The sequence below is a fragment of the Zootoca vivipara genome, chromosome 9 (genome assembly GCF_965207765.1).
Source record: "Zootoca vivipara chromosome 9, rZooViv2.hap1.1, whole genome shotgun sequence".
NCBI lineage: Eukaryota > Metazoa > Chordata > Lepidosauria > Squamata > Lacertidae > Zootoca > Zootoca vivipara.
This window is the reverse complement of record NC_142592.1, coordinates 16,140,976-16,593,076: the sequence shown is the minus strand read 5'-3', so window position 1 is coordinate 16,593,076 and position 452,101 is coordinate 16,140,976. Positions and strand designations below refer to the sequence as shown.

Genomic DNA, 452,101 nt, shown 5'->3' with positions numbered 1-452,101 from the left:
AATTTTTCGATTGACTTGCCTAAGATCCAGAACAAAGCAACACCTTTCGGAATCTACACACACACACACACACACACACACACACACACACGTGTCAATTCCGCCTTTGAAATTTCTCCAATGTCCGAAAAAATCCGGACGTGTGGCATTCTTAGGACCACAGCCCCCTTTCTGACAGATCTGGTGTATGCAAAAAAAGGGGGGGGAAGGGAAGGAGAAAAATGTAAAATAGGGGGAGGGGAGAAATGTGAAACCCAAAGGCCATGAAATGCAAGCTTGGGATGTGTGAGTTCAGCATATACAGTCACACTGGAGCAGAGCACATGCTTTGCATGTAGCATAGAAGCCAACTCCTAGGGGCCAAGGTCCCTTTAGCCCCTCCCCCCCAAATATTTAAGGAGGCTAAAGGTAAAGGGACCCCTGACCATTAGGTCCAGTCGTGACCGACTCTGGGGTTGCGCACTCATCTCGCATTATTGGCCGAGGGAACCAGCGTACAGCTTCCAGGTCATGTGGCCAGCATGACAAAGCCGCTTCTGGCAAAGGCAACAACCTATTTATCTACTTGCACTTTGAGGTGCTTTTGAACTGCTAGGTTGGCAGGAGCTGGGACATGCGCTGTACGTAGCAACGCTGCACATGCGCCCTATGTAGTGACACCACATATGCATCGCGCCGCATGTGCGCAGCCGGCGGTTTCCCCCGCCCCGGGTGTCGGTTAGCCTTTGTTCGCCCCTGGTGACACCTTTGGTAAAGGCTGTTCTCCCATTGGAGCGCTCGCAGGCCAGTGTTTCCCAGTTGTTGGTGTTTATACATTTTTTTAAAGATTTACCTTGAGAGAGTCTTTAAACCTCTTTTGTTGGCCACCAGCACTACGCTTTCCATTTTTACGTTTGGAGTAGAGTAGTTGCTTTGGAAGAAGATAATCAGGCATAACCACACAACATGACCAGTCCAACGAAGTTGGGGGTAGGCAGAACCTACATGATTGGTCAGTTAAGTATTTCTATTGTTTTATTGATCGACATGGGGGAGGGGCACTGCCTCCCCCATTGGCTACGCCCATGGCTCCACTTATCTCCTGGCTTCCACTTATCTCCTGGTATACAGCAAGTCACTGCCACTTACCCCAAAGGAGAGCAGGAGGTGTGGGGAGCTTGAGGCAATGTGGTGCTCCTGCTGTTTTGCACCCACATTGCGCCAAACTCCCCCCCCCTGCGTCTCCCCTCCCCACCAGACACATGCCACCACACAAGCTGCAAATCGTGCAAATTTGGTTATGATAACTTAAGAGATGTTCTAATGCATCCCTAAATATTTGGTAGGTTGCTAGATTAGAGATAAACAAAACAAAATTAAACAAAACCATTGCCGTTCCAAGGCTTAGGCTAATACCTTCAGGAGGAAAATGCCCATGGCGTGGAGAGTGTTTGTTTAATTGGGAAAACTTATAAATGGCTATGCGTAGAATGCAGCCAATAGTGGAGTAGAAAATAATTAAATTAAACTACTTAATGAGACGAAACAATATGAATATGGTACTAAGGGAACTGCGAGCATCCACCGCAGAAGACACAATTAGCCTAATTGGATGGGCAAACAAATATTTCTGGTGTCTAAATTTCAAACAGATTGCCCCTGTAGCTTGCAGCATATGACTTATTCAAGACTGCATAACTCTGCCAACCAAACACTCCAACAGGGTGAGAGAGCAAGACCTGGTTTTATCAGTTCCAAAAATGTCCTGACAGTAATAAATTTCCCCCTGCTGATGAAAAACTAGGATCCGTTTTTAAATGAGCTCTGTCTCTGTAAGATATCAGGATTCATCAAAGTCATTCATGGACCCTGGCTTTCCAACACTTGGAAAAGGCACCTTTTTAATTAGGTATCGAGGGCATATAGACCACATTTAAAAAGAATCGGAGATATATTTGAGGTTAATTTCTGTTCAATGTAAAAAATAAATAAAAATGATTTGTTCCTTTGTTGGGTTTTTTTTAAAATGAAGGGTCACTACAGGACTATAGCTGTACCAGAAAGGTATCTGAACTTAGGGCAGGCCACGGTTATTTGCCTACTATACCATTAAAGTGCATTCGAAACACACAACTCACCCCAAAGAACCCTGGGAGCTGTAGTTCACCACTCACAGAGCAACAATTCCCAGCACCCTTAAACTACAGTTCGCAGGATTCTTTGAGGGGGGGGAATGTGCTTTGAAGGTGTACTGCGTATGCAGCCGCCTATGAAAAGTAGGGGCATATATCCACACTTTTGTCCTGCTGCTTCCCCCCTGTGGAAAACCACTCTTTAGCACTCAGCCAAAAGCAATATGATTTTCTACGGATTGCTGTTTGTTCCGATTTAGAGCTAAAGAGTGGGTTTTGCCTGGGAAAAGAGCAGGGCAAGGAGGGGAAACTGATTGTTGGGCCCATGCTTTCTCTCTATATAAAATTATATATATATATACATCTGAAGGCAGCCCTGTTCAGGGAAGTTTTTAATGTGTGACATTTTAATGTATTTTAAAATTTTGTTGGAAGCTATCCAGAGTGGCTGGGGGATGGGTGGGGTACAAATAATAAATTATTATTATTATATATGTATATATAATTTTTGTTAAAATTTGTTTTACAATTAAAAATACTCAATACTAAGATATTAATGCTTTCCCTTCTTCTCTTTCCATGGTTCATTTTACATATCATAAATCCCTGCATATTTTACAAAAACTATACCATTCAGTAGTGGGACCCAGGTGGCGCTGTGGTTAAACCACTGAGCCTAGGGCTTGGTGATCAGAAGGTTGGCGGTTTGAATCCCTGTGACGGGATGAGCTCCCGTTGCTTGGTCCCAGCTCCTGCCAACCTAGCAGTTCGAAAGCACATCAAAATGCAAGTAGATAAACAGCGGGAAGGCAAACGGCATTTCCATGTGTTGCTCTGGTTTGCCATGCTTTGTCATGCTGGCCACATGACCTGGAAGCTATACGCTGGCTCCCTCGGCCAATAATGCGAGATGAGCGCGCAACCCCAGAGTTGGTCACGACTGGACCTAATGGTCAGGGGTCCCTTTACCTTTACCTTTACCATACCATTCAGTATTCCATTATTGCATCCATCAAAACTGATTTACACTGTTGAATTTATCTAAATGCTGCCAGTTTTTTTTCAGATGTACACAATTATTTCCCATATATTCAATAAACCTTTTCCAATCTTCTCTAAACGTATGTTGTTCTTGTTCTCTTATTCTATATTGTCAAGTCTGCAACTTGTGCATATTCTGTCAACTTGAGCTGCCATTCTCCTTTGGTTGGGACCTCACTCGTTTTCCATTTTGGGGCTAACAAAACAAGGGCTGCGATAGTAGCATACATACCAGTAAATAACCTTTTTGGGCACCTGGGAATTTCAGTCTGAATTGCACAACAGAAAGGACTCTGGTTTTAGGGGCGAAAGTACTTTTAAAGGTCTTTTCCCATTCATTATGGATCATTTCCCAATACTCTCTTACCCTTTTACAAGTCCATGCTTTCTCGGCACAAGACAAGTGAGCCCCAAGAGGCGGTGACACCCTCTGTTTGGGCTTTAATAATGCAGGCAGGCAGGCAGGCAGGCACAGACTGAGATTAGCAGGGCAGCGATCTACCTGTTGGACAGCCCTGCCCTAATGGACCAGCTTCCACTGGATCCAAGCAAGTTGCAAAGTGTTGCCCGCGAGCTCCTAGACTCCCTCCATCTTATAACCTGCTGCACATATAAATTAATGCACATCAATTTGGGGCGCATTTAGGACATGTGCCCCTCGCACCGAGTCTTTTCTGTGCCCAGCCACATCCCAAGCGGCATCATGTACCACTTTGGCCCAAGGAAAACTGCTGCTTGCATTGCTCCGCTGTTCCCTACGGAAGGCATTCCCTTTTCAGATAAGACTATTGTCAAGCAGAAAGAGGGGGCGGCAGAAATCCTACTCACCTTAATGTCGTTGTCTCAGTGCAGCTTTCCGCCCCCTCCAACAACTTATATTACTTCCCCCCCCCCATTGCAACAGTCCAAATCAAAGTAATCTTTTCTCATCAGGTTTTTGTTGCTATGGAAGTGTTCATTATCTTAAAACATCCAAGGCACAGGCAAACGAGGTAGTGATTTGATTTCAGAAAGATAATAGGAGCTTTTTAATGCGCACATTTCCATTGGGTCACTGATGCAGCGCTATAGTCTGTAGAAAATGTCCACCTGCCCTTGTCAAGAACTTAAAATATATATGCACAGGGGGGCAGAAATCTTACTGACAATTAATTATAGTGCAGCCAAATGAGACTTTGGCTGTTCTAAGAATACCGTGACAGTTTCTCAAGCCCTGTTTCTGAAAAAGAGAAGCACATTATTTGATCTCTGCCCCGTGGTGCTCCTGAGCAAAAACAGGAAATTGTTTGAGGGGAACGATTGAAGTCCTTGTGTGTGTGTGCGTTTAGCAACACTGCAAGCCTGTTGGTTATAAGGATAGCTCAGAACAACTGCTTTCCTGTGCAGAGCAGACCCTCCCAGTGCCCCCCTTTTCCAGGGACAGTTCCAGATTTAAAGAAGCCACACCAGTTTCTGATTTGATCCTGGAATATCCCACTTTCCCTTAGGACACCCCTATTTTCATCAGAGAAATGTTGCAGGGTATGAAATAGGAGGTCCCTATTTTCATTGGAGAAAGATTGGAAGGTGCCGTATTTTTCGTTCCATAAGACACACTTTTTTCCTCCTAAAAAATAAGAGGTCTGTGTCTGTGCGTAATAAGTGTCTGTGCGTCTTATGGAGCGAATGTGTGGTCCCTGGAGCTGAATTGCCCAGGGGCTAAAGGCAGATCGTGGGGTTTTTTTAAAAAAAGAAAGAAAGAAAGAGCTTAAAGGCTAACAAGAGGGAATGAGCTTGTTGAAAGGACTCGCTTAGCAGCTGATTGCAAGAGATTGGGGAGGGAGATAAGAGAGCTAGCTCCCTTCCTGGCCCCTCCCAGCCCCTTGCCTAGGCCTCAATTGTTGTCTGCAGAGGGAGACATATGACTGGCTGATTAGATTATCTGTCTGGAAACTGTAAAAATGGGTCCCTTTCCTAGAGAAGCTGCAGAACTGTGAATCGAACCCCATAAAAACAGGATTTTTTCCCTTCGCAAGGAAACTCAGCAACTTTGAGCTGATCCTAAAAAATGGAGCTTTCCCCCTTTGCAAAAAGGATGCACAGCTCTGAGCTGACACCCCCCCCCCCAAAAAAACGGGGCTTTTCTCATTTGCAAAAAAAGCTGCACGGCTTTGAGCTGATCCTTTAGAAAAATTGAGCTTTCCCCCTTTGCAAAAGAAGCTTCCTCAAATATTGAATGGGGGGGGGGGCAAAGGCACCTAGGCCTCTAGGAGTTGGCTGCTATGCCTAGGACAATTCAAGAAAGCAAAAACCTTTTGCTTGGAAAGAGGGGAGAGAACACTGTTGCAACAGAAAAATAAATCTCTGCCTTGCTTTCCACTGGATCCTACCTCCATCCATTCTTCTCTAACCGATCGTGGACTTAGGGGACTCAGAGTCCCATGGGGAGTTGGGCAGCAAAAGCCAAACCCCAATTTTTACATCACACCGCAGTTGTGCAAAACCACTTTATGCTAGTGGTGGTTTTATTTTCAGTTCCTTTTCTGATATTCCATAGCATGCAATGAATAGCACGGCTGCCACATACAGGATTGGCACCTTCAGGTCTTGTACAATTCCAGAACATTGGCATAAGATTTAGGCTGCTTGTCATGGACAACCTTGCACCAATGCACACACAGAAAAACCGAACCATAACTACTTCTTGTGTGTGATAACACACACACACACACACACACACACACACACACACACACACACACACACACACACCATGGACACAACAGCAAGTCTAATTAAAAAATGGGTACCCCTCCAGATCTGCAGCAACTCAGCAGTACTTGATATTTCCACTAGAGGGTGCTAGGTTTTGTTTTTTTATCTTTGTCTTTTTGGGTTTTTTTAAAGCAGTAATACAAATAATAATCATCATTTGCAGAAGCAAGTCCAGAATCTTGGAAGAGGCCCAAGAGATTTCATGTAAGTCACCAAATATTACCGAGCAGGCAAACAGTATTTTGAAGGTCTGATTTATTGCTATGAAATACATGCAGACAAGTGCAGTGTGGTTTTTCATAGTCAATTGTACCAGGAAAAATGAGCAGCAGGACCTGCTGTTCTATATAGAAATGGACTGTCTCTCGAGACTTTGCAAAAAAAGTTAATGGCACTGAAAACTGAGCAAGTGCATTTGGCCTCTGCCGAATTCACATCCCAAATAAACTACTTTGGTGTGAACAGAGGCTGGCAAACACTCAATGGGTATAAGATGCAATCCCCCAAATCTTGGGTGTGTGCAGCAGCTGGATTGTATTACACCAATCTCACACCAACAAAACTGGTTACTCATTCATTTCCAGCCCCTAAGGAACTTCCTTTCAAGCCCCTAAATAGCTTGGCAACAAATTACCTACAGAACCTACTGTATCCTCATGAATCTGCTTGGGGCTGGATTCAGAGACTGTCTGACCCCACTAAGTCACTCCACAGCTAGACAGCAGCTAACAAGGACAGTGTCTCCTTGGAGGTGGTACAAGTGCAATTCTGGGATGCAGGTGGCGCTGTGGTCTAAACCACTAAGCCTCTTGGGCTTGTCGATCGGAAGGTTGGCAGTTCGAATCCCCACAACGGGGTGAGCTCCTGTTGCTGTGTCCCAGCTCCTGCCAACATAGCAGTTCGAAAGCACGCCAGTGCAAGTAGATAAATAGGGACTGCTGCGGCGGAAAGGTAAACGTCATTTCCATGCACTCTGGTTTCCGTCATGGTGTTCCTTTGTGCCAGAAGAGCTTTAGTCACGGTGGCCACATGACCCAGAAAGTTGTCTGTGGACAAACGCCGGCTCCCTCAGCCTGAAAGCTAGATGAGCACTGCAACCCCATAGTCGCCTTTGACTGGACTTAACCATCCAGGGGTCCTTTACCTTTACCTTAAAGGTAAAGGGACCCCTGACCATTAGGCCAGTCGCGGACAACTCTGAGGTTGCGGCGCCCATCTCACGTTATTGGCTGAGGGAGCCGGCGTACAGCTTCCAGGCCATGTGACCAGCATGACAGAGCCGCTTCTGGCAAACCAGAGCAGCGCACGGAAGCGCCGTTTCCCTTCCCGCTGGAGCGGTACCTATTTATCTACTTGCACTTTGAGGTGCTTTTGAACTGCTAGGTTGGCAGGAGCTGGGACCAAGCAACAGGAGCTCACCCCGTCACAGGGATTCGAAACACCGACCTTCTGTTCGGCAAGCCCTAGGCTCTGTGGTTTAACCCACAGCGCCACCCGCATCCCACCTTTACCTTTGTTGTTTAGTCGTGTCGTGACCCCATGGACCATAGCACACCAGGCACTCCTGTCTTGCACTGCTTCCCGCAGTTTGGTCAAACTCATATTTGTAGCTTCGAGAACACTGTCCAACCATCTCGTCCTCTGTCGTTCCCTTCTCCTAGTGCCCTCAATCTTTCCCAACATCAGGGTCTTTTCCAGGGAGTCTTCTCTTCTCATGAGGTGGCCAAAGTATTGGAGCCTCAGCTTCACGATCTGTCCTTCCAGTGAGCACTCAGGGCTGATTTCCTTAAGAATGGATAGGTTTGATCTTCTTGCAGTCCATGGGACTCTCAAGAGTCTCCTCCAGCACCATAATTCAAAAGCATCAATTCTTTGGCGATCAGCCTTCTTGATGGTCCTTTACCTTACTAGTGCAATAATGGATTTCCTACCTCAGAAAGCTCCCCCAGTCTGTCCCTTTGCCCACTGGCCTACCTGGCAGCAAGTCAGTGCATCAGGTACAAAGTCCAGGATCCAGCCACACAATCCAAAGGTCAGGAAAGCTAGTCCAGGATCAATCCAAGTAGCCGAGTCCTGCAGTCAGGATACAGTCCAGAGTCAAACCCAAAGCACAGCCCCATAGAGGCCCACGAGCATCCAAGCGGAGGCCCCTCAACATGGGCAGTTGAGCCAACACAGCACCCCACCTCTGCTTCCCTTTTGCACTTTCCATGCTGATTGCACCATCTGGGCTTGACAAGGCAGGTGACCCTCACCTGTTCCAAGCCTACTCCAGGTGAGGAATCACACCCCTCCTCCCAAAGCTAGCGAGCCCCACCTGGACAGCTAGGGAGCTGGGCTGTGGGCCCTTGCCTGCCTTTGCCTCCTGAAGCACCCTGCCAGCTTCTCCCCATGTTTCAGAGCCTGCAGTGTTCATGGAGATGGGGGGCCCCTGAAATCTCAAGGTCTGGGATGCTCCTTACTTGTCAACCCCAGTCTTAACTAACCAAGCAGGTTTTCAACCAACGTAGTGTTCACTGACTGCATAAAGTGTGCCTTTAAATCATCATCATCATCAGTGCTATTTTTCTAGGAATAAAAGGTTCACCATGAATACCTCCTACATTCTCTTAGAATGGCAATGGCACCCACCTGAGAGGCACCCACCTGGAAAAAAAGCCCTGGCAATAATAATAATAATAATAATAATAATAATAATAATAATAATAATACTTCAAAAAGAAATTATTAGTCATGCAACCACATTTCCTTTCTGTTTCCCACATGGAAAAAAAAATCCAGCATCATATTTTCAGCCAGCCCTGCCAAACTTCACTTGCTTCTTGCACCTGCCTGAGGGGCTGATAATGCCACTTAGAGCTTGGCAAGGTGCCCGTTTCCCCCCGCAAAGTAAGGCACAACCAATATACTTTAGCTTAGGCCGGCACACCATGCTTGCTACTCTGCCAACCGTGCCAAATTGAATAGTGTTTATTCTGCAGACAGAATTCCACCAGGAGTCAGGCTCTGACAGTCAGACTCATTTTTATGTGTGAGCTAATCCAATTTGAATCCAGATTTCTTAGAATGTGCCGCTGGCACGTTATGCAACGCAGCTCCTTTCCTTCATAGGCAGAGGAGAAATTAAGCCATCCCCCCCTTTCTAATCTTAGGAAATCAGCTCCCGTTTGGGCCCCGCACAGTAAGTGCTCTTCATAACTACCTGTGGGCAATATATATGCAGAGCATTATCCAATACATTATTTTATAAAAACACACTCTTCTTTCCCATCACTCCTCTCTTTTCAACGAGCTATCATTCACAATTCAACAAGCATTTCAAGGGGGAAACTTTTACTCTGGTGCCAATTTGTTCTGGCACCAAACTTGCTTGCATTGTATTTGATAAATACTCGGGTCTCCCTCGATCTCTGTCTCGCACACATGATATCCCTATTGCTATTCATAAAGGAGATGCCATTATTATTATTATTATTATTATTATTATTATTATTATTATTATCCGAGGGTTATTCCTTCTGGATAACCTTTCTCCAAGGGGCACATGCCAGTGGTAGCCAAGGCAAAAAAAACTGGTTGGAGCTAACAATATAATGTTTTCCTTTGTACGCTAGGCTGAGTTCTACGCACAGTCCTTTTTATCCTCTATCCAGACAGGGAAAGGACATTATGCAAGTTCAATGGCATATTCCACCCAGACAAAAACACTCAAAGACTGTGAAGTAGGGACTGTAGCCTGCAGAGCGTTCCGAGGGCCAGGTAGGGAGGTTGAGAGGGCCACTCTGGCTAAACGTTTTCTCGGCACTTCATACAAGGTCAAAACAGACATTAGACAGGCAACATCAAGAGGCCCAGCCAGATACATAATGTTGTTACATCTCTTCTCAAATTTGTTTTGGAGGTTTTTTTTTATCATTTTAAGGTGTTTTCTAGCTGTTCTAAAGTGCGGTAAATATTGGCCATTGCATTTTTTTATTCACAGAAGTGATTGTTGCCCTGGGCTCCTTTGGACGCAAGGGTAGACTATGAATTTAATGAATAAACAATTGCATGATGTTTCTTTGTTTGAGTAAATAGCAGTGGCCTGAAGCCCCAAGCCAGAGCAAAGCTGATGTCATGGAGCGGAGGGGTGGGTTTTAATGTTTTTCCCACACCGAATGCTGAATCAAATCCTAGGAAAACAGCACGAGGAGGAAATCTCCCATTGGCTGCCACTTGTGGTTAGTTTCAGAAGGGGAATTTCAGAACGGGCTGGAAAGGGTTAAATTTGTCCCTCCCCCCCCCCCCGTGCCTGCTCTGATGTCATTAATAACCAGCTAATGCAATTTGCATTTTTAAAAATTGTATTTGAATTGTATCTTCCCAACACGATTCTGAATTAGGTTGGGCTGAGAGCATGTGACTGGTCCAAAGTGTCTTGCTTGTTTCTGTATTCATGGAGGGTTATCCCAAAATAAATTGCTAGTCTTAAAAGGGAGGGTAGCTTGGCACAAACCTGGTTAGCAACGAAAGAGGGCACGGTTACGGGCAATAGATATAGGACATAATATAGATTTTAATCTATGGGGAAAACTTTGGAAGAGTGATCTGAAGTTTACAACATGTTATTCCTTGAAGGAGAACTATCTGAAAATGATTTGCAGATGGTATCTAACTCTGAGTAGACTTGCTAAGATGTGTAAGACTGGATCAGATAGGTAAGTGCTGAAGATGCAATGAGACTGAGGTTATGTTTTATCATATGTGGTGGACCTGTAAAAGGGTAAAAGAGTATTGGGAAATAATTCATAATGAACTGAAAAAAATGTTTAAAAGTACTTTTCAAAAAACAACAACAGAGTCCTTTTTGTTGGGGATAATTCAGATGGAAATTCCCAGGGGTCAAAAAAGGTTATTTATGTAGGCCAGCGTTTCTCAACCGCTCTTCCGCGGTACACTAGTGTGCCGCGAGAGGCTGGCTGGTGTGCCGCGACATGCCGCGGCGAGAAGGGCGACTTGCTGCCTTGTCACGTGCCGCCGGCCTTGGGCAGCCCCCCCCCCCAAAAAAGAGAGAAGAGGCCAGGCGCTGCAGGGCGCTCCGAGCGCTCGCTGTTTCGGAGCGCTCCGCTCTGCAGCCGCCGGCCTTGGGCAGCCCCCCCCCCCAAAAAAAAAGAAGAAGAAGAGGCCAGGCGCTGCAGGGCGCTCCGAGTGCTCGCCGCTTCGGAGCGCTCCGCTCTGCAGCCGCCGGCCTTGGGCAGCAAAAAAGAAATGAAAAGAGGCCAGGCGCTGCAGGGCGCTCCGAGCGCTCGCCGTTTCGGAGCGCTCCGCTCTGCAGCCGCCAGTTCCAGGCACCGAGGCGGCAGGCCTTGGGCAGCCCCCCCCAAAAGAAGAGTCCAGGCACTGCAGGGCGCTCCGCGCGCTCCCTGCTGCTACAGCAGCAGCAACAGCAGCCGGTTCCAGGCCCCTCTGGCTGGCTGGGGCGCTTGGTGGTCTCGCTCTACAGGGCATGGAGGTATGTCTTATGGAGGTGGTGTGCCTCGTGATTTTTTTCATGGAACAAGTGTGCCGTGGCCCAAAAAAGGTTGAGAAACACTGATGTAGGCCACTACTGTGACCCATGTTTTGTTAGGCCAAAAATGGAAAACGAGCGAAGTTCCAACTAAAGAAGAATGGCAACTTAAACTGATGGGATATGCGCAGCTTGCGGACCTAACATATAGAATAAGAGAACAAGAAGAACATACGTTTAAAGAAGATTGGAAAAAGTTTATTGAATATATGGGGGGAAATTGTGCACATTTGAAAACGTGGGCAGCATTAAGATAAATTCAACAGTGTAAACAAGTTTTGATGGATGTAATAATGGAATACTGAATGGTTTAGTTTATGTAAAATATGCAAGGATTTTTGTTATGCAAAATAAACCATGGAAAGAGAAGAAGGGAAGTCACTGTTATTTTAAGGTTGTTTAAATGAGTATTCTAAAATGTAAAACAGAAGATGTAATAAAAATTATACAAAAGAAAGGAAAAAGAACGAGGGCATAGCTTTAGGGATTGCCTTGTTATGGCGACCCACTTTCGTCTGCAAGACATGGAAAGGAAATTAGTAGTAGGATTTTAAAGATAAAGAGAGGGTTGAGTCATGCAGTTCTGAACTCCCATCTGTTCTCCTTGACAACAGGTCTCAACACTGGTGCGAAGATTTCGTGAGTGAAATAGCCAGAAACTCAACAGAGCATCCTTCGGCAAGCTAGGCGGAGAATTGAATAAATTGAACCCTAGAGCGTTGTATTATTGGATATTTCATACATATAATTTTTTTCCCCTGATCATGGAAGGGGGGTGGGGGAGAATCAGATCTTCCCAAACTTTTACTTAGACCTCGACATGGACATAGTACAAAGGAAGTGAAAACTTCCTGTTGCAAAGATCCACAATATGTGAGCTTTTATGTGAACCTTAAGCCAGGTCATTATTTGTCAGATCACACCGCATCTCATTTCCAATGTGCATCCCCTTCGCTGGTGGTGGCTAATAGGCTGTGTAACAGATACACTTACGTTAATTAACAGCCATTTTGCACTACTGCTAGTGCTAATAGTTAATGAGCCATAAAAGCAACACTCAACTTCTTCTTCGTTTCAAAGTTTCACTTTAATTTGTTTAAATCGCACTGGCAAACTGATGCTCCCTCGCTCTCTGCATCACGAGCTCAGCAATTAATCGAAGTATCACACTGGGTGTCCCTGTCCAATTGCGCACCAAAGAAATGCTATTTCCCGACATGTTGCATTTAGCATAGACAGATCAGCCACTTCTAAGATGCTGTCGGCTTAGTCCTAACAAATATCCACTAATTACAATCAAGGATTTGTTCTTCTCCTTATTATGGGGAGGAGGCAGAGGTGGCAAACATGATTTCAATACACGTGCAGAATGGGGCTTATGTGGAATCTCATCCATTTAAACAAATTTTAGTTCATTAAAATCGATAAAACATATATATCCCCAGAACAAATACCCAATTAGCCTTTAAAAGGAGGCCTGATGACAGAATAAGGCTGCGTACACACCATATATCCCCCCCCCCTCAAAAATCCTGGAAGCTGTAGTTTACACCTCACAAAGCTACAATTCTTAGCAACCTTTAAAAACTACAGTTCCCAGGATTTGCGAGGGGTGCTTTTTAAAATGCTTTAAATGTATAACAATGTATAACCAGTACTTGGTGGGGACTCATTAACGTGACCCAATTTAATCCAGTTTCTGGCCTAGTTTCAGCACCAAAACAGATTTGGTTACCCTGATTGATTGTCTGTATTGGGAAGGGAGGAAGAGGAGAAGGAGGGCAATCCTATAGGTCCCTCCTTGATTTCTCATCACCTTTTGAAACCATCGACCTTGGAATCCTCCTGGACCGGGAGTTGGATAAATTGGGTCTCTGTGTTTCCACATGTATCTACATGGCCAATTTCAGAGAGTCGTGTGTGTGTGTGTGTGTGTGTGTACACGCTTCCTTGGCCCCATGGCAACTGTGCTGTGGAGTCCCACGAGGGTCGATTCTTTCTCACATGCTCTTTAGCGCTTACGAAGTAACTGGAAGTGATCGTCCAAAGATTTTGGGGGAGGATTCAGCTTCACTTCTTGCCATCTGTATCGAGGGAAGTTGTTCCAGTGGGGTTGATCAGTCTCTGGAGGCTGTAATAGATTGGATGAGGGTCTAGAACAGGGGTCCCCAAACTAAGGCCCGGGGGCCAGATGCGGCCCAATCGCCTTTTCAATCCGGCCCGCGGACGGTCCGGGAATCAGCATGTTTTTACATGAGTAGAATGTGTCCTTTTATTTAAAATGCATCTCTGGGTTATTTGTGGGGCATAGGAATTCAGTCATCCCCCCCAAAAAAATATAGTCCGGCCCCCCACAAGGTCTGAGGGACAGTGGACCAGCCCCCTGCTGAAAAAGTTTGGTGACCCCTGGTCTAGAAACTGAAGCTGAATCCTGACAAGTTGGAAGTTGCTCTTTCTCCAGAAAACAGAGGGTGATTTCTGAATAGTTTTAAAACACACCTATGCTATATGCTGAATATTGTTGCACAGAAAATGGTGAACATCTCCTTTTCAATCAAGTTTCCAAAACAGCCAAGAAAATCTCCATTAAATGCCACATTAAAAATGCAAATTACATTAATGCATAATGTAGGTGCATATGCCTGTTGAGTCATTTTCCTTTCACGCCTTTGCTGTTGGTGCTAAATTTCATTCCAAGCACAGGACTGTTTTGTCTAAACACCATCAAGTGCCAACTTGGTACAGAGATTCAGTAGCGTATTGATTTGATATGACACAAAGTGGGCCTTGCGTTGACCAAGCTACCAAACAAAGAGGAAACTCTTGTCACCCAATTACCTTTATACGAAGATACTCCTCGGCTTTAAAGCTGAATCTCCACTCAGCCACGAAGCTCACTGGGTGAGCTAAGCACTCTCTTCCAAACTCATCTCCATCACTGGGTTGTTGCGAGGATGGAAGTGGCAGAGGACCAAATATGCCACCCAAAACACCTGGATAATAGGTGGGACTGCAGAGCCCTGTAAGGACCAGGACCCTGGACAGCAGGCAGCTTTGGGAACACTTGCCCCAACTAGACATACACCAGCGGTTGGGGCACCTCTGCAAAGCCTGCCTGCCCTGAGGGTGGGGGAATGGCTGAGATGAGAGCATGACGCCAGCCCCCTTGCATTGAAATTATTGTTGCTGGACGCCCTGGGTCATGGTTGGGGGTGATAGGAATTGTATTCCAACATCTGGAGAGCAAAAGGTAAAAAGGTAAAGGACCCCTGAATGTTTAAGTAAAGGTGACTAGGGGGTGCAGTGCTCAGCTCGCTTTCAGCCTGAGGGGGCCAGAGTTTGTCCACAGACAGCTTTCCGGGTCATGTGGCCAGCATGACTAAACAGCTTCTGGCACAACAGAACACCGTGACGGAAACCAGAGCACATGGAAATGCCGCTTACCTTCCTGCCACAGCGGTGCCTATTTATCTACTTGCACTGGCGTGCTTTCAAACTGCTAGGTTGGCAGGAGCTGGGACAGAGCAACAGGAGCTCATCCCGTTGCGCAAATTCAAACCACTGGCCTTCCGATTGGCAAGCCCAAGAGGCTCAGCGGTTTAGACCACAGCGCCACCCGCATCCCTAGACTGACATACACCTGAATTTACAAAGTGAAGTTGAAGGGATGGTGTGATAGCACACCTAGCCAAGGAAGGCAAATAGCCAATCATGGGCATAGCTGGAGGGGCAGGGGGGGCAGCTGCCACCCCTAAGTCAAGTAGATAAGTAAAAAATACTTAACTAAAATTAGAAATAATCTGAATATTTGAAATGGAAATGACAGGTTTTTCTGGGCACTTGAGGATAAAAAGAAAGTAATTTAGAGGAACTGTGATTGAGACATTTCATTCTGAATCTGCCAGACAAAGGACAATGACAGGTGGGTGTCCTGTTCGCCCCAACATAAATCCTGGCTACGCCCATGTGGCCAATAGTTAATTCTTTATTGACAGCTCCTAAGGTGCACCAGATACAGACAAACACATGTTTCTAATGTCTACTTTACATATCTGACACGAACCTTTCTGGGATTCAGGGCTCTCTTAAGCATATGCGGTGCAGGGGTGCAAAGATCCGCCCAGCCCCAGGCACACAGGAGGGCGGAGCCGGCTGGCTGCCTCAGCGTCTCGCTGGCTCGGTGGCCCCCAAACTCGCAGCTCAGAGCTGCCCGCAGCAGAAGAGCCCACCGCAGTGCTCCGAGCGACAGGCAGGCTCTTCCCTGGACTCAACTCTCGGGCCCCGGACCCTTGGCCTAGCGCCCCTGAGAGCCCGGCACCCCACACCCCTATGGATAAGACGGCCCTGCTAGGATTGTGCCCAGTGGAATAGGTGAAGCAACAGTAGGCTATGCCCTTGTCCGCTGGAGTGCATACACACAACCCAAAAACTACTCCTGCACTGAAGTTGTCACTGCGCTTCCCTCTTCAACCCCCTTTCGATTCTAGGAGATGGCATGAGAGGGGGCAGGGGGCATTTGACCAGCCCACCCATCGCTTGAACAGTCTCTTCCTTGGCTTCCAACACATCCCGAGCCCCCCACCTCCATCTCTGACTGCTTGTCCTTGGCACTCCTGCCCTGGCTCCTGCCTCGCGGGTGGCACCAAACCCGATAAATCACTGGCCCCCTCTCCTGAGTCAGCCTCCGATCCCACTGTCTCCATCACACGCTCGCCAGAGCCCTTCCAGTCCCTGATATTTGTTGACCTCTGGGCGGTCGTTTCTTTCCCCTACTAAATACCATTTCCCATAGATCTCCACTTTGTCTCATTGTGTCCTTCGGGCTCCCCCACCTCTGCAAGGAATGAGGACATATTTCCCTTCCCAAGACACTTGGGCTGTTTGTCTCCCTGCGTTGGCTAGCCCTAACAACTGACTACCACTCCCTCCATGGAATGATAGAACATAAAGAATGGCATATCTAATCCCATTATATTTCTAGTCAAGCGGCGGCCTTCCGGGGGTGTTTGCATTGTTCGAGCAAACATTGCTTCTTCCTTGTGCAGAACCTCCTTGAAAGCAATCACTGCCCCACCTTTGTAGCAGATGCTTGCACAATCTGGAGGGCTGAATTGAGAGTGATTGTTTTTAGAGTCCCAATGAAGTCTTAGGAGGTGAAACTTTGGATTCCCACCACCACCTTCCTTGCAATCTCGGTTTTGTCCTTCCTTTGTGAGGCTTGTGTCACTGTCAAGTAGGAGTGAGGTGAGAATTTGAGCAGAGAGTCAATGACTTGCCCAAGGAAGAGACAGAGAAACTATTTGGCTCCTGAGGACCACATTATCCAGTGGTAAAATGATGGGGATTACATTCTAATAATAACCAAGCCAGACGCACACACAATTGATCTCACACAAAACTATCTCCCATGGAAACCGAGACATATACTTAATTCATATTTACTCCACTCAGGTTTCACCTTCCATTTTCTCCATATATATTTTTTATTAAAAAAACAATATTTGTAGTAAGATATTTTTATTTTAAAAAACCATCCATTTTTTAAATCTGTCCTGACTGTGCAAAAGACAAAAACAAAAAAAAACAAGCCAGCAATCACCACATAAGGATGAAAATAAGGTGGCCTCAAAATTCAATATGGAGTTACCAAAATGCATTAAACACTCAGTTGCAGCTCATTTGATGGTTCAAAGTCCGGTATAACTGGTACCCGACTCCTTTAAGAGCAAGTAAAATAACTCTGGGAAGCACTTGTCTAAAATAAGAGTAGGTAAAATGAATTACTTGGGGGTGCTACTGCACCCAAGATAGACAGTATTCTTACATGGTAGCATGTAGAAATATTTAACAGTTTTGCAAGGAGGTTTTTGAAATTATGTACAAATTTCCATCACTACCTTTAAAGGTGGAAATGTGCCCACATTAAAGTAGACATGTATAGACGGCACTCTAAGGTTATTACTTCAAATTTATTTACTCATAGGCATTTAACAGATCATCATAGGGACGCGGGTGGCGCTGTGGTCTAAACCACTGAGCCTCTTGGGCTTGCTGATCAGAAGGTTGGTTGCTCGAATCCCCACAATGGGGTGAGCTCCCGTTGCTCTGTCCCAGCTTCTGCCAACCTAGCAGTTTGAAAGCACGTCAGTGCAAGTAGATAAATAGGTACTGCTATGGCGAGAAGGTAAATGGCATTTCCATGTGCTCTGGTTTCAGTCACGGTGTTCCGTTGCACCAGAACCAGTTTAGTCATGCTGGCCACATGACCCAGAAAGCTGTCTGTGGACAAATGCTGCCTCCCTTGGCCTGAAAGCGAGATGAGCGCCGCAACCCCATAGTCGCCTTTGACTGAACTTAACTGTCCAGGAGTCCTGTACTTTTTACCTTTAATAGCTCATCCAGGATGGGTTACATGGCTTAATTGCATGTAATTTTTAAGGCAAGGGATGTTCTGATCTCATCTTCTACCCTCAAAGGCCTGTATAGAAAAAGGGTGTGTTTTCACCTGAGGATGAGATCTCGAAACCTTGATACCTGCAAGAATTGGTGACAAACAGGGGTCATCTCCAGGGCGTCAGAATTTTGCTGGAGTGATTCAAGAGCATGCTGGAAGTGTATGTTTGTTGCACAATTCAAGGGGATTAAAGGGCTCAGCCACCCTAATGCAGGGGTGGTGAACTGGATTTGACCGACACACGAGATCATTATCTCCCCCACCCATCGTGGGGCAAGTCTGAATGGAGGCCCACCTGCCAATCACCTAATGCCACTGAGGAACATGAAGAGGAAATGTGCCCCAAAGTGTGGGACAAACAAATTATGAACGGGAAGGAGTATGAGCAGCACCACAAGCACATCGGGATGAATAATCACTGTCATATTTCCTCCACATAAGCAAATCAGGAGGAGTGCTCAGCAAAGAGTGGACATCATTTAACTGCTCAATAAACAGGGAGTCTGGAAGAGCGCTTGCTTATTTCAGCTACAGCAGCTTATAAATGAAGGGGGCCATGATTAAACATATGTATTTAGTGTGAGAGATTCCGTATTCATTTAATTTTTGATCCATCTAGAATTCATTTCTCAAACGTCACAATATATGTTGTCAGAAACAGATGGCAACTGATGATTTTTTAAGTAGCTGTGTGCTTTCTGGTGTATCGTTCATAATCACGTAACAAAGGAATACTTTCAGAGATGGCGAGGAGAAGAAGGAAAAACATGACATATAAGGTGAGCAGGTTGTCCCATCTTTTGTGCTTCCAGAGTCCCTGCCCAGGTTGAATACATGCAGAAGTAATAAAAAGCCTGGGTTTCCAGAAATCTCCACCTCAGCATCAGAACAGGGGAAGCTGGAAATGCCCATTCTGCACATGTCTGTGCGCTCAGGCACCTGCGTGGCTATGGTGGCTATTTCCTACCTTCACTGTCAGAGGCCCTAGGCCTCTCTTTCAATACCAGTTGCCAGGAACCAAGAGGCAGGGAAGCGATGCTGCAGTCAGATTCTGTTGTCAGCATCGCCCAGGCATCTGGTTGGCCCACTGTGAGAACAGGATGCAGGATTCGATGGGCTTTTGTTTGGTCCCACAGGCTCTTTTCATGTGCGTAGGTTTGTTTTGTGAGCAAGTGAAAGAGAGCTGTGCGCCGGCAAGTGCGATGTGCGTCCTGTATGTTGGTGAGTTGTGTGCATGTGGTGCTCAGAGTGTTGGCCGATGTCAACGTAGCCAGGGCCGTACAGTGGTGCCTCGCTAGACGAATTTAATTCGTTCCATGGGTCTTTTCTTATAACGAAAAATTCGTCTAGCGAATCCCATAGGAATGCATTGAAAAAAAATTGATTTTTTTTTTTTTTTGCCCATAGGAACGCATTAATTGAATTTCAATGAATTCCTATGGGAAACCGCGATTCGCTAGACAAATTTTTCGTAAAATGAATTCGTCTAGCGAGGCAACCTCCACTAGAAAAAACCTTTCGTTAAGTGGAAATTTCGTTAAGCAGAGCATTCATTAAGCGAGGCACCACTGTATTTAGGTTTGATGAGGCCCCAAGCTACTGAAGGTAATGGGGCCCTTTTTAGGACCAGCTGTCCTTTGTGAACAACAAATTGTCACTGTTTTTTGTGTTAAATATATGCTATATTTCCAGAGAAGACTCCCTGGGAAAGACCCTGATGTTGGGAAAGATTGAGGGCACAAGGAGAAGGGGATGACAGAGGACGAGATGGTTGGACAGTGTTATAGAAGCAACCAACATGAATTTGATGAAACTCCGGGAGGCAGTGGAAGTCAGGAGTGCCTGGCGTGCTCTGGTCCATGGGGTCACGAAGAGTCGGACACGACTAAACGACTAAACAACAAATATGCTATATTGTAATTTATGGACCTAAAAGGTATCTAAAGCCATTTGCACATAACAAACTATGTATTTTATCAAAGTAATTGTTGAAAAGTCCATGCAGAATGCAAAGTCCATGCAGAATGTAGGCACCCTATATATAGAAATGAGCAAACCAGTTAAATTTTAAGGAGCAGTCTAGCAGGCGGGGCCCGTTGCTTACATTACAGGACGGAGCCTACACAACACGAAACACTGTTGCTGTATGTAGGTTTTATTTTATTTGGTTTTTATCTTATATTTTGGAAGTGTACATCCAGGTGTTTTTTTTCCTTTATTTTTTTGGGGGGCCCCAAGAGAGTGGGGGCATAAACTATAGCTTGTTTATGTAAATCCAGCACTTAATGTAGCTCTCGAGAAAGTAGGCCACCCTTACTGTTGGGGTTCATGAGAACTGCTTGTGGGGAAAATGTATCCCAGAGGAAGGATTCTTCCAAAACCTGTCAAGCCTGAAATGGATCTTCCTTCAAGTGCCTGGAATTCTCCCTCTCTCCCTCTCCCTCTCTCTCTCTCTTGTCCCCCTCCTTCCCCCAAATGTAAAAGATTGCAAACCTCCTGCACTTTTGAAGGCTGGGTAGAAAAAGGAATTCCACTCATTGTGTCAGCTACACATGCAGAATTTTTTTTCCTATTAAAGGTGCAAACACTTTGCTCTCTCTTGCATAGGGCCACCCTAACATGCGGCTGCTTAGTTGATCAAGTCAATGGGGGGGGGGGGGAAGCGTTGATTTTTAGGAACAGGAGAGGAAGTTTGCTTCATAGCTTAAGAACTGTGATGTTTGACAACCCTTCCCCAAACATGTAAACATGTATAATTTTCATTTATTTACTTGATTTATGGCCTCCGCCCCTGGCTGCGCCCATGACGTCAGACAACTCATTCTCTCCACCACCCCACATGGGTGTGGACAGGGAGGCAGGCTTTATTGGGGGGGGGGGCAAAACTGCGTTATCTGTGACACAGTTGGTCACAGATGGGGCCAACCAGGATTTATTTTGAGGGGGCAGGCTTTTTGCCGGGGGAGGGGGCAGAACCAAGCTATTGGCAACAAAACTGGTCAGGTGTGTGTAATTTATTGACTTGATTTAGGGGGACAGCTGCACCCCCCCCCGCTATGCCCATGCCACATGTTAAAACCGTGATTTTGCCTTCAAACAAGATATGAACTCCGGCCACTGTGATTATTCTCATTTACTATGCAGCTCCTATTAGCATTATTTTTAAAAAAACAAACAAACAAACAAACAAACCCAAATTATGAAGAGGTAGAAACTTTCCCAAGGGCCACGTGGAGCCCAGATGGCAAGATCTGCCGTAGCATGTAATGAGTTGACAACGGTGGGCTTTTACACAGGGAAGTCTCCAGCAAACCAGGCAGCCGAAAAATAGAGGGATGCGGTGCAGCGAAGTGATGCCGCTTCGCTGCAGGGACAGGTAATTCCGACAGAGGGCGCGCGCGCGCGCACGCGCACACACACACACACACACAGACAATGCAGAGCTCCTAGGGGCGATGCTTAACTGTGGCCTCCTAGAGATCATGGGGCGTGGGTCTCTTCTAGGCGAGTCTTAGCAAAGGGGAAGAAAGCTATCTCTGCAGCACGGCTTGGGGGCTTAAACTGCTGCATGGAGGAGCGAGGCGCATACAGGCTGAGAATGAGTTCTTTGCTTCTTGCTTGCCATCAGCCGGTGTCGTGCCAAGGAAAACTTCTTGTTGTTTAGTCGTTTGGTCGTGTCCGACTCTTCGTGACCCCATGGACCAGAGCACGCCAGGCACTTCTGTCTTCCACTGCCTCCCGCAGTTTGGTCAAACTCACGTTGGTAGCTTCGAGAACACTGTCCAACCATCTCGTCCTCTGTCGTCCCCTTCTCCTAGTGCCCTCAATCTTTCCCAACATCAGGGTCTTTTCCAGGGAGTCTTCTCTTCTCAGGAGGTGGCCAAAGTATTGGAGCCTCAGCTTCAGGATCTGTCCTTCCAGTGAGCACTCAGGGCTGATTTCCTGAAGAATGGATAGGGTTGTTCTTCTTGCAGTCCATGGGACTCTCAAGAGTCTCCTCCAGCACCATAATTCAAAAGCATCAATTCTTCGGCGATCAGCCTTCTTAATGGTCCAGCTCTCACTTCCATACTTACATCACTACTGGGGAAACCATAGCTTTAACTATACAGATCTTTGTCAGCAAAGTGATGTCTCTGCTTTTTAAGATGCTGTCTAGGTTTGTCATTGCTTTTCTCCAAAGAAGCAAGCGTATTTTAATTTCGTGACTGCTGTCACCATCTGCAGTGATCAAGGAGCCCAAGAAAGTAAAATCTCTCACTGCCTCCATTTCTTCCCCTCTAAATAAATAAATAAAACTAATAAATAAAACTATACATGTTGAATTCCTGCCAGCACGTATAACACTGAGGTCCAGCTCCAAGGGCCTTCTGGTGGTTCCCTCACTGCGAGTAGTGAGGTTACAGGGAACCAGGCAGAGGGCCTTCTGGGTAGGGGCGCCCGCCAGTTCAGATGTCAAGGAAATAAACAACTATCTGCCTTTTAGAAGGCATCCCTATTTAGGGAAGTTTTTAATGCTTGATGTTTTATTGTGTTTTTAACATTCTGTTGGGAGCCGCCCAGAATGGTTGGGGAAACCCAAAAGGGTGGGGTATAAGAATAAGAATAAGAATAATATAACAATGCACAGGAGTGCTGCCGGGTTGCAGGTGGCATGGGGAGGGCAATTCTAGACACGCTGTAACTTAGAGAAGGCTAAGTTATATATGTGCACCTGGTAATAGGCAGGAAAACTTCCAGCAAGCCAGTCATGTGTAGCCAGAGCTAAATCTAGGCTCTGAGGAACTAGGTGTCAGCTATCCTCACAAGAGACTCTTTGGGACGCTGTGGTCAAGTCACGGCCTCTCACCTTCAGCTCTTCAGACCCTTGGGTACATTTCAGCTCTACAATCCTATGATATACAAGAGAGAGAGAGAGAGAGAGACAGAGACAGAGACAGAGAGAATGGTGGGGTTTTGTGGCAGGCACAGGGGTTTTGTATAAAATAATAGTCATACCTAGTTGGGAGAGTCTTATGGTCTGGAAACTTATTCATCTTGCATCAGCTTCTTTTGGTTAAAGTCTCAGTCAGAAGGGCCAGGGAAATAAGAGGCGAGGGCCCCATAATAGTTATATGCAGAAGGCAAAATTTCAGCAGGTACATCTTGTTGTCACGTGCACCTGCTAAACTTCCTTCAAGGTGGAAGAGCCTGGTTCTCGTTTGCATGTGCGAACAACTCTAGCCTTTTGGCCCCGATTCAGCGAATCCTAAAAGCTACCGAACCTCTTACAGCCGGAGCTTGTGCATGTTTACTTAGGAGTCATTCGCAGGATGTCACGGTGTAGTCAGGATTGCTTCCTTAAAACCTCCCTCTGTAGCACCTCTCCTTCGAAGTAAGTTCAGTGCAACTTACTCCCAGGTAAGCGGACAGCAATCATGAGCTCAGCTGAATCCCATGGCACACGCCTTCCCAGTTATCACAGAATTGTAGAGTTGGAAGGGACCCTGGGGTCATCTAGTCCAACCCCCTGCAATACAGAAAACTTTTGGCCAAGATTCAGAGTCTCAGGTTCTGCTGACTGAACTATTCTTCAATGGAAACAGTAATAAAACAACAATGAAGTAAAAAGGATGATACAGTATGTAAATTATCCAATGCTAGTCCTTTGAGTCATGTGCCCTGTCAAAGGATGGGAGGAATGAAGAATCCGATCTGTGAAATAATGCCAAACTTCATATTCACACACACACACACACACACACACACACACACACACACTTCTTCCCCACCCCAAGGAATAAATCTCAACTACAAAGTAAATGCAACGCAGAAAACAAGTTGGAGATCGAATCCAAGGCACCGCTAGCTTCCTCGGGAGTAAGCCCGGTGAGAACCAGTAAGAACTTCCTTCCCAGGAAGCATCCACAATTCGGATCTGAGCCTCTGCACCCTTAGAAGCCTCTGCGCAAGGTCTCATCCTTTGCCCTAATCCTTTGACTGGACTGGAGATGTGCGCCAAACCTTCCTTGTGGTCTATGGGCATGGAGCGGGTTGGCCAGAGAGAGAGTGTGTGTCACCAGCTAATTCGAATTAACGCGAAGCAACGGCATGGTCTGCAGTTACAGGAGGTCACCCCCTTCTTTGAAGCCAAGCGGGTCTCGATCCGGTCGGCGTTTGGGGGGGGGAGCCAGAGCCAAGCGCGCGATTGCTGCTTTCGGTTGCTTGGCTGAGAGAACAAAACTATATTTAGTTTAGACGTGTTGCTCTCAAATCATCCTTGTCAGGATCTGCGATCCTGTGCACTTTGGCATACGGGAACAACGGGAGGAGAGGGTCGCATTGTAAGCGCCACTTCCTCACTCTATGTGGCCAAAACGCTTCCTGAGAGCAAAACCAAAGGGCACATTTTTAATAATAAAAAAAACAAAACAAAATAACAGCTCTGCGGAAAAACGCCGCGCTCTCCTCCCCACTCAAGAGCTGCCCGCGAAGAAAACAGGCTTTCCTGTTCTGCCAGTGACAGGGGGAGGAGATGCCGGGCGCCTGGATGGCGATCCGAGCATCCCTCGTCCCCTAGGAAACCAGCCGCGGCGGCTCAGCCAGCCGCGGAGCCGGAGTCGGGCTTCCTTTTCGAGGTCGACTTGAAAAGCAAGCCTCGCGCCTTCGAGGGGCCGAAAGAAAATTGCTCGGGTCTTTGCCTCGGCAAAAGAAAAAAAAAGAAAAAAGGAGCGGATTCTCTAGATGGCAGCATTAAGTAGCCAAAGAACATGGGGTAGTAATATATAATGATGATGATGATGCATGAGTAACGGTGATAATTTTTTAATAATAACAGATGCGTGATTAACGGTGAAGAAGAAGAAGAATCCGACAGTTAATCATGCATCTATTTTATCTTTCCAATTTCTTCAATTTTTTCGAAAAAGAGGAAGATTTAGTTGGTTGAATTTTTAAAAAAATAAATAAATAAAACAACTTTATTGGAACTCCCCCCCCCAAAAAAATAACGAAAGATCTTTCTTTGTTGTTAAATCTAAAATAGTAATCATGCTTCTCTACTAACCATCCCAACGATGACGATGCCGCGTCTTTTGCTGAACAAGAATCGTTCTAGTGGCATCCGCCCAAATCCTAAACACGTTTACATGGAAAATCATATTTTTTTTCATGGCTTCAAAGGAAATTTACCTGGGAATGATGTAAGGAGGCGGTTAGGGACGATCATGGCCTTAACTGTTTTCTTTTTCTGTTCAACTTGGTTAAATTTTACTAATATCATTCTTATTTTTATTTGGCGGGAGGGAGACGGAACTCCAGATAAGATTTCTCTCTTTGCCCAACCCCAGTTTGTTTGTTTTTTGGGCGATGGATGCCCACCAACGCTATAGATATAGATTAGATATATAGATATAGATATCTAAATCTCTTCGGAAAATGCATAAAAGCGGGAGGGGGGAGCTCGTAGGAGGAAAACTGGTATCGCGAGGGCCTCCCCCCACCGCTTGAAACAAACAAGCCAACAAACTTGGCAGCCGCCCCGTCGCCTCCTGGCAGAGCGCCGTGTCAAGACGAAGCGGCGCTAATGACTCTAATGACGTCGGGCGCCATCGAGGGTGATTAGAATCAATAAGAGCTTCGCCTTCGACGGCATGCGAATCACAGCGATTATGATCACTATTACTTTGCACATTGCTCTTTTCCGGGGTGGAAAGGAAGCGTCGTCGTCTTCTTCTTTTTAAGGTCTTTTAAAAACAAAATCTGAGCCCCACGTTGGGCAAAAGATTCCTGCATTGCAGGGGGTTGGACTAGATGACCCCGGGGTCCCTTCCACTCTACAATTCTGTGATTTTCTATGAAAACTTTGTCTGGATACACACACACGCAGGCACTTGCCTATATATAACCCCTCGCGGAAAGAAAGCGGGAGGCTCCGGGGAACACAAAACGTCATGGACGCCCCCTCAACCCAAAGCCTGCATTGGTCACGGGTGCAAGGCCGCCTAGCCCCACCAAGAGCCCGCCGCCAATTGCCCTAGGGCGCTCCCCTCCCCTCTCGCCTTTTCTCTCGCTTCCTTTTGGCCTTTCATTTGCTATCTTGCCACCCGCTTCGCCAGACGAATTTTAGCCATCAGCCTCCCGTCCTATATGCCCTTGTCTATTCCTTCCTCCTGTTCCGGAATACACCAGACGCTACTTAAAAATATATAGCAACAATAATTATAATAAATCCACACCAGCGGACTGGTTCTGACCCTCGCAATGCTCTTTGGATTGTTTCTTGGCTGCCAAAAACCTTCTAAGCTCTCGTCGACCTTCGTGGGAAAAGGAAACCCGGCCTCCTAACTTCCCCGTTGCTGGCTGCATTTAAAGGGGGGGGCGTTCCTGGGAATTATAGTCTAGTCCTTCCTGCGCCCAAAGTCCCAAGACCCCTGATAAACTACAGTTCCCAGCACCCATCGGAGGAAGCCATGCGCTTTAAACGCGCGGCGTGCCGGCCACCCACAGTCCTCGCCACCTTCTTTGGCGACCCCAAGTCATCCGGAGTGGACCCAGAGGGTACGAGAGTGGGGCCATTTGCCAGGCCCAGGTTGAGGCCGAGGGAGAGGGAGGGGTTCTCCCAGGTCAGCCTGACCTGCAGTCGCCAGGAGGTGGGGGAGATCAGGGAAGCCGTCCCCCGACTGCGCGCTATGGCGCACGCTTCCTTCTCGCCTCTCCGTCGACAGGGGCGGAGGAGGGTGGCGCTCTCTGGCTGGCCGCGAATCCTCTCGAGTCGCTGAGCTTTGATCAATCCGAACTAATTACCCCCGAGTCTTAATTAAACTCTTTAGCAGTTGGATCAGCGCTTTGGCAAGCCGACAGGAGGGAGCGCTTGGCAGTTCGACGACACCCGCTTCTGGCAGAGCCTCGCGAGGAAAGGGCGGCGGCTGGGAGACCTCGCAGCTCCGACGGCGAGGCCAAACGACCCCCCTGGCGCCGATCCACGACCCGTTCTCTCCCTCCCCGCCACCTCGAGTCGCCAAGAGCCAATGCACTCTGCTTGAAAGGGGCGCTTCGCCCGTTTATTTGCCACCAGATCCACCAAGTCTTTTTTTTTGGCACGTGCAATAATTATAATAATAATAATTCTTTTAAAAATACAACCGGGAATTTCAGATCCGTACAAAACTGAAGCCAACCCCGTCCCCGTTCACAAGAGATCACGAAGGTCGAGGAGAGGAGGGTTGGCGATGGTTGGGGTCGAGGCACAAGGGAGGGAGAAGGAGGAGTAGGAGGGAGAAGACCGTCGGGGAAAGGGGAAATCGAGAATCCGAGATTCAGCCAGCCGGCAAAGTCAATCGACACACTTTTTTTTCGGGGAGGGGGTTGTTATTCTATATACAGCGACAGAATTCGAGGGGTGAATATCGAGGGTTGTCAGAGCCCAAAATAACACACTGTTGGATGGCGGGGAACAAGAGATCGTCCTTGGGGCGCATCCCTTCAAGGAGGAGACTTCCGTGCCAAAGGAGGGACTGGAGGGGCTTGCTATATTGAAAAGGCGTCTCTCTCTCTCTCATACATACACACAGTTAGACGAGTCACACTCTGAAGTAAGGTGACACACACGACCCTGAAGCTGAGCTCAAGTGGGGTGACACTTCCCGGACCGTCGAGGGGCCGTCCTTGCAGTTCAGAGCCACCGCTGAACTTTAAAGAGACGCTGGTTCCGCTTTCTGCAGCGGGGCGGCAAGGCGACTCTTTGCAAAGGGGAGATCCCCGCTGAAAGGCCGCTGCCAGTTTGGGAAGGACGCAGATATATTCCCAAGAAAGGTCAGTCGCGCTCCCCGGGGCTCCCCCGGCGTCCCGGGCCACCGCAGATGGGTGGGACTGGGCCCTAGCAACAAGGACAGGAGGGACTTCGACGTAAGGAAGCGTCCCTTCAGCTAGACAACCCTTGCCACCAGTTGCTGAACCCGAGCTTAGAACATATATTTGGATAACCTTAGGCATGGAATCGTGCATTTAAATACGGTACCCGGGACTTAACAGCCGCTGAATAAAGCGCCGGGCGCGCCGACGTTTGAAATGGCACACGTCGAAGGTGGCATTTGAAAAAGGCAGCGCGCCCTCCGCTGTTTTGTGTGGGGCAGGGGACTTAGAAGGACTCCTTTGAGCAAGGGACACCCCAGAGTTTCTGAGATGTGGGGGGACGCTTTAAAATCTCTCACACACGAGAGAGACACCAATTGGGCGCTGCAATAAATTCTGGAGCCAATGAAAGTCCTTTAAAAGGAAGGGGCCTTTTCAAAAAAGGACAAGGGATTTTCATAGCAAAAGGGGTCCCTTCCCCGCAGCCCTCTTGGAGGTGAGCACCTGGCAACTCTAGGCAGACTTCCCGGCCGGGTCTCGACCCAGCTTTTTCAATAAATATACACCCGAAGTAACGTTTCATTAGTCCTGGTTTTCTCAAAACCAGCTCCCCAGCTCACGCGGGGAGACGCAAGTCTTTCTTTCCCCCGACTGTCGGGGTCAGAGAGAGAAAAAACAACCCAAAGCAATTTCCTTGTCTCTCATCTTTTTCCAGCAGTCCCAGAGGGTAAGAAAAACCCGACGGCTTTCTCTGGAGGGAGCGCGGGAGAAGCGCGGACCGCCGTCGAAGTGCATGCAGAAGAAGGGCGGAAGGCGGCGGCGCGCCTCACGGGCGGTGAAGCAGCATAGACGGCGGCGGCTGCAGTTCTGGCTCGACGGCGCTTCGCGAAGCAGCCACGCTCGAGCCGCCGCTGCCGTTGGTGTCGTGCAGTTTGCGGACATGCTTCTTGAGGTCAAAGTTCCTGCAGAAGCCTTTGCCGCAGGTGGGGCAGGTGAAGGGCTTGGTGTCGTTGTGGGTGTGCATGTGGAAAGTCAAGTTGTACACCTGGTGGAAGGCTTTGTTGCAGATATTGCACTTAAACTGCTTCTCGCCGCTGTGCGTCAGTTTGTGGTTCTTGTAGTTTCCTATGGGGGGGGGAACAAACAACAGGGCAAGGCGCTCAGTGAGGCACGTGGGGAGAACCTCTCCCGCCCTCAAAGAACACACAGCCCAAGCCCGCGCGCAATCCCCACAACCCCCGCTTCAAACAAACAAACACACACAACTACCTCGGGTTAACATCTTCGGTTGGCATTCCGGAGTCAATTCCGTCGAAAAAAAAATCAAATTCTTTAAAGTTTTTCTACTTAAAAACAACAAACAAACAATCGAACGAAAAACCACACACGCACGCACACAGACACCAAAATCCAAAGAAACTGAAATCTCGGAACGCTCCTGGTTAGCCGATTTGTGTGCCCAGATCCAAAACGCCGCTTATCTGGACAAAATCCCGTGAACTGACTTCCAGACTGACCTTCAGGAACCGGGGTACTCCAAATAATAAAGCGGTTTAAATCCCTTTCCTCTCCTTCTCCCTCATCCAAAAAAATAAAATAAAAAAATCGTTAGCCAGCGAAATCAAACCGCTTTGGGGTGGATTAAATTAGGACTGGAATAATCCACAATGCGGTACTAAACAACATCTACGATTTCTGTTTTTTAATGATTTTCTTCCCAAATAAATCTTTAAGATGGGAATGTTAATTCCATGCACCTCCGCGAAGCGGAACCATCTTAATCCGAAGCGGTGCGTTGTGGATCCGGGTTTTCTTTTTGCAATTTGCATCTACAAACAGAACCGTGCAGAATATTCGGAGTTTACTCTCATAAGACTCCGGTTAACACTTGCAAGCCTGTAGTTCGTTTATTTGGAAATAAGTGCTGTTGAGCTCAACGGGATTTACTCCCAGGTAACAGTGCAAGACATCGCTGATGCCTTGGGTTTCAATATACAAGCCACCTCACAAGGAAGTCCCACTGGGTTCAGGAAATTGCGGCCTTATTTCTATGCAAGCCCACGGAAATCAGTGGCACTTATTTCCGCATAAACCTGCACAAACTGAGTTGTTAATCCCAATTATCCTCACAATAATAATTGCAATCGTTCTCGCGTTCTTAAATCCACACTAATGCTCCGCCCCTCACCCCAATTAAACAGAAGTGGCCATCCGAGAAAAACAACAATTGGAGAAGCTAAATAGATCTCTCTCTATATATATATATCTAAATCTTTTGCTCCTGGTTTTCTATAACAGCGGGGATCCTCCGTTTGTCTTCCCGCAACATAACTATCCGAGCTCACACAAACAATAATGCAGGCGTAACATTTTAGACACGCTTAAAAAATATCCGTTTGATATCTGTTTTAATTTTTTTAACATATTCGTTTTGAACATCGGATATGGGAGGAAAAAAAAGGGTGCGCGCGCTCGAGAAGAAACAACGACGATGCCAACGATCGCAGAGTCGTACCTTTTTGGTGAAACCCTTTCCCGCAAAACTCGCAGACGAAAGGTTTGTAGCCCGCGTGGATCCGCGTATGCGTGTTCAGCGTGGAGCTCCGGTTAAACGCTTTCCCGCACTGGTTGCATTTATGAGGCTTCTCCTGTATTTATTATTATTATTATTATTTTAAGGAGAGAAAAACGCAATAAAAAACCAGTCCGTTTTGCAGCTCCTCTCCAAGCGGGGCACAATCCTGGCTCTCTTCCCCCCCACCCCACCCCCAGGACAGCAAGAACTGGGGAAGGAGGTGCTGTTTTCGCTTGGAAAGAAGATCAGCTTCCTTTGCTACCCGAGAGGACCTCGTCCCCTTAAGTTTAAACTCTGGCGGCGAGCGCCCCTCAAATCAATTGGAGACGCGCGCGGGGTTGCGGGGAGGGAGAATACGGAAGCTGGAACCCGGAGCCTAATCGCGCTTGGTGGAAAGTGAATTTAGTCGGGCTTACTTCCGAGGAAGCGTATTTCAGGATGGTAGCCCTAGTGATATAAACAGCCGACGGAGTGAGAGGCAGCAGTGGGGGAAAGGGAGAGAAGGGAAATGTGGAGAGGTGGCTGTCTAGGGGACATTTCCCAAGCACTATTGTTGGGGAGGGGAGAAAGAAAAAAGGACTAGTATTTATTCCCCTCACTTCTCTCTCTCTCTCTCTCTCTCTCTCTCTCTCTCTCTCTCTCTCTCTCTCTCTCTCTCTCTCTCTCTCTCTCTCTCTCTCTCTCTCTCTCTCACACACACACACACACACACACACACTCGAACAGCTCGCTTCCCAGTTAATGCCTCCAGAAGACAAACATTCGCACGTCGAGGAGGCAGAACAGTTTAACTCAGACAGAGGGGGAGAGGCAGATGCTGGCCAGTTCGACGGACCAGCGGCGGGAAGGGAGGAGGTTTGCAGAGCCACGGCGCGGAGCCGTCGGGTTTGAGCCGCGCGTAGCTGCTGGCTTTGTACGCAGCGGGCGGGAAATCCGTGCGTTTGCGGGGCGCTGAGCAGAGGGAGAGCAAGCGCGCGGTCGGTACCTGGGTGTGGATGATCTTGTGGCGACAGAGTGTGCTGGCCTGGCGGAAGCCTTTGCCGCAGACCTTGCAGACAAAGGGCCGGGCTCCCGTGTGCACCGGCATGTGGCGCGTGAGGTTGTAGTGCGCGTTGAAGACCTTGAAGGGGGAAGGGGAGGGGTCAGAAAGTGAAAGTAGAAGAGACAAGAAGCGCGATTAGAAAGGGTGCGCGAGAAAGCCAGAGCAGCAGCCGCAGCAAACAGCAGCCTCGACGGCCGCCTTGGCGGATCGGATCTGGGAGAGGGGCCGGATTCGGCACTTGCCTTGCCGCAGACCTCGCAGGTGAAGACTTTGGGCTTGGCACTGGGCGAGCCACGGCTGAAGTCCGCTCCGACGTTCTTGAAGGGCAGCTTGTCGGTGGCCAGAAGGTGCGCGGCGGCAGCGGCAGCGGCGGCTGCGGCTGCAGCTGCCGCGCTGTGCAGCTGGGCATGCGCCAGATCCTTGAAGGCCGGCGTCGGGTATTTGTCGGGGCCGGGCGGCAACACGTGCAGCTTGTTCCTCTCCGCCAGGTAGGCCTTGGGCGCCGTCGGAGCGTGCAAGGCGGCGGGAGAGGAGGCGTGCAGCGGCGAGCCTAGGAAGTAGGACGCCACCGGGTGGAGGCTGAGGCCCGACGGCGGGGGCGGCGGTTGCGGCGGCTCCGTCGTGCGGCTGAAATAGCCCAGGGTGCCCAGGGCGTGGAAGGAGGAATGGTTGACCACGCGGGGCCGGACGAGCTTGTAGTGCTGCTGCAGCGGTTGCAGGTCCCCGGACGGCGGCTTGAGGCTCAGCGCGCAGCTCAAAGACGCCGCCGACGAGGAAGAAGATGGGGAGGGCGGCAGCGGCGGGTCCATCGGGGGCTTCCTGGGCTCCGAGCCCGCCTTGGCTAAGGACTCGTAGGCCAGCGGCACGAAAGGGATCATGCAAGGGATGGAAGATGCCAGGCTGAGCGCCGCCTCCGCCTGTTGCTGCTGCGGCTTGACATGCTGTTCGGCGCTTTTGGGGCCCCCTCCTTGCAAGAAGTGGGGCAGCAGCGGCAGGGCTTTTGGCTCCGGGGCCGTCCGGGCCATGATGCGCTCGATGGAGAATGCCAAAGGCTTGGAGGCACTCAACATGTTGGCTCGAGGAGCGGCCAAGCTCTTGGCAGCCGTCGGGGGGTGCTGCTGCTGTGGCGGCTGTCCGCTATTGTTCATGGCTGGCCGCTCGCTTGCCTGGGCGCCTCTCCAGCTGCCTTTGCCCCTCCGCAGCCCGCTCACTGAGCGGAGCCAGCGGAGCCCCGCGCGGCTGCTGCCACCCGCGATGCCTCGTCCTCCGATGCCCACACCAAGCCCACCGCCGCTGCCGCCCTCGCCGTCTCGCTCGCCGCCTGGACCGCCTCCAGAACCGCCGAAAGCTGCCTCTCCATCTCGACGGCCGGCGGCGGCACGAGCCTGCGCATCCCGACGGACTCGTGCCGGACCATCGCCGCCTCTGCGCGCCTTTGGCGGGGGACGGTCGCCCCTGTCTCCTCCTCCTCGCCTCTCTCCGTCGTTTTCTCTCTCAATGGAAAGTGTTGGGTCAATAGCAGCAGCCACGATCCCGCCAATCGTTAACTTCCAAGAGGAGAAGGTAAACTAGATAATTGCTCAATTCGCTTCCAACAGGCATTAGGAGGAGGGGGGGGGAGGAAAGTGGAACCCCCTTCCCTCCCCGCTCCCAAGATCAGGAGGCTACTTTCCATTGGCGCCCGATCCTCCTCCGCCTCCTCCCCCCGCCCAGAGGGAAGGAGATGGCTTTCCCCTCCCCCTCCGCCTCTGGGTCTCCCCCTCCTTCTCCTCTCCCCTCCTATTATTCCCAGTCTCCTTACCTTACACAGACTTCAGAGGCCTCCAGATCAATGGTCTTGTTTGCCTTTTAAATGACATCATCTTTTCCTTTATAATCATAAAAGGAAAGACAATTCGCGGCGTGACCTCTAAATAAGGGAAACTGGGGGGCCACAGCGACGGGGCTTCTCTCGGACAAAGGAGGGGTAGTTGCGCTGCCTGCTTGTCAGTTTCAGCCCAGGCGGACATCCGCGCGCTGCGCACCTGGATGCGCGTCTTGGCTGCTCTGCTTCTGCCCCGGGTCTGCTCCTTCTTTCCTCCCTCCCTTCCCTCCTTTCTCGGTGCCACTTCGGAGGTAGTCCTTTGGACGCCTGGCCTTTTGACAAACGCGCCGCCCTTCCAAGAAACAAAAACGCTTCGCTTTCTTGAGGAAAAGCGCGGGGCTGTTGGCAGCGGTTGCAGCTCCGAGCGGGTGTTAGACGGGGCGTCCAGTGTAGACGGCAACCCGGATTCAAAGGAGGAAGGCGTCGGGGAGACCCAGGTTCCGGAGCGCTGAGGATGATGGCCTCGGCCAAGACCAAACTTTCAATAGCTATTCAAGCAAGGACGACCCCAACACCTGCAAATTGGGGGGTGGGGAGAGACAGGCGGCAAAATGCCCAGCACGAAAACCAGAGGTCAGCTATCTCAGGGAGAACTCGGAGGCTACAGTGCGAGATCACATTGAAATCAACGAGGAAGAGGTGGTTCCCCCACCGCCGTCGATTTTCATGGCTCCAGATTGCTCACCCAGCGAGGGAATTTCTGGACTCATTTTCCCCATCTCACCTCAGACTGGGCTTTCAATCCAACCTGCGTTCAAGAGGCTGCTTAGCAACACAGCCTCGTTGTGCTCTAAATAGCGATGTGTTCCTTCAGAGGAACCTTTCGGAGCTTTTGGTACTTTTCAGAGATCCAGGATCTAACCGGCGTTTAGCTTTAAACCAGTTCATTAACCAAACAGAAACCACGCGGATTCTCTTAGGCTTAAAAGAGAAACAGATCCCGGTTCTCTCGCTTGTGAGTTGCTAAACGTAGCCAGCTCCGGCTGAATGGCGGGAGCGAGCGAGGCTTTGCCGTCGGAAGACACCCTCCACCCTTCAAATCTGACTGGAACGAGCCCAAGGAGCAGGGCTATTACAGGTCCGTTTCGGGGCAAATTGGTTTGTAGCCTCCCCGCTTTCAGATGATCCACTAATTAACGACAAATCTCTCTCGGTCCCCGGGGCCAAGGGCTATGTAAACAGTCCGGGGAAGGCGCGGGCCTGGATTTCCTCCGCGGAGAGGACGCAAACAGGCAGCAGAATGCGGGTTTGGCGTGTGTATTAAATCCAGTGTTTCCTAATAGCTTCACAGCATCCTCAGCACAAAGGAAAGAATTAAGTAAAAATACCCACCGATTGTACCGGACAAAAAACAAACAAACAGTAACATATACTACAAACGCTCCAAAAATGATCGCGACGCATTAAGCTTTTGTAAATCGAGGGACTAGAGAGCCGTGGAATATTTCTTTCCTTTGCACATACCCGTCCCTTGCCCACCACGGATGGCTGGTCCCGAGCCCCACAGGAGAAATGCCGGAAAGCCCTTTGCGGGTGCTTCTATTTTAAGGGCATTTGGGATAAGAATTCTTTGTATTCATTCATTCCTTTTTTTACATGCCTACCCCACCCTTTGTCGTCAAGGAGCTCGGGGGGCGGCGGCGCACATAGTTCGCCCCCTCCTCATTCCATCCCCACAACTAGAATACACGCGACCACCATCGTCAGGCTGGCCTCTTAAATGCATCACAGCACAATCCCCCTCCCTAGCTTTTAATGGGACTTGTGGGCAGCTCCGAGTTAGGATCCGTCGAAAGACCGCGCAGACCTAACAAGACGCTGCAAACCCTTCCCCCCCGACGCTCCAGGAGTCCTGGATTTACTCCCTTCCAGCGGGGAGGTGGGGTTTTCCTCTCTGGGAGCCCTTCCCCACAGCAGATGGGTTGGCGCAAAAGCTCTCTCCCCCAGGGGAAGCTCAGGTTCCCTTCCCCTAGGCCCCCGAGGCAGACGCCAGACGGGCGCAGTTGTGGCGCGAGGGGGCAAACCAGGCTGGTTTCAGCGTACAGGTGAACTGGCTCACCTGGGCGACCAGGAAACATTTTTGTCACTTATCTTCCTCCTATTATATTTATATGTTTATTATTTAATAAAAATATCTTATTTGCCCGACTCCCCATACACTTCTGGGGCACCTCGCCGCGCCCTCCACCAATCCCTCGCCGTCGAATTTTAAAGCGGATGGATTCAGTTCCTCGCCTCCTGCGCTCCACCCCTCGGCTGGGATGGGAACTATTTCAGGCGAAGCTTTCGCTTCCTTAGTGCCTCAGCAGCTGGCTCGCTCCTGGTCTTTCTGAGATCGACTTTTCGCTGACATGTGTTTGGGAGGAGGCGAAACGACACGCCGTGTCGTCGCTGGAGCTAGGAAACCGGGTCCCAAAGCGGCAATTACTGGCTCTGCAAATTAAGACAACGCCGGACTGAGGAGGAGTTTGGGCAATATAGCGCCAGAATCCGGTGTTTGCTTTTACTGTGAAAAGAAAGAGTGTGTGAGAGAAAGAGCCAGTGAGCAAAGAGAACAGACTAGGTTGAAATGGAAAGTGTCAGCCGGAAGGGAAAAGATCTCCCTTTCTAAGCCGAATTCACGCTACAATGCGGCGGTGACTTCGGAATGCTACTCCGAAGCACTTCTGCCCTTGAAACCACACTTTGCTCACGTTCCGCGGGACACCCTCCAACGTTAGGCAATAGCCCTAAATGCATAAACTTGGGAGTAAGTCCCTCTTGGAATCAGATGGGACTATAAGTGCGTAGGATCGCTCTGCGCGAGTGCGCAAAATTCCAGTCACGCATGGTCACCCTAAACTGGTTAATTGAAAAGGAAATCCTCTTGCGTTCCGTAAGAACTTGGCAGTTTAGGATTGCAGCTGGATCGTAGGCAAGTTTGTGTAGAAGTTCAGGCCCATCATGTCCAGCCCGGCTCGCTCTCAACCTAAAGAATCGCAGCTCTCTGCATCGGAGGAAGCGAAATCTGTCATCTTATATATGCCTTTGGTTTTTTCAAGGCACCACAACTATAAGATGTTTCCACCCTAAACTTGTTTCCTCGGAAGAAACGTCTGCCGGAGCCAGTGGATTAGCTGCGCCCAAGATCGCGCGCAAACTTGAGCGCTCGCTCACCAGTCAACCCGTTTGCTCTCTTATCCTCAAGTCGGCTCTTTACTGTATCTCGAAGTACGTGCCCATTGCCCAGAGTCTTGAGGAAGCAAATGAGTCTGATTCATCAGTGAGGATGTGAGGTGCGGACGTTTTAAAGAGCGACCCGGTCACCACCAGCAACATCGATCCTTATACCGGTAGTTTTGCTAGAGAATCTAAGAGAATCCGGAGAGAAAAGTAGCGCCAGATTCTACCAGAAACGGCCCAGAGAAGGATTGCTTGGCAATGTGCCCTCTACCCAAGCCCAAACCAGGAGCGGGTCGCTTCTCCTGGGCAGGCAAATCAGGCAAACTCCCAAATCTTCTTCCAAGGGAAGGAAGAAAGGAGGGAGGAAGACCTGAAGCCTAGGCCAGGGGGTGCTTAGGGACGCAGGAAAACCCTCCCCGTTTCAGGGAGAGAATAACCCAGGCCCCATCTGCACTAGACATTTAAATCACTATCATACCCCCTTAAACAATCAGTTTCCCACGAAAAATCCTGGGAACTGTAGTTCCTTAAGCATGCTGAGAGTTGTCAGGAGGCTCCTATTCCCGGTTCACAGGGTGCTTTAACACCCCTCTTCCCAGAAAATTCTGGCAATTGTAGTTCTGGGAGGGGACTGCCGCACAACTTTCAGCACCCTAAACGAACTACAGTTCCCAGGATTCTTGCGGGGAAGCCATAGCAGTTTAAAGCTGTATGATAATGCTTTAAATGTCTAGTGCAGATGTTAAAGCGAATCTTGTAGGAGACGGATGGGATGATTTCAGATTAAAGGGATCTACTTTTTTTAATTTTAAAAAAGAAAGCTAGAACTGCCCAGATCCACCATGTGGAGTTTGGTGCAAAAGAATTAACAGGGGTTTCCAAACTGTGGCCATCGGCTAGGCTTGCCATACCTCAGGAAAATTCCTGAGATGTCCTGGTTTTCCGGTGTAAAAGTGGCACCAGGGGGAAATTTTGCAGAACTGGCAAAATGTCAGGAAAATCCCGATGGAAAAAGCAGCGTAAGCAGCTCCAAAGGCTTGATATCACTATTATTATTTTGTTTCCAAAAATAAAAGCTCGGCAATGTCGGTGGGTTCCTTTAAAAAGCTCAATAATTTTACTTTTTGAAATATGGCAACCCTACCATTGGAACACGAGACAAGCTTCACCCAGGACATGCCTGTGAATTTAGGGTCGAAGACAGTATTGCATTATTACAGTTTGGAGTCTACAATTAACTGCAATGTATAAAAAACTGAAGAAGCACGGGCAATGCAAAATCGCACAGCATGTAACAGAGCGCAGCTGCTACAATAGGCAGAAAGGTCCGTCAAGACCACCACCACCCCGCCCAATTTTCAAGTGGTCTGTGGGACAGAAAGGTCTGTGAACCCCTGACTTCGAACGAAATAAGCCTGAACGTCGGAATTAGTTCTGAGTTTTAGAACTGAATTGAACTCCCCGCCCTTCCATACACCAAAATGCAGCCTTTGTTACCCGCCCCCTGCGCCTTTCTAAATTACGTGTATTATGTAGCCTGGAGGGGGAGAGAAGAGGAAAGCAGCTTTATCTGCGCTCCACGTACAGACCGAGTCCAGGCAGATTGACTCCGAAATAAGCCCCCGTGAGCACAACGGGTCTCACCCAGAATTAACATTCTCTTGTTGCATGGTTACTCCGAAGTTGTGTCTCGCTTTACGCAGCGGGTGTGAGCGTCGAATTGCTCTCTCTCTCTCTCTCTCTCTCTCTCTCTCTCTCTCTCTCTCTCTCTCTCTCTCTCTCTCTCTCTCTCTCTCTCTCTCTCTCTCTCTCTCTCTCTCTCTCTCTCTCTCTCTCTCTCTCTCTCTCTGCTTTTCTTGCTCACTTACATTTACTTGTGGTCGAAGCCCTCTCCCTCTGGGCTTTTCATTAGCAGCCTCCATGCAAACGCATCGCAACCTCAGGGCAATAGCTGAACCCAGAGGCGATTAGATCGCCAATATCACCAAAGGCACGAGCTTCGCGCCGCTTCCCATCGCGGGCAGCTGGGAATCCGAGGGAACAAGCCCCGTCGAGTCGGAAGGGCCGCTTTCTGCCCAGAGTGTAGGCGAGACCTCGCCTTCCGAGGGGGTAACCTGAACTTGACATCTGCGCATCTGGTGAAGGATCGCATAACCCCTTTTCCCCACTTGGTGGGGACATTCCCCTCCCTCCCCCATTGCTAAAGACAGTGCGGATAGAGGTTAGAGTGCCTGGTAGAGCAGGGTTCAAATCCCTACACGCCAGGAATCTCACTGGGTGACCTTGGGCCAGTGTCTCAGCCCAACCTACCACAAAGGGTTGTTGTGGAGAGCGGGAGAATCCTGTACGCCACCTCGAGGAAAGGTGGGATAGAAATGCAGTCAATAAAAAACTATTAAAATAGAGCAGGCATAGGCAATCTTGGTCCTCCATATGTTTTGGGACTACAACTCCCATCACCCCTAGCTAACTGGACCAGTGGTCAGGGATGATGGGAGTTGTAGTCCCAAAACATCTGGAGGGCCGAGTTTGCCTATGCCTGAAATAGCGGATGTTTCTAGGATTTGTAGATGTGAGGCAAATGGGCAAGGCCCCATTCTCATTTGTTTAGGGAGAAACTTTTAGCTGTTTGTTTGAAGTATTTGCTTTGCCCCCTTCCAGAAATAAAAATAAATTCCGGATGCCCATGCCCTGTTCTAATCTTCCACACAATAACCTTGGGCTATGGCAGCAAGAGGAAACTTTCTGCAAGGTTCCCAGCGTCTCAGAGGAGTGGTGAGACGGCTGGCTGGATATTTATTGCCCCCCCCCCGGAAAGCCAGTTCCGCCAAAGCAAGAAATAAACGCCTTCGCCTTATCTCAAAGTCAAAAGGCAGCGGAAACGCACGTCTAGTCTGCCGCGTCCACGTCAAAGAGGAAACTGGGAAGCCTGAACGCTGCACCTGAACTCCATCTGTCCAGCCCGTCTCAAGGAAAGAATTGCTCCACTGTGGAAGTGCATGGTGAGAAATAAGCCGCATCAAAACCACCAGCAAAAAAACCAAAAACAAACCCAAGAAAAACACCAAAACCCAGCGCTGTGTGCGCTAAAATATGTGTATCTGATTGTGGAAGGCGAGCTGAATTTACGCACTTGCATCTGAGTTCTAGAATAAAGGTAAAAGCAATCCTGCAGTTGTAAATAAGTGTGTGTGAGTGTGTGTATTCCCCCCCCCCTGCAGAATGTGTGAGAGTCCACAGTGAACCGCCGGCCCTGTTACCCCGATCCAGCTGCGGGAGAGAGGTCTGCGCTTTTGACACGGTTTCACCTGCCCGGGGTTGATCCAGGCGCGCCTTCGGAGCGCATCAACGGCTGTCAGGTCCAGGTCGCCAGACTCGCGTTCGCAAAAGGCTCTGAAACCCAGAGAGGATTAAAAGGCAAACTAAACGGAGCCCAAGCGCTTTAGGAAACCCAGCTCCCCACGACCCACCTGCTAACCAAGCCGGACCACAGAGTCTGCAAAAGACATCTTGGGCACTTGCTTCCGCGTAAACGTGAGCAACACGCACACCCACAAATGACGGTCCACGGGACAATAAACTTCAGGACTTTCACCCACTGTATAAAATAAAGTGGGCGTGCTCAGGAAACTGTGGATGGCATTAAATCACAAAGTCACAGACGCTGAAGGGTGGACAACAGAAGTGGACCCTGCCAGCCCTTATCCAAGAGGTGGGTCCTACAAGGCTGGAAGAACCAACACCCATTTTCCTCTCCTCGGGGCCCTGAAAATGTCACTGCCCTTTCAGCGTTTGAAGGAATCGTTTATAATCGTCATTCTCACTCGGATACCTATTTTGACATATGGGCTACTAATTTATGTTTTAAGTCAGAATTGATGGAACATTTCCATTGTTAATGTCAGCTGACACAAAAAATCTGCTCTATTTGTAACATTTTTTTAAAAAAAAACAAATGTTAAGGGGGTCCCCAGTGCTTTTTTCCGGAGAAAAAGGTGGGGGAACTCACCAATAAGTTTGTTTATTACCAGCCCAGTGATAGTTCCACACCACCCGCCCCCTGTCAGTGGCTAAATGTAAGACATTATTAATATTTTGGATTAGAAATGGTCACTACTTTATTGATATGGGTGTATGTTCCAGCACCCCAACACCCCAAATAAAATAATTATTTAATTGAAAAAAGGTAAGGAAACTCAGCACACACACACACCCCGAGTTCCTGCTAAAAAAACACCCCTTCTCCCACCCAATAAATTTTGTTCTGCCTGAGTTTGAACAGCTAACGGTGACTCCTCATAGGATTCAAGGCTGACCAAATTATTTTGGACCCTGGGGCAATAAATCACCCATATTACAATCAGTGGCCTCTGCAGCCAGGAACCTCCTCTCTAATGAGAGTTGCTACCATCTTGCCTTGTAACAAATCACTGCAATTTGGGCATTTGAAAGGGCATCAGAGGCAGGACATTTTCTGGACCAGCGCTGGCTGCTGACTTGAGTCTTGTAGAATGGCCCTAAAAGATCTCAGCCAGTTTTCAACGCAGGAATGCATCACTTATGTAATTTAAAGTTGGCTTTCTTGGTCCCCTTGATGTCCCCTAAACATCCATTACTTGGCAGCGCATTCCATTGAGATCAATAGCACCTCCTCCCAAGTAAATGCGCTGCAGAATCAAGGGATCAGCTAAAACTGTCAGTAACTCCCATGCCAGTCTCAACCCTGCTAATGTCATATTCCCAGGGAATATTCAGGTCAAGTATACTTCTGTCAATATCCCCTGTATCAATAACAACTCTCTCACGGATATTGCTCACTGCCAGCCACTCTCTAGTCTAAAGCCACTCTAGGTGATGGATTCACTGAATAAGTGACCACGCTCTTGTCCCTTTACCAGGTATGCAGGAGAGGGGATTTTCTACACTTGCTGAAATATGATTATGATTTACAAGTCGCCTTATACCCAAAGGTCTTAGGCACCTTACGCAGTAAACAAATATTTCAAACGTAAAACAATGATAACCAAATGATCATATGAAACAACCCCCAAAAAAAACACACTCCTCCCTCCCCACATAAAATTGGTACCCTCTCCTGTTATATATCAGACCTATTATCTCTTCTGCATCTGCTGAAGACATTTATCCTTCACCAAGCCACCCAATTAGCTTGTTGAATCTGTATTGGCTATGAAATTGTTGTCATATATGCATTAGTACCTAAACACGCAGTTGCTTTATATATATATATATATTTGATGTGTTTTGAAATGGCTTCGAGATATTTCATTTAATTCATGAATTGCTTCCTACGAAGTGATAATGAGGCCATCACAAAGCAATCACCATAAAACAGCAAGCAGTTAAAAAACGTTCACTGAGAGAGAGAGAGAGAGAGAGAGAGAGACAGACAGACAGACAGACAGACAGACAGACAGACAGATAGACAGACCATTTAAATGCTTAGGTGTATTAAAGAAGACAGCCTGGTGCAAATACGATGCTAGACTTGGACACAGCAATTAAAGGGGTGGGAGCTTCCCTGCAATCCTTCCCTAATAAACAGGCAAGGATTGGATGTTCTCTGCAGGCATATGTGAGGACTTCCCAGTGAATATGGGGGGGGGGCAAAGCTGGAAAGGCTGAGGTATTGAGGAGGAGTGGAGTTTAAAACCAAGCAGCTCTCACAACTCAGGGTGAAATGCTTAGCACACTTACTAGGTGGTAAAACCATATTTGAACTCAGTGGGGCTTATTTCCAAACACAGGTTCTGGCTGATAGTCAGTCTTCCTTATCAGGCGTCTAGCTTCCTCTTCTTTTGCATCTAGACACCCCAGTTGCAATCCTGGCTGCAATGTAACACTCCCTTGAATGGCCACACATCAGTGAATGGGAAATGCTGAACGGCAGATGCTCCTCTTGACAACCCCAACCCACAGCTCTTCTGAGACTATACTAGAAAAATGAATTTTTGGCCAATGCGGACATGATGACTTCAATTCCAAGCAAACTTTCTCTCTCACACACCCTTCTTGCTTTGCTTGATGAAGAGTTCTAGAAGACACAAAGGCTTGCTCCCTATTATAAGGCATTTTGGTTGGTCATAACAAAGGGTGTTTTTTTAAAAACGTTCAAAAAAAAGTGGCATTTTATTTTATTTAACAAAACTTACGTTCTACCTGAGTGCAAGAAAATCTCTAAGCAGTTTACAAAACAGAGAGAAAAATCTCTAAGTGGTTTATTTTATGAAATATATGTTAAAAATTTAAAAATATAAAAACTTTAAAAATATTGAAAATATAAAAAATGCTGATAAAAATATATACTGAAAATATTCAAAAATGATTAAGATCAACAGTAGCTAAAATAAAATAAAAACCAAACGTAACTTCTACATGTCTGCATAGGCTTGCCTGAACAAAAATGTTTAAGCAGGCACCCAAGAGAGTAGTGAAGGTACTTCCCTCCCTGATGTCAATAGACAGGGAGTTCCAAAGTGTAGGTGCTGCCACACCAAAGGATAAATTTATGACATATGTTGATCAAGTATTATGTGGCCCCTAGAACAGTGCTGGTTCGGCAGATTGTAGCGGTCAAGTAAGCATTTATATGGTAAGGTGATCCTGCAAGAAAACTGGTCCCAAGTCATTTAGGGCTTTATATACTATTAGTAAGTAGATAAATAGGAACCGCTATAGTGGGAAGGTAAACAGCGTTTCCATGTGCTGCTCTGGTTTGCCAGAAGCGGCTTTGTCATGCTGGCCACATGATCTGGAAGCTATACGCCGGCTCCCTCGGCCAATAATGCGAGATGAGCGCGCAACCCCAGAGTCGGCCACGACTGGACCTAATGGTCAGGGGTCCCTTTACCCTTTACCTTTATAGTATTAGTAAACCCTTGAACTTGGCCCAGTAGCAAGTGGACAATCAGTGCACATCTCTGAACAGCGGTGTTACATGCTGGCAAAGTCTTACTGTGTTGCGAAACGATGCAAAACTGAATTACTGTGTCGCCAAAGGATGCATGTATAAAAAGTGTGTCACCAACATGAACATTTTAGAAAACTCTGGTCTAAACGACTGTGGTCAAGCTCTCCTGGTCAATGAATGGCAGTAGCTATTGCACCTCCCACAGTTTGTAACAGGTGCTTCTAGCCACTGAAGCTACCTGGCAGGGCCGTCTTGCCCATAGAGGCAAGTGGCGCGGGGCACCAGGGCACCAAGTTCTGAGGGCGCCAGGGAAGAGGACACAGCGCCTCCCGGCATCAGGTCGCTGCCCTTGCCTGCCTCCGCCATGCCGTGCTAAAGCTCATTCCCACCGCACCTGGAGCCTCCGCCTGCCGTGGCCACTGTGGCCCGGGTTCCAGGGAAGAGACTGGGCATGGCGCCTCCCGGCAGCAGCTTGCCACCCTCGCCCACCTTGCTGAAGCAGCACCGTGCCCAGAGCCTTCGCCTCTTCCCCGCTGCAGGAGCTGCCCTCCAGTCGCTGCCCACCTCCTCCAGCCCTGCAAAGCTTCCAGCAGCGCTGTAAAAAGGTCGGCAACTCTGGGAAATGGGGGAGAGGTGCTGGTGGGATCTTTGCACCACGGCACCGGATATACTTAAGGCAGCCCTGCTACCTGGGCTTCCAGTGACAGAACTGGACCACAGTTTAACCCCCAAGGCACACCTAGTAACACCACCTGCCTCTTCACCTGTGTGCCTCATTTGATGGATTTCGCTCTGAGCAAAGCTTATTTAGTTTGCACGCAGAGCATTGGCAAATGGCCCTCCACATGACTTCATTGTCCCTGCCGCGAAATAAGAGGTTGCCCTTCCTTCCTCCTCCACTGGCACAGAAACCCTTGTATGGTATTATTACTACAGCAAGATGTCAAGAAGAGGTGGCAATAGCAGTCCTAGGGAAAATAATATGCCCTTAAGTTGCAGGGCCAGAAGACAGGAAATGGATCCTTCTATCCTAGTGGTTCTCAGCATCCTTTTTCTGGGCCACGCTTTCCGAGGAAACACTTGCTCGCACCACACCGATTTTTAAATTGACAAGAAATGCATTGGAAAACCAAAAGAAGTGCTTGATTGCTCACACAGAACGCAACTACTTTATAAAATGACCACGGGACTTCCAGAAAGTATCCAATAATGCGGCTTCCTGCCACACTTGCCATCTTCTCCTGCCACACCAGTGTGGCATGCTAAACCCTTTGAGAGCCACTGTTCTATCCCATCCTGCTGCTGCCACATCTCATCATTCCTACTGCTCATGCCTTACTGTTAGGAACGACCAAGCATGAATAAACCAAGCCAGCAATACCGTCAACACATTTTGGACAGCAGTCTTTCAGGGAATAAAATGGACCACAAAATTGTCTGGCCTTATTAATACTTTTTAAGGATGAACAAGAAGGATCTTCTACATCAGGCATCCCCAAACTTCGGCCCTCGAGATGTTTTGGACTACAGTCCCCATCTTCCCTGACCACTGGTCCTGTTAGCTAGGGATCATGGGAGTTGTAGGCCAAAACATCTGGAGGGCCACAGTTTGGGGATGCCTGTTCTACATAAAGAACTGATCACATTCCTATCGGCTGCAGCTCATCTACTGACTGCTCAAAACTGGAAGGGCTTGAATCACTTGCAGTTGCCTGCTTGAAAACAAATTGTTTGGATGCTGATTCTCATGGAAAAGCTGGCAAAACAGGGAAACGCACTGAATGGAAGGCGAACAGAAAATGGGTTTGTAGAAATATGGTAGGCATTTATTTTTTAACATATGTCTCAGAAACCGAATCCAGTGTGCAGTCTCTGGCAACACATGGCAGGGGTATTTGGGGTTGATCTGTGTATCTTGTTCTCTTGGGGAGGGTGGTTGTATTTATTTTCTGGGTACTTCTACTATTCTTAATACTAGAAAAACAAACACCTACCAAGCCAGGATCTGTATTTAGGTTGGGCACCTGCTTTTAGTGCCAGAACGCTTAATGGGCACAGATGAATTAACGGTAAAGAAGAGAGTATCCTTGAGTATGTGCAGAGTTGCCTTTTCCTCACCACTGAATAACCCCAATCAAAGAGCCATCCCCCCATAGCAGTTTCAGTAATTAAAAGCCATTTATCTTTCAGTTAAAATTTTTACTTGCATGCAACTACTAATTATCAATAAAATACAAAGATGGCTAACTGATCAGGGCACCTCTTAGTACCTGGATAACATGAGTGAGAAAAATACCCTTGCTGCTTTAGTCTGGCATGGTTCATGTATCTTTTAGCAACAGGCAGAAATTAAACAGGTTCACCAGCTCAATTCTGCATATCCGTGCCTGGAAATGTTTCCTGTTGCTGCTTTTCTGCCTTTCACTCCAAAGGTAAAGGCAGAAAAGCTCAAAAAGGGAGGAAAAAAGACAGTTACTCTAGAACAGTAGCCTGTGAAAAGGGGCATAATATTGAGGACAATGAAGTAAAATAACCTTGAAACCTAAAGCACATTCATTCAAAAGCAGGTCTCATTGATTTTAGCGGAGCTTGTTTCAGAGTAAACATGCATATGAGCAACCATTTGAAAGCTGTGGTTCCTTGTGGGCAGAAAAAACAAATCTTTGGTTTAATTGAGTCTTGGCTCCCCCAGCCCTCATACCTGTTTCTAAGAGTCGAGTCTTGGAGCATGGGGCCATAATGGGATCGGTGCGGTGTCGTCATTAAGAGGTTTGGTTGGACTAGCGCAGGCATCCCCAAACTGCGGCCCTCCACATGTTTTGGCCTACAACTCCCATGATCCCTAGCTAACAAGACCAGTGGTCGGGGAAGATGGGAATTGTAGTAAAAAACATCTGGAGGGTCGAAGTTTGGAGATGCCTGGGAGACCAGGGTTCAAAGCCCCTCTCAGCTATGCTGGGCGACTTTGGGTCAGTTGTTGTCTCTCGGAGGTCGGGGTGGGGAAAACCATGCACACTACCTCGAGCTTCCTGGAGAAAAGGTAATACTACAGAAAGAAAATGATCAAAGGCAAGGGTCCCTTCTTGAATAAAATATTGGGGGACTCCCCAAGAAAACTAGCACTAATACATCCAGGAACCTCATCAAAATGCTGGAGAGGGTGCACCTCCACAGGAACCTACCTCCACATGTGGTGGGAATGCCCCAAAATCCAATCATTCTGGACAATAACCATACGAGAAATTTGTAAGATAACAAAGCAAGTGCTAGAAATCACCCCAGAACTGGTCCTACTAAACATCTTCCAAGACAACCACGCCCACGCAGAATACAAAGAACTCATAACCCACCTACTGTCAGCAACCAGAAACATCATAACTAGACACTGGAAAGACCTGTCAGGAGTAAACATGAACCAATGGTATCAGGCAGTATGGGAAACAGCCCTATTAGAAAAACTAACCAGTAAGCTGAAAATGACACGGGGACAAACAGAAGAAGACACATTCACCCCAATATGGTTCCCCTTCATCAATTACACAGCCCAACAAGACAATGACAAAAACCCACCGTCAGCATACAAATCAATATGGTTAAACTAACCAAAAGCACCCACCCACCCCACTCACACAAGAAACCAAAGACCACCACAGCCATCCACAAATGAATAACCACACCCTACGCCAACCCCGACCTCTCTCACCAAAGAAGGAACACAAACGAACAACAGAGAACCCGCATAAACAACGCTGACACTGAACCCCTACATATACCAAGGAAAACAGAAACATAGACACCCCACCCCACCCACTCCCCCATCCCGCCCCCTCTTCTTCCTAATGTCTCAACAAGCAAGATTGATGTGTAACAACGGAATAACTATGAGACACTGCATTACCTCTGTAAACCAAGAAAATCCTCAATAAAAATTTAATTAAAAAAAATATTGGGGGGCTCAGCTAAGCCCTGCCACCACAAAATCGATCACAAGATGTGGCACACACACCCCATTTCAATGGCAATGCCCATCAACTTGGGGGGGGGAGCAGAGTTCGCTCCTGTGATTGAAGCATTTTAGCCCCACCCCCAAACAGGCACACACAGACATTTGAGATCAGGCAACTTAGTTTCTCACCGGGCTTGCCTGCTTTTACAAAAGTTCATTTGCCTTGGGGGGGGGGAGCGACACCACGTATATGCGAGGGTGCAGATGTGGTATGGGGAAAGACGAAATCACAAGGGGGTGGGTGGGAAAGCACTGCGATGCTCAGAAATAATGCGTTTATTTTGCCAAGAGATTCACAGCACAAACCCTCAATGATCCTACCGGGTTCTGTTGGTTTCAGTGCCGTCCAAGAGCGCGCAGGACTGCAGCCTCGACAACTTGCGAGGAAGTCAAATGCACAGTGCTTCTGTCTTTAGTCCTGAAAGAGGTCCCACCCAGAAAGCTGGCAGAGGGTCCTGATAGAAAACCCGCTGGTCCCTGAAATCGCCCAGCGGAAAGTTTCCTTTAACGAGCTTCCGCCGGGTCCTGCGCTTTGCGCCTTAGCGCACAGAACGCGCCAGAGGAAGCCTCCATCCCAGGAAAGAATCCCCTGGGTTTCTCGCTCTTAAAACCAGGTGTGATCTTACAGGGAGTTGGCCTAGATGGTCCTTCCGAATCCGAAATGCTCTGACTCTCTGAAATATCGAAGGAGAGAGCTTATTTCTAAGCGGCGGAGCTGGCGGTGACGATCCTGCTGCTCGGACACCTGCGCCTGGGAAGCCCTTTTAGCCAACAATCCTCAGGTGTGAAAAAAGCGCAATGGCTGCGTGGCGGGCGTGGCCTGGCCTGGCCTGGCGACTTTGAAAGAGGCGTCGTACGGGAGGGAATGGCGGTGTAAACGCTTGGCTGGAGTCCTGGGAAAGGGTCCGCCTGCGCGCCCACGGTTATTTGGGTCTCCAGCGCGGAATCCGGGTAAGTATGAATGAAGCGCCAGCATTGGCACGAGGCGCCAAGAAGCGGAGCAGGAGTTTCCTTCCGAGCCGGTGCAGGGCGCCAAACCTGGCCTGGCGGCTCTCTTTTCGTCTGGGCCCAAGGGCTCAGGCCTGGGAGCAGGCCGCCCGCCTTCGTGGCCGGGCGCGCGTTGGTTTCGAGGCAGCTATGCTTGATCCGCGGCTGGTTTCTCAGCGGTGGCCACCTGTCCTGTAGGATACAATACTGTCCCGTATTTCAATGCAAAATGCTGCATCCTGTATTGATACAGTTTTGTCCTAAAGATAGCTAGGTCTTCTCTATCTTTATCTCTCTGCCATGTTAGGCATCCTCTCCAAATGCGTGTGTTTGAAAGGGTGTGTGAAAGGTCATGTATTTAAGCTCTGGGTAGCCAAGTGCAGACAGATCTACAAATTCATGGGTATGTGTGCACAACTGAGCTTTTTTTTAAGGGAATCACCGAAAAAAGCGCTGGCTCCCCATCAAATGCACGCCATTTTAGGAAGACACCCCCCCCCCCAATTGTTGAGCTTTTCTTTTTAGGCAAACCCAAAAGTTGCTGAACTTTTTATTTTTTAGACAACTCCCAAAGTTTTTCAGCTTTTTAAAATGAAACCACCTGAAAAACACAATTTTTGGATTGACCTGCCAAAGATCTAAGACAAAACGCTGCCTTTTGGAAATTCTTCTCGGACGTCAGTTCCGCCCTTGAAATCCCGTCAATGTCTGGGAAAATCTGGACGTATGGCAGCCCTGATATGGGTTGTTTTGAAGTCACTTCAGCACCATATGAAAAAATATCACCACCACCACCCTGTCCCATCCTGTACAGAACAACCCTAGTGCCACAGGTGCTGCTCCTGCCAACAGGTGTTTCTCTGCCAAGAAGCGAGTAGTCAAGTCCCCCACGCCCCCTTCCAACCTCCCCTCATTTGCCTTGGGGAAGGTCCGGCTCGACCTCGGGTGCACAGCTTCCGGGGCAATTTGGGAATCCATATTTTCCTCCCCGCCTGGTCTCACTATGGCCGGAAGTGAACAAGGGAGAAATCCAGGATTTTAGGGTGGCTGTGATAGGGCAGCCACATGTAAACCCCCCACCCAAAGTAGGAGCAAAGGAAAGAGTTTGTGTACGCTTTTTCTAGTTCATATCTTATTTCATGAGGATTTTTTTTTAAAAAAATAGTTTTTGTTTTTTTTAACATTAAAGGGGGAAGTACCCCTCCCTGCAAGTTAGTGAATCAAGAGTTGTTGAACAGAGGTGTGGATTGCCTTGGGAAGCAGTGGGCAGTCCTTTCCTAGGGATACATAATGAGAGGCTGGCTCATCATGGAGACTGTAGTTCAGGCTTCTCCAACCAGGTGCCCTCTAGAGATATTGGATTGCAGATCCCATCAGCCCTGACCAATGGCTTTGCCAGCTGGGGCAGACCTGAACCAAGTTGGAGGGAAGTCTGTTGGATCCTGTCTTGAGTAGCGGGTTGGACTAGATCACGCTATCTGAACCTTGGATCTCCAGATGTTACTGGACTACAGTTCCCATCATCCATCATTGGGCCATGTTGGCTAGGGCTGTTAGGAGTTGTAGTCCACCGACACTGGGGGTGGGGCAAAGTTGGGGAAGGCTGTGATATATGACCTCCAAGGTCCCATTCAACTCATATGGTTGAATGGAGAAAGATTTTAAAATATCATTCTGCGCAAAGGATGAGACTCATGCTTTAACTAGTCCCAACAAACCACTCGAGGCCCTGTTGCAATTTAATAGAAAGTTAGGGGGGATTATCTCTAGAGCTAATAAGGGGACATCGACTTTTGAGGGCAGTTGGGTAAAATATCTGGAGCTAAGGATTACTGCACAATTAGGGGACTCTTTAAGGTTAATTGTCTCTCTTTGTTAAGAGGAACTGGAAAAGGAAATAGAAAGATGGAGTCAGATGAATGGCTCCTGGAGTGGTAGAAGGAAATATGAAATCTGATGCTGAGATTATGGATCCCTTTTCAGAGTCCATCAGTGCAGGGGCGTACCAAGGATCAAAACTGGGGGGGGGGCAAGGCATGGGAGGGGAGGGGCCACAAAGTGGGAACATGGGCGGGGCTACGGGCAGAGTGAGGCCTGGACACCGCCTCCACCTCAAAGGAGGCAGAGGGCAACCAACCCCCTTCCAACCTTAGAAGTTCGTGCGTGCATCCGGATTGCTGGTGGGTGGGAAGGTGCCTGTTGGAATCGCCCCAGTGATTTCATTCCAAGCTTCTCCCCCTTCACTGCAAGGAGAGCTGCCCTCCAAGTCAGCAGATGGGGATGATTATTCAACCAACCTTTCTCTATGGTGGGGAGGGTGTGGAATTCTCCAATCTTCAGTATAAGATGCAAAGAAGATTTCAAGCACTAGCCATTCAGAGGTATGAGTGTGCAATGAAGGGAGAAGAGGGTTCTAAAGATGAAAGAAAGGAAGTTGCCTTGTACTGTCAGGGAAGATCATCCTAAACAGGAGCATAAGGTGGTGCATTTTATTGAGTCAGGCTATTGGTCCAGGATTCCAGGAAGTGGTCTTCCTCAGCCCTGCCTGGAGATGCCAGGGGTCAAACCTGGGGTCTTCTGCACACAATACATGTCATTTACCACTGAGCTACAACCCTTCCCTAAATCATGACATTTAAGAAGAGACAGGCACCTGTCTTGTCACAGGAAGATTTGTTTTGTGTCTAGAGGTATGTAACTTTTTACTGAGGTGTATAAATTTCCATATGGCGAAGAGAAAGTAAGCTTATGTCTGTTCTGGGGCTCTAAGAGCTACAAAACAGCAGCAGCAGCAGCAACAACAGCAACAACAACCGTACCTGATTAAAATATGAAACACCACAACTACCCACATAATGGGACTTGCAGTCCAAAACTTCTGGAGGTCAGGAGGTTGGAAAAGTCTGCATCAGATAAAAACAGAGCAGAACAGAATCTTACAGCTTGCTGATGAGTCTGCAAAGCACGCAGAATATACCTGTTCATATGTATTTCCTCCCAATTGCTTTCTTCCGCACCTGACTCTATTTCAGCGTGAGATGGAGAGGGAAGAAGCTTCCTATTTTCATATCTTCTGAAAACCCCGTGTATTTTAATTCGTTTCCCTTCCTCAGATTTTTTTGCTGCAGCCTTTCAACATAACAGCCAGTAAGTAATGTTATAGTGCATCTCATTTGCCAAGTAAAAATCAAAACCAGCTTCTTTGGGTGGGGGCTGTTGGAGGGACTGGAGCTGTTCTATACATTATGCAGAATGAGTCTATAGAATTCTAGGCTGTACCACTTCAGGCCATAGGGCAGGTGTGAGGAGTGAGGAATATGCCATGAAAAGCTCCCCCTATGTGTAGCTCCATCCCTTGATATTTTAAAATAGGCCTCAAAGACCCATTTCTTATCAGTGGCAGCAGAATGTAAATTGGGCTGCAGAAATGGTGTTGTGATTTCTTTACGCTCCAGATGTTTTGGACTCCCATTAGCCCCAGTATAAGACATCTGGAAGGCACCAGCCTGCAGTGACTGATGTAGATGATGTAGGTACATTTGGTCCCCCATCACTGCCCCCCCCTTAACAAAAACAATATGGCATGTAACAGGCAACACAGGATCCATGATTGAAAGTAAAGCAATGACTGTAAAGAGAAACAGTACCAGACATAATGCAGTAAAAAGTGGACTTTTCAGGCAGACATTCATTGCCACTCCATTGGAAGGCATGTATTGCTGGGGGAGGATAATTTGCATTTGACCTTCTGGGGTTTCCAGCTTTGAGCAATCTCCAGGCATGCTGTAGCCAAGAGCAGGGAAGCCGAATCTTTATCGTGCATTGTGGGTTTGGTTGGGCTTTCAGCAAGTAATAGCGCTGCCAAGGAAACAGGTTATAAGTGCTGGAAAGTGATATTTGATACCAAATAATTTGATATCTTTTTGGAGAGGGAATTATTTCACCAGTTGGACCTACATGCACAGAGTGGATGTAGCGTATGACTGGGATGAACTTTTAAAGCACCAAACGTCTGGAATGAATTGGGGCTGAAATTTAGCAGAGCTCCACCACAGCTCTGAGTCGTGGGCCAGCATGAAAAGGCTTCATTCCAAGTGGCATTCTGGGGAGGAAGATGGTGGTTGCCAGTTAAGTGGAGCTGTAAAGGACCTCCAGGAACCCCCCTTCAATGCACCTAACACCCCAAAACATTTGACGTGGCAGTCCACAGGGACAGATCAAGACCTTCGGTGGCCTTAAGCACCAGAAAGGCTATGGTAACCTCCCATATGTAGTTCAAAATAAAAACAATACTAAACTGTAAAATAAAAATTTACTTTTCAAAGGGACACAAAACTTCACAGAATCACAGACTTGTGGAGTTGGAAGAGACCACGGGAATCTTTCAGCCAACGTGGGAATCAAACCCTGCTGCAGGCTCCAACTTGTTCCCCCGCCCCTCCCGGGGGCTAAGGGTGGCGCCCCCCCCTGCGGCGGGTGCTGGCTGGCTGGGTGGGTCAGGTTGCAGGCGATCACAGGTGCTCTCCACCCCCACCCACCCCCAGCGCCTGTCTCACTCACTCACTCCCCCCCCCCGGACTCAGTGCTAGGAAGAGGAGGGTGTTGAGCAAGGGCGCATCCTCCCTGGCATGCGCACTGGGGGCCGGGGTGGGGGTGGGGGAACAGACCTGGGAATTCCGCTCCCGTCTTCCTCCGCTGCGCGCTCAGGGCACAGGAGCTGTGCTTTGCACACAGGGCTCGGGGTAAAACATGGCCCAGGGTTTGGGGGCTGTGTTTGGCCAGGACCCCAGCGGAGCGTGCAGCTCCTGCGCCCTGAGCGCTCTCTGGTTCCCCGCCGCGCTTGGCCTTGCCGGGGTGTGTGATGGGGAGCTGGAGGGAGTGCGCGGTGCGGTGGGCGGGAACGCCAAACTCGCGCTCCGCCGGGCTGTGCTCCGCCTCTGCCCACCAGCCCCGCCGTCCCTGCTTCTAGGGGGGGGCAGGTGCCCCCTGCCTCGCACTGGGTACGCCCATGCACCAGTACAAATTCCAATGGTTCAACAGAAGGAAGGGGGAACCTGACGCCCCATTTGTGAGTTTTGTCCACGTATTGGCCATGTAACCTGCCCTCGGATTTTTTAGTGAGAAGGGAAAGTGATGTTAAAATGATTATTCTCAGGGGCCGGAGGTTCTTTGGCCGCTGCTTGAAGGAGTGAGTAGAATTCTGAACAGGGATACAGTGTATGGTGTAAGTCAGGGGTCAGCAAACTTTTTCAGCAGGGGGCCGGTCCACTGTCCCTCAGACCTTGTGGGGGGCCGGACTATATTTTGAAAAAAAAAATGAATGAATTCCTATGCCCCACAAATAACCCAGAGATGCATTTTAAATAAAAGGACACATTCTACTCATGTAAAAACATGCTGATTCCCAGATTGTCCGCGGGCCGGATTTAGAAGGCGATTGGGCCGCATTCAGCTCCCAGGCCTTAGTTTGGGGACCCTTGGTGTAAGTTCTGGGAGGGGGGCATTGGGCAAGATGTACCATCTTGTGACCATCGTCATGATGGTATTTTTGGCTACAGCCATCTAGAAGGAAAGAGGAGCTTGAGGGTAAGTTGGTGCTCCTCCTTTCTCCTGATGCTTAGTCACAGGTAATGCATGCTCACAGGCAATGATAACGAGGAGCACCAGCAGTAAGACTGGGAGTGGGGAACCCAGGTATTCATAAAGGGCCTTGACTTGAGTGTGGTCCTTGACAGTTGGCCAGTGATGCCAATACTTGGTGAGCGCCCCAAGGATACACACAGATGAGCAATGTTAAATTAAATTAAAAGGATCTGGGATTCTATCGGGTTTCTGTGGAGAGAGCCATTGTGCTCTTATAGGTGCTGCCTTTTGCGTAACACACAAAGAAGGGTTCTGGAGAATTTGAAGATCACAAATGCAGGGAATGCAAATGTGCTCTAATGGCCGTGAGCGGCACACACCTTGCACTGGGACTGAACTAATTTAAGGACCGATTTAAGCAGCTTGCACTTTTGTAGCTTTAAAAGGGGCTGAATTGCAGGAATGGGAAGCAGGTTATTCGGTTAGCTTTTCCCTGGAGGTTTCTCTTTTTTTTTTATGTACCAAAGGTAAAAATCACCCCCACCACGTACAGTACCTGCAGGCAACAGCTATCCTCCCAGCAAAGCTTTTGGCAAGGTGTATCTTTAACCTGCAGCTCTGTCCCATCGCCAGTGAATACCCACAGACCCGTATTGGGATGGCACATAGTCTAGTGGCAAAACTTTATATGCAGAAGGTCAGTCCCCAGCATCTGGGAGACAACCCTGTCTGAAATCCCAGAGGCCCTGACAGTAAGACTATACAGTGGTACCTTGGTTTAAGAACAGCCCTGTTTACGAACTATTTGGTTTATGAACTCCGCAAAACCAGAAGTAGTATCCCAGTTTGCGAACTTTACCTCGGTCTAAGAACAGAAGCCGAACGGTGGAAGGGCACCGGCTGCGGGAGGCCTCATTAGGGAAAACGTGCCTCGGTCTAAGAACGGACTTCCGGAACGGATTAAGTTCGTAGACCGAGGTACCACTGTACTGAGCTGGACAGGCCAAATTGTCTGACTCGACAGCTTCCTTTGTGTATGTTTTTGAAAAGTTTTTTATTTCTCCTTTTAAAATTGCTTTTATTACAAGATTTTCTTGGGTTACAAAAGTACATACATCATCTCTGTTTTCGGATCATAAAGTCCTTTCTACAGATCAGTTATATCTTATATCTGAAGAAGTGTGCATGTACACGAAAGCTTATACCCAGAAAAAACTTAGTTGGTCTCCAAAGGTGCTACTGGACAATTTTTAATTTTTATTTATTTTGACTGCGTCAGACCAACACGGCTACCTGAATCCGGTGCGAGACATTAATGTTGTAGTCAGTATAAGGTTGGGGGAGAAGCGAGGGGTAGTAAACTTTCATTCTTCTACGTAGTGTTATGTGCAAGGTTTTTGTGTCAGGGTCGCATTCTCTTTCCATTCATTTCTTAGTTTTCATTGGTGGTGGGAGAGATTCGGGCACCCAAGGCATGGTTGGTTAACTTCAGTTGGCTGCAGCAAGTTTTGTTTGCATGTGGGGGGGGGAGGTGTTAATTGTTGGGTCAAATTAGCCATATTGATTTGTGTGCTATTGGTGGGTTCATGTTGTCGTCGTCTTGTTGGGCTGTGTATGCGATAAAGGGGAGCCATACCTGGGTGAAGGCGTCCTCTTCTATTTGTCCCTGTGTCAGTCTTAGCCTATTGCAGGCATCCCCAAACTTCGGCCCTCCAGATGTTTTGGACTACAATTCCCATCATCCCTGACCACTGGTCCTATTAGCTAGGGAACATGGGAGTTGTAGGCCAAAACATCTGGAGGGCCGCAGTTTGGGGATGCCTGGCCTATTGCTTAGCTTTGCTAGTAGGGCTGTTTCCCATACGGTTTGGTACCGGTGTTCCATGTTCGCTCCTGATAGGTTCCTCCAGTGTTTGGTTATGATGCTCCTGGCTGCTAAGAGTAGGTAGCTTATGAGTTCTTTGTAGTGTGAGTGTGATTGTCTTGGAAAATATTCAATAGGACCAGTTCTGGGATGGCTTCTTCTTCATTATTGTTGTTTGCTTTTCTATTACAGTTCTTCATTGGTATATCAACATTAGTACAACAACTGTTGCATTAAAAAAAAGGGGGGGAAAGGATAAGAAAAGGGAGGAAAAGAAAACTTATTTTCATATACTTCCCTTTCCTGGTTTCCTCTCTATTCCCAACCTACCTGCGTTTTCTTGTTCTTCTAAATTTTCCTCTCTCCTTTTCTTTAACTCATGTTACAACTTACGCTGCTGAATTATGTCATCCTGCTAGATTGTCTCATTATACTAATTTTTTCATAGATTCTTTATATAACATTTAATCCATGCATTCCAGCAGTTTATGATGCCTCTCCACTTTTGTGCAGGTAAAATCTGCACAGCTGTGGTTGCTTACATCAATAGTCTCACTTCTTTTTCCAGGACTTCTATTGTTTAATAAGTAAGCTTCTGGGTTTTGGGGAAAGGATCTTTTAAACATTTTTTTTCAGTTTGTTATGAATTAATTCCCAATAGTCTTTAATAACCCTACAAGACCACCACATATGGTAGAATATCCCTACTGTCTCATTACATTTCCAACATTTATCACTTTCTGATTTGAACATCTTTGCCAATTTGTTAGGAGTTAAATACCACCTATGAGTCATTTGTGGGACGCGGATGGTGCTGTGGTCTAAACCACAGAACCTAGGGCTTGCCAATCAGAAGGTCAGTGGTTCAAATCCCTGCGACGGGGTGAGCTCCCGTTGCTCGGTCCCTGCTCCTGCCAACCTAGCAGTTCCAAAGCACATCAAAGTGCAAGTAGATAAATAGGTACTGCTCCAGTGGGAAGGTAAACAGTGTTTCCAGGTGGTGCTCTGGTTTCGCCAGAAGCGGCTTAGTCATGCTGGCCACATGACCCGGAAGCTATACGCCGGCTCCCTAGGCCAGTAAAGCGAGATGAGCGCTGCAACCCCAGAGTCGTCCACGACTGGACCTAATGGTCAGGGGTCCCTTTACCTTTAGGAATCATTTTAAAATAGCTTTAAGTTTACTGCCTGTTACACTTTAAAAGAAAACTATTTTCCCACAGTTGTTCCCATAAGCTTAGGTCAATATTGTGTCCCACACCCCTAGCACAGCTGATCAAGGATGACTTAACAAACTTCCTTCATTTCCCACTTTAATAATTTATGAATTTTTGAAAGCATTTTTACTTTAGACCCTAGTAGCTCCTTTTCAAATTGTGATTGTTCATCTGCAAAACCATGTTTTTGCCTGCCTTAAATAGAGCATTAAGTTGGTAATGTTTAGCCAGTCCGTTACATACTCTTTTATTCTATTTTTTTCCAATTTTGTTTCCTCCCCTACAAGATCCAACAGATCTCTCTATGTACCCCACTGGTTCTCCATATTAATCTTTTCCCTACGTATTGCTCCTGTTGGGGATAAACATAGCAGTGTCTTTCTTTCCAGTAGGTTTTTGTATTTTCCCCTTACTCTAATCAAGTTCTTTCTGATCACATGGGTGGAGAAGCTCTTGTAAATTTTGGCTCTGCCATACCACATACAGGCATGCCATCCATATTTACCATCATGCTTTTCCAGATCTAGCAGTAGGGTGTTCTTCAGTAATCCAGCACAAATGCAATGCCTCAAAGTATAATTGTAGATCTGGTAGTTCTGGGGAGGCTTCTAATACCTGTTTTGTTATTTTGCATATTTCTTGTAGGTCTGACGTCCAGAAGGGTTGGATTCTGGAGCAGTCCTACCACATGTGTGGTATGTGCCTGTAGAGCTGCAACTTCTCCAGCATTTTGGTGAGGTTTCTGGGTGTATCAGCGCCAGCTTCCATGGTGTTAGGTACCATCTACAGGTAAGTTTCAAGGTGTGTTCCTTTCTGTTGTCTGAGATGGATTTGAAGGGAGGTTTAGACCACAGTTTAGTCCATTGGATGCGGTGTATTTGGTTACCTATGCCATATTCCCATTGCTTTTTGATTGAGATTTCTGTGTTGAGCCCCCAAACACTGCCGGACGGAATAATGATGATCACTCACTCTATCCGAACTTTCTTTTTTGGAATTTCTTGGCATCATTTGGGAAGGTTACTTCCCAAAGGGAGACCAAAGATAATGCTAGACCCAGACATATTGTCCTCGCCACCCTGTTTGTGAGGACGGTGCAAGAACACGGAATATTTTATTTGCCCTTTCTCCCACTAAATAGCTCTATTTCAAGTTCTCGAGAGTTCTTGGAGAACGAGGAGTAATTGCCACTTCGAGGAGGAGCCAAGCTCTGCTGAAGTGCAACTTGTTTGCCCTTGTTCAGCGCAGTTTACATGAGCGCTTCAAAATGAAACAAAACAATGAGCTCCTCTCTGGAACTCACTACTTTTCAATCCTTCAAGCCTTTGTGCTCACAGAACAACTGCAAAGTTGTGCGACCTGTCTTTGCAAAGAACCGTCGCGTAAGCCACAGCGAATTGTTTAAGGAATTCATTGAAGTAAAGCACTTCACTGCTAAATTAAGGCCAGGCATTTAAGGTCACTAGGAACATAAGTAACACCCGCCCCCAACTTCTTCGCTCAGTGCTCTTCCAGATTACTTTGGAGCCATTCAAGCTGTCATCAATAGGCAGAGATGTATGCATTTTATGGGAAGGTATACAAAAGCAGAATGCCTTTTTGAAAAGACATATGCAGACTATATGGATTGTATTCTCCAGTTATCTAATGCTTTCAATTTTGTGTTTATAGAGATGCAAGTAATTTTTAAAATTAAAAAAAAAACCTATAAAAACACCTTATCAAATGTTGCAGGGCTCCAGGAAACAATTGCACCTTATTTTTGTAACTGCCCTCTCCTGCCAGCAAAACAAATCACACGCTGGAGGTCAAAGGATTTCAAATATTGCAAACATATTTTAATTTTGGAATTTTGTACAAACGTGGGCTAGATACAGAAGTGGTCATAACAGGAGGGAAAAGGGGGGTTCTTATTGCCTGCAAATTTTCACAGAGACATAGAAATACTGAAGGCAAGTTTCTGGACAATCAACGAGATGAGAAAGTTTTTAATTTGCAAGAGAGAAGATGCAACACTTGTAGTGGTGTGTGTGTGTGTGTGTGTGTGTGTGTGTCTCTCCCCGGCAGTCCTTGGAAATCCTCTTGCCTTTTATACAAAGCAAAATCAAAGGACTAGGGGCCAAGTTTTTCTTTTAAATGCATGTCTCCTAATAATGAAGAAAAAAGCAAGAGACTGACAGCAGAAACAAAACACAACAGCAACAAACTATGGGAAATACATTTTCGGGCTGCAGTTGTTACGCCTGCTCTGAACAGTTTCCAATGATGACTGCCTGTAGTATTGCGTAATGTACAATGTCTGCTCTCCCGTCCGGTTACAGGAAGAGAGACAGCAACGTGACAAACAGAAAGGGATGGAGCCCACACTCCATGCTGGCATTCTCAAAAGTGCAAAGCAAAGCTACATAGAAAAATATGCAACCCCCCACCCCACCCTGGCCAGTGTCTTCGGAACGTCCTCGGCACTAAACACCCCTGCCCTGATACCACCCCCTCTCCCCATTTCTAGCCCACCTTTCCTCCCTGACAAGTGGGATGAATTGTACACCATAGCATCGGGGCATTAAGGCATAACCATAAACGCGAAGTGTGAGGACAAGTTACGGAACAAACACTCATGAGGGGAAGCAGGTGGTCAGCCGTCTTCTTCATCACTGTCCTTCATTGTGATGCCTTGAAGTCCGCTTCCATCAGACACAGAGACCGTGGCTTCCTCTACTGTCAGACGGCTGTGGACGGTGTCGTATGTTTTGCTGTTCAGGGTTCCTTCCAGCACGCCCTGCAGCCTGAAGTCTCGATAGGTCTTCTGTAGCAACAAGAGAATATTTTCAGCAAAGGGTCAGCTCTTCCCCTTTGTACCGTGGTTCCCTAAAAACGTCAGTCTCCTCGAAGGGGGCAGACGGAATGAAGGCCTGACCGTGATAAAGGGTTGGGGAAAGGTATGTGGAATAGAATTGGCGAATTAACGTGGCTTGATAAATGGATGCGTAATCCTCACTTGACAATATTGGAAATGTTAACTAATGCATGAGCAGGAATTAACAAATGGATCGCTGATGGATAAAAGGAAAAAAATGGAACATGAATTAGAACTATGAAAATATAAGCAGCAATAAGGGTTAATTATGGACACATCAAAGAAGGGGGTGGGAAGTCTTTTCGTTGTTGAAAAAGTCATATTAAATTTGCTCAGTGTTTTAACAAATCAACAAATATTTGGAAAATCAAAAGGAATCAATTGGCAAAAAAAGGGAATAGTAGGTAAAAAGCAGACCATTGGACTGTTTTGATCACAACAGTATACCATGGCTGACAGTGAGTCTTCAGAACAGCGTTCACTGAACTGGTGCCCTCCAGATATTCTGGACTACAACTCCCATCAGCCTCTCTGCCAGGCAACATGATTTTTCTGGGAGTTGTAGTCCAGAACATCTGGAGGGCAACAGCTACTCTGGGGCTTGGGATGACATCTGTGCCAGCCCTGTATTTGAGATCCTTTAACTCAGTGTTTCCCAAACTTGGGTCTCCAGCTGTTTTCTGACTACAACTCCCACCGCCCCTAGCTAGCAGGAATGGTGGGAACTGTAGTCCTAAATAGAGATGTCAAGGATTGGAGCTGGAATGTTCTGGATGGAAATCACATGCTCTTAACCCTAAGCTATACTTCCTCCTTCAACACAACACACGAGAACGGGATCCCAAGCCCTAGAGTGTACTGCTGTGGGTAAAAGAGCACTATTTAAACATTTTGTTTATGGTGCTAAAAAGGCTGAAAGTAGTTCTCAGTGTAACATCTCCCAACAGAGAGTTCTTTTCTGGTACCTTTCATAGTGTGTGTAAGTGTAAGAGAGAGAGCTGGATTACACAGAAATGGGGAAGAAAACAGCACTCTTTCAAAAAAAAAAGTAGCATTCTTTCACATGCTTTCCAAAGAAACTATCAAACTCTCATCAAGTAATTGCTGTGTCTTGAATGAGCAACTCTCCAATAGCCTGTGTGGCTTGGGGATGCTTTCTCATGGAGGTTATCAGGCAGAGCAACAGCTCTGGGAGTCGCTTGCCTTGAGTAAGTGCAAATATTTAATTTAATACATGACTCTGCCGTAACGGTATAGCTCAGGTACAGCACAATTGCCCGAGCAATGGTTCCACCTGCAGAATCTGGGCTAATGAAAGACACCAGCCAATTCATCCTGAATGCCGCAATGTGGGCTGTGTTTCATTGTTACATGCAGCAAAACATACAGGCTTACAAAGGTGTTGGGCTGGCAGCCACTGGGAATCAGGACTGTTCTAAAGGCTCTTTTTGCTTTGATCTGCAGAGTTGGGAGAGAACGACCCTGAATGCAAAACGACCGTGCTCTGTTCCATCTTAAATCACAAGAATGTTAAAACAGGCACTTAAAAACAAGATTGTACTTACTATCGCTTTACATTTCCAAAGTGAAACACATCTTGGATGGTTTACATCTCCTTTAGATGCATGACTAGCTGATTATTCTGAACTGAGGACAATATTTTTCACAATCAACTGCATTAAACAACCATCTGAATACCAAAATACGGCTCCAGATTGAGATCCAGTGCTAACAACTGAGCAAGTGTGCCGAATTGTGGCCCGTGCCTGTGGCAGGAATGCCAGAAACACTATCAAGTTCAACCCTCAAAGTGCTTCTGAACTGGAAAATAAGACTTCAGCTCGATGTGCAAACTCTTCAGTTGATCATGCTGAAGGCTTGATCAATTCATCTCTTTTAAACTACTTCTGTAGAATTTTTTTACTCATGCAAAACTAGTGGTCCGTATTAATAAAAAGAGTTATAAAAACATTTGTAGGAGCTGCAAATGCAATTTAACTCCCCTCTGCTATGTGTATGCACTCACACAAATTCCACTCGGTGGTGCTTGGCCACTGAAATCACCTTGGGAGCTGTAGGATCCAATTTGCTGGCAGGGGAAATGTTCCCATCAGTCAATCTCCATTTGCGAAGCCTTCCATTTTTGCACCTGATAAGTAGCTGAACAGATTCAGATAGGCCTCCAAACCACTAAATCACCTCACCAATCACTCATTAAGTGGCCTTTTGGGTTTCTGTTCTGCAGTGTTTTGGCCTCCGGGGACATGTTTATTAGACACTAGCGGCTTGTACAATTTGGCTTATATACACCACTCTAGATTTGCTGGAGTGACTTCCATTGCGAAGCACAGATTCAGCTACTAAACCAATTATTCTTTCTGCCAGTCCCAGATAATTCTAAAAGGCACCTTTTCACTGCAAATAAGATGGGTTGCTTTGCTTTGCTTCAGCCCTTTCAAGCAAGCGCTGTAGCCGGTTTGGTGCAGCTCATGAGTCACTGAGACCAAGACCATAAGAACTAATTCAACATTCCCAATCTCTAGCTGTTTTGGACTAGAACTCCCATTAGCACCAGCCAAGCTAGCTGATGGGAGCTCTAGTCCCAAAACAGCTGAAGGGTAACAGGTTTGGAATGAGTGATGTAATCTCATCTCAGCAACGAACTCTTTGGGATGCCCTCCCATTTTTTAAAGTGGAATATCCACCTTACAGCAGTTGAACTTACGAATGAACTAAAGTGCTTCAAAGCTTTGGTGAAATTTCCATATTGATACACAATATCTGGGATACAGCAATGTCTGAGTGTCTCAGAAGGTACAGGAGGGCAATTAATGAAGAGAGACACCTTCCAAGAAACATGGACCCCATTCTTTAACAATGTTAATGACCAAAATCAAGACCTCTTTATGTCAATTACTCAATATTCTCAGTGGAGGGGTTACATTAAGTAATATGTTTGAATGTTGAAAGTGTAAGTTTATGTCTAGAGACAAGCACTTGGATGTATGTACTGCTAGGTAAGTATTCAATGGTTATTGTATTAGTTTAAAAACCAATAAAACTGCTTTTTTATAAAAAGGCCAGAAGAATTCATTGTTTGCTTCTCTTTTCAATGCAATCAAATTCTAATATATTTACCTTCACTATCTTGATGAGAGTCTTCAGCTGATAGATATGAAGTTGCAGTTCTAATCTATCCGCCAGCCACACACAGATGATTTTCATAGAATTACTGTACCATTGCTGTTAAGAAAAAAGAAGAGGCAGTAAATATATAGATATGTCATGTCGGCCATTATTCATTTAGCAGATCTGGCAGTGAGAGGCAAATTGGACCCTTCAAACGGGCTGCAAATCAGCCCTTGAAGTCAACGATGCCTTAATCCCGGTCAGTAAAACGGCAAGTGTCGTTGCTAGGAAATTGGCAAACTTGACCTGAATTGGTCTTCACACGAATTAGCATTAGCAAAAACTCCTCAGTGCCGTTGAGCTGGGCCATATTCATGTGAAAGAGTGTTTCGCACATCACGATCTGTAGGCAAAAAGGAGTGTTCCGTGCGCACGCTTGCATGAAATAACTGATTGCTAAAACAGTAGGGGGAAGAAGATTATTTACGGAGACGAAGGGAAAAATTGCACAGCTCTGCTAGTTTCACTTAGCAAAAAGGGAAATGAAGTTTAATGGAAGAAGAGGGCATCCGACGATGAAACACAATTCCTGCCGTTTTTGCAGTTCTCACTCTCTTACCAAGGGTGTAATGAAATAGAGGGGGATGGGGAGGCAGACAGACGCTAAAATTGGGATGAGGGAACTGATAATGTGTAACACAAAGGTTGCAGGTTTGATCCCCATATGGGGCAGCTGCATATTCCTGCCTTGCAGGGGGTTGGAAGGGACCCTGTTCAGTTCTATCAGTTCTATGATTCTGAGCCACCATAGCTGCTAGAGTTGTGTCCCGGGCTTTTTAGACTCGTCTACCCATGTACTATCTGAAACCAAAGCGGTGCATTGGTTGCCAGATGCAATTTCCATCCTCCGCCCCCAGCTTTCCTACCGCACTAATCACATCCCTTATTGGGAAGTCTGGGCTTTTGTTTTTTGCAAGAGCTCCAAACCATCTAATTCCACAGCCTGGGATGTGACTGAATCTTGCTCAAAAATAGTGATTGGAGCACCCTGACTCCCATCAGCCACAATGGGTGCTCAGGGATAAAGGGAGCTGTGGTCCAGAAACATCTGGCAGGCCAAAGGTTCCCATCTGTGAGGTCAACACACAGGTAAATACTGAGCTAAGGAAAGGCAAAGGCATTTCGGAGTTGGCCAAGGCACTACCTGTTTGCTTACTAGGTATATCCAATGTTCTTAATCTAAGATGTTAGGAAGGCTTTAGCTAAAATAAGCAGCATTGATATTTAACCAGTCACCAAGGCAAAATAGAAAAACAAACCACCTTGGTAGCTTCTGTCTTTCTCAGTATCAATTACTAAACAGAACCCTGTGGTCAAAGTATGAAAAAACAGAGTGGTGGTTTCATTTTAGGAGCGAAATTGCATTTGGAGAGAATTAGCACTTCAGGGCTTTCTTTAAAAAAGAAAGAAGCAGCTTTAAATCTTTTCCTAACATAATTTCCTCTTCCTTTACAATAGGAGAGGGTATGTATATATTTGTGAATGTGTACACACACACACACAAAAAAAAAAAAGAAAAAAGAAAAAAAAGAAATGGGGAACACAAAGCTTCAGGGAGTGGAGACTATATGAATACGGTTTAGTACACGCAGCCAGAACCAAGCAAGCAGAAATTAGGGATGAACAAAGTGCCCTGGCTAAACATCAACATCATCATCATCAACAACAACAACAACAATAACAATAATGCCGCTCCCATCTTGCAGCTTATTAGGTGCTTGTTAGTCTGAGCAGTGAAATAATGAACAGTTAACTAGATAATCTTCTTCCTTTGGTTTTTCATGCCTGGCAGTTCTTTACTTCATGCCCTTAAGGAAAACCCTCTTGTCTATTCCCTCTCTGGGCAGCGAAGATCAGAAATATCTTCCATTGTGTCTCTTGGGAAGCAGAAGATATTACCCAGCCAAGGAGCTGCTAAACTTCATCCATCCACATCCTCCAAAAGCAGAGGCAGAGGCACTTTCATCCCGCCTAAGCAGGTGCCCCTGGAATTTTGGCACCCCAAGGGGGAGCCTATTTTGCCCCTCTGGTTGGGCAAGCCCTGGCAATAAAGGAAAGATTGAAACAACGGCAAGTACACTCCCGATACCACTGAGCTAATGATAACATTCACAGCCCGCCAGTATGCTTTCTGCTCCAAGCCCAGCAAAATGGGGAGTTGCACCAACGGTGACATGTTTTGATATGGCTTGTACTGGGGAAATTCCTCAGAACTGAGTCCCAAAGCAGCACTTCTAGAACAGCAGTGGGGAACCGGGATGTATTTGGTGGGTTCCAAAGTGGACCTGATCCTAGCCAGGCTTGCAGTAGGCCTTGCACTTAAATTCCGCACTGGTAGCAAGCCCTGCTCCACTTGGGAGCTCATGACTGGCGTTCCTGAGTGGAGACGACCCCAGCAGGACTTGTGATTGGCTTTGCATTTAAATGACGCAAGTCTCCCCTGTACAGAGCTGTGATTCCCAGTACCCTTAACAAATTAAATTTCCTGGGATTCTTTGGCCGAAGTCCATCTGCTCTCGGACTGCTAGCCATGATTTAAAATTCTGAAATATACATTCCGAGGCATCGTAGTGTAACTATTTCAAAATAAGGATATTGTTGAACACAATACCTAGTCACCCTTTGTTGTTTAGCACCTGCAAAGGCTGTGAACAGGCATGCAAATATATGCAAATTAGGAGTTTCCTTTTCACTTGTTATCTATTTCTGACGTACTCTCTTCAGAGCTGAATCCCGGTTCTAGGAAGTAAGCAAACATTAAAAGATGTGTGCCTTGTAGAGTTTGCTTTTACGGGTCTTATTCACTCTCTCTCTCTATATATATAATATTTTAAAAAGATTATTGATTAGAATATTGATTAGAAGTTATTTTTAAATCCGCGGATAACAGGTGGCATTCAAATAAATGCTGTCAGCCACATTGGGATGAGTGTCATTTGCTTAACAGATGGTATCTGAGTGAATTCACTGCGACAATAAATTCGCTCACCTGATCACTCTCTCAACCACCATTTGTTCTTTTGTATCTATTCATTGTTACATGCAATATGATAGACCCAATCTGTTCTCTTATCAAACAGACCTTGGGAAGAATTAGCCTCGGAGGTGTGCAGCACGATCCAGTGCCGCCCATTTCCGTGGGAACACCGGCACCCTCGACGAGAGAAGGAAAAAGCCCACATTGCGGGCCGCCGATTAGTTATGCAAAGGAGACTGGGCATCAAACAATTAAGTCGGGAGCAGAAGTGGTGCCACTTTGCACAAATGAGCAAGCTGCAGCTTGTTGAAGGAAGTGTTGTGATTTGTCATTCCCTGAAAAGGAAATTAATGGGGTTGCGGGAGGCTAATAGAGAAAAGAACCTTGGCCGAAGTCACTCCCCTAAACACACAAATGCCATGTGCCCCGTGCACACACATCAAACAGGGCCCTGTGCTTGCTCTTGCCCCTTCCCGTGAACCTTTAAATGCTAAAATCACTCTTTAGCACTGGACAGGATAAGCTGGTAAACAGCGCTGGGTCCGGAATTTTACATTTAGCATCCCCCTTCTTTGTGTTTAGTTGCAAGTACATAGCAGGGTGGAGTGGGGCAGAAAGCCCTGAGAAATGCTAACCACGAGCATGATTTCTAATATCCTTTTTACAATATCCATTTCTATTTAAGTCCTACTTCTGCTGTCGTCCATATTTTGCCGAGTCCTTACGAACAGAAAACGGGCTTTGTGTAGCGCCAAATGCATTTCTGTTTGGAAGTCAAAAGGACCACAGGATTTTTGAGTAGAATATTTTGCAGGTTGGATTCACCCACCCACCTGCCCTACAGCAAAGGATGCTTGGATGTGCGTAAGGTTTTCGGGAATAAATGCAGGTTAAAGAAATCCCCATGTCATCGCTGCCTGAAAGGGGAAGTGCTGACGTGCTTCTTACAGCACCCAGAACACACACCTAGGAAGTCTTTTTTTAACTTTAGCATAAAGATACACACACAGTCAAACGGAGACTTACTGGCTGAGAGGCAATGTACATCGAACACTGTAATTGCAGAAGCGTCTATATTGCACATTTTGGGTGCAATCTTCCCAGCGAACACTGCCGCTGCACCAGAGGGACTGGTTTTGAAGATGATTGCAAAAGCCTCCCAAATGAAATCGCATCACCACTAAAGTCCCAATCATGCTTGATCTTAACTCAATCTCTCACAAGCTCAAAACAGGGCTTGGAAAGCTGCGGTTGGATCCCAAGCTTTCATTTGCTTACAGGAGGGCTCCTTCTGTTGATGGAACAAAATCTTGGGATCCAACCCAAGGCAAGAAAAAGGTTCACCGTGGCTGCTAACTATGGCGGCCTCAAGTATTGCAGGCAGTATGCCCCTGAATGCCAGTCGCCTCTGATCACGAGGAGGGAAAGCGCTGGCTGTGGTCCTGCTTGCTTCCCGCAGGCAGCACAATTCAGGATGGATGTTGACAAGCTGAAAGGTGTGCTGAGGAGGGCGACTAGGATGATCAAGGGTCTAGAACAGTGATGGGCAACCTTTTGAGCTCGGTGTGTCAAAATTCGCCAAAAAACCGAGCATAACTCGGGTGGTGTGTCACTTCGAGAAAAAACCATAATTTCGTGATATTTATAGTTTAAATAACAAAAATGTATAATTGTAATATATAACTGTATTTAATAAACCAAAAACTAATTAATTAACCAAACCAAACCAAAAAACCCTTATTTATCAGAAAGTGCCCAGAGTTGTTGAGCTTTTGGGGGGGAGCTGCTGACCAAAGTTTTGGAGGTTTTTTGGGGTGGGGTGGGGTGCAAAAGTTGCTTTGCTTTTTTGGGGGGATGCCCCAAAGCTGCTGCGCTTTTTTTGGGGGGGGGAGAACAGAAATAAATGACGAATAATACCTTCGCTGGAACTAACACGCAGCACCGACCTAGTCTTCCAAAGCGCCCAAAACCCCCAGCACAGAACGGGTTAAAAAACGAACGCTGTTACACCCAATCATAGTCTGCCAAAGTGCCAGGAAAAAAGCACAGAAAGGGTTAAAGAACCAATCTCTAGCTACCAGCAGCAACAACAACAACAAAAAAGGATCTGGGTTTTAACAGCAGAGACAAGCTGTAGTGGAGACAAGCTGTAGGAGGAGCGGGAGAACAAATGGGGGGAAAAACAACAACAGCAGCGCGAATGGGCCGATGGGGCGCGTGCCAGCAGTGAGGGCTCTGCTTGTCACGTCTGACACGCGTGTCATAGGTTCGCCATCACTGGTCTAGAAGCCAAGCGTTTGAAGGAGCTGGGGATGTTTAGCTTGGAAAAGAGGAGACTGAAGGAGATATGATAGCCGTCTTTGAATATCTCAATGGCTGCCCCTTGTAACTGGGAGCAAGCTTTATTTTTCTCCTGCTCTGGAGGGTAGGACTCGAACCAATGGCTTTGAGTCTGACAGTACGAGTCTGACAGTACGAGTTGTTCGGCAGTGGAACAGTCTCCCACGGGACTCTCCTTCCTTGGATGTTTCATCTGAGATTCCTGCATTGCAGGGGGTTGGGCTAGATGACTCAAGGGGTCCCTTCCAACTCTACAGTTATTCTACTAGTTTTAGGCTACTGTGAGAACAGGAGTAGGTGGGCCTTTGGTCTGAACCAGCCGGGCTCTTCTCATATTCAATACAAAAATATAGTAAATTAAATGACAACCCACAGGCAATGTTTTTTTTGACAAGGACAGCCAGTGCTCAAATTATATGGCAGTGGGGTCAGAGCAGAAGGGCCCTTCACAAAATTTGTAAGCTCCACCTCTGACTCCAACCAAACTTAGCCAAATCATTCCCTTCCAAAGCCTTCTAAATACAACGGCCAAGAAGGCAAAAGCTAAGGAAGCCAGACTCCCTCTGCATTTTGAGGACAGTACAGTGGTACTGTACTCGGGAGGTAAGGGACCCAGGTGGCGCTGTGGGTTAATCCGCAGAGCCTAGGGCTTGCTGATCAGAAGGTCGGCGGTTCAAATCCCTGCAACGGGGTGAGCTCCCGTTGCTCGGTCCCAGCTCCTGCCCACCTAGCAGTTCGAAAGCACGTCAAAGTGCAAGTAGATAAATAGGGACCGCTCCGGCGGGAAGGTAAACGGCGTTTCCGTGTGCTGCTTTCGCCAGAAGCAGCTTTGTCATGCTGGCCACATGACCCGGAAGCTGTCTGCGGACAAACGCCGGCTCCCTCGGCCTATAGAGCGACATGAGCGCCGCAACCCCAGAGTCGGACACGACTGGACCTGATGGTCAGGGGCCCCTTTACCCTTTACCTTTTACAGTGGTACCTCGGGTTAAGAACTTAGTTCATCCCGGAGGTCCGTTCTTAACCTGAAACTGTTCTTAACCTGAGGTACCACTTTAGCTAATGGGGGCTCCCACTGTCGTGGTGGCACAATTTCTGTTCTCACCCTGAAGCAAAGTTCTTAACCTCAGGTATTATTTCTGGGTTAGTGGAGTCTGTAAACTGAAGCGTCTGTAACCCGAGGTACCACTGTAAAGCTATACCTTTATTTGTCTCAAACAATGTTCACTGGCAGTATGCAAGCTTTTTGTGTTTTTTAAGGCAAACAATTTTTATTTTTATTTAGTATCAATGAATGATGTCTGCTAGACTCCAAAGTTCTTACAGTAAAAACAACACTACTTTTCAATGACACCCCAAATAATCACATTCCCCTGAGCTTGGAGGAGGGAAAATTGAAAAGGCATTACATTGTGCCCTGATGTCAATTCTATGGCATTATTGCTTTTTTGTTGTTGCTGCGCTGTTGCCTACACAGGAATAAAACAGAAAGTGTATATTATATATATATTTTTCACACCAGTGCATGACAGCAGCCAACCATTTTAAAAGAAAATTTGTTCTCTCCCTCCTTCCCCCCCCCCATACATAGTTCAGACAGCTCCTGTAAGGGCATGTATTACTCACTTCATTTTCCCTTGAAATATCTCTTTTGAAGTTAAAAAAAAAAGAGGGGAAAAAAGGAAAGGCTAGGGTTGACTCTGCAAGACCCCTGTATTTATTCACACTTATTGTGCATGACTGTAGACTGGTAAATCATATTAGCGACCCGTCTTCCCATCAAGCTGCTACTTGCTTTCCAGCCCTAGGAAGGTTCAACAAATCAACAGGAGCACGGAAAACAGAACATCAGTCTAATCTAGTGTTTAAGGTGAAGTTTTCAAACCCAATCTAAGAAGATCTTTAGAGCAAGTAAGAAGCTGGAGGGCTCAGAAGGTGGTATTGACAATGAAAGAGTGTTGAAATATTGAGAAACGCAGCACTTGTGCATTTTTAATAACCGGAGGGTCAACAAGGACACAGCTCACTCCGTGCCAATAGTTGCCACCGACTATGGAAATTGCCACACCAGGGCCGTAAACGCTTTCAGTTCATCAGCTTTCTTAAACACCCTAAACCCCCTCAGCGGACCTTTAGTCTTGAATTAACAAACCAAAGCAATGAAAGAGGGTGCAGCTTGAATGGCTGGCGTTGATCCCCAACTGCGTCCAACGCTGCTACAGGCGCTGAAAAACTCTCTCCATTGTCAATAGAAATTGACAAACCCTCCTCTCTTAAATAGTACAGCTGAGCCAGGCTGGATCCACGCAGCTGTAAAGGGCTCCACTCTCAGGGCCCGGGAGGACTAACAATGGAACAAGCATGAGCTCTTTGTCAGCCGCAGACTTGGCAATTTTCTAACAAGGATTAAAGTTGTTTCTCGGCAGTGCCGGTGAAAAGAGATTTAGCAACATACCGAGCTTTCTTCAGCCAAGTTAAAGAGAAGTAGTTAAGGAATTTCATTATTCGGCCAGCCATTGGAAATACAAAACAAATATATTCAATATTCACAATCCCTACCTCGCTCATCTACTAATCTATAACGTTCTGAGACGGAGCCTACTAAATCGAACACTTGTCTCTTGGGGGGGGGGACACATTGCAGTTTATATATATATATATATATATAAGATTTTTTTAAAAAATGGAGCTGTTTGCTACCTGGAATGAAGACTCAATATGTACTAATACACAAAGCCGTAGACCTCGGAGTCCCGATATTCCTACTTTTGAATTGCCAGACCACATAGGGATTTTCTTTGGCTTGGCTCTTCTGGCGACCGGTCACTGATGAAGAGGAAGGCGGGTGGTGGTGATGATGGGGGAGGAGAATATGGCACCTTTTGCCTCTCGAGGAGCAGAGCTGCATTTCCCTCCAATTAAGGGCACAATCCTGCCAGGGCCAACATGAATAGGGCTGGGACAGCAGACAGCACAAACCTTGAAATAATATTACATGATTAGGAACCAGCGCCGCAAAGATCCCAGTGGATCCTCTTCCGCTGTGTTAGTTACAGTCCTAGATAACGGCAAAACCACACATTCAGGGGGAAAAGACCTGCTTTATTAAGATGGCAGGAGCCGAGGTCCAGAACCGCACGCCGCTAAGTAAGAGACTTTGCTATTTTAGATGCTGCAACGTTGTCTAGCGATGGGTGAAAATGCTGTATTGGCCGAATTAACAACAAGCTCAGGGATTCAGAGGAGAATGTTTGCAATCGCATGGATAATAGAGAACTTAGTTTAATCAAATGCAGGTAAAAACAAAAAAAGCAGAAGCTCTGTCCGTTTGCGACACCGAGCCTATTAAGGGACAGCCAGGGAGATTAAAAAAACTCCTAGGATTTTAGCCACAATGTCTCTATCATTTGCAGTATTATATTAAACGACGGCATTGCAGAGAGTGATGGCAAAAGGGCTACCCAAATTCGGGGGCGGGGGGGGGACATGTTAGTTTTCAAAGCAACTATATACATATATAAATAGATAGCACTTCAGATCATCACATCTATTGAGCAACTGGTTCAATTGAAGAATGGCGGACGGCTCAAGTAATGACAGATTAGACAGACACACCTCTTTGCATAAACATGCTTCATTATCACGGTACATCATTTATGTTTCTCTCGCATGATTCCAGGCTGTCCTCTACCTTTCACCACCTTTCTACAATAAAATAGAATTTTCATAAATCATTGGCTAAAACGCCTTTCAAAAGGTCTGAATCTCCAAAATAAAACCTAAGACAATATTTAAAGGTCACCCAAAACATTTTTATTTTTTATTTTTTTGGCTGAAGGAGAAAAACAAGCAAACAGCCTGCTTGGGAGAATATAAAAGGCTTCTCTCCCCGCAAAAAAGAAACCCGTTTTGTCCATATGAATGTGCAATTGAAGGTATAAGAGCAAGTGATCAGAGAGAGATTTGGATGCTCTCCATTATGCATATGCGGTTGAAAATTAATGGCCTATTAAGCCCCCTACCCTTCCCCTGCAAAGTTCAACTTCATAATTGAAACCGCCTATTAACTGCCAACAATCTTCCATTATGGTGTGTGTCACCTCCTTAATTATCCTAGATCAGCTAATTTATAGTTTGATGGTCTCCAGTCAATACACTTGAGATGAATATTGCCTAAAAAAACACACACACACCAAAAACACCCGCTACTGCGTTTTTGTGTGTAAGGCTAAGTCACACCTGTAAAACTGTGCCTGTGTCAGAATTAATTTTACACAATTACCCTACGTTTGTTTTGTTAGTACGGCTGATTTGGAGTGTGTAAATGTGTGGGGAGGGAGGTTCGGGAGCAGTGTTTAAAAACTGCCTTGTGATTTTATGATGCAAAATACTTTTAACCACCGATGCCAAATTCACATGGTCTGAACTGGATTTTAGAGGACAGAAGGCCTCCGTATGGAAGGGAAGGGGAAACTAGATTGGGAGAAATGAAGAATCTGTGCTTTCCAAGGATCTCGACCCTTTCACCCTTTGGGTTACTATGGTTCCAACCAATAACAATGCTCCATAGCTTCAGAAGCAGATGCATAGCTAGCTGGGAGTGGGATTTAGTCCCTTCGCAGCTATTGGTGTGTGGGCAAGAGAGAGAGATTTCGCCTTGAAGCCAAACGATGCTGAAAGCTCTTTTCAGGGGAGTTGCATGGAGAGCTTTGGTTTTGCAGCCCATTCAAAACATTCCCCAGCTACCTCCCTTTGCTTTAGGATGAAAACGGGCAACTGGCAGCCTACCAACAAATGAGCATGCTTTTTTTTTTTTACGAAAACACATTCAGCCAAAAGCAAAGCTCCTTAGGAAGAGGAGCTCCACTCTGTATACTTCTGTGTCAGAGCTAAACCTCATGCCAGAGAGCCTTGTGCATGCATTGAAGTACTCTGACGCAAAGGTTTGCTTGATCAGAGCTGCAACCCATTATTTCAGAATACCTCCTTCTCCCCATATAGCCCCCTCCAAGCCAAGGGGCATGGCGTTCCAGGGGAAGTGGGTCCTGACAATGACCCCCCACTTCATCCATCAATTCATTCAAATATTTATAAATCACACTTGCACAAAATCACAACGGGAGTGATAAAATTACAAAAAGAGCGAAAACGCAAATTAAAATTTTGGTGAGAACATCAATACATACTGGTTGGTAAGAAGAAAATTCCATTGCTAAGGTCTTTCTGAATAAGGCCATTTTTAGGAGACATCTAAAAAAAAGGTAAGGATGATTTCTGACGAATCTCTACTGCCACACTGAAGGCTCAGTCCCTAGTAGAAGTGTGAGGAGCCACAAAAATTGCCCCATCAGAGGATCTCAGTGATTTGAGGTGGAGCAGAAAGGATCAGAAGATGCTGATGGTAGTTTGGGCCCGATACGTTAGCGAATTAACAAAATTCACAGAACTGAACCTGACCCGGGAGCAGATTGGCAGTAGAAATAAAGCTTCATTGTGGAAATGCAATCGGCGCAAATCCTTGCTATTTAAAGGATTATGTTGAAACCAGAATTAAAGCAAAACAATCTGCTTACCATATTGATGCAGTTTTAAATGGCATTGTTTACGACCTGCCTATCCCTTGGGTCTTCCCATGCATATGGTAGGTGTAGAACGGAATCGAAACCCTGCACCGGGGGGGGGGGGCGACGACGACGACACAGACCTAGACACCTGCAATGTTATTTCTACTTTTAAATATTATGTGCTAACATAGATGCTTCTTGCACTATGGGACTTGCAGAAGTAGCATGTGGAATTCCCTCTCCACCAATCCTTGCACCTGATCTTCAGTGCCCCGTTGTGCTCCAGTACTGCAACTCCCTTGAGCAAACGCCGCAAAGTTTCCATATTGCACCACACCGAGCCGTAGCTTTGCTATGTAGACAGACAACCGCCCACTTAACGTTACGTGAGATTTTCAATCAACACAGCTCCGCAAGAGGTGGAAGGCGACAATATGAAATATATTCAAAGGCAGCCTCCTCTACTTAGATGGTCTCCCCCTTCTTTTCGTAAACAAAAGGAGTGGAGTCAAATCTCCTTGGGCACAGAGCCACTCCAACAGCTGTTGAACTCTTCTTCCCTAAATACACTGGTTCTGTACTACTATGAGGCTTTGGGTAAGTAAACAGAGCTTTACTAAGTGCAATTAAATATCTAACTCTCTCTATATTAAAAGTCGCTTGGTTCGTTTCCATCACATTTGGGTGCTTGGAAGATCAGTTATCTTCTGCTGTAGGGGAAAAAGACTCTTGACAGCAATCCCAGAAGAAGATTCTAAGATGATGTTACAGCCTTATATGCTTCCCCACACTAGGGGGGGGAAAGCATTTAGGATGCTGCTGGCTGCCTAGAATGGGGAATTTTCTTATTTTTCCCCCCAAGGAGAAAAATGATAAGAATGTGGGATACAAGAATGGTGGAGTGCCTTGAAGGCGGGGTGGGAATCTGTGACCCTCCAGATACGTTGGACTTCAACTCCCAACAGTTCCAGCCAGAACAATGACTCAAGGATGGTGGGAGTTCAACACATCTGTACTATAGGCCCATCCGGCAGGCCTCCTCTGTTGCCATTGATTTGAGCTGTTCAGTCCGATGCTTGCTGTAAAATGGCCCAGATGTGATTGTGACAAAAGCATAATGATGGCTTTTGCTGTCCAATCAGTAGTGCTCAGTCAGGGTCACAAGTTGATTATTCCTTCCTCATAAGAACAGCTTGCTGGATAAAGCCAATGGATTACCTAATTCAGCACCCCGTTTTCACAGCAGCTAACCGGATGCCTGAGGAAAACCCAATACAGAGAACAGAATCTAATCAAAGCAAATATAGCCCTGTATACAACAAAAGTATAATATGTACTGGATGTCCCAATGCAATTGGTATTTATGACTCAAAAGAATATCCAAAGAACTTGTGAGATACTGATATATATGCAGTTTTGCTAATTGCTGTTCAATATGTAACTGAGGGAAACCCACAAGCAGGATTTGAACACAAGAGCACTCTTTCTTCCTGTGGTTCCCAAGTGTCATTCAGAAGAATTGCTGTGTCCAACAGTGAAAGTAGAACACAACCATCATGGCTAGCAGCCATTGATAGCCATGTCATCCATGAATTTGTCTCATCTTCTTTTAAAGAAGCCATCACTTATCCCTTACCTGGGAGTAAAACTGCTGCAGACATTCAACTGATGAAATGCTCCTGCCTTGCCACACTAAGCCGATATTTTGCTATTCACTTTCCATCTTAAATGGGTCTAATTAGTCCAAACTGAAAAAAACAAGATATGGCATTAACTTGCTTAATCACATGCCACGATATATGAGGTTCCTTTTGCACATCTCTGCTATTGGAACCACATAATACGTAGGAGTATCCTGGGCTTCTTGCTTAGATTATATTCTGCTGTGATGGGATGCAGGTGGCTCTGTGGTCTAAACCACTGAGTCTCTTGGGCTTGCAGATCAGAAGGTCGGTGGTTCGAATCCCCGTAATGGGGTGAGCTCCTGTTGCTCTGTCCCATCTCCTGCCAACCTAGCAGTTTGAAAGCACATCAGGTACCACTGCGGCGGGAAGGTAAACAGCATTTCTGTGCACTCTGGTTTCTGTCATGGTGTTCCGTTGCATCAGAAGCAGTTTTGATGACTAAATCACATGATGACTGGCCACATGACCCGGAAAGTTGTCTGTGGACAAACACCGGCTCCCTCGGCCCGAAAGCGAGATGAGCACTGCAACCCCACAGTCGACTTTGACTGGACTTAACCGCCCAGGGGTCCTTTACCTTTTACCTTATAATCTGTTGTCCTGTCTGAAACCCTTCCCATTCATTATACCACAAGCTCCTTTGTTTGTAATTTATTTATTTTTAAAAAGTATATACCGCTTGACACTGAGAGGAAAAAACCTCCAAGGCAGTTAAGATAGGAAACACAGAAGGAGTCAAATGGCAAGTTCAAATATTGGGTAGTCATATCTGTGTTCCACTTTAAAAGAACGCATCCTCTGTTGTAACAATGAAAAAGATACGGAACTGGGAATGTGGGAAGTGTAAAGAGGTATGTATTGCACATGTGGTGGTATTGCTGTGTAATTTAAGATCATTAGGAAGTAATATAAAATGAACTTTAAAAAAAATGTTTAAAAGAACATTCCCTCCCAAACCCAGCAGCTTTCGTCCTGGGTATAATAATATCAAAAGTCCCAAAAAACCAGAAGAACCTATTCATGTATGTGACTATGGCTGCAAGGATGCTACTAGCACAAAAATGAAAAATGAAGAACAGATGCAGTACCAACGAAAGAAGGGTGGCACCTTAAAATGTTGGAATATGCGGAATTAGCAGTAGACTAAGACATCAAGTCCGTATAGTTAAAGCTATGTTTTTCCCAGTAGTGATGCATGGAAGTGAGAGCTGGACCATAAAGAAGGCTGATCGGCGAAGAATTGATGCTTTTGAATTATGGTGCTGGAGGAGACTCTTGAGAAGAAGATCAAACCTATCCATTCTTAGGGAAATCAGCCCTGAGTGCTCACTGGAAGGACAGATCGTGAAGCTGAGGCTCCAATACTTTGGCCACCTCATGAGAAGAGAAGACTCCCTGGAAAAGACCCTGATGTTGGGAAAGATGGAGGGCACTAGGAGAAGGGGACGACAGAGGATGAGATGGTTGGACAGTGTTCTCGAAGCTACCAACATGAGTTTGACCAAACTTCAGGAGGCAGTGGAAGACAGGAGTGCATATCATGGAAAAACTATGATAAACAGACAATTAACTTAGCAGGATGTTAGTAATTTCAGCAGTGTAAGTAAGAACAAGAGATAAGAAGAGCAAAAGAGAAAGGATTGGAAAACTAAGAAGTTGCAGGAGGGAGTGGATTACAAAAGGAGCCATGGAAGGAGAGGAAGGGAAATCCACTAATGTTTGTATCTTTGAAAGTAACAGAATACGTGACAATTTTGAATTGTATTTGAAATGCAAATAAATAAAATATATATAAAAGAAAAGATACAGAACTCGAGTGGCGGCCCTTGACGTTGCCCACCAACACTAGGTGCCAGGCAGCAGTCTGAGCACACTCAGGTCACCTGGGAGCAATGCATATTTCCATTTCAGTTATAGTATCTATGTCTAAATGCATAGCAATATCACCTGCAAATTAGCACCCTTTTTTTGTGTGATGCATAAATGGTCACCCTAAACCAGTAATAGCTATGGAAGCTATTCTTTTTTTAAAAAAATAAAAAAACCTATGTCATATTACATTTCTTAATCAAACATGTGCTGGAAAGAGTGGAAAGACTGGCTACCCTAATGGTGGGACATCCCCTTCTGCCACTGTTTACTGTTAGATCTGCAACACTGTGTTGCAGTGCAGTGCATCTTTTCCCCAGAACAGGAGTTCTGACCTTCTGGATGCCAGCCAGCTAGCCAGGCCTTCAAGCTCTGGGATACTATAAGCTGCGAGGAATTCACCTTCCAGCCTCTCCTAGGGGAACATTTTTCTTTTTCTGCTGACAGTCAATATTCCATGGCTCCGTGAGGACACCAGGCATGTTCAACATTCATTGATACATACCCTCCAACATTCCACCGATAAAAGTAGGAGAACAACAACAACAATTTTACTATCTATACGCCAGCTGGGTTGCCCATATATAAAACACATATAAAAACATAATACTGTAAAACATTAAACATTAAAAGCCTTCAGATGGCTTGGGGGTTGGATAACTCCATACCCTCCAACATTTCTCCAATGAAAATAGGGATGCCCTAAGAAGAAGCGGGACATTCCAGTGTCAAATGAGAACCTGGCACTAAGTAAATGAACCCATGTTGCAAACTTCAAACCTGTTCCAAAAGAGGCAACACGTAGACCGACGAGTAAAGGGCAAAATATATGTCTTTATAAACTGCAGCGAAGCAATAGTCAGCTGTACAATCTATTGCTTTGCTGCAGTTTATAAAGACATATATATTTTCCCCTTTACTCGTCGGTCTATGTGTTGCCTCTTTTGGATCAAATCAGAACCTGGGACAGCTTCTGTAAATCCAGGACTGTCCCTGGAAAATAGGGAAACGGTGTGTGTGTGTGTGCCTGTTGATATATATATATCCCCACCCTTTTCTGTTTTGTAAAAATCAACACCAGAAACATTTTTACTTCTGCATACCTCCGGGTTCTGATCATACAACCTCCATCTAGTCTCTTATTGACCTCAGTTTGGGTCCATTCCAGCTGGCATTCACCCACCCAAGTTTGCTATTAAGACAGAATTATGATTATATCCACCACCACTCTCTGGTATCTTTGTAAGAATTATGTTTCTCCGTAAAGACTTCCATAAATGAAAAAGCTGCTGCTATGAATACTGGCAGGCTTTCCCCCTTTCTCTCTCCCTCTCTCTCTTTCTCTCTCTCTCTCTGAACTAGGTAACACATACAAGCAGCACACCGGTAAAGTAGTACATATTTGTCTTTAGAAACTGTGAGCTTCTCCTGCTGATTAAATGTGTGTATATTTACAGTACATGCAGAAATCAATAAACCCTCAATGGTGCCTGCGCTTGGCACTTCATGGTGGAAAAAAAATATGACCTAAGACAATCCAAATGGTAGAGATCCTATTGATTTTTCCTGACTGCACAGAACGAGGAGGCAGCAGTCCCAGTTAACACTCTCCAACTGATTCACCTACAGTTTCAGAGCTATTACGGCTGGATATAGCCCATTGATCTGAGTAAGGTGAAATACCATTTTTAAAATCCCCCTTGATAAAAGTTCTTTATAATTGTGAACTACCCACTTTTTTCTGCTTACTCCTAATGACATGTGGACTGTTTGTTTAATTTTAAGACAAAGATATGAAGCCCCTTGCCAGCATTTCTAGGGTGCTTTAAATCAACATTTTTGGTTGTACTTGAGGGTCACTTAAATATTTTAAAGAAAATGTAGGTTTGTTTATAAAATGGTGTTCAATTAACTACGCTGAAACCTGTGATGCTCAAACCCTATGATGCAGTATAAATATACTACAAAATTCTGATACTTCACAATATCGCTATAGAATGCCGATGTTTTGCAATGCTACAGAAATAGTTGTAAAGCACCTTGGAATTGTGAAATATTACGGAAAGCATTTTAATTACTGTTGCCCCATGCGCAGACTGTAAAACAGACATTTCTAATCAAAGCTTTAAAAAAATACTAAACTAAGTCTTTAAAACTTCATTTTGTTGTAAAAATTGATTTCAAACTTTAAATCAAAATGAATATATTAAATCTGAAAATTGCTGATAGAAACCATCACGTTTTAAAATACTACTCTGTGTTAGTTACAATGTCATTTTTGAATGATCTTTATAAAATGCACAGGACTCATGGGAAAAATGTTGTTTTACTGGACAGGAACTCTTCATGTAAAAAACATACACCTTAGCAATTCTTTATCAGGATGCAACATATAGACTTTTCCATTGTTTGGAGGATCATTGTTCCTCAGAACTAGGGAAGTTTGAAGATGTCAGGCCAATGACATGATTAGGCTTGTGAAGAGGAAGTGGCAGGATTCATTCTAAAGGTGCAACCTGCTGATTGAATCATGACTCAACGTAGGATGTGTCAGAGAAAATCATCCTTGTGGGTTCTTGGCCTGAGAGCTTTGTCACCACAGTGGTACAAGGAAGAACAAAGAGACAGGGGGGAAAGAGTCCTATCTGGGCTAGCTAACCCACATTTGGACCCCAACAGGACACCGAGAATCTGCACAGACAAAACTGTGTAACCACATTATAGCGACTTTAAGAACGTCTCCTCCGTCCTTTTCCTTCTTCCTCGTTTGTCATATCTTAGACCAGGGGTCAGCAAACTTTTTCAGCAGGGAGCCGGTCCACTGTCCCTCAGACCTTGTGGGGGGCCGGACAATATTTTGAAAGAAAAAAAAATGAACGAATTCCTATGCCCCACAAATAACCCAGAGATGCATTTTAAATAAAAGGACACATTCTACTCATGTAAAAACACGCTGATTTCCGGACTGTCCGGGGGCCGGATTGAGAAGGCGATTGGGCCGCATCTGGCCCCCGGGCCTTACTTTGGGGACCCCTGTCTTAGACTGTAAGACTGAGGACAGGAACTGTCTTGGTACTGACTTTTTTAAAGCCATTCTGGGAGCCATCTTGGCTAAAGGGTGCAATAGAAACGAGTTAAATAAATAAATGAAAATATATAAATGTATAACCAATTCTGGCCGGGTAGCAAAATTAAAAACAGTTCCAAATCAAAGGCATAAGAAATATAAACAATGCTTATATCGCCAAGCTATTGGCCATACTCCCAATCTCCTGAAACCACCTTAAATTAAGGGGGGGGGGAATGGCATAAATGGGGAAAGTAAATGGCAATCTCTTATGAGATGAATGTTGAAAGACTGAGCAAGTGAAGTTTAAGCAGCATGAACAGACTTAAGCAGCACTGGTAGGCTGAGAGCTATGTAAAAGCTGCAGAGGCAATTCAGTGATTCATAAAACAAAACAAGTGGAAGCCAGAAACAGGAAATCACAATGCAGAATGTTCCTTTTCAAGGTTCAGTTGGTGAACGATGCCTTCTTTTCAGGAAATCCCAATCCATTCCCTCGCTTTACTTTCTCTCCCACCCACAATATTCAGTTGGCAGCCTGTGACTAGAGTATGCTTAGTCCTCATTGGACTGTTCTTCTTTCCCACATAGCCATTTTTTTTGGGGGGGGGAGATTATAGAATCAACTTGGCTCGAACCATCACAAGCCTTCTAAACACAAACCACTTCACTTTGGAGGGCAGGACACAGGGCAGAAACTATTATGGCAAAGTTGAGTATAATAAGGAATTATTTTAAAGTGCACATAACTGTGTAAGAGTATGAACTAGTTTTATAGTATTGTGTTTTACTATTTTTTGTTGTTGGGAGCAGCCATCACCACCATCATCATCATCATCATCATCATACAGTGCTTCCCTCTCTCCTACCTTTCAGGGTCTAGCAGGACCAGCTGGTCCAAGAATTATATCTTCCCTATGATGGTGTCACCATTGAAAAGTAAAATAAAGAGTTGGGCTGCTATCCTCTAGAACTTCTGTAGGCACTATTAAGGGATATTGGTTTTTTTTTTGCTCCTGTTTTTATTATGTATATTGTGTTCTCATTTTGTATTTTAATGTTGTGAACCGCCCTGTGATCTTCAGATGAAAGGTGGTATACAATTATTATTATTATTATTATTATTATTATTATTATTATTATTATTCCATTTTATTCTGACGAGTTCCGTTTGTTGAAAGGCAGTGAATATTCTCGAGGAGAGGAAGTCTTTATTAGCCCTTACTTGAAATATTTTGATGGTTTTTAAGCACATTTCAAAGGTGATTGACCGAGAGAGCAATTCATCAAGCCCTGTGGTTGCACAACCTCCACTTATTTTAATAAGGCTTGTGAGGGACCAATCCAAACCCCACTGAGATGAAAGGTGGCTGTTCTCAGCAGCACTGGGTGGACTGCACTTTGTGTGTGTGTGTGTGTGTGTGTGTGTGTGTGTGTGTGTGTGTGCATCTGTGCACATGCACGCCTGCGTGCGAGGCGCCTTCTCCCACAACAGCCTGTTAACGTGTTTGGAAATTTACAAGATTTGCTCTTTCATGCCGTATGGGGGTAAACCTGATGCTACAAAAGAACGTTCAAAAGGAGGCAATTATTTCCCCACCCCCAACGACGGGGAAAACCTCTGATCGATTCTTATATGAAGGGGCTTTTTGTTACCCATGCGGGACAAAAAAAGAAAGGAAAAAAAGGCACAATTAAAGGTGAGTTTAAAGCTCACTAGAAATGTACAGAGCATCAGCAAAATCTGAGCAGTGCTCCGCTTTGGAATTGTTTTTCTACTTCTCAGTTCTTTTAAATGGTTTTCTATGGCAGGGACATTTTTCTTAATTAGTCACAGCTAATTAGTGTTCTGGCATAGACAAGTAATCAGAAATGTCAGAGCTGCAAGGCTACATCTCCCTAATCCTTTGATAATAATTTAGCCTCCTGGGAGGGCCTCAAGCTGCGGTAAGTAGTGGCTTGACAATAAGGCGAAATTAGGTGGGCAGCAGACCATTAGGATAGAGAAATAAAAAAAGCACTACCAAGTCCTGCTGAGCACCATCAGGCAACTAACTACATTGCCAGATGAGGTGCCTGTTTAAGCCGGTGTTGTTAATTAGCTGATTCTACCAGACCTGCTGCATATGCCCAGGTGCACCAGGCAAAAAATGTCTCTTCCTGGCTTTGTGCCAAGTGACGGTTGTGTTCCTTCCGAGCTTCTCGAAACCTGATAGCAGAAGTCCACATATTTCTCAAAGATTATTTTGACTTATCAAAGAAATACGCAGCTCAACAAGCTACAATGCATTGTCTCGTGAAGCTCCTCGAGGGAGTTAGTCACGCTTCTCTCCAATTTCCCCAGATTTTCATTCTCATGCAGGCTTTCGATTCAGGAAGAGGACTTTTAAGAGCTCACTAGCCCAGTCTCAACTTGCAGGAGATGTTCTGGCATAGAATCGAGATCAAAAGGAGAGCTTGCTTTAAAAAGAGAGAGAGAAAGAGAGAGAGCGTCAAAGCCCCAAACTTGAAAACGATAATTTAACGTGGCAAAATGGAAGGTGATGTGCTGAAACTCACTTGACAAGGTTGTAATCTGAGAACGAGCTGTTTTGAAAGCTGAAGTTTGTATCTTGAAAGAGTGGGAGAAACTACACACACACACACACACACACACACACACACACACACACACACACACTGAATTATGGCAATGAATACTAAGTGTGAATTATTAGGACAGAGTTAAAACAGACTTCAACAGGACAGAAAAGTGTTATTGAAACCACAGCAGTACCAAAAATATTGATGGCAAAATACAAACAAACATTCAAACATGACATAGATAAGTTATGAGAGTCCAGGCCACAGTGGCAGGATGTTACCATTCAATGTAATAAATCTCCATATGTACATAGCTCAGTCTTGGGTGGGCTCTTAAAATGCACCATAGGCTGCCATGTGGCCAACCAGCAAGTTCCTTGAAGGAAGGGCAGAATGCAGAAGTAATGCACATCGTATTTTCTTACTTAAGACCGAGAACAAATGCTCGCAGATCTCCATTCTGACACCACAAACTTCGGAAAAAGAAACCCTTTCCCACCAAGCAGCCTCTTGCGCATCACAGAGCCTGCGTTAGCCTTCGACAGGGAAATGCTGAAATGTGGTAAATGTTATTAGCATTCAATTCAGATTGTTGTTATACCCCCAAATCACGGAACCATCTGTTTCATTGGATGCAAAAAAATAAACATTAAAATGCACATCAAGGAATGGTTATGACCAAGTCAAGAGTGCCGTTCACATACGACTGCCTTCGACATGAAAGCATTGCTTGTACTACAAAACAAAGGTCAGAGAAAGTCAAAACCAACAAAAATAGCAGATTACATGCATTGGTCGCTCCAGTCCTTCAGAGTCAAGGGATTCTGCCAGCTTAAACTCTAGGTCACAGAGAACGTTCTTACCAACTCCTTCCTTATGTGCAACATGAGGCATGTTCTTAGGCAGAGATTTAGCATTCAATGGCAGTAATATATTGGTAGCAGAGAAACCGCCTCTCAATTTCACCCAGCACCCAGAAGTGAACTGAGTGAAGCTGATTAAAGGAGAAGTAGTAGCAGTAGTAGAGGGACCCAGGTGGCGATGTGGGTTAAACCACAGAGTCTAGGGCTTGCTGATCAGAAGGTCGGCGGTTCGAATCCCCGCGACGGGGTGAGCTCCCGTTGCTCGGTCCCAGCTCCTGCCCACCTAGCAGTTTGAAAGCACATCAAAGTGCAAGTAGATAAATAGGGACCGCTCCGGCGGGAAGGTAAACGGCGTTTCCGTGCACTGCTCTGGTTCGTCAGAAGCAGCTTTGTCATGCTGGCCACATGACCCGGAAGCTGTCTGCGGACAAACGCCGGCTCCCTCGGCCTATAGAGCGAGATGAGCGCCGCAACCCCAGAGTCGGACATGACTGGACCTGATGGTCAGGGGCCCCTTTACCTAGTAGCAGTAGTAGTAGTAGTAGTGAGGAAGGGAAAGGACCATTCTCGGGGGCAGCTTTTAAGTTGCTTAAATGGCGTAGCTACCCCAACCCCCCCTGGCCAACATTTGAACAAGATCTTTTGGGAAGGCCGCACTGGTCCTGCTCCCACAAGCTACTAACATCTTGGCACTCAGATGTGCAGCTTCAAAGTTGGAACAGCAAGGCAAGGGAGTTTAGAGAAGTGTTCTTGTGGCTGGCCCTTGCCTTTTGGAAACTCAACCAAGCCAAGAATATTTTCCAGAAATATGATGATTCTTTTAGGTTTTCAAGTGTGTCGTAAGGCCTGAGGTTCAACAGCTGCAGAGTTCCTTTAATCTATTCTGGGCATATGGTATTTCACATTTTAATTGGGCATACTGTTAACTACTCCAATCCCTAGAGATAGGGTGGGTTACACATGGAAATGGACTATGGAGGAGGGGATCACTGGAGGTACTCAAAAGACGTACACAGCTTAGCGACAAAGTTTCTGACCAAACGTGTTGCAGGGGCTGCATTTAAACTAAGAGCCAATTTGAACGGTTGGATTTTTCTACGTATTCATATGTATGACTGCATGGAGACTAGCTAGCGTGAACATGTGGAGAGCCAGCAGCAATTTCTGTGATTGCAACTACTGGAAAAAATGAAGCCATGATCACACTAAGCTTTTGCAAAACAGCTGTTTAATCAGGACAAAGTTAGTAGTGTAGGTTGACCCTCCAAATGGAAGAAAACTCCATTGGCCACATTTGAAAGCTTGGGCAGAAAGAAAGGGACAACTTGTGCTCAATTATTACACTGTAATTATATATATCCCTCTCTCTCCCCCCTCCCTCTCCCTCTGTATTTCATTGGAATCTATCTCTTATACTTCCAACCCATACATTCTAAGTCCATTTTGTGATAATCGAGATTGGTGAATCCATGCTTTCTATGGTTAGGATGGACAACCGTAGAATACATGCAGTACAGTACATCCACCAACTTGGTTTCAATATCTTTTGATGCAATTTATATTCAAAATAAGCTTCATTTTGCAAGCTGAAAACATGCAAAAAGAAAGAGGCTGAGAAACAAGGCCTACAGCAATTGGGCAAGTTGCTCTTCTTGACTAAGGTGGTTTCAAAACCTATATATTATTACCAGCATCATTTCTGTCCAGCTCGACAGAAGGCAGCCAACAGTCCACAGGTGGATCAACAGTCATTTCCTATTAGACCAGCTATAAGAAGAATGTTCCCATGCATCATTTTCTTCTTGACTTTTGGCTGACTTCCTCTTGGGGCTCTGGGGAGGGTCTCCTTGCAAGCCACGAGGACTTTCCATCTCTCTCACACACACAATTTCTGGTTAGAGTTTATTTCCCGATGCCGTGCGAATACGTGGTCACACACGAGAGTCTATTGTGCGTAAGGGGGATGCCTGTCATGTATAATTTAGCTAAGATTCCTGCATTGTAGGGGGTCGCATTAAGTAACCCTCGGGGTACTTTCCAACTCTACAATTCTATGATTCTATGACTGATGGACTTGGGTCGGATCCAGCATCACTAAGCATCACTCATTATCGCGTGACATTAATTAGCAATGCCTTAACTATTCCAAGAGCCTGAAACTGCACTTTCGTTTTTGTAAATTAAACACACATCTGGTGGGCCCACAGAGATCCCTTTTTAAAAAAATGTAGAGCACCCAAGACTTGCAAGAAATAGCATTCTTCTACTTTACTTGACACCTCCTCTCCTTTTCATAACAGACATTATCTTCCTATTTATTGTACAAATGACAATATGTCAAACTGATATGTAACCCAAAGAAATGTGAAGAAGCATTATTATTTCAGGGAAAGAAGCATATATGTGGATCAGAAAGCATGTTTACCACAGAAATAACATTTTTAATGAGCAACATTCACCTTTGCCACATGACCAGGTTAACACCAGCTAATTTTATTTTTTAAGTCGTTTACTTTAGCATCTCATTTACTAAGCCGAATGCCAATTAAAACTCCATAGGAACAGGTAGAGATGGTGGCGCATTGTTAATATTTCACCCAGGAATGTGAATCTGTGTTTAACCAACTAGGGTGAGCTTTGTGAGAGAGCTCTTACCGCTGTTATTGTGGAGGAGAAAGTGGCAAGATAAAAACTGCTGTCACAGTGTGTGTTGTAGAGACAGCCGAAGCACATCGACACGGCTTTCACAATTGGAGGTGTCGGTTTGCCAATAGCTACAACAAAAGCCCTTTAAAAAAGCACAGGGGACTGAGTTCTCCAGTGCGATGCAACAGATCCATAGCAATTTCTTAGCCCAGTTCCATGGATTTTAGAGAGTACTGTTTTGGAGCCAGGCAACTCAAATGTTTACTTTTTAGGCCACTTTTCAGCCCTAACGTGGGCTGCTGAAGTAGATCATGTAAAACCCCCAAGCAAAAAAACACAACCAAGTAACCAAAGTTATAGTTAAAACTAAAAACTTTAAACTGGAGGCTTGCATCCAATGCAGTGCTAAGTATGCATAAGGATTCTGGCTTGTGCAATGGGATTCCTCCCCCCTTATCCCTGACACAGGACCCCGGCATCTGTCCTGGGCTTTATCCCAGCCACCCAGAGCAGATTTCTGGAGGGTGAGGGGGAAGTCCTCTTGTGCAAGCGGGAATTATTGTGCTGATGGGACGCTGACTTAGCACCACATTGGATACAAGCCAAAACGGACACAGTTAAAACAGCCATAGATTAGAAGTCGCATGGAATAAATATGCTTTCACTGCCCACCTAAAGCCCATCAAGGATGACACTTGCCTCAGCTCCTTTGGGAGGGAAGTCTAGCATAATTTAGTTTGTAGCCAGGGGTGAATAGAGCGTGACTCTCCTCCTTCCCACCCCATTTAAATGCCCATGTAAAGATGAGTTGCCCTTTAATGCCTGGCCCCAATAAAGAAAAGCCTAAAAGCTGTTTTTTCCTCACCATGGCTCATAGGAGTTTGGCTACAAACCAGCTCTTCCCTGTGCAGAGGATGGAGCTGGTGGGTGAGAGGGTTAGTTAAGGGGGAAGAGAAGGAGGGAAGAGAACAGTGTGCTCCTTCCTCCTGTGAGTTCTCTTGCTGCTTAGTAAGTGCAGTTAATAGGCATGGTCTTTGCTGGGCACATTCAGAGATCCAGACCCATACAGGATGATGCCAGCAGCTTGCAAGTCCCAGGTAAGAATCAACACCAGAAGGCTGTGGTCCAGCACAAAGACCGTTACCTGATCTATGTTTTCCTATTCCCTCCCCAATCGCCTCCTAGCTTCCACCATGGCATCTCACTGCTGAACAGGTAAACTCCATCTACTGGAAAGCCCTGTTTGTCTGACTTAAGGTGGAAGTTCTATGTGATTGCAGTGACTCATTCACGCAAGCTAGACTGCTTCAGGAGTGGCCAGGCCCCACATTAGGGACTTGTCCTAATAACTCTGGCATGTGAGTCAATTTAGTCAATGGTCTGTTTGACATGTAATGCTAGACTATAGTTTCGTGCTGCAAGACATGAGACTTGGGCAGGCCCTGAAAAGTTTGATCCTGGCTTGATTGAACAAGATAAAACAAATATCAAAGCAAAAGTCAGAGGAGGGGGTAGGGAAAGAGGTACAGATTCTTTCCCATAAAGTACTAAACAATGGTTTGTCATTATGGGCAACCTAAGCCAGTAGGGTTGCCATGTTTCAAAAAGTAAAAATCCAGACAGAAACGAAATTGGACGTTTTTGAGCAATTTCTGAGGAAAACCAGCAAAAACGACACTGCCGACACGAGCTGCCATATGTCCGGATTTCCCCGGACATTTAGCTGATTTCCACCTGGACGCTGCTTTATTCTGGATATGTCTCTGCAAATTCCAGACGTATGGCAACCCTATTGGCCAGTGACTTAGATAGTATTAAGTGCTACTTTATTACCTAACATATATACTTCATAGAAGCCTATTATTAGGTATAGAGGCTATTTGTAGAAGAAGAAAAAACAGGAACTGAATTTGTACTTGTTTTGGAACAAACCCATTCACTTCGGTGTTAACTCCACAGGCATACTTGCAACTTCTTTTCTGGTCATAGCAGCAATACTCCTTGGTTGCCAACACAAATCAAAGTCACAGTTGTTGATTCCAGCAGAGTTACGGCGTAACAAACGCTGAGGAAGCCCAACAACCAATATTATTACAGTATATCGAAGAGCAGTGCTTTCTGTTTCTCTTGTATTCAGCTTATCCAGTCAAACCATTTCTTCAAAAAAACTTTTCATGAGGTCTTCCTTACTGATTTGAGCAAGTGCATGATTGTGCAGAAATGAGGTCATGAGATGCTAACATTCAAAATAAAAAATAGGCATGGAAAAGAAAGAAATTAGCAGATTGTGTCCCTCAGTTCATCTTCTGTCTCCTGAAAAAGTTGTGCCTGACTCAATTACGGGGTGCTTTAGAATGCCTTTCTGATTTCTGTGTTGTGGGGCTGACTTTACCTTGTCATCACAAGGTGGACAACAATGATGTTTGTGTTTTTCTTTCCCTTTCTTTCTTGCCCACATACATTTCCTGATCTGAAAAGGCCCCATGAGAGGAGTTAACTCCTGGTGTCTTCTCCTGGGCTTCCATTTAAGCATGGGAAGTTGGAGAGGGAGCCGATATCAGTGTCCTTGGTGATTTTCTTTAAGGAAAACCTTTCTTTTTGCTTACCCCCCCCAAAAAAACCCTTTATGCGCCAATTTGTTTGGAAAGGAAAAATAATTCACTCAGAAAAACAATAAGCAGCGTGGTAGACAGCCTCCCCAGCTCCCTGTGATTCTAGGAAAGTCCATCTGAGGGCATCATGGGGTTTTCTGGAAGCTTGGAAACCCTAGGAAAGCTGAAGAAGAACAAAGACCACCAGAGAGACAATTTGTAGAATGAAAGGACAATCATAAACCCCATCCATGTCCGCCCTTGCAAACTACCTACGGTAAAAGAATTTATCCAAATCTCGTCAAAGATGGTAAAAGAATTTATCCTCCCCCTCGTCAACTGAAGGAGAATGGTTTAAAAATGGAAGAAATCCAAGTCTTCCTAATCTGCAGACTTGATTGAGCTCCGCGATGGCAGAGCCCAAAATCTTTGTTAAAGCATTGGGGATGATCCAGTGAATTATTAGATGTGTACTGTACAGAAAAACAAGAGCAGCTTAACTTTCCCAACTACTGGGTGCCATTTTATATGCCTGTGTTTTTTTAAAAAATGTATTTTAGCACAGAATCAGTGCTCAGTACATTGCAGGAGCAAGTGCTATGGATCTGGCCCAATGCCCACTGAAATCTCTATCAAGGTTCCTATCTAATTTTTAAACATTTGGAGAGAGAGAAATCACAGTGCAAGCAGGCAGAAAGCCTAAGAAATGAACCATATGCTTGCAGATCCCGCTGCAACACCAAACTGATGCAGAAGTTGCTAATATGTCTCTGGTACTTTGTAAAAATGCCAGCTGGAAGGATGGGGTTGTTTCCCCCCTCCCTTTTTACCTCTGCAAGGCATCGTAGCTTTCGCAAATAAATAAATAAAAACCGTTCCTTCACACATATTAACACTTAGCTTATTAAAACAGATGATACTTTTCAAAAATAACTTTAGAACCGCTCGGAAGTGTCTGTAAGGAAAGGGACTGAGCACTAAAGTCAAGTTCCTTTCGAGCAGTCAAACTAACAGACGACAAATGGCGACACGACATACCCGCACCGGAGAGTCTTGCGAAGCGAGACCTTCCGCAAACTACCGCAAGCGAAGTGTCACCGCAAAGGCTGTGAATCGCTGTTGTGAAAACATTTGCGGCAACTTGCATAATTAAACGAAACTGCCAGAAAAGCTTTCTAAAATGCCGTGGAGATGGAACATAAATAAAGATCCACTGCTGTGGCAAATGGTAAAGCGAATTCAGACCCGGTGCAGGAACTGACCATAGTAAACTGCAGAAGGAAGGTAGACTTCTCCAACAATCTTAGGAGAGGCTGCTAGAGCATAGCTGCCAAGTTCTCCCTTTTTTAAGGGAAATTCCCTTATGCTGAATAGGCTTCCTCGTGAGAAAAGGGAAAACTTGGCAGCTATGTGCTAGAGGAGTCTGGGCTTGCCCAGACTGATGTGCTCAGTGCTCTAAATACACACAAAATGGGATCACAGTTATGATATTTCTAGCTTCTGAGAGCAAGTGACTTATGAGTTCCTTGTCGTATGTTGCTGTCCTGGAAGATATTTAATAGGGCTAGTTCTGGGGTTGCTTCTATTGCCTGTTTTGTCATTTTGGAGATTTCCTGGAGTGAACATAGACCACTGGTACCAAAATGTATGGGAAACCGCCCCATTGTCAGGGACCATGCTGAGGAGGGCTGCACTGAGGAAGAATGGTGGGAGCCATCCCCTCCCCCTGATCCTGAATCTTCTCAGGAGCAGGAAGACAGTATAGATTTGGAACAGTGGTTTGCAGAGGGACATAGTTCAGAAGGCAGAAGCTGGGGAATACTGGATGGGGAACAGCTAGCAGAAGAAATACTAGAAGAGAGAGAGTTAACAGATTCACAGTCTCTGGACAGCATTCACCCCTTCTCCAAAAACACGAAGAGCTCAGAATGTGTTAGAACAGAAAGCACAGAGGGTACAAGCTCAGATTACAAAATGTAGGAGTGATGTAGATTAATTGGGATGGAATGGGGGAGTAATCCTTAACTGGGAGCACCACCATTTCTAGGTAGACATGTTCTTTGATCTTTCACTGTGATGATTAAAGAATCTAACTGGTAAGGCATTCCTTTCATTTGATCCTTTTATTTACTGCCATGGGGGAGGAAGCCAATTCCCCAAAGCCTGACACCTATAGAGAAGTTAACCAACAAACCAACAAACTTTGACTAGCACACGAACAAGCCTTCATACTTATCACATACACAGCACTATGAGACAATCTATCCCCCCCCCAACAGCACACAAATAAATCTGGCTAACCTGACCCAACAACCCAACAACCTAGCTCCCCGCCCCCCCCCCTGCAAAAAGCCATACTGCAATCAACTGAATGCAACCAACCAAGCTCTGGACCCCCAATCTCTTGCAATATCAATATAAATAAATATATATATAAACAAAGGACCAACCCACATGATGCTGACACAAACCCCAACACTATACACAACAGAGCAAAATAACATCTTCCCCCTCTTTCCCCTCAGCTGAAAGATGTCTATGACCAAAGTGTCTCTCACTAAATGTAAATGAACTGTGAAAAAGACTCCATCACTTCAAAGTAGAGATGATAGGTGATACCTTTCCCTGTTTACCTGTTTTGCAACCCCCAAAAACTTTAATAAAACTATTTTTTTAAAAAAAATATCGGGATCACAGCTCTCAGTGGGGAGAGTCGAGGGGCTGAAGTTTGCAACACCTCGAGGAAATAGATCACAGAAGAACGGCCTGTACAAACCAGTGCAAGCATATATGTGTAGATGGTTCAAGAGGTTGCTCATTTATTTATGCTTTTTTAAAAAAATTGCATACTGGCCTTCATCCGAAGATCACAGGGCAGTTTACAGAGCTCTACACTGAAAGTGTGTCTGTGGCCACTTTGCATTAGGAGGACGACAATGCAAAGACAGAGCAGGAGGGATGGACAGCAAGGCAGGGAATGTTGAAAGTGAAAGGTGGACTCACATTTCATAGCTGCCAAGTCTCCCGTATTCCCCGGGAAACCCCCGTTTTTCCAGCCGTTCCCAGCTGGAAACAGATTCCCCCCCCCAAATTTACTTACCGGCCGGGGGAGGCTCCTTCTGCGTATGTCTGGAGTCTCTGGACATGCGCAGAAGTGATTTCTGGCACGGTGGCCATTTTGGAACTGGGCGGAGCATGCTCAGAAGCGACTTTCAATGCTGCTCCGGCCAGTTCCAGAATGGCGGCAGCACTACTTCCGGTCTGCTGATCCCTTATTTTTCTGGCAGGAACTTGGCAGGTATGACATTTAGGAGTTTCATCTTCGTGTGAGCACTCGTGACATCCAGGAGGGACACCCATCCATGGAAATCCAAAGTGCAAGTCTGAAGTATGAGTGTCTCAACTGTTATCTAGTTGCGGCCAAACTCTCAGACTACAGCAAAGGGGGATAGGTGAGCACAGGAAGAATCTGTTGGCTCTGCTGAGTCACCAGCAGCAACTTCTTCTTCTTCTTCTTCTTCTTCTTCTTCTTCTTCTTCTTCTTCTTCTTCTTCTTCTTCTTCTTCTTCTTCTTCTTCTTCTTCTTCACAAAATGTTGCCATTCCAGCCGGCCATTGCAAGAACTAAGAACTAGCCCGCGAGTTAGTTTCCCACATCCTCGTCCCATATCCTTACGTGCTGTGGTTTTTAGATTGTGAGTCTGAGGGCAGGGACCGTCTTAATTCTATTTGCAAGCCAATCTGGGGGCAGTTTTTCAGCTGTAGGTGGGGGGGGGGCAAGAGGCTCTGAATAAACATACACAATGGGCTTGTGCAAAGCACACGGTTTAGGAGAGATTGGAAGGAGATGACCAAACTGAGAACAATTCATGTACATACCATCTAAAAGATATTTCATCTAAAGCCCCACATACTGGATATCTGGCCACGTACTATTGGAAGGGAACTATTGACAGCTGATAGAGAGAAAAGCAGAATGGATTTGCCCTGCTTGGACCAGCATAGGATATAGCAATCAGTTATGTGAACCACTGTGATAATTTCATCTATTTAAGATCAGAGGGCAGAGAGGATTCACCAAAACATCCCATCATCACCATCACCACCACCACCACCATCAGGAAAAGCAATATTTCAGAGTTCCCAAGACCCTCTATTTTGTGGCAGCTCTCTCTCTCTCTCTTTTAAGATAGGGTGAAGTTACAATGACAGCATAGCCCTAGTATCTTTATATTAAATTTTTGTCAACCAGTATACCTCTTGGGTATAGAATAGTTAAGGCTGCTTTATTAACGCGTCAATAACCAACAAAAACAAGCATCTTGCTCTGCAGTTGCAGCCCGAAAGAGCAGCTCGTAATATTCAAGACAGACCACTTAAGATTCAGACAGCTACTTACATCAAACAGCTTTTCTATGTACATTTCTTCATTGACCTTATCACGAAGTATGTCTTGGTTCTGACGAACAAACGTTATGTAAGTGTCTGCTAGATCCATCCCCGGTTTCTGTGAGAGGGGGAGAGAAAGAAAGATTGGGGGTGGGGGCAGGAGGAAAGACCACAGAGGTATAACTTGCATTGTGTGATAAATCTTATTCTTCAGATAAAAACACATTTATACAAATAATAATGAGAATAAAAACATGCACATATGCACATTGTTTTGTCTCATCCAAAATCCGTATCAGATTTGACAGAAATTTACAGCAGGTCTGGAATTCAAATTTGGTGAACATGGAGTCCGGTTCTTCTAACAGAAGCAGACTCTGGTCTGTTTTCAAAGAGCTTCCCTCCCCACCCCCACCTCCCAATGAATACAATAATGCATGTTCCAAGTGTCACTGATATATATTTTCTTTCCAGATGTGTATTTTGCAGGTGCTGACACACAGAGGCAATCATACGGAAAGAAAAAGAAAAACATAGCAGTGCACGGTAGTGGGAGGAAAATGCCATAATTTGATTGTGAATGAAAAGGATTCTATAAATACCATGAGACGTTTCATGCGCAATACTATGAAAAATATATATATTAAAGTCCATTATATTTACTCATCCATACATACACAGTTGTGGTCTGCAGTCTGGATGTATAGTAGCATAGCATGGATATGAAAACAAAAGATGGATACATTACAAGTCAAGAAAACACACGGTACTTTTTACTGTTCTCCCTCCTTCCCTGCCCCACCCCAGGTTGGTCTTGGAATCAACAAAGTTTGAGACTGAGGAATTCACATACTGTAACATACGGTAGTTTGGAGGAGAAACTTTAGGCGAATTCAACAGGCTTTCATTATTTCTTCACTTGCCTGACCTGAAAAGTTTCAAAGTGTTGGCAGGATGAAGACCCTAGGGCAGAGGTTTTCAACCTTTTTGAGTCCATGGATTCCTTGACCAACTACATTCTTTCTTCAGCACCCCTGTGGTGCTCAGGAGCCCAGTTAGGTCATCCCTCGCCTACAGAACTGGCAGCCTCTTATAATGGCAATGGTGCCCACCTGAGAGGTGCCGGAACTGAGTTCCGGTGAGCTCTGGCTGAAAAAACCATTGTTGTTGTTGTTGGTATCCCACCCTTCCTTCTGAAAGGGTCCACGGCGTCAAACACATTCACAGCAAGCTATTTTTAAAGAAGTATTCTAAACACAGTTACAGTTAAACACCTCTAAAACAGTTAAAACGGTCAAAAAATGTTCTCTCATTCAATAATCTCAAGATTGCCAAGAAAGGTGTCCAGTCATCAAATGCCTGGATTAACAGGAACGTTTTCAAATTCCTTCTGAAAACCAGTAACCATGATTGAGACAAGGTGGGTGTATCACACCTTAAATGGTTAAAAGGTCGGTGAAGGCGGTGAAGGTCCTCTGTGAGTGCCTGGAGGCGGTTGGAGGATGGATGGCGGCTAACAGATTGAGGTTGAATCCTGGCAAGACAGTACTGTTTTGGGGGGACAGGGAGCAGGTGGGTATGGAGGACTCCCTGGTCCTGAATGGGGTAACTGCCCCTGAAGGACCAAGTGCGCAGCCTGGGAGTCATTTTGAACTCACAGCTGTCCATGGAAGTGCAGGTTAATTCTGTGTCCAGGGCAGCTGTCTACCAGCTCCATCTGGTACGCAGGCTGAGACCCTACCTGCCCATGGACTGTCTCGCCAGAGTGGTGCATGCTCTGGTTATCTCCCGCTTGGACTACTGCAATGCACTCTTTGTGGGGATACCTTTGAAGGTGACCCAGAAACTGCAACCAATCCAGAATGTGGCAGCTAGACTGGTGACTGGCAGTGGCCGCCAAGACCACATAGCATAGGTCTTGAAAGGCCTACATTGGCTCCCAGTATGTTTCCAAGCACAATTCAAAGTGTCGGTGCTGACCTTTAAAGCCCTAAATGGCCTCAGACCAGTATACCTGAAGGAGCATCTCCACCTCCATCGTTCAGCCTGGACACTGAGGTCTAGCTCTGAGGGCCTTCTGGTGGTTCCCTCACGGCAAGAAGTGAGGTTACAGGGAACCAGGCAGAGGGTCTTCTCTGTAGTGGCGCCCGCCCTATGGAATGTCCTCCCATCCAGATGTCAAGGAAATAAACAACTATCTGACATTTAGAAGACATCTGAAGGCAGCCCTGTTTAGGGAAGTTTTTAATGTTTGATGCTTTGTCATGTATTTAATACGTTGTTGTTGTTGTTGTTGTTGTTGTTGTTGTTGTTGTTGGATTGTGGGTCTTTGCAGTTGTTCCTCTTTCCAATTACACTTTTAACTATGTTAATGCTTAAGTCAACATTGTTCTTAACTATTAACTCTGATTAACAGGGTATGCTGGGAAGCTTTAGTGCAAATACTGGTTAGCTTTAGCCATGGTTTAATGCTCTGATGTAACCATAGTTAACTCCAGTCGGGGGGAAGCCAGGAAGAGGAGAGGGGAGGGTATCTCATAGCTTACTCTCTTAACCATGACTAAAGGAATCAGGAGCACTCTGTGTTCAACACTTTTAATGAGGTCCCTATTTCATAGCTGCCAAGTTATCCCTTTTTTAAAGGGATTTTCCCTTATGCTGAATAGGCTTCCTCGCGAGAAAAGGGAAAACTTGGCAGCTATGCCCTATTTCAGCACATCGGGGAAAAAACCCCCAAATTATGTCACAACCTCTCTTGAGAGGAGGACAATGGCACTTTTTGTGCTTTGTATAGAACGTGGCATATCTAATAAGTATCATTTTTGCATTAAAATACCTCATTTTTTTAAATCTTGATTTGCCTAAGAAGCTCAAGAACTTTGGCCAATAAAAGCTCAACAACTTTTCTGTCCAGCCCAGGTTTTCACTGTTTGAAATATGGCAACCCTAATTTAAACTGAAGGTGTAGCAGTATTTCAACATTATGTACGTTACAGCAATGTTTTCGGGGGATTTCACAAGGAGGAAAAACGAAACCAAATTGTGATCAGCATCAGAAATGAAAAGAGTTTGGGAGCTAGTATTATGTTGAGGAGCAATTCTTCCCAACAAATTTCTGTTTAATATCTTTAGTGAAACATACATATTTGGTTTCAAGTTAGTTGTTGTTGTTTTTTCTTTTTTAAAAAAGAGATAGTCTGAAAGCAGTCGATTCTTTGGGGGGGGGGAATTCCCATTAGCAATCTTTCTCCCTTTTTCTTGGAAATGTTTACCTAATTTGTGACATATGGGAATTTCACACCTAGTGAATATATTTTCATGTAGCTTGTAGCATGAGACTCTAATCATTAGAAGAATATACACAAGAATGATAACTGCAACAGCTGGTGACATTTACCAATTAGAATTACAGTTCTTTAAAACACTATCTTTCTCCCCCCTTCCAGTGTACACAGGGTAATTATCTCTGATAAATTGCTGGAAAAAAAAATCTAATTTTCCTTTTAAATAGTTTTACTCACTGTCTATACATGCCTCGATAAACACGAATGATTCTCCAAAGAACTACAGTGGTTAAGTTCTCCTTTATAAAGCTAATGAAGCTGGATTAAACAGCTAATTAAGAGCCATTAAAACTCCGTTTTATGAATATTTACTTAAGGAGTGCATTTTAAACAAAAAGATCTACGGCACTTTCAAATATTTAAGATACACTATCTAAGTCACTGGAAACTTTTTAAAGGCACTATTTGAAAAGTGCTTCTCAAACAGAGCCATTTGACTTGCAAGTCTAAGATCTGACAAGCTGCTTTGTTAACCGGCGTAGGATTATTTATTTCAGAATTAAGGAGACAAAATATATTTCTGCAGCCATGTCAACATAAAGGGATTTATAGTTATCGAGCAAAACTGGAAAGGGGAAACAGAGAATAGAATTGTGAGTGTGCCTGTCTGCAAGCTAGTGGGTTGTCCACTTATGGACTGGAGTTCTCACAAAGGGAGTGCAAATACAGAGTGCAAAGGTCACTATTGCAGTAGTTTTCAACCAGTATGCCGTGGCACCCTGGGGTGCCTCGAATGAAGGTCAGGGGTGCCACTGTTCCTCTTTCCTTCCTGCCCTTCCTCTGATGCCCTGTTGCGTCTCTGCCTCCCAAAGAGAGAGGAGAGGCGGCTGAGGGAACGCTCCACAAAGAAGGGTGTTTGAAAAGAGGTGAGAGGCTCTGCCAGCTCTGCAGACAAGGGGTGACATAACTGGGCTCCTGAGCCCCACAGGGGTGCCGCAGAAAGAATGTAGCTGGTCAAGGGAGCCGTGGACTCAAAAAGGTTGAAAACCTCTGTGCTATTGGCATACTTTGCTCACTCTGTGGTGCTGCAACACCTTACACTGCTCTGCAAGACCAGGAATTTTGTGACCAATGACATGTTGTGACCTCACTTCCTGTTGAACATTTTGTGACCTCACTTCCTGTTGAACATTTTGTGACCTCACTTCCAGTTGAACATCAAGTGCTTGGTGGAGACTTAATAAATTTCATGCAGGCATTTTTGGCAAGCATTTTCTTCATTTTACAGTTAATTTCAACTTACTTTATCTTTTTTTTAATGATAACCTGATCACACAGTTCTTAAAAGCTTAAGTTAAGCAATAAGTGGAAATGCAGACCCAGAACAGACCCACTGGAATGAATGGATCTAACTTAGTCACGTTCATAACTTTCAGCGGGTCAACCCTTGAATAAAAGTTAGCTCAGTACCACCCGCAATTGTTGAAATTAAATACATAAAACATCATGCTGGGTGACAGCGCTGCTACATCGGCAGCAGCCATCGCCCCAAAATACCGCGCCACAACCCAAGGAAAACACATAGCTGGACAGAAGCTGCTGATAAGGGGAAGGTTGTCACTCACCTGCCAGCATTATAAGCCTGTACTGTTATTTCGTAGGAACCATTGGCAATGGGATTTTAAACAAGAGGAAGTAGAAGCAGCCGTCTCAGGCAACGGAAGCAGTGCTGCCACTAGAGAAGTACTGCCGGTGCCGCAGAGTCGCCGCCCCTTTGGCTTCCCAGGGAAGGGCGGCCTGGCATAGAGGCATGTTCCCGTTTTGCCCCAGGCAGTGAAATGGGATGCAGCACCCCTGAGAAGCAGGAAGAGCTGGTCCAAGCGGCCAAAACTCTGTCAGCTCAAGCCATGCTAGGGCCTACAACCTTGCACATACCACCAAGGTAGACTATATGAATGATTATTTTTTATTGAATTTATATACTGCCCCATACCCGTAGGTTGAATGGCATAATAACTGCTAGTACCAGTTGGTAGGGCAGGGCCAGGTGGCATAGATTTCCTTTAAAATAATAATAATAATAATAATAATAATAATAATAATAATAATAATATTTTTATTGGGGGATTATAATCATTACATTACATTCAAATTTCATTCCCCCCTCCCCTGCTGACTTCCCTCAGCTTCCATCCCTGGTTTATTACATCTCATATTACATTCTGCTGTTTATATATACAGTGGTACCTCTACTTACAAATAACTCTACTTATGAATGTTTCTACTTACGAATGGAGCTCCGTCCGCCATCTTGGATGCAGTTTAGATAGGATTTTTTCTACTTACAAATTTTTAGATAGGGTTGCTTCGACTTATGAATTTTTTCTCCCGATGCATTCCTTTGGGATTCGACTTTCAGTTTTTTTCGACTTACGAATGTGCGTTCAGAACGCATTAAATTCGTAAGTAGAGGTACCACTGTACTTCTATATTGTCATACAATTGGGTTTCTTGTTTTTTTTATAAATAAAATTGCAAATGTTTATTTAAATCCTGCCAATGACTCTATATTTTTCGTTGTTCCTGCAAATATGATGTAAAAGGTTCCCATTCTTTTTCAAAGTCACTATTGTCTTTTTCCACACAATTTATCTGTTAACTTTGCCAACTCTGCATAGTTCATCAGCTTCTCTTGCCATTGCTCCTTTGATGGTATTTCTCCAGTCTTCCAGTTCTGTGCTATCAGAATTCTTGCTGCTGTCATCACATACATAAATAAGGAGGCATGGATTTCCAATGCTGGGGTCTCTGCCAGTTACTGAGAGGGAGAGAGGCAAGGCAACGGGGAGGTTGGCACAGTGTGAAAGCAGTGGCACAAGAAGCGAATTGACTCTCCCACTGCACCGGCAACCCTGCTGACCTCCCCAGTGCCTCACCTCTGTTGGTAACTGGCAGTGATCCTGAAGCTGGGAGGCCAGGTGAGCTCTACACCATCTTATCCCTGCCAGCCACATCTGGCAATGAGACGGAGAATCCAGCTTAAAGTCATTCTTTTATAGAGCAATTTGCTACTGACACTCGGCATATCGCGAAAAGTTTGAAGATGCGGGAAGCATCACAGACTCTGCTCTGTGATTCTTTAGGATTAGATGGCAGTGAGGAAGGGACAGCGGGAAGTAAATTTGGTTCAGCAAATGTCTGAGAAATGGCTGGGGAAAACGACACGGTGGATCAGCTGCCCGGTTTCAAGGGAGAAAAGCTATGTTGGGTCTGCCTGGTATTTTTTGGTAGCATATAGACATCTTTTTTATCACAGCAAGCTGGAAATCTGGAAACACAAAGGCCTTAAGGCAGAATCCCAGGAAATGAAGCATGGTAACAGGGTTAGTGTGTCACTGTAACACATGTAACCAAATACCACGGGCAAGAGAAAAAAGGGAAAGAGTATAAAACAAGTGAGTAAACTACAGCAGATTCTTTTCCTGGGGGTTAATCACTTGTTAACCTGGTAGGATGAAGATGATTTAGAGAGAGAGAGAGAGAGAGGGAAAATTCCTTGCTAATTATATGCTACTGCCAATGATCTTCCTGTGGCTTCACCTAATCCTGCAGGTGCAGGTCATGTCTCTTCATTCACTGGTAGGAGGGTCCAGTGCCTGGTAAAAACCTCTGTTCCCCACGGGGGTCCTCCCCCTCCCAGCCACAGATTCAAATACAGAAGAGCAAGCCAAACCTTTCGACTGAGCGTTAACAATGTACCAGAAGGAGGGAGAAACACAGAACTGTCATGATGCCTTCTTAACAAAACAAAACATTTTTTCTTCTTCGTCATCGTCTTTTTTTTTAAAAAAAAAGATTCAAAGTGTAAGAATTATTGCCAACCTAAAAAAAAAAATCTACCTTCTAATTCATTAAGTGGAGCAAGTGCCCATAATGAAAGAAACACAAGGCAGCTAAAGAAAGCCAAGCCGTTGCAGGTGAAAGGGCTGGGGATATTATTGACGTCTTAACAACCTGTCAGAATCTTAACCAACAGCAATAGGGATAAAAGTAATAATTGCAAGCACGGCTTGCCTACACTTGGGTTAGTCAGATAACTTAATGGCTTGCCACAACCTCACTGAAAATCCAATTAGGTATGCAAATACTGGGATGTTTATCCTCACTTGTAGAACTCAAAGGAAAATGTTATGCACATAAAGGATACATGTAACTAACATGATCATCTTTTTGCAGGGCAGGAATTAGGGCTGAGCGATATATCAATATATCATGCAAAATCCATGGTTCGAAATCCGTATCGTGATATTGGTTTCATAATTTTTGACCTGGCAATATATTGTGAACTATGGTGTGTGTGTGTGTGTGTGTTATGCAAAAATCACAATCTGGGGAAAACTGTGAAGCCAGTCAATGCCTCTGCATAGCTCCATCCTTATTTCAGACATTGTGATATTTCAGCATATCATGATGTCGCCCAGCTCTAGTGTACTCCCAGATTTTGCACGAGGTCAGCTTTAAGCATTGAAAGAAAGCAGGTAAGCTTAGAATTTTCTCAGAGGAGAAAAATTACTGATAATTGAAAGGGAAAGGTGGTTTAGAACAGGATAGCATCCTGTCTTGCTTTTTTCAGTTTGAAAGAAATTAGGTTTAGGCTTGAATAACCTGACAAATCTGAGCAACAATGGCTGGAGCATCGTGAGGTGTGCAAGAAAGATATTCATGGACAAAGCATATAATTTTCAAAGCATCCACCCAAATGAGCTAAGCCTTTGGAGAAATACTTCCAAATGACAAGACGTCCCCCGTGAAATAGTTCCTAGGTTACAATCCTCACTCCTCCGCAGCTGAAAAAGTGCACTGAGAGTAACCTTCCTTAGCTTTGCTTTGAGAGTTAGCTGCTCCTTAAGGGAAATGAAACCCCCTCTAGGGGCAAGATGTATCTGTTTAAATACTTTGTTGTAAAGCTATAATGAACCGCTAAAGGAAAGCATAATGATAACACATGAAAAAGTACACATTGTGGAAAGCGACAAAATTTACAAAACTAGTACTGGGGAGGAGAGGCTACTTACAGGAACGTCCACATATTTTGCAGCTGCTTTCACCTTCAGAGAAATAAAAAGCAAGAAACGAAACCTGTAACTAACCACTATTAGCTCAGAGCGGACTTTAGAAAGCAGTTGTTAAAGAGCTGGAATACTTACAGTGAATGAAAGGATTGACGAGAAGAAAGTGCCTTCATCATACCTTGATAATTTAGACAGCACACCTTCCAGCACTGAAATGAACTACATTAAGAGGCAGCGTGTAAATATTGATAATGCCGTTGTAAAACTCCTAAGACTGAGGAGGGGAAGGATTATGCAAGCCAAACACAGCACATGGGCAATTCCTACATAAAAGAGTGCTCAATCTATCCAGCAATAATGATGATGATGATAATAATAATAATAATAATAATAATAATTTTTATTTATGCCCTGCCCTCCCCAGCCAAGACCAGGCTCAGGGCGGCTAACACCAGATATAAAACAATTGATTAAAATACAGCTTAAAAACAAGATTAAATAAAACATTAAAATGCAGCCTCATTTCAATAGAAACTCAAATCAAAAACTGGGGAAGAAAATGTCAAATCTAGAATGTACAAATTTATGTTGTGGAAGGATACAAATTGATAGACTACTACTTCCCCACCACGCCTACTGTAACCGGAACATTCAATTTAAATAACAAAGTGTTGGGATTTAAAGATTCGATCATATTTTTTCTCATCTCAGTGACCTTCTGGCTCCTTATTGCTTCTGGGCTTTGCGGCACGATGAGAAGGCAATTGTAACATTTCACTTGAAAGGAGTGCCCAGTTAGAATTCACCCAGATGCTTTTAAGCAGAAAAACAGCTGGGGAGGAAAAGGTTAAGCAGATCCTAAACCATCCCCGCCAGTTCAAAACGGTGACATCCCTCAGTACTTTTCATTTAAAAATCAAGGAAGTTGGGAGCCTGGTTATGTGCAAGGCCAAGTTTGGCCCTCCATTATGAATCATGAGAAAGCTTCCTAGAAATAAGCGTCTTATGTCATTTCTTGCTTGGAATTACTCAAACACTAGCCAAGGAGCTGAAAAGCCACTTCCGTTGGCCATTAATTTGAACCTGCACCCTAAAAAGCTAAGAACTCCAATTCCCAATCATTCGTACTTTGGAAGTCACATCACAAGAAGCATGAAGCAGAATGAGAACCTTATCACCTTATACAAGATCAGAGATTAATTTAAAAATAAACCAAAACCATGCACACCGATGTATGCTGTAGCTGTATTAGCTGTTACATTACTGCAACTTGTACTTCCAGGTGAATAGGCATATGACAAACCTATCAAATGTTTTAAAGAGCAATTGCTTGCCATCCAGATGACTCTCATTCCTAGAACAACGGAGCAGCACTTTGTGAGTGAGAGGACAGGTCAAAATTCCCCTTGGCATGCTGTTAATGGCCACTCTAACAGTGTCACAACAGTGTCACATTCCTTATTCCTTGTAAGGATCTGAGACGCTCACCCAGGCTCCTAATGGCTTGAAGGAGTTACAGTAGTAAACTGCACTCGTCAGATCTTTAACCTGTTCTGTTTCCAACATATCTATTTGTAAGACCATTAGTCTTACATCATCATCTAGACATGTCTCATTACACCAAGAAGGGATCTTCACTGTGTTTCGAATCTAAGGAAGGGCCCCACTTTAATTGGTGGCACCCGTTTTCTGCCTCCCTATTACCACAACACTGAATAGCTTCTATTTAAGTTTATTAGTTTTATTTCATAAATTTTATACACCGCTGAATCCCATCAAAGCAGCTTATCTGCTCAATTCGCTGCAGTCATCTCAATCAGGGTGTCAAATGATAGTTAATATGGTCCTCCAATGACCCCACTCCTGGAAGGTGGTCAGTTTTAGAGCTAGACCTGGAAAATACAGGTTCAGATAACTGCAGGATCAACCTGCATTTGGCACAGGGAAACAGGGGTTGTAGCCGCTAAAAACTTAAGGCGTGATGAGAAGGCATGTCCAAACATTTTGGGATATTTGGTGAACACAAAGCAGGAAGCCAATTAATTGCATTGGGCAAGTCTGTTTTTTTAGCCTGATTCAGGTGTGAAGAAAAAGTAAGCTTCTGAGCGCCTATGTGACAAATATTTGGAATCACAATGTGGTCAATATAATACTCAAAATCCAAATCTGACTAAAGTCTAAGGTTAATTTTGATGCTATCTGCCCATGCTAGTGTCTAAAGGCCTCTGTGACTTATAGGGCACAACGATGGACCATTTAAACGAAGCTTGTGGACCACAGTTTGGGACCCCCTGGCCTTTGTCCATGAAATTACTTGTGGATAGCACTTTTTTGTGCGTAAGAATCTCCAGTTTGGGGCTTGTAGCTTCAAATATTGGAATCCCTCCACATCCATAGTGTTACTAGACCATGGAGAGATACTAGAGACGAACTGGGAAAACCAGATGCAATTGTACCACTGGTTATTACTTTTTGGGCCGAGCTGAGGCTGATAATCCTGCCATTCCCCTGGTACTGTACCTCACAGCTCACCCTGTTCATGAAATAGCATTTTCTTCTCTGTAAAGTTTTATGTTACTTTATTTGAAACATTCTAAGACCAAGGTAATTATTTCAAGATTTCCCTTTATAGAAGGAGAAATGCCAAGAAGCAACATTGAAAATAAGGGCGGCTAAAAAGAAGAGTTAAACAAAAGCCCTTTCAGGGTCTTTTTATGTAAGATCAATGTCAAAATTAAAATGGGCTTTAAAAGCCTTTGAAAAATCTGGAGAACACACTTGCTTCACGTGCATCACGAAACAAGCAAGAAAACAACGATGTACCTAATTAAAGCTAATCTTAATATAGTACAAATGTGGTCATGGCCGATGCCAGTAATTAATGAAGGGACTGTAGCATGAAGCACAAAAGAATATACCCGATTAATAGATGCTGCATAGGAATCCTTGATCAAATAGGGATCTAATTTAAATCTGTAAACATCGTGATGAACTGTCCTGATGTTAGTCACTAAGCCTATTTTTCTCTAAAAATGCAACGGGAGAAATATCAGACGTCTCATTTTAGAAAGCAGGCATTGCAGAAAGAAAGACACACTGCCGTTCAGCTACGAAGTGTGAATACATTTACCTTTGAAACAAGAAGTGAAATTACTTCCTTCACGGTTTCTTCAATCAAGTCATCTATTTTTGAATGGTATTGTTGCTGCGTTTTAGGAGACAAAAGCAGCATTAGTGTGTTATTGTGTACACAACACTTTTGCCATAAGTCATACATAGAACAAAGAGTCTAAATCGGACAGATCAGGTTTGCTCAAAATTATCATTTTGAACCCCCAATGAACAAAACCTTGAAAATGATCCACCCCGTCAGTACTTTCTTACACTCTGTGTTGAAATTTTTCCCATGTGCGCTGTTGAGTTAAGCAGCTAATAGGGCTATTATTTAGATGCACTGAGGTCTTATTCTTATTCAGGCAAAGGAATGCGAAAGATACTTTTTGTCTCTCTGTAATTAAGGTGGTTGTGAGTCTTCCCCCTTCCTCGACTCAAAGGTTTGGTTTAGCTGCAGAAGCAAGATGATTCTCCCCCCCCCTCAAAAAAATAAAGCACTTTATATCTAGCCATTCTCATTCACAAGTTATGACCTCTAGAAATAAAATGAAGGGCCAATTGTTAAATCTTAAAAAAGAGCCCTTTTATCCATGGAGTGAACTGCAGTTTATACAACTCCTGCATAATCTGTTCAAACATGGGCGAAAAAATAAAATTCCATCAGGAAACCTGAAGAGATGGTAATAAATTACCAGGCCACAAAAGGCATAACAACAAAATCAGCTGTCATTCTCCATCGTCTTGCTTCTGCCTTTTCTTCCACTAATGAAAATGCCGTCTCTTTTAAAGAAGCGCACTTTAAATTAAACCTGAAAGACTTTCGTACCCTGTTTCGCGCGATAAATAGAGCAGGCTTCCATCCTGGAGTTAGCAGGAGAAAGGGCTCCTTTTCTATTCTCAAAGTACATCCATTAAAAAAGAAGTAATTCTCCTTTCAGAACATTTGTTCCAGGGAGAATAATGCCCCACCAACCACTTCACAAAAAAATATGACTTGTAAAGACTAACCCTATCTTGATAGTTCAAGGCTACCTGAAACAGCAAGAGCATAATGCTCAGAGTAAAAGCACCAAAATCAATATAAACATTAGGCTAACTTGGCAGGAGCCCATTGAATAGTTTTCTAAAATTTAGCTTTTTGAAGGCTATTTGCCTCCCTTCCCCCCCCTCCCAAAGTTTCCACACAGATGTACTTAATAACTCCCAGGAGAGCTGCCCTTTTGTCAAGCAACTGCCCACTGTGCTCAGATTAATGAAGCAAACATTTTGTATACAAGTAAATGGATGCAGATACACATGTAATGTCGGGAAGTGCCAATTGCCGCTTTTTATAAAAGAGGCTGTAATGTAGTCCACAGTTGCACATTCTCAAGTCCCACGGAAATCAAAGGCACAGCCATAGGGATAACCATGAGCAAGCTTGTAATCACAGCAAATTAGTCTTCTGCAGCCAGAGAGAATCACATGCAAGGAAGAAGAAAAGAGATTGCGATTCAATTCGCGAGCACGAGAATTTCTCGGGCTTCGGGTAACTGTCTTAAGATGAAAAATGATTGAATGAGGCTATTTTTTGGGGGGGGTGTCATAATTTAGCGCCGATACCTAGTGCTCACGATCATGCTTGCTGTATCTTATCCAGGGATTATTTTGCATGTTAAAGGCCTCCCCTCCTCATGCTTAGCCCATTTGCAGGTGAGTTACGGAATGCCACTACCTGGTGTGTTTTTCGAAGTCCTCTCGGGTGTTTGGGTCTCCTTTGATTATAAAGGAATTAAAAGAGAGCTTTGGTGAACCCAGTTTCGGTCTGAGAGGGAATTGACAAAAGATGCCCAACACTCATATGTACGATGGTAGGAAGCTCAGTTATGTGATGCTGAATGAGATTGAGTGTGGGGGAGAAAGCCTTAGGAGTCAGTAACAAGTCACCAAAAGAATCAAGGAAGCTAAAAGATTGGCGGGCTTTTGCTTGAAGGGAGCAAAGGAGAAGGGACTGATGGGCTTTCCTTCAACCACCTTAAGCGCAAGGCATGGTTGAGACAAGCTTGGGGATATTTCCTCTGTTTCTTTTTGCTGCATTTTAAAACTGTGATTACAAACATTGGGGTGGTACCGATGTTTTAAATAAGTATGGCTTTTGCTTTCTGCAAAAAATAATCATTATTATGGGAACACCTCCCCAAACGGACCTGCTTTTGTGCCCCACAATTTCAGTAAGGCATTGAATAGGCGACACACCTTTGCCTGTAGAAATTGAGATACTAAACTATTTGGGATTTTAAATGCTCATTTTTCTACTGGTATTTTAAAATGTATCTTTTATATGTTATGTAGACTGCTTAAGAGTTTTTGATGAGCAAGTGGTACATAAAGCCTGTTAAATGAATGGATGGAAGGATGGATGGACGGAGTGCTGATATGCATGGCAACTCTTTTTTCTTTTTCTTTTGCACTAGCTTTTGGTTTGCACGTGCATCAATGCACACATACACCCCTGGTGCCAACCCTCAAGTTCTAAGGGGGAAATGATGCTTTGACTTCTTTGAACGTAACCATTTTTTTACAACTGTTACGGTTTTGATCTAGGGCAGGAGTGGCGAACCTTCCTCGACCTAGGCCCACACTGAAAGTTGGCCATGCCTCCACGGGACGCATGCCTGAGGTGGGTGTGGCCAACACACACATGTGCATGTGCACACCTACTGACTCACTCCCCATACATACGGCACCCACAAGCACACCCACACAATACCCTCACTCTGTGATTTGGGGTGGGAGGGCAGGAAAGGCCTTCTCTTGATCTTCAGCAAGCCCCACTGGGATCAGCTGCACTAAGGAGTCCCCCATCGAGCCCTCCCAAGTTCAGCTGAAGGAGGTAAGCACTTTTTGCGAGCCCTGCTCTGTCTGTTCACAGGTGCAATTTAAATCAAGGTGGCAGAATAAGGGATCTGGCCTGCTGGTCATATCTGGTTCCCTTGTTCCCTTGCATTCGGGTGACTGGATACATAAGGGGACAAGGCCTTCAACATTTGTGTGGAAATGGGCTTTCCCCATTCTTGCACCATAAGCTGCCAAATTCCCTCTCGCGCACAACTACCTGTCATTCTTATTTCTCTGTAGAGTCATAGAATCATAGAACTGTAGACCCCCAAGGGTCCTCTCGTCCAACTCCCTGCAATGCAGGAATCTCAGCTAAGGCATCTATGACAGATGGCCATCCAACCTCTGCTTAAAAACCTCCAATGAAGGACAGTCCACAACCTGCCAAGGGAGACCCTTCCACTGCCCAACAGCTCTTACTGACAGAAGTTCTTCCTGATGTTTAGTCAGAATCTCCTTTCTTGAATCTTGAAGATATATCTGGCAAGTATGGAACACATACAGACTCTCTTGCTTGGGGACCTACATTTTGGACCAGTGTTGTTACCACTCATGCCATACTGTTCGCAACAAGCAATGGACACGGAAACACTTTTGAAGACAGAAAGAAATTCTAAAACAAAATCAACTTACCCACTGATTAGCAAACTGGGCCATGTGACAGAAAGCCCCCCAAAAACCAGAGAGTGGGGAAAAATGGGGAAAATAATCATTACAAAATAGTATGAGAAATAAATAGACTTAAGGAAATGATATGGATCAACAGAGAATACGAAAATATTGTAATGCTATAAAACAACTAATGCACATAAATATGGTTGACATTTGTATACTGCAAAGCAAAACACTGCAGTAATGTGTGATGATGACCTTTCAATTTAGGGGTCCACAAATTTGGGCTAGCCATGTTGGCCCAGCCAATGGGTCTAGGAACCAGCAAGTTTGGTTTTGTCACTTCCTGCTTCACAGAAGCCAAGGAGAGTCTTTGCTTTTGTACCGACTGCCTGGGATGGGAGGTGACAGGGGGAAAGGCAGGTGGGTCTTTCTGTGTTCACGGAAACCCCTCCCCTCCAATCCACAACACCGAAGCTTTTGCAGTCTGGTACCATTTTGAAAGAGGCACTCTCTGCCTCCATATGTTGTCCGTAGAGTCACCCCTATGACAGAGGGTCCTGAAAATGTTTCCTTTTTTGTGTGTGGTTAAAGTTAAATTTCTGGTCATCATCGTTTTATTTGTATGGTCACTGCTAAGGACTGCATTTGTGGACCCCTTCTTCAATCTCTCCCTACTTTGACAGCAAATATTAAGAAAACCATCCCCAAAATGGAGGCACATTCTAAAATCACGCACTGCAGAGTTAATGTAGTTTAACATTCTGACTACAACTGTCCTCCATCTCAGGTTGTCTTGGCCAGAAAGCCTTTATCTGACAATGGAAGGCATAGAAGGACAATAGTAGGACAGGGGACGAGCAAGGACATACTTGGAGAAATTGCTCCAGTGGCTTCTTACATCATTCTTTTTTGACTATGTTTCTCCTCCCTGCTCTTCCTCCTCAAAACCTGCAATAGCCACCCTGGAGCTGAAATCTGGCAAAAAGCCTTCTGTGTTCTTCCTGATCTTGTGAAACAGACATTCCAAGATGCTCACTTACCTCCTGCCCGCCATCCAGGACACATAATTTAGCAGTCTGCTTCTTGGCATCAACCAGCACGTTGAACATCGTGCACACAGGAGAGGGAATGCGCAAGTCCGTAGATTTATTTGTCTTTTGCAGTTTGAGTTCAAAGGCAATTCTTGTTCTATTAATTACAATGTGGGGATCGCAACAGAAAGGACTGTCAAAATTCTAAATAACTGAAGTGCAAAAACGAATCCAGGCTAAATGTATTAACATAAAATTAATTTCAAATTTGGAAAAACCAAAGTAGAAATGTTTAGGCAGCTGCACGTAAAACTGGGGAGTTATCATTTTCACATATCTTATTAAAACTTTCCAGCAAGGTGCTCTGATAGCCCCCTCAAGGTTAGATATTGCTTTGACTGAATAACAGCATGACAAAACATAACACAGATAAAACACATATTGCAGCGAATGCTTTCTGACAGATAAGCTTTCCGCACAATTTTCAAACTGGCAAAAACAGAATATAGACTGTCATGTAACATATTCAGGTACTTCTGACAATTTTTTTTAAAAAATTAAAATGATATGTTGTTAAGAGTTCCAGCTTTTTATGGTGGGGGGAAGGGGGAGTGTGTAATAATTGCTTTCTTCGATTTTGCACTTTCACTTATAAAAGCACTCGCAACACGGATGGAATTGAGAAGTTAACTTGAGTGGTGAAGTCAAGAGCAGATGGATCTTAGAACTGCTTGCACTATAAAGAACTAAGGGTCAGCGCACATATCACACAGCTAGCCTTGCCAGAAAGGGGTGTTTAAATCACTCCATGGAGTGGCAAGCGGTCAATCAGGTGGTCCTAAGCATACCGAAATTAAAAGAGGGGTCTGTGACAGCATTGTGAAAGAGGTCAGATCCGAAGAGTGAACCATTGCGTCTATTGCCCACCATGCTTTACGGAGTAATTTAAAGCCACCCTCACCTGTTGGGTAAATCCAGGGGCATAGTGTGGGGGGTGCCGGGGTGGGAGTGGGGTTCTGGCCCAGGGCCAGAATTTTTGAGCGAGCGCAAGCCAGGCACTCCCATGCAGCTTCCCCCAGTGCGGCCTGGCTTGGTGCTCCTCTCTGCCTGCCAAGGGCCATGTCAGCCAGCCAGGTTCTCCACTACACAGGCAGGCAGGTGGCTCCACTTTGCCCCTGTGGGGGTGGGGGTCAGTCCGGTGGTGTCAGCAGCAAGAGCTAGGCTGATGTGGCCCAGCCTGGAACATGCCACTCTCCTGGCATGCATGCCTGCACCCACCCCAGTGTCAGGGGCTGGACTGAGGAGGAATGGTGGGAGCCGCCGCCCCCATCCTGAACCTTCCCTGGGAAATACTGGGTGGGGAACAGCTAGAAGAGGAAACACCAGGAGAGAGACAGCTGGCAAATTCAGTGTCCTTGGACAGTATTCCTGACCCCCCCCTTCACCTAAGACTAGACAGGCTTTGAAAGTGATAGAACAGAAAGTACAGCAGCAACAAGCTTAGATTACCCGACATAGGAGTGATGTAGATTAATGGGGACGGAGGGGGTGAACCTTTACTGGGAGCAACGCCATTTCTAGAGGGATATGCATTCCTTTGTCTCTCGCTGTAATTAGAAACTAACTGGTAAGAACACTCCTTTTGTTTGATCTGCTTATTTATTGCCACCGAAAGAGGGATCAGATTCCCCGAAGCCTGACACCCAGGCAACCAACAACCAATGCCATGCCGCTGGATTAATCCTGCCACTTTCACACTAGGCTGCTCAACTCAAACATCCACAGGAGTCCCAGAAATGGTAGCATTTGTACGGCAATTTACGAAAATGCCCACGTACCTTTTGACGCATGCTTCTATCATATCACTGGCCATGAGTTTCAGCCTCTGTTCTAAGTGGTGGGCAAATTCTGGCTCTGGCCAATGAAGGTCGAAGACGAACATCTGCAGTGCATCAAGTTTCCAGAAGAGATCTTCCGACGTTGCTGACCCATTGCTACAACAACAACAAATCATTCAAGGCATTGTTTGAATCACAGCACTAGAGAAAACAGGGCCCCCCCTTTAGGCGCTGGAACTGGATGTTTTTTTACAAGAACATAAAAGCAGCTCTGGCAACATTATCATTTTGTTACGTCTATTGGACCGCCCAGTATTCCAACAGTTTTATCTGATGTGGCACAAATGGCGCATTGGTAGCAACAGCTAGAAACGGTGTCTTGCCAAGCAACAGCTTGGCAGGAGGGCGCCATCTTGTAATGGGGTGGGAGAGCTGAAAGTAATGCCAATATATTTCGCATCTGGCAACCAATGCACCCCTTGGGTTTCAAAGTATCAAAGTTCAGTTCTGAAGAAGTGTATCTGAAGAAGTGTGCATGCACACGAAAGCTTGTACCTATGACAAACTTGGTCTCTAAGGTGCTACTGGAAGGATTATTTTATTTTGTTTTGACTGTGTCAGACCAACATGGCTACCTACGTGTAAAGTTCAGTTCTGTTCATCTTTGGGGGTTGGAGACAGAACCCAATAATTCACAGGTCACATTAATTCAATAATATAAAAAAGATTCGCCTAGCCCCTAAGCCAGTATACACCAGGAGGCTTATGTTCATATTTCTAGAGTTAATGCTAATTACATAACTTCTGGTAAATGAATCACCATAGCCACTAGAGGGCCCTGAAAATTTGTGTCCCGGGCTTTTTAGACTCGTCTACCCATGTACTATCTAAAAACCAAAGGGGTGCATTGGTCGCAAGGTGTGATTCCTTCCCCTCAGCTCTCCTACCCCATTATTATGACTTAATGTACTTTCAGTGGTTTGGCTGCTTTGTCGCTACACAACTTAGAACCATGCACAGATTGCATCTCTAAATTCTTTTATTATTATTATTTATTATTATTTTGACAATGTAATAATCATAAATAAGGATAAAAATATGCACCCCACCACCGAGATAATTCCATTGTAACTATCCAGTCTCCCAAAATTTCAGCACCTCCTGTGATGGTTTTTTACCCCTTTCCATTTTAACAGTACAAATTCTACAAACACCCTTCATATCTCCTCAAAATCATTTATCCTGCTTATTCCCCATCTTACCTTAATGGCACATGTTAATTTATCATTAACAACTATATCCTACACCTCTTTATATCACTCTTCCTCTTTATGTTCTGCTTGCCCCTTCCACTTTCTGGCTATAATAATTTGTGCAGCTGTCAATAAATTTGTGAGCAAGCCTGTGAACCACCCACCCCATTGTAAATTGATAATAATGCTACCTCTGGACTTTTGGTCAGCTTTAACCCAGTGATTTCTGTTATCTCCTGAAGCACCCTTTGCAAAAAAAAATGTACATATTTACACTGCCTCTCCTAATTCTGTGCCCTATCTTCGAGCAGAGAAATTGAGACGGGAAAACCATTTAACTGAACCTTTTTCTAGGAAGACTGGGAGAAATTCTCCAGCAGTTTCTCAAGAGTGAAACTCATCATGGAACCAAGTCTGACTGACATAGTCAGGAAGCCAGATGAGAGTGGTGGCAGTGTTTCTGCCTTCCCTATGTCTTGAGAAGGGAGTGGCAGCAATGGTGGCAAGAAGGGCAGTTTCTGCCAGCAGCACATTGACCATGGTCACCTCCCTGCCCTTTGCAACCTGCAGTCAAGGTGGTGTCAGTATCAGTTCACTATTCACCTTTGCATCTGGACTTTAGAGAATTAACATGAAAAGGCCCAAAGAGCTATACCTGTATCTGGGATGGATTCAGGTTCAAGGAGACCCCTGGATGAACCCAAACTTGTGCAGGTTGTACATGTGCCTGGGGTGCCTGTTTCTGGGCAAAGAAGAGGCTATGCAAGCTTTGAGGGTCATGTGAGGTAAAGGTAAAGGGACCCCTGACCGTTAAGTCCAGTCGCGGATGACTCTGGGGATTCATCTCGCTTTACAGGCCGAGGGAGCCGGTGTTTGTCCATGGACAGTTTTTTCTGGGTCATGTGGCCAGCATGACTAAGCCGCTTCTGGCGCAACAGAACACCGAAACCAGAGCAGCACACGGAAACGCCATTTACCTTCCCGCTGCAGCAGTACCTATTTATCTACTTGCACTTTTTGGCGTGCTTTTGAACTGCTAGGTTGGCAGGAGCTGGGGCAGAGCAATAGGGGCTCACCCCGTTGTGGGGATTCGAACCATCGACCTTCTGATCGGCAAGCTCTAGGCTCTGTGGTTTAGACCACAGTGCCACCCGCTTCCTTGAGGGTCATACCAGATTGAAAAATGTCTGCAAGGAAAAATCTGACACTTGTGATAAAAGTCCTGCATGGTATAATGTCTGTTTACACCCATTTATCTGAATTTGGCCTGTACATTACACACACTCTAAGATAAGACAAACCAAATTTATGGAAGGATAAAGGTTGAATAAGCCAAAATTGTCAGCTTAATATTTGTCTGTGCTCTGTGATGATCAAATGTAACTCCATCTGTAAAAGCAGAATTAAGCCAACCAATTGTTATTGTGTGATGTCCAGTATTTCTTTAAAAAAATATATATCAGTTTCCCAACAGGCCTAATAAAAAAATATTGAAGAAATTATTTTCTCTCAAATGCTGTTAAAATAATCCTACGCATACCCATTTCCTGTTAGCCATTTAAACTGGCTTTCACCAATTACAGTAAAAGCTACAATAGCCGCTGGTTCATGAAATGTCAAAAACACCCAGTAATCAATGCCTCTTATAGTTTTTATGACACAAAGTTACAATAACTTTATTTGTTCTTTCATTTGGAATTTGTGCAACAATATTCACAGAACGATTTTTTTTGTGGGGGGGGGGGGAGATGATGGACACAGGAAGGAAAGCTGCAGCAACAAAGAAACAATGTGTTCCTAGCAATGCAGCTAAGCAGAAATTTTGTCACTGGATATGTTTGGCTGCGCAAATAAAACCCTCCCAGGGATAAGAGGCTTTGACACTGACAATACTACAATAGTCTGTGGAAATGGTGCATAATTTATCTGTGTTGATCACGATGAAATATCTGCACTAGGACTTGTCTCTCCCTTTGGCACAAAGTTCTTGTAATTCAAACGTATGATAAATTGCCACTTCCCAAAAAGATTTTAATCTTTTGGCAACTGCTTTATATAAAGCGATGGTGGATACACTATTCTTACTCACCCTGGCACAGAATGAAACTGTTTGCATTTCAAAGTACTGCAACATTCATGTCACTGCGATCTGTGAAGGATCTCAACTACTGTACTCAACAGTGGTGCAGAGAAGGGTGGTGTACTCTGTGGTGGCACCTATTTTATGAGATTATCTCCACTTGGAGATCAGGTGGGCATCAACAGCGGAGTGTTTCTGCCAGCAACTGAAAAACATACCTCTTCACCCAAGCTTCTCCTGGCTAACTCCTAGTATCTCTGGGTACTGCCTAAATGATGCAGAAGTTTTATAGTTGTTTTACTGGTACAGCTTTTATTGCTGTCCTGTTTGTTTCATTGTCCTGGCATTTCTTTGAAATAATGGGTGGAGGGCAGATCACTTTAATAAAGAAATAAGATAAATCACAACTGTGTATAACTAGGGAGAGAATTACACTTCTCTCCCTGGCTGTAGGAATAGTCATCTTTCTAATGCTTATGAAAAAGGGTGCTGCTCCTATCACACTGCGGACACCGCAATTTTAGCTCACACTCCCAAATGGTGACCTGTTGAGTTTTCCTCTGACATGTATCCTGTAGGAATGTTAGCTAGCTAGCCCTTACAGGACCTGCTCACGTTCCTGAAAATTCAAAAACAAGCCTCACAGCCAAGCATAATTCAGTGTGCTTTTCATGTCTAGCCAAGCGGTCCTCTGTGTTGGCCTCTCGAGGGACCAATCAAGCAGAAGACTGAATGCTACGCGAAGCGTTTTGCTCTCTTAATACCTCCTCCACCTTAATCCACAATGCCCCAAATGTGCCATTAAAGAGACGGACCAGCAAAAACAAGTGAAAACAAAGTAATTATGTTCTTGGGGCTGTGCAATGATAGATAAGAACACACACTCCCTGTTCCTAACCATACAAAGGGGGGGGGGGAGTATCCATTTTGTGTGAATGGAAAGGCCAGCAGACAAACTATACCGTATGCAAACAGCCCATACTTCTATTACAAATAAAGCACATTAAATAAAACACATAAAATTTGATTCTAGAGGAATCAGAGATACTACTTTTAATAAGTACAAGTATATTTGGCAAACTATATTTAGTTCACCATAGCTGAGTACAGCTAGATGAATAGTGCAACCCTGGGCGTGTTTACTCAGAAGTAATCCCCTCTGAGTTCAATGGGACTTACTCCTAGGTGTATATGTATATATGTGTGGTTCTAGATTCAGGTAGGTAGCCATGTTGGTCTGACACAGTCAAAATAAATCAAAAAATCATCCAGTAGCACATTAGAGGCCAACTAAGTTTGTTTTGGGTATAAGCTTTCGTGTGGTATCTGAAGAAGCGTGCATGCACACAAAAGCTTATACCCAGAACAAACTTAGTTGGTCTCTAAGGTGCTACTGGACAATTCTTTAATTTTTTAATTTATATATGTGTGTGTATACAATAGGAGCCAACTCCTAGGGGCTGAGGTCTCTTTGCCCCCGCCAATTAAATATCTGAGCCCCCCCCCAAGTTTGGTAGACATTACCATTCATATGGTGTGTGTGCACCATGTCATGTGATCAATTATGTGGGTTGGGGCTTACCTGCCGCCCAATATTTTATTCAAGTTGGCACCCCTATGTGTGTGCATGTGTACGAATGACTGTAACCTAAAATGTACAGTTAATTGTGCTGACTATACCTCTATAAAAGGTTCACAATTTAATGTTTAGAATAGGAAGACCCTGCAAGGGTTAAAACATATAAGCAGTAAACCTGAAGACCAATAGAGATCAACCGATGCTCTGAGCAAGCAGTAACTTTTCAATTCTCCAAGATTTTTTTTAAAGAATCCATTTTATTATTAGAGCCAAGTGGTAAAACACCCTTGCTGCATGCCAAAGATCCCGTGCAACTCTGGATCAGGGATGAGTGGGAACAAGTGTAAGAAAAACCTTTTACTGGCCAGAGATGACAGTTCTGGGCTAGACAGGCCAATGTTCTGACTCCTCCATATGAGCCAATTTCTGTTGTTCATATTTTTGAGCTTCACAGACAAGCCACAGTTTGTCTTCGTCTCAATAAGCCACAGTTGCCCATTCTTTGATTTAGCTCCCTGTCAATGAGGAACAACACTCTCTGCGTAATCCCAGCGCCAGTGTCAAGCGCTGGCATTGTCAAGCACTTTGCTGCAGCCCACGTCCCAGTAGAGGCCTGTTGCTAATCCCCGGGGCCACTTGGCTCTGCTGCTCCTTCTCTTTGCTGTTGCTGACAATTCACCTGAGCTCTCTGAACATGCACTCTACTGCGCGCCCGGTCATCCTCAAGAAAAGTTTCACACCACTTGCATTCTAGAACCCATCTGGACAGCTTCGGTGTGGAGCACTCCTGTTTAGTGCTATTTTGGTTACGCATTTATTATTTATACCCTGCCCATCTGGCTGAGTTTCCCCAGCCACTCTGGGCGGCTCCCAATCAAATATTAAAAGCACAATACAGCATTAAACATTAAAAACTTCCCTAAACAGACTAATAATCACCTCTGGACATCGAAATAGAGATAATAATAGAGGCAAGGCAGCAAAGAGCAATGGAACCAGAAATGGGCCATTGCTTGTAAATATGCTATCAACTTTTTTTTTTAGTACTAGGTCTGAAAGATGGATCATACTGATGTAAAAACCTTTTCATCCAAGCATTCTTAAAAATAACCATTTGTTTGCTGAATGCATGTCATGGAGAGCCTTCCACCCAAATCCTCCCCCAAATCCTCTCTGCTATACAGCAATGCTTAATTGAGAAGTTCTTCATTTAAACCACAAAAGCTCCTCTGAATCTGTTTTGAGGAAAAAAAACACAGGGACGTAATCTCAGACAGCCACTAGCTAATTAAGTGAGATTTGAACTCTATTAATTTTGGCAGTGTCCTATTATGAGGGAATCCAGAAAAGCCAGAGGAAAAAGAACGCAAACCAATCGCTTTTGCTGCTATTTTCAAAAATCTTTTAGCACATGCAGTGGATTAGTAATAACATGCCAAAACACGAAGAGCTATTGACGTTAAAAAAAAAAAAGCAACAACCCCACCATACTGAAGTACAATAATTTAAAGTGTTTCCACACTGCTTATTAACTAAATAGCAGCAATTATGTAATTAAGGGTGATGACTGCTAAATGTACCACAACAAACCTTTGCCTAGTTAATTTTAAGCTACTTCCTACTGAGATTTTACACACCAAAAAGCACAACCCAATGACATTCCATGCTTGGCTTTCAACCAAAAAGCTGCAATTTCCAACCAAATGATCACAAAACACCATGCAGTCCAAATACAGCTGTACATGACATCGGTAAGGCCGTGCAGAGCTGACACACACACACACACACACACACACACACACACACACACAGACACACTCAACGTTTAAAGATCGGTCGAGAATACACACGTGGAATCATATAAAGAAGCCATCCAGGTTGGTGTTGAAAAACTAGGTATCTGTGGAAGATTAAGAGGCAAACTTGGAACTTTTGGAAGAGCTACATTGGGAAGACTGTTGGTGATGGTCCTGCAGAGGAATAGACAATGTAGGAGCACAATAAAAAATAGATTGTAAAAAGGAAAGCTCGAGGAGTAGGTGCAAACCAAATGGGGACCAAATTTGGCCTAGGGCCTTCTGGAAACACTTACTTGACAGGCTGCCATGTTTCTTGTTCAAGACCTCTGTGAAGGGACTGGGCAATTGAGGACTCCATGAGATCAATGTAGCGGATGACCAAGGGAACAAAAATCTCCTGCAAGTGCTTGTGAAACTTTCCATTGCACAAAAGTGCTTGAAAAACAAACAGACAAAAAAAAAAAAGGTTGCAATTATTTCCCTAGCTTTGGTTACGACAGGATTTAAAAATGACACTTTAAATGCTGGCATTCCGCTAGAGGTTACTTAAACATCTATATATATGAATGTAAACTGGCCATGCCCGTTAGTATCCATATTTCACCAAATCCGTTTGACCGATTGCGTTCAAATTTTGACACAATGCCACATGCGGATATGAGAGCAAGCCCATACTGTTTTCAAAGACAGATGTCCCACCTGTGCCTGGTAAAAGCCCCCAAACCCCATGTTTCAAAACACACCACTCAGACAAAAATGCATTCTGGGAAAAGAACCAGGTTGCAAACCAGCGCCCTCTAGCAGTGGCTACACTGGTACTACACCTATAGAACCTTCCCTCTCAACAGCACCTCAGCTCCCGTTTACATACTAGGCCGAAGCCTTTACAGACTACGCCGAATGGAGGTACTGACTTGCCTGGGTGGGGGTTGGGGGAGGAGGGGACGGGATAGGTCAGGACACGGTGGGACCAGTCACAGGGATGAGCTGGGGGGTGGGGGGAAGAGGGGGCGTGATACATCATGGGTCAGGACAGGGTGGGGGGAATCACAGGGATAAGGCGGGTGGGGGGGAAGAGGGGGCGGGATACGTAATGGATTAGCACAGGGTGGGGGCAGTCACAGGGATTAGCCACAGCAACACGTGGCAGGGCCAGCTAGTCTTAATTATAAATATTTGTGTTGTGAGGGTACCCTAACAGCAACCTAATGTCACGTTTTATGGTGTTTACTGCCATAGTTATTGATATTCTTCAATAAAAATGTGCGCAGCAAGTCATAAATACTGATTTATTAGTGCTTTTAAAATTAACTAGATGTTGTTGTTATCATCATCTACAATTATTAGTATACTGCAGGTCTCAGGGAAGTTGACAACATAAAAACACAATACAAAGATACAAAACAAAAACAACCTAGGAATCTTCATGTCCCCAACACATTTTAAAAGGGCATTGAATGTCAATCAGCCAAAGGCCTGGTTAAAGAGGAATATCTTCGCCTGGCACCTAAAGGTGTATAATGAAGGCGCCAGGCGAACTTCCCCGGGGAGAGCATTCCACAAACAGGGAGCCATTGCAGAAAGCGCTTTATATCATATAATATAAAGTGGATTGTGGTAGGGCTGTTAGGAAATTAAGCTTAGGGTTTGGTTTGTGTAAGGCCACAGCTTATGCTGAGTAATGGGGGTGTGGTATGCAAATTCCTTGGAACTGATTGGTTGTTGGGGCCCCTCTTAGAGCTCCGTCCACCATTTTCTAGTCACATTTTTGCCTGGCGTTTGAACCCCTCCCACCCGCCCTTTCTTTCTTGCAGGTTAGCACGACATTGCTATTGCCTTCGGGGCCGCCTGTATTCAGGGGTCAGTAGGAATTTTTCCAATTGGCTGATTGGCTTTGCCTCTTGGTTTTCGCCTACTGCGCTAGCAAATTGTCACAACTTGTTAGGTTGGCGGTTAGGCTTTTGGTTGGTTAATCGGTTGGTAGAGGGGGTGGCACACAGATGCCTACCCTCACCTCCGTTTGCTCCATATAGAAGTATTCCGTTAAAGGAATCTCGGGGCTTACACTCTTGTCCTTACCATCCCGCCATTGGCGGGAATGGTGGGCCCAATTTTAAGAGCAAGAGCCTAGAGGAACATTCTTGGTGAAGGTGAGGAGGGAATGACTGGGCGCAGCCACCTCCTCACTCCCAGGTATGTTTACTTGACTTCCATTCGGAAGTTGGAGCAGGAACTGTCCAAGCGGACAGTGGTGAGTCCTGTCCTATGGTGACAGCTGATGTGAGTCCTGCCACGAGGGGCAGATGAGGTGAGTCCTGTCCTAAGGGGACAGCTGATTGAGTCCTGTCCTAGATGGACAGATGGGGATAGTCCTTCTTTAGGAAGGATGAGTGAATAACCAAAAGCCTAAGCCAACACTCGGATTAAAATTGTGTATTTAATAAAGTTGTGGCCCTAAATTATTTGCCAAAAACCAAACCAAAATTCTGTTGTCAGTTGTGAATTATTTAAGGTAATTTATGGGAAGCCTCGACACACAAAAGGCCCATTCTCGTGATGCCACCCTCTGGACCTCTTGTGGAGGAGGCACATGAAGGAGCACCCCGGAAGATGATCTCAGGCTCCAGGTAGGTTCATATGGAGAGAGGAGGTCCTTAGGGTATAGCGGCCCCGAGTCATTTAAAGCATTGTAGGACAAAACCAGCACTTTGAATTGAGCCCATAAACTAACTGGTAGCCAGTGCAGTCGAACCATCAGCATAATATGCTTGAACGGTCTTGCCTGGGTGAGCAACCCGACTGCTGGATTCTGCACTAGCTGAGGTTTCCGAACCGTCTTCAGAGGCAGTCCTACGTATAACGTGTTGCAGCAATCTAACCTCAAGGTTACCAGAGCCTAAATAACAGTATTTAGGGTATCCCCGGGGGCCTAGCAGTGGAGAAAAAGGTTTGTCCCACCCACACAAGTATTTCCACTTATGCAGTGAGCTTCCCTCCCTTCTCCTTTCCCCGATCTGCTCCGAAGAGTTGAGCGACACCCCCACCTGAACAAATTTGGGAGGTATTCAGGGCGAGGAAAGGGAAGGGAAGTTCTGTTGCACAAGCGGAAGTCCTTAAGCAAACTGGGTGACTTAGGGATATAACCCTATTTACACAGGATTCGATCCAGAAAGACCCTGTTTGCGCATGCTTCTGATCCACCTGCCTGGAGGCAGGAGGTCTGGCACAAGCTAACACCATTTACAATTCATATGTTTAAAAAAAATGAACTTAAGCACTTCCTAATGTGCCAACTGACTTGTTGAGGCCATGATCCTGTGCAGTCTTATTTGAATGCACGCCCCACTGAACTCAATGGAACCTCTAGTGAGTGTGCATAGGATTGCGCCGCAAGTGCATTTTCCGATGTGGAGTTGCAAGTTGTTGTTGTCAGGCCTGTCTTAACCACATTGAGCGCCGTGGCGCAAAGGTCCCTCCACCGCCCACCCCAACTCACTGCGGACGCAGAGGAGGGACATGGCATGGGGGGGCGGGTGCTGAGGGTGGGCTACGGGCACCACAGTGGGTGGGCCGGGCTGCCTGGTTGTCCTCCGGGGCGCCAGCGCCGGCTCCTCCTGCGCGGAGGCCTCTGCTGGGGGGGCGGGCGGTGCCATGCAGCGCCTGGCCTCTTGTCCTCCTCATGCCCCCGACCCGACCCGCCAGGCTGAGGCCAGGACTCGAATCCGCGGCGGGTGGGAGGCAAGGAGCAGGGCGAGTGGGAGGGCGGCCGGGCTGTCTGGCGGGCGCAGTGCGGTGCCCCCTAGCGGCCCAGCACCCTGGCGTATTGCACCACCCAACCTTGCCTTAGGGCCGCCCCTGGTTGTTGTTGTTGTTGAATTAATATACCACCCTATACCCAGAAGTCTCATGGCGGTTCACAAAAAAATGATCACAGTATATAAAACAAAAATAAAAGCAATAACCCAATAATATCCCTTCCAAGAGCCACATTTTAAAAGGGTATGGGATGATGATCTGGTTAAAAAGGAATGTTTTTGCCTGGCACCTAAAAGTGTATAATGAAGATGCCAGGCAAGCTTCCCTGGGGACAGTATTCCACAGATGGGGAGCCACTGCAGAGAAGGCCCGTTCTCATGTTGTCACCCTCCGGACCTCTCGAAGGAAAGGCCTCAGAAGATAATCTCAGAGTCTGGGTAGGTTGCTCTCACCCGCCAACTTGACTAGGACAAAGCATGCATCATTTGTATATTGGGCTGCAGGCGAACCCTGAGTGACTCATTCCTGGTAGGGACTTATATCCTCCTGTGTTTCCTTTGTATTAACAGCGTTTGTTATTGAATAACATCTCGGAAAGAAACACGGTTAAAAAAAAGCAAAGCCAAGCTTCAGCCACCATAAACATATTTTTGCACTTAGGTTCATTAAAGCCATCAGGAAAAAAAAACAATCTCCCAAAGCACCCGCATTAGACCCAGTACACCTGCTCTCTAGACACCACGGGCTGTTGTTCTTATAACATGTCTTTTAAATGCCAGCAACTATCCACGGTTTCTTCCCCACTACTCTGCTGTGCTCTACACCTTTCCCTCTGCACCCTCTCATTCCCAACCTCACCTTGATCTCTCCCCACTATTCTCAGCTCCGCAGCTTCTATGGACCTTGATCCGAGACCTGAAGGGAACATAGCTCAGGCTGCATAATGTACATGCACCCTTGCTCCCCCTCCATTAGCTCTTGTGGGGTTTTTTTTGTAGCTCGTTGCGCTATGCTATGGCTCTTTATGAACATATTGGTACGAATCTGCATCAGCATGAGGATGCATTTCTGTGGGCTTATTTATGTTCTAATTTTGGGGAACCCTAAAGCCCCGCAAAAAGGTCAAGCTGAGAAGGCAGCCTGTCTGTACGGCCACTCGGAAGAAAGACCTGCCAATACACATTTTTCCCTGTAGCATGTTAGAAAACAACAACCCACACTTTCATCTCACAGTTTTATGTTTTGAAAAGGAAGCTTCAGCACTGTGTGCTGTTTTTTTAAAAAATAAATAAATTATTATTATTATTTGTACCCCGCCCATCAGGCTGGGTTTCCCCAGCATCTCTGGGCAGCTCCCAACAGAATATTAAAGGTAAAGGTAAAGGGACCCCTGACCATTAGGTCCAGTCATGACCGACTCTGGGGTTGTGCGCTCATCTCGCCTTATTGGCCGAGGGAGCCGGCGTATAGCTTCCAGGTCATGTTAAAACACGATAAAACTTCTAACATTAAAAACTTCCCTAAACAGGGCTGCTTTCAGATGTCTTCTAAAAGTCAGATGGTTGTTTATCTCTTTGACATCTGATGGGAGGGCGTTTCACAGGGCGGGCGCCACTACCAAGAAGGCCTTCTGCCTGGTTCCCTGTAGCCTCACTTCTTGACTCTCGGAACCGTTTGAATACCAAGGCGTGGCTTTCAATTGGGTGCAGGAGCTTCCTGCACTCAACCGGAAGCCATGGAAGCTGCAGAAGCCACGTCGGACGTTTGGCTTCCAAAAAACACTCGCAAACCGGAACACTCACTTCCAGGTTTGCTACGTTTGAGAGCCAATTTGTTCAGGAGCCAAGCCGTTTGACAACCAAGGTACGACTGTACTTCATTACTCAGCAATCCTTATAACCACCCAGAAGTTAGTAAAGAGAGGTTGCCCCCTCTGTTCATGGCTCACCAGAGATTTGAACCAAATATTTCCTGCCTCATTCCATCACAGCAGCTACTAAAGTGGTCCCTAAAGATTAAATCACCAGCCAGTGTCACAAATAGCAAGATGCTACCATTTTTTTGGTATGGTATGAAGAAGCTGCCCACCATAAGCTTATCAAACAGAAGTGGAATGAATTATCAAATGGATTTATGGGCCTATTTATATAGATTTGCATAGGAATAGCAACATTAACACTCACCAGGATTTCCATCTAAATGTATGCAGATTTCTTACAGATGATGATATGCCGACGTGGATTTAACACTAAGTAGACAGATGTGCATCTGAGTGTGAGGTTTAGCATCACTCCATATGGTCCAGTGGGAAGGATGAATATATGGCAACATATTATGCAAATTCCACCTCCACTCATTAAACATGGTAACATTGAAGATAAGCATTTTAATGCTTGACCGTCATTCAAACTTGAGTTTCTACTTAGTGGTAGACCTTAAGTACTTGACCTTTAGTCCAATATGGCTTTTTACTGACATCAAAGGCATACCTTCCAAATTATTTCATCTAATTTCAGTGTGTATCTTATAAAACCATCTCAATCCTTCAAGTTGAGCAAAAGAAAATTACAGCCCGACAAACTTTCATCGATATATTGGCCTCGAGGAGTCGGACACGACTAAACAACAACAACAACCCGTTAGGTAAATGTACACACAGTCTTCTGAAGCTATCTTAGAAACGATGGCATTTTAGGTACTAGGGACAAAGTCAGTATATAGAGAAGAATCACGTGGTATAGAAGATGGAAGCAATTCAACGTTTTCTTTCTGCATTATTTGAAAGAGAGGGCCACCTATCAAATGGTTGCAATTCCACGGGAAATGAATTAGCTTCTCACCCGAGGAATTTCTAATATGGCACTGTGGTTATATACATGTGATAACAACACTGCACCTGTCTCATTAAATAATCTAAAGGTTAAAATGATACTTAAAATGATGGCAGGGTACTCATATCGGGTGTATCTGGAAACCATCTGCAGTTTCACAGATTTTGAGTTGACGGAAAGCTCTTGAGATAGTAGAACATGCAGGTGTCAACCCTTCACGTTTCAAAGGCTGAAGATTAACTTTATCTACAATACGGGGACCTAACAGTTCTGCATTTCAAAAGAAACCCGAAAAATCATCTCTGATCCTGGCCTCACCGAGAGAATAACCCAGTGGGATTTCCACCTCTTCATTTCCTAATGAGCTTTTTGATAATGAGAGGTAACTTTAACAGTCACTACGGGCTCTATTATGGCTAATTTGACTCCACTTCACTCTCCTTGTTAATTACTAACACTAGCCTTTTTATCCTCACAAGAACACACTCGAGGTTTTTTTGGGGTGTGTGTGTGTGTGTGTCATTTTTAAAGATTTATGCGGGGCTTTTTAAAAAAGAGTTGGATGTCTTCAGCAACAGATTTATACCTAGCAGTTCAGCCACAAATATTTATTAGTCATTACATGAAGACTCATTGTGACACCAGTCCCACAACCATAGAGTTTTCTGTCCGATGGTTTTACTAGGCTAACTCTGTGAAAAGTCTGCATGCATTTCTAGAGACAGAAGGGTTACTAGGAACTAGAGTGTTTGCTGATGGAAAAAAATGAATTATTTTCTATAATCTCCCCCTTACGTATCTTATTTACAACTCACGAAAGCTTTCAGGTGACATAAATGGGATTCCCAAATGGTTCTCCTTGCCAGAAAGGATCATGTTATCTATCTCTCAAGTTAGAACAAGGGTGGAAAATGACACACAACTGTTAACAACCGCTTCCCAGATCTGTTTTTTCTTGTTAACTCACCCCTCCCCAACATATCAGGGCTATTAGGTCTTTTAAAATGCCAGTGCCTTGAGTTCTCTCAGTAGCGCTTCATAACGTTGTTCATAATTACTTCATAATGAAAACGCATTTTCTGTCATTTAAATGAATTGTCTTCCTCCCTTGAAAGCTCCCCCCCAATAATTATTTGAAGTAATTACATATTTAATTGACTGATGGGGGGGGGGAAGAATGTAAATTCAAGTCTTCCAGTTATCCTTTTTGGAGAGTCTGTGAAATGATCAGTATTGGTTGGTCAGTGGTCCATGAAAAATCATGCGGAATTATTTTATCACTTATTAAATACAACCATTCACAATAAAGGAGAGGAACCCTAAACGGTTGCCTTCCATCTTGAACCATGTTCTGAAATGTAAAAAACACCCCACAAATCTACATTTTGTTTCAAAGAAACCAACGTTTATCTCCCCTTGATTCTCCATAAAATACATTATCTCGGCGTACCCTGTTTTTAGACACCATTCCAAAATAAAACGAACCCTTTCCCATTTTCTTGCAACACAGATGTTGGCTGCAGGAAGCAAATTCTAAGTCAGCTGCGAAAATCAGTCTTTATCACTATATCCTTCAGACAACCAGCAAATAAAACAACACCATTATAGGATACTGTAATTTGATGAAGGAAAAATAATCTGCCAGCCCCAGATCTTCAATTCTAGCTGTGGATATTTTTGAGTGCAGTACTTTTGGTCTGGATTAGAGAGCATTTAAAGGGTGTTTAGAGGGCGCTCCCCACTTCATGTGATTTCACTTATGCACACCCCGCTGGGTAAGGGGTATAAGCCTGTATAAGTATAGATTTTGAAATGAATCGTTGTGAAGTGCAACTTGGAAATATGCATGAGAGAGACATAGGCTTCATTTTTATGCCAAGGAGATCTGCCTGCTAAAATTTCTCCCGTGGAATACAGTGGTACCTCAGTTTTCGAACGTAATCCGTTCTGGAAGACCGTTCGCGTTCCGAAACGTCCGAAACCTGAAAACTCAACATGGAAAACTCCATACAATAGGGAAACTCAAAACGGAAGCCACACCACATGTTCTGACTTCCGAAAAGTGTTGGAAAAACGAAGAATTTACTTCCAGGTTTATGGCGTTTGAGTTCCGAAATGTTAGTCAACAGAGACATTCGAAAACAGAGGTGCCACTCTATTCAATTCTGAATTTCTAGGGCAAGGAGAGATTTTTAGCCTTTCTGCAGCTCACATGCATCTGTTCTGCAGCACATCGCAGAACCAGAGCATGATTCTCTAAAAGGGGATGTCCCAGGAATAATGATACTCCGTTCGGCAAGAAAACTGTTAGAAGCACTCTGCACAGATATCTTATTACCTTTGCTAATTTAATATAATGGCCTGATTTCTATTTTAGTATACACATAATTGGCTGAGAGCTGTCTTGCAGCCCACACCTATGCATGTTAACTCTGAAGGAAGTCCATTGAGTACACCAGGGCTTACTCCCATGTACCAGCACACAGGGTCACAACTTTCACAAATGTGAAAAGGCTAGGGTTAAATGAAATGAATACGTTTACGTAGATTTACATGATCTAGGCCTCCTCTGAACACTCGAAAGGCAAAATAATTCATAACTGCAATTGATGTTATTATAGAACTAAACAGTTTTTTTAAAAAGCTTACGGTCATTTCGTAGGAAGTTGTTAAGCAACTGGAAAAGAGGGAAAGTATCCCAGGAGTCTTGCGGCTGTGCATCCAGCGCAGAATCCATGTCAACCGTAAAAAGAGACCAGAATTTCTCCCCATGTTCAGCCAGCAAATCTGGCCACCAAGCAAATGCCTGCATCACAATTGAGACACAATTTTAATTAAAAGGGAGTAGGAGAATAAATCAAATTTCCATCACATGGACACAAAATACGATGAAACACACAAGCGTGCATTTTCACAAAGCAATGGTTGTGTACACACTGCTTCGAAAAAAATCCACATTTAAGGAAAGTCATATTCCGCATTGTATATTACTTATGTGAAGGAAGAGAGCATACCATATTTTCCCATGCATTAGACGAGGTTTTCTGACTCAAAAATCATGTCAAAAAACTCCCCCCCCCCCATGCCGTGCGCTCTAGGGAGCATGTCCCATAGCGGCATGGCATTTTCTTTAAATTTAGTCCCCAGAAATAGGGGTCGCCATATACATGGGGGCGTCTAATACACAGAAAAATATGGTGTATTTCATTGAGGGCAGAAATGTTTCATTGGTTAAAAACATTATGAGTAAAACAGCTTATGAAACTGATGGACTATGCTGAAATTGCGAAATTAACTGCCCAACTAAGAGGACATAATGATAAAGGAGGAATGGAGAGCATTGATGGATTATTTATCAAAGCAGGCATTGGCAAACTCAGCCCTCCAGATGTTTTGGGACTACAACTCAAGGGATGATGGGAGTTGTCCCTCCTGGGCTGTGGCCAGAAAGTGGTAGTGGGGGATGCGTGTTCAGACCCCTGGGCCCTCACTTGTGGGGTGCCTCAGGGTTCCATCCTCTCCCCATGCTTTTAAACATCTACATGAAGCCACTGGGAGAGATCATAAGGTGGTTTGGGCTGGGTGTCCATCAATATGCAGATGATACCCAGCTCTACCTCTCTTTTAAATCAGAACTAGTGAAGGCAGTGAAGATCCTGTGTGAGTGCATGGAGGTGGTACGAAGATGGATGGCGGCTAATGGATTGAGGCTGAATCCTGACAAGACAGAAGTACTGTTTTTTGGGGAGAGGGGGTGGGCTGATGTGGGGGGGACTCCCTGGTCCTGAATGGGGTAACTGTGCCCCTGAAGGACCAGGTGCACAGCCTGGGAGTGATTTTGGACTCACCGCTGTCCATGGAAGTGCAGGTCTCAATTCTGTGTCCAGGGCAGCTGTCTACCAGCTCCATCTGGTACGCAGGCTTAGACTCTACCTGCCTGCAGACTGTCTCGCCAGAGTAGTGCATGCTCTATTTATCTCCTGCTTGGACTACTGCAATGCACTCTACGTGGGGCTCCCATTGAAGGTGACCCGGAAACTACAACTAATCCAGAACGCGGCAGCTAGACTGGTGACTGGCAGTGGCCGCCGAGACCACATAACACCGGTCTTGAAAGACCTACATTGGCTCTCAGTACTTTTCTGAGCACAATTCAAAGTGTTGGTGCTGAACGGCCTCAGTCCAGTATACCTGAAGGAGCGTCTCCACCCCTATTGTTCAACTGAGGTCCAGCTCCGAGGGCCTTCTGGCGGTTCCCACACTGCAAGAAGCAAAGCTACAGGGAAGCAGGCAGAGGGCCTTCTTGGTAGTGGCGCCCGCCCTGTGGAATGTCCTTCCATCAGATATCAAAGAGATAAACAACTACCTGACATTTAGAAGACATCTGAAGGCAGCCCTTTTTAGGGAAGTTTTTAATGTGTGACATTTTAATGTATTTTTAATCTTTGTTGGAAGCCGCCCAGAGTGGCTGGGGAAACCCAGTCAGATGGGCGGGGTACAAATAATAAATTATTATTATTCTTATTATTGTAGTCCCAAAACATCTGCAGGGCTGAGTTTGCCTATGCCTGTTCTAGAGAGTCACTCCCCATCAGTGGAGACAATACTGAGCTAGATAGAATCATGGAACTGTAGTGTTGAGGGTCAATGTAGTCCAGGCATCCCCAAACTTCGGCCCTCCAGATGTTTTGGACTACAATTCCCATCTTCCCTGGCCACTGGTCCTGTTAGCTAGGGATCATGGGAGTTGTAGGCCAAAACATCTGGAGGGCCACCGTTTGGGGATGCCTGATGTAGTCCAACCTCCTGTAATGCAGGAATATTTTGCCCAACATGGGGCTTGAACCCACGACCCTGAGAGTAAGAGTCTCCTGCTCTACCGACTGAGCTATTGTGATTCATTGATGGTCTGACATTGATGGTACATGGCAGATTTTTATGTTCCTATGTACCATTTGCATACTTCACCGGTATCAGCTACGGAGATATATAATTACAAAATAGTGATATACAACATTGTAGCATATATTTTTTGAAACAACAATGTTGTAGATGACTGATAAGGAATTCCTTAACGGTAGTTATTAGACGTAATCTAGCATCGTGACTACAGTAGATATGAATGATAGTGACAGGTACTTAGACATATCTGGAAATAAATCAGGACTCTTAAGATTAATGAAGCACTGAGATACTGGAAATGTCCACCTAGGTGTCACTCATATCCTTGACTCTTTTATGACTTTGGTAATTTTTGGCATGGGATTAATGGCTGCAGGTAGAAAGGGAATATTGTTGACAGCTGAAAAAAGTATTTTCCAAGATCAGGGTTAGCTCTTACAATGACCAGGTGATTCTCTACCTGTTGCTGAAGAAAATGGTAATTGGTTGCATCAAAAAGTATAAGCGGTGCCTATGTGAAAACCAGAGGTCAGATTCTTCCTTCCTCTAACTAGAAATCTCAGCTAAAAATACTGCAAAAATGAAATCAATTAAGAGGAAGAACATCAAACTATATAAATAACTATCTAATTAATTAGCTCCAAAGCTGAGATTGGGAGAAAAAGCCATTAAAAGATTTCCCTTTATATAATCTTCTCCCCAATCTTGCTTTGCTTTCGTTACTAAATATCTCATTTTGAGCATGTACTAAAAACAACACACAGTCAATTTCTTTCCCATCTCTATACTGTATATCCTTGCAGAGAAACAATATAGTGGGGTGGGGGGTGGGGAGATTCAATTGTATTGGAGAAATTCTCTTGACCCACTGGTGCCTATGAATAAAGTGGTTAAACTAGACAGACAAATATCATAGACACAAGGTTGTTCCATATAACAAGACACTAAAATGAATGCAATTAGTGATTTATCACATGCACTCTGAGAGGAAGAGAGGGGGGAAAGTCATTCTTTGAGATTAAAGGCTGATTTCTTTTTTTCCAGACTATTGTTTAAAATGTGTATTATACTACAGTATATGGCAGCACTTGCTACACAGTTGACAGAACAATACTCAGCAGTGGCCCCAATTTGCTGACTCTCTGCTCAAGACTGAAGTGACACCGAGCATCTATTCCCTTCTCTGAAGCTTCTCTCTGGGGAACCCTCAGTGACATGGGTTGCCTTCGGCCAGGTGAGCGTGTCTTTTCAGATACCCTTATCCTGCTTGGTGGACAATTGCAGCCACGTTGGAAGCCTTCATGGATCTCCTGGCTCTAGATAAGTTTTAGTTCTCTATATGGGATATAGGCTACGGGATACCAATCTACTTGAGTCTAGGCCCTGAGAAGCTCCCAACTTACCATACACATTTTACAGTCTTTGTGTTCACAACCCAGTGATGGATTAATTAGTTTGATTTTATAGACGTGTCTTTTAAAGGACAGGTCTGGGGAAAGATTTTGGTCCTCTAGATCAGGCATCCCCAAACTTCAGCCCTCCAGATGTTTTGGACTACAATTCCCATCTTCCCCGACCACTGGTCCTGTTAGCTAGGGATCATGGGAGTTGTAGGCCAAAACATCTGGAAGGCCGCAGTTTGGGGATGCCTGATGTAGTCCAACCTCCTGTAATGCAGATGGTGAACGCAGATTCCATGATATTTTATATGAAGAGATGCGGTCCGTGAGGTAACATATAGGTGTAAAGCTACTGCAATGCCATTTTAATTGTTCATTTAGAACAGGCATCCCCAAACTTCAGCCCTCCAGATGTTTTGGACTACAATTCCCATCTTCCCCGACCACTGGTCCTGTTAGCTAGGGATCATGGGAGTTGTAGGCCAAAACATCTGGAAGGCCACAGTTTGGGGATGCCTGCTCTAGATGTTGCTGGATTCCAATGTCCATCAGGCCAGTGATCAAAGACGATGGGCGTTACAGTCCAACAACATCTGGAGGGTCAAAGGTTCTCCAGTCCTGCTCAAGGCTGTTTGATGGCTCCATGAGAGTGGTGAAACTTAAAGGCAGAACCGCACTGCAGAAAGAGAAGGTACCAATATGATGGATTTTACAAGGAAGATAAATATAGGGAAAGCAAGCCATCAATGAACAGAGTTGATGCAACGTGTTTGAAAGTGGTTAACAATTCCATGCATGGAACCATGAAAAAAAGTGTCCTGCCTTGGTTGGGATGAGCTACATACCTCTTTTCCCTGAGGGAATCCAAAATTTTGGTAGTGTTGTAGGGGGAAAAAAAGTTAAAATGGTTAAACATGGGTTTGAAGTCAGCAATTACAGGTTCTCGTTTTCTACAATGTCACGAGATCTGTACTGTCTTTAATAGTATCAAGTTATTTTCAGTTATTAATATATGGAGACAGATATAATGAATATTTTTCAAAAAGACAATATTCATCAGAATTATAAAATGTATTGTATGTCTGCATGTAAAATTATTTCCAGAGGGAACTATGTACTAAAATTGCAATTTAAGAACAACAAAAAAGGATGTAACTTCTGACATTTCCTATGACTTAAAAAACTTAAAAAACATTTTACTTTAATGCATATTTTCAGAAGACAAAACCCACATATACATTTTATTAAGTAATTATTTACAGAGTAATGCAGTGGTAATACTAGAGAAGAATAATGCCTCTTGGGAGTGCTTTTCAAATTATTGAAGCAGCTGTTTCTTCAGTATAAAATAAAATATCCATAACAAGTTCACACATGACAGATGTAAGCTAAAATCTAGAATCGACAGTGTGAGATAAAAGCAGATGTTTTGAATGATCATATTTATAGACACCATATCTTAGTTTACCACTTTGTATGATTTCCCAGAAAAAAAAATTTAAAACGTTTTTATTTCAAAAAATATGAACTTCCTTCCAAGTAGCTGCATGCATCTTGGTAAGCTAGTTGATCAAACTTTTAACACGCTTAATAACAACAATATTAATGCAAGTGTATGAAATATATTTGTTCATTTGGTAAAATAAAGGAAACTCTTAATTCTCGAAATATCACTGGTACCGCATGGCTTCAGTGGAAGTTAGGGTGTCTCCAAACAAATAGGACTTGCATGTGAGCAGAATGCATGTTCATTCATTTAACAGAGCTTCCTCATGGACTAAACCCACTTTTTAAAAAAGAAAAAGACAGATTAAATGGGACTGTGTCGTTGGTTAGCTTACAGCAATACTAAACGTGCTTCTGCCTTCTAACTTTTAAATCTAGTGTCATTTATAAGGGCCTCCCTTTTTCTATTCTGCTATTTATTTTAGTCGAGAGATGGGAAATTGGATCATTTGCTCTAGGCACTCTGTGAGATTTCGGAACTGACGACTAGAAGCATCTCTCTCTTTCCCTTCTGCTTTATCTGCTGTTTATATTTATTTATTTTTTAATGTTGAAATCTGAAGCTTATTCAAGAGAAAACCCAAGTCGGGTTTTTATTTCACTTCACTTTTCATAACCTTCAAAACTATTACGTCTCTGCAAATGTGAATTGCCTTTAACATATGTCACAGGCTTTCGCTGTAATGTTTTTTGACAGAATTGCTTCACACCGAGGCCACAGACGGTGGCTATTGAGCATCATTGTACAGCTAATGCCGTTATCCTCACCTCTGAATGGTGCTCTTCGTTCTGCTGCAGGACTTCAATGCAGAGCTCTGCTAAATGAATAACCTCTTCCAGCTTTACAGAAGGAGATGCTTGGTTCAGTGTCTCTGCATTGAAAAGGAACACACAAATGACAGGAGGATCACAGCTAGGAAAATGTGGGAACAGGAAACATTCCAGAGAAGTGAGACAACACAGAATTAGATGACTTAAAAGGCCGACACTTTCCAGCACATCAGCAATGCTTTTAACACAGATAATGGTAATGTTGTTATGGCCAGATTGCATGCATGCATGCAAAAAAAAAAAATTAACCCACCCCCAAAAAACACCACTCTATGAGCCCTTTCTAATTTAATACTTCAGAAGTAACAGGTACATCTGCACTGGGGCATCAGATGCTCAACTTTTGCCACACCCAAGTCTGAATCCACTCCATTGTTAGCTATAGAATAAAAGCAGAGGCTAGTTGCTTGTTTCCCCCTCTATCACACAATGGGCTGGTTTGGGAATGAAACTAGCTTTCCTCTAGGCTTGTGCGTTCCTTGCTTCTCCCTCTGATGTGGTCATCAGAAGTAATAATAATAATAATAATAATAATAATAATAATAATACTGTAATAATAATAATTTATTTATACCCCGCCCATCTGCCTGAGTCTCCCCAGCCACTCTGGGCGGCTCGCAATCAAATATTTAATATCCCACCCTGTGGAATGCCCTCCTACCAGAGGTCAAAGAGAACAACAATTACCAGACCTTTAGAAGGCATCTCAAGGCAGCCCTGTTTAGGGAAGCTTTTAATGTTTGATTTCTGTATTTTAATGTTTTGTTGGAAGGCGCCCAGAGTGGCTGGGGGAACCCGGCCAGATGGGCGGGGTATAAATAATAAATTATTATTATTATTATTATTATTATTATTATTATTATTATTATTATTTAAACAATACATACAGAAGGAGTTTGGAAGCATCTGTATCCGTTTTTGATCAACCACAGCCTGTCATGTCACTCAAACCTGGACAAACCATGGCGAATACTACCTACCACCAACAGAAACAAACCACCTTCAAACCACAGTTTGTGAGACGGGCAAGTTTTCACTAACCACAGTTACGATTAACTTTAGTTTAGTGCTCAGGTGACATGCTAAGCTGCACCTAGTCGAAGATGAAAGCCACAAATTACCTCCTCACAACAACACTGGAGACACAGAGGGGACACCTAGTGTTATGTTCAAATTGAGCTGCCTACATTGGCATTCACGGTGGGTGAAAAATTGTGCTCTACAGGAAGAATTTGTGCTTTTCAGGCAATTAAATTCCAAGTATGCATACTCTGAAAACACCAGGTTTAGACTGCTCCAGAAATTTGCCAGGAACAATGGTATTGCATGACACTTTCAAGTTCCTGGTCACCTCACAACCTAAAAATGATTTGAAGAAGAAGGCTCTTCCACCAAAGCAGTAAAGCACGGGAGAGAAAGAATGTCAAGACACACATTAGAATAAATGTACCTCGGAAAAAGGCAAATTCCAAAAGAGGAGAAAGCACACAGGTAAGGATACCCTTAAAAGCTATCATAAATATTAGCTTAGACTAGATCAATGTTTTTCAAACTTAGATCTCCAGCAGTTTTCGGACTACAACTCCCATGATCCCTAGCTAGCAGGACCAGTGGTCAGGGATGATGGGAATTGTAGTCCAAAAGCAGCCGGTGACCCAAGTTTTGGACACACAGGACTAGACTATCCCTGGAATAGGCTTCTGAGTGGGCAGAAACTATGGATGACACTTACTCAGACTCAATGAAATTAATGCCCACGACTAATTTAGGTTCATTGATTTCAACCGGTCTACTCTGAGTAAATCTTGGTTGAATACCACCCAGTATAATTAGATGCTGAACACTTAACAGAATGAAATTAAAATATACAGCGTTGTGGCAATCCCCCGATCTATTCCGAATTCTAAAATATAATGCACCTTATTCGTATATTGAAAACTTTCCTGTAACACAAGCGTGGGAAACCCTTTCTACCTGAGGAGCAGATACTTTTCTAGGAAACCTGAGGGCCACAGGCCAGGGGTGGATGGGGCCACAGGCGAGTGTGATTGGAACAATGAACAAGCATTTTGCCACTGTGCAGAAGGCTACTTTTCAAATGGGTAGAAAGAGCCCTCAGAAGAAAACCACAGGAAGTCAAATATTACTCTACTATAGACTCTATAGACTATAGATCTAGGAGAAGGGCCCAGTGATTTATGGGATTCTGTGCCACTCATGAGCAGGGCCGGATTTAGGTTTGATGAGGCCCTAAGCTTTATATGTCTAGCTGTCCTTTGTTTTTTGTGTTGAATATATGCTATATGGTAATTTATTAGAAACCTAATAGGTATCTAAAGCCACTTGCACATAACAAAATGTGTATTTTATCAAAGTAATGGTTGAACTGAAATACAATTAAGAAGAAGTATATTAATAGTTGGACACGGCCAAACAACTAAACAACATATTAATAGTGAATTTTTTTGGGGGGGGGGACCCCAAGAGAGTGGGGCCCTAAGCTATAGCTTGTTTAGCTTATACGTAAATCCGGCACTGACGATAGATCTGCAAGCTAAAGTCTAGTGTAAGTGTACTAAATTTGTCTGTGAAATTCAGTCTCCTCTTCCCTTTCAGACCCTCTCCTACCTAGGGAACTTGGTGTAAAATCTCTGTCGTCAAGCTCTGCACCACCATGTAAGAGCCACCATAATGGACCAGGCCAAAGGCCTATCTAGTCCAGCATCCTGTTCTCACAGTGGCCAGTCAGATGCATTTGGGGAGCTGACTAAGAGGTCATGAGCACAGGAACACTCTCCCGCTTCTGATTCCCAACCTCTGGCTTTCCACTTTAGCTGTTCCCCCTCCTCCAGTCCAGATGCCCTCACAAAAACCCTCCTGTCTCTAGCTCCTAGGAGAGGTCTTCTCCTGAACAAACTCTCCATTTGCACCTCACGCTATAACTGCACTGTTTGCAGACTTTGGATGCAAAGACAGTTTGCAGACTGTCGCATACAGTGGTACCTTGGTTCTCAAACGCAATCCGTTCCGGAAGACCACTCGACTTCCGAAACATTTGAAAACCGAGGTGCCACTGTATATCATTTTTATTCAGTTTTCTGTTTTACAGTTTAAGATACCCATTTTACACCCTTAAGATATCACTGACTTCCCTTCTTCTCTTTCCATGGTTCATTTTGCATATCATAAATCCCTGCATATTTTACAAAAAAAACTATACTATTGAGTATTCCATTATTATATCCATCAAAACTTATTTACACTGTTGAATTTATCTTAATGCTGCCAGCATTTCCAGCTGTACACGATTATTTCCCATATATTCAATAAATGTTTTCCAATCTTCTTGTTCTCTTATGTGAGTTGTGGGCCTTTGGATTAACATTCTAAACCAGATATGAAGGAGCTCTGGCCCTCCAGAGAGAGGGGGAGGGTCCGGGTGCATGGATCAGAGGTCAACACGATGAAATGGCCAGGTTCATATTGTTGAATTGACTCAGCAAATTCTCGCTTGTATGAATGCAGCAAGGTTTCAGGATTTGCACATTAGCACAGACAAGCCTTTTGCTCGTGTATTTGATTATTGTGCTGTTGAATGAAAACCAGCATCCAATAAAAAGATATATGCCACCGGCCAACTCACCGATTCTGCCCTTTGTTCTTTCAGTGAAATGAACATGCACTAAGAGCTTTAAATTACCACAGAAGGCCTCTCACCACATACACAAATGGCTCTACTCTGCCTTCAGTTCAATAGTCCCTCTAGTGCTCTTGTTTTCCTTCAGACAAGTCCTTGTGAGCTTGGAGGGCATTTACATGCAGCCATTCTTTTTAGAAAACTTGTCTGTAAAAGACCTCATTAAAGAGGTGCAAGCTTTTGAGCCATTTGTCTGGACAGAAGTCTCTCATTGTCCTTTTTCTTGGCCATAGCCTGCCCTTCTTCCTTCACTTTGTCAGCCTTTTTCTTCCTTTTCTTTTCTCCATCCCCCTCCCCCAGCAATTTTGCACCACTGCACTCGTTCACAGTTAGATATCTGGCTAATTTCATCAGCAAACAGAAGCTAAAATCTGGTAATGTCATGATCCCAGATATATCCCAGTCCACTTTTTTCCAGCGTAGATATGGTAGATATGCAACTATAAACATTCCAATGAGCAAACAAAGGATGAAGGATGAAAAAGAGAATATGTATGGAAAACGTGCAAAAATTAACTCTGGGGCAGCGAGGGACGAAAGCTAACCAAATTATGTCATGTCTACTTTTGTATTTATGGATTTGAATTCTGCATTAACAAGCCAGATCGCTTAGTCAGTAAACCCAGATATGCACACATTAAATGTACTCATTTGCCTATATTCGTCTGGTCTCAAAGTAAGGAGATTTGGGTAAAATTTTCATTTTGTTTTCTAACTATGTGCACATGTGTTAAGGATCTGGGACTAATTCATCTACAATATTTACCCAGATTTTTTTTTTTTGAAAAGGGTCTCAAGGAAGAAAGGAGAGTGTCACACTCCTGAGTCGATTCAAAGTATTTAATGGATTGCTTACAATGCCAAAAAAGGGCAGATGACGAAAGCCTTTATTATTTTCTCAGGGGAGTTTTATAAACCAGCTCTGGTCAGATAAGGCTAGAGAAATGAAAAACAGGGAGAATTTGGAGGTACTTAGTATGGACCCACGAGAGCTGGTGACGTGTAACTGAGTCAGTCCCGGGAACTGACATCACTGCCACAGATAGTCCCATTGTGATTATATATATATATACAGTGGTACCTCTACTTACGAATTTAATGCATTCCGAACGCATATTTGTAAGTAAAAAAAAAATGTAAGTCGAATCCCATAGGAATGCATTGGGAGAAAAAATTCGTAAGTCGAAGCAACCCTATCTAAAAATTCGTAAGTAGAAAAAATCCTATCTAAACCGCATCCAAGATGGCGGACGGAGCTCCATTCGTAAGTAGAGCTATTCGTAAGTAGAGGTAACACTGTATATAAACAAACTTCAAGGTAAAAATTGCTCCCATGTTTTATGGTTGCTCCAGCAATCAGGAGAGCTATAAACAGGTTTTAAAGCCTAATATGGTTGGGATTTTGCAGAATCTGCAAGGAATTCTGTAACAGTCATCAGCTTCTGCTTTGCCAGCCATATTGCACCACCCAAGTTTTGATCACATCCACAGAGATGCTAAGATTCTCTATTCACACAACTCTTTATTAGGCACCCACAGAATAGTTTTTTCTTCCCCTGGAGCTGCCCTCTACTCCCCAGGAAATAGGTGGAAACCACAAGGGTGCCATTCAGGTAGAAGGAATGCAGATCTAGCTCCTACTCTGCGATTAAATGCAACGAGTGTTTAAGCTTGTAATTTAATTTGCACTGGGATCAAGATGCTTTGAAAAGAACAAAAAAAAAAACCTTGTTAGAGAAACCGTGCCTCTCCCAGGGAGGAGGAGAAATGGGAGCACAACCCCGTCAGCAGCTCCCTTTTCACCACTCCTACAAATATCACTCAAAGCTATCACATCACCACCTTAGCCGTCTTTGAAAATGGAAAGTGACCTTAACCTCGGGGACATCACCAAGGCAACCCTTCTCTGTGCCGATTCGGCAGTAGCACCAAGAGTCCACGCACACAAAAAGGGGGGAAATCCATTGTGCCTGGCACTGTGTGTACACATCACAGAGGCAAGACGCCAATCAGTATGCTAGATGTGCACATTTGTGCACACACGTGTGTGGGTATGTGTGTATATATATATATATATATATATATATATATATATATATATAATCACACACACACACACTGCAAACTCATAGGTGTGTAAACTTCAGAGAACATTGCTGCTCCAGTTTTGCTCTGGCTACATGGGCAAGGAAAGGTCCCCTTCAAAGTTCAGAGGACTGAACTTCTAATCAACCCATTCGCTGAAATTCTAGCCGCTACTAAGAAAACACACTGAAGCAACATCACAAAAGTGGCAAGATCAGACATAGTGCCCCGCCAATAGGGACGCATTCTGAGGTGAAGTTCCTACTGCCGAAAAATATTTTTGAAGATTGTATAAATGTTTCAGCTTCACGTGTGGAAGACTACGTATCACACATAACAAATCGGCCACAATATCAAAATAGGCCGTTGAATGATAATAATACAATACGCAGTGTTTTATTTTCTAAATGAACAATTAAAATGTCACTGCAGTAGCTTTGCTGTTACTCAAAGGTCCAACGGTGGCATTCCCCCCCCCCCGCATTGATGGGATCTCACTTTAGTGCAGTGTTTCTCAACCTTTTTTGGGCCAAGGCACACTTGTTCCATGAAAAAAATCACGAGGCACACCACCATTAAAAAAGTTAAAAAATTTAACTCTGTGCCGCCCTATATTGACTATATAATTATGACTGTAAGAAACACTTGCCAATTGCTGTGTTGGTTGCAATCTCCTGTAATAAGGCTTCACAAGCCGCTGATTTCTCTGCCAGCACAATCCTTTGCTCAGCAAATTTCAGGTTGAGCTCATCCAGCCAGCTTCTTTAAGTTTGTCTAAAACCACCCTCCCGTGGTGGTGGCTGTTGAGAGCTGCGCTCGCCCCGCGTCATGACCCAGCCGGCTTCCTTTCCGGCGTGTCAGTGTTGCTTATTGGCGGCCGCCAGGCATGTGACAATGCAAATCGCCCTTCTCGCCGCTGCACGTCGCGGCACACCAGCCAGCGTCTCGCGGCACACTAGTGTGCCGCGGAACAGTGGTTGAGAAACGCTGCTTTAGTGGATAGAAATGGTTTGGAGGGTGGAAATTAAACTTACTGCCATTTGCCCTGCTCTTTCCTTAATCTCATTATCTAGTGTTGAGGAAAGATAAGCACTGGAATAAGTAAATAAAATAATACTGTCTATGAGCTAACACTAGATGGAACACATAGTCTGGTGAAAAAAAACCCACCAATTGAGACTGGTTATAAGTGCTGTTAAGATGCTGTCTGCTGAAGGAAAATGAGCTTCAAAGAAGTCAACCACAGACCAGGGTGAGGTGGGCGCTGGAACTTGATGATGCGTATTTCTGGAAAATTACACATTTCACTTTATAATTCTCCAGTGCTTCAAATTTCTGAATTTTCATGACAAATCTGAAGAGGCAGTGAGGCGAAAAGGCAGTGGACTTCCTCAAGTTCACCAATGAGTGTCATGCTTAAGTAGGGTTGCCCATATCCCAACTCAATTTTAAACTACTTCCTTCTGCAGGCTTCCACTAAGACCCGAGGTACACAGTCCGAAACAGCCCAAGTCCTGCACCATTTCCAGCTGAAGACAAGGGAGATCAGATGCTTAGGTGCTCCCTTGTAGAAACAAACTGTCTACCCATGGAAAAACAGGGAGGGCATTTCTAAACTTAGCGGACTGTCTGAAAAGCTAGTCTGTAAATAGTTGGGTCCACAATGTGTGGACTCCTCATACAAAGAATCACCTGACGTTCCTTGCCCAGATTGCAAGAGTTCTCCAAAGGAGAAAGTACTGGAATTGCTATATGGGTTTTGAAGCTTCCTAAGCTATTACTGTTCTGAAAAGAGTAATTTTAATCTATTCGTAATATTAACCAAGTGGCTCAGTGGCAGAGGCACATGCTTTGCATTCAAAAAGTCACTGGCTTAGTCCCAGACATCTGCAGGCAGGGCTGGGAAAGACTGTCAGGTACACTGGAGAGATGCCACCAGGACAGTCAGTGGAGGCAAGAGATCAGGGATGAGGAACCTTCAGCCTGCAGACCAAAGAGAAAGCGAGAGGTGGAAGCTTGCAAGGCAACTCCCTCCCCTTATCAAGATCCTTGTCTCTTTGTGACTCTTCCACCTTTGAAATTCTCTGGAGATGGTGCATTCCCCCCTGCTCCATTTGTCGACCTCTACTTCAACATACACTTGATGAGAATGGGGCATTACACTACTGAAACCAGTTTTGGAATGGCTTTTTGGGGGGAGGGGGACTTTCCCCAAAAGAAAAGATCCCAAATGACCAACCCAATACTGGAATACAGTGGTACCTTGGTTCTTGAATTTAATTCGTAATGGGAGTCCGTTCGACTCCCGGAATGGTTCAAAAGCCAAGGCACGGTTTCTGATTGGCTGCAGGAGCTACGGAAGCCGCGTCGGACGTTCGGCTTCCAAAGAATGTTTGCAAACCGAATACTCGCTTCCGGGTTTGCGATGTTCAGGAGACGATTTGTTCGACAACTAAGGCGTTTGACAACCAAGGTATCACTGTACCTCGTATTTGCTACCCCTAGATATTTCTCCGCAGAAATAACACTGCTGGTGACCAAATTGGTGGTTGTTTCAGCTTCCATAGAACTGTTGGAAAAACTAGGAGATTTTGGCCCTGCACAGTTCCCCAGTGTAGACTGATGATATTATTATTATTATTATTATTATTATTATTATTATTATTATTATTATTTACCCTTCATCAGAAGATCTCAGGGTGACTCACAGAATAAAACACAAAATAAATCACAAGTAAATAATTAAACCAAAACAACAAAACAATACTCCCCCCCCCTTCCCATAGACATGGGTGGCGCCGTGGGTTAAATCACAGAGCCTAAGGCTTGCCGATCAGAAGGTTGGCGATTCGAATCCACATGACGGGGTGAGCTCCCGTTGCTCGGTCCCTGCTCCTGCCAACCTAGCAGTTCGAAAGCATGAAGTGCAAGTAGATAAATAGGTACTGCTCCGGCGGGAAGGTAAACGGCGTTTCCGTGTGCTGCTCTGGTTTGCCAGAAGCGGCTTAGTCATGCTGGCCACATGACCCAGAAGCTGTATGCCGGCTCCCTCGGTCAATAAAGTGAGATGAGCGCCGCAACCCCAGAGTCGTCCACGACTGGACCTAATGGTCAGGGGTCCCTTTACCTTAACCTTTCCCATAGACACATTTAGAAGGCTGTAGGATATTAATCAGCCAAAGGCCTGGTTGAAGAGGAACATTATCACCTGGCGCCCAAAAATAAATTTGAAGACGCAAGGCAACCTCCCTGGGGAGAGCATTCCACAAGCAGGGGGCCACTGCAGAAAAGGCCTGTTCTCATGTAGCCACCCTCTGGATCTCACATGGACGAGGCACACGAAGGAAGGCCACAGATGGTGAACGCAGATTCCATGATATTTTATATGAAGAGATGCGGTCCGTGAGGTAAAATATAGGTGTAAAGCTACTGCAATGCCATTTTAATTGTTCATTTAGAAAATAAGACACTGTGTATTGCATTATTATCATTAAACGGTCTATTTTGATACTGTGGTCAATTTGCTATGTGCGATACGTAATCTTCAATTTGTTATGTGCAATACATAATAACTTCCCCCTAGAATGTGTCTGCTGGTGGGATAACTTAAACTGTGATAGATATTAGCCCTCTTCAAGTGTAATGCTAACAGTTATGGAGAATATGTGATCTTGGATCTTGCATGCCCTGTGCAAATGTCTAGGGGGAAGAGGAAGCCTTAGCATGAAAAGGCTTACAAGTGATATGGAACTGTAGATCACATGGAAGTCTTAATAATAATAATAATAATAATAACAACAACAACAACAACAACAATAATAATAATAGTAATAATTAGCTCAGGGCGGCTAACAGCAAAAATATCAACACAAGTATAAAAGAAACAATTCAATTAAAATGCAGATTAATACAATGTTAAAATTCAATTTTAAAATTAGAAATCTACAAGTATGATAAAACCATTATAAGATAAAAACTTAGGGGAGGGTAACCCCGGGGTCAGACTGCGTCAGTCCAAAGGCCAAGAAGAACAGCTCTGTCTTGCAGGCCCTACGAAAAGATGACAAATCCCTCAGGGCCCTAGTCTCCTGAGACAGAGCGTTCCACCAGGTCGGGGCTAGTACTGAGAAGGCCCTGGTCCTGGCCGAGGCCAGCCTAACCACCTTGTCACTCGGGATCTCCCACCTTTCCGAAATTTGAACTGGATGTGGAGGGGCTACTTGGCAGAGATCCACAACCTAGTCACAAGTTCTCCTTGACTACAACACATAAGAGAGGGCTCTTGCTCCATTCTGATACAATGCTCCCGGTGACTTAGAGGCCCCATATATACTTAGCTGGCAGTAAATCCCATAGGTCTTACTTCTGAATAAGCATGCACTGATTTTGTTGTTGTTACATTGTACAATTAATAAAGCCATAACGAACACTTAAATACATGCATGCATACATGCACACAATTAACACAGCAGTCACCTGGATCCTTTTCATTTGTAGCTTAAATGAAAGGGCAAGAAAAAAGGGAGGAAGGAGAAGCAGAAAATAGTAGTATTAGTTTACCTTCATTATGTAAGTCAAGCTGTAATGTATAATAAATCAGTTTATTCTAGCAAATAAAAATACGCAACCTCTTTAACATCCTGTTAAAAAGACAACAAATTCATTCCAATAATCAAGTTTTTATATGGGATCAGCAAGAAAATAAGTCATGCCTGTGACTTTATTTTCTATCGTACCCTGTAATGGGCATTACGTTTCTTCATATGGAAAAGCCTGAACAGTGTTTTTTTGTTAACTTCTATGAAATATGCTCCGCTACCAACAAGAAAACCATTTTCTACGATTAATAATTGGATGTTTTTTCACAACCAAAAATAATGACTGGAGTAATGTACTGCAGGTGTAAATCAGAGAAAAAGATAAACCTTTTTAAACATTCCATTGACACCATCAGGCCACTGAACTGATAGTGGGTCAACCAAACTTCTGCAAGCTGTCAGTCAGGTATGGTGTCTATTTTGCTAGGAAATTGGTAGTATTTGATTACTGTGGGTACTCTGAATTAAATATATATATACTGAAATAGTATACCAAGAAAAACTGGATTGTGCAACTTGAATAAATTATACATACAGGGGTGCCTCGCTTAATGAATGCCCTGCTTAATGAAATTTCCGCTTAACGAAAGGATGTTTCGAGCGGAGGTTGCCTCGCTAGACGAATTCGTTTTATGAAAAATTCATCAGCGAATCGCGGTTTCCCATAGGAATGCATTGAAATTCAATCAATGCGTTCCTATGGGCAAAAAAAAAAAAAAATTCAAAAAAAAATTCAATGCATTCCTATGGGATTCGCTAGACGACTTTTTCGTTATAAGAAAAGACCCGTGGAACGAATTAAATTCGTCTAGCGAGGCACCACTGTACTAAACAAATTCACATAGTTTTGCTTGTGTTGAATTGTTGTATTTCCATGGATAGGGAACACATTTTGGCAGGGCTGCAAAACACCCCTACCCTGACTGAAAACTGCATCATCAATGCAGATAAAGAAATCACTTTCTACAGCTACCCTTTCCCATTATCTACAAATTAGAAACTATTTCCAAATAACTACTTATTTCACTTTCCAAATAACTACTTACTTCACTTATTTGTCACTTACTACAAAAAAAATTGTCTCAAAGGGACTTTGTGAACATAAAGAGACCACTGACATCTTATGAAAACCTGACATAACAAAAGGTTTGATGTCAAAAATCTATAGAATACTCCTGGATACAACTAACAGGAATGACTTGGGGATAAAAACATGTGACAGAATTCGGTCTTTCAGTGACAGAAGAAAATTGAAAATATTTTGGAAGAATTCTGCTACTTCATGCTTATGAGAATAGCAAAAACATGTCAAAATATATCCAATATGTATTTGAGATCTAAGAGAGGAAAAACAATACTGGCTTGTTATTGTAAAAGGTATCAAGGATACAATTTAGGTATGTGAGGCAAATTAATTCCCCAGCAATGTTACTGGGAGCAATAAAGGGGCAAATTTGAAAGGAACGTGTCGTGTTAGTTGTGAACATGTTAACAATAGCATGCACTTCACTGGCTAAAGCATGGAAATCAGGCTTGTTGGCTAACTCTTGGCGAGTGAAGGAGAAAAACGCAGGACCCCATGTTTGTACACAAGCTTACGGTTAATAAATATATGAGGAAAAGAAGAAATGCCTTCTTAAAAACTGGGTTCTGCTTGTAAGATTTTGGAACCGAAAAATTAACCCCTATGGGCATGTTCACTTGCAAACAGTGCACTTTGAAAAGGAATCGCAATGCATAGTTCCATATGAGGAAAGGATACAGTATTTGGAGCTGTTTAGGAAAAAAAGGAAACTAGGCAGTGGGACACAGCGCAATATTATGAATGGTGTGGGGGAAGTGGAAAGAGAGACATTTTTCTCCCTCCCTCATTATTCCAGGACCCAGGAACACCTAAGGAAGCTGAATGTGGGAATTTATTAATGCTACCAATCTCGAGTCTCCCCATGTTTCTGGATGAAATAATGTGATATTTTTGTTTTTATTTACTGTATGAAAGAAACCTTTAATTAAAAATAGAGAAAGAGAGAGAGTTAGGTCTCACTTTTGTTTCTGTTTAGGCTTTTGTACTTTACACTGTTGACTCAAATCACTTAAACGCAATAATCTGAGTCAGTTATATGGCCTTTTTTTCTGGGAGTGTCAATAAGGAGTTCCTGTTTCCTTCAGGAACTAATTCTGTTCATGCCTTTCTTCTGCACAACTCAAGGGGGGCACATAATGTATAGGATCCTGCCTCCGCCCCACCAGTCTTCCACTCAGGGACTGACTCAGATATACTTGGCTGAAGCTCATGCCCTGGTCTGTGAGCTTTCATAACTAGTCCTCATGACAAACAAACAAATACATCATACTTTGCAATGTGACTCCTTTTTCACATTTCTGTAAAGTTTCAGAGGATCTAAGGAATGATATATTTATATCACCTGTAAACAATGAGCTCCACGCCAAGATTACTTTGCTTGACTCTCAGCCCAGCTTGGGTGCCTTCTTTTAGAAACTTTCTATTTTTACACCAATTACGCCAAACAAGCTTGTTAAAAACTCTAGATAATTGAACAGCAAGAGCCCCCTGCTGCAAGCATGCATAGGATGCTGGCTGAAGGTGAAAAGGTATCTTTCTCATTTTCAGAAAGATCCACATATATATCCTCCTTCATTTAAACACAACGTGATATCTTAATTAATTATGATAAACTGGTTACTGAGGTGCTTTCATGTTGTTATTCCCATGATATAATATCGGTTGCCATAGTGATGAGATGGCTTTATTTTTTTGGTTAATCACTCAAGAGATTGGCTAACTCATGTTTGTCAGTGGATAGTGAAGAGACGGGAAAGTAAGTTAAAACGAATTGTTAAATACAAGCGGCACCATTCCTCTCCCCTGCTTTTGTGACTACAATTTCAGTCATGCTAAAAATAAACGGTTGCAAAATATACTGAGCATGTGATTAGGGGGAAAAAACCCTATACAATGGCTTCCAACAAATTATGAATTTTAAACAACTCATGTTATTGTTATGCTTAGTAGGAAGACGTTGCAAACTACCTCCTGTTTCCGGTGTGCCAAGAATGGAGACTCTTTTAACATAGCAGGAAAGAGAGAGAGAGAGAGAGAGAGAGAGAGAGAGAGAGAGAGAGAGAGAGAGAGAGAGAGAGAGACGGAGATACAAATCAGATAATGATGGGGAAAATTCATTATCTGCATTCCTCTTCGGTTGGAAGAGGAATCAGGCTCCCATCTGCAGTTTGCCTTGAGGTCTGGCACTCGCTTCCCCATGGAATGTGAGGGCAGGCAAAGACACTGTGTGCGTGGAGGACCCCCCAATCCCGTTCCTGGAAGCACAGGTTATCCTGCTAATTAGACTTTAATTGGAGTAAACTACAGGTGCATGTCAGAGACGATGAGATAAGAAACCGCAAATACTCCCAGCTACAAGGACGGGAAAGGTTTGGATTGAGAGCGGATTTCATTGGGTGAAAGAGATGATGTGGGGAGGGAGCCCACGGCTTGCTTACTTAAGGTTTTTCTCTACAGTCATGATACGGCAAACCCCTGGAATGCAAGTTTTATTTTAAAAAAAACACCATCTGCACAAGTGAGGGTGGAAGAAATTGGAATAGAATGGTACCTTGGTTTTTGAGCGTATCAGAAGCAGAATGTTTTGGTTTTCGAACACTGAAAACCCAGAAGTAATTGCTTCTGTTTTTGAACACTTTTCGGAAGTCAAATGGCTTCTGCTGAGTCATTCCCCACCCCACCCCCAATTTTCTCAATTGAAATTGCAGACTGCCCTTTGCGGCTTGGTTTTCCAATGTTTTGGAAGTTGAACGGTCTTCCAGAATGGATTATGTTCGAAAACTGAGGTACCACTGTATAATGTGGAATTTTACAAAACTGGAACTGCATGTGTGAGAGAAAGGAGCTGAGAGGGAAGGGACAAAGAAATGCTATGCTTTGAAAATATAGAGCAAAATATTCCCTAACTTCCATTATCCACAAAGGAATGTGTATGTGATAAGGATAAGTGGGCATAAATCAGTAGCAGGGAGGAAAGGAGTCTACCAGCTGTGAGAAGATTTTTGGATTAACTATCTGCAGTCTGGATTCAGACCGTTCTTCCTAGGCTGGAAAAATGGCAGAGATGTCTTGTTTATTGGAAGGCAAATCACGGGATGTAGTGATGCAGTGACTTTTGGAAACTGTGAGATAGCAGCAAGACACAGCAGGAAACACCAACAGTTGCAGGAATAAAGGATTCAACACCAATACATGGATGGGAAAACATCATGGGGGAAACGGTCACATGCAAGAAAGAATGAGGATTACAGCTGAAGTCCCTCACTTGAAACTTTACAAATTACCTATTATACCAAAACGAGTTGAAATCACAAGATTGTAGCTGTTATATAGGGGATTATTATATCTGAATGGGATGAAAATTATTAAAAAATTGGAACGCAGAAAAAACATAGAAGAATGAACTCATCAACTTTAGTATGCAAGGGGGCCCAGTTTAATTAAATTGTATAATTAGACATTTGAATAATTGCCTTTAGTAACTGCATTAATTGGATAAAATTGGTATTGTTATAATGAGGCTGTTATTAGAACAATATTGGTACACATACACGCACACACACACACAGACGCACACTTGTTGTAAACTCCCATCCAATTGTTGTAAACTCCCATCCATCATCCTTGACCATTGTCCATACTGACTGGGGCTGATGGGAGTTGGAGTCCAATAACATTTGAAGAGCACTGAGATGGGGTAGGCCGAGATGGAGATGGCCAACAATCTGATTCGGTGTGACACAGCTTCATATGTTCCATACATTTTACTTCATTGCTCTGCAAAATAACCCCATTACAACCCCATCATGTTTACGATTTCTTCTTAAAGATTATAGGTGGTGGGGCAATAAAAAACCACACCACAGCATCTCAGGTAATGTGGAAATATAAAGCAATGTGAAATAGACAATAAAGTACATGTCTACAATTTCAACATTTCTGGAAACGGTCTTGAGGAGCTCAAGCCCCAACTGACATCCAGGGAGGTGATTATCAAGTCAGAAACCTAACATTTTCCAATTTAACCATAGAGATGGTGGGAAATCTGGGAGTGAAAAAATTGTATCATCCTGTGTTCCTTTGCAAGTCTCGTTGCATATAAAGAAGCTGATGCACCAACAATTCTTCATGTTGCAAGCCCTTTTATTTTATGTTATATAAATGTTATCTGGTTTCTATTTATGATTATCATCCAAGACACCCCGCCCCACCCTAGGGGTTAAAACACTACTCACACAAAAGGGAAATTTAGAAAAGGTCCACTCTCTCCTATTTGAAGAAAGGTTTCTCTAGCTTCACATGTAAGTGAGCCCATTGGCTGAGGACTTGAGAAGGATTTTATTATGTGTATTCTTAACGGTTCATTAATAAACAAGGGGCAACCAGGGAACTGGAGCTAGGTAAGGGGCTGTATTCAATGGCTCCGGAATGCCTGATGTCTCTTCCTTATGCAACTAAGTTCAAATGTTAAAACTGGGCAAGAAAGTGCCCTCTAGAATGGGTTGATTTGGGCCAGTTATGCGACACACAAAACTACCCTTAAAATAAAGGACAAAGGAGAACTTCAGCACAAAGCAAAGATCATTCATTCAGGCATGGTCCCAGGAGGTATATTAAAGCCATGAATAGGAAAAAGCTCAGTAGTTCACCAGCTGAGATTTTAATGAGATATTTCCCCTTGCTGTGGTACAGGTTTTGCTCAGGAAAGAGAAAAGGCTGCTCACAAAATATATCCAGTTAATAGGTGCCGATAGCTTTTGCAGCCACTCTGGTAGCTAGCTGATTGCTGTACTAACCTTCTGTTTTGGCATAATCTGTAAGCCGAGTGTAATTGATCAAGGCTGCTTTCTCCAGACATTTCCTAACCACTTTCTTCACTTCTTCCGCTGGTATGGGAGTGGCAATATCTTTCATTAAAACCTGCATCAGAGACAGTGCTTGAGTTAGACACATTACCATAACCCCTCAAGAGAAAAGGTTTCAACATATACTAATGGCTGTTTTAGATTTGTTGGCAATTAGAGGCTGAAAGAAAAGGAAGTCGCTAATCGACTTAGCTATTAATCTCTGCAGATTTGAGTTAAAAAGCAGCCGTTTGGGCTATAACTTAGACTTGCCCATCCACAGACACCATTTCTAAACATAAGGCTAAAACAAGTGTTTACATAGTACTTAACATACATGATATATTGTCATATTTACAGCTGTTCATAAGGTCAAACTATCTTTACATTAAAGATTGGGGGTAGGGGAAAGGATGAGAAAACATAAATTGGCTACAGTACTTGTAGCTTTCACACGGCAGTGTATTGTGGAATAGGATTGCTGCTCCTACTCAGAAGCATCTGCATGATGTTGTCATCATCAAGATGCCAGGCCATACCTTTTATTTCCTTAAATCCGGATTTGCCCTACCACACAAAATCCAATAAGAAAAATACCCCAAGGGAGCCGGCGTTTGTCCACAGACAACTTTCCAGGTCATGTGGCCAGCATGGCGAAACCGCTTCTGGCGCAACAGAACACCATGATGGAAACCAGAGTGCACGGAAACCCCATTTACCTTCCCATCGCAGCGGTACCTATTTATCTACTTGCACTGGCGTGTTTTCAAACTGCTAGGTTGGGAGGAGCTGGGACAGAGCAATGGGAGCTCACCCCATTGTGGGGATTCAAACTGCCAACCTTCTGATCGGCAAGCTCAAGACCCTCAGTGGTTTAGACCACAGCACCATGCACAGTTCCTCTGTTTTAGGCCTGAATTGAGCTCTTCCAGACTTTGAACTCTGTTCATGAGCTTCCTAAGATTTCTTGAAGTGTCTAGCAATGGAAGGTATTTAAAGAAGGATGCAGTAAAGGCAAATTTCCTTAAACAAGAGTTATCATGGCTAGTCACCACTGATACTGAACCAGGTCAACCCATAGACTGATCCAACAGACTTCTACTTACTTTTTTTTAGGGATTACATTTTTATGAGCATGAAGGACTTTACTTACCATATTTTCATGGAGAATTCCTCCATTATTCTCCATATATTGCTGTGAGAGAATTCTAAAGACACAATCCCATGACTGATTTTAAAGAGTCTAAAAATATTTAAAGTAAAATTCTACTCAACTGATTCTGTACTAAATAGGTGTCTGCCACACACATGGGGAAAATTAACATTTGGAAATAACACCAAAGCAAGTCACTTTCTAAAACGTACTGAAATGAAAAACTGAAATGAAACTCGGAACGTACCCTTTCGAGTAATGAAAGCGTAGCTTTTAACGCTCCTTCAGGACGCCCAAAAGGGAAACAATACCTTAAAGATAAACAAAAGATAGATCCTTTATTAGAATCATAGAATTGTACAGTTGGGAGGAACCCCAAGAGTCATCTAGTCCAACCCCCTGCAATGCAGGAATCTCAGATAAAGTTGCACCTCTGTGTGACAAGAACATTTGTAAATATTTCTTTTAAAATTATTTAGAAAAGTATGTGCTGCTTTGGGGGCATAGGTGGGTGGGCACGAGGGACAGACCCCAAAGTTGTACAATTTCCTGCCTTGAGCGGTATAATTGACTCTCTCCTGCCAATCATTTAGGCATGCTCTCAAAACACTTTTATCCAGGGATGCTTTTAATGTGGGTGTGCAAGGTTTAAGGGTCTTCATTTCTATTTGGATGGCTTTGAGATGGAACTGGATCAGAAGTAAAATGTGTACTACCCCAATTATTAGTATTGTTTGAGATCTTATAGGGTTTTAAATCAACAAGAGTAACAGGTTAGCAGCAGTGCAATCCCATACACAATTACTTAGAAATAAGCAGGCTACATTTAGGTTTATGGGACCTGCTTCCAGATAAATGAGTACAGGATTGCAGCCTCAATAAACTTCTACATCCTCAGCTTCTAATAACAAAGGTTTGCATTTTCTTGCCCAAATATTCTTAGATTATCTGCACGATTTTTGCCCTGTCCTTTGTGCTTTCTCTTGTTACCGTATAAATGATGTAAGATATACAGATACGCTACTGATAGTAAAGTTGCATTTCACCTTCCAAATCACTATGACATGCCTAGTGTAAACAATTCCCTTCCCTCTCCACCAAAGACAAATAGCAATGATTGATAGGTGAAATCAGTGTTAAGTGAGAAAGTTATATTTTTTTTTAAAAAAGGAGGGGTCATTTGTGCTATATATTTTTGGTCTGCACCATCCATGCTTGCAGGTCTCTGATCTGTTTGCATGACTGGCATAAATTGGTACAGAATGGGCAAAATTCCCATGCGACTTGCAACATTAGGTAGAGTAAATGCCCAATGCTTCAAAAACCAACTGAAAGGAAGGGTGATATTCCTCTTCAAAGGCCTCAGTTGGTTTATAAAAACTGAACGGCATTCAAATTTAAGATTGTACCAGGATCTAAACCCTAATTCACCATCTCCTTCTTTCCTCATAGCAATAGGCATGTCAAACTTGCAGTATGCAAATGTTTACCTGAAGTGGCTAATCTGGTTTTCCAAAAGAGAAGTAAGCCTTTCCTTAATATCTTCAAACTTTTCTCTCTCTTCAATGGTTACCGTTCCAATTCCATCGGGTCTGAAATGTACAGATTTTTTTTTTTTAAACGCACCATACGTTTAAGGATAGAACAGTGGTAATCGTGTCTTAATTCATTAATGTATCACCTTGAAAACATAGGCACTTATAGTCTACCAGTTATAATTTCACATAACACTTCAGCGTCAAAAGGAGTAAAGGGGACAAAGCCCTGACGGCAATAACATAGCCTTTTAGAAGTCATACACTACCGAGACAGCTCTTTGAGAGGAATGATGCAGCAGAAGTGTGAAATTAAATAAGCTGCTAACTGTGTCACATACATATAATAGAGGATGCAACAATTGAAAATAATTAAAATACATTTTCAAGGCGTGAAGAGGAGTCCAGTTCAGAACTTAAAGAGCAGTGAGCAGTTAAGAGCCACTAACATTGTGGCCCACAGAGACGACAAAACAGGTAGAGCGGAATGAGGTTAGAAGCTGTTCAATTTAAAGCCTAGCTCCTACGGTAATGTCTGGCAAATGCAGGCAGATTTGTAATGTATAAACATTTCGCATCGCTTCATGAAAATGCTACGAAAGAAGGCTTCTCTGAGCACCCTTCCATCACAATATTGACTTTGATCCCAAACTCCACAATTTCCCCAATGTGACGTTGAGCAAACGTGACGCCACTGAGAAAACAATGCTCAACTATCATGCTCTCCTTAGGCAGGAATCCCCAAACTGCGGCCCTCCAGATGTTTTGGCCTACAACTCCCATGATCCCTAGCTAACAGGACCAGTGGTCGGGGAAGATGGGAATTGTAGTCTCAAACATCTGGAGGGCCAAAGTTTGGGGATGCCTGTCCTTAGGGATACTACTTCACTGTTGGTCCCAGTCTCTCGTTCTTTTAAATTAGAGATGGGGAACCTCCAGATGTCTCTGGGACTCCCATCAGCTCCAGCCAGCATGGCCAATGCCATTCTTCAGATGATGTGAGTTGTAGGCCAACAATATATGGAAAGTCGCATTGTCCCCTATCCCTGCCTTTTAAGTTTAAGCAGGGCAGGAGGCAGTAAGGTCTTCCTTCTTTTGTATGGATCCAAGACCCTCCTTGCCCATTTAGAGATGTGGTTAAATGTCTTTACTCAACTACGAAATTTAATCAAATCTGACCACATGAACTTTATTATATTGGACCCATTTTTCAGTCCTTTGCTGTTCAGTTTGGATCTGTCCACAAGAGTACATATGTAAGGCAATTTTCCTTCTCTGGATTATTGGCCTGTGACTCAAATCCAGTTAAGGATTTCCATGTGCAGAACAGAAGATAACTTTAGGTGACTTCCAATTGAAATAATAACAGTGAAAAAATTAAATAATGATGGAAAATGGATAAAATATAAAGATTTAATAGAGGAAAAAGAAGGGGTATTTAAACTTAAAAAATATGAAGATGTTAAGCAACAATTGGCAGGGTGGCTCCAATATTATCAATTAAATTGTAGATTTCAAGAAGATATGAAAAAAGGAGGGTTTATGTCCGAACCATCCCTACTTGAAAAAAGTTTATTACAGAGTGAATGGAAAATCATCTCAAAAGTGTATAACATCATTCTAGAGTGGGAAGCGAAAGATGAAGTTGTTAAGGAGACAATGACGAAGTGGGCAATGGATCTAGGGAAAACAATAGAAATGGATAAATGGGAAAAACTCTGGAGTGTAACATGGAGATTTACGGCATCAGAAGCAATTAGAGAAAATTTAATAAAAATGTTCTATAAGTGGTATCTGACGCCTGTCAAAATTTATAAAATGTATAAAGTTAAAGACAATCACTGCTGGAGGTGTGAAGGGGAAGTAGGTACGTTCCTACATGTCTGGTGGCATTGTTCAAAGATAAAACCTTTCTGGAATGGAGTATTAGAAGAATTAAAGAAAATATTTAAATATAACATAAAAAAGACTCCAGAATCTTTCCTATTAGGAATGGTTGAAGAAGAAGTGGCTAAAAAGGATGAAAAGATATTCTTCTATTCAGTAGCGGCGACGAGAATTTTAATTGCAAAATTATGGAAAAGTAAGGAAGTACCCACCATTAGGACTGGCAGGAAAAATTAATCGGTTATATTGATTTGGCTAAATTAATGAATTCGATTAGGGGCGGTTCCAATAAAAAATTTAATGACAATTGGGGAAAATTTGGAGTATATTTAAAAGAACTTGGGTTTGAAACCAACATTTTGTAGTATTCCCAGGAGGAAAGTTAATGGAAGCAGTAGGAAGATAAATAATTTTACAGTCAGGATGGAAGAGAAGGGGAAGTCAAGTTACAAAAGAAGATGTGAAGACAGAATGGAAGATGTACAAGACAAGCTGATGATATATTTGAGAAGATGGAATAAGTTTTGTTTGAAAGTATATGATTATTTATTTATGTATTGATTTTGTTTGTATTTTAGATGGTTGTTTTGTTTTATATTGATTTTAAATTTAATAAAGAGTATTAAAAAAAACTTTAGGTGACTTTCAGATGAAATCATTCTGATTTATCTGCCACACAAAGTTTGCAGGGAGATTTGGCAACGTCGGCTGATTTCAAGCATCCATCTCCATTTGTTTGCAAGGAGGTTATAAAATGTCGTGTGAAGTAGTTGCTGTCCCGTCCTTTCCAGGGCCTTTTCCCCATCACTTTCCTTAGTGCAAAATTTTTAAGTGATTTTATTTTGAGCGGGTTTGTTGTACCAAATCAACTTTAATTCAGCAACCTGAGCTTACAGGCATTTGGTGGAATAGCACCATGGCCTTCATAATTCCCCATCGTGTCCTCTTCTCTTTGTTTGGGTTGTACCCTTTCTTTCTTTTTCCACATTCCTTAATGCCTGCTCATCTATGACAGCATAAGTACACATGTGTATAAAAACTGTTAGGTCACTGAATTCAAAAAAAGAGCCCAGGCCACGTGATCTACTTTGTCTTACAGAGAGCTGAAATAAAACCAGTCAGCTTGCCAAACACCTCAATTGGCAACTTTCAGAGTTAATAGCTTGGTGCAATGTGCGCCAGATTTTATGCCTTATCCCCAGAGTATACCCAACCTGGAAAGTCCAGAATGCAACACGAGCATCAAAAGTAACACACACCACCTGCAGTTCTTTGGATTCATCCTTTCGTAGCGGAATGCTATTCTTGGCTATTGTTGGGGTGTGTGTCTCAATGTATGTCTCAGAATGAGGTCTGGCAGGATTCATCGAAGTACACAGAATGTTGGCAAAAGGCTTGCAGAAATCCGAACATCTAGCCATTCCTCCAGCCACATAGAATACACAACTGAATATGGTGTAAGGCAGGCATGTCAAACCTGCGGCCCTCCAGATGTTTTGGACTACAATTCCCATCTTCCCCAACCACTGGTCCTGCTAGCTAGGGATCATGGGAGTTGTAGGCCAAAACATCTGGAGGGCCGCAGGTTTGACATGCCTGGTGTAAGGTATAAAATGCTTGTCTCCTTTATTCACGGATTACAGTAGCCCAGAGCACATGGCAACATGTCGTGTGCCTATTTAGAAATGTCAGTTCAAATGCCAAAAAGCAGGAACAAAAGATCCTTTCCTAAATTTCTGGTCACTTGCATCATCTATCTATCTATCTATCTATCTATCTATCTATCTATCTATCTATCTATCTATCTATCTATCTTGCATTGTGGCAAGATCATAATAAGCATAAATATTATCTACAGGGCTGATGAGACTCTCTGCCAGTGGTAGAAACTCCCTAAATTTGCTGTACAATGCCAAGGGCTAGGAGCACACCTCCTGTTGTACCTCAATCCCATCTCTGATTGCTGAGCATCTCCACCCCCATCATTCAACCTGGTCACTGAGGTCCAGCTCCGAGGGCCTTCTGGCGGTTCCCTCACTGCGAGAAGTGAGGTTACACGGAACCAGGTAGAGGGCCTTCTTGGTAGTGGCGCCCGCCCTGTGGAACGCCCTCCCAACTATCTGACTTTTAGAATACATCTGAAGACAGCACTGTTTAGGGAAGTTTTTTTATGTTTGATATTTTATCATGTTTTTAATATTCTGTTTGGAGCCCCCAGATGGGTGGGGTATAAATAATAAATTTATTATTATTATTATTATTATTATTATTATTATTATTATTATTATTACATGCAAACACTACTACCAGGGAAAAGCCTTGGCAGAAGAGAGCAGCATATGGAACAAATCATGGCCAGGAAAGAGCAATATTAGATTAGGTGTGTGCAATGTTCTTTCTCTGCCCGAGTTCTTTCTACCTCCCCCCCCCGACCCCATTCCTCATGGGACTTTGCAAGCATGGGTGCAATATTATATATGAAAAAGGTACTGTGTAACCTTCCCTCCCATGTTATGTAGATAGGAACAGATTGAGGGCTCTGCCCTTAAATATTTGTATATCTCTACCATCTACTATCTATCTCTATCTATCTATCTATCTATCTATCTATCTATCTATCTATCTATCTATCTATCTACAGAAGCCAGCATAGGGGCCCTAATCCATGTTGGAACTCTAGCACAGAAGGACAGGGGATTTAACTCTTTGCTCCCTGCAGTGGGTTAGAACCAGACTGGGCCCCTCACAACTCCTCTGTCAACCCACTTGGTCCTTCCCCTGGATCCAGTTCTTCCTTCCCTGGACAACTTCCACCATCCTTGGATAACTTCTACCTAGGGTTGCCAGACTCAATAGAGGACAGGAGTTCTGTGCCTTTAATTGCCCTGCTCTCTTTTGAGTCTGGAAACCTTAAAGAGAAACCAGCAGACCCTTTGTTTAATATCCAAGCAAAGGGTCTTCTGGTTTCTCTTTAAGGTTTCCAGACTCAAAAGAGAGCAGGGCAATTAAAGGCACAGAAGTCCTGTCCTCTATTGAGTCTGGCAACCCTACTTCCACCATCCCTGGACAACTTCCACCATGCTGGCTGGGGCTAAAGTGAAATCTAAACCAAGGTTAATCCTCTCCAGCACAGACTCTTACTGGTATGCTTTTGAGCTGCCCGGTTGGTAAAAGCTGGGACAGAGCAACAGGAGCTCACCCTGCCCTGGGGATTTGAACTGCCGACTTTCCACTCAGCAAGCCCAAGAGGCTCAGTGGTTTAGACCAAGCACCATCCATGTCCCTGTAAAGTGAGATCTCAACCAAGGTTAGTCCTTTCCAGCACACACCCTTACTTAAGATACAACCAGGGATTCTCCTGCAGCATAGATCAGTGAAAAAAGAGAATTATATAGCAGATATGGTCCGTGTTATCAGGAAAGGTTTAAGCAAGTATTAGCTGGACATTTTAGCTCTCAAGAATGTGATCGCTTGGTCATGACATGATTTGCTGCACCAATAGGCACACAGCCGGCTCCTCTCTTCTCTTGAATAAATTCTACTTGTGACCTGTCAGGTGAGGAAGCCCAACGTGCTTTTCATCTTTAAAGATAAATTTCAAGGACAGCAATTTCATCAGACACCGCCAAGATGTGTACATCACTCTTTTCTTTCATAAATGCAATGTGAAAGAATAAGGAACTTCGCTCCTCCCTCACAGTGAATGCCACGACACTGTTACCTCGGCGTTCTGACAGATGGAACGTGCTCAGATACAGGTGAAATCCTCTGTCTGATTTGACTGTCAGGAGAAATTGCTTTCTGCAGCGAGAAAAGAAATACTTCTGTCATGTTAAACTTCGCTGCAGCGTGTCACACGTGCGACAGGAGAGCGCCAGGGGTCCTGATAGTGACAAGTGAGAAAGGTGAGCCAGGATAATGTCACCATCTGTTAACCTGCCATAAGAGGAGAATCGCTACATGCACATGGGAGACCTCACAGCCCGTCATGTCTCTACCTGACTTTGCTGTCGTACAAAACTCTGCTGACAACACCTAGGATTTTCAAAGAGCTTGTTAGATCCATTTTCACTGACTATGCAGTGACCTGTACCTCAGAATAGTAAAAGTGAAGAATACCCCCCCCCCCTAATGTATCTGGTTTGAAACAAAGACAACCCCATCAGGAGCAAGGCAATTTGTCTTCCCTTGTCTAAGCTTGTAGGGAATAAAGGTTTAAAATTATTTTTCCACTGAGAGGTGGCAGTTAGGCAGGTTTTGAGACCCTTGCTGTGATATCTTTTCTGCTTCTTAAAGGGTACCGTCCCTAAGGAAGGAAGTGCACTTCTCTGGAATAGCAGCGATTCATGGTGAGATCACAGTCTGACCTGGATACTTCCAGCTGAGAAATGCTGAAAAAAACAAGAGCTTCTCACTACATTCCGCCCCCCCATCTTTTAGGTCCTCAACAAGGGTGTAAATTGCAGAGTTTAAATGCCGCTCCTCACATTTTAAAATGAGGCATAACAAGAAGCGTTAAGAACCAGCAATGAACCTGGGATATTTTCAAATACTACTGCACCAGAAAATGCCATGAAAATGGTCATGATTAGCATTCAGCTTCCCGAGGAACCTTAAATCCTTCATATTTCCCACCTCACCCTTTTCCTCCTTCCACCAGAAAGTGCTTTTCAGCAGGCTTCCTTAGCATAACTGCAGATGAAACGGGAGCTGAAAGTCAGGTGTAAAGTGAGGTTGAATTCTGCCTCCAGATTTTCAGGAAGAAAGCTTTCCCCTTGCCACTGAGGATCACAAGCTGATGTTTCCTTAGATTCCAAAGACTGCACTGAGATAGCAGCTGGGGCCAACCACACAAATTTTGTATCTGCAAAGATATACAGATATCTCCGGGCCTGCCCAAAGGTTTTTCTACCACAGCTCAAACACAAGTGGTGTTGATTTGCCCTACTTTCAAATATCTAAAGCAGGCATCCCCAAACTGCGGCCCTCCAGATGTTTTGGCCTACAACTCCCATGATCCCTAGCTAACAGGGCCAGTGGTCGGGGAAGATGGGAATTGTAGTCCAAAACATTTGGAGGGCCGAAGTTTGGGGATGCCTGATCTAAAGAGTATCTCCAAGCTTTTCTACTGTTTCCTTTCCCTCCCTGCTGGACGACCTCTTCCTAGTATTAATCTAGTTCCCAGAGAAGCACAGGAACTTTGTGTGGGCAGCATATAGACAGTATTTAAGCCAGGAAAGTTGTTTGCCCCATTCCTGTGTTATCATCACCAACACTTAAAATAACAGTACATTGCAACCGAGGTAACAAATAAAAGGGAATGCAAATTGCTAAGTGACTCAATCTTCCCTGCTTCAAAACACCAAATGATAGAAAAGAACAGTCCCAAATACATTCATCTTGCATCCTTTCTTTTTTTTTGCTGCAGTCTCTGATGACCCACAGGACAGAGAATAATTCACTGAAGGGGCAACAAGAAGCAAAGTGAGAACCAGCGCAGACTAGAGTTGCCAAGACACTCAAGATTGGAAAACATCGACGAGAACAAGACATACTCCTTCAGAACTGCCACTGGCACAAACTATTGAGAAATTAGACTATTTTTTTTTTTTTAGAATCTGCATCCATTGGCAAACATTGCAACACTAAAAATAAATACTTCCAGCAGCAAACCTATTAAACAGCAAGGCAGATACGGCACTGGTACAACCCTGCTCTGCCATGGCTATGTGCCTTGACAAGATGCCCAGCTTCTTCTCTGGAAAGGCAATTCTCCATGTTCTGACATTTGTGTTCCCAAAGCCTGTGAAATATCTTACACAGTTCATCTTTTGCAGATTCTGCCCCTCCCCCGGCAAGAAAGGAAATTTTTAAAGAACAATAAAGGGTGAAACTACAACGTTGGTGGTAAGAGGCTTGATTTGGTTCCCGTGAGACGGCATTCGCCTTTATTATCTGTTTGACGGACGTTCAGTGCATCAGCTTCCATCAAAGAGGGAGTGAGACGCCAACCTTGGAAGCGGGCCGGGCTTCTGTCAATTCAACCTGCTTCTCAGCAGGGAGAAAAAGTCACTTTGCACTTCATGTATTTCCCACCAACATCATTTCAGAAAGAGAGGGACAAAATGGGAAGTCGCAGCGTGAGAACTAGATACAAGATGAGATGATGAGGAAGAAAACAATAGCTCCTTTTCTGTATTTTGTACCTTCACTTAACCTCCGCTGCTACTGTTTAGATTGCCACGTCTATAGTCTATTTACATAATTAGCCCACTGCATGCATATTTCAAATATATAAATCTAGGGCTAAGGACAGCAGTGACATTAGCACCTCTAAACAGTGATTTTGTCTTGGGAACACTATGCAAGGAAATACATGAGTTGAGAGGGAGGGGCAGATTTCCCATAACTCATTATAAATCACAGGCCTTATTTTCGCACATTTTAGTCACTGATGGAAGAGAGCTGCAAAGAGCTCATTTTGTGGTCTGTATAAGAAGTGTTGTCTTCATCCTACATGGACATCATTTGGCCAAGTAAGTGATGTCAACGAAGAGCCATATCTGGTTTCCTCCATAACATCACGACATCTATGATGTGAGCCCTCATTGGCTGAGTTCACCTGAGGAAGAATGGAACAGGGTGGGGAATGGCTATCAAATGGAAAATGGAAGGGTGAAACAGCAGCTGTGAACAGTGGCAAATGAATGATCATGAAAAAAAGAAGGGGGGAGCCCATTTTCAGACCCAGTCTACGGCAGTGATGGCAGTAAAATTATGCTTTTCTGTCACAACTACATTAGCAGTGTCATTCAACAGTTATTTTGGGGGAGGTATGGCAGATTCTAGAATGCAAGGGGTTAGAGATCAACCCTTGGTGATATTGTGGGGACAATTTTGCAGAACACTGACAAAATGTTTGAAGAGATGATGCCCACCATCTGGACCTGTGTCCATCCTGGTTGGTAAGAGCTGGCCAGATGTGCTATGGCGATCATGTGATCATAAATGCTTTCTTGCAGGAGGGCTGTGTCTAGGGTTGCCAGACTCAATAGAGGACAGGACTTCAGTGCCTTTAATTGCCCTGCTCCCTTTTGAGTCTGGAAACTTTAAAGAGAAACCAGCAGACCCTTTGCTTGGAAATTAAACAAAGGGTCTGCTGGTTTCTCTTTTAAGGTTTCCAGACTCAAAAGAGAGCAGGGCAATTAAAGGCACAGAAGTCCTGTCCTCTAATGAGTCTGGCAACCCAAGCTGTGTCCCTGTATCCTCAAAGGAAGTGGTTGTGAGACCTTTATGAAAGACCTCATCTTTGTATCCCACTATCCTAGACAATCACTGGCTAGTCTCCAACTTTTCCTTTTTGAATAAGCTCCTACAGCAGATTGTGGCGACTCAACTCTGGGATTTTTTTGGATGAAGTAGAGTTATCTGGCCCCTTCATGGATCAATGCCTTGTCGTGGCGAAGGGGCTTGAATAACTCAGAGAGAAGCTACGAGCTACGCCATGCAGGGCCACCCAAGATGGACAGGTCCTAGTGGAGAGTTTTGACTAAACGTGATCCACCTGGAGAAGGAACTGGCAAGCCGCTCCAGTATCCCTGCCAAGAAAACTCCATGGACAAAGACAACAGGCATATAAAAGAGGACGAGATGGTTGGACAGTGTTCTCGAAGCTACCAACGTGAGTTTGACCAAACTGCGGGAGGCAGTGCAAGACAGGAGTGCCTGGCGTGCTATGGTCCATGGGGTCACGAAGAGTCGGACACGACTAAACAACAACAACAACAACAACAACAACAAGAAGAGTTATCTGGGATCTTTCCAGGCTGGTTTCAGACCTGCTTTTGTGGCTAAAACACAACTGGTAGTCTTTGAGGGTGACTACTGCCGGGGGGGGGGGGGCAGTTCCGCTTGATTCTGCTGGATCTCTCTGTGACATTTGCTATCATCACCCACGGTATCTTCCTGACATGCTTGAATAGTATGGGATTGCGGGGGCACAATTCTACAGTGGGCGAATAGTAAAATAACAAAGGTGAATGCCATCTCACAGTAATCAAATCAGTCAAACAGTCTCAAAAGGTGATCCTCAAAAGATCAAGTACTGATTGGGCTACCAGGACAAAGTGATCACTCAAGACAAACCAGAAACGAGGCAGAACGAAGTCCCAGGAGATACAATTCTAGTTGGAGGATGACACATTTATCCACTCAGTTATCTGAATTTGGGCCTGTTCTCATATCATCTCAAGCAGTTAGGCTTTATCTCTGATATTTATGCCTTGAACCCCTGCCTTGTTTTTTACCGCATATATTATCTTCCTCCTGGAACTTGCGAGGGCTGATTCTGCAGTTTTGGGCACCAGATTGGTTGTCTCCTTTTCATTCAATTCTCATACCCACTTGTCTGGGTTTGTTTTTTGACCCAATTCCCTTCATACACAATATATGCTTGTTGCTTTTGTTTCATCTGGTCTTTCATCTGGTTAGTTTAACTTAAAATATACCCCGGGTTTTCATCTTGACCCCCTCCCACCACATTCTCGTCTCTGTCTGTAACATTGAGATTGCAATCCTTAATGTCAGGGCAATGCGATTTTTTTTTCCAATTACTGCTGTATAGCATCTAGTAGCTTTAGACACTTGTAAAATAAAAGAGGACGGCAATCTGCCTATGCATGTGGAAGCTGTGGTTCAAGACAACTGCAGACAAATGTGGTACAACAATTGCTCCATTTCTATGCACCACTCACGTTGTTGCAAGGCACTCCATTTTAATTTTTAAAAGCTACCTGCCACTGCTAGCAAGAGCAATTTAGTTTGTCTTTTTTTGAAGTGTGGCTGTGGAGTTTAATGTATGATTACAATGCAGCAGAAAAATTAAAACAGGGGGCAGGGAGAAGATACAGGGAGCTTCTTCACAGCATCTTATGCAAAAAGATTGTCCACCACACTGGGAGAAAAACTGGCATTAAAAAACAAACATTAATTACCTGCTGTATGAAGTGGAAACATAACTTGGCACTCCTATGCACTCGGCTTTTGAAAGGCAACATGCCTTATATGGTCTTTGCCAAGCTGGTGATAGGGATGCGATGGCCCTCTTAAGAACAGAACACACTGCTCATCTAGCACAGCCAAACCATTTCACCATTGGGCCTTTTAAGACTCCTTTGTCTCCATGTTGATGTCTTTCTCCTCATCAAGCCTGACTTAGAAAAAGTATGATTGGTAGTCACCTGAAGTGTAGATCTCTGATTGGCATCATGAGGTCACTGGATTGGGCTCTGGCTCCACCCTGGTCGCAAGGGTGAGAGAGATATCCCATTTCCCTCAATTGCCTGTTGTCTGTTGGGGTCGGAAGAAATCTGGTGGAAGTTCGTGGCTCTGGTAGCACTTTAGCCTCTTTTGGGGGGAACGGGGTCATCAGAGTGAGAGATGCCCAAGGCTTGTAACAATGGGCATCCTAGAACAGATGGTCAGAGGTCCGTTCCTCTAGCATGGATCCATCACTCCAACTTCCCTTCTTTAGTTACAACGAAGGAGAAGGAGCCTGTACTCGGGGATGGCTTCTTTAATTTGCTGAATAATTTCTGGCGATAGACCCTGTGGGAGCTGGTCTTGCATGTGTTGGAAGAGAGATCGGTTTCCTAGGGGATTGAGATAGAAGAAGAAGCCTCTGGAAACCCCACAAAGTCATCCTCATCTGAGGTGGTGGGGGTGGAATGAAAAGCCTGTGCCAGGGCTCTGGGTCATCTGAATCCCTTCCCAGGGGAGAGCCAATAGTGGCTGGGTCTGCTGCAGGTCACTGAGGAAGAGAAGGGCCTTGTGGCGACCTAATTGCTGCTGCAGGAGATGCTTTAGAAGCCTCCATGAGTTTCTGCTTCTGTTCTGTTTAGCCTTGTGGGCTCCTGGGAGGTCTATACCACGGAAGGCCGCTGGCTGCTGAGGTGGCTCCATGCTCAGCCCTGCAAAAGGTTTTCAGGGAGCAGGCCGGCTGCATGCCCAGAGATCAGCCTGCAGCAACAGGAAGCATCGATGCGGCTTCCGACACCCACAGGTCTTCTTAGCATGCTCTGTAAGTGCCAAAGGCGGGAACCACGGCTTCCATCAAGACATGCTGTCCTAGAGTGGCTTCTCTGGGAAGGCTTCAGGATTTGGAGAAGGAAAGTCAAAAGGAAAAGGGCAAAACTAGCCTGAGTAAAAGCAGGAGCCAATAATGATGGGACTGCATCATTCAGGCAGGAGCAAAAAACAAAACAAAACAAAAAAACCTGACTGGGAGCCGCCTACTTCTCCAAAGAGTTTTTTCTCCTGCCTCATGAGCAGGGTGGAGCCGGAGTCCAACCCAGTGACCCCATGATGCCAGCAGAAGATCCACAGCTGCAATCCTACATGTGCTTACTTGGGAGGAAGCTTACTTCTGAGAAAACATACACAGGATTACACAGCACGATATATAATCACAGATATCAGCCTAGAACTCTGACCTATCCTGCTTTGTCTGTGAAATTCCTTTTCTCCCCCCTTTGTAATGCTGTAGATGAATTGAGTGGATGTTATTATCTGCGTGTGAGCAAAATTCCGAGTGAGAGCTACTGTTTCTGTCCTTGACTTACCTTTCTTCTCTCTCCCTTTCTTCCCATTTCTTTTTCTCTTATTTCAGTATCTTAATACCAGCTGGAGCCTCTCTTTACAACGCCATTCTATTCTTTTATTTCTAAAACACTCATAATGCCTCACAAACACAGCGGCTTGAATAGGAGGAATACATACAGAGTGGAGGAGGAGGAGGATGATGTGCTCTCTCAGATATTTCAACGTCCTGCATGCACCGATGTCCTTCACTTGTGTTAATAAATAAAAGAAATACTTCTACCTTCCTTTTGAATTATTGAAATAAGTTTGGGCAATTATAGGACACACTGCGCTAAGCATTAGCACCAAAAGGTTCAAAACCAGACAATAAATAAGGCTAGGGAAGTAGTCGCATGGAGTCAGGCTTCCACGCGAAAATTTCTATGAATGTGTCAGGCAGCTCAAGAGTTGGCATGGAAAGTAGGCTTTCATTGTAACCAGTAAAGGCCTTGAGATTTTGTACAAAAAAGAGGGGGGAAGAAAAGAAAAGAAAAGCCCATCCCCATTCACTGAACAAAATAGTATTAATGAAAGAGGCTGAAAGCTAGCCCATCATATTCTTGTAAGAAACTCATCTTTGCAAGGATGTCCTCTCTTGTCCTTGTCAATTTCAGTCCCAACTATAGAAGGCAATCAAGACCAAGACCTTGATGACAGAGCCAGCCTTTTGAACACCACGAGACAGACTCGTTTGCTTTGTGTAAGCTGGCCATCTATCCTTCAGGTTTATTTATATATTGCTTCAAACATGTATTACTAAGGTTCGCACATTTACTTATCTTTGTTTTCCTGAAGATGAGAGTAAAATGCACGCAACTAAAGGAGCAACGGAAGCTGGCAGGTTAATTTTTGCATAGTCTTCTTAAATTCTTCATGTACAAGTGTGATCAGAGGAAGGCTTATGAAAAATAGGTCTTATAAAAACAAGATAGTGGAGTCATTAGAACCCCCCCTCGCTTTTTGCAGGGGGTAAATCTACATGCATGGTGAAAGTGATCACCCCAGAAGCACAGCGAGGAGGGAGAAAATATTTGGTCAAGAAGCTCTGGCTCCTGACTGAATAAGGCCTGAATGGCTGTCTTAAGGGTGGAGATGTTTTTTCTCAGGTGCGGAAATAATGACAAGGCCTTAGTTTCTGAGCGCAATTCGAAGTGCTGGTGCTGACCTTTAAAGCCCTAAACAGCCTCAGCCCAGTATACCTGAAGGAGCATCTCCACCCCCATCGTTCAGCCCGGACACTGAGGTCCAGTGCCAAGCGCCTTCTGGCGGTTCCCTCACTGTGAGAAGTGAGGTTACAGGGAACCAGGCAGAGGGCCTTCTCAGTAGTGGCGCCTGCCCTGTGAAACGTCCTCCCAACAGATGTCAAGGAAATAAACAACTATCTGACTTTTAGAAGACAGCCGAAGGCAGCCCTGTTTAGGGAAGTTTTTAATGTTTGATGTTTTATCCTATTTTTAATATCTTGTTGGAAGCCACCCAGAGTGTTTGGGTCCTATAATGTTGCTTCTTTATTTGGGTGCAATTATTGTTGAGGGATTGATATTTTTTTTAAGAGCTTCCTTAAATCAGGAAGTTGCTGAAAATGCCTGGGAAAATGGAAATGCAAGCCAGGGTGGCAACCAAGTGCTTTTGCCTTCAGTTGGAAAGGAGTTGCATTGACAGGGAGAGCAGGAGACCTTGACAATTAGCAATCATTTCACAAAGAGGCCAGGGCTGTCTATATGAGCACTGCATCAGTGCAGAGGAAACCTATGAAAAACATTTAACAATCAAAACTACTCCATTTGTAAGTCAGGCATATGGACAAGAATGGGAGGACATCAAAGGGAACAGACAATTATGTCGAGCTTATGTCCAATGTGGCAAAAAAGAAGTAGTTGTATAAGAGACAAGAGATCATAAAGTCAAGGACAGAGAAATAGGCTGCCTTAAAAAAACAACAATCTAACATTGAGCCAAATTTGACAAGTTGGTGTACTCATGAATTCTTTATTTTTCCTAAATCTGAGTTGGATCATTAAATGACTACCATGTAACTTGCCATATGAGTAAAATTATCTGTGCCATAAAACCTTAATCCTATCCCAAACTTCCAGTCAAAAGAGTGTACCCATAGACTAGGATTTTCTCTCTCACACTGTTGCAAAAATATAGACTGAAAGCTGGATTATCCACCATGTTTAAAACCTACAATTGTAGAAAAGCTAACTGAATATATTGTCAAAGCAGAACACCTTTATTGCAGCAGTGAGGTAATTATCCTGTTGTTGTTGTTGTTGTTGTTGTTGTTGTTGTTAGCATCTATCTGTCTTGAGGGACAATGGAGTGCACCTCCGGGGGTGAAGCCAAACTGTTGCAATAGCAGCACTGAAATTACCTCTTTGGGGTGCAAGCCTGGGCAGTGTGTGTGGAGGCCCAGGGAGGTCCAGACAAGAAGACCCCTCTTTGGCCTTGATGTGGTCCAAAGGAAATCAGAACAATACATTTGGCACCAGCTTGGCTGTAGGAGTTGCTGGAAGAAGGCCTACAAGGTGCCATCCAATCATCTTAGGGACACCACTCCTTTTCTTCTCCCAAAGATGACCCACAAGGCAGCAGAGTTTTCCTTCTCTTAGACGGGATCTCTTTCCAGGTGCCAAGCCCCACCTGCCCTCTCCGGCATGTGCTGAAACCATCTTCTTGACCATTGGACCCACTATTGATCTTGTCCGCTCAATCCACTGAAGCCTGTCTTCACATGCAGGGGAAGTCCCTAACTCACTGAACTTTGAAGCCCATTGGCTACCCTCACCTGGTTTAGCTGGCAAGTCAAAGCCGTTCCCAGGGTGTTGCACGCTGACAGCTTCTAGGAGCTACTTGTGAGAGCTGAGGGCAGGGTGGGGACCAAAGGTGGGCAAACTACTCCAGAAGAAACAGAACATGTCCCCCCAGAAGTACTTTCTTTCTTTTTCTCTTTTTTTGACAATCACTCATTGCCGAATAAGATTAACTGCCATGAATATAGTTTTAACAGTGCGTCCTTAAGTTGGTTTAGAGGCCCATTCTGGATCCACATGTCCTTCCACAGTGGGGACATAAGTTTCCGGGCAGGAGTTGATCACGGCAAGGATTTGCCAAATGTGCCTTCCTCTTAGCTCATTTCTCCCTTTTGTCCTGTTTGTGCTTCTTCAAAGTCCACGACACCTTTGGTAGAGGCTATTCGCCAATTGAAGTGCTCACAGGCCAGTGTTTCCCAGTTGTTAGTGTTTATTTTTTAATGATTTGCCTTGAGAGTATCTTTAAACTTCTTTTGTTGTCCACCAACATTACGCTTTCCATTCTTAAGTTGGGAATAGAGTAGCTGCTTTGTAAGATGATAATCAGGCATCCAAACAACATGACCAGTGCAACCAAGTGATGTTGAAGAATCATTGCTTCAACACTGATCTTTCCTTCTTCCAGTACAATGACATTTGTTCGCCTGTTTTCCCAAGTGATATGCAATTTTTTTTCGGAGACACCATTGATAGAATCTTTCATAGAGTTGGAGATGGCATTTATAAGTGGTCCATGTATCACAAATGTAAAGTTGGTAGTACAATAGCTTTGTAAACAAGCATTGTGGTTTTCCTGTGAATGTCCTGGTCCTCAAACATTCTATACTTCAATCAGGAGAATGCTGCACTCACAAAGCTCAGGCAATGATGGATTTCGGCATCGACGTTGGCCCTTGGGGAAAGATAACTTCCTAGGTAGGAAAAATGATCAACATTTTCCAATGTTACACTACTGAATTGAGTTTATGGTGCTGCAAAGGGGTCGTTTTGTGCTTGTTGGTGCAGCAGTTTGTTTGTTTTTTGGCTACTGAGTGATAGGTCAAGCTTTCCATAAGCTTCTGCAAAGATATTTAGGATAGTTTGGAGGTCATCCTCTGAGTGTGCACACACTATGTTGTCATCAGCATATTGAAGCTCTATGACGGTAACCTTACTCTTTGCTTTCAGCCTACTCAAATTGAAGAGCTTTCCATCTACCCTTCCTCTAACATTGCACACAATCCTCTTCATTCTACATACTGTGATATTCTTGAAATCTCACATGCACACAATTAAAAAGTCGGTTTACCTGTAAGCCATTAATATGCAAACAGATGTGCTCAAAGTAAGAAAGCAAAGTTACCCAAAGCCATTTGTCCCTTGGGATGAGGATGCACCCATTTATTGAATTATACAGCTAGGGACTGTTTGCCTTGTACCACTGCACCAAATTCAGGGCTTTTGCCATACAAGCCCTAATTATGTTCTCAGAAAAACCGAACGTTCACTTGAATTCACATGTCCATTTATTGCTACTTCGTTCCGAGTGTGACAGAATTCAAACCATTTTAGCAAGGAAAGGAGTAACGGAAGCTAGGACGAGGCCAGAGTCTACCACAGGGAGATCAAGGAGTCCAAAAGCCCCTCTTTCAAAACAACTACAGCTTTAGTTTCAGAATATGAAAATGCTACACACACTATAAAATTTTACTCTACCAGTGAAGGGAAACGTAAATTGTACTACTTCCAAACTTAGCTCAAAGCAGAGTTCAAGATGTATTTTGAGAAGCAAAAACAAAGCCAATATCAGGAGCAATTCATTGGAACCTATGATAGCAGTTTTCCCAGACATGCTATGCATGGCAGACACTGACAGAGATGTTTAGGCCCAGGCATAGGTGAATGATATAAGTTCACACCAGCACCCAGAGGTCATCACTGGGTGCCACAAGAGTTTTTGGACATCTATGGGTCACTAGAAAGCAGGGCCTTCCTAGGTGGCATTACATTTCTCCTAAATAAGTGATGCTTATACAGTATTTATTCAACTGCAATGAATGCATTGTTCCCTACCCCTTCATGTGTTTGCAAAATATGTACTTCCCCTTTTTATGCTACAACGCATATAAAGACATGCAACCAACATCTGCTACATTAGATGAGAAATAGCACTCCAACGCAGATCTTTCAGAATGCCTGCACATTTTCAAGCGAGGTTCGCTTTGATATAAAAATGTTCTACTGCACTTCAGAACACATATAGACCGTTTGCAAGAACTGAACTCTTGATGCTCATTCATTCCTTTGCTACACCGCGTGTGGGTGAAGCTAAGTCTAAATACATCGCTCGCCTCTCCTTGTCACATAAGCCTAATGACTTTCCCAGCAAGTCTGCATATTGAAATACCTGTTGCCATGAACATGAGAAGCACAAAAGGCAAAGCTGTAATGGAGCAAGGTTGGGTCAATGACAGCGCCATTCTCCGAGTGTTCCATCAACTCATTCAGGTAGCACAGGTGGCGGTGGCAGCCTCTCACACCATAACGAGCGCAGTATTCGTCTAACACAAAGACTTGGCCCGGGCTAAACCAACCCTGTAAGAGATGGGGAAAGTGTTGCGTCATTAAATCTGGACTGTTCTTTTATGCATTGTTTGAACAGAAAACTACAGTCTTTCATGCAATATACACCTTATACAGTGGAACTTTGGTTTTCAAACATGATCCAATCCAGAAGACCATTCAAGTTCCGAAATGTTCAAAAACCGAAAACTCAACATGGAAGCCTCAAAACGGAAAAATTAATACAGAAAACTAAACCAGGAAGCCACCTCGGAAGTTCGACTTCCGAGGCCCATTCAAAAACGGAAGCATGTACGGCGTTCCGAGTTCTGAAACATTTGTCAATGAAAAATACAACAGTTCCACTGTATTTTTAATCAATGTGATGTGCCATTAGCTCCGAACTTGACAGGGCCATGAATAATTTTTCGCCAGTTAGGGGAGGAGGAAAGAGAGCTATCGCAAACAGAAACGCATTAAAATGTTCAAAGTTGTTTCCCGCAATATTCCCAATTCTGCCTGAGGAAGGAAGGTTAGAGGTTTCTCATGCAGAGTGTGGCTTTAAGGAAAAAGAACAAATATGAACGGCTTAGAATTATCTTATGAGAGAAAAAGCACACAGCAAAAGGGAAGTTTAACTGCTCATGAGAAGAGTCCAAACTGGTTATTGGGAGATATCACCAAGGTGGTGCCCAGTCGGCTTCCAATATTTTAAGAGGAAAGTCTCCTCCCTTCACAAACCCCTCACACCCTAAATGCCCTAGTGCTGACAACCAGACCTGCCAGTTATTACATCTAGACTGCACATCCTACAATGGTCTCAAAGTGTCCTGACTTCAATCAGTGGTGTTTGGTGAAATTTTTCGTAGGGGAACAGTTAGGGCCAGAGGCACCACCTTGTGAGGCACCATTGCAACTTCAAACCACAGTTTATGAAGCTAGCTTGTTTCTGAAAGTGTTCATTAAGATTAACCACAGTTTAGGTTTGGATACCAGGCTATACTGTGATTAACTGAACTCGGAAGCACCAGCTCGTGGCTAGGACAAGAGAAGGGAGCATGTGATCCCAGTGGGAAGCTATGCTCCCTTCCCATCATCATAATCCATAGTTTAGCATGATGTCTGGATGGATTAAGAAAGGAATCCAGGAGTACGTCAGAAAGTACATCGTACCAGTATATCGTATCTGAAGAAGTGTGCACGCACACGAAAGCTCATACCAAAATAAAAACTTAGTTGGTCTTTAAGGTGCTGCTGGAAGGAATTTTTTTTATTTTGTTTCGACTACGTCAGACCAACACGGCTACCTACCTGTAACTACATCAGAAAGATCGCTGACACGCATGCTAAAATTAGGGGTGATGTTCAGTAAGCCACCAGACCACACAAGACAGACATAGACAGAAACCAAACATGGCAATGTTTGGGTGAGAGGTTTTTAGACATTTTGTCTGAAATAACACAGTTTTGGAGATGAATGTGGCTTTCAAAAGATAACTGTCTTAAGTAAAAACATCAGACTGTCTTGCACTTTATACAATTATTACAACATAAGCCTGGTGGACCAGAACATCGGATGTCCAGGAAAGACTTGATGCCATAATAAACGTGTTAATCATTAAAGGTGTGAAGAGTCTCTGCTGTTTTTACTGAGACTAACATTGATAAAGTTATTACAGTACACAAACTTTTCTCCAGTAAAGGGAACTTTGGCAATGTTCTCTTATTTCTAAAACAAAGTGTGAAAAATAATGAGGACTTCAAAAAAAAAAAAGAACGTGCATACTACCTTTCACTTTGAAAAGAAACACCAAATAAAATAACAACTTCAAAATAAAATATCAATCATGTTAACCAGTAACTGGTATTAATGGTCAGGGAAATGCTGGGGTAAAGTACGTTTTCAGTTGTGGGTGGAAACATCCCATAGTAAGAAACTGCCGGATCATTGCATAAGTTAGGACACACCAGAGAGAAGATGCACATCTACAGACAGCGGCATCCTAATTTTGGTGAGCAATTTTCAGACTGAATATGTTTAATTTGACAGAGTTAAAAGTTAGTTCCTCCTTGGCTAGGTGACACTTTTCTGCCTAAACATTTCAAAAGCTGGATGCACTTGGACATGCTCACCATAGAAATAATATAAGCAAAGCTTGGCCTTCAACAGTCAATAGGTAAGACTAAAGATTTACTTATTCCGAGAAACAGAAATGGAGACATAAGTAGAAGCAACTAAGGAGTGGTTACTCATTTCTTCACAAAATTCCCCAGGAGTTTTTTTCTCTCACACTCAAGCTCTACCCGCACAACAGAAAGGTAGGAGTTTTTAAAGTTATCAAGGTAATATTGTGATAATAACTTTTATTTTATAATTGCTTAGAAGCTCCCTACTGTTTACTGGAGAGTTCAATAAAGGAATTTTAGTATCGCTAATAGTTTAAATCATAGGTTATGTTTAAATCTAATTGTTTCATATTAGCTTGATTTTGTTTTGTGGCGAGTGTCGCTACTTTCATTTAATTTGCTGAAATGCAAAAGTTGGGACGATTAAAAGTAAATTTTCAGCATCTAAAGACTGACAGAAGCAACGGTATCGTTAATTTATTTATCTTTTTCTAAAGTTGATGCATGTGTGGAGAGTGTAAGGGAGCCTTTAATAATAGAACCCACTTTTCCCACAGAAGAAGAAGAAGAAAAGTGTGGGGTTGTGACTGAGTTCAGTTTTTTGGGGGGGAAGCTGTGTACACGGGAAAGGCAAACAACCCAGAACCTGTGGAACGGAATGTAAGAAAATGTTTGTCAAGAAAGCTCTGGCCTATGACTGAAATAGGTCTGACTAAGGATCCCATATCCTACACACCAGATAGAAGTATGCTATTAGAGATTAAAGATCACTGGAGTCTGTTCCATTGAATTTCACTTGGAATTGCTATCTATGTTCCTCTCTTAAGGCCAGCTGAGATCACATACGGTAGTAAACTTTAACTTGAGGGCTGGTGGGCATTTAGGTGGGCTAATGCAGATTCAGCGGTAGTTTAGTTGTAGATAATTTTAGCCTCTCAAGCCCTATTGGTTCACCACAACTTAAGAAACTCATTTTCAGAGGCTAGGAATTACCACCCACAGGCTTTCTTTGGATAAATACAATGATACCTGGAATGACTTTACGCAGAACATATTAGGTTACTGACAATTGCATGCCTATTAGGATACAGTCATGCCTCGGTTTAAGTACGCTTCGGTTTGAGTACTTTCAGTTTAAGTACTCCGCAGATCCGTCTGGAACGGATTAATCCACTTTCCATTACTTTCAATGGGAAAGTTCGCTTCAGGTTAAGTACGCTTCAGGTTAAGTACGGACTTCCAGAACCAATTACACTCATACTTTGGGTTAAGTACGCTTCAGGTTGAGTACTCCGCGGACCCATCTGGAACGGTTTAATCCACTTTCCATTACTTTCAATGGGAAAGTTCGCTTCAGGTTAAGTACGCTTCAGTTTAAGTACTCCGCGGACCTGTCTGGAACAGATTAATCCACTTTCCATTACTTTCAATGGGAAAGTTCACTTCAGGTTAAGTGTGCTTCAGGTTAAGTACAGATTTCCGGAACCAATTGTGTACTTAAACCGAAGTACCACTGTAATAAGAATCTACACGTCTATATATTAATGTATGGTAATGTAACAGTATGTTTGTTTGTTTTTTCATTCTCACTCACCTTTTCTTTCCTCCCTCCCCCTCCCTCTGTCTTTTAATAAATGAAATTCTCTTAATAAAATATTAATAAAAATAGTAACCAGTGAGCAACTTACTAATTTGACAGAGCAGAGAGAGAAGACTGGTTGGAGATTTGAGAGGCATCTACAGACTTCACATTCCCCAGAATGGCCCATAAACTCCATGTCTGTACACTTCCATGACTTTGCTCATTCAGGGAATGGTTTCCAGGTTCACATCTAATGTGTTTTATTTTTATTTTTTATTATTTTAGATATTTCGATTATTTATACTTTTCAAGTTTATACATTTCACTAATTTTACAATCATGTTAACATTTCAAAACTTGACTTCCTTCCCCCTCTTTCTGTGGTTCCTTAAATTTGTTTTTAATATCTTCTGCATACCTTTAAAGCCCTATGCGGCTTGGGACCCTCGTACCTATGGGACCGCCTCTCCTGGTATGCCCCGCGGAGGACCTTAAGGTCCACAAACAACAATATTCTGGAGATCCCAAGCCATAAGGTGGCTAGATTGGCCTCTACTAGGGCCAGGGCCTTTTCAGTATTGGCCCCAACTTGGTGGAACGCTCTCTCACAGGAGACCAGGGCCCTGCGGGATTTGTCATCTTTCCGCAGGGCCTGCAAGACAAAGCTGTTCTGCCTGGCCTTTGGGTTGGACTTAGTCTGACCCCTGTGTTTTCCTCCCTCATGGCTTGGATTTATGGACAACTTAAAATGAGGCTGCATTTTAAATTTTAATATTGTATTTTAATCTGTATTTTAATTAATTGCTTTTTATGTTTTATTGTAATTTTATTGGTGTTAGCCGCCCTGAGCCCGGTTTTGACTGGGGAGGGTGGGGTATTAAAAAAAAAAATTATATCCAAATTAATTTGCTCATTTATTCATCTTCTTATAAAACTGCAATAATCCTGACAATGTTTTAATCTTCTTTATAATCTATCTGTAAATATTCAACAAACCATTTCCAAACTTGCCGGAAGAATGAGAAATCAAGATAACTAATTTTAAATAAATTACCTTGATTTCTCATTCTTCTGGCAAGTTTTGCCATTTCTGCATATTCCATAAGTCTTTGTATCAATTCTTCCTTTGCTGGGACTTCTGCTTCTTTCCATTTTGGGGCAAGTAACATTCTCACACCTAATATGTTTTAAGGGATATCTAAAAATGTTGAACATGAACTCTCCAAATATGGTGTCTATATCAGAAAACATGTACATAATAGTGGCATGTTTGCCGGGGCTCCAGGATAGGCGATGACCAGCATGAGCTTGGGTTCTTTGGTGTGAAATTGCATCTTGGAATCAAGAACTACCAAGAGATAATGAGAATAAAAAAAATCCCCACAGCAGAGTTTACACTTCAGTTAATGGACTAGACCTCGTATCACATTAGTTTATGTGCAACTGAGAGGGCATTTTTCAAGTTACTCCTAGCCTCCACTTTCCCCATAAGTGGGATCATTCTTGTTGTGTAAGTAAAGCAAGCCAGTCAGCCAAGCCAAAGATTGATCAGTAGATAAGGAAGGATAGAACATGAAGGTTGTTTAATTTTTGTGTGATTATGCATCCTTGCGATTGCAGCCTCCACTCCTCAAATACTCTATGCTTTCATTTGAAAGTGGGGGGAAAATGAAATTACAGAATACTCCTAGAGTGGTAAGTAATTTATCCAGGATTTAAGCCTACAAAGCTAACCTTGACTCAGCTGAATACAAGCACAATAAATCTATTTGCCTTTCTCCCCCTGTGGTTTTGATTCTATTCTTTGGGTTTCTTTTTCCTTCCCAGTCCATGAAAGAGGAGAGAATTACAAGATAGATGACATAATGCTTGACATCTGGCGAGCTAGATTTGTACCTTAAAATGCCTGTACAGGTGTTAGCAAATCCTACCACAGAGGGTTCCATATTTATTAAAGCCTTCTGTTTTTATTCAGCCCTCCCTAGAGGAGCTGATAAACCACGGTTCAGAGTCAGTTTGAGTCTATTCTCTTCTCTATTGAGTGGCACAGCAGTAGTCTTCAAGTGTATAATTTTCAAATTTGAAGCCAATCGATTGAAATCCTTTATCCCAACCTCACGCACAGTTATTAAATGAGTCTGGAAGAAAAGACCACTTTGCAACAACTATTTCTCACTTTTTCCTCTCTCCCCCACTTCTTTTATTCCAGCCTTTTTACTCACCAAACAAGAATAGGAATCATTCAATCGGTGATCCAAGGTCTGCCTCTGAAGTACTCTAAAGAGTGCAGCATGGTCAAACTTGCAAGGATTAGCAGAAATAAACTCATCCATGCCTTGTTTCTGAGCACGATCTGCATCTGATCATAGGGAGGAGAATGAATGTATGGATGTAGATTATTCTGCTTTAAAACAGGCTTTAAATTTAATTCAATAACAGCCACATTCAAGTTTCATCTGCTCTTTCATGCCTCACCAAACCCCTCCTGGATAAATACCTATCACAATAAAATCTAAGCAAACGGCAACGGTTTAAACATAGCAATGGATAAACAGGCAGCCGGCAGCCCCCTTTTCATATAGTACGAACGTTACCCCTACATAGACTGAGACAGACTGAACAATCCATTCTGATATTTTTCAGAAAGAATATCTACTCTAACTGTGGATCTTCTGCTTCTAGAAAGCTTGTAAAATATTGGAACAACAGCCTTTCTTTTTGGAGTGCCTGTTTTCACAAGGTACGGTAGTAAGTGCAAGACTGATGAACACAGATCTTGTACATTAAAAAAAAACCAACAACAACCCACTCTATAAAGTTTTGAGGAGGTCTCAGCTTATGGGCATTTACAAAGATGCTCATCAAAGACCAAAGTAGCAAGCAAACATGACTTCAAGGCCATTTCTCAAATGGCAAACTGGAGCAGAAATGAACACACAGGCTTGAAAGAGGTCATTTCCAGCCTTTTCCTTTTTACATGCAGCTTTTAATGAAACAAATATAATGCAGTAATGGGAAAGAGTGCCTTCAACCTTCCAGGATTGAGTAAACAAAACAGGGAGCAATTTTTGTGTGTGTAAATTATATACAACATACCATCTTAAATGGCATTTCAACCAGAGATCCGGACTTATTGTTGTTCACAGATTGCGTCTTTCAACGCCTTTGAACCCCGCGGGTTTGTCAAAAGACAAGCTCTGGTGATTGCATTCATTAATGGTATGTTTTTGTCAAAATCCTGAATGCGAGTTGTCCACCAAGTATGGACGGAAAAAGCCTTACAGTGACCAAAAGGACTAGTTATGCATTAGCACATTAGCTCACTTGGATTCCATATACAACATTGGGGGTGAATAGTTTGCTATCAACTCAAAAATTGACTTAACCCTTACAATAAGGTCTTTGCTCCCTCTTTGTTCGTTTAATTTCAAATATGGGTCTTTTTATGTTCGTTACTAGAAAAGATGCATCCTAAATGTACTTTTGAAAAAAACTGCATAGTACAAACCTAAAATTTCTATAGAAAAGGAGACAAAAGTTTATTGATTAAACCCAATTATAGAGTTGGGTTCATAATAAAACTCCATATTGATCTGTGGGCATGATGCTAACATAATCAGTCACATTTAGAAATTTAGCCCCAGATCATATTGATCCATGTCAAGTCCAACTTTCAGCTGTATTTGCAGATGGAAGAATTATTTAATTCAAGCTGAAGGATCTGCGGCATCACATCCTGAAAAGATGCACAAACTAATTCATATCACTTGGCTCTGCATTGTCAAAGCAAGAGTCACATCCATGTGACAGATTTCACCAAGGTGGATATAGCAAATAAACAGTGTGACAGTACATTGATGATTTAAGGTACGAGATGATCATCTGCAGAAACAATAGTATATTTTTCTAGCGTTTACAAAGCAACACCATGAATGATTAAACACCCTTTAAGCTGCAATCCTGTGCACAGTTAAATCCCATTGAAGTCATAATATGAATGTACAGATAAGTGAAAGGTAGATTACACCCCAAAGGGATCACCACTAGTTCAAGGGCAAACAGAGTTCACTTTATATATAATTTACCAACAATAGATAATAAAAAAACCACAAAAACAAAATGGGAATTGGTCTTAAATTGCATGGTGTTTTATTTCCTGGAATCACGTGGCACTAATGAAACATGTTGAACAGCTCATTACTAAAACTCTCCTCATTTTCAAACAATACTAAGAAGGATTTTATTTTCATTTTTTCTTACAATTCTTACTATTGTTCATTGCATAAAATTAACAAACTATTATCTGATGGCTCAGAAAAGGATGCATTGTTTCTCATGCATAAGCGCTCAGGACAGACATTTCCAAAGCGTTCGTAGCCTTGGTCTTTCAATACCGCTCTTTTCATTATATAGTCTTCTTTCAAAAACAGAAAAATGAAAATTAGTTTAGGTATCTTTTTGGAAATGTATTTATGCAGCACATTGAAGGCATCAACTCCTTGTTCAAATGGTCTCCTGCATATGTAATGGAGTTACATCAACCTAAATTGATTCCACGTTGTTGTGGCAGCCTATAACTAATACGGTAAAATGAGGTTCAGCTGAATAAATATAGCAAGAATAATTATAATAGGAAGCATTTCCTAAGGAGAAGAAAAAGCACCCCATCCACAGTCAGGGGTCGCAATGGGCATTGTTCAACAAAAGCCATAACTTGCATGGTGTCTATATGTTTTTATGATAGATAGCAGGCTATTTGTTTTTAATAACCCACTTTTTATTTCCCTCAGTGGTCTTGGTGATGGAAATGGAGCAGAGGATCACCCACCAAAATAATCCCATCAGCTGCTGACACTCTTAACATTGAAAAACCAGTCAGGGTGAGAGGGGCTGCCTGCTTGACTCTCTCTACCACAGGCATAGGCAAACTCGGCCATCCAGATGTTTTGAGACTACAATTCCCATCATCCCTGACCACTGTTCCTGTTAGCTAGGGATGATGGGAGTTTTAGTCCCAAAACATCTGGCAGACCGAGTTTGCCATCCCTTGTGATAAACCATGAAGTAGCAGCATGGACTGAAATATGAGTAAGCATAGGAGAGAACTTTATGAGATATCAACCACTGACAGGGATCCTGGGGGTCAATAACTGCTAAGTGATACCATTGGTCCTTGCAATACCAGGCGTTTGGCTACTCCCGGGTGTGAATGACTCTTCCCATAATTTTGTCCCAGAAGACCACAGTCAGGATCAAAACCCTTTTATGCTAGCCCTGCAGAATCTTAACAATGTCACTATACAGAGTCCCTTTGGTCCTGATCTTTATGGCTCGCTACATAAGGGAATGGAAGCAGAAGGGGATATTTGTCACGGACTGCCAGGCGCCAGGGAATCCGATTCCTCCACGGTAGGCTGCCAGGAATAGACAGACAAGGAAGCTCTTACCGATGTATTTTATTCAACATTCACAGAGAGAGGCTTAGAAATGCAGCCGCTCGGAGTAATGGCATTGCTGCCCCCCTTCTCTCCTCAATTGCCAACAACAGCACCACCCACCTTACGGTGGCTGTTGAGGGCCATTTGCCTACGAGCCCTTACTTTTAATGCTTGCCGGGTTCTGGGAGAAGGGGGTCTGGAATGCTTTCTAGTGATAACGTGTCAACCAGCTGCTCTGCCTCTGCCTCCTTCTCTCCTATTATTTCCCAACTCTGCTCTTCATCTACCTCTGAGCCGTGACCTCCTCAAGCAACTGTTGTAAATCTATACTGTCTTCCTCTTCTCTGGAAGGTTCAGGAGGGGGAGACGCTCTCCACTATTCCTCTTCTGCCCAGTCCCTGACACGGACACAACAAGGGTCCCATCACAAACATATCTCCTGTCTTTTCCACTGGCTGTATCGTTAAGGATGTGGGTTAATGGGGAAAGAGGCCTATCTTCCAATCCCAAGGTGCATTGCTTTTGCATTTCAAATTTATTGTCACCATTACAATCCCCAAAAGAATGGAGGTCATCTCAGATGGACTCTAGGACAAGGGTGCTGTTGTGGATGGAATGGCAGCTCTTGGTTTCCTCTCTGGTTCTCTCCCTGGCAAAAGGGTTATTTGCAATCATAGAACCGCAGAGTTGGAGGGCGACCCAAGGGTCATCTAGTCCAACTTTTGTTTGAAAACCTCCAAGGAAGGACAGTCCATCAACTTCCGAGGGAGCCTGGTTCCACTGTTGAACAGCTCTTACTACCAGAAACCTCTTCCTGGTGTTGAATCAGAATTTCCTTCCTTGCAACTTGAATTCATTGGTTCGGGTCCTAGCCTCCAGAGCAGGAGAAAACAAACTCCACGTGACAGCCCTTTAGATGTCATTATCTCCTCTCAGTCGCCTCTTTACCAGGCTAAACATACTCCATTCCCTCAACCACTCCTCATAAGGCTTAGTTTCCAGACCCTCGATCAAAAGTTCCAGATCAAAAATATGCATTACAATATAGAACCACTGAAACAACAACAACCCCACAACCCTCACCACAACACTTTTTAAAAAAGGAAATACTGTTTCCATGGAAATCTGCATTTGAGCTCTAAAAGTATCAGCTGTACATTTTCAAAGGTAGCACAACAGTGGTATAATGAGCTGCAATCAGGCATTTCGTGACACAAGCTGTTGGGAAAAATAAAGTTCCAATATTGCTTAATGACAGTAACGAAGTTCTAAAAGTAAACAAAAAACAAAATAAACAAAATAAACTTACTCTGCAACAGATCTGCCTGCATGTTGCTTCCTTTTGGGTTCATCTTCTGGGCTTGACTTGCAGGAATGGGCTTATAGGACTGACCTGTTGCTCTATACATTGCCTGAACCCAGAGGATTCTATCTTGCTCGTCGTCACTGGCAAATATCACCGTGTCGCCTTCTTTGACTGCATTAAAGAACATCTGACCACCCTGGAGACCTGCAAAATCAATCAGTCATAGTCTCCGATTCCAATATGGCTTTCATTCCAATATGATCAAGGTTGGAACATAAAAAGGAACCAGGCCACAGAACGCCACAAATATTTGCTACTTAGGGGCTTTACAGAAAGCTTCTCTTGCCTGCCCCTCTTTCTGTGATCCTTGGCTAGTTATACTTTGCAATGGAAGAATTTTTGTGTTTGTTTTTTTGTTTAGCTATATGAGATCATTTGCAAGAACAGTTGCATAAATAACGAATAAGCATCACATAGCAAAATACCTGCATGAGGCGCTGTATAGTCCACAGTGTATCCTTCAAGCTGCATTAACTCCTGGGGCTCAGATTTCTTCTCTCTGTAGCTGCACATTGCAAATGTGTACTGGCTAACCTGAGTTTAAAAAGAAGTTGGATTGGATACATTTCACTACGTCGTATTATACTGCAACTTGCAGAAGACTGGTAAGATACAGCACCCAACTCCTTGGTGTGTTGCAGAAAAGCTACCCACTGCTTATCTAGTTACAAATCACTTTTCACATAGCTGAGAAGGAATAGACTATTCCAATTGTAGAGTTGGAAGGGACCCAAGGGTCTTTTAGTCCAACCCCCTGCAATGCAGAAACATCAACCAAAGCCTCCATGACAGGTGGTCATCCAACCTCTGCTTAAAAACTTCCAAGTAAGGAGAGTCCACCACCTCCCATGGGAGTCTGTTCCACTGTCAAACAGATCTTTGTGTCAGAAAGGTTTTCCCCCATGACGTTTAGTTGGAATCTCCTTTCTTGCAACTTGAATCCATTGGCTTGACTCCTAGCCCCTGGAGGAGGAGAAAACAAGCTTTCTCCATCCTCCATGCGACTGCCCTTGAAATATTTGAAGATGGCAATCAGGAAGATCGTCGAAGAATTGATGCTTTTGAATTATGGTGCTGGAGGAGACTCCTGAGAGTCCCATGGACTGCAAGAAGATCAAACCTATCCATTCTGAAGGAAATCAGCCCTGAGTGCTCACTGGAAGGACAGATCCTGAAGCTGAGGCTCCAATACTTTGGCCACCTCATGAGAAGAGAAGACTCCCTGGAAAAGACCCTGATTTTGGGAAAGATTGAGGGCACAAGGAGAAGGGGACGACAGAGGATGAGATGGTTGGACAGTGTCCTTGAAGCTACGAACATGAGTCTGACCAAACTGCGGGAGGCAGTGGAAGACATGAGTGCCTGGCATGCTATGGTCCATGGGGTCACGAAGAGTCGGACACGACTAAACAACATCAATCATGAAGATGTCCTATTACTTCCACACGGACAGCCTGAAATGGACTCAATGCATCAGAGCAAAGCTACGTTTAGTCTTTCAATGATTTAGGCACTGGGGATAATAGATAATGCTACTGATCTCTTTGCAATATTAAGACTGTAGTGATATCAAATCCTTAATTGATTTAATTTTATAAATAAAAATGATGGATTTTGAATGAGATGAAGTAATATTTAAAGAAATACTCATTTTTTAAAAATGACAAAAATTGGGGCACTCCGATTTGTGAGATGGTCACCTATGTTGTCCTTCTGTTTCTGTTAACATGTGCCGTATAACTGTTTCTTGTCTTTGGGGAGGTGGAGTTCTCATTTTATCTGGCTGGGGGGGCCTGAACTGAGAGACGATATTTATTTGCCAGGTATGGCAAGCAAGTGACTTATCACCATGAGCTATGAACTGGAGGGGGGTGGGCTGAGGCTGAGAGGAAAAGGGTGTTCCTCCGTGAAAAGCAAATAAAAATAAGTGTGGAAAGAGCTACAGCTACCACCACCTACTATAATAATAAACAGAACTTTGGAAAACGATCTTGTCACAGGAGTGTGCTGGTCAGTAATCACACAGCTCAAAATTGGAGTTAGCTCTTCATTAGCAAAAATGCGATCGCCACAGACTTGGCCGAGTGTCAGGTCTCATGACTACAGAAACTCATTCCTGGTGGTATTACTTTGTGAAAATAAGTTGCCAAGACTGAAAGTCCCCACCTCCTCACAGCAGTCTAAGTCCCCTCTTTGCCAGGGCTTTTCCTGGAGACAGTGCCTTCATGCATCCAACCTCTCCTTTGTCTTTTTCATCCGTCTTCTGGTTCTGGGAGAGGGGAACTTGTCTCAGCAGGAGGGGAAAACATCTATGACTCTTCATCAGCCTCACTCACCTGATTCAGCTTCTGCCTCTGATTCTTGACTTCTCTCAGCCACAGACTCTCCCAGCTCACTAAGCCCTGTTACCCCTTCAGCTTCCAACACTTCCTCATCCTGGTCTTCTCCCTCTGACCACTCATTCTTGTCCCACCACCACTTCCCAGGCCCTGAAACTTCTTCCCTGGGTGGTTCCTCTGCTGGTTCCTCCCACCATTCCTCTGCGTCCAACCAGTCCACAACAAATGTTGAGCAGCAGCTGAGATCACCATTCCATGTACCCCCCACCCATAAACCCTTTCTAGATTGTGCTGCTTTCCACTATATATGAAGCTGCCAAGCAGGAGAGGAGTCCTTTAGGTGGGCATACCAGGAGTTGAACCTGGAACCTTACTGTTACAAAGCATGTGCTCTATTACAGATATGCCAGAGCAAAACATGCCTCCTGAACTTACAGACTGACTTCGTGCATTTTCCCAGCAATCAGGACTAGGAAATTATGGGGCCTCCAGTCTTGTGTATTTGCTGAGAAAACCAGCAGTTGCATCATCTGCCAGGTAGAAGACATAAAATGGAAAGTGACTGCCCCTATCAGGCAAGAGGTTGCTGGGCTAATTCAACAGTCTGGTGCTACCTGATACATGTTGCTTTTCTTAGTTCCCTTAATGGTGTTATTCACTATGCAGCCCACAGTTCATCAGCCTCTTGATGAATGCTGCTGCACAGAGGTGAAATAAAAAATGTTCCGATTTTGTACAACCCCTGAAGTGTCAACAGTGCAAGAGATATGAAAGCAGAAACAAAATGCCCATCACTCTGCATTGTCTCCTAGAGTCCTTCTGCATCTGCCCTATTCATGCAGCAGAATGAAGTGGTGGAACAGACTTGTGCACTTCAGATCAGACTGCAGGTGGAGGAAAGCAGCATGAGCAGCTGAGTGTGTGAGGGGGCATGTGGAGATGCAAGGGCAGATCTTTCATAGGGACAAGATGGTCCTTTCTGGAGACTACCGCAGAATCAGAAAGCAGAAGGAACACAGTTCAAATCAAAACCGAAAGCTAGATCATTGGTGTGTCTGTGTGCTGTGTGCCTGTGTGTAGTTAATCAACTTCAGCCCCAAACTGCTGAAAGTATTTTGGAGGGAAGCATAGGTTGGCTGCCTAGCACCCTAAACAGGATCGTTCCTGTTAGGGGGCTGGGGAAATATTGGAGGGTTTTGTTCTAGAACCCACTTGTAGCAAATGGAATTTGTGTTGCGGGCAGAGGAACCGGCTTGTGAGGGCAATGCGACATCGATGTCCTGTGCGGTCTGTCAGGAGGATCTGGGGGCGGAACAGAATGCTGCAGCTGTGCGGCTTCAATGGTGGGCAACTCCTCCTGGTGCCACCCTCGGTGGGAGGCTGCTTCAACCACCTCGGCCCAGTATACACCTCCACCCCCAACCTTCAGCCCAGACACAGGTCCTGTTCAGTTTCTGTTAATTGGTTCTCATGGGAAACTTACAGATTCTTGCTTCATACAATTAACTCAAGGCAGTGTCAATTTACTCTTGGCAGAAAGCCACGGTCTGCCTGGCCTGGAAACTACTCTCTGATTGGTTAACGACCAGCACTGAACTCAGTTATCTAGGAATGCTAGCACAGTTGTTTCTTGTTGGGTGTTAGGAGTAGGAGTGCTGCGTATGGTTGGGGAGAGAGAGAGAGGGGGGGGATTTATTTTGCTTTGCTTTGTATGCAGAAACTCTGCTGGTTTTCTTTTCTTTTAATAAATCCTGTAAATAGTTATTCTGCGTCTAGCCGACTAGTCATTTTCACCTCAACTAGCTTCTGCGCTGTGCAGGAAAACTCTGCTACGTTTGGGCTAAAGCCACTAGAGCTATGCCTGACACTTCAAAATTCTAAGAGGTCCAGCTCTGAGGGCCTTCTGGTGGTTCCCTCCCTGCGAGAAGTGAGGTTACAGGGAACCAGGCAGAGGGCCTTCTCAGTAGTGGAGCCCACCCTGTGGAACGCCCTCCCATCAGATGCCAAAGAAATAAACAACAATCTGACTTTTAGAAGACATCTGAAGGCATCCCTGTTTAGGGAAGTGTTTAATGTTTGATGTTTTATCATGTTTTTAATATTCTGTGGGGAGCTGCCCAGAGTGGCTGTGGTTGGGGTATAAATAATTTATCATCATCATCTCATTTCCTTCCGTAGCAGGAAGAGGAGCCGGCCACTGGAGCCATGCTGTGCTTGGATCCACACTTTGCTTCTGCACTTTTTGAATGTTGCAGGGTTGGGCCCCTACCTCAAAAATATTTGGGGGTTGGTGCTCCTGCTTGACAATGTAAAGAGAGAGAAAAAGTCCTTGCAAATTATTGTAGTTGTGTTAGGCATTCACAAGAAGTATCACACGGCATGCTGGGAGGGGAGGGGGAGGATAATAATATATTGATTTTAGCAACTAGTAAGTGGAAAGAGACTCATGATCACATCTTGTTTGAGGCAAGGACCAGTATGAGATACTGATTTAGAATGTCCGCTGATTAATAACTTCCACCGGGATAGCTAAACTAAGCATGCATAAATGCTGCAGTCCTTAGGCATAATTCTATTGATCTGTGTCTGTCAGAAACTGCAGGGCAGCTCACATAACTGAGATAACCAAGCGAATATCCGAGGGAAAGGGAGACTTCAAGCGTCCCAACGGCCAAAATGACAGCAAACGAATTCAAACAACAGCTTTCTCGAACACCATGGATCTAAGTTTGAGCGGGTATGAAAAAAGAAACCACCCACACAATATTGAAATGCACCAGCCCCAACGGAAGTTGTGAAGCAATCACTAAGCCTATCAATGAAGGATCAATAATATCACAATGCTCATCCCTTGCCACTGCGTGCTTCACCTATACTGTCAATAGAGCTGCAAGTGGCCTGTATAAGCTTATATCAATGAACAGAGCCCTACAGTCTGCTGAAGTAATTGAACAGCAGTGTCTTTAGACAACCAAGCATTGCATCTTTGTGCCAAGTTTTTCTCATGTACTGAAAACAAAGCCACACTCATAATGGCTCAATATGGAGGTTACTGCCTGTAAATCCTCCGACACGTGCATACTGCTCTTTTTAAAAAATCCTTCCCCACACAAACCTGAGGCTGAGAGCGAGCGGAGAGAATGTTCTGCCTCATGTCTAAGAGGAGGGGCAAAAGCTACCCTTCCCTTCCTTTAACCCCAAAGTTATTGTGGGCACTGGGCAAAGGACTCTGAAAAAGCCCTGCTCCGCATCCTGAGAGCTCTGGGGAAGCCCTGTTGGACTCTGTAGGAGAAGGGAAATTGTGGTCCTCCAGATATTGTTGGAATCCCCATTTTCATCATCCCTGGCCATTCAGCTGTGCTGGGGCAGGTGGGGGTTAAGAGTTCGAGCACATCTCCTCATGCAAAATGCCAGCTAAGTAACCTGTACACTTCTCTGAGAAAGTATCTCCTCTTTACAGAGGGGAGGGGTTGTGAGTGGAAGCCGCTCCCGCGTAGGCAAGGGGGCGTTTCTGCCCCTTACCTTACTTGCCCTCGCTGCCGCGCCATGCCTCCGGTAGCCAGCCAATAGGGCTTGCTCAGGGGCGGGGTTTAGCTGCACTTATTGCAGCCGCGGCAGATCTCAGCCTCCATTTTGCACCAGGTTTTTCCCGCCCACCCTCCCTTTAGGTCAGGCTATGTTTTTGACATTGCTACGGACTTCGGTTGGTCGCCTTGGTTGCCCAAGGGGGCTGGTAGGAGTTTTTTTGTCCATTTGGCAAAACTGGCTCATGCCTCTTGGTTTTTTCGCCTACCTCGTAGCAAATCGTCACAACTTTATTGGCGGTTGGGCATTGGTATATCCATGATGTGTTGGAGGGGCCAAGGTTCGGGCCATCGCCTACCCCTCCATCTTTAGGGTATTCCGTTAAAGCAGGCATCCCCAAACTGTGGCCCTCCAGATGCTTTGGCCTACAACTCCCATGATCCCTAGCTAACAGGACCAGTGGGGTCGGGGAAGATGGGAAATGTAGTCCAAAACATCTGGAGGGCAGAAGTTTGGGGATGCCTGCGTTAAAGGAATCCGGCGGTCGTGGAACCCGTCCAATGCCCTGCTGGTGGCTAGGGCCATGGCACGACCCCCGCTGGCATCAGGGGGAGCTGTCAGTTGTATTTGCAACAACAGGCTCCACCTTCTGGTTGCTAACCTTTGATGACTCCATGCTGAGCAGGGGGAGTCATCTAGTCTGTCCAATCCAATGCCTAAGCCAATACCACTCACATGCTGTAACCAATAAAGTCGTGGCCTTTTCCACCCATCAACTATAATACATTGTGTCCTTGTGTCTTTATTTCCCCAAGCGGGTGGCGGGTTCTCGACTCACAACTATTGGCATTATAGCTGTTTTTGTGTGCAATGAGTCACTGAATGGATTACCTAAACTGGCTCACATGGCCAATAGTCTGAAAACTCCTGCAATGGCCCACAGAAGATGACCCTGGCTGGGCCTGTTGGAGACTTCATTGGGTTCTGCTCTCGGTGTACCATGTCCCTATAACTAATTGTGGAATTGTTCTCTTAGGGCTGATTTGGGAAGATGTGGTAGGCAGGCTCTAATAGGAATCCATGATCCAAACCACAAATGCATCAGGGTAGCAAATGTGGTGCCCTCCAGGTGTTTTGGACTACATCTCCCATCAGCCCTTGCCGGAACAGCCAATGGACAGGGATTATGGGATCTGTAGTCCCAGACGTCTGGAGGGCTTGATGTTGTTTACCGCTTACATATGTGATCACAGGGCCACTTGAAAAAGTGTTGTGAATGCCAAAGGCTTTGGCGAAACCAGGTTTTAAGAAATCAGAAGCAGTTCTATGGGCTAAATTTCACATTTCTCAGCTGCAAAACTAAAATCAAACACACATGCAGCTTCAACACTGGAGCTGTTAAATGCGCTGAAGCTTTATTGCTCCACCAATGTTCTTGGCAATACTACTATCCATATTAAACAGGAAACAAACATTACAAACCTGTACAAGAACGAAGTAGCGCTTTTTCCACCTTTTCCAAACCTTCTGCCCAAGTGCATACAAATACCTGCCAAGTAAAAAATAATAATTATAATTTAAAAGGTTACACTAAAATGACTCTCAATGGCATATTAACAACACCATTTGAGCTCCTTTTGACTTAAGCACTTGATTTTTTGTTTTACCCTCTATTCACCTGCCCTTAAAATTCCTGTATAATTTTCTGGGTGATACGCTTACAATTTTAGTTTCAACTCAAGTATGTCACAGATATTATGTTACTCATCTTTTCAACAATCTTGTAAAGCAAGTCAGTATTCTCTTCCACGGGGTTAAGATTTGCTGAACATTACCTTGTTGAGTTTATTGGTGAGGCAAATTTTAAACTGTGACTTCAATGTGGTCGGCCTTTGGGACGTTGGTTAAAATCCTAGTATGTGAAGCAGCCCTCTGGGTGCCAAACTACAGGCTGTTTGTCTGCATTGCCGACTCTAGTTTTTCTGCAATTCATCTGCTGTTTATTATAACAGTAGTTTTCTATTCTCCACCAAAATTTTATTCACGATGGTGCTTCTTCTAAACACTAGAAGAACACTCGGTGTATTTGTAGCATTTTGTATGTCAAGATGTAGTTAATTACACAAGGGAAAATAGCACTTTAATAAAAAAAAGTCTATGCTGATAAAATGCTTCAAAGACCAAATAATAACAATTCCCTGGGGAGTACAGCAACATCTGGAGGCCACAGGTTAGCTTTGCCCCACCCCAGTCTTAAGAACCTTCCTGTAAATATTAAACGCAAAGCAACCCTGCTTGTTTTTGAAGAAGATCCTGCATTGTCATTTGAAGAGAAGCTTGTGTTGCGTTAAGCTTGATGTAAGATGTACGCCAAGTCTTTCCATCTAAAGAGGCATGGAGAGAGGAGAATATGGTCCAGGTGGATCCACTACTTTCTTATACCCCTAAAAGGCTGTCACCTCTTCGCACTCAGATGCTTCGAAGAATAAATCACCTACAGAAATACAATTTGTGTGCAGTGATTCATTCCCTTCATTCGCGCTTGCACAGAAGAAAGCGTGTCTGTGTGTAGGCCAATATTCCAAACACACGCTCAGGCTGCAGTGTTTACAATGGTATAAGGACATGACCATTCCCGTATATGCAAAGCAGACCCAATGCAAATAGGATTACTACTGAACTACCTTAACGTCTCAGCTGGGTCAGAAAGTCTCATACACTTGCTACTCAAGATGAAAGGCAGGATTTTTCTGGCTTTCAAAAAAAGGAAGTGGCAAAGGAGCTATAGCCTGCCTGGAAGACCATTTGCTCTGAAAACCTGCCCTTTATTCCTTTTATTAGCATTATTGAGATGTTTGCGGTGAAAGGAAAAGCATGCTGAGCAGAAGGCAGAAGAGCTTTTTTCCTTATCACAACTCAAAACACGTTCCTGGGCATGTGCTAGGGAAGAGCTCTGGCAAAGGAGCAGGTGAAATCAGTGATGATCCACTGGGCAAGAGATATTGGTCACAATATTGAAATGGCTGCAACGGAGAAACTATGGAATGTAGATTTGAAATTCACAGCATGTTCTACATTGAAAGAAAAACATATGAAAATGATATATAGATGACATTTATCTCCTAGCAGACTTGCAAAAATGTATAAATCAAAATCAAATCTGTGTTGGAAATGTAAAGAAAAAGAAGGCACTTTCTACCACATGTGGTGGTCCTGTAAGAGAACCAACACTTTCTGGGAAATGATTTGCAATGAACTGAAGAAAATGTTTAAAATAACTTTTAGTAAAAAACCAGAAGCTTTTCTTTTAGGGGTAGTGAACACAGAAATTCCGACGGACCTTAGAAATATGTTTATGTATGCTACAAGCGCAGCCAGAATCGTATTTGCCCAGAGGAGGAAAGAGGATGCTGTCCCAACTAAGGAATATTCATTGTAAGCCATTAAAATTATTAGTAGGATTGGAACGGTGCTTGCAGTTAAAAGGTGGGCTATGGTTTTATCGGAGAATTAATAGAATTGGATTAACAGAGAAGGTGCAGGAGAAAAAGTTAACATAAGGACCCACAAAAGGGAAGTCCAAGGGAACTTATGGAAATTGTTTTATTTGTCAGCTTGATGACTGTTTGTAAATCTGAAAATTTAAATAAATTTATATATAAAAAAGAAAAAGGTGCCCAAACCGCCAGAGTTATCAGGTCTAACAGCTTATTTAAAAAACGGTACAAACTTATAGCAAAGGTCCGATGGCTCCCTCCTTGCCCCTGCTCACCGCATTCGATGGGAAGGACTCCACAGCAAGGAGATGGCTGGTTCACACTCAAGACGCACTCAACCTTTATAGGCTCAGGCAGGCTACATACATCACATGATTAACACAGGTGACTGGCATTGACCCTCACAGGTAGCTGATATACCAAACATTACCTCTCCCCTCTAGCTATACCTGGAGCCTTCGGCTACATCAAAGTGTATGAAACACACTTGATGTCAGGCGTGGATAATCTTCTCCTCCCTCAGTAGTGTCAAAGGCAAGAAGAACAAGACAAAGAATCCATGTCTCCATGCAAGGGAGACGTTGCCTACTCTGAGTCCCTCCTCTTCCGTCCCCAACAACATCCTGAGAGTCTACAGGAAGTCCCGGGAGCCACACTCCTCTGCGTTCTCTGCTCTTGAATGCTAAGTGATCAACGAGTTCTTGGAGAAGGAGGCTCTCCCAGACTCTCCAAGGAGGTCTCTGCTGGCTGCTCCTCCATTTCCAAAAAGGTTGAAAATGCCGGAACCTTTTCCTGCAGAGAAGGTATATATAGACTAAGGAACACACTACTGCATGCAGCATTATGCGCACCGCCTGTATTTTAAAGCAAACAGCACAAAATGTCTGCTCTTTACCCAGGTACATCTGTATACATGTAGAACGCCTTCCGTTCGTTGAATATGGAGATGTTGGGGGCAGCGTCGGAGCTTCATGCTCCACCACCAGGGGCGGAGAGCAGACGCGCTGCCCCCAGGGATGTGGCACGCATTTCGGGAGGCAGGACGCGCCGTGCGCAGGGGTAGGGCGCACGTTTTGGGGGTGGGGCAGGCAGCTGCAATGGCGCCCCTGGGATCGCACCACTCGGGGCGGCCTGCCCCCACCGCCCCTATCTTCCTACGCCCCTGGTTGGGGGTTGTGTGGTGGCGGCAATTGTTGGGTATAATGGAGGGTGTGGGAACTAGTGAAGAAGCTAGATTTTGCAGCTTGCAACCCCCTCCACATGTACTTTCAAGGCCTGCAACATCCCCTGTCTTCTACGATCCATTTAAGCTCTTCAAACTTTGACTACAAGTTCCCCAAAATGTTTGCACGCATTTCTAAATGCACAAATCCTCCGGCAATTCGCACTGATTTACACTGTAATCACATACATGCCTACTCTGAAGTAAGTCCCACTGAATTCAAGTATGTTATAAGATTGCAGGCGTAGTCAGTACGCTTCCCCAAGTCTGGAATTCTTCACCAGGTTTCAGGAAAAGCCTCGCTTCTTTCCATGCTTCCTTATTGGTTGCAACGATGCAAAGGGGGAAATTGAATAACCCCCTACTCACAATGCCTGGAACTGAAGAGGAAAGGCAAAAGCTCAAACAGTCAGGAAATGCCATGCTAAAATCGGAGGTTTATAAAGCAGCGTGGGGCTGTTTGCAAAAGGGCTTTCAAATAGCCCCACACTGCTTTGGCTATGCACCTTGTTCCCAGGTGTATGGAGCCAAAGTGAGCAGGACTGAACCCCAGAGTGGGTGGCTCAGTTCTCAGGAGGATTAACCCCCCCAAGATGTCAGCTGATGGACAGGTACACAATGGACCAACGCAGACCCACGATGCGCCAGGACTGGTTTGGGTATCGAAGTTCCCCATCACTCCTCTAGCTCTTTGGGATGCATGATTTCCAATGCGCCTCCTTTCTACTTCTACTGATATGGGAGCTCCGATATCAAAAAGGCCCGTACTGAAGAGGTTTCCATGGTTGGAGGGAAGAGCCTTTTGGGTAAATAGGTAGCTGTAGTATACAGAGTTAGGCCACTGGTCCACTGAGCTCAATAATCACAGGCTGACAGCAGATCTCCAGGTTTTCAGGAGTATTTTCCACACCATTTGTAGATTCTGGGGGTTGAATCTGGGATTTACTGTATATATGGAACAGTTGCTCTGTCAGTGGGCTATGGTCTTATGGGGTTGGATCCTCCCCTCTGCCTTTGGGCAGGGAAATGCAAAAACACAGGACTACAGCCTAATCTATGTCTAATTAATACATTATATAATGAGCTCTCTTCTCTGCTACTTTTTGAGTGTGCAAAGTCCCCCATGTAGCACCATGGACATTTCAAAGACATTATTAAAATGTATTTTTTTCAAAATAACAAACATTATCATGAGTCCTGGGTTGTTGTCCCCCCCCCCCCATATTCTGAGTGACTATCCCCATACAATTCACCCCTCGGATGTGCTGCACTTCCACAACAAGAAAATCGTGTTTTGTGTTAAATGCAATAATCAAAATCGTTAATACAGCATGTGGAAAATAGTCTTTCCCTGCCACCTGAAGATAAGTCCCAAAGGAACAAAAGGGGGGAATCAAAGGAACAAAATATATATATATCAAAATACACAGCAATGGTAGTCTCTATTATCTGCCAGTATGTCAAATATGTAGAGAGAGAACAAAAGTTTATGCATTAAGACCAAGCTGGGAGTTTTCACAGTTCTACGTGTTGATGAAAATGTCCTCATTGCTAATGGCTAGCTGAATAAATGGTTTATCTATGGAATACTGGAACAATTCATTCACGTGAGATGGCTGGCTTTATGACTTTCGGAGAGATTGTTTTCTCCTTGTTTGGTTGTGTGTGTCCCCCCCCCACTTAAGAAATGGAACAATCCCATATGCATCTTGAATACAACTTCTCTGCTTTCTATAAGGTTTTATTTATCACAATAGGGGAAAATGCAACAAGGGGAAGAAGGAGGAGGGAAAAAAAATCAATACACATAGCTGTTTAGTCCGGCAAAGGGCTTTCTTAAAAAGAAACCTCAGTCAAGGTTGAAAGAGCAATTAATGCAGTCTCAAAATCTGGGCCATTCTGATAGAGTTCAGTTAACATGTGGCAGAAGTAATCATCCACTTGTGAAAATGATTTTCAGTTCATTCTCAAACACCTTTCAGACACTCATGATCCCATTTAACTGACAACAATACAGGCTATCTGTGGGCATCGTTGCATTCAATGTGAGAACCAATCGGGACCAAATGCCCAGAGGCACTTTCAGTCATCACGGCATGTTCAGTGTTGTTGCCTAGCATAAAAGGAATCTTTCCTTGTACCACATTCCTTCTTTTATTTAACCCTACAAGATTAAGCCCCCCTCCCTTTTTTTTTTTTTGCCTTCCATTGAGGATGAGAGAGACAACAGACTCAAGGCGACAATATGGCCTGGGTCATCAGAAGCGTAGCAGCAAACATTTCCAGATTGATTTTAGTACTTTTCTGCGCTCTTGAGAAAGAGGACTAAACACATCTTCACAACAAATAGGTGGAAGGGGGGGGGGGGAGAATCAGCCCAAACAGCTGTTGCAATTATGTTTGCTAAGTACAAATATCTTGAGTGTCAAGAAAGCTAAAAAAATAATGGAGACCATTTCTATTAACTTCCAACGAACGAGATGCTTATATCATGAATAGGAAAATTGGCATTTAAATCCCAGATATTTCTTTGATTCCCCCCCCCTCTCCCACTTTGTTTCTACTCCTTCCTATATATTTTGCCCATTAATACAGGCATAATGAAGGAGAATCAATATACTGGCTGTCGCCACAAATGTAAAGCAACAGAGATCCATCAGTTCAGTTTCTGAACAATACAGGCCAGCTGGAACTTCCATTTTTTCTTCCTAAAGAACGCCTACCTCGCATTTAGTCATGTAAAGTGAAGCATATCCTACATCTCACTAATAAAGACGACTGAAACAAATGTAAGCGTTACGCTGGTAGTCACTGCAAGTCAGGAAAGTTCGCCTGTCAAACACAGAGTGCTTACACAACAAATATATAACCCCCAAACAGTAGGTAGGTAGGTTTTTAATAACCTAAAAACAGCAGGTATATATGTTGTCTGTAGGTTCTCCGCAACCTTACTAAAAAGGGGGTTTCTTTAAAAAAGAAAAGATGAAGCTAGAGGGTCCCCCCCCCCCGTAAGCCAAGAAAAACTGCCCACCAGGCTTCCAAAATGTTTGCTAGACCACTGCCACGCTGGGAGTTACATCTTCAGAAACATTCCACTCTTATTCTTTACTTACTGAAGCTCTACCTTGTTGAAATGAAGTAGGTCAAGGTTTTTTCGGTGCCTGAAAACCACCTGGGAACCCCAGCTAAACTGCCTTGCATTTTATGATGAAATAAATGTGGGCCATAAATGAAAATAAATGAATCTATTAAATTATCTTTGCAGACCACTTTCTGGAAACAAGGGGACTCAATACCTTTAAGTTAAAAAAAAATCCCAAAGAGAAAACAAAATCATATTATTTATGCCACATTTTTCTTAGATAATTAGTGGTCACTTCTCACCTCCTTTATCAAGACGTTTCACTTCCTTCTGAATGCATGCTTACAAAATCAGAAATTGTGCAGGAACCCTTTAATAATTTCTGACAAAAGTCCCAAAGCAGTCACAACCTTATCTTGTTCCAAGCAGCTGTTCTATCAGAGCAATCCTATTCATGTCCTACTCAAAAGTAAGTAAATTCAGTTCAATGGGACTTCAACCCAGGATTGCAGCCTAAATAAAAATTCTAAATCCAATCCAAGAAAAAGAAAGAAAGCGAATAGATTCCTTAAAAAAAACACCTTCATTTAAAACATTATTCTTAATATGTGCTTGCAAAGAAATAGAGATAAATACTTCAGATAAATTAGCCTAAAAGTCGATTTATTTTTAAGGAATGAAGAAAAAGAAACAAAAATGGGGAAGGAACAAAAAAAAACAGACTCTGAAATGGCTCCTTACAAAAGTGGAAACCATGTCAGATGGGTAGGGTATAAATAAAAAATAAAAAAATTGTTGTGGTTGTGGTTGTTCTTAATCTAACTTCTAGGCACACAACTGTTCTATTAGATAATATGCCATGCCTCTTTTTTCATTTACATATTTTTATTCTGACCATCTACTTTCACCAACACCCCCCCAAAAAAAGCAAAATCAGTGCATGCTCTCAAGAAATGTTCAATCAGGAGGTCCACACAGCTATTATTTTGAAAGTTACATGTGACACAGATAATTGACTCCTGGTAACCTTTCGTAATGCAGCCTTTTTGCAGGGACATTCAATAGCGCGGGTAAACTCAACCATTACTATGTGCGCCTTCCTACCAACCTTACTTGGAAGTACAATAGGTTTTGAGCTTAACACTGTAAAATTGCGGGACTAGGGTCAAGCTCCAGTGCCAGGAGAAGAGACGATTGTCACCCAGTACGACAGATCACAGGATCAGTTCCCTTGGATAAAAAGGGAAGCCTGCAGTTCCCCAGTAACTAGGATGCAATTGTGGACACGTTGTACACATGTACTACTGTAAGAAAGCCAAAGCCATCTTTCTCCAGTGATAATTTCTCTTATGCACTATTAGGAAAGGGAAAATATTTCCATTTCACTTTCTCACCTTTCCAATCTTATTAAGTTCTCCAGATTTTCATACCAGTGATGTTTTTTAAAAAGTCATTATGAAAATTCACTGACATTTGACTGCAAATTTCTCCTTAAAAATATACGTTTTGTAGGCATATTTTTTCTAACACAATGCATTTCTGGATCCCATTTTCACCAGCATATGTATTTTCATACACACTGCTTGGGCTGGAGAACTGCGTTTCCAAATTCACGTTGTTTAGGGAAGTCTTTAATGTTCAATGTTTTATCGTGATTCTGTTGGGAGCCGTCCAGAGTGGCTGGGGAAATCCAGCCAGATGGGCGGGGTATAAATAATAAAATTTTATTATAATAATAATAATAATAATAATAATAATAATAATAATACAGTAGTAGTACCTCGGGTTATGAACTTAATTCGTTCCAGAGGTCCGTTCTTAACCCGAAACCGTTCTTAACCTGAGGTACCACTTTAGCTAATGGGGCATCGCCGCCATGCAATTTCTGTTCTCATCCTGAGGTAAAATTCTTAACCCGAGGTACTACTTCTGGGTTAGCGGATTCTGTAACCCGAAGTGTTTGTAACCCAAGGTGTTTGTAACCCAAGGTACCACTGTAATAATAATAATAATAATAATAATAATAATAATAATAATAATAATAACTGAAGTACACATGACTATTTTTATTCATCTGGGTACATTTGAAATCTAGCCTTTCCTTCAAGGAACATGGGGCAGCAGTTCTTATCATTGTCATCACCATCATTTTAATTTATTACCAGCCTTTCACCCTAAGGTTCCACAGTGGGTTACAACTATTTAAAACACAGCATTATCATAGAATCACAGAACAGCAGAGTTTGAAGGGGTCCCCCAAGGGTTATCTAGTCTAACCCCCTGCAATGCAGGAATTGAAACCAGTTCTTAAAACTCACATGGTGTGCCCAAGAGTCCAAACATTGTCTTCACATCAGCTGAGAGAGTATGGCTGCTCCAGCCCAGCTCACTCCCTGAACTTCATGGTGACATCTCTGCACTGTTAGACCAAAATTACAACCACTGCACCTTACTGGTTCTCAACCTGTTCCACGGCTACAGCCATAAAACAATTTAGCATATACCCCATAATTTATGAACCAAGCTATTTGCGGTATCTTGTAATTATTTTTGCAATCACTCATAATCATATTTCTTCTTCTTCTTTTTAAACAAAAGCTGCCAAAGAAATTAATTTAACAAAAATATTTTAAAACACTGCCAGAGGTTTGGAACTCATCAAGGAAACAAGAAAGTTTCAAGTCAACACACTTATTAGTTGTTTAATAGCAAAGCTACACCGGCAGGTTAATGGAAGGCCTTGCAAATTAATTATCACACCCCAATGGAGGAGAAGCGACCTCAGCTTCATAGGTACACAGATCCAACACACAAGTAAGCACATTGTATTTCCAAGAGTACAGGGCAAGCCTGAATGGCACCCACAGCTAACCTCCTTCGACAGCAGTAAAAGGTAAAGGGACCCCTGACCATTAGGTCCAGTTGTGACCGACTCTGGGGTTGCGCACTCATCTCGCATTATTGGCCGAGGGAGCCAGCGTACAGCTTCCAGGTCATGTGGCCAGCATGACTAAGCCGCTTCTGGCGAACCAGAACAGCACACGGAAACGCCGTTTACCTTCCCGCCGGAGCGGTACCTATTTATCTACTTGCACTTTGACGTGCTTTCGAACTGCTAGGTTGGCAGGAGCTGGACCGAGCAATGGGATCTCACCCCATTGCAGGGATTCAAACCACCGCCAGCTGGCTTCAATATTGTCAATTAAAGAGTTTATTTAAGAAGCATAAATAATTAGGATTTGAAAAAAAGAGAAATCAAAACTGCAAGAAATTATAATTGACAACAATATAAAACCTCTATCTAAAATGTACAAATATTTGTTAGAATGGGAATTAAAAGACGAAGATACAAAATGTGTGATGATTAGATGGGCCCAGGATTTGGGAAGGCCAATTCTCAAATCACAATGGGATACATTATGGAAGAAAACAATGAAATTTACGGCCAGTGCTGGTATTAAAGAAAATATGATGAAATTAATGTACAGGTGGCATTTGACCCCAAATAAATTAGCGAAATTCTATAAAAATGAATCCAAGATGTGTTGGAAATGTAATAATGAGGTGGGAGATTATTTCCATTGCTGGTGGGGATGTCAGAAAATCAATAAATTTTGGAGGGAAATATATGAGGAGATGAAAAAAATGTTAAGAATCACCTTCAGAAAGAAACCAGAGTATTTCTTATTAAGTTTGATACCCGAGAATATTCCGGAAAATAAGAAAAGTGTTTTTCTTTACGCATGCGCAGCGGCAAGACTTTTAATTGGCCAAAAATGGAAAAAAGAGGAGGTACCCACGGTTCAAGAATGGCAGTTGAAATTAATAGAACTTATTAATCTAGCAAGAATGACGGCAATAATCAGAAACATATCTAAACAGAAATCTCTAATGGAATGGGAATGTGTAGAAGTGTATTTTAGGAAAAAGGGAATAAAAACTGAGTTAGCGATTTGTTGGGATTAGAGCCACATGGGGATACTTATATCTATATTGATATTTTGTAAAGATGGAGAAAGTTAGAGATAGTAGAATAATAATAAAAGGGTAATGCAAGTAATAGGAGAAAATATAAGGAAAGCGATATATAAAGGGTTTGGAAGCAATTTTAATTGGAGTGCAGGGATGATTTTATTGTAGGATTGTAAAATTGTATTAGTTATCTGTTTGTTTGTCCTTTTTCGTTTGTTTATAAGTTTGTATTCTTTTTTTTGTTTATTGATATGTTGTTCTTTTAAGATGAGAAATAAAGTTTATTTTTTTTAAAAAAAAAACCACCGACCTTCTGATCAGCAAGGGAGAAAGGTTGTTTTCTGCTGCTCCAGAGAAACAGACACGGAGCAATGGATTCAAGGTACAAGAAAGAAGATTCCACTTAAACATTAGGAAGAACTTCCTGACAGTAAGAGCTGTTCGGCAGTGGAATTTGCTGCCAAGGAGTGTGGTGGAGTCTCCTTCTTTGGAGGTCTTTAAGCAGAGGCTTGACAGGCATATGTCAAGAATGCTTTGATGGTGATTCCTGCTTGGCAGGGGGTTGGACTGGATGGCCCTTGTGGTCTCTTCCAACTCTATGATTCTAAGCCCTAGGCTCTGTGGTTTAACCCACAGCGCCACCCAGTACTTATTCATTAAAACCATAAATCCCACTTGAAAACAACCCACCTGTCCCCAAACCCGAACAAGAGGTTCTTAAGACAATATGAATGCCTTGATTTGTTCTGTTCCTCAGACTGCTGCTGCCCCAATTACCATCAGCCCCAGTCAGCAAGGACAATGATCAGGGATGAAACGAACCATGGTCCAAAACATCTGGCGAGCATCAGGTTGGGGAAGTCATTTACGCTGTGGGTAATGCATACCTGTGATGGGACACACACAGCGGCTTGCATTAACCTCGATTGCAGGGTTTCCCAAACTTGGGTCTCGAGGTGTTTTTGGTCTACAATTCCCATCATCCCTAGCTAGGAGGACCAGTAGTCATGGATGATGGGGGGGAAAGCAGCTCGAGACCCAAGTTTGGGAATCCCTGCTAGCTTTAGTAGTACGCAGTTCCCCTCACTGGGCTGCCATTGACATAAAAACACAGTATAAAGGTGATTGATGAATTCAAAACTGTCTAAATCCATACAGAGGCAACCACAGAGTTGTACAGTAATCTTGTCACTGCACTTTCAGCACAGTTAGGAGGCACTTCAGTGGCTGCTTGCATTGGGTATAATCCAATTTAAGTCAACGAGGCTACACAAGTGTTAAGTGGGCTTTAGATGACCTTCTTAGAAACTCTCAGGTGCTGTTTGTCAGACTACCGAGTCAACAAACATCAAGCCGGTGTTACATATTTATATATATCTGTTTGTTTGTGTGTGTGTACACACATACGAGGTACACTCACATTCTGCATTCCACAGCGCAGTTCGTCTAAAGCAGCTAAAGAACGGGACAATAGAAACGGATTGGGTTCCCTGTTTAGGGAAGATTTTAATGACTGATGTTTTAATGTATTTCTAGGGTGGCGCTGTGGGTTAAACCACTGAGCCTAGGGCTTGCCGATCAGAAGGTTGGCGGTTTGAATCCCTGTGATGGGGTGAGCTCCCGTTGCTCAGTCCCAGCTCCTGCCAACCTAGCAGTTTGAAAGCACATCAAAGTGCAAGTAGATATATAGGTACCGCTACAGCGGGAAGGTAAACGGTGTTTCCGTGTGCTGTTCTGGTTCGCCAGAAGTGGCTTTGACATGCTGGCCACATGACCTGGAAGCATAGCTGCCAAGTTTTCCCTTTTCTCGCGAGGAAGCCTATTCAGCATAAGGGAAAATCCCTTTAAAAAAGGGATAACTTGGCAGCTATGCCTGGAAGCTGTATGCCAGCTCCCTTGGCCAATAACGCGAGATGAGCGCTGCAACCCCAGAGTCGGTCACAACTGGACCTAATGGTCAGGGGTCCCTTTACCTTTACCCTTCTGTTGGATGCCACCCAGAGTGGTTAGGGAAACCCAGTCAGATGGGCAGGGTAGAAATAACAGCAACAGCAACAGCAACAGCAACAACAACATTTCACTCAAGCAAAACAGTTTAAGAGAAACTGCTCCTAACTTCTCATATGGCTAAAATATGAATGGATCACTAGTGAGGCTTAAAAAACTTCTGAAATTGCCTATGAGTTCTACTGATCCGGATCCAGAAAACAAAATATACAGTCATACCTCGGTTTAAGTACGCCTTGGTTTGAGTATTTTCAGCTTAAGTACTCCGCGGACCTGTCTGGAACGGATTAATCCACTTTCCATTACTTTCAATGGGAAAGTTCACTTCAGGTTAAGTACGTTTCAGGTTAAGTACGGACTTCTGGAACCAATTACACTCATACTTCGGGTTAAGTACGCTTCAGGTTGAGTACTCTGTGGACCCGTCTGGAATGGATTAATCCACTTTCCATTACTTTCAATGGGAAAGTTCGCTTCAGGTTAAGTACACTGAACCAATTGTGTTTCCGGAACCAATTGTGTTTGTAAACCGAGGTACCACTGTATATAATCTGGGATCCAATTCAAGGTAGCACTAAAGAGATTGCTCAGTATGTGCAAGCTTTTCTGCTTGTCTATCAGAACCACATGCCCTTTTCTCCCCCTGTCTCTTCTCTGGGCAATCAGATCTGGGAGCATGTGCACTGGCTTCTACCTGCAGAAAACATTGGTGGAATCCAGACCCTGCTCTGTGCTGGAATTCAATAATTCCTTTATTGCACATTGTATGGCTCCTGCTGGGATTGCACAGAAACCAAGTATCCATATTGCTTGAGATTGAAATCTGAGCTTCTTATTGTGTTCTCTTTTTTTGCGGGGGAGAGGCAACTATTGTAGAATGTGTAATACTTGGTTGCATCAAGTGTGAAAGCATACTGGAATGTTCCTGGTTTGTTCCTGGATTCTGCAAGCATGGTGGATCCTGGTAAGGCCACGACAGACTTTGCTGTAGCACTCTGAACTTACAGCACTGTACAGTACAAGCAAAATCCCAGCAGCAGCAGCAACAGCAGTCACTAAAAGCTTTAAACCCTGTTATTGAAAGAACTGCCCCCGCCTCCAATTACCCATGGGTGGTCTAAACACTCTCAGGCTGATTTAGAATGTCATTACATTGACTCTGAATAATTTGGCATAGAGTATCCTGGGGCAATTTTTAGGTGGTGTTTAATATATAGGATTATGCAATGACTGCTCCATGAGTTGGGCTGCTCAGCTTTGGAGTGAAGTTAGCAGCTGGTCAGCACACTCCCTTGACCGGCCCCTTGGCTCATCCCTATCAATTTCACACTTCATAAAATAGGCCCCAGGAATCTCTACATGTGGTTCTCTGGAGACCCTCCCCCCCCCCCGAAACTGAGGACCTGAAGTTACACCCTTGATACAAGTGTACTGTCTTAACAGCTTCCTGAAACCAAATTCCATGAGTGACACAGCCACCAAAGGCGTAGGACTGAATCCACAAAAGCATGAGTACCACACTGCTTGTGGCGTTCTGAAAATGTTTGTGCCATTGCTAGTGGAAGAGTGCAGCCCTCTAACAGGCAGGTTCCAACAGAAGTTCATGTGCTTGTGCCAGCAGAAGAACACATTTTAGTTACACAGTGGTACCTTGGTTTCAGGGACCCAGGTGGCGCTGTGGGTTAAACCACAGAGTCTGCTGATCAGAAGGTCAGTGGTTTGAATCCCCGGGGCAAGCTCCCGTTGCTCGGTCCCAGCTCCTGCCCACCTACCGGTAGCAGTTCGAAAGCACATCCAAGTGCAAGTAGATAAATAGGGACCGCTCCGGCGGGAAGGTAAACTGTGTTTCCGTGCACTGCTCTGGTTCGCCAGAAGCAGTTTTGTCATGCTGGCTGCATGACCCGGAAGCTGTCTGCGGACAAACGCCGGCTCCCTCGGCCTATAGAGCGAGATGAGCGCCGCAACCCCAGAGTCGGACACGACTGGACCTGATGGTCAGGGGCGCCTTTACCTTTACCTTGGTTTACGAACAGTCCTGTTTGTGAGCACACACGCTGAACCCTGTCCGTGGAGCCTACCCCCCAAAGAAAGAGACCAGAGACCAAAGTACGGGTTCAAATTGGCCACAGCTTTATTTAACTTCAGAATGTGGGAAACTTGGCATAGGCCTTAGCATGTAACCCTCTCAGCCTGTCTGGGACTGAGGATGTGGAGAGCAATGAGGTGCAGTGGGAGGGGACTGTAAAGCACAAACTTACACAGCGTGCCCTCCCACCTTAACTCCATCGGGAGTTTGACCTATGTGCCGCCGCTCTAGGGCCAGGGACTCCCGCAATCAACCCTTTAATGGGCCCTGCAAATGCCGCCGTGTGGGGGTGCATGAAATGCCTCCCCCCCCCAACTTGAAGATAAACTAAAGGATACTTTGCCAAGGCCTAAATCTGCCACCCGAGGCCACCAAGAAACCCACAGCTGAAGAACAAACGCTTACCCACCCAATTTTTAAGGCCTTGGCTCATTCCCCAGGGGGAGGGGTCAGGTACATGGCCCACATGCCTTGGCATCCAGGGTCAGGGCAATGCCTCCCCACAACCAAATCGTTCACTCCCAGGTGCAGAACCAAAACTTTGGATGGTCTGGTTTGCAAACTTTACCTCAGTCTAAGAACGGAAGCCGAACTGTGGAAGGGCACTGGCGGCGAGGCTCATTAGGGAAAGCGTGCCTCGGTTTAAGAAAGAATTTGGTTTAAGAATGGACTTCCAGAACGGATTAAGTTTGTAAACCGAGGTACCACTGTAGTTCATTTCTTTCCTGAGCAAAACTTTTCTGGCACAAGGTGCCCGCAGGCGACATCTTCTGCGTCTTCTGGCCTTTAACTGTCTTGCAGTTGAGGTTCTTCAATTCTGTCCCTGCTGTTGCCCAGAGCTTAAGAGCTTCCACTTCGCTTCTGCCTCCCACAAGGAGGTAGGCAAACCACAGAGAGTCATCTACACCCACAACTGTGCCTTTACCACCCTAACAAGACACGTTTGCAAAGCCAGGAACGAAAGATGGTTTCGAGTTGGCTTGCTATGATGGTTTCCAGAGCAAAACAAACCATCATCGTGGCCTGGTTTGGACATCATGATGAGCTAGCTTCTTCATGGTTGGGAGGGACGAAGCAGATGCATTTGGGCTCAGTATGGCTTAATAAATCATAGTTAATGGGCTTAGCGTCACCGTTACATGCAAATGAGACAAATAACAACCCCATGTGGACTCTTGACAGGGAAAGTCAATCCCTGACTTGCCAAATATACCTGCATGATGAAGCTGGATTCAAATTCCTCTATGTGTCAGATTGACATTTTATGTTCTTTCGATTTAGACTTTTAAAAACTCCCTACATATATACACCTAAAATGCATTGGGGGGTGTGTGGCACTGTAAGTTTATCAACTTAAAATCTGTGTGACTTGCCTCTGAACAGACATACACCGGTAGCTGAGGTCTGATCAATGAAGGATATAACAAAAAAAGTTCTGAACGCCTAATATCAAAGACTGCAACGTCTTGAATGTAGCACACTCTTCAAAATGAAAGCAGAAATACATTTTAGGACAGGAAATAGTTTCTTTCTTCATTCTTCCAAAAACAAAATAGAATGGGCACCCAACATGACATAGTTTGCATATAACTAAGCTTTGGAAACAAAAATTATAGGTTGCCACTAGAAAATGAAACCCAAACGTTTTACGCATTGCCCATTTTACATTTTGAAGTTCAAATTCACCCACAGGCTTAAAAGTTCTTAGCTTTCCTTTAAACCATGGTGCCCTCTTGTGGCCAATGCTGTTTAATACAGAGGACCGGAAGCTGCTTGTATTAAATTTTACTTTCTTGGGAGAGATTTTACTTTCTTGGGCTCCTTGATCACTGCAGATGGTGACAGCAGTCACGAAATTAAAAGACGCCTGCTTCTTGGGAGAAAAGCAATGACAAACCTAGACAGCATCTTAAAAAGCAGAGACATCACCTTGCCGACAAAGGTCCGTATAGTTCAAGCTATGGTTTTCCCAGTAGTGATGTATGGAAGTGAGAGCTGGACCATAAAGAAGGCTGATCGCCGAAGAATTGATGCTTTTGAATTATGGTGCTGGAGGAGACTCTTGAGAGTCCCATGGACTGCAAGAAGATCAAACCTATCCATTCTTAAGGAAATCAGCCCTGAGTGCTCCCTGGAAGGACAGATCGTGAAGCTGAGGCTCCAATACTTTGGCCACCTCATGAGAAGAGAAGAATCCTTGGAAAAGACCCTGATGTTGGGAAAGATGGAGGGCACTAGGAGAAGGGGACGACAGAGGACGAGATGGTTGGACAGTGTTCTCGAAGCTACGAACATGAGTTTGACCAAACTACGGGAGGCAGTGCAAGACAGGAGTGCCTGGCGTGCTATGGTCCATGGGGTCACGAAGAGTCGGACACGACTAAACGACTAAACAACAACAAGCTCATATACAGCTCACCAGACTACAGCGGATTAATAACAAAGATTGTGCATGAACTACATCCTAGTATCACAAATGCCAATATAATCAAAGTTGCCTTTTGAAAGCACTTTAACACTGCCTTTTATAAGCAAGTGTGTAGCTGAACACGTATTGTACTGTACACAGTACTACCTTAAGAGTGGGGGGAAAAAAAATAAGTCGCTGGGCAGAAGGAACTGTCTGTAAAATGGAAATTTCAGCCACTATCAACAGCAGATGTTAGGAAATTCACATATATTGATGAAGGCTCTGGAGAAGTAAGAGGTTGGGGACCCTCCAAGATAAAAGTTCTTAAAAGGAGGAAAATTTTCACCTGCAGGCAAAAGCTCATTAAGATATATATATATATATATATATATATATAGAGAGAGAGAGAGAGAGAGAGAGAGAGAGAGAGAGAGAGCGCTTGGCACATATAATTTCTGCACGTCAGAAAAAAGGGCAGGGTAGAACCTTGTCTCTCGGACATCCTAGTTTCCTATGTGCAGGGTATGTTCCCTCCCCCTTACAGAACACTTGCCTACCTGCAAGTCTGAATTGGTACAGCCGAAAGATTCACCACTTTAGTAAGAATGAGTCTTATTACAATTATTTCTGTGATCCATCACAAAATGTAATGAGCGTTAAAAATATGCACCACTAGCTTCAGGAATGGTGCCAGGGAACATAGAAATGCAAACTGCACTACTGTTCTGGGTCACACCTTGACTTTTTCTGCCTCTGTTCATTCAGAAAGTTAAGAACATTCCGCTTTCAATTTCCCTGATCAGAAAGCAGAGAAGCTCTGCTGGTCCTGATAGAAATACACACAACACAACATGTTACAATTTGATAAAACGGCAGAGAGGCCAAAGCCTCGGACGTGTGCTGCCTTAAAACGAAAAACAGCATTTTGTGCTATTTCATGCCAATCAAAGTCGGAAGCCTGCCATGCTAATAAAAAAGCAATTGACCCCAGCAGCGAGGCTAATTAAATGAGATAAGATAATTAAATGCTTCTCAATATGTAATCAAAATGGAAGCTGTAAGTGTTTCACAATGAAGTTTTTTTCTCTCTTTCCTCAGTGCTAGAAAGAACTGGAATGAGCCTAAAGCAGGCACCCCCGAACTCGGCCCTCCAGTTGTTTTGGGACTACAACTCCCATCATCCCTAGCTAACAGGACCAGTGGTCAGGGATGATGGGAACTGTAGTCCCAAAACATATGGAGGGCTGAGTTTGGGGATGCCTGGCCTAAACAGATGCACAAGACATAGGCCAGACTCCAGAGAAACAAAACATGCTTTAGTGGGGGAGAACAGAGCTTTGTTTCATCCTGGGACGGGAGCCCCTCAAAGCTGACCACAAGTTGTGTTGAGCGCAGCCGTAGCTTAAGAGATAACATGCACAGGAAGAAACGACACATTTCTAGTACTAGACATGGGGAAACTTCTTAATGTGACAACAGTCAACACATGTAAATGAAGTTTCCCACCCACACCAAAGGGAGAGACATAAATGTGCATCTGTATCAGGGATGGGGAACATGTGGATTTATAGCTCTTCTTCTCTTTGGCAATCACTCGTAGCCGAGTAAGATTGTCTTCATAAACACGGTTTTAACCATGAGTCCGTAAGTGACTGTGGAGGCCAATTCTGGACCCACACGTCCTTCCACAGTGGGGACATTGGTTTCCAGGCGGGAGTTGATCACGGTGTGGATTTGCAAAGCATGCCTTCCTCTTAGCACGTTTCTCCCTTGCGTCCTGAGATTGAGTGTCTTCAAAGCCCATGGCACCTTTGGTAAAGGCTGTTCTCCAACTGGAGTGCTCGCAGGCCAGTGTTTCCAGTTGTTGGTGTTTATACTATATTTTTAAAGATTTGCCTTGAGTGAGTCTTTGAACCTCTTTTGTTGGCCACCAGCATTACACTTTCCATTTTTAAGTTCAGAATAGAGTAGTTGCTTTGGAAGACGATCATCAGGCATCTGCACAACATGATCAGTCCAACGAAGTTGATGTTGAAGAATCATTGCTTCAACACTGGTGATCTTTGCTTCTTCCAGTACACTGATATTAGTTCGCTTGTATTCCCAAGTGATGTGTAAATTTTTTCGGAGACACCATTGATGGAATCTTTCGAGCAGTTTGAGATGGCATTTATAAGTGGTCCATGTTCCATAAGCATATAGTAAGGTTGGTAGTACAATAGCTTTGTAAACAAGCATTTTGGTTTCCCTGCAAATGTCCCAGTCCTCGAACACTCTGCACTTCAATCGGGAGAAAGCCGCACGAGTGAGCCTCTTAGGCTTGCCGATCAGAAGGTCGACGGTTTGAATCCCCGCGATAGGGTGAGCTCCCATTGCTCGGTCCCAGCTCCTGCCAACCTAGCAGTTTGAAAGCACACCCAAAAGTGCAAGTAGATAAATAGGTACTGTTCCGGTGGATGGTAAATGGCGTTTCCATGCGCTGATCTGGTTTCGGTGTTCCGTTGCACCAGAAGCGGCTTAGTCATGCTGGCCACATGACCCGGAAAAAACTGTCTGTGGACAAACGCTGGCTCCCTCGGCCTGTAAAGCGAGATGAGTGCCGCAATCCCAGAGTCGTCTGCGACTGGACTTAACTGTCAGGGGTCCTTTACCTTTACCTTTTTAAAAGACTATACTCAAAATACTCTTAATCCTTTATTACTTGCCAAACAAGGCGGCATAGAAAAATAAAATAAAGATGCAGTACTTTGTTATTCTGATATCCCTATACTTTGCTATGCTGATGACACAACCTTGATGGCAGAAAGTGAGGAAGAATTAAAGAACCTTTCAATGACGATGAAAGAGGAGAGCGCAAAATGTGGTCTGAAGCTCAACATAAAAAAACAACTAAGATAATGGCCACTGGTCCCATCACCTCCTGGAAAATAGAAGGGGAAGAAATGGAAGCAGTGAGAGATTTTACTTTCTTGGGTTCCATGATCACTGCAGATGGTGACAGCAGTCACGAAATTAAAAGATGCCGACTTCTTGGGAGAAAAGCAATGACAAACCTAGACAGCATCTTAAAAAGCAGAGACATCACCTTGCCGACAAAGGTTCATATAGTTAAAGCTATGGTTTTCACAGTAGTGATGTATGGAAGTGAGAGCTGGACCATAAAGAAGGCTGATCGCCGAAGAATTGATGCTTTTGAATTATGGTGCTGGAGGAGACTCTTGAGAGTCCCATGGACTGCAAGAAGATCAAACCTATCCATTCTGAAGGAAATCAGCCCTGAGTGCTCACTGGAAGGACAGATCATGAATCTGAGGCTCCAATACTTTGGCCACCTCATGAGAAGAGAAGACTCCCTGGAAAAGACCCTGATGTTGGGAAAGATTGAGGGCACAAGGAGAAGGGGACGACAGAGGATGAGATGGTTGGACAGTGTTCTCGAAGCTACGAACATGAGTCTGACCAAACTGTGGGAGGCAGTGCAAGACAGGAGTGCCTAGCGTGCTCTGGTCCATGGGGTCACGAAGAGTCGGACACGACTAAACAACAACGACAACTTTGCTATTCTAATGAGAATTATGCACCATGCCATGAGAGGCTATGAAGGCTGTATTGCATGGGGTATGCATAAAACAACTCAGATCACAAAAGGAATAAATAGAAAGGGAAGTGGCTCAATTATTATTTAAATTTGGGGAAAGTGGCTCAAAGCAACGTCTCGGTAAGTGGAAATAAGAAGAATCAGAGCCATTAGACATCAATAATATTCTATTTTATGCAAAAACAAAAATTATAAAAGCCTGGCAGTAGAGGCTCCGGGCAGTTAGCAAATCAGGTAAGACAGAAAAAGGGGGAGGGGAACATGGTAAGCATTCTGAAATACTGTAGTTTGTCTCCTACTACAGCTTTAATAACTCAGTAAAAAATAAACGTGATTGCACTGAAGCTCTGTTGCAGTGTTAATGAAGGCATAAAAGTATCACAGCAGATTATTTATTTAAACGGAAAGAACCTGATTCAGACCCCCTCCCCCCTGATTAAAACATGCTGATGAGACCAATACACAGTGGAGAGTTTATTTCCCAGTGCAGTCAATTGGATTAAATGCCAACCAATCACAGGATTATAGCCTAAACCACTAAGGAAACCTTTCAGCTGCATAGCACTGTGTGGGACGTTAGTCCAAATTGTGGTTTAAAAAAGTTGAGTTTGGATCTGATTTCCCCCAAGTTTTGCAACTATTTCAGACTAATTACTCTGAAATGAATGCAAAGTGATACCTCGTTTAGTAATATATCTTCTGGCAATTAAAAGCCTCTCGGCTTCTCTCTGCAATTAACATGGTTGCACTTGTTATAAAGGTCTCCAAGATCCCTTTACTAGCAATTATTGCAAAAAAACCCCACACCCATTAAGATCAAGCTCGCTGCTATAATCTGTTCTCTAAGGATCTATCAGGAGGATGAACACTTCTGCTTCTTTCTTCCCTAACCCTTTTGCATGTAATCTCATCATCATTATGCAATGATTCATTAACATAATTTCTGTATGTCACCTGCGCTGCAATGTCCAAATCTTCTTATTTCCTTATTTTTTTGGTAAACTGATTTAAATCTATTCATTTTGTGCAAAACAAGAACAAACGAATACCTAAAAGGTTGAAACGCCACCACATTTTGTGTGTCAAAAACTAAACTTTATTTCCCATTATTCAACCTATGGTATGCAACTTGATGCATGAAGATTGAAATGTAAGAATCAACATCAATATCTTTGGCAGCCTGAACAAACAGCAAGAAAACGGACTCGCAGAAAAATACGCTAAGTGATTGTAGAGGGGTGCTGCAAATTGACCAACCTGGTAAAAAAAAAGTCTGCCCTCCTTCTCTGAAACTGGTCACCAAGATGCTTTTGGACACAATTACTGTGCTGGATATTAACTATGAAGCCTCAAATGGCTTAGGTACAGGTCACCGGTAACATCCTGCCCACACTGTAAGATCTGGTGAAGAGGCTGCTGTCTCATGACAAAGGCTTGGCACACTTTGCCACAAGTGTTTGTAGATTTCGCAGTTTTAAAAAACAAAACAAAGATGTATTAGGAAATTGTAGAGATTCCCAAATGATTGGGATTCCCAATGCAATCTGAGGCAAGGCTTGATCGACGTTCTCACAGCTGGAAACGAAGGATGCACACATCCTTAATTTATTTACACTTTGAAATAAACAAAAAACAAAAATCCAAGACGTTTGCAAAATCCACACCCCTGCAATAATGAATAATATAGCCCACAGATCGGCAGATCAGCTCATATTAACCTCCAAACAAAGGATTTGATACAGCCAGGAAAGTCCTCTGCTCAGACCCTGCAGAGCTGCTGTCTCTCAAAGCAGATAATACTGAATTGTATGAACCGCTAGTATGACTAGCAGGTTCATGTGTCTCGTAAGTTAGTAGTAAACACCTGAGGCACAAGCAAACAAGTATACTGAGAACAACTAAAACTTATAAAGGATATTTCCTCCTCTTTGCTTTCTTGTTTGTCCCCTCCCTTGTCAATAACTCTGTATTTGCTGATTTTATTTAGTAACTTTTAATGAGTTTTTAAAATGTTTTGGCTTGACAATGCAATATGTGCTGTTGGCCACTAGGCTATGCTAAAACATAACCCATCCAACCAAACGTATTTTTCAGGTAATGTTACTTTCAAAGTCAGGCATTTCTTCCAAGTCAAGATGCACATGCTAGAAGGAACGCGTTCTAAGAAGTATGTGTTCCCCCTTAAGTCCACATGGCCCTGTCTGCACCTTACATCTAAGGTAGTATCACAGCACTTTAAAAAGTCGTGGCTTCCCCTAAAGATTGCTGGGAAATGTAGTTTGTTGAGTGTGTGAAGAGTTGTTCGGAGGAAACCCCCCCCCCCAATAGAGCTGCAATTCTCACAGTGGTTTAACACTCAATCATCCCTTTCCCAGGGAACTCTGAGAATTGTAGTCTGGTGAGGGGAACAGGGGTCTCCTGACAACTTTCAGCATCTTTCAGCATCTTCAGGGTTCTTTTGAGGAAGCCATGGCTGTTTAAAGTTGCATGGTAAAGGTAAAGGGACCCCTGACCATTAGGTCCAGTCGTGACCGACTCTGGGGTTGCGGCGCTCATCTCACGTTATTGGCCAAGGGAGCCGGCGTACAGCTTCCAGGTCATGTGGCCAGCATGACTAAGCCGCTTCTGGCGAACCAGAGCAGCGCACGGAAACGCCATTTACCTTCCCGCTGTAGCGGTACCTATTTATCTACTTGCACTTTGATGTGCTTTTGAACTGCTAGGTTGGCAGGAGCTGGGACTGAGCAACGGGAGCTCAAAAGTTGCATGGTAGTGTTTCATTATTATTAATATTAATATTAAATTATATTTATATGTCACCTTTATCTTCCAAGGATATCAAGGTGGTTCTCCTCCTCCCCATTTCATCCTCACAAAAACCCTGTGAGGTTGGTTACACTAAGAGCTGGTGACTGGGCCCAAGGTCAGCCAGTGAGCTTTATGGCTGAGTGGGGATTCGAACCCTGCTCTCTCGGGTTCTAGTCCAACACTCTCGGGTCTCAGTCCTACGAGCCGCAGTCAAGAGCATGTAACAACATACATAACTGTAGTTGGCAATACCATACATACAATATCACATTGTGAACTACCATCAATCCAAGGTTAACTCTGTTTTAAGCCACACACTGCACTTAATTGAAATCACTTAACCTTAAGTGAGTTAAAACCAGTGCTTCTACTTATCTGTTCAATGGATGCATGTGCCCAGAGATTAATATTATCAGTTAGTCCCAATATATTTCAGACTTCTTCTGCATTTTAGATATCCAAGCTCCACTGATGCTCAACTGAGATTAAATGCTTGGAAAGCTGTCCATCTCCCTGGCTGAAGCCAGGAGAATTGATGTGACAAAGCTGGCTTTCACAATCCACCCTTTGGGTCCCAAGTAGTTAGCTGAAACGGTTGAAACGGCAAATATTTTATTTCATCTCACTCCTTGCCCTTCCTCCCAAAGAAGTCCAGGTCTGTGAGCACCAGAGTGATAAAACAAAACTACTGAAAATAAAACCAGCATGTAAAAACGTGTTAAACAACCACATACTCTCACAGCTGGAATCATGGAATTGTAGAGTTGGAAGGGGCCCTGAGGATCATCTAGTCCAACCCCTGCAAAGCAGGAATATGTAGCTGCCCCATATGAGGATCGAACCTGCAACCTTGGCGTTCTCAGCATCACGCTTTAACCAACTGAGACATCCATGCACTGGAACAGTATTTTTCAGTTGTGAAATGCATGGGTGAAAATGAGTGTTTTTAAGCTCCGCCTGAATGATATTAGAGGGGGACAGATGCACCTCGCCAGGGAGGGCATTTCACAAATGGCATCACCACTTACAGAGCCCTTTTTCCTGCTTGACTCTGGAGTCTGTGGTGGTTGATATTGCGGGAAGCACTGTTTTAGCTATCTGAGTCTCAAACTGATTGGGCTTTGTATTAACACACTGAATTGGGACTGGAAGCTCACGGGAAGCCAGTGCTCAGCTTTCAGAACATGTGGTACCACCAGGCTGCCATACTTGCCAGCTTAACAGCCACATACTCCACTAGCTGTGGCCTCTGAACTGCCTTCCAAGGGCAGCCCTGCAAAGAGAGCATTACAGTAGTCCAGACAGGAGGTCAACAGAGAACGAGCAACTAAGCCCAGGGGAACCCAGCCCAGAAACAGCTGTACCAGTGAACCAATGTAAGGCCAGCATAAACACTTCAAGCCACAGACATGTCAGTGTCTGACTAGATGAGGAAGAGAGGCGACCGCCACCAGGGATGACACAAAGGAAGGAGACATGGACCCAGGACAGTGGTGCCGTGACACTGGGGATCAGTCCGTTGAAGGGACAAGTTGGGAGGTGGTAGGAGGAGGAGGTTCAAATGAGCACAGAGGGGACAGAAGGAGGAAGCCATTCCAGGTCAGGCCTAGGTGCCGAGAGTGTCCTGTAAGCACAGACTGGCAGAGAGGAGACAGAAGCTTCTTCTACTGCTCAGCAGCTGGACAGCTCCGTTCCTGCTAGTTCTCCTCCTCCACTGATACCCAGAATGTGAAGAGTCCTGCATATTGCTGACCAATGAGCCAGACAGGCCCAGAGGGGAAGCTCTTCCCGTTGCCGCAGTCTATGGCTGCTTGGGAGGAGTAGAGTTTGAGGGGCCTAGAGAGGGAAGGAGGGGCCAGACACCAATTCCAGAAACTAGGGGAGACTAGTTCTGATGAGCTCTGTTGCGTCGTTGTTGTTTTTGCTTTCGTGAGTAAAAGCTAGTTGCATTTTGTGTCTCAAGTCGTACTCCTGACCTGTGGATGACCTGCATTCTCCTGACAGCCCCCTGACAAGACGCCATTGGAGATGTCAGCTGATGGATGAGAGGACGGGATTTGATCCTGCCCTGGCTGTGTGATCCTGTTCTCCTGTTGCAGATTTCACAGAGTAGGCAGCAGGATTTAATCTCTGCTCATCAGGTGGTGAGCGGAGATTAAAGATTGGAGTGAGATTGGGGAATTAAAGGGAAGGGGGTGGAGACAGACCCACAATTTTATTTTATTTTTTGTAATACAGTGCCTCCATTCCCCGAATCATTCCAGAAGGGCACCGTGTTCTATGGTGTTGAAAGTCACTGAGGGATCAAGGAAAAGCAACAGGGCCACACATATTCCTGTCTCTTCAAGGATAACCAGGGTGGCTAAGTGCTAAAACCAGCCTATAACAAGAATGAAATGCATCCAGATCATCTGCTTCTGGACATACCTGCAGCTACCTGGCTAGGACACTCTCAATCACCTTACTAAGGAAGGTAATATTAGAACCTGGGAATTGATTTTCTAAAACACTGGATGTAGTGAGGTCCTCTTCGAGAGGGGCAACAGTACTGTTTGAGGACTGTAGGCAGAACAGTAACATCCAAATCATTTGAAGCTGCTCCCCTCGCGGGGAGCTCAAAGATAGTATTTTTCATAAATTTTTAAAAATCCTGCCATAAATTATTTATACAGTGACCTTTTCGTTTTGGTACACAAGGAACGGTTTGTTCCTTCGCAGGCAGAGTTTTATTATTATTATTATTGCCGTCTCCCTGTGAAGGCATTCACACTTATCTGTGGGGAACAGCGTCACCGAGGCTTTTTGTTCCCGTCAGATGCGGGCCGTGGGCAGCAGGCTGAGATGAGCTAGGAGCCCGGAAGGGCCGTGTTTGGCGCCGATGAGTGAGGCTGGGGCAAACTAGGAGGCAGGGTCAAGGAACAAGGAGGGCAACGGAAGCAAACAGCAAATCAGGACTGAAGGGTAACCGAGAACACGGGGACACATTGGAATTTAGGAACAAGGCTCAAGCTGCAGTAGCGGGGGGGTCTAACCACCTCTGCAGCTGAGACAGGCAGTGGAGAAACCACTGGTTGCACAGACACACTGGTAGGAACTAAAGGTTAATTTCACTGTTGTGGTCCATGACCCCTATCTATGTGTCAAGGAGATGTTAAGGATCCTGGTCAACAACAGGGCAAGCACACAGGCACACACACACACACACACACAGGAGGCAGAGAATGCATTAGCTCTTTATTATTCAAAAAGTGAACCCCTATTCATGTGGAGGAAGCCTAAAAGGCCATTAACTGTTAATAACTCATTCTCAAATTGCCCCCCCCCCCAAATGCACTAAGGGTAACAGCCAAGGCCAGCCCCGGATGTTTTGCTACTTGAGACAAAACAGAAAATGGCGCCGCCACCTCTGCCTGAGGCAACTGGAGGTGGCCTGGGGGAAGCCCTGGTGTGCTAAAGGGGCGAGAGAGGAAAAACAGGGGCAAAACAGAAACGGGGCAGTGGCAGAAGAGCTGGGGCAACAAGCATAGGAGTTAATGAGTGGCATGTTTCTCAGGGCACAGATCTGCTGCCCCTCCCAACTGTCCTCAACTTGCCACCTGAGGCGACCCCGGGTATGGAAATCATCTTTTTAAACAAGTGGTTCCCAATTGGTGGTCTGCAGAGACCCATAAAGTTATCAAAACTTTCAGAAGTAGGGAGGCCCATAGCTTGGCTTTTGAAAAACAAGAGGTCCGCAATACTTAGCGACTTGGGAACCAATGTTTTAGACTATTCACAGGGAAGGCGGAATGGTGAGCAGATCTCAAACACTTAGAAAATTACAATAGAAAATAACTGCGTGTAGCAATTTTTTCATGCACAAGAGACAGGAATAACTGATATTTAAAGTTTTTTAAAAAAACAAAACAAAACAAACAAACAAACAAACAGTCTTTGATGGAAACCATAACGCCAAAATTCAAGAGCATGTCTTTTAAAAAATCCAGTGAATATTCATTCTTGCATACATTAGTTTTGTCTGACTGCTTTTGATCCTCAAATGACTCTATTATACATTCATTTCAAGCCACAAGTTACTCTTTGTTTAAACAAAGCTCGCATTTCCTCTAGTCATACTTGCATTACTTCTTTAATTCCCCCCCCCCCTTCGGATTGTAGAGTAGAACAAAAACCAAACCCAACAAAAACTATGTGTCCACTGGAAACAGAATTAAAACTTTGCTGCTTGCAGAACAGACACCGACTCACCCGCAATGCTTCATGTGTGCTGGCTTATCCATCCTCACTGCCAGCTTTATCCTCAAATCAGAGTCTTGGCTGTTTTTGGGGACGATCATTTTATGCAGCTCAGGTGACTTTGAGCTATTGGATGTCGGATACAATACTACCTGCGGAGAACACAATGGGAGTTGTTTACCACATTGAAAAACTTCTAACCAATTGACTTGCAAGCTCTGGCCAGTAGAGAAGCTGGTTCTGTCACTTTTTCTGTTTGAAAGGGGATTATAGAAGAAAGACTTCAGCTTCATTTTAACACATCCAGCTTCAAAGCAGGCAAGTTTATTTCCCAAAAACATCACATTTCGGATCACTTTGATACCAAACCTGATTCATTCATGAATTCAAAGCTCCAATGCGCCTGAAAAACAACCTTTCAAGCGATATAAAGATGGGGCTATGCACTGTTTTCAAGTTACCCCCCACTATAAACAACAGGTTATACGAGATATAAAATGAAATTATGAGAGGGCACGGCGTATTTGTTTCGCTTTGAAATTTTGTATGCAGTGCAGTTTCTAACATAGAGAAAATATTGTATAACATAGAGAACAATTAAAACACAATAATTAATAGTAAACGCCACCGTGAACTAGAGCAGCATACAAAACAACACATGTATTAAGGAGAAACATTACTATCCCATAGCTGCCAAGTCTCCCGTTTTCCCTGGGAAATCCCCGTTTTTCCAGCTGTTCCTAGCTGAAAAACAGATTTTTTTTGTTTTTCCCCGGTTTATTCTGGCGCGGCGGCCATTTTGGAACTGGGCGGAGCATACCTCAGAAGCGACTTCTGAGCATGCTCTGCCCAGTTCCAAAATGGCTGCAGTGCGACTTCCGGTCTGCTATTTCCGGCAGGTCCCTTATTTCTCTGACAGCAACTTGGCAGGTATGCTATCCCCCCCCCCAAAGGTCCAGGACAGTAGGTGTGATTTTGCTTGGTGACAGCACAACCAAAGATGTTGTCATTCCGGCTTCTAGAGGGAGACAGTTCCACAGTCGAGGTGCCACAACAGAGAAGGTCTTGCTCTCTGTCACCACTTAGCAAGTTATACTCACCAGCGCAGACACCTGCACAGTAGCAGACTCTATAGAAAAAAAACTCTTCTATTTTTTTTTAAATAAACCTTTATTGCATATTAAAATTACATATTGAAAAAAAGCTCTTCTATTAAGCACATCCTCTGAGGCATCATGCTAGAACAAGCTAATGCCCCAAAGGAAGCAGCTGCAGGATTGAGCAGCTTCTGTACTCTTCACTCATTGTCATGAAATAGCAAAGATCATAATAGTTTCTGGAGACAGTCCTGCAAATTCTTTATTAAAATATTTAGTATAATATTCTATTCCTTTTTCCCACATTAAAAATGGCATTTGTTACTTAAAAGTTATATTCCAATTAACAAAACTAGTGGCTCACCCAACACTGACGTGAAAAAAAGATAATTGATCTACGCCAGGCATCCCCAAACTTTGGCCCTCCCAATGTTTTGGACTACAATTCCCATCTTCCCTGACCACGGGTCCTGTTAGCTAGGGATCATGGGAGTTGTAGGCCAAAACATCTGGAGGGCCGCAGTTTGGGGATGCCTGATCTACGCCGTACTAAATATTAATTGCATGGCCTTAATACTGGCTGCTGAGAGTACGGGTGGCTGAATTCTGCTTTTTTTTCAGTGGCTGAGCGAGATGAAATGTGAGGTTAGATCTAATGACATCCCCGTATTTTCTTAAAAGCAACTCCCCAAACCCCAAATTAGATGGGGACTGTAGCTTGTTGGGAGGGGGATACAGTCACCCTCCCCCTAAAAGTTGTTTTCTTTAAAAAGTAACCTGACGATTTAGAGAAGTAGCAGCCCCCCCTCCAAGCCTCCCTGTGGCTTCAGCTCTGGTGTTTTGTGAGCTTCTAAGGAGTTCAGTAGGCCTATACAGCAGCCATTACAGATATGTGAGTCCGCACTAATAGCTTGCATGTACATGTATGCATGTCTCTGTCTACAGTGAGAGTTGCATTTGCTATTGCTTTTCAGCCAGGCTTATACTTTCCTTGCTCCTTCTCTCTCCTTACCACTGCCAAACTGCTGGCATGGACTAGCGGCTGGATGAAGAGGAGTGTTGGGAGGCACCAGCTGGAGAACCCCCAAGGGGACACTCTCCCCTCCCAAGGGAAGAAGGCTCAGAGCCTGCAGACTGGTGGTGGGACGGCGGCGTGAGGTCAGAGGAAGAAGAGGGAGCGGACTGGAAGCAGGAGGTGTCAGAAGCTGAAGGGGCAACAGGGTTTAGTGAGCAGGAAGAAGCTGTGGCAGAGGGCAGTCCAGATTCAGAAGCAGCAGAGGAGGGGAACCAGGAGACAGAGATGAAGCAGGCTGCAGAAGAATCCAGGGAGTCTCCCCCTCCTGCTGTGACCAGCTCCCCTCCCTGCTGGTCTCCCAGAACATGAAGAGGGTGGAGAAAAGAGAGACAAAACAATGGAGCCTTAGGCCCCTGGGAAAGGAACCTGTGGAGGAGCCTAAGGGAAGGACCTTCAGTCCTTGCAACAACTTCATTGGGAAAAGACCTACTACTAGGAAGAGTTGTTGTGACCACTAGGACTGAGCTGATTTGTTTCTTTGAACAAAGAGTTAACCGCACGGACATTGGGTGATTTATTGCTTTATTGCTGACCTATGCCTGATTCCAGCTCCTGACAGCTGCCTGGGTCATACCTCCTGAGTGACTGTCTTTCCAGATTGCTGCTTTGGCTGCTTTTATCAATATAAAATATAAAATCCAGACTGGGAGTTCCCAGTTATGCTCTAATTCACCGCCATGCAGCAACTGGACATGTTTTGAAGCAATGCTTTCTCCGCCCTGCTCCGAATGTACATCTGCAATCACAGCTTGACAAACCCCAGACCGACACTACTGCTTTAACACCGCATTCAGAGACAACATGGCGAGATCGGGGAAGAGGATATAGAGGTGTGAAGGTTTTCTAGAACACACGGACCATTTCGAAGAATGATCATCACCTTAACACTTCTGTATCAGCTTTTGTCATTAAAAGGCTTGGAGATCTCTCACAGGAAGCAAATTTATAAAAGGAAATAAATAAGTAACGAAACAGCAATATTAAGATGAGGCATTAGGATGCGACACAAGGATTTTAACAAGTTCAAATGTTTTTTTTTTTTTTTTGCTTACACTAACAGAATCCCAAGCAAGGTATTTCTTGAAGATTTCTCACTCATCTATAATAAATAAACCAGCGGATTTCTTTCAGGTTGGTTTCCTTCCCTGGCCTCCCGCAACACCTTTCTTCTTTTTGGATTATACATTCCTAGCAAAGGACTTGTGAGTAATAGTGCTATTCTTTTCCTCGCAATTATGTCCAGCTCCTTATATCAAGAAAGTGATAAACTTTGTGAATTGTTTCTCAGATTCCAAAGGCTGAGTCAGAGGAAACATTGCCCATTCCTCAATATTTTTAAGATGAAAACCTGAAGCCAAAAAGATACGTATAGTTATATGCTCTTTCAGCGCATGCACACTGTCCACATTTGGGGTGCATAATGATCTTCTCCCGTGAACTCAAGATTAGGAGGAATAAGTTGCTCAGGTCTGCAGCAGAAGCCGGATTTACCCATCACTGAATGGCCAGCTCCTGGGTCAATCACAAGGCCACCTCCATAGTTTTTTTTAGTTAAGCAGGACTTTGATTGGCTGGCCCTGTGTCAGTCATTCACACACACACACACACGCACACACACACACTTTACCATTTATGAAACTGCAATATCTCTGATTTTAACTGTTCTGTTATAATATGTATGGGGAAGGGCTGATGTATTGGGACAAAAATTTCTTAAATTTACCAAAAAAGGTGGTTAAAATTGGTTTAAATATATTAATAAGTGATAAACAGAACAAAAAAAGGTAAAAACAATTGCAGATGAATCCAGAAATTGTACAAAGTTCATATTACAATAAAGGTACCGTAATTCTATATTTACATTTCTGCCGAGTTTCCTTTGTACTGTAGCCAGTAAATAATGAATATTTCAAACCCTACAATAACTAAAATATATATATGAGATTTTCTCAATTGGATCACCGAGGTATGTTTTAGCTGCTTCAAGGTTGTCCAAGTTTTCACCATTTGACAAGTTTAGGATGTAATGATCTTTCATTTTTGTACAACTCATCTTCTGTTAACAATAAGTTAACCAATGGGAATTGGTCTTCCTTTTAGAAATTCTAGGTGCCGAAATCCCAAAGGAGCAGAAAAGACTATTTATGTATGTGACCATGGCCGCACGGATGTTACTGGCCCAGAGATGGAAAGAAGATAAAGTCCCTACCAGAGAAGAATGGCAGATGAAGTTAATGGACTATGCTGAAAGGGCTAAAATGACCGGAAGAGTCAGAAATCAGGAAGACCAAATTTTTAATAAGGAGTGGGGAAAATTTATAACTTATCTTAAAGACCATTGTAAATAGTTAAACTCATTAGTAGGATTGAAATATCACTTGTAATTTAAGGTTGAATTCTGGACATAATGGAAGAGGTAAAGTATTTGGAGCATCATGAAAGATGCTGGAGGAAATGATTAATAATAGAACCCACAAAGGGGGAGTTGGAAGTCAAGGAGATTCCTTGGAATCTTGTTTCTTTTGTGATTAATGTTTGATATATCTCTGTAAATTTTTAATTTGAAAAACCAAATAAATAAATTTGAAGGGGAAAAAAGGATTTGGCCCTTTTAGACTTTATGCCGCTGCCCTCATAACTACTCACGGCGAGATCAGGAGTGGGTCCTCCAGTTTTTGCTTCCTCCTTTACCCTCTCTCACCCCGGAGAGCAGGGAGGATCTAATCCAGGGGGCCTTCTGGTCTTCCAGTTTTGAGTCCCTCCTACTCTAGATACCAGCCCCAATTCCCTGCTGTACAAATATTTGCAAAGATTGATGGCTTCATTATTATCCCCCCTGTTCACTCTGCTTTCCCTATTAGTGCATCAATACATCTCACTTCACCTTACCTCCTTTTTCTTAACACTACTTGCATTCACGATTACCATTCAGCCCACACCTATTACTGCTTGTGAGCTAGAGACAGAAAGCAGAAGGAAGAGCGGCATTTTCTCCTGGATCAAATTCAGCAACCACAGCTTCCTCTTGACCTATACCTGCTCCAGCAGATTCAATAGACTGAACCTGAGAGCGGGTGGCGGGAAGCAAAAACGTCTGCCATGGCTTATGTTTTCTTATCTCAACGTGCAGGTTATAACCTCAATCTCCTTGAGATGAATGCCAGCCATCAGTTTCTATTCTCTAGCCGAGACACAAACTAAGCCACTAACACAGAATGAGAGAGGGGGGCACAGGAGAAGACCAGCTTTTTAAAAAAAATCCCACTGAGGAGGCCACCACACTGGAAGATGAGCAGTACACTTGTGGGATGATAAAAATATAGGGTTTGGGGGCAGAGGTGGGTGGGGAAAAGCAACCTTCACTGTCCAATTCGGAAAGAAGAGAAACGAAACAGCAATTCCAGTTCCAACCAAGGAGAGCACTTATAATCAATGAAAAAGTTGGATCTGCTTCTTTTTAATGACAAGATGAGCCAACAAGTTATTTTAAGATTTCTACAAGCAATTATAGAACTGAGGCAGTATCTTCTCCATAAAAGATAACGCATTATACAAACTGCTTTAGGATTTGAAGAGCAGCTAAGAAAGAATAATAAGTTTTTTTTCCTTTTCTTAATTGAATAATCACTAGAACAAGGATGAATTATCTTGATACGCAAATAGTCGCTGTAGTCAACCACCACCTGTTGCTCCCACATTGTATTCACTTGTGTGTTAAGCAAGTACAATGGCTGTCACTTTCAATTAGTAATCTTGAATATTTGATATTCAAAGGACAGAACATGGCAAAAAAAAGGAATGAAATGAATCTTTGGGACTAGGAAATTAGCATTCCTGATTCAAACGCAAGAACGTATTTTTAAAAATGGACTTCATACATAGATTGCCTTTGCAACTAGCCTCTTTCAAACAAATCCTGATGTTTTTATGTACATGAAAGCTAGACTATGCACACAGTTTTAAAATTTCAGTCATTGCCAAACAAATTAAACGTGAACTCTGTTCCCACCTCAACCCCCCCCCACTGCCATTACAACTCAAAATTCCATACAATTCACTTGCATGAAAGGTTAGCTACTAACTAGGGGTCACAAGTACCTGGTATATATGTCTCACTCCTTTCCCCTGTTGATCAACTCACACATTCCTCATCAAGTCCTGACAGTTACGTGGCCAAGGCTCCTTTATGTCAGATATTTGGGCCAAACGTTTCTCAGCAATAAAAGCAGCAGACAATTCAAGAGCCAATAAACCCTATTTAATGCTAGCATTAAAACTATATACCTTATTGATCGTACAGTGGTACCTTGGTTCTCAAACTTAATCCGTCCCAGAAGTCCATTCCAAAACCAAAGCATGTGCTCCCACAGAAGTAATGCAAAATGGATTAATTCAGGCACGTCCAACAGGTAGATGGTGCTCTACAAGTAGATCACTGGGCGTCTGTGGTAGATCACTGGCTCCCCCAAAGAAGCCAACAACTTTGGCTCCCCTAAAAAAAGCTCATTTTTTGCCCTGCATCCTCAAAAAACAGGGCTTTCCTCCTCCCCAAAAAAGCTCAACAACTTTGACCTGAACCCCCAAAAGGGGGTAAATCACTGCCAGTTTTTAACTCTGTAAGTAAATCACAGTCTCTTGGGAGTTGACCACCCCTGGATTAATTCATTTCAGACTTTTAAAAACAACCCCTAAAACAGCAATTTGACATGAGTTTTACTATCTAATGAGACCATTGATCCATAAAATGAAAGCAATTGTACTGTACTATAAAATAAATAATACAGTATTGTAGATGATAAAAATTTAAATTAATTTTTTCTTACCTGCACTGATGATGGCTATTGTTTTGATGGAGGGCTTTTATCTATTTCCGCAGCCACACAATCAATCAATCAATCAATCAATCAGTAGCTGGACTGGGTTCCACACAGTCACAAAAACAAATTAACTGAAAAAGCCTCAAAAACAAAAATGCAAAATAAATAGCAAAAACAAAAACGCCAAACTTAATCCGTTCTAGAAGTCCGTTTGACTTCCGAAATGTTCGAAAACCAAGGCACAGCTTCAGATTGGTGCAGGTGCCCCAGAAACAATAGCTGACAGCTGACGGATGTTCGGCTTCCGAAAAATGTTCGAAAACCGGAACACTTACTTCTGGGTTTTCAGCATTTGAGAACCAAGACGTTTGAGTACAAGGTACCACTGTATATACTATGTATGCTGCTAAAGTGAAGCTAGAGGTCTTACAATATCACAACGGAACACTGTGACGGAAACGAGAGTGCAGGGCCGTCTTAAGCACCTTTGGCGCCCTGGCGCCGTGGAGCGACGGATCCCTCCGCCGCCCCGTTTTCCGGCGCGACGGACGGGCGGACCGGTGGGTGGCTGGGCTCAGTGCGGCCGCCGAAAGTGCTGCCGCGTGATGGACGGGCGGGCTTACCACGCAGTGCTGCTGCTGATGGCGCGGCGGAGCGGCCGGGTGCTGCTGCATGGCGCCCCCCCTAGCAGGCCGGTCCCATGGCGCCCTGCGCCACCCAGCCTGGCTGTAGAGCTGGCCCTGCGAGAGCGCATAAAAATGCCGTTTACCTTCCTGCTGCATCCGTACCTATTTATCTAATTGAGCTGGTGTGCTTTTGAACTGCTAGGTTGGCAGGAGCAGGGACAGAGCAACAGGAGCTCACTCTGTAGCGTGGCTTCAAACTGCCGACCTTCTGAATGGCAAGCCCAAGAGGTTCAATGGTTTAGACCACAACACCACCTGCTTCCTTTCTTCCAATAATGAGCGTATGGATCTTATCACTCATTTGCCCCTTATCAGATGGGATCAACAGGCAAAATGAGTATCTTTTAAACTTTCCCCCTCTTATTCATTTCAGACTCCCATATTCATCGTCTATTATTTTCATTACCTTTCTTTCCATAGTGAATGCAAACTCTTCCATCTCTAAATCGCTTCCCATCTAAATCTCTGTTATACAATAAAACATTCAATTCAGTGCTGAGGAAAGATGTATGCCTCAATATAGAAAAACAGTCAACAAAAAGCACTCAAGTACTTTAATAAAAGTATATATATATATATATATATATATATATATATATATATATATATGGAAAACTTATCAGAAAAATAGCACCATGCATGATTACACAATCTGATTCATTAAGCATGCTGCCAGACATGGATTTCTCTCTCTCTCTTTTTTCCTTCCTTCCTTTTTTTGTTGTTGAGAGAGAGATAGAGGACTGGGGGAAGAAGATAAATAGGCTTATATTGGTAATGCCATAAATAAAGAATGGAAAACCTCTGCTTGTTGTTGGACTCCAATTCCCAGTAGTACCAGGGATGATGGGAGTTGGAGTCCAATAACACCTGGTCCAATAACATTACATATACAACTGATTTGTATATTACAAATCAAATGATATTACAACTGATTCTACTGCAACAAGTAATCCAAAGTAATGATTTACAACTTTATTTTTAGTCACATTTCCTTAGTCAAGCAAATTTTCAGTCCCACACACTTTTGAAGTAAATCTAGCACCCAAGCTTTAGCTAAAGCATTAGCATTATTTATTTGCCAATGATAACAATGCTTACCGTGTTTCTCACATTTTAAGACACTGTCTTATATTTATTTTACTTATGAAAATAAGCCTATGGCTTATTCTCGGGGGTGTCTTATTTTTTAAAAATTACCTCCTCTTCCTGCTGCGGCTTGGCGCCCGGAACTGGCTGCTCCTGCGCTGCTGGGCGCTTTGTTGGCGCTTCAGCAGGGCACGCTGCTGGGTCCCGCCGCCGGGTCGGGGCTCCAAGCAGTGCACGCTGTGGCTCTTGCCGGGTCGGGGGTCGGCGCGGCGCGTGCTTCAGCTCTTGCCGCGTCCCGCCGCCGGGTTGCCGACCCAGCAGGACCCGGCAAAGGCAGCAACGCACGCTTTGCCGAGCCCCGACTGCAAAGGCCCACGCTGCTGCCTTTGCTGGCTCCCGCTCAGTCGGGGCTCAGCAAAACACGTGCTGCTGACTTTGGCGCCCTTTGCTGGCTCCCGCTCAGTCGGGGCTCGGCAAAGCGCGCACTGCTGCCTTTGCCGGGTCCCGCTGGGTCGGGACTTGGCGCTGCGCGCGCTGCGGTTGGCGCAGGGTCCTGCTGGGTTGGGGCTCGGTGGGGGGGCGTGCTGCAGCTTCTGCTGGCTCCCGCTCCATCTGAGCTCCACGCGGCGCACGTTGCGCATCCGCTTCCGGCAAGGACAGGCATCTTCCTTTTCCTGTTCCTTACGGAAGCGCCATCCGGACCTGCTGGGGGGATGCCTTATATTTTATTGCCTTGAGAAAATCGTGCCATGGCTTATTTTATAGGCACGTCTTAAAATGTGAGAAACACGGTAGAGAGCATTATTATTATTATTATTATTATTATTATTATTATTATTATTATTGTATACTGCCCTATATCCACAGGTCTCAAGGTGGTTACAACATAAAATCACAATATAAAAACAGAAAATACACAAAAAAACACAGAACAGTCCAATAACGCCCCCTCCCCATACACATTTTAAAAGGTATCATAGCTATGCTATGAAAGGTATTGGATGGCAGCCAACCAAGTGTAAGAGCAGGACTCTTTGGAATGATTAAGAAATATTTAAACTGGCTTTCAGCATGTATTTTGCACACAGATTGGAAGTTGTAACATAATTTAACGTAGAACAGGTAAGAGTATTGAAAACAAAGTTCTGATTAAAGTGAAGAAGCATCTTTTCAAAATGACGTAAGTAGGCTTTTCCTACTTACAATGGGACTCGCTTGTCTGGATTGAAGATCAGAATTTTGAAGATTTACCACTGAATGCCTATAGAGATTTCACAGATAATAAAAAGGGCATAATTCAAATCACTAAGTGGCGCAGCACTGCGAGGAAATAAAGGTAACACTATTCAGCATAGGGAGAAAAGCAGACCATTTCATTAGGTAACTTGTCATTAGGGAGTCACTGGGCTCCGAGTAACTCAAATGAATTTTTATTGCTGTAAAAGAAATTTCCAGATAAAAAGCCATCCATTAATGTAAAACAGCAAAGATCGCATCATTAACATGGACACATCATGGACACAATGTTCCGAAATGGAATATCACAGCTCAACTCTTCCTTTTTGATAGCGGACAATAAACCTCACAAATTCATGAGACAAAATGTCAGGAGCATCTGTGTTGCCTTTGCTGTCAAAATCCAGCCATTCCTGGGAAATTCAGATGTTCTCTTCTCTCTTTCTTTGTTCAGATCAAGAACAGAGAGAGGGGTTGCCCAGGAAGGGCTCTGGGGCAGGACAGAGATGCCCCTGGATCTGCGGTTCCCCATCCCTGCACTAAGAAAACTCCCCTTTTCCTTTGTAAACTCAACTGAATGAATCCTCTTTTTAAAATAATAATAATAATAATAATAATAATAATAATAATAATAATAATAATACCACCATGCACCTATCTATCAAGAATGCTTTCTTACTGGCAGATTCACATTGTGGATCTCCTTGTCACTGAAAAGAATCGAACCCTGCTGCGAAGCATCATTTGTTTTTAGCAGGCACAGCTAAGCTGGCATAGGATGATAAATAACACATCATTTTAATACAGTCGTAGCTTGGGAGCCGAATGCCTTGGCATTGGTACATTTTGGCTCCCGAACGCTGCAAACCCGGAAGTGAGTGTTCCGGTTTGCGGACGTTCTTTTGGAACCCGAACGTCTGGTGAGGTTTCCGTGGCTTCTGATTGGCTGCAGGAGCTTCCTGCAGCTAATTAGAAACTGCAGCTTGGTTTCTGAACGTTTTGGAAGTCGAATGGACTTCCAGAACAGATTCCATTCGACTTACGAGTTCTACCAACTTTTGTGATATTGGCGGAGTTTTGTTCCCTTTGAATACGGCATCACGAACTACCCAGACACTTCAGAACAGAGACTGGATTAAAGCCCACACACTGGTTACTGCATAGAGATTGTCTCGGATGCGGCATAACCTTGAGGTAATAACTTTATTTTTGTGTCTCAAACTCTCACCAAAATAAAAGGCTTCCAATAGTCAGCATTAAACAACTTTGGAAGCTTAAAATCAGCAATTAACACCAGGTTGTCTTTTACCCATTGAAAGGTCTGTCTTTAGTTTCTTACCCTTTTATGGTAACAGAAAGTCAAAAAATTGCAAACACAGAATGCTTAAAGCCTATGTATCACCAAGCCCGCAAACCCTGGTGAAATAAAGGGTAGTTTCACTTGAGCACCATGGTTGAAAACTGATCAACATCCAGGGGGTTCAGCTCCCCAAAAGCCTCCAGTCATCATGCCCTCTATCAGCATCTTAAACTCCTGAAAATTATGTGAGTGCTTACCCTTCCTAGCTCCTTATCTTCTAGTGCCAGGACTCCAGTACTTTCTGTGAAAAGTTTCACTTTGACGACAGGCCGTGGATGCGTGGTGGTGAAATCCCCTTGAGTTCCCCATCTGCAACAAAATAAATGACAATATTCAAATTCCAAACGCATTAAAAAGCAAGCGTTGTGGCGGCGGCAATCTCTTGAGGCCCCTGTAAGCAAGTACGGCATTTCTACTTCCCTACAGAGTTGCTACCTCCATCTGAAAACTCATGTTCCCAGGATGGAAGAGCTTTCGCAATTCTCCTATATTGGTTCTGTAATTAAAAATCATCTAATGTGGCAGATGGCATAATGAAAGATTAACTATATTCGGGGAGTTTGTAGCACGAAGCAGATGGACTTCTACCAATTTATGTTTGGGTAAGTTTGTATTTGTCCCATTAAAATAAACCGAAGATGGTTAAGATTAATGGTATGGCATTGAACTTGTTTTTCAAGCTTCTTATACAATCGTCTAGTGCAACCCAAGTGTGTTCCTAACTCAGGATCCTTGCGAACACTACATGTGGGCTAAGAGTGGTGTAATGCATTAATGATCCTATGCTTTGCTGGTCTTTGACCGTATTAAAGTTTACTATCTGATCCTATGCACACACAGCAGATTCCATAGCACAGGAGTTGCAGAATCAAGTTATCTACATTTGTTGCTGATCTCCCTGCAAGGAGAAGACAGCTTGCCAGATCATCTCTGCCACTGATCTGCAACAGCTGGCCTGGAGACCAGACCTTTTGGGGTGGTTGGTGGGGAGATCAAATAAACCATAAAAATTTATGGGTTGACATAGTCAGGGACTTCTGGGCTAGGGTGCTGATTTCTGTTCTTAAATTTGCTGGTTGGCAGGTGGGAACATTGTTTTGTTTTATTGTTAGTGTGCTGCTGGAGTTTTGTACTGCTGTTATGGTGGGCTTTTTAGAGGAATTACATGTTGTCCAGAACATTAACATATTATAACATGTCACAGAATCATAGAATGGTAGATTTGGAAGAGACCACAGGGGTCTAATTGAACCCCCTGAACTGCAGGAATCCTTTGCCCGAAGTGGGGCTCGAACCCACAACCCTGAAATAAAGAGTCTCAAACTCTACCAACTGAGCTAACCCAGTGGTGTAATCCCTGGCAAAGTTGGCACACCTCCTCTCACCCATCATGACACTACACACTGTGGGTGTGTCCACATTACATGCAAACATAAGGCATAAATCAATGCATGGCGATGCTGGAATGACTCTTTGATGACACCCATCATATTATAAAACACATCTTCAGTGGTACTGCACAACATGGGAGCAGAAGAGTTAATGCAGTGCCTGTAGCTGCTATGGCAGGATAACAACAAACAACAACAACAACAACAACCTACCCATCCACTCTAGGCAGCTTTATTCTAGTTGCTTATTTCTTTGACATCTGATGGGAGGGCGTTCCACAGGGCGGGCGCCACTACCGAGAAGGCCCTCTGCCTGGTTCCCTGTAACCTCACTTCTCGCAGTGAGGGAACCGCCAGAAGGCCCTCGGATCTGGACCTCAGTGTCCAGACTGAATGGTGGGGGTGGAGACGCTTCTTCAGGTATGCTGGGCCGAGGCTTACACAGAAGACCCAGCAAATTGCAAAAGCCACATGCTAACAGGACTCTATCTGTGCATCAAAGGACACCAGTTGTCACGAGGGTCTGGTTGGGGAGGAGTGGCTCTTTAGTCAGAATTATCACATGGTAGATTCCCCATGACAAAATTTCCTGCCAATAGACCCAATTGTCTTGATTTCTGATCACAATGAAAAAGTCATCCATATTAAACTATAGGGTTACTCCTGCGGCTGCATCTTTTTCCAGATTTTGATTTAGACATATTTTTTATTTACTCACTGCACTTATTAAACACCCAATAACTCCTCTTCTCTGGGCATCCTAGAAGAAGTCTCAAATGAAATAAAGATTACTAATACACCATGCAACAGGCAGCAATACTACAAGCTTCAAAATTCCTGGGCATAAAGCAAACCTGTCAGAAGGCAGCAAATCTGGATTGTAAACATCAGATTGTAAAAAAAACAAACCGGGACTTTCGACTTTCGTGTAATTGACAATATAGTCAATATGATCACCTTCAGTCTGACCCTTAGTTCTCACAAATCGAAGCTCGTGTCTGCCTTCAGCACAAAGTTTCGGCCTTGCAATTCCGCTGTCATGGGATTCCGCTGTCATGCAATATGTCAACTGTTGTTAATGGTGCAATGCGTCAACTGTAAAAGTTACCTATCATGTCCAAGTCTGAATCTGACCTTTCTGTTACCAAGACCACAAACTTACAGTATCTTCCTAAAGGAAGCAAAAGTGTGTGCTGCTATAACAACTGGATTCTCTCCCATAGCTGCCAAGTTCTCCCTTTTTTAAGGGAAATTCCCTTATGCTGAATAGGCTTCCTCATGAGAAAAGGGAAAACTTGGCAGCTATGTTCTCTCCCCCTCCATTAGTTATGCAATTGTGCATTTCACAGCAAACTTTATATAAACATGCAATTTTTGGTTAAGGCTTTGATGTTTTGGAGTTAGCAGAAGTTATGTTCCGTGGCTTCTGCCAGGAGGGCAGAAAAGGGTCATTTAATTTCTGACACAACTGTTACCTCTTACAACTGATCCACTGCAACTCTGTAAGCCTAGGTGTAAGTGTAAGAGATAGCCTGCTTATATCCTTAAGTCTACCTCTGCGTTTTGTGCCTGCTAGGAAAACCTAACTTCTATTTACTTAAAATGTTCATCTTATATCTTTTGGCCGCTCACAGGGCCCTCAAGTCAGGTTTGGGTTAGCTTAAAATTTAGTTACTGGTATTTGTTTTGCGTAATGCTGGTGGGTCAACAAAAGAGATTTAAGGACTCTCTCAAGGCAATGCTAAAGAAAAATGTAGTATAAACACCGACAACTGGGAAACACTGGCCTGTGAGTGTTCCAGTTGGAGAACAGCCTTTACCAAGGTATCATGGGCTTTGAAGACTCTTGAACTCAAGACGAAAGGGAGAAATGTGCTAAGAGGAAGGCTTGCTTGGCAAAACCTCAACGCGATCAACTCCCGTCTGGAAACCTATGCTGCCACTGTGGAAGGACGTGTGGATCCAGATTTGGCCTCCACAGTCACTTATGGACTCACTGATTAAACCATGTTTATGGAAGACAATCTTACTCAGCTACGAGTGATTGCCAAAGAAGAAAGAAGAATATCAAGGTGCTTTTCTAATTCCATTTGGTATCAAATTCAAGAGGGCTGAAGCTGCAACAATTAAAGCCTGGTTTCTAGTACAAACTGCCTTCAGACTGTTCGGTCCATCTACGTAGCTTGGCATTGTCTGCAGTGACCGGCAGTTAACCGCCAAGATTTCAGACAGGGCACATTCCCAAAGCTACCTGAAGATGCTGGGGATTAAACCTGGGGTGTTCTGTGTGCAAAGCAGTGGCTCTACCACTTGCAAACTTCATCCATAGGATTTTGAAGCTGGCAAGCGTTGGAACATGGGAGCCCTGTTAGAGCTTGTTCTGCATAATACAGTGCCAGGGGTTGGTACTGAGTTAGATGAAAACAGTCAAATGTTGGCAACAACTTTCCAGGATTTCAGACAGGGGCACTTTCTGTCCTTTTCCAGGGATTGAAATCTGGGACCTTCAGTGTGCAACAAGTGTGAGCTGTCACTGAGTTAATGCTCCCCCCCGGAGGATATCTGGGTATCTAATTCAGCTTACCTAAGTGACTCCCCCAAGATGCTAAGTTAAGTATTCTCCAAAGGACCCTAGGGGGCATCACATCACTAAAGCCAATTAATAATTTTCAAGCTTTTTATCATGCAAATTTAAACAGTAAGTGCACTTGGAAACAAGGAAGAGAACATTATTATGTGGGAAAGAAAGGAAGACAGAAACAATTCAAAGAAACACTAGTAAGATAATACACTTCAGGAAGTCATTTCATGTATAAAAATAATTCATTTTTTAAAATGATTAAGTATTCATTTCATATATAGAGAGAGAGGGAGGGAGGGAGAGACACACAGAGAAATTACAACTGCAGATTGCCTAAGGGCATCTCCAGCCTGTCACTGTTTGGCAGGAGGGATTCAAGTGCACACCGTGAATTTTGGCTTGTGCAATTAAAATGAACTAAATGAACTAAGTGGGGTGCCACAGGGTTCTGTCTTGGGCCCAATCTTATTCAACATCTTTATCAATGACTTGGATGATGGGCTTGAGGGCATCCTGAGCAAGTTTGCAGATGACACCAAATTGGGAGGGGTGGCTAATACCCCAGAGGACAGGATCACACTTCAAAATGACCTTAACAGATTAGACAACTGGGCCAAAGCAAACAAGATGAATTTTAACAAGGAGAAATGTAAAGTACTACACTTGGGCAAAAAAAATGAAAGGCACAAATACAGGATGGGTGACCACAAACTTGACATGAGTCAGCAGTGTGATGCAGCAGCTAAAAAAGCCAATGCAATTCTGGGCTGCATCAACAGGAGTATAGCATCTAGATCAAGGGAAGTAATAGTACCACTGTATTCTGCTCTGGTCAGACCTCACCTGGAGTACTGTGTCCAGTTCTGGGCACCACAGTTCAAGAAGGATACTGACAAGCTGGAACGTGTCCAGAAGAGGGCAACCAAAATGGTCAAAGGCCTGGAAACGAAGCCTTATGAGGAACTGCTTAGGGAGCTGGGTATGTTTAGCCTGGAGAAGAGAAGGTTAAGGGGTGATATGATAGCCATGTTCAAATATATAAAAGGATGTCATATAGAGGAGGGAGAAAGGTTGTTTTCTGCTGCTCCAGAGAAGCGGACACAGAGCAATGGATTCAAACTACAAGAAAGAAGATTCCACCTAAACATTAGGAAGAACTTCCTGACAGTAAGAGCTGTTCGGCAGTGGAATTTGCTACCAAGGAGTGTGGTGGAGTCTCCTTCTTTGGAGGTCTTTAAGCAGAGGCTTGACAGGCATATGTCAAGAATGCTTTGATGGTGTTTCCTGCTCAGCAGGGGGTTGGACTGGATGGCCCTTGTGGTCTCTTCCAACTCTATGATTCTATGATTCTATGGCTCTGTTGTCCTTGTGCAACAAATCCACTTTAAAATGGCTTTTTTCTTTTTGCAGTTAGGAAAGTGGTGGGAAAATGCATTGGAAATAAGGAATGAACAAATGATTAATGGTAAGACATCTAAACACTTTACAAGCAAATCAGAATGAACACTCATTGTTGATGAACTTCCCTACAAAAAATTCTGATTGGTTGCTCAAACAAGACCAGGTACCAGCTAAGCTCTGCAAGACTTGTGCAAGCAACTCAGAATGAATGTTTCATAGATAGGGGGTATGGAGGAAACTTTATCTTTTGCACCCTTGAGATGTAAAGGTGCATAGCATGATACAGACTTGTGACCACGTGGCTGACTCGAGTCTACATCCCATCCCCCAGATCTCCTCATAATATCTAGCCCCCCAAACCACTTCAGTGGTTGCTGTGTGTGAGAGAGGTTGGCGAGAGGTAAATGATGGCTTGGAAGATATGTTGCATGTCTGTTTTAACTACACATCAATGGGAGACATAGGAAATATATGGGTTGGCAGTGGTTACATGTGTTGTGCAGCAATGTGAAGGCCTGGGGGAAAGGTAGAACATCTCCCCCCCTCCCTGTTTTTAATGCCTCAAATCATAGCAAAAATTCCAAATGTAGATGTCTGTATGCTGCATAACCTGGGCCTTCATTACCAGAGAGCTCCGATTTTAATATGGAGCCTGACCAGCCCTGGCAGAGTCAAAATCATGTGACAAACTACATTTCTGTCTTGTCAACCATTTCCTGAAGAATAGAGCAGCCCTTGGTAACATAGACTTTAGCCTGTCTTAGACCATTAATGTAGTATGACAATCTTATTTGTAGATTTAATCTGCAAAAGTTGTGGAAAACATTTGTACGTGTTTTCAATTTATCCGTTTTGATTCACCCCACCCCCAACCCCTGAGCACCTAGCCATCTGTGAGCTATCGTAATGTGAATTGATTTCTGTTGCAGGCAGGGAACAGGTGCCTTGGAGACAAAATGCTGCAATCTCTTACTCTGGGATGGAGCAATTACGGCATGTCAGTCACTGCAGATTTAATACTTATATAGTCCTGACATGTTAGTGTCAGTGAGGGGGAAAACAACCCAAACGTCAGCTTTGCGTCTCAAAAATACAGCACCTTTAGCAAGCTAATGGACGGGAGTGGGAAATTTTTGGAGGAAATGGGAAAAGTCATTACAATCAAGTCTTGGAATTGCACCTCAAAAATGAAAAAGGAAAAGGGGGGGAACCAAAAGTGAGCCTATCACAATCCCAACAAAATACACACATTCAAACTGAGCAGGCATCTACCTTCACAAAATGAATCAATCTTTGTGCCATTGTTTACCAATGAAAGACTAATGTCTGAAAGAGTGCAAAATACACAGATATGATACACATCAGGGGAGGGGAACCTCAGGTCTCGAGGGGGGCAAACATGGCCCCTTTTCAGGCTTCGGGGACTTGGTTTCCTCCCCCCCCCCGGTGCGCCTTTGGCCGTAGATAAGCAGGACAAAGCGGAGAGAGTCGCCTACCAATGATCACTGCAAAAGAACAAAGCAGCCATTCTCAGATTGAAGGTGTTCCCAATTAAGGTTTCCACCCAATTCCCCCCTAATCAATTCCACACCTTGCAACCTGATCTTGCAACCACTGTGCTTTTTGTGTAGCCACCTTATCTGCTCTACGTGACCTTGGACAGATAGGCTGGACACTTTCCAGAGAGAGAGAGAGTCTGTTAGCTCTCTCTCTTCCAGTTCTTCTTCACTTTGCTGTTCACCCCCCAGTTCTTCCTAACTTTTGTCTTCAGAACTATGCCCCTCTGCAAACCACTGTTCCAAATCTATACTGCTCCACTGCTCCTGGGCAGCTTCAGGATCCTGGTCAGGAGCAAGGGGAAGGGGAGGCTCCCACCATTCCTCATCAGGGCAGTACTCCTCAGCCTGGTCTCTGACACCCCTCCAGGCTTCTTTATCTAGCCCTCAGGACTGTCTATGGGACACACCCTGCACTGGTTCTGCTCTGCAACTTCCTCTAGTGACTCTGCCTGCCTTGAACTGTGATAAGACATCTTGCTTGCTTGGATGAAGGGTGGAGAGTTGTGTGTCTGAATGCATCCACCAACGGAATGCAGTTCCAAAGCATGAAGCCCATGAAGCAAGCAAGAGGTTTTCTCACAGTTCAAGGATGCAATCCAGCAATGTAGCCGTAGTGAAAATGAACCCCCACCCCTGATGTCTAGATGCCCTGCTGGGATGCACAGACCTCAAGGCTCACTGGAACCAATTTCTGCTTCTTTCCATTCATCCTGATATTTTGGAAGGGCACGTGTTTGTATAAACAGTCGATTTCCAGTCACTATATAGCAGAACCAAGAAAGGGAATCCAGCATGGATGCATGCAAAAAGAAGTATGTTGAGCTGAGAAGGGGGGAGGGCAAGGTTTAAGATCCCGCTCTAGCAGGGCGTTCAAATGTACTCATTTCGTTTGTTCCACGTGACTTGCTACTTTCCTCCCCAAGGAATGACTAGCAAAGCATCACAGGTAGGTAGGATGTACTTTATGTGTAGTGCTTTCAGTACTGAGAAGTACTCTGTAAAACATTTGCTATTGCTTTTGTGCCGCTCTCCATACCTGACACTGGAAAGAATCCCATTGGGATGGGGGTGATGTGTCTGGGTACAGAGCACACACACACACACACTGAACACACCCAGGGTTCCCCGAGAGATGCAACTCATCCCTCAGTGCAGGCATCCCCAAACTGCGGCCCTCCAGGTGTTTTGGCCTAGCAACTCCCATGATCCCTATCTAACAGGACCAGTGGTTGGGGAAGATGGGAATTGTAGTCCAAAACAGCTGGAGGTCCAAAGTTTGGGGATGCCTGCCTCAGTATGTCCCCCCCTACCCATCATAATGTGGTGACAGGCATTTTGCTAATATACAGCAGGAGCAGGAGCACATGGCAAAGTATGTGGGATGTAGGTAGGGCAATGCCATTCTGACTAATCCCAAAGGCACAGTGACAGGGCCAAAGTTACGCAGTGAGCAACGCGGCTGAAAAGATCTGAATGTGGGCGCAACACTTGAGCAACACTTCTAAATAATTGTATCAGTGTACACCTAGAGATCCCAATTGTTGCATTTAATGTTTTTACAGATATAGAGTGCAGTTATGCCATACTCCCCATTCCCCTTCAACCTTATCATTTTAATATTTTTTTTTTAAAAAAATCAAGTTCTCATTGTCCAAGGCTTCTGGACAGCTATAATATGTCAGGAACCAAAATGTGAACTAATCCAATTTGCTGTATTGAATTCTGCCTATCTACCACAACAGTGAAGGAATTGGCAGCACGTGCCAAAGTCTCCTCCTTTCCTTTCCTTCCCTCCTCATCTTTCTGCTGCAGATCTTCTGAAAGACTTGCTTTTAATGCAATGTATCCAAAAGTTATTTCCTTGTCTCTGCAATGTACAACTAATTCTCATTTTTCAACAGCTTAGCAATGCTGATAGATGTTCCAAATAAATTATTTAATCCAATTTACACAGAATATTTCAGTCCAATGCAGGGTAATAAAGAAACATACTTTTCAAACTCATGTCAAAATGGAACTCAGATCAGTAATACGTACAAGCAAGCTGCATCCAGATTAATTAAATTTCAACATGAAGATTTAATACTTGTGGGTTTCCATTAAAATCCCCTCTGTTCTTAAATTCGAAGGAATCCTATGGCACATATGTCCATGTAAGCAACGCATACAAAAATAATGTACTGTTTCAAGTATTATTTACTTACATTCTTGAAAATGACACAAATGTAACAGCTGCAATGTTTGCTGTAGTGGGTAATTTTATTTTAGTGACATCTGCAAGTATTGTGTCCACAAAGGTAACTCAATTTTGCAGAGACTATTAAAAAAAAATATCAAACTATCAAGATCAATGCTAAATAAGATTCAGTACTTTGGGATTTGGTTAGCAACGGCAATCAGACATGCGTATTTTTGTAACGAAAACCACACATAGAGAGAAAAAAGCCCGGCAAGCTGAAAATTGTTATTGTAAAAGCAACAACACAAAGCACAACTCTTTCATTGAAGACGTTGATGAAGATGTTATGAAAGACTGAGAATCTCTGTCTTGAATAGAGATGGCCACTGAAAGATGTCAAAGAGGGATGGCAGCACGGTAGAATGGGGGTATACCCTTCTGCAGGCAAAATTAAAAAATGGCAAAAGAAGAAATAGAAAAAAGAACACACAGATGTTGGGGTATCATGGGGGGGGGAGGAATCCCCAATCTCTGTGGTGGGTCAACACACACAATAAAGATTTAGTCTGGTATAATCAAGTGGGACAAACTCAGATTTCCTCTTCTTCAGCTGCACAAATTTAAATACGAATTTAATACAAATTTAAATCGTCAAGAAATCCTATGGACATTACCAGGGCCAGATTTAGGTTTGATGACGCCCTAAGCTACTGAAGGTAATGGGGCCCTTTATATGTCCAGCTGTCCTTTGTAAACAACAAATTGCCGCTGTTTTGTTGTGTTGAATATATGCTATATGGCAGGCACGTCCAACAGGTAGATCGTGATCTACCGGTAGATCACTGGATGTCTGTGGTAGATCACTGCTAGATCACTAGCACCCCTAAAAAAAGCTCACCCAAAATTTCCCTCCTCCCTAAAAAAAGCTGAACTACCAGTATGACCTGAAGCCCTAAACAAAAATGGGCCTCCCTCCCTCCTAAAATAAGCTCAACAAGTTTGACCTAAACCCAAAAAACCAGGGCTTCCCTTCCTTAAAAAAGCTCAACAGCTTTGTCCTGAACCCCCCAAAAGGGGGTAGATCACTCCCAGTTTTTAACTCTGTGAGTAGATCACAGTCTCTTGGGAGTTGACTACCCCTGCTATATGGTAATTTGTGGACCTAATACATATCTAAAGACATTTGCACATAACCAAATGTGTATTTTTATCAAAGTAATTGATATAGAAATGAGCAAACCAGTGATATTTTAGGGAGCAGGCTAGCAGGCGGGGCCCATTATTTACATCATAGGAGCCTACACAACGCAAAACACTGTTGCTGTATGCAGGTTTTATTTTATTTGTTTTTTATCTTATATTTTGGAAATGTTCATCCAGTTCTTTTCCCTTTAATTTTTTTTTTGGGGGGGGGGTCCCAAGAGAGTGGGGCCCTAAGCTATAGCTTCTTCAGCTTATATATAAATCTGGCACTGGCTGTGCAAAGTTCCATGGTTAACAATGTCAAAGACTGCCAAGAGGAAAATGCAAAGGATTTGGCTGTTCAAGCAACAGGGGAACCTGATAGAATGTAAGCAAGAGAGAGAGAGAAGAAAAAAACCAGTAACTGCTTTAGACAAATAAGACTCGTGGAAAGTGCTTTTTAAAGTGAGGCTTGGTGGAAAAGGTCACTGTCTGTGTTGGTGTCCTCTTGAAAGCTTAAAGAAGTAGAAAACTGCTAATAGAAGAGAGAGAAAAGAATACAAATGTTCCACAAATAGCAACAAACATTTAACTTGGCTGACAACGAGGGGAGAAACTAATTCAGTTCACTTTTAAATAAAGGATTCCTGAACCGATATGCAAACTGAAACAGAACTACTTTTAAAATCCAAATTTCTCTGAATTTTGTGGTGTAGTTTTCCAGCCCAAAAGTGCACAGAAGTAAACATATTAGTGAAAACAATGTCCACAGATACATTATATTTAGGGAAACAGCTAGCAAGGAATCACCTATTGTAGCAGAAATGCACACCAATCTGTAATGCAAATATTGCAAATTGATGGGGAAATAGGGCAAACAGAAGAAACCAAGAGAACCTGAATTTGACAGATTCACTAACAACAACAACAATTTTATTATTTGTACCCCACCCGTCCGTTTTTAAACACCGACTTAAAAAGACAACCTCTCTGAGATATATATGAAGCTCTAATGCAAGTACTTATAAAAATTGCAGGTGGCAAGCATAATCTTAAGAGAAACAGACCTTTCCCCTCACCTTAGAAGAGACATTCCCTCCTAGGACACAGGTGCAATACCTAAAACACACACATTTCTTGCTTCAGAAGCACAGTTTTTATCAGTTTGCAAATTTAAATTGATGGAGTACCGGTAATAGACTAATTTCGACGATTCAAGACATTTTAATTGATTAATTGGATTGCTTCCCTGCTCATGTGTCATCTATCAGACTCCCAGCAGGGAATAACCATTAGAGAAATGTACCAAATGTTCTTAATGTGAAGAAGATCTGATTTCTAACATTTGTGATAAAAATCTCTTTGCACTGGAAATGGCAAGTGAGTAAAGCAGCCGATGATGCTTTACTTTGTATATTGATCTCATGCTTTGCATGCAGACTGATCGGGGCAACAGTTAACATGATTTTCTAACACTCGGAGCTTATCAGCACATCACTGATGCCTCTTATTATTCTCCAGATTACATAATGGTAAAAATGACACTGAAACACCTTCACATGCCAACTAAGAGGCTATTTCCACCTGCCTTGCCCCATCTCCAGCCCGAGGAATGTTCAGAATGGGGTTGCAACCATGGACATTATGTACAAGTGCATTTTAAAGAGTTGAACAGAGTGAAAGATTGAGAGTCATGGGTGTGTGGAGCAAGGGGGATGGCTCCTGGAGGCTGAGGCACTGCAGCTCCCCCTGAACTTTTGAGGGGGGAAGTCCCCCTCAATGTCCAGAGGGCACCATGCGTGACATCAGAACATTGCATGACATTGCGCATGGGCCCCCTCGATCCTCTGGAGAAGCTAGGGCCTCTGCTGTGGAGATTGTGTATATGAATTTAACAGTGCTTAATCTATCTTTTTGTTTGTATTCTGTTAATACTGTTTTATAGATTATAAATGTTGTCTTGATTTGTTAATCTTATAATGTGACTTTTCCTTTAATTGGGATGTTCACCTTATTTTTCAGTTGTTTGTTAACAGTGTTTTACAGATTGTAATTGCTTTACTGACAGAATCAAAGCGTTGGAAGGGATAATCTGAGGTCCAGCGCCAAGGGCCTTCTGGCAGTTCCCTCACTGTGAGAAGTGAAGTTACAGGGAACCAGGCAGAGGACCTTCTCGGCAGTGGCGCCCGCCCCGTGGAATGCCCTCCCATCAGATGTCAAAGAAATAAACAACCATAAGACATTTAGAAGACATCTGAAGGAAGCCCTGTTCAGGGAAGTTTTTAATGACAGATGTTTTAATGTATTTTTAATTTTTTGTTGGAAGCCGCCCAGAGTGGCTGGGGAAACCCAGACAGATGAGTGGGATAGAAATAATAAATTATTATTATATTATTATAATCTAGTCCAAACCCCTGCAATGCAGGAACATGCAGCTGTCCTGTTTTGTTAATGATTCTATATGATTTATGCCAAATGCTGTCACGGCTAAAAAATGAGCCGCTGTTTCTTTAATGCTGGGGGAGCTGAGTCAGCATGAGTCAGCGGCCTGTGGTGACTCATGCAACCTTTCACCTAATTGTATTGTACCTGTATATATGTTAGTGGTATTTGTTTGGTTGGTTGTTACTTGGTTTGGTTGGTTGGAGAAAGCTAGTGGTGTTGATGTCTGTCGTTCTGCAGTTAAAGGCTTTTAAGAATAAAAGCAGAATATACTCTGCAAGGACACTTTTCGTGGAGTCTTTTGTGCCAGGCAAAGCAGGTCAGAAGCTTTGGCATATTTTTTCAAAACACTGACAAATGCTCTATTATGTTCTGTCATGTTATTGTGAGTTATTGCTCGTATGCCGCTTTGGGATTCATTTGAATGAAAAACGGCACAGAAATATAATCAATCAATCAAATCAATGAACTATATTTGTTTACAACTGTTTATATGGGCTCTAGGCTCTTATTAAAGCCCAGTTTACCTGAAGAGAAACAACTGGTCACACTGCTTGCTCTGGGATCAAATAAAGCATTTGGCTAGTTCCTGCCTGCCCCTCCTGTGGGAAGCAAAGATGGGGAAGTTGTGGATAGCTAGTTTCTGTTGGGAATCCAACTCCATAATCCCTGTCCATTGGTCATGCTGGCTTGGTTTGATGGCTCAAACAATATGGCTGCTCATGGCAGTGGTGGACAATGTCGCCCATGGAGAAACTGCAATGTTGTCCACTACTGTGCACTCCAGATTATGAGGAGTGTTGTGATCAGCGAGTCACTTCCCTACCCCAAATCTATCATTTATCACCCACCTCTTTTGCTCTGTCACCCTTGTTTGGCTCCCTCCACCTTCTCTCCTCCTGTCATCCTTCTCTTGTTCTCCCCCCTCATTTATCTCCCTCCCTCCTCTCTACCAGATGGGATGTTCATGTGCTGTTCCTCGGCCAGACATTCTTCAGGGATAGGCTGAACATGGCTGCAGCCATTAACACTCTTGGGGTGTATTTCCATGCTAGAAAAGACTTAATATGTTGATTTTCTGCCTGCCATACAATGCTTAAAGGGAGAAGAAAACTGTTTCCCCCCCCCAATGCCAACCCTGAACCAAAATCTAGTTTGCCATCCTCTGCCCGGTAACCTGCGCTAAGCCTCATTAAACATGAAGATAATTATTTCTGAGTAGACATACCTACCATTGCAATGTAAGTTAACTATACAGTACCATAAATTCTAAATGCGTATCTGGTTTTTAGCTGCTGCAGAACAAGACTTGCCTACACATCATTGCAGACTTTGTCACATTTTCATTTTGCGGGGAGAAGGGAATCTTTAACATCCACCCACACTTACTGTGTTGTAGTATTTGCAGAAAGTAATTTCTAGGGACTACCTGATCTCAGATGAGCATACTGCAGGAAAGATGCATCCTGGTTGCTAGGGGGGAAAGGAAGAACTACGGAGATTCCAAGGACTAGAAAATAAGACAAGCAGGGAAAGTGCACAAAAGTGGAGGAGGAAAAAACAGCTCTTTAGGACTCCAGCGATTCCTATTGCCAGCTGTTCAAAAAACTTGCTTATCAATCACAGCTCTCTGACTTCGCTCAGCAATAGGGCTGAGCGATATCTGGTTTTCAGCATCATGATATATCATCAGCTAAACATCACAATACACCAATATATCATAATGTCTAAAATAAGGATGTAACTATGTAGGGGCAAACAGGGTAATGTCCTGGCAACTGCTACTACTTACGGTTCTAAAACTGATACTTACTTTTAACATTAACTTACTTACAAAGCTTACCTTTAATATTGTTGCAACTATTATTTTATAGTACAGAGCAATGGGGCAGGAATCACGAGAGAAGCAATGACCAGCTTCACGGTTTCCCCCATATCACAAATTTTAAATATAGCACACACACACATTGTGATTCACAATATATCACCGTGTCAGATATGAAACCATTATCACTATGCAGACTTCAAACCAATTTTGGGCAATGTATCAATACATCACCAACTAATGTATCAATACATCACCAACTAATGTATTGATACATCACCCTACTCACCAACTAAAAACACTGACAGATTGGAGCAGTCAGGTTAGCTCTTCACACAGAAAGGGTACTTAGAAGGTTACCTGCACATTTTGCTTTGTAACTTTCTTTCTAGCAGGGCTAGATACACACACACACACAAAACAAACAAACAAATATACAGTCTGTGACCCCCTCGCTATGGGTGCAACTGAGGGCATCTTGGTACCTGCAGGCACTGGGTGTAAAAACTAGCCTAATGTAGAAAGCTAAAATTCACATTTATTTATCTGCCTAATTTTGCTTCAGCCCACCATTAGTCTGCCCCAAAGGGAATGTAGCCATTGGGTTGAAAAAGGTTATAATTTATATTAGCTTTCTAAAGCCATTTTGAACATTTCAACATTCAGTTGTTCCTGTCCTATTTTCCCGAATGCTGCTCTCCAGATATATTAACAGAGGCAAATGTGATGTACCTGTCTCTCACTTGACACTTCAGTTGTCACTAAACGGAAAGTAACCACAGAAGCATGGATAACCTGGATAAACCTGGATATAACCTGGTTGTACTATCAATTGACAGAAAGGGTTGTGGAAGTACTGTTCTTTTATCTCTATTTCTTTTGTTTATTCCCTCTTTCTTTTCTGTTTTTTCCTCTTATTTTTTTTTCTGATTCTCTTGATATCTTCATTTGTACTATTCTTTCATAAATGAGTTTGGATTTTATTGTTTAATATGTTAAAAAACCTTTAATAAAATCAATATAAAAAATAAAACTGGACAAAGCTGTTTCTGCAGCATTTGAATAAAGTTTCGGTCTACAGCAATTTTAATACAGTGGTCCATAATCCTATCTATGTGCTTGCAATACTTTCTAATGGGTTTTTGTGTTTGTTTTGAACAAGTACCTGCTTTGTAGCTGCCGTCTGGGGAGCTCGTTGACTACAATTTTCCAATTGTTTTACAGGGCCCATTAGGGAGCAGGAAAAACTTTTACCGGTCTTTCTTAAAACCCATTTGCAAAAGACCCTGGATGACATTTTAACAGCTGAGAGGGGCCTCTGAAGAAAATTGTGCAACCCAGAGGTCAATCACATCAACCAAATAAACACTTCATTATCTACCCGTAGGCCAACTTTTCTACTTCAAATGATAGGTGGCATCATCAAGTCCTTTTGCTGATTATACGCTCCATACTCTTAGAATATATTCAACGGATAAGTAGGCTTTGTCAGGACTGATTATGGCGTGTTAATTATAAACTGGTTGCACATGCTGAACCTCCCCACTTCACCCTCCTGGTAAGCTAGAAAAGATGCTTCTTGAGTTTAGAAAAACATATGTATTAGAGGTTGTTTTTTAGACTGGAGAAACATCACTTGCAAGGTTCACACATAATTTAAACACACTGGGTGCAAACATATTATTAGACTGCAAACCTATTCTCCCGTGTAACCAATTAATGCATTGGTTATCAAATCTTAAAAACTTTTGGCTTCACATGTTATCCTCTAATGGACAAGAATCTTTATACATTTATCGGAGTATAAAACTTGACTCTGGTCTGAATTCGTTTAAGGTAAGATTCCAAACTAAAGGTAATGGAGGGATAACTGCAGCATCTCTGGTCAGTGGAAAACACATGAAAAAATTGCACTGATTAACTGTACAATACAGTGGTACCTCGGTTTATGAACACAATTGGTTCCGGAAGTCTGTTCATAAACTGAAGCGTTCATAAACTGAAGCGAACTTTCCCATTGAAAGTAATGGAAAGTGGATTAATCCGTTCCAGACGGTCCGCGGAGTAACCGTTCATAAACTGAAGCGAACTTTCCCATTGAAAGTAATGGAAATTGGATTAATCCGTTCCAGACGGGTCCACGGAGTACTTAAACTGAAGTGTTCATAAACTGAAACATGGGTGTAATTGGTTCCGGAAGTCTGTTCATAAACTGAAGCGTTCATAAACTGAAGCGAACTTTCCCATTAAAAGTAATGGAAAGTGAATCAATCCGTTCCAGATGGGTCCATGGCGTTCATAAACCGAAAATTCATAAACCGAGGTGTTCATAAACCGAGGTTCCACTGTACACAAGTTAGCACTCTGTCCCTTTTGCCATTCACATTGTCTCTGGTGGTGGTACCATGAGATCAACTTCTGAAACATTTCAACATTCAGACAGGATGGCAAGGGAGAACATAGGAAGGTGCCTTATACAGAGTTGGGCTGATGGTCCATGGAGCCCAATATTCTCTCAGTACTGGCTCAAAGCAGCTCTCCGGGGTTATAGAAAGAGGATACTCTGATTCCTACCTAGAGATGTTGGGGACTGGCCATGGGAATGCTCTACTGCTGCGCCCTTCCCAAGCTTGTGATATACATTTGAATGTACAGTAGTTACTACTAAAGTAGCAGGTTGCTTGCCCCCATAAAACATCAATAAAACCAACCAAGCTTCTATTTTGCCTCTTTTTAAAAAAGATGGCACCTACTTTGGGGCACAGTTTCCCCACCATGTGGAGCACACATTTTTTGTGAATAACTGTCCCAGCGCAACACTTACTGTGGTCTCGATGCTTCGGCTTGATCTGTCTGGAGCTTCTCTCCTCCCTCCACTTCCATCGTGCAGTAAACAATGCGGTTGGGAGCAAGCGACTTCAAGCCTTGGACTTCTGCTATGACAATCTGAACAAGGGGGGGGAAAAGACACAGTGAATGAACATCAACCATTTGAAACAAAAGCAGTACACATGTAACCACATTATCATCAAGTATAAAAAAAAGGAGGACTCAGATGGGTCTGTAAAAATGCTAACTTGATACATCGCACATCCAGAAGCAGGCCTACGTGTGCAGATAATCCTCCACTCTAAGTGATGCTCTGGAATAAAACAGCAGCAACAAACATACACAGTATATACACAGTATCTGAAGAAGTGTGCATGCACACGAAAGCTCATACCAAAATAAAAACTTAGTTGGTCTTTAAGGTGCTACTGAAGGAATTTTTTTTATTTTGTTTTGACTCAGACCATCATGGCTACCTACCTGTAACTAGTATATGTGGTGATCTGTACCAGACTGGGTCCGCACTTGGCACCTATCAGGTAAAGTTTGACAGTTATCCTTCTAGGATGAAGCCCAATCCAACCATTGATCAGAACTGTTAACACCGATAGCACAAGAATTTCTGTTTGGAGGACGCAAGGATTTGAGGATCAAGGCTTCGTCTACAATCCTGAAAGATGCAATTAATCTGTGGGTTGAAGCATTGTGCCGCTTGGGCTTGCCGATGAAAAGGTTGGCGGTTCGAATCCCCGCAATGGGGTGAGCTCCCGCTGCTCGGTCCCAGCTCCTGCCAACCTAGCAGTTCAAAAGCACACAGTGCAAGTAGATAAATAGGTACCGCTGCAGCGGGAAGGTAAACGGCATTTCCGTGTGCTGCTCTGGTTTTGCCAGAAGCGACTTAGAAATGGTGGCCACATGGCCCGGAAAAACTGTCTGTGGAAGCGGACAAACGCCGGCTCCCTCAGCCTTTAAAGCAAGATGAGCGCCGCAACCCCAGAGTCATTTGCGACTGGACTTAATTGTCAGGGGTCCCTTTACCTAATCTAGTGGTATGCAAAAGAAAAGAACAACAACAACACCCTGAAATTGTTGTTATATTATTGAACAGTGCAGCGAACATACAAAATTGTATTCTGCCCTTCTGTTGTGCAAAGTGCTTTCAAGCTACCAAACTAAGACAAAACAAGTATTTTCCATTTTAAGATGCAAACTCTGTAGCACTTGTGCAGAAAAACACAAAACACAACAAAAGAGTTTCAAGATCTAAAGGCAAATTGCAATTTAATATATAAATAAATACTTTAAGGCCTTTGTACCATTTCTATAGTGGGTTGCTCTGAGTGTGTAGTTCACCTTTAACAACAAAAACTAGTTTATCAATTGTGCACATGTTGTTGCTCAAAAACATTTTAGGAGTGGATTAAAAAAAATGTGAAGTTTCGAAGCCAATCTCCCTTTTCATAACTTGATGCAATCCTTCAAGATCAGTGATGCCCTTGAATAAAAATTTGAAAAACCAGTTAGACTTGACACTAAGGTTCTGAGAATGAATGGGTGCACATGAAGAACCTCTTATGATATACAAGTTTATTGATAGAAATGTGTCAAAGTACCCAAGGGAACCTTTGGATCCAACCTGCTACCAGCGAAGAGGCTGAGTGCTTGACACAAACTTATGCGGATATTGCCATGTTTAATTTTATTTTAGCGTGTATCATTGAGATACAGTCATTACCCTAAGACCACATAAGCTACTTTCAACTAGCAGTCATTCACAACAAGGACTTGTACTACCAGCAAGGCAAGACTGAAACTAATTAAGTCAATGTCAAAAGCAATTTAAACCTAGGGACTATAGCACCTGTAAAATCCCTATTGGTTTCAGGGAGATTTGCTTCCATGAAGTTTCTTATTAATCATACCGAGCCCGGACTGAATATCCCTCCATATTTTTTCAGGAGCATTCAATCTCCACTGAAAGTGGGGAAAATATTTGGTGACTATTTGAGGGGATGAAATTCTAGAGCATTTTTGTGCAATGTGCGGGTCTTCTCCATACTTACCTTAATACAGGAGTAGGCAACAGCTTGTTTTTACCACAACTCCCAGCGTTCTTGACCACTAGCCATGCTGACTGAGGCTGATGGGAGTTTTGGTCCAGAACATCTACAGAGCACTACATTGGCTACCCTACCTTAATACGAGGTGGTCTTGTTTTTGCTTTTTTTGGAGAAAAAGCCATGCTGTAGCACCATTCCCTACTACAGGAAGGAAGGAAGCCTGCTACTGTCAGTCGAGGCTTTTTCCTCAGTCAAAAATACCTTACATATTAAGGTAAGAACTAACCAGTACCTCAACCCACCCAAAATCTTATGTGTTAGACCCAGGTTTGGAAAACCCTTCACTCTGGCTGTTTTTGGACTACAATTCCCATCATCCCTGACCACTGGGTCCTGCTAGCTAGGGATGATGGGAGTTGTAATCCAAAAACATCTGAAGGCCCAAGTTTATGAAATGCTGTGTTAGTGTCTTAGCTTGAATCAAGAACCCAAATACTTTGGTAGGCATTTTCACTCCACCTCAACTTACCTCTGTGCTACTTTGGCCCAACACCAGATTTTCCTTTAAGGATTATTTTAAACTTTGGGATTGAGTAAGGCAGCAAAGCTGCTATCAGTAGCCAAAAACAAAAATGGCGCTGCTCACAGGGAGGAAGAACTATTTGCATAGCTGGGGTCCTTTTCATGCATTCGCTGTGCAAAAGGCTTCAGTAGCATGGTGGAAGAACAACATGAACCACAAAAGGCACCACCACAAAATGGGCTTTGCGCAAAGTGGACTCTTAGCCCAATTGCCCAAAGCTCCAGTTTCCCTACGCTACTGTAGCTCTGCCTCTGGACGGATGTAAGAACTGGGGCTCTGCTTTTGCGTTTGCTACAGCAGTTCCCAGTGCTGAAGAGCCAAGCCGCCTTCTGAATTAAATGGCTTGTCTTTTTCCGGAGTAGAAACAGCTAACTAATACCTGGCTATGCATGTGATTTTCCATCACATGCGCTTCTCCGAAGCCTAACAAGTGTCTGATGTTATTCAGACAAAGCTTCTCCTCCTCCCCCCTCCCCACCCCCACTTCTTTTTAACAGAATTGTGCACGTTGAGCAGGCTAACTTGCATATGCATTTCCCGAGTGGAAAGCGCACATCATTGTTACAGTCTGACATCTAAGAAATTGGAGGAAAGAACAAACAAAATATCTAAGACAATTTTCTCTCTCTCTCTCTCTCGAGGGAACAGTTACATCTTCCTCACAGTTTTGGGGAAAACTTCACAGACATTTTAGCTCATTTACCACAGATAAAGCTGCTATCAGCTTCAGTTCACATGAATAAATAGGATGAACAATGCCTTGCCAGTTTGGGAAAGATCATTGGATTAGGCAATCCCAATACTACTTAACCAGTCTGGAATTACATGGACAAGGTGCCATGCAGGAACAGAGAAGATAGCTCCGAGGACACAATGTTAAAACTAGAGTCTACAATATTCACTAGAGCACTCCCTTTTGGCTGTTTTACATAATTACTTAACTTGTTTTTCTTAGGAAGTTGAATGTATTTTAGAATTAAAATACAGTGGAACCTCGGTTTTCGAGCGTCTTGGAAGCCAAACATTTCGTTCTTTGAACACCGAAATCCCGGAAGTAATTGCTTTCGTTTTTGAACACTCCTCAGAAGTCGAACGGCTTCTGCTGTGTGTTTTTCATTTTTCTCAATGCAATTTGCCAACCGCCCATTGTGCCTCGGTTTTTGAACGTTTCGGAAGTCGAATGGTCTTCCAGAATGAATTACGTTCAAAAACCGAGGTTCCATTTCAGGGGTCGGCAAGGTTTACCTCGCCTGGGCCGGTTCACTCCAGCGAAGATTCCTCCGTGGGCTGGATCACGACACCCCCCCCATTTTCGATATCTGCATCTATGCAGATGCAATTTTCTCCATCGTGGTAGTGAGTCCCCATGCCACGCTGGTTTAGTGCAGTGCGCGGGGACTCACCGAGCAGAGGTGGCCCAGTTCGTGGGTGGCTTGTGGGCCAGTTAAATGACCCCCGGGGGCCGCTTGTGGCCCATGGTCCTTACGTTGTCTACCCCTGTTCCACTGCATTGCCAACCCCCAATTTTTTAAAACACAGTAATAAAATAATACTGACCAGAAAAGCATTTTTTAAGTAATGACTTCACTTTTCATTTAAACACCACTGCACAAATATTTCAATTTTGTTAAACACACACACACACACACACACACACACACACACACACGTATTTAGCATAACTTAAAACTGGTTAAGCAAAACACGCAGATAAAATTGTGTTGACACGATACGTAATAGTCAACATGTGCAGAAGTAGACAAGTTATCCACCGCTATCTCCAGAAACAGTCTGTGCTGCAACGGCAGGTGAAAGAGGGGGGGTCTCAGAAGCAACACCATTATCCAAAAACCTGCCCAAAGGGGCAGTTGCACGGAAGACCTTAACATATTGTTCTGGAAGCAGATTGGCATGTATTATGTTTCTCTGGGTGTGAACTGAAGCATGTATTCCATTATATTTCAGGGTACTAAATAATACAGTCTAGGTCAGAGGTAGGCAACCTAAGGCCCGGGGGCCGGATGTGGCACATTTGCCTTTTCAATCCGGCCCGTGGATGGTCCGGGAATCAGCGTGTTTTTACATGAGTAAAATGTGTACTTTTACTTAAAATGCATCTCTGGGTTATTTGTGGGGCATAGGAATTCGTTCACCCCCCAAAAAAAAATAGTTCAGCCAACCACATGGTCTGAGGGGCAGTGGACCGACCCATGGCTGAAAAAGGTTGCTGACCCCTGGTCTAGGTAGCAAAGGTTGGGGGGGGCAGTGACTTAATAAGACTGTGTACATTCACATTTGTAGCACAAAAGGAAATCTAGCAGAAGGATCCTATTTCTAAAGGACTTCTGGCTTCTTCTTCACACAACAAAACTATAATCATTTCTCCCCTTTTAATTAGAGCATTTGTCTCCTAAACCATTCTTCCTTATTAGCAAAAGAAAGATTTTGATAGTCCTAAAATATACAAACCCCCACCACACTCTTCTTGGCTTACAACACTGTTTTTGTGTTGCCTCTCTCAATTCAGACTGGTCAGAAACCAAAGCTCATGATTATGGAAAAGCTACCCCTACAACCGCTTTCAACGATTTTGATTCAAAGGGCAGTAAATAAGTCCTCTCCTAACACAGCCAGCTTGTGAAACAATCGCCCCCATGTCTCCTTGCAATGATGCCGTCATCTGTGGTGGGAATGTCTGGGAAATAACAATGCCGTCTCCTTACGAAACATTAACATGGTCCCCGTCAGAACTTAATCCCTGATGGGACAGCCGTTTTGACACACTCTGCCTAGCAACTTCTGACACTTCTGATATAAATGAGATTTATATATTGGATTGATGAATGGTAAAAGTGGATTCCTCTTTGCAGATTGATAGAGGGATGCTGCAGGAAGGCTTGTGTTTCCTTTAAAAGATTACGTCCCACAAGACCTATTTACCAAAAAGCAAAGCAAAAACTGTATCAACACTGCGATAAGAGGCAATAGCCATCACAGATGAGCGCCGCAACTCCAGAGTCGGCCACGACTGGTCCTAATGGTCAGGGGTCCCTTTACCTTTTTATGGCTAAATCCCACTGCCACATTCTCTGCTTTCTCTTCCTAAGCCCGACAGGGGGCTGCTTTAACCCCTTCCCCTCCGCAGCAGCAGAAGCTGACCACTTGAAGCTGTGACATGTTCAGCTTCCTCTGCCCTGATTATTTTAGACATTTGGGTAGGGTTGCTGTGAGGGGCAAAGGGTACAGAGAGCCCCCCCCCCCATCCTGAGGAGCAGCTCCTCCACCAGCAGTAGCACCAGCGGGGAGGGGGAAGAGTCCAGTGAGGAAGGAGGAAGGAGGAGACGGGGCTCTGGCAGCATAGGAGAGCCCCTGCTGCACGTGGGAGAGGAAGAGAGAGGGGGGGAAGAGGGGGAGAAGGAAAACATGGAAAGGAGACCCCCTTTCCCTCCGGTTCCGGAATTACGCAGGAGGAAACGCGGGAGGAGATTTGGGGTGCCCAGACTCTTATGTTGGAAGAAGACGCGGAGCGCGCCATTCCAGGGTTCTGGGTCAGACTGAGCAGATGTATCCTGTATAGCTCTAGCACTGTAAATAGCCTGCACTTAATAAAAGCATGAAAAGGCAAAGGTCTGGAGAGTCGTTACTCTAGAGTAGTCGCAACGCACCGCCTGTGACAGTTGCCATATTTCAAAAAGTGAAAATCCAGTGTTACGTCAGTATTCTCCTCAAATCTAAGGGAGGAATGTAAGGCGAGAACTTTTGTGCTGACGCTGTCTTAATATCATCACAAATTGAATGTAATGCCTATAGTACTTTGCCAGAAAGTGACAGAGTTTACACTTAAGGCTGCACAAGTTCCTATTCTGAAATCTCTTAAGTGGTCGTATTGGTGAACTGGGAACAGACAATTGGCTGAATTAGGGTGTAATTCTGCACACAATGCAGAATTAGCAGACTTCCAGGAGGGTACCACTTCAGACCCTAGCTATTCAGAGACAGAATATATGAATTGCTTCTCATGCAGAAATGGCCCAGGGGTTGTGGCGGTGAGAAATGGGATAGAGCAAACCTCCCCACTTGGTGAAAAGATTGCATAGCAGCAAAAACGTTCTCTAACCTTCGCATACGGCCAAAGGGAAGCATAAGAGGTCAGGACGATACAATGGTATCTTGGTTCTCAAACACCTTGGTACTCAAACGCCTTGGTTCTCAAACACCGAAAACCTGGAAGTAGTGTTCCGATTTTTGAACTTTTTTTGGAAGCCAGATATCCGGTGTGGTTGTCGGTTATTGTTTCCAGGGCGCCTGCACCAATCAAAAGCTGTGCCTTGGCTTTCGAACATTTCAGAAGTCAACCGGACTTCCGGAACAGATTAAGTTTGGCGCTTTTGTTTTTGCTATGTATTTCACATTTTTGTTTTTGAGGCAACAAAGTTAGGATTACGCCTTTGGAAAAGGTAACATGACATTTACACAAAAGGGAGCTACACCAGCAAAATTTACCCGACAGCCTGAAACCTTTCTTACGCATTTAGCCACCAATAATAGCAGAGGCTTGCACACATTTTCACAAAATTTCCAATTTTTTGGCGCTGTGGTTAAACCACTGAGCCTAGGGCTTGCTGATCAGAAGGTCAGCGGTTCGAATCCCTGTGACGGGGTGAGCTCCCCTTGCTTGGTCCCAGCTCCTGCCAACCTAGCAGTTCGAAAGCACGTCAAAATGCAAGTAGATAAATAGGAACCGCTACAGCGGGAAGGTAAACGGCGTTTCCATGTGCTGCTCTGGTTTGCCAGAAGTGGCTTTGTCATGCTGGTCACATGACCTGGAAGCTATATGCCGGCTCCCTCGGCCAATAATGCGAGATGAGCGCGCAACCCCAGAGTCGGTCACGACTGGACCCAATGGTCAGGGGTCCCTTTACCTTTAATAGCAGAGGCTTGCACACATTTTCACAAAATTTCCAATGGAGTGTTTGCCAGCTGGAAACACTGAATACTGGGCTGCACAAATAGTGTTGCCTTAGAACATTGAAGAGCAAATTAAACTGTCAGCAAGTATTACATGATATGCATGCTCACCTCCAACGTGAATGACAGGACCACATCAGATTTCGACAGCTGAACATCACTTTCATCTCCCAGGTCCATGAAAGCAGAATTCTGTGATCGCTTTAGCTTCTGTAATTTAAATTCCGGGCCGCCTTTGGACACTGGAAGACTTTCCAAATTTGCCATTAGCAAATTCACTGAAGACCGCAATTCTTCTATATACATGTGTTCCATTTCTTTCGATACGAACTTTGGAAATTTTCTTTCCTTGAAAAATGTTTTTTAAAATTCAGAGTGTAAGTTGCTATTCAGTGACTGCATGCTTTACTTTAAAGACCTCTTCAGATCAACATAAGCCTGATTACAAAAACATACTTTATAAAAACTTTAAAGGCCAGCACCAACACTTGAGATTCCCCCAACCTGTTTCTCGCTGATGTGCAAGGAACATCCAAGGGAATGGTTTTTCCTTCCCTTGTGCTCACATTTTAAGACTGGGCAGCATCAGTGCCAGCAATTTTTTTTTTTGCTTTAATTGTAGAGATACTGCAATAGGTTTATTTTCTGTTGCCCAGTTTTGAAGGGCTCTATTTGCACCTTAATTCCACACATTCTCCCCTTTTGAACAATATTTTGGCCTGCTTATAAAGCCCACCTAAGGGAGCATATTCCTGAAAAGCTCAGGCTCCTCCTAGAGCCCGTGCTTAGACGGGGAACATGCTTAAACCCCACTAGATGACCTATTTCACCCTTTACACCAAGCATGAAGTAATCTGTACACTGCACAAAAATCAGCATTAGTGGTTTTATTTTAATTAATACGTTTTATTTCTAAAACATGCTGCATGCTTGTAAAGCCCTTGAAAGATCTGCAGTCAAAACACTGCACTTGACTACAGCGCTCTTTAAAATGCTTCGCTAACAAGCAAGTGACATGAACTTAGCCAGTCCTTAAGAGCTTCCCAGAAACTTTCTGCATCTTTTCAGGAAATTAGGAAGGGACCTTTGGTATGATTCTACATAATACCCCCCAGGCGTTGCTGACTGATTACAGCTCTCATCATCCTGAACTACTGACCATGCTTCCTGGGGATGCTGTCCAAAAAAGGCTACAATCAAGGATTGCTTTCTTTTGTCATGTGTTGCACCTGAATTTCCAAGGGGCACTTGGCTGGCCCACTCGGGAGATGAACCTGAACAAACCGCCATCAATCTCTCAAGACCAATCTTTGCCATTTTCGCAATATACTGCACGTGCAGGAAATGACATCAAGATAAATACTGAGGAATTTCATTGCCAAAGATAAAAAAGTGAATAAATAAAACAAGCAATAGCTGGTGGGGAAAATACAGGTAGGATTCATCTAACCAGCCCCGTATGGAGAAACCCTATACAAGGACTTCTGCTAGCATGACAGGGTGGTTCTCCTTCCTCTCCCTCCCATGTGGCCCCTGAAATTGGCTCTGTGGAGGTCGGAGAAATCCCCCCCCCCCAAGAACAGTTCCCAGGAGATGGGGAGGAAGTATCGTTCTGTCTGTCAAGCTGGAATGCTTGCACAGAGAGAACTATCTGAAGATAGTGACATTGAATTCCAACCCTTTATGTATATAGATAGGGGAGAAGAAAGTGTGATCCAATATTCATATTCAGGACCAACTTCTGAAATCAGTTACTTAAATCCAGTGATTTCAGCAGGTTTACGCTTGAATACAACCAATGATGGAAATCACTACTACGTTTTTTTGTGCTGACCTTCAAAGCCAAAAATGGCCTTGGCTGAAGGAGCGTCTCCACCCCCATTGTTCAGCCCAGACACTGAGGTCCGGCGCCGAGGGCCTTCTGGCGGTTCCCTCCCTGCGAGAAGTGAGGTTACAGGGAACCAGGCAGATGGCCTTCTTGGTAGTGGCGCCCACCCTGTGGAACACCCTCCCATCAGATGTCAAGGAAATAAACAACTATCTGACTTTTAGAAGACATCTGAAGGCAGCCCTGTTTAGGGAAGTTTTTAATGTTTGAAGCTTTATTCTGCTTTTAGTGTTCTGTTGGGAGCTGCTGATAGCATCCTGACAGTCCCACTGAATTCATGAACATGACTGCAACCTTAAACAGATCACTAAAATACTCTACTCGTTAAAGCTAGAAAGAAAAGCACAGCAGACTTACTCTGGCCATTTGGTCAGCCATTTGAAGATGCCCATCAAGTTCGCGTCTAATCTGGGCCGCTTGCTCATCTGCATTGTCCAGCTTGAATAAAAAAAAAAGGGTGGGAGGAACACACCACAATATTAAAATAAGGTACTAATCAGGCATGACACACTATTTGATATTGGCACCGAAAAAAACAAAATTCAGCCGGGGACGGGGGCAGGAGTGCACCCTCAACTTATGTAAACAAGACAGGGAAATGTTGCAAACTCATTTCGTGGTCAAGAGCCGAATTAAATATCAAAGAAGTGGCCTTTGACAAATTGCTGCAGCCAACGCCACATGGGAAGCAGATCCATAGACTGGACAGTGATATTCTGAATTCAAAGCAGCCTTTAAGATGCCATGGTAAAAGAAGGTCAAAATGCACTGAGGAAAAGACTGGAGACTACAGCTGTTTTTTTGCAGGCTAAAGCACAGTTGTGTGGCACTGTTTTTCTGTTAGCAACCAGAGGAGTAAACATTCAATCTGCATGTTGCAATATCCCATCTCTTCAAGCTTCTAAAATTGTACTAGTCATGACTCGCATGCATTCATGTCTATCTTCAGGACTAGAAACGTGTTTAAAATAATAAGATGCTGAATTTTGCTTTCAGTTCAAACAGGCTGTTTATATTATAGAGTGTATGATCTTAACAACTGCTGTGCCACCTTATTATTATTATTATTATTTTTTTAAAAAGCTGCATCACTCTAAAAAGCCATTTCCAGAAACATCTTGATTATTTATACAAACTCACTGTATACATTTCTGAAGCACAGTACATTGATGAGAATAAACGAATTAAAATAACTCAAAAAGACACTCAGATGACAAGGAGCCTGGGGATATTATAATATGAATGCAAACACATTGTTAATTATGTGACTCTGAGTGTGTTATAAGACTGCTCTCAAGCTTAATACCTCAGGGAGCACCTTGCCACAGCTACCATTCTGACAAGTGCTACACAGAGAAGCAGCTCAGACAGAATCCTAGAGCTGAAAGGGTCCCCCAAAGGCCATCGATTCTATTTCACAGTGCCAAAGACACTCCTGTCTCCTGTATGTGGCTCCAAGTGGCTTTGCAGATTACCATTTTCAGCCTGGTCCCATGTGCTCCTAGACAGATGGAACCTACCCTTCAGATTGCTAGGCAATATCTCCCATCAATTCATAGTACCATCCCAGCACTAGGGCTGGGCAATGTATCAATATATTGTCCAAAACTGCAGTCCACATCATGATATTGGCTTCATAATTTTTGACCTGTCAATATATTGCGAATCAGTGTGTGTGTGTGTGTGTGTGTGTGTGTGTGTGTGTGTGTTATGCAAAAATCACAATGTGGTAAAGACTGTGAAGCCAGCCAATGCCTCTACATAGCCCCATCCTTATTTCAGACATTGTTGTATTAGTACAGTGGTACCTGTGGACACCTCTGGTTGCGTATGCTTCAGGATGTAAACACGGCAAACACAGAAGTATTTTTCCGGGTTTCGACGAGTGCATGTGCAGAAGCGCATGCGCAGAACAGGCACCTCCAGTTGCAAATTCCTTGGGGTCCGACCGGAGCTCCGGAACGGATCCCGTGTGTAACTGGTGGTACCACTGTATAGGACGATGTTTAGCTGGTGAAAACCAGATATTGAAAGTTGAAAACCAGATATTGCAATGTTTAGCTGGTGATATGTAGTGATGTTGAAAACCAGTTATCGTCCAGCCCTATCCTGCACTATTGTATTATTATTATTATTATTATTATTATTATTATTTGAATTTATATACCAGGCTATACCCAGAGGTCTCACGGAAGTTCACAGAACATTGGCAGTTCATACCCCAATGGCCATGCTAGCTAGGGTTGGAGTGAGTTGGTGTCCAGCAACATCTGAAAGGCTACAGGTATCCTGCCCTAAAGGTAATTTACAGGTAGCATTCTGTTGGCTGTTTGTGTTCTTCAGAATCTGGAAATCTGAATGCCAACAGAGGTGAGTTCACAAACCTGAAGCAGACATACTCAAAAAACATCTTCTGTAATGCAAATGGTATCTCAGTGTCTTGCTGCACAACCTCCACATGGCACTTTTGAAAGCCCTGGGGTACACTGGTACCTCGGGTTACAAACACTTCGGGTTACAAACACTTCGGGTTACAGAATCCGCTAACCCAGAAGTAGTACCTCGGGTTAAGAACTTTACCTCAGGATGAGAACAGAAATTGCGCGGTGGTGGCATGGCGGCAGCAGGAGGCCCCATTATCTAAAGTGGTACCTCAGGTTAAGAACGGACCTCTGGAACGAATTAAGTTCGTAACCAGAGGCACCACTGTATTTAGAAAAAAATGGAATATATTTATAACCAACTTCTGTCTAGAGCTGTGGGTTGTCTACTTTGTGCGCGCGCACGCGTGGGAATCCTATATTGCTACTAACATTGAATGTATAGGTGAAACGTCTTTCTTGTATATAATCTTCTGCATGGTAAACCCAAACTGATCCAAGACTCAACCTCTTAGAATTCAACACATCGCTGCTGGCTTGCCTTAAGCAATACATTGAGCTCTTTTAATCGCCATGCAGAAAGTCTTCCTGAAAAGGTACACCTGGCATTGTGTTGATTTACTCATATTGACTTTCATACAGCTTAAATAAAGGTTAAAAAAGGCATTGCACACAAGGCAGAGCCAACAGATTTATCCAGCTGCTTCTTTTGTTTGTTCCCAGGGCTTAAACTTTATGCCATAAAGGGTGATTTTGAATTCATGTGGCCAAATGAATGATATCTGAAGCATATCTCGGGCACTAAAAACAGAAGAAGAGGTTTCAAAACAGGGTCGGTTGTAACTGGAGATTTCAATGCCCCTTTCTCAGTTTACGACTCTCTGGACTCAGTCCTGATGGTATGAGTGGAACCACTGTAACACAGTGGCCCAAAATCCCATTTCCAGGAGGAACAGTAAAATAATAATCAAGAAATACTTCACTAGAAAGAAAATACCACAACATAATGTTTTCATTTGAGTGCCTTCTAAATGTGACTAAAACAGCACAATTCCAAGCCCAACTCAAAGAGCTGGTGCTGACCTTTAAAGCCTTAAACGGCCTTGGCTCAGTATACCTGAAGGAGCGTCTCCACCCCCATTGTTCAGCCCGCACACTGAGATCGAGCGCCGAGGGCCTTCTGGCGGTTCCCTCACTGAGAGAAGTGAGGTTACAGGGAATCAGGCAGAGGGCCTTCTCGGTAGTGGCGCCCGCCCTGTGGAATGTCCTCCCAACAGATGTCAAGGCAATAAGCAACTATTTGACTTTTAGAAGACATCTGAAGGCAGCCCTGTTTAGGGAAGTTTTTAATGTTGATGTTTTATTGTTTTTTTAAATATTCTGTTGGGTTATGAATGAATGAATGAATAATAGCTATGTACGTAGTAATGAGAGAAACTCTCTGGAAGCTGACACTATGAGAGATTCAGCCAAGCATTTCACTTCTGGAGGAATTTTACTTTTCTGTTAGGCCTCCCTCATCACGCGAAGTGTATAAACAGGAGAATAGATCTTCTTAAGAAAAATTGTCCCAAACATAACGTTAGCCTAGTCTATTCTGTTCTTGCCACCGCCAGAGCACACAGCTTTGCCGATTTAATTAAACCAACCATAGCAATGAAACTTATCCAGCCTAATCTCCTAAAATCCATAATAATGGAAAACAGGGTGGATAATCTCTGCTTAAAATGAACACGGATGATCAGCCCATGACAGCAGCAAATTAGTTTCTCCAATAGTGTACTTCATCAGCATAATGTAACAGGTGTTGGGTAGATCCTCAATGACCAATGTGACATTTGTAAGCATCTTCACCTAATATCTTGTGTTTTAACTGATATAATTTGAACTTCAATTAACATTAAACTATTTGTTTGTTAATTGCCTTGATCTTCCCTGCAAAAATAATCAACACATATGCTACAGGAAGCCTTCATGCTTTCTTTATATTGTGTTTTAAAATACGTGACCACACGTAAGAGTTTTGAAACATCAAGAATTTATCTGTAACTTGAAAAAAGTGTTTTCTTTAAAAGCATGAATCCTTTCCTCCCCATCTGTGGCAATATACTTAATGTTTCGTGGGCAAATGTCAAACTTATGGGACTGATCATTGGAAACTGTGGGGAAAAGGTTTTCTGGCAAATGACTGATGTTAAAAAAAATAATGCTAAGAATCTCAAAGAAGAGATTAAAGTGAAAACATATCCATTTTCCTTCTCACTTGGGGCGAGGTTAGAAAGCAGGTGTTTTTGTGACGGACGAATGTAACACGCTCAACCAAGTTAAGTTTTAGTTTCCTAAGTCCATCTGATTTTGTTCCTAACATTAAATTTATCATCAGTTCACCAAATAAGATGGCAAAACTATCAATACAACAATTGGTCATTAACCTATTCTCTGTTTCCTTGGCATAGCTGCCAAGTTTTCCCTTTTCTCGCGAGGAAGCCTATTCAGCATAAGGGAAAATCCCTTTAAAAAAGGGATAACTTGGCAGCTATGTTCCTTGGAGAAGTCTTTAGTTGAACTTTAGGGGGGAAACAGATATGTCATGCTTCTGGTTGTTTTTATTCACATGTAAAATGCCATTTTGATTGTTTTTAAGCTTGTTTTATGGTTGCAACTATTTTATTGTTGTTGTTGTTTAGTCGTTTAGTCGTGTCCGACTCTTCGTGACCCCATGGACCATAGCACGCCAGGCACTCCTGTCTTCCACTGCCTCCCGTAGTTTGGTCAAACTCATGTTCGTAGCTTCGAGAACACTGTCCAACCATCTTGTCCTCTGTCGTCCCCTTCTCCTAGTGCCCTCAATCTTTCCCAACATCAGGGTCTTTTCCAAGGATTCTTCTCTTCTCATGAGGTGGCCAAAGTATTGGAGCCTCAGCTTCACGATCTGTCCTTCCAGGGAGCACTCAGGGCTGATTTCCTTAAGAATGGATAGGTTTGATCTTCTAGCAGTCCATGGGACTCTCAAGAGTCTCCTCCAGCACCATAATTCAAAAGCATCAATTCTTCGGCGATCAGCCTTCTTTATGGTCCAGCTCTCACTTCCATACATCACTACTGGGAAAACCATCGCTTTAACTATACGGACCTTTGTCGGCAAGGTGATGTCTCTGCTTTTTAAGATGCTGTCTAGGTTTGTCATTGCTTTTTATAAACTATTTTATAAAACTATTTTATAATTGTGTATTTTCTTGTTGTAAGCCAGGCATGGGCAACCTTGGCTCTCCAGATGTTTTGGAACCACAACTCCCATGATCCCTGACCACTGGCTCTGTTAGCTAGGGATCATGGGAGTTGTAGTTCCAAAACATCTGGAGAGCCAAGGTTGCCTATGCCTGTTGTAAGCCATCCTGGGACCTTAAGGTGAAGGATGGGCAAGAAACCCAGCAAAAAAAAAGTAAAAATCCCATAAGACCTAGCCAGCTCAGCTAAAACATCTGGAGTTTACTTTTTCCTAAAAGGACAGGTACAGGGCACAACTAATGAAATAATTAAGCAAATGAATAGAAATGGCTCTTGAAGAAAACTTGCTCAAGTTCCTAATAAAAATGAACAAAATTGAGGTTTAAACTCAATGTTCTCTCCCTGTATATAATATTCATTCATATAGCTAAAATATTAGGGCTGCCATACGTCCAGGATTCATCCGATGGAAATAACATCCAGACGGAATTTCCAAAAATTGGGGAAAACCCAGGTGTATAGTAACTCATGTCAAAAGTGCTGATTTTTGTGTCAAATTTCCTTAAAAATACCTCGAAAACTTCAATGGGGGGGGGAGGAGATTTTGCAGAGAAAGCTCAACCACTTTTGTGTCCAGATTTTCACTTTTTGAAATACAGCAACCCTATATATTATTATCAATTCATACCTAGAGCAAGAAAGCACTTTTCATTCACATGTTGACCCTCCTCTTAAAAACAACTACAACAAAAAAACCAGGCAGAATAGTAGTAAGTAAAGAAAGTTATTGCCAAAGGCCCAGTGGTAATAACTCTAAAATTGTGGCATGAAGTCCTGCTATGCTGAAAAGCTGAAAATTTGGACGTGGGGAACAGCTCACAGCAGCATTTCCTCTCCCACCTTCTGTCACAGCAAGCTTCTTAGGTTCAGAAGGGAAAAAACACACAACCCACACACATCCTTAAATCTGCATGTATTTATAGCGCCTCTTTTCCTTCGGTTATACAAATCAAGATAGTATGCTCCAACTTTGGTGAAGTAAATGTCCTTAATGCAGGATGCCTAAATTCACATCACGTCTGCACAGTGCTGACCCCAGATGCTTGTCGGGTTCTGTAACTTCCTTGTCTTCTTCTTTGACAATCATTCGTAGCCAAGTAAGATTGTCTTCCATAAACACGATTTTAACAGTGAGTCCGTAAGTGACTGTGGAGGCCAGTTCTGGATCCACACGACCTTCCAAACATAGGTTTCCGGGCAGGAGTTGATCACGGTGAGGGTTTGCCAAGCGTGCCTTCCTCTTAGTGCGTTTCTCCCTTTCGTCCTGAGTTTGGGCGTTTTCAAAGCCCATGGCACCTTTGGTAAAGGCTGTTCTCCAACTGGAGCACTTGCAGGCCAGTGTTTCCCAGTTGTCAGTGTTTATACTACTGTGCATTTTAAAAGATTTGCCTTGAGTGAGTCTTTGAACCTCTTTTGTTGACCACCAGCATTACGCTTTCCATTTATAAGTTCAAAATAGAGTAGTTGCTTTGGGAGACGATAATCAGGCACCCACACAACATGACCAGTCCAACGAAGTTGATGTTGAAGAATCTTTTTTTTTTTTTTGACACTGGTGAACTTTGCTTCTTCCAGTACACTGGCATTAGTTCACCTGTCTTCCCAAGTGATGTGTAAAATTTTTCGGAGACACCGTTGATGGAATCTTGTGAGTAGTTGGAGATGGCGTTTATAAGTTGTCCATGATTCACAAACATACAGTAAAGTTGGTAGTACAATAGCTTTGTAAACAAGCATTTTGGTTTCCTTGCGAATGTCCCTGTCTTCAAACACTCTGCACTTCAATTGGAAGAAAGCTGCACTCGCAGAGCTCAGGCGATGCTGGATTTCGGCATCAATGTCGGCCCTTGTGGAAAGATAACCGCCCAGGCAGGAGAAACTGCCTTGTAACAGCCACAGAGCACACATGTCCTGACCCCACTCACAGGAACATCCTCCATTCATGGCTCCTTCAGGAGCCATTGGGGAGTCAAGCCACATTCTGTGATCCCAAGTCCGTGCTTTTGATCAGAAAAACATGCTCATGACATCTCATGCCAAAGGCAACATCAAGCAAACTTGTCATGTAGCTGCGGCGTCGAGACTTCTTAACCCTTTTCCTCTGGCAATTTAGCAACCGGCACAACTGTTGGAACGCCGCAAGCAGTGAAGCCTCCTAGCCGTACAGCACAGGAATATGTGGATTTTCCAGGTGGAAGGTCAATAGGGACAAACTGAACACAGGCAGTCAGAATAAATCACAGCTTCCAAAGGCTCTGTGTTCTGGTTTGCTTACAAGCGTTGACCTTAGCTGTGTTTCATGCTGAGGTCTGCTGGAATTGGGACTTAATATTTGGCTTCATACACATTAAGAATTTGCCTTGATCTGTAGACTTGCCATCTAAAATTAAAGTTCTGGGAAAGTATTCAACTAGGATGGATACCATATGAAATTATAACTGGCATGGGAACAACAATAAATACCAAGCAGCACACACATTTCCCTCACTAAGGTCACCATTCAGTAGTAAATAAAAGAATCCATTTTGCTGAATGTTGACTAAGGTAATAATTTAGGAACTGGTACCCTAATGGGAGAGTCCTTTGAGTCAAACAGAAAACAGAACAAAACACATTTTGTTCTTGGTTGAAATGAAAAATTTGGTTGAAATGAAAAATTTGAGGGAGCCAAAAAAAAACTGATTAGGAACTAGATTTCGGGGCCCAGTTTGGTGTGCCTTATCTCACATAAAGGTGAGAAGAGCAGGTGTTTTCATTTAGCTGGTGATATATCACAAAGTTGAACACCAGATATCGGCCAGTCCTACTGTCTGCCTCTACATAGTTCCATCATTATTTTAGACATTGTGATATATTGGTATATCACAATGTTTAGCTGGTGATATATCACAATGTTGAAAACTAGATATTGTCCAGCCCTAACCTCCACAAGGTAGGTTAGGCTGAGAGACAGTGACTGGCCCAAGGCCACCAAATGAGTTTCGTGGCTGAGTGGGGATTTGAACCCTGGTCTCCACGTCCTAGTTTGACATTGTAACCAAACTACCATTGTCTCTCTATGCCAGGCATCCCCAAACTCGGCCCTCCAGATGTTTTGGGACTACAATTCCGATCATCCCTGACCACTGGTCCTCTTAGCTAGGGATGATGGGAGTTGTAGTCCCAAAACATCTGGAGGGCCGAGTTTGGGGGTGTCTGCTCTATGCTATGTATCTTCTCCCTCTCAAGAGAGATGTTAGTCAACAGTCCTCAACATTTCTTCCCATTAAATAAATGGTTATTTTGAGAAAAATCTATTTGTTGCTCCACAGGAAACCCCAGGGTAGCTTAGGGGAAAAATTCAGATACCAACAGAGCAGGGTCGATTTTAAAAGAATACCATCTACCTTTCTTTATCATTAAGCAGTGGCTTCTTGAGCCTGGAACCAGAGTGCATCCAACTGATCGTGGTTACATTCTTTTTACAAATGGGTGGCTCTTTGTTCTACTTATTTAAAATCTTCTCAAATCCATAGCCCTGTAGCAGGTGCTACAAAGTCGTCTGGCAAACTTTCCACACTCAGCTGACCTTTGACCCATGTATACTCTGGGCTCTGAGATCCTGGCACAGGATTGAAGTAAAAATAAATAAATGCATAAAATGAAGAGGTGTTTTCTAGAAATATTGGACAGATAGAAAATTGGCTTGTTATTTTTATTTCAGATGTCTGGGCGGAATAACAACTTCAAGCAATTTGTCCCCCCAAGCTGAGTTTAAATTCCAGCCAGGGAAATTGGGCAATATATTCAAGTGACACAAAGCCCAACATTCAAATCTGGAGACTCCTGAGATCCAAATCTAACACTTCAGCTTCCGAATATGATCCCAAAGCATACTGTAATCTGAAACAATTTTCTGTAAAGCCACAGTGTCCGAATACTGATAATAAGCATTCTGCTTATGGCATGGGATGCCTGACCAATCGTGTTGTCCTACACACACCCAGAGATCATCTTCTGACACCCCTCTGAGGTTTCCCTCACCAGATGTAGCAGCTACTAAAGAGCTCTCCGTTTAAGGAAAGTCCTCACCAGAGATGCGTCCCTAGTGCCTACAGTGTTGCGATTTTCAATTTTCCAAGTCTTTCCAGTGGTAAACAATTTTTGAGTACTTGTTCAGATCCCCACACTGCATTGCCCTCTGTTGCTGGGTCTACCTTGGGTGCATCCTGTTGCTGCCTTTGTTTTATTTTAGACTGCGTGCTTTTAGGCTTTATTTGTATATCCTATGTTCTTATGGGTGTGTTTACATGTGTGTTTCTTATGGTGTGTGTTTACTCGTAAACCACCCAGAGAATGTTTGTCTATTGGGAGTTATATGAATAGTGCAAAACAGAGAATATTGCCTTGAGAACTCTCCCCAAGTACTGGATCTTTGCAGAATACCAAGTAACCAAAAGGATCAATCACAGCATTAGAAGTCAAATATCACCCCTTCAACAGACAAAAGGTTTGATCCTTGTGTGGACAAGCAGTAAGAGAAATAGCTCTGAGACCTTCACTTCCACTTAGAATTACTTCCTTTATCTCTCTTTGATCAGTAGAGGTAAGGTAAAGGGCCCCTGGATGGTTAAGTCCAGTCAAAGGAGACTATGAGGTTGTGGCGCTCATCTAGTTTTCAGGCCGAGGGAGCTGGTGTTCGTCCACAGACAGCTTTGCATGTCATCTGGCCAACATGACTAAACCGCTTCTGGCACAACAGAGCACCGTGATGGAAACCAGAGTGCAGGGAAATGCCATTTACCTTCCCGCAGCAGTGGTACCTATTTATGTACTCTCACTGGCATGCTTTCGAACTGCTAGGTTGGCAGGAGCTGGGAAAGACCAAAGGGAGCTCACCCCATCATGGGGATCCGAACTGCCGACCTTCTGATCAGCAAGCCCAAGAGGCTCAGTGGTTTAGACCACAGCACCACCCATGTCCCAATGTTTCATGTAACACACCACTGGGTTCCAAATATATCCATACCTGCTCCTCTCCTTCTGTGAGGTACAGGTGTCAGAGGTCTGTCCATTTTGGGAAATTCCATCCCATATTTTACACAAAGGGCCCCCAATTCTCCAGAAAGGCTTTCTATTGGGTTTCAAGCAGCTCGAAGGGGAGAAGATAGAAAACCTCACTTCCATGAGCCCACTGGTGCAAGCCAATGAAAATTAATTCTGCGTAATTTCACACTTAGGAGTCAGGCCACAAATATCATTAGACACAATCTATTTGGAGACCTCCAAGATTTGTGAAATGCCCAGCAGAAACTATTCCATACAAATGATGTACTGTGCCAAGATTTATAGATTTACAGACCATGGCTGTTTCCCCACCCACCCCAATACAGCCCCAAAAGTCAAAATTAAATCTCCACCAAACAGAAATTGGACCAGACAGTCTAATCCCTTTCATAACAAACCCTATTCTACAACTTATCCTAGGCAATTTCAGAAATTTCATCGTGAAATGTTTCCATGGCAATATGTAGATGCCATTAAAATATCCAAAGATGGCAAATTTTGTTCCATCAGTGAGAGTGTGCAGAATATGGTCATAATGCAAAGCATCAGAATTTAAATTGAAGATAAAAAGCTAGACTAGGCAATGCATGAGAAGGTTGTGGAAGGCAAATATAAAAAAAGTATACCCAGGAAAATGTACTGAAAACACAACGGAATGGAAGGCACTCTTTTTACTACAAGTATTTCCCATATTAGAGGCTGACTTCTCCCATTTACTATTAGTAAGATAAGATCAAGAGGATTTCTATTCATGTTTTGCTTACCGGTACTGTTATGTTACACAAGGAACTTAGATCATCACTATTTAAAGGGAAACAGATCACTACTTTGCTCAATTTTTCAGCACTTAACCGCACTCCTCGTTGCCATTTGCACACTCGCAAAAGAAAAGCAATTACTCAGAGAGAAACAATTATTTCTGAAACAGAAAAAAGGAACTACCGTATATTCCAGCGTATAAGACGACTTTTGAACCCAGGAAAATCTTTTTCAAAAGTTGGGGGTCGTCTTATACGCCGGGTATAAGATCTGTGGTCGCTGCATACAGTGGGGGGGAGCTCAAAAATGGCCCTGGCCGCATCCGCGCCGTATGTGGCGACCGTGTAAGCGGCTGCCGCTTTCTTTCCGTGCAGGAAGAGGGGACACGTGGGGCTTCCCTCCCTCCTCCCTGCATGAAAAGAAAGTGGCAGCCGCTTACTCTCTCTCTCTCCCCCCCCCCCCACTCGCCTTGGTGCCTGGAAGAGACACAGAAATTTTTTATTTGGTGTGCGTTGGAAGTTTGGGATAAACCCGTTACGGCGAGTAATAATAATAATAATAATAATAATAATAATAATAATAATAATAATAATAATAAAATAATAATAATAATAATAATAATAATAATAATAATATATTTATACCCCGCCCATCTGGCTGGGTTTCCCCAGCCACTCTGGGCAGCTTCCAACAGAAAAATAAAGCACAGTAATCTATTAAACATTAAAAGCCTCCCTGAACAGGGCTGCCTTCAGATGTCTTCTAAAAGTCTGGTAGTTGTTTTCCTCTTTGACATCTGTTGGGAGGGCGTTCCACAGGGCAGGCGCCACTACCGAGAAGGCCCTCTGCCTAGTTCCCTGCAACTTGGCTTCTCGCAACGAGGGAGCCACCAGAAGTCCCTCGGTGCTGGACCTCAATGTCCGGGCAGAATGATGGAGGTGGAGACGCTCCTTAAGGTATACTGGGCTGATGCTGATTAGGGCTTTAAAGGTCAGCACCAACACTTTGAATTGTGCTCGGAAACGTACTGGGAGCCAATGTAGATCTTTCAAGACCGGTGTTATGTGGTCTCGACGGCCGCTCCCAGTCACCAGTCTAGCTGCCGCATTCTGGATTAGTTGTAGTTTCCGAGTCACCTTCAAAGGTAGCCCCACGTAGAGCGCATTGCAGTAGTCCAAGCGGGAGATAACTAGAGCATGCACCACTCTGGCTAGACAGTCTGCAGGCAGGTAGGGTCTCAGCCTGCGTACCAGATGGAGCTGATAGGCAGCTGCCCTGGATATCCCAAACTCTATATTTTGACTGAAAAAGGAGGGGTCGTCTTATACTCCCAGTCGCTTTATACGCCGGCATATACGGTATATGAAAATTATTCCTGAAGCAAGAAAAGTATGACAATCAGCTACAGATAGATGCTGCACAAGACTTTTCTATTCCTGAGTACACTTGGCCAAAATAACACCGTCATTGATATATGGCACACATGCAGGCAGAGAGGATAGCTGAAAAACACACACAAACACAAAAATAGGAAGGGCACATGGAGAGAGATGCAGACACCGCTAAAAATTTGGACTAACCCTCACCAACTAACAGCTCATTTATGCTCCTGTGAACAGATAATCCTGGCCTGCTGCTTAGGCCATATCTGTCCTGTATATTTGCTTCCCCATGGCTTCCCCAAAAGAACCCTGGGAACTATAGCCTGTTAAGGGTCCTGGCAGGATATCTGTAATTCCCTTCACAGTTACACATTTCAGCATGGTTCAACAACCAACCCCTCTTCCCAAGACAAGTGAAGGGCGGTTTACATTTGGGTCAACTGGTCAACCTAAGAAGGAAAGGTCTATACAACTGAGATGAACTCCTTACTTGGCAGGCATTGTAGATCAACTGATGCTCCAGTTTCTTGATTCCCAGAATCTGCTGGAACATTTCATAAAGCTGCTCTTTGCTCAGAATAAGTTCTGACACGGCACTTAAAGCCATCCTGTTGGGCATTTTGCTCAAGTCCTCCTCTCCCCTGCAAATGGCGTCGTATTTGGCTATCCAAGAACTCAGCACAGTCTCTTTGCTTAATCCATCGATTTCAGGCAAACTCCGAACCCTCTTTTCTATGTTCTTCTTAAACACATCTCTGAAGTCGTTCGCCGAGCATCCTCCGCTGTTCACCATCCTGGCGACTCGATCACTCCTGAGAAATACCTTTTTTTTTAAAGAAAAGAAAGAAAAAAGTGGAATTAGGAAAACAAGCATATAAAAGCACGAGTGTGAGAGAGCGAGAAAAGTCACCACTACCACGTCACAAAGGAAAACTATTTCTGTATTTGAAAGCGGTTGAACATTGCCTACACTCAGCAAATGTTTTTGTTTCCTTGCTTCAGGATAATGGTTCCAACCACTCTACAGGCCCAAAGCTTGAGTAGCTGAAGCCATTGCCAAAAACTGCCATTTATATGGAAAAGAAACTTGGCTTATAGGGTCTGTCGCAAGGAATGCAGCTAGCCAAGCTCCAACTGCATGAACGGTTCTCTTCCACATGCATATGTCCCTCCCACGAGGCATGGAGGGTACGGTACATTCAGGAGCACTAAAGGAAAATTTAGCCCAAAGGCATCTTGCAAATGCAACAGACACCATACTACTTCTTCCCTGCTACAGCCCTGCTTGCCAAAGTGAGAAGAGTTAGGTCAAATAATACTTTGCAAAAACTGCACCAAGCTCCCTTTCTACAGCATTTGCCAGATAGCTCAGCCCAGTCCGCAGACCATTTCAAAATTGTGTTTATTTCAAAGGACGCTGCAGTGAGCACCTCATACTCAAGACTCCAATATACCTCTGAAGGATCAGCTTTAACGTCTCGCTAAAAACTCCACCCAGTTCCTAACACATAAAACCAGCCATATTTTCACTCCAAATACCATCACTGTAGTAATTCAGGTGCTTAAGGGGGCTGTGTTAAAATTATTCAGTGTATCTTGTGAATACTTTAAAGGTAAAGGGACCCCTGACCATTAGGTCCAGTTGTGACCGACTCTGGGGTTGCGGTGCTCATCTCACGTTATTGGCCGAGGGAGCCGGCGTATAGCTTCCAGGTCATGTGGCCAGCATGACAAAGCCACTTCTGGTGAACCAGAGCAGCACACGGAAACACTGTTTACCTTCCCGCTGGAGCGGTACCTATTTATCTACTTGCACTTTGATGTGCTTTTGAACTGCTAGGTTGGCAGGAGCTGGGGCCGAGCGACGGGAGCTCACCCCGTCGCAGGGATTCGAACCACCGACCTTCTGATCTGCAAGCCCTAGGCTCTGTGGTTTAACCCACAGCGCCACCCACGTTTAAGCAGTGCCAAAGGCTCAACATCCCTTTTATAATGCAACGCCTGTAACCATTTTCACCTATTCCTTTGCATTACAATTGGTTTTGCTTGTTCTCAGTGAAGGCGACATGTCTCCAAAATCTACTTGACTAGAGTTGTGATGTCATTCCGTTTACCATGTGACCCCATATTGGCCAGATGACCAGTTAAGGAAGTAATGCTCTCGTTGTCTTTTAATTTCAAAATTATTATTCCTTTCCTATAAAGTAACTATGCAATCAGCAGTTGAAGAGAAAGCAACATTACACAAAATGCAGTTAACTTTTTTTTCCTTTATAGGTATTCCAAGGAGACTGGCAGTCCCTCCCCGAACTGCCCCACAATCCACACTAAGATGTCCCTTATTGAAAGAAAAAGGCTTAAGCCAGCTGAAGAGAGATGTACGAGGCTGGTAAGCATCTTTGCGCTCCAGGCCTGGAGGTACATAAAATAAAAACATGCCAAGTTGCATAAAAAGCTTTTTCCCTTTTGCTTGTCCTTTGGTCACCCTGATGTCACAAGCGACTCTTTCTAACAAGTCAACAATCCACAGTTTATCACACCATCTGCCAGAGGAAAAATTGTTGGCTTCCTTCCAGAAGAGGGGGACAGCAATGCTTTCGTTTTCAAATTACTGTTTGCCTTTGACTAAACCCACAGAGCCAAATCTAGCTGGTTGTGCAGCAGTATCACGGCATCGCCCCTGTTCACAATGGGATCCAATCCAATTCATAATGTGATCACCCAGGTGAGTAATCCAGGAAGGAGAAAGAAGCAGAAATAGGGAAGAAAAAGATCGTGCAAAAACTGCATGGCAATTAAGAGGGCTTTGCAGGTTGCGAGGTACGGGAAGAACTTTTCCGCATCAATATTGGCTGGGGAAGTTTTTCCTGCCGAGCTCCCCCAGGGCTACTTTTATCCTCCCAAAATGAACTGCAAAAATATGTCCGGCAGCCCTAGTAACAAGCCCATTTCTTCAGTGGGAAAGCAGAGTAGCACTTTAAATTAGGTGCTGTATAGAAGTTTCTCTAGTAATATCTACTTCATTAGCTGCAGAAATGGATAGAAGCAGAGGGGGACAAGTCAGCTATCAGCAGATAGAGAGAGGATATCCCATTTTCATTTACAGAGATATCTAACAGCCCCCCCCCCAAAAAAGAGCGGTATTAAGCACAGCATGCAAAAATGGAGGATAATAAGGGCAATCTGTAGTGCATAAAACCCATACTCTCTCTTCAAAGCCAGATTGCTACAATCAAATTCTAGTACAAGTTCCCGTTCCGCTATCATATATTCCATTTGTTCCCAGAATGATTTTCTATAGAACGGCTACCCTGAAGTCTGAATTTGTTTCCAAAAAGCTTAAAATGCTTACCAATAGGCTTCCTAAAGGTTTTTGGGGTTTTTATATTTAATATATGTCCACTCAGCCCTTCCCTAAAGGTCAAGTGTGTTTCTCTGATATATAATATCAGAGGGCACTTAAGACACATTATGAGTTAAATTATATTAGTTGACATGAATTGCACTCCTGAGACCTCTTATTAGTACATTGCTGCTGTTGATTAAGGGTCAAAGTTGGCATCTCTGTCTGTTGCAAGGCTTGGTTTCTAGCTACAAATCGAGTGAGGGTCTTTTTAAAAAAACAGACGGTTATGTTTCCCTCCAATTTATTTATTTAAATAATTTTTCTTCTTTAAGAACAATTTTTATGCCACCTTTCTGAGTCAAGTGCAGGCAAGGGAGCTCGGAACAGGAAATCATTATACAATAGCTAAGTTAAAATCACTAAGAGAGAAAAAAAATCAGGAAAGTTGTCAAGATGGTGGGAGAAATTAGAAGACCAGGGATTTTACAAATTGAAAGATATATTTGACGAACAAGGGAATTTTATTACAAAACAATCCCTTTTAGAAAAAATAGGAAGACAATTCTGGCTGAAAGTGGAAGGACTTTATGATTTAATAAAAGCAGGAAGAGAAGAGGAGACCATGAGGACAGAAATGAAAATAGATATGGTGTTAAACAAAAAAAAAAATAACAGAGAAAGGGATAGCAGGGCTGATATATAAACTGATGATAGGAGACAAAGACGGAATGACAAGGATAATCCAGATCAAATGGGAGCAGGAAGGTACGATCCATTTAAACATGGTACAAGAAATGATGAAGAATATAAACTATATTAAAATAGAAAGTGTAAGGAATTAAGTAGAATTTTTTTTACTAAAATGGTATAGAACAGGTATAGCACAAATGGCGTATATAGCAAAAGGGTTTAGCCCCAAATGCTGGCATTGCGGTCGTGAAAAAGGACTATACTCACACATGTGGTGGGAATGCAATTTGGTTAAGGAATATTGGCAAAAGATCATAAAGGTAATTTCTGGATTATTCCAAATAAACATAGAAATTAATAGGGACTTGCTATTTTCGGGAATACTGGGAAATAATAAAGTAAAAAGTAATAACCAAGAGCTGTATAAGATCATGATTTTAGCTGGAATGGCAGTTATTGCTCTAGGATGGAAAGAAAAAACTAAATGGAATATGGAAAAATGGAATGGCTATGTTTTTGAATATGTACAATCAGAAATATTTGCACAGATAATGGTAGAGGATAGATGGGAAAATAAATGCAAAAAAATCACAAATAAGTGGGCATTTTACAGAAACTGGATAGAAAGGGGGGAAGCCAACCCGAATATACAAGCACGAATGAATAGACTGTGTACATGGCTAAAGATCTGAAGAAGGAAGGCCTGACTAGGGAAGAGGGTGGGAAGGGAGGGGGAAGGATTAGGGGAGAAAAATGGACCTTGTTATGTAAGCCTTTACAGGAACTATATACAAAAATGTTACCGGTATATTGTCATGCATTGTAGTATGAAAATTAAATAAAATTCAATTCTTTAAAAAAGATTTAAATGTTTAATAAAAATTTCAGTACTGTTCTAAAACACTGAATTAAAGACATTGCTCCGTGGCAAAACTTAACACCATCCATAGAGGAACCCAGTCTATGTATTGTGTGTGGCCTGCTAGCTGTTTATTAAACTAAGGGCACTGGGATGGGTGATATTATTCAACTCCTAGCAGGGTAAGTTTATAGGTGTCAGTGTGAGGAGAATCAAAGCTTATAGGGTTAACTGCTCTGCGGAAGTGCGAACGGAGAAGCACAATGTCGTGTCTTTCTCCGGGATGAGATATATTGCTGATGTATATAATAAACGCTTCTTAGACTAGAAGTACGTTTCCGTGCCTTATTCCTCTTGCTGACCACACGTCTGATGTGAAGCAACTCTGCGAAGATACTCTGCTATAGCCTACCGGGAATCCAGAGAGAGGGAGCTGAAGCAGAAAGCGCAGGGAAGTCTGTTGGATGCCATTTGATCCCGGTCCCACTTGTTATGGAGGTTTCCATCCCCATAACTGAACACGTTGTGGCCTTGAGTGTAGCCATAACTCAACAGTCAGGCCATGGTCTGAAGAGCATAACAATGGAATGAGCCAACTTGATAACTCTATGAGGCTCTGGGCTCAGTCGGTGGTCCAAAGAGAGACTACCTGAAAAATCATGACTAGCACCTTGTGTTCCATCATGAAAGAAATCTGGGATAGAAATGTAACAAACTACATATGACTGTAATGCCTTGTACAGCCTGGAGATAGGACTCTGATCATTTTGAGCGATGAACACACACTATTTATTCATTAATGGCATCTACTGAAGCGCCTCCTGGTGGTGTTGCGGAGGGCAGAAGCACATCTTGCAGTAACCTGTTGTGGTGCAATGATTTAGAATAGTCTCTGCCCAGAAATAAGGCATAAGAGGCCGTTTTAACGCATGGTGGAAAAAGTACCGGTACTCATTACTGAGGAGGCCCTTTGCTGGTTATTGACACTAGTTGCAGGTAATTTTTTTAGTTACATTTTGTATTGCCTGACACTACTGCTGGGTTTTTATTGATGCTACTGTATTTTAATGGGTGTTATTATAAACAACCTTGAGATGTTTCCATAACAGGAGATTCAAAAATATTTTATCAGATAACTAATAAGGAGTTAAATAGATTTGAGGGTGTTATATATATATATATATATATATATATATATATATATATATATGTGTGTGTGTGTGTGTGTGTGTGTGTGTGTGTGTGTGTGTGTGTCTATCCAATCTGCAGATTAATGTGGAAAAAGATGGAAAAGAATTATGGAAAAGCATGTATGAAAGTGAGATAGATGAGAGACACTAGATTTGTCCAGCTCTAGTTTCCATTGCTCTTTGCCACCATCTATTTTGGACCATGTAATACAAAAAGAGTTCAAAAGGAAAAAGCATCACCTTTGAAGTTTAATTGTTAATAAGTTACATGCAAGAGTCCTCTTTAGGGAAAGCTCTTTGTGCTACTGCAGCTGTATGTTGTAAAACACAAAGAGGTTCAGTTTACAATTTTGAAAACATGTTTCGATTTTGCTTTTTTTTTAAAGGAAAAAAGGAAAAAAACACAACCCAAAATGAATTTAATGCATACAACCTGGGAGAAGCTCATGAACCTAAAGCAAAATCTTATTCTTGTTGAAAACAACATACATCAAGAACTGCAGAGGTAGAAGCAAAGCTTTTTATTGCACACATGCTTACGCTTGATTTTTAGGAATGAGACAATCAAGCATGGAAAAAGTTGCTTGTCTCCAGAATGAGCGTTTGTTGCGTTCCTTCATGAACTCATGACAGTCCTATTGCTTAGGAGAACTGATTGTGGGAGAAACTTCATTTGGCATTTGACTACCCAATGACTCGGCTTCGGTTGCAATGCTTTCCACCATTCGGAGCATGTCCCATTTACACACAGGACATGTCTGGTGATTCAGAAGCCAAGGATCAACACAGGCTTTGTGGAAAAGATGTCTGCAATGCAAGACACGGGTTATGTCTTTAGGCTTGTACATTTCCAAACACACCGCACAGCTCTCTCCACTTGACCCAACTTCCTTGTCATCCTTCTTCAATGTGCGAAGCTCAAGATAATTCATGGCCTTATCGATATCGAGTTCCTGCGGGCATCTCTGGACCAGGTTCCTTGATCTCCGTAGCCTTGTGGCAGAGTAGCAGGTGCAATATGCCACAGCAAGGGAGGCAAAAACAAAAATGGTACCCATGTAGTGAGTTATCCATGGGTAATGGTGCTTCCCGACATCAATGGTCACCCTCACTTGAATACCATTCTGAGCCAAATGCAAAAGATCTATGCCTTTCAGGTTGCTGATCATAACTGAGACAATACCTTCCGCCCCAAAGTTATGCATGGGAAAGATAGCATTGCCTGTACCTGGATAATTGTAGATGATCACACCGGCAGCTCCCCTTTCTGTAGCCATCGTGATTTGCTTTGCAAATGAACACCGTCCCCTCATGATGAGAGCTAGCCAACTGTCCCCATTCGCTGGCTTCTTAAAATGGGTAAAAGAGCTACAGGCGTTTTGATGCAGACCCTCTGGCGGCACCACAACTCCAGACACCTTCTTCAAAGGAGAGGCTTTGGCGAACACTCCGTTTTCCAAAATCTCCCACAAAGTCCGATTTGCTACGATGAACGATATGTTAAGATTGGCAACCCAAAAGGCGTCCACTTCCGAGCTGTGCATACAGAGTGCGAGGAGGAGCCCAAGGTGCAGATAACAAAGAGATGTTGCCCGTCCTCTTCCAACGGCAGTCCCAGGCATGCTCATGTTGGCACCTGCAAAGTAGCTGCTGAATCAATAGTGCAGGGCAGGACAAAAGTCACCAGCATGCCAAAGCTGAGTCGCTCCTTGTAGAGAGATATTAAAAACCTATCCCCCCCAAATTGCAGAGAAGCGACCTCAGCAGGCTGCCCAGGCTTAGATACTTGGCAAAGCTTTATGGCAGGTGGCAGGTAGCATCAAGCAAAAATCAGGATGGCTTTTCCTCTGGTGAAGTAGCTCATTGTTATGTAATGAAATTATGACATCATGGACAACCCTGCCAATTAGCACGGACTTAGGACGTGGTCTATATAAAATCTTACTGGCTCAGCAACCAAATATACTTTTGGATGTGGGTGGCGCTGTAGTCTAAACCACTGAGCCTCTTGGGCTTGCCGATCAGGTTGGCGGTTCAAATCCCCGCAATGGGGTGAGCTCCCATTGCTCTGTCCCAGCTCCTGCCAACCTAGCAGTTTGAAAGCACGCCAGTGCAAGTAGATAAATAGGCACCGGTGTGGTGGGAAGGTAAATAGCATTTCCGTGTGGCCTGGTTTCTGCCACGGTGTCCCATTGCGCCAGAGGCAGTTTTAGTCATGCTGGCCACATGACCCAGAAAGCTGTCTGTGGACAAATGCTGGCTCCCTAAACCTGAAAGCGTGATGAAGCGTGATGAGCGCCACAACCCCATAGTTGCCTTTGACTGGACTTAACTGTCTAGGCGTCTTTTACCTTATACTTTTATTATCCCCTCCCCCCACCACACAGACTCCGGACGTACAACTAAAGTATTGCATAGTGTGCATAGTGTGTAAATCCATGTTCGCAACTTTCTGGGTAACTTACTGGAGGGTAGAAGTCTGAAGGGACGTGATGCTGTATTGTTATTGCTTAGTTGAGCAGATAGCAACACACACAACTGTTTTTCACTGGTGCACTTTAGTCTATGCAATACAGTCATACCTCAGTTTAAGTACGCTTCGGTTTGAGTACTTTCAGTTTAAGTACTCCGTGGACCCGTCTGGAATGGATTAATCCACTTTCCATTATTTTCAATGTGAAAGTTCGCTTCAGGTTAAGTACGCTTCAGGTTAAGTACAGACTTCCGGAACCAATTGTGTACTTAAACCGAGGTACCACTTTATTCCACTGACAGGTTCAGGCTCTCTCTGTTAGAGAGCTGCAAAAAAGACAACTCTGTGTCTGTTGTTAGATTAACATGCTAACTGGCAAGATGTGAAAATGCCACCAGTTTTCACTCTAAGGTTTTGACGTATGAAAGTCTTAATGGCTCAGGACCCCAATATCTTCTGGAATGTCTCTCCTTACATGAACCTACTCAGACCCTTAGATCTTCATCCAAGACCTCATTTAAATCTTATTTTGCAGGTTAACCTCTTTTCCCACAGGTGCGCAGGCATTGCTATGTCAGGGCAGCTGTTGAAGGGCCGGAAAGGAATTTCCCTGCATTTGCAGGTTTCACCTTTCCTGTAGCAATACGTCACAACTTGGGCGGCTTCAGGCCTTCGGCGGAATCCTAGACTATCTTCCAAAATAGTGGGGAGGCATGGAGCGGTGACCTCATTCCCTTTGCGGCGTCAAGATCAGGGTTCCCCATTAAAGGGGTCTTGGGGGGAGGCATTGACCATACACCGAGAGGTTGTCATTGCTCTCCCCTCCAATGGTGGCGAATGGGGGCAGGCTCTCTCTGCTTGAACATATGTTCTCCAGAGCCAGCCCAACCCCCATACATTCTGGATAACCCTGACATCCCCCAGATCCCCGGCTGGGGACTGGGAAGGATAAACGCCCAATGCCTGAGCCAAGGTCTCCCTACATCTGAATCTTAATAAAGTTGTGGCCAATTTTAATCCCATAGCAAGTTGTCTTGAGTCATTATTCCACTGGGGTTTGGGGGACTTCGCCTGTCCGCACAAAGGGACCCTTTCAGTCTTAGTTCTCTCCATCTGTGGAACACTTTCCAGTGAGGTCCGCCTGGCGCCTTTGCTGTCATTTTTGTGGCACCAGATAAAATCTTAGCTCCCCTGCCCCTTTGGGCTTTTGATGGACTGGGGTGGTTATACTTTTGCTGTTAGTGTACTGCCAAAGATTTCTGTAGGTATTGGGCTGGAGGTGTTGTTCTATATATTTTTATGAATTCCAGGTAGACTGGGGCTGGTTATAAGAAGCATATAACTCCCTTGTTACAACTATTCCTCTGGCTGCCAGTCTGTTTCTGGGTACAATTCAAAGTGCGAGTAATGACCTATAAAGCCCTATATAGCTTAGGTCTGAATGATTGTATTTCCTCATATAAACCTGCCTGGGCTCTGAGATCTTCACAGGAGGCCCATCTCTCAGTCTCGCCACCCTCCCCGTCATGCTTGGTGGAAGAGGGCCTTCTCGGTAGCTGCTCCCAGACTTTGGAACACCCTTCTCAGAGAAGTTAAGACTGGCTCCCTCCCTCCTTGTTGTTCTTCCGCCAACAGGTGAAGACTTGCTTGTTCCAATAGGCTTTGGGGGAACTGACTGCTGTTGTTTTTTTAAAGTAAGAGCTGGTGCTGTAGGGCTTTCATTCTAATTATCTGTATTTTTAAAATAGATATCATATATATTATTTTAATTCTATTGGTGTTCAGTTGCTTTTAATGATGGTTTTGTCTATGTTTTTAGCAGTTTCTGCTTTATCCGTGAGCTGCCTTGAGTGTGTCTGGAGGAAAAAGTGGGATATTATTATTAGTACTAATATTATTAATTTCCTGGCTGCTCCTTAGAGGCCCTTCTGAGTATCTTCTTTGAGGGGTCCAATAAAACCATTACTAAATAGGTGGCAAAATACCTGAATGTCTGTTAGGGCTAAGATGGTTAAAAGAGCTAACCATCATAGCAGCTCTAAGAGATGTTCATATATTTTGTCACCTATTCAGTAACTGGTTTAATAGACCCCCTTGTTAATTTTCTTCCTGAAAGCCTACGATGATGCATATATTTTTTTACATGATCTTTTTAGTGGCTGGTTGATCATAATATGTATTTGAGTGACTGCTACTACTAGGGTTATCAAATACAGTTAAAAAGAGAAATAATATTCAATGTGCTTCTCATATGGAGGTGATGTTTCGGTTTAGAACCCTCCATTGGCATTGTAAGTTGAACATATGGATAGAGACTCCAGCACAACAAAAAGTGAAGAGGAGCAGCCATATGTTTTTGATTCCTCCTCTTCACTCCCTGCCAACATACTCTAGGAAAGAAGATGAGGCAAAAGCTCATGCGCTGTCGGGCTGAAGCCAGTTATCTGGGATTAACTGTGGAGCTTTCCTCGCAAACACATTTTTGCCTAACATTCTTTTTCAGAAATTAAAAAGTAGATGCATACATATCTCAACAGAGAAATGGCATTCCCCTCTTTAGTTTTTTCCTCCTTGGACTAGGAGTAAAGCCAGAATGTTTCAACAAGTCACCTGAACCAGTGTGCGATGATCAATCCCGTGCTTATGGGTTTCTCAATTGAACAGAGTCTCTGGAGAAAATAAAATACTTTGCATGGATATATGAAATATTTCCTGAACTAGGAGGCTTCAACTCGAGGTTGCTGTTCTCACACATGAGGACAGCCACCTCAGAAGCCGATCGCTGAATATATTCTTCTGTGAAATAAATAAAAAAATGGATCTGTGAGCTGCTGAGCATACACTTAAGATTTTAATTAACGGTCCCAACTACCAATAGCCTCAAAGGCAAATCATTTCCCCCAATAAATATCAGTTCTTCACCTGTTTAGTGAGGAGAATACTTTTATACATGCTTTCTGAAAGTTAAAGCAGTGTTGGAAGCCTCACGAGGTACAAGCGATTCCATCCCTCTCAGTTCCTTTGGATAACGGCATGGTTGCAAATAGGGCAAATGCCACGCTTTAGCAACCAGCGATCAATGCACCTTTTGTGGAAGAGGTGCCGGCAGGTCAAAATACGCACTACCTCTCTCGGCTTGTATGTCTCCAAGCACACCACACAGGTCTCTCCTGCTAGATCCGTTTCGCCCTTTTTCAACTTGCGCAGCTCAAGCAAATCTACAGCTTTGCGGAGTTCCGCCTTTGCTGCCCTGAAACTCCTCTCTTCGTGTCTTGCCCCAATCTGCCCCGGAGTGCAGCACAACGCTGCGCAGGCAACAAATGCCAAGAGGAGGAAGAACAGACACAGGTAGATCTTGTAGAAGCACTGGATAGCTCCCACTTCGATTACTGCCGTGACCTGAATACCTTCCTTAATCGACTGCAAAATTGGGTTTCCTTTCAGGCTGCTAATCATGATGGTAGCAATATTGCAGGCATCGTTGCAAGTCAAAATGAGAATCTCTCTGTCTGGATGCAAATGGTCATAAATAACAACACCTGTGGCACCACCTCCTACAGGTGCCTTTCTTCTGCTTTCAGAAGACGCATCACCTCCTCTTGCAATGAAGGCTATCCAGGACTCAGTGTCTGGTGGCATACTGAACCTAGATCCTAATATGAAGGCACCTTTAGCTTCTGTGGGCATCTTTAACTTCACCAGCAGACCTACCATCTGCTTTGGAGGGAGGTCCTCCTCAAAGAAAGCTGGATTTTGCGCTACTGATATGGCCCACTTCTCACTGTCAAGGGTTAGATTAATATAGCCAACAGAACAACTTGCAGCTTGAGAGCGAGGCACACCAAATATTAGGGAGAGGCTGAAAGCCATCTTCCAGAAAGAGGGAACATTTATTCCACCAATGTTGGGAAGCTTCATTTTTCTTTTGCAAGCGGCAAAAATAAAAACCCAAGCGATGACTCACATGGTCAAACAGCCAAGGCAGCATGATGAACAAAGATGTCTTTCCATATTTGTAGAAAGATCAAAAATCCCATTTACTGGAAAGGCACCATAGACTCTAAACCTCACAAACATGTATACATAGAATTTCAGCCCCCACTCCCCATAACGCCATACAGGTAAGACACAGAACCACCACCATAGATCACTACATGCACGTCTGTCATCAGGAAGAGAGCTGTAGCCATTGTGACATCAGAACTGCCTCAAATGACCACTCTTTCCTTAGCATACTCATATTTGAAGTAGAGAGAGAGGGAGGGGAGAGAGGGAGGGAGGGAGAATAAAGAAACTTCAGGTCCACAGGAAAATATATACACACCTTCAGTCCAAATTCTTGAAGTATGAAATGAGTAGAGCTCCCAACAGAGATGTTTTCATTTGGGGTGGTGCAGACCTTGAGACGTCTGCTGGTGTGGTGTTTTTTTGGGGAGGGGGTGTATGCCTTTACTGGTCATAGAATTAGAATGATCCGATATCCTTTTTTCTAGCGAATACAGATGTGCGGTTTGCATTGTGTCCACAAAATCAAGTTGATGGCCCATGTATGGTCTCATCGAAACCACCAACCATTTTATTTTATGCTGTGTACTTTTTATACAGACCACATAATGGCAAGCTGGCAAATCCTATTCTCTCTCTCTCTCTTTTCCTCTGATATTCTTGACCTGAGCATAAATACCACCAGCCACTTTTGTTTATATCTGCCCCTTTAAAATATTGGGGGAAGGTTGTGGTTTCTAAAACTTTGACAATTTAGAGAAAGAGCCTATGCTGTGTTTATTGTAAAACAGAGTCAAAGCTCTCTCTTTCAATTTTCCAACAGCCTAGGAATAATCTTGAAGGAATAATCTTAATTTTTAAATGGTGCCGATAAAGAAAAAAAGAGGATTGTTTCAAGCAACTTTTTAGCACAGTGGAAGGACTTGCATGAATGCTCACATTCAGCTAGTATCAAAGCACACTGCATCTCCCAAAGAGTTCTGAAAACGAGTTTACCCCTCACAGAGCTATAATTCCCAGCACCATTAAATACAGCTCCCAAGATTCTTCGCAGAAGTCATGTGCTTTAATTGTATGGTGTGTACACAGACAGCCCACAGCCACCAACACTGGTGTGATTCACAGGGAGCTAGAAACAGAGCTTTGAGTCTATTGTAACCACGGTGAGAAGGTAAACAGAGAAACAATAAGCTTTTTACAGTTCTTCCATGAAGTTTTTTGGCAGTATAAAATTTCCTGAAAACTTACAGCTTCAGTTCTGATGTAAATTCTGCCATTCAAAGTGTGGTTTATGAAGCTGAGAATGAACATCATGGCGCTGTACTCTGCGTCCTTCCCTCATGATCCCAGCAAATTAACCAACATTAAACTAGAGCTCCCCATTTCACTCGTAATGAGGAATTCTGCTTTCAAAGAACCAGGGTCTCTACATCTAAGCTGTAGCCAATTATTTGGTCCCTTTGTTTCTATCTGCCTTAATAAACCCCGACTTGTGTACATTCAGGTCCACAAACTGGGATATTCCAAGTGGGAATCAAGGCTGTGGGGTGAGCAAAAGAATGGGAAATTTCTAAAGGCCTCTGGTGGATCTCTGTACCATCTAGGAATAAACATTGGAAAGCACGTGGCACTTCCTACGCAGGCACCATGGAAAGCAAAATATACCATGAGATACTAGGTAAAACACAACCCTGAAAATCCCACATGGAAAAAGCCAAAAATAAATAAATAAAATAAAATAAAATAAAAATAAAATAAAATAAAATTTATTATTTACACCCTGCCCATCTGGCTGGGTTTCCCCAGCTACTCTGGGCGGCTCCCAACAGAATATTAATAAGAACAGCAAAAAAGCAATAAAAAATCAAACATTAAAAACTTCCCTAAACAGAATAAACAAATCCTTCCAGTAGCACCTTAGAGACCAACTAAGTTAAGTCATATAAGTTTGTTTATTCCCTAAGCAGGGCTGCCTTCAGATGTCTTCTAAAAGTCAGATAGTTGTTTATTTCTTTGACATCTAATGGGAGGGCGTTCCACAGGGCAGGTGCCACTACCAAGAAGGCCCTCTGCCTGGTTCCCTGTAACCTCACTTCTCGCAGTGAGGGAACCACCAGAAGGCCCTCGGTGCTGGACCTCAGTGTCCGGGCAGAACGATGGAGGTGGAGACGCTCCTTCAGGTATAATACTGGGCTGAGGCTGTTTAGGGCTTTAAAGGTCAGCACCAGCACTTTGAATTGTGCTCGGGAACGTACTGGGCGCCAAGACCAGTGTTATATGGTCTCGGCGGCCGCCCCCAGTCACCAGTCTAGCTGCCACCTTCTGGATTTGTTGTAGTTTCTAGGTCACCTTCAAAGGTAGCCCCACGTAGAGCACATTGCCATAGTCCATACCACCTATTGTTTTTGTCAAGAAACAATAAAACAAGCAAGCCAATGACAAAATAACAGAGATCTGCATTATGGATCGGCACTTGAACGGTAGTCCTACCTGGACATTCCTCTTCTTGTAATTCCAACAACATGAGGGATGGAAGAACAAGGAAGCATGTTTTTGCTGGTACCCACCCTGTCAAATGCCCATTGCCACATTACAGAGTGCGGCGGGGGATGGGGAGGGCTGAGGTGGAGAAGCAGCTCTGGGCATATAGCCTTCCCACAGCATTTAAAACCCTGTTCAGTGTGGGTTCTAAATCACACAGGGTGCCTACACAGAATTCCCTTCACCAGACTTTCCCCATCCAATGCATGGAGTAGAGGGGGAAGAATAAGTGAACATTGCTCCCCTCTTTTCCCCTCCCCTGGCAATCGAGAAATAGACCTTTCCTATAGGGTTGCCCCCCCCTCCATATTACAATTCTACTAGAGTTATATACATAGTGCAGACATCTTTCCTCCAAGGAATGCTTTGTTGCTGGGAAATCACATTTTTCTTGCACTACACCTATACCAGGTTTTCGTCCTTTGAAACTGCATTCATCAGGGACCTGTAGAACGCAGGTAAAAAAAAAAAAACACCATGGGCAACTTGTTGGTTGAGCACTCTTCCTGGCACACACACACAATGGTGGACCCACATTTTGGGGGCCTAGAGCTTCAACTGTTCTGGGAGCCCCTTCGCAACAAGGTCTGGGTTAACCACCGTTATCTTCTTCAGTTGCGTTGTTTACATTTACAGGGGTGGCCAACTCCGAAGAGACTGCGATCTACTCACAGAGTTAAAAACTGGCAGTGATCTACCCCCTTTTGGGGTGTTCAGGTCAAAGTTGTTTACAGAGGAGGAAAGCCCATTTTTTAGGGGTTCAGGTCAGAGTTGTTGAGCTTTTCTGAGGTGGGAAGAAAGCCCTGTTTTGGGGGGTGAAGGACTAAAATGTTGAGCATTTTTAGGGGAGCCAAAGTTGTTGAGCTCCTTTGGAGGGAGCCAGTGATCTACCAGTGATCTACCACAGACATCCAGTGATCTACTGGTAAGATCACGATCTACCTGTTGGACATGCCTGGTTTACAACAACCTGTACAGCATCTGTGCTGCTGACTTTCAAACTTTGGGATTGCTGAAATATATGCAATGAAAAATTAAGCAATTTGAGTTGTGCAACTCAAATTGGATCTACTAGTCCAAGGTTTCCCAAATTTTTTGGGTCTCCGAATCTGGACTACAGCTCCCACCATCCCTAGCTAGCAGGACCAGTGGTCGGAGATTATGGGAATTGTACTCCGAAAACAGCTGGAGAAACCCTGTACTAGACCCAACTTTTTAAAGCAATGTGGACTAAAAGTTGCTTCTGGGACCCCTCTGGGATTAGGGGCCCTGAATCTTAAGCTTCGTTAGTTTCATAGTAGACGGAACACATCCCAGCTGTAGCACTCAAGTACTTAAACATACCTTACAAAGAAGTGGCAAATGCCATAAGGCTTCCTCTTCTGTCACAGAAAGTGCAAGACTTTTGCAAACTTTTTTTACTGGTTTTTTTTTTTAAAAAAAAAATTCCATCTATTGTAGCACCCCCTCTGTTTCCTCACACATCCCGTTGTGTTGCCCATGAGTAAGACCACTGGTTGCAAAGCAATCTTCCCATGCATGAACATTACACGGAAACGTGATTTCCCGCTGCTGGCACTGGATTTGGTGCAACAGAGGTTTTGCACCAAAAGGAAAGCCCAGTGGTTCAAAAATAATCTCAAAAGAGCCTCTCAATGCAGCCGTGACACAAAACCGATATATATATTCCCCCCCCCTTGTTGAATCACCGTTGCTAAAAAATGCAACTGAAATATTGTTTCAACTTCAGAGGCTTTTCAGGTGACAAAATAAACCAATTTTGCGCTTATGGGTTTCTTACGTGAACAGTCTCTGGAGAAAATAAAACACTTTGAACGGATATATGAAATACTTCCTGAGCTAGGAGGCTTCACTCATATACTGTTGATCTTACACAAGAGCCAACACACCCCAGAAGTCTATCGCTGAAGGAATTATTCTGCGAAAGAAAAGTTTCAGATTTAAGAGCTGCTGATCATGCGTTTAGGACTTTAATACCGATTACAACTGCCAAAAGCCTCAGATGCAAATCACCTTCCTCTGACAAATATCCGTTCTTCATCTGTCTAGTGAGAAGAATACTTTTATATATGCTTCTGGAAGCCACACGAGGTGCAAGCGACTCAGTTCCTTTGGATAATGGCATGGTTGCAAATAGGGCAAATGCCACGCTTTAGCAACCAGCGATCAATGCACCGCTTGTGGAAGACGTGCCTGCAGGTCAAAACACGCAACACCTCTCTCGGCTTGTACGTCTCCAAGCACACCACGCAGGTCTCGTCCGCTAGATCCATTTCGCCCTTTTTCAACCTGCGCAGCTCTAGCAAATGAACAGCTCTGCGGAGCTCTGCCTTTGTTCCCTGGGTACTCCTTTCTTCATGTCTTACCACCATCTGCCCCGGAGTGCAGCATAATACTAAATAGGCAACCAGAGTCAGAATGAGAGAGTAAGCACACAAATAGATCTTCCAGAAGCACTGGTTCGTTCCCACTTCAATGACAGCAGTTACACGGATACCTTCCTGAATTAGACGTAGAATCTGTTTTCCTTTCAGGCTGCTGATCATAATTGCAGCTATGTCACCTCCGTCCTTGTGGGTCAAAATGAGAATCTCTTTGTCTGGACACGAATGGTCATAGATGATGACCCCGGTAGCACCTTTCCCCGCAGCCACCTTTATTTTCTCTTTGAAAGTGCAACCACCCCTTGCAATGAAGGCTATCCAGGCCTCTGTGTTCGGCGGCACGTTGAAATCCGTGTCTAGCCTACAGGCATCTTTTGCTTCTCCTGCCGGGATCACCAACACCCCCACCATCTTCTTTGAAGGAAGGTTCTCTTCAAACAGTGGCGGGTTGTACACCTCAGACATGGCCCACTTCCCCCAGTGAAGTGTCAGGTTCATATAGTAGATGGATTGACTCGCTGCTTGAGAATGAGGCAGGCAAAAAAATAAGGGGAGGCAGATAACCGGTTTCCAGCACGGCAAAACCTTTCTTCCATAGTTACTGTCAAGCTTCATTCCTCCTTCCTGCTTTCGAAAAAGGCAAAAGAGAAAAGAAAAGGGGATCCAAGCGATGGCTCCGATGACAAGATGCCAAAGGCTAATGGTTTCTTCAAAAAAAGATGGCACAGATAGCTACCATTTCTTTCCACGTTTGTATTTTGGAGAGATTGTTCCTGGGATCAGACTACCCTTTTGACAGCCATGTGAAGTGAGGTGGGGCCAAGTAGCAGAAGACAGCATAAACAATGGATTGACTCATATAAATACTGCAACCCTATTGGCCAACTGTCTAAAACTGGCCACAACCTTCCTGACATGGCAAGTATCATCTGATTTCATGGTCCAAGATTAATTTCTCACCTATCAGGGCTGTTGAGGTGGCAAAGGTAATAGAAAACTGCATAACGATTGTGCTGTACAGTATAAATCTTTTTTCTCCGAATAGTATTTTCCACGTCACACAGGCCTTCAGGTTTAATCGTAGTGCCCTAATAACAGGAAAGAGAGAAGCTATAGGTGGGCACAAAGTCTCATTCATGTGTAATGCATGCTTCTTTTTCTTTTTGCAAATAGTTTTTATTTAGTTCTACACATTTAAGTTTACAATCATACCACATCACATCCAGAGTAACATGATTCCTCTGAATCCCTAGATTCCCTTCCATGGGTTCTGTTGTTAAAACTCTTCTACTGCATCTTTTTAAAAATAATCCAATTTTTTTATAACTCCATTATATCCATAGTTCTCATTACATTACAAGTGTTATTGCAGTCCTGCTGATGTTTTCAATGTTTTACAGTGGTCTTCAAGGAAATTCTTTTTTAAAAAATCCCATTCCTTATTAAAGTTTTGGTCTTCCTGGTTCCTGAGCTTCCTGGTCAGTTTTGCCATTTCAGCATAGTCCAACAACTTAATCTGCAATTCCTCTCTGCTAGGGACTTTATCTTGTTTCCATCTCTGGGCAGATAACATTTGTGCAGCTGTCGTCGCACACATAAAAAGTATTTTCTAATCCCTTGGAATTTCAGGACCTACATTCTATATATATATAAATGTAAAATATCCATGTTTGTGTGCGATGACTTTTCTCTGAAACCGCTTGACCAATTGCATTCAAATTTTGACACAACGTTCCATTCCAATATGTGAGGTTTGCATAACCTTAGATTATACAGATGTCACACCTGTCACAGGTGAAAACAAGATTTTGTCTAAAAAATAGCACCCTCCAGTGGTCGTCAAAGGAACAGACACCATATCCTTTTGTGTAGCAATAGCGCCATCTGTTGGACTTCAAAGGAACAGATCCTATAGTATAGAACATTCTTCCCCTCCACATTCTTTCCTCCAATGACCCTGCTGGGAACCCGGGGGGGGGGAGGGAATTGGGATATAAAACTTGCACCCTTGCGTTGCCATAAACGTCCACAACCACACACACACCCACTAACCTACAGTCACACAATATTTACCTCCCATGTCCGGACCCCTAACCACCTCCATGTTTGAGTGAGTCTCCAACAGCAATGACACCCCCACCCGCCCCCTCCTCCTACACCTCCTATCTCCACTCTGGCCACCACATCCTCGCTCCCTCACCCACTCGGTCGCTCGGAGGCGACTTCAGGTGCTCCTGCACAGACTCACCCTCTGAGGTTCCCGGACACTGCGCCTACACAGGAGAACCTGAAGCCAACCGACCGACCGGTCCATGCGGAATGCTTTGTCTCTGAAGCCACACGCTCACCACAGGACGTGGGGGACAACCTACAGGAGGCTGGGAGCAGTGCAGGGGGGAGGCCGGGACAGGAGGCCTCAAGTCAAGATAGGAGGAGGAAGGGGGGACGGGGGGGGGGGTTACCGGTCCTGCTGGAGACTCAGGGAAACATGGAGGTGGTAAGGGGAACTTCCACTTTCTCTTTCCATTCTTCTCAATTTCACAGACTTAGCCACAGCAACGCGTGGCTGGGTACAGCTAGTCCCTAATGAAAAAGCCCCTGGTTTTGTTTTGTTGTTATAAAAGTTACTTTAAACATTTTTTTTCAGTTCATTATATAACATTTCCCAGAATGCTTTTATTATTAGTAGTAGTAATGCATGCTTCTTTGAGGCAAGAAGTTTCGGAAATCCAGAGGCAGAGAGGCAGAAGACAAGGAGTGAATAGCAAGATTGGGTGGCTATCACTAAAGCTTTACAACACAACCTGTTGTTGTTAAACCTATCTTTAGTTGCTGCTTTTAGAATTAATTTTAGCCGGTTTTACAATCGGTTTGTAAACTGCCCTGGAGACACACATAAAATGTGATTCATAAATCAACACCACCAGCACACTGTACTGGGCTACAGCTAGGGTCAAAGTGCAATGGTGTCTACAGAATTTACCACGAGGCCAGACAATGAAGCCAAAAGCAACATTATGCTCCACATTCTTTTACCAAAAATCTGTTAACTACATAGTTCCCCCCTCCTTCCTATGTAACTTTGATAAGTTAATGTTCTTTTGCTCTTTACATTCTCTGTTTCCTTGGGGAGTTTGTTAACATGTTAAAAATGTACACTGGCAGCTGATACGCTGAAACTCTGCAGAACGCGTGGCTCACATCATCTCCCTCTCCCTCATTATAAAACATCTGCATTTCACCGAGAAGCTACTTGGAAAAAATAAAAAGACAAATATACAAATTGTGCTGTGCTTTATGTTTTAACAGCTTAGATGTGCAACGGGCAAAATCCCAACCAACCCTCTGAAAACCTGCTGGCACTAGAAGATGGTTTTTAAAACTTGTGCCAGTTAACCAAAGGGAAACATAAGATGAAGAGCTCTGCCAACAGAGAGATTTCTGCTTTTTAGCCATTAGACAGCATATTTCGCTTTTACCTCAATCTCTCCCCAACATGGCCCACTGGAGAAAATAAACTTCAACAGTGGTGCTTTATACAATCGTTCCAATCGGCCAAGACAAGAAACATAAATGGTTACCCAATAAACACATTGAGTTTGGAAATTCAAGGGAGATTTAATGCCTTCTATCCTCTACAGGAAGTTCTGCATGACCTGGCTGCAGCCAGCCCACTGAAATATTTCTTTACTATGGCTGAAAGATCTAGAAAAGTGTGTGTAAGAGAGAGGGCTTGCAGAGAGCAGCCCACTCTGCTTACTTCCATCAGATGGGAGAGCAGCAGCAAGTCTGGGAGGGAAAACCAGGAACAGGAAGGGTTAAGAAGGGTCCAGGGCTCTGCAAAGTCCTGGAGGCTCAGCTCCAGGCTGAGAGAAGGGAAGCTGGGGAGGAGCTAGTTTCAGCCATTGTGGGCTTCTGCCCCCTCTTTTAAGACTGGGCATCCAAACGCCCCTCCTCCTTGCTCTACGGGTCCTCCATGGTCCCAAACCAGGCTCCTGAGGTGCCGTTTTACTTACTCCCTCCTTTCCAGCCCCTGCTGAAACTAGCTCCTCCCCAGCTTCCCTTCTCTCAGCCTGGAGCTGAGCCTCCAGGACTCTGCAGAGCCCTGGACCCTTCTTAACCCTTCCTGTTCCTGGTTTTCCCTCCCAGACTTGCTGCTGCTCTCCCATCTGATGGAAGTAAGCAGAGTGGGCTGCGCTCTGCAAGCCCTCTCTCTTACAGTGTGCATTCTGAACAATGACACAAACAGGGAGGAGCACCTGTGGCCATTCAGATTTTTTCAGATTACAATTCCCGTCGGTGCCAGACACCATGGTTAGCGGCCATGGATGATGGGCACTGTAGTCCAACAATACTGAGAGGGCCACAGGTTCCTGTAAATGCATAGTACACATTAAGCACCACTGAAACTCCCATGTCCAGCAGGTTTTCTGCAGCAGATGGGGAAAATATAATACAGTGTGTGTGTACAAACACCTTGAAACACTCGCCTGGAAAACCTGCTTCGCTAGCTTCCCAATAGGAAGTGAATGTGTATTTTACTCCCAGCACAGTATGAATTTATATAAGAAACACTGGTGCTTTCCACAACAATCCACCGCGGGGGTGCAGGTAGCGCTGTGGTCTAAACCACCGAGCCTCTTGGGCTTGCTGATCATAAGGTCAGCAGTTCGAATCCATGCAACGGGGTGAGCTCCTGTTGCTCTGTCCCAGCTCCTGCCAACCTTGCAGTTCAAAAGACCGCCACAGTGCAAGTAGATAATTGGTACCGCTGCCGCGGGAAGGTAAACGGCGTTTCCGTGCTCTCTGGTTTCCATCACGGTGTCCCGTTGCGCCAGAAGCAGTTTAGTCATGCTGAACACGTGACCCAGAAAAGCTGTCTGTGGACAAACACCAGCTCCTTCAGCCTAAAAGCAAAATTGAGTGCTGCACCCCACAATCAAATTGGGCTGGACCAAACCATCCAGGAGTCCTTTACCTTTTTTTACCACTGCCACACATTATACCATACTTGAGACATGGAGCACTTCCTTTCAAAAATCCTTTAACCAATTTTCTGCACCAGGCATCCCCAAACTGCGACCCTCCAGATGTTTTGGCCTACAACTCCCATGATCCCTAGCTAACAGGACCAGTGGTCGGGGAAGATGGGAATTGTAGTCCAAAACATCTAGAGGGTCGAAGTTTGGGGATGCCTGTTCTACACGGTCAAAGGAAACTTTAAGCCAATCACAAGCAGTAAATCTTTGCAATACTCTTGTGGGGCACCAGGTAGACTCCAATCCTACACGCCACTCTTGGGAGTCAACTCTACCACTGGGAAAGGCAAGTTACACCTCAGGCATGATCCATTCTATTTTTATCAGGCGAGCACCATTTCAATGTTCTGTCTGAAACACCAATGATATTTGAGCCATTTCTGTCCCCAGTAGTCACCATTTCAAATTTAGGCTCCAAAGCCAAACCCCTCCCCCGCAATACAGAAATAAAAATAAATAAATAAATAAATAAATAAATAAATAAATAAATAAAACTACATCGCTTGCTATGAGAAGTGCTGGTGAAATTACCCCAAATCAGGCTTGGAAACAAACCTCAGGGAGTTAACTAAAGCCCATCTCAGAACTGAGGCAAGCTGCACGAGCCCCCAAATTCTCCTCCACCTCATATTTTGGATTTGCTTACAGAGTTTTCCAGGTTTCTCTGTTTTTTCCCCTGGATAATCCTAAATTAATTGGAGTGAGCAATGGAAGATGTGCTCATCCTCTATTTGCTGCGGAGGAACTCAACACAGATCTAAGGTATATGCTGTTCTATGCATTCCTCTCCAATATTGCTGACCAGCCAGAATAATTAACACCTAGGAATGCGGAGCAAACAACTGTCCTATCTTGGTTTCATTCTTGGTTTACAGCTTTAAAAACGTTGGCAGGTATTACAGAGAAGTTATGAGTAAGAAGACCACACCACTGAATTAGCATTAAGCATTTCCCAACTGCCTTGATCTCTTTCACTTGCAGATGGATTTGGGACTTTATTGGGAAGACTGAACTGAGTAATGTTGGCAGCCAAATATAACCTCCACATTTTGAATCCTCTTTGCATCAGAAAAGGATGCAAAATAAGACAATAAAAGGGAAGTAGTGCAGTATGCCTTTACATTAAGTTTTAGGCTTCTTGGTGCATTAACCCTCTGTTTTCCTATCATGAGGTTCTACCACTCCTCCAAATCTCTGCTTGCAAGCTGCCTTGGATTTTTCCACCCTATGAACTGCAGCTATATACCGTACATGTCCCAGATTGGTCAAAGAGAACAGAAGCTAAGAACATATGTAGAAAGCTTCCTTACTCAAACAAGTCTCTCTCAGCCCTAGCTAAAGATGCCAGGAGCTGAACCCAGAACGTTCTAAATGCTCTGCCACTGACATACAACCCTCCCCCCTCAAAGTCCAACAAACATTTCATCTAAATGCTAAAAGGGTGTCTAGTGTCAACACAGGAAATGCACCTGAAAACAAGTCAGGGTAATGCAAAATCTCCAGTAGATGCAAAAAGCTTTAGCAAACTGGGTAATTCTGCTGCTATGTCATCTTCTGCAGCCTTGAACATAAAACTGCATGGTTCCCCGAAACTTAGAACCCATGTATGTGGGGTCACGTCGTTAGAACTTCAGAAGTCACCCTGCAACAAAATCTGACACTACCCAAGCTATTGTTCTGAACCCCTGGTCTACCTGGCGGCAAGTCGGTATGTCAAGTCCCCAGTCCAGGGTCCAGCCAGGTGTCCAAAGTCCAAACCAAAGCACAGTCCCACAAAGATCCCGGAGCATCCAAGCGGAGGCCCCTCAACATGGGCATTTGAGCCAACACAGCACCCCACCTCTGCCTCCCTTTTGCACTTTCCATGCTGATTGCAGCACCTGGCTTTGATGAGGCAGGTGACCCTCACCTGTTCCGAGCCTCCACCAGCTGAGAAATCACACCCCTCCTCCCAGAGCTAGCGAGCCCCACCTGGCCAGCTAGGGAGCTGAGCTGTGGGCCTTTGTCTCTGCCTCCTGAAGCACCCCTCCTGCTGCTCTCTACACCTCAGAGCCCACCGCGTTCAGGGAGACGGGGCCCCTCTGGCCCTGGGTCCCTGCTGGTCTGGTTCCTGAGCACTGGCCCCCATCCCCTGTCGCCCTCTGAGTACTTCCTACACCACCCTCTCCTGTCCCAGTCCCGGCAACCTCCTTAGCCAGCATCCTCTGTCTCCTCCCTGTTGTCCTTGCCAGTTCATGGCAGCTGTTATTTGTGTTACAGATCAAGTGTAGTTTTCTTTCAATGGCTGTAATAAATATATGAATTAAATGTGATAAAACTATCAAAGAAGTAAATGCACCAGTAAAAACAAAGCACACACGTTAATTTGGACGCTTCAGTCGTTTTTGTTATGGCAAAGGGTATCATGAACACACAAACCTCACCTTAAATCCACAGCAATGCCTGTGGTGAGGGGAGAGCTATGGGACAGAAAGTGATGGCTCTGGCCTCTAGCCAAGGCATATGTCCTAAGGATGCTTCCTGGGAGATGTGGGCCTTCTGGCCGTTACAAGAAGATCGAGTGACTTGAGAGCTACTGAAATGAAATTGCCCAGTCTCCCATGAGAAGAACCTGCTGGATCGGGCCACTGGCCCATCTAGCCCAGCTTCCTATTCTCACAGTGGAGGAGGAATTTATCGTCAGTTTGCATTACAGAAAGTATTGATCTGATGTGTAGAGGTCTTTCCTATTCTACTTAAATCAAGAGGGTTCTGGAAGCTTCTCTGTGTGAAAGAAACAAGCAGAAGGTCCATTATATTTGGGTTATTCCTTCAGAGAAGCTTCATGCAGTTGGTTTCAACTGGTTCTGTTATCTCTACAGTCATACCTCGGTTTAAGTATGCTTTGGTTTGAGTACTTTCAGTTTAAGTATTCCGCGGACCTGTCTGGAACGGATTAATCCACTTTGCATTACTTTCAATGGGAAAGTTCGCTTCAGGTTAAGTACGCTTCAGGTTAAGTACGGACTTCCGGAACCAATTACACTCATACTTCGGGTTAAGTACGCTTCAGGTTGAGTACTCAGCGGACCCGTCTGGAACGGATTAATCCACTTTCCATTACTTTCAATGGGAAAGTTCACTTCAGGTTAAGTACGCTTCAGGTTAAGTACAGACTTCTAGAACCAATTAAGTACTTAAACCGAGGTACCACTGTATCTGTCAAGGTCATGCTGACTATAATACGGTAGTAAGGCCAGAAGGAGCCTGGGTTTCGCTCTCTCTTTCCCTTCTGGCGTGGTGTTCTCTACATAGTATGCTTAGTGTTAAGGTTTAGACTTATTATAAGTTATTGTAAGTTTACGTTAAGTCTGCTGCAGCTGGATTTCTTGTGGACAGTGCCAATCCTGAATGTATTGGATTTGTGACCATTCTGCTCATTTGCCTTCAGTAACAGTAAAGCTCTGCTGGATGAAATACCAATTGCCTCTGGTCTATTTTTGGGAATCCTGCAACATGTTTAAGTTTTTACTTTGCTAACTATACATTGGAATCTACTCTGGTTCAATACTGAGTAGTATTCCATGACACGTATCCATCAGAGTTAGTAGCCAATGATGGCCTTATCTTCCCTGCATTTGCTCAATCCCTTTTTAAAGACATCCAAGATGGCGGCCATCACAGCCTCTCGTGGGAACAAATTCCACTGCCCAGTGACACACTGTGCAAAGTAGTAATTTCTTTTGTTTGTACTGAATCATCTCCACAGGATGTCCCCAAGTTCTGATGTCACCAGAAAAGGAGAAAACCTACTTTCTCCATACCACAAGATCTGAGTGGTAGTGGTGGTGATTTAGAAGAGGCCTACCTGTCGTTTATGGCTTGTCCTTTATGGCTTCACTTCCATTTCAGGCTGGGCAGGAAGTGCAACCTACCCAATCTATCAGGGTTTTCCCAGGGTTGTATACTACAACTCTCATCATCTCTGGCTATTAGCCACGCTTGCTGGGGCTGATGGGAGTTGTAGTTTAGTGACATTTGGAAAGCCCAAAGTTCTCCACACCTGTCCTAAGAGATTAAGTTTGAGTTTCGGATCCAGGGCCCCTTACTACCCTCTCTTCTTTATTACATGTTAATCCATTTATTGACTGTAGAAATTAAATAAAGCTGTGGACAATTTGTACTCTAAGGCTGGTGTCTGCCTCTTTCTTTCCATCTTCAGCCTAAAGCATTACTTCTAATGGACATAATACAACTTTTAAACGGAAAATAATGCTTCAGAAGATTGCACCTCCTTCCCAGCTTCTCTTTTAAAACGAGGAACTTTCCTCTTTTGAAAAGTAACAAAACATTTTCTTTCATTCTGTGCAAAGTTGATTGATTCAGAATGATGGCTGGAAAGTTATAACTTGCATAATGGCTTTTCAGAATGCATTCTGAATATTAAATTCATTTAAATTTAGTAATCACCCAGCTGCACTTCAGACAGCAACGCTTCAACAGAAAGATTAACGAACATTTGGGCCACAATTTAATCCCTTCAGATTTTAGTATGCAAAATGGAAACTTTTATAAATTAGACTATTTTTCTGCATCCCAATTAGGTGTCAAGGTTCACATAGCTTTAACAGTAACTCTGAGGCAGATTAGTCATAGTAATTTCTCCCTTTAGAGCCATTGACTTTCAGAAAAAATATCAAATATTTAGTGGTCTAGTATTTTACAGGCACTGAAAAGATTCTTTCGGAGGCTTCTTTCTAATGAGAACCTGTTTCCTATTCAGTCAAATTTGGTCTCATTCATTATATGTTTATTTTCTCTTGTGGATTTACATAAGAATGTAAGAGCTCTAACCAAAGGCCTCCTCTGGACAAGCATCCTATTCTCAAAGTGGCCAACCAAATACCTTTGAGAAGTAGAAAACAGGACATGTGGCAATTTCCCCACCTTTATCCCCCAGCAACTGACATTCAGAGTCATATGGTTTCTGATACTTTAGGTAGGGCATAGCCTTACGCTCCACGAAACAGAGAGACCACAGAGCACCAAATGACAACTAAATATGGTGCAAAGATCTCTGTTGGGGAGGGGAGAGAGAAATGGAACATCTTTTTTTTAAAAAAAGGACAATATTTATTAACCTGCAAATCAGGGGCTACAATTGGTTATTGATTTGGACCTCCTCCTTTATGGCTAAATTATTTGATTGACTTACTTCCCCAAAACATGGAAACCATTTTCTCCTGGTACAGTGGTTTGCTTTCCTAGGGTTGCAATACTGTACATCCAGAATCCAAAAACAGTATCCGGGCATAAATCACTGAAACGTCTGGGGAAATCCGGGTGTATGGCAACCCATTGAAAAGCAAATTTCATTAAAAAGAGCTCCAAAACTTCAACCTTTTTTGTTTTTGTTTTTTTGAAGCTCAACCATTTTTGTGTCCAGATTTTCACTTTTTGAAATATGGTGTTGTAGGCTTTACTCTGGAGTAGCAGAGTAAATTCCAGCATTCCGCTTGGGAATTGCTACCCTGTGATCACGGTGAATGCTGGACTTGTCATGATGGGACAAGACTTCTTCACAGCGAATAAGGCATTGGGCTGGATCCTTAGTCACAGAGGTATCAGGGACACGGGTAGCGCTGTGGTCTAAACCACTAAGCCACTTGGGCTTGCTAATCAGAATGTTGGCAGTTCGAATCCACATCGCGGGGTGAGCTCCCATTGGTCTGTCCCAGCTCCTGCCAACCTAGCAGTTCGAAAGCACACCAGTGCAAGTAGATAAATAGGTACCGCTGCAGCGGGAAGGTAAATGGTGTTTCCGTGCACTCCGGCTTCCATCACAATGTTCCATTGCACCAAAAGCAGTTTAGTCCTGCTGGCCACATGACCCGGAAAAACTGTCTGCAGACAAACACCAGCTCCCTCGGCCTGAAGTGAGATAAGAGCCGCACCCCATAATAGCCTCTGACTGGACTTAATCATCCGTGGGTTGGTTTACCTACCCCGTTACAGGGGTCCAGGAGGGGTGACTCTGTCTGGGAGTTCACTAATGGGCCAAAAAACCTCTCCCAATGGTGACCTGTGTGGAGTTGTGACACCCAGTCCATGTTGGGGGCACAAGTTCAACCCCACCAGGTTCCTATCACAATCTGGACTGCCTAATGTGGGACACATGCCCAATTAGGGCTGCCATACGTCTGAAATTTGCCAGGCTTAGCTGGGATTCAGCCTTCATAAACAGCATCCAGGCGGAAATCACTGAAATGTTCAGGAAAATCCAGATGTATGACAACCCATGTCAGAAGTGTAGATTTTGGCAAAAAGCTTTTGTGTCTGGATTTTCACATTTTGAAATAAGGCAGCCCTACGCCCAATGCCTCAGCCAAGCGTACTCTTTCCTGTAATCACAACAGTTGTGGCCTAATTCATCCCTATACCAGTCTCTTGCGTCATTCTTGCGGCCTTCCCTTCACCTGCCACACCGAATGACAACTGGCAACTCTGTGATCATCGTGAACACTGGACCATTCACGGCGGACGGTACTTCTTTGCACAGTTAAACTCTAGAATTCAGATGCAGACATGGCCTCCAATTTGGATGGGATTAAATGGGGTTAGGCAGATTAATGAAGAACAAGGCTATTGATGGCTGCTAGTCACAATGTCCCTGTCATACTTCCAAGTTCAGGGTGCCCCTGAATACCAGCTGCTGGACATCAATAGTACTGTTGTGCTGAACTCCTGCTTGCAGTCTTCTCATAGGCAACACCTCTGCTGCTGTGAGACCAGGATACTGGGCCTTTGCTCTGTGCCAGCAGCTACTCTTTCATATGTTCTCAAGTCATGTCTCAGATTAAAGAGCATTCTTCCAGTATCACCTTTTAGCCTTCTCTTAAATTGAATCTCTACCGAGGCAGCACTTCTTCTCTTGCCAGCTACTCGATGTTTTCCATCCTAGTTTCTGCTTGTGAGAGAGGAGGAGACTCTGAGATCCCCCAAACATTTCTTTACAAGTTTTGCTGCATGGCTGCCAAAGTTCCTAAGACTGGGGGGGCTTGCTAAATGTTAGGGGCAGTCTTGCATGTGCAAAACATTAAGGCCTTGCTTTTCAGCCACATCAAATAATAGAATTGTAGAGTAGCTGTCCCATACAGGGATCGAACCTGCAACCTTGGCATTATGAGCACCGTGCTCTAACCAACTGAGCTATCCAGGTTTAAATATAAAAATGCCAATTGTTTTTTTTGGGGGGGGGGGGCAAAGTAAATCCCAAAAGGTCCAGCAAAACAAGCTGCAGTCGGTATGAAGTATTCCTTATAGTACAGACTATGTTTCTCTTCATCTGTAAAACCAGGTTGCTTTGGCAGGTTTCTCTCCACACACACACAAACAGCCAATGCCAAATTCAACATTGCTAACCGCCAAGATACTTTGCTTTTAGCGAACGCTGTTTGGAATCTCAGGGCCTCAAAAGTATATCAAATAACTGGAAGGTCCTGCGCAGATCATAATAATCCCGCAACAACCAACATCAGCCTGCGTCAAAGTCTTCTGCACCGCACCCAGTACCAAAGTGAAACAGTCAGATTGGCCCTGAAAAATGAATTCAAACATGTTTTCCAGAAATCAAGAGTCACGTTTCCTCCATATTGATATGAAGGCAAATGACTGACATATCTGAGCTCTGAGGAGGCTTATCTTATACTGGGAAATATCCAGAATTTTATGTGCTAGTCGAGTGAGTGTCAGATTTCCAGCTAGGTGGACATGCATATAAACTTGATGTTTCCTCACCAGCTACACCCAGGATCTTCCTATTCCTTCCATTTTATAAAAGACGGAACTAGGCTACCTTCAACAGCAATAATTTGAGCTGGACTATATAATAAACATCTCCATTAAGCTTTCTTAAGAGGCCCATAAGTGGTTTCATTACACTGCATAGAATAAAGAGCTTAGGGGGCATTTTCATACTTGAATTGTGTCAGAAGATATGAGCCATAGCTCATAGCCTATCCAAGTTCACTGTGGTGCATTTAGAATTCTACAGACAATTCCCCACCCTAAAAGCAGCCGAATGAAGCCTGATAAGATATTTCAGCAGGCTCTACATTCTTTTATCACTGTTACCAAGAGAAATGAGATTTCAATCATAGCGCTCTGGAAAATTAGGTAAGTTTTTGCAGTAGAGAAACGAATTATACTTAATTCATCTGGCACAGGATACAGAAAAACAACAATGTTACACTAATGGGCCACCAAGTGGCCTATTAAGATGTATTCTCAAAAGCATAATTTTGAATGCAGTTGATATTTCAGCCTGAAATACGCAACTGCTGTAATAAACTGCTCATTTTCAACACATGACCAGCTAATGGGTAGATTAATTAAACGTTGATGACTTACGTATTAGCAAATTTATAACTAAAATATACTATTCTGCAAAATCATGAATTTGGTCCTCTAAATCCCACCCCCCTCCTTTCCCCTGGCTGGCTGCTGTAGCATGTCCTCGGCAAGCCACACATAATTATGCTAGGCTTTCAGCACCGATCATTGCCCTTAATTCAATAATCCAATTTTAAAAGATCAACCTTTTAGAGGATTTGAATTTGTGCTAGCCTCGGCGCAAGGGAATCGGCGCTCGAGACTGCACGAGATTTAAAGGCCTGAACTTGTATGGGAATCCCATTACCAGTGGCAGCAGCTGGAGCGCAAAGAGCACACAAAAGCAATCCCCTGCCACTGTTTATGCACAGCCAAAGATCAGAAATCTAAACCTGCAATAGGGATGAATGAATCTGTCAATTTAGGCTTCTCTCCATTTCTCAATTTTCCATTCTGAAGTGCAGTTCACAATTCCACATCGCAGTGTGGTTTTCTTAAAAGCCCCCAGTAAAATTTTATACACACACCTTAGTGTGAATTTCTTCTAAATTGTTGTTGTTTAGTCGTTTAGTCGTGTCCGACTCTTCGTGACCCCATGGACCAGAGCACGCCAGGCACTCCTGTCTTCCACTGCCTCCCGCAGTTTGGTCAAACTCATGTTGGTAGCTTCGAGAACACTGTCCAATCATCTCGTTCTCTGTCGTCCCCTTCTCCTAGTGCCCTCCATCTTTCCCAACATCAGGGTCTTTTCCAGGGAGTCTTCTCTTCTCATGAGGTGGCCAAAGTATTGGAGCCTCAGCTTCACGATCTGTCCTTCCAGTGAGCACTCAGGGCTGATTTCCTTCACAATGGATAGGTTTAATCTTCTTGCAGTCCATGAGACTCTCGAGAGTCTCCTCCAGCACCATAAATACACACAAGTTAGTATGCAATTTACCCCAATCTACACATTTTTGCAAAGAGTTTCTGGATGCTATTTTCCAAAGATATTTACACCATCTTGGCATTTGGCCCTGGTGGAGCAGGTTAAAATGCCCATCTAGTCCAGCATCCTTTTTGTCACAGTTGCCAACCAGTTGCTCTTGGGAAGCCCACAAGCAGAACGAGGGCATGATTCTTTCAGGTACAGGCATCTTGGTGTCAAGCATTTAGCTCTTGCAATGCATACATTTAAAAGGTAAAGGTAAAGGACCCCTGGATGACTATGGGGTTGCTGCGCTCATCTCACTTTCAGGCCGAGGGAGCCGGCGTTTGTCCACAGACAGCTTTCCAGGACATGTGGCCAGCATGACTAAACCGCTTCTGGCACAACGGAACACCATGATGAAAGCCAGAGTGCCGTTTACCTTCCCGCTATTGCACTGGCGCGTTTTCGAGCTGCTAGGTTGGCAGGAGCTGGGGCAGAGCAATGGGAGCTCACTCCATCACACAGATTCAAACTGCTGACCTTCTGATCGGCAAGCTCAAGAGGCTCATTAGTTTAGGCCACAGCACCTCCCACAATATATAATGCTGATAACTAGGGCTGGGAGATATATTTATACAGTCATATCTTGGTTTAAGTATGCCTCGGTTTGAGTATTTTCAGTTTAAGTACTCCGTGGACCTGTCTGGAACGGATTAATCCACTTTCCATTACTTTCAATGGGAAAGTTCACTTCAGGTTAAGTACGCTTCAGGTTAAGTACAGACTTCCGGAACCAATTGTGTTTGTACACCGAGGTACCACTGTATATTGTCCAAAACAGGTTTGAACTCCATTTCGTGATACAGTCAAACCTCGGTTTATGCCTACCTCGGCGATTGACCACCGCGGACCCGGAAGTTTTTACATCCGGGTTCCGCGGCGTCAGATGCGCAGATGCGATCTGCGCAGCTCGCGCATGCACAGAAGTGTGCCTTCGGTGAGTGACATTATATTGGTATATTGCAATGTTTAGCTGGTGACATATCAAAATGTTGAAAAGCACATATCGGCCAGTTCTACGTATTACTAGTTATTAGAGCTTCTCCTGGTACTTTTCCAGAAATTTTCAGGCTGAATACCAACACTGATTTAATGAACAGGTAAGTCCTAGAGCCCTAACTGTTGTAACTATTACTACTACTACTACTAATAATAATAATAATAATAATAATTTATTATTTATACCCCTCCCATCTGGCTGGGTTTCCCCAGCCACTCTGGGCAGCTGCCAACAGAATATTAAAAACACGATAAAACATCAAACGTTAAAAACTTCCCTAAACAGGGTTGCCTTCAGATGCCTTCTAAACGTCATATACTGAGTGAAATTGTTTCAGTCTAATGCTCTGCGACATGATATCATTCAGGAATATCCAGAGAAGTGGCTGTTCCGTATAAATGAATACAAGGAAACTTGGGGGGTGGGGAATCAAGAAGTTAATGTAAGAATACCATTATGTCTCTAGCAGTTGCCTCAAAAATAGAATTTTTAAAAAATCTAGGGATTCTTAGAACTTTAAATATTATGCTGTAATGAGTGGCTGGTCCTGAGTGTTGCTCCTAACAGTTTTAAAACAAACCAATAAAGATACAAGCATACAAAAATGTTCAGCCAGAAATGGTAGTGATGTTAGCTCCTGGTAACCATTTTCAAAACAAACTGTTACAGCAATAAAAATAATAAGCGCATCAAAGCTTCTACTACATACATGCAAAGATGTCTACAGGGTACTGTGGCCCAATTTTAATAACTTTTTTTTTTTTGCTATCTCTGTTATTGTCTATATCCAGGGCTTATAGTAAAAACGTGTGCATCTGCATGAAATAGATAGAAGTCACAGAATTCTAAAGCAAGCCCAGGAGAAGAAGAAGCATTTTAACTACATTCACGATTGTACTTAAAATGCATACAGGAGAAAATAAAATTGAAATTTAGCATGATATAATGGCATTATAAATAATGGATAAAAGGAAGAAGACCACAGCTTTTCTGCTGCAATACTGAGGCTCCTTATGCCGCCCCCCCCCCCCCGCAATTCTACCTTCTCTATTCCATGTGTAATTCCCAATACTTACTCATTAATAAGAGTTACCTACATACACCTGGCTGGTTAAGTACCAGCCTGTTGACTAATTTGCATTAGGGACATTACCTTCATTGAGCAAAACTAGGAATAGGCAAAATGTGAAAGTCTTGCAGCCTTTACGATATACAAATAAAAGAGGGCTTGTTCCTTTCCAACTTGGAGAGATGAAGCAACAGGGAAGGAGGGAATGCTTAAAAAATTAACCTTCTGCCAGCATCTGCTTAGAAAGCCCACAGGATGAAAAGTGGCTTGGAAATAAACATCGCTTTGCTCTCACTCGCTCTCTCTCAAAAAAAGTCATCCAGGTTTTGTTAGTTGAGCTTTCAGGAGCCATTAGAATGGATGGCTTACTTCTTTGTTCCACCAAGGTTGTATTTACTAAAAGATCTATGTGACAAGTGTGGCTTCGGCATTCTGTATTGCCAGGTGTAAATACCGTAGGAGCTTGGAGGGAGAATGTATTTTGAATAGTTTCTGGGTGTTTTTAAAGGGTTATTATTGTGCACAGCCGGGGTGGGGGGATCCAGTTTTCTGTTTAAATGCAGATCTAAAAGACAGAGATATGATTTAATGGGTTAGAAGACAGCCCTTATTTGTTTTATTCTAGACACCTTGGGGAAATAAACCTAAATACTTTTGTAAGCCAGAAAAGATTGAGAAGTAGACCTGCTCCCCATTCCTTGTGATAAGCTTGGGCCATTTGACTACAGGTAGTCAAATAGGGACACAGGTGGCGCTGTGGTCTAAACCACTGAGCCTAGGGCTTGCCAATCGGAAGGTCGGCAGTTCGAATCCCCACGACACTCTGAGTTCCCGTTGCTCAGTCCCAGCTCCTGCCAAGCTAGCAGTTCGAAAGCACATCAAAGTGTAAGTAGATAACTAGGTACCGTTCCGGCGGGAAGGTAAATGGCATTTCCGTGCGCTGCTCTGGCTTTGCCATACTTGCCACCTGGCTTAGTCATACTTGCCATCTGACCCGGAAAAACTGTCTGCGGGCAAACGTCGGCTTCCTCGGCCAGTAAAAGCGAGATGAGCGCTGCAACCCCAGAGTTGTTCATGACTGAACCTAACTGTCAGGGGTCCTTTACCTTTATCTTTTTTAGTTAAATAGGAGCTCCCCCCAAGTGGGAAGAAGCAGCCACGATAAATTCCATGCCTTGTGATATTATCAGCATATTGCGGTATTTAGTAGGGCTGCCATATGTCTGAGATTTCCCAGAGGTTACTAGGATTTCAAAGGCGGAAGTGACATCTGGGGGGGAATTTCCAGAAGGCAGTGGTTTTACTTTTTGAAAAATGGCAACCCTATATTTAGCAGCTGAAATATCACCATGTTGAAAAGCAGTTACAGTATCGCCCAGCCCTATTGGTGACCAACAGCTGTAGCTATTATCCTGTTCAGTATCAGAGGAATCACAACCAATTCAGACATATAGAAGACAACAACTATTGAATACTACTACAACCTTGTTTCTGATACTCCCCCCCCCCACTTTTAGGAAACTGCCAGCCCCAATCACTCTTTGGATTATGTAAACACAGTAAAGGTTCTTCTGCCTGTTCAGGAAAGGAGAAAGATTAGCTGGTCTTCCACTCGTCCGGACTTTGTACCTCACCCATAATGCTTTTGTGAAGATTTCGCATCCACATCAGGATGAAGAAATGGGCACTAGGGCCTAAATGTTTGATGTGCTTGCCCTCCCACCCTCCCTGCCCCCTTCAGGCCTGTGGGGAACACATTGAGAAAGCAGGAATTCCTTGCACATGGGCCAGCAAGATAGGTGACATGTAAGGACAGCAGGAAAATTCCTTCATTTAGACGAAATAATGCATATTCAGTAGGCATACCATAACACAATTCCTCATAGGGTAATAAAGGAGAAGAAAGGGCCTATTTACATTTGAAAGCAATGAGCTAGACAATGAACTTACGTTTGCTAAAAGTAAAAAAATAAATAAACTGAGTAATTAGAGGAAAGTTTTGCTAGCAAGGGCAGATCAGAACCTTAATGAGGTAGTTATTGCTAACTAAACAGAAGTGTTGCAGCCATAATATATCCCATACAAGTAGAGCGAGTAATTAATTTCTTCAGCCATGATGTTTTATTTAAGGCATGTCTCCAAAAAAGAAAAGAAAAAAAAGGATATAGATATTACCCCTCACCCCTCAGCAAAACTACAGACTACTTTTAGCTGTTAAGCAGTCTCTTTACTGCTCAGGTAGATCGTAAGGCAGCCTTCAAGAGGGAACACGATAAGAACAATTGTTCCGACAGCATTACAACTATTTCTTTAGAGAATACAAGCTTGTAAAAATCCTGATTTCCCAGTTTGCCCTTTCAGTGTGTCACCGTAGTGGAAAATGCAAATTGAACAGAGCCCTCGTACCCCCTCTCTCCTCCCATCCCCCAATATCAAACAAGATTACTGTCAAGAGGTCCTCAGTCACCAGAGCAGGCCATTTTGACAGCATAAATTTGCTCTCCATTGGTTTTCATCAAGCAATCATGAACACTGATTACATAAATTTAGCACTTTGCCGCTCATTATTTCTTTATGGGATTTCAGCCATGGACACATTGTCCTGTTTTTGCAGTTTCTCCACTCAACATACTGCTCTGCTCAAGTTTACATAAAAATTAGTTCATGATTTGACAGGGTTCAGCTTCTTGAAGATTCAGTGTTGCTCACTGCAACAGAGTGCTCTCAGACACATTTCAGTCGCAAGTATGCAAATAACTACTGTGACTTTTTAAAAAATAATAATAATTGTGGTCTGGGAAGTGGGGTGGATTGCATTGGCTGGAAAATAAAGCAGCATGTTGTTTAGGCATTTACTCAAACTGGACAGGGTAGCGATTTGGAGTCTGGACCCAAGGGCAATGCAGAAGAACAGTCAAGACCAAGAAGAACGACCAGAAAGGCAAGCACAGTAGAGCTCAGGCTAAGCTTCTTGATCAAGCAAAGCTCAGCTAATGTCAGGAGCTGGAGTCAGGCATTGGTCAGCAATAAAAACACACACACAGTGTTCGTGAAGTGAACACTTTATTTAAAAAAGACCAAAACAGTGCAGGCCTAGTGATTGCAGCAACTCTTCCCAGTTGGTCTTGCCCCAATGAGGCCGTTGCAGGGACTGAGGGTTCCTGCCTTCCCACAGCTGCCTAAGCCCCCTCCTCTCCAGGGTTTTTTCCGAGCACGCAACCAAACTCTCCTCGGCACTTTTCTTTTCCCTGGCTTCTTCAGCAGCCTGCCTCATCTCTGCCTCTTGGCCTGCCTCCTCTGCAGCCTCCACTTCTGCCTCTGATTTTGGACTGCTCTCTGCCACAGTCTCTTCCTGCTCACTAAACCCTGTTGCCCTTTCAGCTTGTCCTCCACCCAGTCTTCTCCCTCATCACCATCCCACCACCAATCCCCTGGCTCTGAGCCTTCTTCCCTTGCGGGATCCCTAACTGCTGCCTCCCACCACCCTTCTGCATCCAGCCAGTCCATGACATCTAAAATAGGAAAGGATCATTTTTAATACTCCTTCCTGAACAGGAAGAACCAATGGACACTCTGGGTGGGTGAAGTCAGGCCAGTCTTGGTGGTTCTTCCATGAGTCTACAGTTACTCAGTTTTACCACGAAGGGCAGTAATCAGCAGCTCCTGAAAAAGTGCAGAGGTCTCCTGTTTTTAGATCTTGCATTATGAATGTGGAGACAATCATATACTTGCTTTGGTTAATGATACACATGCCTTAATTTTAAGAATTAAAATTTTAAGGAATTTTAAGGAAAAACCATATTCCACAAAAGCTGCTGCTTGCCTTCTATCACTGTGCCATACAGAGTGTGCTCACGTACGGTTTATGTGTGTGGTACGGAAGCTGTACTTCTCAGGACAGAGCAGGGCTGTGTAGAATTATTAAAACAGCAGAGAGCATTATTGGCTGCTCACTCTCCACCTTAGAACAAATCTATACCACCAGGTGCCATAGAAAAGCACTAGACATATCAAGAGATCCAACGCACCCTGGTCACCATTTCTTTCAGCTCCTGCCATTGGGACAGAGATATAGAACTATGCAGGCAAGAATGAGCCGTCTCAGGAACAGTTTCTTCTCTAGAGCGATTTTGGCCTTAAATGGAAAGCCTGGACTTTGAAGTCATCTTATTTTACTTCTTATTTGTATTATATTTACTGTTTTTAATTAGGTTTTGTAATTTTGGATTATGCGGAATGCTTTATCTGAGTGGATGTAGCAACCGAGTAATTTCATTGTCCCCGCAAGGGGACAATGACAATAAAGATATCTTAACTACTCAGAAAAGCCAGCCTCTTCAAAAGCTATTCATAATAATAAAATTTAGATTTTTATCCTATACTTCCTCCAAGGAGCTCAGGGTGGTGAACAGACTTACCTTTAACCCTCATAACAACCCCTTGATGTGAGCTGGGCTAAGAACGCAACTGCCTCACCATGTGAGCTTCAAATCTAAGCAAATATTTGGTCTAACACTAACCCTGAAACCACATTGCTTCTAAAGTTATCACATACAGCAGTACAGGGCCCAGACATTAGTGTCCTTGCAGCAGACGTATATATATACCCAACTTTGTACTCATACAGTTCTACCCCTCCTATCCACCCCCCCCGCCCCGCTTTCATTGAAAGTATGCCTGGTTCCCTACAGTAAATACTCTGAACAAAGCTTCAAAAGGCTCTACAGCATTCTGTTGTCAGTTTCCTGGTTTGCCATCAAAACCCAAAAGGGAAGAGCTAAGCCTCAAGCTGGTGCTTGGGAGAAAAGCATTTCTTCTGGCACACAGGAAACCAGAGAGTACCGTAACCAGTGCATTTTGATTGGCACACTAGGGTTTTCATTCTTCCAGAATACAATCCGTCCCCTCTTGATACTGGCTCAAGGCTTGCCTCTCTTCTCTTGGATTCTACTTCTGGAATGATCTCTTCCTCTCTCTTTTGTTGTCAGTATGATTTCAGACTCGATTCTTCTACTCCCCCCCCCCCCATCGATTCTGACTAGATGTTGTTTGGAATAGCCAGGACCAATGGCATTACCAATGGCACAGTACTGCTCTCTTTCAAGTGAGCTATTGCATAACTAAATGATCGCTGCAGGCACAGCCTCTCTTCTGCTGATAATTAGCCTTGTGATCAAGGTCTACTTTGTACTGTACTGGGAGCATCACCAAAATTGTGCTGCAGGTCTGCTCTGTAGAATTGTCTCAAAGTGAATAGCCACCAGAATTAGGAAGCATATTCTCCAGACATTCAGTTGGTCTGTTTGTTCATTGATTCTACAGCTTGCCAAAATAGTCCATGTCTCAGTGCTGGGCACATATCACAAAAGGACTGTAATAAAATGTTCCCATTGGGGAAATGCTCCTTTATATCACCACAACAAAAGCTTGAGACTTGAAGTCTATTCAGAATTCTGCAGAAGACTTTTTTAGCTCTTCATATGCCATTTCTAGTGTGGTATCATCTGTAATATGGGCTGAAAGCAGGAGGGAATTTACCTCCCCACCCTCAGCGGTCTATAATTAGGATTGCAAGCCTTTTGGCTTCCACCTCATGGTAATAAGAGATGTGTTTGAAAATGTTAAAGCAAGAATGGGAAAAGATCCAGGGAAAGGCAGAAAAATTAAATAGAAGCCAGAATTAAATCGGATTTCCTATTTCCAATGTCCTAGATCAATGTTCTTCAATACCCAATTTCTGAATTATCATCTCTGGCAAATATTTTAGATGCTGTAAAATAAGCACTACTGTAGTTAGGGCCCTCTATTATACTCCTAAAAACATGAAAAGCCCCACATAAAATATATTAGTTAAAAATAAAATATATTGGTATATATAAAATAAAACCTATTAGTGTATATAAAATATATACTCTAGCTAATAATGCGTCATATCTGCTGGGGTCTTCAGTAGTACTGAAAAAGCTGCCTAACCCAGCTGAAAAATGCTTATTAATCTTTGTAATCTCTTGTGATGATTCTATGGTGCCCATCAAGGGATATCTCTGTTTGTGCATTACACATATATGACCTGCGATGAATTAATGTGATGAATATACTTTAATTATTCCATCGATTGATTGAGTCAATTATTCTGTTATATGTAGGATATGATGAACTATGTTCAGGAAACAATTTGCCACACAAAAAATGACATATTCTATTTATATTTATATAAATATAAATTATTTAGCTCATGCACTAAATTTATGCTGGTAGGATCAATGACACAATGACTAAATTTATGCTGGTAGGATCAATGACACAAGTGGAGGTTTCCAGAATGAAGATGTTCCACTCTTCTCCAAAGGGTGTTTACTTGAGATAGTTAAGAAGTATGCAGAAGACAGGATGAAGTAGCTTAACCCTCAGGTGGATCAACTTTGGTGCAAAGCGATGAATGTGGTAAGGTACTGTCAGAGGGTTGTCGTGGCTACTCTAGAGTAACTCCGCCTGAGTCCAGTTTGCCTTCAAAGACATTTATTGTGCTATTTATTTACAGTGTAGAGACAGCTTAAAACATGACCTCTCATCCCGAATCAGAATCCGGCAATGGCGTATGTCTGTTCCTATGCCAGCAAAGTAGCCTGGCCACCCCAAAACGCCGCCCCCTTGACCTGCGTTGCGGCGCTCTCCTTACTTCTTGCGCCAGAAGGAGTGATGCCCTTTCAGCTTCCTCCCTAAGCGGTTGGTGCCCTGGCTCTGCAACATCCCTGAGCATCTGCTTGCATCCCTCCACCCCCAAGCTTTCCCATTGTTCCTCCCTCTGATTTCTCTCCTCCTCTGAGTCTCTCCCTCCCCCTCTGGCTGCTTCAGAACCACTGGTGCTCTCTGTACTTGACGAGGTGGACGTCAGGATGATGGGGGCTGGCTCCCTGTAGGGAGTCACCCTTACAGGTACTGATGATGAAGTTTCTATTAGGCACCAGACTTGGAAGGGCTGGACCATATGGAAACGAGGAGGTACTGCTGCTTGGATAAGTAGATAATCAGCAGATTCCAGCCTACCAGTTACTGAAAGCTTAAAAAGCTGGTGGCATCTCAAATTCAGATTTTGAGAGTAGGGATGTCAGAGAATTCCAATGAAAACAAGAAGCAGGAGTGGGAATTGTCTGTGTTCTCTTATTCATCTCAGGTCCAGAACAGTAATTCAATCAGGTGAACACGATTGGTAGCCTATTCTCTACTGCAGTATCACCATAGTGGACAGTGAGACGCATAACTTAATTGCTGACAGAAGGCAAACTGCAGCAGAACAGAAACGTTGCTGCATTTGACAAACCTAGAGCGGATTAGAAAATGATGCCTTCTTACATCCCTAGCTGAGAAGAATGTGTCAAAAGGTGACTCAAGACTTGTGCTGGGGGGGGGGCAGTAGATCAGCAGCAAGTCGCCATCAGTCGGGGAGAAGGGATAACATTTTCTGGTTGTTTGGAAAATGTTATGTGAAACCTCTGTCAACTCCAATCCCTAGGAGGCACTGAGCAGAATTAAGAAATTGTATCCACACAATTAAGTAACCTTGAGCTCAAACACTTACAAACACTACTATAAAATTGGGGGTGGGGATTTTTACACACATGCCTCTGCTCCCACCCATTTTAGGCACTGCACCAGGAACAACCACGTTCAACTTACCTCATAGTAACTTCGAACTGCGTTACAAAATGCTTCATCAGCCACAATTTGTGTCTCTCCATTTAGGAAGGCCTGAAAGCGCTCCTTCACAATCTGTAGCTGTTGCTTGTTCAGCTGGAGAGAAAGCAAAAATTCAGTCAGCAAAGCTACACCTTTTGCTTCGTTCCAACATTTAAAAACTCTTAGTTGTCCCACACATCAATTTCCTCCTTTAACTCAGTATGCCGTTACTTTCAATAACTTCTAACAATCACACCTGGATAGATATGAGGGCTGCCAAACATCTGGAATTTCCCGGACATTGCTGGAATTCGGCAGCCATTTTGAATGTCTGGGGAATTTAAATGGCAGCCCATTGCGGGAGTAGGTTTTTTTGCCGGAATAATAATAATAATAAAATGTTTAAAAACTGTTTTGGGATATTTTGTGGAGAGAGAAAATGCTCAACAAATTTAATCAAAAATCCCACAATAAATAAAAAGCTCAACTTTTGTGTCCACATTTTCACTTCCCGAAATATGGCAACTCTAAGATAAGATAGATAGCGCAATTTTGTTTATTCTACAAAATCTATGTAATTGGTTTTACAGAACAGCTTTAATTTCATGTTAAGATAACCTACAGTCACAGAATAATTTCCTACTTCTTTTACTATTACCTTGGTTAAAATGGACTCAGCCCCTATTCTTAAAATCTGGGAAAAAACTGCACAGTGGTGTGAACACAAAGAGATGGAGAGAAGGATGTGCATGTTGCTGCACTCTCACCCCCAACACAAACACACACTTCACTGTACAAACTTTAAGTAGCAGAAATGAGCTTAGGTGCATGATGGGAGAGATGTTATGGACACTATAGGACATATTACAAAAGTACTACGAAAATCAGGAAATTTAAATATACTTTTTCACCCACTACTGTGAACCATTTCCCCGCCCAGAATCCCTAACTGAGATAAAAACATGTCCCAGTTTTGCCTGAAGATTTTTCTTAGCTGAACTGCAGGTAGCTTAACTGCTCTGTCTAAACAATGCAGAAAGAGAAACCATGTAACAAAGGCACACCCCAAAACAAGTTTTTGTCCCCCCCCCCTTCCACAAAACCCAAACAAGGATGAAAACCTTAAGACTTGTAGCACTAAAGGCGAACAATTACACGCCACTTTTGTACATCAAAACCCACCATAAATAATAGGAGTCTTGTGTCCTAGCAGTTGCGGGCCCAGGCAACATGCTCCTCAGTCCCCAACCCCGCAGGAATTCAAAGACAACTGAGACTGGTTTTTTGGATGAAAACAGGCTACATCTCCATTGAATACAGATGAAAGAGCTTTGGCTTGGGCAATTAAATACTGCCAGTCCACCTGCCATAAGTGATATTCTGGTCAATCTGCACAGGGGTTTCAAATAGGGCAACCCCTGCAAGGACTGCTGTCTGGAGGAGTGCCATCAGCTCTGGGTTCCTGCTTGGGCATGAAGACATGGCCACTCTCCCCCCCCCCCGAATACCCAGCGTTTGGAGGGGCAGACAGAGACTACAACCTCCCCTCCATCCCAGACTGAGGTTGCCCCAATGCCAAACCAAGTTGTGACGATTGAGATAGGCAAAACCACCAGGGTGGATCCAATTTGCCCGGTGGGCAGATTCTTACCCGGCCCCAGAACACGGCGACCACCTTAGCCCCAGCAAGGTCATAAAACAATCACTTGAACTGAGGGAAGGTGGGTGGGGAACCCGACAAGGCAAAGAACTGGTAAGGGCTCCAAGTAAGGGCTGTTTAAATGGTCAGGTCGTAGACCTGAGAGAAGGTTCCCTGCTCCGTCAGCTCCACCCCATGGCCCAGTCTGTATCTGAGCCTGCACTCCCATTTGCCAATCCCGGGTGCAGGCTAGGATCCGGCTCCTGATAGGCGGCACGGGCATTTAGTTTGTGTGGCTTTAAAACTGATATGGGAGGGTAGGGTTAATAATAATGATAATAATAATAATAATAATAATAATAATAATAATAATAATAATAATAATGTATTACAGTGTTTCCCTGGAAATAAGACACTGTCTTATATTTATTTGTGTGTTTTTTTTAAAAAAATTTTATTGGTTTTATATATAAACAAATAAACACATAAAACTTTAACCATAAGCAACATATCGAACATCCTACACGAAATGAAAAATAAAAAATAGAAATAAAACAAAATAAAATTTCTAACCTTATACTTTTCATATCATTTTTAGGGGACTTCCTTGGAATCCCCCCCCCCTGCATTTCCTTACCAATTTTCTTCAGCAAATTCTATATCCTAAAATTAAATCATTCCGGTTTAAATTAAACTTCACACATTTACTAACATATTTCAAACCTCTGCATTTTCTATACACTTGAAAATATATTCTCCCTTCACTAGAGACCTTCTATGGAAACTAACCATCGACTACTGGCTAACTCTCTGGCATAGATTACCAAGCCACTATCTTGTCCAGTGTCTCTGGTGTGACGAATTTACAAGCAAAAAGACTTATCAACGTAATTCCACGTTGGGTGTGTGTGTGGGGGGGTCTGTTCACCTCGGAACATAGGCATTACTCCAATACACCATATTCCAACATATCTATCCTCCCTTTCCACCGCTTCCCACCAATTTGCGTTTATTAAAGCGAGGTTTAATGTGTTTCCCTCCAAGGTTTTGAGACATAGATTCTCCAAGGATCTAGTTTCTGCTTTATGCGCTTGCGACAATAAGTCAACGGAATCCCTCCATCATATAATTGATACATGGCCATTTCACAGAGATGCTCGGGCAAACCTACTAAGACCAATAATTCAGAAATTGGTTGGTTCACCAGTAGAGTCACACCTTGCCCTAATCTTGCAAGACAATGATCCCCATACAACCTTGCAGGTGGCAAGGTTTTTAAACTCTGTTCTGTCCCCAAAAATGCAAATTGGTCAATTACACGACTATTAAAGGCTTCTGTTATCCTTCCAACTGTTGCGATAATATTCCTGTGTTTACGGTTATTTTTGATGGCCGTGGTACGGTCTTCTGCTGTTGCATTCCTTGTGAATGTTGTGCTTTTATGCTTAATGCTCTGTGCTTTTATGCTTTATGTTTTTATGTTTATATGGGCTTATAGGCACAATAAACTTCGAAATGAAAATATTTCTACCCCGCCCATCTGTCTGGGTGGCTCCCAACAGAATATTAAAAACACAATTAAACATCAAACATTAAGAACTTCCCTAAACAGGGCTGCCTTCAGATGTCTTCTAAAAGTCAGATAGTTGTTTATTTCCTTGACATCTGATGGGAGGGTGTTCCACAGGGTGGGCGCCACTACCAAGAAGGCCCTCTGCCTGGTTCCCTGTAACCTCACTTCTCGCAGGGAGGGAACCGCCAGAAGGCCCTCGGAGCTGGACCTCAGCGTCCAGGCTGAACAATGGGGGTGGAGGCGTGCCTTCAGGTATACTTCAGGTATTGTTTTGTTGTTCTGTTTTACTTATTTACTTCTTTTTGTCTTGTGTTTTATTCTGTGAGCTGCCCTGAGATCTTATGATGAAAGGCGGTATATAAATCTAATAAATAAAATAAATAAATATTGGAAACCTGTGGCCCTCCTGAGCTTCATAGAGTCGTAGAAGTGCAGAGTTGGAAGGGACCACCAGGGTCATCTAGCCCAGGCATCCCCAAACTGCGGCCCTCCAGATGTTTTGGCCTACAACTCCCATGATCCCTAGCTAACAGGACCAGTGGTCAGGGATGATGGGGATTGTAGTCCAAAACATCTGGAGGGCCGAAGGCTGGGGATGCCTGATCTAGCCCAACCCCCTGCAATGCAGGAATCTTTTGTTGGGTTCCAAACACCCATCAGCTCTAGCGAGCACGGCCAAGTTAACAACATCTGGAAGAACACAGGTTCTCCATCCCTGCTTTAAAACATTCCCTCTGTATACATTTCAAGCATCCTGAACTGGAACGTCCAACACACTAGCCTCTATGGGGGCATCAAGCTTTCTAGCCACCTGACAAATATGGTACAGTGGTACCTCGGGTTAAGTACAGTGGTACCTCTTCTTACGAGTTTAATGCGTTCCGAACACACATTCGTAAGTCGAAATAATTTGTAAGTCGAATCCCATAGGAATGCATTGGGAGAAAAAATTCATAAGTCGAAGCAACCCTATCTAAAAATTTGCATCCAAGATGGCAGATGGAGCTCCGTTCGTAAGTAGAAACATTCGTAAGTAGAGTTATTCGTAAGTAGAGGTACCACTGTACTTAATTGGTTCCGGAAGTCCGTACTTATCCTGAAGCGTACTTAACCTGAAGCGAACTTTCCCATTGAAAGTAATGGAAAGTGGATTAATCCATTCCAGACGGGTCCGCGGAGTACTTAACTTGAAAGTACTCAACCTGAAGCGTACTTAACCCGAGGTATGACTGTATATACTTTCGTCTTTGGCAGACGGTGTAATCTTGAAGCTGGTCATTAAAATGTTTCCCTGACACATGCTGCATCACAAATAAACCGCTGACAAACAAATGCTAAGCTTTCTGCCCATTTCCTGTAAAACACACACAGAGTTGTTTTATGAGACAGGCATAATATTTATTCCTCTTTGCTCAAATCAAAAGGCACTGTTTGCTAATGAAGGCACATTACAGTTTGCCATACTCATATTATGCTAAATGGGTTCACTGTTCTCCGAAATGCTTTGCAATTAGATACTGTTACCAGCTCTGTTTAACTAATACTTTAATCATTTGTAGCGTTGTGTTGCAAAGCAAATAAATAGATGTTTAGAACGTTGAGGTAATTTTAATCTGTTTTAGTATTTTAACTTTTGTATGTTTTAAGGGAGGGTTGTGATTCTTTCTTTGATTTTCTTGTTTTACCTTTTAGGGGTATTTTGCAATCAAGCAGTGAATAAATTATATGGAATATAAATAAATAGCTGGAGAGATATCACTGCCTTTGTCAATCTGTGTGATTCTGTTTTCTAAAAAAGCAATATTGTCTGAGTTAGTTTCTCCTATGGTTCTTCCAAAATATACAAATATGCCAGTAGATGGCATAACTCTTTTGTGACCGAAGCCCCCTTTTCTAGTAACAGCAAGCAAAAAAAACCCGCTAAGCCAGGTATTCCACTTCTCCTTACAGAAACAGGCAAGTAAAACCACACAAAAATAAAAACTGCCTCTGAGATTCTTAGTGCATACAAGTAGTTAAGAAGATTATGATTCACTACCCAAAACAGCAAATGCAAACTGATGAATATGCTGGGAATGATACTCGAACAACTGCTACTTCTGTCTGAACTTTTTAATCTCCATCACTTTTAATATCTGTTACAAGTGTATGCAGTTGGGCAAATGACCACGTGGTTATCTCCTGCTTCTAAAAATGAGTGCAGAATGATAAAAATGCAGCAATTACGATGGCACCACCACCATCCTCCAAAGAGAGGAGGGCAAAAGATGGCACAGATTGGCATAAAATTAACATTTCCCCATTTTTCTGTATGGACACAAATTCTGGAAAAAATTGCTGATACAGTGCGTCTCACCATAGAGGAGGCAACTGTACCTGCTCAGCCTGTTGGCCGGGTGTTTACTGTTGATGGGCAAATTTTCGAGGCCCCTGTTATCTATTCCTAGAGTCGTCACTACTTGAACTAGTTAGCCCTTCAAGTAGAGGACTCCTTCAAAGGGACTACTCTCTGAATAGAGAGTGGTCTTCTGTAAAGGAAGGCAGGTGACCACTATTGCAGCAATACCATGGCTGGCTTCGTCATATTCTATGGCTGCTGTTGCTTCACCCATAGTTACTGGGAGGTTCTGTTGCTATGGATTGAAGACCAATCCCTCCATACATCACTTCAGTATTTAAAGGACCCCTGGATGGTTAACTCCAGTCGAATTCGACTATGGGGTGTGCCATTTATCTCCTATTTCAAACCGAGGGAGCTGGTGTTTGTCCACAGAGGTAAACGGCGTTTCCATGTGCCTTAGAATCATAGAATCATAGAGTTGGAAGGGACCACAAGGGCCATCCAGTCCAACCCCCTGCCAAACAGGAAACACCATCAAAGCATTCCTGACATATGCCTGTCAACCCTCCGCTTAAAGACCTCCAAAGAAGGAGACTCCACCACACTCCTTGGTAGCAAATTCCACTGCCAAACAGCTCTTACTGTCAGGAAGTTTTTCCTAATGTTTAGGTGGAATCTTCTTTCTTGAAGTTTGAATCCATTGCTCCGTGTCCGCTTCTCTGGAGCAGCAGAAAACAATCTTTCTCCCTCCTCCATATGACATCCTTTCATATATTTGAACATGGCTATCATATCACCCCTTAACCTTCTATTCTCCAGGCTAAACATACCCAGCTCCCTAAGCCGTTCCTCATAAGGCATCGTTTCCAGGCCTTTGACCATTTTGGTTGCCCTCTTCTGGACACGTTCCAGCTTGTCAGTATCCTTCTTGAACTGTGGTGTCCAGAACTGGACACAGTACTCCAGGTGAGGCCTGACCAGAGCAGAATACAGTGGTACTATTACTTCCCTAGATCTAGATGCTATACTCCTATTGATGCAGCCCAGAATTGCATTGGCTTTTTTTAGCTGCTGCATCACACTGCTGACTCATGTCAAGTTTGTGGTCTACCAAGACTCCTAGATCCTTTTCACATGTACTGCTCTCAAGCCAGGTGTCTTCCGTCACAGTGTTCTGTCGCACCAGAAGTGGTTTAGTCATTTTCACAATACTTCCTAATGATGTATTTGGGCGATGAAATGGTTCGTTGGTTACTATATCCTCAAAGACCAAAGCAACATATTTATTGGTATATGAACCAACTTTTTAAAAGAGGTCCATAAAAATATTTCCCACCTCTCTTAGGCCCAATTTCAGGCTGCTTCTTCTTTTTAAAGAAGACCATTTGCTTTTAAGCCTTCTGCATCCTCTGTTGTTTTGCTGTTAAGCCTCTGAAGCTATCTACTGTGTGTTATTTTAGATTATCCATTTGTGCTTCATGTATAATTTCTTTAAAAGATGAAAAAGCCTAGAATAACGTTCAATTTACACCTTCTAATCAAGATCAGTCACAAAAAGCACAAACAAACATGCCGTCCTCCTCACCACACAAACAAAGAACCATAACTTCAGAGGTAACTGACACACACCAGTTCTTCAGACAGTATTTTTCTTCTCCTCAAAGCCCTCACAAAAGCTACAGATATTTAACTTATTTCTAAATGCGGAAATCCTACTTCAGACAGAAGTCTAACTTAAATACCTTTGTGGCTTACAAAGGACAAAACAAAAATTCTGTAGCACAATAAAAGACTAACAGATTTGTTACGTCATAAGCTTATGTCGACCAGAAAAACACACAAAGAATGAGAGAAAAGCAATTCTAGTAAAGAGACTTTAGAGCTCAGTAGAGTATCTTACTCACTCAGTCACCTGTCTTGGAATGCTAATGCCACCTTACGAAGAGGTTGACTTGGGAAAGTCTTACCAACTAATAAGGTTCCCATCCTTGGCCCCATATTAAAACCCTTTGCAGGATATAGTTTCCATTTCTTGAATGGACAGCTCAGTGGCAGAAAACCTTTCCAATTAGTTACGTGATCTGCATTGAGCACCTTCCCATTTCACCCAAGCACAGGTGTGGCTATAAAAGCTTAGTGTGGTTTCTGCAAGCACAACTTGTTTCATATAAAACTTGTGTTTAATCTTCTTAAAAAGTTAGTAAAGGAAGAAAAATAAAATGCTGGCCTAACATAAGGATACCAGGAAACACAGTTACTCAGGCAGGACTATCAAGGGGTCTTCCTTAGCAAGATATATGGTGCAGGTAGGGAGCTAAGGTAGCAATAACTTCTTTTATGGGTTTGATTTTCTCATTTCGCATCTACTAAATACGATACATACTGTAAGTTCATCACTGGCTGAAGAAAAAAGTTCTAGATCCCCCCCAAATGTGCATCTGCTCTTGCTGAGTTGTCAGAGAGTCCCCCCAAATGTGATTTTTATTATGCATTCATCATGATTTGTGCTCCTGAGAAGTTATTATGTAATCACACTTTCAATATTATTTGCCCCTAGAAAGGTTTTGGGGCCGTCCTACTGCTTCATTTGCAATGAGTGCATTTTAAAGCTAAGTTAAGAGCTTTGAGAACTTAAAGAAGAAAAGTTACTTGATGCAGGGACAGTCTACTTTTATATTGGCCTATTCCGACCTCTTTTCCTTAATGGCGGCTGCTCCTGCTCAGGCTGCACAGACAAAGCTTTTTGTTTCCTGAAATTCGTTCCGATTTGCAGTTAAACTATAACTAATAGAATTCTACAGGATGTGGTATGAGTGTATGAAAACAGTCAAGATCCAAGGATCCCCAGGCATGCGCCTCCAGATGGTGGAGATGTCAGGCATCATCTTAGCGCCCAAGCATTTTACTTGGTCGCAAGTGGCTGATAGGCAGGGGAAAAATGCAGCTGGCTAATTTCAAACCCTGCTTTTTGCCACAGCAGTCGCAAAAAAAAGCAACTTAAAGCAACAGCAGGAACTCAGGGGAGCTGGTGCCCAGGTGGCAGAATGCCTTGCTGGTCCTACCTGGCATGTCCAGGATTCAGATGAGATCTACCTTAAGTGAATTTCTGCTAGAAAAGGAAGGTAATGGTTTTAATCATTAAATACTTTGTGCTAGCAGACTAAAATGTGTGCTTGGTCCCAGCTCCTGCCAACCTAGCAGTTCGAAAGCACGTCAAAGTGCAAGTAGATAAATAGATACCACTGCGGCGGGAAGGTAAACGGCGTTTCCGTGCACTGCTCTGGTTCACCAGAAGCAGCTTTGTCATGCTGGCCACATGACCTGGAAGCTGTACGCCGGTTCCCTCCTCAGCCAATAATGCGAGATGAGCGCCGCAACCCCTGTGTGTGTGTGTGTGTGTGTGTGTGTGTGTGTGTGTGTGTGTATATATATATATATATATATATATATATATATATATATATATATATATGAAAATCATTTCCAGCATGGGGGTTTGCATCAGGCTGGTAGCTCCCCACCCGCACAAACCATAATCACCAGGTTCCATTTTAAAAAGTTTCTAGAGGCAAAATATGTTAGTATCTCTTACTCACGAGTAGGACCCTGGCAGAGACACATGCCCGACTGGCATATTCTCTCCCTCCTGGCCAATCGTTCGGGAGCTTCAAAAGCTTTCTTCAGCCCGAGCATCACAGCGACTGATGCCAACTGCTCTAGTTACCAGGAAATCACGGGTGGGCGTGGAGAGCACACTTACGGATCCGCAGAGTTTGCGCAGTTGCGTAACGGAACTCAGCAACTCAGCATTTTGGCTAATCTACTTTTATTCACATATAAACACACACGGAGCATTGCAACATGGCTCCCTCTCTCTAGCTACAGGCAGCAAAGAGAGTGAACAAAGGACAACAGTCCCACTTCAGTAAACACAGTAACACAAAAAACATCCTGTTTCCGTCACGTCCAACTCCTTGGAATGAAAACATACACCATCATGTGGTAGACAACAATCCCATGAATGCAAACACGGGGAATGAATCATCAACAAAATATACATTCACTATCCCTCTTGAAGAAGGGTTGTTGTTTTTTGTTAGCGACTAACCTGCTCCCCCTTACAGAATTTTATTCCTCCATTGCTCCCCACGCTCTCCCATGATTTCCTGGTAACTAGAGCAGTTGTTTATGATTGTTAATGGTATATAACCACAGTTTAATTTCTTCGTTTTGAAAACTGGTGCAAAAAAAACCCCCAGACCCTCCAGCCTTCAGGTGTTGCTTGGGGAAAAAAGACACACAGCTTGAATGTGAATTCATGTTCGCCTTTTTAGTCCACGATTTGTGTTGTTCAGAGTCCTCAATTCTACCAGCGCTACTGCCTTTAAACCTGCTATGCTATTACTCCTCCAATTCTCCCAACCCATTTCCTGTATCACTCCCTTGTGTAAATTGAAAGCAAAGCAGGTACACAACAACACACCATCCATTGCACAGCCAGGAACAGATCAGGCTTTATAGACTGAAAACATGTCATGCCCATTTCAAAAGAAGTTTGTTCCTCATCAACTTTTAGAACAACAGGAAAGAACTCTCTCCTTTACTGAAAGAACCAACTTTGAAAAGGCTACTTAGAAATAAAAAGAGCTGGTCAGAAAATATTTCATATTGAAAAACAGTTTGTGCATCCATTGCTATTGCCCTTAAATCTTAAGCCCCATAAGAAAATAAACAAAAAGGAAAGCATAGCAAGGAAATTCAGCTAAGAAATCTACATAAAATATTATTCTTATATACTATATGCAGAGTAACATATTTGGGGCAAAGGAAATCAGTTAAAAAGTTCCAGTTTCTACAAACCATCACTATTAATAGGAGAACTGCAATTTATGACAGTACTTTACACCTTAAGGGAACTGAATTTAAATAGCTGAGTCAGTTTGCCTTCTACATGTTGAATACTAAACAGGAAAGTGTTTCCAAAACAAAGCGAGCTAAATGTCTGCCAACTGAAACATGACTTTGCATCATGCAAATTTCAACACTAAAAGATGCTTCACTCGTGAACTGACCAAATGAACAAACATCATTCGAAGAAAAGGTTGTATTGGAACCTGAATTATCACACATAAAACAACTAAAACCCACTCAAACATTTTATGTTACTGATCTCATGATATCTAGAACAGGACAGTAATATACGCAATAGCTTTAATGAAAGTAACATTATCATATACTATTGGTATCGGGGAATTTTGTAGTTCAGTATCTTTCGTAGGTTATATATCTCAAAGGAGCCGGGGAGTGGTTAAGGATGAGTAGGTCACAAACCTATTATTGTAGGCTTGATAAACCTTTTCCAGTCCCAGGGCCACTTGCCAGTAGCAGGCAGGGCCAGAGGTGAAACACAACAAAGGAAGGAATACAAATTCTACCTTTGCACAATAGGCTCCTGCACACTCACAGACCTCTCTGCTTTGCAGGTAGGAAAGCAAGAGACCTTATCAGACTTCAGGGAGACATTTCAGCTAGGCAAAAACATTGGAGGCAGTGGCTAGAGAAGCAATGTGGCCTCGGAAGAGTCCTAAGAGCATAGGATAGCAAATCACACAAAAAAGATTGTGAGGTATCGTGTAGATCTTGTATTATCCTACCTACCAAGAGATCATTCATTCACAGAGTTTGGATCTTTACTGCATGCCGAATGGCACCATATGCCCTGAGGAGGAGGAGAAAAAAGAAACCAACAACATTCGAACGACGACTGTTCAGTTGATACAGAAAGCTCACCTACTTTGGGGAGAGAGAGGCAACAAAAAAACTGGGGGTGGAGAGATAGGAAAGGGCCAGCTGGAATCCTGAACAGGAGAACTCCATGATGGAATGTTTTGTTGAAAGCTCTACTTGTCCACACTGGCAAGGGGCTGCCAGTGTCTATGTGGTCAAACTTTAAAAAGGTATTCTGCCATATTTGGCCCTCAAAGCCCATCACAACCTGCCCCTACTACACAAGAACACTTTTTGCTGAGCTGCCAGGATCATGGGAGAGGAGGCACCGGGGACTGGCCCTTGTAACCTGAGCTAAATAGTTTATGACAGATATGGGAACATGGGTCGGAGAATGTTAACACAAGTAAAGTAAGCACCCCATTTATATTAGGAAACACTCATCAAATATAGCACATTCACTAGTTGTGGGGGGGGGGAGAGAACAGGCCTCCATCACTACATCAAACTTCCAGACAACGCCTTTTTAATTTAACAGCAATATCTTACTGATCCCTCCAGACCTTCCACTATACCTGCGAGGAAATGCTTAACTTGTGAGTCATTAAACCAGGTAGAAATCGAGCAATACAATTCTACATTAATTTAATACTCTGGGTGGCTGTTACAATCTTCGCCTTTTGCTACTGCAACAGATTCATTTAGTTATAATAGCATACAGGATCTTCGAGAATTTAATAACCAATGCATGGATTTCATGTTCTAATTTTAATAGCCTTATAATATATCCTCCACATTTTGCACTACCAGCTTCCCCCTGGTAACCATTTCTGACTGATGTGCTACTAGCAGTCAGAACTAGTTCTAGTTTCAATAACGTTAATTAGATTACAGTATCAGGAAAAACAAAGACTAGAAAAGTGGACAGGGTTGTGCAGCACGGTGTAGAGTTTTTCTCCTTTATTAAGAGCTAAACAGGAAAAAACAAGCCCAAGATGCACTGTCTTCCAAAGTCTCATTGCAGCAGCTCTTTGGTTTGGATTCCAAAGGTTTGCACAGATATTGACATACAGTGGCACCTCTGGTTACATACTTAATTCGTTCCAGAGGTCCGTTCTTAACCTGAAACCGTTCCTAGCCTGAGGTACCACTTTAGCTAATGGGGCCTCCGCTGCTGCCGTGCCACCGCCACACGATTTCTGTTCTCATCCTGAGGTAAAGTTCTTAACCCGAGGTATTACTACTTCCAGGTTAGCGGAGTCTGTAACCCGAAGTGTTTGTAACCCGAGATACCACTGCAGTTTGTTTTCGCTTCTCCCACCCTACAAAGCTTGCTGAGGACTGAAGGTCAGTGGAGAGGGAGAAATGTATCAATAGTTTTGTTGTATTTCCCTCAATCAATGCTTCTTCTTGCTGAAACATTTCTCTTCCTTGTTTTTATAACATTATTATTATTATTATTATTATTATTATTATTATTATTATTATTTGAAAACTAGGGTCCCTGCAATCCAATTAATGCAGACCCCACTGAAGGTTTTCTGGACTTTTGTTTTAACGCAGTCTTTTCTGTCAGGTTTGTACAAAACCTTAACATCAAACTAGATGTAGTGGGAGCCATGTCATTAGAAACCACCTCAGGGTTTTAAAATGAAATAGCAAGGACTTTCAATGGGGCCACAGCATGATATGGGCCAGGACCTCCCCATCTATGATACCGACGAAAATCGCTCCCCTCCCACCCTGCTATCCTGCTATTAACGTGGTGTTTATATATACTGTGTTTCTCCTTTTTTAAGACACCGTCTTATAACTTTTCCCCCCTCAAAAAAAAACACAGGGTGGCTTACTTTCGGTGGGATGTCTTTTTTTCATTGCCAGTACGGTTTTTACAGCTCAGGGCGCTGCTGGGCTCTCTTGAGTGCTCGGCGCTGCAGCAGCCACCGGTTCTGGGTGGCGGGGTGGCAGACGTCCTTGGCCGAGCCAGGCAAGGAAGAAGCAGTGAGCCCAGCGCTGGCGGCAAGCACGGAAGTGGCAGGGACGGCGGTGGACGAGAAGGCGGAGCACGGGGATGCAGCCAGCAAGGCGGGAGTGTGATCAGCTGTTAAGCAGAGCTCTTGGAGCGCCACTTCACAGCTGATCGCGCTCCTGGATTGCCGGCTGCATGGAGTGACTCTGTGAGTGGAGGTGCCTGTGGGGGTTGGTTTCCACGGCGCGGAAGTATGGCTTATTTTCGGGGTATGTCTTATATTTCTCAAATGCTTAAAAACCCTTCCATGGCTTACTTTATGACTACGTATTTTAAAAAGGGGGAAACAGTGTGTGTGTGTGTGTGTGTATCCCTGCTGTGATTTGTAATTATGTCTTTAGCATCCCATCTAGATCTGCTCTCTTTTTTGTTCTGAGCAACTACACGAAAAGAGGGGGTGAGGACCACTCAGAAAGAGCTGCCAGCTCTTTAAAGATTGGTTTGTTTAAGAATTATAAAGGTGGCTCACTTGTTCCTAAATAGGAACTTGACAAAAACAACCCATTTAAATTACCAAACCTTGGTTGCAGGTGGAGAGGGGCATGATGGGAAATCCCCATTCACTTCAAGATTCGGCTTTTCCATGGAGTGTTGCATCCAGGACAAGGTGGGTCCAGAGAACACCAATCCCTATAAACAACAGCTCTCTCAAAACCAGGGCCAACCTTTGAGTGAGGCAATATGAAGCATTCTCCTTGGGACACCAAAATTCACAGGGGTGGCAGATCTGCACCCCCCCCCCATGGATTGCAGCTGTGGTGGTAGCTTCTGGGTTTTGGTGGAAGCCACCACTGTAGTCACTTCTTTACCACTGTAGGTGCCCCACCCTACCCTGCCAAAGTGAGGAGGTGACAGCAGCTTCCAGAAAGATCTCACAAAGCCCCGGGAAGCTCACATGACCCTCTTGCAAGACCTTGCTGGAATATGGAAGTTGCAGCTGCACAACCCCAGTAAGCGAAGCTGCGTTGGGGACACATACAGGGTGGCACCTTCCTGTTTTACCTCAGGCAGCAAAACGATGCTACTCGGTGGTCTTGGCAATTCAGAGCACAATTCCTTTCCATCCCTTTTTGTTTCAGAGCTCATTTGTTACATTTGGTCTGGCGTTAATGCTAGCCGCAAACTAACCGCCAAGCACAATTCATAAACCCGCCTCAACCATGACTGCATTCTGTAGTTTTACACTGGTGATAAAGCACTGAACTGGTTAGCTCCAAAATGGAAAGTGGAGTGTGAGAGTTATTCTCTCCCCTTAACTCCTAAATAATAGGAGAGTATTAACATCGGCATTAGCCCAGTGCATAAATAGCTCATATGTCTTTTGTAACACAGGATGGAAAGGAGAATTGGCAATATTCCTCAGGGCCGTCTTTAAGCATGTCGGGCGCCCGGGCGCCGTGGTGCGAAGATCGCTCCGGCGCGCCCTCCCATCCCGTTTCTCAACACGGCGCCCCCCTGGCAGCCCTGTGCCACCCAGCCTTGCCTTAGAGCCGGCCCTGATATTCCTTTTGTTGTTGCTGAAGTAGTCTCCTGGGCCTAGAACTAAATAATTCTATCTACCTGGGGACTAGAAGCTGCTGAGGGTCCAGAAGTCAACATAATCTGATTTAGTAAATAAACCAGGCTAACTAAATACTGAGACGTGATTTTAAATGTACTAAAATAGAAGGTGGAAGAGCCAAAAACCAAAGTAAAAAGCTTCGCTCAACCAGGAAGCTCAACAGCAATTAAGAAAGTCCTACAATCACCTGCCGACTAAATAATATTGATGGCTTCAAAACACCTCATCTACCACTAGCCAGGCAGAGCACTGTGAATTTCCAATAGCACTTGCTAGAATGACACACAGCTTTGCCATTCAAGTCTATCCACTATTGATCAGAAGAGACAGGTGTGTTCGCTGAGGAACTGAGCACTGTCTGGACTATATATTTTATAACTGTCAAGTCAGTTCCTCGAACTTTGAAGATTATGGGGTTTTTTCAGTGCCGAACACCTTGCACTTATTTGACAATAAATTATCTCTCTGGCCCAGCTAAAGTGAAGTATCTACAGACAAGGTGATGGGAGTCGTTCCTCCTTCCCCAAAAACATGACAACTATTTCTGAGCTGGTTTGTACATGTGGAGCAGAACTAGACAAGATGCTCAGGAAGGGGCTGCTATTTTTCCCAAGGTCCCCTGTTGAGTTCTCTAAGCCCCACCCCATCCCCAGTTTTAGGCATGTAGCTTGACATTTCCTTACCAGCCACAGCACAATAAATACACATATTGTTATTCTGACAAATCTAACGGTAAAGGTAAATTAAGTCCAGTCGCGGACGACTCTGGGGTTGCAGCACTCATCTCGCTTTACTGGCTGAGGGAGCTGTCGTTTGTTCACATACAGCTTCCAGGTCATGTGGCCAGCATGACTAAGCAGCTTCTGGTGAACCAGAGCAGTGCACGGAAACCCCATCTACCTTCCCGCCGGAGCGGTACCTATTTATCTACTTGCACTTTGATGTGCTTTCGAACTGCTGGGTTGCAGGAGCAGGGACCGAGCAACAGGAGCTCACCCCGTCGCAGGGATTCAAACCGCCAAACTTCTGATCAGCAAGCCCTAGGCTCTGTTGTTTAGACCACAGTGCCACCCGCGTCCCTTAATCTAAGGGTAAAGATAAAAGTAAAGGGCCCCCTGACCGTTAAGTCCATTCGCGGACGACTCTGGGGTTGCGGTGCTCATCTCGCTTTACTGGCCGAGGGAGCCGGCGTACAGCTTCCGGGTCATGTGGCCAGCATGACTAAGCTGCTTCTGGCAAACCAGAGCAGTGCACGGAATTGCCATTTACCTTCCCAGCAGAGTGGTACCTATTTATCTACTTGCACTTTGACGTGCTTTCAAACTGCTAGGCTGGCAAGAGCAGGGACTGAGCAAGAGGAGCTCACCCCGTCGTGGGGATTCGAACTGCCGACCTTCTGATCGCCAAAGTCCTAGGCTCTGTGGTTTAACCCACAGGTAGGATTCACCTAACAGAAATCCTGCAGAAGGCTTTCCACTTGCAGAATGGGGCTTTCCTCCCATCTCACCCAGCACGCTGCCCCCCCCCCATGGGCCTGGGGCAGAGGAACCCCCAGAACAGAGCAAAGGGGGGGTAGGCAGGGGCATTCTTCCAAGTGGCAACCTGATGTGCAGAAATGTGACTTTCCTTCCAGGCACACGACATAGTTTCTACGCTGCAGAAATTCTAGGCATTATCACCTATCACATACTTAACAGTCTGTGAACCGCAAGCAATTTTCTAACTATGGGACCAAGCTGTTTCCCTCTGCACTACTAGAATTTCTTGTAATGATGTAAGTCTTTGCTTAAGGTTAGACAAAAAAAACCCACCCCAAATCTCCTCCTTTTCATGATACTGCTGGCATCTTCAAATGTTCTAGCCTGCGTACGTGCAGCCCGAAAGAATTCATATCCAAGGGAGAAGGGGGGGAGAGGCAGGATAAAATCAGCCCACTAGTGCTCTCATCTGCCATTACCTTCCACTCCCCCCTCCTCAAATATAAAACCATCATGTTGTGTGTGAAATGCGAGAGCCATAGTGGCTAAAACCAAAGCCTTTGAAACCAGACAAAGGTGAGAGAAGCCAAGAGTCCTGTAGGAGCACAACTAAAAGCAAGATTTTAGAAGCCAAGTGATTTTTTTTTTTTGTCTCTGTTACGGGCAGTCTCGTTAATTGTAAACGGAGGTGCTGAGTGAAAATAGGAAAAATGCCAAAATAAGGCATGTGGAAAACAAAGGAGAGTTGTCAGCATGCTTGGAGGAACTCCAAGATTTGAAGAAGTACAAGGAATCTTTTCAAAATACAACCTAAGGGGCAGGTAAAACATCAAAGCAATATGGGATGTGGACCGAGCATGCTCTGTTGCCATAGGGTGTTAAGATTGGTTGAAAAAGAAAACTGGAAAGCCAGAGGGTGGGGAAATGGAATGGAGTGTCCTAGAAAAAGTAGCTGGGTGACTGGTGCTCTGCACCGGCACACTCCTCTTTCTTACATGGTGAAAATGCACTGCAACTTCTCGTCACAGGTCTCACTTGTACAATGTTGTAGGAAAAAACCTGCTCTTTTTCCCTTATGGAGTATCCAAGAGCCTGTACAGAGTCCTTAAGTGGGTTCCCTATCGGTAGGAGAAAATAACAGAGGCCAGCCAGAGAATATTGAGAAGCAAAGCAGCTACTAAGCCTGATCTTTATTAAACTGTTGCAACAGGGTCCTCACTCACTACATGCAGGAGGGAGGAGGGACCCAGATCAATGGTGTGCAAGCCCTTATATAGACTTTTGAAATTGCCCACCCTGTAGCTCAAGACCACCCTCCAAAACATCATACATACATCACAGAAGGGGGGCAGTCTACAGCAGAAATCCTATTTGCCAGGATATCTGTTAATGGTCACTGATTGCTTTACCTGGGCAGCCTGGCCCTTCTTTTGCGGTGGTAAATACTTTAATTCCTGAATCCAGGTCACAGGCTTGCCCTGTTCATACACAAATATGTCCTTAAGACAGCTAAGCAAGAGACAATGGAGAGGCTTTCCTATTGGCTTCCTCCTTGCAGAGAAATATTTGAGGGTCAATTTGGGAGAGTCAAAATGGTTTGGGAGAGTCAAAATGGCTTCAGGATTGCTCTCCTGTACTATTTCAGACACGTGGTTTATATACTTGTGTATGTGTTTGCCTTGTACATTTATGAGCGTTTATTTTATATTTGGGACCTTAGAATTCTTATAACAACAATGTTAAAGGTAAAGGGGCCCCTGACCATCAGGTCCAGTCGTGTCCGACTCTGGGGTTGCGGTGCTCATCTCGCTCTATAAGTCGAGGGAGCCGGCGTTTGTCCGCAGACAGCTTCCGGGTCATGTGGCCAGCATGACAAAGCTGCTTCTGGTGAACCAGAGCAGCGCACGGAAACGCCGTTTACCTTCCCGCCGGAGCGGTCCCTATTTATCTACTTGCACTTTGATGTGCTTTTGAACTTCTGGGTGGGCAGGAGCTGGGACTGAGCAATGGGAGCTCACCCCGTCGTGGGGATTCGAACCACCGACCTTCTGATCAGCAAGCCCTAGACTCTGTGGTTTAACCCACAGCGCCACCTGGGTCCCATAACAACGTTACCACTGGACAAAATTTGCCTTAGACAGTGCTCCCACCAGCACCAGGGGCAGAGACAGTTTGTTCACGTCATAATAGGATGAGAGATGATAGTGCTTGGCAATGCCTATAGTGGGGGGGGGGGTGGAGATGATAGGAAACAAGTCTAAGGGCAAAGGATGTGTGATATTAAGAGGAGAATTATTATTATTCTGTCTTGAATTTATATATTGCCTTATACCCGGAGGTCTCAGGGTGGTTCACAGAATAAAATCAAAATATAAAGCTACAAAATGCATGATCAAAATAAAGACAGCAACCCAATAACCCCCACCCCAAAAATCCACATTTTAAAAGGGCACAGGATCCTCACAACATTTAAAGTAAGACAATTAACAAACCTGGACAGGAGCCACTCGCTGGAAAGACTATGATCTCAGAAATGCCTGCAGCAATATTTATTGGCAACCAAATTGGCCGGGTGCCTTTCTGACACAAAGACGAGAATTAATTGCAAAAGGCCAATGTAATATAGTAAAGAGAAGGTGGAACACAGAACATTGCTGCCATGGGGGTAGCTGGATTCAAGAAAATTTGATGGACTACAAACACCTTTCTTTGTGGCAAGACTAGCTCTTACAGAAGTCAACGTTTTTGTCTAGAGACATTTGATGCAGCTGTTTAAACAGTTTTGGGTTGTATAGGCAATCAAAACTCTTGGTTTATTCATGTTTCAGCCCTTGCATTTACCTTCTGTTTCTAGACAGTAAAGGTTCTTAATTCTTTTTGTGTGCTTGGATGATGTAAAAAATAGTGCCTCAACTTTTGCCAATAAATATATATATGAATCATTTAATAACCTGATTTATGACACCCTAAGGTACCAACTAACTGGCCATACAGAGATAAAGAGTGAGGGAAGGTAGCGACAAAGACTCCCTCAGGAGGCTGTGGACTCTCCTTCCTTCGAGGTTTTTAAGCAGAGGTTGGATGGCCATCTGTCATGGATGCTTTAGCTGAGATTCCTGCATTGTAGGGGGCTAGATTAGATTACCCTCGGGATCCCTTCCAATGCTATGATTCTGATTCTATGACTCTATTAAAGACATAGGCAGTAGAACACAGAAAAAGGTCCCACTGTGCAAAATATTCGAAATTAATTCCATTTCTTTCTAACTTAACGCTCCTATGACATTCTAACTGACTGAGAAATGACTCCTCAAAGCCTCAGTATCTCCTGTCTGCAAATATTAAGTCCCCTAACATGACACGTGCCAAGAATTTCCAGAAAGTGTTCAAGCTTTCTGTTTACAAGCAGAAGAGGAGGCTGTTGCTTTTGATACTTCCGTCTACCGCCACTATCTCAAACTCCAGTCTCTATGTTAAGATACACACTGCCAAAGGTCATGTGCATGAAAGGTGCCCAGTGATTATCCCTTTATCGGTATTGCTTTAAACTCTATATGCTCAAATGATTAAAGTCAAACGCCTGCCTTTAAATGAAAATGAAGAGCAGGCTCATAATCTGTATTCACGACAAGAGTCAGCTTTCAGAAAGGTCTTCTAATTGTTATTCCAATTATATTTTAGAACCGCATGGTCTTTGATACTCTTGCTCTTAGGACTACCGTGTTTCTCCAAAAATAAGACACCGTCTTATATTTATTTTTCCTCAAAAAACAAAACACTATGGCTTATTTTCAGGGGATGTCTTTTTTTAAAATTAAGTATGGTACAGTTTAACCTACAAGGTTAAACTGCCTATCACTATGGCTTATTTTTGAGGTATGGCTTATATTCCTTGAATGCTTAAAAATCTTGATATGGCTTATTTTATGGCTACGTCTTATTTTCGGAGAAACAGGGCATAGCTGCCAAGTACCCCGTTTTCCCCGGGAAACCCCCTGTTTTTACTTACCTTTTCCCGGTGGTCCCCCGTATCACTTCGTCTCCCATTTTTCTCCGTTATTTTCTCCTGCCGGCGGCCATTTTTTTTCCTGATTTGCCCTTCTATGGGCACCAAAAATGGCCGCCGCTGTCTTCAAAAGTCGCATCTACGCATATCCGGAAGTGCATAGACGCGACTTCTGGTGTCGGTGGCGGCCTTTTTTGTGCCCATAGATGGGCAAAGTGGCACCGGAAGGTAAAAATTGTGATGGTGGAATGCAATAAGAACATTGAGAGACTGTGTGCACATGATTTGCCAGCACATTAAAAGAGTTGGGAAGGAGAAAGAATCACCCATCTTATCCCAGGTGGAAACAGAAGTTTCCTTTAATCCGGGGCTCCCCAAACTAAGGCCTAGGGGCCAGATGCAGCCCAATTGCCTTCTAAATCCGGCCCACAGATGGTCCGGGAATCAGCATGTTTTTACATGAGTAGAATGTGATCTTGACTGTTTTCACACACTCACAATACATCCTGTAGAATTCTATCTGTGATATTTTATCTGTACAGTCAGAACGAATTCCAGGAACCAAAAAGTCATGTTGGAAAATATGACTTTTTGAGCTGATGTGCTAAATAGAGGAATGGTAAAATTCTGGTCACATTCAGGTGTGATGTTTTAGAGTAGACGACTGGGTTTAGATTGAACCATATATACAGTACCTGGTAAAACAAACATCTGCATCTAAACACTATCCAGTATACAAAAACATTTTCACAATAGAAAGCACATACAGAAGTAGTACAGAGTAAATCCACACAAAAAGTAGGCTTTTTGTTTGAAGCTATTGTATAATGGCACAGTTCTATAGTAATGTTTAAGTTCTCCTCTACAGCCAATGATAAGGATCTTGGCTCAGATTTCAAAAGGAACTTTGTGGAATAGCTCACAAAACTCTGGAGGCATAGATTAGACAAGCTCGCAAAGCAAAGAAACTTAGAAACAAAGATGAAGAATAATATTCCCTCCCAAGCCCCACCCCAATCCCCAACAATTGCAGAATAGAAATTATATGGATTTTGATCATAACCAGGCACCAGACTGTCTTGAGTGCCAAACCTGGCAATCCAGCTCTCATTTTGGGACATTTCTTATTTTATATCACCTTGCATTTTTATTTTTACCTTCTCCTGTATCAAGCATGTAGCTAAATATACTATGTTATTCAGGGCAATATGCCTTGCACGTTCCATGATGCAGCATGACGACTAAATAGATGGCCCCAAGGGGCACTCCAGCTTTCATAAAGCTACTGTTTCACAACACATGAGTTTTATTATATAAATAAAAAGTCCAGTACTGATTTGAAGATGCAGTTCTCTCTGAATATCTTTAGAAAAAATCCTTTATAAGATCCAATTGTCTTCACCCTTTTTGCCCCAAGCATGTACCAGAATGGAACACAGCTGCTACCGATTAAGGGTCCACCCATTAAGAAATCAAGAATTCCATCCAAAGTCACAAAAAGTAATAGCGGCATATATGAAAGACCTACATTGGCTCCCATTATGTTTCTGAGCACAATTCAAAGTGTTGGTGCCGACCTCTAAAGCCCTAAACTGCCTCAGCCCAGTATACCTGAAGGAGCGTCTCCATCCCCATTGTTCAGCCCGGACACCGAGCTCCAGCTCCGAGGGCCTTCTGGCAGTTCCCTCGCTGTGAGAAGTAAAGTTGCAGGAACCAGGCAGAGGGCCTTCTCGGTAGTAGCACCCGCCCTGTGGAATGTCCTCCCATCAGATGTCAAAGAAATAAACAACTATCTAACTTTTAGAAGACATCTGAAGGCAATCCTGTTTAGGGAAGTTTTTAATGTCTGGTGTTTTATCGTGTTTTTAATATTCTGTTGGGAGCTGTCCAGAGTGGCTGGGGAAACACAGCCAGATGGGTGGGGTATGAATATTATTATTATTATTATTATTATTATTATTATTATTAATGTGTAATCGATGTATTGACCTTCTGCTCTTGATATTGGTTTGTTTGTTGCTTGTATAGCATATTTTGTTTTTTAATGTCTGGTGTTTTGTTGTGTTTTTTTATATGTTGTAAGCCACCCAGGGTGGCAGGGAAAACCCAGCCAGATGGGTGGGATATAAATTAGAAAATAAATAAATAAATAAATAAATAAATAAATAAATAAATAAATAAATAAATAGTAGTAGTTCTAGTACTATTAACCCAACCATGGAAAAATGAAGAGAAATAATGGAAACAGGAGTATGTCTATAGGAACCAGTTATTCCTATGATAAATCACACACAGAAAAGCTATGTGCACAAAGACCCCCTTCATGGCATTAAAGATTGGGGGGACCCACTAAACACTAGAAATTAACAAATGGTAGGATTTCGATTAATTGGGATGTGAAGGGAGAAATGCAAGCTGCAGAGGAATTCCTGGACTAGCCCATGCAAAAACGACCTGGCCAAGCTAAGGCCATTAAGAAACAATACAAGGTCTCTGAGAGCAAAAACCCCACATATATTAACCACCCACACCCTTCCCCCATCTACCTCTTTCCCCCTTTTCTTCCCAATGTCTCAACAAATAAAGCTGATTTGCAAATATGTTACGAGAGACATTGCACATATTTCTGTAAACCAAGAAAATCTTTAATAAAAATAAGAAAGAAAGAAAGAAAAAATTGCCAGGGTAACTGGGTGTGAGGTGACTGGAAGAGAGAGTCTTGAGCAAGGGTTGCTGGGGGAAAGGAGGAGGAAGATGAAAGACTGGGGTCCATATTGGGCGGGCGGGTGGCAGGCTAGCTGTGAGAGATGCCTTGGACTCCAAGGCTACATCGCTGTGGGGTACAAGCCCCCTGCGAAATGACCATACCAATGTGAGGGAATGGCCAGTGGGTGCTGTGCATTTCAGAGAAAGCACTGCAAAAGAAGGGGAGGGCGGTGTGTGTAGGACACAAGAGACTGATAAAGACTCTCTTCATCCAGCTTTCATGCCCTCCTGGGTTCTTTGCCTTTAAAAGCACTTTTGAAAGTGCTGCCCTGCAGAGAGGTAAACAAATGCACTAAAATACACACCAAACAAAGCAATAAATGGGTACCTATACATGTGATGCTGATGCCTAGGCATTTTGCTGTTTCCTAACTTAACAGAGAGGCTGACACCTGCAAATTAGCTGGTAGCAGCACCTGGGAATCTAAAATTGTTTTTTCCCGGTTCTGGGGTTAGGTATATTCTTTCTTCCACAGGGTTATCTGTGCAGTTTTCTCCGGTTTGAGGAACTGCAGAGAACCCATTGACAGCTCGCAAGCCTGCAGACAGGCACATGAACCATAACTGATAAGAGGGAGAAGCAGAAAGAACTTCCAATTAAAATTTGTGTCCTCCTCTGGAAAAGGAGAGCAACAGATGCATATGAGCTTCTGCCGAAAGTCAATAAGGGTTCCACACAAATTAAAAGACATGCGCCAAACAGATGACAAAACATGCCTACACGACACGATGACAAATAAGCAAGAGTGTTTTGTGCTCAGCCACTAAAAACAAAATAGGGACACCCCCCCTACACACAAATGCACACGCACAAACACAAAAGGGACATGAAGTGCAGTTGCAAAATGGTTTGCTCTTCCTACACTGCATGGGGAAAATAAAATATACATTTGTTTCTCTGTATTCACCCTTTCCACCCAAAATGTTTAAAATGGGGAGAAAGATGAAGAAAGAGATGATATTCTCCAATTCTCTCAAAACATTTTGGTTGTAAAATCCCTACTTTAAAATGTAAGTGTACAAACACAGCTTCTTCACAGTAAGAGGTTTATGTTTATATTAAAATCAGTAAGCAATACCTAAAGGCAGTGCTTTTTTTTCTTAAAAAAAATGTTTAGGGGAACTCACATTTTCCTACTCATATTGAAATACTGCACCTCAATGAGGCCAAACTTAGATTCACAAAACTTTTAGGGGTATGTGTACCCCTGCGTCCCCCCAGGAAAAAAAGCACGCCCAAAAGCACTTTTTAATGACATGGGAGAATATAGTTGTTGTTTTCAAACATTGTTGCGATCTGACCCAGGGAAGCAAACAGCATTGCAACAAATGGATTCTCAACCACTGGGAAGGGATGGGAATAAAGGGGCAACGGAGGGCAGGCCAACAGGCTAGATCTAGGAGGAGATATATTAAAAAAATATGAAATGTACCATGCTAGAAATTAAAACTAAGAGAGGGCCCTGGACCTGGAAAGGCTTAAGACTGTCTTGGGCCCAGTCTTATTCAACATCTTTATCAATGACTTGGATGATGGGCTTGAGGGCATCCTGAGCAAGTTTGCAGACGACACCAAATTGGGAGGAGTGGCTAATACCCCAGAGGACAGGATAACACTTCAAAATGACCTTAACAGATTAGACAACTGGGCCAAAGCAAACAAGATGAATTTTAACAAGGAGAAATGTAAAGTACTACACTTGGGGGGGGGAATGAAAATCACAAATACAGGATGGGAGACACCTGGCTTGAGAGCAGTACATGTGAAAAGGATCTAGGAGTCTTGGTAGACCACAAACTTGACATGAGTCAACAGTGTGATGCAGCAGCTAAAAAAGCCAATGCAATTCTGGGCTGCATCAATAGGAGTATAGCATCTAAATCAAGGGAAGTAATAGTACCACTGTTTTCTGCTCTGGTCAGACCTCACCTGGAGTACTGTGTCCAGTTCTGGGCACCACAGTTCAAGAAGGATACAGACAAGCTGGAACGTGTCCAGAAGAGGGCAACCAAAATGGTCAAAGGTCTGGAAACGATGCCTTATGAGGAACGGCTTAGGGAGCTGGGTATGATAGCCATGTTCAAATATATAAAAGGATGTCATGTGGAGGAGGGAGAAAGGTTGTTTTATGCTGCTCCAGAGAAGCGGACACGGAGCAATGGATTCAAACTACAAGAGAGAAGATTCCACCTAAAACATTAAAAAGAACTTCCTGACAGTAAGAGCTGTTCGGCAGTGGAATTTGCTACCAAGGAGTGTGGTGGAGTCTCCTTCTTTGGAGGTCTTTAAGCGGAGGGTTGACAGGCATATGTCAGGAATGCTTTGATGGTGTTTCCTGCTTGGCAGGGGGTTGGACTGGATGGCCCTTGTGGTCTCTTCCAACTCTATGATTCTATGATTCTAAGACACTTTAGACGGTCTGGGAAGTTTAGATTTGCCTCCTAATAGGCACCACACATTTTGAGAGAGGGAACTGCAATGGTGATATGTGTGTTTTTACATACATAGGCTAATTGTACATCAGATATATATGCAATGCTTTCATTCCTGTGGACAAGGCAGCTTGCATGTACCCTTTATTACAGAGACGCCATGCTTGTGTTTTTTCCTCCTTTTTCTACACATTGATTCGAAAGTACTGTGTGATGTTTTTGAGTATTATGGATCTCTTCAATTCAGTTCCTGCTATCAAGGACTGTAACCCAATTCTGCTTTATGGGGAACTTCGCCTGGCATCCCTCTTGCCTCAGGAGCAGGGCTTTTTTCCAGCTGCAACTCACCAGAACTCGGTTCCGGCACCTCTCAGGTGGGTGCCATTGCCATTATAAGAGAACAAGTGAGTTTTGGCACTTCTTTCAGGAGACAATGGATGAGTGCATCTTTGGGGTTTAAGTCAAACCTGTAGAGACCAATACAGAAGAGTAGAGATGTAAAATTTCCAGAAATTTTGAAGCTCAGAAAAAACCCGGATTTTTTTTGGGGGGGGATGCTACATTAGCACTTCTTTCTTCTTTTCCAGATTGAAAGTCATTCTGTTACTTTAGAAACATAAAATATAACCATGGATAATTTTAATGGACATAAAATTATCACAACTAGCATATTAAAAATATAGTGTATCCAAACAGGAACTGAAATTTAACTTGTCATTCATCACTGTTTGCTATGCAACATGCTTACTCCACCTCCCATGTTTTGCCCATGAACCTTACGTATTTCCTCACACTGATGTGTGTGGTCTGTTAATCACTTTAGCTACTACTATGTGCTTAAATTAGCTTATTTCACTTTTTAAAGACTGTTTTACAGCATTTAATGTTTAAAATATTTTCATTTCTTTTTTTTCTTTCACAACACTTCTCTGATTGCCACAACAACACATATACTTGAAGGCCCTTTTTGTTGCTCTGTATTTTCTTCCAGTTCTTTGAGGCCTAGTGAAGAGGAACAGAACCCATGCATACCACACGCATGCAAAAACGAAACTGAAACCTTTTTTTCTTTTCTGGTGACAACAGCACCTCCTAAAAGAAGAAATGTATCTTGTTCTTGTACTGGAGAGTTCAATTTGGAACCTGGGGCTTGCTTTTCCTCATAGAAACTAGAATAATCTGATACCATACATATTTTTTTAAAAAAATGATTTATAAAATATTTGAACCCCTTATCTTAAAACACTGTATTCGTCATGTTAAAATAAAACATTCCATAATCTATTTTTTTTTCAATTTTTCGGGGGAAAACAAAAAAGGCTTCAGGGGAAAAACGGGGGGGAGCTGTTTCCCCCCAATTTTCCCAGGCGTTTTTCGGGCCTTCACATCTCTACAGAAGAGACATGTTTTGTTGCAGCTGTGGCAGATGAATATGCTTGGTGGCACTGAGGCAGCTGCACCGTGCTGTTTCTTCATCTGGAAAAAAAACCACCTTCAACTCATTGGTGGTCATGATATGACACCACAGGGGCTTCTCAGCACCACAAAAGGTCAGCGAGATCAAAGACCTGTCACCCCATAGGCCTATCTTCAGAAATTTTACTCCTTGAGGAGAAATACAAGATGAGATCTCCCCAAACCACAATCAGAAGCCAACTTGACCATCAGTCAAATATTCCTTCAACAATAGCTGTTTCCACTACAGTAGGCTGGCTTAGGTGGCACAGGGCAAGCTGTATGGCAAACACGGTTCGGTCCTCCAGCACTTTTGCAACCATTAGTGACCTCTCCCAGTTTCTGCCACCTGAGGCAGTTGCCTCACTCTGACTAATGGCAGGGGCAGCCCTGTCTAGATTCAGAAAGAGTTATTGGAGAGAAACTTCAATGTTATTGGACAGTGAACTTCTGACACAGGATGCGAGACGGATGCCTCTACAGTGGAACCTCTAGTTGCAAACTTAATTTGTTCTGGAGGTCCGTTCTTGACCTGAAACTGCTCTTTAACTATAGGCCTGCTTTTGCTAATGGGGCCTCTTGCTGCGGCTGCGCCACCAGCACACAATTTCCATTCTCATCCTGGGGCAAAGTTCTCAACTCGAGGTAACTCTTCCAGGTTAGCGGAGTTTGTGACCCGAAGCGTTTGTAACCTGAGGTGTTTGTAACTCGAGGTACCACTGTACTTTTAATGTGTGAAACAGTTCCAGGGAATCCTTAAATTAAGGTGATAAGCATCCTTTTTATTTCATGCTTTCATTTCATGAAAAGGATGTTTAAAATAACCTTTGTAAAAAAATAAAAAACAAACAAACCCATAAGCTCTCCTTTTGGGAATTATAGGGTCAGAACTACCTAAAATGTATAGAAACCTATTCATGTATGCTACTACAGCGGCAAGAAAGTTTCTCGCCCCACAATGGAAAGAAGCAGAAGTCCCAGCATAGGAAGAATGGATACAAAAACTTGTGTCATATGCAGAAATGGTGAAACTTACCAGAAGAGTAAGAAATAAAAATTAAATAATAATAATAATAAAAGAATGGAAACGGTTTATTGAATATTTACAGATAAATTATAGACAGATAAAAACACTGGTAGAATTATTGTAATAACCTGCAGTTTCATAGGAGTATATATTTATAGAAGATGAATAAATGAGCAAATTAAGTTAATCTGGATATGCAGAAGGTATTAAAAATAAATTTAAGGAACTGCAGAAAGAGGGGGAAGGGAGTCAAGTTTTGAAATGTGAAAACGATTCTAAAATGAGTGAAATGTATAAAATGAGTGAAATGTATACACTTGAAAAGTACAAAATAAAAATACATAAACTGAAAACAGAAGAAAATTAAGGTGATAAGCTTCAATAGATTCATGGAACATTCTCAGAGGTCCTAGAACAAGCAGGTAATAATAATAATAATAATAATAATAATAATAATAATAATAATAATAATAATAATAATTTATTATTTATACCCCACCCATCTGGCCGGGTCTCCCCAGCCACTCTGGGCGGCTTCCAACAGAAGAATAAAACACAATAATCTATTAAACATTAAAAGCCTCCCTGAACAGGGCTGCCTTCAGATGTCTTCTAAAAGTCTGGTAGTTGTTTTCCTTTTTGACATCTGTTGGGAGGGCGTTCCACAGGGCAGGCGCTACCACCGAGAAGGCCCTCTGCCTAGTTCCCTGCAACTTGGCTTCTCGCAACGAGGGAACCACCAGAAGGCCCTCGGTACTGGACCTCAGTGTCTGGGCAGAATGATGGGGGTGGAGACGCTCCTTCAGGTATACTGGACCGAGGCCATTTAGGGCTTTAAAGGTCAGCACCAACACTTTGAATTGTGCTCGGAAACGTACTGGGAGCCAATCAAGACCGGTATTTACAAATACAAAGCATGAACAGCAGCTTTTGTGACCAGCAATGCAGGCAAGGGATTATGATGTGCAAAAACAGGAGTACTTACTAAGCATCATGAACAGAGTCGTCAAGAAGAGAGGACAACTGTTTCACCGATGCAAACCTAATCCTCCAAATCAGTAACAGCAGAAGCATCCTGCGCAGAAATGGGCGGGGAGACTACAAAAGGGCAGATAGTCGGTAATTAATTTTGCATTATGGCTAACTGGAAGATAATTTGAGCTGCCTATTATTATGTTCCTCTCTAAATGGTATTTGACCTTGCATTTCACTCATGTTAATTCTTAACTCAGAGAATCGCGGTAGAAGAGAAAAGGGAAACGGATTTTAGACCAAACGAAAGCTACAAGTTGTCCTAGAAAATGCAAAAATAGCAAGCAGACCCAAGAAAGACAATCCTGCTGGAGGGGCTGGGGTGGAGAGAAAACACCTCCTGCATATTTCCCAGCTTAAAGACAGCGTTTATAATTCTCAGTAATAAATGCTAATTCTTTATGGAGTCACTTTGACACAACACAAAGGCTTGCAAGGCAGCAAAGCAACTTTCTCGAAGTCAATCTCTCCTTGAAATCAAAAGTGACTTCCCCCCCCCCAAGGTTCCAATTCAAAACGTCTGTGTCTCTAGAAAATTTCCTTGCAATAAAGCTTAAAAAGAGGGATTCTTCAGTTCATTGTCCTTTATATATAAACAAGCTTGTTCAGCAGCAAGAGCTCCCAACTGAGGTTTTTGCACGAGGGGAGGTGGCCTTGAAAATCCCATTTTGGGGGTGGGGGGAGATGAAAATAACTGCCTCTAATTCTTTATCTTAAATCCCTTTACAATTGGAGAAAAGAAAGAAGCCAAAGTTAAACAAATGCAGGCGGGGGGGGGGGGGGAGAATTATGTTTGAATTTCACTCAGCTCATACACAAAGGCCTAAATCAAATAAGAGGCGGGTGATATGCCAAAAAGCAAACAAAACAGCGATAAACAGAAGTCTCATAAGATTCTCAGAGTCTTCTGCAAAAATTGAGACTTCTTAGGATTAAGTCAATGTGACTAAACTCGCTTAAATCCATGGGGTGCAGCTCAAGTTGCTTGCATGCCCAGGCTCAGCACACACACTTTCTCTAAGCAGATATGAATGATGGACACAACAAATTAGATGGGATCAAATAAGGCCACAACTTTATTGACGTAGGCACTGGGCAACCATTAACTTCTGGCCCGCCTGCCGGAAGTGATGCCAAGGGTCAATCCACCAGCAGGGGATTCCTGTTATGTATTCAGTGGTCTGCATTTGCCTGAGCTTGAGTCTGGACAAAGGATTCTGAGCCCCTGTGTTCTGATTCGATACATGATATCCAATCACAGAACAATTCAAGATTTGGGCCTCTGCCATTGGCCCTTAAACTCTTGAGTCATGATTCGCAGCTTGGAAGTTTAGACAGCCAATCACCTTGGGAGTGGGAGTGGCCCAGGCCTTAAGAAATGTATATAAGCAGTTGCTTCGTCCCTGTTGTCCAGTTCTGTTAGCTCAATAAAGGTTCTTGCTGTTATCACTGTTAGGTTTCTATTCCTCTCACTGTGTAGGTCACATGCTTGTGTTATGCATTCCAGCAAAGATTGTTGGAATCACGGGAACGAATGTTTGCTGTACTGTATTCTGTTTATGTTGGTCCCCCCCCCCCGGACTTCTCTCAGCGAGAGGAGTTTTCTTTTGTTCTGCCTTACGCTTAATAAAGTAGCTTGTAGTACACAACCTCAGCCTGGCTCCGCCTGCGTTTTATCTATGCTGGATTCTGAATATGTACTCAGTGTCTCCAAGACATGGGTCGTAATAAATCGTCGGGAAAGGGCTGTCGGGACTCTCTAGAGCTGCACGTTGAATGCTGATCGGAGAGACGGGCTGGATTTGTTCCTGCATTATGCCTGGGGATCGTTCTTGCCCCCAGCTGACCCGACAATCACTGTGTTTTGCCTCGTGGGAACCAACCTAAACTTCAATTTCTGCCTTACATCAAATAGGGCAGGCATAGGCAACCTTGGCTCTCCAGATGTTTTGGAACTGCAACTCCCATCGTCCCTAGCTAACAGGGCCAGTGGTCAGGGATCATTGGAGTTGTAGTTCCAAAACATCTAGAGAGCCAAGGTTGCCTATGCCTGAAATAGGGGGACCCCTGCAGGGATCACAGCCTTGGAGGAGTGCTCCTCCCAGATCCCTTTAACGGGATACCCTACCTTTGGAGGGGCAGGCAGAGACGACAACCTCCCCTCCACCCAAACCTGAGGTATACCCAATGCCTAAACTGCCACTTGAGCGTAACTATGCTTGCCACCAAACCTGCCACACCTGCAGCCAGGATTTTAGGCCTTCAACCAAATCCATTAACCAAATTTTATTTCTTTCTGCTGGTCCATCCAGCTCAGTGTTCTCTTACATGGCAGGGACTCTTTGGGGGTTCCAGACAAGGATGCTTTCTGAGAGATTGAAAATGGGACTTTCAGGATGCAAAACACGGCTACGGCTCTTTGTTTCTCTGCTAACAGGCTCCATTCTTTCCTGTTGTTGGGTAGGGGAACAAAGCACGTCAATAAATCTGTAATCTACTGCTGCAATTTGATTAAGGAAGTTAAACAGTGGCAAGCAAAAAGATGTGAAATGACTGCCTGGTGCAAAATTTCCACAGGCAGCTGCCTTGAAAGTGGATTGGAAATTCGTCGCAGCCTACAAGTGCCCCAGCCTTTCCACTGACAGAGCGCAGACACTTCCACCGGGTTTGAATTCAAGAATCCTTGAATATCCACAAAAGCTGTTTCCGGTTCCCTTATTATACCATTCTCATGACACAGGCTTCCTTGCTGAACTGCTCATTTAACAATTTTACAATCTTGTGCATCTCATCTCAGCCTCTGTCGGATACAACACATCAAACACACTCCTCCTATTTAACTGTTTCTTTCCTCCCCAGGATGCCCTCTTAAACCTGGAGCTTGAAAAATGCAAGATCTTCTTTCCTAAACTTCATAGTCATTCAACACACTCGTTTCTGCCTGGTATAGTGGGTTTTGCTTGCAGTTATGAAACTGCATTATCCAACCTCGATTCTGCTGGATTACAATTCCCATAATCCCTGACCCCCGGATGGGGGTTGAACTCCAACTACAATTGGGGACACAAGACCGAAGAAGCCTGCAGGCTGCCCTCAGTAATGCCAACATGATACGTATTATTAGTGGAAAACATCACTTTGACATGAACTACAATAATGTTGGGTGGGTTTTGTTTTTTTTTCATCCTGAAAGCCAAAAGCTTTTTTCTTTTCCCTATTCTCTCTTTCTTTTTTTAATATGATGGATGATGTTCTTACAACAAACATATTGACTGCCCAAAGCTACCAAGCAAATGGTTATTCCCCAGGTTTGATTTAATAACAAAAGGGGTTGTTCAGGGTATAATCTCATTTAATAAATGCAATTTATTATTTAATTTCAACTCTTTAATATTGTGATTTTTATTAAACCTCGAAGGCACACACAACTGTTTCTCAAAAGCTTTTTTTTTAACCCTTATACTAGGAGGCTACCAGTGGGAGGGAGGTATTTTGAAACACAACTGCAATGCATCTAATATCAGGTTACAATACAGTTTGCAAAGTACAAATGCCGCGGGCTGGTTGCCTGAACCCCATAATTGTTGTATCCAAGAAGAAGGGAAAGGTTTAAGGCACATGTTACAATGATGTTTAACAAGATTCTTCACAATTGCGGTGGGAGGAAAAATTCTTTAAAAAAAATAATGTACAAGACACACACTCATGATTCCATTAAATCTCTCTGTTGTATTGTAACATTGGTCCAGGGAAAACATTATAGAGTTCCTGTCTATATGCACACCCTGGAGATTTTCACTATTCTCACAGTGGCCACCTAGATGCGTGTAGGAAACCCACAAGCAGGATTCAAGCACAAGAGAGATCTTTCCTCCTGCAACTGGTATTCAGAAGCCATCTGTATCTGGATACAGTGGTACCACAGTATGCGAGCGTAATTGGTTTTGGAAGACCGTTCGAGTTCTGAAACGTTCAAAAACCGAAAACTCAATAACCAACAGCCAGGCCTCAGTGGAAGCTGTGTGGCATGTTCGCCTTCCGAGGCGTGTTCGAAAACCGAAGCATTTACTTCCGGGCTTACAGCATTCAAAAACCAAATGTTCGTCAACCGAGATGTTTGAAAACCAAGGTACCACTGTACTTTACCTGAGCTTCCTGCATTGCTGGGGATTGGACTAGATGACCCTCGGGGTCCCTTCCAACTTTACTATTCTATGATTCTACACAAATATCTACCTGTTTCATAAGTTCATTAATAGCAATGAATGTCTGCCAACTGTAAGTACCGTATATTAAGCAAGTTTGGCAGGTTCAATGTTTTTAGCTCCGTTTACTAAATATAAGTAAAATAAACATGCTGAATTGGAACACTAGGGCACCAGAAAATTTCCCAATGGAAATTGTCCTATGCAAAAAAATTTGAAATTTTCTAGATATGCCACATTGCTGAGAAAACATACAAGCAAAGCATACTAGAGGAAAATATACTTTTCCAAGCAGATAGGAGAGCTCCTACATGGTCTACTACCAGGCATCCCCAAACTGCGGCCCTCCAGATGTTTTGGCCTACAACTCCCATGATCCCTAGCTAACAGGACCAGTGGTCAGGGATGATGGGAATTGTAGCCCAAAACATCTGGAGGGCCGAAGTTTAGGGATGCCTGGTCTACTACTGTAATGGTTGGCCCCAAGCAAGTATTTTAAAGACTATTGTGATCTTATTTGTGTACCCACTCACCCCTTCCTTCTTTTCCTGTGAATAGAAAAGGCGATGCTATAGAAAACAGAACAATTAATTCTTCCTATACAAGCAGGTGTTAGTTTTGAACCTCTAAGGCTGCATTTAATTGGCTCTCAACTTCAGAAAATACAAACATGTCGTTATGAGTTTGTGGGTGCCATACCAGTTTGTGTTGGGAGGGGGAAGAAGCAGGCTGTATACAAGACCTTTCAAATTCCTGGATCCAGCAGGATTCTAGTGAGGGAATAGCCAAGCAAGCCCGAGTGATGGGCCATTAAGCGAACAAAAGGAACAGTGATGGACTAATAAGAAAACAAAGGAGTGGCTCAGTGCCAGAGGACAAATGGGTGGGTCTCCTGCCCTGGTTAGTAAGACAAAAGATAAGAGCTGAAAATAGTCTGCGGTTATATGAGCTAGAAGCAGAATGCAAGAAGTTTCAGGCTGGAAAAGGTGGAGAGAATGTCATGGCTGATTTGTGCTTGAACCCAAGAATGTGGGCTAGGGGAGAAAAAAGACCCTTGGGGTGTTAATGCTGTGACCGCTTCCATCATAAGCTCAGTTGTATATATGAGTAAATAGGTAAAATGGAAGCAGGTGGCGCTGTGGTCTAAACCAGAGCCTCTTGGGCTTGCCGATCAGAAGGTCAGCCGTTCAAATCTGCGCAACGAGATGAGCTCCTTTTGCTCTATCCCAGCTTCTGCCAACCTAGCAGTTTGAAAACATGCCAGTGCAAGTAGATAAATAGGTACCATTGTGGCAGGAAGGTAAATGGCATTTCCATGCACTCTGGCACTCGTCACAGTCCTCTGCATTCCACTAGCGGTTTAGTCATGCTGGCCACATGACCCAGAAAGATATCTGTGGACAAACGCCAGCTCCCTTGGCCCAAAAAGCAAGATGAGTGGTGTACCCCATAGTCACCTTTGACTAGACTTAACTGTCCAGGGGTCCTTGGGACCCCTGACCATTAGGTCCAGTCATGAACGAATCGGGGGTTGCGGCGCACATCTTGCTTTACTGGCCGAGGGAGCCGGCATACAGTTTTCGGGTCATGTGGCCAGCATGACTAAGCCGCTTCTGGCCAAGCAGAGCAGCACATGGAAACACTGTTTACCTTCCCGCCGGAGTGGTACCTATTTATCTACTTGCACTTTGACATGCTTTCGAACTGCTAGGTTTGCAGGAGCAGGGAGCGAACAATGGGAGCTCACCCCACCACAGGGATTCAAACCGCCGAGCTTCTGATCGGCAAGCCCTAGGCTCTGTGGTTTAACCCACAGTGCCACCCGCGTCCCAACCCAGGGGTCCTTTACCTATGTGTAAATAAACCATATATCCTAAAGACACTACAGTCTCTGCTGTGCCTCATTCCCAAAAGGAAACATGAACCATAGTTAAGCTCCAGAACCCCTGGAATCTCTCACCTTTCGGAGATTGGAGTGGAGTACAACAGTATATTATTTTACTCAAGGCATTCTGGTCAAACCCTTCCTTTGATCTGAAAAAGATTTCAAACTAAGCAATTCCACAAGGCTTGTTCCAATCTGCCTTGGGCCAATTATGCTTGTTGCTCAGACTCCAACGATCTCTGCTGTCTTTGGTTTGGTGGTCATTGCTGAGGACTTATCTCCTGAAGTGGTTCTCAACTTGAATTACAAGGAGTAGGGAAAATGAATTAAGGAATAACACCCACCCTTTTACCACTGATGCGTAAGCAGCTCTCTCCAACTTCACATCTTAACCCTTCACTTCTTAGACAAAAAATAATAAAGAGCTTTGGGTTGGGGGAAGGGGAGTCCACAAACTTAATGTTATCCAATAACCATGGTTGAGAGACTAAGAACACACCTTGTGGTTGTGAGCTGTTCTTCTCTTTGGGAGTGTGAATTCCTCATTCCTTCCATTTCGACAATTTAAGAACGAGATACGCTGCACCTTTTCCAACACTTCCCCTACCGTGTTTCTCATATTATAAGACATGTCTTATATTTATTTTTTCCTCAAAAAAACACACTATGGCTTATTTTCAGGGGATGTCTTATATTTTTCCTCCTCCTCCTCCTGCCATGGCCGGTATTGCTGCTGTGCCTATCACTATGTCTTATTTTCGGGGTATGGCTTATATTCCTTGAATGCTTAAAAATCCTGCTATGGCTTATTTTATGGGTATGTCTTAAAATATGAGAAACAGGGTACCTTTTCATATTTGGTGGACTTTTGCTAACCAACAACTTACCACTGCTGTGATAGGAGCAGCCAAAACAAGTTGTTTATCGAAATTGCGGAACTGGAACAGCTTTGGAGAATTTAAGCAGAACAATCGCAGCCCCTATTTTTGCACAACAAGGAAGCTGCAATCCCCGTAACACTAGAGAAACGCTTTTCATTGAACTAAACATGAGAAGCGTTCTTTGCAGTAGCTCAGATGGACTGCTTGAGGCATGTCCTCTTTGAAAGGGCTTAAGAGAATACCTTTCAGCTGTATTATCCACCGTGGAACCCAACCGTCCCATGTTCATTTCAAAAACAAACCACTGTGGTTGTGGACAAAGGCGGAAATAAGGGATCTTCTAATAATATACCTCCTCCCTAAGAGCGCCTTTGAAAATGCCACATGAGCCATACTATTAATTGGCCGGGTGTTCTTAGCAATGAAGAGAGCACTATAATGGAGAAGGCTGGCTGTGTGTCAGGGCACCTTGGGTTAGAAAAATAGATTGCTCGTTGTTCCTGAGCACTTTGAGTGTGGTAGATAATAGAGGGAGAAGACTGCAGCTAGAATCCAAGAGAACGCCTCTCCCTTGATTTCCACAGCCATTCGCTCAAGATGAATGGGGTTAGGACCGGTACCTAAGCCTCCCTAGGTACTAGCCTCCCCTCCTCCCAGTCCAATTCCTACAGGCACCCCATCCCTGGTCAAAAGGATTCTGAATATGTTTAAGCAGTTTACAACTTAAAGCATTCAGATATATGCTCAATTATTACTGCCTTGGTACATACAGCGCTTTCAAGTACTCGGCTCGTCTACTGAGAAACCTGATTATCTCTCTGTCATCATTGGTCCCCTGCTGCCTCACATCTGAAATGCCGATTGAGGTCTATCTACTCATTAACAGTAACAAAATTATCCTAATGCAGAGCATTATTCATTTGGAGTAAGCAAATTTCTTCGGCAGCTAAAAAGCAGAATTTCCACCAGATGCCTTCTTCTGAAATTCGGGAGACCCGACTCATTAAATCATCACAGCACTTCAAAATGAAATTAACCCTTAAAGAAGATGGGAGGCAGGTGCTGTCAGGGACAGGCAATAGTCCGGAAAGTGTTCCTAGGAGACAAGGGGCGGGAGCATGATCTAGGTCGGAGAAGGGCACAGTGATTTGTGGGATTCTGTGTCACTTATGAGCAGGGCCGGATGAGGCCCTAACCTACTGAAGGTAATGGGGCCCTTTATATGTCCATCTGTCCTTTGTCAACAACAAATTGTTGCTGTTCTTTTTTGTTGAATATACCGGTATGCGATATGGTAATTTATCTAGCTAACAGGTATCTAAAGCCATTTGCACATGCAGAATGTAGGCACCCTATATACAGAAATGAGCAAACAGTGATATTTTAGGGAGCAGGCTAGCAGGCGGGGCCCATTACTTACATCATAGGAGCCTACACAACACAAAACACTTGCTGTATGTAGGTTTTATTTGTTTTTTTTTATCTTATATTTTGGAAATGTACATCCAGGTTTTTTTTCCTTTACTTTTTTTGGGGGGGGGCAAGAAAGTGAGGCCCTAGGATATACCATACTTTGTTTAGCTTATACGTAAATCCGGCATTGCTCATGAGGCAGGGGGAAGAGGAAGGGGCTGGATGGGAGAAGAGGTGGCAGGGGAGATTCGCAGAAAGGCACAGAGGGGAAAGAGACTGTGCCCAGAGAGAATCTCCCCCATCTCCTCCCCGACTGTCTCCAAGGAAAAGAAGGGGCTTAAAGTAAAAGGAGACTTCACTGGCTGCTTGCAAACGCCACGTCAGAAGAGGGGGTTTAAATGTGCTGATGGCAGTGGATCTGCCCTGTTCCTCAACTGTCCAGGTCAGAGCACAAGTCTGAAGCTGGAGATGCCTAGCTAGCTATTTAGCAGAAGCGGTGCATTTGATTCTTGTGCTTCCTACTGGGTGACTGGGCAATAGGAAGGCAGATGAGTACAAGTAAGTCTATATCCACAGTATCAGCTTAAAATGCACCTAGCCTGTTCTTTTTCTCAATTCAGACCAAAGCTGGTTATGTGGGGGGTGGGTTTCCCCCCCATCAAAACACAGTATATAATAACAAATGGCACGATAGAAATGGAGTGTGGCTTATGCCGTATGTTTGGTACTGGGAACACACTGGGTGCAGAGAAAACAGGAATGTGTACAGAGCTGAAATGTCTCCTCGCCAACTGTACCCATTTTAGCCTGGAATAGCAATAATTTGCAGCACTCTGTCCTGGGGAAAAGTCTATCCTCCAACCATTTTAGTTTAAAAGCAGCAGCTATGAGATAGTTCTAGGGAAATTAAATTCAATACAATAAAAAATAAAAATAAAAAATTGTCCTGGCAGTATTCCAGAAGTAGTTCCCCAAACAGCCAATGCTGTGAGTTTTCTGTCACCTTCTCAATATTTCATTCCTGGGTATATACAACCAATATTTTGATCCAGCCTGTATTAACAAACTAAACGCAACATAAACTAAAAACCTAGGAGTTGGGAGAGTGAAGACATCATTGTAGAAAGCTCACATTCTAGGTTCAATGAAGCACAACACTTTCCCCCTAAAAGTTGTTGTTGTTGTTTAGTTATTTAGTCGTGTCCGACTCTTCGTGAGCCCATGGACCATAGCACGCCAGGCACTCCTGTCTTCCACTGCCTCCCGTAGTTTGGTCAAACTCATGTTTGTAGCTTCAAGAACACTGTCCAACCATCTTGTCCTCTGCCGTCCCCTTCTCCTTGTGCCCTCAATCTTTCCCAACATCAGGGTCTTTTCCAGGGAGTCTTCTCTTCTCATGAGGTGGCCAAAGTATTGGAGCCTCAGCCCCCTAAAAGTAGACAATCATAATGACAAGCTGATGGAAGTTTGCTTATTATCAAGAAAAGGAAACAGGAATATTAAAGAAGAAAAAGAGAAGAACTGAGGCAAGAAGAAAAGACAGTTCCAAGAACAGGGGAAAGTGAATGAGCAGAGAAGGACCTACAGGATGACTACTGGAAAGACAGGCAAAGAATACAGAATTAGAAAGTGGCAGATGGACATTTTTGGGTTTCTTTCAAGTCCAGAGATCGACGTCTAAGGCCAGAGGAAAATGTCAGGTAGGAATACGACCTTCCCACCTTCTTCTGATGGTAGTCCAACTCAGGGAACCACCTGCAGTCTCTGCAGTAGATTAAGGTGGTGACTCACCTTTGTTATTCTTTCTGCTCTTTTTTAGAAATGAAAAAAAGAGGTGTGTGTTTGTATAAGCCACCCAGATCCTTTGGAGATCAAGACAGACATCTAACACAGAGATACACATCTAGGTCATTTCCAAAAACTGGATTAAAAATAAGTCATCTGCTCACAAGAAAGTGCTCTGGGAATGTGCCCTAGTCAAATACACAAGACAAATATGTGCCTCATTTACACAGCAAATCAACACCATCCAAATAACAGTATAATTGACATCCATCTGCTGGAAGTCACTTCTACATATTCATCCTACTAAATTGTTTCCTTGGAAAAGCCAGGCATTTAGGACCCTAAAGTTCAGACATTTCATGACACAAAATGCAATGGATGTATATTAAGACACTCTCCATAGATTTGGAGACTGGTTGGCGGAGCAAAGATGAACCCTTCAAACCTATGAAGAGAATATGGAACAGCAGAGAAGAAAGGGTTCGCAAATGAGAAAGGAAGTTCAGAATGGGGAAATGGAGGGAGGGTAAAGCTCTAAAGTCGAAAGCAAACTGGTGCGTAGAGAGATTGGCCTGGACTCAACCATCCACAGTACAAGGGAGGGCCAGTGTGGGATCCCTCCAATCCACCCACCAGTGAAGTGATCAGAAACATGGATCTTGCCTGCTGTAACCAGAAGGAGAAAAAAATGACAAGCTGTTGAATACCCTTCAGGAATGTTGTTGTTTAGTCGTTTAGTCATGTCCAACTCTTCGAGACCCCATGGATCAGAGCACGCCAGGCACTCCTGTCTTCCACTGCCTCCCGCAGTTTGGTCAAACTCATGTTCGTAGCTTCGAGAACACTGTCCAACCATTTCATCCTCTGTCGCCCCCTTCTCCTTGTGCCCTCCATCTTTCCCAACATCAGGGTCTTTTCCAGGGAGTCTTCTCTTCTCATGAGTTGGCCAAAGTATTAGAGCCTCAGCTTCACGATCTGTCCTTCCAGTGAGCACTCAGGGCTGATTTCCTTAAGAATGGATAGATTTGATCTTCTTGCAGTCCATGGGACTCTCATGAGTCTCCTCCAGCACCATAATTCAAAAGAATCTATTCTTCGGCGATCAGCCTTCTTTATGGTCCAGCTCTCACTTCCATACATCACTACTGGGAAAACCATAGCTTTAACTATACGGACCTTTGTTGGCAAGCCCTTCAGGAATATTCCATATCAAAACCTCTGCAACAAATGCCTCTACAAAGAGCATGTGGGCACAGTGGTTCATATTTGCAAGTGTCCAGAGCATCTTCATTACTAAACATTATATGTGTGTGTGTGTGTGCGCGCGCGCACGCACGCACGCACGCACTGTACAAAAGAAGTCATTCTTTAACATTCTTGCTTAGCTTCTCCCCGATCCCCCAACCAATGGCCTTTATTACAGATGTGTGCATACTGTGTAGACCTGTACATTTTGCCATTTATTTATTCTGGCATCTATTTATTCAAGTGCAGAGAGGCTGGATGCAAACCCACATTATGTGGTACTTCTTCTCGGGCTCTGCAGGTAATCACTGTAATGTTCCTATTGCTAGATGTAAAATCGTGGGGAGATTTTTTTTTTTATTTTCTTCTTCTCAGATCGAAGCGTACAGCAAAACCTAATTGGCAGCATGCAGTCTGACTTTTATTGCAGTCATATGACTTAGCGAAATTATTGGCTCCTCGCTTAAACAAAACATGTCACCCGGTTCTCTTGTGGCTTGCTGTAGGGAAAACCTGCTCCCAAGTAAGACCTTTAAAAACGAATGAAATGTTAGATCGGCTAAGCTCTTATTTCTTCTCCCCAGTCACTGCTATCATTCCCTTTGGAAAACCTTTAAGACTTACAGGAAGATGTGTCACTAGGCTCAAAAAAACAAACCCAGTAATTGTCCCAGTACATTTCCGAGCACAATTCAAAATGTTGGTGCTGAGCTTTAAAATCCTAAATGGTCTCGCCCCAATATAGCTGAAGGAGCATCTCCACCCCCATTGTTCAGTCTGGACACTGAGGTCCAGCTCCGAGGGCCTTCTGGAGGTTCCCTCACTATGAGAAGCGAGGTTACAGGGAACCAGGCAGAGGGCCTTCTAAGTAGTGGCACCCACCCTATGGAATGCCCTCTCATTAGATGTCTTTTAGATAACTTTTAGAAGACATCTGAAGGCAGTCCTGTATCAGGAAGTTTTTAATGTTTGACATATTATTGTTTTTATATGTGGTGGAAGCCACCTAGAGTGGCTGGGGAAACCTAGTCAGATGGGCAGGGTATAAATAAAAGTGTTGTTGTTGTTGTTGTTGTTGTTGTTGTGCACCATAAATAAAGCACCAGGACTGCTTTTTAAAATAAGAGACACATCACAAAACAGTAGACTAGTGAGGGTTGTGTTTTCTTAGTTAGTTTTTCATACCACCCCTTCAGAGGTCAAGGAATCTTGTGATCTTGCCCATCCCAATATGGAAGGGTGAAAAACTGCCATGCCAACTGGCATTGTTCTTGTAGCCAGGGCCCCTGATTTTTATTGCTTCTCTGTTATCATTTGTCCAACCCACACACTTTCTTTCTTTTTTTAATAAATTTTATTTAAGATTCGACAATAACAATAAATAAACCACAACTAATACATCAATTCACTATTTGCTACAGTTGACCATCTTTATCAACAGTTAACAAACTACAAAACACCACTTCGAATTAGTCAAGAAAAGAGACTAGAACGAAAAAGTGAGAAGAGAGAGAAATTTAAAAAGGAAGAAGAAAAAGGAAGGAATTAATAAAGAAAAGAATTAAAAAGAGAAAATAAACACATTTAACTTCTGATTAGACTCATTGTGGTATATAGCACCACAAGATGTAGTATTTGCAGTTTTCCCCACATACATATGTACTGTATATAAATTTCTTCCTACAACACCCACCCACCCCGCAATCCACACACTCCAATGAACAAGTGACTCTATTTAAGGGAACTCTACAACAATGGCACACAAGCAGAATTCACAGGCAAGGAGAGCTATATGGCATCACGTTATATGCCTTCCTTGAGGTTTCATTGAAAAGAGAATAAAACGAACTGTGCAGAAGAAGCGCTTGTCACACTTCATGCATAAAACAGGACACAATTTTAATCAAACACCCTTGCATTGACACAAGTGTTCCAACCTAACCAAGGGTCATTGCCCTCCCCTCTCTCCTCCTCATCTGCCTCATCTACTTCATTTCATGAACGTTACAACAAAATGCATATCAAAATTAGGGGGGGGGGCGGACACCTTACACATGAAATGGGTCTGAAAACATTTATTCTTCCATTATTTATACTTTACACCAAATGCTTTTCAAGAGCATTGGTTGTACATGACGTTTCATTTTTTTTTGCCGAAGCTTAAGTTTGGCCAGTTGCATTTTTTTTAAAAAAAAATTCAAACAGGCATAACTCAAAATTGGGATGAGACAAAAATATTAAAATTTTAGATTTAAACTTAGTTTTGACCATTCAACAAGTGTACAAAATATTAAGAAAATTGGATGACATGAGGTAAAAAAGTTGGACCACTTGATATGGAATGACCTTGGATGCTAAGGAAGCCTGCCTAGATCATTCCTGGGGTAGCTCAGTTGGTAGAGCATGCGACTTAACCTCAGGATTGTGGGTTCGAGCCCCACTTTGGCAAAAAGATTCCTGCATTGCAGGGGGTGGGACTAGATGACTCTTTTGGTCCCTCCCAGCTCTACAATTCTATTATCCTAATTGGAGGTCCTAACCTATTCCTTTCTATCTTAAGGAACACCATATGGGGCAAAGCATGTTTGAAGGGCAAAGAGGACATACACTTATTTATCTGGATGCCATCCCCCTTGTAGTTTCATGGAGAAGTCAAGCTTACTTACGTTCCTAGATTCCATGCTTCAACCCTATGCATATTCATTGGCTCAAGTGGCACACCAGGAGCCGACAAAGGGGTAAACAAGCACAGCTGCCCTGCCCTTGTCAAGGAAGACATGGTGGGGCTGGCAGCCACTCAGCTGCAGAACCATGGACAGCTCCATGTGTGTTCTACTGTAGTTTGCTAAGGCTGCTGGGAATGGTAGCTCTGTGAGGGGTAAACTACACTTCCCAGGATGCTTTAGGAGAAATCATGTGCTTCCTATGTATCATGTAGATGTGACCTAAAAACAGACTGAAGTATTTTATGCTGTCAAGGCCAGGTCATACTTCCCAAGCTCTTCCTTTTCCTTGGAACACTCCTTCAACAAAGGTTTGCTTCCTGTACTGGTAAGGTCAACATAGGGGTGTGAGTTGGTTCCTCAGAGAGCTGCAAGCTCTTGACGAGATGGTTTTAAATAAGTCCAGGTTTTAAATAAGCTTCCTCCACAGTTTCAATGTTGCCCTTGCAGAACCCAGCAAGGAAGGGGGTGGGGATAAAGCTGGAACTACCTGACCCTGCCTCTCAATGGCTCACCTACTTTCTGAGTGCCCCTTCCTTCTGCCCTACAAGTCACAATGGGCACTAGCTATCGCTGACTGAGCACTCCTTAGTCTGTGGTACAGGGATCGATGTCCAACTGGTATCGTTTCAGTCTTATGACTTCCTTTAGATTCAACACAAGCCAACGGAAGTGATTTGAAGGAATAAAGCCTTACCCCAACTTTTTAAATTATACTTTAGCATAGATAAAAAATAAATAAATAATAATAATAATATTAATACTTTAATGCTTCCCCTGCCACTCTGGGCGGCTTCCAACAAACATTAAAATACATCAAATATCACAGATTAAAAACTTCCCTAAACAGGGCTGCCTTTAGGTATTTTCTAAATGTCAGGTAGTTGTTTATCTCTCTGATCTCTGATGGGAGGGTGTTCCACAGGGCCACTACCGAGAAGGCCCTCTGCCTGGTTCCCTGTAACCTCACTTCTTGCAGTGAGGGAACCACCATAAGGCCCTCGCAGCTGGACCTCAGTGTCCGGGCAGAACACATGGGGGTGGAGACGCTCCTTCAGGTATACTGGACCGAGGCCGTTTAGGGCTTTAAAGGTCAGCACCAACACTTTGAACTGTGCTCGGAAACGTACTGGGAGCCAATGTAGGTCTTTCAAGACCGGTGTTATGTGGTCTCAGCGGCCGCTCCCAGTCACCAGTCTAGCTGCCGCATTCTGGATTAGTTGTAGTTTCCGTGTCACCTTCAAAGGTAGCCCCACATAGAGCGCATTGCAGTAATCCAAGCGAGAGATAACCAGAGCATGCACCACTCTGGCGAGGCAGTCCGCAGGCAGGTAGGGTCTCAGCCTGCGTACCAGATGGAGCTGGTACCAGATAGACATATTTTATACTGAGGTTTGGCACTTAGTCACACATTTTTAAAGGGGTTTTTTTAAAGGCCACTTGTGAAGAAGCCAATTATTTTACCACAGTAAAAACTGTACTGTCAATCATGAGCAGTATCTGATAACAGGTTAATTACGTGGATCATTTAAGCAGCTCCCTAAGCAGACAGATGTTTCCCGACACAACATTTCACAGACACAATGTTCACCTTTCCAGCAAGGCATGCATTCAAGCACTAAGAGAAGCTGGCATTTAGAAACTTAAAACAGGGTTGCATGTACAAAGGACAAAATAAGACGTAATGTAGTAGCACAATCTACTATCTCATCAGTTCCACAAAGATCTCTACATAGGAATCTGATTATCACAGCATAGTCAGAAGACAAATAGCTGCAAAGGCTTGTTTGAGCTTAGGAAAAGTAACATTGACTGGAAGGGAAACTCTACCATGCTGATTTTTATACAGTCAAAGCCATCTGGAAAATTACCAATCCACACATTGCATTTCAACAGAAATACCTTTTTAAAAAAATAAGCCAAAGTTTATATTCCATCTTGGTATATTTTATTTACTGGGATTGTGCATACGCTGTCCAACCTCGCAATACATATTTTTATGTGAAGCACACGAAAGCCAGATTTTCTCTGTACTCTGTGATTTCTTATGGCCCATTCCCAACCATGCCACTTAAGCAGATGGGATGTAGAAGATTTACAGAAGATCTGCTCTACTGTACGCAGATACTTCTGAGCCAAAACAGGGATGACAACTAACCCTGCACTGATCAGTGCTTGCCTGAACAACCATTCCTTCCAAAAAAATAAATACCAGTGCTGCAGATTTCCTTTATTTATTGGCAACCCATCCTACACCTTCTCCCACCAAGCAAAAGGGCATTTATACCAAGGTCATTTAAATTCATTTGTTATTAATCTGTCCCATCTCCTTTAATGAATTAACTACTCACCCAAAATTCTATTACTGGTCAATAGCCCTAGCAACTAGGGGCCTACATAATTTTACTTTTCTCCAACTTTTGTATGTCCTTGGCATATGTCCTGAAGCTGCTTTTCACTTCCTATTTAGGGTTGCCATATTTCAAGAAGTGGAAATCTGGACCATGAAGTTGTGTTGTTTGGTTTTGGGCCAAAGTTGTTGAGCTTTCCCCCCCCCAAAAAAAAAAAATCACCAGAAATTCAACAACTTCTGATAAGGGCTGCCATACGTCAGGGTTTTCCTGGGCATTTTAACCAGTTTCCGAAAATTCCACCCAGATGCAATTTTTGGCGGATGAATCCCAACTGTGTCCAGGAAATTCCGGACGTATGGAAGCCTTATTCCTATTGCATCTTACAACAGACATTTAGTGCCAGACCTCAGTTCTGCAGTTGCTTCTAATCTGTATTGCATTGGATACCATCGCTCTCGCTCTCCCCCTTGACATTAATATGCAATTCTTGCAAGTAAATATTGATGTGGTCGAGTGTGAGAACTTGGCACAACAGCTGTCTAAATTAAATACATTGATATGTATTTGCTTGAAAACCTAATTGCTTAAAGCAAACATTTCAATCTCTTTCAACAGGGGAGAAGCAGCTATAAATACAGTGTTCGAAATGCTTGGAACTGCCCAGCAGTCTTATCGATGTTAAAAACATTTAATAAAAAAAAAGACTTGAGCTACAGGACACAGGACATTTGTATTACAGATGTAAAAGTTTCCAAAAGCTAACCATTTAAGCACAAAGGGTATCTAAAAATTTGCAAGCCACCGAGTCCATTCTACCATAAAGCTAAAATTTGGCAGAGGCGGTTGGTGGAGTTAATGCCTTTTAATCCACACTTTGGGAAAAGGCTAGATAAGCTAGCTAATTATTTTAGAATTTCCCAAGAGTAATTTGACGGCAGGTGTATCACAATTCTAGATGGAAGTACTATGAAAAACCACCAGAGCTGAACCCAGACTTTTTGATAGTGAAAAAGAACCACCTCAGCTTAATGTTTTCTAGCAGCTCTCAGCATCTTTAACAAACTACAATTCCCAGAATTCTTTGTGGGAAGTAATAACTGTTGACAGTGTTAGAAGCTCAGATATATATAAGCTAATCACCAAATGGGACCTAGGTTACGGTCGCCACAACATAATGTTTAGGTGACTTTTATTTTTGCAATGGCAGTTATTTTTAATTTCATTTCTAAACCACTTTATATTTTAAAGAAAAAAAATCTCAAAGCGGTTTGCGACAAATTAAAACATCTAACAAAACAATCCAGAATAAAACAAATTCAAACTTCAAGGAAAATAGTTCTGATCCTTCCCTAAGGGACATTTTGCTTTCTTAAGTTGCGTCCAAATCATGCCAATCAAAACGTATGGATTAGTCACATCAATGAAGCGTTTCAGTTAAACATGTTGTAAACTTCGTAAAGGGAAATCATGTTGACGAAAGTCGGGACTCCACAGCGCCATCTGGTGTCACACTGTCATAACACATATAAAGCACTTTATCTTTATGAATGTAGTTGAATCCCAAGTCTGAGGGGCCAGTTCTTGCAAGCTCTTCTGTTTTCAATCAGAATTGCTTCCAGGTGGAGTGCTTAGGATCACCGTCTCACAGCCTGAACACACAAATTTATTCAACTGCCACACTGATCCTGATGGGCCTCAGTGCAACATTATCCAGGAGTAAGCTCTACTCAATTCAATTGAGCTTACTCCCAAGTAAACATAAACAGGATTGGGCTGCATGGCATACCCCCATTGTTCACTGAGATCCAGCGCCGAGGGCCTTCTGGCGGTTCCCTCACTGCAAGAAGCAAAGCTACAGGGAACCAGGCAGAGGGCCTTCTCGGTAGTGGCACCCGCCCTGTGGAACGCCCTCCCATCAGAGGTCAAGGAGATAAACAACTACCTGACATTTAGAAAACACCTAAAGGCAGCCCTGTTTAGGGAAGTTTTTAGTCTGTGATATTTTAATGTATTTTGGTATTTGTTGGAAGCCGCCCAGAGTGGCGGGGGAAACCCAGCCAGATGGGCGGGGTATAAATAACAAATATTAATAATAATACTTTTGGGAGCTGCATTATTTCCATATGTATCAAATGTATTTGCAAGACTGGATACTGATGTTTAGCAATAAGATGAGTCAATATTAAAACAGCAGACCTTGTATGCAGCTATTTCACCCTAATATTTACATGTTTTCTAGATTTGTACGTATTGGGTTTTTAAAAATTATTATTGAAATTCTGCACTACCCTTCCACTGAAGACACAGGTCGATTTGCAATATAAAAACACAAAAACACATACCATAAGTACAAACAAAAACAAAACCACACACACCAGGAAAAAGCATTCCTTTTTGTTTGTCCTTATGGTATGCATTTTTGTGTTTTTATAGTGCCTGGTGCCTAAATATATATATAGCGAAGGTGCCAGGAGAAGCTCCCTGGGGAGAGCATTCCATCTCCCTCCAAAAGAAAAAGAAAATGGTTTTCAAAGGACTTGAAAACCTTTCACCTTCCATGCAATGATAGTTAGGTCTGACCAAGCTAGGGCTACAAATCTATTTCCATTGGGGTTCAACCTGTCAGATCAGCAAAGGCTGGATTGCAACCTTTAAGCAAAGCAACGCTGAGGAATTAGACAGCAGTTCTTTTCCTGATTTGATGTTCCATGGGCTTCTGTCACCTTACAAAAATGTCAGATTCTGAACTCATTTCACGGTGTGTTTATGTACACGATCAGAATCAAATGTCCTTTAAGTGGAAGAATGCGGAGAAGAATGCAGATGCAAACAAGTGAAGCTGTTGTCATTGCAAGACATACCAAGGCTACTGTATCTGACGGTATTAATTTTTGAAGACCTAATGCATATTTTAGATCCCCAAAAAGTAGCTGCATGGCCATCTCATGACGTTGAGAAGCAACTCTTGGTATCCTGCCATGAGGCCTTTGAATCTGTAATTCAAAAATTAATGAAGGGTTGAGGAGATGGTAGACACCAGCTGAGCAGTCAACTGAGCATCAAGCAGCAAGACAGATAATTGCCATGATTTGCCTAAAGCAAAGCGATTTACTTCCCCCCACCCTGTCTTCAATTAAAGCATCATGCCATTCAGTCATCATATGAGCAGATCAAGCCGACATATTATTTTATTGGCGCTCGTCTAGCGTGCTGGTTCAGAGAATGAGCTATGAGCCAGATTCAAAATCTCACGCCAAACATAATACAGTGGTACCTCGGTTTACAACCACATTTGGTTCCGGAAGTCTGTACTTAAACTGAAGCGTACTTAACCTGAAGCGAACTTTCCCATTGAAAGTAATGGAAAGTGGATTAATCCGTTCCAGACAATGAAAAACACCCCCTAAATCAGGAATTTAACATGAATTTTACTGTCTAATGAGGCCAATTGATCCATAAAATGAAGGCAATAATCAATGTACTGTACTATAAAATAAATCAGACAGCATTTTAGGTGAAAAAAATTATTTTAGGTGAAAAAAAATTAACATTTATTTCTTATCTGGGCTGCTGATGGTCATTGTTTGGATGGGGGCTCAGGGTCCTCTTCCACAATCACAATGCCTTCACGGAGGCCGGGCCTTCACTCCGATGCCTCCATGGAGGCCGGGCCTTCGCGGAGCCATGGGAGCACCTCCGCAGCTGAGGACGAGTCTTCAGGCCTTCCCGGAGGCCTCCGGAGGCCTCAGAAACCTCGGTTTACTTACTTCCGGGTTACAATCGTTCGTAAACCAAAAATTCGTAAACCGAGGTTCCACTGTATCAGTAAACAAATCTGTCCACAGTCCTAAACACACTTACCTGAGATTAAGCCTCCCCAAATCAATGGGACTTCTGTATACATATGTGTAGAACCGCAATAACATTGTGGTAAGTGTTTCAGCAAGGCAATATACAGGTACTGGTGAACAAAAGGTGGAGACTTGACAGCTTCCCAGGGGGTAAGCTCAGCTGTACTGATACTTTACAGATATCTTTGCAAATTATAGGGACAGAACTACCTAAATTGTATAGAAATTTATTCATGTATGCTACTACAGCAGCAAGAATGCTACTTGCCCCAAAATGGAAAGAAGCAGAAGTCCCAGAAAAGGAAGAATGGATACAAAAACTTATGGAATATGCAGAAAAATCAAAACTCACCAGAAGAATAAGAAATCAAGAGGACAAACTTTTTGTAAAAGAATGGAAATGTTTTGTTGAATATTTACAGATAAATTGCAAACAGATAAAAACATTGGCAGGATTATTGTAATAACATGCAGTTTTGTAAGAGCTTATATTTAAAGTAGATAATTAAATGAGCAAATTACAGTGGTACCTCACTAGACGAATGCTCTGCTAGACGAATTTTTCGCTAGACGTATGGGTTTTGCAATCGGAGGTTGCCTTGCAAGACGAATTCGTTTTGGGAAAAATTCGTCTAGCGAATCGCAATTTCCGATAGGAATGCATTGAAATTCAATTAATGCGTTCTTATGGGCAAAAATAAAATAAAAAATTCAATGCATTCCTATGGGATTCGCAAGGTGAATTTTTCAAAGTTGCGCTCCATGCCGGCGGTGCGGGGCGAGAGGCGGCGGCGGGGAAGACCTTCTCCTGCCGCCGCCTCTCGCCTGCCTCCCCCGACACGGAACGCAACTTCGGAGGTCTTCGGAGGCGAGAGGCGGCGGTGGGGGACGGAGCAGAATTGCAGCGGGCGCTGCTTGCCCCCGCCTGTCTTCCCCGAGCCAAGGAGAAAACAGGCAGGGGCAGCCGCCGCACTGCCGCATTTTGGTTCCTTCCCCCCTGGCAAAGGAAGATTAGCTGTCAGCTTCCCGCACTGACAGCTGATCTTCCTTTGCTGCTTTCTATGGCCACGCTTCATAAGACGAAGTGGCGGTCATAGAAAATTTCGTCATCTTACGAATGCCTCACCCCACTCCCACCCTGTCCCAGCCTACCCACCATTCTTCCTCAATCATCTTCTGATGCCTCCCTGTTTTTTCAAATGCTATAGTACAAAACCGTCCAACAAAAATTCTCTTCACCAGCACTTTCTCAGTTTTTATTCCCTTTATATTCTGACTCCAGTATGGATCCTGCGCTCCCTCTCTCACTGGGAGGACATTACTCCATGCTGGTTCTCCTTTGGTGACTCCTTGGATCAGGCAGTTGTTCTGTCCCCCCCCCCCCGCCTCACTGGGGGAACAAATTCCATTACACTGTCCAAGACTGCTGGTTGTTCCTCTTGCATGACTTCGCTCTCTGTTGGGGTTAATCCTTTTTCTCTGTCCTGACAATTCTGGTTCCTTTCACGCCATTCTGTATTACTTTTACGCAACAATATGTTATTTTGCTGCAGCTCGTTTCTCAAGTCCAAAAACAATTCCAAAAGATCCTTCTGGAAGTCAAGGCCTTCAGACGATGTTATGGCTACAGTTATCCTGTTTATCTCAGATTTCATGGGAACAGAGCACAGCAGGAAGTTGAACAATTGTATTTCCAAAAACCTCAGAAATCAAACTTATGTCCAAACTGGTTATGTTTCTCATTTTTAAAATCTTTTTCGTATCTTAAAATTCTTATGTCCATCTATAAAAGAAGCAATGTCAAACTCTCTTCAGAATTGACAGTTCTCAGTGTCAAATGGGTAAACAAATTCCTTTCTATTGTGATGTCATAATGGCGGCTTGCTGCTTCCTTCCAGGACCCGACTTCAGTTTCCAGGGGGATTTTCCCTAGTCCAAATTAAGAATTTTTGCAGGGATTTTGATGAATTTAATCCTTCTCCCCTTTACCCTGCCTCCGGGGGAAGGAATTGAGTCCAGTCCTTGATATTTAAAAGATTCCTTTCCTTTTACTCACGGTATCCAATGTCCTCGATTTTTTTTCTTTTTTTAGGAAGAACCGATCGCTGTTGCCTGGCAGGGTCGCAGCTTTGTGCCTCTGAGGTAGCTTTGTTCCGATGCGCCATGATTTGCTCCGACCCCCTGCTCTCTCATCGCCCAAAAATAGGCAAACCGGGGGAGCGGGGAGCTTGCTTCTGGCATCTGCTGGATCCACGTCCCCAAAAAGCTCAATTTGGGGTTTCTCCTGGGGGGCCGCTGCACTGGAGCAGTCCCCCCCTTCCTCAAAAGCACAACGTTCTCCTCAGCCGAGGAAAACGGCGCCCACCATTGCTGAGCGATCGGCCGGAAGTCTTTTTTCAATTGTGTTTTATTAAGCTTCAACATTTTTAACATATACAGCCATAATACAGTGTCATATTTTCTCTTATTTTTGTCAGCTTCCCGTTTTCCTATAGAGTTGTTTTTTCTCTCCTGCTGTACCCTATCTTCTATCAAATCATAACCACAATATTATAATCTAATTACTTCTGTCACTCATACCTCAAATCCTGCACATGAGATCATCATACTATAATATTTCTTTAAATAGTCCCCCAAAAGGCATCCATTCTTCCATAAAACATTCATCATTAGATTATTTTAATTTTGCTGTTAATTTTGCCAGTTCTGCAGAGTCCATTATCTTACTTATCCATTCCTCTTTGGTGGGAACTTCTTCCTTCCATTTTTGCAAATATAAAATCCTAGCTGCTATTATTACATACATAACTAACTTTTGCATTTTGGGGGGAGGGGGATTTCTGCCCTATAACCCCTAAGAGAAACCCTTTGGGCTTTTTTGATATGCTCCCTTTAAACATTTTCTTTTTATCTCACATGTATCATTTCCCAAAGTACCCTCACTTTCTTGCAAGTCCACCACAGATGACAAAGAAGATTCATCTACCCGTTTACACTTCCAGCAAAATCTCTTTGCTTCTTCACAGCCATTATTCTGGAAAATGCAAGGTAATATATATGCAACTGGAAGCCTATTTTGCAGTGGAGAGCACTAGCTATTTCAGCTACTGTACATTCTCTAGTCGCAAAAAACTAGGCATGCTACTCCTGTCTTGGTATTGCTAGTTCAGGCAACATTATTCTCAAGAAGCACATGTAAGCATAATTATCCCTCTGAATTGGTTTAAAAAAGAAAACTATGGCTTTGAATTGGAATTAAGGGGGGCGGAATCAAAACACCTTTCATGGCCAGCCAAAATATTTGATGTAACTCGCCTCATAATTATAAGACTAATTTGTTTTTGGCTCAGTTTTGGCTCTGTTCAAAATTTTTTAGATGGAGCAAATATTACCAAGTAGAGCCAAGATTGCTTGGCATACCACATTACATTTTCAACTGCTGTGTACCTGTTGTACAAGCTCAACAAACATTTAATTTAAAAGGCTTTCTTGGCATTGTGTCGGAACTGAGAAAACAGCAGCACCCCAAAGACCAGCTCTTCAGAGACATGTAGGGTTGCAATTGTCTTAAAGCTAGGCTGATGGGCTAGGCCTCAGATCCATTTTCCTGTGAATTGGGGGATGTATCAAATATTTTATGCTTTCAATTTTCAGTGGACAAGGGACTGGAAAGAATGGGAGCTTTTGGAAGCCTAAACTGGGTATGTACTAAAAACTTGGGACCTATAATTCAAGTTTCCTGCACTAGCCGCTGGAAATTCCCCCTGTGCTCTGTTAGCCCCTAACACTCCCCACCATGACAATACAGATACTCTATAAAGGCAGGTCACCTTTTTAAAAGTTACGTCTGGTTGCAGAGTTTTCCCCTCATGTATTCATCAAAAGATCAGAGGTAGAATTGATGTACTGACATCATGTATTAGCTGGTTTTTCGTTTATGATTTGACAGTGGCCGAACAATTCCCAAACAGAAGCCTCCACTCAAATTCAAAATGTTTCAGAAATAGCTGAACAGATACCACCATAATTTGTATGTGGTAAAGGTGTTTTATTACACCCTTGTCATGCATATATAGGCAAGAGCGTAGAAGGTATATCAGAAAGTATATCAGATTCTTATTTTCTTTCTAGGGCAGTGATAGCCAAACTTGGCCCTCCAGCTGTTTAGGGACTACAATTCCCATAATCCCTGACCACTGGCCCTGGTAGCTAGGGATGATGGGAGTTGTAGTCCCAAAACAACTGGAGGGGCAAGTTTGGCCATCACTGATCTACTACGGTGTCAAGAAGAGGGTCTCACCTAGCCCTAATAGGCTGGTTTTCTATGTGCAGGGTTCCTGTTGTTTAATACAAAGAACATGCCGTAATGTGAGCCCCTGCTTGCTGTTTGAAGCCATAAAAAAGGTAAAGGTAAAGGACCCCTGGGTGGTTAAGTCCAGTCAAAAGCAACTATGGGGTTGTGGCACTCATCTCAGGCCAAGGGAGCCAGTGTTTGTCCATAGACAGCATTCTGGGTCATGTGGCCAGCATGACTAAACCTCTTCTGGCACAATGGGACACCATGACACAGATGGCACTGTGGTCTAAACCACTGAGCCTCTTGGGCTTGCCGATCAGAAGGTTGGTGGTTCAAATCCCTGCAACAGAGTGAGCTCCTGTTGCTCTGCCCCAGCTCCTGCCAACCTAGCAGTTCGAAAGCACGCCAGTGCAAGTAGACAAATAGGTACCGCTGCAGCGGGAAGGTAAACAGCATTTCCATGCGCTCTGGCTTCCGTCACGGTCTGTGGACAAACGCCAGCTCCCTCGACCTGAAAGTGAGATGAGAGCCGCAACCCCATAGTCAGCTTTGACTGGATTTAACCATCCAAGGGTCTTTTACCTGACCTTGAAGTCATAGTGCACAGACACAAGTTTATATTCTCATCTCCTAGTGAGAACTAGGCCTCTATCACTGGCAGAGGGACAAGAGGTTCATCTCTGTGTCCACAGTTGAATAAGTAACTCCTAGAATTATGCTGAACACAGTAAGTCATATGTTCTTTCAGTATCCAATTTACTCTGTATATAAAAAATTCCTCACACATTACCCACAATGCTCTGGCTCTTCTATGCTTCACAGGTACTCCTTGGCTCTGTGGAGAAATTATGAATTCTTCCTCTCAGCCACACAGAGGCTTCCTCCTTCACATCACACTAAACTATGGTTTTCAGTATAAGGATGTCCCAAGATATACAATAAAAAAAATTCCTTCCAGTAGCACCTTAGAGACCAACTAAGTTTGTCATAGGTATGAGCTTTCGTGTGCATGCACACTTCAGATACACTGAAACAGAAGTCACCAGACCCTTATGTATAGTCAGAGGGTGGGGAGGGGTATTACTCAGAAGGGTGGTGGGAATGGGTGGTTGGCTGATAGGAGTGGTAAACCTGTTGGTGACTGTTAACGACTGCAATTGGTCTTGCAGGAAAAAAGCAAGGGGTGAGATGGCTAAAGAAAGCTTTATCATGTATAATGAGATAAGAATCCAATGTCTTTATTCAGACCAGGTCTCTCCATGGTTTTAAGCTTGGTAATGAGTTGCAATTCAGAAACTTCTCTTTCCAGTCTGTTTCTGAAATTTTTCTGTAATAAGACAGCTACTTTGAGATCCTGTATAGAATGTCCTGGGAGATTGAAGTGTTCTCCTACTGGTTTCTCTGTTTTGTGATTCCTGATGTCAGATTTATGTCCATTTATCCTTTGGTGACTTCTGTTTCAGTGTATCTAAAGAAGTGTGCATGCACACGAAAGCTCATACCTATGACAAACTTAGTTAGTCTCTAAGATGCTACTGGAAGGAATTTTTTGTGGTGAGCGCGCATAAAGAACACAGCGGGAGACAGAATGTAGATCCGGAAGGTCGCCCAGAATGAAAGCAGGCGCCCCCCTTTATTGTAAATTTTCAGAACTGTCAATGTTTAACTAGAGGTGCATCCTTTGTCCAATGACAATTGGTCAAGCCCCAAAGAGGTGGTGTCCTTGCATAGGTCACTGCCTGCCAACACCCCAAAAACCCACCATAAGGGAAGCCTTTGTTCCTCACGTTCACCACGACCATGCCTCTGTCACCTGCCCACTCCTCAAACATCCCCCTCCTCTCTAACTCGTGATCCTTGGTGTTTTTCCACAACTCCACCATTTCCCCCATTGTCTTCCTCCTAACCTGGATCTGACCCTTCAGGTTTGGACCAGCCTCCCCTGCTCTAACTCGCTCTAACCAGTTCCATCAGGATCCTCCCAACTCTGGCCAGTCCAGTTGTGACCTGCTGCCCTCTAATGTCCCCCTGACCCAACTTGTGAATGCGTGTTTATGCATACTGATGTACAGGAAGGTTTGCCAGCGCTGTACGTTAAAACTATTGTATGCGTTTGACAGCTGAGGGTTTTGACAGCTAGCTTTCTATTTGATGCGGTTTGCCAACATCAATCTAAGATCACGGCTACAATTTTTTTTATTTTATGTTTCGACTATGTCAGACCAACACGGCTACCTACCTGTAACCAAGATATAAACACTCTGTACTTAAGAACTCTGCTTCCTGTACTATCTAAGGAACTATAACTTTTAAGTTGCTAATTTGCTGATGGAAGGCTGAATGCTATGCTAGTTAGTGGAAACTCACTGCCTTAAATTCCTTTGTAGATGAGTTTGTTCATTGAAACACCATGCCCTGACCTCTTTCAGTTACTCATAATACAATGTTGCTCAACAAAAAGGATGAGATGGCAGAAAGATTTAAATGTACCCAATGAAAGAGCATACGGTCATTTTGTCACAAGACATAAATTTTCAAATTATCTCAATTGTATTTGCAGACTGTTAAAAAAAACAACTCTGGAAATTGTCAGAAAGTAGTAGTTAAATCAGTCAAAACACAAATTATTCAACCTATGAGGCAACACTTGTATCAAAACTGCTTTCACATTTATTAGCAGGCGTGTTGCCAAATGGTTGTAACTGGAGCTGACCTCATTTTGCATCTGATGGGTGGAAATGGTATAAACGCTCATCACATTTAGAAACAATTAGAATTCATTAACGAAACTCGGCTCATAAAATTAAGTGTTGTGGTCCCATGGAAGGGATTTTGTAAGCTTTCCAAAATAATATAAGCAGAGCAACTATCCCTTCAGAGATGCGTTTTATTTCAGACTGAGGATTTGTTTTAAATGTGTTGCTTCCATCGCTCTCCCCAATGAATATTCCACAAAAGGGAAAAGCAGTTAATTGTGTCAGATAAGATAGGAAGGCCAGAGGGAGTGTTGGGTGATGACCGTAAGCCGAGCTTTGGGCTGCTTACATTTCCCATCTCTTTGCAAAATGGAATGTGCATCACAGAAAATTCAGAGGGGTCACTCATTTGATGCCACGTGGAAGCACCAATCTCTTCTACCCTCCCACAACTCTCTGAAGGTCAGACACCCTCCGTTCATGACCCTGCCGCCATGTTCCTATGATCCATGCACCGAGGAGGAGGAAGTCTACAGACTAGCAGTACATGCATGATTTCCCCATTCATCCAATGTGGAGATCTGCACAATCGGGGTACATACCTGCCAAGTTCCGGCCTGAGAAATAAGGGACTGGACCGGAAGTAGCAGACCGGAAGTAGCGCTGCCGCCATTTTGGAACTGGGTGGAGCATGCTCAGAAGTGACTTTTGATGCTGCTCTGCCCTGTTCCAAAATGGCTGCCGCACCAGAAGTCGCGCTGCAGCCATTTTGGAACTGGGTAAAGCAGCATCAAAAGTCGCTTCTGAGCATGCTCCGCCCAGTTCCAAAATGGCCGCCGCGCCAGAATAACCCGGGGGGAAACAAAAAAATCCGTTTTTTCAGCTGGGGGCAGCTGGAAAAACGGGGATTTCTTGGGGAATACGGGAGACTTGGAAGCTATGTCGGGGTTCCAATAATGGGGAGGCTTGCTCACATACAACTAGGGATGGGCAATTCTGGTTTTCAACATTGTGATGTATAACCAGCTAAACCTCGTAATAAACCGATAGATCACAATGTCTGAAATAAGGATGGAGCTATGTAAAGGCATTGGCAGTTTCACAGTCCTTACCACATTGTGATTTTTCCATAGCACACACAGAGACACACACATCAGGGTTGAAATGAGTATCACGATATGAACTTCAAATGCACGTGCTTGCCTGAATGTGTATATACAGCCTCTATTTACATGGCAACCATTTTGTGTTGGCACCCACAGACTCTTTAGCAAATCATGAGTTCCAGCACCTAACGTAATGTTGTTGTTTTGGTTTTTAAAAGTACTCATATACTGGTTATACTCATATATTGGTTTTTAAAAGTACTCATCTGTACTCATATATTGATAGAAGTGTCACAGGTGGCATCTCAAAATGGCTGCCATGGGCACCAAAAAAGGGTGCAAGTACCCCATATCAGTGAGTACTGCCCCCCCCAAAAAAAAACTGTATTTGTGTGTGTATGCACACACACAATTTGGATTGTTTATATTTCTAACTGTTGATGTGGAACCAGTAGTACCATATCAAGCAGTGGGCCTTGTTCATCTCCTCATCCTCAGGCTCCCATTTCCAATTCCCCAAAATTAAAAATGGCACTGCTTCAGAAAAATCTCACCTGACTTTGGACTAGAATCTGGCTTTTTTGGCAACAGGGTTCCGTGCCAGAACAGAGAAAGTGAAAGAACAATTGCTTTTCGGTCATTTCTGCATTTTAGAGTTGGCCTTTTACAATGAACTTACAGAGCATGTATCTGCACTTTCCTATATGAAGCTTGTCATAGTTTTAAAAACCACAACTCTTTTTTTTATACAGTTAGAAGTTGTAACAGTTGCACACCAAGTTGTAACAAGCTCCCTATAAACATACACATGCAGAGATGGCAGAAAGATTTAAATGTACCCAATGAAAGAGCATACGGTCATTTTGTCACAAGACATAAATTTTCAAATTTTCATTTTGTTGCTCATGCTGCAAATAACTTCCCATCGTACATAAACTCAAGCATCTTTCCAAGAAACATTATTATTATTACTATTATTATTATTTTTAAAAGCTTAAATAAAAAACTCCTGCCACCAGCAAACCTCTGGAGCCACTGGATGAGCTGCTGTGGGGACTGGGAATGTTCACTAACAAATTCTAAGTGCTCAAAGAGAAAAGTCACTCTAAGTTTGAAAGGTCAACTTTTGCACATTTAAAAAAAAGAGAGAGCGAGAAGCATGTGCTCCTGCTCAGGATCCCTGCTTCAGATATAGGCAACAAGCATCTGAAATTCACCAGGTGCATTCTGCACCTGGCTATGAGCCACTTGTGACCAATAAAGATGCCCGGGTGCCAGGATGGCGCCTGACGTCAGCACCATCTGGAGGTACATGCCTGGAGAATCCTTGGATCTTGCCTGTTTTCACACACTAGCAACACATCCTGTAGAATTCTACCAGTGATATCACAATCAGAACTAATTTCGGGAACCCAAAACCATGTTGGAAAATAAAGACTTTTGAGCCGCCTGGCCCCAAAATGGCAACTAGACATTCCGTTTTTGGTGACTGTAGCCTTGGTTTAAGGAGCCACTTGGAGCCTAGATTATATATATATATCTGAGTTTCTAACACTGCAAACAATGATCCCATCGAGCATGAAAAGGCTATCACTGCATCCGTTAACAGCCTGTGTCAAGCAACGGGAGACAATCCCCGGGAGAATTCCCTGGGGAAAGTCATTTTCAGTAGCATAAAAATAGCAGCACACCTCGCAAGATACTGGATGCGGCAAATGCTTCATGTTGAGCAAGTGTGAATGAGCAGGCAGAAGTAGCCAGTTATTAATCCTTAGCAGCAACATAAAACGGAAAGAACACTGGGGACCAGCAAATCACCCCTTGGAAAGTTAGGTCCTTAAAAAAAGAAGAAGAAGGGGGAAAAGCACAATTGTCAGAAGGTTGAACTCTGGAAATTTATTGCATAGACCTGCGACTCCAATCACTCTTGTTTTTTCAAAGGGCGACGTTAATAACTTGTTTGACCATGACAGCAATCTATTGAACAGAATACACAGGAACTAAGTACAGACGATGTGCTGTCTTTTGAGGGACCAAGTGCGTGTGAAATCCACACAACGTCTGCACTGCTATCAGCCTGTGAAGGTTAGCTATTCATTTGTCCTGAAGAGGGAACTGGTGAAGAAAAAGAGGGAACTGGTGAAGAAAATGGGCAGGCCTTCACTCAGAGTCAATCGACAGCCATGCCAATGCAGGATTCTCAAAGGCACCATTATTTTAGTGTTTGAAATTAGTCTGGTGCCAGGCACATTTTGCACCTAGCTATCGGCCACTTGCAACCAAGTGAAGATGCCTGGGCGCTAGGATGGTGCTTGACATCTCTACGATCTGGAGGTGTGTATCTGAGGATCCTTGGATCTTGACCAGGCACCCCCAAACTTTGGCCCTCCAGATGTTTTTGACTACAATTCCCGTCATCCCTGGCCACTGGTCCTGTTAGCTAGGGATCATGGGAGTTGTAGGCCAAAACATCTGGAGGGCCGCAGTTTGAGGATGCCTGATCTTGACTGTTTTCAAATACTCAAACCACATCCTGTAGAATTCTATTAGTTATATTTTATCTGCACAATCAGAATGAATTTTAGGAAGCAACAAGCTTTTTCTATGCTGCCTGAACAGGAATAGTCACCATTAGGAAAAAGAATTTGGAATGGTCCCTGGATCAAGTGACTTTTCTTCTTTAAGTTCTCAAAGCTCTTAACCTACGTCAAGGTTGTCATCTGAACTAGCCAGATGTTTAACTGAGAATCAATCACAATCAGTTCATCATTTGAAAAATAAGACTTTAGAGCCATCTTGCCCCAAAATGGAAACTAGACATTCCGTTTTGGCAATTGCAACCTTGCTCTAAGGAGCCATTTGGCACCTAGCCTATACAGGATGTCTGAAAAGTAACTGTAAACCTACTATAAATGCACTCTCCATAGGTGTATAGTTACTTTTTGAACACCCTGTATATCGGAGTTTCTAACACAGTTTCGACTTACAGAGAGAAATTACCACAAGCTCAGGCCTAAACTCTCCACATGGCAAAACTGTACGACTCTGAGGTGCATGTCAGGCATGTGGGGAGGGGAAAGAGAAGAGACAGAATGTTGTAGAGAAAAGGCCAGAAAGACTTATCATAGGATGAGTTATCTGTTTTACCATCCAAGGAGTTATTTGTCTCCGTCACATCTCACTTCCACCACTAAACATTGAAGAACAACTGTAGGAAGTTTCCTGCAGTGTAGATATTCAGATGGAATGCCATGCTTTTGACCAAACTATTTATCTATTACAGGAACCTCTACAGACCTAGCACTTGTTTTTAGAAGTCTGAGGTGAGTTTCCTATTGCTTGGAGGACATAACTCACATGATGGTAAATCACCAACACAACGCATGGAGAAATCAATTAGCAAAACCTGCCCACAGTCTAGTGTGCAGCAGGAATGGAAAACTTTATCTGAGGTCACTATCAATACAAAGAGATGTGCCAAGGCCCTGTGCCTTAATTTTAATCATAGTCTATCTACATTTGTAATCGCATTTGCAATCTATTTTGTTCCGGATCTGAATATGCTTTAAACCATTTATGTTCAGTTTCGCAGCTTTAAAATTCCAAAGGCTGAAATCTGAATAGTGGGTAGCTTTTACCCTTAAACAGTAAGGAAAAGTGAGACTGCCAGAGTTGCTTAGTAATAACTGGTATAGGGAATAACACTGGTATAGGGAATGTTCCATTAGCCCTTCTACGCCATTCCCTGGGGGTTGGAGGAAACAGAACTGGGTCAAGTGGACCTCTGCATGGGAGCCATGCTGATCCAAATGACTTGTGATTTGTGGTGCAGAATCCAAAAGAGCCCACCACATCTGAGCTGACTGGTCCCCTCCCAGTTCTGGGACACAGACGTCTAAGAGGAATGAAAGGGAGGCACATGAAGAAATGATGGAGACGACATAAATGGACAAGCTCAAAGTAGTGACAAATAAAGAGCAAGAAAAAGATGACAGATGGGGTTGCTGTGCATCAAGAACAAAGACAACTAATCATCTGCTGTGAGAAGGTATCAGGAAGATACCTTGCAAAAGAACTCAGTGTGCCTTGTTTCATTCCAAGAGAGGCATCAGTCTTCCAGTGCTCTCCTACATATTTATTTTAAAAGGTTAACATCCTTTAGGATCTGGAGGTCTGAAGATCTCGTTTTTATTAACCAACTCCTAGATCTGCTGGTTTCTAGGTGCACAAACATATCCAGGAATATTTTGCAGACAAACCCCCCCCCCCAAAAAAGAACACTAATGCAGAACTGAATAATTTAGCAGTTTGAGAAATGCCAGAGAATTCAATGAAACTCAGAAAAGAAAAGGAAACTTCAGTAGCCCCTGCAATTTATACTCGGGGGTACAAAAAGAGAACAGCAATTATTTACTAATCTAGAACACAGAAAATCAATACCAATCGGCTTTGCCCTTACAAAACAGGTTTGTGAAGTCTTCAGTTTCTCTGTGCTACAGTACAGTACCATTAATTGTTGGGTCCATTTAGCATTATTTGCCTAAATAAAGCCATGTACTTTAGTCATTCTCAAACAGTTGGATTCCAGTGGGCCTACAGAATTATTGTTTTTTAAGGACACTTAAATGAAGCTGCAATTGGAACAAGTAAAACATGCCAAAGAAACAGGGAAGGTTTCAAAGAATTTCTCAAAACCCACATCTCTCAGTACTAGCATTTAAGCAAGATTGATGATCACATCTACGGGCTTCTATTGCAGACACAATTCCACTGCAAGATAGAAATTAATATGCCCGTGTGAAATGTACGTAAATGCCCAAAGCAAATGAAACTCAGGTCCATTACCGGTAATTACAGTATACAGGAGCCATCACTTTTGAGCAACAATTACAGGTAGCATTTAATTCAGGATAAGATGTCAAATGTTTTTCACCCAAGACCCATCATTTAGTCTGCTCTTCAGAGGCCAATTCTACCACAATTATTATTGTTATGCCATTGATATACAGTAATCACAAGAGTCACAATAAGGTATTATCATAACTCTTGGTAACACCACACCAGACAGTCAAGAGAATAGCACTGCATTACCCCAAATAATAAAGCCTCGAATGACAATCTAGTAGGTATTACGGAGGAAAATGCCATTAAGCGGCTCCCTCCAAACAAAGGTTTTCTCTTCATGGGCACCATTTTAGACCATGATGGAGGAATTCACGTGGAAAATGCTACGCCAGGACTGAAAATACTTCTGAACTTCTCGTGATACCTCCAGGAGCTGGCAAGAATCTAGAAGAGAAAGTTGCCTTCTACCGAGAGAGACCATTGGTCCACCCGGCACAGCATTTTGGCCACTCAACAAACACACACCTCGCTCTATGCTGATTACACTGACGGGAAGCAGCTCTCCAAGGATGCAAAGAGGAGTCTTTTGCAGCCTTATCCGGAGAGGCCAAGGTTTGAACTCGAGAACTCATTCTGTATGCAAAATATGTGGTCTCTCATTGAAACACAGCACTTCCCCTAGCAGGCTGCTCACAGATCTTTCCGGAGGTGTTCAGATTGGACATGGAGTTTTCATCAAATCTGTGGTCTAAAAGCATTCACCTGAAGGCCAATCTCACACTGAGATCTGGCCCTAAAAAAGAATGGGGTCCAATTTAACTCAAGGAAATGGAGCTGAAGAGGAGGATGAGGAGAAAGGTGAACCTATGTTAGGGATGAGAAGCCCTGTTTTCACCCAACATGCCATTCAAAAGTTGTTGTTTTTAACCCCCCCCCATACTTTATTATGTTCAGGGACATCCTAAAATAAAAGACCTTTCAATGAAGTCAGCCCCTCTCCCTTTTGCAGCTAAAGGATGCTACTTGTGAAGAAGCTCATCCCTAAATAATGCTTGGCTAGTCAGATACAATTCTGTTCCGTTTTATTGGAATGTCAATAGCTTCATTTCATTGGGCGACGGTCTCTTAACACACAGTTGCACAGGGGACCCAAGCAAAATGGATGTCTTGTTTGTTGCCCGAAGCAATTTCTACTCTATTATTTCCCCCAAGCATCTTGCTTTCAATCACCTGCTTTCCAAAGGAAACCATGTATCACCTTCAAGAGGCACAGAGAGAGATGCTTCAGTAGGAGGAAAACAAGGCCGGTCTCAGCAACTGGGGATAATATGGGGAGCCCATATTATAACAAAGTATCAGCAGACTGGAGTTGCTGCAAGTTGGTGAAGCTGTTATAATAAACAAAGCCACATAAACCCCTTAGGTTCCTCAAGAGTAAGCCCTACTGAATTCAAGCAGCACCAATCCACCCGGTTCCCCAATGTTCAGCCCTTCCAGTGTAATATCTCCAAATTTTGTTCTGTACTAGCCTAACCTCTAACTGCAATCATTTACATGCCGTTAGGATGTCAGCCCCATTCAATTCTCTGGGACTTCCTTCCAGGTAAGTGGGTACAGGACTGCAATTATGAAGACTGCAGTCCAAAAAAAAATACTTATTGGGAACTGTGCCCCACTAAACACAGCGGGATGGGGGACAATAGCTCAAAGCACACGCTTTGCATGCAGAACAGAAAGTCCTCGCTTCCTTCCCTGGCATGGCGTAACCAGGAAAGGCTTGAGAGCAGCTGACTGCCTGTGTCAACAATGCCAACGGTATGCGTCTCTGGCTATAAAGCAGATTCCTATGTTTCTATATCCCGCATTTAATCGCACGGGGATTACTCTGCAGGGAGCGTTTCCTTCCGGCTTTCCGGCTCCACAGCGAGCAGCAGTTGACGTTTCTTGAGGAATCCGCGTTACACGACCGCCAAGACTTGACCCCACCAACCCAGCCGTCTGGGCGCCTGCCCGGGAGCTGCGTGCGCTCGAAGAGCTGCTTTCCCTCCCCAGGATCCTGCTAACTAGGAAAGAGCGCCTCAACCTGTTGCAGCAAAGGAAGAGCGGCAACGCCATCCAACAGGCAGCAGATGCGCGCACAGGCATTTCTCAGCTCACAGGGGAAGAGTTTACTTCCCTGTCTCTGCGCCGTGTGACCCACTGACACAAAACATACTGCAGCCAGAAAGAAAAGGAGGGGGGGAGTTCGATATACTGAAAGACCAGGTGGAAGAACCGAGAAGATCCTGCGATCCACTGTGAATCTCTACTTCCCCTCACCCACCTACGGACATGAACGTCGGCAGGGGGCGAGCGGGCAGCTGCGCCCCCCTCGAGTAAATAAATAAAAATAACAAAGTAGAAATTGCAGACAATTTTTGACAGATTTTTCTGAGCACTTGAGGTCAAAAGAAAGTAATTTAAAACAGCTGTTGATGAGACATTGCATTGGGAGTCTGCTAGACAGAGGGTGATGACAGGTGGGTGTCCTGCCCGCCCCCCAATAAATCCTGGCTACTTGTCCCCCGCAACAGAAATCCCGTCTCCCAGAACCCATACATTATTGGGAACGGCTTCGCTGCGCGGAGATCTTCCGGGCACGCATTGCAATGCAGGCGACTTGCAAGCAGAGGCTCGCGCTACCAGTTGCATGCGATGCCTGCAGTTTCCTGCTCTGGAGGCTGAAAGTGGGAGGGGAAAGTGGCTGGAAAGGGAAAGTCCTCCCTCCCGCCGGACCTTTCCGCCCCCTAGCCAAACCATCCGCCCGCTCAGAAGAGGCGGAATGGGAAGCATCGGCGCGTCCTGCGGCCGAGCCCGGCTGGCGCTGCGCTCCGGGCGCTGCTCACCTTCTGCTGCCGCCGGGCCATGTCGGTGGGCTGCTTGGCGTTGAACGGGTACGCGATGCAGCGCACGATGAAGGCGTATAGCTGCAGCCGGAGCCGCTTCTCGCTCTCCTCCTTCTGTAGCCGCTCTTGCTCTTCCCTGCCTTCGCTGCGCACCGAAGGGCTAGGGCTCGCCGGGCGCCCAGACGCGCCACCACTGCCGCCGTCTCCAACGCCGCGGTTCCCCGGGCGCCCAGGCTCTCGGTGCGGAGCAGGGAGGGTGCGCGGCGAGCTGGCCGCCGCCGTCACCACCAGCACCTCCCGCCGGTCTTCGTCCAGCACCTCGTCCGACTCTTCTTCGCTGGACGACGGGTCCAGCATAATGGTGCCCGCTCGCTCCCCGCAGCCGTTTGGAGGCGAGAAAGAGCGCCGCGCGCAAAGGCGCCTGCAGCTGCCCGACCAGCGCGCACCTTTCCGGACACGTCGAGCTTCCACGCCCGACTATTTCCTACCAGCGAGCCGGCGGCGGCAGCCGTGAGAAAGAGAAAGAGAGGGAGGGAGGGAGGCGGAGTTTGGGGAAAAGTGGGTCGAGCTTGGGCACTGTTTTCCACCGGGGATCCTATCAGAGCCCGCGCTGGCCTGTCACTTCTCCGACAGCGGCTCCGCCTGGCCGACAGCAGCGGCGCCGAGACGCACAGGTGGGAAACCTGTAGCGCCCACAACAAGCAACACGTGGAACAGAAGACGAAAGGCACGCCGCGCCAGGCCAGACGAGCTAGCCGAGCTAAAGACCCTTTCTCTTTCTCAGTGAGCAGGATCAGCCACGTGCTTTCAGTGCTCCCGGGCCCTGCAGTTGCCCAACCTTGCTGCCTTTATAACCCAGCAGCTTTACACTGCAGCTCCGCCCGCTCCGCCCCCCCCAGCCTTCCCCCCACCTTAAATACCGGTACACTTGCAGGGCTCCCTCAGTCTTTGGGTAATATTTCTTATTGCAAAACTATTTGAGAACCATAAACCACAGGATTCTCTCTCCTTCCTCAGGGAAATTGGGTTCTTTTGGGGGTGGGGGAAATCTAGGGGTTCTGATAGGTAAGGGTGCATGGGCATAGCCAGGGGGACAACTGCCCCCCTAAATCAAGTAAATAAATAAAGATACTTAACTAAAAGTAGAAGTTGTAGAAAGATTCTGACAGCTTTTTCTGAGCCCTTGGGGTCAAAAGAAAGTAATTTAGAACAACTGCTGTTGAGATATTGCATTCCGAATCTGCTAGACAAAGCTAGAGGATAATAACAAGCGGGTGTCTTGCCCCCATAACATAAATCCTGGCTAGTGCCATGCCTATAGGCAGCATAATAAACAGAGGTGAGGAGAGTAGTGGAGGCAGTTCTGAAAACCCTAGTACTATGTGGGAGCCCATGCTGGTATTTGCCCCTGGGCCATAGGCGTAGCCAAGGGGAGTGGGGGCAACTGCTCCCCCCAATCAATAAAAATCAATACAAATCTGAGGTTCTCCCTCCCCAACAAAAATCCTGGCTATGCCCATGCCCTGGGCAGCACCTTGTTGAGGGGCATTAAAGGGTGGCATGAGCCAGGCAGCGCAGCCCTCTCTCCATTATTACACAACTATAGTCAAATAAGGGGGAGTGGCATACAGGTCTCTAAAAGTTCATTGTCCAGGGTTTGGCCTCTTCAATTCTTCCTCCCACTTTCTCAACAGATTAGCTCTAGGCTCGGCTCCCTCCCCGGGCACAGCGATGAGGGTGGTGCAATCATTGCTGCAGCTCTTCTTGATCAATTAGCTTTGACTGCAACATTTGTCTTTCTTTTTTGTTTGATCTGGCGGCGGTGGCCTGCGGCCCCCATTTCACCACTTCAGGCAAAACACCACTGAACTTATCAGGGTCAGGGCAGATGCAGCTTCTGGGTCCTAGCAAGATCCCATGTGAGGCCTAGGAGATCTCACCAAAGCCCAGAAGCTGCAGCCACTTCTCTGGTGTTGTGCTCCCTACCACTGGAGAATCATAGAATTGTAGAGTTGGAAGGTACACCCAAGGGTCATCTAGTCCAACCCCCTGCAATGCATGAATCTCAGCTAAAGCATCCATGGCAGGGGACCATCCAACCTCTTCTTAAAAACCTCCAAGGATGGCCATCCCTTGACATTCTGATATCCAAGGTGCCTGTCTCACTCCACCTCATAGGCAAACAAGGCCTGCTTGGAGGGCCATTGTCCCCTCTCCTCCTGCCAATGTTGGGGTCTTTCCAGGGTTCCATCTCAGGTTTCACATATGTACACCGATTCCATTCATATAGAATTGTAGAATTGTAGAGTTGGAAGGGACCCCAAGAATAGTCTAGTCCAGGCATCCCCAAACTTTGGCCCTCCAGATGTTTTGGACTACAATTCCCATCTTCCCCGACCACTGTTCCTATTAGCTAGGGATCATGGGAGTTGTAGGCCAAAACATCTGGAGGGCCGCAGTTTGGAGATGCCTGATCTAGTCCAACCCCCTGCAATGTAGGAATATTTTGCCCAATATGGGGCTGGAACCCACAACTCTAAGAGTCTCATGCTCTACCAACAGAGCTATCAAGGCAGATGCTTTCAGAAGTTAATCATACTGTGGTTGGTCAGTGAGACTTACTTCTCAGTATCTCAGTATCTGAGTTCAGGAGGGCCTTTGATTGAAGCAAATGCCTTACTAGACTAGAACTCACTTCATCAGATGCATGAAGCATTATTACACACCCACAAATGGGAATAGAGAGGAAAGATGATATAATGGGGGGGGGGGCAAAAAGTCTGCAAAATGCAAGAAATGCAGACTAATGTTTCTACACAAAGCCTGAATGTATACAAGAGGTGCATACTGACCACTCAGAACATCATCAAAGGTATTTCTACCAGCTCTTCCATGGCAATGGAATCCAACCCACTGAAATATAGAGCCTGGCAAAGACGGCTAGTTCATTTAATTATTTCATCCCATTTATAGCTAGCCTTTCTTTCCCAATGGAAACTCCAGGCAGCTAATGGCTCCAAAGCAACTGTAAAATCACAAAAACACACACATAAAAACTGATTGAATCCTGCTGGATCAGCACTCCTGCCATGGGGTATTAACCATTAGAAATCACAAAGGAAAGAGATGATTGCCGTCACCAGGGTCCTCTTTATAAGCTGATCAAAAATGACCCGAGTTTGTGCCATCAAGTTTACTGGCAAAAGGAGCATCCTGGGTCACCCAAATCATTTGCTGCTCAGTCTTGAACAAGCTTATGCGGAACTAAGTCTCAGTGAACTCAACAGGGCTTGTATCCCAAGTGTGCATATGATTGAGGCCTAGAAACTTGAAGAATAAAATTCAGTGAACAAATGGGATGGACAGTATCAAGGGGCCATTTACACACAGCTCTCCCAGAAGCTGTTGTCATTATTTAATGACTGGGAAGGTCGCCAGAGTTGGCCTCAGTTGTTTCCCAGGTGCTATACCACGATATAGTTGTAACTAGGAACATTATTCCTGAGAAGCCACAGGTTACATCCATACCATACATTTCAAGCTTCATACCACTTTAACAGTCATGGAGGATCCTGGAAGCTATAGCTTGTTAAGGGTGCTGACCTCACAGAACTACAGTTCCCAATACCCTTCAACAAACCTCCGTTCTCAGAATTTCCCATGATTGCCCATAATTTCACTGCGTCTCTCAAGTCAGCCTCTTGAATGGAGCAATTCTAGGCCCATGCAGGGGTGTAGGAAGGGGTGTGTGGTCCTCCCTGGGTGTCAATTCCAGAGGGGGTGACAAAGTGGCACACTGTGGGGGGCTGCACTTACCGCATGGCCCGGCCTGCAGCATGCCCGAGCCACGCGTCTCTCCTGGGAGTGACGTGGTGGCTTGGGCCCCGCGCTGCCTGAAACAGCAGCGTGGGGCTTGTGTCCGCCAGGCGCCCTCTGTGGGCAGCTCACTGTGGCTCCCCTGTGCGCAGATCGCCCCACCATTGCCTCTCCAGGTGCCGGAGCAACTAGCTACGCCCTGGGTCCATGCAAGTTTTCTTGGATAGCTTAGTAGGCTAGAACATGGTGGTGATAAGGCAAGGCTGTAAGTTTGGTCCCTGCATACAGTCAAAGTTCGGTTTGCGACCACGTCTGTTTGCGACCGCTTCGGTTTCTGACCACCGCAGACCCGGAAGTGTTTACATCTGGGTTCCGCGGTGCTCGGATGCGCAGAAGCAATCTGCGTGGCGCATGCGTGTGCAGAAGCGCTCTATTGGTGCTTCACGCACGCGCAGAAGCGTGCCTCGGGCAGCGACGAACTTGGGGAGCGACCAGCTCCCCGAAACCAATTGTGGTCGTAAACAGAGGTATGACTGTATTCCCCCAGTGTTTTCCCCTCCTCCTATTTCACTGATATTACTTAACAAAATCCCTATCATTCATAAACTAAGCATGTTTACTCAAAACTAGGGATACTCACAGTCTTCAACTCCTTAAGTAACTGGGTGGCCGAGTCTCTAAATATGACTTCTTTCTAAACTGTCCCCGTTAACATTTATGAGTTAGTCCAGGCTAAGGCAGCATCACTTGGGGGACGGGGACGGGGACACAAATCAAATGGCAGCACTTCCCCAAATAGAGCAATATAAATGAGCTATTTGTAATAATAGGAGGAAGGGAGGGAGGGAGACCCAAAGTGAAGCATATACTCTATCTCCACAAGTACACACGGAACTGGTAACAGGAAGAAATACTGTTGCTCTGATCAGATCTTTTCATTCTGTGCCACGTAGACGGCTTATTGGCTACTGCTCAGGAGAAGAGAGGGTTTGCTTTGCACTGGTGTCTGCTATGTAGGATCAAAGCAAATGGAATATCTGAGCCCATCTTTGAAATCTGCATTTCAAGTAATTGGTCCAGTCATCCCAAGTCCTGCCTCACCCCTGCACAATCCTGTCTGAATATAATATGCAGGCATTTGAAGGGAATTGGATTCAATCTATTTCTCGAAGGCGGGATACGGTACAGATAGCCCACTTGTCTTTACTGCATAAAGAAATTTTAAAAAGCTAGAGATACAGAAAGAAAAAAAAATCCAATATTTATGAGGTGGGCTTTCAGCAAGTGCATTATGTGGATCTATTTTATCCCTGTCAATTTGGTGTTCTCTGGGAAAGTGCTCGCAGATGCATTCTGGCCACAGACAGTCGCCCAATAAAACTGCATCTCTATGCTGTCCTTCCTTTGTGCCTCTCCGATTTCGTTGTTGGTTCTTGTTTCTTAAAAGTCCCTTTGATGCTGCCTTAAATGTGGATCCTTGCTACGGCCAGGCAGTGAGAGGAAAAGTAAAGTCTCGAAGTACAGTGGAACCTCGGTTTATGAACACCTCGGTTTACGAATTTTCAGTTTACGAACGCTGTGGACCCATCTAGAACGGATTAATTCACTTTCCATTACTTTCAATGGGAAAGTTCGCTTTAGTTTATGAACAGACTTCCGGAACCAATTACACCCATGCTTCGGGTTAAGTACACTTCAGGTTGAGTACTCCGCGGACCCGTCTGGAACGGATTAATCCACTTTCCATTACTTTCAATGGGAAAGTTCACTTCAGTTTATGAACGCTTCAGTTTATGAACAGACTTCCGGAACCAATTGTGTTCATAAACCAAGGTACCACTGTACAATCCACAGGAAAGCTCCGCTGAAATGACAGATATATGAAACACCGCTTCGGGCCAGACTAAATGTGACATTAATGCGTGAATGCAATTAATGGATGTGTACCGTATATGGTGGCATCTGCAGGGAGGCCGGAGCAAAACTGGGACCCTGATGGGGGTGGGAAGGGAAGGAGAATTTAACTCAGCACAATGGAGGCCTAGGGTGGCATGCAACAATTGCTCAGAGTAGACCTATTGGGAGGAATTCACCGTCATGCTCCTCTGATCATCCCATCAGTGCAAATATTTGGGCTTGGCAGATGGAACGATGCCACTTTCCCTCCCCCAACATGCCAGGCCGAGATTTGAACTCTGGACTCCCAGATCCCAGTCTGAAGCTAACTACTACACTGACCCTCTCTTTTTTTGGGGGGGGGGGAGAGAAAAAGAGGAAGCCTCCTTGTGCTGGTGGGAGCACTTGTTCAGCTTTCCCTAACACACCTGGCCCATTGAAGTAAATGGACCTAACTTGGCCAAGTTCACTAATTTCAGTGTGTCCAGGCTGGATCTTCACTGACCTGTTTAATGTTATTGGAATTATATTAGATATATCGTTCTAAAACATCACAGGGCAGACATGTAAAGAAGAGCATTTCTTCAGCTCTGTTTATATGTGTTGGAAGCTGCCCAGAGTGACTGGGGCAACCCAGTCAGAAGGGTGGAGTATAAATTGTAAAATTATTATTAATTATTATTATCATTATTATTAAATTGGATAATTTTTTCACCTCTGCTCCCCATAGTCTAATTTTTATCAGCATCTGAATGCTTTCTTTCCCACCTCCTCAAATTTCAGTCACGTTGGCCTTTTGCAGGAGTTTATTAGTGCCACACTGACATTTTAGCATTTGAACTTTTCATGCTTATTATCTTAAGTATTTCTGCAGTGTTTCGGTCATGCCGGTAGCATTTTATAATAAAGATCCTATTGCTATTCAAAGAAAAGCCAACTCTTTGTATATTTCAGGCCTACAACGAATTGTCTGGAGTCACTAATTTTCTGGATGGCTAGCGGCTTCCGAGCATGCAGATCATTTATGAAAGCTGAGGCCTTTTCAGCCTCTAACATTAGACTTGGATGTAAACATGCAACTAAGGATGCAGTTAACACTGCCTTTTGTTTTCTTTTTCTTCCTTTTTAAATATTTTTTTAGATTTCATCTTTATTATTTAAAATTAAAATACATACACAATTACAAACACATATTTCACACAAACTAACAAACAATACACATATCACACTTATACCCACCAACGCCCAATAATACTAATTTTCCAAACCTATAAACGAAAAACTAAATCTTAAAAATGACTTCCAATAACGCACAGTTCTTTTTGTCTTATTTATCTTCCCTTCTATTTCATTATAATTCTATATTTACATAATGCTGAGTTCAGTCTAGTTCTGCCAAAAGAGTTCCTCTTATACTGTACCATTATTTGTTAAATATTCCTTAAAGATTCTCCATTCCTTGTTGAATACTTGTTTCAATTGTCCTCTTATTCTTCCTGTTGTCTTTGCCAGCTGCAGGTATTCTACCATTAAAATTTGCCAATCTGCTATATTGGGTATTAATTTATTTTTCCAATTTCCTTGCTATCAAGATTCTGGCTGCAGATATCCCGTACATAAACAATGTTCTTTTTTATTTTTCTATTTCTTCCAGTAGTATGCTTAATAAGAATATCTCGGGTTTCTTTTTAAATGTACATGCCTTTTGTTTTCATAAGCCTTAAAATGTGTAACAGGCACTATATATATATATATATATATATATATATATATATATATATATATATATATATATATAACAATGAAGGTACTGTAGGGTTTAATTAGATTACAGGCCTTTTTAAGTTGGTAGAGAACAAGACTGGGGAAATTTGATTATATGATATATTTGGGATGATATGACATATTTGACGTAAAATTAATTACATGATCAGAAGCCTGCACTGCCTCCTTGTATTAAATTGCTGCAGAAATTAATTAAAACTGCCTGTGCCCTAAATAACATAACACAGTGGAAATGTAATTTAAGCATTCAGCTCTGCCCAATTTGGCTTCTCGGAGCCTGTGGATGTTGGTGCCTAACTGAACTCACTTAGTCCAAGGCGCCGAGTTGTGCCCAACATTGTGAAGACACCTCAGCCCTATAGAGTTGGCGTCTGTGCACTTATTATTGCGTAGTGGGATCAGCCACCCCAGCTCATTCTGTCACCCCATAGCTTTTAAACTGTTGGAGGAACAGGTAGCTGATTATGCAAAAGTAGGGGGCAGCTGCACTGCGCCACCCAGCCTGCCGTAGGGCCGGCCCTGGGCCAGGGGGCGCTGCCCGCCCCTGTTGCGACGCCCCTGTGCGCGGCGGAGGCGGCCCCAGGCCCGCGCGCCTCCCGAGAGCGGCCTGAAGCCGCTGAACAGGTGAGAGGCGCACTTGGGGCCGCCTCAGCTGCACCTCTCCGCGGGCGCAGTGGCGCCCCTGGTGGCCTGCCGCCCCACGCCACCGGACCCGGGCCTAGAGACGGCCCTGCCTCTTGTTCTTGAGAGATAATGCACTCAAAAAGTCAATGTAGGCACTCGTTTTGTCAAATGAGAATTCAGAAGGGTGGGCAATTCAACCAGCAGATCATTCAGAGCATGCATTTGTTCTCACTGGTGTCATGCTAGGTGGGTTTCTTTCTTTCTTTCTTTCTTTCTTTCTTTCTTTCTTTCTTTCTTTCTTTCTTTCTTTCTTTCTTTCTTTCTTTCTTTCCTTCCTTCCTTCCTTCCTTCCTTCCTTCCTTCCTTCCTTCCTTCCTTCCTTCCTTCCTTCCTTCCTTCCTTCCTTCCTTCCTTCCTTCCTTCCTTCCTTCCTTCCTTCCTTCCTTCCTTCCTTCCTTCCTTCCTTCCTTCCTTCCTTCTTTCTTTCTTTCTTTCTTTCTTTCTTTCTTTCTTTCTTTCTTTCTTTCTTTCTTTCTTTCTTTCTTTCTTTCCCTTCCGAGTCTCTCCTTTCCAACACCAACTCCCCACTTTCTGCACCAGACCAAGCCAGGAAAGCGGGAAACAGGAAAGCTGGGTGGAACTTCCTCCTATTCTCCTGGCTAATCTATGTGCCACAGATATGCTGAGGCCAGGCCCAGCGAAACTTCAAGGCTCTCCGTGAGAATTTTAACTCTTTGTTCTCACGAAGAAAGCTATGGTGAGCCTACCGATATCAGCCAAGAACCTGCTCAGTTAGTGGAAACCACAAACTAAGCAGGTTCACAGCTGAAATGGTTCTGATCTTGAGGTTCTCCTTTGGGTTGCTTCCATAATGGGTCTTTCCAAACTCAAATGCCTCCAGAAGGGGAGCAGAAGGACAAGAGAAGGAGGCCTCTTCTGCTCTCTATTCTTCCTCCTCTATCCATCCCCAGGTTTCTACTAGGGAAGTAGACCTTCTGCTAGGGAAGTGGACCTGAGGATAATGGAAACCAGCCTTTGAGAGCACATACCACAAGGTTAAGGTATAAAAATAAACCCCAAGCCCAGGTCATTGTTGGAAGCAAAGGCTTCGTGAGGTTGGAGCTTTCACAATTTTTTATTCTTCTACCTTTCCGTGATCCTGTTGGCAGTAGCAATCACACTCCCTGCTGCTAACTGGGTGTGATGCGTTTCACCCACAACACAGTCATATCTTTGTTTTCGTACAGCTTAGTTCTTGAACCTTTTGGCTCCCGAATGCCGCAAACCTGGAAGTGAGTGTTCCGGTTTGCGAACATTCTTTGGAACCTGAATGTCTGACGGGGCTTCTGATTGGCTGCAGGAGCTTCCTGCAGCCAATTGGAAGCCATGATTTGGTTTTCGAATGTTTTGGAAGTCAAACAGACTTCCAGAAAGGATTCCGTTCAACTTCCAAGGTACGACTGTATTACATTTTAAGGACTGGAAGTTTTGCTCTCACTCTGTTTTGGCTTCAGATGCCATCACTTGACATTTGTGTGAGTAATGGAGAATGGAGACTGATCTCAAGACTGTGTCACAAAAAAGACAAACCTACATTGTTATTGTTATTTATTTACATGTTTATAAACCACTTCACTGCCTGAGGCCATCAGAGCAGTCATAAATATAAAAAAATAAGCATTTTAAAAAACAATTACAACAATTTCTTCATACAGTCGTACCTTGGATCTCAGACGCCTTGGCTCCCAAGCAAATCGGCTCCCGAATGCCGCAAACGCAGAAGTGAGTGTTCCAGTTTGCGAACTATTTTTTGGAAGCTGAACGTCCAATGTGGCTTCCGATTGGCTGCAGGAGCTTCCTGCGGCCAATCGGAAGCCATGCTTCGGTTTCAGAACGTTTCGGAAGTCGAATGGACTTCCGGAACGGATTCCGTTTGACTTCCAATAATAATAATAATAATAATAATAATAATAATAATAATAATAATAATTTATTATTTATACCCCGCCCATCTGGCCGGGTTCCCCCAGCCACTCTGGGCGGCTTCCAAAAAAACAGAAATTCTAAAATACAGAAATCCATCAAACATTAAAAGCTTCCCTAAACAGGGCTGCCTTGAGATGCCTTCTAAAGGTCTGGTAATTGTTGTTCTCTTTGACCTCTAGTGGGAGGGCATTCCACAGGGTGGGTGCCACTACCGAGAAGGCCCTCTGCCTGGTTCCCTGTAACTTGGCTTCTCGTAATGAGGGAACTGCCAGAAGGCCCTCGGAGCTGGACCTCAGTGTCCTGGCAGAACGATGGGGGTGGAGACGCTCCTTCAGGTATACCGGACCGAGGCCGTTTAGGGCTTTAAAGGTCAACACCAACACTTTGAATTGTGCTCGGAAACGTACTGGGAGCCAATGTAGGTCTTTTAGGACCGGTGTTATGTGATCTCGGCGGCCGCTCCCAGTCACCAGTCTAGCTGCCGCATTCTGGATTAGTTGTAGTTTCCGGGTCACCTTCAAAGGTAGCCCCACGTAGAGCGCATTGCAGTAGTCCAAGCGAGAAATAACTAGAGCATGCACCACTCTGGAGAGATAGTCACTGGGCAGGTAGGGACTCAGCCTGCGTACCAGATGGAGCTGATAAACAGCTGCCCTGGACACGGAGTTGACCTGTGCCTCCATGGACAGCTGTGAGTCTAAAATGACTCCCAGGCTGCGCACCTGGTCTTTCAGGGGCACAGTTACCCCATTCCAAGCTATGACTATACTTTAAAATGCACAGGTGTACAATTAATATTTCATCAGTGACCGGGCCGCACCTCCTCGAGGTCACACCAAAAGGAAAGCCTTCTTAAACAAGAACGCCTTCACACCTCTGCTTGTGTTATGTGCAAGTGTTTGTGTGTTTGTGTGTGTGTGTGTGGTTAGGTGTGCGCACACTGGCACACAATTCATTTCCCCTTCCTAGCACAAATTTGGCAATCATCACATCAATAGCTACGGTGTAAAATGACACACTGGCCTATTAAAATGGTAAAACAGTTGCATCAGGCAGGGACACCAGTGTGTAATAAATGCACTTGATTCCCAGCAGGCTTTACTGAGAGAGGCGCTTTCTACATTGATTGCCTGGGATGCAACTGGCATCTGGTAATTTTCTACGTGGAGAATGATTATATCTGCAGCAGAACAGGATCTTTAAAAGGCATTACTGGAAGAGAAATGGTCTTCATAACTAATTTATGATCAAAGTGGATTTTGAGGGAGATGTATTAGACCAAAGACTTCTTCCACCCACTCATCCGCAGCTTGGAATTAGTCTACTAGTTAAATATGTTGTTAAAAGAGAAGTGTTCCAATAATCAGAGAGTTCCCAACCCTGAGCTGTTCCAAGGCTCACATTGCATGCAAATGCCCAGTATACACACACAGAGAGAGAGGCATTCTGCCATCCTTACGGAAGGATCTCATAGCAATCATACTCTTCTCAACAGCATGGACAGAGCACTAGCAACAAAAGTACCAGCAGTAGAAACATAGTATCACAAGATCTAGGCAACCTAGGGCCCACGGGCCGGATGCGGCCCAATTGCCTTCTCAATCCGGCCCGCAGACAGTCCGGGAATCGACATGTTTTTACATGAGTAGAATGTGTCCTTTTATTTTAAATGCATCTCTGGATTATTTGTGGGGCATAGAAATCCATTCATTTTTTTCTTCAAAATATAGTCTGGCCCACCACATGGTCTGAGGGACGGTGGGTGGGCCCACGGCTGAAAAAGGTTGCTGACCCCTGATCAGTGGTACCTTGGTTCTCAAATGGTTTGGTACTCAAACCACTTGGAACCCAGATACTGAAAACCCAGAAGTATGTGTTCTGGCTTGCAAACTTTTTCTGGAAGCCAAACGTGCTCCGTTTTGAGTGTTACACTTCTGTTTTGAGTGCCACACTTCTGTTTTGAGTGTTACACTGAGGTCTGTCTGTTTTTGCTATTTATTTTGCGTTTTTGTGGCTTTTTTTTGTGACTGTGTGGAACCCAGTTCAGCTACTGATTGATTGATTGATTGATTGTGTGACCACAGTACATTGTTTATTGCTTTCGTTTTATGGATCAATGGTCTCGTTAGATAGTAGAATTCATGTCAAATTGCTGTTTGAGGGGTTGTTTTTAAAAGTCTGGAACGGATTAATCCATTTTGAATTACTTTTTAAGGGAAAGCAAGCCTTGGTTTTGGAACACTATGGCTTTGGAACAGACTTCCGGAATGGATTAAGTTTGAGAACCAAGGTACCACTGTATATTGGAAGGATGCTCAACAAACAAAAATGATCTGTAGTGATCAGCCTAACTCAGGTTTACTCAGGTTAGGAGTAAGTTCTTCAGCGGAATTGCAACCCAGCCTGAAACCAGATCAAGCATTAAGAAAGAGAAGCAACTCTTCTCAGAGGGAGGGAGGAGAAATTCAATCCCATTCCCATTGATACACAATCTTCCCCAATTTGCACTTTCTCAAACAAGCTGTGAAATGAAACATCCATCTGAATTTGTACTTTCCAAATTTTGGATCGCGGTTCTCCAGCCAATGCATGTGCACCAAAATGGCAATACTAAAGTGCGAATAAAAATATATTTCTGAGAATAACATACAGAAATACACTAAGTTAAGGAAAACTCTTTTGCAAACATGTGTCTATTGGGAGAAATGTGTACTGGAAGGCTGATGAATTTTCACAATGACTTTTTTCTCTCTTTTTTAAAGCGCAAACTGATACAGAAATGTGGAGAGTAGAACTTTAGACTGGGAAAATAAGAGCAACCTAAATCGAAATACCACCTTAACAGTCATGGCTTCCCCCAAAGAATCTTGGGAACTGCAATTCATTAAGGTCACTGACCTCAACAAGCTACAGTTCCCAGACCCCTTAATAAACTACAGTTCACTGGATTCTACATATGGTTCAAAGTGTTGCAAGAAGGGTACAGTGGATCCTTGGTTCTCAAACGTAATCCATTCTGGGAGTCCGTTCGACTCCCGAAACTGTTTGAAAACCAAGGCGCAGCTTCTGATTGGCTGCAGGAGCTTCCTGCACTCAAGCAGAAGCCATGTTGGGCGTTTGGCTTCTGAAAAACGTTCGCAAACTGAAACACTTACTTCCAGGTTTTTGGCGTTCACGAGCCGATTTGTTTAGGAGCCAAGCTGTTCGGTAACCATGGCACCATTGTACTTTGAATGTATGGTGTGAATATCACCTTGTAATAAAGCCTACATGTGAAAACACAACTGATTCTCCAAGTCTTCAAAAGGTAAAACATTTTTATAACCGCTCCCATTTTCACTTAAACTATTAAGTAAAATGATTTAAAGAAAAAAGAAAAAAACAATCTTACTGTCCATAATGTCTGGAGGCTCCAGAACAGAAGAATAACCCTCAACCAGTCCAACCTGAGTGTGGCATCCCAGAATAACAGAAGCCAACTCGGCTTTTGTGGATCCTGGATTGTCTCAATCTGAGTGCCAAACCAAAGACACTTGATTGATGCTCGTGTCAATCAGCTACCTCATGCCAGAGCACCAGACCCAATTTTGATCAGTGGGATGTTGGAGGGTATACAGAAGTCAATTTTTCAAAATAAGACTCCAAAGACTTCAAATCCATCAAGGCCTTTTCTTCCACAGTGGTACTAAAGGAGAATGCTTCTAGCGGAGGCCGAGAACGGATATTCTAAAACAAACGTATATTTTCAGCTGTTCTCCTGAATTTGATTTGTGCCCCACTATGAGTTCATAGGGACCCAGGTGGCGCTGTGGGTTAAACCACAGAGCCTAGGACTTGCTGATCAGAAGGTCGGCGGTTCGAATCCCTGCGACGGGGTGAGCTCCCATTGCTCAGTCCCAGCTCCTGCCAACCTAGCAGTTCAAAAGCACGTCAAAATGCAAGCAGATAAATAGGAACCGCTACAGCGGGAAGGTAAACGGCGTTTCCGTGTGCTGCTCTGGTTTGCCAGAAGCGGCTTTATCATGCTGGCCACATGACCTGGAAGCTATACGCCGGCTCCCTCGGCCAATAATGCGAGATGAGCGCGCAACCCCAGAGTCGGTCACGACTGGACCTAATGGTCAGGGGTCCCTTTACCTTTACCTTTATGAGTTCATATGGAACTGTTTAAATGCAGTCTTGATCTATCTTCTTCGAGGAAAGACAACCAGAAGCAAACACACAGGAATGCATAAGGAACGCCTTAGTCCCTCTAGACGGCTCAGCATTGTCAGCCGTGACTCTCCAGGGCTTCAAGGAAAGAAGCAGCCTTACCTGGAGACACCTGGGGCCTTTGCAAAGCACTTCCTCTACTTCCTCTACCAGTGAGCTACAGCTGAATCTATCTTAAGTGAGTTATGACAAAACGAATGATTTCATTTAGGATGCTAATTATCCCCTGCTTTTCGAAGGGAAAACATTAGTTGTGACCAGCTTACATTCAGTTGTTTTTACTGAGACGTGCAACCTTAGCTTAAGCACATGTGACTCCTCTGAATTCAGTGGGATCTAATCTCAGGGACGCATGCAGCCCTGTGACAAAGCACAGCCACACAACTGTCACAAACTATAGTGTATGCCACTTGATGGCTCTTCTAACAAGCAAAGGGAGTCACTTAATTAAGTGGCGAGCGTTTCATCTTCTTCAGCCTAGTCTGGATTTGTCAGCGTCAATAATTTTAATTTCTTTTTCCACGAAGGCGTACCGTGGCTATTAAAACTCCCACTTGAATGAAAGAAATATACTGCTCTCGGTTTGCAAACAGATCCTGGCCTAATCCACCATCATGTTGATTCCTTTTCTTCTTCTTCTTTTTTTCTTTTTTGCACACACCGCAGTTACCTCACAGTCTTTGTCTGTTGTAAACAGAATGCACACTTAAACAGCCTGGATTGGGTGGTTAAGTGAGAGTCAATTCAATACATGGAACCAAACTCACAAAGGACAAGGAATAAAATATGAGCTCCAGTGGGGGGTGGTGAAACCTAATGATGGCCATATGGTCTCATTATTTGCTCTTTGCCTTCCCACTGTTAGCGCCCCCACCCCCCGGCTGCTTATAGTTCCGATTTTCCCTTTCTGCCCTTTCCTTAATGGCAAGACCCACTCAATGGTCACTTCTCATTTTAATAGGTTTTCCTATTCGGCTTTGCCTGGTGCTTCTGTTATTATCTTCATATTTAAACAACACAAAACCACTTCCTGCGGTATTAAGCACATAACTTCATACCCTCCAACATTTCTCTGATGAAAATAGGGATGTCCTAAGGAAAAGCTGGACATTCTGGGATCGAATAAAAAATAATTCCTGGATTAAAAAGTTAATCCTGGTCTGTCCCTGGAAAATAGGGACACTTGGAGGGTTTGTGTGCGGGGTGGGGTGGGGGGTGGGGTGAGCGGCCACCATTTTTTCAGATCACGTGTGATAATTCCCAAGGTAGAATTATACCTCTGGTTGTTCTGAGCTATAAAGGCCAAAAATGTAACCTTTACAATTTACGAAAAGAATACATTCAAATGCTCTTAATGCATGCCGATTTACCCCCCCCCCCCACCTTTTAATATTGAAGAGTAGACTGTTGGTCTTGCTGTGGTTTTTGTTCCTCTCCACCCCGACCTGAAATTTTATTTCTCCTTTCATGACATTTCTTTTTCCAATAGGTGATGATGGGAATGTGTGCACAGAATGCCAGAGAGTGCTCTCGAAACCTGGAGACACTGCACAGATCAAGTCAGACACGGCACATCTGTGAAACTCAGAACAGCGGAACAGACTTTTGATTGCACTGTTGGCAAAACAGCGCAGAATACATTGACATATGCAAGCATGGGAAGCTTGACTATGTTTCTAGAAAAATACAAACAAACAAACAAACAAACAGGCAAATGCACATCTACAAAGAACAGGAGCTTGCTGTAAAACTGAAATTCAGGGCCCTGTATGATTTTTTTGCAGCGAAAAAGATTGTACTTCTCTCAGACCCACCAAGTGTCCCTATTTTCCAGGGACAGTCCCGGATTTACAGAAGCTGTCCTGGTTTCTGATTTGATCCTGGAATCTCCCACTTTTCCTTGGGATATCCCTATTTTCATTGGAGAAATGTTGTAGAAAGATGTCATGATTACTAAGATGGAATCATCTTAGTAAACAATACATCCAAAAAAAAAAATACCAGTCTGGTGGGGCTCTTTATTTAATTAATTGCCATGCAATGGCTCATTAACTAGCCTCTGTGCAAAGAAGGGACGCGGGTGGCACTGTGGGTTAAACCACAGAGCCTAGGGCTTGCCGATCAGAAGGTCGCTGGTTCAAAACCCCGCGATGGGGTGAGATCCCATTTCTCGGTCCCAGCTCCTGCCAACCCAGCAGTTCGAAAGCACATCAAAGTGCAAGTAGATAAATAGGTACCCCTCCAAACGGGAAGGTAAACGGCATTTCTGTGTGCTGCTCTGGTTCGCCAGAAGCAGCTTAGTCATGCTGGCCACATGACCTGGAAGCTGTAAGCCGGCTCCCTCGGCCAATAATGCAAGATGAGCGCTGCAACCCCAGAGTTGGTCACGACTGGACCTAATGGTCAGGGGTCCCTTTACCTTTATGCAAAGAAAAGAAGGCAACTCTCTCTTGCACCACATACCCAACACCTCCATTTTCATTATTATTTTGTTCAAAAGGAGAGGGGAAACTAACAAGCTTCACTCTCTTCCCAGTCCACACCAGCATGTGATTGCGAGAAGTGAGGTTACAGGGAACCAGACAGAGGGCCTTCTCGGTAGTGGCACCCGCCCTGCGGAATGCCTCACAGCAGATGTCAAGGCAATAAGTAACTATTCTACTTTCAGAAGACAACTGAAGGCGGCCCTGTTTAGGGAAGTTTTTAATGTTTGATGCTGTACTGTTTTTAATATTCGGTTGTCCCTGATGAGATTAGTATACACAAGTGGGACCTGCAACATAATGTTGCAGCATTGAATTAATTTGGTCAGGGTTCAGTACTTCATTTTGGGCACTTCCATGTGACCTTTTTGTGTGTGCTGGTGTTTACCCTGCCATTAATTTCAGTGGGTTTGCTCTGAGTAGAAATCAGTTGGATACAACCCCATGGTATTTGCTTTTGTGTCCCTCCTTGGCTGACAAATCATAACCAGAAATTCATAATAGGGATAGATTGCCATTTTACTTCCTGTTATCTTTTCTTCTCATCTAGTAGTTTTCTACACTCACAAGCATTTTATGAAAACAGTGGTAGAACTTTCTTAAGAATCATGTTTCCATTCTAAATCCATTGGCAGGTCCATCAGATTCAGAAGTTAAGAAGGCTTTTTCTCCAGAAGGGTTTGCTTTGCGGAATCTGGAAGGGAATATGCACTCCAGAAAAGTGGAATGAGTATTTATTATCTGAATAATCCTTGTGGGCTGTAATGTCATCAATCTGTTGCCCCTGGCAATCAGTGTGCTTGTGTACATTTTTTCTTACCAGAAAGGCTAAGTACAACATGCCCGTTCTACAAAGGTTATGCACAATTTCGAACGTGTGTGATTGTTTTGAGAAAATGGGTTTAATGAACAGATGCATTCATGGTGTGTGTGTGTGTGTGTGTGTGTGTGTGTGTGTGTGCAGGCCCTGCAAGGCTGGCATTATTCCAAAATCAAAGATTTCAGTTTGCAAGTAAATAGAGGGATTTTCTAACTGCAAACCTAGAAACTCAAAGCAAGCTAGGAAGAAAGCTGTAATCCTTTGGTTTAATCGTTACTGATCAGTGATTGCATTTCTGCAGATCTCTTTTTCCAGATGAAATGAACAGAGTAAAGGAGGGAAAGTGGGCAATAATAGTTGAGATTGCAGAGATCCCATCTCTGAGGAAGGGAAGCATCACTCTTACATGGGAGATATACTGTAGCTGTGGAGTAGTAAATGTAAGCTGCAGAATCAATTGATAAAGCTGTTTTTCACTGCAAGACTTCTAACCAGGTTTGAATGTCCCCCTATACAGTAAATTTCAAGCACATACAAAACGAGCCTGTTGTGGAGAATGATGCCCGACATGATACAATCTAGGAAAATCTTCTATTACTCTGATTATGCTGAATGAATATATTGGCCCCAGTTCAGAGGCTGAGATGATGCAAAGCTGCTCACGTTTTGAGTTTCAGATCAAGATTAGGCATCTTGTAGAATTTGCATTTGGAGCAGAGGAAGGCTTATCTTGAGTGAGTCATTCTTTGAGTTTCCTTAATGACTGGATGAAAATAGAAGAATAGAAGAATAGCATTTGCTTTCATGAGGACTAGAACTTTGACTTGACAGGGATTTGTTCCAGCAGAAGGAGCTTTGGACTGACAAACAATGATGAACAGAGTGTCATGGACTGGTTGGATGCAGAGGAATGATGGGAGGAACCAGCTGGGGAAACACCAAGGGAAGAAGGCTCAGAGCTCGAGGAGTGCTGGGACAATGATGAGTGGTCACAGGGAGAAGACTGGGAAGAGGAAGGTGAAGAGGCAACACTGCTTAGTGAGCTGGGAGAGTCTGTGGCAGAGAGAAGTTCAGAATCAGGGGCAGAAGCTGAAGCAGTAGGGTGGGATGAGGAAGGCCAGGAGGCAGAAATGGGTCAGGCTGGTGAAGAGCCATGGGTGTCTCCCCCTACTGTTGTGACAAGCTCCCCTCCCCGCTTGTGTCCCAGAACCAGAAGAGGCATGAAAAGAGCAGTGGAGAGGTTGGCTGCATGCAGTCGCAGTCTCTGATTGCTTGGGGAAAGTCCTGGAGAGGAAGGGACTTGGACCAGGCATAGGCAAACTCAGCCCTCCAGATGTTTTGGGACTGCAACTCCCATGATCCCTAGCTAACAGGACCAGTGGTCAGGGGTGATGGGAGTTGTAGTCCCTAAACATCTGGAGGGTCGAGTTTGCCTATGCCTGGCTTAGATAGCTGTGAGGAGGCAGGGACTTTAAGTCTTGGCAGCTGATTTTCATGAAGACCACCAGGAATGAGCTGCTCTGCTCATTAGGCCTGATGCTTAACCAAGTCTGTGGAGGTTGTGGTTTTGCTAATAAAGAGTTAACTCTATCTTTGAACTGTGTGATTACTGACTGGCACACTCCTATGACAGCCAGCCAACATGGTTCCCTACAGATGTTCTTAGATTCAAACTCTCATCAGCCCCAGCCAGCATGTAGACCCACAACATCTGGAGTTGGCTACCCCCAAGTCCTGCTCTATCATCTTAGTGTTATGCATGTTTCCTTAGGCACAATTCCCATCAAACGCTCAGTTTAGGCGAATCCTAAACAAAGAATCCAACCTATTTCTTTGCTCAGCAGCTTTTACTTGTTGTGGCTGCTTTAAACACAACGATGGACATCCTTGATTATAAACCCTGATGGCAGCCATATTTCCAAGGTGGACAAACACAGCCCATTCATATTGTCAAAACGGGCATCTCATAATTAAACAGTTGGTTTTGGAAATAGCTCAAAGCCATCTGGAAGGCTCAGAAAGAAGGAATTGGCTGGCAAGCTCGCTGCAGGGGAAACAAACAAGGCTTCTCTCTCTCTCTCTCCCCCCCCACCCCCATCCTTTATTGTTTTTCATAAGTTGCTAATGAGGGGGGGGGAAACCACACAAACAATTTGAGCAACCAGATGACAAACTTGTGTAACAGTCACTGTAAAGAAAAATTAGACACAAAATGTAATCTAAGTCGTCTTGCTTTTAATGGTTATTATATAAGTATAATGAAGCCATTTTTTGTGTGAAGATTAATAACTGGACCTCAGGCCCGATCTGAAGCTAGCAACATCTGTGAACGCCTGCCCATTGATTTTAAAGTTAGATAGATAAATCAGGCCCATTAATTTAAGAACAAAATTACTGCAAAGAACTGGGAGGGAGGGAGGGAGCCCCCCCTTCCATGCCTTGACTGCATCTTGTTGAAATGAATTCTTTATTAGTTAATTTAACTTGTGCCACACTAAGATGCCCTACAGTCGTCACCAGAATTGATTATTGCTTTGTGATACACATTAATCTCTTGGTCAAAAGAGAGGGAGGGGAAGAAGAGGAAAAGAGTAAGATTCAGTCATAGAGAACCTCTGTAAAATTCTGCTGTTTGCAACAGTCCAATTTGTTTTGAAACATCTCACATCAGCACCCATTGTTAACTATCGCATTTCAGCACCCTTTGTAGCCACGATGAGATTGAATTACATTATCACTATAAAAATCTGATTTCTTTGTTGGAATGATGAGTTGGTAATATATTTCACTTTGAGTATGTGTGCGCGCGCTAAAGGCCCCCCCCCACTTCTCATATTACTAAATCACTCAGCACATCGCAAGAGGCCAAGTTTGTGTTTTTCTTTCATATTATATTCAAGAAGAAGAATTTTGGATTTATGCTTCACCAGTGTCCTCACATTTGATCTCCCCCAACCTCAGTTGCAAAATTGATTGAACAATATTGTACGCAGCTTGAATTGGCAAAAAATGATTTAAATAGCCTCTCTGTTTGAGGAGCCTGAGTGGATTTTCAGAAGGGCAAAGATATTTTCTAGGAGGGTGCCGAGATGATTTCTCCACACATCCAAGTGCTGCAGTCTGAGTAAAGATGATGAGCAAATCATTCCGGCGGAGTGGAAAAGAACCAGGTGCAATGAATCCTGGGTCATCTTAGGGATGCAAAAGACAAGAATAACAGACAGATACTTGTCTGGAATAAGCATTAGCAGAAGACCAAAAATGCCAAACCCCTGCTATTTTTAGTTGTCTTGGAGAAAAATCCAGGACTGAAACACGGGTCCCTCCTTTTCAGAGTAAGTGGTCCTGTTTATATTTATTCCAGATCTTACTTAACCTGGAGCAGCTGGGAGTTGCAGTACTGGCAGGAGCTGACCCCATTGTTCCTTGGTAGGTGGCTTAGAATACTCTTGCATGGTTGGTTGGTGCAGGATTAGGCAAGCAGGGGGTGGAACAAAAGACTCCAATCAGCAATGGCTATAACCACCTGCCTTTTCCACCCCTGCTTGGCTTCTGCCCGTTCTTCTCTCGCCTCCATCTTCACTTCTCAGTTGGAACAAAGCTCCCAAATTCTCCCTTCTTTGTGGTTCATTCCCACATATTCTGACCCCAAAAAGTTTGGAATGTTTCCGCTGGTCCAGTCCTGGAGCATGACAATTTTAGCATGCTGCAAGAAGAAAAATAAATACAATAGCACCCTTAAATTGCAAATAAAAAATAGGGAGAGGGACTTATTAGTGACAGAAATCAGGAATGAGGGACCGTCCCTGATAAATGGGGACAGTTTGAGCTTTAGACCTTTGGCCCTCCAGATGTTGATTTCCAGTTCCCCAGCATAATTCTTTTTTTTCTTGAATATTTCTTGAATTTTATAACAATTCATGATACAAATGTCATTCATCATGTTATTTACAATTATTCTCCCTCCCCTCCTCTGGACTTCTCTCAACTCCCCCTCTGCTGAGTTATTTTGTTTTATTTATCATATCCTGCTTTTCCTACACAAAAATAAAATCCCTTATAATTTCTCTGAAATATCTGTTACTCAAATAAAATTGTGAAGTGTATTCAAATCCTGCCAGTGAATCCAGTCCATCCTGTTGTTTCTGCAAAGAAACTGCAAATGGTTCCCAGACTCTTTTGAAGTCCTTTTTGTCCTTCTCTCGTAATTTGTCTGTTAGCTTAGCCAATTCTGCATAGTTCACCAGCTCTTCTTGCCATTGTTCCTGTTATGTACTGAGCTGAATCCTAGAACAATAGGATTCAGAATCAGCAGTCTGATTGGTCCGCAGGAGCTACCCAATCCAACTCCAGGTGGAAGTGAATCCGCAACCTGATTGGCCTGCAGGAGCAGCCAATCAGGCGGCTGGCAGAAGTGAATCTGCAACCTGATTGGCCTGTAGGAGCAGCCAATCAGGCTGCAGGCAGAAGTCAATCCACAACCTGATTGGCCCACAGGTGTAGCCCTGAAGTAGCCAATCACGCAAGGCCCATTGTGTAAATAATGTATATAAGCAGATGGTTTGGGGAAAAGAGCCATTCTTCTCCTCTTCTCCTTGATGACTATGAGCTGAATAAAGATCATGAAATTCACTCTCGACTCCGAGTATATTTCAGTTCCTTTGATGGTATTTCTTCCGTCTTCCAATATTGTGCAATCAAGATTCTTGCCGCTGTTGTAGCATACATGAATAATGTCCATTTTTCTTTTGGTAGCATTTGATTTGAGATACCTAACAAAAAAGCTTCAGGGTGTTTAACAAAAATCATTTTAATTCATTGTATATCATTTCCCAATATTTTAAATGCATTTGCAGTCCCACCACATATGATAAAATGTTCCTTCCTTCCCCGGCATCATTCTTGACCATTGGGCCAAGCTGGTTGGGTTTGATGGGTATTGGAGTCACATTTCTTCATGGACAGCTTACTAAATGGTAGTGAGTGGGGTCAAAGATAAAAGTGGGGAGGACCAAAGATGTGACTCTTTGTACAGGAGGCTGTCTTTCAGCCATGCAAGAGCCCAGGGCACACGGTCTCCTCCATCCTTTATCCAGGCAAGCAAGAGGCATTGTCTCAGCATACATCCTAGCCTAGCGAGGCAAAAAGAGTCCAGGAAGACATGGGGCAAGGCTAGTGAGGAGGGTGACTTGGGTGTGGGTAGGTATGTGTCAAAGGGAGGGTCTTGAGGGTTAAGTTGGATAGCGAGACTAGATATCCATATTTAGCTCCCGGGCCCAAGGGCCCCCACCAACATTTCAGATTAATGGGTCAACATCACTAGGTAAGAGGGCAGTGATCGAGTCTGGTTAGCTCTGTGATGGAAAGAGAAATACACAACTAGTTAAGGCTCTCTGCTTTGCAGTTTCCCAAAACGAACCTTTGACCACTGTAAAATGGCAGCCTATGCATACTCAGACCCTCCAAGTGTCCCTATTTTCTAGGGACAGTCCCAGATTTACAGAAGCCTTCTTGGTTCCTGATTTGATCCCGGAATGTCCCCCCCCTTCTCCTTATGACGTCCCTATTTTTATCAGAGAAATGTTGGCGGGTATGGCAAGATGTCCCGATTTTCCTCAGACAAATGTTGGGGGGTATGGAGTTATCTGATCCCCGACCCATTTGAAGGCAGCACTGTATCGGGAGGTTTGTAAAAAAAATGTTTAGTGTTTTATTATGTTGGAACCCGACCAGAGTGACTGGGGCAATCCAGTCAGATTTCTGGGGTATAAATATAAAAATTATCACCATGGAATAAAGGTAAAGGTTAAGGGACCCCTGACCATCAGGTCCAGTCACGGACGACTCTGGGGTTGCGGCACTCATCTCGCTTTATTGGCCGAGGGAACCGGCGTACGGCTTCCAGGTCATGTGGCCAGCATGACGAAGCCGCTTCTGGCAAACCAGAGCAGCACATGGAAACGCTGTTTACCTTCCCGCTGTAGCGGTACCTATTTATCTACTTGCACTTTGACGTCCTTTCAAACTGCTAGGTTGGCAGGAGCAGGGACCGAGCAACAGGAGCTCACCCCGTCATGGGGATTTGAACCACCAACCTTCTGATCAGCAAGTCCTAGGCTCTGTGGTTTAACCCACAGCGCCACTGTGTCTATTCACCATGGAACAGTACGTCCCTCTTTTCATCAGAGAAATGTTGGAGGGTATGGACCAAGAGTTTATAAACATTGCTCCTGTTCACATTTACATGTATGCTTGTTCTTTTCTGAACAATTCTGTGTTTATCTGTTGCAAGAGGGCCACGAAAAGAAGTAATTGGTAGTCCAGCATATTTGATCAGGCCTTTTATTTACCCTATGGGTGGTGGTTATTAAAACAGGCCGACAGGCATTACAGCTTAATCAACAATACAGAAAGAAATCCAAATGGTTAGGCAGAGGCAGGAAGGAAATAAAATCATATGGTTTGAGTGAATTTGACCTTAACTCTTGACTCAGTAGGTTTCCTCTTTCTTCCAGACCACACTCATTTTCACAGGTTTTGATTGCTCTGCATTATTTAACCTATGGTCACCCTGCTGGAGGTGACTGCCATTTCTTCAGGGAAGCTCAGAAGGGCTTCTTCCCATCTAGAGATCTCTGAAAAGGGGTTGTCTGTAGCATACATCAGAACAAGGTCACCATAATTGCAGAAACGGCTGCACCTGGGAACTGTTGGAGGGTATGGACCAAGAATTTATAAACAAATTATATGAACTGACAAATTAGCAAAACAGAGGGATAATGGTTGTGCAGCCGTAAATAATGCTGTAAGTAGACTGTTTGGTTACACAAACTGTCCGTCCTCCCTGTTTTTGTACTGCTTGGCATTTGACAGTGAATAATAGGACCATGATTAACGATCTGTCGTGGCCAAGGATAACTCCAAGCTTCTAGCATCCGGGTGACATCCTACTTGTTTCCGCGAGAAATGATGAAACAGTTGTTTGAAGTTTTGAATCCATGCTCAAATTACAGAGGAGACCTGCTCCCCTTACCTTTTGTGACTGTCCCCTTACAGCCACTGTTTTTTTTTAAAGGAACAACAATGGAGAGGGTATGGTCAAATCTGACCAGAAGACATTTCTGTTTGGGTTTCTTTAAGAGCCCTCATAATGTGAACATTTGTTTTGAATAATGCCAATTTTCAACTAATAATAATAATACGGTAATAATAATAATAATAATAATAATAATAATAATAATAATAATAATAGAATAGTGCCAAATTTCCAAATGTTGCCATAGGGGTGAAAGTAGTGCTGGATTTACATATAAGCTAAACAAGCTATAGCTTAGGGCCCCACTCAGTGGCAGGCGGCTAGGGAGGCTCATCGTGTGGCTGGCAAGCGGCACCCCCCCACACACACTCACCGTGCGGGCGGCAGGCAGCTAGGGATGCTAGCAGCGCCCCTGCACCACTCTGGGTGCCAGGGCAGGTAGCTCTGCCCCTGGCTAGTGGCCATTTCCTGTGGCAGAGAGTTCCACAGTTTAACTATGTACTGCCTGAAGAAGTGGTTTCTTTTCTCTGTCCTGAATCTTCTAACATTCTTCTTCAGGGGTGCCAACTAGATGGACCCAGGGGACCGAGCCCCTCTGCCCCAAATTTTCAAGGAGGGGACTGGGCCCCCTCAAAATTCTGTGATGGCCATGCATGCACACAATGCAACGTGCTCACCTCACATGTGCATGCCGCATGGCATGCTCACATCACTTGTGCACGCCGTGTTGTGTCCACACGACACGCCAGCCTGTCGGTCGGTGTGAATGAGTGAAGTCAGCAATCCCCACCCCCACCCAGTGTGTGCACACATGCCGAGAGCATGGCATGGGGTCCTGGCAAGCCGGCACACTTCTTCAGCTTCACTGAATGTTCATGACTTCTAGTGTTATAAGAGAGGGAGAATTTCTCTCTCTCTCTCTCTCTCTCTCTCTCTCTCTCTCTCTCTCTCTCTCTCTCTCTCTCTCTCTCTCTGCTTCCTCCACCACACTATGCATAATTTTACAAACTTCTATCATGGCACCTCTTACTCAGCTTTCCTTTCATCTAAAAGTCCCTTTTAGCTGCAATCTTTCTTCATGGGGAGTTGCTCAATCCTCTTGAACACTTTGCTTTCCCTTTTCTGAATCTTTTCCTACTCAATATGCTTTTTGAGGTAGAGACACCAGACCTGTACACAGTATTCCAAATGTGGCCACCCCAGAAATTTCTATAATGACGTTATGATAGTGGAAGTTTTATTTTCAATTTCAATTTATTTTCAATTTCAAAACTGCACTGATCCCCCCCCCCCGAATTCCCAAGCAATGCTGGGTATGAGGCTGCTAGTAAATGCATAAAATTATGGACGCAGGTGGCGCCTCTTGGGTTTGCCAATCTGAGCCTCTTGGGTTTGCCAATCTGAAGGTTGGCGGTTTGAATCCCTGTGATGGGGTGAGCTCCTGTTGCTCTGTCCCAGCTTCTGCCAACCTCACAGTTTGAAAGCACACCAGCGCAAGTAGATAAATAGGTACCGCTGTGGCAGGAAGGTCAATGGCATTTCTGTGGGCACAGGCTTCCGTCACAGTGTTCCATTGCCCCAACATGACCCAGAAAGCTGTCTGTGGACAAACGGCGGCTCCCTCAGCCTGAAAGCGAGATGAGCACCGCACCCCATAGTCGCCTTTGACTGGACTTAACTGTCCGGGGTCCTTTACCTTTTTATCTTTTACATAAAATTATAACATTTAACCATGAAATGCAGCACAAAGCAAGACTCATAGAGAGGAGTTTACCTATGAAATGCAAGCAAAGGCTATGAGCTACTCCACATGGAAAGCTTAACAATAGGTAAAAACTAGACCTTTGGCACCATCTGCCCCCCCCCCGAAGCACACAGGATATATCACATATATCCTCTTCAAAGTTAATTGCTAGCTACCACAATTAAAAGATAGGAGGAAGCTATCTAAATCAAGGAAAGATTTCAAAAATCCTACAGAACATCAGAACACTGAAATTAATTCCAAGTGTGAGATAAGGTGTGTGTTTCTATACATTGTTCTATACACCAACAGTTCTGTATATTTTGCCGTGGCAAAGATACCAGAGTATGGCTGGCTGCCTTCTTTGTTTGTTTTTTGATCCATGTGGGCATCTCGGCTTGTTTCATGGTTTTATTATTTTGTAGTTTCATGGTAGGAGAAATATCTGGTCTCCATCTCCTGCACCTGTTTCTCTTTTTTCTTTTTACTGTCTGAAGCCAAAAGGTTGGTATGTGTGCATTTTATTGCTTATCTCCTGCTTCACAGAGATACTTGTGTCTAGAGAATCGAAAGAGCCAGCTTTCATTCTCCGAGCAATAGTTCAAACTGACCAGAATTGGGCTGGGGAAAATGTTTAACTGGATCTGGTGTCTTAGTCACTTTGATACAGGGATGCTCCATTGAAGAAAATTTTGAGGTGACAGGATTAATATTTTTTCATTGAAGAAAATATTGGGGTGACAGGATTTCCTCTACTCTCTCCCCCTTTGCACACATACCCCTTCCAGCTCCAATCCCAAGGGCCATAAGATATGATGTCAGAGGTTTTTGTCCAATCCCAGCTCTCTTGTCACCCAGCAACCCTTTTACAAGTTTGTTTACAGGGCTTGTTGGAAAATGAAGTCCAAACATGTAAAAGAAAGAAAAGCAGAGATGCCCATTAACTTGGGTGGGGGCTCAAATGCTTTATGGGGTGGGCGGGTGAAGGGAGTTGGTGCCTATGCTCTGATACAACGAAGAATAGTTTGTCCCTAACCTGCTACAGGTGTGCCAGGATTTGTATCCACCTTCTTTGCAACAGGTGTGTGGTGGTGCCCTGACTCTGGAAGGCCGTCTCCAAGGAGACATGCCTGATACCAACACTGCAATGACAATTTCAGTTTCTCATTTTTCCAGTCTCAAATTCAGTTCTCTGCAGCTTTGAAAATTAACCCATTTATTTTCTATCCTTCACACGGCTTGGGTGCTTCTATTTTCAGTTTCTATTTTTATTGCTGCTTGGGCTGATCGAGATTGCATTATTCTATGGCTATTAAATTCCTTTATCCAGTTTGCGAAGCGCTTTTGGAATGAGTAAGAAAGGTTTTAAAATGAAGAAATATGTAAACTGTGCCATCATGTCTGAAGATTGTGGCCCACACCTGGGAGACATTTCCCACCTCTGTCTTTTAAAGTCAGTATGGACAGAGCCAGTATGGAAGGGGACAATAGAGGACGAGATGGTTGGACAGTGTTCTCGAAGCTACCAACATGAGTCTGACCAAACTGTGGGAGGCATTGGAAGACAGGAGTGCCTGGCGTGCTCTGGTCCATGGGGTCACGAAGAGTCGGACACGACTCTACGACTAAACAACAAATGGAAGGTACTGGGGACAAGTTGTGGAGCAGTGAGGAGATGTTTTCTCCATTGTTTGCTGAGGTATATTTGTTCTATTACAGTAGTACCTCGGGTTACAGGCGCTTCAGGTTACAGACTCCGCTAACCCAGAAATAGTACCTTGGGTTAAGAACTTTGCTTCAGGATGAGAACAGAAATCGTGCTCCGGCCGCGTGGCGGCAGCGGGAGGCCCCATTAGCTAAAGTGGTACCTCGGGTTAAGAACGGTTTCAGGTTAAGAACGGACCTCCAGAACGAAGTAAGTTCTTAACCTAAGGTACCACTGTATGTCACTTTGTTTAAACATTGATTATTCATACATTATTGTTATCATCCATCTGTCTTGAGAGACAATGGAGCACACTTCTGGGGGTGAAGTCAATCCACTGCATTAGCGGTTTGTAAGCCTGGGCAGTGTGTATGGAGATCCTGGGCTACACAAGTAACAAAATCCCCCCTTGGCCTTGCTGGTGTGGCCCAAAGGAAAGGAAAGCAATATGTTTGGCGTCAGCTTGACCACAGGAGTTGTTGGCAGGAGGTGTAGAAGGAGCTACCCAACTGTCTCAGGGACTCTGCTCTGGATTTGTGCAGGGTTTACTGCAGGCTTCCTCAACCTCGGCCCTCCAGATGTTTTTGGCTTACAACTCCCATCATCCCTAGCTAGCAGGATCAGTGGGTCAGGGATGATGGGAAATGTAGTCTCAAAACATCTGGAGGGTCGAGGTTGAGGAAGCCTGGTTTACTCCTTAGCCTTTTCTTCTCCTGAAGATACCCCTCAAGGCAACAGAGGTCTAGGATCAGAGTTTACCTTCTCTTTTATGGGCTACCTTCTCAGGTTGGTGAGCCCCATCTGCCCTTTATGCATTTATGATTGATTATTGCAATCATTTAAGAGATTTCTAGGGTTGAGTGTGTGCATAGGTTCAATGCAAAAGCACACATCAGGGATGTATGCTTATACATCAGCGATGGCAAACCTGTGGCCCTGCTGGACTACAAATTCCATCAGTCCCAGCCAGCATAGTGTGGGATGTCAAAGAGTTGTAGTCCAACACTATCTGAAAGGCCACAGATCCTTGTGATACTCAGTTCCCTGGGAATAAGGCCACAATTGTACATGCAGTTCCCAGAGAGAAAGTCCCAGTGATGTCAATGCGGTTAATTACAGAGTAGCCATAGAATTGCACTCCTAGTGACAAAGGCAGTAATGTGGTCCTCTCACACACTTTGGAACGACCTCCCTAGAGAAGCCAGACTGGTTCCCTCCTTGTTGTCCATCCACCAGCTGGAAGGTTTTTTCCCCAGCAGGCTTTTCGGAACTGGCAGTGCTGTTTTTATTGCAATGATTTGTATGGTTTTCATAGATTTTGTATAGTTTTAAATCTATTCATGTTTAATTGTTGTTGTTTTTTTCAAAATAAAAAGATTATTTCCCCCCTGTGTTTTTAGTGGTTCTTGTTTTTATCTGTAAGCCACCTTGAGTCCCGTTGAGGGAAAAGGCAGGGTATAAACAAATATGTAACAATAATAATAATAAAGTCTGCTCTTGCCAATGTCAAACATCAAGCAAAATTTCCCTTGAAGCTCACAGTTTGAAGTGTGTTGGAACTCTTCCAGATAAATAAGATGTGCAGTCAATTGAGATATCGCTCTCCCCTCCTCCTGGCCTCAGCTCAGCTACAATGGCTGAGTGCAAGGCTGCTCCATAGTACTCGATTGGATGGAGAGAGAACTGTGAAAAGGCTCAATTTGGGCTGGGTAACAGATGTGGTACAGTGGTACCTCAGTTTACAAACACAATTGGTTCTGGAAGTCTGTACTTAACCTGAAGCGTACTTAACCTGAAGTGAACTTTCCCATTGAAAGTAATGGAAAGTGGATTAATCTGTTCCAGACGGGTCTGCGGAATACTCAACCTGAAGCGTACTTAGCCTGAAGTATGAGTGTAATTGGTTCTGGAAGTGCGTACTTAACCTGAAGCGAACTTTCCCATTGAAAGTAATGGAAAGTGGATTAATCGATTCCAGACAGGTCCGCTGAGTACTTAAACTGAAAATATTCAAACCAAGGCATACTTAAACTGAGGTATGACTGTATGTGGAAAGTAGAGCCTCCTGTATTCTGAAGAGCAAAAAAGAGGACACATTTGTTGACTTCTACTTTTAACCAGTGCTTTTTTTCTGGGGGGGGGGAGAGAGGAGGACGCATATCCCTAAACATTTTAGATTCAGGTAGGTAGCCGTGTTCATGTGACGCAGTTGAAATAAATTAAAAAATTGTCCAGTAGCACCTTAAAGGTAAAGGTAAAGGTACCCCTGACCGTTAGGTGCATTCGCAGACGACTCTGGGGTTGCGCGCTCATCTCGCGTTATTGGCCGAGGGAGCCAGCGTTTGTCCGCAGAAAGTTTTTCTGGGTCATGTGGCCAGCATGACAAAGCCGCTTCTGGTGAACCAGAGCAGCGCATGGAAACGCCGTTTACTTTCCCGCCGGAGCGGTCCCTATTTATCTACTTGCACTTTGACGTGCTTTCGAACTGCTAGGTGGGCAGGAGCTGGGACAGAGCAACAGGAGCTCACCCCATCGTGTGGATTCGAACCGCCGACATTCCGATCAGCAAGCCCTAGGCATATTCCAGCATTCCTGGGATGCAGGGAGGCCTCTCAACAGTTGGTGCTACTGCCAGATAAATGGGAAGATGGCAAAGGGCAGAGTCCAGGGAGGAAGAGAATCTCTTTCCCAGCTCAGATTTTGATCTGACCTGAAAAATAACTCAAGCAGCATGTGTGGTGTTCAGCTTACTCAAAATTGGGCCACTTTGTATTCTGAATCATCTCCTCTTCCTGAGTTTAGGCCATATCAATTTTGATTCCTCACAACCCTACCCACAGGGTCTCCTTTAGTCCCCACATGTAATCTTGTCTTTTGTCTACATGCACACAACTGCAAACCTCCACAAAGAGATTTACTTGTCAGACATCTCAGAAACACTGACATTTACAAGACAAAAAAAGTGTTTTTAATATAACTGTCATCACTTCCTGCAACTTGGCTTCATTTCAAAATCTATAATGAATTGGAATGTCTGGCTGATGAGAATGTTTCTGACTCATTTTCCAGAATATGACAAGAAATCTATTTAATACCTTAAAACAACAACAACAACAACAGCCACACAGCCTGGTGCTGGGCTTTCACATTTGGATTTAGGAATAATTCCCCAATCAGTATGATTAGTAATATCCAGCAACTATTCTTTTTAATAGGTACGATGGAGCATAATGTCCCCAGATGTTTAGCCTCATAAAAAACAAATCTTTGCACTGTGTGTAACTTAAAAGGGAATTAAATCAATGCTAAATTCAACTCCCCCCTTCCCCCCTCCTTTACTGGCATACTATAAAGAGAATTCTAGAGATCCACGTCCAAATATCAATTGAAAAATGAAAGGTTTCTCTCTGGCAAGGAAATCCAGACATTGCAGTACTGTACTAACCATAGTGAGCAACAGTGCCATCTAGTAGGTTACTCTGCATTTCATGCATATTTAGGAAAAACAGGGAGATGTCTTAAGTGTAGTCAGAATCATAGAACAGCAGAGTTAAAAGGGACCATGAGGGTCATCTAGTCCAACCCACTGCGATGCAGGAATCTTTTGCCCAACGTGGGGGTTGAACCCATGACATATACATCCCAGCATTGTAAGTCAATCTGTGGCATGCTTTGGATGCAGAAGGTCCCTGATTCAATCTCTGGTTTTTCCAGGTAGAATTGTTGAAGACACCTGCCCGACACCCTGGAAAGCAGGGATGAGGGACTTGAGATAATGTTGAACCCCATCAACCTCAGGCAGCATAGCCAGTGGTGAGAGTCATAGTCCAACAGTGTCCACAGGGCCACGGACTCTCCATCCTTGTGGTAAAGCCCCTGTCAGCTGGTGAAGACAATGCTATGGTAGATGGACCAATGATATGATTTGGGATAAGGCAGCTGTATTACTCCCTTGTTAGCAAAGTAACCTAAATAACAGAGTCCAGGAAAAAAAGAAAGAAGTCCTGATAGCACTTCACTGAGCATACGGAACCAAAACAGTATTGCTCAGGACTGCAATACCTCAAGGCAGTGGCGGAGGAACCCTCTCTGGCACCCGGGGCAGCATAGCCCGTACGGACTGCGCATGTGCGGAATCCTGTACAGACTGTGCATGTGCAGCATCCCACACGCGCAGCAGCCCATATGAACTGTGTGCGCCCTCGGCCGCTCTACAGCTGGGGGGAGGCAGGGGCGATCTTGTCACCCCTCCCAGAGTGGCACCTGGGGCAGCCCACCCCCTCCACCTCCTCCACCCCCCTTCCTATGCCCCTGCCTCAAGGAATACCTCTTTCCATATGAACCTACTTGGACCCTGAGATCATCTTCTGAGGCCCTCCTTCGTGTGCCTCCTCCTTGAGAGGTATGGAGGATGGCAACACGAGAATGGGCCTTCTTTGCAGTGGCTCCCCACCTGTGGAATACTCTCCCCTGGAGCCTTCATTATACACTTTTAGGCACCAGGCAATAACATTCCTTTTTAACCAGGCCTTTGGTTGATTTGATTGACACCCTATGCCCTTTTAAAATGTGGGTTTTTTTGTGTGTGTGAGGGGAAAGTTTATTGAGTTGTTTTTGTTTTTGTTTTGATTATATATTTTGTGGTTTTATATTCTGATTTTATTCTGTGAACCCTGAGACCTGCGGGTATACGGCGGCATATAAATTCAACAAATAAATGAAGAAATAATTTGAGGAGAAAGCAACAGAGACGTTTGGTGTATCTTATGTCAGACCTTGAACATAGCAGGGAGACAGTCAACCAAACGTACAGTGGCAAAAAAAAAAAAAAACTCCTAACAACTGCACAGCCAATCAGGGCATGTGATACCTCAGTAAACATCATGCTACTTTGCCCGGTTGCTAAGCAACACCTCCCCTCCCTCCCTCCCCTAGTTGACTTTAACATAATTATCTCTTAAGCTGCATACATAATCAACTCTCCTGTTGCATTTCCAGCATCCCTCGCATTGTTCTTGTTATACAGTGGTACCTCTGTTACCACTGTAACGCTTCTGGTTACGCATGCTTCTGAGCTCCGCTAACCGAGAAGTAGTTGCTCCTGGTTGTGAACTTTGCCCCAGGATGCGAGCAGAAGTCGCGCAGCGAGAGACGCGATTAGCGAAAACGCGTCTCAGGATAAGAACGGTTTCAGCTTAAGGACGGACCTCCGGAACGAATTAAGTTCATAACCAGAGATACCACTCTTAGTTTGGCACTCACAGGGCAAAGACATATAGGTCAAAACCTGCATGTAAAATTGTTGTTACAGATATTGGGGGAGATCTGCAAATAAAGTTCTCAGCGGCAAAGGATACGAATGTCTAAAACTGCAAAACAAAGCTGTCTTCTAGACTGGCAGATAGCACTTCAATCCTTCTTATCATCTAACTGAAGATCAGCAAGGGATATAGACTGCTGGTTAATTGGAACAAATAATTTTAACAAGCCAACTGTCAATATGTAAGTATTCCATCAAATGAATGGGAAGAGGGAAATCAATAAGAAGATCAGCAGGAAGCAGTTAGTAATTGGCAATTGGAGAGCTAATTGAAGAGAGGGGCTCTCCCTGAATAAGGGTCAGATCAGAAGATAACAAAAAGAGACACATAGGGAGATCCAAGCCTTCTCACTCAGCTTAAAAAACCTTGGAAGTTGTTTTCCTTTTTTAAAAAAAGCTTCTGCTGAGATTCAGCGGAGACTTAACAACTTTGTACGGTTGAAAAGAACTTAACACAACATCAGTGCTATTTTTCTAGAAAAAGAGGTGCCGGAACTCACCACAAACGCCTCCCTTGTTCCCTTCTAATGGCAATGGCGCCCACCTGAGAGGGGCTGGAACTGAGTTCCAGCGAGTTCCGGCTGAAAAAACACAACCCTGCATGATTAAGCTTGCTGCTGTCAGGCTTTGGGGAATCGGCTTCCTCCCCCATGGCCATAAATGGGCAGATCAAACGAATGGAATTCTTACCAGTTAGTTTCTTTAATAAACACACCTAAGGACAAAGAAAGCATCCACCCAATTAAGTTTACATCCCCTCCGTCCCTATTAATCTACGTCACTCCTCTGTTTCATAATCTGAGCTTGTACCCTCTGTGCTTTCTGTTCTGAAACTTTCTGAGCTCTTCGTGACCTTGGGGAGATTGGAGGAATGCTCTCCAGCAAATGTGAATCTGTTAACCCTCTCCCTTCTGGTGTTTCTTCACCTAGTCCTAGCTGTTCCCCATCCAGTATTTCCCAGCTTCTGCCTTCTGAACTATGTCCCTCTGCAAACCACTGTTCCAAATCTATACTGTTCTCCTGCTCCTGGGGAAGATTCAGGATCTCGATCAGAATCAGGGGGAGGGGGTGGCTCCCACCATTCCTCCTCAGTGCAGCCCTCCTCAGCACGGTCCCTGACAGCTGCCTACAGAAGTTTGGTAGTATTCAGCAAATAAGGGTTGCCTTGATTTGGTGCCAAACAGTGCAGTCGTAGGTGGAAGTGGAGCTGCAGCAGCGATGCAGGTGCATGCAGTCAGGTAAACATCACCAGCCACAACTGAGAAAGTCTACCTGGGGTTACATATCTTTAGGTTACAGGCAAAAATATTCCTCTCTTCCCAGGGCTTTTGCTAATTAAACAACCAATGGCCCTTTTAACTACGTGTGTAGGGGGCATTGCTTTTGCTTGTTCCTATTTTATGTATTTTTGCATTATCATTTTTTTGTAAACCACCCCACGATCTTCAGATGAAGGGTTGTATCATAGGCAACTATGGGCCTGAGGACATGTGAGCCCCCCGTGAAGTATGTGGAGACTCCCCAATTTTGATGGGCTGGGTCGCGGTGGTGAAGGGCCCCACCAAGCCTCCATGTAGTGATGGCAGGCCCTGTTGTGCTTCCCCACAGTGGCAGAGGGCCCCACTGGTCCTCCATATAGGGGCACAGGGCCCCACCAGGCCTCACAGCCTCCTCCCGATGCATGTGATGTAACACACACATGATGAACCTCTCCCCCCTCCCATTGGCTGGAACTCACAGCCTCCGGGTGGTATAGAAATAAGGTACTCTTATAATGCAATGAGAAACAGCTACTTTACTCTCAAGGTCAGTGTAGTAACTGACAATATAGTCTCAGCAAGGTACTGTTATGGTCCCTGTACCCAGGCCCCAGTGTCTCCCCCAGGAAAGATTTGAATCCAGAGGAATCACAGGTCTCCCCACTCAGCTTTTGGCCCTCCTTCCTACACTGTCCTTGCCCAAGAACATTGCTTCCTCACCATCCTCCCACTAATGGGATGACTTCCTGTGGTTTCTCCTATTCCTCGATACAATCAAGTGATTACAGTCCTTTAAGGATTACCGACAGCAGAACCACTGGACTTGCCACCCTTTTGAAGGCTTAAGTTGCTTCTGGTCCTATGTAGAGGAAACAACCTTTGAGTGGAGAAGATTTGGAGCTGTCCATGGTCCTGCTCACTAGTCATCAGAACCTGCTGTGACCAAGCCAAGCACTGCCTTTCTTTGTCTTGCTTTTTCATCTTTGGCGATTGCTCGTAGCTGTAGTAAGATTGTCTTCCATAAACACGGTTTTAACAATGAGTCCGTAAGTGACTGTGGAGGCCAATTCTGGATCCACATGTCCTTCCACAGTGGGGACATTGGTTTCCTGGAGGGAGTTGATCACGGTGTGGATTTGCAAAGTGTGCCTTCCTCTTAGCACGTTTCTCCCTTGCGTCCTGAGTTTGAGTGTCTTCAAAGCCCATGACACCTTTGGTAAAGGCTGTTCTCCAACTGGAGCACTCGCAGGCCAGTGTCTCCCAGTTGTCAGAGTTTGGGTGTAACCTTTGACGCCTCCCTTTCCATGGAGGCGCAGGTTGCATCCACAGCAAAGGTGGCATTTTTCCATCTCTGCCGCATCAATCAGTTGGTCCCTTACCTCTCTCGCCCTGATCTGGCCACAGTGATCCATGCGACGGTCACCTCCAGGCTTGATTATTGTAACTCGCTCTACGTGGGGCTGCCCTTAAAATTGACCCAGAAACTCCAGCGGGTGCAGAATGCCGCGGCGAGGCTCCTTACAGGGTCCCGGCCACGGGATCACATTCATCCAGTGCTTTACCAGCTGCACTGGCTCCCGGTGGAGTACAGGATCAGGTTTAAGGTGCTGGTTTTGACCTTTAAAGCCCTATGCGACTTGGGACCCTCGTACCTACGGGACCGCCTCTCCTGGTATGCCCCGCGGAGGACCTTAAGGTCCACAAACAAAAATATTCTGGAGATCCCGAGTCATAAGATGGCTAGATTGGCCTCTACTAGAGCCAGGGCCTTTTCAGTACTGGCCCCAACCTGGTGGAACGCTCTTTCCCAGGAGACCAGGGCCCTGCGGGATTTGTCATCTTTCCGCAGGGCCTGCAAGACAGAGCTGTTCCGCCTGGCCTTTGGGTTAGACTCAGCCTGACCCCTGTGTTTTCCTCCCTCATGACTTGGATTTATGGACTACTTGAAATGAGGCTGCACTTTAAATTTTAATACTGTATTTTAATCTGTATTTTAATTAATTGTTTTTATGTTTTATTGTAATTCTGTTGGTGTCAGCCGCCCTGAGCCCGGTTTTTGACTGGGGAGGGCGGGGTATAAATAAAAATTTATTATTATTATTATTATTATTATTATTTATACTACATTTTTTAAGATTTGCCCTGAGACAATCTTTAAACCTCTTTTGTTGGCCACCAGCATTACGCTTTCCATTTTTAAGTTTGGAATAGAGTAGTTGCTTTGGAAGATGATCATCAGGCATCTGCACAACATGACCAGTCCAACAAAGTTGATGTGCAAGACCTAACTCAAGTTGACTTTGACCTGACTCATTTGATCAGATGTAACTTACTGCAGAGGCAGTTTTTGAGTAGCACAATTGGTTTAACCACACTGGGCAAGGTCTCTTAGGTTTTCAAATGTTTTGGGTGACAGTGGATTGAACTGGGAGAGAAAGGATTTCCTTTCAGACAAAAATATTACACAATCACCAATCTCAAACCAAGCATTTTACAACTGAAACTAGCAATACAGTAACCATGCAATCATCATATGTAACTCTTAAATATTCACTCCAGACCACTGTTTGGTTTTTAAAAGCCCTAGTTCTCTTAAGAGTTCTGTTCAAATCTGTGCCTATAAATACTATGTACAAAAAAAATATCATGTGTCTAATTCTTACAACTTGCTGTTGCTTTGAATACTGCATGTTTGATCTTTTCTTTTTTAAACACTCGCTTTTATACAATATTTATAGCAGCTTCTTATGAGAATATTGCTCAGCTTTCATATTGGCATGAATAAGAATTTGTTTCTTTAATTTAAGACAAAAAAAATAAAGAATGATGTGACCCTTTAGACTGTTACTCCTTTAAGTGAACATTGGTATCAATATATTGGGAACTTTATATAAAACAGAGTGAGAACCACGGGCTTAAGTGCTCTCAACTCTTTATTGGACCGTAGCCTGCAAGGAATAGCTTCATCCTGTTGGAAAATTATACTTGCTTGACATTATGATATTTTGTCTGGCAGCATTGCCATCTGCAGACATCAGGATGCAACATCTGTTGAGTGTATTAAATCTATTCACATGTTTTAAAAGAGCCAAGAGTCACCTGATTGTGCAATTAAAATATATCAGCAAGCGAAATTGCTAGATCAAATCTGTTGTCGCCACACCTAATTCAGTGCATTTATGTTAAATGTTTAAGGACAAACACATTGTTTCTCCAGGGAAAACAATCAAATTAAAGCAAAAACAAGCATTATTATTTTTTTACAATCAACCCAGTAAATTTAATATTTGCACTGGCAAACAGAAATTCGGACTCTGGTCATCTAAACTGGACGCTCTAGTTCATGGAAGCAACTCATTTCAATTCTTCTCATCACCTGTAAATTGACCAAAGGGATTTCTGTAATGACTCTGTTTTGCTAACTTCCTATTTCTCATTGTGTCAAGCTTTCCTGTGGGGGCTCAGGTTCATCTTCTTTCCTGCTTCTTGCTATTTAGCAGCTGCTGAAAAGACCAGATTAATAGAGAAGGCAAGCAAAGGCGAGTCTATTGCGTTGGACAACACATTCTGTGTTACGTGTTTTCCTTCATGGTAAGCCGGGGGGGAGGTGGGGATCATTGTGAGCATTTATACATTTTAAATGAGCTCATGCAGATAAGAAATTGACTTGGCCAGACCGGTTTCAGTTCTTGAGGAGTAAACACATTTCCAGAGGAAAGGCTGAGCGTCAACAGCCTTTCACCTGATGAAGGGATTAGTTTGAGACCTTGGTAAAGTGGTAAACATAGCCCTAGAATATAGAACAATGGCAGGTGACAAAATTCCTGGATACTATCTTTACCTTGTGCTACTGATGTGCCATAATGTATCCACGGGTCAATTATTGCAGGGGATTGAAGTTTCAGCGGATTGAAGATAATGCTTGTTTACAGAACGCGGCTTTGTGTTTTTATATAGCGGACAGATGAGGAAACAGACGTCTTTTACTTCCTGAACCTTCTTTTTCTATCTTTCTCTTTCAATCTCTATTCTTTTCTCTCTTTTCCTCCTTCTCTACCCCCCCCCTTTTGTGTTTTTATTGAATCTATATAAAAATCTCAGTTTGGTATTTTTAAAAAGGGGAAACGTATTACGTTTTACATTTTTCTCTATAAACCTTAATCCTTAATAAAATTTATTTTAGGAGCAAGAACAATGTGCCATTTGAGCAAGAGATGTGGCTCACTGGTGGGGTATCTGCTTTGCATGCAAAGGCCCCTAGCTTCAATCCTTGGCATCTCCAGGTAGGGCTTCCTGGAACCTAGGAGAGCAGCTGTCAGTCAGCAGAGGCAACAATGAGCTAGGCCAGGCATAGGCAACCTTGGCTCTCCAGATGTTTTGGAACTACAACTCCCATGATCACTGACCACTGGCCCTGTTAGCTAGGGATCATGGGAGTTGTAGTTCCAAAACACCTGGAGAGCCAAGGTTGCCTATGCCTGAGCTAGGCAAACTAATGGTCTGATTCAGTATAAGGCAGTTTCCTGTGTTCTTATGCACATACCCCTATGTTCACAGGGGGTGAAACTGGAGAGGCAGTTTTGCTGAATATTCTTCTGGGTAGGACAGAAATTCTCAAATAGTTCAGGAAAAGAAAAGAAAAAAAGAAAAAGACAAGAAAAGAAGAGTGAGGAGAGGAGATGACCAGAACTTTCCCAATAAATGTAGGCTAAGCCTCTAAACCAGGGGTCAGCAACCTTTTTCAGCCGTGGGCCGGTTCACCGTCCCTCATACCATGTGGGGGGCCGGACTATACTTCAAAGAAAAAAAGGAACGAATTCCTATGCCCCACAAATAACCCAGAGATGCATTTTAAAGAAAAGGACACATTCTACTCATGCAAAAACACACTGATTCCCAGACCGTCCGTGGGCCGGATTGAGAAGGCGATTGGTCCGCATCCGGCCCCCGGGCCTTAGGTTGCCTACCCCTGTTCTAAACCAAGTCCTTATTGCAAAACACATTATTTTTCTTAGTTGTTTTCTGTTTCAGAGTCAATGCTCTCTTCAGGACAAAAATTCACAGTATTAGGAAAACGTCGGTGTAAAGTTTACATGCACTTTCTGCTGTACAAAGGTCAGGGTAAAGGGGTCCTTCGCATGATTTATTTCCCCATTTTCACTAGACTTCTAGAATTTAAAGCATGAACTGCTTGGAGTCAACAACTCATAAGCAGCCTCGGACCAAACTGTAATAGCCAACACGAACCACGCATGCAATTCCTTGCGATCTTTCAAAACAGGAGACATCCTAATTAACGCAATCCAACTTTTCTGGCAAGAAGGCTCTTTGTTCCATTTTTAGAAAACTCCTCTCCATGTCAGCTAGGATAATACTCCTTCCACAGCTCTGTCTTAATGGATCTCAAACAGAATGCAATGCTATTCAGATCGACCCCTCTCTGACACGTCCCTTCCACAAGTACACTGTTTTCCTTTAATCAATCCCATCATTTCCACCCTAAATTAATATTCATGGCTTACAGCTCGCAGTCTAAATCAAATTCATTTACAGAGCACAGAGCACTGTGACACCATAATTGCCCTGTGCATATATTGGCGAAACTATTGTCCTTTGAACTGTTATGCTCGATTTCAGCAACCTCACTCTTTTGCATTTGTCCTCAGTGATTCAAAGGAAGTTTATTCCATCCCATTTCATATGTTGCACATACAAATGACTACATTTCTGAACAGCACTAACAGCACAAAACATGTATCGGACTTCATTTCCCTACATCTTGCCAATAGAAGATGCATGGTGATGTGGGAGACCGCATATTATGTAAACCTAAAAGGCAAATTACAGTTTAAAATCAAACACTTGGGAATAAGTGGGAGGGGGGAATGAAAAGCAGCTTTGGGAGGGAGTGATTTTGAGCAGAGGAGTGTCACAGCAAGAGGGGGTGCTTAATCCTTTCCCTACAAGGCATGGGCGTACCCAGCGAGGGGCAGGGGGAAAGCTGCCCCCCAGAAGCAAAAAAAAAAAAAATTGCCGTATTTTACGGACCGTAACCTGCACTTTTTCCCTCTGAAAACTGAAGGGGAAAGTCGTTGCAGGTTATGGAAATTGGGCTGTTTCTGCCCCCTCTGTGGCTGCAGCCAGCGACAGGAACATGGGGGGGAGAAGCAGCCCGAAATTGGGCTGTTTCTGCCCCCTCTGTGGCTGCAGCCAGCGACAGGAATGTGTGTGTGTGGGGAGCAGCCTGAGCTGGGGGGGGCGGGGAGGACGGGAGCTCCATCCTTCCTTCCCCCCTCTTCCCTTCCTTCCTTCCTTCCTTCCTTCCTTCCTTCCTTCCTTCCTTCCTTCCTTCCTTCCTTCCTTCCTTTCTTCCTTCTCTCTCTCTCACCCACCCCTTCCTTCCTTCCTTCCTTCCTTCCTTCCTTCCTTCCTTCCTTCCTTCTCTCTCTTCCCTCCCTCCCTCCCTCCTTCCTTCCCTCTCTCTTCCCCCCTCCCCCCTTAGTTTTGATCCTGGGTACGCCCCTGCTACCAGGCATTCTGTTCAAAATAGACAAACCTGTCTTTCGGCTTGCAGGGTTCTAAATGCACATTTACCATCACACACACTCCTGAAACACTGCAAGGGGGGGTAGCCAACTACAACTCCCATCAGCCCCAGCCAGCACGGAAGCCAACCAAGGATGCTTCTTGCCCAGAGATGGGGAAAAGAAGTACCGACCAGAGAAGAGTGGCAGACCAAGTTGATGGAATATGCAGAAATGGCAAGACTGATGGGAGAGATCAGAAATCAGGAAGACCAAGTGTTTTTAAAAGACTGGAATAACTTTGCAACATATTTGGGAGATCGCTGTAAACAGTTGAAATCATTGGCAAGAATACGAGGACACATGTAATGTAACATGGATTTTGGATACTATGATCATTATATAGATTACAGTAAAAGATACAGGAATAAAATTTAGAATTGGAACCCATGGAGGGAAGGAAGGTCTCAAAGTTCGAAAGAACCCCTTTTTTAATGTGCGAAAATGTTATGTTTATGGTGTATAACTTTTATGTAAAATGTAGCGCTGTGGGACCCAGGTGGTGCTGTGGGTTAAACCACAGAGTCTAGGGCCTGCTGAACAGAAGGTCGGCGGTTCGAATCCCTGCAACGGGGTGAGCTCCCGTTGCTTGGTCCCAGCTCCTGCCCACCTAGCAGTTCGAAAGTATGTCAAAGTGCAAGTAGATAAATAGGGACCACTCCGGCCGGAAGGTAAACGGCGTTTCCGTGCACTGCTCTGGTTCGCCAGAAGCAGCTTTGTCATGCTGGCCACATGACCCAGAAGCTGTCTGTGGACAAATGCTGGCTCCCTCGGCCTATAGAGCGAGATGAGCGCTGCAACCCTAGAGTCGGTCAGGGGCCCCTTTACCTTTACCTAATAAAAAATTATTTTTTAAAAAAAGCATGGAAGCCAACCAGGGAAGATGATAGTTGTCATTCAACGTGTGAAAGACACCATGTTGGCTGCTATAAAAGGGAACGCAGCCCTAGGTGACAATTTTGCGTGAAAAAGTGGTGGGTAGGGAAAGGATTAAGTAGCACCTCTTTCCTCCAGGCTGCTCCTCCCCTCAAACCCACCCCTCCTGAAGATGCTTTTCATTAAAAGACAAAGCTGCTGGAGCTTCCATTCACATCTGTGTACATGGCATAAAGTTTGGCTCTGACTGTGAAATTGTTTTGCCCATAGCGGTGAATCTGGTTTAATTTCTCGTGATATTTGCAGACAAACTTGGTGACTACCAAAAGGAGGATGAAATCAATGCCTCTCCCCTCCTGCCCCCACCTCGGAAACTTCCTTCAGCTCTTACAGAATATGACAATTTAGCTTGATGCCTCAATATTACCAAGTCAGCTGAATTCCAAATTTTTACCTACTTTGCCGTTTTCATTTTGCAGCTTAATGCCGTATTGCTGGATTAACTTCACCGGAGTCCTTTTAAAGACATTTACCATGCAATCTAATTCAGAACTAAGCCCTGGTGAATCCAATGGGGTTTACTCCCTGGTAAGCATGCATAGGGCTGGAGCCTCAGTCTGTCATCTGAAGGCTGGGGGAAACAAGCCACCATAACAATATTACTTTGCAATTATATGGCAGAAAATGCTCAGTTTGTTTCACTTTACCTCAGTAATCTCCATATTATCCGTGGGGACTGAGGGGGTGAGTGCCAGTGGCTTGGCAAAGTTTAAAGCCCCTAGAAAACAGGGAGATGTTACATATTTTGTTTTGCCTTGCCAAAGAGGCTGTTCTACAGAGCAATCTAGTTCTTCCTTCCAAATTACCATCATTCTGCAACAAAGGAAGAAGAGGAAAACAATCTCAGCTTGCCAAACGCACTCTTTTTCTTCTTGTAAAAGCTCTTGCAAGACTGAAGGCAGCCCTGTTTAGGGAGGCTTTTAAATGTTTAATAGATTACTTTATTTCATTTTTCTGTTGAAAGCCGCCCAGAGTGGCTGGGGAAACCCAGCCAGATGGGCGGGGTATAAATTATTATTATTATTATTATTATTATTATTATTATTATTACTGTGGCTTAGTGGTACAGCCATCCTCCATCCCCCTAGCATCTGTGCAAGCAAAAGGCTTGTGACTTTGTGACTATGGACTCTCTTTGGGGGTATTACTGTGGGGGCATCACAATAAGCTCCCACGCTTCAAAAGTTGCCACAACCATCTCTGCCATTTAGGACTGGGAGGTTCACTGATCCTTCCTAAGATTCCCTTTGAAGCCTAACTTGGAGTCACGCTCATAACCGACAGCAGTTGTGTGCCACGGCTTATTTCAGTGGATTTTCAACTAAAGGAGAATGTTCAGCTCTATATCAGCACCGGCTGAACTCTTCACACAAAATGATTTCTTGCCAGGCAACATGATGGAGAGTTCAAGCTCAGAATTTTATGAAGTTGCAAGTAGAGCATCCATAAAGGTACCATTGCCCAAATGACCTGACACTCCACATTTTTTTGATGTATCTCAGTAGTGGTGCTGGGTAGTAAGTTCAATTCAGACACTAGCGTCCCCCGCTGCACTTTTCGATGCTTCTGTCATGCTTAGCAGATGGTGTCTTTTGTAATCTTGCATCCGCCTTTCTGGAGGAATGCTTGGTGCAGGGCCAAGAGGTTTATTTGTTGTAGCTCTTTACTTTAAAGCTTTAGAGCTAACAGTTTCAACATATTTGTCGTAGAAAGATAAACATTTTTAAATGAAAATGTTCATAAAGCAATTTGGGTTTGGGTGCTCTGGCTGTGAAAGTGGGAGGGGAGAGGGAGCGGAGCCTTAAATGGTTATTTACATAATCTGCCATTTGTCTGTTATCGGGAACATTTTCTAAAGGAAAACCGTAGAATTTAAAATGTCATCTCATGAACTCATCTTAGCCAAATGAAATAAGTTTCACTTAGCTCATAGCATCAAGCAGCCAGCAAAGCATACTTTTAAAAGGCAAAATTACACTTTGTTTTGAGGTCACCCTGTTGGTTTACCTCCCATATTTTAAACTTGTGCACTATATGCATAGAAACTACCTAGAATTGTTATTCAGGCTTCCGTCTTTCCACCCTGAAAACATACGTAATATTCTCGGCAGGGTTTTCACCACTGGTGTGAGTCTGTCTGCTCACCTTCCCTGGTGGGTGATGTTGCAGCCAGGCATCCGGGACCTTCCAGTGACCCAGCTGAAGGGTGTCGGGATGCCGCCCGCATCATGGGGACTCCTGGTCGTGTCACGCCCATGGCTGTCCAATCGACATGGCCAGGGCGTGGCCCCAGTCTGTTTAAACTGTGGCGTGGCCAAGGACACCCTCCTTTCGCCTTCTCACTGGATCTCCCAGCCCACCCAGTTGCGATGGCAGTGATCTTCTATGGACATATGTTGGCCACCATATTGATGGGACTGGGTAGGAATTTTTCCACTTGGCAAATTGGCACCAGCCATTTGGTTTTCGCCAACGATTGTAACCTCTGTGAGGTTAAGGCATTGGGTAAGCCTTTGTTTATGGGAGAGGAGGTTGTAGCCTCTGCCTGCCCCACCTTGATACTCCACCTGGAAACTGTTCAAAGCCTGGACGTGGACTAGGGCCATGCCATGACCCCATCAGAGACCCTGGGGGTGCCTCGATTTGACGTATGTCATAGGGCTCCCCCTACTGGTGGTTTACCCTTAGTGAGACTCCCTGCAGGTGGGCAGGAATCAGGATACAGTCCAGTTTCACCCAATGCCTAAGCCAAACCGCTCACATCTATAACCAATAAAGCTGAGGCCTAATTTATCCCATTAACCTAAAATATTCGTGTCCATGTGTTTATTATATGAGGGAACTGTGAGACCCGGGGCCTTGGCCCGCAATTTGCATGGTACATGCAAGTTCTATCAAGTCCTATGCTGTTTCATGCTATTGTGTCAAGATTTAGGTGGGCTGTCTGCCTTTTTATTTTTAAGCATCATATATGAGCCCATTCATCACCCTCCCATTTATTAGAAAGCCCCCAACAACCTGGATATATACATACATATTCAGAAAGGCTGCAAAACATCTTCAGGAATGGTGCATGTTTTGGAAATGACATGGGTTTTAGCCAGATGGCACCATTCGGAACTGACTTTTGCTGCAGTTACAGTATATCTTGCTGATTCCCTGCTTCCAATGACTCCACATTGGAGAGAGAAATGCAGTGAAATGAGGTTCTCCTTCACCTCCGTTTTGATTTGGAAATGGCCTAGCAAACTATGGTGGCAATATAATAGAGACAGGCAGGGCTTTTCCCCTAGAAAAAACAGCTGCTGGTACTCACCATGAAATTGTTACAGTAAGTGCCAGACTTTTTAACAACGAAGAAAGAGGTGCTGGTACTGCGTACCATAGCTGCCAAGTCTCCTGTATTCGCCGGGAAATCCCCGTTTTTCCAGCTGTTCCTAGCTGAAAAAACGTATTTTTTTTTGTTTTCCCCCAGTTTATTCTGGTGCAGCGGCCATTTTGGAACTGGGTGGAGCATGCTCAGAAGCGACTTTTGATGCTGCTCTGCCCAGTTCCAAAATGGTTGCAGTGCGACTTCTGGCGCGACGGCCAAAATGGCGGCAGCGCTACTTCCGGTCTGCTACTTCTGGCCCGGTCCCTTATTTCTCTGACAGCAACTTGGCAGGTATGCTGCGTACCCTGTAGTACCCCTTTAAAAAAAGTACTGGAGATGTGAAATTCTTAAAGCAGAACATTTCAGCTTCTACTATCTTCAGTAGATGCTGTAGTCAAGGCAGCAGTTACACAACACCGAGGATGGGATACGGAGAAGTGTGGCATTTGCTGTAGGTGAACGATGTCAAGAATTAACCCACAGGTTGAAGCCACACAGGTGGCTTCAAGCCTATAGTTCAAAGCTTCAAAGCTATCGAGCCTATAGTTTCAGCACTTATCTTTTGTTCCCAATCTTCTTGGTTCAGTTGGCATTTTCTGTTGCAATAACTGACCAATAAGAGAGACCGTGATTAAGAGACAGACCCCTTCCCACTTCTCTTCAGAAAGAGATGGTATTCCTTCCTTTTGTGATATTAGAAAAACTGAGAAGCAAAATGGTGGTTTTCTTAATGGTCCATGGAACTACGAATCAATATATGACCTTAGGAAAAAAGTTGTGCCACCATTTCTCCACATAACTGAACACCACTTTCCATATACCTTCAGTTGTAAACGTAAGGGTTTTTCTTCCCTGGACCATTAGCTTGCAGTTTCTTTGACGACACCATTCTCATAACATATTTTCACATATGCAATCATAGAAACCGTGGGGATGGAAAAAAATATGGCGACTGAAAGGGTTTTTTCTTTCAAAACTAAAGGAAACAGCGCATCCACTGGTAATTAAAGTTCCATTAATCTAAAAGTTATTTAGGCACTGCTTTCAGCTTCAGAGGTGTGAAGTATTAAATTTATGGTTTAAGATGGTAATATCCACATATTAGGAAATTCAGCTCCCTCTTTCTTACCTTCAACTTTGAAGTTTACTTTTTTATTTTTATTTTATATATATTAAAAAGTGAAGCCTAAAAAAATAGGTGTATCTTTCACTAGGCAGCCATCGCTATTCTATTTCATTGCAAGACTTTTTGTTGTTGATAAAAAAAAAAGGCTGCATGTCACTCCTACAGGCTATTATTGTAATATATCACCAGCAAAAGGGCTAGCTGAAATGTTCTCTTCCATTATGGACCTCTTTCATAAGTTTTATTAAAAAGAAAAAAGAAAATATAATGGAAAAGTTGCTCTGGGAGTTTGGCAGAGCTATTAATAGTCTATATAGACCCATAAAACATTTCAAACAACATGGGCAATTTCTTTCTCTCTGGAAGTAAAATACATTTAAACATTTTAATAGTGGTGGAATATGACTGCATTTCAAGTAGCTGGTAACCCCAGTGGGGGAAAAAAATACCCCACATTTCCTAGTCTAAAATACCAATGGGGACAGGTGTTTTAAGGCTCTTTCCAGGTCTCGTTCTACCCAGGGGTTGGAAAGTTATTGCCCCATTTTAAAATGCATTCTGCCCACCAAACCAAGATCTACTGAACTGCCCCATCTTTACCATTATTAAACAAAGAGGACATAATCCAGTTCTAGCAGTATGCAACACCTAGGCCACATTCGTATCAAACATTTAAAGCACTATGATACCACTAAGGGGCTACCTTTGAAGGTGACCCGGAAACTACAACTAATCCAGAACGCGGCAGCTAGACTGGTGACTGGGAGTGGCCGCCGAGACCACATAACACCAGTCTTGAAAAATCTACATTGGCTCCCACCAGTATATTTCTGAGCACAATTCAAAGTGTTGGTACTGACCTTTAAAGCCCTAAATGGCCTCAGCCCAGTATACCTGAAGGAACGTCTCCACACCCGTTGTTCAGCTGAGGTTCACTGAGGTCCAGGTGCCTTCTGGCGGTTCCCTCTCTGCGAGATGTGAGGTTACAGGGAACCAGGCAGAGGGCCTTCTCGGTAGTTGCACCGGCCCTGCAGAACACCCTTCCATCAGAAGTCAAAGAAATAAACAACTATATGACCTTTAGAAGACATCTGAAGGCAGCCCTGTTTAGGGAAGTTTTAAATGTTTGATGTTTTATCGTGCTTTTAATATTCTGTTGGGAGCTGCCCAGAGTGCTGGGAAAACCCAGCCAGATGGGTGGGGTATGAATAATAAATTATTATTATTATTATTATTATTATTATTATTATTATTATTATTAAACAGTCATGGCTTCCCTCAAACTATTATGGGAAGTGGTTTGTTAAGGGTGCTGAGAGTTGTTAGGCAACCCCAAAGAGATCCCAGAGCTTCAATTCCTAGAGCAATTTAACAACCAGTCACTTGAACTGTAGCTCCGTCAGGGGGAAAGGGGTCTCCTACAACTCCGACAACTCTTAACAAACCACAGCTCCCAGAATTCTTTGGGGGAAGCCATTACTGCTAAAGGTGGTATCACGGTGTCCTAGCATCTCCAGTTAGAGCTCTTTCCAAATGGCACCCAAAATTATCTACCCCAGGGGTCAGCAAGGTTTACCTCACCTGGGCCAGTTCACTCCAGTGGAGATCCCTCTGTGGGCTGGATTGTGAATGTGTGTGGCCATGATTTCCGGCATCGGCATCTGAGCATGTGCAGATGCGATTTCTGGCAACGGGGAAGCGAGTCCCCACACTGCACTGCACCGGTTTAGCGCAGTGTACGGGGACTTGCAGAGAGGGTGGCTCGGTTCGTGGGCAGCTCGTGGGTTGGTTAAATGACCCCTGTGGTCTGCTTGTGGCCCATGGGCCTTAGGTTGCCTACCCCTGATCTACCCTTTTGGGGGGTTGGTGGGAACCATTTCACTGGTTTTCCTCAGTTGTAGAAGAAAACTCCCCATCAGTTTTCGGTGTGTGTGTGTGTGTGTGTGTGTGGCAAGGGATGGGAAATAACTTTGGTTCAGTTAGAATTTTAATGTCAACCTAGCTAATTCACACTTTCAGAAACAATGTATGAATCAAAACACAGCTATCTTTCAAAATCCCCCGTCCTCTGAATTTTGTAAAGCAGTTTTCAAAGCAAATAATGTGTACAGTGGTACCTCTACTTACCAATTTAATGCATTCCAAACGCACATTTGTAAGTCGAAAAAAATTGTAAGTCAAATCCCATAGGAATGCATTGGGAGGAAAAATTCGTAAGTCGAAGCAACCCTATCTAAAAAATTCGTAAGTAGAAAAAATCCTATCTAAACCGCATCCAAGATGGCGGACGGAGCTCCGTTCGTAAGTAGAAACATTCGTAAGTAGAGTTATTTGTAAGTAGAGTTACCACTGTACAATGGAATGAGTCCTGCTAATGCAATGGGGCTTCCCTCCCTCTTTTCCCACACATACCCCACACCTCTCAAAGTTGGCTTATGGGGGGGGGGGGGAGAACAGGAGAAGCACCAGAAGCACCAGAAGGTAGATGTGTTAAACCTCTAAGAAACATCCCAAAATCCACAGCGACCAAATCAAATTTTTGCCCCATCCCTCTCTGGGACAAAACTCAACCATCAAAGAGTTGATATTTTACACATGTAGTTTCAACATCCCAGACTGCAGTGGAATGAGTAACTTTCTACTGTATTTCATTATGCATTTTCATTGTCTCAGAGGATTCATTTCTTCAGAAGAAACTTGAGCTATCCGATGATCAGCCTCCCTTCAATGTGGGACTGCTCTACCCCAAGGGGGTTTCATCTCCCAGAAATCTTAATTGGAGTTTTCAGTAATTGACATCCAGCTAATCTTCTACATCTTCTTCCTCTGTACTTATGAAAAATTTCAGAACTGCTGACAAGCTTCTTGCGCATGGTAAATGTGATAATTATGGAATCTGGGCTTTCATATAATGGGCTTTGCTTCGTTGGTAAGATGGAAAATGATTGCTGATCATAACCAGAATGGAAAACTTTAATATTAGGGGAAAATGTGCACAGGCCTGGCACCCAGCTGGTGAAAACCAGCACATTAAGAAACAGACCTATAATATTACAATAATTTATTATTTATATGCCGCCTAACCACCCTGGGTGGCTTCCAATAAATTAGAGCATTACATTAAAAATTTCTCTATATAGGGCTGACTTCAGATGTTTTGTGAAAGTCAGATAGTTGTTTATTTCCTTGACATGTGATGGGAGGGCATTCTACAGGGCGGGCACGACTACCAAGAAGGTCGTCTGCCTGGTTCCCTATAGCCTCACTTCTCGCGGTGAAGGAACTGCCAGAAGGCCCTCGGAGCTGGATCTCAGTGTCCTGGGGCTGAACGATGGGGGGTGGAGACACTCCTTGAGGTATACTGGACCGAGGCTGTTTAGCGCTTTAAAGGTCAGCACCAACACTTTGAATGATTGGGGTGGTGATGCTCCTTTAGGTATGCAAGGCCAAAGCCAATCATTTATAAACAGCTTGCTTAGCACACATAACCTCCGTGGAACATTTATTCTAATTTGCTGGCTATAACTGCAGAATCACATTGACCTGCTTCAGATGATACTCAGACCATGTCCCTTTTCACCTTCCTAGTGAGACTGTACCCTACTACTTCACCTGGTGGGTATATACATCTGCTGCACCTCTAGACGTTTGTACATTGCTGTAACATTTAAGCAGATCACACATGCGTGAAATCCAGCATTTGTAGATCTGAACACCACAGCTGAGATACTGTTTGCAACTCAGGACTGAACTGCCAAGATATGGCTGTACACCCACCCTATTCAAACATTATACAAAGTGTGACCAGAAAGTTCGGTGAATGGTCACAAAATCAGACAGCAAGAAATATTCGAACATACATACCTTACAGGCCTTCAAAGTAGGCCCCCTCCGATACAATGCACCGTTGACAAGATTTGTAGAACTGCTGGAAACTTCTGGAGAAGTCCACTTTTCGTACTGCTTTCAGTTCCCTCGTCACAGCAGCTTGGACATGTGAAATGATGGAAAATCTGTGCCCTTTCAGTGCAGATTTCAGTTTTGGGAAAAGAAAGAAATCTGGTGGGGCCAGATCGGGAGAATATGGAGGGTGGGACAACTCAGTAACCTCAGCAATGATTCCACACGGAATATGCAATTATTCTACCATCATTCGGACTGACAAGCACCAATCCCGCATCAATAACCCATGAACTCTGTCGACATTTTCCGCCGTTCTGCTCGTCGACAGTCTGCCAGACGGAGGGTCATCTTTGATGGTTTGCCGCCCTTCACGGAAACGCTTAAACCATCATACATTGTTTTTCGAGTTACAGCTTCATCTTCATACACAACTGTGAGTATTTCGTGGGCTTCCGATGCCGATTGTATGTTCAAATACGTCTCGCTGTCTGATTTCTGTGAACATTCGCCGAACTTTCCGGTCACACCTTGTATGTCCACATGTGGATATCTTGGCCTTTCATCCCTTTCATCTAGATCCCTGTGAGATGTAGAGACAAGACAGAGGAATGTATTGCCCAGGCCATTCCCTTTACTCTTGTGCTAGTAGTAACCCTTTTGCATGCTCATTCCTTCTCTTAAAGTCAGGAAGCTTTTTCCACATGTAGGATTAATAGCTACAACTGAGACTGGCTCTCACACTCTGCTCTCCTCACAGTTCACCTGGGTCAACTGGAGCTGTGCGGAATAAGTAATAAATGCTACACAAATCCTCTTTGTACTCTACTTCTGTACTCTACTTAACTTAAATTTAATTCATGGCTCACATGACCACTTCAGCCAAGTGGAATCCACAGGAAAACTCTCTATGCCCCATGGCCATCCCATTGTATGGATCTCTAACCACACACAGCATTCAGGTTTCGTTAAATCACAATTAGGTGTAGCTTTTCAAATGTTGGCTTTGGGAATAAGGAGCTGACAGCTGACAGTCAAAGACTGCATTTGCTTATTTGTGGCCACCGTATGTTCATGCAAAGAGGCTCTTAGCATTGCCAAATTATTATTATTTTTAAGCAGAACGTCTCCAACGATGATGCGAGGACCTGAGCCAAGGTGCTCACAAAAGCAAGTCTCCCTGTTTAAATTCCTGTGAGCTGATTCAAGGCTACTAGGGCTCTGGTTGAGTTGGAGCTGTGAGTGTGCACCAACTCTCTTGCCCCAAAGACCCAATTACTTTCCTTGGGGCTCGGAAAGCAGATGAGCAGAAACTAGCACTCCGGAATGTTTTCCTGCACCAGTGAAAGCAATGACACGGCCAAGTCAATTATCCTCTAAGGGCAAATGGTATTATCTGTGCCATTTCTGCTAAAGAGAAGGCCCTATATCCTTTGGTGGGCCTTCTCCCTGTAGGTAATGACAAACATAGCCCTACCCCTGTGTGCAAAATCACCCTTTCCTATGGCACCCACAGCCAACTCTTCCCCTGCTACCTTCCCCTGCTCCTCAAAGAAGTAAAGGTAAAAGGTAAAGGACCTCTGGACAGCTAAGACCAGTCAAAGGCGACTATGGGGTTGCAGCGCTCATCTCGCTTTCAGGCCGAGGGAGCTGGTGTTTTTCCTCAGACAGCTTTCCTGGTCATGTGGCCAGCATGACTAAACTGCTTCTGGCACAATGGAACAGTGTGACGGAAGCCAGAGCACATGGAAACACTGTTTACCTTCCCGCCACAAGCGGTACCTATTAATCTACTTGCACTGGTGTGCTTTTGAAGTGCTACATTGGCAGGAGCTGGGACAGAGCAACGGGAGCTCACTCTGAAATGGGGATTAGAACTGCCTACCTTCTGATCAGCAAACCCAAGAGGCTCAGTGGTTTAGAACCACAGCAATACCCGCATCCCTCAAAGAAGTACCACCCTACTAGCTACACTTGGTGGTGGAATCATGAGCAGGGTCTGCTCTGCAGATGGGCTAACCACCAATGAGAGAAGAGTTCTTGCAACTGTCTATGACTTGTTAGACCAGGCATCCCCAAACTGCGGCCCTCCAGATGTTTTGACCTACAACTCCCATGATCCCTAGCTAACAGGACCAGTGGTCAGGGATGATGGGAATTGTAGTCCAAAACATCTGGAGGGCCGAAGTTTGGGGATGCCTGCGTTAGAGTGTTTCTCTGGCTCTTTAGGAACAAAGCACAAAAGTTGGCATTGCTATTTGTTGTGATGCGAATGTTAATATGATGAGCACGGGGTTTGTGTGCTCTCCATGTTACTCACATAGATAAAACGGCATCTGAAGACAGCTTTATTTTTCTACAACCTGTTCTCGGTCTTGGGTCCCTATGTCTTCTTTCAATAACCAAGTCTTATGTCTTGAGGTGCTATGTCCACATGGGTCACCCATAACCAACTCCCAGTAGGCACTAGTGCTTAGGCTGCAAATCAGTAGCACAAACATAGAACTTTTCAAAAGGAAAGTTTTGAAAGGAAAGATTCATTGGCCTTCCAGCAACGAGATCGCACAGCCATCTGAGGCTACACTAAATGGGAAAATTGAGACTGAAACCTCAAAATGGTGGCTCAGCAGGCAGCCCAATTGACTGGAATTCAGGAAACAATTCACTCCTTTCCCTCCCACAGCCCAAATTGGAAGAGAGCTAAAGGCATCATAAAGCAACAATATCAGCCTTCCCATGGCACAGATAACACCTTTTAAGAGCAAGAGAGCAGATTAGACTCTGCCTTATCACAAAATCCCCGTTAAGCAAACTGCAGGCAAGTCATGGTAGATCAGCCTAGCAGGCAGCTTTGAGCTATTAGGTGGTAATTTGCACTGACACCACAGACACTGATAAAATTCTCCAGATGTCTGAGGAGGAGAAATTATAAATTAGATATACAGAGGAGCTCTGCTGTGATTGTGTTCACTGCTAGTAGGTCTGGGGGAAAACAACACAGATGGGTCAGGAACATCTGTGGCATCTATATAATGGGCAACCTTGCCTCAAAAAAGAGCAGTGATGAAGCCATTTCCATAAATTGCAATACCGCCATGTTTTGTATAAGGATTTCGTGGCATCCAAAATGGGAAGACCGCTGCTTTTGGAAGGACTTAACACCCCATATTCTTCTTCTAGATTTGACCTCCTACGAATAATGTTGGGTTTGATCAGGCATCCCCAAACTGCGGGGCTGCAGATGTTTTGGCCTACAACTCCCATGATCCCTAGCTAACAGGACCAGTGGTCGGGGAAGATGGGAATTGTAGTGCAAAACATCTGGAGGGCCGAAGTTTGGGGATGCCTGGGTTTGATCCTCAAAACCAGTTAAATGAGGAGACTAGAACTTTGCAGGAAATCTTATAACTATAGAAAGGGCTCGATTGGCGGACAGGCATTGGTTAAACCTAGGTCTTGGTTGGAGGGAAGGTTGTAGCCTCCACCAGCAGCTCCACGTGTACGGGTTTCCTGTTAAAAGGATTTGGGAGGAGTGGGTCCTGTCTGATTCCCAGAGGCGACTAGGGTCATACCACTCCTCCAATGTGGACCACTTGGGGAACGCCCCGATTTGACGTAGGTCATAGGGCATCCCTTATGGCTGGCTTTACCCTTAGTGACACTACCAGCAGATGGGTTGGACTGAGATATGAAGTTGCTTACTCCAGTGCCTATAGCCACACCTACACATCTGTGACCAATAAAGTTGTGGCCTTATCTGATCCCATACCAATATTCTGTGTGTTGTCTAGTTATTTCTACCTTAGGGAACAAGGGGGTCACGGGGCCTCGACATGCAATTGACCTCCTACAAATTATGCTGGGTTTAATCCTCAAACAGTTAAATGAGGCGACAAGAACTTTGCAGAAAATATTACAACAATAGAAAGCTTTCAAGTGGACAAAATATTGGCGCACCTTCCTTTTAGGATACCCCACTCTAGACCTCCAGCTTTTTATTTATTTATTTATATTCATTTATTTATGAAATGTGTACACTGCCCTTCATCTGCAGGGCAGTTCCCTTGTCAACAGTCATCCTTCCATCCTCACTGAGGATGCTCAGTCCTCACCAGGCTATTCTTTGACTTACTTCCACTGGGTTTTCCTTGTCCTAAATATTTTGTGTATTTCTGCAAACTTCAAGGTTTCCACAAGCCTGCTGATACCTCCCTCTTGTGTGTGGACGGCGCTGTCTCGATACAACAATCCACACTTGGAGAACAAGTTTGCTCTTAGTATTTGCCCCTTTGCCACCAGGAGGGTGTAACTTACATTTTTATCAGAGTGCTCGGCTGGGTGTAGAAGTTAAACATTGCAATGGGAATTTATTTGTGAATGGCCATAGCTTCGTGGTACCCCAAAGTGTCTCCAAGATTCAGTCCTTGGCATCTTCAGGAGAAAAGACTCTTTTCTAAAACCCTGGGGACATGCAACCAGTCACTATAGTATAGCCCAGTGTTTCCCAAACTTGAGTCTCCAGCTGGTTTTGGACTATAATTCCCACCATCCCTGATTTTGGTTCTGCTAGCAAGGGCGTAGCCAGGATCAAAACTAGGGGGGGGGCAAGCCATGATCATTCAGGGGCGGGGCCACAAAGTGGGAACGTGGGCGGGGCTACAGGGCCAGCTGGCCTGACGACATCGTGGTGGCGGCAGCGGCGGCAGCGGCCACTCTGTGCTTCTGGGGCTGGCAACGGCGGCGGCTACCCTGCTTGGCTGGAGAGGATGGGGGGGTCGGGCAGGCAAGAGGGGGTGACAGGGTGGGCGAGGGCAAGGCAAGGCACGGCCGCAGTCACGACGGCTCCGAGGCGTTGCTGCATATCAGCATAATATTTCAACCATGTTGTGGGTTCAAGCCCCACCTTAGGAAAAAATTCCTGCATTGCAGGGGGTTGGACTAGATGACCCTTGTGGTCACTTCCGACTACAATTCTATGATTCTATTGATATATTGCCATAGCATATGCATCATTCTGCTTTCTTGAATTGTCCTACTCGTAGGCATAGCAGCCAACTCCTAGAGGCCTAGGTGCCTCCCCCCCCCCAATTACTAGTAAATACCGTATGTGAAAGAGTCATCCCCCCCATGTTGATGGGCTTTCTATGTGGGGCTTATCTGCCCCCCCCATATTTTATTAAGAATGGAAGAGGGAGGGAAGGAAGGAAGAAATAGAGAGAGGGATAACTCATATTTGTGGGTGCCTCTGGGAGACGCTGTGATGCTGGAACTCTGCAGCAAGAGGACAGGAGGGTCGGGCAGGCGAGAGGGGGTGGCAGGGCGGGTGAGGGCGAGGGAAGGCACGGCCGCAGTCACGACAGCTCCGAGGCGTTGCTGCATATCAGCATAATATTTCAACCATGTTGTGGGTTCAAGCCCCACATTGGGGAAAAATTCCTGCATTGCAGGGGGTTGGACTAGATGACCCTTGTGGTCCCTTCCGACTACAATTCCATGATTCTATTGATATATTACCATAGCATATGCATGATTCTGCTTTCTTGAATTGTCCTAGGCATAGCAGCCAACTCCTAGAGGCCTAGGTGCCTCCCCCCCCAAAAGAAATTACTGGTAAATACTGTATTTTAAAGAGTCCTCCCCCCCATGTTGATGGGCTTTCTATGTGGGGCTTATCTGCCCCCCCCCAGTATTTTATTGAGGATGGAAGAGGGAGGAAAGGAAGGAAGAAATAGAGAGAGGGATAACTCACATTTGTGGGTGCCTCTGGGTGACGCTGTGATGCTAGAACTCTGCAGCAAGAGGAAGATACCGGTACACCTGTACAGGAGCCTTGTAAGCAGCTTTCTCTCTGCTTGATTTACAGCAGGCACGTCCAACAGGTAGATTGTGATCTACCAGTAGATCACTGGATGTCTGTGGTAGATCACTGCTAGATCACTGGCACCCCTAAAAAAAGCTCACCCAAATTTTTCCTCCTCCCTAAAAAAAGCTGAACTATGACCTGAAGCCCTAAACAAAAATGGGCCTCCCTCCCTCCTAAAAGAAGCTCAACAAGTTTGACCTAAACCCCCCAAAACAGGGCTTCCCTTCCTTAAAAAAACTCAACAGCTTTGACCTGAACCCCCCAAAAGGGGGTAGATCACTCCCAGTTTTTAACTCTGTGAGTAGATCAGAGTCTCTTGGGAGGTGGCCACCCCTGATTTACAGTATACAGATGCAGGAGGAGGGGCAGACTGGAACACCAATGCTTTTTATAAACATCACTGTGTCTATCAAAGCTACAGCCCCCCCCTTCTTATTCACTTCCTTTTAGCCTTGCAGGGCCACCTTAGTCAAATTGAATCCTCTGCACCCTCATTAAATCGCCAATAGAACTGTTAATGCGATCCCTGAATGCCCATTAACAACTCCCACTGAATAACAATAGGGTGAATAGGGTGGACCTTGCCTGAAGGGATATTCTGCTCCATTGTCTTAACTGCTTAAGTACTGGTAGCCACTTTGCTTTATTTATTTGATGTGTTTTTGTTACAGCTGTGTTCCCGCCCCCAGCAAGTGGAGAGCTGCTCTTGCTAAAGCAAAGCCCTTTCCACTTCAGTTTTTGGAGGGGCAAAGTATTGGTTATGGTCTGTAAAATACAATAATTTTTTGCTTCTAGGGGGGGGCAGCTGCCCCCTCCTGCCCCCCCTGTCTACACCCATGTCTGCTAGCTAGGGATGATGGGAGTTGTAGTCCAAAACCAGCTGGAGACCCAAGTTTGGGAAACCCTGTAGAAAGTACAGAGTTAGATAGACTGTGTCAAGCCATAGGTACATCTAAGTCAGCTTCCTACGAAGCTATAAACACCCTAAATATCAAGTCTTCTTGTTTTGAATTTTCTGGTATTCAGTGTGAAAATTGACATAAATGGGATATTGAAGACTTCCCGGTATAGCAGAGATATCAGCCAAATTTGATCTGCATGGGTTATGCCAGCTTTATGTCAAGGGAATGATGAAAATATTTAGGTTATTGAATCTGAGCAGTATCCACCAAAGCAGAATTTCTGCCAATAATGTTGCCTTTCTGGACCACTAATATGGCTGGATGACTTGCAAAAGTGCGACCAAGATCCTATTATAAAATGGCAGCTGGAACATTCAAGTCTGGCAAGAGAAACTTCACGGATGGGCCTACTGCTTGCGACGTAGATCTTATTTTGCAGTAGATCTTATTTTGACACTCTAAAATTAAGTCTGCTGTTTTGGCGAGGTGCATGGGGAAAGTGGCAGGTGAAGGGGGAAAGATGAGGAACCACAGAAGAAATGATGTGGCTTTTTTATTTTAAGTGAACGCAATTGGATTAGATTGCTGAATAATTGGCTACCCAGTAAAGAGGTAAGGTAGACCTACATTGTAAAATTGTGTCAATACATCTTTGAGGCATTCGAGGGTCCCAAAAATAAAGTATTTCTCCCTGCAGTTAGTGATGAGTCCCTTTTCAATTCTGACACATAGAAATGTAGAAACACATTTATTCTGGAGAAGCATTTGGGAAATCAAAGGATGTATTTATGCAGGAAACATGAATCTTCATGTAGGCACCAGGAACTGAAATTTATGTATTTATTCACATTACTGAAAACTCTATAGAAGTTTTCTAAGGGCCTGTGCAGTCCTTGCACTCTAAATCTTAGGTGAAGTTCTTGTAGCATAGGCATAAAAGGGGGGGGGAGATACTTTGCAAAGCTCAATTTAATGCTTTTTTCGTAAGTTAAATTATAGACTAGTTAGATAGAACTGAGCAATAGATGGTTATATTAATGGGCCCAATACAAGGAGGAAAAGCTCTCTCAGGGTATAATCAGGCACACCAGGTTCTAAAGTATTTTTAATTACATAGTTCTGTCAATTTCAGACTAATTACCAAATGTCCCATTGGAACTCCAGAAAGGAAGTGCATTCTATCCATTTATTTCAAAAAGTCTGTATCCTTAAGTGGTCCACATCTCCCTGCACCCAATGTTAACAGGGAAGGGAAGGCAAAGTGACAGGCAGACCATTACCATGCTGAAATTCACTTGTCTTCTCCATCCCTGGGTTTTGCTTGAACTGCCTAAGAGATATCATTAGCAGGATAATAATAATAATAATAATAATAATAATAATAATAATAATAATAATAATTTATTTATCCCCAGTGAGAACTGGCTGGCATCAGTAAAATTACAATAAAACGTAAAAGAAAAAAAACCACAATTGACTAAAATGCAGATAAAAATACAATTTGGATTTAAAAAATTTTAAAGGCAGCCTCATTTTAAAATGGCCCTATTAAGGGGAAGAAATGGAGGCAGTGAGAGATTTTACTTTCTTGGGCTCCTTGATCACTGCAGATGGTGACAGCAGTCATGAAATTAAAAGACGCCTGCTTCTTGGGAGAAAAGCAATGACAAACCTAGACAGGATCTTAAAAAGCAGAGAAATCACCTTGCCGTCAAAGGTCCGTATAGTTAAAGCTATGGTTTTCACAGTAGTGATGTATGGAAGTGAGAGCTGGACCATAAAGAAGGCTAACCGCCAAAGAATCAATGCTTTTGAATTACAGTGGTACCTCTACTTACGAATAACTCTACTTACAAATGTTTCTACTTACGAACGGAGCTCTGTCCGCCATCTTGGATGCGGTTTAGAATTTTTAGATAGGGTTGCTTCTACTTATGAATTTTTTCTCCCAATGAATTCCTATGGGATTCGACTTACAAATTTTTTCGACTTACAAATGTGTGTTTGGAACGCATTAAATTCGTAAGTAGAGGTACCACTGTATGGTGCTGGAGGAGACTCTTGAGAGTCCCATGGACTGCAAGAAGATCAAACCTATCCATTCTTAAGGAAATCAGCCCTGAGTGCTCACTGGAAGGGCAGATCGTGAAGCTGAGGCTCCAATACTTTGGCCACCTCATGAGAAGAGAAGACTCCCTGGAAAAGACCCTGATGTTAGGAAAGATTGAGGGCACAAGGAGAAGGGGACGGCAGAGGATGAGATGGCTGGACAGTGTTCTCGAAGCTACCAACATGAGTCTGACCAAACTGTGGGAGGCAGTGGAAAACAGGAGTGCCTGGCGTGCTATGGTCCATAGGGTCATGAAGAGTCAGACATGACTAAACAACAACATTAAAAACATTGGCAGGATTGTTGTAATAACCTTCAAGTTTCACAAGAGTATGTATTAAAAGATGAATAACTGAGCAAATTAAGTTAATTTGGATACGCAGAAGATATTTTTTAAAAAATCAAGGAATCGCAGAAAGAGGGGGAAGGAAGTGAAGTTTTGAAATGTCAAAAGGATTGTAAAATTGGTGAAATGTGTAAAATTGGTGAAATGTATAAACTTGAAAAGTATAAATAAAAATTTAAATACAGTATTTAAAAAGAGAAGGCATAGCCTGGCTCCATTTGCTGAACTGGAGCAGTCGAAAAGGGGAGGGGTGGGAGAGGCTTGGCAAGGAGGGTGCATGTTTGCAGCTTCTGCCTTGCGACCCTCAAGAGATGCTTCTTTGTAGGCAACAAGAGTTGTCGGAAGGAAGAAAAATAAAGTCAGCTGGATAAAGAAAATTCCATCTGGCAATCTTTGAATCCAAGCCATTTTCTTCCTCCCTAACTATCCATCCATTCATCCATCCACAGCCTGTCTGTCTACCCATCAATAACCTGAAACAAGCATTAAAAATATCCACAAAACATCAGCGCAGCTGATAAAACCACAGCAGAAGCAGCAATATAACAATAGTTATAAATGGGGAAACCAAAAACTTGTGGAAACCTAACTTTAAGCTATTTAGATCATTAAAAAAAAAACCCAAAAAACTATAAAAGTGGGATCAGCCTATTTCATTCTCCTTTTCCCCATGGTTTAATTTCAACTATCAAGTTTATTATCATTGCAGAAAGGGATGGAAAGTTGAAACAACAATAGATGCTACAAAAGGTAGCAGATAAAAGAGTTATCAGTGTTAACTTAGAAAAGGGTTATTGTTAGTTACATCACTAGGAGCACTGATTGCATGGAATCATTTCCTTTGTGCACTGCAGAAAAAGCAAGAGTGATTCTAATGAAGCAGCTATGTCCATTGCATAATAATTATAGAAGGGGAGGTGGCTAAACAGTGATTGGTCAGCCATATGCAGTTCTGGACAAGTTTTTTTTAAAAAAAGGTTTGCAGAGAGCGAAAAGGATATTAAGCATTTTTCAGCTGGAGACTTGGCAGGTATGGCCAGATGCAGTAATCTCTTACGGACACACACATGCAGAACATCAGTACATAGCAGAATACAGAGTTTATTAGGATCAGCCATAGTGAACCAGTCTCATTCTCTGAAGTCCTCTGTCCTAATATGACACAAACAATAGTAAAATAGCTCAGGACTGCAATACCTCAAGGGCCGCCTTTTCCCATATCAATAAACCCAGACGCTGCAATAATAATAATCTCAGGCCCTTCTTCGTATGCCTTCTCCATGAGAGATTGGGGGGGGGGTGGATGGGTGTTGGCAACACACGTGGCTCCCTGTTTGTGGAATGATGCCCCTATTTCCATCGGAGAAATGTTGGAAGGAATGGAATAGTATGTCCTTATTTTCATCAGAGAAACGTTGGAGGGTATGGGGGTGCTCTCCCCAGGGAGATTTGTCTGGTGCCTTCATTATACATCTTTAGGCGCCAGGCAAAAGTGTTCCTCTTCAACCAGACCTTGGGCTGATATTCTATGGCCTTTTAAATGTGTTTGTGGGAGGGGGGGCATTGTTATGTTTTTATTCTATTTATTCCTGCTTTTATTCTGTATTTTCATCCTCTGAAGATCCGCCCTGAGATCTTTGGATGAAGGGCGGTATATAAAATAAACAAACCCGAAGGCTTCCCTATTACCACGTTCATTTGTCTGGTTACGGGTACTCCCGTGGATAATAGGATTATTCCTGCTCTGAAAAAATTCCTGGAGCTCACTTCACCCGTATTACCTCCAGTACATCAATATTCCTTATCAGATCCCTGTTCTTTATGGGGAGCTCAGAGAATTAACATCGAAACCTTCCAGGTGGGGGCATGCCATTGCACCCTCTCTTTCTGGATGTTGATGGGATCCTGCAAAAGATTCACGCACGCCAGCATTTGCAGCAACACAAGACAACCATACTATTTAAGGTGGTGATTGTTTTTTTTTGGGGGGGGGGTTTAGTAGTTGTTTCCTGCCGCTACCTAAGACCCCTCCAAGTTAAAAACCAATAGCCCTGTTCTAAGAGATCTCTTTAAAACCGTTGTTCTACTCATTTATTCTTCCCGCCCCCGTGTTTTTCATGGCACAAGGGGGATGACTTGTTGGCCCTGACTTCCTGCCTACACCCCCATGTGTACGTCTGCTGAATGTCTGCTTCGGGGGAACCTGAAACTCCCTAGAAGGATGCAGAGGTAGAAAGGGGCTATAGATGCTGGAAGGGAAACAACACAAAACATTTTTTAAAAAAATAAAAATAAAATCCTGGAGGGCTCATGCAGCTCTGCCACTCTGCCTATAGGTGTGGAAGCTTCCAGATGATGCAGATAAAAGGTGAAAAAAATTAATTCATATACTGTAATGCAGGGGTCCCCAAATGTCCGCCGCTGAGAGCCGGTGCCGCCAGCGCCGATTGAGCTGTGGGCCGGAGCACGTGGGAGCGTGCGCCCATATGCGTGCACACACGCGATTTCCGGTGCACTTCCAGGTCACCGGAACACCGGAAATAGCTTGTGCGCATGTACATGGACCTCCTCTGGCCCAGAAGTGCGCTGGAAATGACGCTTGCGCATGCGCACAAGCTATTTCCAACGCTCTGGCGACCCGGAAGTGGGCAGCCGTGCCACGCAGTTAAGAGCGGGTGGCATAAAAGAGCCTTGTGGGCCGCATCTGGCCCCCGGGCCATAGTTTGGGGAAGCCTGCTGTAATGGAAAGGGAAGGAGGGCAGAAACCTTTCTTGTGCAGTGTAGCGAGCTGCAAAATAACCTCAATTTGGGTGGTAATTAGTTGAACACCATTGTCAAAATGCTTGAAAAATATCCAGCTTTTCTTCTGAGAGTTCTCAGCGCTTTGTTCTCTTAACGATGCCTGAGAATTTCAGTGCATGGGAGTAAGCAGTGCTATTTTTCTAGAAAAAGAGGCGCTGGAACTGAGTTCCGGCAAGTTCCGGCTGAAAAAAACTAATCCCCGGGAGTAAGAGAAGCCAGTTCAATGGGTTTAGTCAGGTATGGCCCAGGAGGATTTCAGGACCCTGGCTGATCACATTGCCTCCAAGGAAAGTAGGCAGCCATGAAAAAAATAACCTTTCTGGAATCTCCAACAAAGCCTCTTGGTAGCCGGGCTCAAGCTGGAACGAGAGCTGTTACAGAGCCAATCAAGCCAATTGATTGCCTCGGAGTTAAAGTATTGGTTCTGTAAATGCATTTCCATTTTTAAAATTCCAGGCCAGTTCCAGCAATCAATGACCATTTCAGTCAAGAGTAAGGGATTGAAGTAATCAACTTTTGTCCTGGGAAACCTTTGGAAACCTAGGGTGGTATTCACCCCATTGAAGTTAATGGCCATGACTAAATGAGGCCCATTCATTTCAATAGGTCTAATTCTGAGGGGGGGGGAGTCTAATGCCACCCGCTAGCATGGTGAATGCCGAGCACACACATGCAGAATTGACCACATATTTGGGGAATAAATCTTCAACAGCAAAGAGCATAAGCCCACCTTTCAGTACAGTCTCACTGAGTATATTCATGTTTTTGCTGTGTTCTTTTTCAGAATTCAGCACAGCAGAATCATCAGAGGAAACAGAAGCAACAGAATGAGATCCCACAGGCTATCATTCTGGAATGCTCTCCCTGAGGATGCTTCCCTGGAGCCAATGCATTATTTTGGCGGCAGACGAATATATTTTTATTCTCTCGGGAATTCGGGCAGCAGCTTTAGCATTGCGGTTTCTGTGGTCACTTGGGCTGTATTTTAGGGATCATCCTGCTGCTAAGAATGGCAAAGAGTATTTTATTTCTAAATCTTTTTTGGGGGGGGTGAACACTTGCAGTACTATTTTTAAACGGCAAATTTGTGGCAACTGTGGCATTTTTTTATTGTTTCGAAGTGCTCGGAGGCTTTCCGTTGCTGGCAGCCATGAACAAATTCAGTGAATGAATAACTGGTGGATTCCTGCTGAAGAATAAACCCTATTGATACACTCTTTGGTATGGAACGTGATTTGCAAAGTAATACTAATGATGGCAATAATGATGATTTGATTTCTTTTGCACCTTCCAGCATGACATTCCTGGATGGGTTTCAGCAATTTAAAAATACAATATGGAAAACAGTTTGAAACAAATTACAGCCAAGAATTGGGCGGCTCCTCTATTTAAATATCTTTGGTGTCTTAGGCCAGGGCAGGCATAGGTAAACTCGGCCCTCTAGATGTTTTGGGACTACAACTCCCACCATACCTAGCTAACAGGACCAGTGGTCGGGGGTGATGGGAGTTGTAGTCCCAAAACATCTGGAGGGCCGAGTTTGCCTATGCCCGGGCCAGGGTAAAGAGGCACATCTTCAGCATAGGATGGAAACTAATCAATGAAGGTGCCAGACACACCTTTGTGGAGAGGGAATTCCATATGTTAGGGCTGGCATAGAAAATTCCCGCTCCTAGGCTGCCATGCTCTGAGGGGTTGAAACGACCAAGAAGGCTCCCTCTGCTGATTTTAACACCCAAGAGGGTCTGAGGGAAGGGAGTGGTAACTGAAGTAGAAGTCTGACAAGGCAGGGCAAAAACAAAACCCCAAGTTTGGCTCCACATTGCATAGAAACAACTATATTTAGAACACGCCACCTTTGTCATTTCTCTTTCTCACACCCAGGGCCGTTGCTAGGGTTTTTTGCGCCCTAGGCGAGATCACCTTCTGGCGCCCTGCCCCCCCCCGCGCCAATCATATTTAAAACACAGGTGTATCATGTGCCATCTGCAGTGTGACCCTAGGAGCCGATCCTCTGTGACTGATGGACTGACTGGCTCCAATCAGCACAAAGGGTGAGAAGACTTCTTTGCAGCAGCTAAAAAGCTGATTGGATGGCTCTAGGATGCTTTGTCTCATCTTACTCTGTGCACTTGTAATTTTGTACTTATTTCTCAATAAAGAATAGAGATGTATAGATATCTAGATACTGTATATAGACATAGGTAAAGGTAAAGGGACCCCTGACCATTAGGTCCAGTCGTGACCGACTCTGGGGTTGCGTGCTCATCTCGCATTATTGGCCGAGGGAGCCGGCGTATCGCTTCCAGGTCATGTGGCCAGCATGACAAAGCTGCTTCTGGCGAACCAGAGCAGCACACGGAAACGCTGTTTACCTTCCCGCTGTAGCGGTTCCTATTTATCTACTTGCATTTTGAGGTTCTTTCGAACTGCTAGGTTGGCAGGAGCTGGGATCGAGCAACGGGAGCTCACCCCATTACAGGGATTCGAACCGCTGACCTTCTAATCAGCAAGCCCTAGACTCTGTGGTTTAACCCACAGCGCCACCTGGGTCGCTGTATATAGATATAGTAATGTATAAATATAGAACTGCCCTGAGACCTCCGGATATAGGGCAGTATAATAATACAGTGGTACCTCGGTTTATGAACACAATTGGTTCCGGAAGTCTGTTCATAAACTGAAGCGTTCATAAACTGAAGCGAACTTTCCCATTGAAAGTAATGGAAAGTGAATTAATCCGTTCCAGACGGTCCGCGGAGTAAGCGTTCATAAACTGAAGCGAACTTTCCCATTGAAAGTAATGGAAAGTGGATTAATCCGTTCCAGACGGGTCCGCGGAGTACTTAAACTGAAGCGTTCATAAACTGAAGCATGGGTGTAATTGGTTCCGGAAGTCTGTTCATAAACTGAAGCGTTCATAAACTGAAGCAAACTTTCCCATTGAAAGTAATGGAAAATGAATTAATCCGTTCCAGATGGGTCCGTGGCGTTCATAAACCGAAAATTCATAAACCGAGGTGTTCATAAACCGAGGTTCCACTGTAGTAGTAGTAGTAGTAGTAGTAATAATAATAACAATAATAATAATAATAACATTTATTTATACCCCGCCCTCCCCAGTCAAAACCGGGCTCAGGGCGGCTGACAACAGTAAAATTACAATAAGACATGAAAGAAAGAAAAACAATTAATTAAAATACGGGTTAAGATACAGTTTAAGTTTAAAATTTTAAAAAATGCAGCCTCATTTTAAAGTAGCCCAAATCAAAACCATAAGGGAGGAAAACATAGGGGTCAGACTGAGTCCAGCCCAAAGGCCAGGCGGAACAGCTCCGTCTTGCAGGCCCTGCAGAAAGATGTCAAATCCCGCAGGGCCCTGGTCTCCTGTGAGAGAGCGTTCCACCAAGTATTGGGGCCAGTACTGAAAAGGCCCTGGCCCTAGTTGAGACTAATAATAATAATAATAATAATAATAATAATAATAATAATAATGCTGAAAGATTTGCTGGGTCATCACCCTATTCAGCCTGATCTTTCAATGTATCACAACACTGAAGGGTATTTTAAGTAAGTTGATTGCTGATCCATATTTAGTTCCTTCCGTATGCTCAGGTGTGAGTTGGCATCACGCAGCACAGACACCTCTTTGCTTCACTGGACAGAGTACTGGATAGAGTGCCAGGCATGAAGTCAAAGCATGGAGCTGAGCCTTCACCACCTGCCAAATCCCCAGCTAACCACATATCAGTTGGACCCCATGGTAGGGTTGCTATATTTCAAAAAGTGAAAATCCAGACAGAAAAGTTGTTGAGCTTGACATACGTCTGGATTTTCCCAGACATTTCAACAATTTCACCCTGGACACTGTTACCGACGGACGTAGGGCAACCCTAACCCCATGGCTATATATATACCGGTGCTAATTTTCTCATATGTATATATATATGGATTTCAGTGCATTTTAATACATATGTGATCCTAGTGAAGCCTATTAAAGTGAAATTAATGCAAAAGCTCTGTATACTACCGTACTTCTTCATCCCACCGTATCACTCCATCTCATTTTCTATTTGTTTAACCTACATGTTTTAAACTCAATTTTGCTCCTAATTGCCCTTTATAGGAGAAAGGGAATGCAATGATGTAGAAGTTGCTCTGCTGCTTCTGCCCCCGAATTTGGGTGCTCTCTATTTTAGGTCGCATCAGATTAATTTGTTTCTCGTCCGCGAAGTATTTTTAGTCCAAGGCCCTCAAGACTGATGTGAGCAGATATAAAAGGAGGCAGGTGTACATGTTCTTTTGCTCCCATCCCGATGCTAAGCCTGGTCCCTCCACCAATGGTGAAAACAACAGCCAATTACCCCATTTTTGAAGAAGGTTCCCCCCCCCAATACCCCTGGGAAAGGCTGTTTGTATGATTAATAATGCTCATGAAAAGTTCAGGATATTGAATCAGCCCTCTCCCCCTCTCTCCAGTTGCTTGGCTCTGTGAAAAGAGGAGAGATCATCACACCAGTGGGATGGGGGAGATGCAGTGTGTGTGAGAGAGGGGGGGTGGAGAGAGAAATTACTGGAGGTGATTTAATGTCATCTTAGGGTTGCTTTATTGGATAACTTCACTCAAAAGAATTGTCTGGATTTAATGCTGATTAAGGGAGCTTTAAGACAGAATAGTAAAGTATCAGGATTCATTGCTGGGTGAAGCTCTTTTAGCTTCGGGGACTTGGGTGGCGCTGTGGTCTAAACCACTGAGCCTCTTGGGCTTGTCGATCAGAAGGTTGGCGGTTCAAATCCGGATGACGGGGTGAGCTCCCATTGCTCTGTCCCAGCTCCTTCCAACCTAGCAGTTTGAAAGCATACCAGTGCAAGTAGATAAATAGGTACCACTCCGACGGGAAGGTAAACAGCATTTCCATGCGCTCTGGCTTCCGTCAAGGTGTTCCGTTGCACCAGAATACATAGGGGTTTCCCATATTGAGCTCACATCACCCCTGTAAAGCAAGTTAAGCTAAGGTAGAGTGGCTTGTTCAAAGATACCCAAGGAGTTTCTTGTCTGAAGTAGGATATGAACCTAGTTCTTCCTGGCCCTGGCTGACTCATTACAGGAAGCTGCCGCCGGGCCAATAATTAATATTCTTATAGCTGTAGCTTGTGAAATAAAGTATATTTGCCAGGCCATTTATCTTGCTAGCCCTGACCGGCCATGATAGCTATTGTTTATTTGGACTTGTATACATTATATTAGGCACCTGAGACAAAACACTTCATTGTTGTCCCTGTCCCTCATATTTCCTAGCCGTTGATCACGTTCGTTTTTAGCTCCTAACTCCTGTGGGCTTGTGTGACATGCATGCTGACTCCTTAATTAAAATTGCATGCCAGGAAGCAAACCGACAGTTGAAGCCTTACCTCCTACTGTTGCATTCTGGCAGTTGAGGGAATTTCTTTTCTTTCATGTTTCTTCCCCTCCCCCACCCGCCAAAAGAAAGAAAATGTCAACTGCTTTCTCGGAAATAAGATCTGAAAATGTCTAGAAAATGCAGAGTAAGGGATTCAATCTGGGATGAGCACATTCCAAACCATTCACGGATCCAAGTATGGGACACAGACTATGGGATGAAAGACACAAGGTTGCATTGTAATTGTTTATTTACATGGTTTATATACTGTGCTCATACCCTCCAACATTTCTCGGATGAAAATAGGGACTTCCTATTCAACAATACACGCACACACACACACCACTCAACTGGTTGGGTTTCCCGCGGCTTCCAGCACATATAAAAGCATATGCCCCATGATATTCTTGTAAAGAAGCTGGTAAAATGTGGGCTAGACAATGCTACCATTCAGTGGATTTTTAACTGGCTGGCTGACCAAACCCAAAGGGTGCTCATCAATGGCTCCTTCTCATCCTGGAGAGTAGTGACTAGTGGGGTGCCACAGGGTTCTGTCTTGGGCCCAATCTTATTCAACATCTTTATCAATGGCTTGGATGATGGGCTTGAGGGCATCCTGAGCTAGTTTGCAGATGACACCAAATTGGGAGGGGTAGCTAATACCCCAGAGGACAGGATCACACTTCAAAATGATCTTAACAGATTAGACAACTGGGCCAAAGTGAACAAGATGAATTTTAACAAGGAGAAATGTAAAGTACTACACTTGAGCAAAAAAATTAAAAGGCACGAATACAGGATGGGTGACATCTGGCTTGAGAGCAGTACATGTGAAAAGGATCTAGGAGTCTTGGTAGACCACAAGCTTGACATGAGTCAGCAGTGTGATGCAGCAGCTAAAAAAGCCAATGCAATTCTGAGCTGTATCAATAGGAGTATAGCATCTAGATCAAGGGAAGTAATAGTACCACTGTATTCTGCTCTGGTCAGACCTCACCTGGAGTACTGTGTCCAGTTCTGGGCACCACAGTTCAAGAAGGATACTGACAAGCTGGAACATGTCCAGAAGAGGGCAACCAAAATGGTCAAAGGCCTGGAAACGATGCCTTATGAGGAACAGCTTAGGGAGCTGGGTATGTTTAGCCTGGAGAAGAGAAGATTAAGGGGTGATATGATAGCCATGTTCAAATATATAAAAGGATGTCATATCGAGGAGGGAGAAAGGTTGTTTTCTGCTGCTCCAGAGAAGCGGACACGGAGCAATGGATTCAAACTACAAGAAAGAAGATTCCACCTAAACATTAGGAAGAACTTCCTGACAGTAAGAGCTGTTCGGCAGTGGAATTTGCTCCCAAGGAGTGTGGTGGAGTCTCCTTCTTTGGAGGTCTTTAAGCAGAGGCTTGACAGGCATATGTCAAGAATGCTTTGATGGTGTTTCCTGCTCGGCAGGGGGTTGGACTGGATGGCCCTTGTGGTCTCTTCCAACTCTATGATTCTATGATTCTATAATAAAACGTGAAACATTAAAAGCTTCATGATACAGGTCTGCCTTCAAATGTCTTCTAAAGTTTGTATAGTTACCCCCTTGACGGGAGGGCGTTCCACAGGGTGGGTGCCACTACCGAGAAGGCCCTCTGCCTGGTTCCCTGTGACTTCACTTCTCGCTGTGAGGGAACCACCAGAAGGCCCTCGGAGGTGGACCTCAGCATAGAAGCCAACTCGAGGGGGCTGTGGGTTCCCGGGCACTCACAAGAATATAATTGTGGGGACTGGGCACCCACAAAGTCAATGAGAAAAGCCGGAAGGCGGCAGTGGCGCTGCCTCAGAGAGAAGCAGTTCAGCTCTGCCCTCAGCAGTCAGCCAGCGAGGCACCCTTTTCCAGGGTGTGTGTGTGTGTGTGTGTGTGTGTGTGTCTGCCTCCACATCCAAGGGTGCCTCGCTGGCTGCGTAGGAAAAGAAGCCGGCAGCACGCATGTGTGTGTGTGTGAGAGAGAGAGAGAGACATCGCACGTTCGTGTTGCAGTGGTGAGCCCCACAATCCTGAGGGCAATAACTCAGAGTCTGGGCTGAACGATGAGGGTGGAGACACTCCTTCAGGTATACTGGGCCAAGGTATGCAGGTTTACTGACCCTTTTCTTCACCTTTTCCAGCTCTAAATATTCTTTTTGAGGACAGATTGATGGAGAAGAGAGCTCAGTGAGCCTAACTACTATGTCATTCCTTTTCCCTCCCTTGAGCTGAAGTCGGCTAGTTTCAGAAAAAGAGCTCATGGCAAGGTTATCAACAATGGGAGCTGACAGATTTAATTTTTATATCTATATATCTTTTGTATGTCTTCGTGACTGGACTTTTCAAAAGCTAGGGACAGATGGTTATTAAAATGTGCTCTCAATTCTGCTTCTTCGCTCTTTAAAATATCATTTTCCCTATATCATATGATTTTCGCATTGTAAAACCTGGGCATGAGGAACACAATTAGAAGTCTCTTTAGCTAGAATGGAGTTTAATCTTTGCAGTGGACAGAAAAATGATGGTAAAACCAGTGCTTTCCCTTAACATGGAGCAATGGGCAATGCAATGAGTCATGCCTACTTTTAAAATTATAGCTCACAATTCTGGGAAAACATAGATGTCTTCCCTCCATTATATCAATGGATTTATAGATTCTGTCTCCAGAGATCCCGTCTGATTTCCAGTTGCGCCTTTGCACTGTAATACTGTCAATGCTGTTGGCTCTATTACAATACAGAAAAAGTGAGCTGTAAAAATATACTTTTGCTTCATATACTGAGAAGTTTTATTTTCAGACTTGCAACAATGCAACACAAAATACTTTGAGGACATGATCCAAGTCATGCATTTGAAAGTCCCACTCACTCCAATGGGTGAAAGGAAGGATGGGCTTAATTTCCCCAACAACAGATCAGAAAGCTCAGCAAATCATCTAGATCAGCATCCCCAAACTTCGGCCCTCCAGATGTTATGGACTGCAATTCCCATCTTCCCCGACCACTGGTCCTGTTAGCTAGGGATCATGGGAGTTGTAGGCCAAAACATCTGGAGGGCCGCAGTTTGGGGATGCCTGATCTAGATTCTTTTTAACATCTACATGAAACCATTGGTAGAAATCATCAGGTGGGTTGGGCTCGGTGTGCACCAATACACAGATGAGACCCAGCTCTTCCTCTGTTTTAAATCGGAACCTGTGTGAGTGTCTGGAGGTGGTTGGAGGATGGATGGTGGCAAACAGATTGATGTTGAAGTACTGTTTCTGGGGGAGAGGGGGTGGGGAGGTGTGGGGAATTCCCTGCTCCTCGATGAGGTAACTATGCCCCTAAAGGATCCTGGGAGTTATTTTGGACTCACAGCTGTTCATGGAAGCACAGGTGAATTCTGTATCCAGGGCTACCAGCTACCCAGCTGTCCAGCTGTCTACCAGCTACCACGCTGGCTGAGACCCTACCTGCTTGTGGACTGTCTCGCTAGAGTGGTAGATGCTCTGGTTATCTCCTGCTTGGACTATTGCAATGCATAGTATATAGGTGACTTGGAAACTACAAATAATCTAGAATGTGGTTGCTGGACTGCTGATTGGGAGTGGGCACTGGGACCATATAACACCAGGCCTAAAGGATCTAAATAGGCTTCCAGTATGTTTCCAAGCACAATTCAAAGTCCTGGTGCTGACCTTTAAAACCCTAAACACTTTGGACCCACTTACCTGGAGGAGTGTCTCCACTCCCATCATTCAGCCCAGACACTGAGGTCCAGGTCTGAGGGTCTTCTGGTGGTTCCCTCACTGCGAGAAGTGAGGTTACAGGGAACTAGGCAGAGGGCCTTCTCAGTAGTTGCACCCGCCCTGCAGAACACCCTGCCACCAGAAGTCAAGGAAATAAACAACTATCTGACTTTTAGAAGACCACTGAAGGGAGCCATGTATAGGGAAGTTTTTAATGTTTGATGTCTTAGGTTAAAGGGACCCCTCACCATTAGGTCCAGTCGTGACCGACTCTGGGGTTGTGGTGCTCATCTCGCGTTATTGGCTGAGAGAGCCAACGTACAGCTTGACAAAGCCAGCACGACAAAGCCGCTTCTGGCGAACCAGAGCAGCACACAGAAACGACGTTTACCTTCCCGCTGTAGCGGTACCTATTTATCTACTTGCACTTTGACGTGCTTTCGAACTGCTAGGTTGGCAGGAGCTGGGACCGAGCAACGGGAGCTCACCCCATCGCAGGATTCGAACCGCCGACCTTCTGATCGGCAAGCCCTAGGCTCAGTGGTTTAACCCACAGCGCCACCCGCATCCCTGTTTGATGCCTTACTGTGCTTTAATTTATTGGAAGCTGCCCAGAGTGGCTGGGCCAACCCAGTCAGATGGGCGGCATGTAAATAATAAATTATTAGTAGCATTATTTATTAGGAAATGTCTAGGTAACCCTCAAAAGGAGTGAGCAACAGCATATTAAGCAATAAATATAAAGCAGATTATTCTAATGGACTGCAGGCTGTATGATAGGATTACAAATGTCACACTGAAGAGCTGGCATCCTGTAATTATCCAGGACTATGAAAATTAGTTCCATGGATAATTACCTAGCACAGCTAAGGTCCCAAATTGAAATTATAGAGTGAACACCCAATCAGATCAGGGGCCAACTTGAACATAGCAATGAAAGGCGTATGGATACAATAGAACCAGAAACAGCTTAAAACCTATCAAAACACCAGGGAAGAATAAACTGTGCTGCAGCTGCCTCAAAACTTCAGACAAAAAAACCAGAAGAGTAGATCTTTGTTAAGAGCACCCTGCAGTCATGGGACCACTTGGGAAAAATACCAGTTCTTGGCATTTCTCTCCTGAAATGGTTCAATAACAGAACCAAGATGATTTAAAAAAAAAGCCATATTGAAACCACATTATAGCAGGTGTATAAATCAGAAGGAAAGAGGTCATCCCATAATTGAAAATCCAAACTGAGCAAATAATATCTTCCAAATTTGTGCTCCAAACTGAGCAAATACAGTGGTACCTCGGGTTACAAACACATCAGGTTACAAACGCTTCAGGTTACAAACTCCACTAACCCAGAAATAGTACCTCAGGTTAAGAACTTTACCTCAGGTTAAGAACAGAAATTGTGCTCTGGCGGCAGCGGGAGGCCCCATTAGCTAAAGTGGTACCTCAGGTTAAGAACAGTTTCAGGTTAAGAACGGACCTCCGGAACGAATTAAGTTCTTAACCCAAGGTACCACTGTAATACCTCTCTTATTGCAAATTCATGCTCAAACCATCTTGCCTCAATAAACAACCTGGCTGCTGAATTCTTCACCAGCTTAAGTTTCCAAACCGTCTTCCGAGGCAGCCCCCCCTTCGCATCAGGAAGAGGTGTATTGCTACTTGACCATCTGTACATGCCTCTTCAGGGTGATTAAATAAGCCACACAAGTTTCAATGCAAAACCTCCCCTATTTAAAATATTAGCCTATAAAAAGAGGTACATGTGGCTGTCCTGACAAGCACATTAATTATCCGTCTCTGGCCTACTACTTAGCAGCTTTGATTAATAACAGTGGCATTTAAAAGACTTGAGGCAGGCCATTTGCACCTTGCGCTTGCTCTTAGAAGCATGTCAGAGTTCGGATGTATTCCGGTTGTAGCTGCCAGATCAAAATATGGGAAAATAAGGGCAAAAACGGTGACATCAGGGAACTGTGCTATTTGTCAAACAGATTTCAATGGAACAGCATCATTCTGAAAGAAAGATTCTCTGTTGTCTCTAACCAGACAGTGATAGCATGTAACTATATTTCCATACATAGATACATAGAATTTCCAGAGACGTAGATTTCTACACATAGATATCCCCACCTTACGAGTTTTCCTCCTTGGTTTGTGTGTACTTTCCACAAAACTCGGAACCTGCCAAGACCTCCTCCTACTTGCATGGTGCTGTTTGGGCCACATAATGATAGGCAGAGTGCTATTTTTCTAGGAAAGGGAGGGGGGAGAGAAACTCACCATGAATTGTTATCTTATAATGGCAATGTGGCCGACCTGAGAGATGCCGGAATTGAGTTCCGGAGAGTTCCAGCTGAAAAAAAAAGCCCTGCACTTAGGCAACGAGAGGAGTGGTGTGTCCCTGTTAGCAGCCGTGAAATGCTAAAGGGGATGCAAATGGCTATTTCATAGAGTAAAGGTAAAGGTCCAGTCGTGACCGACTCTGGGGTTGTGGCGCTCATCTCGTGTTATTGACCGAAGGAGCCGGTGTACAGCTTCCAGGTCATGTGGCCACTATGACAATGCCGCTTCTGGCAAACCAGAGCAGCACACGGAAACACTGTTTACCTTCCCGCTGTAGCAGCACCTATTTATCTACTCGCACTTTGACATGCTTTCGAACTGCTAGGTTGGCAGGAGCTGGGACCGAGCAACGGGAGCTCACCCCGTCGCAGGGATTTAACAGTAAGAGCTGTTCGACAGTGGAATTTTGCTGCCAAGGAGTGTGGTGGACTCTCCTTCTTTGGAGGTCTTTAAGCGGAGGCTTGACAGCCATCTGTCAGGAATGCTTTGATGGTGTTTCCTGCTTGGCAGGGGGTTGGACTGGATGACCCTTGTGGTCTCTTCCAACTCTATGATTCTATGATCCACCGACCTTCTGATCAGCAAGCCCTAGGCTCTATGGTTTAACCCACAGCACCACCTGCATCCTCTACTTTCATAGAGTAACAGATGCAAAAGAGGGCTTGGGGAAAGGCCCAGGGTCTCTGCCTCAAGAAGCTTATGCACTAACAACAACAAGTTTTATATGCCACCCATCTGATCGAATTTCCCTAGCCACTCTGGGAAGCTATTAAAAACACAATAAACCATGCAATTCTATGTATGTTTACTCAGAAATATGTTTCACTGTGGAATGAAGCTTTCTTCTAGGTAAGCTGTTATAGGTCAGGTTCCCTAAGTCTTACTTTTGCAAGGGTTGCTGCTATGCAAAAGGAACAGCGGTGGGGTGAAAATGGTGAAAGGGAGAGAGAAGATTAAAATGCAATAAATGAGAACAAATCTCATGGAGTGAAATGACCGCTAATAAAAAATTTAAGGATCTATCACTTTCTGCTGCTCCAGTGTATTCTATTACATCTTCTAATAAGAAGAACCAGTTGCTTTGAATTCTCTCTACATGACATCAGTAGCATTACCCAAGGCAAAGGCGGCCATTAAATTAATGTTTGTGTTTTTGTGTATTGCTCAAGGAAAGTGGGGGTGGGCGGAGGGATGGGGGAATTGTAAAATGTCAGCAAGATAGCAGACAAGGACCCAAATATATTTGCTGACCTTTATTCCCAGAGACGGGTTTGTATCCTGATAATGCTAGAGATGGTCTCTTAAATAATGTAATGTTATTGTCTCATGTAGCACTTGGTACAGCTAACAAGAAAGACAGAAAAAAAGAAAGAAAAAAACTCCAGAAAAAGCAAATAATATGCTCCCGTGGTGCATTTATGCATTTTTTTTAATTTGCTCCAAGCTGAGGATGCCCAGTCTCTAACTGTAGATGGGGCCTATAGTTTTAAAAGTTTCAAGATGGCACCATTCACTCACCCTTCTTCTCTGGGGTACAAGTAGGCTCCTTCTTCTACAGCAGGCAGGGAAAGGAAAGCAGGCAAAGTCAGTTTCCGTAATCTCTAATGTGGCCAGGTGCAAAGGAAGACAGGGCTTCTCTACCTTTAACAGCTGTGTAGAATTTCAGCATAACAAGCTGCACCTGATGAAATCCCTACACAGCCATTAAAGGTGCAGGAGTCCTGCTCTTATTTCATACCTTCCCAACATTTCTCCAATGAAAATAGGAAAGTCTTATTCAGCAGCAGCAGCAGCAGCAAAACAACAACAACAACAACAACAACAACAACAACAACAACAACAACAATTGGCTGTTCTGAATTTGTTATTCCAGCCACTCTAGGTGGTGCCTCGCTAGACAAATTTAATTCATTCCATGGGTCTATTCTTATAACGAAAAATTCATCTAGCGAATCCCATAGGAATGCATTGAATTTTTTTTATTTATTTTTTAAAGTGCCCATAGGAATGCATTAATTGAATTTCAATGCATTCCTATGGGAAACCGCGAGTCACTAGACGAATTTTTCGTAAAACGAATTCATCTAGCGAGGCAAGCTCCGCTCGAAAAATCCTTTCTTTAAGCGAAAAATTCGTCTTACAGGGCATTCGTTAAGCAAGGCACCACTGTATATAAAAACATAAAACTTTTTTTAAAAAACAAACAAACAACAACTTCCCAATAGAGTTTATATTTTGGTATGAGCTTTCGTGTGCATGCACACTTCTTCAGATACGTATCTGAAGAAGTGTGCATGCACATGAAAGCTCATACCAAAATATAAACTTAGTTGGTCTTTAAGGTGCTACTGAAGGAATTTTTTTATTTTGCTTCGACCCAGACCAACACGGCTACCTACCTGTAACTAGAACTATGGAAGGCACCACATTGAGCCGCATGAAATGGAAGTCCATCAGGTATCTGAAGAAGTGTGCATGCACACGAAAGCTCATACCAAAATATAAACTTAGTTGGTCTTTAAGGTGCTACTGAAGGAATTCTTTTATTTCCCAATAGAGAGCTGCCTTCAGATGTCTTCTAAAGGTTGTATTTATACTTTCCTCCTTGGCTTGGTGGTTGCATAATTCCACACCCTCCAAAATTTCTCCAGTGAAAATAGGGACATCCTAAGGAGAAGCAGGACTGGGATGGCTTCTGTAAATCTGGGACTGTCCCTGGAAAATAGGGGCACTTGGAGGGTCTGCAAGCAGCCTCATGTAGTGTGGGGAATTTCAAAGCAAGGGGCATTCCATGTGAGAATGCCAGACCCTGATTGTTACTTACCTAATGCTCACAAGTGGGGATGGCTGGAGGGCTTCTCTGGATATTATTTTTGTTTGTTTTAAAAATGTACACTTGCTTTAAATTCCCCTGCTGCCGCTGACATGAGATAGCTGGGGTGATTGCAAAAAAAAACCCAGCGTTATTCATATGTCAGCAATTGGTCTTTAGGTCCTCGGATCCCACGTTATATAGGCCTTTCCTTTATAGGAAAAAGCCACCATTTGATTTATGCCAGCCTTAAAAGCAAATCCACTTTAAAGGTCTACATTTCCTATGGACAATTTTAACAAGGTGGGCAATTAACAGAGCCTTGTTCATTTCACATTGATCTAACTTGAAATATTCCAGGGCTTTGAATTATTGAGATACTGTTGAACCTGTCCCACTTGGGAATTTTCCATGTACAGCAAGATATTTTTCCTCATTTGAATTCTGCACAGCCGAAAACTTTGATATCTTTCCCGTCATTTTATCCGGTCTTTTAGATTTCTCTGTGCTACAAGTAGACTCCATTTTCTACAGCAGGCAAAAGGCTCGATCACATGAAAGCTTTTCTTCTTTCTGCATTATTATCCATCATGATGTTTTAATGCTTTATGGGTATTTGATCCATTTTGCCCTCTTGATTTCTAATGTTCTGCCAACACTAACACCACGAAAACACTCCTTAAATATCCTAGCAGTGTCAATGTAGGGCTTGATGCTTATAAATGTGGAATTGAAACAACAAACAACAACAACAACAACAACAACAACAACAACAACTGCACTTTTCATCATGACACAGATGGAACAACAAATTAATGGACAGAAAAAAGAGATGTCACTTTATTTCACTGACTGGGAATTTAATGTGCTGAGAGAGTTGGTTCTAACAGCATTTTCTCGCTCTTGCAAGAAGGGAACGTGGCATGCAGCCTGATTCAGTGTGTGATGATTTGGAAACAGACCCTCCAAGTGTCCCTATTTTCCAGGAACAGTCCCAGATTTACAGAAGCCATCCTGGTTTTGGATTTTATTCCGGAGTGTACCAGTTTTCCTTAGGATACCCCTGTTTTCATTGGAGAAATGTTGGAGGGTATGGAGTTATGAGACCCCCCCCCCAAAAAAACCCAAGGAGATAAGTAACTATACAACCTTTAAAAGACATCTGAAGGCAGCCCTATATAAGGAAGGTTTTTGACGTTTAATGTTTCATTATGTTTTTATATATGCTGGAAGCCGCCCAGAGTTGCTGCGGCAACCCAGTCAGTTGGGTGAGGTATAAATAATATACTGTACCGGTAATTATTTATTATTGTTGTTATCCTTGTTACGGAATAGGACGTCCCTATTTCCATTGGCATAGGCAAACTTGACCCTCCAGATGTTTTGGGACCACAACTCCCATCATCCCTGACCACTGGTCCTGTTAGCTAGGGATGATGGGGGTTGTAGTCCCAAAACATCTGGAGGGCCAGGTTTGCCTATGCCCTAGAATATATGGAAACACAATGCATGAACAGCACCAATCTGTATTCAAAATGTTGGGTATTGTACAGCAGGGTCAGGGAACCTCTGGCCCTCCAGATGTTCTTGGACTCCAACTCTGTTCATCCCATACCATCGCCCATGCTGCCTGCGCTGGTGGGGGAGCCTGACAACATCTGGAAAGTCACAAA

The 452,101-nt window shown here is 43.9% G+C and overlaps 3 protein-coding genes and 1 long non-coding RNA gene across 13 annotated transcripts; 1 reads left to right on the top strand and 3 right to left on the bottom strand.

Annotated features, from left to right (window-relative positions):
• Positions 1-26,931: 26,931 nt before the first annotated feature.
• FEZF1 (FEZ family zinc finger 1) lies at positions 26,932-32,504 on the bottom strand. The gene is made up of 5 exons (XM_088651765.1): positions 31,599-32,504; positions 31,300-31,434; positions 30,255-30,387; positions 29,497-29,568; positions 26,932-28,864 (listed from the first exon to the last, which is right to left on the bottom strand). The coding sequence occupies exons 1-5, from the start codon at positions 32,502-32,504 to the stop codon at positions 28,566-28,568; spliced, it is 1,545 nt and encodes a 514-aa protein (XP_088507891.1). The 3' UTR covers positions 26,932-28,565.
• Positions 32,505-58,783: 26,279 nt separating this feature from the next.
• Positions 58,784-373,997, bottom strand: CADPS2 (calcium dependent secretion activator 2). 9 transcript variants are annotated; one of them, XM_088652400.1, is made up of 30 exons: positions 373,501-373,997; positions 308,263-308,376; positions 267,122-267,454; positions 254,133-254,213; positions 251,999-252,235; positions 244,272-244,393; positions 227,085-227,196; positions 215,540-215,679; positions 188,092-188,158; positions 181,171-181,279; positions 180,689-180,889; positions 176,164-176,300; positions 170,078-170,265; positions 152,306-152,407; positions 151,063-151,126; positions 149,615-149,738; positions 133,292-133,395; positions 127,365-127,521; positions 118,422-118,563; positions 118,180-118,299; positions 111,418-111,573; positions 109,589-109,736; positions 108,567-108,581; positions 105,073-105,147; positions 102,078-102,161; positions 101,946-101,978; positions 99,807-99,884; positions 93,597-93,704; positions 62,963-63,067; positions 58,784-59,773 (listed from the first exon to the last, which is right to left on the bottom strand). In XM_088652400.1, exons 1-30 carry the CDS (start codon positions 373,855-373,857, stop codon positions 59,603-59,605), a joined length of 3,984 nt encoding a protein of 1,327 aa, XP_088508526.1. In that variant the 5' UTR covers positions 373,858-373,997; the 3' UTR covers positions 58,784-59,602. The 9 variants fall into 9 exon arrangements, with proteins under 9 accessions (XP_088508526.1, XP_034984569.2, XP_034984571.2 ...); XM_035128678.3 differs by lacking the exon at positions 99,807-99,884 and adding an exon at positions 94,264-94,281; XM_035128680.3 differs by lacking the exon at positions 99,807-99,884.
• Positions 272,861-274,515, bottom strand: RNF148 (ring finger protein 148). The gene has a single exon (XM_035128686.3). The coding sequence runs from the start codon at positions 274,342-274,344 to the stop codon at positions 273,352-273,354; it is 993 nt and encodes a 330-aa protein (XP_034984577.1). The 5' UTR covers positions 274,345-274,515; the 3' UTR covers positions 272,861-273,351.
• On the top strand, positions 320,098-340,318 carry LOC148684550 (uncharacterized). 2 transcript variants are annotated; one of them, XR_015951777.1, is made up of 4 exons: positions 320,098-320,138; positions 320,793-320,889; positions 322,102-322,178; positions 340,189-340,318. It is a non-coding gene; the product is annotated as an uncharacterized LOC148684550 (long non-coding RNA). The 2 variants fall into 2 exon arrangements; XR_015951778.1 differs by having other exon boundaries at positions 320,098-320,155.
• Positions 373,998-452,101: the final 78,104 nt, after the last annotated feature.

Bases quoted from the DNA above. Each gene is read 5' to 3' on its own strand.
- FEZF1 (XM_088651765.1), bottom strand. From the start codon at position 32,504: ATGAACAATAGCGGACAGCCGCCACAGCAGCAGCACCCCCCGACGGCT. The intron at 30,388-31,299 runs GTACCGACCGCG...TAATAAATACAG, and splicing joins ACAAGATCATCCACACCCAG to GAGAAGCCTCATAAATGCAA. The intron at 28,865-29,496 runs GTGCATGGAATT...CCCCCCCCATAG, and splicing joins GATGGTTCCGCTTCGCGGAG to GAAACTACAAGAACCACAAA.
- RNF148 (XM_035128686.3), bottom strand. From the start codon at position 274,344: ATGAGCATGCCTGGGACTGCCGTTGGAAGAGGACGGGCAACATCTCTT.
- CADPS2 (XM_088652400.1), bottom strand. From the start codon at position 373,857: ATGCTGGACCCGTCGTCCAGCGAAGAAGAGTCGGACGAGGTGCTGGAC. The intron at 244,394-251,998 runs GTGAGCATGCAT...CCCCTTGTTCAG, and splicing joins TCCTGTCATTCACGTTGGAG to ATTGTCATAGCAGAAGTCCA. The intron at 180,890-181,170 runs GTATTTTGCTAT...TTGATTTTGCAG, and splicing joins CTATACAGCGCCTCATGCAG to GTCTCCAGGGTGGTCAGATG.